Source organism: Triturus cristatus, chromosome 3_2, assembly GCF_964204655.1.
Source record: "Triturus cristatus chromosome 3_2, aTriCri1.1, whole genome shotgun sequence".
Lineage (NCBI taxonomy): Eukaryota > Metazoa > Chordata > Amphibia > Caudata > Salamandridae > Triturus > Triturus cristatus.
Window position 1 is genome coordinate 646,290,295 of NC_140584.1, and position 487,587 is coordinate 646,777,881.

The 487,587-nt window shown below is 45.4% G+C and overlaps 2 protein-coding genes across 3 annotated transcripts; one reads left to right on the forward strand and one right to left on the reverse strand.

Moving 5' to 3' along the window:
- Window positions 1–145,344: 145,344 nt before the first annotated feature.
- On the reverse strand, window positions 145,345–470,105 carry LOC146857886 (uncharacterized). Of its 2 annotated transcripts, XM_085648594.1 has the most exons (5): window positions 469,956–470,105; window positions 358,168–358,548; window positions 346,544–346,655; window positions 192,422–192,549; window positions 145,345–146,303 (listed from the first exon to the last, which is right to left on the reverse strand). In XM_085648594.1, exons 2-5 carry the CDS (start codon window positions 358,237–358,239, stop codon window positions 146,223–146,225), a joined length of 393 nt encoding a protein of 130 aa, XP_085504720.1. In that variant the 5' UTR covers window positions 358,240–358,548; window positions 469,956–470,105; the 3' UTR covers window positions 145,345–146,222. The 2 variants fall into 2 exon arrangements, 1 of the variants encoding a protein (XP_085504720.1); XR_014979963.1 differs by lacking the exon at window positions 358,168–358,548 and having other exon boundaries at window positions 469,956–470,098.
- Window positions 466,339–483,575, forward strand: MYL1 (myosin light chain 1). Its single transcript, XM_085648593.1, has 7 exons — window positions 466,339–466,612; window positions 477,358–477,385; window positions 479,547–479,690; window positions 480,790–480,963; window positions 481,642–481,719; window positions 482,448–482,490; window positions 483,128–483,575. The coding sequence occupies exons 1-6, from the start codon at window positions 466,493–466,495 to the stop codon at window positions 482,474–482,476; spliced, it is 573 nt and encodes a 190-aa protein (XP_085504719.1). The 5' UTR covers window positions 466,339–466,492; the 3' UTR covers window positions 482,477–482,490; window positions 483,128–483,575.
- Window positions 483,576–487,587: the final 4,012 nt, after the last annotated feature.

Below are 487,587 nucleotides of genomic sequence, written 5' to 3' on the forward strand. Positions count from 1 at the left end.
AGGAATAAATTATGAAAAATTCTATTTTTAAACACAATTCTGAGTGGGGAGAGCAGCAGCAATGTGCTTTTAAATTGACAAAAGATGCTAGGTGTGTGGCCAATAAATGAAAGAGACCTAAAGTTACATGTGACAGCCCAGGGGCATTATGCCAATTGGAGTATGTGACAAAAACAAGGAAAGAAGAGGGCGCTCCTGGGATATTGGACTGAAACATTGTCAGATGCCTTAGACTGGTGTACTCTCTTTGAAAAACAGTTGGTGGTGAGTTGTTGTCCTCTGATAGACACTGGGCAATTGACAATAAGGCACAATGTAAATTTGAGACTTGAAATTCCTCTAATACAATGGGTGATGAGTTCCAAAAGTTGTCATTAGATCCAAAGCAGAAAAAGGAGAACTTGTTCTTTATGTGCAAAAAAAATAGGAAAAATTTTAAATGATTTGAAAAAAAGACATTTATGCCAACGGTTTCACCTGTAATTTCTACTAATTATGACAGATGTTTGAAAGCAATATACGGTTACATCCTCTGGACCTTTCTGGTTGTGGGGATATATAGGACTCGAGAATCTGACGAACCTAGTGCCAATAACTGAGCAGCGTCTTGCAATGGTTTTTTATTATGTACTGGGTATATAGCAATTAATTAGGGAAAATATATATAGTGAAAATCGGGATGAAAGACACCTATGTAATTCTGGAATTGTAACAAAATATAGAGTTTAGAAACAGAATTATAGGACATTTTTCAAAGTGACTTCTTTATTACACATTGTCTTTCATTTGGAAGGCAGAAATGCATTGAAACTCAATAGGTAATAACAGTTGCTCTACTATTCTGTCACACTAAGTCTCCCGAAAAAAACGGTACCTCACTTGTGTGGGTAGGCCTAGAGCCCGCGCCAGGAAACGTCTGAAAACGCAACGTGAACACACTTCCTTTTTACAGTGAAAACGGAAACGTTTTTTGCAAAGTGCCTAGCTGTAGATTTTGAACCCTAGCTCTGCCGGCACCTAGGGAAAGCTAGCAAACCTATACATTTTTGAAAACTAGACACCCAGGGAAATCCAGGATGGGGTGACTTGTCTGGCTCTCACCAGGTTCTGTTACCCAGAATCCCTTGCAAACCTCAAACTTTGTTAAAAAAAAAAGTTTTCCTCACATTTCTGTGGTGGAAAGTTGTCGAATCTGCTTGGATCCACAAAATTCCACCCACCTCCCATTCACCAAAGTCTTCAGAGAAACATGGTACCTCACTTGTGTGGGTAGGCCTAGTGCCCGCGACAGGAATGGCCCAAAACGCTAGGTGGAAACACCACATTTTCACTGTGAAAACTGACATTTTTTTTTCAAAGTGCCTAGCTGTAGATTTTAAACCCTAGATCTGCCGGCACCTAGGGAAATCTAGAAAACCTATACATTTATGAAAACTAGACTACCCGGGGAATCCAGGATGGGGGTGTCTTGTCTGGCTCTCACCAGGTTCTGTTACCCAGAATCACTTGCGAACCTCAAACTTTGTAAAAAAAAAAAAAAAAATCCTCACATTTCTGTGGTGGAAAGTTCTGGAATCTTCGTGGATCCACAAAATTCTACCCACAACGCATTCCTCAAAGGCTTCTGAGAAAAATGGTACCACACTTGTGTGGGTAGGCCTTAGTGCCCGTGACAGGAAATAGCCCAAAATGCACTGTGGACACACCACATTTTCACAGTGAAAACTGACCCTTTTTTTGCAAAGTGACTAGCTGTATATTTTGTACTCTGTAGTTAGTACTCTGATAGCTGTAGATTTTGAACCCTAGCTCTGCCGGCACCTAGGGAAACCTAGCAAACCTATACATTTTTTTAAACTAGACATTCAGGGTAATCCAGGATGAGGTGACTTGTCTGGCTCTCAACAGGTTCTGTTACCCAGACTCCCTTGCAAACCACAAACTTTGTTAAAAAAAAGAAAAAAAAGAAATTTTCCTCACATTTCTGTGGTGAAAAGTTTTGGAATCTCTGTGGATCCACAAAATGTCACCCACCCCGCATTCCCCAATATCTTCAGAGGAAAAAGGTACCTCGCTTGTGTGGGTAGGCCTAGTGCCCGCGACAGTAAACGGCCCAAAACACAACACGGACACACCACATTTTCACAGTGAAAACGGACCCTTTTTTTTGCAAAGTTCCTAGCTGTAGGTTTTTAACCCTAGCTCTGCCGGTACCTAGGGAAACCTAGCAAACCTATACAGTTTTGAAAACTAGAGACCCAGGGGAATCTAGGATGGAGTTACTTGTCTAGCTCTCACCAGGTTCTGTTACTCAAATTCCCTTCCAAACCTCAAACTTTGTAAAAAAAAACCACACATTGTCCTCACATTTCTGTGGTGGAAAATACTGGAATCTGTGTGGATCCACAAAATTCCCCCCACCCCGCATTCCCCAATGTCTTCCAAGAAAAATGGTACCTCACTTGCGTGGGTGGGTCAAGTACCCGCAAAGGGCAAGGGCCCAAAACTTATTGAGGAGACATCAAAATGACTACCTGGTTTTGCAAGGGGGTGGGCGGGTCACCTGGGTTTTTGGCCCCAGGCTCAGCGGCCATCTTGGGAAACCTACCAAACCTACACATTTCTGAAAACTAGACACCCTAGAGAGTCCAGCAAGGTATGGCTTGCATGGACCCCCCCCAATGTTTTCCTACCCAGAATCCCCTGCAAACCTCAAATTAAGCTGAAAAAAATCTAATTGTTCTCAAATTTCTTTGTGGGAAAGTTCTGCAATCTCCATGGATCCACAAATTTCCTACCACCCAGCGTTCCCCCAAGTCAAGCTCATGGCGGAACCATTCTATCATGAGCACCCAAAGGGTTGATAAGTTAACATATTTTGATTCTATTTGTGTATTTCTCACACATGCATTTCTGTAGCCGATTTATTATTTGATGTACATTAATTATTTTAGGTGGAATAAGCATAGTAATACTTGTCTTGATTTTATTATGCCACTGTTTTAATGTGTGCTTCATTTTATATTCATGCTTTCACCCAAAAAGTTGAGTTTAGATATTTATGTTACGAGAGTCAAGGAGTTGAGTGTAATGCTATATGCATTCATATGCATTGTGAGATTGTGATGACTTTTGACTGTATGTGTTTTAACTGAATTTTGAATGTACAACATCATTTTTGTGCTGTGCATGATTTCATTTTGTGCCTTCTTGCAGCTTCAGATTGGGATAATTTCTTTCTTCTCAGCACAGAACAAAACAGCCTTACTGGAACAGAACGTGTGGGATGTGTGTTTGGAAGTGTAAGAGAGGAATGTACCTCTGTCTTGGAGTCAAAACACGGATGACTGGCTAGCTTCCGTCGTGACCTGTACGGTTGGCTTTCGTTTTGCAATAGATGAAGGGATGGGGAATTTCTAGAAGTCTGTGTATGTGTTAGGAAAAGGTATTAAAGGCAAAAAGTTTTGGCGCTCATACAGAAGCTCACTTGTGGGGTGGACGCATCGTCAGGGGGCAAATTTTGCAGTCCCATTGAGACTTCTGTTCGACTGAAAGGGCTTCCCAGTCAAGCTGACCAGAATGTTGTGCTAAACTCAAATGGTGATGTATGAGCTATGAGTTTCATTGCTCTGTGATGTTTTCATGTTGTGCTCTTTATAATTGAGTCTTTCATTTGACAGTGTTTATTCCTGGCATTTGACAGTGCTTGTATATTGCACTGGACGTCCATTATTATTATCTGCTTATGTTTTTATTCCTTGCATTTGACTTGTGAGTGTTCCATTATTATCTGTTCATGTTTTCCTCTCTTGCATTTGACTTGTGAATATTCCCTTATTATTTGTGTGTGTTTTACTATTATTATCTGCTTGTGTTTTATCTAAAGCATATGATTACTTGTGAGTGTTTTATTATTTGCTTGTGCACATATATACATTTATAAACATTAGTATGTTGTTTTACCTGATTCATTTGACATCTGAGAAAGTCATTCTGTTAGAGAATGTTGCATTATTAAAACTCCATGCTTTTATTTTTTATTTTGATTTGCATTATTTTGTGAGTTTTGAGCCTCCTTTACAGGTGCTTTTTCCTGCATTACCGAGTGCCTCATCTTGGGAGTGCTGAATTTCCTTTATTTGTGAGTGCAAAGCGAGACACAACTGAATCTTATGTCTAGTATACCCTTAAGGAGCAACATCTGGTGGCAAAATGATTTTGTTAGGCCATTTCACCCTGACCAAATCATAGGCTTAAATGGTGTACCAAGCACATGAGTCCACTAAAAATTGTATACTAACTCCATCTACTACAGTGTCACATGCAGGACATTTAGTTACATTCTTGCCACTACTGATATTCATTACAATATTTACATCCTGTTCACAGCATTCCCATGTGGTATCACATTCCTCATAGTTTTGTAGTACATTCACTCTCTTAGGAACAGATCTACTAACTTTGGAAAAATGCCCTTTTCAGTTACATCTGGAACACACTTTATCTATAGCAGGACACACTCTTGAATTTCCCAAATGGAAACTGCTACCACACCAGAAACAAAGGAAAACATTTTTTTCCTTCTGGTTTTTGCCACATTGTTCTCACATCTGGCCACTGCACAATCTAATTAATCTGAACCATGTGCTTCTTAACCTTCTCTCCATCCTTTGCTACAATGTGCACCTCAGTTTCCTCATTGACCCTAATCTCTTGCACACGTTTTTCATAGTGCTCGATGGCCTTAGCTATCTCAAAAGCAGCATTAAGAGACATGTCCGATATAGTCCATAGTCTTTCATGTATCTTCTTAATATTGGTTCTCATAAAGATTTCATCCCTTAAAACCTGCTCATATGTGATATGCTCAAGGTCACAAATCACTGCTAATGATCTGAGTGTAGACAAGTAACTTTCTATGGACTCATCTGACCTCTGTTTCCTAGAATAAAATATGACTCATTTCATAACTACATTAGTATTTTTCCCGTACCGTAATGATAATTGTTTAGAGGCATATTGATAAGGGTTGATATTACCACAATTCACTAAAACCTGTAAGTTATGGAATTCCTTTAAACCAATACCCCCTAGACAATGTTTTAATAGAGCCGATTTCCTTTCAGGGTCACATCCCTCCCCTCTAAAACTTCGACATATGACAAAAATACTGCCTCCCTTGTTTCCCAATCCATGGGTGGATCTCCTGGAACTGTGAGAAACGAAGGAGGTGGGAGAATACCAGACATAGTGCTACAATGAGGCATACGTTGCTGGCTAGAAATTGCATTAAAGAAAACTAATAACAGTAGTCAACCTTGTCACATGCCTAAATGGACACAGAATAAGGAATAAATCACACACACAAGGAAGGTCTTACTCAAAAGATGTGCGTATCACCATCAAAACCCAAGTTTGTGATCATTAATGTAGCACTCGCAGGAAAATACTGTGCTCCACACAGAATGTTGTGAACACGATAGAAGCAAATCCAAACTGCTCCTTTCCAGAAGGTAAACTATGTGCAAAGTAATTGTGTTGGCATCACAGAACCGGAATGACCAGAAGAAAAGCTGAGCATCACACCGGCAGCACAGACTATTACAGGACTTCCATAACTCAAGTATCAGAAAGAAACAGCCAATGACTGCAACCGAAACTTCCTAATAATCGGTTAAAAAATGCAGCACAATTTGCAAATCAGCGTGAACTGCAAATCCAAAATTCCAATATGAGCAAGGAGAAGCAACTTCAAGCCAATAATAATGTACCATGAAAACAGAGGCTGATGGTTGAACAGTTACCCAATAAGGGATGAGTTCCTTCACTAAGATCCGAAAGATGAATTTCAATGAGAAACACCACAAACCAAGGAAAACCACGTAGATACGTGCCCGATCATTGCCAGTGTAGGAAATCCATCACACACATAAAGGATGAGGAGACTCGCAGGTAAGTAAATAATACACATTTATTCCAAATAAGTGGAATGTACAGCAGCCAGGAAACAAATGCCGCAACAGTTACATTAACCCCTATATATCCCCCGCCCCCAGTATTTGAAACATGCCCACCCACATGGACAATTCCACCTACAACCCAAGCATTATATGAAATAGACACAAGCATGCAGAAAGCATCTTGCTTGTGCCTACTTTGAACAGCAACACAATCAGAGACGAAAGCTGCCATCATGTTTACAACAGTTATATTGGATCAACTGGGCCAATGAGTAAGATTTCTCACTACTGACTGTTCAGGTTCAGACATCCTTTAGATAGTTAGCAACCTAATGCTGAATCAGAGTTTGCACTCCCAGTTTAAAGTAGATCTGACAATCATCAGCATACATCTGAAGCAATTTTCTGCCGCCACCACCCCACTCTTCGGGACCCAGCCCCCCAGCCCAGAGAGCCTGGTTGTCCATGCCTCCACATCCAAGGTCAACTCTGGTGCGTTCCCTACCACACCACCAGATAGTTAATCCAAGAGGCTGGACACCTTTGGCAAGAGGATGTTCTCTTCTACTAGCCTTGCGCAGCAGTCGCTGAACACCCCTCTTGGGCTAATTCCATTGGCATAATTCCCCCACAGTTTGGACTTCGGTTGCATAAGTGCTCCCCATGGTCTCATAGGAGGACGGAGCCATCCAGACACAGTCTATTGTACATGGCAGAGATGCAGCAAAGTTCACCATACACTGGAGACTGGATGTGAACGACTAGCTAGGCAGAGCAATTGCATCGTAAATGGGACTGATGCCACACCTGGCTGAGATCTACCAGCTTTTTGGGGGATGTCCAGGCATCCCTTATGGACATCCCCTTTAATGGCAACCACGTCTTGGGCAACATGGCAATTTCGGTGCTTGCGTGTTTTAAGGACAGCAGGGCCAGTGGCCTGTTGCTAGCACTCTCCACGCCCATGCCAGCCCAACTCAGCTTTTTGCCCCATGCTTTCATTCACCGAAAGCCTGCTGCTGATGCCACCATCGTCAGATCAGAGGACCAACTCTCCGTGCCCTGTCAGAAAGTGCAGGCTCTTTTTGCCAAAAGAGCCATCGAGAGGGTGCCAGCATCAAAAGTAGGTCGTGGTTGCTATTCCTGCTACTTTCTGGTGCCCAAAATGGATGGAGGCCTCTGCGTTATACTAGGCCTACACCCTCTCAAATTCTTCCTGATGAAAGAGAAATTCAACACGGGCATGTTTTCTCAGGTCCTTACTGCCCTGAACCCTAGAGATTAGGTGGTAGCGTTGGACTTGCATGACATTCTGCCTGCACACAGTGGTTACCTGCAGTTCACAGTGGGCCACAAGCACTTTCAGTCACTGTGCACCCTTTTGGCTTTACCAGATCCCCTCAGGTGTTAAAGGTGATGGCGGTGGTCGCAGCACTTTTGCAGATGTCAGGGGTTCCAGTCTTCCCCTACCTTGACTACTGGCTCTTGAAAGTGGGCTTGCGCCAGGGAATCATATCCCACCTCTAGTCTATGGTGGACCTCCTGCATTGGCTGGGGTTAATTACCAACGTCCCGTCACATCTGCCTTCCTCTCAGATGCCCCCTTTCATCTGAGCTATTCTTGACACACTGCAGTCTACAGGGCAACGAGGCCAGGTTATTCAGCCTGTGATTCTGATATTTCATCCTCTATCATGTATTTCGGTGAAACTAACCCTGAGGCTGCTAGACCTGATGATATCCTTCTGGTAGTATGTGCCTGCGGGCATATGCGTGCTATGCAGTGGGACCCGTAGTCCCAGTGGGCACAGCATCAGAGGAATTTCGCCGTCGTGGTTCAGATTTTGGAGGGAACTGCAAAAGATCTGAAGTAGGGGCTGATGAACCGCGAATGGGTCAGCGGTAGACCCCTCTTCCTTCTCCACCCAGAGCTGACCATGATAACATATACATCACTCCTGGGTTGGTGCGTCAATCTAGAGGGGTGAAGGTCAGAGGACTCTGGTCTCCGGAGGAGTCTCAGCAAAACATCAACCTGTTGGAGTTGAGAATGATTCTCGTGGCACTGAAAGTCTTTCTTCCTTCCATCAAGGGAAGACTAGTTTAGGTGTTTCTGGACTACACTAAGCGCCATGTGGTATTGCAACAAGCATGACGGGGTGGGGATCGACCATGTGTCAAGAGGCTCTGCGTCTCTGGACAGAGCTGCTATGTCAGGACATACTCCTGGTAATACACCACCTGGTGGGATCTCTGAACGCCATTGAGGACAAGTTCAACCGTCAATACCTTGCGGATCACAAATGGTGTCTCCACCCAGAGGTGTTGTAAGCGCTCTTCTGTGACTAGGTAAAGAGGTGGTGCAAGCGCTCTTATGTGACTATTTGCCACTGCTGAGAACGCGCAGTTTTAGCACTTCTGCGTACTGGAGTTTCCAAGGCATCTCTCGCTCGGAGGCGCATTTCATCTTGAATCGACTTCAGGCCTTCTGTACGCTTTCTAGCCAATACCACATCTGCCCAGAGTTCTCACAAAGGTCAGGAACAACCGGGCACAAATCATTCTTGTGGCTCCGGATTGGGAACAGAGTGTATAATATCCCAAACTCCTGAGTATGAGCATTGGTCCTATAATCAGTTTAACCTTCCTGGAGGATCCCCTGTCACAGGAACAGAGTATGGTCGTGCACTCGAACCTGCGTATGTTCCACCTTAATGCATGACGATTGAGTGGCGGCAATCAACAGTCTTTGACCTCCCTTCAGAAGTCTGCAATTTAATTCTGGCAGCCAGGCATCCCTCAACCAAGAGTATACACATACCATTGGGACACGTTTGTGGCTTGCTATACTTCCAAAACAGTTGATCCTCTCTCTGCACCTTTGTCCGAGGAGTTGTTATTTTTTCTACTGTTAGGCCAGCTAAGCTTTGCTTTTATGATTGATTGATTGATGGGAAACTTATATAGCGCAGCTATCGCCCTACGGGCATCTTGGCGCTTTTTTATCACAGTTAAAGGGTATCTTTCAGCCATACCAGCTTTCTTGCAGTTGCTGGATCAGCCCTCCCTGTTCAAGTCACCTGTTGTGACTCGTTTTTCAAAAAGGACACCCAACACTTTTTCTCCAACACCCTTAATCATGCCTCAATTGGACCTGAACTAGGTCTTGGCCTTTTTTTTTGTGCTCGCCCTTTGAGCCCATGCACAGCTGCCCTCTGTGTCTCTTGACCATCATAACAACCTTTTTAGTGGCCATTACATCGGCCAGGAGGGTTAGCGAGCTGCAAGCACTCTCACTCTTTGCGCACGTCCTAAACACATGTGGTTCATTCCTGCCGAAAGGAGAGACACCCTTCCACATTTGCCAGACCATCATATTGCCAACCTGCTTTGCTCCACCCTTCCAAAGAGGAGGAAAGACTATCGCCTGGAACCAAAAACAGTGTTGTCGTTCTACATAGAGCATACTAAAGAATACCTGGTGGACTATCAACTCTTCATTGGGTTTTCTAGAGCAAAGAAAGTGAAAGCAGTGCAGAAATGGACCATCTACAGATGGATTGTACTCTGCATTAAATTCTGCTACACTCTGTCAAAAAAGCAACCACCTGAGCGCTTGCAGGCTCATTCCACCAGAACCATGGCTGCGACCACTGCTTTAGATCGCAGAGTCCCTATCCTGGACATTTGTCAAGCTGTGACATATGTATCTTTGCACATGTTTACCAAGCATTCCACTGCCTGGACAGTAAGGAACGTTGTGACAGACATTTTGACCCTTCGGTCCATCAGGGCTTCCTGGTCCGAATTTGTTTGCAAACCTACCTTTGGGAGGTATCGCTTGGGTATCCACGCAAAGGAATCTGTGGCTAGAAGTCTCCATCAGATAAACAAGTTACTTACCTTCAGTAATGGATTATCTGGTACAGATTCTGTCTAGCCGTAGATTCCTTATTGAGTCTTCCCATCCTCCCCGCTTGTGCGAATGGATTGTTTCACCTAGTATGGACCCTGTAGGCCCTTAGTGCCAATGTACATCAGTATTCTGTCATGGCTCTGTGCTTCTGGTATGGAAATGTCACAAAAAGTAACTGATATTAGCATGCTGGGGTGGCACCTATATAGGCACATCACATCCAGCGTGGCAAACGTGGAGCCGATTTACGCCATGTACTGACGTGCAGTTACTGCTCGAAAATGTTCAGATCCAGTCAATGCTTGGGGAGTATTGTTAGGCAAGAGGTCTGCGGCTAGACATAGCTCCTACCAAATGTTTCTCTTGTTCAGCATTTTTGCTTGTATTCCACCTAATGAGCACAGGCACTCATTCTGCCTTCTGTGAGTGTCCTAAAAAAATAAGCTATTATCCTGACATTAGGTCCGGAACAGAAAAAGTATAGTATTGTTAACCAATATGGATTTGACATTCAGTAATAATGCACATCTTCAATTACATTATCTTGAAAGACCAATCTTCACATTGCGCTAATCACTGATCAAATATCCTGGCACCTTTTTTCTGTTGGATGGATAATACTCGCCTCTGTGTTGAGCAAAATCTAGATTTTCTTTAATGCTGTCCAGAAAGGCATTGTTCCATGACAAGACATGAAAGGCTCCTATAGTGCTACTTCAGAGCTTACCCAACACATTGAATACTACTTCCTCAAAAGGCTTAAAATGAACTTCTAGGAAGACTGAGTCCTCTGACCAGGTTACAGTTTTCATAATATCTTCTAAACATGTAGCAACCTCAAATGCCTTCGAGGCTATAGTGCCTCTAACAGAATGTGCACTAAATTGAGACCCATCCACTCCTGCATGCTGCATTACACATTTCATCCACCAGGCTAAGGAGGGAGAAACCACCTCTTGATGAAGTGGCTTCATGGAAGTATGCAGTTTGTGTAGCTCCTTTTGGTCAAAGAAACTTAGTTCTCTCCAAGGCATCTGACCATGCTTATTTTTGGTTTTGCTTGGTATGACCGCATTCTAGTATTCATTTTAGTCTCCCTTCAGGGGAATACGACCTAGTAACCATCTAGAGCACAGACATTGGGTACTCTTTGATAAGAAATCAAGCACAACTAAGTTTCACAGTGGCTCTTTAAAAGTCAAAGCATCTTCATTGGGCAATTTAGAAAGCAACTGAAACACTTAATTAATGTCCCATAGACACCCGTAAAGTGGTTGTGATGGAGCCTGCATCATTGCTCCCTTTAATACTCTACACACTAAGTGATGTTCATTTACTGGTATCCTATCTACATAAACATGGCTGGCCGATGCATATGAACAATAGACGTTTATGGTTCTGTAGGCTTTAGTTTGTTGCTCAAGCTCCAAATGAAAATTCTAAATGTTCACTAGAGTTGCTGATAAGTTAGGAAACCCGCTACGTACACCATATAGACTAATCCACTTTGAGCATCTCAAACTGAATTAACTGTCTGGACCATCGATTGTTTTGGGAATGTTCACGGCATCACCATGCTTGTTTGCATAAGCGTCACTTAGTCACAGGGATTGTAGTTGTGTTTAGCTAGCATTGGATAGATGTAAAATTTTAAATTGTTTTGCACTTGTATTTTACTATTAACCTACCTCAATCCCAGTTGGTCCAAACTGACTCTTTATCTAGATCCATAACTTAAATGTGGAGAAACGCTGAATTTTCAGTATTGTGTCCAAATTTGAGGACAAACTTTCTATTTTTCCAAAATAAGAAATGTCAGTAGATGAAACCTGGTCACTAATGTTCAGTAGGGTCCTTGAATGTACGTACATAAGTACTGTTAAGTCTTTCGCTCAATCCTTTTGATACACTTTTGTATATGTGAAAAGAAGGGTCTATATTACTATGTATATCTATATAAATATGTGTCTGTGTGTGAATACACATGTGTGTATGTATATTCATATAGGGCCGGTGTGATTCTAATGATACAGAGTCCCTGTCGAGCTTAATCAGATTCCAAGGTATATTATCGTTCAGACCTGTTTGATGAGTTCTTAGTCTGTAAAGCCATCTCTGTTCTCGTTCTTGTAGGATTTTTGTCAGATTGCCAGAAGCAGTGATTTTCTCTATTACTGACCACCTTAGATCGTTCTCACTGTGTCCTTTCTCAGAAAAATTTGATTCGATTTTGTGGTATTAAGTGTTCAGTGATTCTCAGTCTCATCTTTCTGGTGGTTATTCCTGCAAATTTATACCCACGGGGACATGTAATCGAATAGATTATATTCATGGAATTGCAATTGCTGTGATCCCTTTGTTCCCAAAAGCCTAGGTCCAGTGTAGTTGTATGTAATGCATACAGAACAAATACTGCTTGGGAACTGTCCTTTAACTTGTGGGAGGCCCCATGGTGTGCCTTGGGTCTGTGTTTCTATGATTCGAAGTCTAGGGTGGACAAGAAGGGGGTTTCTTAAAGTGGTATTAGTGGTATTGTGTTGGAAGGAGAATAATGGGTTTTCAAGGTTCATTCCATTGTTGTTCAGTATGAGCAATTTTTTTTTAAATTATGTTTTTCACTTAGTTTGAATTGTTGAGAAAGATGCTCATGCAGACTAATTGTTTGGGGTCCTCTGTTTCTATCTGTTAACAATGTTTCCTGTGGCTTTACCTTGCCCTTTTCTCTGCCCTCTCCGCTAGCTGTCTAGTATAGTGGAACAGGTAATTGAATGGGGTTAAAGAGGGATAGAAATTGGTTGGCACCAGAGAATAAATTTTACAGTTGAAATAAAATAAATATCTTTGTATTGGTCGCCCAATCTTATTTGGGAGAGTTTCAAACATTGAAAGATGCTACTGCAAGCGAGTCCCAGATAGAAATATAACACTAGCAAAGTATCTAGAGCATGATATAAGATAGAACACTAGATAATGCATAGTATGGAAAGGAACAGATATAGCGTTTGAAAGGAGATAGTGTTGGAGAGGATATAAGGACATCAAAGATATCTTGGCAAAAAACAGTCATAAATCAGAAAAGATGGAGGAATAAAAAAAGTAGAAGGGAGGAGAAGAAGAAACAATAGTACCCCTGATAACAGGATTAAAGGGGTTTAAAGTTTATGAAGAAAAAGTGCCTCAGAAGAGCTGAAACAGACAAAAGTGATAGAGTAATGAAACAAAGACAGTCTGGTTCCTAAAACAAGACACAATTAAGGATTAGTTGTTCAGTTCTTTTATTTAATTATTTTTATTGATTTTCTATCATTCTTACGTATAATTACCTTTGTTCTTTTGAGGGTCCTGTTTGTAGGAAAGACATTGGGTCCACTCAATGTTTAATGCCATCTTAGAATAAATAGAGACAAGGAAGTCTCTGAGAAATAACGTATTGTTTTGAATAGACACGATATCCAAGAAACAGACTGTACACGTTATGAACCACCATTTCTAGGAAAAAATAAACCCTTACTGAAACCTTCCCTTTAATTTCTTCCTAGTTTTATAGTATTGAATCCCATTATCCAACAGTGCCGCTGATAAGTTGGGTATTCTCAGAAGAATACAACATTTCACCTTGCAAGATTTCATCTCTAATGAACTTGGAAATAGCTTCAAACAACTGATGTAGAGTTCCAGTTCTTGTTTCGACCATCATCCTCCTAGTTGTAAGTCCCCATATCTGGCACAGCAGCCCAAGCAGCTGGTATCTGAATCCACCATAATGTATAGTTTTGCACCAAAGACATGCTGTCCTTTCCAGGCTTCCATATGCACCAACCACTATTCTTGACTTCCTCCTTCCAAGGAATTGGATCTTCCTAGGTTAGACTGTGTGGGAGATGTAGAATTCTCATTCTTTGAAGGGCCGGTAGTTTAAGCGGCTGGGAAAAATCACCAGGATTGATGTGAATAGTCGTCATACTGTCTTTGGCCAGGTCTCTCAAAAAGCTCTCTGAGTATCCCAAAACTTTCTCTATCTCTTCTTTATTGTCAGTATCTTTTTTATAAGTAATTAAAGAACTGCATGAATCAAATTCATCAAAAACCCAAGAAGCTTTATTGTCTCTGGACATAAAGATCTACGTGACCCAGTTTATCACACAACCCAGGTTTTCTAACAAAGAAATCACCATGGATACCTGACTCTGCACAGTGACCTCCTCTTGCCCCATGAATCGTTTCGATATAAGATCATGCTGATACCTTTAGGCCTCATGTAAATAGTTTTGTAAAACACTGAAGGACGGAAGGTAAACTGAGTAGTGGACGGGACAGATTACCCATGTCTGTCGCCCACCAAAACTGGAAAACCTTCACTCTGGTTCGTTCCCTATGGTGACTGTGAGATAAGCGTCCTTCAAATCTAAACCTGCCATGTAGTCTTTCTATAGTAGAGTCTATCAGAGATGGGGAGTACCTAGATCTTGAAGTGGGAATTTATAAACTACTGATTTTGGGCCTAATTAAGACTACTGCAGACCGATGGGGTGCATGCAGGGGGGCACATGTTGCCCCCCTGTGTGCATGCACCCTAGTTCCTGTACGGCATGGACTGCACCAGTCCATGACATACAGGAACTGCTTTTGACGCTCCCATTGAGATGCCTTTTTCATAGGCACCGCTGTGGGACCACAAGAACAGCCTGCCAGATACTAAAAAAGTTGTAAACTGGCGGGCGGTGTCAGTATGGCTTTGGTGGTCTTGGAGCGAGATGGTGGCCCCGCTCCAAGATTGCCAAAGTCATAATTAGGCCCTTAATCCTCTCAGATTTATGATGAGTCACAAGTCTGCATAATCTGATAAAATTTCTAAAGAAAGGTGAAACCAAACTATACACTTGAAGAGTGGCCTCTTTAGCCCCTAGTTTCTTTACCTCCTTGTTCATTGATGAGATCCCTCCTATGAGAGCTTGACAATGCATCAAACCACCTTTTTTGATGTAACCCATTAGTGTCTAAGGTGACCAATGTGTTCAGGAAAAAAAAAATACTCTGACGAATCCAACTTACTACCCATAGAGTTGGTGTTCTTTCCAGTTAATAATCTTTAATAAATTGTGCAGCACTTTGGTTCAAATTAAATGTCTCATATACTCTGTGGCTGTATCTGTTCCAGTTGAGGCCATGCCATTATCATAGTCCATGCTGTCTGTATAGCCTAGGGACCTATCATATGCTTTATTTTCCAAAGTCTCCCACTTACTGTGGGAATCCGACTCTGTGGTTCAGATATTTGTCAAAGGTGTCATACTCTGATGATGTTCCTGCCTGCGACTCCTCAATATTCTTTGAGCTCAGGGTCTCATTAGCTATTGATGCAGCTCTTCTCTGTTTGACTGCATATCGTCCCTTGTCTCTGCTCACTTTGCCCCAGGCTTCTGTATGTTGGCTTCTTCAGAACCTTCCCTTGAAAGATTCTACACAGGTGCCCTCCCATGTAGGCACTGGGGGCCTGGCACATGTTGAGACTGACGCTCAAGCATGACTTTGTTGGGCTCAAGAGCCTCTGATACCACTTGGCAAACTTTATCATCACCTGAGGTCCCCATAACCCGCCTAAAGCTGCTGACCAGTGGGTTGTCACAACCAGGAGATACCAATTTGTTTGAATCAGACAGCGGATCCCCATCTGAGTAGTCCCTGTTCCTTCATTGCACCATTGTGAATACTTCTGTTTAGATTAAGGAATGGATCCCAGACTGTAACTTTTTCCAAGCTGCAGGGAGTCCAGTATTCATGGGTGTATGCAGCCTGGTAACAAGATACCCGTTGGATCGATAACACATTCTAAAAGAAAGGCGCACATACATGTATCTGCTTTACTGCGGGGGGAAAATTTGTTTCATTGTCTTGCTTAGTGGCATTGCCTGACCTCAAGATTCTGTCGGTCCATGGGCCACAGCTGTACTGGGACCGTGAGAGTCATCCAGCTGTGCTTTTGGTTGCCTAGCAGGTATTGGACTGTGGTGTTTGATACCCCTTGCCTCCTGCAATCTTTGGCGCCTACCAGCTCATGGCCTATTGCAGCTCGATCCAGCATGTTATGCTATGCTATTGTGCTTTACTTGCTTACAGCAGCTGCCTAATTCTCTTAAATAGGCAGCCAGGAAAGAGGTTTGAGATCATCTTACTTTGAAGAAAGTCCTTTTTTACAGGATCACCCCCACTTTTTTTTAGATTTATGCTTGGCTGTTTACTGACTCTTAACAGTGGAGCACTGATGTCCAAAGCCCAATGTTTGTGCTCTAACACTTGAAAACATGTAGAATTGGATAATCCACGATTGGCAAATTTAACTTCTCTGTAAGTCCCTAGTAAGTGGTACTCAGGGCCTGTAAGTTAAATGTCACTAGTGGACTGAATCACCTATTGCCACCACTAAAGTAACAGTGCAAAGCATGTCTTCAGGCATGTCCCTACAGCAAGAGTGGGCAATTTCAAAACTACAATTCGACCTGGTAAAATACACATCTGAAAGAAACACGTTAGTTAGATTCCTCACCTTAGAATATCCCCAGGCGTCAGACTGGATCCGGAAGATTTTTCGTCAGCAATACCCCTTGCGCGTCGCTAGGCGTCGTCTGCGGCTCTGCGTCCGTCGTCAGCGTCGTGCGCCGGAATGACGTTGTCGGAGTACTTAGACGCCGCCCTCGCGCGCTGACGTCAGTTCTTCTTTTTTCCGCGCCAGTAAGCGCAGATCCGGGAGAGCTACCCCTTTTAGTCTTTTTTGACTACGTTTTTTGATCCCTTTTTGATCTTGTCTCGACTCCGGTGCCGGTAGGATGCCTGGTTTTAAAGCCTGTGCTGACTGCAACCGCTTGATGTCGGTTACGGATCATCACCGCCGGTGCCTTTACTGTTTGGGCCTCGACCACGAAGCGGAGTCGTGTTCAGACTGCAAGGCCCTGACCTCGAAGGCTAGACGGGAGCGGTCCCGTAAGCTTCTCGAGCTTCGCCACTCGGCTCCGCGCCCCTCTCGATCCCGGTACCGGAGGAGGTCCAAGGATCGGTCGCGGAGCTGCAGCCGACGTCATCATCGATCGTCTGGCTCCAAGTCTTCGGGTAAGTCGGAGCACTCCAAGAAGTCCAAGAGGCGACACCGCTCTTCGGACTCCCCTCGCCGGTCGCGCGACTCGGCCGAGGGTCAGGGTGGTTCCACCCCCACGGCTCCAGCGGTGCCGCAGGCGCCGCGCAAGTCCCCATACCCGCCGGTCCCTGGGACTGACGCGACGCCGGCGGAAGTCAGTGCTTTCCTCTCGGCCATGAGGAATCTGGCTCCGCCGTCGATGCCCGCTGGCGCGCCTTCGGGCCACGCGGACCCGACTGGGCAACCTTGCATGCCAGCGGCTCCGGCCCCGGCGCCGGCTCCGGCCTCGACGCCGCAAGTGCCTGAGGGACCCGTCCCCGAGTCCCCGCCAACGCCGGTCGACCTCGTCACGCCTCCTCCGCCGGCGTCGACACCGGTTCCACCTCCGACGCCGGCTCCGCTCGGCGTCGTGCCCCAGTTCAGCCCCGCTCCGGACCCGGCGCCGTTACGGCGTCGATGGACGCCGCGTTCGGCGCCGCTGGAGACACATTATGTCTATCGTCCGGCTCCGATCCTTCCTCCTTTTTACCAGGAATCGGATGACGGGGGCGAATGGGAGGGGTCCGAGGATCCTATGGCCGTTCAGGCTCAGCTGTCACAGGACTGGGCAGATGAACTGGGGGAGGCCAGTGGTCTGGATACCTCTCCAGACACTGGATTCATCTCTCCTCCGACTGTGGCTTCGGAGGAGGGTGCTGCTTTCTCTGTGGTGCTGCGCAAGGCGGCCGCAGCCCTTGGGCTCGAGCTGCCTGCCGTGGCTGTGAGGACTAACGTCCTCACTGAGGTGCTTCAGTCTGCAGCAAGCTCCACTGAGCCTCTGCTGCAATTCAATGAGGCCCTCATTGACGTTCTGCAGGGCACCTGGTCCAAGCCCTCCACAGTTCCTCCTGTGGACAGGAACGTCGCCAGGCGCCACCGCCCTGCTCTGGGCGACCCCAGTTTTCTGTCCCAACACCCTACCCCCGAGAGCCTGGTTATCCAGGCTTCTACCTCCCAATCCTCCTTCCCGACCGCTCCGCCGGACCGGGATTCCAAGAGACTGGAACAGTCTGGCAAAAAGCTGTTCTCCTCCCTTAGTTTGGGCCTGCGGTCCTTGAACACCGCCTGTCTTTTGGACCGTTATTCCCACTCTCTGTGGGATACGGTGGAGGACGTGCTGCCCCTGTGTCCGGAGAAGGTCCAGACACGACTTACCCAGGCTCTGGCCGATGGGAGGGGTGCAGCACGACATGCTATCAGATGTGGGCTTGACACTACGGACTCGCTGGGTAGGGCGATTTCTACCACGGTGGCGCTTAGACGTCACGCCTGGCTGCGGTCCACGTCCTTTTCGGGTGATGTCCAGAGCACTCTCATGGACATGCCCTTTGATGGCACTCGCCTTTTTGGTGAGAAAGCGGACAGTGCGCTGAATCGCTTTAAGGACTCCCGGGCTACGGCCAAGTCCTTGGGCCTCTCGGCCCCGCGGTCGCAAACTTCCGCCTTTCGCCCCTTTCGTGGCCAAGGAAGGGGTGCCTCCTCACGTCCGCCTAGCCACCAGCCGCAGAACCAACCTGCGCGCGGTCGCGGATGTGGTTTCGGCCGAGGCGGTTCTGGAGGACGACGCGGTCAGCCCACATCCACCCCGGCAGCATCCGCCTCAAAGCCTTCCTAGTCCGAGCTTTCAGGCCCATTCCACGCCAGTGGGCGGCAGAGTTCGCCATCACCTGCTCCACTGGCGGTCCATCACATCGGACAGGTGGGTGCTGCAAATCGTCCGAAGGGGCTACTCCCTCCCCTTCGAGACGACCCCTCCAGCCATGCCACCGCAGCACCACCGTATCTCGGGGGATCATTTGAATCTTCTCCACGAGGAAGTTTCGGCCCTCTTGGCCAAGGGGGCCGTCGAGCGCGTTCCGAGCCCAGAAGTAGGTCGTGGTTGTTATTCCCACTACTTTCTGGTTCCCAAGAAGGGCAAAGGGGGCCTACGCCCTATCTTGGACCTCCGGAACGTCAATGCCTTCCTCCGGATGGAGAGGTTCAAGATGTTAACTTTGGCTCAGGTTCTAGCTGCCCTAGACCCTGGAGACTGGATGGTAGCGTTGGACTTGCAGGACGCATATTTCCACATCCCCGTCCTGCCGGCCCACCGGCGTTACCTGCGGTTCACGGTGGGTCAAGAGCACTTTCAGTTTACCGTGCTCCCCTTTGGCCTTACCAGTGCCCCTCGGGTGTTCACGAAAGTGATGGCGGTGGTGGCAGCTCATCTGCGCAGATCAGGGGTTCCAGTCTTCCCCTATCTCGACGACTGGTTGTTGAAGGCGGGCTCGCCCCAGGCAGTCGTCTCCCACCTCCAGACTACGGCGGATCTCCTGCATTTGCTGGGGTTTTCCATCAACGTGCCGAAGTCACACCTGAGTCCCTCTCAGAAGCTCCTCTTCATCGGAGCGGGTCTCGATTTGGCGCAGTTCCGGGTCTATCCGCCGGAACAGCGGGTCCGGGATATTCAGGCCCTGATTCCCATCTTTCGGCCTCTATCCTGGGTTTCGGTCAGGCTAGTGTTGCGGCTTCTGGGGCTGATGGCCTCCTGCATCCTACTAGTGCATCACGCCAGGCGGCGCATGCGGGCTCTGCAGTGGGACCTGAAGTTTCAGTGGGCCCAGCATCACGGCAAGCTGTCCGACCATGTCTTGATCTCGGAGGGCACTGCACAGCAGTTGCAGTGGTGGCTCACGGACCGCGATTGGGTCACGGGCAAGAGCCTCTCCCTTCCCCAACCGGAGCATGTCGTAGTGACGGATGCGTCCCTCCTGGGATGGGGTGGCCATATGGGAGAGGCGGAGATCAGAGGCCTCTGGTCTCCGGCGGAGTCTCGCCTCCACATCAACCTGTTGGAGTTGAGAGCGATCCGACTTGCACTGAAAGCCTTCCTTCCCTCTGTCAGGGGAAGTGTCGTGCAGGTGTTCACGGACAACACCACCGCCATGTGGTATTGCAACAAACAGGGCGGGGTGGGGTCGTGGACCCTTTGTCAGGAGGCTCTGCGCCTCTGGACGTGGCTGGAACACTAGGGCGTCACCCTAGTGGTTCAACATCTGGCGGGCTCTCTGAACGCCAGAGCAGACGAACTCAGCCGCCGGTGCATGATGGATCACGAATGGCGTCTGAACTCCGAAGTGGCGCCAGGTCTCTTTCAGCAGTGGGGAGAGCCTTGGTTAGATCTATTCGCCACCGAAGAGAACGCGCAATGTCAGCAGTTCTGCGCGTTGGAATTTCCAAGGCAGCACTCGCTCGGAGACGCTTTTCGTCGCGAGTGGAGTTGCGGTCTGTTGTAAGCCTTTCCGCCTATACCACTTCTGCCCAGAGTGCTGAAGAAGATCAGGCACGACCGGGCCCAAGTCATCTTGGTGGCTCCGGATTGGGCACGAAGCTACTGGTATCCCGAGCTACTCAGTATGTTGACCGATCCTCCGATACGTCTGCCCCTTCGGGAGGATCTTCTGTAGCAGCAGCAGGGGACGGTCCTCCACCCGAACCTGTACAGCCTCCACCTCCATGCGTGGAGATTGAGCGGCGGCAGTTGATGCCATTTGACTTGCCTCCTGAAGTCTGTGATATCATTCTGGCAGCCAGGCGTCCCTCCACAAAGACGGTATACGCCTGCCGGTGGAACAAATTTGTGGCATGGTGCACAGCAAAGGCTGTGGATCCCCTTTCCGCCCCTCTTTCTGAGGTCCTCCTCTTTCTTCTTTCTTTGGCCCGGCAGGGCTCTGCCCTGGGCACCTTGAAAGGTTATCTTGCTGCCATCTCATCCTTCTTGCGGCTTCCTGATCAGCCTTCTCTTTTCAAGTCCCCTGTCGTTACACGCTTTCTAAAAGGCATTACTCACACGTTCCCTCCTGTCCCTTTTGTAATGCCTCAGTGGGACTTGAATCTTGTTCTCACATTTCTAATGTGCGCTCCCTTTGAGCCTCTTCATAATTGTCCTCTTCGTCTGCTGACGCTTAAGACTGCTTTTCTGGTAGCCATCACCTCGGCTAGACGGGTGAGTGAGCTCCAGGCTTTATCATCAAAGCCTCCTTTTCTCTCTGTTCATCCGGACAAGGTTGTCCTCCGGCCTCGTCCCTCCTTTCTTCCGAAAGTGGTGACCCCCTTTCATCTTGGGCAGTCTGTCACCTTGCCCACCTTCTTTCCGCCTCCGCATCCTTCCAAAGAGGAAGAGAGGCTCCACTGTCTGGACCCAAAACGTGCGCTCTCCTCTTATCTGGACCGCACAAAGCAGTTCCGGGTGGACGACCAACTTTTCGTTGGATACGTGGGTGCTAAGAAGGGGAAAGCTGTGCACAAACGGACCATCTCTCGGTGGGTCGTTTTGTGCATCAAAATTTGTTATTCCTTGGCAAAAAAGGACCCTCCTGTTGGGCTGCGCGCCCATTCTACTCGGGCCATGGCGGCTACTACTGCTTTGGGACGGGGTGTCCCTTTGCACGACATCTGTCAGGCAGAACGTGGGCTTCGCTACACACGTTTGCCAGGCATTATTGCCTTGACAGCCAAGTCCGGAGGGATGGCTTCTTTGGCCGTTCTGTCCTCCAGGACTTTCTGGTGTGATCTTGGTTCGCAGACCCACCACCGGGGATGGTATTGCTTGGGTATCTATTCTAAGGTGAGGAATCTAACTAACGTGTTTCTTTCAGATGAACAAGTTACTTACCTTCGGTAACGATGTATCTGTAAAAAACATTAGTTAGTTAGATTCCTCACCGACCCACCCATCCTCCCCGTTCTGCGAACTGACATCTAGGGTTAAGGTTATCCTTTTCAGGCCCCTAGATTTTATTTTTGGCACCAGTGTCGGTCTTTTGCATGGCTCTGCGTTCCTGGCGCGGAAAGCTATGTACAAGAACTGACGTCAGCGCGCGAGGGCGGCGTCTAAGTACTCCGTCATTCCGGCTCACGACGCCGACGACGGACGCGGAGCCGTAGACGACGCCTAGCGACGCGCAAGGGGTATTGCTGACGAAAAATCTTCCGGATCCAGTCTGACGCCTGGGGATATTCTAAGGTGAGGAATCTAACTAACTAATGTTTCTTACAGATACATCGTTAAAGAAGGTAAGTAACTTGTTCCTCTGGCCAGCCCAAAACCTTCCTTTTTAATACAGCTACCTCACTCCTAAGTTATGCTCTAAGTGCCCATAGATCAAGGTGCATGGTGGTTAATAAGTTGGACATGTGTTCTAAAGTTTTACATGTCCTGGCAGTAAAAAATGTTCAAAGTAAAATTTCACTGTGGCTAGGCTTGCCTTGCCATTGTCTAAGTAGCCAGAGTAGTACCAAACCCAGTGGGGTGGGGATGGGGGCTGCCCCAGACCTGGATTTGTATGGAAAGGTCCTTATTTCCCTAGACACACCTAAGTAGTGTCACCAGCTCTCATCAAGGGGAAAAAAGTTCTGACACCTTGGATGTCGGCAGAGAGAGGTACTGAGAGATTGTTTAGGGCCAATCCCCCATGAAATGATGTCAAAATGGGTAAGCATGCTAGTACTAGGCATAAAAGTGGCTCTCTTCCTCTGAACACTGCTGGACCTGTGGGAAAAAAAGGACTGCACCTGCTGAACCAAAGAACTGAAACAGAAAAATGACTGACCCAGCTGTTTTACTCTTAGAGGGAAACCCCCAAGAAGGGCTGGATCTGCTCCCACTTTAACTCAGGCCAGAAAAGTAGACTCCAAGAGTTAGTTGGCTAGCCTCCTGTTAGACGCCAGGAACACACAAGCTTCAAGGAGCCCGTAGCAAAGAAGAGCCCAGGTCCAATTGAATTCACCCAGGATGCTGATGGTGACTTGTGGGAGATTGAGTGCTAACTCACCAAGTAGTGACCAAAAGGTCCTGGAACCTTGGCTGGTGTTAGAGTGTACTCTGTTCCCCTCAAGATTGCAAAACAAAGCTTTTTCATAAACAAACCAGCTGCTACCATTGGACTACCATTGTATTCAACTTGCTGTTTTGCCCTGCTTAATGCAGCTCTACTTCCAGAAATGTAGCACCCCACTGTCATTGAGGCGTCAGTCGCATCCAGCCAGCAGCCCGCCCCGCCGATGGGAAAATTCCTCAAAAACGACTAAGCCAGAAGGTAAACTTTTCACCGGGACAAACTTGGTACTTGAATCTGACCTGTGTTCCATCACTGTTGGCCTTAACTTTCGACTTTGACCCAGTCTAGCGAGACCAGATACGTGCGGTTGGTGCATATCCCCAGTTCCACTGAGCCAATTTTTTAATTTTGGTATCTATTTGCTCATTAAAAATGTATGCTATTTTTATAAATTGAAGTGGGATTTTTCTGATGAGTACTTCAACCTGCAGATTCTTCACCTGTAGAACAACCCCAGGCATCAGGCTGGATCCAGAAACTTCAAAGCAACAGTCTATGCCAGAGGTGACAGCCGATGGCACTGAGGCCATAAAGAGCCCAACCCGGCTTAAGGATGTCACTTCTCTTTAAACCCTGCAGGGATTGTGAGGGACAAATGTCCATATCAGACCCCCACTCTGTTTGTCAATGGTGTTTAAGACCCAACCATGACTCAAAGACCAGCTCCTCGTGCCTCAGCATAAATTTCAAGACCATCAAGGAGCTGGCCTTGGCCAGAGCAAAGGATGACCATCGACGTCAGAAGTGGGTATAGCATCGTTCTCGCTCTCCATCAACCTCTTTAGCTATGCAAAGGAGGAAGAGCAGTAAGAAATATTCTAAAGGTAAGTCTTCTTGACGCTCTGTCTCTCACAGGACCTGTGTCCTCGGACCCAAAGCTCGTTGGCGTGATGCCCCTGAATCCTCCATGCACCCCTGCTCCTCCTGTGGGCTTGACTCCGGACAGACCTCCAACACTCCCAGAGCCCTTGGCGCCAGTATCTCTGTTGACCAAGCCTCCGGCATTGACCTTCCCTGAATTCTTGGCTCTGTGTTCACATCCAGCAGCGTTCCGTAACGTCATGTATTCCATTTTTGCTTGAATGCCTTTCGGTGCACCTTTGGGTCCAGCGACCCCACCGCAGCTTTCAACGTTCTTGCCTCACCATCCGTTCAGCACCCCACCATCAAATCTGGTGTCATTGTTGTGACCCAGCGTTCTGCTTCACAGTGCCACAACCAACTTTGTAGCTGGTGCTTCCCCCGCCTCTACCACCACCGCCTCTGGCTTCAGATATGGCATCACCAACACCACAAATCGATGCTGAGCCCCACATCCATTTGCATAAGGAGGACCAGTGGTTGTTAGAAGAGGATGATTACAGGACACGTCTCCATGATCTATTTGCCACAGATTCTGACCCTGTAGAGCCCTATGATGATCCAGGCCAGGATCCTTTGTGAGCTTATCCTCAGCAAGTGGCCTGGATACTTCTCCGGAGCTGGCCATGGAATTCCCCACTGGACCACTGCGGTAGCTTGTTCTAAATGTGAAATTTGGGTGACAAAATATTTTTGAATACTAATTATGTTTATGATGAATATAATCATAACTGATGAGTTGCTAATATTGCACTTGAAAAAAGATCTATTAGGTGTTTAGAAGTGCGTTTATTAATGTTTAGTAGTGCCACATTTTTGTAGAGACACAATTTTATTAATATGGATGCTGTTTTGGTGTTCTGTTCATGCTCCTGCTCATTACCACTCACTATCAATGTTCCCTGCAGTTCTTCTTTCCCCACAGTTTCCACAAAGCACAGGACACTGTGACACAATTGTTTATTTTCCTTAGAGAGCATATATTGTGAATTTAACTTTGTTTGTGTACTGAATGTATCAAATTGAAGTACACTTCTGCTCGAAGTTCTGATGTAGGCCTGCTAGCGTACAGTGGTGTTGGTGTCTTTGTTTAAAAATCCTTCAAAATGTGTTCTACATCTCCAGACTGTGATGTTGCTGTGGAAGCTGATGGAGTCAGAAATGGGTGAGTGTTATATTTTTTTATGGTGAACGTTATTCTGATTTGCTCAATATGTGTTATTACTAGTCATGTCAGTTTTTGCTATTACCCATTTATAAAATGTGTAAAAGAACCCTGGAGTTGGAAGTGAGCCAGAGACTGTCCTTAGCTACAGGTGCAGACTATTCCACTTATGATTGTTTCTTATTGAGACTTAGATTAATTCTGATTTCTGATGATGTACTCTGTATCTGAGCCTTCACAGCATATATTTAGCATTTATCTGTATTGCGTATTTTGAGATTTTTACTAAAACCCTTACACTTTTTTATTAATCTAGACCTCAGTTATTGAGTGATCCCAGTCACTATTTTATTACTCTGCTAAGCTGATTTATGGGGCCTGATTTCGAAGAGGGTGGTGATTCTTAGTGCAAGATCAAGGGTGCAGGAGCCAAGCAACCAAAGTTAAATTTTGGGGTAATTCAAATTTTGGGGTGCAGTAAAATGTTGGGGTTTAGCTCCCACACCACCAGCGCCTGAAGTAGTGTCACTATATAAGATCATGCTAAAAGCCGGGGAGGTTTTGAACCTGCTGCTAACTTCTTCTGAAACAAAAACTAATGACTTCACTGAGGTCTTTATGCCCTTGTCTACCACTTCAGAACCTCTTCTCCCCTCCAATGGTCTACTCACACCCATTTTAGCAGCATGAGCATGGGAGAATCCTTCATCTACACCAGCAGTAGATAGACTTGTGGCCTGCCACTATGGCCCGGCTCGGAGTGATCTACCTTTCATCTTCTCACACCCTTCACAGAAGCGAGCCTAGTTATCTATGCTTCCTGTTCGGTAAATCAATCGTATGGTGCCTTTTTCACAGTTCCCTTGGGATAGGAATTGAAATGCTTGGTGTAAGAAGGCCTTCTCGGCAGGGAGTATGTCTGTAAAATCCCTTAATTTTAATTACCTTCTTGCTTGCTACAGTCATGACTTTTGGCACAAGGCCCAAATGATGCATGTCTCCGCTGACATGAATGACCATTTCCAGGAACTGATCATGGATGGTCAGAATGCTTCTTAGCACATTATTAAGTGGACTCAATACTGCATCCAAATTCTCCTCGGATGTCTAATCTAACCTCATGGACCTCCCTTTTGAGGGGGTTTGCCTCTTTGACGGTAACGCTGACTCAGCGCTGGAGCAGGTTTAAGCTTCTAAAGACATGGCAAGGTTTTCAGCTCCCGCAGCCGACCAGAGACTACCAGTTTTTTTGCCACTTTCTTGGCTTCTCAAGAGATTCTTCCTTTCGATCCTGGCCGTATCAGCAAGTGCTTCTTCAGCAGACTCACACCCCACATGCGCCAATATAGGGGCAGCAATAGAGGAAAGGTCCATAGATCCACCTTGCAACTTTCCTCCTCTTTCTACCCCACGCCTCCAGAAAAGCAGGCCTAGTTTGCTTCCCCAATCTCACAAGGAGCCACTGCATCAGTTGGTCACATCAGCCTTAGCATCTCTGCGTTGGCTACCAATGCATAAGAGAATCCAATTTAAGGCCCTATTTTTAGCTCATCGAGCTATGTATATGAAGGGCCCGCACATGATACAGCGATTGTTGAGTCCATACAATCCCAGGAGATCATTGCAATTCGCTGACCAAAGGCTGTTTCTGGACCCCTGGATTAAGAAGGCAAGGAGTGTTAGGCGCTCCTTTGCCTACTTAGCTACCAAACTTGGGAATGCCCTTCCATTGGAGCTGAGAAAAAACCAGTCGGAATATAGTTTTAGGAAACACTTGAAGACTAACCTTTTTTAGTTTGTCTCACATGTGCATTGAAACTTGTGGCTGATGTGTGGTCCCTAGCCCTGAGAGGCGCTTTACAAATCTTCCAGAGTAGAACAGAATAGGTCATCAGTGTTGCTGACTATTGGCATGGCATTCCTCTACTCTTCTTGATTCCATTTGACAACCTTGACACCTGACATGCAACTGAAAATTGTCGACCTCCCATTTTAAAGATTTTCCATTTTTGGGGCAGCACACTGAAGATGAAATAGTGGCAATGAAGAATGAGACAGAGACCTTGAAAGCAGTGGCTCTTCAGAAAAAAGAAGAAATTCTTCAAGTTAAAGTGTAAGCCCAGAGATTCCCTATACTATCCTCAGATGGTTCTATTCCCCTTGTCAGCCATATCAACGATATCATCATCAGCAATGGCAGAGATACTCTTAACACAGAAGAGAATCGAAGGACAAATCAGCTTAAACTCAGCCAGCCAGCTGTTCAGGGTGATAGTCCTGGTGTGGTCGACTTCTCCCTCCCCCCCTTCTTCAACCTCTACAGGGGGAGAGCAATATCAATTATTGTAAAGGATTGGGACGGTCTACAGTTCAGGTCCCCTTCTCCTCCCAGTCCACCAAAACCAGTTTTAGAATTCCAACTAACCATCCTGTGGAAGGAAACATCCTCCATGCTAAATAAAAGAACAGTAGAACTAGTTCTGTATTTAAAGATATTTTGTAGTTAAGAAAAAAAGGCTTAAATAAGGAATTCAGATCAATCCTCGATCTAAGAAGGGCCAACTAGTGGATCAAGATCAGAAAAATGGCAAAATTAGATCCTCATGATCTGTGTATTCTCTGCCTTCCTGACAGTCACATTCCTGACAAATATCAACACTGCAAGATCTTTTCCAGGCATACCATGAAGGACATGGAGAAGATTTGCCTTCATGGAACTTAAGAGTGATGAAGACAGCAAGAGATGCTATCTGAAGGTAGGACTTTACATGGGCGAGGAGAGGGTCTGTCCTCTACCAGGGCTATATCACCACCCTCTGAGGACTCCATTTGCCGTTGAGGGCTTCAATGTTGAGACCAGATACTGTTGCAACATGCTCGCCGTCGAGAGCTGGGTCAATGTCGAAGAGGAGGCTGCGGCATTCAAAGTTGAGACACAGAAGGTCAGTGTTAAGGGATTCTATGACGTTAAGACATAGGAGACACTTGACATTGAGAAGTCATTCTACGTCGAGACATACCAGATCTGCTGAGTGGGTCAGAAGAAAAGTGAGAGCAGGAAGGTTACCATCAATCTCTGATTCAATATACTAACAAGCGTATTCATCATCATCGCCAGTAGTTATTCCAGACTCTCCACAACCTTCTCCATCACGACCACCAACTCCTTCAGTGCCTAGTTCCTGGTGTCAGCTCCATCTAGAGTCCAGAAAAAATACAAATTCCCTTAGCCGGACCCATTATATATGCGTTCAGATCTCCCTCCTGATTCAGTGGTAGTCTTGGCTGTAAAGAAAGTCTACTCAACTAACCCTTCATCCGCAGTTTCACCAGACAAAGAAAGTAGAAGACTTGACTTGGTGGGATGCAAAGTGTGCGTGGCAGCAGATACCCAGATGAAGTCTGCGGGTGCATCTGCCCTCCTTGGCCGATATGACAGATCTTTATGAAACTACCTACAACAATTTGTGGATAATCTCCCAAAAGACTGCAGGGAAGATGTTATATAGATTAAGAATGGAGGCATGATGGTCTCTAATCAGGTAATCAGCTCTGCTGCCGATTCGTCCTTGCTAGTACCTCATGGTTATTGCCACGGATTAGCTCTGAGGAGACATTCTTCACTTCATGTAACATCTCTGAAGTGGGAATCTCAAGAGGGATTTATCAATCTCCCTTTCTCTGGTATTACGATGAGAGCCATACAGACAACGAGATGGCTCATATTAAAACCGAAATGGAAACCCTAAAGGAAATTGGTCTGCAAATAAAAATGTAAGTAGCAGAAAAAAAATCCTTACAGGCCATACGAGAGGAGTTTTTATCCTCAGAGGGTTCATCCTCTTCAGTGGCTTCTAGGACACCATCAACAAAGCAACAAAGGCCTTTCCAGCAACATCAGACCAACCAAAAGGAAGAGGTGCTCGCCAAACTGCTCAAGCATGCAAACCTGCCGCAGGATCCAAACAATGAGCATCTGCTTCCCCTTCTTCAGTTACCCACTCTGGTAGGTTGAAGTATTACTAAATATCTAACAGAGTGGAGCTCTAGCACTAAAGAAGTTTGGGTTCTGAATATTGTACAAAATGGTTACGTCTGAGATTTACCAGACCTCCACCAAAATCATGCAATCAACATCTACAGATGCTGCAATGAACATTCTACTGAAAAAGCATGAGGTCGAGACTGTTCCCTTCCACCAAAGAGGAAAAAGAATGTATTACCCTTACCTTTTGGTGAAAAAGAAAGGTCCAAAAAATTAAATCAGACCCATGCTATCTGAAAGTCGCAAATAAATGGATACTTAGAGAAAAATTCAGAACGCTGGCACTCCATTAAATTTTTCGTCAAATCCATCAAGGGGGCTGACTGTTTGATTGTTCTTCAAGATGCGTACTTGTATATCCCGATGGCCAGAAAGCACTGAAAATTCCTGAGGTTTGTAGTAGTACACAACCATTACAAGTACAAAGTACTTCCTTTTGGCCTCAAATCAACCCCAAAACTGTATGGCATTGGTCACTGCACTCAGAATATTCGTCTATGCTTATCTAGATGACTAGCTTATAAAGGCATCAACGCACCAACAAGCTTGAAAACGTTATGAAGTCGCTTTCTGTACTCTCAGTCGATTAGCTCTACACATCAATCGCCAAAATCAACCTCCACACCTATACAGGCTCTATACAGGTGATAGTGATTCACATAACGCTGTTAGTGTGTGGTGGGCTTGCGCTCTTTTGTTTTAAAATTGAATTTGCACTTTTGCTTTTTGGGATTTTTAAAACTGTTTTTATGTATTAAACTGACTGCTGCACTTTAAACTATTTGATACTACAACTTGAACACTAACTCGGTGCCCGTCTGTAAGAGCGGACCCGCCTGAAGGTTAGCGCGCTAGTTGTTGGTTCCCTTTAGCTCCTCTACTTCCTATATAAACCCGGATGTAACGACCGCGCAGCGGTGATAGTGATTCATATAACGCTGTTAGTGTTTGATGGGCTTGCGCTCTTTTGTTTTAAAATTGAATATGCGCTTTTGCTTTTTGCAATTTTTTTAAACTGTTTTTATGTATTAAACTGACTGCTGCACTGCAACTTGAATGCTAACGCGGTGCCCGTCTGTAAGAGCGGACCTGCCTCAAGGTTACCGCGCTAGTTGTTGGCTCCTTTTAGCTACTCTACTTCCCATATAAATTCAGATGCAACGACCGTGCAGCGGGCGCGCCAAAGGCAAGCCTGTCTGCGCCAGAAATGCGCCCAACGCCAGAACCCCTGCCCATTTCACACGGTATTTTTATTCGCATAGCCAAATCTTATGCCTCGATACTGGCAAATGCGTATCCAAGAAAATGCAGTTGGATTTATCTCCCCTAACGCCTCCACGCTGTAACCTCTGTGGATGGGTTGGCTCAATCTCAACATGTGATCCTATGAATACAAATATTGATGAACAAAAACTGACCAATATAAGCACAAGTAAGCCATTGCATGATAATAATGGCTCTTTCGAAGTTGCTCAGACCTCTGCCTCCACAAACAAGAATCCTCGGCCTATTAGGTATATTCTACTTAACACCAGGTCTATGGTGAAACACAAATTTTATTTAGAGTGTTTGATACAAGTAGAGAATCCGGACCTTGTTTTTCTTACAGAAACCTGGGCAAATGGAAATAGTGACCCTGACTGGCACCTAGCAATTCCAGCCAGATAAGTTGTCGCTAACTGATAGAATAGGGGCAAAGGGTGGTGGAATTGCAATAATATATCGAACCCAGTACACGGTTAGATTCACTCCAGAATCTACCTTAGAAGCCGAAGCAATGTCTTTCAGTTTTAAACTTAACAATTTAGAAGTGTTTCCAGGTCTGTTAATCTACAGACCCCCTGGTCCCAGATCCTCTTTCTCGACCTCCCTCCAGACATATCTGGAGTCATGTCTAGACACCGAATCTTTCACCATACTAGGCGATTTCAACTTCCATTTGGAAGATAATAATCCAGATACTACCAGTTTATTAGACAAACTAGCTAGCTGGTAACTAAATCAAATTGTTTGTGAGCCTACACATCTAGCAGGGCATACATTAGATGGTATCTGCACCAATAACTCTCTTATAGATGTTAAGAAAGTCTGCCCATTACCCTGGTCCGACCACTCTGCGGTGCATTTTACCATCATGCTAGCGACATTAAATGGTGGGCGGAGGATTAGACCTTCGGTTGTCAAACATCGTGCTTGGAAGTCAGTCAGCAAAAATGATTTTATGTCATCACTAAGCGAAAGGCCTGCAATTCCCACTGACTCTAATCAAGCTGCGACAGTTTTCCACAACTGGCTAAATAGAGCAGCGAGCATTGTTGCACCAGAAATAATGATGCGCTCTCGACAAAAAAAGGCCTCGTCCCCCTGGTACTCTGCAGATCTCAAATTAGCTAAAATTAAGTGCAGGCAAAAATAACGTATCTGGAGATCTCAATATAATACTGCACAAAGAAAAGTCTACTGTGCTGCCCTTGAAGAATATAAGGTCGCAATTACACAGGCCAAAACTGCCTACTTTACCACCAAAATCCAGGAGACTACAAACTCTCCAAAAGAATTGTTTCAAACGTTCTCTGCATTACTGAAGTGTCCGGGGGACACAATATTCATACCAGACCAAACGTTTATAGACAAACTGGCAGGCTTTTTTCAAAGCAAGGTCCAGTCTGTTTATAATGACCTCCTAAAATTGGTTAAGGATATAACGAGTAATGTTTCAGCTCAGCCTGATGACAAGGTTTTGCACTGCGGCTTATCGCAATTCCCATTACTGGCAGAGGAGAAAGTGGCGGACCTGTTGTTAAAAATCAAATCAGGCTCTCTCCTAGACCCCTGCCCACTATATATACTACATCTGGCTCCAGAGGAGATAAGTATCTCGCTATCCCCTATATTAAATCAATCTTTGATTTCAGGAGTTTTTCCAACTACCTGGAAAAAAGCCTGTATTCGTCCTCTTTTTAAAAAACCCAAGCTGGATCCCCTAGAAGAGAAAAACTACCGTCCCATCTCCTGCTTGCCTCTGCCTGCCAAAGTTCTTGAGAAGGCTATGAACTCAGTATTAACATCCTATCTAGAGACTAATAACATTCTTGACACCACACAACATGGCTTTAGAGCAATACACTCTACGGAGACAGCCTTGATCATGGCAGCAGAGAAAATACGTAAGGTGATGGATGATGGAGGAAGATCCGTACTGGTCCTGCTTGATTTAACAGCAGCCTTTGATACCGTGAACCACGCGGTATTAATACAAAGGCTACAGGATGTAGGTATCAGTGGTATAGCTCTTGCACTCCTCTCCTCCTTTTTATCCTCTAGGGAATGAGTGATTTTTTGGGATAGATATTGGTCTGAGGAGTTTACACCCTCCCGGCGGAGTCCCTCAAGGCTCGGCCCTATCCCCCACACTTTTTAATATTTATGTAGTCCCTCTGGCCAGACTAATAAAAAGTTACGGCTTCATGCTGGTGTCATATGCTGATGACACGCAACTTATAGTGTCTGTAACACAGTCAGTGGATGCCACGGCAGCCAAATTTTGCAAATGCACTTCTGCCCTGATGACCTTTAACTTTTTAAAGCTGAACATAGATAAAACTGGGGGGATAGAGTTTGGTCAGAAAATCTCGATCTGGAACCATCTTTGGTGGCCAACTGCAGTCGTTACCTGCAGGGCCGGACTGGGAACTGAAAGCAGCCCTGGCAAATTTTACCAGACCAGCCCCCGTCCGGCGCGTAGCGAGCCAGCACAGCGAGCGAGGCCAACCACTACTAGGGAGGTTGGGTTCTCACCCCAAGAAAACTTTGGAAAAAGACAGACCGAAGTGGTGCATTTTACAGCACATTTTTCCTTACATATTTAATTGTATCAACTTTAAAGCACAGTAAATAGTAGATGATGACCTTAAAGAGCACCTGGTTACCCAGTGACATTCTTACAGAGAGCACCAAAAATAGACACAAGAGTAGTGAATCGGAGAGAACAAAGTATAAGTGAGGCCAGCCCTCATATGGTGTGTAGCGAGCAAGTGCAATGAGCAACCACTACCCCCAAGAAAATTTTGGAAACAGAAAGGTCAAAACTATGCATTTTTCATTACATATTAGATTGCATTAACTTTTAAAGCATAGTAAATGATTACCTTATGGAGCACCAGGATACCCAGTCTAAAATCAGACATTCCTACAGAGTTGATTTTGAACGTCCGTGAACACCCCCAGTCCTTTCTGCGGAGATAAATCCTGAAGTGTAAGTTTGGGGATTTTGGTTTTCTCTTGATTGCTGATTTGACGAGCCAGGCCAAAATCGTGGCTTTGCCGGCGTTTGCCACTGGAGCAGTCGCCGCTGCCATGAAGTTTCCCTCACAAATTGTTGCTCCCGTCCCCACACCAAGCAAAGCCAAGTGATTCCTTCACTTAAAATGTGCCAACCATAGCACCACAGCGAGCGGCAAGCACACACCTGCCCCAATCTAACCCTTTGCGGCCAGCAGCGGCGCCAGCTAAGACTGTGTTTGACCTGACTTTTTGGCAGCTGCATCCTGCCGGCGCAATCCGGCACTGTAGTGACTCCACACCTAGGCCAAAATACCCTGCCAGGCCACAAAACCGCTTGGCACAACCGCCAGAGCCATTGTGGGACACAGGCTCAGGTAGCACATGGATTTCTAGAGAACTTGTCTGGGATACCTCCTCCCAGGACCAAGAGAGCTCAGGAGCCCCATTCAGCCCTAGTGAGTGTAGAGAGCGCCAGACTACAGTTAGTGACCACACTGGTGCCGGCCTGCACTGGTGTCTGTCAACTTTTCACGTGGCTGATGTCACTTAGTCTACAAGAGCCTGGTGTGCATAGAAGCTCTGTGGCAGCCGAACTCGCAGCCTACTGGCAGATCTGGTGCTGCGGGGCTGGGCAGCAGGCAGCGGTGCACCCACTGGGTCAGACACCGCTCAGCAGTGCTGAGTTTATTAGGGTTGAACACGCAGTAGTATGGCCAAGACTTATACAGAATCCTGATTGGCTGTAATGTGTGCCTCGCTCTCCTGATTTCTTGTGTTTTCCAGCAGTTTTAAGATCTTATCGTTTCTTATTGCTCAAATGGGTTCTGATATTTATGTTTCCCTCGTCTTCATCACTTGATTTTGCTCCTAACAAAGTGTCACTCATAGCCGCTGAAATGTTCCTCATAATTACAGTGAAATTCGGAAAATGTCACACATCGCAATCTGAAACCTTGGAAGCTATGTCATCAGGATACACGAGGATACATAACAAGAGCAGCCCCCGGACCCCACCCCTGCTGTAGTAGCACTTCCATCAGTCCCACTCTCATCGCGGCCTCGCATGATGAACCTACAATGTAGGTTCATCAATGCCCAGTGCATTATTCAGAAAAACGTGTGTGGGCCTGGCTGATGGTGCAATATGCTGTCGCGTTGGCAGGAGTATGGTGGATGGGATGAGGTTGAAAGGGCCCTTTAAGTTTGGAGTGTTGTGTCTCCTTCACGCCGTGATAAACTACTTAAATAGGTAGACAAATTAAAATGGCGGTTTTTGTTTTCTTTTTTTTATAAAGTCCTCCAGAAGCTGAAATCGATGGAAGACACCCTTTGCCCTTCACTCTTTGACAAGGCCAGGTCAATGGTACTAGCATCAATAACGACAGCAACATCATTTAGTGTGCACCAAATGCCCAAGCCTAAAGTTAGTATTTTATCAAGGGATACGCATAATTACTGTGCATGTAAATGACATAGACCTACCTATCAAGTACTGTGCCACAAAAACTTGTCCCTCAGTCGCTGTGTAACTTTTCTGTCTTTGCTGTGTACCCCATGCTACCGTCATAAGACGCTGTTGCATCCAAATGTGTTTTGTATGTAAACACAAGATTACACTTTTTAGGTCCACTAGTTAACAGCTTTGTAAGAATAAACACCCTAGTGTTTTGCGAGACGTGGAAGTATTCACTCATTTGGGGAAAAGATAGCAACATTTGTTCTGAATAAACCCCATTTTTTGTTCACAGTCGATACACAAGATGTGTTTTTCCTTGCATTTTTGACAGATGAAATCAGTGTGGAACTTTAAACACATTTAATCCTGGTTTCTTACAACCTCTCAATGTTCAGACTAAACGCATTTGTTGTATACATAATACATCATCATCATGCGAGGCCGCAACGGGAGTGTGACTGCTACAATTTTAACTTAAGTCAAAGCCAGCCAGGTTACAGTCGCCGGTGTAGTGTCCGTGCATGGACACGTTCTAGTGTTCTAACCTGATGTACTACACTGTACACCCACCCACCACCGACGTCACTAGGTCAGGTGACGCGGTCAATAAAAAGGGCCGAGCGCACGTGCTCGTGGCCATTACCCACTACCCCAACCATGTGTCCGCGTCAGTCCTTTACCTAGCATGAGGGCCTAGGGCCCAACATCACACTGGCGACGAGGCGGGTACTTCAACCCGCGTGTGCAGCCCTGATCTGCGCAACGAAAACCAAGTGGGAGAGAGGACGGGCCCCAGTGAGGACGCCCCCCTCTGCATGAAGGCGCGACGCGCCGAGCAGCCTGCAGGGTGAGGCGGAGCCCACAGCACGTCCTGTGGCGACCGAGAGCACACCCAGCACCTCAGGCGCCTGCCACTGTGAGTCCCGGTGAGGGGAAGTGCCCGGAAAGCGGACTGATCGGAGCCCACCCGCATCGGCCGCAACGTGCCCGGTGAAGGAGGAGAGGAGCGGACCGATCGGAGCCCACCCGCATCGGCCGCCACAGAGTGCCCATTGCGCACGATATCCCACGGGGCGGGAGAAGGGCCCCAGGAGGTCCAAGCAGCCGAGCGGGAGCTCACCCCGCATCTGAGGAAAGAGAACCAAGCGTGGCCTGCCTGGAGAAGAGGTCTGTCGCCACATGAGGCGGCGGTGGAGCGGCACCGGCAAAAACCCCCGCGCGGTCCGCGAAGCTAGGAGACCTGCCGCGGGTGTGGAAGAAGCAGAAAGTAAGAGCGGAGCCCACCTGCAGTAAAGCGACGACGCTAGCACCCATCCCGCCGCGCAGCGTATGGAAGGAGAGGCTGCTGCGGCGGGGTATGAAAAACAAAGGGAAGTGTCGAGCGGGAGCCCACCCCGCGTGTGATCGAGGGGACAGCCAGCGCCGCCAATAAGTGAACACAACTGGAGGGTAAGGGCAAGTCAGCGGGTGACCGGCGGCACATCGAAGCGCGATTTTAAAATGAGCGCGGTGAAGCGCGAGGTGCCCCGAGGCGGGAAGACTCGACCGGCATAAACTGAGTGCGCGACGGCACTGACTGCCACCATGCCCCCAGAAGTCCCAAATGTGCTGGGAAACCCAGCGTGACCCTGGAGCAGTGTCCCCCAACTCGTGCACACACAAAGTAATGCCTGGACCTCTGCAGCTAACTGACAATGCCTGTGCCCCCCCCTGCCCTCAAATAAATAAATGCAAAAGAGACTTACCTGCTGTCTGGCCCCGTGTCCTGCTTCCAAATGCTCTGCTGTGGCTCCAGCTCCAGCTCCCCTCCACGGCCCGAGTGAAGCCTGGAAAGAGAGAAGACAACACGGCAGAAAGTCCTGGCAGCAAAGAAGGTTGCTGCTGAGAGAAGGGAAAAGCATACCCTGCACTGCCATCTAGTGGCAGGAGAGCAGTATTGCACCAGCTGCAGGAGACAAGAATAGAAAGGCTAGAGAAGAGGCACCAAGGCATGTACCGCAAGGTCAGACTGATGCGCAATGGTGAGCGCACTGGAACGCGGCTAGGCGACGGTAGTAATACATCACTGAAGAGGTGCAGTGCAGGAATGCGTCAGAGGTGCAGCAACGCGACAGAAGCGCAGGAAGCAAGTAACCCGCAGGGAACGGGATACAGCGACAGGAACCCGCAGGACAAGGAAGAAGAAAAGGGTCAAGCCACATCCACCCCAGCAAGGACTGCGCTGTCGCCGCATCAAGTGGAGTGACCCCTCGAGAGAGCCAAAGGACTCAGCGCAGATGTACCCCGGACGCGGAAAGTACACAGCAGCGCCTACAAGAGAGGAACTACACGGAAAAAGATGTGCGCAGCACGTGTCCAACGACACTGAAGGGCAAGGATGCAGAGGCACACCCAGTGGCGCCAAGAAGCCACCACATCAAGAGATCGCGGCGCAAGGAGCAAAGCTACACTGAAGATATACCAAGACGGTACGAAGAGAAGCACACACCAGCGCCCGACAAGTCAGAAGACACAGGGAGTCACACGACGTGACGCACTTCGTGAAGCTGACCAGCCAAATGGTCGCACCACAGAAGCCAACCCGCCAGGGGGCAAAAGGAGGTGATCGACGCACGGGTCAGTGAAACTGCGGAACAAGAGGTCTGACGAAAGACCGAAGGTATCCTGCCAGTGATAGGCAGAGTGGACCGTCAAGTGGTCCACGAAGCTCAAGAACGAAGAGGACCAAGAGTATGGCCCCACGAACTTCAACAACCAAAGTAGCTGGTGAAAAGGAGAAGACGAAGAGAAGGTCACAACCCTAACTCGGAATGCTGAGGAAGATGGAGAGAGTGTCCTCGGACGAGGACAAGACCAGGGGGAACACGTGCAGAGTGCGCGCGCTGCATGGAGAAGCCTGGCCAGACCAAAAGGAGAACAGAAACGGTCCAGAGTAGGTTGTGAAGCGAAGGGATGAAGAGAGCAGAGTGGCACGTTTCCCACCACAAGAAAAGAAGAAAGAAGAGATCGGAGTGGCACGTTTGCCACTGCAAGGAAAGAAGGAAGAAGAGATCGGAGTGGCACGGTTGCCACTGCAAGAGGAGAAGAAGGAAATGGATCCGTGGCACGTTGGCCACTATTAAGAGTGGCAGGAGAAGTCAGAGTGACTCGACACCCTCACGGAGATTAGAACCGAGGAAGGAGAGAGGAGTGTGGCAAGACTACTCACTCCTCGAAGATAAGGAAGGCGACAAGTGCCAGAACATGGAGAGCAAGTCCTGAGAACATCCGTGGCACGGAGAGAAGACCATCTGCTTGGCGGTGTTTTCAGCACACCTGGGATCTGCAGAGGTTAGCCGGCCGGACCGTTCGGAACATCCACCTTTGGGGTCACAAGGTCACTGGATGACGCCAGCCGTGGTGACTCAGGGGCAAAGGCCTCACGGATGTCAGTGAGAGAGCATCCCCGCAACGAGAGATGGTCATCAGCCGCCCTCCAGCAAAGGTCCCAGGAGGATGAAGACATCGCGTGCGAAGATAGGAGCCAATAGCTACCCTCCAGGTCGGACTGCGGAATCGGAGGTGTGACTTGTCTTCTCCTCTGCACCCACACTGATCGGCGTGCGAGTAACACGATACAGTACACCCAGCCCAGGACAAGTCCGAGAGAGAGGGCCTCAGGGATATCCTGTGGCAGGGGAACACCTGCGAGAGGGGCATCATGGTGAGAGGGGTGTCTTGCAACGAATCCGTCTTTTGCCAAAACAGAACACACGCCACCGACGAAGAAGAGGACAGGACTGAAAGACGAACGGCAACATCTAGCGGTGAACCACAAGAATTCCGACTGCGTTTGTCGCCACGGAAGTAAGGTGAAGAAAAAAGACTGTGAGGACAACTTCAAGGCAGAGCCGTCAACAGACTGGATCCATCGAGCACCCATGGCTGGTGCCACAGCGAACTGGTGGTCTCCACGGCAGAAAGAACGCCGTCTGCGACTCCAAACAGCCGAGGCATAAGAGACTGCAGAAGTTTGGTCACTGTATTGTATATGTGTATATCTTTTTTTTCCTCCCAGAGGTTGAATTTTGACTTTGGGTTTTTGTCATTAAAGGTTAGGAGGAATGTAGTGTCCGTGCATGGACACGTTCTAGTGTTCTAACCTGATGTACTACACTGTACACCCACCCACCACCGACGTCACTGGGTCAGGTGACGCGGTCAATAAAAAGGGCCGAGCGCACGTGCTCGTGGCCATTACCCACTACCCCAACCATGTGTCCGCGTCAGTCCTTTACCTAGCATGAGGGCCTAGGGCCCAACATCACAGCCGGGACACTTACTTTATACAGTGGTGGAGGCCAGGCGACTCAGGCGGCGGCAGGCGGCCTACGCACTCAGCACTATCTTTACTCTGTGTGCGGCCGGTCTGCGTTGCCTGCGACGTATTTGTGTTCTGTGTATCAGGCAGAAGTTGAACGTGCGCAGTTGCGCACTGCTATTCTATGCATAATGAAGGCGGGCAAAATTTGGTAGGTGATGCAGATCATTGGTCAGACTCGCGCATCGCGCTGAGTCGGACCAATGATCTGCGCCCCCACTGGACAGTTTAGATTTTAGACTGGATTTTTACGATTATCGTTTGCTTGGTTAATGATTTGACCAATACCATATTTTTTTGTGAAATCTGCCACCAATGACACACCTTTTGCATCGCTTACTCTGTGCCCATTTCTAAAATTTCTTCGTTGCAGAGGAAATGATACTCCAGCTTTCATTCAGAATGTAAGGTGAGGGCACTCCGCTTCAAGGCTAGTTTCATGACAGGAAATTATGCAAATAAGGTGTGAGATATTTAGAGGGTGTGCATAGTCTGTTCAGGGGAAATGTTTTAAAGATTCACGGCAGCCCGTCATAGCAGCTCTATGATGTGCTGCCATATTACATATTATCATCCGGGAATACGGATGTCTGCTTCCCCCTACTGGACAAGGACATACATATCACTACATGCATGCCCCCTCCCCAAGTTCATCTGCCTGTCTCGCGCGGCCGCGGCCGCATCCTAGGGGATGATTAGGTCTCTCTCTGGTGATCAGGTGGTGACGCTCACGCACCTGACTGCCATCGGTGGTGACGCTCACGCACCTGACGGTCATCGATCACTCCCTGCCTGTGAGGACGGGTGAATTAAAATAAATCGGCCCCAGCAAGAAAACCGGCCACCTCTGGAAAAAACGGCCCCTACCCCATGCAGCCTCCCGGGGATTTGCCCGGTGCCCGGAATCACCAGTTCGGCCCTGGGTACCTGTCCCGCTCAAGTCAACAAAGCCAGGAACCTCGGTTTCATGTTTGATAAAGACCTCACCTGGGCCCCTCAGATTAACCAAGTTTCATCAGCTTGTTTTTTTATGTTAAAAGGCCTGAGGAAGATTCTTCCATTCATTCCTTTTTCCTTGAGGAAAACAGTGGTAATAGCCACGATTCTGTCCAGGATTGACTATTGTAACGCTCTATATTTGGAAGCAGGTGCCGCTCAATTTTCCAAACTTCAGTCAATCCAGAACGCGGCAGTTAGAATCTTGCTCAAATTACCCAAACATTACTCTACATTGAACAGTATAAAACAACTTCACTGGCTCCCAGTCCGACGACGTGCTGACTTTAAGATGCTATGCCTGGTGCATAAAGCCTTGTTTGGTGGTGGGGCCAAGGATGTGCAATCCCTGTTTTCCCGATATGTACCATCATGGTCTTTAAGGTCCGGCACCCTTGGCTTGGTACAACTCCCAAAGATAAAGAGAGTAAGGTGTGGAGGAAGACGCTTCTCCTTCTTGGCATCCAAACTATGGAACTCACTGCCCACACACCTGAGACTTCTACCAAATAGATCTGTCTTCAGGAAATTAAAACATGGCTCTTCTCCCTACCCTAAACATGCCAGCCATTATGCTTAATCATAGTGTGGCTCAATGATTAGAGTGGCAGACCCTTAGGTAGAGGTCTAGCCCGGGACCAGGGTTCAATTCCCCGCCTCGGCGGGTCTTGGGGTTAAAAAATTCCACGGACCTGATAATTCTCGCCTCGGTGCCGATTCCAATCATGGAGTCCCACTCTGCAACTCTGGGCAATAGCTTGCTTAATCTCCACAACGGCCCCCACAACGCTAAGGATGCCTGGCCTCCACCTTGGGGGTGCCCAGGAGTGGATGCCTCACAGGGAAAGCCAGGATGGGTTCCACAGCGGTATTCGTACAAGCGCCTTGAGACCCTTGCGGTGAGTAGTGCGCTATACAAGTATCAAATTTACATTTTTACCCAGCGCCAAGACGCCTCGGCAGTAGTGCACTCTATAAATACCTTCAGTCAGTCAGTTCATTACCTAGGAAAAACTATCGACACCATAAATGCAAAAGTGTATCCTTCGAAGGAGAACCTTTCATCCATACGTCTGAAATTGCAATGTCCCATGAAAGTTTTCCAACCAACAGTGAGATGAGTGTCATCGCTTCTGGGCTCAATGGCATCCTGCATATATTTGATGCCAAATGTCCGTCTCCACATGAGCAGCAGCGAAAGAAAGAACAGGAGGAGGCAAAAGGCAGAATTAAAGCAGTATTTAGGCAGTAGAAAACAGGCAGGCAGAAGAAATGGGGCAAAAGCAGTGAAAAAGCAGTAGAATGAGGCAGAAAGATAGTAGATAGGCAGATCAAACACGAGGCAGAAGACAAGTGGCAAGAGCAGCAGAAAACGTTGCAAAAAGCAGGGGAATGAGGGAGAGGGCTGAAGGCTTTCAGGCAGGGATTGGCAAGTGAAGGCCTGCTGCTTGGGGCAGCAAGGGGGAGCTGGATCAAGGTTCTGCAGTAATTTTCACCTGTAATTTACTTTTACGTAACTTTACTTATATGGGCTATTCACAAAATGTGTGTAAAGTTACTGATGCCAAGAAGAAACAGTAGTATGTCTAGCACCACAGATGGCCAGACACTGAAACTATATCACCCTCCCATAGAAAATAATGGAGGTAGGTACTTAAAACCCCACAGGAAATAATGTTAAATTAAATTACATTATTTAAAATATTTAAACATACTTATAAATATGATTTAATGTTCACAAACCTAAAAACAAAAGTTATTATTTAGTTGTAAAATATTCTAACTATGTTTTTTTAATGTATATAATTTAATGTAACATTTTCTATTAAAATATAATTAAATTACTTTTAATTCATTTTATACATCACTATATAATAAATATTAATGCATAATTAAAAAAAGGTTGCTTTTTTTTTTTTACTTTAGGTGGGTATGTATTTATTTTATTTAGTTCACCATATGGAGACTCCACAGTCTGGGCGGAGATCTCCCTATGGTAAAGTATAGGGATATTGTTTTAAAAGTTTATCAAAATGTATTTTATATTAGTAAAAATATTAATGTAAGTATATTTTATATATCTTATATACTTATTTTAAATGTACTTTTTTAGTACAAAAAACAAATGTCTTGATTTATCCTGTAGATGGTTTAATCTGTTCTGTTAAAGGGCGCAACAACAGAGATTGCCAATATCTAATATCATTGATTTCATACCTGTGTTTGCGAATACTACCCCCCTATTTTCTAAGGTGAAGACATTCTTACGTTATGTCTCATTGCCTTGCTTGGTTTTGTGAATTGCACGATATGGCGTAACTCACCCATTTAAATGCAATGTATAATGATCATACTTTTCAATACTTTTGTAAATCAGCCCTGTAGTTCTTTAGTTATATGGCAAATACATATTTGAATAAGGAAATTTTAGCTACTTTCTGGAACATTTATTGTTCAACAAAAACTACAAGTTATTCGAGGACTAGAGATAGGAAAATATCTTCCAACAAATACAAGCACATGTCTTTGAAGTCAGTTAACTTCGAGGAAACCGTGTGCGTTCTTAGTGTATACTAGGAGCTGGTAAAGAAGCTACTTTCAGGCTTAACGCACTTAGTGACTGAGTGGCCGTAGTGCTGCTGGCAGGATAAAACAACATATTGTGCTCTTAAAGTCTCCTTTTATAGGGTCATCCCTGGTGAGGCTGCGTGGAGCAGAGGCAGCGGGCCCCGGAGGAGCGCGTTCCGACGGCGGCAGACAGACCCGTTCATCAACGCGGGTCGTCTTTGGAGACCGGCGGTTTCCAGGAAGGCTTACTGAAATTGGATGGCCCCTGTCACTTTGCAGCGCGAGCAGGTCTGCCGCAGCCTTCACAGCGACACCAAGGCGTAACCCGACGCCACGGCTGGCTGTTTGCCTTCCAAATCCTTTTTGGACCTGGGCCCGTAAATAGCTGGAAGGCCTGTGTGAGTGCGACGAGTGGCAGGATAGCTCGTAGGGACACATGCTATAACGGGACTCGTCTGGCCAGGCACCATGCCGCAGAGGCTTGTTGAGGGGACTGTGCCGGCATGCAGAAGCAGTACTAAGGTTTCATGGCCCAGGCATAATCACATTTTACCTCTTAAGTGCTCCCCGTAGCCTAGTAATGCCATGTTTTTTGTCTTATGACTTATGAAAGTTCCAGCCTTTGGGCCACAATCATCCGACATCCAAGCTAATTTGAACCGATTTGAACCCCTCCACTCGGATGCCCATATTGGTGCCAAATTAGACAGGGTGAGCTCTATGGCAGTCTACCTCAGCTCGGCTCACTCAGGCTCTGCTTGTCTGCCTTCCGCCCTGGAATTCCGTGACAGTGACGCAGTGCCAACACAATGTCTTCAGCAGAGGTAGAATAATTTCCTTCGATCACATTGACGCAAGGATGCTGGCAGGTGTAGTGTCGTGAGACTATGTGCGCTAGGACCCTTGCAGTTCTAGGCAGACTCAAAAGAGGAATTATATAAATTGCAGGGAGGTATTAAGGTATGGGTATTAAAGTGTAGTGTGTGATTGTAGGTTGAGGTATAAAGACATCTGTTGCAGAGTTCCATGTGGCATATTCATTTACATGCTCCCAGGCTAGGGAGAACGCTACAACTGGCGACAAGTAGGGGCTATCCGCCCTGAGAAAACGAGACTGCTCTCCATGACAGTTTGCAACAAAACAGCAAATTGCTTGTTAGTGCCACGTGAGCCAAAATCGATGAGAAGCAGTTCAAAGTTGGCGTATGTGGCGTCAAAGCCCTGCTTAAGCCCATATACGAGTCTATAGCTGGGTATTCTCGGAGGGATGGGAATTGGAAGTGCAGGATGTGGGGGTCAGAGTGCCATCATGAAGGAGAAGGATGTACTGAAAAGTAACCCGCATTCTGGGACTCATTAATACTCAGATTCCAGCTCATATGGTAAATTAGAAGAGAGCTGCTTTTTGGGAGTTCTGTGGATGTGGCAGGATTGACAGAATACTACTGCAAGCTGTATAGTTGAACTAGGGATGTGGTCTAACATGTAAAATGACATTCTTGCATTTCAAAGTACACTACAAAAAATTCAAATCTTAGTGCCAGTTATGATGCACTTTGGGAATGTGTGAAATATATTAGTGCAATCATTGGATTGTGTTTGTTAGAGGCAATCAAAGTCCTCAAAATGCATTAGCTAAAGGTATGAGGTTTTAACTGGCCAGAAGAATTACATTGCTCTGCTGTCAATAATGCTATAATCCCAGAGTTATGTTTTTATCTATGTTGTGGCTCATGATTGTATAAATTTCTTTATAGTGTGCAAAACATCCACAGAGTCTTCATGGCGCTTAATCAATCAATCATTCAGGATTTATAAATCACAACTATTAACCCTATAGGGTAGCCAGGCGCTTGCAGGTCTCAGAAGCTTATTCTAACAGGCAGGTCTTGAGGACCATTCGGAATTCCGGAAGTAAGGCTATGGTCTGTGGGTGCGTGTGGAGGCACTAGTGCGAGATACAATTGACCGGGATGCATGGTGGCACCTGGCAGGAGAACCAGTAGAAAAGATAGATTTTAAGACATTTTCTAAATGTTGAGCGATCAGATAACTGTTCTAAGTGACATAGAAGCTTATTCAAAAGGCCCTCTTGCCACAGAGAAATTTTCAATGGCAAGGGATTTTGAGCAGAAAGAGAACCAGACAAAAGCATTGCAGGGAAATAGGGATTGATTAACTCAGATAAAAATTGCACATTAGTCTGCTAAAGGCTCAATAAACAAAGCTGATTATTTTAAATTATTCCTCTGTGGGAGCAGAAGCCAGTGGAGGGACTGGTAAGCCTTGAAGACATAGTCGTATTTTTGAAGTCTGAATAGGAACCTGACCTGTCCTGTCCTGGAAGGCTTCAGTTACAGGAAAATGCAGTCCTAAAGTAATGTGTGGGACACTTATGTCATCTCTTCTCAAAAAGCATATAAACCACAATACAGTTGATCCAATGGTTAAAAGAGTTAAGTATGTGTATAGCTTCGGAATACCAACAATGGAAACGATCCTTCGTTTATTCCATTTACAAGACCACACAGTAGATATGTACAGAACTACTGGAACTCTGCATCAGAGAGGAACAATTATGCATCGGGTTCACTAAATTATTGGGCAGGAAAAACCAAATTATGCTGCCTAATGAAACAAATTTCGTGTTAATATTACTTTATTATTTTAGCTTTTTTACACATGTTAACACTTAATGAGAAAAGGTTCCACCTCGTTAGTACCACTTGGACACCTAAATACACGAATAAGCAAGGGGCTTCCATTTCACAAGAACACATGTTGCAAACATTTTATTAACTTCTGACCTGTTTGAGCTACAAGCATTTTATTTGCTGAAATCTGAAAACTGTGCAGTAGATGATGGATTGTATGGCTAATACATCAAATCCATAATAATGAAGAAAATGCAGCAGCCTGTCTACCAATCTTAGGAAATAGGGCTTTGCACCAAAAACCACCATGGATGGTTGCATGGGAACACCCATGTAACAAGAAACATCACCTTGACGCAAAGTAAGACAAAGTAGCACCCAGCACTATTTATGTTACGTTTAGTCAACTTTCCAAAGCAAAAACAAGATATGCGCTGGAAAATAAATAGTTTATCAAGACTTTGCACCAGTTTTCATCACTATTTGTGACTTTGTACCGGTGCAAACACTTGGTAAATCTGTACCAAAGTCTCAATATTTGCCCATTGCTTTTTCCAGTACTATTCCTTACCCATGTCTTAATGGTGTCAGGTGTTCAACTTTCCAGCCTTATCAATACTATCAGACCCACCATAATTTCCAGCTGCACCTTTCCTCACTAAAGAGCAGATCTCACAGGTAGCACCACTATCATTATTGTCCTAGTTCTTTAAGAGTAAAGCTAAGGTGGAGGAAAAAGCAACTGAAGTAAAGAGAAAGGGCTAGAAAGGAGATGGGAGACAAAGTAGTGGTGGAAGTAGACATGGATATTGAAAGAGAGAAGAAGGAGAAAGAAACAAAGACATCAAGGAAAATGAGAAGGGAAATTGAAGGATAACCATGAGAGAAGAAGGAGAAAGGGTTACACATGGTAGCAAATGGGGTAGAAAGTCAGGAGAGCAAGGAAAAAATAGAGGGAGGTGGCGGGAAGACTGAAGTTAGAGCAAGGAGGGAGAAGGAGAGCATAGTAGAAGAGGAGGGAAAAAGATATTATGGTTGGTGAAACGGAGGTGAGAAAAAAAGATGAGAGAAAGGAGAAATGAGGAATGGAAAATGGGAAAAGGCCAGCATATGAAGAAATATGTGGGGAAAGGGTGTCACTTCTCCATTGTTTTCAAGAATTTCTTGGATATAGGAACCACCATTCCCACCAAAGACCCTACTCCATTGGTTAATCTTGCTCGTTCATTGTACTATGCAGCTGGCATGACATATTTGCCAGTGCTGGTTTTGGTTTACAATCTAAGCTTGGTGTGTGCTTGGGCGGGTCTCCCTGAGATCCACTGGCATATAGGGAAGTCTATGGAGAGACACAACATTGCCTGGCTCCACGGAGTTGAGCTTGAGCTCCCAGGCAGAAATGGTCTGACAAGTGGGAAAACAGGCCTCAAAACCTGCTCTCATGCCCACTTTGGAGGAGACAGATTATGGCGCTGATTCAGAGTTTGGTGGAAAGAGTACTCTTTTGTAACGGCAACTGAATACCCTCTCTGCCAAACTGAAGATCCGGCCTCCTGATATACAGTCGGGCAGAAAATTATGTCAACAACGGCCCGACAGAGTAAGGGCCGTTGGCGGTTTGGCCATTCAACAGCCTGCCAGATTTAGAGGGGGCTGTCAAATGGCACAAATCCTTATTGTTGTAAAAACCTGACGGTCAGGGACAGTAAAAACATTTAAATGACTCCACACCATAGGAGAAATCTCCCATGGAGTGGGGGTCACTTTGGGATTTTGTTTTTGAAGAAAAAAAAAAATTAATAAAAATTTGGCAGATGCTCATCTACTTTGATGGAGCCGTCCATCAAACTTTTAACTTATTGACAGGAATCCCAGTGATAGTGGGTCTTGCCAATGACAGGACCAGCAGACATCTCCAAATTTAGAGTATGAATTCTCCGTCAACATGACCGAGTATTTTACTCCTTCGCCCTGATGAAGTGAAATTCTTATTCTGAACTCTAAATTTGGCCCAATATATTCTAAATCTAAACCCTCTTGCCCCACCTTGACAGTATTAAATATTTTTTTAAAAATCAACAGAACTGAACTATTTTGTTTTAGTAAGAGAGATAAATAATGAATAAAGAGAAAAAAAAGAAAGAAAGAGGAAATGAAAAGACATCAATACACTTTAAAATACCTCTTTTTTTATTTGTTCTCCCAATGAGCTAGGTCACTCCATAATGCCAAGGAAAACACCAAGAACAGTCCATCTGCAGTTACCCGGAGACCTAAAAAAAGAAGAGAAGAACATTTTGAGAACCGGAAAAATTTTCAGAAAGGCTAGTTTTCTTCCCTTTTCAGTGGGAAACCAATAAATTAACTGTACCCAGTGCAGGAAATGGGGAGAAGGAGGTGAATTGCAGATCTAGCTGCTCTTATTGCCCGGGGTCCGGGCTGACTCCAGTGAAATATCTGAATTTGTCCCAGTGTAAGTTGCAGACACTGGCACACATTCAGCAGTGACTGCACAGCAAGCAAGACCGATTGACATTGCCAGTGTTTGCATCTTTATTCATTTGAAAGGAAAGCAGAAAACGTAGTATGGCCTATGACTGAAATAATGAACAATCAATGTCACAATGAAGCAATGTCTTATTTTAAGGACAGCCAAATGGCAGGGTATAGTGGACAGGGTAAAAGTATTTATTACTTTTTACACAATAAAGGGATAAAAAAAAGAACAACGCAAATCTCAAAACTACTGTGGGTAAGTGCTTGGTGCTCCAAATGGGTGCACAGAGTGAAAAATTCTATATACAGTGCACATACAGACGTAAGCGCCTAAATGGCCATAAATTATAATAACTACAGGAAATCTGTGAATATTACTATACAGATGAATATAGATCTGCACAAAAGTGGCTTTAAGGTCACAAGCCAACAACTCTTAGACTTTTTTCAGATGGATGGTCATCATCAGGACAGAAAGATTTTAAACAATGCCCGAGGAACAGGATGCAAGGCGAAATATGGTCCTACATGAGGTTGGCAGGGAAAGCATACAGTGTAAAATGCGCAAACCAAAGGATTTTAGGTAATAATGGCCCTGCTGTACTCAACCCACTGGGTTGACAAGACCCAGGAAAAATAACCCTAGTGCCAAAATTTCATGAACCATTGTAACAATAAATGTTACAAATTGATTGAGAGTCCATGAAAGGAAAACATAATAACACTTTTTAAATAAAGAACAATTACATTTATTTCTTAAACATATCAATACAATATTAATCTCATTAGTTCTTCATTGTTCAACGATCCAATCACAATTTTAATAATTACCATCCGAATTTTCTAAAATTAATAGGAAAATAAAGCATAATCAAAGTTGAAAGTATACCTTGGCATATTTCTTTTCCTTTCACCTAAACAACACGAACAGCCTAATTATAGTTTAAGTATAGTGTATCAAAATCTTCGTGGTCTTAAATTCTCTCCTATTGATCTTCTCGACCTTCACCACATGTTCATCATCCTGCCAGCCGCTCGCGAGTAGCTTCTCACCTTGACCACACCCTTTATATGCTTGTCTGCTAGTTCAGAATGAGTCAATAGAAACACTGTTTTATATTCGGCTAGAAATACACTAATACGAACCTGAACAAACAAATGCAAACACTGACTCCTCATTTGACTGGAAGTACGCCAATAGGGACCTGAGTTTCTTAATCTCAGAAGGTAGATCAAAACTGACCAATAAAAATACTGTTTCCTAATTCGACTTGGAGTACACCAATGAGAACCTGGGTTTCTTATATTACAATAAAAGATACCAACAGGGACCCACGTTTCTTAAATTCAGCAGGTAGCTCAAAATTGACCAATAAAAACACTGTTTCCTAATTCTACTTGGAGTACACCAACGAGAACCTGAGTTTCTTTTACCAATTCCATTTCAAAAGTCTCCACGCATAACAATTCCTCTACTTCACCTATTTCAATTACTCTACTTACATTAGTTTTTATAAATCTGTTGGTGATATTATTTAAATGATACTCACCAACAGAGTTATCACTTACATACTAAACAAAAAAAAATCAATAGCAAACATCACAATAGAACTCAAAAAGTTATCTGGATTATAGTGGAATCAAACTCCATGTTCATTCAATTTGAAGTACTTTCCCGTGTATTAACTATTTCACTATTTGCTCAAATGTATTTCTGCTAACAAAAAGATTCCTCTACTTCACCTATTTTTTAATTCATCTCTTTAAAAAAAAAATTTGGACAGATTTGTTTGTGATATTATTTAAATGATACCAACAAAGAGTTATCACTTACATACTAAACACAAAAATCAATAATAAGTATCACAGTAGAACACATTTGAGTACCTGGTTTATTGGGGAATCTAACTCCTGGTTAATTCAATTCAAAGTACTTTCCTGTGTGTTAACCATTTCGCTATTTGCTCAAATACACTTCTGCTAACAAAAAATAACTGTATGTATTGACATTATTTATAGGAAAATAAATATATTCTTAAATAATTGCCTAAAACCTTCATCTTAATTATTCCGTTATAGGAACTTACAGAATTCATTTTCAATATTCAGATCATATTCAATGATATCTAATTTATCAATCCACCAAACAACCCTGGTGCGGAGAGTTTTTGATTTATCCCCTTCTCTTCTATTGTCTAGAACATGCTCAATACCTTATAACGTGTTGTCTTTTAGATAAGCTATATCATGTACTGCATTGAGATATTCTGCAATGGATGTGTTTCTGTCCTTATTTTTAGTTGATCTTACATGTACTTGCCACCTGGTTTTTAACAACCTAACTTTGGAGCCAATGTAAAACATCACAAATGCATTGAAATAAACAGACACAAAAATGTATTTTGCAATTTACAAATTCCTTTATCCTTTATTCCTTTGAAGAGTTTGAAACATGGAAAACCTGAATTCCGTTCATAACCTATTTACAGCATATACAACTTTGACTTCTGTAACACCCTTCTGATTCATTTGGCAGCCACATTTTCAGTTTTTTCCTGTTGCTGTATGTTATGGGGTCACTTGGACTTAACATTGCCTGTAAGGTTCTTGCTTTAGGATAAGTGATGAATGGATAGTCACCAATATACTGATTGATGTCCTTATCATTTTTCGAAGTATTCCAATAAAAAAAAAAAATTCTTGCTATCATCCTACATTCACTATTGAAAGTGGTTATGAACCTTATATTTTTAACGGATTCACCTATATTTCAGCTCTGTCTTTCAAAAGGGTTTCTCTTTCAACTTTCTATTTGGCTTCTCTCAAGAGTCTCCTGGGATAACCTCTCTGAACAAAACAATTTATCACTCAACACTCTTCTTCATTATATATTTTGACATTACTGCAATTTCATTTTGATTGTAGTATTTCCTCATATGGAATATCATTTTTCTGACTATATGGATGAGCTGAATTAAAATCAAGAATGCTGTTGTTCAATGTTGCTTTCCTACAAGATTTGCACACCAATTTATTTTCTTCAATATATATTTCCAAATTCAAAAAGTGTATACAGGTACTGTTTAATTCCAGTGTCAATTCAATGTTACATGTATTCTTGTTCAAGCAATTGACATAACTCAAAAAAGATTGTTCACTCCCTTGTCATATCATAAAAAGGAAATATATAAAACCTATCCATAGTATAATGGAATTGCAATGATTTGTTAGAATGTCGTTACAGGCATGCTCCCTCTCATAGCAACTCATAAAAGTGAGCAGACCTGGAAGCAATTGCTTATACCCCTAATCTGTTGATATAATATGATTTATAAGAAAATAGAATGGGTTTATCACCGTAAATTCTGTCAAGTCAGTGATCTTGTTTACCTGTTGTAAGTCACTATTGGATTTTCCCTAAAAATTGTTTTTAAGATCATGAATTTCTTTCTTGTGTTCAATAATAGTATACAAAATGTTAACGTCTAAAGTCACATGAAGATAATCTTTCTCCCATTGTTACATCATACACTCTTTGAAGAACACCTTTTGTATCTTTTACATAAGACGGTAATTTCATACACAATGGTGCCAAGTCGATGCCTATGTATTCTGAGACCCTTTCTGTTAACAGAAATGTATTAGGCGATGATTAATATGAATAACTTAATGTGAAAAAGTCCAAGATCACAGTGATTTACTTTCTAGCGAAAGTACACACAAGGGGGACATTTCCTCCATGCAAACCCATAATTTCAGGAAATGGTTCTCTAACAGAATGTGCAAATAGTCAATAATTAGGAAGAGTGCCACAAGTTAGAGCAGCACAACTAGGCAAAGAAACAGAGGGGCCGATTGTGTTTATTCACAAGGATTCCAAGAATATCCTGCAGATGTAATTCCATTTCAAACAGGGTAGCAGGTGATAAATACCTAGGTAGGAGTAGAATCTCATTTACCAAAATACTTGACCATAGGCACCGATAGTTCTCAATTAAAGCATTATCGCAAAGAAGCAATTAGGGGGAGAAATACTGGCTAATTAGACACCTTATGGTCATGAGTGTCATGTGCCGTACCTTATTTCTGCTTTTGACCTCTCTCAAAGCACATATTTATTTATATTTGTTGGGAAATAGCCCTTGTATTGTGTACAGTTGTGTTACCCTGAGTGCCTGACTGTGTTTATATGGTAAAATCCTGTTTGATTTTGAACCTAGCCTCACACTAATCTAGTATGTGTGTAGTGAAGTTCTGGACCTGCCCTTTACTTAGAGGAATTTGTAGAGTGCCATCCGGCAAGTACGTGAGCTGTAGTCACATTGTGTGTACCCTGGAGGCTGGGGTCGTCTGAAGGGCACAGGTAAATGGGCTGTGGGCCACTGGTGGCCACTTCCTAATAGTAATAACTGTGTCCCTGTGTGCACTTCTTTCAGGTCTGGCGCCAGGACATGGCCCAAGGACCATTTCGCTGGTGATGAAGATAGTTGATATCACCTCGCACTGCAAACCTGTGCCTGCAGTGACCTGGCTGTTGCGTACTACCTGGCACCACACTCCCTGCCGGATACCCATACCATTACTGAGAGAGGACACCACCCAACATTCCAGCTGTCGAGTCCCATCCACCGCCCGAGCTGTGAAGAGGTCAATCATTCTACACTTCGGCTGTGAGGAAATCTACCAGCTCTTTGCAGCTCTGCCAGGAAGAGGGGCTGATGATGACTGTGATGGAGCAGTGCTTGCTCTGAATGTATACTTCCACACCCAGCTAAACCCCGACTTTGAACGGTTCAAGCTTCGCCAGGCCCGCCAACAGGAAGACAAAGACATTGATGCTTTATGTGCCAGACTGCAAACGCTTGCCAGCACATGTGTTAAAGATGATCAGGCTAAGGAAGTCCATGCCAAATCATACAGGGATGTCGCTCATCCAACCTGAGGTGCCTAATCCACCAGCCTGGCATGACACTTGATGCCATTCTCATGCTAGCTTGCTGTCATGAACTCTCAAACAGACGAGTGGTGAAGATGGAGTTGGCACTCACCAGAACATTGAGACCTACTGTGGCAGGCGAATCAGGCCCTGTTTGGGTCAAAGAAGAGAGAGTAAATGCTGTGTATAGGCACGCAGGGTGCCCACAGTCACCAACACAGAGCACCCCAGTCCTTGAGAAGTGTGGGAGCTGTGGCCAAGAATTGCAACAAGGGGACTTGTGCCTAGAAGAGAAGACCTGCTCCTGGTGTAGGAAAGGAAACCACTTTTTATGTGTCTGCAGAAGCACAGACAAAGGGTGCAAGCCTTAGGTTAAGCTGAGGACTCATGCCTCATGAAGCAGCTGACCGTAGAAGACATTGCCTCAGAGGAAGGGGGTGCGAGTCACCAGTCGGGAGGGAGGATCCTGCACAATGAAGAAGACAACATCTTCACCATCTTTGTCATGCGGCCAGCAGATCCAAGGAGCAAGTTGTCCCTCATGTGCATTGTGATGATAGGTAACATACCAATACAGGCCCTAACTGACACAGGAGCATCTGTGAACATCATGTACATATGACATTTTGAACAGCTGCAGCCCCGTTCCCGGCTTGAAATGACAAAGGCAGATATTTGCATAAGGCAGCGGATGCCAGTTGCCACTGCTTGGGGTCATCGAGCAGGTGGTGGTAAACAGTGACTGAAGAGTGCGTGCCCATTTCCATGTTACCAAGGAGGTCACAGGCACCCTCCTCAGCTGTTATACCACAGAGGATTTGGGATTGGTATTCTTTGCTCAATGCAGTCACGAGTACCAAGTGGGCACCATCCTCAAGGACTTTCCAGGGCTATGTCAGGGCCATGGCTGCCTGAAGGGCTTGCCAATCAAGCTGCAGATCAACCAGACCATCTGATCCGTTCCCCTACGACCCCAAAGGGTCCCCTTCGATTTGCGACCCCTGGTCGAAGAGGAGTTAAAAAAAACTGAGAGCAATTCGGAGTGATCAAAAAGTGTCTGGGCCAACCCATGACTATCCCCATTGGTAGTAGCAGCCAAGACAAGCAGGCGTCACCCACCTCTGTGTGGATATGTACCTCCCAAACACTGCCATATGCAAGAGTGTCATTTTACACCCACCATGGGGGCCATCATCTCAGACCTAAATGGTGCGCAGTGGTTCTCAAAGCTGGACCTCAATGCAGGGTTCCACCATCTCGATCTAGACCCTGCCTATCACTATATAACAACCTGCTCGATGCACCTCGAATTGAACGGTATAAATGTTGCAACTTTGGTGTCTCATAGGCCACTGAAGTGTTTCAGAACAAGATCAGAGAAGTGGTGACAGGCTTATCAGGAGTTCTCAACATCAGCGATGATAGCTTGATCTACTCTCGGACACTGGAAGAAAACCACAGGTGAGTGAGAGCAGATTGGGGGGTATTGAGGAATGATATATATTGGTTGACTTTGTTCGCCATGATGTCCTGAAATCTACACAGGACCTGGACAGGACCCTTTGTGAGACCCCACCACCACTGCTATGACCCCTGGTAACTGCCAGAGGCTAAGTGGCGTAGGCAACACAATACATGCACATGTGCTGGGATTGTGTTGCTGTTGGCGCCTGTAGCTGAGGATGTAACGCCGCAATTGAATCAAATATCACAGGACTACTGAGTCTGTACCTCTCATGAATCTCCTCCTCCTCCATTTGTCCAAACAGGGTGACCCTCACCCTTGATATCTTCTCCTGTCTCTTCCTCCTCTGCTTCACAGTCAAAATCCTCATCCTCCTTGCCAGAGCATACAATGCTGCCATTGTGAAAGAGCCTGATGCTTTTTTAGAGTTCGGACCTGGTTACCACCTGATCTGATTCAGTGGTAATTTCATTTCCTAAATGGCCATTTTGCGGCTATTTGCACTCAGGAAATCTGTTGTACATACGGTTTGCGACCGATTCACATTTTGGAAATCCCTATTTGCGATTTTCTACTTTGCAATTACCAAAATTCAATTTCTACTAGGTAGGAATCGCATTTTGCACCATCACAAATGCATTTCATGCATTCCAATGTGGCATTTTGCATTTTCTAACAGCCCAAAATTGCATTTCAAACCGTTTGGCGATGCAAAAGCCGCCTTCGTACATATGGGTCTTAGACACTGAAGTGGGGAAGAGGAGACAATGCTCCTTTAGAAATTTGGTTAGGCCTTTTCCCCAGAAAAGCTTTGATTAGTCTTCCTGAAGCATTGCCATTTGGTAGATGGCAAGGGTGAAGTTTGGGACTGCAGTTCCTATTGTTGAAAATGAAAGAAATCCCTTAAATGAGACCAGCCCTTTGTCTTTCACCTGATAACTCTTCAGTGTGGCTGAAGACCGCCAGGTGCAGAAAGCTCACACCTCTTTGTGCTTCTGTTGTTGGTCCAGGCTGAAGACTATCATGCTGTGAGAAGCATCACTCTACACAAAGGCTGTGTCAGGAGAGGACAGTAAAAGGAGACAGTGAAATGGACTGTTCTATTGGAGCATGGTGAAGACTGATTTGCATATGACTGGGACCAAACTGAAATGTCATGGTGACCAAAAGAACGATGGTTGGGATGCTACCCTGAGCAATTGCCAGTTGTTCGACAAATTGCAAGCATTCCTCCCATCACCTTTTGTGTGTTACCTGTCCTGATGCACCTAGAAGCCAGCCTGCCTGATTGCTGAGAGAGGAAAGGCGCCTGGCAGAACTGCAGGGAGAGTGACTGTCCTGAAAGAGCGAGGTGCATTGTGATCCATATAAGGTGGTCTGCAGAAGTGAAGGACTTTGAAGACTGATCTATGTGCCTTGGTGTCGGCAGGTCCCAGACACTCAACTGTGATTCCCGGACAGAATCAAGACGCTGCAGCTTGACCTGAGCTGCTGAGCTGTGAAGTTGTGGCATGTGATGAGTCCCAAAGCCTGATCTGAAAAATTGTGGTTTGACCTGAGCCACGAGCCTGATCTGTGAAGTTGCAGTGTCCCCTGAGTTGCTACATCCAAATTGTGAAACCTTGCCATGGCTCAAACCTGCTGCACCTTCACCCTGTTGTAGCATGACCCTGAGCTGCTCTACAAACTTAGACCTTGGTGTACATGCAGCCATGTTTCACAAACTTTAACATGTCTCCATTACCACAATCTCTGATGCATTTAATTCGTTTTATAGCGCCACTCATACCAGTGTAGGTTGTACTTCACATTGTGCACACATTAAACCGAGACAATCAATCATAGGTATGAAATCAGTGTATAAAATGAATGTTAAATATGACAGAGGACTGCAAGGTGTAGGAGTGACATGTCATTCATACTGGTAGGCAGTATAGTTTGAGTGCTTTGTCTGGAGAAGCACAAACTCTGAATTTAGAATGTAACATCATGGTTAGGGTTTGTCTTTAATTAGAATCACTTTGTACCCAGATGAACCCTTTTTGCAACCTTAGGATAATGTATGGTTGAGGAAAAAATCATAACACTCTGATCTATACCTTGCCGCATGTATAAAGTTAGGCTGGTGACTAACAACATAACTCCTAGTGTTGATGGCTTTCCAGCTGGGTTTTACTCAGCATTTAGATTATCTTTCCATTCTGGCCAAAGCACACTCTGGCATTTCACATAGAGGGAACAAATCTCAGTCCATGTGACTGGCAAAAATTTCTGTAATTCCAAAAGAGACTAAGCACATTTTGGACTCTCTGAACTGTAGGCCAGTTTTACTGTTAAATTATGATATGAGAGATACATGGCCTATCTTACTGTGAGGCTGGAAACAATGAATTCCAAATGGATACACCCTTTGAAGTCACATTTCTTTAAAGGGAGACTTGCTTTTTTAAATGTTAGAGCTCTGTTGATCTGTTAAACCTCAATAAATTAAGTGCTATCTTTGACAACGTTTTCTGATTGCAGTTTAACATCATCACTGTTTATGTGCCTTAACAACACTGGGTGGCATGTTGCAAATACAAGGCCTAGGATACAGGATCACAGGTAAAACTGTGCAGATACAGCATGAAGAAACAATGATCATTTGGTGATATTTTGCAAGCAACATCAAGTAGGAGTTGTTTTCAAGCACTGAAAGGATGGGTGTAGAACAGTTTGCCTTTTCACTAACTCCCTAACCCAGAGCCATGAGATATGCCACAAGGAGCAAGAGGCTCGGGCAGTGGCAAACAGAGCCAGGGCTGGCTTTAGCGCTGGTGGTGCCCGGTACGACAATGTTTGTTGGCACCCCCTCCCCGCCAAAGACCACTCTTGTCACGGATTCTGTCACTACCACCCTTTAACAGTGCCCCTCCCGTCTCCATAACCACTCACTCACTGAGATGCATTTAATTAGGTCTATAGCGCTGCTCATCCCAGTGTAGGGTGTCAAAGTACTTTACATCACACACACATTACACAGACAATCAATCACACGTGTGTAAATCAGTGTACAGTAAATGTTACATCAGACAGAGGAATACAAAGTGTAGGATTCATATGTCATCCATACTGGTAGACAGTATAATTTGAGTGCTTGGTCTGGAGAAGCACAAACTCAGAATTATAAACTCAACACCATAGTTGGGGGTTATATTTAATAATATATATATATATATATATATATATATATACATATACATATATATAATATATATATATTTTCTTTTTTTTACAGAACTGAACCTATTTTGCAAGTTTAGAAAAATGAAAGACTGGGAGCAAAAGCATAACACTATAATAATAATAATATACCTTGCAGTTTGCATGCTGCTCTTTGCTGTCACTTATTAGCTCACTGTTCTATATTAGGATTTTAACATATACACTGCAAGGAACAAAAGGATCTCTCTGACAAAAGCACTGACCTCTTTACGTTATATGCACTTTGGGATCTGCACCGTACTCATACTTTGCATCAGGCATATTAACCCACTGCGCTACTTTTGGTTGAGTCAAAACTTCCACTAAACAAAACTAATCTTACTCCAGGACCCAAATACCTAAACCACCACTTCTCCTTTTACACACTGACCAGACATCTCCGCTCCACCCATCTGGCCCTGGCCACTGTCCAACGGATCCGCAAGACCTAGGCTGGAGGAAGATCCTTCTCCTACCTTGCTTCAAAGACCTGGAACTCCCTACCTTTGCATCGCAGGCAATCACCGTCACTGCCTCAAATCAGGAGGGACCTGAAAACCTGGCTCTTTGACTGAACTGCTGAACCACCTCCCCCCCCCCCCACTCACACACACACACCGGCGCCTTGAGATCCTTACGGGTGATAAGTCACACTCTACAAGAACCCTGATTGAGTGATTGACTTTTAAATATTGTGCTTCAAAAATAGAATAGCGTCAACAACCAATATATCAACAAGGTAATTATATACAAGTATCTGACAAGTACATAACTTCAAGGTACATTGATGTAGAGTTAAGAATAGTAAATCTAAACCTACCAATATACATTTATATCATTTGTAATTTGGTTGTCAATAGTTTTGCCACAATATTCTTATAGCAAAAGGTATCTGTAGTCAGTATTGTGACATACGACTTCTGTAATTGAGTGCACCCTGCACAGACCCTGGACAGTGTGAACAATAAGGAATACAGCCCCAGGTACATATAAAAGGTATTATTGGTGTATGGAGCTTGTGTTTGCTCTGTGAGGCTCAAAATAGACATAGGATCCTGTCCTTAAGTAACTAAGATCCTGATTTGGGGATTGGCAAGAGATTCACTATAGAATAGCAGCAGCTGCTGAAGTCCACAGTGATTACATGCCCTAAAAATCATACTTGGATCGTCTCTAAGATTTATAAAATGTGGGGACTTGGGGTCACATATTTTCAAAGCATTAAATAACATTAATGATTGTAGGATCAACACATGATCTGTTATTCCAGTTTCTCGTAAGTTGAGGGCTCAGATGGAATCTTTGACACAGTCATTAATATATAGATAAGGAGAATAAGCAAACTGATATTTTCATGATTCTACCTCATGAAATTCGTAAATACAGATAAAGCATGTTAGGAATAATCCACAAAGTTCCACACATTTTCTCATCCATGGAAAGATGAAAGGCTGAGTCAGCCTGACCAGAATTCCTGCAGTTGGCATATCGTTCTCTCAAGCGGGCACTCGATTCCAATAGCTATCTCACCTCCTTACCAAGAAACCCGACATTTGTTTGAAAAAACACACAATGAAGGTCCCACCACCCCGCCTGGACCTGATGCCCTGGGGAGATCAGTGTGTATGACGTGCAATGGGAAGGCTGCACGAGTTTGTTGGGGCGGTTTGATGATATCTGCCCCGCGAAGATGTAATAAGGTGATACCCTGTGCCAGTGGATGCAGGCGCAGCAGGCTTGCCAGTATAAGGGACAACATTTTCCGTGCTGATCGACCAGTAATTATCTGGTAGGGGATATAGGGCTTTAGGAATAGAGCGACATTTTAATCAGCACGTGGCCCTCTCCCAATTTGCTGCGACCACAGAGGGAAACAATAAAATCGCATTTAAGTGGAATTCATTAGGGAAAAGGATTGCGGGGTTGCCAGATGTAGGGCGAACGCTCATTTTATTTTCCACGTGTTTTCCAACACCTCTGTACATGTGGCCATTGACCCAGGGTAAATAGCACACACAAGTTTCTAGGCACTGACCTGCACTGACACTAAAATAAAGGTGTCCCACTTTCATAGCACATTGCTGTGAACACCGAGATGCTTGTTTTTACGGCACTAGCATCTTGTTTGCACAATCCTGCAGGCAGGTGTTTCTTGGAGCTGTAGCACGCAGTGATTCTGAAAGCACATGTGTGCTTGTAGAGTGGCTGCATGTCTTTTAGTAATAGAGCGGGCCAGATTGTGTGCTGCGCTCTATTACCAAAAGATATTCAGCAAGTCTACAAGCACACGTGTGCTTTCAAATCCCCTGAAAGCACACGTCGTGCTTTTAAACTTGCTGCCTTTCATTTGGTAAAAGGGCGCGGCTGCGGGGCAGATTGTATGCTTTTGTGAAAGTAATCATGTTAATTGCAGCGCATCATGGTTGCTACGATTAACATGAATACTTAACAATTAACAAGAAATACAGCAAGTGCAGGAGGCACTTGCTGCTGAACTCACCTGTGTGCGCTCCAAACACCACAATGCATGCTCTAGGTGAGTGCACGTTACAGGGAAGAGTGAAGGGGAGTGAGCCCTTTCTGCCCTCTATCAGCGTGCATGTGAGGCAGTGTGCCCGGCTGTGATTAAGGAGAGGAGAGCCCCTCATTAATCATGACTAGGGGTGGCTGAGCAATACTTCGCATGCTTGCGGAACTCTGCGTAGCACAGTAGAGTTTTTTTTACATCTAGGCGGAGTTCAGCGTAGCGCTGCTGTGTGAACTCTGCCCAGGCTTAGTATCTGAGTGGTTGTACAGGTGTGAGTGGTTTTGTGGGTGTTCTGAGTGGCTGTATGGATGTGTGAGTGACTGTATGGGTGTATACGTAAGTATGTGAGTAGCTGTGTGAGTGAGTGGGTGTGTGAGTGACTATGTTGCTGAGTGAGTGGGTGTCAGTGGCTGTATGGGTGAGTGAGTGGCTGTGTAAGTAGCTGTATGGGTGAGTGACTGGGTGTCTGAATGACTATATGAGTGAGTGACTGGGTGTGAAAGGGGCTGTTTGGATGAGTGAGTGACTGCGTGAGTGACTGGGTGTGTAAGTGGCTGTTTCAGTGAATGTTTGGTTGAGTGAGTTAGTGCGTGAGTTGTATTGGAGAGTGAGTGTCTGTGTGAATGACTATGGGTTAGTGAGCAGATATGAGAGTGCTTGTATGGATGTGTAAATGGGTATGTAAGTGGTTGAGTGAGTACTTGTATGTGTGAGTGAGTGGCTGTGTAGCTGTATGGGTGAATGCATGACTGTGTGAGTGGCTGTGATGGTGAGTGACTGGTTGTATGGGTTAGTGAATGGTTGTGTGAGTGGCTGTATGAGTGATTGAGTGGGTGTGTGAGTTGCTCTATGGAGAAGTGAGTGGGTGTGTGAGTACTGGTATGGTCTGTGAATGGGGATGTGACTGGTTGTGTGGGTGTTCATATGAGAGGTTTATGGGTATGTGAGTGGTTATGTGGATGATGTCATCAGTGATGTCACCAGTGATCTCAATTAAGATCTCATCAGTGATGTCACTTACCATGTCATCAGTGATGTAATATGTGAGCTCATAAGCAGTGCATTGCTGGGGTGTAAGTAATAGTTAGCTCAGGAAACTATAACTGCTGAATTTCTATGGTTTTGTAAGAATGGAATCTGAGCCTAACTTTAAAGTCCCTATAAGCTTTGGTTTTGTCAGTGAAATTCTATGTTTATTTTAATTCTGTTTCCTAAGTATAATGTCCCTGTAACCTGTGAATTTTCGAGTGAATTGTTATGGTTTTTTTAAAACTAGTAGTCGTGTTGTTATGTTTTTTTTTTTAACTAGTAGTCGTGTTTGCAGAGTTGTGAAGAAAGGGGCCGGCTTACAGCAATCCTGCTGTGTGGAACTTACTAAAGATAACAGGAGGGGTTATTGGCCCCCATGGACCTTCAGAATCCAAGGGGTCTTCATCCCCCAACCAGCAGTGCACCAGGAGGTGAGTTTGCAGAGTGGTGGAGAAAGAGGGCATGGCCTCCGAAGACCTCTCAGCGATCCCGCTGTGTGGGACTTACTGAAGGTAACAGGAGTGGTTCTTGGCCCCGAAGGACCCTTAGCATCCAAGGAGTCTTCATCCCCCAACCAGTAGTAAGCTAGGAGGCACATTTGCATAGTGGTGGAGAAAGGGAGCGTGGCCTCTGATGACCTCTCAGCAATCCCACTATGTGGGACTTACTGGAGGTAACAGGCGGGATTTGTTGCCCCCAAGGACCCTCAGCATCCAAAGGGACTTCATCTTCCAAACAGGAGGCGTGTTCGCAGAGTGGTGGCGAAAGGAGGAGTGGCCTCAGACAACCTCTCAGCAATCCTGCTGTGTGAGACTTACTGAAAGTAACAGGAGGGGTTGTTGGCCCCCAAGGACCCTCAGCATCCAAGGGAACTTCATCACCGAACCAGTAGTGTGCCAGGAAATGCATTTGCAGAGTGGTTTAGAAAGGCTGTGGGCCTCCGGTAACTTTCCCAGCCGGCCTTTTTTTATTTGAATCTTTTATCAAGGGGGCTGCATGACCCCCCTTCCCTTGGACCCTGTCCCTCTGGGCGAGGCATTTTTGGAATGGGGGAGGGTTGCCCGACCCCATTCCACGGGCCAATTTTGGTCCTGGGACTCTATCCCCCAGGGCCTGATTTCAAACCCTGGGATCCCAGCCCCTGACCTATTTCTAATAAGGGAGGGGGTCCACGTGGACTCCCTCCCTGGACTCATTTCAGCCTCAGGGGCCCCTTCCCCCAGGGCCCGGCTTTTTATTTCTCAAATTGTAAACTGGGAAGGGGGGCCACGTGGCTTCCTCCCTGGGCAGATTTTGCCCTCGGGACCCCATCCTCCGGGGCTCTGCCTTGTCTGCTGGATGCCCTCGGCCACCCAGTCTCCACTGGGACCGCAGGGGGAGCCTGAAGGCTCCAGCGATCCCTGCCGATTACTTGCTTCCTGCAGGAATTAAAATGGGGGAAAACGCATTTTGTGATCCCTCCCCCCCCCCCCTTTTTCACGGCCACCGCTTGACGAAGCACCCTGAAACTTTCCAGACAGTGCCTGAAGTACCGGCACATTTTTGGGGGGAAATGTCATGAAGATTAATCGACCGATGCCAAAGATATAGGCAACTGAAAATTACCTTTTTGATAGAATCTCTGTCCTAACTATAACTACCTACTGACGACTGCCAGTAGGTAATATATGCACGGCTTTATATATGTGTGTATATATATATATATATATATATTTGTGCATATATTACCTATATTACCTACTGGCGGTCGCCAGTAGGTAGTTATAGTTAGGACCACGTTTCCATAGGAAATCCGCAACATTCTATTTTGAATAACTTTGGCGCCGGTTGACGAATCCTCGCGAATTTTTTAAAATAGGTGGGGCGCTACGCTCCGCTCTTACCCTGAAAGTCTCGGGGGGATTCGTCAAGCGGGGGCTGAGATAAAAGGGGGGTCCCAAAATGCGTTTTTCCCATGCATTTTTCCATAGGACCTTTAGACACAGCTACAGCCCGAACGGCTGAACAGAATTACTTGAAATTTGGCAGAGAGGTAGTCCTCAGGTCAAGGAAGTGCCTTTTGTAGGTTTGGTGTAAATCTGTTCAGTAGATTCTGAGAAAATAGCCTTTAAATCAATATATATATCTGAGCCAGCTTACGGTGCGCTTACGGTGCGCTTACCGTATGCGTACGGTGGCGTGCGCGAGCGCGATTCTGATTGGCCCTTAGATCTTAGTAAACATTCGAATCGGTCGAAACCAGGAAGCAGCGGCCGCCATTTTCTCTCTCGCACTCTGACAGGGGGTTGAAAAACAAAGTGCAAATCATGTAAAGGGGCTGTTTACACAGCTCCCAAGCACCTAGCCATGTCGAGGGAGTCCCCAACGATCCCCCAAGTGAAAAAAGGCAATTTTAATTTTTTCGAAAATTTCGCCGATTACGCTTACCGTACGCGTACGGTAAGAAATAATAATAAAAAAAAAAAAAATTCCACATTCTCCCCACCCCGTGTGCAAAAGGTGCCCGAAGGGCACCTTTTTGTGCATGGCACATCAGAGATAAACAAAACATATATTTTACCTGTCACAACGATGCTCATCATATGACCTCCATGTGCGCACGGTGCGCGAAGCGCATCGTGCGTTCATGGCCCATCTAGCGTAACGTGGGCAAGCGGTACGCGAAGCGCACCGCGTGCTCACTGTGCGCGCACGGTGAGTGAAGCGCACGGTGCGCGCCCGGAACGAATGGCGTAAAGTAACTTAGCATTTAAAAAACCGTACAAATTCACTGAAAAAACCATAGGTTTCACACACGTTATAGTTAGGAATTAGCATTTAAAAAACCTTGCAAATTCACTGAAAAAACCATAGGTTTCACACATGTTATAGTTAGCTGGACATTTTACTGATAAAAAATCAATGAAATTCCCCCGTTATAGTTACTGTAGGCAACTATAACTCACGCGACCGTAATCCTCTGCTGATGACATATGTGTCTTTATGAAAAAAAAATATTTGTAATATATGTATAGCTAAAATTTAATGGAAGAAGACATGGGCAAATAAGTGTCTAAATACAGTATTAGCATCAGCAGAGGATTACGGTCGCGTGAGTTATAGTTGCCTACAGTAACTATAACGGGGGAATTTCATTGGTTTTTTATCAGTAAAATGTCCAGCTAACTATAACATGTGTGAAACCTATGGTTTTTTCAGTGAATATATATATATGTGTGTGTGTATATTTACACACACTCCGGGATCGTGACTGTATAGTTATGGTTGGGTCTGAGTTTCTATAGAAAAGACACTTTCTGTTTTCTTAACTTCAGTGCCATTCGATGAATAGACACAAAATTTACCAAAAAAAGCACATCAACTTTGGTCCTTCACTGCAACTTTTATGTAAATCTGTGAAGCTTTAGCCAGGGAAACAAGCGTCGAGGGGGAAGTGGGGAAAGTTACATTGTAGGGGGTGGGGACGGGGCAAGCAACGATAATAGGGAAAAAATGCGGGAGGGGAACAGGGCAAGTAACAACACAAGCAATGATGTGGCATAGGTGGGAGGAGGGGAGAAGGCCTTCAAGCACATACACTTAGTGAGTGCTGCTACTAAAAGAAAAAAGAGTAGCCTGGGCCAGGATGCGTGAGCAGTGGGAGGACACTCACAAAGAAAGGAAGCAGTCCTGGTGCCATTCTCCAAGTGAGGGAGAAACACATGAAGAGTAAGTGAGGCCATACATCCTGCCCAAACAGGCTGCGCTTGCCAAACAGCCACATGGTGAGGTGGTACCAAAGCCTGGCAGCAGATAAGGCTATGCAGGCCATACCCCACAGCTCATGGCTAAAGGCTGTGTGCAGTAGCAGTTGGCCACCTGCGGAGGTTTGGGCCCTGTGGCCAACCTATACTACACATGAACGAAAGCTATGGGCTGCAGGGGTATGACACCCATGGAAAATTAAGTTTAGGGACTGTTCGAAGGCTCAGCTCTGCAGCTAACTACACTACACATAGTAGAAGGCATTGTCGGCAGGCTGTAAGGCCAACCACACTGCCCATGGTCATGCACAGGATTGTTAGCTGCCCATGGAGTGTTGAGTGCAGGACCTGGCAAGAGACCAAGACCTGCAGCTGGCCCAAGCTGCTCACGGCCAAAGGCTGTCACTATGGTGTTGGCTGCACACGGGTGTTTAGGCGCAGGGCCTGACTGAAGGCCAGGCCCTGTGGCCAATCCCCAGCTGTGTATAGCAAGAGTCTGTGCACGAAAGAGGGTTGACAAAAACATAAAACTAAAATAAGTGGAAAAAACCAAGGCTAAAGTGAAGTTATGGTTAGGTTTGTTATAACCAGGACCACTGCAATTATGCAATTTTACAGCCGCAGCAATTTATGCATAGTTATGGATTTGCACCATTTGCCACATACTCCTTTATCTGCTGTATGATCTGCAGATTATAGCAAAAACTATTTTTGTTTCTCACTCAAATGCATCAAAATGTAACTAAAAACCCTGCACCATGAGTTGCTGCACAGTGGAAGGCCCTCTGCAAATGCTTTGAATTGCTGGTTGCTGTAAGGGTGTGTTCATCTGTTATTAATTGTTAGACCCAGCGGTTTCAGGCTCGCTAAGACGCATCGAAGCTAGTCAGAATCTGCTGTTCCAAAAAGGATGAGTACGATACACTTGTCTGATAGGCTGTGCTCACTCTCTGGTAGCTTGGCACCAAGCAGTCAGGCTTATCCTCAGGGCTCGAGTATAAAGTATTGGCACAACACATTCCCCTCCCCCCCCCCTTGCAACACATTGCGTATGCTACAAAAAGACTCCACATCGTATGCAGAAAAACACTTGTTTTTTTATTACACACACAGAAATCAAAACGAGATACACTTTGTATTTACACTCTACAGTTATACACAATTGTCAAACTTCTGTGTTGAAATCAAAAAGAAACACACATTGTATATACACTTTACAGTTATATGCAATTATCAGACTTTCACATTGCATAAAGGCCAAACAGTCACTAGACTCTGACTACTTCTCGTGACCATCCCCTCAGTACTTTAACATCACCAGTGAACGATGCATGTTGCCTACACTGGCACCCTGTTGACTAGACAGTCAGAACCACCTAACACGGAAAGAAACAGTTACTTAGTTTTGTCCATCCGGATTAGACCTCCAGGTGGCCAAAGGCATCTGCACGAGTGTGGGATAGCTATCCCTCATAGACATAAGCTTGTGACTCAGGAAGCTGGTGCCCTTCCCCATCTGGAGAAATGCTTTCCACTCAAGCAGGGGTGTGACCTGCCGTAGAACCCTGGCAGTCAGCTGCGGATGCCCACAAGGCACATGAAACCCCACGGGTCTAGTCACTGTGTTTTCCAAAACAAAGCACCCTGTGATGTAGGTCCAGGGAGAGGGTGCCAACTACCTCGGACAGAGGCCGCAATGTCAAGTGCTGTCGTCCTCCCAATCTGGAGGCCGAAGACAGTCTCAGCTCCTGGCTCAGGTTCCCCAACACTCCTTGGACACCACACACTCTGGAGATCAAGTGAGCAAAGATCCCCTGGTTGCAAGCACAGGTCCCTCAGACTCTGCAAGCTTCTGCCGCACTCCTCAAATTCCGGCACCTCAGATGGCTGCTGATCTTGCGCACACACTCCTCTTGCACAGCGAGATGGTGTATGTCAGGACGGTCCTTGTCCCAACCACGATCACTTCCACCTGTCTCCGCTGCTCCCAGTGCAGTCCTTACGATCTCATGCAGACAGATCCTTTGTGTCCCTGGGACCTCGTGAACAGGAGACCATCTCAACGGCCCTTGGAGACTACTTTGAGACGAGTCCACAACAGTTGCCACTTAGCTGCAGACCAGCAACGTCCAGGCAAAATCCACCAAGTTATAGTCCCCTTCTTGGAGCACAACAAGCTCCAGCCACCACTAGTCTGCAGATAGTCCAGCTGCAGTCCCTCCTACCCTAATGATTCCTCGTGTCAATGTCCCAGTATCAAACCAGAGTAGTATGGTTCCAAATCCAAAACTGTCTTTACTTTCGGAGGCTGAAGCCCCAGTAGTTACACCCACCATGGCCTTTGAAGATACAATCAGTTCAAAAGACCATCTTTGAAATGCACAGGCCCTCTCTAAATATTGTCCTGTCTATTCTCCTACCCCGGTAGGTTTGATCACAGTCTTTAGTGGCGAGACGCTTTACACGTCTCGTACCTTGCCTAGGATTAATTCCGGCTTCCGCGACTTGAGACCTTTAGGATTCACTCATCGGACTCATTCCGCTTAATTTACCGAGCGCTGCTCTTTAATTTGCGTGCCCTCGACCCCCTTTTTGGATTCATATGGCCCTTTTGTCTATCATTGAGAACATAGATGTATTGGCATTAATCCATTGCCATCCTTCCAATAGTGCTGATTGTTGCCCCTCATTGCATTTGCCTGCTGTTCTTACTTCACCGTACTTGCCCATCCTGACCTGCACTCGCCTCGGATTGCCGCCTCCCTTTATCTCCACCCTTGCCATGGATTGCTGCCTCCTGTCATTCCCGTTATTCCGGCCTCAGATTGCCAGATATATAGGATTCCTTTTCCTTATTCCTGCATATTGAATATCTACAGAGCACCTTAAATTGATTTATGTAACCATCGTCCTGATGATGACCTTAAGTTAGAAAGGTCGAAACGCCGTTGACTCTACAACGTTAATTGCGGCATTTTTATAGGTCTTCACAAATAATGGAATTATATGCTTTTGTGATTTTAAATATTTTGTTTGACCTGTACTGATTGCTTTATTATTTCTTTGCACCGCCTCACGTTGTTTGTTCTTAATCACTTGTGTCACTGCGCAGTTTATTCACCACATCACCTTCCAGTGCACAATTGATTGTTATGGTTACTGCAATTTAGTTGTAATTTTGTGCTTCTATATGCAAATAACAATCTTTTCAACTTCCTTTGGTCTCCCTTGTTTTTCTCCCTGTTGCTATGTGATTGATGCACTGTCTAATCAGTCCCCTTGCTTGTTTTACCTGTTGAGACATTGCTTCCATTGTTATAATAAATTACCCAGTCTCAACTGGGATAACGGGTTTACTCCTGTACCTTTTTGCACAGTCTTTAGTGGGGCCAAGACCCTGCCCCTTGGAATGCAGGTGCCAATTCCATCGCCACGTAACTGTCCAAGAAAGGCCCCTTAGAATCAGAGGTCTGCAGTTTCCAGTGAACCCCTCATTTATTACCCTCTATCACGAATGCACAGATGTGGTTGCTCCCTCACACTCAGTTGTCAATTAGGAGATGGCCGCCAGGCACACACAGCCCGAGTATCGAAATGCTCACTTTCCCAAAGTGACAATTCCAGCACAGTAATGTTGAACCCACTACTGTAGAGGATTTGCCATTACGGACTTATCGATGCCAAACACTATTTACTATGAGCATAATAGTAACAGTATACTGTTACTAGTATGCTCATAGTAAATAATGCTCGACCACCTTTCGCTACACCCGCTCATGCTAATCCAATGCGAGGAGCAGTCCCCATCGTACTGAACACGCCATTCAGTGTCATTCACGACTCTTGCCTTGCAGGTAACACACACCTGCCCAGTCTCTTCCCAACACCGCACCGTCACCAGGGAGAACGCCGATCTAGCATAAGACTTGGCACATAGCTTCTTAAATGCCAAGCCAAGTAACATTGACCCATGCACACAGGCCCCACCAGGGAAAACCTGCGGCACAATCGATAAGCTACCTCCGTGGATAACGCAACCAGTGCGCTAGGCCCAAGGAGGCCCATTTGAGATGCATGCTCTAGGTAGAGGTCTTACCCCATGACAAAAGACTTACAGCTAATTCACATCAGCCCATCATTTATAAAACGATCTACAGAATATATATGATGAGCACAACCTTTGGACACTGCATGGAAGTGCCAAATGTGCTCAAGTCCTGAGGCTAGCAAAACAAGATCAAAACATGAGGTCAGCGGCCAAAAACGTTAGGGGAGACCTCCCCAACAAAGGCCAGGTCTAACATTAATGATATGAAACCTTTGCCCAGACATTCTTAACCTGTGTAAAAATGACAAAATAATGAAGTCATCTATCACAAAATGTAACACATTATGCAGTATAATTTGTTTTTTCCTGACACATAATTTAATCAAACTTGCTGCATAATTTTTTCCTCCCCTACCACCTATTCTAGCGAGCCCCCGGGTATTAAATATAACTGCACTTCAGTTGTGTTTTTAGGTGAATTTACGTATATGAATTGAAACCAAAGACACTGAGATTTGCAAGTTTTTGTTAGGAGAACACTCCATAATTTGTGCAACATACTTGCAATGCTTATCCCCTCACAATACTTATACCAGTACATAACTATAGGTGAAATGTAATTAGCCAAATCATGATGCTTCGTTCATAGTTCTCTTTGCCAAAGTGGTAAATGATGCTTTTTATGAGGATAACAATTTTCTTGCCCAAATATATTAGCTATCACACAGAAAGAAAAGCCAACACAAAGGAAAGGAGTAAGAGGAGAAATTTAAAACGACATCTATCATCACAATGTGCGATCAGTAACGTCTGAAAACAATGTACAACCTATGTTTCCACCAAGTATCCCAAAAAGTACTAGCAGGGGCCGAGAAAAAGGGGGGGGTTCTCAAAACGCTTTTTCTCTATGTTAATTTCCATAGGAAACTTTACACAGCTACAGCCCAAACTGCTGAACGGAATTACACCAAATCTGGCAGAAAGGTAGCTCTTGGTCCAGAGAGATTGTTAAATGGTGTAAATCCGTTCAGTAGTTGCTGCGAAATGGTAAGATTTTTAAGATATACAACTGAGGTTGCGGTGACCTGAGATCTGATTGGCTGCCAACACTTTAAACCATGAAGTGTTGGCAGCCATCTAACGACTCAATTGAACCGAGTCGCAAAAAAAATGTAAAAAATAAAAGGAGGCAGGATAGAAACAACCCGACCCCTAAGGCATCTTGGGCCCCAAAAACATTTCTTCAAACACTTCAAACACTTTCAGTGGTAGTTGCGTAGGATCCGTGACTCCCACCAATGTTTTTTTTTAAACGCGGGTTCCTGTGCTTTGTTTAATCTAGGGCCCTGGGCGGGCCTGGTCCCGGGGGCAAGTTTGAATAGTGATGCACAGCCCTGGGAACCTCCACCTCTTCGGGTACACATAGAATAATTGAGGGGGGTCCAGTGCAGACCCCTGGCCCCGGGGACCACCACCTCCCCAGGACAAATTTGAAGAAAGGGGGGGGCACACGGCCCCCTTCCAGGAGCCCTACATGGCTCTGGGGACCGCCACCCCCCAGGGCTGGCTCTAACAATGTCCTGGGGGTGCCCTCCCCGTGACATTATAGTTTGCTATGGCTTGCTGGCTGAAAGCAGAGCATTTATTTATTTATTTGAAGGTTTTTTTATAGCGTGAACAAGACCCTTGCGGGTGTCAGAGCGCTTTCCAGGGGTGGAAATAAGGTACAAACGAGTACTGAACAAACACCAAACATAGTCTTGATATACAAATTGCCGTAGTGTTAATTAAATTAAATGTTCATGAGAATTTCCTTAGGAGTAGCGACTTTACTTCTTTCTTAAAGAAGGTAGCAAACGGATTCCATCTGGTTTCAGGGGGCAGTGCGTTCCAAATCCTGGGAGCAATTCCAGAGAAGCCACGGTTTTATGTCTTCTTTTTGGCAAACCGTTGTGGTTTCTGAAGAAGATTGTTGGAATTTCAGGAGGATCTATTGCCACATGAGAGCACTAGTTTCTGGGCCAGGTAGCTTGGGGTATTGTGATGTAGGGCATTGTGAGTCATACCTGCGATTTTTAGTTGGGTCCTAGCTTCGATTGGGAGCCAATTAAGAGCTCTAAGGTCCGGGGTGATGTTTCTTTTTGAACCCGTGATAAGTCTGGCTGCTGAGTTCAGTGACGCTCTTAGGGGGGCCATTGTCGATCTGGGAAGACCGCAGAGCGTTGCACTTCCATAGTCAAGTCTTGGGGTTACTAGTGCTTGAACTGCTAGTTTGAAGTCACTTGAGGGAAGGAAGGGTTTTAATTTTCTCATGGTGTTCATCTGAATGATTGCTCCTTTTGTTACAGCACTAATATGTTTCTGCTTATTTAGGTTTCTGTCAAGTGTTACTCCTAGCGATTTCGCTGAATCAATGATATGGGGTTTGCAGTTGAGTGCTGTTAGATGTTTAAGCCATTCTTCAATGATGGAAGTTTAGCAGGGTGGAGCAATTAGGAGGAATTCAGTCTTGAGGGTATTTAGTTTCAGGTAGTTTTCCACCGGCCAAGTCTGGGTTTTTTGAGGGTTAAGTTAAGAGATTTTATGTCTTCCAGAGTGGTGATTTTTAGGTAGAGTTGTGTATCGTTTGCGTACATTTGGTATTGTATGTTTGAGGAGCTGAGAATTTCGGTGAGTGGTTCCATGAATAGGTTGAAGGTTGTGGGTGAGAGGGATGAACCTTGAGGTACGCCTAATGTGACTGGGATGTCCATAGATGGAGATTGATTGATCTTGAATCTTTGGGATCTATTTTGGAGGAAAGATGTAAACCAATTTAGAACTGATCCTGACAGGCCCATTCTATGTTTTAAGAGGTCCAGAAGATTGTCATGTTTGACTGTGTCGAATGCCAAGGATAAATCAAGCAGGATTAACAGACAGACAGGTTTCATTTTGATCTAGCATTTTTAGTGAGCCATCAACTATGTGGGGTCATGGCCGACTCAGTACTGTGTCCTGCGCAAAAGCCGGATTGCTATTGGTTGAGCAGGTTGAAATGGTCAATGTGGTTTCCTATTTGTCTGTAAGCATTTTTCTAGTAGTTTAGCCAGAGTTGAGATGTTAGAGATTGGTCGGTAGTTGTTTGGGTCCATGTGGTTTGCTGTTGGCTTCTATAGGATGGGGGACACCTGCCCACGTTTGAGGTTTTCTGGGATGAGTCCTTGAAGCAGGGAGGTATTGATAATCTTGGTCCACAGTGGTAAAAGTAGCGGTGTGAACTCTTTTAGATAGTTTGCAAGAAGTGGATCAGTGAAGTGGTTCGAGGGGTTCAATGATGTGAGAAGTTTTAGAATTGCATCTTCTGTGTAAGTGTTGAAGGAGGACCATTCAGCATTATTTCTGAGAGCGAGCTTTGGTGTGCATAATCTAGGGGATGGTAGGGAGGAAGGTGATTTGCTCTTGTGGGTGTCAGAGTGAGTTACAAAGGCCTTAAGTAGGTCCGTCTTTATGTTTTCTGTCTTCTCAGTGAAGAAGGATGCAAATTGTTCGCAGCTGGGTAATGCGCTTGGACCACCATGTGGGGGGTAGGGTAATCCCTTAGATTGTGCTTTGACTAGTTCGAATAGTTTTTTGGGTCGATATTTGGCTTGGTTTAATTGGTTCCTGAAGAAGATTGCTTTGGATCTTCTAATCTTTCTATAGTAGGAGTTTCTGGTAGCTCTTAATAGTTTACGGTGGTCAAGGGATGGTGGTGATCTCCATTGGCATTCGATTTATCTTAGGGAGGGTCTGTCGTCATTGAGGCGGCCGTTATACCATGGTTTGGAGTCCTTTACGGAGAGCCTCTTCAGTTGTTGGGGAGCAATTGCGTCTATGATCGTGGTTATAGAGGTAAAGAAGAGGTTTGTTAGATCTTCAACATCAGATAGGCCTTCAGGGGGAAGCAAGAGCTTGATGCTAGAGGACGTAAGTCAGTCCGTGCTGGCATTTTTAACGTTTCTTTTCCAAATTTGGGGTTTTGTGGGATGGCTTTACTGTTTCATTAATGAGGAATGTGATGGTATGGTGGTCTGACCAGTCACATGTGAGGATTGTAATCAGTTGAATGGAATAAGCTTTGGAGATGACCAAGTCTAGGATGGAGCGCTTGTCGTGTATGGGGTTGTCACAGATTTGGGTGAGGTCAAGGTCTGTGAGGAATATTTTGAGGCTGTTCACTGCAGATTTGTTAAGATTATTCCAATGAAGGTTGAAATCTCAGAGGAATATATGGGTGCCTTGTTGTCCGGTGTTTGTAGTCACGATGTCCATGAATTGTTCAATGAAGGTGAGGTTGTCACCTGGAGGGTGGTAGAATGTGTGTAATGGACAGATTGGCTTGTTGTTGCTTGTGACATCAATGCGTAAATATTCGCATGAGGATAGAGTCGGTGAGAGTGGTCGGGTCACTGAGAGACTGTTTCGATGGATGCAGGCAATACCTCCCCCTGGTCTGTCAGTTCTGTCTAATCTGGTGATGTCATGTTTGGGGGGGATCAGATTATCTAAGCTAGGTATAGACGATTCATTTAATCAGGTTTCGGTCAGGATTAGGAGGTCAGATTCATGAGTGAGTATGAGGTTCGCAATTTCAGATGCATGTCTAGAGGCTGATCTACAGTTCAGTAGAATACATTTGAGATATGGCTTGATGCGAGCTATAGGTTCTTGTGTAAGGGGGAGTTGCATGAGATTGTCTTTGGATATTCCTCTAGGGATGTGTTTTGGGGCTCTGTGTGGATTAGATGGGATGGTTTGGATTAGGTAATGTAAATGTATGTTATTCAGGCAGTCAGTGTTCTGGGTAGGATGGGGGAGATCGTAGGAGCAGAGTAGGGAGTGTATATCATTGGATGATAAAGGGTCCTTCATTCTGTCAGGGCGGGTTGTGGCATTAGGGTAAGGTACTGTACTCCATCTTGGTGGCGTGTGCCTCGTGAGTAGAACGCGCGTTTGGTGTTGGTGTGTGGGGCGGTGTCTGTGGTCATTCGTGTAAGAATCATGATCATGCCTTCTACTCTTGGGCGGGTGGAGAATCAAGTCACGTAGGAATTGAAGATCATTTTTGACTTGTTGCAGTGATAATAGAATTTCATCCAGTCTGGGATCCAGTGAGGGTTGTGTGGGTAGTGTTTGGTATGAAGGGAGGGGAGGGGTGGTAGGGTTTGTGGGGTTAGATTGGCCTGGGACGATGTATTGAGGTCTGTGTGGAAGAGTGGGGGAGATGGGAGGGAGGGGTTGGAGTGAGGTGGCGAGGCCTGCTTTGAGGAGGGCATAGGGCTGTAGTAGTGTTCAGTATATTAGGTGACAGATTGGGAGGGATCCTACTTGTTCGGATATTAGGTGAAGACTGACTGTTTCCTTGCCCTCTGTGAAGCAAGCAGGGAAACAGACACTTTGCTTTGACACCCAGGGAGCTGCCTGTTAGCAGCTCCCTGGGTGTCAAAGCAATGCTGGCTCCCACAGGAGGCAGTGAGCCGACTGTAGGGGCCTTCAGGATCCCCCCCATAGTCCCATTGGTGAGTGGGTGCCCTGGAGGCACCCACTTTAAATGGGCAGGTCCCGGGGGTCTAAAGGTTACAGGGACGTTATAGTTAACCAGTGAAATTCAGCAGTTATAGTTACCTGAGCAAATTATAACTTACGCCCCCACAATGCACTGCTTCTGACCTCACATATTACCTCACTCATGACATGGTCAATGACGTCACTGATGACATCATCAAGTAAGTGTAAGGGTTTTTAAGAGTTTTATGAGTGTTAAACGTGTACTAACGTACTACAAAAGTTAAATTAGTATACTAGGTGCACTACTACTGAGTGCTACTACTTCTAACATATATTATGTGAGTGGCTGTGTGATTGTATGTATCCTTGTGTGTTTGGGTGTGTTAGTAGCTGTGTGGGTGGGTGAGTGAGATGCTGTGTGAGTGGCTGTATTAGTGAGTGAGTGGATGTGTCAGTGGCTGTATGGGTGAGTGAGTGGTGATGTGAGTGGCTATATGGGTGGGTAGGCAGATATGTAGGGACTATATAGGAGAGTGAGTGGGTGTCTGAATGGATGTATGAGTGAGTGACTCTGTGTGTAACTGGCTGTATGGGTGAGTGAGTGGCTGTTTGAGTGGGTGTTTAGTTAAGTGAGTTGGTGTGTGAGTTGTTGTATTGTATTATCTCAGAGGCAGTGTGTAAAGCATTTGTGAACACATACAGTAATCCAGTGACAACACTACAAATGGACACCACACAGGTTTTATATAAAAAATAAGTATTCTTTATATAGACTTATCACAAGACCACAAACGACAAAAATCCACAATACTGTACTTTACAAATGGTAGAAATAGCTTAATTCTCTTAAGATGGTAAATGTGACACTTTAAGTTCAATGTATCTTTGGATGCGTAATGCTATACAACGAAAGTGTTGCAGGGAAGGTGATGCGTCGGTTCCTTACACGCAAGAACGGTGATGCGTCGTGTCCCCACTGATGTGTAGGGAATGCGTCAGTTCTTCTAGGCATGGGGAGGTGATGCGTCGGTTTCTTACTGCGCTTCCATGGCGATGCGACCAGCAGCGCCGTGATGCGATGAAGATCCGGTGCAATGAAACAAAAATGGCGTCTTCTTGTTGCGACACGATGCGTTCATGCCCGGTGGCCGTGCGGCGACTCAACGCTTCTTCTAAGCAGTGGCAGGCCCTGCAACACGCTTCTCCGGTGATGTGACGGCGTCTGATGCGACGGTGACACTCTTCTCTGGTGATGCGAGATGCTTCAGCGATGCGATGCGACAGCTGCAGCGGCGACACCCTTCTTCAGTGATGCAACGACAGTGGCTGTGGCGGCGACATGCTTCTCCGATGTAACGGTGTCTGATGCAACGGCGACACTCTTCTCCGGCGATGCAAGGCGCTTCTGCGAAGCGGCGACACCCTTTTCCAGTGATGCGACAACAGCAGCTGCGGCTGCGACACGCTTCTTCTTCGTGAGTCGCGCTTCCAGCTCCTTGCAAACTCAGTCCCTCAGAAGGCCCTGCACAACAGCAGGCACTTCAAAAGAACTCTTGGGGAGCTGGTTGGTGAAGTCTGTTGTCCCTGAGACTTCAGCAGGAGGCAAGCTCTATCTCAAGCCCTTGGAGATCCTTCACAAGTTGATTTGAAAGTAGCACAAAGTCCTTTCTCCTTTCTTTGGCAGTCAGGCAACCACTGCAGGCCAGTCCCCCAAACAGCACTCAGCTAGGGATCGTCTCTTCCTCAGTTTCTCTGGTTCCTCTCCTCAGCAAAGGTTCTTCTTGTTTCCCAAAGTGATCTAAAGTTCTGGGGTCTGGGTCCCCCCTTTATACTCATTTTTTCTTTGTTCTCAGAAGGCAGAGAGGCCTTTGCCTAGTCCAAACCAGTTCTGGTCAGTCCTGGAGCACTTTGTTGACAAGACTCCTTTTTTCCTTTCACAGTATAGGCCAGGGACATCAGATGCACGACCGGAGGTAGAGCCAGCATTGTGGAGGGAAGGCACAGCCTTATTCAGGTCCCAGGTGCAGCTCCTCCACCCATCTACATGCAGATCTCTCTATTCAGCCCTGTGCTGACTCACCCTGTCTCCTGGAATCCCCCAGCCCCTGTCACTCAAACTCCAGACAAGGAATACACAATCTAGCAGAGGCAGGCTTGGATAGTTAGGCAAGAAACTACTTTCTAAAAGTGGTATTTTCAAACACAGAATGTTAAAACCAACTTCACTAAAAGATGTATTTTATTATTCTGAGTTCAGGCATACTAAACTCGAATTTCTACCTAGTTCCCTGAGTCAGTTAGGATTATAAGATGTACTAATCAAACTGCCCATTCTAGCCTATGGGGAACAGGTAGCCTTGGAATAGTGAAAAACGAAAATGGCTGTAATTCACTATCAGGACATGCCACACATACCCGGGCATGTCCTACCTTATACTTACAATGCACCCTGCCCTCGGTCATACCATAGGGGTGTCTGATATGAAGAAAAGGGAAGGTTTAGGGACTGGGAAGTGGGTGCACTTGGCCAGTCAACATGGCAGTACCAGACTGCACACAGGCTCTGCAATGGCAGGCCTTAGACACATTTTAGAGGCTGCTTCTGTGGGCGGCACAACCAGTGCTGCAAGCCCACCAGCAGCATTTGGTTTACAAGCCCTGGGCACACTCAGTGCACTGTACTAGGGTCTGACAAGTAAACCAAATCAGCCAATCATGGAGTCACTAATCCATACATCAATTTACCATCGGGAGCACTTGCACTGAATAGTAGTGGCACAGTGCCCAAAGCATCTAACACCAGCAAAAACACATGAGGCAACAGCACAAAAATGGAAGGGAGACCCATGCCAATGGTGCCAGGTCTAACAGGCTGTATGGGTGAGTGAGCAGATGTTTGAGTGCTTGTAAGGATGTGTGAATAGGTATGTAAGTGGTTGTGTGGGTGTGTGAGTGAATGTGTGTGTGCTTGTATAGGTGAGTGAGTGGCTGTGTTGAAAGTATGTATGGGTGAGAGTGGGTGTGTGAGAGACTGTGTAGGTAAATAAGTGGGTGTGTGAGTAGCTGTATTTGTGAGCATGTGGCAATGTGAATGGCTGTATGGGTGAGTGACTGGTTGTATGAGTGGCATATGGGTGAGTGAATGGTTATATGAGTGGCTCTACGAGTGAGTAGGTGGGTGTCTCTATGGAGAAGTGAGTAGGTGTGTGAGTATTGGTATGGGTCTGTGAATGGGTATGTGAGTGGCTGTGTGGGTGTGTGAGTAGGTATACAAGAGGTTGTATGGATGTGTGAGTGGTTTTGTGGATGATGTCATCAGTGATGTCATTTGAGATAGCATGAGTGATTTCACTAACCATGTCATAAGTGAAGTAATATGTGAGGTCATAAGCAGTGCATTGTGTGGGTGTAAGTTATAGTTTGTAACTACAAGAGGAGGGACAATAGGGCTTTTTTCAGGTCCAGCATACGTGCCCAGGGCAATGTGTATAAAGATGGGTATGCAGTTCCTAAGGGTGAGGAGACATATAAGGTCAGCGAGTACTAGGTTCGATATGTAGGTTCAATAAGTGAATCCTATTATTCAAAGTGAGAGGGGGAGACCCCTCTTCGGAACTGGAGCCCTCACACAGCCAGCAAGCTAGGTGTCATGCTTCATCATCTGAGCTTGCTCCTCGTCGGGCCGGCGCTGCAATGCCTGACGGGCTCCCATAAATGGGGCTCTTTGTCGGAGATCTTTTGTTCCTGCCGTTTGGTGCAGTGGGGGTGAGGGGCCCACTAGTGTAGATGGAGTGTAAGTGAGTTAAAACAGGTCAATTATTCCTTGAATTGTATTTATTCTGGTAGGTAAATTGCCTGATTAAAAGTCAATAGAGTGGCGTAAAGCTAGGGGTTAAGTGCCTAGATGCCTACGTCCTACTCTCATTCGGTCGACATGTTTCTTGCCTCTGTTGTCAGTAAGATCATGGGCAATTCATCAGGACCAGGGTATCAAATGCTATCTACACAAAATGAGAGGGGAAAACCTACCTCCCACATCGTAATACAGTGGGCAATGTCCCACTGATGTCACGGAACCTAGATCAGAAATAGGACAGATATTATAATAGCTGTACGTTTACTCGACATTCATAATGTGCCTTATATGCCTTGGTGACAATAGCACACACCATATTAGAAGGTGTGCATATACAAGTGATGTCTCACGCAGTTCTAGTGTCTAGGTGCTGTATATAGTGGAAGGACCAAGCACTAAGTGTTTTAAAACCAATTACAACATAAAAACATGAGCACAGCAGCAGTGGAGCATATTGTTGTGGAAATGCTCACCTAAGGGCCTAAATAGTATCAATTTCTGGCGGAATAAAAGGGACACCAACAGTTAGTGTCCTGTTGAAAGAAAATAAAAATATAAAGAAAGATAAATGGGGATCGGTAAGTGAATGAATCAGTATCCATCCGTAGGTGCTCACATGGGAACAGTGTTACAACATGGAGTAGGAGAGAAGATAACAAGGTGGATCGCCAATACCCCCTCAGTGTGTCCCGCACATAGGCAAGCTCACAAGGGACACAAAACCAACAAGGCGCTTGGTGAGTAGTCAAACCTCGGGTGCTGCCTAAAGTGCCAGCGCACCAACGATCATGGAGAGCACCTAGAAATCTCAGCCCCCCGAGGCCAATGTAAAATAGCACCAAACACTGTGGGCTGGCGGACGAGTCCCTTTGACACTTACCGGAAATCCAGAGATTGTGTGCAGGTTCACCTACCCTCACCGCTGGAATCGGGTGGAATAGGCTGTCAAAACTGGTCCCAAGTTATACCACGCCGGGTCCAATGGGGATAGGGTGGGCGGGGCTATGTGTCACATGTTATACATGGCAGTAATTCAAAGAAGGACAACCTTTGTGAATAACGGGGGCCATCTTGGCCTAGTCTTCGTTATGGTGCGGAATGGATTGATAGTAGCCATCTAAAACTGTTGATCGAGTCATGTGTAAACTCATACATTCTCAATTCGATTGGCCTAGTCTATGTTCTAGTGCGAAATGTATGGAAAGTGGCCATCTAAGACTGTTGGTCGAGTCAAGTGTAAACTCATATATTCCCAATGTAATTAGTGATACAGTCCTGTGAAAATAAGGCGTTCATATTTGTCACTGAGTGTCCTAGTCTGATGTCATGTAGTCAGTGTGCGCGGAGGTAAGTATCACGTGTGATTCGTGATGGTAATATAAAGATGGACCACTGGGTCCAAAAACGGGTGGCCATCTTAGCTCAGTCTCAGTCATTGTGAATACAATAGGTAAATGGTCGCCATCTTGGACTAAAGTTGAGTTAACTAACACACTATCCAAAACCACTCAGGGTGAGATGGTGATCAGAAATGCCCACTCGAGTACAAAAAGGTATGTGTGCGAGATAACAGCGGGAATCCTGGACCATTCTCGGGTCATTAGAAAGTCACTTCCCCTGTAATAAGTATCGCTCACTCATGCAGACAATCCTTTTCTGCAATGGAGAGCACGAGTTGGCTAAACTGGCCCAGGGAATGTCATCATTGAGTCCCCTGCTGTCAGTGGACAGTCTGTGGACCCATCTTTGTTCAATCTTGAATAGAGCTTTTTGCGTGATCTGTTGGTGTGCTTCCAATATCAGCCATTTGATGGAATCAGGGGAATGGTTATGGTCCTTCAAATGTGTGTACATCTTGGTCGCAGCCCTCTGGCGTCGGATGTTACTTCTGTGCTCTGTGATGCGAATTTTTGCCATCCGTAATGTCATGCCTACATATTGCAGGCCACAAGGGCAGGTGATCATGTATATACAGTGCGTAGTATTGAAATTGGTGTGTCTATTCATTTTCCATTGAAAGGTTTCCGATAAAGACACTTCTTTTGTGGTAATGGTAAAGCGACACACTATACATGAACCACACGGGTAGTGGCCGGTGACTGGAGGCAAATCCCAACGTTGTCTTTGGTCTGTGTGGTGTGTGTGCTTTGGGCGGGTGTTAATCAAGGTGTCCTTTAGATTTTTAGTGCGTCTAAATGCAAATCTAGGGGCAGGGATCTGTAGGTCACCCGTGTTAAGTATGTTCCAATGTTTTTTAACAATGCGTGATTCAGGTGTGAATGATGTCGCACAGGTCAGGGTGTCGACAAGGGGCTTCACATGGGTTACTCCTTGCTCTTTTCATGGAAGTACTAATCCGACGTTCTGGGTAGCCACGCTCTCTCAGTTTAGTGGCCAAAGTCTGTGCTTCTGATTTATAGTCTGTAATGGAGCTACAGTTCCGTCTAATACGGAGGAACTGGCCCACAGGTAAATTGTCCCTGAGTGATTTAGGATGAAAGCTACTGTACAGTAATAAGCTATTCCGATCTGTAGGTTTTTTATACAGTGTGGTGTTTAATTAACCATTGTCTAGTCTGATGTTAAGATCCAGGAACGGTATGTCAGTGGCTGAGACAGTGTGGGTAAACCTCAGGTATTCATTTTGAATATTCACCCATAGTACGAAGTTCTCACAAGTAGACAGGTCCCCTTTCCAAAAGATGAAGATATCATCAATTAATCGTTTCCATAGAAACAGATTATTCATATATGGATTGTCGGGTTTCTAATGACCTCATCCTCAAAGTGTGACATGTACAAACAGGCCACACTAGGGGCGAACGTACTCCCCATTGAAGTACCTTGTGATTGGTGATACAATTGATCTTTAAACTCAAAAACTTTTTCTGTTAATGCTACCGTAGCGCATTCCACTATGAAAGTGATCGGGGTTGGGGATGTCCATTCTATTTTACCCAAAGCGGTTTCAATGACTGCTAGCATAGCTTGTTGGGGAATGTTCATATATAGAGCCTCCACATCAAGTGTCATGAGGTAATCTATATCATTGCTGTTGTGTACTTCCTCTATGATGCGGAGGATGTCGGTGGTGTCTCTCACGTAGGATGGCGTCTGTTTCACTAGAGGTTGAAGAAAGTGATCACAGAATTTAGACAACGGCTCAAGTAGTGAGCCAATGCCTGACACAATAGGGCGTCCTGGGGTGGGCGTGATGCCTTTGTGTATTTTTGGGAGTGTGTAAAAGTATGGTATTCTAGGTTCTTTTGCAATCAGGAAATCAGCCTCTTTTTTATTTATCCATTCATTAGTGACTGCTTCATGGACCATGCGGGTAATCTTAGATGTCAATCTATTGGTGGGGTTGTCTGTTATTGCAGTGTAGTACTTGGTGTTGTGTAGTTGTTTTAGACATTCTGTGTCATAGTCAGTAGTTGACTGGATGACAGTGGCACCGCCTTTGTCGGCCTGCTTTATGGTGATAGTCACGTCCTCAGCCAGAGATCTGGCAGCCGCCAGTTCTGTTTTAGACAGATTGTGAAATGGTTTGTTGTTATAGGGGTTAGCCAATTCATTGAGTACGGCTTTTTCAAACGCTAACACTTCTACAGGAATCATACTGTTACCAGGTGTAAATGTAGAAGGGTTACGTAACCCTGTGTCAACCTGATCGTCAGTAAGTCTGTCTTGAAAAAAGGCTTTTAGGCGAACCTTTCTGAAGAAGTTCTGTAGTTCACACTGATCTCTGAATTTGTCAATCTTGGGGGTGGGGACAAAACCTAGGCCTTTCTTAAGGACCGTTGTTTCTGTCTCAGTAAGTGATCTGTGTGATAGTTTTACTATCAATTCTTCTGACCTCTTGTCTTGCTCCTCGTTTCTATGTTGTTTGGAGGTTGTTCCTGCCACTGCACTTGCTCTTGCCCTCCTCTTCTCCGCCCTCTTCCTCTGCCCCAAACTCTGTCTAAAAAAGATGGGTTGCTGTTGTGGAAGAATTGGGGTTGTCCTTGGTGATACATTGGATATTGCCAATAAGGGAGCGGAGGAGCTGGGAAGGATGGGGTATTGTAATATTGATTGGGTCTGTTAACCCTTCTAGAATTATTACTGCCTCCAATTCCAGTGCTGGAGTCTCTGTTAGTGGAACCCCTTCTGTTGTCTGAGCTCTCATCGCTTGAATAACTGGTTTTAACTGAGGTATAATCTGCTTTCAGATAGGGATACACCTTTTCCTTATCAAATTTAGTTATATCTTTCTGAAGTTTAGCAATTTTTTTTTCCATCAAGTAGTCCTTATTCTCGGTTATCTCAGCGTTGATCTCGGCCAACTTGGATTTGTAAGTCGTTAGTTGGATAGTTGTTTTTAAAGCCCCTTCAGCGATCTGTATCCTGATCAACAGGGCGTCTGCAATTCTTATTGCTGTGGTGATGATTAATACAAGACTGTCCCTGTTGGTGCGCTGGCACTTTAGACAGCACCCGAGGTTTGACTACTCACCGAGCGCCTTGTTGGTTTTGTGTCCCTTGTGAGCTTGCCTATGTGCGGGACACACTGAGGGGGTATTGGCAATCCACCTCGTTATCTCCTCTCCTCCTCCATGTTATAACACTGTTCCCATGTGAGCACCTACGGATGGATACTGATTCATTCACTTACCGATCCCCATTTATCTTTCTTTATATTTTTATTTTCTTTCAACAGGACACTAACTGTTGGTGTCCCTTTTATTCCGCCGGAAATTGATACTATTTAGGCCCTTAGGTGAGCATTTCCACAATAATATGCTCCACTGCTGCTTTGCTCATGTTTTTATGTTGTAATTGGTTTTAAAACACTTAGTGCTTGGTCCTTCCACTATATACAGCACTTAGACACTATAACTGTGTGAGACATCACTTGTATATGCACACCTTCTAATATGTTGTGTGCTATTGTCACTAAGGCGTATAAGGCACATTATGAATGTCGAGTAAACGTACAGCTATTATAATATCTGTCCTATTTCTGATCTAGGTTCCGTGACATCAGTGGGACATTGCCCACTGTATTACGATGTGGGAGGTAGGTTTTCCCCTCTCATTTTGTGTAGATAGCATTTGATACCCTGGTCCTGATGAATTGCCCATGATCTTACTGACAACAGAGGCAAGAAACATGTCGACCGAATGAGAGTAGGACGTAGGTATCTAGGCACTTAACCCCTAGCTTTACGCCACTCTATTGACTTTTAATCAGGCAATTTACCTACCAGAATAAATACAATTCAAGGAATAATTGACCTGTTTTAACTCACTTACACTACATCTACACTACTGGGCCCCTCACCCACACTGCACCAAATGGCAGGGACAAAATATCTCCGACAAAGAGCCCCATTTATAGGAGCCCGTCAGGCATTGCAGCGCCGGCCCGACGAGGAGCAAGCCCAGATGATGAAGCATGACACCTAGCTTGCTGGGTGTGTGAGGGCTCCAGTTCCGAAGAGGGGTCTCCCCCTCTCACTTTGAATAATAGGATTCACTTATTGAACTTACATCGAACCTTGTACTCGCTGACCTTATATGTCGCCCCACCCTTTGGAACTGCATACCCATCTTTATACACATTGTAAGTTATAGTTACCTTAGGTAACTATAACTGCTTAATTTCTATGGTTTTGTTCGAGTGAAATCTGAGCCTAACTTTAAAGTCCCTGTTACCTTTATTTTTTTCAGGGAACATATAAATATACAGTCCCAAGTTTTAAAGAAATGCAAAAAAAGAAGACAAGGGGCAGGGTAGGGATATCGTGACTCCCTAGACTTGGTTGTGGGGTCCCAGAGGTGGACATGGGGCTAAAAACCTTTTATTTTGGAGCAACTTATGGAGGATCCACTAATCTGCTGTAAAATGTGAACAATAATGTGCAGGTTCCAATGCACTTAAAAAACAAAATCTGAAAGAACCAATTAGTTATGGATTCTTCATCTTAGAATTACCCCCAGGCATCAGACTGGGTCAGGAGAATTTATCTTCAGCAGTACCCCTGCGCGTCGGTCGGTGGCATCGGTCGACTCCGCATTCGTCGTTGGCGTCATGGTTGCCGGAATGATGTCACGGTTTCAACTTAGACACCGCCCCTGTGCGCTGATGGCAGTTCTTTCTTTTTCTGCGCCGGCCAGATCCGGAAAATAGCAGTACCTCGAGTCACTTTTTGACTCTTTTTGTGACTTTTTGTCGACATCTTTTCGAGTTCGACTCCTGGCGCACGCAGGGATGTCCTGCCCTCAAACCGGCTTCAAGGCTTGCGACTCTTGTCGTAAATTGATGTCGGTCACGGACCCACACCTCGTGTGCCTTTGGTGTCTGGAGCTTGACCACAACACGAAGTCGTGCTTCGACTGCCGAGCCATGAACCTGAAATCTTCTCGAGGCCTGCCAATCTGCTCCGCGCCGCTCAAGGTCCCGGTCGAGAGGGAGGTCGCGGGACCGGTCGCAGAGCCATCACCACCACTCATCGTCGAAGTCTTCATCTTCGGGTAAGTCGAAGCACAAAAAGAAGATGAAGAAGCATCATGGCTCTTCGCATTCTCCCTGTCCATCGGCCAACGTGAAGTGGGTTGCAGAGGATAGTTGTCCGGCTCCACCCGCAGAGCCTGCTGGGTCCACCCGAGCTTCCCTCCTTTTCGGGGAGCCGAGGCAACCCCGGCTCAACTTCGTAGATTTTACAAAGCCCTCCACTCGATCTTTGGGCAGCCCGACTCCACGGGCGTGCCTTCGGGCCCCGCGGACTCGGATGGGGGCTCTAGGCCTTTGATGCCGGCGCCTTCGGCTTCCAATCCTAAATCCAGTTGACCGCATGACACCTCCTCCGGCACTGAATCCAGTGGCGACACCTCCTCCGACGCCGGTTGTGTCCCCAGCCGACGTCGACCCGGCCTCGCCCTTGATGTGGACACGGAGCCAGACCGGCATTGACTGATGTCGGGACCTGCGGCGACCGGTACTTTTGTACTATTGTTCTTCCCTGGTGTTCCCTAATGCCCTGAGTGGCTACCAGAGGAGGGTCAGGAGGACTGGGAAGGGTCTGTGGACCCTCTAGCAGACCAGTTAGAAGAACCGGACTGGAGAGAGAAGTTGGGGGAGGACAGTGGTCTGGACACCTCCCCAGACCTTGGCATGCTATCTCCCCCTACCGTGGCTACGGAGGAGTGGTGTTGCGTAGGGCGGATGAGGCCTTAAACCTTGAGCTTTCTACGGTGGCGGTTAGGACTAACCTCCTGACCGAGATTCTTCAGCTGGCAGCGGCCTCTTCGGAGCCCCTGCTGCCGTTCAATGAGGCCCTCACGGACATCCTTTTGGGCACCTGGTCCAAGCCCAACACAGGGGCTCCTGTGGATAGGATGATTGCCTGACGCCACCACCCGGCCCCAGTCGACCCCATTTTCCTCTCCCAACACCCCACCCCTGAGAGCTTGGTGGTCCAAGCCTCGACTTCCAAGGGCGCATTGCCTACTGCACCACCTGATAGGGAATCCAAGAAGCTGGACCACCTTGGGAAGAAGATTTTTTCTTCCTCCAGCTTAGGACTGCAGTCGGTTAACACCTCATGTCTCATGGGCTGTTACTCCCACTCGGTGTGGGACTCAGTCGCACAGGTGCTGCCACAGTGCCCGGAGGAGACCCAGGCCGTGCTCTCCTGTGCAGTTGCCAAAGGGAGAGACGCAGCGAATTTCACCATAAGATGTGGGCTGGACACCGCCGACTCGCTAGGCAGGACAATTTTAACGTCAGTAGCCCTAAGACGCTACACCTGGCTGAGGTCCACTAGCTTTTCGGGTGGTGACCAAGCAACACTTTTGGACATGCCCTTTGACGGCCATCACTTGTTTGGTGGCAAGGCAGACAACATGCTCGAGCGCTTTAAGGACTCCAGGGCTGCGGCCAGATCCTTGGGCCTTGCTTCCACCTCCCGACCAGCGCAGTCTGCTTTTCGCCCCTTTCGTGGCTACAGAAGGGGTGCCCCGCCACATTCCGTCCAGAGCCACAGGCCTGTGCAAGCTGTCCTGCCGCTGCGCGCCCGGGGACGTGGGTCCCACAGTTGTGGGTCTGGGGGCCAGCATGTAGGCTAGTCCACCAGCGCTCCCTCTGCAGCAGCCTCCAAGCCCTCCTAGTCTGACCTTTCAGGACCACCTTTTGCCAGTGGGCGGTAGGATTCGCCATCACCTCCCCCACTGGCTCAACATTACGTTGGACAGGTGGGTTTCGCAGATAGTCCGAAGGGGCTACTCCATCCCCTTCGAGACTACCCCTCCATCCATGCCACCTCAATTCCATCGCATGTCGGAGGATCACTTGGCCCTTCTCCAATAGGAAGTTACGGCTCTCTTGGCCGAGGGAGCCATCGAGCAAGTTCCTGCCCCAGAAGTAGGTTGTGGTTGTTATTCCCACTACTTTCTGGTGCCCAAGAAGGACAAGGGCCTGCGTCCTATCTTGGATCTCAGGAACGTCAACTCCTTCCTCCGGAAGGAGAAGTTCAAAATGTTGACCCTGGCTCAGGTCCTGTCTGCCCTCGACCCTGGAGACTGGATGGTTGCGTTGGATATGCAGGATGCTTATTTTCACATCCCCGTCCTGCCAGTCCATCAGCATTACCTATGGTTCACGGTAGGCCACGAGCACTTTCAGTTTACCATGCTCCACTTTGGACTTGCCAGCGCCCCTCGGGTGTTCACGAAAGTGATGGCGGTGGTCGCAGCTCATCTGCGCAGATCAGGAGTTCCAGTCTTTCCCTATCTCGACGACTCATCCGAGGCTGTTGTCTCCCACCTCCAGACTATGACCAACCGCCTGCATTCACTGGGGTTCACCATCAATGTGCCAAAGTCACACCTGATTCCCTCGCAGAAGCTCCTTTTCATCGAAGTGGTTCTGGACACAGCGCAGTTTCGGGCTTATCCTCCCAAACAGCAAGTCCGGGATATTCCAGCTGGGATCCCGGTCTTTCAGCCTCTATCCCGCATTTTGGTCAGAATGACCCTGAGGCTACTGAGCCTCATGGCCTCCTGCATCCTGATGGTGGTCTATGCCAGGTGGCATATGCCGGCTCTGCAGTGGGACCTGATGTTCCAGTGGGCAAAGCATCAGGGGAATCTTTCTGATTGCGGCCAGATCTCAGAGGGCACTGCACACCAATTGCAGTGGTGGCTAACGAACCAGGATTGGGTCAATGGCACATTCCTCTCCCTTCCCCAACCAGAGTTCACAGTGGTGACAGATGCATTACTTCTGGGGTGGGGCAGCCACGTGGGGGGGCGGAGATCAGAGGCCTCTGGTCTCCAGCGGAGTCCGGGCTCCATATCAACCTTCTGGAGCTCCAGGCAATCCGTCTTGCACTGAAGGCATGTCTTCCTTCTTTCAAAGGGAGAGTAGTGCAGGTGTTCACGGACAACACCACTGCCATGTGGTACTGCAACAAACAGGGCGGGTGGGGTTGTGGACCCTATGCCAAGAGGTACTTCGTCTCTGGAAGTGGTTGGAACATCAGGGCATGTCCCTGGTGGTGTAACACCTGGCAGGGCAGACGAGCTCAGCCGCCGGGGCATGATGGATCACGAATGGCGTCTTCACTTGGAGGTGGTGTAAGGTCTCTTTCAGCGGTGGGGAGAACCTTGGTTAGATCTATTAGCCACCGAAGAGAACGCGCAATGTCAGTACTTCTGCGCGTTGGAATTTCCAAGGCGGCACTCACTAGGTAACGCTTTTTGTCGCAAGTGGAGTTGCGGTCTTCTATACGCCTTTCCGCCTATACCACTTCTGCCCAGAGTGCTGAAGAAGATCAAGCGTGACTGGCCCATCACATTCTTGTGGCTCCGGACTGGGCACGAAGAGTCTGGTATCCCGAACCGCTGCGCATGGCCATCGATCCTCCGATCAGACTGCCCCTTCGGAAGGATCTTCTGTCGCAGCAGCAGGGGATGGTCCACCACCTGAACCTGTCCAGCCTCCATCTCCTTGCGTGGAGATTGAGCGGCGACAGTTGACAGCTTCGAGCTTCCTCCCGAAGTCTGCAACTTTATCTTGGCAGCCAGGCGTCCCTCCACCAAAACAGTATACGCCTGTAGATGGAACACATTTGTGACATGGTGCACAGCAAAGGCTGTGGATCTCCTTTCTGCACCCCTTTCAGAGGTTCTCCTCTTCATTCTTTCTTTGGCCCAGCAGGGTTCTGCTCTGGGCACTTTAAAAGACTATATTTCGGCCATTTCAGTCTTTCTTCGGCTTCCCGATCAGCCTTCTCTTTTCAAGACCTCTATTGTAAATTACTTCCTTAAGGGCATTACTCACTTGTTTCCTCCAATTCCTTTCGTAATGCCCCAGTGGGACTTGAATCTGGTTCTGACCTACCTTATGTGCACTCCTTTTGAGCAGCTACATAACTATCCTCTCAGGCTTTTGACTCTTAAAACTGCCTTTTCGGTCGCTATCACCTCTGCTCGCAGGGTGAGTGAGCTTCTGGCTCTTTCTTCAAAACCTCCTTTCCTGGCTGTTCATCCGGACAAATTTGTCCTTCGTACTAGGCATTCTTTCCTTCCCAAAGTGGTAACCTCTTTCCATATAGGACAGACCATCACTTTTCCCACCTTCTTTCCACCCCCACATCCTTCTAAGGAGGAGGAGAGGCTCCACCGCCTAGATCCAAAGCATGCGCTTTTATTCAATCTGGATCGCACATTACAATTCCGGGTGGATGAGCAGCTCTTTGTTGGCTATGTGGGGGGCCAAGAAAGGTCGGGCCGTGCAAAAACGAATCATCTGTCGATGGGTCGTTCTTTGTATCAAAATCTGCTATTCCTTAGCAAATAAGGAACTTTCAGTGGGTTTGCATGCTCATTCCACCAGGGCGACGGGAGCTACTACTTCTTTGGGACGTGGAGTTCACCTTCATGACATCTGCCAGGAAACTACGTGGGCTTCATTGCACACGTTATCCAAGCACTACTGCCGACAGCCAAGTCTGGAGAGACAGTTTTTTTGGGCCGTTCAGTTCTCCAAGACTTTCTGGTGTGAACTTGGGTTCGCAGACCCACCTCCGGGGTTGGTATTGCTGGGGTATCTATTCTAAGGTGAGGACTCCATAACTAATTGTCTCTTTCAGATGAACAAGTTACTTACCTTCGGTAACGATATATCTGTAAGAGGTATAGATTAGTTATGGATTCCTCACCACCCCACCCATCCTCCCCGTTCTGTGAACTGACTTCTAGGGTAAGGGATGTCCCTTGAGGGCCCTAGTTTTGTGCACCAGGGGTCAGTGTCTTGTGTGGCTCTGCGCTTCTGGCGTGGAATGTTGTGTAAAGAACTGATGTCAGTGCACAGGGGCGGCGTCTAAGTGGATACCCCGACGTTATTCCTGCGACCACGTAGCCAACGATGAACGCGTAGTCGACCAACGCCATCTACCGACATGCAGGGGTACTGCTGAAGAAAAATGATCCAGTCTGACGCCTGGGGGTGATTCTAAGGTGAAGAATCTTTAACTAATCTATGTCTCTTACAGATGTGGGGTGCCACATATGTAATTTATAGGGGTGTGCTGCTCCCCCCCCCCCCCCCCTTCCTCCACAAGCCAATAAGAGGCCTCGGGGACCCCATCCACTGGGGCCAATTGTTTTATTTTTTATTTTTACTCTTTTTTTATTAAAGAAGAAAACATGTTAGCCACAATTGAGAATAAGATTATACAGTGCATGCAACAATCGTACAGTACTATTTTACAAGTCAGTATGCATCGGGCCAATTTTTTATTGACAGGAGAGGGGCTGCCTGGCCCCCCATCCCCAAGCCTAAAAAGGCCCCGGGGATCCCATCCCCCTGGCTGACATGTTTATAAAGGGGAGGGGAGCATGACCCCCCTCCGCCAGCCTCTAAGAGGCCCTGAGGGGCCCAATCCCCCCGATTTTTATTTTTTTTAAAAGGGGAGGGAGCTGTGCAGCCATCCCTGCTGAGCCCCTTAAGGCCCTGGAGGCCCCATTCCCCAAGGCCGGCTCACAAACTAGGAGCCCACTTTGTGACACAGCAGTTTCCCAGCCCCCAACTAGTCATTTGTGGGTCCTACCTCTGGACCCAGGAGGATGGGGTCCACTGGGCCCTGTGGTTGTTATTTCAGATGTTGCAGTCATGTTATAAGTGATGTCATAGAACATGTCATGAGTGATGTAATATGGGAGGTAATTAGCAGTGCATGGCGAGGGCGCATGGGGCTCCACAATGTAGAAGCCATGCATCTCTCGCACCTTGAGGCACGATGCTCACCACGATGCTCGGTTCCCACTCCTGTCAACCAATGTAGAGATACAATTTATGAGACACTTTTTCCAGGTCGTCTCTTCTCCATGTACTTTAACCATATATGATTTTAAATGTCCAGAATATTGTGACATGTTTAAAGTGACCCAGTGATTATTTGGATAATCAATGCAAAGATTTCTGATGTACTGGTGTCAGGCCCATAGCCTGCTGCCCTCTGTTCCCCGTCTACATTTTCCCATTTTAGAAGGGTTTGAAGCTGTTACACCAGTGTCCTGCCAAAACCTCTTATAACCCTCCTCTCCCAGTGTGTCCAACATAACACATTTTCCGACAGTGGAGCTTGTTCTCACTTACTCATGGAAGGAATTCGTGAGATTTAAAACCTATTTACCTTGTAGCTCATTTCAAGCATGTGTGTTGTGTTGTGTTGTGTTGTGTCTCTCAAAAGGGCAAATCCAAACATCAATTCAGCTGTCCAGCTTTCCCAGGTCAGTAAGATGGATAATACTGTCTGTCTGAATATAGACAATTATTTGCAGTAATTATGTGAAGTTTGATTACACACTAACACTGAAAAAGTATTTTAGGATTAGATAAACTAAACTTTGTTTTCTCCGTGCACTCTGTTGCTTCTATGCAGTTAGCTTTAGCGCTGTATAAATATATGTTTTTGCCTAACAATACCGATTTTACAGTACACGCACTCACGCTCATTTCTTGGGGTGATCATTATACTACAAAGGATGCTAAACACATATCATAAGCTTAAATAATAAACCTCTCTGCGATATTACACCGTAGGGTTGCCCCTAGGCTTGTTTACTTTCTGCCTCCGTTCGGCCATGCACTGCCTGAGAAATCATCTGACCGGTCAGTATGTGGACAATTGTTTTTTAGCTGTTTGTGGGTCTGTTTTATTGACTTGGGGTTTGTATGACGGAAAAACGCAGGAAAGTACTCTGCATGCCTTTTACCACGCATTTTTTACCCTGCAATTTTTGGAAAGCATATGCTTTTACAATGTATTCCTTTACCACGCATTGTTTATATATATTCACTGAAAAAACCATAGGTTTCACACATGTTATAGTTAGCGGAAATTTTACTGATAAAAAACCAGTGAAATTCCCCCGTTATAGTTAGTGCAGGCAACTATAACTCACGCGACCGCAATCCTCTGCTGATGCTAATACTGTATTTAGACACTTATTTGCCCATGTCTTCTTCCATACATTTTTAGCTATACATATATTACAAATATTTTTTTTTCATAAAGACACATATGTCATCAGCAGAAGATTGCGGTCGCGTGAGTTATAGTTGCCTGCACTAACTATAACGGGGGAATTTCACTGGTTTTTTATCAGTAAAATTTCCGCTAACTATAACATGTGTGAAACCTATGGTTTTTTCAGTGAATTTGCAAGGTTTTTTAAATGTTAATTCCTAACTATAACGTGTGTGAAACCTATGGTTTTTTCAGTGAATTTGTACGGTTTTTTAAATGCTAAGTTACTTTACGCCATTCGTGGCGTGCGCGCCCACTTAACGCAGTTTGTTCCGTGCGCGCACAGTAAGCACGCGGTGCGCTTCGCGCACCGCGCGCCCACTTTACGCAGTTAGTGCCGTGCACGCACGGTGGGCACGCGGTGCGCTACGTGCACCGCGTGCCCACGTTACGCTAGATGGGCCATGTACGCACAATGCGCTTCGCGCACCGTGCGCACATGGAGGACATATGATGCACTTCGTTTTGAAAGGTAATATTTTAATTTTTCGTAATTTTTAAAAGCCATGCACAAATGGTGCCCTTCGGGCACCATTTGCACACGGGGTGGAGAGAGTGTGGATAATTTTTTCTTTTATTATTTTTGTTTAAAATATTGTGGTTTTTTACACCTCTAATAAGCCCTGCACATTTGTTGGCCTGCAGGCCACCATAAGAACAGGGGGAGGGGAGAGTGTGGATAGTGTTTTTTTTATTACATTTTTTACCGTACGCGTACGGTAAGCGTAATCGGCGAAATTAGCGAAAAAATAAAAATTCAATTTTTGGCCTTGGGGGGGGTCTTTGGGGACTCCCTCATCATGGCTATGTGTGTGGGAGCTGTCTAAACAGCCCCATTACATGTTTATTGGTTTTATTTAACAACCTAACTCTCAGTGCGAGAGAGAAAATGGCGGCCGCCGCTTCCTGGTTTCGGCCGATTCGAATGTTTACTAAGATCTAAGAGCCAATCAGAATAGCGCTCGCGCACGCCACCGTACGCGTACGGTAAGCTTACGGTAAGCGTACCGTAAGCTGGCTCAGATATATATATTGATTTAAAGGCTATTTTCTCAAAATCTACTGAACAGATTTACACCAAACCTAGAAAAGGCACTTCCTTGACCTGAGGACTACCTCTCTGCCAAATTTCTAGTAATTCTGTTCAGCCGTTCGGGCTGTAGCCCTGTCTAAAGGTCCTATGGAAAAATGCATGGGAAAAACGCGTTTTGGGACCCCCCTTTTATCTCAGCCCCCGCTTGACGAATCCCCCCGAGAGTTTCAGGGTAGGAGCGGAGCGTAGCGCCCCACCTATTTTGAGAAATTCGCGAGGATTCGTCGACCGGCGCCAAAGTTATTCCAAATAGAATGTTGCGGTTTTCCTATGGAAAAGGGGTCCTAACTATAACTACCTACTGGCGACCGCCAGTAGGTAATATATTTTGATATATAAACAATGTATTTGTGGGGGGAGACCCCCACCCCCCAGAACTTACCTTAAATGGGTGGTAAAGGCATACGTTGTAAAATCGTATGGATTCTAAAAATATGCATGACAAAAAATGCGTGGTAAAGGTACAGCATGGTACAACCATGTTGTAAAGGGTATTTCTTCTTGCAAACCCACTTCATAGCATATCTTTATTAGTATTATTTCAGACCTGCTCAGTTTGCAAATGCAGGAAACCTTTTTAGCTATCTGATTCGCTCTTAAGGCCACTGTTATTTTGGTACATGGGCCTATGTTCTGTCCCAGCCTGGTGTAACGGGGTTAAGGGTATATTTGTTTAGTTAAAGCATTTATCCTTTGCACACATTAAGAATACTTTTTACATAAAATAAAAGATAGCGATACACTCACTGTATGTCCACCTTTAATGCGTCTAGGTAGCTGCAGAAGCTGTTCGCGTGTGCTTGATGGGCTGGGGCACATACTGGGCTTCTTTGTCTAATACAGGTGTGTTTGAGACAAGCACAGGGTGTGCACTGGATGACCTAGTGTGCCTTTCGTCCCAATGGTATTTACTGAGCACCTGACCCCTTATACGAAAAGACACTATTTCCGCGAATGCTACATCCGCAGTCCAACTCGCCTAAGTGAGCCATGCTCACGGAACCGTCACCCAAACAATCCCTTTTTGCACTAGGTCGACCTTGGTCTTGTGTCTGCGGCCTCTTGTTCATGAAAATAAATTGCCGCTTTGCAGTCCCTGGCCAGCGCCACTTCGGATGAAGGCGACGGTAATTCTCATCTTGCATGCTCTCACTGCCCCAGTCACAGTGACCCAGTGAAACGGGCAGTGGTTGGTTGGTGTAAGGTATAAAACAGATGCAGTGAGTGGAACGCCCAGAACCATGTCACATAAAGTGACCACTGGGAGCGATAAGGGAAGACACAGTCTCTACCACAGTTTTAGGCTCAGACTGGTGTCTGAAGAGCTAGAGAGCCGGAGCAGTGCTCCTTTACCCCCTTGTTCCACACCCTTGGTGGGGTTGCTTGTCACTGAATGTACTGCTTTTGATTGGGATTGTAGCAGCATGAGTTTACATAGCTAAAAACAAAACATATCATACTACAATAGGAAACAGAAAGAAATCTAACAATACAATTACAACGTAACTGGGCACATCACACCAAGGCAGTCAAAAGCGAACTTGGCACAACTGCAGTCCAACGCAACAAAACTGCATTGCAATAATACAGTACAAGTACACACCAGCACAAAAAAAACCATCTAAACACAACATCACCACAAGAAATTGCCACACAATAAATATGCTTAACCCCTTCGCTGCGGCGGGAATTCCGCCGCAGCGCTGGGGGGTGTGGGGGGGCAGCGCGGTGGCGCTGTGCTCATGACGGAGCCACTCCGTCATGAGCCACGGTTGAGCTGTGCTCATGACGGAGTGGTTCCGTCATGACTCCGCCCAGTTGCATTGTCCCCCCGCACAGGCGGGGAAACAGCGCCGCGTGGGAGGAGCGGCCGCCAACGGTCGCGGCATGACGGAACCACTCCGTCATGAGCACAGCGCGACCGTGGCTCATGACGGAGTGGTTCCGTCATGAGCGGGGAAGGGGTTAAACATAATCAGTCCCTGAAGACCTGGATGTTCTGCTAATCAACAAGTCCCTGCCAGCGCCTGGATACCCTCACAGCTGACAAGTAGCGCTCTTCAAATCTACTGATTGATTGAATCCTGGCACACTAACAACTCCAAAATCCTGTTTTCACAATTCAGGGGCATATTTACAATGGAAGTGGCTGAGTGAGGCGTTAGCCTTCCTGGCTTAATGCCTCATCCCACCACCTCAGAGCTGCAGGGCGGCACCATATTTACAAGAATATGGTGCAACCCTGTCTTTCCCCTGCCCTGGCGCTACACTTAGCAGCCTAAGGGTGTCTGCATGCAGGTGAAGATTGTTTATGTACAGGAAGGTCCCCCTTCCTGCACATAAACAATCTTGAAATGCCGTTTTGTAATTTCTATGTTCGCTGCTCAATGCACATAGAAGTTGCAAAACAGCATTTTTTTTAAAAGTGATTGTTTATGTACAAGAAGGCCCTCCTTTCTGCACATAAACAATCATTGGCCTTTTGCTGTTTTCATGTATGCTGCACAACGCAGCACACATGAAAACAGCAAAAATGCTGGTAAGACGCCAGGGTAAGAAGAGGGTAAGACCAGGTTTTCCCTGGTCATAATTCTGGAGCTGCCTCCTATTTACGCCTCCCTTGTAAATAGGAGGCAGCGTCAGACTCAATGGGTGTTGCTGGGGAGCATCCACTGCAACACCCATTGCCTTCCCCTTTAAACGCTAAGCATAGTGTGAAAGAAAGGGGGCCTTGTTTACAAGGCAGCGTTAAGCCACATTAAGTGACTTAACGCTGCCTTGTAAATAAGGCAAAGCCCCAATCGCCACAGGAATGTCAGAAAAAGTGAGGTTCCCGTGGCAATAGGGGCTTGTAAATATGCCCCTCAGTGTTAAAAGGTATTTGCACAAAGTACTGCCTTAACATACCACCAAGGACATTTCTGATCCGGCCCCCGCCTATTTAAAGTGTACATTAGACACAATGGGAAACACTTCCTAAGCATGCCACACCACTAAGGAAACCCCTCCACTTCCGATTCCCAACCAGTTACTACATCCAGGGTGCCTTTTCTAACTTCAGCCCTTTACAGAATAATGTAGAAGGAACAAGCCATTGTTTACCGGCAACCACCCAAGTGTTGAAATAAAGAACAGAACCACAGTGTTTTCTTTGTGTGCACTTTGGCTGCCCAGCTCGATGATATATTATCTGTCTCCGGTAAAGGATTCTAGCCTGAACTTTTAAGTGATACTTTGTAGCAGTCTCCAGTATTAGTGATTGGGTAGGTGGTGACTTATTCTAGTGTGCTTTACAAATAATATTAATAAACCAATTAATAAATTAAAAATATCACTAGTAAAAAGGCCATATCAATGCATGGTTTTTTTTTCATTTTAAATGTTTTATTGTAGCCATGTGACAGCCATGAATAGGTGACTGCATGCTTTCTTTTGCTATGCATCTCTATGAAATACATTATAAAACAAAAAAAAAATGCGCCCACCTACCAAGGCCAGACCTATTGGCTTTGCCAAAGCTTGTTAAGGTTTGGTAACATTTTTTATACCTAGCTTAAGGATGAGAGAGTGGCAAAATTGACATATTTCTTCCCCACCCAGTGCTTCCAGAAATATACAGTTTTGAGGGCATTTGGCTCCCTCTATGACGTATCACACTGTGGATGACATATGATAACTTAATTGTGGACTGGATCCGCAACCCACACGCGGGAAACAATCCCCAGCTCCTTGCAGGAAATCGATTTACCACCTCAGAATTAACGACCACTAAATGAATATATCTTTTTTTACCCTTCTGTTCATTTTCAAAAAAGAGGGATTAACAGCAAACTAAAATAATGACAATGAGACGAGGTAACCAGGCCGAGCGGTCCAGCAGTTTCGTGCTAATCTTCACAACGAATTTCCTGTGGGAACATGCAGTGTTTCGGACTCTCCATAAAGCTTGTCTCTGCCTTGATCAGTCTGGCATGTGTACTTGTTTTTGGGATCGTTTCATGCAGGTTTAGGTGACAGGGCCAAAGTTATAAATAATGTATAAACTGCAATTTCAATATTGCATCCAGAACCAGTAAATAAAACAACCGATAGTGGAAAGCATGTTCTGAATAGGAGCTATTTCTTCTGCCTTTAAAGGTTATCAACTGCCCAGAGAGCTTTCAGAGGATGATACACCAGGCTCCCTCCTCGACCCTGTGGGACAGGGGAGGCCGATCTGTGGACAAGCCAGGATTTTGAATTTGAGAGGCCTTTGGATGGATGGTGCTGACTGTCGGGTGGAACTGGGGACTAGGAGGTACTGTTACTAAACGTACAAAGTCACCCCAAAACTATTTACCTAAAGCATATTGTGACATACAAATTCCACAAACATTTAGGATAAAATGGTTGCTTCTGTTTTTGAGAGAAAATGCTGATACAGTTGTGTGTTCATGACCTCTGCCCCTGTAGGTTATATGGGAAACACTCTGACTCGCATTCTGTTCCTTGCCCTGGCACTTTTGTCCATATTAGGGCTGCACGTTGCAGTGCCTGAGTTAAAGTTGGTATCCTTGCTACCCAGATCAAAACACAGCTCAGCAAGCACAAGCATCTGCCACAGAGATCTGTGCGTGACGCTGAGGTCACATTTCAGACCACAGTGTGACTGTACTGACTCAGTCTTTCACTCTCCTCTGCTTGATGAAATTAGTATTAGTGTGTACAGTAATAATTCTAACATAACATGTTCTCTTTTTTATTATGAAATTGAAAAAATAACGGTTGCATCAATAAATCCATTGTAAATATAAATATTCTTATAAACACTCTGAAACTTAGTCATAATTATGAATAAATAGGGCATTACTATTGCTATCCCATCCCAAATTGTAAGGAAACAGCTGTAAGAAACATAATGTTTTATTCAGGGATTAGATCCACGCCATAGGTGTAATGAGCCCAAAATCATTTCTTACTTCTTCCGTCCAGAGATACCCTTTAGTCGATAATGTGGGGGCTTCAGGTAATAGCATTTGATCTATTTTGCCCGCCACTGCCAAAATGTAGGACAAATAGGAATAACCTAATCTGTGGCAATACATTACCACGCATTTGTAAAAGCAACAAAACAAACAGCATGAGCTATCCAAAACATAATTGTATAGTCAGAGGTTGTGAAGTGTATGTGTCAAATAATAATTTATTAAATTCTTTCCTCCATTATTCATGAAGGGCAGGGCTGAAGCGAAAATATGTGTGTGTGTGTGTATATATATATATATATATATTCAAAACAGCAAGGTTACCCCTAGAGATGCCTCGCACAGTGAGGGATGCAGCACACCACAATGCAGGCAGAAATTCAATCAGCAGGCTACATGAGGTCCAAACAGCCAAACGCGTTTCGAGCTTCAGAGAGCTCTTGATCACTGGCAAGTAGTAAGGCCGGAAACAGGCATTTCAGAAAGCGCTCTTTAATATATACAGAGTCCCGCCCCAGTGGGCGTAGTGGAAATGGCATGCTGGTACACATAGTCCAAAATATAGCCACTGAAGACTCATGACGTTTCTTTCACCAAGTGGCTGGCATTCCTGCCTTCAATTCAATTAAAACATCCGTGTACGGTGAAAGTCATGTAGAGACTGCGTCTCGGTGCTAATATCTCTGCAAGCGAGGCCCCCCCACTGTCCATACCTCGCGCTGGTGAATCCCAGCACGCTTGATCCGCCGAGGGCGTCGGGGCATCTCGTGGCCGGGCGAGCCACTAAATATTCAATATATATATATATATATATATATAGCTTCTTTTTATTAAAACGGGTCACCCTCGACCCCGAGAAACAAGAGACGCGTTTCGGCTTCTGTGAAGCCTTTGTCAATCTGATTGGTGCCATTACACTTTTGCATTATATAGTCCCACCCACACAAGGCATTAATAAACATAGAAAACATACTGATGAAAATATGTATCAACTAGACCCCTCTGCAGTTTTAAACTTATATACTGAAACGTAAGTGTTAAATTGCATACAGTAAAATAAAAATTGCGCAAAGCACATAGTTAATCTACACAATCACTACAGTACTCATGGTGTGGGTAAAATAACAAGTACTTAAGTCCGCCTGGGTGGGAAATTTACATAAAATGAGCATGAGACACCAATCGCTCTTTAGTGTGATACCTGTGTATCTAACAGTACATTTCTTAATTCAAACACGCTGCTGCATATCCTTGAGATTGATTGGTTACACCCCATAACAGTTCTGGCCCAGTATATATTGTTCCGATATTGAACAGTCATCTGGTAATCCAACTCTAACTCCTGCTGCTGGAAATATGTAAATCAAAGCCATGCTTAAAATGCAGAGAACTCCATTGCGGCCTCCAGAAATATAAGGAAAAAGTGCTCGGACAGAATGTCGTGCTATGGGAACAAACTATATACAATTGTAGCCATGTAAGGCATAAATGCCTGTTTCCCAACGCGTGCACAAATCAGAAGCCGAACTACCCCCCCACAATGCAACTGGGCGATCGCATGCATGATGGCAACATAGAAAACAAAAGTCATTTTGAGGAGTCAGCATCTTTAAAAACAAATGACTGGGACCCAAAAACATGCCGGATTAAATCCAATAAATTAAGGGCCATAGGAAATACTCTATTTAAACGTGAACCAGTCTCAATGTCTTAAAGTGAAAGGCAGCATGAATAATGAACCAAGCACAAAACTCCGGGTCGAAGGGGACCGATGCATGAAAAGTTACAAATATGCCGGACAGACCTCACTGCATCGGCGTAGGCTTCTGCAACGCCCGGTCACCACAAGGCGTCAGACTCCTGGGCGAGGCATTTCTTGCGGGAAAATGTTGAAGCTGTGCGGGCAGCCGGCAAGACCGCCCCGCTACGGTATCTCAATCTCCCACTGCAGCCATCCGCAATCCTCTTCCTGACTACCACCATCTCTAGCACCATCGTACTCCTCCAAGATTTGGTCACAGGGAGACTACAAACAACCGGTGTTCCGTGGAAAGCGTCCAGACCATTGACGCTGAATTGAAATGAACATACACATCTATATAAATATATATATATACACACATATATATATATATAGATATATATATATTCTGTGACCTTACCTATGAGGTGCCAAACTGAACAAAATACCCTGGCGCCCACCGGGGAAACACCTGGTGCTGCTACGGCCAGTCCGGCCCTGCACATAATCAATATGCCTTTGTGCGCACTACACTGGTTCATACACGTTGTATTGGTTTGCATGCACTCTACTGGTTGGTAATTAGAAATACTAGTTTGAGTAATCAGTATGTTGTTTTACACATAGGTAAGCTACTGGTACATTGATAAAGCTTTTGGTTTGCGCAACAAAGCATACGGTTTAAGATGAGTTATTTTTAAACGAATTATATTGGTTTATGTTTACACTATGCCGGGTTATATCAACTGCACACTTCTGTGTCTGTTTAGTGCTTTGGTGCATGCAGAGTAAATATGGGTCTTTGTACAACACAATGGGTTGCATGTTGTGTTATGTAATTTACATTTATTATAGTGCACGACTCTCTCATGGGCTCCTCTGCGCTGGGCCAATTTAACACGTATCAGTAGGGAGATGAGATTAGGAATTAGAATAGGCAGGATTTCAGCAATTTCCTAAATTTGAAGAAGTTAGCACAAGTGTGAATGTGTAGCGGAAGCTTGTTCCAATAGAAGGGGGCAAGGTAAGAAAAAGCTCTACCCCCTCCCCCCATTTCGTTAAGCGAGTGCAGGGGACACATAGCAGGGCCTTATCACATGATCGTAAGCTTCTGCTAGGTGTGTACGGTTTGATTTTTAATTGAAGATATCTGGGTCCTTTGCCTCGTAACGCGTTATAAGTAAGAGAGCAGAGCTTAAAAATGCTCCTTTTTTCACTGTCAGTCAGTGCAGCTCCTTTAATATCGGGGCAGAGGAGGTGTCGGGAGGAGGTTGAAGATGAAGCTGGCTACTATGTTTTGGAGTACCTGTAACTGGGCTACCAGGGTTTCATTAGCTGCCACCAAGAGAGCATTGCCATAGTCTAATCTGCTTACTACTAGGCCTTGGACTAACATTCTTCTGGCGGATGTAGGAAGATATGGAAATATTCTGCACAGAAGACGCATGTTTTGATAACATAATCCGGAAGTGGTCAGAATGTGATCTTTCATTGTAAGAAGCTGATCAATTTTTATCCCAAGATTCTTAATAGATCGCTGAGGGATAGGAATAGGCCCCAATTATGAAGGCCGCCACTCATCTGTCCAGACAGAGGAGGACTTGCCAAATAGCATGATCTCCGTCTTGTCTGCATTTAGTTGGAGATAATTGTCATTCATCTAGTTGGAGATGTCTAGCATACCCAAGGCAAAACGTTATTTTGCAGTGGCTAGATCTGACTCGAATGTAAACATCAGCTGTGTATCATCCGCATAGGAGTTTATCTCAAAGCCAAAAGGCTCTACGATCTTAGCAAGGGGGGACACATAGATATTAAACAGGGTGGGGCTCAAACAAGAGCCCTGTGGGACACCCCTGTCTAATCACATTTTGTGAGGGGTATATGGGCCAAGGATGACAGTTTGATATCTGTCTTGCAGAAAATGGTGGAGCCACTTAAGCGCAAGGCCTTTTATCCCATTCTCTCGCATCCTGACATGGGAGATCGCGCCGCCAAGAGATCTAATGGCACGTGCATAGCCGGATTGCCTGCGTCAAGTGCAAGTCTCAGGGAGTCAGTCACTGCCAAAAGCACCGTTTCCATGCTATGACCTGATCTTAAACTGGATTGCGAAGAATCCAGGATTTGATTTGATTCTAGGTAGTCTGTTACTTGTTTATTAACCAAACTTTCAAGCAGTTTGCCCAAAAGAAGCAGTAGCGATATGGGGCGGTGGTTTGCCAGTGCCTTTTGGTCCAGGGTGGGTTTTTTCAAAATAGGTAGTACACAGGCATCCTTCCATTCCGAAGGGATGGTGCCTGTTTCTGCCGAGGAATTAAATATCTCTAAGATAGCCGGGGCAAGACAGTTGGATAACGATGCATGCACAATACACTGGCTACTAGGCATAGTGTATAGCATATGTTTGCCTATAGAATGAATTAATACATAGGCATAATTCTGTGGTTTCCATCAGTACTCTAGTGCTTTGCATGGGTAACACACTGGTCCACATGTCTAATGTCTTAGCTGTGACGCATAATATATTAGTTTTCTCCCATAATGTGCTGTTATATTCATAGCACACTGATTGATGTACACATCATATTAATTTTCAAATTAAATGTGTGTCAACATTTCTAGTATGGATTCATATTTATACTATATTGCTTCACCCTTGTGATGTTCTCTTTTGGCGCGTAATATATTCAAACAACTATGCGGCCTATTGGTTAGAAAGCATAACATGGTGGTTTGCATTCATAATGTGCTGGTAGATTTCTATAACTGCGTGATTGCATACATAATACATTGCTTCACACTTGTAGAATACTGTTTTTTTGCGTGTGATATACTAGTTATAATACACAGTTAATTGGTTTGAAAGCATTACGTGCTGGTTTGCATGCATGCGTGCCATACTGGTTACACATAAATTGGTGGTTTGCACGAAGAATATAATGAGTTGCATTTGTAATATAATGGTTGACACACATTATTTTGTGGTCCTTATATATGATATCTCGGTTCATCCTAGTAATGTTCTGGTTTCTGTGTGTAATATCTTGGTTAAAATGTTCAACCATTGGTTTTAAAGCTTTACATGCTGATTTGCATGCATGATGTATTGGTTCTCATATGTATCCTACTGGTTTGCATGTTTATCATATTGGTTGTGCGTGTTAAGTGCTGGTACGCATTATCATTCTACGGTGCACATGAACAACACCTAGGTTTATAAGCATAATATGTCTTTGTATAAACAATATATTCTTTTCTAGACATTAGATAATTGTGTGCACAATATATATGAATATATTAGTGGTTTGCCTTCTACATATTATTTGCATTTATTTGCCAATCATGCTGGTTAATAAATAGCAAACATCTTAGTTTGAATGGGTTGCACATTGAAGATATGCTGAATTTGCTTGCATTATACTAGGGTTTGACTCAGCAGAATTGAGGGGGTGGAATGACAAGGCAATGACAAGGTCTCTCGAAGCTGAAGGATCAGCTTTCTCAAGTCCTGGCAGGAGCCACTCCCTGTGAAGCAGAGATGCGTTTCCTGTTAGCCCTTGAGGATCTTTTCTTATGTTATTTGCTCACAGATGCAAGGTTATGCTTTTAAAAGTAATATTGTATATTTTAAACTACTTTGAATTTCCCATTTGAAGATTAATTTAGCAGATAATAAATAGCATTCAAACATTAATTTAAAGCGTGTGCTCATATCTGCCAGGCTTTCAGTTTTCTCATTTGTGACATGTAGGGTTGCCACCTTCCCAAGAGAAAAATACTGCTCATTTGTTCATGTTGTAAGATTCTGCAAGGGCCAGAACATGATACCCAAATAGAACTTTATATAAAACCATCTGTAGGGCACGGGGGGGTGAAAAGGGTGGGTGTTGCATTGGGAAAAAAGAAAAAAATAGTCCTCATTTTCCCTATTATAGTCCATTTTGTCTGTTATATGGGAGTTAGAAGCATGATAAGTGTGTGTGGGATTTGTAGCCAAGAGGGTTTTTTTTTGAGGATGACTCAGAATCATGAATAGCTTAGGCATTCTCTCCTGGAATGTTAATGGCCTGCGCACTAATTCAAGGAGGCATCGGATTTTCCAATATTTACGGGATAGTAGTGCGCGGGTCATTATACTGCAGGAGACGCATTTAACTGAGTCAGAACTATCTACTTTAGTTAAGAGGTTGGGTTGGTTGGATTTTGTAGTTTGTACCACTCAATCTGTTAATACCAGGGGAGTAGCTATACTGGTTAAAAAATCAGCCCAAGCAACACTCCTTTCTAAAGTCGTGGATTCAGGGGGGAGATGGGCCATAGCAGAGTGTCAAGTAAAGGATGTAAGATTAACAATTGCTGGCTACTATGGTCCAAATCAGGACGACCCTCTTTCCTTCAATGGCATGGCATCTGCTTTAATAGCGTTTTCTAACCCGGTTATTTTGGCAGGTGATTTTAACCTGATCTTGAACCCCCTGTTAGACAAGACCTCCCAGTACAGGCCACTTGCATCTCACAAAACTAGAACATGCCTAACCGACTTTATGAAACAATTGGGTTTCTTAGATATATGGAGGATAAAAGCAGGGACTAAAAGAGAGTACTCTTTTTGCAACTACAAATACGGGCATAAGTCTAGGATTGACTTTATTTTAGTGAGTCAATCAATAAAAAGCTGGGTAGAGGATATTTTCTATCTTCCGTCTCACCTCTCTGACCACTCTGCGATCAGCCTAGTCATCAATAAACCGGCGCCCCCAGTGGAGAGGACATGGTCAATGGACCGCACTCTACTTATGCAGGAAGAGGTATTAGTGGGCCTCCAGTCGGAAACTAAATTATTTTTAGCTAGAAATGCCCTAACTGCTTCAGCCACTATTGTATGGGAAGCTTTTAAGGCCTATTTGAGGGGGCATATAACAAGTATCTCCTCCTATAGGTCAAAAAGGTATAAGGCAGACATCGCGGATATCGAAAGTAAAATCAAAGCAACCCAAGCAGTCATTGATCTGGGCAATCGAGAGAGTATAGAGGGTGCACAAGAGACTCTACGGACCCTGAAGGGGGACCTGGAGTCTGTCCTTAATTCCAGATTATTACAAAGATGGGAAGCTAGCAAGATCGCCCATTTTGAGTATGGGGAGGGCGCCGGGAAACTTCTTGCCTGGAAAATTAGATCAGACCGGGCAAGGAATTATATTAGTTCAGTGTCTAAATCTGGGATATTGTATACCTCTGATGAGGACATCAAAACACAATTCTATTCTTTTTTTTCAGACTTATATAAGGAAGAGGGACACCATGACTCCGCTAAAGTTCTGTCCTTGTTAAACAATATAAACCTTCCTGGGTTAAATCCAGATCAACAAACGAAAATAGATGCACCTATTACATATGATGAGGTATATAGGGCTGTGATGAGCTCAAAGAAAGGGAAAGCAGTTGGGCCGGATGGTTTACCCTCGGAAATATATATATGCTTGGCAAAAGAGATCACCCCTTTCCTAACTACCTTGTTTAATGAAATCTTACAAGAAGGCACTCCTCTTCCTCCCTCGTGGAATAAAGCGACAATATCACTAATATTGAAGCCTGGGAAATCAGCTTCAAATTGCGAATCTTATAGGCCAATCTCAATTTTGAACACCGACTACAAGATCTTTGTTTCCATCATGGCCAATAGATTGGGAGGAGTCGTAGGTGCTCTATTACATCTAGACCAAAAGGGTTTTGTCAAGGGCCGTCACCTGTCTGATTTAACCTATGATTTCATTGGAGCCATTGATATGGCTTCAGCATGGTCCCTTCCTTTGGCGGGAATGACATTGGACGCGGAGAAGGCCTTCGACAGGGTCAATTGGCTGTTCATGTCGGAGGTCTTGGCCAAATTTAAGCTAGGCGATAAATTTAGACGAGTTATCTCTCTTATATACTGCAATCCATCGGCGAATATCATGGTTAACGGCTCCCTCACAAAATCTCTTGCGATAACAAGGGGTACGCGTCAGGGATGCCCTCTTTCCCCTTTATTATTTAATTTATATATTGAACCTTTTGCACAGATGTTGCGAGATGACATTAGGGTGTCTCCATTCAAATGCGGGGAGTGGGAAAGGAAAGTGGCATTATATGCCGATGACACCCTTATTCTGACAGACAACCTGAATATGGCATTCCCAGCTGTTATCGAACTAGCCCAGAAATTTGGATCTGTCTCAGGCTATAAGATAAACACCTCGAAGACGGAAATTATGGCCTGGAATATGTATGTAGACTCTCATCTTCCTTCCTTAAAAACCCGATATAAGATATCTAGGTGTCCATATCCTACATGAAATTGATAAGATCCCCTCTCACAATTTATCATTAATTACAAAAGAAATCAGAAAACTATTGAAAAATTGGGCCAACTTACCTCTGTCAATGTTGGGTCGGGTTAATTTGATCAAAATGTCAATTTTACCAAGGTTTACTTTTCTTTTTGATTGTATCCCCTTATTTTTTGAGAGTGCTTCGCTAGCAAAAATACAGAGTGAGCTTAACACCTTCATTTGGGCTTCTAGAGGGTCCAGGATCGCTTGGAAGAAAATAAGAAGACGTAGAGAGAAGGGCGGCCTGGCAGCCCCAGACCTGCAAATATATGCTTGGGCCTTTCAATTCACCCATTCACGGATGCTATTAAAGGTTCCAACAAGTAGTGGTATGGGTTTGATGTTCCTGTCCATGCTAAGAGTGAGTGGCTTTTCCGAAGATGGCTTCCTATTTAAATATGGAGATCCCAAGTTTTTAAAAAAAGTTAGATTAAAGGTTTTATGGGGTTTGTTAAAAACTTGGGTTAAAATGCGAGCTGCAATGAAGATGGGGTATTTTTCTAACCTAGCCCCAATCTGGGACTCGCCTGGGACACCTGAGTTCCTAAAGGATAGTTTGTCCTTACCACTGAGGGTAGCCGGTATAGCGAGGTGGGGTGAACTTTTCGTGGAGGGCTCACTGATCCCTTGGGAGGCCCTCCGAGAAAATACTGGCTTTTCTATCTCCAGATTCAAATTTCTCCAGCTTTCTAGCTGGGCCACCACAAATTATGCTATTAGAAGCAATTACACTCTAGGTAGGGTTACACAGTTGGAGACACAGGCTACACAGAAACCTCCATTTAGAAAAGAGGTTGGTTTTTGGTATCGCACTATTCTTGAAGAGATCGATGGTGACTTTAAACTCCCAACTTCATTGTGGAATAGCTGCATTCCACAGGTTGATCTTGAGCTGTTGTGGCTTAATTCGTGTAAGACATTATGGGATATTGTAAAGCCTGCTTGGTTAAGAAGGAATCATATCTTCACGATTCATAGAGCCTATTTTTCACCACAGAGGCTAACTAAATTTGCAAAAGATCTTCCTGTGTGCTGTGCTAGATGCGGTGAAGAAGCGGCGTCTGATGCTCACATGTTCCTGACTTGCCCTCTCTTATCGAGCTTTTGGTACCAAGTGGGTAAGGCTCTGTCTACCTCTTTGGGGATATCTATTACCCTTGACTTTTCTCTGATTTTCTTTGGATTAATACCCAATCTGACTGGTTCACCCAAGCATCTGCTATTTTATGCCATCTTAATAGCAAGAAGAGAGATTTGTATTAAATGGAAAGATCCCAAGCCTCCGGAATTTTTAGACTGGCAGACTTCTCTCCTAAGGATATCCAAGATGGACCTTATAAGACCAGGAAGTAAGAAGAAGCAGGAATTTTGGAAACTTATGAAGTGGTGACGGGGTTTTTTTTTTTTTTTTTTTTTTTTTTTTTTTTTTTTTTTTTTTTCCCCCCTGTCCAATGATTTCATTGCCCTTCCTGCCTTGCTATTGCCTTTCCGGGCCTAGCAATTGGGTCCCTAGTGTATGTCGCCGCTGGCTAGTGTTTGAGAAGGAGATACACCGGTAAGCTTGTCTGTTGATAAAGTTTACAAATCCAGTGCACTGAGGCGGTGTCACTCTTTTCTTCTCGCTCCAATGCCTGGGTGGCTTCAAATGGGCTGAATATGAGGACAAGAAAAAAGAAAAAAAAAAAAAAAAAAAAAACCATCTGTACTTATTTTTAACTTTCCCTTTTTTTGTCATGGTTTACATTAATTATATGTTACGGATCATTATGGCAAATCTAGAACACATTTTAGAGTTCCTTCTTCCTATTTTACTGTTTTAAGTATATACTGACAAGGTGGAATAATACTAGCTTTATGTGATGTTCCTAATTTTTGTACCAGCTGAGATATTAAAAGACTGGTCATGCAGGTAAAAACGGCTAGGCAGCAACCCTACTGACATTACCATTTGTGTGTTTGTATGTGAGATTTCAATCCTGTGATCCTGTTTCATGAGTGGAACAAGGCAGTTGTATCCATATAAAGAGCCTGTTTCGGAAAATACCATCTTTTTTAAATGTAATGGGCTCAAAGAAGCCTAAAAAAGGTGCAGTAGGCCGGGGCATGAGAATGAATATATTGGCACATCAGTACGTCAGTCTGCCACGATGAAGACCCTGCTATCCACACACAGGCAGAGTATACACAAGCTGAAATCTGCAGCCTTCCCTTCTGCGGTTCAGACTCCAGCCACAGGGAAAGTGCACAGAGGCAGTCCAGAGCACCAGGGCTCAACTGCCTGGCTGCGGGCACAATGCAGAGTCAAAGTCTGACACTGAGAGCACACTGGTAGTATTTCTTTCCCGATAATAGCCCTATGGTGAAAGAAATCCTCCAGTGGATTCACTTCCAGATTTTAGCCTTCTTCCAGAAATTGTAGGACACTCCATAATTATCCACCTTTAAACCAAGCGCCTAGACTGCTGTACTAGAATGAAACTAATGTGGTATCCATGAGGTACTATTCATCCTTCACTTGTTACATATCAAGAAACTCCTACCACTCTCATCTTCCTCTCCTTCCTTTGCCATTCGCTAATCCTACTCTTCTCCTTCTTCTGCACTTTTATTCTCATTCCCTACCCAGCTTTGCTCTCTTCACCCTGTACGAATTGTTCCACTTCCTCTCTACTGACTCTTGCTAACCTTCCTCTTTCCTCCATCCACTCCCCTTTCACCCCTCTCCCCTGCCTTTCTCTTCTTTTCTCCTTCATGTATCTGCTTTTCTAAATTCCTTCTCCTTTTATCTCTCCCTTCACTTACCCGTCCCTCTTTTTGTCTCTCACATCCTTTCAATGTTTCCCTAGCATATGTCTATCAGCCATGATCCTACGAGTGCATCTTCTCCACAGTGTCGATTCCTCAGCAATGATTTATTGCAAATGTATAAATATACTTTTATCTCTAAAACCAAAACATGTTTCCATGAAATGACTTGTACTTTGGTGCATGTTGCTTCATCCACTACATCAAGTCTGGTGTAAATTCAGAGTCTTGGCTGCGCTGAAAAATGGCAATGTTTGATAATTCCAACAACTTTGTGTTTGTTCACTTTTTTGCCATGTGACCAGCCATTTTCATGTCACAAATAGGCCCAGGGGAAATTCTTGTTGTGCTGCCATAATCTCACAAATTTCGTGTTACACATTTTACGCAAAATCCCCAGAATCACCAACTTTTACCATATGGTGAAGTTACTATGCTACTGCTAAATGCCGTTTTTACATAGTGTAATTTTGTGTAATTTCGCAAAAGCAAATCACGTGAATTTCACACACATACAGGCATACTGCCCCTGAAAATCTATTCAGCATGAAGATAATTTGGAGTACTGAATCGTGTCTGTGCCCCTAAAATCCGCAGACTGGGATTCTGGGAATCAAGATCTATCCCTTGTGGATGCAGATGCAGATGCAATTTTGTACTTGTGCAAGTTTCAGTTGCGTTCACAGAAAGTTTAATAAATAATCGCTCATGTTTTCAATACTTGCAAATAAAGTAAATGTGTCAAGACTGAATTGTACATAAGAAATGGTGTGTATGCATAATGCCATGTTATATGTTCACACTGTATTTATTTGTCTGATAATGTTACTGGTCATATGCAAACATCCAAACATCTATTCCTTTGCTTGCCCACTACTGTGTATGTGTTCCATACTAGTGGAATGATGTGCACTCATAAAGGCATAATGGTTAACTATACATCACTTCAAGTAACTAGTTCATACACAGAACATTTTGGTGTAGGTTTGTAATCAATGGTTTATGCCTGCATAAAACATTGCCTTGCATGGGCTCTGCAGTGAACTCTGCCCTTCATAGTTTGGTTTGTGTCTGCAATGTATTGGTTTAACTCAGCAGACTTAAGGAGGCAGGAGGAAGGGTCGGAGGCGTCTGGCAGCAAGGGGCTCAGGGTTCTCAAGTCCTCAGAGAAGAAACTTTCAGTGAAGGCAAAACCTGTGCTGCTGGCTGCCTGAGCCTTGAGGTAACAGCACTGAAATATTTTCTTTAAATTATTTGTTGACAACAGAGAAGTGCTTTTTCTAAGTTCTGATCATCAGCATTTTGATTGTTTCCAGAATGTTTATTTAAAGCGAAATTTTAAAGAGTGTATAAAAGTATTTTTCAATGTATGATGTATTTCCCACTGTTTTCAGGCGCACTACTCCTAAATGTTTCACTTTTTCAGGACATCTGGGGACAGTTTAATGTTGTCAACAATGCAGCGAATTTTCCAACCCTAGAAAAAAACTGTAATGTAGGTTTCATAATCAAGTTTTCTAATTCCTCCTGCATTTCAGTGAAGGCAGTTAAATGTAGCTATTTCTCACCAGAAACTGCTGTTTTTCCAGAAAGTTAATATTGTGATTTCTGAGTTATTAAATAATATAAAACTACATACCGCTTTGACTTTTCTAAAGTATATATTCTGACTATGTCATCAACCAAGCAATACGTAGCTGAAGGTACAGCACTTAAGAAGTGACTGGTTGGAGCTATTTGCTTATGCTTCCTTGGGAGGAGTAAAGGCCTAAGCCCCACGGGGCAGCTCCCCCACCCCAAAGACACCCCTGGTTTTAAGTGGAGTGCATCCCTGCTTGGTGATCACCCTGTCAGGGCGATCCCTGAGCAGGGATCCACTAGGGAGTGATTGCACTGGCAAGGACACATTCTTCCCTATCCCGCACTCATCGGTGCAGGGGAGGCGGAGCTTTGCCCCCTGACACTGATCATGAGGTGAAACCAGTGGACATTAATGGCACCCACTAGTTTAACTTTCCCATCTCTGACATCACTGCGCTGTACGCCAAGCGAGCGTCACAGATGGGTAGGGAGAGAAACAGGTGAGGGCTGAAGTTGAAGCGATTCTGCTTCACCATACAAAGAAGTAGGTGGGGGGGCCTCAGATGCTTGCACTAGATGTTCTCCTGAGCCCAGCACTAGCGTCAGCTGTTGGCCGATAACCACACAGAGGCAATACAGCCAATGGCTGCACTGATGGGCTAAAGAGAATAGTAAACTGTCTGGAGGTTTAAATATGCTCCAAGCATGCATAGTCAAATAGCTCCTGCCAACGTTGTATTGTTTGGGTAATGTCACTGTAGTCAGAATATATGCACAAAGTTACTATCAAACTGTCCTCAGAAACCCTGAACAAGCTAAATATTTAGGAGTGCTGCTTCTGAGAACAATGGGAAATGCAAAGCATTCTTTAAAATATTATTTTACACTCTTCAAAAGCTCACATTGATTAAACATTCTGGAAACAGTCAAAATGTCGATGATCAGAATAAAAAAAAAACACTTGTCAACAAATAATTTAAAGAAAATATCTCAGCGCAGTAACCATAATGCTTAGGAGGCCAGCAGCACACTTTTTCTATGCGCCGGAATGTTCTTCTCTGAGGACCTGAGAACACCAAGCTCCTTGCTTCCAGAGACCTTCTGTCCCCTCCCCATTACGCCTAACATTTGCTCAGTAAAATAAATATACTGCAGATATGAACCAATCTAGAAAGGAAATAATTCATTGCCGAGCCCATGCAACACAATGTTTCTGCAATCACAAACCATTGATTATACATGTGAACCAAACTTGTCAGTGTATGCACTAGTTGCATTAAGACAGCAAAGCAATGCATTATATTTATGCATTATGACTTTATAGGTGCACATCAGTTTATTATATCTATGCAACTCAACCAGTAATCAATGCATATACAGCAGCGAGCAATCAAAGTAATATATTTTTGGCTGTTTTTTACATATGCCATATTAACATTATCAGAACAATAAAATATGATGCAGATATATTACATGACATTCTGCATGCACCTCATTTCTTATGTACTGTTCATTCTTTACACCTTTTTATTAGGACTCGCCTACGCAGTGCACATGCGCTGCTTAGGAGGGGACCTCTTGTAAACGATCAGCTTTTTTGCCCAAAAACGTGCACGCTTTGCATTGCTTTCAATTGCAACGCGTGCACGTTTGGCGATTCCCTTGCGGGAGCGAGCGGTGCCATTTGTTAGCAATTATTGCGTTCGCTCCCGCAAGGTAAACGCTGCGCGTCCCTGCTCTCGGCCGCACTCCCCCCACCCCTCCCACTTGTTTACCGAGCATCAGTTAATCCGCGGACTACGCCAAGAGTGAGACCAATTTGTCCTTGTTATTTTTGAAGAGTCCTTCTTCAGTGTCGACTAATGGAACAATGAGGCCCGTAAGTAGACACACCCAGACGCTGCAGGAGGAAACTTCTGGAAAGAGGCTCTTAAAATGACCCCAGCACTGCACATCAGACTCGGGTAATCTGCACTGCCTCGCTCACCCACTGTGCTGCCCAGCTGATGCGGATACAGCATCGCAAGTGTTTTTCAAGCCTGCTGCCTGACACCTTTTCACCTCACAAGCAGTGCAACACAACCGTGCCCGCCTCAAGGAAACTCTCGAGCAAAACGCTCCCATGACACAACAGTGTCCGCCTCGAGAGAATGCTTGCGCAAAACTCTCCCGTGCAGCACACAATTATGTATGCCACAATAGTTTAAAAAATAAAAAAAACAAGAGGCACTTGCCCAAACAGCAACGACATTCGGTCACCACCACTCGCTCGTCTCCATATGCTCCCAACTTCGCGTTAAGTGCGAAGTCATCCTTTCTCTCTGCCCGTCACCGACGGCAGCGACGATGTCTTCACTCATGAAGTGACACTCGGGAGCTGGTGACACAGGGATGCTAACATCCAAACCTTATTGTACGAAGAAATCACACTTGGTTGTACGTTGTTGTACAGTGTTGGTTAATTGAATATGTGGGGGCGAAAGAAGCACCTGTTCTTAAAAAGCATTTCGGCATAACTTATGTGGCAATTGATGGAACATTAATTTAAAGTTGCCAGAACCGTCGCTCAGTCTGGAGCAATGTGTCATGTCTGCTGATACTAATCAGGACATTACAAAATGACCAGGCACAAGTCACTATGGAATGTGCTTGAAGGTATGTGGCATAAGAAAAATTGTCAATAAAGCGGCTGAACGAGGGTACAAGCAGAGATGCACATGAGCAGATATCTGCGTTATTTAAACGGATGTTGAAAATCATTTCTCACCAGCCAATACGTTTTCCGTTGTGTAACATGAAAATTTGGGCCTGGCAGTAAAGGAATAACAACTACCAAAGAGAGGATGAGCCCATACATATGGAGATCGTAAATTTTTTTCATGTAACAATGGTGACGTACTGGCATTAAAAGACTTGGAAACATCATTTGGTCCGTTTTTGGTTACTACTAACCTGTCATCCAATGAGAACAAGCATTGGGATAGCCAATAGGTCTCACTTTTGGGACCTTATAAGTCTTTAGCCATGCAATGGTTGCGGTTGTTGCACCAAGGATATTGTGCTGCATAACTAAATACTTATAAGGTCCCAAAAGGGAGACCAATTGGCTATGCCAATGCTTGTTTTTGAACTATATTAGAATTGTATTTATTGAAATTGTGCAATTACAGACTTATTAGTAATATCTCAAGTAGATTTGCTGACATGTGGCAGAAAGTGCTAAATATAACCACTGGTGATATTACACGCTCTGAGACACAGGACAGTATTGCACAGAGTTCAAGCTAGAGTCCAAGGGAAGATACGGCTGAGAGGGCAGATACAGTACGGCATATCCAAAAGTACCACACTTCACCCACACCTTAAAGACCAGCATGTTTTCATCAGCCCCATGTTCTCGATGCACTCACACCATGGAACACACAATGTGCACCATGACATCCTCCCGAGGCACCACTATATAAAAGAAACAATTTAATAGGACCCAAAAATCCTTAGGCCTATTTGTACAGGAAACTGTGGGGTAACTGGTCTCCAATTGTTAATTACAGTATACTAGATCCGATATTCTTGCCTCTATAGTGTGAGAATCGTTACACCCCCACACAAAGGCAACACTTCTTGCACATGTTGTGGCATATGCATGGTGCATCCCAACAATGCGACTCTGGGTGATGGTGAAAAGCAATATCAATCATCTCAGAGATGCGGCTGAAAACCTCAAACCAATATCTATGAATCCATGGGCAATTCCCAGCTAGACATAAATGAATCTACATCTGATGCACTACATCATGCGCAATGAGAACCCAGTGTCAGTTTATATTTTTTATAATTTTAGGGGAGTGCTATAGACTTGATGCACAACTTTGAAGTGTAACAGAAGTAACCTTCCTTTAGGAGCTAGAAGCCCAGTCTCCTTATCCGACATAGTGTCACCTAAATCAGTTTCCAATCATGCCCCTGCCTTCGGGATAATTGCTACCACCTCCATCTACACACTAATACATCGTTTTGTGACTATGTTTGTTGTATGTGAGGGTGATAGTCAAAAGTAAGGGCTTTGCACACCTTAGGTTCAACAGGAAATGTCAGATACTTAGCCGTACATAATGCTCTAAGTTGAAAGTATGCTTAAGTGTCTGAAGTGGACTAATCACATCTACCCACAATGTTATGCACTATCAATGAATAGATCATCAGTAAATATGTCTCCAGTGATGGCCATCCCACAGCTGTCTAACCTATGAAGAAATAATTTGTCCCCCATATATTGATGTAGTGGTACTGGGTGAGTAATTGCTCAGGGGCATACAGAATTGGGTATGTCATTCCTTTTCGAACTCCGGCCCAGCCAAACTGTGAGCTAGCAATAGGATCAATCTCTGCATTGCAGCGGTAAGGCCTCTGACAAACCAGAAAACACAATCACCAAATTGGCCATGTATGGCGGAGGATATAGGCAGTAATAGGTAATTTGAGCATGTACACACATGTAATAAAGTTCAAAATCAGGTGAAACAAGCCCCCGATATTCAAATGTAAGTTGTGGTCAAGCTAGGCGTAGTATTAAGGGGTTTTAAAGTGGTTGGGAATATAATTGATGGTTAGAAATGTAATGTGTTCCTTCCAAATTTATGGAGAGGCATCAACTTTTAGCAGAAATGTAAGCAGTAGAGCACATTCCAGTCTTGAAATAAAACTTTGTGTCACTTGGTAGACTATATTCACAGCACGCTTCTTTGCCTTCACAAGTAAGATCCTCGGACCGGAGACCCTTGGTAAAACACAGAAAAGGTGCACAACAGGACAAGTCTTTTTGCTCTTTTCCCTGTCTTTTCTAGATCTCTATAGCATCTTTTTTACTGCATTTTCTTGCCTTTCAGAAAAAAGGACTGGAATAACACTATTTGGCTTAAACGTAGGAAAGTTCTTTCCTTGTCCTAGGTTTTCAATAAATAGGTACATCTTAATTACAGCCCTTTCATTTGTGGGCGCCGTTTGAAGTGACAGGGGAAAAAGAACTAAAGGGAGGACAAAGAAGAGCCAGTAACCTAAAACAATGGAAATCTGCACATAACAGTCTTTGGAAAATGTTCTGCCCATCGTGATAGTATTGTGATATGAGTGCTGACATTTGTAAATTAGTTCTGTTAAGTGCACCAGTGCAGCCCTTCCCACCCCTCCACTACCGCAAACGCTGACCCAAAGAGAGCCCCGCTCCTCCAGGAGTGTGGAGCGGGTGCTCCGATCCGCGGATCAGGTGGGAGGGTCTGCAGCTGAGGGCACGACCTCCTTGGCGGGACCTACCTCCCTTCGTAGCAGCGCTGGCATCTTGTGTATCCCACTTAACCCGCCCTCTTAAGGGAGCAACCAGTACTTGATTCTTCATGAAGTTCCAGTCCCTACATGGCAAAGCTTATTCCTGTTTCTCGACTCCAGCTTTCGCAAACTCCTTCTCCATGTTCTGTGCTTACTCTTTCTGTAGGGAAAATGGAAGTCTTTTTGCTATGCCTTTTTTTGTGGCTTTATTGTTTGTCCTTTATCTGTTTTAACTTCTCATTTTTAGGTTTCAACAAATCTCTTGTATTTCATATATCTGAAAAGGGGCCCTAATCAGTTCCCGTTGCAGAAGTACTGTGTTACTGTTAATGCGCTTTTCTGCAGAACCTTTTTGGGGCTTTACTTTCACTGGCTGCATTAAACCGTACTGCACATTTTGTTTACTTTCCCTGGCAGCACTGCTGTGTCCATTTCTCTGATCCAATTTTTTTTTTTTTAGGCTTTTAACTTCTTTTGGCTTAAAACTTTCACAGCTTGCTCATTTTTGAGTGAAACCGTGTCACACATCACTGAAGTCTCCATTTGTTTCACTCTCCGATATGTTTCAAACTTATTTCGGCTTTTACCTTTCCCAACTTGCTTATTTGCCTTGAAACCGTGTTGACCATTACTTACCTCTCCATTTCTTTCATTTTACAATACGTTTATTACTTATTTGGACTTTTAACTTTAACGACATGAACGCATTTGCTTAAGTACTTTGGCTCATCGTCTCGCTCGTTATCGAGTGAAACCGTGTCGCACATTACTGCTGTCTCCATCTGCCAATTTGGGAACTAGGGAAACTGGTTCATGTTTCAGTCCCAACATTACATCCTATAAATGTGGGCAATTCACTTAATCTCCCCGTGCCTACCAATAAAACAAAATGTGCCTTTGTGTAAAGGAACTAGGACTTATGTAAAAGCGCTCACATGAGCAGTTGTTATTACCAGCACTTTTACATGGCAGGAGTGCAGTACAGACAGCGTTACAGTAAATAGTTTGGGGCTTGTTTACAAGAAACTGACACATCTGTATAGATGCGTCAGTTTCCCTGCGAAACCCTTGTGCCACCATGGATACGCCGTATTTACAATACGGTGCACCATGGCGCAAGGATTGACAGATGCGTCAGAAATTTGATGCATCTGTCGGCGCAAAAGTCATGCATTGCTTGAGTCGTGTCGCAAGCACGACGCAACTCTCGCAATGCATGGAGAGTCCTATTCGTAATACACTGCGTCTCTCCTTACGCCTGCTCCAAGCAGGCGTAGGGCTTTGACACAGTGGCTTCCTAGAAGTGGTGCCGTGAAATCTTGGATATTTCACGGCGTCACTTCTACCAAGCTTTCCCACATGGGAACGCCCACCGTGCTTAAATTATACCTGACGCAGGTATATTGTGGCGCAGGTCTTTAAAAGGTGACACATCTCCCTAGATGCGTCACGTTGTAAATGGTCCACAACGTGATGCATTGTTTATGCCGCTTCTGCGTCATAAAAAGTGACGCAATGGCGGCGCAAAAGTGTTGCAAGGGGCTTGTAAATCTGCCCCTTTGATTTTAAAATTCCCACACAAAAATACCAATAAAATAAAATATGCTGTTTTATGCAACAGAGCCCAATCCGTGTCGCACATCAATACTTAAATTTCACTAGCTGCCCTTGTTATTTATCTTACACTTTTATTATTAAGTCCAGATTTTAGTTAACTTTCCCAGACTGCACTCATTTAAAGTGTGCTTTTTTACCACTACAGCAATTATTTACATATTAGCTTTTCGGGTGAGCACACATTTATTTAGGCCTTTCATTCACCTACTCTGCCAACACACATTTGTTTGCATCTTGGCATTTTAGTCTTTAAAATTCATCCTTGCTTGCGTTTTGCACGTGGATTTGACAAATGTATTCATTTGTTTTTTTTTTGTGCGCATACATACCTGTTTTAAAGGTGACCCTACCAGCATCAGTTAACATGTTAAACAAGAGGAAATGCAAATGTTTTCACAAATAGAAGAGCAGGATCACACATATACTAAAAGCTACTGCCTAGATTACATAAGTGTTGCATGGTTGCCCGTCAAAAGCTGACACTTCAAAACTCGGAAACCAGATAAAAGTTTCAGCGCAATCTCAACATCCTGTCTTCTTGGTCAAATTACTCAATCTCACTGTGCCAACAATAAAAAATGTGTGTTCCTGTAACGTAAGTGGGGCTCATGTAAAAGCGCTCCTATACATTCGGGTGGAGTTCACGCTATATAAAAAATGTAAAAATAACAAAACCAAAAACAAGTGGCATGTGGCCTTTATTGGTGCACCTTTTTGGGAACTGTGCTTCTAATGTCTATGCTTTTGGGGCTCCGACTCTTTTCAAATAAAATAGAGGTGTTTAAAGCTGCATTTATCTGTTAGGAAACCACACGCTTGATTTTTTTGCTTTCTGTAAACATTTGAAGCGTTCATTATAAGGTTATTATTTATAAGGAGCAAAAACACACGTACATTAAAGGCTAGGGCTTACATTTACTAAAGGTTGCACGGTTGCGCAGGTGCCTATGGGAAATGTTGCACTCTAATTGTTTTCAGACAGCACAATGGACTTGAAGGTATTGGGACACTTTATTTGAGCACCAGTTACATTGCGCAATGACACATTAATTTTTTTGGTAGGCATGCGGAGATTAAGTAATTTGCCCAGAATCACATGAGGTTGAGCTGACGCTGAGACTTTAACCTGGTTCCACATCTCCAAAGTTGGCAGCTCTGACTGTTATGACACGTCCAAGCCATTACACTCTTATTCCGAGCCTTTCTTTCATCAGCTGTCTGACGGAGTGCACCTTAGCCACATCATGCATAGATATAGCAAGGATGCATGAGCCTGCTGGGGGAGGCGTCCATCTCTAAACTTGTGCTGATCTCCAGCACTTGTTAAACTTGTTAGCACTGTCTAGGCATAGGCTGCAGCTCATTACTACCGGTTCAACACTCAAATATAGTAATAAGCAATAGAAAGGTGACCAGTCAACCTTTGCAAAGGCAGTTCCACTGCGCTTCACTGCGTTTTCAGTAACCTTTGAAACGTTAGTGCTAGAAACTTTTTTTTTTCTAATTTGCAGATTATGCATTTGATGATGGATTATGAGGCAAATTAATAATTGTGTGAAAAATGCTGTTACTGCACATATTGCCTTTCTCAATAAACAAGTTGTTATGCCCTGCATAGTATTTTCATATCTTGCAGTTTACCAGTCCACCTGCTGATCAGCCACTGTGTGTGTTTGGAGTAGAATGTTGGTAATGCTATGATGCATGGAATGTTGGGTGTCTGACTGAGGGAGATATGACAGTTACAGATGGGCTGAGCAGCAGGCAGGCTGCTCCTGGTGGTGTTTGCTGCGGCATAGGACCAAGGGCTGACTACTGGCTAATCTACTTTACCATCTCCTGTTACCTGGATTACCTGGCTGATGTACCTACTTACTCTCATGCTGTACAACTGGAATAAAGGTACTAATGACCTGTACATGGCTATCAGCGTTTACTTCATGTAAGAGTACAACATATTTTTGGCGACGAGCGACAGTTGGAGACGTACCTACAGCCACTTGGAAAAAAAAAGAAGCCACAGGTGTAACTTGCCAAGTCAGCATAGAAACTACGCAACTTTAAGTGTACTAAAAGCAACTTATGAAGAGACTCCAGACTTTCTAAAGCAACACAAGATGTCACAAGCAACAAAAGAAAGCGTCACAGCACTCTACGCAGCCCCACCAGTGTCCTGTACATCGGACAGCCCCTACAACAGAGTGCTGTACAGTCTGGTTGTGTGTACACCTTCAAGTACTGTATCTGCATGTAAAGTTAACGTCTTGGAAATTATTCAATATTGGTCTACATGCTACTCTGGCGCAGATAACGTCAAGATTTACATGAACAGCTGTCCAGCGCCAATTGGGAGGTGTTTGAAGTATGACCGTGAAGGCAACAGGTTTACACAACGGGTGCTGACTTTACACAGGGTCGAAGTATGACCATGAAGGTAACAGGTTTATACGAGGTGTGTTGACTTTACATATGATCTGGCACAATTGAGTCTCTATTCAGCAAAATGTCAGCGGGGGATGTTTGCTACGCAGTCACGTCACACGATGGTGAGCATGGCACAGTGACTCTAACTTTGGTGTCTGCACAAGGTTTTAGTGGCGTCTGCACAGCCACAAGGAGATGCGTGTATCTGGAGCATTGGGACTCTCACAAGAATGGTCACTTGGAGGTTCATGTTCCAGTTCTGCTGTCAATATTTTGTATTTGGTCACAAGAATGGAGTTGGCTGCGTGTGGGGGCTGAAGTGATATTTATCGCGCTCCCAGCCATCCACTTTTCGTGGACGGAGGCGTCGTTTTGACTTGGGTCGGTGAGACATTTTATTTAATTATTTATTTGTCGTTTGGACATCGTCTGTTAATCCATACTGCGGTTTAAACAGGTTTGCGCGAGCCTCTTTCAGCGCGTAACTGTCATTTACCTGCATCGTGCGGATTCCTGCTCTGCGCGATCCTCTGTGACGCCTGCTCCAGCCTGAGTGTTAGCTCGACATGTTTTGGTGCATGCTGAAGCCGGGAGCCACCCGGTGCGGCGTGAAAAAACGTGCCGCCATCTTGAGATAGAAATTTTTCCTCAGTTTGTGATCATTGATTGCCAATCACGCATATCGCCAACCACGTCTCTGTCTGTTGGATTATTTTCAAGAAAGTTTGTGGAAGGAGTTATGCTGACAGGACCGCCGTCGCGCAACGATGCTCTTCACTTTGGTGTAAACTTTCACGGTGGTCTCCTGGAGTTTAGGTCTTGTTTATTTACATGCTGTTTCTAAATTGTTTTCAAGCTGCCATGTGTTGAGTATTTCGTTCCAGCAGTGTGCCTTAGTTTTCTGTGCAGTGTGTTGGGGGCAATGTAAAATTTTGAACATGTCTTGTAATTTGAACATGTCTTGTTCCTCAATGTGTTTTCACAATGGAAGTGTTAACAGTCAATGCTTTCTATGCCTTGCACGGTTAGAGAGTGTACGTTTGAGGTGTTTTGCTCTCAGGGGTTCAATTTCCACAGGTTTAGTTCCCTTACGCAAGGGATGCCCTATTAGTGTTGTTATTGGGCAGATGTTACACGCTCCCTTATTTTAGAGATGGGTATGGGTTTGGTACTAGTTCCTTCCCATAAAACGTTAACGGAACCCCCTGCTATGGGGTGGGTTCGTGGTTATGGTTCGCATTAAGCGTTACACGCGGCCTCTTAATTGAGGCGGGTTGGTGAGTATGATTCCCACTCACAGTTCCATTACAAAAGGGACGGTCGTAGTTTGGGTACTAGCCCCTTTCTATAGTGCGCTACACGCAGCCTCTACTGAGGTGAGTTCATGGGTATTGTTCCCATTCAAGCTTGTTAGATTAGTGTTTTGTGTAACCCGGACACGGGTCATGTTTATTTGGTTTTCACCATTTAACATAACATATTACCCTTTCAGGGTTGGTTTAGATTTATGGGTACGGTTCCCCTACACAGGGTGTATCTTCTAGTTTTATGGTCCCATATTCATTGTTTCAGGGTTAGTTTAGATTTATGGGTACGGTTCCCTAAACAGGGTGTATCTTCTAGTGTTATGGTCCCATATTCATCGTTTTAGTTTTAGACCCTTACATTAGGGTGGTCGTCAGGGTCTTAATCCCTGGGTTTTGTACCTCACATGAGGAGTGAAGCTTTGGCTTTTATATCCATATTCACAACGTAGGTAAGTTTCCTTATGCTAGGAATTTAGATTTTCATTTGTTCCCTTTCAGTAGGGAGTGTATTTTCGTGGTTTGTTTATTGGGTTTTCACCAATTCACATTACTTTAGGTCATGGGTCTTTTCCCAATATGTCGCACATAACTCCTACATAGGATTGGTGTGCATTGGTTGGGTCCTATCTATGCTATACAAGGTCATTCCTACACAGGATGTGCATACATGGGAGTTAGACCCAAATACAGTGGCGGGATGTTTACCTTTTGCCTAACGCAATGACATTTGCTTATTTTGTTTTTGGGAGAGGATGGGTTGCTGTACTTCAGTTGTTGTATATTATCCGTTCTCTCTACTTTGAATGGTTCTTTATCTCTCGTGATGTTCTCTTAATTGCACATCCCTGGTTTTGATCCATTCCTTACATTTGTAATTTTGCTATTTTTGCGAAATTAGTAATCTGTACATTATGCAACAGAATGTTTTATAGTTTGGGATTTTGTACACTGTGTGGGTTTTTTCCTTACTCACAGGTTTATTGCTTCATATTCTTTCGTTTAGCCTTTCTCTTTCATGCATACCAGAGTTGTGAATTATTTCTTTCTTGACTACAGTTTTCTCTTTGCATGGTTGTTTTTTGATAACAAAGTCACTTTTGTTTTTCATTTTAAAAGGAGGGGGATATGTTATGCCCTGCATAGTATTTTCATATCTTGCAGTTTACCAGTCCACCTGCTGATCAGCCACTGTGTGTGTTTGGAGTAGAATGTTGGTAATGCTATGATGCATGGAATGTTGGGTGTCTGACTGAGGGAGATATGACAGTTACAGATGGGCTGAGCAGCAGGCAGGCTGCTCCTGGTGGGGTTTGCTGTGGCATAGGACCAAGGGCTGACTACTGGCTAATCTACTTTACCATCTCCTGTTACCTGGATTACCTGGCTGATGTACCTACTTACTCTCATGCTGTACAACTGGAATAAAGGTACTAATGAACTGTACATGGCTATCAGCGTTTACTTCATGTAAGAGTACAACACAAGTCATAACACTTTTACTAAGTTTCAGTAACCTATATTGCACAACTGCTCACCAAGCTAAAATTACAACCAAAAACATATTATTAATAGTAGAACAAGAGACAAAAGGTCAAGGCACTCAGAGCCTGCACAAGTCAGTCTAGTATACGGTAGTTGCAAGAAATATGTGGTGCAGAGAGCCGGGAACGTGACCTTCCTACGTCCCCACTAATTGGAGGTCCAAAAACACAAGAAACAGACTGGCTCAGCACACAACTATGGTCAAATACAGTTTTCAAATTTGCAGTAATATATGTAGGTCATTAATTTTACATCAGAACAGCATCTCCCAAATGAATCAAATAAAACTTCAGTTTATTATAGATATATCCTTCCTTTATTCTTATATTTTTTTGTTCAAACTTCTTTTGTTAAAACCACACACATAATTCATAGCCGACGAGGCGCGTTTCATCCCAACGAGACTTCTTCAAGGCTGTTTTGTTTTTCAGTACTTTGTACAAAAGGTACACAATGAGACTTCTAGTCAAGAGGAAGTATCCTAGCGAAGAATTTCTTAGTGTTACAAAAGATGGAAGACCACACAACTACTATATATCGTGGATACAAAAGTACAAGAGGGTATTTAGTAACCCAGGATTCGTAAAAATGTCACATAGCGACGTGGACCAAAGTCAAGATCTGGAAGGGTTTATCAAAGTTGAAAACTGTATTTGACCATAGTTGTGTGCTGATCCAGTCTGTTTCTCATATTATTAATAGCATAGGTGATAGCTAATGCATTTACCAATGCTTGTCTTTTCCAGGTTGCATTAGGAAGAATGAGAAGTACGGGTCGCTCGTGACGTTTGGCAAGTCCTCCGTCTCATCCTTTGTCCCGTCACAGTAGTGTTAGAATCTATCACTGGATTTCGAAATTGCCCTCCCATCCTAATGCAATCATCATAGATCCTAAATCCTTAAAAATAGTTTAGTCAGTGCAATAGGGATATTGTAAAAAAGATAAAGCAGTTTGGGCAAGATAATCATTTGCAGTAACTGAATCCTTCGATTAATGAAAATTGGAGACTATTCTATTTTTGGATAAAGTCATCAATTGTTGAGATAGCCACTCCATAATTTTCAGATAGGACTGCTTCTTTTTCCTAATTTACACAAATATCTAGATATTTAAGCAAGGCCAGACAATGAAGAAGAGGAAAGTCAAGTATACTAGGGTGTGTCCAGGAACCGGGGTAAAAATTGTGGATTTGTTCCAGTTTATATTTGTCCCAGAAAGTAGTTTAAATAGTGTACATTTTCTGATGACAGGATTAAACATTTGGGTGAGGTCACATACATTTAAGGTTATATCACCAGCATACAATTAAATTATAACATTACAGAAAGCATTTAGGGCCTCTGTCTGCATGCAGTTGTCAAATCACACAGACCAGTGATTCGGAAGCAATAGAATATAGCAAAGGAGTTAGTGGACAGCCTTGGCTGGTGCCCCTACTAATAGAAATGGGACATGACAGAAGGCCATGGAACAAAACACTGGTGGTTTATGCAGTGTAAAGCAGTCAGATCTATTTTATAATGCTTGCCAGGAAACCCAATCAATTCCGCACTGTAAATAGTAATTCCCACTTGAGAGAATCAGATGCCTTAGTGGCGGCCAGAATGACTGCCACGGTCTCCAAGTCTGGGTTTAGCTGATGTATTAGGGCAAGCAAAGTCTTCAAATTGAGAGTGGTCGATCTACCAGGAATGAATTCCAACCAGTCCTGGAGGACCAGGTCTGGAAATTGGAGCATTAATCTGTTAGCCAAGACTTTTGCCAGGATCTTGGTATCAATGTTGATGAGGGACAGAGGCAAGGGTTCTCTGAGTGATGGAGTAGGAATACATGATGTCAGTGCCTAGTTATAGACTTGCAGTAACTAATGTGCCAGCAGATGGAAGAATGTCAGAACCCCTTTCAGGGGGCCCAGGGCATGCAGGAGCTATGGCCCAACTATGGAGATTGAGGCCTTTTACTATTGATGTCCCGGGACCCGCACTACAATGGATCCTGAGTAACTGGGCCAGGAACTCCTGCACTTGACTCTCAGTGGTCGTAGTCGAGCAGTCCGAGACTCCCTCAGGGGGCGGCGACGATACAGATTAGTGTAGTGAACGTGGGCTCACAACTCAAAATGCGTGCAGCAGAAATAAATCAGTGTCTGGCAAATAATCACTTTTATGGAAAAAAGATAAGTATTTTATTTCTACTCTTTCTACCACACAAAGAAAAAACTACAGCATTCACAAACACTAACACAATTCCCCTTAGGTCAGGGCTCTAATATTTCAGTGGCAATTCCCTGTCCCACTCCCTCATCGCATTAGCAAGAGTGGTTATTCCCCATTCACTACTTGCAACATCCAGGAAATGCCTTATTTGCAGTGCGTGTCTCAAGAGGCCACTCTGACTCTTAAATGTAAGTCAAAAGTGTCCTAGCCCTGCAGCACTCACAGCAGCAAGCTGGCCTACCTGCTCCAGTAGGAGTGAAGCATGCAGAGTCCTGTAATGCTCCCCGTCCAGGGGAGCTCACAGCAGCTAAAGCCCTGATGAGGCGAGTCAGCTGCACTAGGCAGGTGCAGGCTCTCTCTCCCACATGGTTGCGCTCTGGCAATGATTCGATCCCGAACTTGGGTGACGATGTTCCCATGGCATCCTCGCTTTCTAAACGGTGTTGGACTAGTTGCTGTCCTCATTGCTCTTGGGCCACAACTGCTGGCAAACTATGGGCTCCAGCCCGATCAACAAGGCACAGGTATGCCTGGCAGCCCCTCTGACATACAGGGTTGCCGCACAGCTGCCACACAGAGCTTTGACGCTTACCACACAGAAGTCTTGACAACAGCGGCAGCTCCTGGTAAAGAGAGTCAGCACAAAGTTACTGAGCAAGGCCTCAGCCCTTATTCACATTCTTTTCCATGGCTATATTCATGGCGCCCTCTCCTCGAATACGAGTACCACCAACTCAGTCCTACACACTGGTAACAGCCCGATCGGTGCAGCAGCTGTTTCCTCACACAGAGAGTCCACTCAACAGGGATCCCCTCTACAGTTGTATGATAGAAGCACACGTGGTTTTATCATGCATGCCTCTACCACGCAGCCCAACCTCAAATGCGTCTTAACCACGCATTCCTTTACCACGGATTCCTTTACCATGCATGCCTTTACCACGAAATATCATGGTATAGGCATGAATGGTAAAGGGGTATGTGTGGCTAAGTTCGCCACTACTCTGCCTCCCCCAATGACCCACCCACCCTTGCCCCCATGCTGGCCCTTTAACTACCCCAACCCCTTCCACTGCCCTAAAACCTACCCGACCCCAACACTAAAAACTACCCCAACTAGCCATTCCATGATCACTGATCTCAGACCTAAAACCCTGCACCCTAATTTACACTAACCCGCCCGCCCTCCCTGCCCTGGCCTTTAAACTACCCCCACCACTTCCACTGCCCTAAAACCTACCCCACCCCAACACTAAAAACTACCCCAACTAGCCATTCCATGATCACTGATCTCAGACCTAAAACCCTGCACCCTAATTTACACTAACCCGCCCGCCCGCCCTCCCTGCCCTGGCCTTTAAACTACCCCCACCACTTCCACTGCCCTAAAACCTACCCCACCCCTGCATTAAAAACTACCCCAACTACCCATTCCCCTCCCACTGCCCTAAGGCCTAAAACCCTACACTACCTGCCCCCCAGCACTGCTCCTTTAACTACCCTAACCCCTTCCACTGCCCTAAAACCTGGCTCCACCCCCCTCCCAACCCTAAAAACTATCCCAACTACCCATTCCCCTCCCACTGTCCTAAGGCCTTAAACCCTACACTACCCGGCCCCCCTGCCCCCACGCTGTCCCTTTAACTACCCCAGCCCCTTCCACTGTACTAAAACCTACCCGACCCCCGCCCTAAAAACGACCCCAACTAACTATTCCCCTCCTACTGCTCTAAGGCCTAAAACACTGCACCCTAACTTACCCTACCCGAACCCCCCTGCCCTCCTGCGTTGTCCCTTAAACTACCCCAACCACTTCCACCTCTCTAAAACCTGGCCCGACCCCTTCCCAGCCCTTAAAACAAAAACCTAGCCCCACTTACCTCAACGCAGCATCTTCCTGCTTCCGTCTTCCTGCAGCTAGACCCCGCACTGCCTTAACCATGCATATGCGTGGTTAAGGCATATGCTTGGTTAAGGCATGCGTGGTATTGCCTGTGTAGCCGGAAAACTCATGGTTCAGACCGTGGTGTTCCGGCTGTTACCCCCTCTACACGTTGCTCCTTCCAACACTTCCTTCTTCTTCACAGCTCACAATGGTCTTGGCAAACAGGCAAGCGCTGGTGCTCCAGACTCCAGGGCAGGTGGTCTTGTATTCCATGGGTAATATCTTTCCATCTAGCAGGGAGACTAGGAGGCTTTGGCCCCCAGTCCTGGTCATGTGCCGAAGTCCTGCAGAGCTTCAGCTCCTCACACAGCCCGTCTGAATTGGCAGATGACAATTTTTGGGGTCTCAACCTCCACTTCTTATAGTCCATTTCTAGGCACCAAATGTGATTTAGGGTCTAAGTCTTTGAAACTTTATGTTGGGGTTTTGCTTCTTTTGAAGTATCTACTTCTCTGTTCCCTCTTCCTCTTGAAAAGTCATCTGTCACAGCATGAGTGTCTCCAAAGCAGATAGTCCCACAACAAATGCCATGGGGGTGACTAGAGTTCACACCTGGCTGTCAACCACAGAGATATGTATCTCTAAGGTTCGCCCAGGGCTCCAAGCCCTACTTTTTAGGATTGTCTTTATCAGCACCATCTCCTTCCTAAGATGTGCCCTGTCTCCTTCATTGTGACATTTCACTGAATCAAAGAGCACCATTTAAAGTGTACAGGGGAGGCATGGCCTGCACACCCCAATGTGTGTCCACACCCAGCTTACAGGAACTGCATCAATCAACAAATATGTCTTGTGGGGATCTCTGTACTGCCACTCCATTTTTCATCATGCTGGCCTGGGTCTCCCAAAATGGATTCCAGAGCCCTCCACGTACTTCATCATTCACAGGCACACATAATCCAAGTGCATGCATACAGCACACACTCACTGCACAGTACTGTACCCTCAAAGTACTGTACCACTCACTGGCACATATATATCCAGCATGTGCATTTAATATGCATGTATTGTACCCTTCGTGTGTTGCACCACTCGCAGGTGTGTGTATATAAATATATATATTTCCAGAATGTGCAGCAGCTTGAACGCACTGTATCCTTCATGTATTGTACCACTTACAGGCACACATACAACCAGCACATGCGCTTATCCTGCACACAAAAAAGGATGGAAGCACAGTGCCTCACATATCAGGACTCAGTTTGCACCAGTGCATATTGGTAAATGCATGATAACACTTCAGTGGCAGTCTTTAGTTCTTCATCCTTGTTGGTGCAGGAGGGAAGAGTGGAAAGAAGAAATTTGAGACAAACAGAGAAGGAAGTGTGAGGAGAGAGAGAGAGAAGGGTAGACAGGGTGAGAGGCAAGTGAAGGTGCAAAGAGGTGGATGGGGGTGTGACTAAAAGTGAGGGAAAAGAAATGGAAGAGGGGGAAAAGAAAGGGGAAGAAAATGCAGGGAGTTTGATGGGAAGAAAGGCAAGTAGAAGAAAGAGGAAATTCAAGTGACACAAAATGGGATGTGGGACACAAAAAGAGGGATGGGTCAGAGAAGGGGAGACAAAAGGAGATGGAGAAATTTAGAGAATCAGAAACTTGAGGGAGAAAAGAAGAAGAGACAGGCAGGCGAGAGGAGTGAAGCCAAGAAGTAGGTGGAGGAAGGAGGAAGGTTGGTAAGAGTGAGTAAAAAAGGGATCAATTGGGACAGGATGAGAGATTGAAGAGTGGGGGCAGAGAGTGGAATTTGTTTTGCCATAGAACTACTATCCTGGAGAAAATACTACCAGTGGGCTCTTTGGGTCAGACTTTGACAGTCCCTTTTGCTAGAAGCCAGGCAGTTGAGACCTGGTGCACTGGACAGCCTCTGTGCACTTTCCCTGTGACTGACACGTAGCAGGGAAATCTGCAGATTTCAGCTTGTGCATACTCTGCCTGTCTACAGGTACCAGGGTCTACGTCATGGTAGACTGAAGTTTCACTTATGATAAAGGGTCATATGATTGAAAGTTCAGATACAAAAACAAATTAGTAACATGGACATGTCACACATGAGAAAACTGAACAAATGGCAGCTACGAGCACACTCTTTAAAATCATTTTAAATGCTATTTATAATCTGCTAAGAAAATATCCAAATGAACAATCCAAAGCCGTTTAAAAAGGAAAATATTACGTTTAAAAGCATAACCTAAACAACTGAAATACTTAAGTACTCAATTAGAAGGTAATCATCTGTACAGCATAAAACATAACAAATTGATAGTGCTTAAGAAGGTTACACGACTCCTTGAGGATCGATCTCTAAATTTCCTCTCATTGTCGGGCAGAAATGAAACAAAAATTATGCTTACACTGAAGATCAATTATTTAATAACGATGATTACCTTAGTCCGTCTGAGGACTTTTAACACAACTTGATTTAGCGATCAACCAATTCCTATTGCAAAACAAACACCATGGAATATCCTTGAAACAATTACAACTCTCCAAAGAACAAGGTGGGTTCAAGCTTCTAAACTTTAAAAATTAGCAGTCTGCCTTTCTATTCAAACCAGAATTAAGATGTATTATCAACCAGATGACTATTACCCTTTGTGGATCAAGACTGTAAACTCACTGCTACTGCTATAGCCACTTAATCCACTTTTATATCTTATCACCCACAAACTCTCCCATCCCCCTTCGAAATGTATTATGCTCAATACCAAAACTGCTATTCTAAGAATAGATGCTAAATTGGATATTAAATTAGGAAATTAAAACCTGGCTTCTCTTTGGCACAGCAGGAAAATCAAATTAAATGACTCTTCTTTCCATTGGCTACCCTGGTCTCACCAGGAATTCTATTGACTAAACACCTTGGTAATATACGGAATTCACTTACATTTGTAAACTTGCAAGAAACATAGCATTAACAAAACATTGAATTTTATAGGTTCCTTAAAATAAAATCAGGCTTAAAATATGATAACGAGCCCTCTAGCTTCCGCTTCATATTAAATGTATACAAGACTGGACACCTTGTCTCTAAAATACATAAAATCCTTCACCCTAATAATCCCAGACCCTTGCAATCCACCCAATCAAAATCTGTCTAATATGTAATCCACAATTCTCTTGGAAACACCTATGGTCCGCAGCCTTTAAACATAAAATTGCACCTATTGTAGCACAAACTAAATCATGATTCTTCATTGAAACCTGCAGACCCCCAATGTCTACATAGGCTGGGTCTTCAGGACAGCCCCTCTTGTTAGAATTGCAAAACAAACATCGGAAACCTTCCACATATGCTTTTCAACTCCTATTAGATTCAAATTCATAATCCAATCAAATCAAACCTAGACATAAACACAGTGTAGGCTCCTCTGACGTCAACATTATAAATGAAGAGGACAAATTCCTACCAGATATAATGCTTACCTTTGACTGTAACAATTGGAAAGACTCTACTAAAGTAAAGCATCCTCTGCTGCAATGTTGTCGCTCGACAGACCCAGGTCTTTTAAAGATGATGTTTGCCTCTGTCCCTGCCTGACATAATGTGCCTGACCCCACTTTTCTGTTGCCTTCAACGCCTTCCACTTGAACCCAGCACAGGCTTTGTAGTCATCACTCCAGTGGTTGAGTGGTAGACAAAGATTACGCACCTGATGTTGGTCTATTTGTACAAACATATGACATTTCATGCAGAATTTAAATGGAGGCTTCTCAATCATGCGGAACAGGGATCCCCCTGTCCAAGTATTCTCTAAACGACTCCAAAAAACGCCTTTGATTAAAGGAATCTTCCCTGGTACCTTTATTTGGTGATCTCCTTCTGATTTTCTTTGACAAACTTAATCCAAACTTCCCTCTTTCTTCGAATGGCAGAAAAAAAGAATCTGAAGATGGTGACTATGAGTGGAAGCCCCCGGGGAGGGGGCACAATGCCAGATGAGGCAGAGGAAGACAGACCGCCACTAAAGAACACCAGATCCAACCATCAGTCGGCGGAACAATGCATAGCATGTGAATCCAGAAAATAATCATGCTGAAAAACCACCTTTATAATGCTTTCTACATTGAAGCTGTAGTCGAATAGCAACAATCCAGATGGAGCCCAAAACATCAAGCACCACCCAAGTCAGTCCGACGAGAACAGCTTTCTGTAGGGTTAGTTGTGACCATAGCTGCACCAGGCAAACTCTTGAGCACTCCTAAATCGATTAGATACACATCTTAATCAGTGTACTATGAATACAACCATTTCAATACGGGAGAAAACCAATATATTATGCATCTCGGATAATATGTTAGTCCAGGGTCGGACTGGGAGAAAAAATATGCCTGGGCACCAAAATAAAAGTGGCCCTTATTAGCGAACCAGATAACTAAAAATGTGGCCCACATTTGCAAATTAGGCCACTTTCTAACTTATAAAGACACACTGTATAGGTATTTTGCAAGATGTGGGTGGCTGCATGTCTTTGTGTTTGCTGCAGGCAATGTTGGTGGTAATATCAGGGAAATCAACAGTAAAACCGGCACAAACTGCTAGAAAATCGGCCCACCTACTGATATGTCAGACCAGCCCATTAGGCACTACCTAATTTACCCAATATGTCATTCTGACACTGAGTTAGTCATATAAATAAGTCTGTTACTCATGCACAGCACTGGAATATTGATGCAAACCAAAGTATTATGCTAATGAACCGATTCATTATGGCTACAAACCACTGCATTGCATTTTACGTAGACTAATATTCACTCTGCATACACCAAAGCACTAAACAGACACATCTGTGTGCTCTTGATATAAACTGGTATATTTGGAACATAAACTAATATGTTGTGTTTAAATAATGCACACCTTAAAGCCCATTCGGTGTCACATAAACCAACGTGCTTGAATAGTGTGCCATTACCTTACCTATATGTTAACCAGCATACTGATTACACCAAACCAGTGTTCTTGTATATCTACCAGTAGAGTGCATGCAAACCAATATAACTTGCGTGAACGAATGCAAAAAGGCACATCCAATAATCTTCATACATAAACCAATTTGTTTGCTATTTGACCCACGTCGAAGGATGCAAACTAATATGTGTCGCAAGTGAGGTAATTGTATTTTGCCCTGTTTAGCAGCTCATACTCACCCTTATAGTGAGAATATCGATTACTGGTTAAACACCTGTACTTGTTATCAGTTGTTATCCCACTCTATAGACTGCTGAATCATGCTGCCTGTTGCTATGTTTTTCAGTTTTCCACTCCAATATAATAAAAATAGCGTGCATAGATTTGATGGTAGATGGCATTATCCTTACCTAAGATGGGACCTTATCCTTGTGCCTATTCAAGCATCCTTTTGTGATAAAATAATCTCTCATTTATAAATAGTTAGAAAGGGTGGTTTTGGTTTTAAGCAGAGAAAACAATGATTGCATGTGGGAAAAGGAAAGCATTATCCCCTTTTGTAAAAGTTATCCTAACAGGTCAATAGCACCATTTGTCCATTAATTGCAGGTATGACCATGAAGTGTACCCAGGAATGATTGGCAACATAAACATGGAGTATGTCAATACATTTTAGGATCTTTAGATATCACTGATGGATTGACACATTAGATGTGCTATTGTTAATGCCTTGCACGACACTTTCCTATATAGCGTGCTTCCAAAAGAGAGGAGTGATCCATCAATGTTGTTATCCAAACTAACATAGAGAGAAGCACTCATAAATTATCCAAATACTTAATATATGATCATAAACACTCTCTTTTGATCCATTTTATGGTCCATTAAATTGTGGAGAAAGTATTCAACATGTTGCTGCAGGGATCATCAAACAATTTCAGTTTCAGTCTTGAATTGTAGAAACAATATCTTTATTATTTGTTTCTTACTTCCCTTTATTTACTTTATTTCAGCCACTGGCCATAAAAGTAGTAAAATTAAAGTAGCCAGAAGGAAACACAATACAATAAGAGCTGGAAAATATACAGAAACCAAGCATAAAATATTCATAGATGTATCCAAGCTTGGTCTCGGGGCACAAAACAAATGTGCAAATGCTTGACCATAGACAAAAACCTATTTTGGTCATTCATGTCGAAAAGTACAGTTTATACATGTCATGCTGTAGTAAGGGTGTTTATAAAAGCTCCAGCCTGGAATAATAGACTTTATGGAACAAATCTTTTATTCGTTTTATAAGACAATCAGTCACCAGTACACAGCTGCATGCCTACAACCACATTGCCCGGCAGCGTGGGATAGATGCACGAATCAATTATACACAGCATCAATGCCTACAACCCGGAGGCTGGCAGCGTTGTGTGGATTGCCTGAATATATATAACTACAATGAAGACAAAACTAGTATCAGTACGGAAAAAGAGAAATAGGACAACCAACCCCTCCCCCCCCTTAAAAAAGAAAAGAAAGTGAAGAAAGGGATCCTACACCTTAGTATATTAGATCGTTTAGGTACCACTCACCCTCATCTACCAACTCCCCCCTAGAACCTGCACCACTATATATGGGACTGCCCCAGATCCTACACCCCCGGGATCAAAAGCCAGAGCTATTTGCCTACCCCGCAAGGAGCACAGGGGGAACGTCAGTGCTTTTGAAAGCCCAAGCAGTGTGTATGCCGAGAAGCGTGGAATTTCAGTCTCAAAGTCTATGTCATTCAGTACCCCCTCTCAAAAGCGCTCCAGTCTGGGGCAATGCCAGAGTAAGTGCACCAGAGAGCCAGCCAGCCCACAGCCCCTCCAGAATTTCTCAGTGTGGTTTTTATCCCAGCAATGAATGCAGGCCGGAGTGAGGTACTAATAAGATGCAACCTTGTATGCAGATTCGGCTCCAGAGGTGTTATAAGCTGTATGATGCGTTCTGTAATTTATGTTCGCCCATTCTTTATCCGAGAGGGCCCTCCCCAACTCCTCCTCCCAACGCAGTTGGCCTTTAGTGCACCTCCCTCCCTGTCCAGTGGCAAGCAAGGTGTAGAGCTCTAAAATCAAGTGTTTATCATCTTTCTTACTCATTAGCTATTTCTCGAAGGGCGTAAGTCGACGAGAAACCTGAGGCAGGCAAGCTGATGAGGTGGCCCAGTGCCGTAATTGCAAATAGTAGAATCCATCGGATTCGGGTAAACCATAGTCCTGACTCACTTGGGCAAAGGGAAGTATGCCCGCCGCATCGAACAGTGAGCCTAATCGTTTGCAGCCTGCCTCCCTCCACCTGGGTTATCTACCATTGGTGTCTTCAGCAAGGGGAATGTCGTAAGCCCCTTTCTGAATGCTACAGCATCCCAAACCTTTAGCTTCGCTGCAGTAACAGGTGAAGAGTAAAGGCCCCACGCCCTCAACATACGTGGAAGCCACACCTCCTCCAGACATTCACTCCAGCGACAGCTTGGTCCATGAAGGTCCAGTGCTTTTCGGAGAGAGGGCGGTTCCATTCTAAAATATATCGAAGGTGGGAGGCCTGAAGATACCTATGAGCCAGCGGGAGGCCCACTCCTCCATCTCTTTTGGGTTGTACCAATTGGGACATGGATAGTCGCGCCTTCCCTTCCCTCAGACAAATTTATTTATGGCCATCGCAAGGCATGGATAGCTTTCAGGGGGCACTAAGGGCAGGATCTGAAACAGATATAGAATCCAGGGTAACACCATCATCTTCACCGCTGCTATGCGCCCGAACCAGGCCAGTTGTAGCCTCGACCACCCATCCAAAGCTTTTGCCGTCTGGTCCACCAGTGCCGAATAGTTTACCACTAGCATTTGCGACAATGTAGGAGCCAAAAGGATGCCCAAGTAGGTTATCGGTTGTTGGGCCCACTGCAGCGGAAATCTCTCTCTCAAGAGATCTACATGTGCTTGGGGAGCGGAAAGGTTAAAGACATGGAACTTGCTGAGGTTTACTTTAAATCCCGAGAACCCCCCAAAGGTCTCCAGTTCAGTCACAAGTGTGGGCAAAGACGTGAATTTGAGGGTGTTCCCTAATCCTCTGGGCAAAGGGCTCCATATATAGGGCGAAGAGGAGGGTTGAAAGCGGGCGCCCCTGCCTCGTGCCCCTAGCTATCGAAAAAGGCATCAATGAAATTCCATTTACTCTAACAAAAGCCAGAGAGGCGTGATAAATATATTGGACCCATTTGATGAAGCGCCCCTCGAAGCCAAAGCATCGGCGTGTGTCAAAAAAGTAGCTCCACCAAACCCTGTTGAACGCTTTTTCCACGTCTACTGACAGAAACATGGCCTCCGTACGGGACCTGTGCACGCTATCCATGAGGTGTAGGAGTCGTTTTGTATTATCTCCTCCCTGGCAAGTGGGAATGAATCCCGCTTGATCTGGGTCAATCGGGCCCGCCATCTGCGGGTTCAGCCGGGATGCTAGAATGCTAGTTAGGAGTTTCGAGTCTATGTTGAGCGGCGAGATAGGGCAATAGGAACCACACAGACTAGGGTCCTTATGAGCCTCATGAATCACAGAGATCGCTTCTTCTGCCATGGGGCTGTGACCGCTCCACTGTCTAGAAAAGAATTAAAGAGCCGCGTCAACATGGGCGCCAGCTCCCCGTAGAAGGATTTATAGAATAGGGCCGGATATCCATCTGGGCCCGGGGCCTTGTTCAATTTCAGCCTTGCAATGGCCGATATAACTTCCTCCGGACGTATAGTTGCGTCGCCAGGGCCTCGGGGAGACAAGTGAACTTACTTGCCTCTAAGTAGGCGCACGCATCTTGCTGGCCTGCGACCTTCTCCCTGTATAAAGACTGATAAAGCTGCCTAAACGTGGCTACTATCTGTGAGTCGTAAGTGCACCTCAACTCCCGAGGGCTGCTTAATCGAGGCTTTGGCCGCCGCCTTAGTTTTAGCTCCGAGACGCTGCGCTACATTACAAGTTTCAGAGTCTCCCAGATAGTTGCTAACGGGGTGTCCTTCCTGTCATTATGCTGTAAATATTCTACTAACTTTGTGCCTAAACCCTTTACCGTACTAGGAGATTGCAGCAGGCCATCCTGCAGGCTACCTCGCATGAACGTGTGTGTACTCGTCTGGTTGGATGTTGACAATGATCGGTGCATGATCCGATAAGGATCGTGGCTCTATAAAGGCCTCCCTCGCCCTGGGCCACAACGCAGTGGAAACTAAAAAATGGTTAAGGCGCGCATATGATTTGTGAGCAGTAGAATAGTGGGTGTAGTCCCGCAGCTTGGGGTGACTGTGATGCCAGAAGTCGTGCAAGCCATTGTCTGCGGGCCATTGTTTACTCTCAGGGGAGAGCGCTCCTACCTGCGCACTCCTCTGGCCAGAGTGGTCCTTATCATTATCCATGACCAGATTAAGGTACCCACCCACAATTATAGCAGCGTCAGGCAAAGCCAAGCCCTCTGACAGATGTCTAATGATAAAAGGTTCCTGGTGTGTGTTAGGTGCGTAGATGTTGATTAGTGTGAAAAGAGTAGACCCCCATTGAAACCTAAGCACCAGATCCCTGCCCTTCACTTCAAAGAGGGTAGAAAGTACCCTCCCTTCGAATTTTGCCCCAGCGGAATGGCCACCCCATTTTTCTTCGCAGTGCCTGAGGACCAGTATTCACGGGGGAATCGTCACGAGTACATGCGGGCCGTGTCTTTGGAGAGCAGGTGTATCTCCTGCAACATGCAGATGTTCCCTTCAGTGTGCTCTAGCAGGGAGAAGATGGCAGAGCTCTGTAGAGGGTGATTGAGGCCCCGGACATTGAGACACACAATCTTGAGATCCCTACCCATGGGGTACAATCAATATTATATAGTGCAGGACGGTGGCCTTGCACAGAGAGGTCGAGAAGAGGGGAGCCTAGTGGTGTAACAGGTTGCTCTAGGTCCAGTGCAGGATATCCAACACAAAATAAACCCCAAACATTTGAACAGTAGAAGCACTCTCATCCAATAGGCTAGTAAAAAAGCAAAAGTCTCTGAAGACCAAAGTTCGTCTAGGAAACGTTGATAAGGGGGACACATGACCATGGCCGTCCTTCACAGGTGAACTGAGGCGCTCCCTGACTCGGCCTCGAGATCGTGCATAGCCTGCCTTCAATAAGCATTCAGGAGGGAGATAATCGTGCAAGAGAAGAGGCCAATGAAGTGATAACTGCCTCTCATTCTTTCGCTATAGTTGATGTGTCCGGTTTGTGGGCGGCGGCTGACTTACCCACTGTTTGCCAGGTAAGACAATTACGTCTAGGCCCCTCCAAGGGCTTGCGTTGCATCTCTGGGGACGCGGGTCTTCGATATTACCAGGAGTTCTCTAGCTTCCTTAAGTGAACAAAGCCGCTTCAGCTAACCATCATAACGAAAGATGATTCGGAAGGAAGGACCCCATGAGTAGGAGATTCCTTCCTCTCTCAGATGTGTCGTGATCGGGCGGAATTCCCGTCGTTTGGCTAGGGTGGTGGCGGACAGGTCTTGGAAAAATGTAGGAGAGTGACCTTTGACCTGCAAGGGGTGTGCATCCCTCGCCTTCCTAATGGTGAGCTCCTTGAGCTGGAAGTCATGCACACAAGCTAAAATGTCTGGCGGTGGGGCTTTACCGCCACTTGGCAACCCTACTCGGTGGGCCCTGTCAATCTTGACTGCGGCTGAGTGGTCCGTGCCCAACACCCGACTGAAGAGGGCCGTGACAAATTCTCTTATGTCCTCTCCTTCAGCACCAGACTTCACCCCTCTGATATGCAAGTTGTTGCAGCGGGAGTGGTTCTCCAGGTCCTCTGCATGGACCCGTAGCTCGATGTGCTGTTCCTGGAGCTGAAGGATCTCTTATTGCATCATTTCAACTTCCTCATCACGCCCATTTACATGTTCCTCCAACGTAGCCACACGGTCGCCAATCTCCTCGACATCACGCTTGACTTCTCTAAGGTCGGCCGCGAGTTGTCCTTTGAGCTCCTGCAGATCATCGCGCAAGGACGTGCAGAGCGTGGTCATGAAGGCTTTAGTAGCCGGGGCGTCAGCTCCCTCTTGACTTCCAAGCCTCACTTTCTCATCTTGCACTGCCATCGTGGCAGCCCCCAGCGTGGGCTGCTTCAGAAGCATCTCCTTGACCGAGCACTCCTTTTTCAGCCTGGCGCTCGTCATTATGTTCGGTCTGGTACGTCTCTGATTCCTGGGCCCCAACCCCAGTGCTGACAGTCCACCAGCTCCTGCCCACTCTCTAAAGGCTGTGCAGGGGGTCTCTCCCACAGTGTGGCAGAGCTTGTGTTCCCTGGGTCTAGCTCTTCAGAAGCTGCTGGTTCTACTTCCAGTGGGATACATTTGGGCTGATCTGCTTGCCCTATGTGTTGGCCCAGGGAGTGACCACTGCCGGGAAGAAGTCGTGTGTGCCACAGAAGGGGGCCGGCCGTGCAGACAGTCGCACTATGACCACCACGTGGACCGCACTCTTCTAGTCGTCTCTGCCACACTGCTGGTGGGGTGTCTCCCACCGGGACGGTACGATTAGCCAAATGCACCACCGAAGACCCCTTGTCCGCGTGTCAATGGGTGAACCTCAGGGCCTGAACTCTGCCCCCGCTTCCCGGGTTCCACAAACAGGCTGACCACTTCGAACCCTGCAGGAGGTCTCTCACTCCTGTGCACACCTCGTTATCCCCTCAGCCGCGCACTCACCGGGGGGCAGTCAAACACTCCAAACCAGCAACGTCTGGGGGGGAGCAGGCAGCAGGATGCCACTCACGGCTGGGCCTCCTCGTTGGTAGCTTCAGGTTCTGGTTGTGCATGCCCCCAACCCCACACCTCATGCTAACCTGACTCAGGCTTCATCGGATGCGGGCTGTCGTTAGCTCAGGAGCTGGCGTAAGGTATACCATGCAGCATGCGTGGCCTCAGCTCTACTGGCTCCGGGGCGATTCCTCCTGCCGCTGCCCTCTCGCTAGGCTGCGCACTGCTGCACTCCAGCAACTCTGGGCCTCAGGGCCGCTGCTCCTCCCCCCAACACTACGCCGGCTCTCATCGCCATGCTTTCTTGCTTTTTAAAAAAAAAATCCTCCCGCCTGCTGCCAGGGGACTCCTTACTCGTATGATGCGGGCCACCCACGGCCCGGTCGCCTTCTTTCTGCAGCGGTGACCTCTGCAGCCAACTGGGGTCACACGGTGCCTCTCACCACTGTGCCCGCTCCAGCCGCAGCACCGTCTGCTATCCTCGGCCCTCCCCGCCGGGCAGGTCGCAAGTCTCTCGGTTCCCCTGGGGGCACCAAACTTGGGAGTTCAAAGTTCTCTGCTCCGCAACGGGGTCCGGGTGTGCTCTAGAGCCCAGTCTCCTTCCCTCCTGCCGGCGATGGGCACATAGAGCAAGCAAAACACGTCCTAACTGGCCGCCATCTTGGCCACGCCCCAGAATAATAGACTTTAAAAAGTAGAAACCCCAATAAAAGGCATTGCTAGGCATGTGCATAATGCATTTGACACCTAAAAACACAAACATGTATCAATTGTGGAAATCTGTCAGCCATTGAACACTCTTTCTTTAACAACACCCTTTCCCTAACATGTCACCAAAACCAAATCCCACCCAGGAACATAACATTAATTGATAAGACTCCTTAGAGAATTGTGTTACCTATCACTGCCCATGCCCACAGCAACTTTCATGGTAATTTACATCAATTCTACAGATTAATGGTAATTGACTTCTTAAGCATCATAAAGGTGGTGTAGGCGTACATAAATACACTTATCTTATATACTTACCATGTGCGGCAAAGGCATGCACGGTACAGGCTGCGTGGTAAAGGCTTGCATGGTTAATGCTGTTTCCCATACCAACTTCATGAATGGCTTAAACACAGTGGCAGATCCCAGAAATTGCCTTAAAATGAATATAGAAAAACAGAGGTTCTCACCCTGGATGGGCCTGCCTCCTGCTGGACTTCCATCTGGTGGCCCCATGAAGAACAGCAATGTCCCATTCCTGTTCAGGCTGTTAGGAATCTTTGAGTCATCATGGATGACTCTTTATTCTTTGATCAAATGGAGAAAGTTACATTTTCTTGTTTTTAGTCTCTTAGGGATGAAATGCAATATTTTTTTTAGAAACCTTTCATCTGCTCATTATCGTTATCATCTATACACTGATCAATTCCCAGTAAGATATTTGAATGCCCTTTCTCTGGGGCGTCCAGCTTACCATTTCCAGCGCCTCAATGGCGTGCAAAACTATGCGGTGTGTTTACTTTACCGTGTCATGCTTCCATCATTTCCAGCCATATCTGTGCTCAGCACTGACTCCCTGTAGAAAAACACTCTGTATTCCAATGTTATTGCATTTGTTTCAAAGCACTACGCGGTAAGGGGTTTATTTTCCTTGTTGCGTCATCTTTGTTTTTCTTTCGTCCATTTCATAGAAGTCCCTGAGGAACTATTTTCCCCACAGTCTGGGAGTCCAAACAAATGTGTTGAATTTCAGAAGACTGCTTAGAAATTGGATGTTTACTCTCTAAATTTCATAGATGTAGGTTGGCTAATGTTTGTTCTGTAAGCACCAGGACACCTTTTGAGTAATTGTTCTTTAAATATATAAATAAATCAAACAAGTATAAATTGGCCAGTCTTACATAATAAACCTAAGAAGAAAACTATTCAAAGCCAGGCTCCAGGTAAAGAGCATTTATTTTTTAGAGGGGCCATGCCAATATGAATTAGATGTTGCTATTTAAAGTTGTGAGTTACTACCTGGTTCTCCAGTAGGCCTGGGATAGATTTTAATTCCATTGATGAAATTCACAAAACTTCAAGAATTCTGTGTTAGTTGAAAGTCACAAAGTTCCTTGAAATAACACATTGTACAATTTCGTGCAAGTTTTTGTACAAGGAAAACAGGTTGGTTAGAAAGAAAATATCTCACTGAGAGACGCTTTCTGCTTGAAACAGTCTCCTGATATCGTGTAAATCCTTTTTAGGTCTCGCATAGGCAGTGCATGCGCTGCCTCTACGAGGCATCAAGTAATCAGTAATAGTGGTGAAACTCCACCCATTTTGTTTCTATTTGTTTTGTCGGTTGGCATTGGTTACATCTGGCATTGCTCTTCTTATCTCACTGATTGATTGGCTGGTGGTCCGATACGTCACTTCCGTTTTGCCTCCGTTTTGCAGGAAGCAGCACCGACCAACTACAGTTTAGTTCCGCTGCTGGCTGTTATGTATTCATTTAGGGACTATTTGTTTGTATGGGATTACGTGATACAGCCCACCCCAGGCTCGAACCCTGTTCCCCAGCTCCAAAGTCGGCAGCGTTATACCTTGTGTCAATTCTCAGATGCTACATGTGCCGTATTTTAAAAAAAATTAGATATGCTGAACAACTTGTAATTGTTTCGTTTAGTTTCCTGCACCGGGGCTGCTTCACGAACTGGTGGAAGGAGGCTTCGCCCAACAAATACACCCACGTAAACCCCTCCCGTCCTCAAGATCTCTGCCGCAGCTTCTCGATGGCGCGGGTTGTGCTTCCTGGGCTGCAGATCTTCACTACCATCTTAATCGATTGCCACGATCGTGCTCGTCACACACCACGAAGAGCCCAAATTTCCGCTCCTTTTTTCCCCCATGCATATCGATTCCCAGTGTTGTTTGGGTCTTCACATATTAAAGAAACCATGGGTGTGACCGGATACTTCCTTTACACACCGGCAGTCATTCTAGTTCGGGGTCTGATACCCGCTTTCCCCATATTGCTAAAAATATGACGTAATGAGATTAGGTCTCACGCTCACTAATTCCATATCGAAGACCACCCAGTTTTGCTTCACAGTCAATGGGTCCGACAATAGCCCAGAGGTTTGAACATACCATCATTCCTTTCAATATTTGGGAGTTTGATCCCCGCTCTCCCCCCCCCCACCCCTCCACCTGGGTGATTGGTATTTTTATTTTATTTTTATTTTCATTAAGAAGCGGGCATAGCAACATTTTAGAAAAATGAAAGTGATGTATATACATGTCATAGCAGGCATGATTCAGTGTAGCAACCTCACACTTTATTACATAGCGTAAAAACCGAGCGCATTTCTGCTTTCAATAGCCAAAGCCATGCCGGGCCTCTTTCTAATCTTTCACTTTCAGTTTTGTGTGACGCCGTAACATTTACATTTCTCCCTGGCATGGTGAGCAGAGCAGATCGCTGGAACAAACCGGCGAGGGGGCGTGACAAGTTGGAGAGAGGGAGAGACCCGGCTGCCCCCAATGTTTCAGGTAAGCGCCCGGCTTCCTCCGGGTTGTTGCTATTTGCTCTGCTATTGTTAGACCTGGCACCTTGGCGTGAGTCTCCCTTCCACTTTTTGTCGCTGTGCCTCATGTGTTTTGCTGGTGTTAGCTGCTCAGAGCACTGTGCCACTGCCAACCAGTGCCACAGTGCAAGTGCTCCCTATTTAAAATGTATAGGTTGGTTGGATTCTATGATTGGCTTATTTGGTTTACCTTCAGACCCCAGTAGAGTGCACCAGGAGTGCCAGGGCTTATAAATACAAATGCTGCTGGTGGGCTTGCAGCACTGGTTGTGCCACCCACAGAAGCAGCCTGGTAAAATGTATCTAAGGTCTGCCATTGCAGAGCCTGCGTGCAGTCTGGTACTGTCATGCTGACTGGGTAAGTGCACACACTTGCCAGTCCCTAAACCTTCTCTTAACTTCACATCAGTCCCCCCTATGGTGGGCCCAAGGGCAGGGTACATTGTAAGCATAAGGTAGGACAAGCCCTGATGTGTGTGGCATGTCCTAATAGTGAATTACAACCATTTTTGTTTTTCACTATTGTAAGGCTACCTGTTCTTCATAGGCCAGAATGGGCTGTTGGAATTGTTACATTCTATGATCCTAACAGACTCAGGGAACATGGTAGAAATTTGAGTTTAGTATGCCTGAACTCAGAATAATAAAATATATCTTTTAGTAAAGTTTATTTTAATATTCTGTGTTTGCAAATACCACTTTTAGAAAGTTGGTATTTGCTTGCTTGACCATTTCAACCCGCCTCTGCTATTATGTGTATCTGCCTGTCTGGTTGTTTGAGTGACAGCGCTGGGGAAACCCAGAGGGGCAGGGCTAGGTAGCCTGGTGGTGAACAGGAAGATTGGCAGTCAGATGGGTGGGAGGAGTACACCTGGGCTCTGAATAGGGTTGTGCTCTGCTACCACAATGCTGGCTCCACCTCCTGCGTAGCGGCTGATGACTCTGCCCTGCACCCTGAATAGAAAGGCAGAGTCATGTCAACAGAGTGCTCAAGAACTGGTTTGGACTGGGCAAAGGCCCCTCAACCCCAGAGGAACAAAGGAATTAGGGGTATAAGTATTGGGACCCTGCTCCCAAGAAATTAGATCCTGCTGAAACAAGAAGAACCTCTGCCAGAGGAGAAGGAACTGGGAAAGCTGTAGGAGGAGTAACTGTCCCTGACCTGGGGGATTGGCCTGCAGTGGTTGCCTTGCTGCTGAAGGAGAGGAGAAAGACTGCTAAAGACTTTGCTTCAACTTGTGCTTTGAAAAGATCTCCAAGGGCTTGAACTGAGCTTGCCCCCTGAACGAAGACCCAGGACCAGTGGACTTCACCCCCAGCTCCCCAGAGTATTTTGGAAGTGCCTGCTGCTGTTGTTGGGCCTATTGAGGGACTGCGTGTCACAAGGAGCTGGAAGCGCGACGCAAGGAAGAGAAGCATGCCGCCGTTGGAGCCGCTGTCGTCGCATCTCGCAGAGAGTGTCGCCGCTGCAGCATCGCATCGAGCGGAAGCGTCTCGCATCATTCCGGAAGTGTCTCGCAACGCAGAAGAAGCGTGTCACCATCGTAGCTGTTGCATTGCACCGCATCGAGAGAGGAGTCTCGCATCGAGGAGGAAGCGTGTCGCCATTGCAGCCATCGTAGTTGTCGCATTGCACCGCATCCAGAAAAGCGCCTCGCATCCACGGAGAAGCGTGCCGCCGTCGGAGCCGCTGTCGTCGCATCTCGCAGAAGGGGTGTTGCCGCTGCAGAATCGCATTGAGCGGAAGCGTCTCGCAATGTCGGAGAAGAGTGCCGCTGCCAAGGCCGCTGTCGTCGCATCTCGTCAAGGGTGACGCTGCTGTAGGTGACGCATCGAGTCGAGTCTTCTCGCAACATCGGAGAAGCGTAACGCATCTGGAAGATCCCGTCTTTATTTCTTTTGCACTAAGAACTTCAACGCAACTGCATCGCTGCAACACTTTTGTTGCCCTGCGTGTCGCATCTAAGGTACATTGACTTAAAGTGTCGCATTTAAGAACTTAAGAGAAACTAAGCAATCTTCTACCAACTAAGCAACCGTATTGTGTATTTTTAATCGTTTAATGGTCTTGTGATAATCCTATATAAAGAGTCCTTATTTTTAATATAAATACCTGTGTGGTGTCCATTTGTGGTGTTGTCACTTGGTTACTGTATGTGTTCACAAATGCTTAACCTATAACGCTCTGAGATAAGCCTTGTCTGCTCGCGCCAAGCTACCTAGAGGGTGAGCAAGGGGTTGTTTTAGTAGTGTAACCCCTCATCCTGACTAGAGGAAAGGTTCCCTGCTTGTCACAAGTACCTACCTGTGCCAACCAGAGAACCCGGATTCTAACAGCTATGGTTTAGACTAGGGACTTTTTGCTGCTTTTACGCATTTGCCAGCAGTTGCAGATGCATGTTTCTCTTCAGTCCCTTCCTTTTCATTCCTTGCGTTTTTACTCCTCCCTTCATTCTGTCTGCTCCTTTCACGTTGGATGTGTCTTTCCTCATTCCCCTGTTCTTTATCTTCTCTCCTGGCTCACCCTCTCCATTCCTTACCTCTCTCTTCCTCCTTTCCTTCTTTCTCTTCTCTACTATCTCCCCCTTTCTATTCCTTGTATCCTTCTACTTTCCTTTACTCTCCAGCTTTCTCTTTCCTTTAGTGTTTTCTCCTCCATTCCTTATTTCCATTCTCTGCTGTCTCCCCCTTCATTGCGTCCTCCCCTCTCCCCCTCCATTCCTTCTTTCTCTCCTCTCTCTCCCTTCCTTACATCACCCCCTCAATTCCTTCTTTGTCCTCTCTGTTGTCCACCCTTCCATTCCTTGCCTGCTAACCTTCACACCTGCACTCCCACCGCCTTCATTCTTTGGGTCTCCGCACTTGCGCTTTGAGGCTGTTACGGTGTGTCTCGAACTGACTGAGCAACGCGCAAGGGGTTAATATTCTGAAAATGATTCATATGCCCCAGAAATCCAATCTCCTATGAGTGGACTGATCACCCCTTCCCTAAATGCACTCCCTCCCCCCAGCCTAACATCTGGTATGCTAATAAGGCCTGCCCCTCGGTGGCATGGCTCAGGCTGTCCAGTCTGGACAGAGCCTCCATCCAGTGCCCACTGCTAAGCCCGGCTGCCCCCAGAGCACGTCTACTGGGCACATCTGCAAATAAATCAGAAACCCTTTCCACAGGCACTCTCTCCTGGGAGCAGCCTTTTCAGCTCTTCCATTAATTGCAGAATAACACTGGGTTTTAATGGAATGTAAATGTAATTCCAGCGTGTGCGATAACGACGTGCGCCGTAGTACATCATGCCACCAGATTATGTTTTTAAAGTTTTAGTGCTAGAAGTCTGCTCAGGAAAGGCGAATGCGCAGGCAACGAGCGTTTGTAGCACAAATGATATGAAATGACTATTCTTTAACACAGACAATTTATTGTGGCCTTCATCAGATACCAAACAAGCTACAAGGTCGTAAAAAAGGGATATATTACAGAAGCATTCCTTAATAAGCATTGGCAAAGTCAATAGGTCTCGCCTTTGTGACCTATTTACTTTGCCAATGTATTCTAAACACGCTGCGAAGAATCCCTGATCCTGTGCAAGGTGGATAAAGTTAAACAAGAATTTGTAATGCTATAGGTCTCGCATTTTCGAAACTTTCACCTATTAGTATTGTAAATGACAATGCCTTGTATTTATGTGCACTTTGTACTCATAGTCGTTGTTTGCAGAATTTCAAAACACATAAATAAAAGGCATTGTCATTTACAATGCTAATAGTTCAAAATCTCGCAAATGCAAGACCTATTGCACTGCAAATGCTTGTTTACAGTGGTATGCCCATGCACAAGAAAGTTACACAAGATACCAGCAAACCCCTTTTCGTGCTGAAAGTTCATATTCGCAAAAATGTCCACAAAATAATCCAGGAAAAACATTATGAAGTTTTGCACACCACTAGTCTCCAGTGCCTACGCTTTTTTAAAAATATTTTTAAGAAGCTTTTTAAAAATGTTCTCTGCAAGTAGAGGCTTATTTGAACTAGATATGGCTTTTAGAGAATCCGTTGAAGTTTAATGGCGTGGTTAATAGCTGCTAATGAATGTATTCATTGATGTGTTAGGTGTAAGGCAAGATCAATAACTGCTAGTAAATGCACCTTTTTGAGGAGACTACAGGGCTTTGCAAACCTGGCTCGCATGAACTTATATTTAATGGTCTGCATAAATGTAATTCTTGCTTCAAAAAAGGAGTTCTTTCGAGCGTTGGATCAGTATGCACAACCAGAGTTACTCAGGGCGCAGTCGAGTTATAAGGACGAGCTGGTGGTTCTTGTAGATGGCTCCATGCACCCATACATGCAACGCAGTCTGAAAAACATACAGATTGCGAAAACATCAACAGAAAAATAAACATTTCCACAACATTCCACCATACAAAAGCACCCTACAACAAAAGTAGACCGGTTGTACATTTTTAACCCAGAAACACTGGTATATTATATATGACTGCATCTGTTTCATATTCTAACTCCACTCCTATCTTGTTTGAGGGTAAGTGCTCGATAGGGGATTAGGTACGGGTCGAAATTTGTGTTGGGAGATATTTGTGTAAGGCAAGTTTTAGTAGCTTGTGTATTTTTTGAGTGGCTGTTTGTTCAGTGTGCGGTTTCACTTGCGACCCTTGTGGGCATTCCCTGCTTGGTGTGTGAAGTCATCTGAGCTTGGATTAGGAGGAAAGGACACGAGGCTATGCCTGGTATGACGGAGTGCGGCAAGTGCTGCTAGCAGGTGCACAGACAGGACCCACTCTTTCCCCTCCCCTCCGGCACGAGGGGCACAGTTGAGTGCAGAGATGCTTCACCACAAACTCATTGCAGTTTTAACAGGTCGAGGGTGGACGGACGGCAGTGTTGCATGTTGTGAGTTATTGCCTTCTGTGCAGGCCTTAGACCAGGAGAGCCCGCGTGGCACTGCAGAATCTCACCAGGAGAGAGTAGGCGCCCTGCTTGGATTAGTTTTTAACCTTAAGTGTTCACGGGCTTTGCCCCTCATACATATAAGGAAACAAATGTACCATAGGGCAATATAGGGCACACATCGGCCTTTTCATGAGTGCCCTCTTATTGACACCCCCACACTCATTAAAAAGGCCATCATGATCAGCACCCCTGATTATCTTGCAGACAAGCTCACCCTCTATAGTGTTTCTTGGTCACCCGCAGCTAGGACACAATCGGACTTCAGACTATGAAGTACAGAAAGCAACAATAAACAATAGGCCTTTTCCATCTATGCACCCAGGATCTGGAACAACACCCCGTGTCCATCAGGACCTGCCCAACGCTGCTCCAATTTAGGAGAGTTTAAAACTTACCTCTTTAAACAACAATACATCACAATCTATTACCCGTCCCCAACCAAGCTTTAGCTCCATCTACTCATTGACTTTAAGCTTGTCTTTGACCATGTTCAGCGCTCTGCTGTGTTTTGACTAGGTTAGCTCTGTAGAAGAACTGTTAGAAATGGGGGTCTCTAGTTGGCAGAGGTAGGCACCTTTGTCCAAATAGGTACCCTTGCTTCTAGTCAGGGTAAGAGGATACACACTTTAGATAACCCCTGCTCACACCATGGGTAGCTTGGCACGAGCAGACAGGCTTATCCCAAAGGCAATGTGTAAAGTATTATAACACCACACCAGTTTTGAAAAATAAAGTATCTTTATCTAAACTCAACAAGACCAAAACAACAAAATCCAACATATATTAAGAATATGAATTTTAAAAGGCTTTAGGCAACTGGGTCCATAGAAAACTATGGATGCATGATTTCTCTCAAAGTAGCTGTAGTTGCATTGCTTTTCCAGCTCCCAACAGCAGGAACCCCTCCAGAGGACCAAGACAGTCACAGGTACCTCTTGGCAGGTCAGAACTCCCAGAAAGGAAGTTCAGGTGAGCTGGGGGTGAAGGCTTTGGGTTCCTGAAACTTCAGAACAGGATACAAGTCCTACTCAAGCCCTTGGAGATCTTATTTAAGCAGGGGGACACAGCACACAGCAAAGTCCTTGTCCTTTACTTGGCAGAAACAGCTACTGCAGGGTAATCCCAGACAGCACACAGCAAAGGGGCAGTACTCCTCCTCCAGTTTCTCCAGCTCTTCTCCTTGGCATATGTTCCTCTTGATTTCAGAAGTAATCTAAAGTTCTGGGGTTTTATGTCTAATACTTATACCCCAAAATGTCTTTGTTCTCTTTGTGCAAGGGTCTCTGAGTCTAGTCCAAACCAGTTCTGTCCTCACTGGTGCAGTATGACCATATGGGGTGGAGACCGCATTGTGCAAGGGAGATAGGCCCTATTCAGGTGCAAGGAAATCTCCTCCCACTACTCTTAATTCAGCCAGGGTCTATTCAGCCCAGCTCTGAGTTATCTAGGAAGGGCCTGTCTACAGTGAATGCACATTCCCAGCCCCTGTCACTCCAAAACCAGACAGTCAATATAGAAACAGGCAGAGGCACACAGAATGGTTAAACAAGAAAATGCCTACTTTCTAAAAGTGGATAAATCGTAGTTGAGCACATGCACACCTTCCCTTCATACAATAAACAAGTTTTTCAACTGCTATCACTGAAGTGCGTGCGAACAGCTGCCGTGAAAACGCCTCAAATCACAGCTTCATGACATAACAAATCTCCCAGAGGGCACTTTTCCTATGCACCCAACTGTCGCACTGCAAAAACGGAAATCCTTCCTGAAACTTTTCCTTAGAAATTACTTGATTTTTTTGTCCATTCATCTGTCATGATCCAGAACCTTGTGTCATTTAACTTCCTTTTCACTCCACCACCACGGAGACAACATGTTTGTGTTGTAGTGATATATTTAACATTTTCAAATGCCGGCCGTTGCCAATCCAGGCTTTTACAGAGGCATGTAGGTCAAACATGCTACACAAGTAGGCTTATAGTGTATTTTTCCCAATGCATTTCGAATCGATATGATTCTTCGTCAGGGGTTAACTAAAATGAAAATAGAAAGAACAGATAACTAGCCGCTCCTCCTCTCTTGGTGATTAAAGAACCTTACTCATTGCTCTACTTTCACCCCCATCCAAACCCAACTCTGCTAAAACCAATCGGTATTATCACAAAACAAAGAAAATCCCACCCTGTTTCCAATATTTTCAACAACAACAATATGCATCCCAATGACTTACTATCAAAAGCAGTAACCCACGATATTCTCCCAACAATCTAATACTAAAGTATACTCTGCCACCCTTTTTGTGCTATTATTTACCTTCTCAACACCATAACCGACTGCCTGACCTCACTTCACTTTCGCTTCCCAAGACTCACGTTCGTTTTCCCTGCCACTCGGGCCGTTTTTAAAGTCAAGGGCCTCCCACCTGTAAAAACGTGACTAACGAAATTCGACACCACCTCCGTGTAAATCCAACCCGTGCTGAAGTAATCTAACAGTGTAAGTGAACTATATTGCAATATAAGCGCCTCAAAATGAGCTTGCACCCCATCGTTGTTCAAATTAAGTTCAAGATCCTCATCACGGAGACGAAGAAAATCGAGAGTGGAATGCTTTAACATTGAAATGAAATGATTACCAACAATGATATTAGAATCATGGGACAGTTGAACTTTGTTGCTCTAATATATTTCTTACAAAATGAGATTTGCAAATATCGTTTATGTTTTAGACACGCAGCCAATGGGAAGGGCACGAGCAAGTTCACTTACACTGTTAGATTACTTCAGCACGGGTTGGATTTACACAGGGGTGGTGTCGAATTTCGTTAGTCACGTTTTTATCACACTTGTATAGTGCATTGTGGGATTTGTATTTCACTTAGTTAGGGGGAGGAGTATAGCATGGTTTGATGGGTTACAGGTGGGAGGCCCTTGACTTTAAAAACGGCCCAAGTGGCATTAGTATTAGATTGTTGGGAGAATATCGTGGGTTACTGCTTTTGATAGTAAGTCATTGGGATGCATATTGTTGTTGTTGAAAATATTGGAAACATAGTGGGATTTTCTTTGTTTTGTGATAATACCGATTGGTTTTAGCATAGTTGGGTTTGGGTGGGGGTGAAAGTAGAGCAATGAGTAAGGTTCTTTTATCACCAAGAGAGGAGGAGCGGCTAGTTATCTGTTCTTTCTATTTTCATTTTAGTTAACCCCTGACGAAGAATCATATCGATTCGAAATGCATTGGGAAAAATACACTATAAGCCTACTTGTGTAGCATGTTTGACCTACATGCCTCTGTAAAAGCCTGGATTGGCAACGGCCGGCATTTGAAAATGTTAAATAAATCACTACAACACAAACATGTTGTCTCCGTGGTGGTGGAGTGAAAAGTAAGTTAAATGACACAAGGTTCTGGATCATGACAGATGAATGGATAAAAAAATCAAGTAATTTCTAAGGAAAAGTTTCAGGAAGGATTTCCGTTTTTGCAGTGCGACAGTTGGGTGCATAGGAAAAGTGCCCTCTGGGAGATTTGTTACTTTCTAAAAGTGGCATTTTCAAACACACAATTTAAAAACCATCTTTTTACTAAAAGATGTGTTATTAAATTCTGAGTTCAGAGAGCCTAAACATTATCTCTCTATCTTTTCCCATTGGGAAGTTATACTTGTAAGATGTTACAAAATATTTCCCACTCTGTCCTATGGGGCAAGATAGCCTTTCAATAGTGAAAAACGAAACAGGCAGTATTTCACTATCAGGACATGTCACACATAGCAGTACATGTCCTAGCTTGCACATACACTGCACTCTGCCCTGGGGATTACTTTGGATCTACCATAGGTGTGCCTTACATGTAGAAAAAGGGAAGGTTAGGGCCTGGCAAGTGGATCCACTTGCAAAGTCCACATGGCAGTTAACAACTGTGCACAGACACTGCAGTGTCAGGCATGAGTTACCTTTTCAGAGCTACTCATGTGGGTGGCACAATCAGTGCTGTAGGCCCACTAGTAGCATTAGATTTACAGGCCCTGGTACACTTCAGTGCACTTTACTAGGGACTTACCAGTAAATCACATATGCCAATCAGGGAGAACGAATTGTAACAACAATTTCCACATGGAGCACTTGCACTTTGACACTGATCAGCAGTGGCAAAGTGCCCAAAGCATCTAAGCCAGCAAAAATGAAATCCAGCACAGCATAAAAAATACAGGGTGTTGAGGAAAAAGTCAGGGGAAACCACGCCAAAGATGTCAAGTCTAAAAAGAACCATATGCATACATACATACATACATACACACCCCATGATTTATTCGTACCAGGTAACTATGGGGCAGATTTAATAGTGATTATAAGTGGACTCTAATTTCGCGATAACTAGAGCAACTCAACCCGCAAAGGGTGTTGGTTGTTTAGACCCATGTACGTGTGTAAGTTGGAACCGTCTGGCGTATGGCCAGAGACGGTTAATAAATAGGCCAATGGTGTGAGCATGGTTAGTCACTAGAGTGACCATGAGGGCAAGCACTGTGTCCGCGTGGTTATTCCCCTCCCCACGTTGTACAGCAGAAAACATTAAGCTAGTGACGAGGGAGCCCTGCTCTATCCTCGCATGCCTCTCCAGTCACACCACACACCCAGTCACTCACCCCGCGGTCCCGACCATGCTGGCTGCTCGCTCCATTGCATCGCCAGTGTCTACAGCTGGCTCTGCCGCCATCCAGCCCCGCAGCTGATGACCGCGTGCTGCCGTCTGCAGATGCCTCAGCATTTCGTCATCTGGGCAGTGCTCCCTTCCTAACGTGATCCTTCACCTAGCTTCACGCACTAGGGCACATTGCCTGATGCCAGCCAAGGAGACTCCGATCTAGGCCCGACCTCATTGCTGTGTGCCCGCACGTGGGCCCTTCAAGGTCAGTGCCCATGGCCTCAGGCCCTCTGCCAGCACCCACACACTGTCATCAGGAGTACGCTACCATGTCCGAGGGAGCCAGGAAGGCCCGCAGAGCTATGTCAGCAGCCGTAGCCTCTCTCCAACACCTGCAACACCACCTAGTGGCCATTGAGAGGTACCGCGATAAAAGCAAAAATAATGGCCTACAGAGCACGTAATGTTAAAGCCAGCACAGCACAGTATATGCACATCAAGTACCTCATGTAAAATATAAAAAAGGAAAGAAAGGACTACTTCACAGTCAAAGAGACACTGTGGGTGAGTGCATTGTTTCAGGGATACACCAAGCCTCACTGCCAGAGTGTATCGCTCACCCCAAACCTATTCTGAAGACTTCAGCCACAGTGCATCCAACCATGCATGGGCACAGGAGGCCCTACAGCTGTCCCGGCAGGAGCACCCCCAGGCTGCCCCACCTCTGCGTCAGTAGAATTTCTTGCCACCCGAAATACCTCGAGGGTCGCCCATCACGCTGCACTCATGAAGTCTATTCCAGCACTTCAGCCCTTCACCATCACTGGGCCTCCTCCCTCCCAAGCTAGCCACCGGAAATCGTAGGTTGAACGTTTAGAAAACTATTTCAATGCTGTCGAAATGCCTGCAGGTCACCGGCAACCCATGCTCTTGCACCTGGGACGTGCTGACATCCACAAGATATCCAAGTCAGTAGTAGAAGTAGGTCTCTCACAGAACTACGCAACACTGAGTACGCCATCACTGTCCATTTTGAACCATATGCCAATCCTGATTATGAACGATTCCTCCTGCACGAGGCCCGGCAGCTGCCAGAGGAGTTTTTGGACGTCTTCCATGGTCGGCTGAGAGAACTGGCCAGCACTTGTACCCTACCCTGATGAGGACGATGAAATTTGGGCCCAATTCATCCAGGGATGCACATCTTCCAAACTTTGGGAAAGAATCCTCTAGGAGCCCAGCATGTCGATGGAGGTCATATTAACTGTGGGCCGATTGAAAGGACTCTCGAAAGCTCGGGCAGCCCACATGGACCCACCTCATCTATCTCCGTCAAAGAGGAACCCGTCAATGCCGTTCAAAAGAGAGATCACCCAAAAAAACGAGAGCCTGCAAAGCACCCGCCAGGCCCTGCCAGACAAGGGTTGCAGGCTCACCCTTGCGGATGGTGTGGTGGTCCTCTCCCTCATACTGGCACCTGCCTTGCAAACGGAAAGACCTGCAGTGCATGTGGCAGCCTAACAACTTCGCTAAAGTCTGTTGATCTTCACAGGGACGACAATCCAAAACCTCACGCAAAGCCATCCGCACAGTAGAGCCACTTCAAGACAGACTATCCAAGGAAGATATGAATGATGAAGATGCAGCTGTCGTTCACGTGGGCAGGACACTTGACACGCTCAGAATAAGCAGTCTGTCAGCTCCTATGTGCCTGGTAGGAGTGCAGAACCATACTGTTCCCACCTTAATAGACACCGGGGCGTCACTCAGTCTTATGGCTGAAGATGTCTACCGCACCCTGCTAGACCCTCCATCGCTCCGGCACACCAGTGAACAGGTTTACACTTTTGGCAACCGCTCACCACTACAACTCCCCGGCATGTTCCATGCAGACCTGACCCACAAACCTATCTGGCGGAGAGAATGGTGTACAAGTCGAAAGAGGGGTCTGGATTCCTCCTCAGCTGCTGCACTGCCCAGGATCTCAGCCTCATACAGTTTGAATTCAGCATGCATGAGCAAGGCCTAGGCCAACTTCTACAGGACTTCACACTATTGTTTGAAGGGATCGGCTGTCTCACTGGGCCAGCTATTCAACTTCACATTGAAAAGTCTGTAGCTCCAATTGCCCTCAGACAACGCCCGATAGCCTTCTATCTCTGGCCCAAGGTGGAAGCTGAGCTGAAGCTCTTGGAGAAGGCAAGCATCATAGAGCAAGCGAAGGGCCCCAACTTGTGGGTGTCCCCGATTATAGTGGCGAAGAAGCCCATGCAGCCGCACTCTGTCTGGATTTGCGTGGATTTGAGGATCCCAAACTTGGCAATCAAGTGCACCAACCATAGACGACATCATTGAAGAGTTGTCAGGCTCAAAGTGGTTTTCGAAAATGGATGTCAGGTCAGGTTACCAGCAAATCCAGCTGCATTCGGATTCTCGACCCATCATCACATTTTCATCACACCCTGGCCTATGGAGATACACCAGACTCAACTTCAGCATCTCCAGTGCAGCCAAGGTGTTCTAGAACATCGTAAAGACTGTCCTGCAGGGTCTGCCAGGCATGCTGAATGTGAGTGAGGACAAGTGATTTTTCTCATATTTCATTCACAGCCTCTAAGCCTTTTCTAAGATGGCCGCTTTGTTTTTTTACTCGCTCAGTATCCCTCATCTATTTTCATCACCTACGTACGCAACACGTTTCACGTTCATTAGCAGTTGCTCCTTTTAAATTCCGGCATGCGAGTTGAGTTCTGTACGTGGTTCAGAAGGAGGACACGTTATTTGATATCGGTAAGTTTCCTTACAGCACAATGAGAGTACAAGCCCTTCTTGCACCCATTAGAAACATAATCAGTAATAGACTGTTTCTTGTTTCACAGTCTGTTTCCCGTACTTGGGAGGAGATGTGACTATTGACTGTGAGGTCCACATACAATTTTAAACATTAGTTGGATTCGCCTAGGATATGCATTGCGCAACTGCGATAATAACTACGTGGCTATTAGTTCTGCCGCCACACGTTGGGTGAGTGGCTAATACTCTTTGTTTCCATCACCATTATGACTACACAAGTTGGTTTTTCACAGGTTACTCAGACTATACAATACATATTTTTTCTGGCCCTAACATAATTCAGCTGTTATTCCAGTGACCTGGTTCCTAGGCAGATCGTCATTAGGTAGACACTTTGTTGTACACCGTGCATGTTTTTCCAATATATTTTTTATTTGCCCTTCCTCTCTTACTCACTGGTGAATTTCGTTCTTTCTCGCGTAGCATATGCTTAGTGCTTCTGTGTCGCCGCACGCAATACACTTCAGTGATTTTCTCCTAATTTTCTAATTCTTGGAGCTCATTTGCGTTATATTTTGGACTTTCCCGAATTTTAAGGGTCTATTTTAACTTGATGCATTTTGATGTTCAAACCTTAAGAATTTTGTTGATACTTATGTTTATTCATTCATTCATTTATTGTGGTATTACAATTGATACATTTATTTGTAGATATTCCCTGAAGAAGGGTGCTGGTTGCACCCGAAATGTATTGGGAACATACAGAATTCCATTGTTTGGAACTAGGACCACATTAATTGTTGGAGTTTACCATCGATTTGGACTCATTTTGTGAAATGTGAATAAACAAACACATCGCAGCAAGGAAGTGGCTGATGGTTCACTTGTTACATTCTTCGGATAACTCAGGACTGTGGAGTTAATGTTACATTAATAACCATTTTTGACGCTTATTTGTGGAATACGTTTTGCTCTACTATAAAGTGTTTTTAACATTGTTTGCAAATTGTTCATACACACTCATGTAGGAGTGCATCAGGTGGTGCACACCCTGTCTAGAACAGAACGCTCTAGTTTACATTTTCAAATGTGAGTGATGACATCCCTAGGGACACCTAACCCGCATCCATGCAGTTTTCGTGAGGTTAGCAGAGTGTGGCTTGACGCTGCACAGAGAAAAGTCTGATTTCCTGCACACAGACATCAGGTACTTTGGATACCACTTTTTAAAGGCGTAGGCCTTGATCCAGAGAAAGTAAGGACATACAGGACGCCTTGCTCCCTCCTCAGTGTTAGGAGTACACAGTTTCCTCAGGATGGTGACGTACTGTGGGTGCTTCATGAAAAATCTATCGGACATCACAGGCCTCCTTCGAGAGCTCACCAAATCCTCCAACCTGTGGGTGTGGGGGCCAGAACAGGAAGAAATATTCCGACAGACAAAGGATGCCCTGTCTGCGGACACCACCCTAGCATATTTTAACCCACTGAAAGAGTCGCTGCTGGTGGTGGATACCAGCCCCACCGACCTGGAAGTAATGTTGGCCCAAAAACAAGAATGCGGTGAGTGGGCCCCAATAGCATATGCCAGCAGCACACTCACCCCCATGGACCAGCGCTGCTCCCAAATCATGCGGGAAGCGATCGGCATCCTATGGGGCTGCCGGCACTCCTACATATACTTGTATGGGCACTCGATCCCTGTCATCACAGACCACGAGCTGTTGGTCCCCCTGTTCCAGGGGTCCTCTTCGCATCCTCCTCCCAGGATTGAAAAGTGGATCTTACAGCTGCAAGAGTTTCATTTCACTGTAAGTTACCAACCAGGCACCAGGAATCCGGCAGACTTTTTGTCCAGACATGCCTGGCCAGCCACCCTCCCTGAGGTGGACGAAGCCAAGGAAACAGAAGAGTATGTCAGGCTTGTTGTTTTCCACTTTCAGCCTCTCCCGATATCTTTGGCATAAGTTGTGGATGCCCCACAGTAGGACGACTGCCTGCAAATGGCCATAGATGCAATGTCCACTGGCGACTGGTGGCCACTTATGAGCCCTGCACCCTTTTGGATAGACACAGGTCAATCAATCCTTTGAGCGCTCTACCATGTCCTCCAAGAATTTCAGTCACTAGTGAAGGATGTCCACGTTTAGTGCTACCCGAAAGCCTTGTGCAGAAAGCCGTCCTCTTCGCACATGGGGCTGGTTCTGGACCAGAAAGTTGAAGTAGTAGTATGAGGGTGCCCAGCCTGCCTTGCGTTGAGCAAACTGGACCCGCCCACCCCTGACATCACTGAAGCTGGTCCCACAGTCCCTTGGCTGAGAGTCGGCGCATATTTTGGCAGCCTTCCAAATGGTGCACACATGCTGGTAGTAGTGAATGATTACTCGTGATATCCCGAGGTGGAACTCATGGCTACCAGAGCTGCCGCGGAGTCATTCCAAAGTTCGAAAAGCTCATGGCCACTTATGGCCTATTTACAGAGATCCACACAGACAATGGGTATTACTACAATGGCTCTGAGCTGGCTGACTATCTGCACTCCAGTAATGTCAAACACTGCCGCATAACTCCCCGGTGGCCCCAAGCCAGCGGGGAAGTGGAAGCTCTGATGAGGATTCTCACCAAGGTGATCCAGATCGCAGTAGCGGAGGACACTAGCGTGGAATACGCCCTGTATCAATTCCTGCAGGAGTACAGACTTACCCCCCCCACTCGACGACTGAGGTGTTCCCCAGCAAGATGTGTTTCGGCAGGTCCATGGTGGACACCATTCACCATTGTCCCTCCTGGGAGGGTGTGCCTAATCCCCCAGACCAGTCCTCACCCCACAGACTACGTAACAACGAGTACACATCCCGGAAACGAGGAGCGAGGGAGAGCCCCATTAAAGTAGGCAACTATGTATGCTCGATCTGTGGGTCTTCACCAACATTTGTGGCATGAAGGTAACTGCTCAGAAAGGCCAAGAGAGTGTAACACGTAACGTGTCTCAGTTCAAGAAAGTTCCAGTGCCAAGACCAACATCCACCGACCCATTGGAGGATGACATAGCAGACAATCAACCGGATCAGGCGACAGACTGTTTCAGACCCAGTGATGGGTGGTCACTCATAAGACCTATTCGTGACACCCTTCCCATCCGACCCAGCAAATGGTCCAAGCCCCTCTCCAGCAGTGGCCAACAGGACCAGAGATCAGCTGAGGTCTTGGGTCCAGAGAGCCCATTGCCCAAGTCCTCTTCCAGGAGTGATCGAGGACAGTACCAGTTATAGCCACACCCTGAACCATTCCAGAAGTACAAGGACTTTGTCTGTGGCTGAGTCGAGGTGAAGAAAGATGCTGAGGTCGTGAGTAGCCTTGAAGTGGGATGTTGGTGTACCTAGAGATAATGATGGACTAGAATATTGCAGTGTATAATGTTTGTTGTTCTTTATATGTTATTGCTTTGTTTTCCATGGTTTGGGAGGAATGTAATGTCGCGATAACCAGAGCGACTCCACACGCACAGGGGTGTTGGTTGTTTAGACCCCATGTGCGTGTTTAAGTTGGAACCGTCTGGCGCACGACCAGAGACAGTTAATAAATAGCCCAATGGGTTTCGGGATCTTTTCCCAGATGGGCATAACACAACTCTCGCTGACTTTGCTGCGACTGCAGAGATATCCCATATAGATAGGTTTATTATGACTAGGTTGCTAGGTGCCCTACGCTCGACAATCCCTTCCTTCCCCCTACCCCGGACGAATTCATGCCACTTACACTTTTGATAGAGGATCATGACGGATCACACTTGGTCACCACACTATATTGTGCTTGTAGGGCACTCAAACAGGTACCAGATAGAGGGGAGAGGCGCCATTGGGAGGAGGACCTGCGACAGCCATTCACTGAAAAGGAATGGACCTGCAGCCATGAGCAAATCAAGAAGGTCTCTCCCAACCAACGGCACAAACTACTGCACTTTAAATGTATCCACAGATATTATATCCCACCTATCGAGTTGGCTAAATATGACTCCTCCAAAACTTCCCAATGCCCCAAATGCTAACTATTTGATGCTGACTTTGCACACATGACCTGGACCTGCCCAGCCATATCTGCCTTCTGAGCTTCGGTATTTCAGGTGCTATCAGACATGACCTCCACATCACTGTTGTCTATCCACAAGCTGGCCCTGTTGGTCGTTGTCTCTGACATCTCAATCTGCTACCGTAGATTCATAGCGATAGCACTAGTGTTAGCCAAAAGGGAAATCGCAATGCACTGGGGAACTTGACAACGCCCCACCAAAGAAGCGTGGTTACGTAGTATGGCATACTGTAATATGCAAACTGAGATATACTCCACCCTTCAACCTCCCACCTCTGGGCCAAAGGCATCTGGCACACATATCATAAATTCCTGCTTACCCTACTAAATGCCTCCACCGCCTCTTCCCCAGTGTCTGTACCAGAACATGGCGGGGCACCATCCGCCTTATCTCCCTCAAGTACACAGAGTGAAGTCCTATGTATACCACATGTACACACTCCGTACAACATATGCCGCGCTTATCGCCAGACCCCCCCCCCATTCACCCTCCGTCCACAACCTCTTTTCTGAGAAGTAATTACCGTGAGTGGCCATGCAACTATAACTTCTTCCCCCATCCCCCACCCCCCTCTGTTTTTCCCCCATAGATGTGTCATACACTACATAGTATTGTTGTCTTTCTTACTGCTTCTCAATGCAATTGAAAATATGTTCATGCTATTTGCTCCTGCTCTTATGCAGTTTCTTACATTGTTACGCAGCAACATACATTGACAATCTAACAAGGCACGGTTCTCCTTCTTTCCCACTGACATATTGACACTGAATGATCTGCTGTTCTGTATGTTGGTTTTGATTTTTCCTGTGCAACTAATAAAATAAATTTTTTAAAAATAGCCCAATGGGGCGGGCTTGGCCAATCACTAGAGTGACAATTGCAAAAACAACAATTGATGGACAGAATGCAGAACAATGTCATACATTCACCCCAGTACAGAGATCTGGGCCTAAATCCATCGTTTTTTTGCTCACCATGCCGTCCCAGTTTGAACCCAGCCATATGCAAATCAGTCTTGACCCTGTGCCTCATGGGAACAGTCCAGCCCGAACTGCCAAGCCAGGTCCTCCCTGGACTGGAAACAAGCATCCTAGGACCGGTTTCTGGCATTTCAGCCGTCTTCAGCAAGGCTTGCTTGATTTCCAGTGGCATGGAGAGCAAGGGACCCACGTCTGGGCATACCCTTTTCACTCGGGGTGACAATTGCAAAAACAACAATTGATGGACAGAATGCAGAACAATGTCATACATTCACCCCAGTACAGAGATCTGGGCCTAAATCCATCGTTTTTTTGCTCACCATGCCGTCCCAGTTTGAACCCAGCCATATGCAAATCAGTCTTGACCCTGTGCCTCATGGGAACAGTCCAGCCCGAACTGCCAAGCCAGGTCCTCCCTGGACTGGAAACAAGCATCCTAGGACCGGTTTCTGGCATTTCAGCCGTCTTCAGCAAGGCTTGCTTGATTTCCAGTGGCATGGAGAGCAAGGGACCCACGTCTGGGCATACCCTTTTCACTCGGGGTGACAATTGCAAAAACAACAATTGATGGACAGAATGCAGAACAATGTCATACATTCACCCCAGTACAGAGATCTGGGCCTAAATCCATCGTTTTTTTGCTCACCATGCAGTTCCAGTTTGAACCCAGCCATATGCAAATCAGTCTTGACCCTGTGCCTCATGGGAACAGTCCAGCCTGAACTGCCAAGCCAGGTCCTCCCTGGACTGGAAACAAGCACCCTAGGACCGGTTTCTGGCATTTCAGCCGTCTTCAGCCAGGCTTGCTTGATTTCCAGTGGCATGGAGAGCAAGGGACCCACGTCTGGGCATACCCTTTCCACTCGGGGTGACCATTGCAAAAACAACAATTGATGGACAGAATGCAGAACAATGTCATACATTCACCCCAGTACAGAGATCTGGGCCTAAATCCATCGTTTTTTTGCTCACCATGCCGTTCCAGTTTGAACCCAGCCATATGCAAATCAGTCTTGACCCTGTGCCTCATGGGAACAGTCCAGCCCGAACTGCCGAGCCAGGTCCTCCCTGGACTGGAAACAAGCATCCTAGGACCGGTTTCTGGCATTTCAGCCGTCTTCAGCCAGGCTTGCTTGATTTCCAGTGGCATGGAGAGCAAGGGACCCACGTCTGGGCATACCCTTTCCACTCGGGGTGACAATTGCAAAAACAACAATTGATGGACAGAATGCAGAACAATGTCATACATTCACCCCAGTACAGAGATCTGGGCCTAAATCCATCGTTTTTTTGCTCACCATGCCGTTCCAGTTTGAACCCAGCCATATGCAAATCAGTCTTGACCCTGTGCCTCATGGGAACAGTCCAGCCCGAACTGCCAAGCCAGGTCCTCCCTGGACTGGAAACAAGCATCCTAGGACCGGTTTCTGGCATTTCAGCCGTCTTCAGCCAGGCTTGCTTGATTTCCAGTGGCATGGAGAGCAAGGGACCCACGTCTGGGCATACCCTTTCCACTCGGGGTGACAATTGCAAAAACAACAATTGATGGACAGAATGCAGAACAAAGTGGGATGGGTATTCCCAGATGTGGGACACGTGCTCACTACGCCACTGGAGTCAAGCTATCCTGGCTGATGACGGCTGATAGCCAGAAACCGGTCCTAGGATGCTTGATTCCGGTCCAGGGAAGACATGGCTTGGCAGTTCGGGCTGGACTGTTCCCATGAGGCACAGGCTCAAGACTGATTTGCATATGGCCATGTCTGAACTGGGGTGGCGTAGTGGGCAAAAGAACGATGGATTTAACCCAGATCTCTTGACTGGGGGAGAATGTCTGCATTTTCAGCATTCCGTCCATCATTTATTTGTTTGTTGTAACGCTTTTCGCCCTAAGTGGGATGGGTATTCCCAGACATGGGACCCGTGCTCACTACGCCACTGGAGTCAAGCTATCCTGGCTGATGACGGCTGATAGCCAGAAACCGGTCCTAGGATGCTTGATTCCGGTCCAGGGAAGACATGGCTTGGCAGTTCGGGCTGGACTGTTCCCATGAGGCACAGGGTCAAGACTGATTTGCATATGGCCATGTCTGAACTGGGGTGGCGTAGTGGGCATAAGATCGATGGATTTAACCCAGATCTCTTGACTGGGGGAGAATGTCTGCATTGTCAGCATTCCGTCCATCATTTGTTTGTTGTAACGCTTTTCGCCCTAAGTGGGATGGGTATTCCCAGACGTGGGACCCGTGCTCACTACGCCACTGGAGTCAAGCTATCCTGGCTGATGACGGCTGATAGCCAGAAACCGGTCCTAGGATGCTTGATTCCGGTCCAGGGAAGACATGTCTTGGCAGTTCGGGCTGGACTGTTCCCATGAGGCACAGGGTCAAGACTGATTTGCATATGGCCATGTCTGAACTGGGGTGGCGTAGTGGGCAAAAGAACGATGGATTTAACCCAGATCTCTTGACTGGGGGAGAATGTCTGCATTGTCAGCATTCCGTCCATCATTTGTTTGTTGTAACGCTTTTCGCCCTAAGTGGGATGGGTATTCCCAGACGTGGGACCCGTGCTCACTACGCCACTGGAGTCAAGCTATCCTGGCTGATGACGGCTGATAGCCAGAAACCGGTCCTAGGATGCTTGATTCCGGTCCAGGGAAGACATGGCTTGGCAGTTCGGGCTGGACTGTTCCCATGAGGCACAGGGTCAAGACTGATTTGCATATGGCCATGTCTGAACTGGGGTGGCGTAGTGGGCAAAAGAACGATGGATTTAACCCAGATCTCTTGACTGGGGGAGAATGTCTGCATTGTCAGCATTCCGTCCATCATTTGTTTGTTGTAATCACTAGGGTGACCACAGGAGCAAGCATTGTGCCCGCCTGGTAATTCTCCTCGCCACATTGGCCCAGCCGACAACATTACAGACTCTTGAGGTGGCCGTGGATATATAGCAGTTACCATGGAATTGGTAATTTCGGGTCTGATTTTCCCATGAAATTTTTCATTTTGCCTGATATTTCACCCTGCATTTTTGGCCGCTTTCAACAGCTGAAATCTCTAGGGGAATAATCACTGAGCTGCAACATTCCCATGGCTCTCATGACTATGATTGGATCAGTAACTTCCCATCGGAACTAAAGAGCCACTCTTAATGAGGGCCGTTGTCTTCTGGGGCATTTCATCAACATCTCACCGACTCAATGACATATATAAATTGCAAATCCACATAATCAAATATTACAGAAGTGGTATCTTTGCTGTAGAAAATGTATTTCACGACTATGTTGTACCCATTTCGGATCGTTTTCGCCTTGCTCACAACACGATGCACACAACTTCAAGGTATGGAGCTGGGGAGTTAAGAATAATTCATTTATACTAACATATATACTTACCTTCACCTAAAACATGTCACGTATTTTGAACTCATAATATAGCACTCGCTAGCACTGTCACCCAGGTTTACTCCAAGCAGGTAGAAGGTGTTTCTTTTATTGCGCAGTGAAATCCAGTCCAGAATGCAATTGCATAATTGCATTAGGGTTCATTTAATCCTTGTTTAGCTTTCTGGCTTTGAAGATTTTTCAGACCTGGACAAAGCGCAAAACCAACTTTGGAGGCTAAACCTTCCTAGGGCTTGCCCAAAGCTTTGGGACAATCTTCTGCTGGAACCTCTGACTATAGCATTTTTTCTCTCCTTCAAATACTCACTTAAATCGCATGTTTTATGTTAAGTGTATTTTACGTTTGCTTCTTTTATTTTCTGTGGTTCCTAGCGCCAATATGCTTTGGTGAACATACGTTCAATAAATATTGCCAAAAATAATAGAAACAACAGCTCAAAACGCGTATTTATTGTTTTGTAATAGATTCATATTGGATATTTTGGCAATAAACCAAATTTAGGACTTTACTTCTGCAAACATTACTTAGGCTTCTGCAGCCTCTTGGTGGAACTGACTCCTACCTCGGAGAATGGCCTGGCCTACTCCCATCCCGTTGTAACCTCACGATTCATCATCTCTTTTAGCCAGCCTACTCTAAAGTATTCTACACTTTAATGTTCACCTTCAGCTTTCAGTTTCGCCCCCACTATTTCCTGCTTCTCCCACTAGTTCATCTTTCCTGTTCCCACACCCCTGCAAGCTCATATATATATATATATATGTATATAAATCCCGATTGTCACCATTCCTCCACGGCACACAAACAGGTACGGACTGTAGTGTGGGTTAACTACGCCCTATGTACAACGCTAAGTTAGCATAACCTCGATGGCTGTTAGAAAGCCAGCTTGCTGCTTCTGCTGCTTTTGCACGCGACACTGTTGTTACATGTTATTCATTCGAGAACTGCTGACTCGACTTTGCTTCACATGAGAACCGTCTGTTGTTTAACATCCTTAACAGCGAGCAGTAACCTTGGTCTGTACACCGTGTAAGAAACGAGTCTGGGTCACTAGACGGGGCAGGTTGTTGTGTTCAGGTTGATCGTACTACTTCTTAGCCATAACATACATACAGCTGCCAATACCTGAAAGACGAGCCCTTTAATATTACAGAGCAGCATGTTTTCCATTACATTCGAAACGAAGAGCTGTTGCAGGAGAGAGCCTAGCTGATCCTGTGATGTGATTCCACTAAGCTGATCTAGAAGGTATGGGGTCCCCCATGCAAGCCTAAGAGACCTTCTATTAGTCTAATAATACCTTACTAGTTGCTAGAGAAAGGAGGGTGGTTGTGTTCCCCGGATTATGATTGCTCCTTTTATTTTCTATGGTATTGTAACAATGCTGATGGTGCTGATCCTAACCATTTGTCTGCTTGTGTTAGCCAAAGTACTGCATCTTAGGACGCGAGGTTTATAAAATAAACTCTTTAGACTTTGCCGTGTCTTTGTTATTCTGTTGTGGACTGATATATAGCTACCAACGGGTATTTCGGATTCCCACCACTCCTGAGAGTATCTAAGACGCTTGTTCTGAGTTGTCTATACATTGGGACCGCCGAGCTAAATCTCGGATAACGAATGTGACACTAAGCTAGTCGGATAGGGGAGTTCTTATTTCTGAGGGGAGTTTCTGGCACACCACAATTCTCTGAGGTCCTGGTTTCCTGCGCATAGTTCTGTGCATAAGCAGAATCACTGCAACAGGACCACTCCAGGGACGAAAAAATTATGAAAATGTGCTTTATTTAATTTTCATAACTCCAGCAACCAGTCAGTCATGGCCAGTGCCCCAGTGCCTCTGATGACAGATTTGCCCTCCTTAAAAGATCTTTGGTCACTAGCAACTCCCCTATTCAATCTAGGTACGAGCTTCCCCTTACCCCATCTCAGGATGACCCTGATCCCTTTCTAATGAACCACAACCTGAGGACTGCCTCACATACCTCGATCAACACACACAGGACCACAGCTCCTCCAACCCTAGGCTCCCCTAACTCACCCACCGTGCCCTGACCTAACCAGACTATTGCTGTAATTCCGGAACATTTGTCAACCCTCGCTCTGACCACCTCTCCGACACCTCCCCCACTCCCTTTCCCACTAGCCCTTTCCTACATAACTCCCTCACTCGACAACAAGCCTGCCCACTCTCCAACAGGAACTCATCCAACCGCACCCGCACGTACATCTGAGAGGAAACTCTCCATTAGCGGATTTCCCCCATCCCCCCCGTCCTCCTGCCCTGGTCTCCCCTCTGCCCTCCCCACTTACCAACCTGTCTCCTCCCCTCCACGTGACCCATAATCCACATTCAGATCCTGCTACCAAGCTCATGAAAATAAACCAGGAAATTCTAACTCTCAAAACTGTCATCCAAAAACTCATTAAGTCCACCGAAGAGCTGGCCCTCGATCTCTCTTCCAACTGGACCTCACAGGAGATTCTGCATCTCTCTTCCAACAGGACCTCACAGGAGATCCCTCTTATGATCCAGCTGAAACCCCAGTCCAGAATTGGAGTACCACTCCCTACACTAACGCCTTATCTAGACCCCCAGATCAAAAAAGCCATTTTCAGAACCAGATATTATCTCCCTCCTCTTTGAGTACACCTCTCCTCATTCGTCCATCTCAGTCCCTGCTAGATCCTCACAAACATCCCCAATAAATGCCCCTAGCTCGACATACCCTAAGCATGGAAATGCGGAACCCATCCAAAGCACCACACCCAACCCTCATAGAGTGCCCAGACTCAAAGCCAATGCCCTAAACATTATTCACCTCATGCAGATCCCCACTACACAGGCCGCGCTCACGGACAGCCTGCACAAATCACACCTGAAATGCATGCTACTTAACAGTAGATCAGTGGTGAAACATGCCACAGACCTTGCAGATCTCATCCTTGCCCAAGAACTTGACCTCCTTATCTTCACAGAAACCTGGCTCAACGACTCCTCTTCTCTTGAAAGTTGGAACCACAAAAGTGCACAACCACTAAAACTAAAACAGTGGAAACGATTGCTCCAGAACACAAGTGTAAATGAGCTCATAGAGCGCTGCAATTTCTCCCTTCCGCCGCCTGCAAACATGAACAACGTTCACGACCTCACAGAACTATAACAATGTCATGCTGTCTGCCCTGAATGCTACGGCCCTCCTTCAACTAAAAAGAATACCCATCAAAAACTGCAAACCTTGGTTCAATGACAGCCTAAATGCGGACAGACGCAGCTGAGACTAGTTGAACACACCTGGAGAGGCACTCCCTCCACGGATCTTCTAAAAACTTTAAGATTCAAAGCAGATAAAACAAACGCATTAGAATGGCTAAAACTACCTTCTTCAGAGACCAACTTGACAAAGCCAAAAATCACCCGAAACGACGTTTTGAGCTGATTAAAACATAATCCAACAACACCTCTACCCAATCTCAGCACCTCTCCCGCCCCCAACCAAACTACAATGCGGTTGCTGACTTCTTCCTCGAAAAGACGAATGAAATCGAATCAGATCTAAGGTCTGCTGCACTCAATCTCTCACCCTCTCTTGACTCTTCTGTCTCCACACCCCTGCCCTCGCCTCATGGTCTCTCCCTCAAAAACAATGCTTTATGGAGTCAATTCACTCCCCTGAATGACATTACCTTCCTCAATATTCTCTCCACCCTTAAACACTCAAATCACTTCAATGACGCCCTCCTCTCCCAACTTCTTTAAAGAAATGATAGGATCACTAGCACCGTTCTGGTCCATGATCATCAAAGCCTCACTTCTTCAAGGTGAGATCCCGGACTACCTGAAGGCTGGCTTAGTGCTCCCTATTGTCAAAAAACCCTCGGCTGACCCTGAAGACCTGAACAACTACCGACCAATCACAAACATCCCAACCCTGGCAAAACTACTGGAGAAATGTGTTCATAAACAACTACGCAAACATATTATGCATTTCCAGCTTCTCGACCTATTCCAATCCACCCTGACCACAGCATAGAAAAGGGCCATCACTCACATAGTGGACGACGCTCTCACTTTACTTAACCTTTTAATTCTTTTCGATCTCTCATCTGCATTCGACACTGTCAAACATGACAATCTACTTGACCTCTTGGAACGCAGGATGGGGCTATCAGGCACTGTCCTTAAATGGTTTTCCTCTTTCCTCAACAACAGAACACAAAGGGCCAGATTCTCAAGGAGCTATCGCCGAATTAACGGCACTTTAACGCAGCCAAAGTCGCGATAAATTTGCTGCCCCATTCACAAGCTGGTTCTAACAGCCCATATCACCAGTTTTTCGGCGATAGCAGCCGCAAAAAACATCGCCACAGATGACCCCAGCAACTATCGCTAATGAGATGCAGAGTAGGTGTTCCCGTGCAAAAAGCCACGACAACACCACACCCCAACATTCTCAACGACCAGCCTGATCTGCGATAAGATCACAAAACAGGTGATAAGGTGCGTTAGCACCAAGAAACTAACACCTGCTCCGACCCAGTGCAAAGTCGGACTACAACCTGCACCAGAAAAGAGAGCCCAGCCTAGAGCCACACCTGAAGAACAACAGTTGCCATGGAGCCACTGAACATGCGTGCCGGACACCCAAGAGGGCCACAACACCCACCGCCACCACTCCCAGGACTCCCCCTCTCCGGCACCCTCCCCTCCCCGGCCAAAGACATGCCACATCAACTACACGGAATCATGTACCAAATAACCCGCATGATGTTGCCCAATCACATCTGGTGACATGCATGTGTCGTCACAAACTTGAGCATCACACATTCACCTTCGTAGCAACAAATGAAAATGTATTAAAATAAACACAGGACAGAAATGAAGACACATGGCGGCTCCCCTTAGGACAATCCGTAGGTCACAGCCTGCAAGACAAAAATCATGATGTGAAGGTGTGTCCTACACACATCAAGGGACAGAGAGCGCGAAGGAGAGAGAGAGAAAGAAAGAAAGAGAGATAGACGCACAGAGAGGGGAAGAGAGATAGACGGACAGAGAGGGGGAGAGAGACAGACGGACAGAGAGGGGAGAGAGAGATAGACGGACAGAGAGGGGGGAGAGAGAGACAGATGGACAGAGAGGGGGAGAGAGAGATAGACAGACAGAGAGGGGGAGAGAGAGACAGACAGACAGAGAGGGGGAGAGAGAGATAGAGAAAAGAAGAGAGGGACAGGGAGAGAAAGTGCCAACACTGCGCACCCAGGCCACACTGCTCACCTGCTGCCACCAACCACGTGCCGGTATGTAGTGCAGTTCACCATGCCCCACATCTGAGACAGACCTGTCATCTGAAACAGAGTCCAGATACCTGAATGGCAAAGTACATACAATTGCACGCCACATCATCCCCTGTCCGCCCCTGCGCACCCAGGCAGCTGCACCCCAGCCCCTCCCGCCACCCAGCGGTGCATGTCCGCCCCTGCGCACCCAGGCAGCTGCACCCCAGCCCCTCCCGCCGCCCAGCCGTGCGTGCCCGCCCCTGCGCACGCAGGCCTCACTGCTCACCTTCCGCCTCTGGCGTGTAGAAAAGAGGTCCCACCACGTGCCGCTGCAAGCCACAAGCCCGTGGCGCGCAGGCATGGCACCCACCACATCATGCAGCCCCGCTCCGCAGGCCACCAGGTCTCACATTTGGCGCTGGGTCTTGATTACCCCATGGCAGAGGACATACCAGTGCACCTGGCATCATCGCAGGCTGCACACCCGCTCAGCCTCATAGGTGCCACTAACTCTGTGATCCAGGAGGCGACGCCACACTGCCCGCTGGCTCAGGCCTACACTGCGGTCCAGCAGGGCACACAAAAGCTGAGCCGTCCGGACTGCCGGGATGGGGCATCATCGCAGGCTGCACACCTGCTCAGCACTTAAGGTGCCCCTACCTCAGTGCACAGAAAGTCACCGTCCCGTGGCGGTGTGCCTGTGCCGGCTGTAGTGTGTCCGGTGCCACCAAGTCTGTGCCCCGCCAGTCATGGACCCTCTATTATTGGGTACTGTGGTGCGGAGGCCATCATGTCACCTCCGGGGCTGCAGAATGATGTCGCAGGCCCCTGGGCCCCCATGCCTACATGCACACCACACGGATACACCCTGAGAGAGGTTGGAAATGGCATCGTGCACGTGCGACCTGCCCTATTTATTGGCAGGGTCACATATGCTGTGATGCGTGTGCTGGATGGGTGTAGTGTGGATGTAAACCAGTCATGCGGGAGTGGCTGTGGCATGCTGACAACTAGACCTGTGAGCAGTAGATCACTACAGGGCAGTCCTGGCACATATGGCGATGTTGTCTCCCCCGCGCAGCGTAAGCGTAGTGGGCCGGCCTGGCGGATGCCAGTCTATCGTAAGGGTTTGAACAATGACCCCGGGGCTATGGGCGTGGTTCCATACAGGGCTGGACAAGGAAGTAACAAATGCATGTGTCGCTGTTGTTGCGTCGGCGCCACCCAGATGACAATCGGCAATGTGTCTCCCTGCGACCCAAATCCAACGACATGAGCCACATGGACGTAAGAGGAATTCACTGACCCTACATTCATCCATACTACCACACTTGAAAGACCATAGAGACAACACATCTGTGTGATTCGGAATGTTTAATGCACATTCCAAGGAGTGTTGCATCTGGAGCAGTACAGAGCCATGCAAACCCCACTTTTGAATGTTGGCCCGTGGAGGGCCAGCCAGAGTCATTCAGGGACTGACAAGTCCAAAGGAAGTGGAAGAGTTCAGTCTGCAGTCTGTTAGCTGTGTCATTGGCGATCAAACAAAATATGGCAGTCCATTGCGAGGTCCAAGGTGAGTTTCGCAGAGTGTAGCGGGGACGATGGAAGGTGATGATGCAGAGGGCAGAAACAAGCTGAAACTGGCCATTTGGCGGAGATGGATGCTACACTTTTCTCCATACCAGTAAGGCGGTTTCATCCGCATCTTCGTCCTCTGCTGTTTCATGTGCCTCACGTGTGGGTGGTGCTGGCCTTTCTCCAGTACTGTGTGGCAGTGACACCTCAGGGGCTGGAGGTGGGATGTCTGCCACACAGTGTGGCACTGACACTTTTTGGGGCGGAGATGTGGATGTAGTGGTATCAGTAGCATACATCGGTGCCAGGCCTTGTGGCAGCAATGCCATGAGGATGGTTTTGAGGTCATTGTGGAACCAAGCTACCTCTCGCTGGTGTGCAGCCGTGGCAGCCGCTCTTTCCACATTGACCCACTCCATGGTCTCCATGAGCCTCTGCATGAGTACCAACTCCAAAGCGAGCTCGATGGAGCCACCCTGACTAGACAGTCGTTCTTGTCGCCCAGTCAGGACTCTGGCGATGTCAGCCATGGTTCGTTGGAGGGCATGGAACAAACTGTGGGTGTCCGTTAGGGACTGTGAGTGGTCCCTGATGGGACTTAAACACACACGTATGGCATCTAGTTTGTCTGCCATGCGATAAAAGACCACCCGCACCTGTTCAGCCAGCTGCTCCTGGCATCCCAACACACGGCGTTGGAAGGCCATGTGTTTTCCGTGGGGATCCTGGAAGGCAGCCGTGGTGGTGGGTGGTGCCTGCTGTGTGGTCTGTGCAGGGGGTGGGGTGTCCCCTTTACAGCTGGGCAGCCCTGCTCCTGGAGGTGGGCTGCGGAGACTGTTAATGAACTCTTGGAGGGCGTCGGAGTCGAAGCTGTGGTGGTCCTCTTCGTCATCAGAGAAGAGAGGTTTGGGCTGCTCTGCAGGAGGTGTTGATTGTCCCTCTGCAATGTGAAGGGAGATGCAGTTTAAAAATGTGCTGGCGAGTTTCAGCTTTGTTTTGCGCTTGACGTCATTCCAGTGCCTCTTGACCTCTTCCATTGTCTTCTTCAGCACTCCAACTGCATTCACCTTGTCCACGATGGACTGCCATAGTCCATTTTTTGTTGCCAATGACACAGTGGAGGTGACGAACAGTAGTTGACGGTGTTCGACCACCTCCGTTATCAGGATCCTGGTTTCCTGCGAACTGAAGCACTTCTTCCTACTCTTCTTGTCCTTGCCCTTCCCTGACCCCGAGGTCCCAGGCAGGTCCTCCGAGGAGGTTGTGGGGTTCTGGTTCTCCTCCGTACTTGCTCCGGCAACATCCATTGTGCTTGGCTGTTGTTTGGCATTTGTTTGTCCGTTTTTTTTCTACTTATATGGTTATTGTTCCCGCCTGACGCGTGTGAATTGCAGGCCTGTAGCTGGTTTTCGCTGATTTTTGTATCGCGATTGGCCTCATCGCAGCTTTTCTGCGCTCGCGCTTTGCATTTTTGCAGCTTGGCGTTGATTTTATCGCGGTCAGTTGACGCGTTATCTGGTGACTATCGCATGGTACCGTTGTGTAGTGAATACCTGGTTAACACCGTGTAAATTTCCTACGATGGACTGCGATGTTGTAGGTTGCGTTAAGTAAGGTTTGCGATGGTTATCACACGTTCTTGAGAATACAACCCAAAGAGTCAAATCCAACCAGACACTATGCCACCTTAGTCCCTGCACACTGAGTGTCCTCCAAGGGTCCTCTCTCTTCACCACCTTCTTTAACCTTCTCTTGGAACCATTGACTGTAATTCTTAAAGCCTCCAACATCCAATGTCACATGTATGCGGATGACACCCAACTGTACATGAAAATATCCTCCCCCGAAGACATCAAATCTCTCAACGGAAACCTTCTCAAAACCCTAAACTAGCTAACCTCCAACCATCTCAAATCAAACGCCCTCAAGACAAAATTCCTCATTGCACCCGCTAGGCAAACCCCCACTGTTGTGAAATATCTTTGTAACCTCACCTCTCTCAACTGCACACCACACATCATTGATACCACAAAATCACTGGGAGTTCTGCTAGATAAAAACGTAAACATGCAAGATCACATCAGATCCACAACCAAAGGAGCGAACTTCCAACTTCGCATCCTAAGAAAACTCAAACCCTACCTTCCGCAAGAAGACTTCAAAGCGGCGGTGCAAGCACTTGTCATCTTTAGACTAGAATACGGCAGTGCTACTCTATGCGGACTGCTGAAACTCAGTCCAGCCCCCATCAGAACATCTCTAAATGCTGCTACTAGACTCATCATGGGTTCCAAGAAGACTAACCACATTTCGCACAACCTGAAATCCCTCAAGTGGCTTCCCTTTGAGGTAAGGATTCAACTAATGATTGCTTGTATGACCCATAGAGCACTACACTTCAACACCACTCTCTACCTGTCAAATAACTATCTGGTGACTCCAGGACCACAAGGAGCATCGGCACACTGCTGCTCAAGCCAAAGAAATTTAATAAGCTCAAAACCTACTATTGTACATTCTCTGGCATCGCCTCGAGCCACTGGAACTCCCTTCCAGTGGAAACAAGACTGATTCCCTCTACACTTGCCTTCAAAAGTAAAGTTAAAGCTCTGCTAATGATCAATGCTCTGAACTAGAAGCTTTTCTCCTCTTGCCTCTAGCTTAACTAATACATATCATTTGTTGCGACCCATTGTCGACTGCCCCATTGTCATGTTTGCTTTTGATGTATATTGCCCTGCTTTTCGTTCTCACCCTGCCCTCTTCCCATGTCCACCATGATGTCATCTTGCACTTGTTGTATATTGTCCCACTGTTTACCCTGATTTTTCTCCCTTAGCTATTTTCCTTTGTCTTCCTCAACCGTATATAAAGCGCTCTGATACCCACTTGGGTCATGTTCGCGCTATACAAAACTTTACATAAATATATATATAGTATAGTAACAAACTGAATCAAAGGAAAGTTTGTATGGACATTTAAACAACTGGGCTATACATCGAAGTTCTCCCTTAAAAGCGCAAGACTGAGCACTTTGAAATATGGATGAAATTAAAAAGGCACTTACGAAAAGAAAGGCCAGGTTTTGGAATTAATAAGCACAAACAGAGGATTATGGGCACTATAATCCTGACGGATGGATTAAAAGAAGCATACTAGTGATGGTGGAATTATTGTAAGAGGGAAAGTACTATACTGTGATGAATCATGCATAATAAACATTAATAAATGTGCTCGCTGTCGCAATGCATAATTTTGACAAGTAATTTGAAAACTCTGTGACTGCCACTTTAAGCCAACTAGCCAACCAGGTACCTCCAGTAAGCGCCACAGAGCCTCGTTGCAGAGAGGGGCATGGCCTGGACCACCTCTCTGCAACGCAGCACAGTGGCGCTTACTGAAAGCACCTGGTGGGCTAGTTGGCGCACAGGGGCCCTCAGGATTGCAAGGGAATTAATTCCCCAACTTTAAACACGCCACAGGGCGTGTTTGCAAACATGTCACCTAAGGCCCCGCCCCCTCCCTTCACCACTGTGCAAATGCACCCCGTGGCGCGTTTTATGTTGGGAGATTAAATCCCCTTGAATAATGAGGGTCCCTGGGGTCCAACTAGCCCCCTAGGTACCTCCAGTAAGCGCCACAGAGCTGCGTTGCAGAGTGGTGTAAAAAGGGGTGTGGCCTGGACATCTCTCTGCAACGTAGGCCTGTGGTGCTTACTGGAGATACCTGGTGGGCTAGTTGTCCCCCAGGGGCCCTCAGGATTGAAGAGGAATTAATTCCCCAACTTAAAACGCGCCACAGGGCTTGTTTGCATACATGTCACCTCTGGCCCCACCCCCTCCCTTCACCACTGTTCAAACTCGCCCCGTGGTGCGTTTTAAGTTGGGGGATAATGTCCCCTTGAATCCTGAGGGTCCCTGGGGTCCAAGTAGCCCACCAGGTACCTCCAGTAAGTGTCATAGAGCTGCGTTGCAGAGAGGTGTAAAAAGGGGCGTGGCCTGGACCACCTCTCTGCAACGCAGCCCTGTGGCGCTTACTGGAGGTACCTGGTGGGCTAGTTGGCCCCCAGGGACCCCCAGTATTGAAGGGGAATTCATTCCCCAACTTAAAACGTGCCACAGGGCACGTTTGCAGAGTGTTGCTGGGAGGGGGCAGGGCCTCCGGCTCAATCGCGTAAGTTTCTATTTATTTTTGGGGGGGGAAAGGGGGCTGTGTGGCCCACCTTCTTTTAACTTTTTTGGGCCCTGGGAACCCCATCCCACAGGGCCTGACACCCTTTAAAAAAAAAAAACATATATATCTTAACGGGAAGGGGGCCACATGGGCCCCCTCCCGTGGACAATTCCGGTCCCCGGGGCATGGCATGGGGATTATTATTTTTTATTATGGAGGGGGGCTGCGTGGCCCCCCTCCTGAGGCCTCTATTGGCCCCGGGACCCCATCCCCCGGGCCGGCCTTTATTTATTTAATTTTATTTATTTTTCTTTGGGAGGGGGGGCCGCGTGGCCCCCCTCCCGAGGCAACTTCTGGCCCTGGGGACCCCATCCCCCGGGGCCTAGCCATTGCTTTGTCTTTTTGTCGGGGAGGGGGGCTGTGTGGCCCCCCTCCCGGGCCACTTCTGGCCCCGGGGACCCCATCCCCCGGGGCCGGCCCTTTCCGTTGTGGACCGTGGGGGGACCCCAATTCCCCCACGGTCCCGCCGGCTCCCCGCCTCCTGCGGGAGCCTGCATTGCTTTTTCACAAGGGGAGCTGCTGACATACAGCTCCCCTTATGGAAAAGCAATCTGCTTTGCTTCATTGAAGCGAGAGCAGGTTTCCCTGCTCTCGCTTCAGTGAATTAAAGCAGTTTGCAATGACAGGGCGGCCGGCCTGAGACAACCAGCCAAACACACTTGCGCACTTATAAGTGCACAGGACGCCGCCCTGCGCCTCCTGTCGCACGTCAGTAAATCTGACAGAGATAAATAAAACAATAATATCAACGTGTTAATATCGTTTTATTTATCATCTGCTGGCATCTGCAGTAGGGTGACGCTCCTCCGCCATTACGGAGGAGACGCCCCTGGTAATTACTCGACCCGCATCCCAATCCATCATTATTTTGCACATCATGTCACCTCAGTTTTGGACCCAGCTATATGCAAATCAGTCAGACAGCTACAGAGTGGGCAATTTATTGGGTGAGCAGACACCATTGCAAGACTTAACATCAAATCCTGGTTTAACCGCTTTACGTAAACATGCTGGAAATAAATACTGAATTATAAATCAGGGCAGAGCTCACAATACTGTGACATTTCCCTGCAGGAGCCGGCCCTGGGGGGTGGCGGTCTCCAGGAGGGGTGCCGCGCGGCCCCCCTCCCAACAATGGCAAAGCCCCGGGGAGGTGGCAGTCCCCGGGGCTCGGGGGTCCGTTACGGACCCACAAATTTAAATATTAGTGCCCCGGGGAGGTGGCGGTCCCTGGGGCATGTGGGGGGGCTCTAGCCTCCCCCACACAGGTATATTTGAAAAAAAAAGAAGCCCTGGGGGGTGGCGGTCCCCGGGGCTGCGGGGGGGCTGTGTGCCCCCCACAAATATTTATGCAAAGCCTCGGGGGGGTGGTGGTCCCCAGGGCAGTGTGGGGGGGATTGGGGCCCCCCCACACATTTTTTATCTGCCCCCGGGACCTGGCCCACCCTGGGGCTTCAATTAAACGAAGCGCGGGAGCCCGCGCTTGTTTTTTTTTTTTTTCTCGACCGGATTCGCGCACCCAGCGCGAATTCTGACGATTTAAAAAGAAAAAATGCTTTTTGGGGCCCTGGGGGTCCTTATGGGACCCCCTGAACAGGCCTAGGGGGTCAGGGTGTTTCTACCCTGCCCCCTTTTCTTGTTTTGCACGTTTCTTTTTCTCATTTCTTGTGCCTCGGTTCTACCGAGGCACAAGATGGCTGCCAACACTTCCTGGTTTGAAGTGTTGGCACTGGACACTACACACCCTTTTTTTCCCATGAGAGAGAGTCACCAATGATGAAACTGACGTGGGCAAGCTGGTGAGAACCAACCAGTAGCTCCTCTGGTGGTGCGCACGTGAGGGTCTCTCTACACATTTTTCACTTCTTCATTATTTGAGGGTCTGTGTAGAGTTTCTTTATCTTTGGACTGACTTCACTTTCTCTCTCATTCTGTTTCTCTACTTTGACTATATTGACTTTTACAATTATTAATTTGTAGCATTCTGGATGGGGTGACTCCATATAATATATTGAGCATGGGTGGTTAGTGGTAAAATACACTTCCTCCACTTATTCCAGAACAAAAATAAATGTTTGCTACACTGTGCCAGTACTTTGTGTGTTTAAACTTGAAGTGTTGGCAGCCAATTAGAATGCAGCTTGTGATCGGCAGGGTGCGCGGATCCACTGCGCCTCCATATATCGAAACTTTTATTTTTTTATTTTCTCAGCAACTACTGAACGGATTTACACAATGGTCTCTTTCTGTACCAAGGGCTACCTTTTTGCCAAATTTGGTGTAATTCCGTTCAGCAGTTTCAGCTGTAACCGTGTCTAAAGTTTCCTATGGGAAATTGATTTTTTGACCTCTATTAATTGAATTTCTCAGGAACTACTGAACGGATTTACACCATTTAAAAAAAAAGGTCTCTTTCTGAACCAAGGGCTACCTTTTTGCCAAATTTGGTGTAATTCCGTTTAGCAGTTCGGCTCTAGTCGTGTCTAAAGTTTCCTATGGAAAATAACATGGAGAAAACGCGTTTTGGGACCCCCCTTTTTTCTCGGCCCCCACTTGGTAATCACCCGGAAAGTTTCAGGATAGGAGCTGACCGGAGCACCCCACGAGTTTTGAAAATCTCGCAAAGATTCGTCACCGGGGCCAAAGTTATTGGGAAAACAAAAAACGTTTTTCCTATGGAAACTAGGTCCTAACTATAACTACCTACTGGTGACCTTTAAACTCCACCCATCCCTGAACCCTAAAAACTTCACGACCCCTAAAGTCTACCCATCACTGAACCTTAAAATCGCTGAAACATAAAACTCCCTTACCACTCATCCATGCACCCCAACAATTTATGCCTGCAAGGGTATTCTTTTGACTTATATTGGGTGCTCCCTTGTGTCTGGACAAAGCTAAACCTCTCTGAAGAGCTGTAATGACAGTGAAACATGTGCCAGGGGTTGGTTTTACTAATTTCAGGTTGGCTTGGATGGTATTTTACCAGTCCAAAGCTGCAATACTGTGCCTGGGGTGGTAAATAGCTTTTGTCATTTAATAGCTTGGCATGGATAGCATTGTGCTATTCCTATGCTTAAAGACTTTGCTGTACAAATTGCAAAAGACTTTGTACCTTTCTATCTCGGCGTGGATAGCACTGTGCTAATCCCATCCTTAAAAACTTTGATTGAAAAGCAGACATTTGAGGTGAGCAAATCTAGAGTGTCGCTGGTGTTGAGGGTGCTCTATACAGAAGCTGCCTTCCACCTAAACTTGAGAACTCCCCAGAGTTCTCTTCATCTTTTTTGCACAATTTATGCGTCACTCAACGCCTGCAAGTGTATTCTTTTGACTTATACTGGGTCCTTCCTTGTGTCTGGACAAAGCTAAACCTCTCTGAAGAGCTGTAATGACAGCGAATCACGTGTCAGGGGTTGCTTTTATTCATTCAGGTTGGCTTGATGGTATTTTACCAGTCCAAAGCTGTAATACTGTGCCTGGAGTGGCATGGATTGCACTGTGCTAATCCCAGGTTTAAAAACTTTGATAGAAAAGCAGACATTTGAGGTGAGCAAATCTAGAGTATCGCTGGTGTTGAGGGTGCTCTATACAGAAGCTGCCTTCCACCTAAACATGAGAACTCCCCAGAGTTCTCTATATCTTTTTTGCATAATTTATGCGTCACTCTATGCCTGCAAGGATATTCTTTTCATATATATATATATATATATATATGTACCCTTAAAAACCCTCACCACCCCTAAACTCCACCCATCCCTGAACCCTAAAAACTTCACGGCCCCCTAATGTCTACCCATCACTGAACCTTAAAAATCCTCACCAGTGCTAAACTCTGTCCATCCTTGAACCCTAAAACTCCCCCAACATTCCTACCCTCCACACATGCCTGAAACATAAAACTCCCTTACCACTCATCCATGCGCACTAACAACCCATCACCACCCGTAAACTCCACCCATTCCTGATCCCTAAAAACCCTCATTACCCCTAAACTCCACCCAATTTTGATGTAATATGGGATTTTTCCTTAAAATTATCTTTTCTTTAAAATGTTTCTGTTCATTTTGAATTTATTTGAATTACCTTAAAATATATCAATCGTATTTATAGATCAACTTTGTGTGTGTGTTCATATATATATATATATATATATATTCACTGAAAAAACCATAGGTTTCAGGGGTGTTATAGTTAGCTGGACATTTTCCTCGTACAAAACCCTAGAAATTCCCCTGTTATAGTTAGTTCAGCTAACTATAACTCGCGCCCCCGTAATGCACTGCTGATGACGTCACATATTACATCACTCATGACATGGTCAGTGACATCACTGATGACATCTCAAATGACATCACTGATGACATCACTGATGACGTCATCCAGTGACTGTGTGTTTCTGTAAAGTTTAAATATGTTTTATATATTTATAGTGAAAGGCCTGTGGAAGAATGAGTGGGTGTACAAGTGTGTGAATGGATGATTTTCTAGGTGCGTAACTGACTCTATAAGTGAGTCATTAAATGTATCTTACTGCAGACTAGTGACTAAACTGTGTGAATGTCTGTATGTGTCTGTGTGTAGGTGTATAAGTGGCTGCATGGTTTTGAGAATAGCTATATGAGTGTCTATATGGGTTATTGATTGGTTGTCTGAGTATCTGTATGGGTGCCTGAGTGTTTGTGTGGGTAGGGTGTGTGTGACTCTATGCATAGATGTGTGAGTGGGTGATTCTATGGGTGCATGGTTTTAAGAGTGCATCTGTGATGAACTGTATGGTTGAGTGAGTGCATGTATGGGTGTGTTAGGGATTGAATGTATATCTCAGTGGTACATGTGTGACTAACTACATATGTGAAAGGCAGTATATATGCATGTAAGAGTATATAAGTGTGTGATTGTGATAGTGGTTGTATGGATGAGTGTGTGCTTGTATCAATGATTGTATAAGAGCATAAGAATGTGGTACTATTTTTATGAGTAAGTGAACTTGAGTGTTCATAACTGCGTAGGTGAGTAAATGGGAGTGTGATTCATTATTTGCATGACTGACTAGGTGTGAGAGTACCTCTATGGATGATTGGTGGTGTGTGTGTGTCTATGTAGGTGTATAAATGCATATGATAGTCTTGTACGGAGTGACTGTAAGAATGAGTGACTGTACAGGTGAGTGAGTGGTGGTGTATGTAGACCTAAGAGTTAATGAGTGGGTATGTAGTTATTCGTATTGGAGTATCTATGGTTTTCAAAATGGCCGTCTGAAATTTTGAGTCGGTGTATAAAAGGTTATATTAGGGTGTGAGAAGATGCACTAATTTATCACATGGATGATGTCATCAGTGATGTCATCAGTGATGTCATTTGAGATGTCATCAGTGATGTCATCAGTGATGTCACTGACCATGTCATGAGTGATGTAATATGTGACGTCATCAGCAGTGCATTGCGGGGGCCCGAGTTATAGTTAGCTGAACTAACTATAACAGGGGAATTTCTAGGGTTTTGTACGAGGGAATTGTCCAGCTAACTATAACACCCCTGAAACCTATGGTTTTTTCAATGAATTTCTAAGGTTTTTTAAATGCCAATTCCTAACTATAACGCCCCTGAAACCTTTGGTTTTTCAGTAAATTTCAAAGGTTTTTTAAATGCCAATTCCTAACTATAACGTGCATGAAACCTATGGTTTTTTCAGTGAATTTCAAAGGTTTTCTAAATGCTAATTCCTATCTATAACTTATCTCTGAAGATACCATGTTTAATGATTTTGATTGGATTTCTATATTTTTCAAATTCAGTGTGTCAATTTCATTAATTATCTATTTTTGAAAATATTTTTTCAATTAATTCTTTTAAAAATTAAAAAATATGATTTGAACTTAATGGGTTTTTCAAACATATTTTTTTATATTTTTCAAAATATTTTTTTAACTATATGTGCAAAACTTTATTTTATATATTTTTTTCAATGTTTTTGGATCCGCGCACCCTAAGCGCACCGTTCCCGATCCCTACGCGGTGGCATCCGCGCATGGTACGAGTTGGGTAAGTGTTTAGTGCGCGTTCGCAATGCGTCCGGTACGCGACTCCCAACCTATACGCGACACGTTTGATGTACGTAACGCGACGTTTACGCGCTTCCGTGATGCGTCATCTACGTCTATGACGCGATAGGTGCGCGGATCCCGCGAAATATTTAACATTTAAAAAAACATATATATATATGTATTTCATGTGAATATTAATTGAAGACAAACTCTAAACTAGTCTTAAAACTAATATATTTTTACATCTAATCCTATATTTCTTTTTAATTCAATTTCGCGGATGCGCGCTGGGTGCGTGCTGCGTAAGCGCACGGTGCGCGGATCTCATGTGACCTCCAAAAAACAGAGATTTGATTGGTTCATTACACTTCCTCTTCTAACTATTGAAAGACCCCACCCATTTCAATCATTCTTCTTTGACCTTCTTTAGAGCACCATCTCTTTGGAGAGAAGAAGATTTTTTAGACTAAGTTTACACTTAGCTCTAACTTTTTTCAACCAAAAATGGCTTCAGGGCAGCAGGCATCACCTGCATCACCTCATACTTCTGAGGATGAATTTTTGCCGGAGGCACCACTCAAAAATCGTTTTTCTTCAGTGGTGTGGAAATTTTTTACTTTTCCCGAGGGACAGAATAAGACCAATGCCACCTTGGTCACGTGCAAGATTTGCAAAAGAGTCCTATCGAGAGGGGATCCTAACAAGAAATACTCTTGCGGCACGGCAAGTATGATGAAGCACATGAGGACCCTTCATCCAAACAATCTTGCACAAGAAGAGTGCCGACGGATGAGAAACACTCCTGCTCCTGCGCTATCCACCTGATCGCAGCCGAGCACATCAAGAGTGCATCCATCAGCCCAAACCTTGGACATCCGTCCTCAATTTCAATTTTTAAAAGTGCTCTGCACTAAGTGCAATGCGACTTTGTGCTATGGTGAGCAGTCGATCGATCTGATCTGCCGCCGCCAAGAAAGTCACATTTGCTATTTTTCTTATTATTTTTTTTTAATTGTTCCCTGAAGTTCATTGTTTGTTTTCTCCTGTTTTTTTTTTTTTTTTTGCAGAAAAACCCCAAAAAATAAAAATTGTTCAGAAAACCCCAAAAAAATTATAAAAGAAGAAAAAAAAAAGTTCTTGTGAGAACTAACTTTCCTGGTTTAAAAAAAGAGCTACATTTCTTTGTTAGTGTGTGAAAGTTTAGATGTGTAGTACGTAATTGACAGAATGAATGCATTAGTAGCGTATGGTGAATGTATAAGTGCAGAACTATGAGGAAGTGCTGCAGCATTACACAGTAACCTCTTTAACCACAGTGTGCTGTAGTACTTCCGAAGCACAGGGATGCAACATATGTACATAAATATGTTGCAAATCTATGCTTCTCTCTGCACGGCTGCTTAAACTGCAGCCATGTGGTGACACAGGCACCCTTGCACCATAGTGCAAGGATATCTGTGTCATGTGCTGTTTGTTTTTCTGCAGGAAGACACAAAACAATGAGAAAATGCATTTTTCTCCTTCAATGTATGCTGAACATTTCAGCATGCATTGAAGATATAAAAATGTGGAGAAATGAAAACAATTCTCCTTGTTGTGCTTTCCTACACCAATCTTAGAATGGTGCAGCATTCACACACATATCGAGATTTATGATTTCTGATAAATCTAGACATGTGTCTTGTTCTATGAGTATTAAGTGCAATCATGCACAACAACACTTATAGAACACCCTTTCAACACAAAGTGGTGTGCATGATGAGGTTATATTTACATGGAGTATAAAAAGTGCACAGAGTGCCTTTTCCTCTCTTTGTAAATATAAAAGAATATCTTGCTCAATAACTATGTTACAAAAAGTGACATATTTCCGTTTTTAAATTTCCTTGCGAATGATAGAAGGTAAGCACAGAGTTTTGTCTGCAAAGATGTTCAAAGAAGAATGATTGAAATGATTGCGGTCCTTCAACAGCTAAAAAGGTGAAATATTATGAACCCCTCAAATCTCTTTTTTTGCAGGTCACATGATATCTGATAATGGTCAGATTTCAAAACTACATAAACAGAGTGTTTTTAGAAACGTGTTTCAACTTTGTAGCTTCTTGCAGGCCTCTTCATTCTGCATATTGAGACTTAGTTAAACTTACCTTCACAGTAATAGGAATAAAAAATGGTATACATTTTTTTCTGTTTTTCATTCAAATATAAATTCATATAAATTGCTTATTTTAAAATTTGGATCTGTGAAAGAAAAGGGAAAAAAAATTATAACATGTAATACTACATTTTATACAACACAGCATAATTTCCACAAAGTAATTTTTTTTCCTTTTTTGCTGTTCTCAGAATATATTAAATTTCACTAAAAATAGTGATTTCAATCGTACTCATCACTTAACAGCGGGCAAAAAAAACACAATCTCAAAGATTGTTAAAAAAAAAACAACATGCCATTCTCAAAATACAAATCACAGAAATATAAAATGCACACAGCTAACAACATTTTTTAACTTTAACTTACAATAACTGTAAATGATGTCGCTATAAAATATTCACCAAATCTAAAGTTGAATTTTTGGAGGATGCACCACGCCCACAACGTTTTCCTTCAGTGATGTGGAAATTTTCTACTTTTCTCGAGGAGCAAACAAAGACCAACACCACCTTTCTCATGCACAAGATATTCAAAAGAGTTCTGTTACGAGGGGATCCTAACAAAAAATACTCATGCGGCACAGCAAGTATGATGAAACACCTAAGGACCCTTCATCCAAACAATCTTGCATGAGAAGAGTGCAAACAGATGAGAAACACTCCTGTCCTGTATCTGTAAAAAAGAATAAAAAATAAATGTATATTATTAACTTTCAAAATTATACTATTCCATTACTGTACAAACACATTTTATATAAATACTGACTAAGAAACTATGTCCCTGAACCACATGTGTGACGATGGTTAAAACACTACATGCATAGTGCATACTACTTTGAAGCAGTTCATGCACTAAAGCTGACCTCACTACAACTCTACATGCTAACTGACTAAATGATTACAGTACTATAAGGAGACACACTGGGTGAGTGACAGGGTGTTTGCTAGAAGAGTATGAATACTAACAAGAGAATTGAAGGTGTGAAACACAACTGTGTAGGTGATTAGCGGACTGCATCCATACTGCATAGACATTTAAAGCAGTCCATGTGCTAAGGCCTGGCTCACTGCATCACTACTTGGGTACTAACTGAATGATTAGAGTACAGCGAGAGTGCCTAGGTGAATTTATAAGTGCTAGGCTTTTCGCACAGGGAATGGATTAGTACTTGGTACTGAATGGGTCACTAGAGGATTGCAAAGGCAGTGACAAGATGTTTGCTGGACTGTGTGGATACTGACTAGGAAATTGAAAGTGTGAAAGACAAGTGTCTAGGTGGTTAGAAGACTGCATGCGTAGATAGGGGTTTGAAGCAGTCCATGTGCTAAGGCCTGGCTCAGTGCATGAATACTTAGCCACTGACTGAATGATTAGAGTACTGCAAAGATAGTATCTTGGTGAATTTATAAGTGTTTGGGTTTTGGCACAGTGAATGGATTAGTACATGGTGTTGAATGGGTCACTAGAGGACTGCAAAGGGAGTGGCAGGGTGTTTCCTGGAAGTGTATGGATACTGACTAGGGAATTGAAGGTGTGAAAGACAATTGTGTAGGTGGTTAGAGGGCTGCATGCATAGTGGATAGGGTTTTGAAGCAGTCCATATAATAAGGCCTGGGTCACTGGATGAGTACTTGGGTACTGACGACTGAATGATTAGAGTACTGCAAGGAGAGTGCCTGGGTGAATTTATTAGGGTTTGGCGCAGTGAATGGATTAGTACATGATGCTTAATAAGGTCCCTAGAGGAGTGCAAGGGGAGTGACAGGGTGTAGGCTGGAAGTGTATGGATACTGACTGGGGAATTGAAGGTGTGAAATACAAGTGTGTAGGTGGTTAGAGGACTGCATGCATAGTGGATAGGGGTTTGAAGAAGTCCATTTGCTAAGGCCTGGCTCAGTGCATGAATACTTAGGCAGTGACTGAATCATTAGAGTACTGGAAAGAGAGTGTCTTGATGAATTTATAAGTGTTTGGGTTTTGGCACAGTGAATGGATTAGTACATGGTGTTGAATGGGTCACTAGAGGACTGCAAAGGGAGTGACAGGGTGTTTCCTGGAAGTGTATGGATACTGACTAGGGAATTGAAGGTGTGAAAGACAATTGTGTAGGTGGTTAGAGGACTGCATGCATAGTGGATAGGGGTTTGAAGCAGTCCATATACTAAGGCCTGGGTCACTGGATGAGTACTTGGGTACTGGCTGAATGATTAGAGTACTGCAAGGAGAGTGCCTGGGTGAATTTATTAGGGTTTGGCCCAGTGAATGGATTAGTACATGATGCTTAATACGGTCACTAGAGGAGTGCAAGGGGAGTGACAGGGTGTTTGCTGGAAGTGTATGGATACTGACTGGGGAATTGAAGGTGTGAAACACAAGTGTGTAGGTGGTTAGAGGACTGCATGCATAGTGGATAGGGGTTTGAAGAAGTCCATGTGCTAAGGCCTGGCTCAGTGCATGAATACTTAGGCAGTGACTGAATCATTAGAGTACTGGAAAGAGAGTGTCTTGGTGAATTTATAAGTGTTTGGGTTTTGGCACAGTGAATGGATTAGTACATGGTGTTGAATGGGTCACCAGAGGACTGCAAAGGGAGTGACAGGGTCTTTCCTGGAAGTGTATGGATACTGACTAGGGAATTGAAGGTGTGAAAGACAATTGTGTAGGTGGTTAGAGGGCTGCATGCATAGTGGATAGGGGTTTGAAGCAGTCCATATACTAAGGCCTGGGTCACTGGATGAGTACTTGGGTACCGGCTGAGTGATTAGAGTACTGCAAGGAGAGTGCCTGGGTGAATTTATTAGGGTTTGGCCCAGTGAATGGATTAGTACATGATGCTTAATACGGTCACTAGAGGAGTGCAAGGGGAGTGACAGGGTGTTTGCTGGAAGTGTATGGATACTGACTGGGGAATTGAAGGTGTGAAACACAAGTGTGTAGGTGGTTAGAGGACTGCATGCATAGTGGATAGGGGTTTGAAGAAGTCCATGTGCTAAGGCCTGGCTCAATGCATGAATACTTAGGCAGTGACTGAATCATTAGAGTACTGGAAAGAGAGTGTCTTGGTGAATTTATAAGTGTTTGGGTTTTGGCACAGTGAATGGATTAGTACATGGTGTTGAATGGGTCACTAGAGGACTGCAAAGGGAGTGACAGGGTGTTTCCTGGAAGTGTATGGATACTGACTAGGGAATTGAAGGTGTAAAAGACAAGTGTATAGTATGTTAGAACACTACATGCATACTGCATAGACATTTGAAGCAATCTATTTGGTACTTAGAAACTGACTAAATAATCAGACTACTTCTAGGACAGTGCTTAGGCAAAACGTTTACATTTTCAGTTCTGCCACAGTGAACAGAATAGTACATGGTACTGCACCTTAGTGTCAAACCCTGACTCATTTTATCAATGCATAAGCAAAGACTAGCTTCTAATGCAAAAAAACTTGACAACATGACAGGTTTTAAAAGAGATATCTGCTAAAAAATACACAATGTTACCAAATGTTTCTCTCACAGTGGTTCCCAAATGCACACAGATTCACAGTGTGATTCTAGACAACAACCACTATACCTAGGAGTTTACCAAAAATCATTCACTACCGTGGAAGTGGTAAGGGAACTGCACGCAATCTTCATATTTCAGGACTACACTTTTGTGTCAAAGCCCGACTCATTTAATCAAAGCATAAGCAAAGACTGGCTTCTAATGCTACTAAAACTTGACAACATGACCGGTTTTAAAACAGTTATCTGTCAGCAAATACACGATGTTACCAAATGCTTCTCTCACAATCCTTACCCAAATGCACACAGACTCACAGTGTCATTTTAGACAATCAACACTATCCTAGGAGTTTACCAAAACTCATTCACTAGTCTAGAAGAGTTAATAGAACTGAACACAATCTACATATTTAAGTACAGCACATCAGTGTCAAAGCATGACTCATTTAATCAACGCTTAAGCAAAGACTGGATTCTAATGCTACTAAAACTTCACAACATGACAGGTTTTAAAAAAGTTATCTGTCAGCAAATACACAATGTTACCAAATGCTTCTCTCACATTGGTTCCCAAATGCACACAGACTCACAGTGTGATTCTAGACAACAGCCACTATCCCTAGGAGTTTACCAAAACGTATTTACTACTATGGAAGTGGTAAGGGAACTGCACACAATGTGCATATTTCAAAAGTGCACTTTTGTGTCAAAGCCTGACTCATTTAATCAACGCATAAGCAAAGACTGGCTTCTAATGCTAATAAAACTTGACAACATGACAGGTTTTAAAACAGTTATCTGTCAGCAAATACACGATGTTACCAAACGCTTCTCTCACAGTGGTTCCCAAATGCACACAGACTCACAGTGTGATTATAGACAAGCACCACTATCCCTAGGAGTTTACCAAAACTGATTCACTACAGTGCAAGTGGTAAGGGAACTGCACACAATCTACATATTTCAGGACTGCACTTTTCTGTCAAAGCCTGACTCATTTAATCAAATCATAAGCCATAACTGTCTTATAATGCTACTAAAACTTCACAACATGACAGGTTAAAACAGTTATCTGTCAGCAAATACACAATGTTACCAAATGCTTCTCTCACAGTGGTTCCCAAATGCACACAGACTCACTGTGTGATTCTTGACAAACAACACTATCCCTTGCACTATACCAAAACACATTTCTTCATCTAGAAGTAGTACTACATTTTAGTATAGAAACATAACATAACTCATTTCACAAATTCCTAAACAATGACTGGTTTCTAATTCTACCAAAATATAAAAACAGCACAGTTATCTGTCTGCAAACACATGAAAAACACAAATGCTTATCACAGAATGGTTTCTACATGCACACACACTGTCAATAAGATTGTAGAGAAAAAAAGTACTCCCTACACTTTAGCAGGAGAAATACATTAGTCTGATTAAAATCAAAATAGTCTACATACATCCCCTCACAATTAAATAACTCATCTTTCAAGTTCTTTTGTAGATTAAGAAGTATATCAGTCACTCACCATATTTTCTTTTACAGAATCTCTGCACTGTGCACCTCTCAGCAAAAACAAAGAATGGAAAAGTTTCCCTTTCATTTTCCACACATATACATGTAAACATTAAATCACAATCCTTCACACATAAACTCAAAAGCAAATACACATTTCTATTGGTTAAGCATTTCAACCCTTTCCAACTGAAAGACATTTCAACCCTTCCCCCAATCTGCCTTCTGCTTGTTACCATAGAAACAGGTCATAGAACACTGCACTAAGCACACAGGTCAGAAGTTCAGCACACAATGTTCCTACACAAGAGAGGAAGTGTTCTTCACTTTTCAACATATCAGCTAATCATATATAATGTTCCTTACAATCTGTTTTTGTTAACCAATAAGAATCATACCTTTAAAAAACAGAAATATACGCCCTACCTTTCAGTGTGCAAAGTAGTCATACAACCAATGATTTCTTGACTTTTTAAAAAAGAATTCAGTGGATCCGCGTACCCAACGCGATAGGATGCGCGCACTGTGCGCGCATCTCGGCGTTTTTTTTTTTTTTAAAAGGGGGCCTCTGGGGGTCCTTCTGGGACCCCCTAAGCAACTCTAGAGGGTCAGAGTATTTCCACTCTGCCCCCTTTCTATGTTTTACACACTTATTCCCCTTGCTTCTTCAGCCTCGCTTCTACCGAGGCGAAAATGGCCGCCAACAGTTCCTGGTTTCGAATGTAGAGAGACACACGACAGCCAATTAGCATTCAGCGCGCGATCGGGAGGGTGCGCGCTCGGTTCGGGGAGGGTGCGCGTACGGTACGTGTACGGTCCGCGGATCCTCCGCGGCCATAGATATTTATGTACATTTGACTCTAATTTTCTCAGGAACTACTGAACGGATTCACACCATTTATGCAAAAGGCACGAGTCTGAACTGAGGACTACCTCTTTGCCAAATTTGGTGTCATTCCGTTCAGCGGTTCGGGCTGTAGCTGCGACAACAGATCCTATGGGAAATTGCATGGGGAAAACGCGTTTTGGGACCCCCCTTTTTTCTCGGCCCCCGCTTGACGAATCACCACGAAACTTTCAGGGTAGGAGCGGAGCGGAGCTGGCCAAAAGTTTGGCAAATTTCACGAGGATTCATCAACCGGCGCCAGACTTATTGGGAATATAATGTTGCGGATTTCCTATGGAAAATAGGTCCTAACTATATCTACCTACTGGCGACCGCCAGTAGGTAATATATTTATTTATTTATTTATTTATTAATGGTTTTTGTAAAGCGCGTAGTAACTCCGAAGAGCATCCCAGCGCTGATCTGCTTCTCCAGGGGTTTTAGCCAACTAGTGAAAATTATATTTGCGGGAAAAGGAGGGTCTTTAAGGTTTTTCTGAACTGGAGATAGTTCGGTTCTGTCCTGAGTTTTCGGGGTAAATGGTTCCATTGTTTGGCCTTGTGAACCGAAAAGCGACGGCCACCGGTCTTGGCTTTTCTCACTGTAGGGACTGCAATGAGATTTTCTGTATTGGACCGGAGATTTCTCTCTGCTTTGTATGGGATTAGAAGTTCTTTCAGAAGTGGGGGACCGTTGTTGTTTAGGGTTTTATGGGCCAGACAGAGGGCTTTGAAAACGACCCTTTCTCTGACTGGGAGCCAGTGGAGAGAGTTGAGGGCCGGCCTGGCGGAGGATCTTCCAGGTGTGCCCGTAAGTAGGCGGGCTGCGGCGTTTTGGACTTTTTGCAGTGAGTCCAGGGTGGCTTCAGGGGCTCCCAAGTATATAGCGTTACAGTAGTCTAATCTTGCCAGGATTAGACCCTGAATGAGGAGCCTCCTTGCGGTATCTGGGAGCAGGGGAAAGATCTTCCTGCAGGCTCTAAGTAGCCCAAAGCATGTCCCTGCGGTTCTTTTTGCCTGGGTTTTAAAACTCATGTCCTTCTCAATCCACACAACAAGGCTCTTGACCTCTTCCTTGGGTGCGGGAGGGTCCCCTAGGCACTTAGGCCAAAGGTGAGATGGTAGAGAGGGCCCATTGTGGCCCATCAGGAGGATCTCAGTCTTGGACCCGTTCAATTTTAATGAGGAGAGATTCATCCATCGGTGGACTTCGGAAAGGCAGCTGTGGAGGTCGGATGGGGCGTGGTGAGGGTGAGAAAGGGTAACGACCAGCTGAGTGTCGTCGGCGTAGTTGATAACTGACACGCCGTACGAGCTGACCCTCTTCTCCAGTGGGGCCATGTACACGTTGAAATGTGTAGGGCTCAGAGATGAGCCCTGTGGCACTCCACACCGGAGGGGGATGGTGGATGAGCAGCTGTCGTTTTCCCGCACCTGGAAGGAGCGTCCAGTCAAAAAGGATTCTAGCCATTTCAAGGCCATACCCTTTAATCCGATCTCTCCCAGTCGGTGGATTAGGGTGGAATGGTCTACAGTGTCGAAGGCCGCACTGAGATCTAGGAGGATCACTGCCACTGATCCTCCCATGTCCAGAATGCTTCTGGCCTTCTCCACTGCTGTCAGGAGGGCGATGTCCGTGCCCTGACCTGGACGAAATCCTGTCTGGGAGGCCGCTAAGAGGTTGTTGCTTTCTAGGTAAAGCGATAGTTGCTTATTTACCAGCTTCTCTGCGATCTTGCTGTTTCCAGGGAGAAGGGATATGGGCCTGTAGTTGGCGAAATCCTGCGGGTCTAAAGAGGGTTTTTTCAGTAGACCTTTGACTGCTGCTGCTTTCCAGCTGGGGGGGACAATACCCTCTGAGAGAGAGGAATTGATCAGGGCCGTGAGGGGGGGAGTGATGGTACTTGACACTTTTTTTAGGAAACGGAGGGGGGCAGGATCAAGGGGGGAACCACTTTTGATTGCGGCCAGCGTAGCTCCTACTTCTTCCGTTGTTACGGGACCAAAAGTGTCCAGGGAGGGTTGGGGGGCTGGCGGCAAAGGAGGATTGGTGGTGGTGATGGTAGGATCCGGCTGTATGGGGTCCTGTTCGGGAGGGGGTATGGTTAGAAGAATGTTTTGAATCTTCTCGTCGAAGAAGGTGGCTAATTTTTTACATTTAGTTTCAGCTGCTTTGGGATCGAGGGGTTTGAGTGGGGGGTCAGGGGCGTGGAGTAGTTCTTTTAGAACTGAGTAGGTTTCATGGGCCGAGCAGGCAGCGTTTTTAATTCTGTCCTCGTAGAAACTAGTTTTGATGCTACGGAGCTCTTTTTGTAGGATTTTACCGCGGTGCGGAATGCTTCTTTCCGTTCCGTATATATATGTGTGAACAAGGCTTTTGACGAGCTGAAACGCGTCATGGCGAAGAAGGAGTAAATCTTTATTTTGAGCACTTACTTTGGGTCTGTGTCCTGTTTTTGTTCGGCGGTTTATCGTCACCGGATTGGAAAAGAAGTAATATATATATATATATATATATATATATTACCTACTGGCGGTCGCCAGTAGGTAGTTATAGTTAGGACCACGTTTCCATAGGAAATCCGCAACATTCTATTTTGAATAACTTTGGCGCCGGTCGACGAATCCTCGCGAATTTTTCAAAATAGGTGGGGCGCTACGCTCCGCTCCTACCCTGAAAGTCTCGGGGGGATTCGTCAAGCGGGGGCTGAAATAAAAGGGGGGTCCCAAAACGCGTTTTTCCCATGCATTTTTCCATAGGACCTTTAGACAGGGCTACAGCCCGAACGGCTGAACAGAATTACTAGAAATTTGGCAGAGAGGTAGTCCTCAGGTCAAGGAAGTGCCATTTGTAGGTTTGGTGTAAATCTGTTCAGTAGATTCTGAGAAAATAGCCTTTAAATCAATATATATATCTGAGCCAGCTTACGGTGCGCTTACGGTACGCTTACCGTACGCGTACGGTGGCGTGCGCGAGCGCGATTCTGATTGGCTCTTAGATCTTAGTAAACATTCGAATCGGCCGAAACCAGGAAGCGGCGGCCGCCATTTTCTCTCTCGCACTGAGAGTGATGTTTAAAATATAAAGCACAAAAACATGTAAAGGGGCTGTTTAGACAGCTCCCACACACATAGCAATGTTGAGGGAGTCCCCAAAGATCCCCCAAGGCCAAAAACGGAATTTTTATTTTTTCGCTAATTTCGCCGATTACGCTTACCGTACGTGTACGGTAAAAAATTATTAAAAAAAAAAAATTATCCACACTCTCCCCACCCCGTGTGCAATTGGTGCCCGAAGGGCACCAATTGTGCATGGCTTACTAAAGATGAGTTAAACTAAAATATTTAAAAAAAAAATAATAAAAAAAAAAATTATCCACACTCTCTCCACCCCGTGTGCAAATGGTGCCCGAAGGGCACCATTTGTGCATGGCTTATAACATATACGAAAAATTAAAATATTACCTTTCAAAACGAAGTGCATCATATGTCCTCCATGTGCGCACGGTGCGCGAAGCGCATCGTGCGTACATGGCCCATCTAGCGTAACGTGGGCACGCGGTGCGCATAGCGCACCGCGTGCCCACCGTGCGTGCACGGCACTAACTGCGTAAAGTGGGCGCGCGGTACGCGAAGCGCTCCGCGTGCTCACTGTGCGCGCACGGTGCGCGAAGCGCACGGTGCGCGCACGGACCGAACTGCGTTAAGTGGGCGCGCACGCCACGAATGGCGTAAAGTAACTTAGCATTTAAAAAAACGTACAAATTCACTGAAAAAACCATAGGTTTCACACACATTATAGTTAGGAATTAGCATTTAAAAAACCTTGCAAATTCACTGAAAAAACCATAGGTTTCACACATGTTATAGTTAGCGGAAATTTTACTGATAAAAAACCAATGAAATTCCCCCGTTATAGTTAGTGCAGGCAACTATAACTCACGCGACCGCAATCTTCTGCTGATGACATATGTGTCTTTATGAAAAAAAAATATTTGTAATATATGTATAGCTAAAAATGTATGGAAGAAGACATGGGCAAATAAGTGTCTAAATACAGTATTAGCATCAGCAGAGGATTGCGGTCGCGTGAGTTATAGTTGCCTGCACTAACTATAACAGGGGAATTTCATTGGTTTTTTATCAGTAAAATTTCCGCTAACTATAACATGTGTGAAACCTATGGTTTTTTCAGTGAATATATATATATATATATATATATATATATATATATTCACACACACACATACATAAACTGTTGCTTGATGTACAGACCTTTGCGATGGTGACTTCAGCTATAGTGCCCAGAGACTGGCAGTTACTGAGGGGATTCCTAAAGCAATGAAGGCATAATTGATAAGAAAATCTTAATACTTACTTCCCTCCTATCTCCTGTCTTATTCGCCTGGCCACCAAATCCTTGTCTTCCATTTCTTTCTCCTGTTAACTTCAGTTGATATCCAAATCCTTTACTTCCATCTCCTCCTTCTGTCACTATAAAAAAAGCTAAAAATAAAATAATGTCCATAACTATATAGTAATGTATATGCTCAGTACTTGCTAACCACTATAAATCTATTTATACAACAGCTGTAATTATTTCCCAGTTCAGTGGTAATCTTTTCATGAACTGTGGAAACATGGAACACCCTTCACCTCGGTTGCATGTGATTTCAGAGAAAAACAATTTCGTGAAATACCATTACTGAGAAAACATTTCACCTCAAATATTTATTGAAATTTGCAGGATCTACATGACTTACCATTTTTTAGAAACCATTGCATAGGAAAATTGGCTTTTGCATGCTTATTTTCGAAGGTGTAAATGTAGTGGTTGCAGGTCTACTTTCACGAACATTTATGTCCGAGGTATTCATTATAGTGCTTAATTCAGAAGACCTTGTTTCAAATGTATATCTTTTACATTGTCAGACAATTACTTCATCTGTTTTTAATTTGCTAACCCCTCATCTCCCTTAAATACCATTAATTAATGATATCCTCACATTTTCTAAACACCATCCACTCATGTCTCCTAAAAACCCTCATCATGCCTAAATTACATCTACCTCTGAGCCCTAAGCTCTATGCCTCTCTGAAGCCAAAAAAACCCTTTTGACCCCATACATTCCACCCATTCATTAACCCTAAAATCCCCTAATCATACCTAACTATACCCAACCCTGACCTGTAAACTCTTGCCATCCCTGACCCCATAAACTCCACCTATACCATGAAGTACGCTAAAAGCCCATTCAACCCCTAAACTTCACTCTTCCCTTAATCTTAAAACCCATAATCACATTCAAATTATACCCATCCCTGACCCCTAAACTCTACCTAAGCCATTTTTACCCATAAATTACATCCATTCCTGAACCCTAAAACCATTCACAACCCCTAAACATCCATTGCTGACACTAAAAAAGTTTTTTTTTGTTTAAAAAAATATATTTTTTTATTTAACTGGCTCAGGATAGTACACAGAATCATCACATCTACAGATTATACATAGCACATCATTGTTTTTATCAACCCTCTCAAGATCATTCCCAACTTATTTTACCCCATGTGAATTCCTAGAATGTTCTAATCTAATCTGGAATAGCCCACCCCCCTAGCTCCGAACCCCACCTAGTAACCACAGTATTTCTGCCTGTCTCCCCATATTTTATCCCATTTGTGTGGACAACCCCTGGCTTTGTATAACACTTTCTCTGCTCTTGCACACCAGTCCATATCAGACTTCCAGGCTCTCACTTCCGGTATCTGCCTTGCCCCCATTTTTGGGCTAAATTTCGTTTTGCCTACATTGCAGCTACCTTCAGCCAAATAGTTGTGTTTTTCGGCCATTTATCTTCCCCTGTGACGCAATGAAGCATCCAGCGCGATTCAACCGGAATTGTTATCCCCGTGACTTTTGACATGACTTTCGCCACTCCCCTCCAGTATTCATGTATATATTTACAGTCCCACAAAATATGAAAAAAGGTTCCAATGTCTCCACAGTCCCTAACAGAGTATTCAGACATCCCATATCCCAATTTATATATCAGTGATCTGGAGGCATATGACCTGTGTAGTAGGTGTAACCATACTAGATTGAACCTGGCTCTAATTGCCACTTCTATGGGGCTTTGTACCGCCTCTGCCCAATCATCGTCCTCAAGCAGCCCCACTTCCTTCTCCCATGATGCCCGGAGAGGATCTATTGGAAACGGGGAGTTATAGAGAATTTTTTTATAGGCCAGGGAGGTGGCCTTGATCTCCATCGGGACCATCAGTAGTCTATCTTCCAGTGGGGAATAATCCGACAGTGTGGCGCCCTCCCTAATATGCTGGTATAGTGCGTGTCTGAGTTGTAAGTATTTATATTGTTCCAAACCCGCCAATTCGTATTCCCCTTGTAGTTCCGTGAATGTGAGCGGTTTCTCACCCCTATATATATTCTCTAGTTTCTCAATCCCCAGCATTTCCCATTTCCCGAAAGTCTTCCTGAGGGCCTTCAGTTCCAACAAGTGTTCACTGTCCCACAATGGCGTTCTCCCGGTTAACTTGCCCTTCCAACCCACGTGTTTTGTCGCCTCTTTCCAGACTCGTATGACTGTTTGCTTATGCATAGGTAAGGACTTGTCTGAGCTCCCTCCGTATAGAGCTGCCATGTACCCCCTTGTTCCAATCGCCCAGTGATCCGCCCTAAGTGCAGGTTCGCCGCGGTCTCCAAAGGTCCAATCATTAATCACGACCAATTGCGAAGCCAAGTAGTGCTTAATAATATCTGGGACAGCCAATCCCCCCTCATACACTCACCTCTGTAGCTTCCCCAGTGCTATCCTGGCACTGCCACTGTCCCAGAGGAGTCTGCGCACTTCACTATTTATATCTCTGAATACTTTTTGTGGGATCACATAAGGAGTATTTTGCATTACGTACAATAGTCGAAGTAGTGACATCATTTTAAAGAAGACTGCCCTCCCCATCAGAGACACCGGTAGTTTCCTCCAGTGGTCCACGTCTTCTCTTAGTCTCTGTATCTGTGGGTGTGTGTGGTATCCACCAGAAAGTCTAATTCATTTGTGGAGATCTGCATACCCAGGTACGTAAATTTGAGTTTAATTTGAAGGGGTGCATCATCCATTAGTCTCTGTGGGAGTTCACCGGCCAGCAGGAACATAAGAGATTTTGTCCAATTGATCGTGTACCCAGAGTATGTGCTGAACAGCTGAAAGACCTGGAGAACCCTTTGTAACGACCTATAAGGGCTAGTAAGATACAGAAGGACGTCGTCGGCATTTAGAGATATTCTGTCCCCCCAGTCCCCACCCCCCGGTATTCCCTGTAGTACCGCATCATTACGTATACATGTTGCCAGAGGCTCCAATGCCAGGTCGAAAATCATTGGGGAGAGTGGACACCCATGCTGCGTACCTTTACTGAGAGAGAATGAATGAGGCACTTCTTCATTTACTCGCACCCTGGCCTGTGGGTTTTGATATAACAGCTTCACCCAGGATCAAAATTCCGGGTCAAAGCCCAGTCTATCCAGAGTGGCAAATATAAACTGCCATTCTATACTGTCAAACGCCATCTGTGCATCTAATGAGAGGAGGACCGCAGCCCTCTCCGGTGTGCGTTTGGACCAGTCAAGAACTCCATACAGTCTCCTCAGATTCAGTCGCATACTACGGCGGGGCATGGATCCAGATTGATCTGGATGGACCAGTGTAGCTATCACTGGTCTCAACCTGTTTGCTAGGACCTTGTCCAGGACCTTCGCTTCCACAAGTGATATGGGCCTGTACGACCCACACTCAGTCGGGGGTTTACCTTTTTAGGTCTTTGTACAGGTTAAAGAGGGGCCCGATTCACAGAACTAACTTAAGATAAAATCCTAAACTTACTACCATTTTGGTATTCACAGAAGGCACTTACTCATTTTGGTATTCACAGAAGGCACTTGCTCATTTCGGTATTCACAGAAGTTAGGAGTCCTAACTTTAAGACTCCTAAATGCCTTCTGTGAATACCGAAAGTCTTAAAGTTAGGATTTTTCTCAGTTTAGGAGTAGTAAAGTTAGGAGTCCTAACTTTAGGACTTCTGAACTGAGAAAAAGCCTAACTTTAAGGCTTTCGTAATTCACAGAAGGCATTTAGGAGTCCTAAAGTTAGGACTCCTAACTTCTGTGAACACCGAAATGAGTAAGTGCCTTCTGTGAATACCAAAATGAGTAAGTGCCTTCTGTAAATACCAAAATGGTAGTAAGTTTAGGATTTTGTCTTAAGTTAGTTCTGTGAATTGGGCCCGAGGTGCGGGGCTATCTTCCTTGCCACACTTTTGTAAAATTCTATTGGTAAGCCGTTAGCACCGGTTGCCTTCCCAGATTGTAATTCTGAGAGGGCGTTCGTAATCTCTTCCACTGTTATTTCTTGGTCCAAGGTCTGCCTGTCTTCTTTCTCTAGGCTCAGAAGGTTCATTTTTTGCAACAGTGCGTCACAGTCTCCCCTCGTCCTCTCTGTACTGCAGGTACATACGCCCTCATAGTATTTAGCGAATTCCTCCCCTATGTCCTTTCCTACTCGTTTACTCCCTCCCTCAGGATTTCGTATTTCTGAGACCCAGGTCCTATCTCTATCCCTACGCTCTAGCAACGCATTTAACTTATTTGCTTTGTTCTCGACATCATAGATTTTCCTCTGGACAGCTAGCACTTGTGCCTTTGCTTTGTTACCACTTAATCTTTCAGTTCTTGTCTCTTTTAGACCAGCCTACGAGCCTCCTCGCAATCAATCTTTCCCTTCTCTCCCAGTTCCTCCTCCAGTTGGAGTATCTTATGTTCCAGGGTTTGTTCTTCTTTTCTTTGCTCTTTCTTATAAATTCCAATTTCAGCCTGTATAAACCCCGATCACTGTTTTATACGCCTCCCAGAGTGTAGAGGCGGAGTCCACCGTACCCTCATTAAGATCAAAGTATTGTGTAGTATTTGTCTGGACCTTATGCGTAAATTGCTTGTTTCTAAAATGCCACGGATCTAGCCTGGGAGGCAGGGTGTTATTTCTGTACGTCTCTTGCAGTTGAACCGTTACTGGTGCTTGATCCAAATAGCCCTGTGCTTTAAGAGTCGCATCACAAAATTGCCCCACTTGTGAGATCAATGTATATTGTGTGCGTATACTGACAACCCAAAGGGTTATGTGCCCTCCAGAAAACCGTCATGCCCATTGCCTCTACATACCCCTTCAGTGGTTCCTTTCCCTTCCCCCCAGCTGCGTTGGTCAACCTATCCATTTGGGGATCTAGCACCGCGTTCATGTCACCCCCGATCACCATTTCCAGTAGCACCTTGCCGAGTTGCGCAAAGGTATCTGCAAGCAGGCGTGGTGGGACATATACTGAACAAAAATTCACAGTCCTCCCTTCCCAACCTGCCGAAATGGCCACATACCTCCCCAATGTGTCAAACCAACATCTTTGTATGATCAGTGGTGTAGAGACTTTTATTAGAACTCCCACCCTACTCGAGCCTGTACTATAACCTGTATGGGCCTGAATCATATACCCATACCTATTGAGTGCTTTACAGTGGTTACCCTTTGGTGGGTTTCTTGGAGCAAAACCACGTCAGGGCCATGTCATCTCAAATACTGTCAAAATACTGTAGCACTAACGTTCTTTTAACTTTACTGCCCAATCCTGTAACGTTCCATGTCAGTATTGTTAATATCATCTTGATAGGTGACACCTTCGCTCAACATTTGTATGCTTATATTCACTCTAAAGAAAACAACCTATTTCTATGGCTAAACCACACCCATCCCTGAACCCTTAAAACCCCTCACCACCCCTAAACTCCACCCATCCCCGCATCCTAAAACTTCACGACCCCTAAAGTCAACCCATCATTGAACCTTAAAATCTCAACAGCACTAAACTCCATCCATCGTTGACCCTAAAAGACCCTCAACATTCCTACACTCCACACATGCCTGTAGCTTAAAAATCCCTTACCACTCAAATTCCACTCATCCATGCTCCCTAACAACCCATCACCACCAGTGAACTCCACCCATTCCTGGTCCCTAAAAACCCCCAATACCCCTAAACTCCACCCGATTGTAATGTAATTTGGAATTTTCTATGTATTTGAATTTCCTTAAAATTGTCTTTCCTTAAATTTGGTTTTCCATGAGTTGGTTTTTTTCAATGTGGTTTCTCAGTTTTCGTTTTCCCTTAATTTACATGCATCACTTCATCTCTCTAGAGTACGAACTTGTGATCTGCAAGTTGCACAGCAATCTCTGCAGCAGATGAGTTAGCCACTAAGCCATCCTATACACACACAAACATTCACACACCATCCAACTGAGCCACACTAACCCCAAATCCTGCTGAACTGCACACATGTACTTTTCATATGCACGTAATAAACACATGCATCAACAACACAACAATATAAGGAAGAAAATCACTGATAACTGCACTCAAGCTTTGCCATCCCAGTTATTTTTACATACGTCCTCCACAGGTCTGCCAGCTTTTTAATTTTTTGTTACAGTTGCCCCTGAACCTAAAGGACCCCTCAAGTTGTAAATTGGTGGTCCTAATAGGCACCTTTTTGGTATACACTAGGAGGAGAGGCTCATAAGTGGTCACCCTTCCTTGGAGAATAAAGGAAGCAGCCATTCTTGAGTACCTCAGTACAATCCATTGCTGGTGGCATAATTGCAGTTTTTGAGATGCTGCAGCAGCATCCAGTGGGGCTGGCTATTGTATCCCCATATGAATTAATTCTAGAGGATTGAAGCAGACCAGAACCCCAGATAATTGTTTTTGGAGGGTTTGGGATGTTTATGAGCATAACTGCTTGAAATATTGTTTGCAGCCATTGGCGCATATATGCACAGTACATGTGCCTGCAATATTGCTACCTGTCACTGTTTACAAACGTTCCATTTGGCTGCAATATGGAAGCTATCAACTGCCCACTGATGATAACTTCATGCCCCTCTTCTTCCTACCCAATGTTGTTATCAATGATGTAATTTCAGATGTTATTAGGGATGTTATCAATGCAGTCATAGAACATGTCATGAGTGATGTAATATGTGAGGGTGCAAGCAGTGCATGGTGAGAGTGTGAGCTATCGTTACTATAGGCATCAAGTTTCAGGTACTTGAGATAACCATCTGGTGAATTTCAGTGGTTTCGTTAGTTTAAAATGTTTTGTTTTAACTGACATTTTCAACCAACTATAATGTCCCTATAATGTCACTTTAACCTTTGTTTTTTTCTAAGTTTTTTAAAGGTAAAGTAACAATATAAAGGCTGTCGTGTAACGTAAGGCAAACCTAATGGCTTTGCCAAAAGGTAAAGAAGTCTAAAGCAGAAAAGGCAGGCCTATTGGCTTTGTCAGCAGGTCAGCATATCACTAAAAACAGACCCATCTGCTTTTTCAATAAACCACTATAATGAGTTATCAATAACTATATGCCAATGTATTCCCATGTACATGACTATGATTAGAGAATCTCCCCTTTCCAATGATACCCAAGCAGGGATCCACCCACTAGGCACCAGGGAGGGGGGAGCGGCCCCTTGGGCAAAGGCCTTTGCTCCCCCCAGGAAAAACGGGCATGATCAGCCTTTTTGCACCCCTTGCCTCCTGGGGCGGGGGGGGGGGGGCAGAAAGCACCCTAGACACCAGGGATTCTTTTTTTTTAGGTCAGGGGTGGTGGCTGCCCAGAATCGGCATGGCAATACCCCACCCAAAAGAAAATTGCCACAGTCTTTCTGCCCCCCCGGCAGGCATATGGGGCAATAGCCCCTTATAACCCGCACCAGGCAGGGCAGAAAGCCCACTAGGCACCAGGGATTATTTTTTACGAAGTTCAGGGGTTGGGGCTGCCCAGAATAGGCATGCCAATGCTCCCACCCCAAAAGCAATTGCCACAGCTTTTCTGCCCCCCCTGGAGGCAGATGGGGCAGTAGCCCCTGATCTGCCACCGGGGGGGGGGAGGGGCAGATAGCCCACTAGGCACCAGGGATTATTGTTTTTTTAATAAGAGGGGGTGGGGCTGCCCAGAATTGGCATGCTAATGCCCCCACCCCAAATAAAATTGCCACAGTCTTTCTGTCACCCAGGAGGCAGAAGGGGCAAAAGCCCCTTATCTGGCCCCCCGGGGGGCAGAAAACCACTGGGCACCAGGGATTATTATTTTTTCAAAGTTCAGGGGTGGGGCCTGCCCAGAATGGGCATGCCAAAGCCACCCCCCTAAAAAATTGTACCACCTCTCTGCCCCCCCCCCCCCCAGGAGGCAGATGGGGCCAATAGCCCCTGATCTCCCCCCGAGGGGGGCCAGAGAGCCTACGAGGCGCCAGGGATTATGCTTCCTTTTTTATACATGGGGGGAATGGGCATACCAATGCCCCACCTCCCCCGAAAAATAGCCACAGTCTTTCTGCCCCTCCCCCCCCGTAGGGGAATATCAGGGCAATAGCCCCCAATCTGCCCCCCCCCCCCCGAGGGTGGCAGAAAGCCCACTAGGCACTGACCTTTTTTTCGCTATGTGCCTAGCTGGGGATTTTGGGCCCTAGTGCAGCCGGCACCTAGAGAAACCTAGCAAACCTGTCATTTTTTAAAACTAGACACCAAGGGGAATCCAGGATTGAGTGACTTGTGTGCCTCTCATCAGGTTCTGTTTCCCAGAATCCCTTGCAAACCTCAAACTTAGTGGAAAAAAACACAATTTCTTCACATTTCTGTGACAGATAATTATGGAAGCTAAGGGGAGCAACAAACGTCCACCAACCCTGTATTCCCCCAAGTCTCCCGATAAAAATGGTACCTCACTAGTACCCGCGACAGGAAACGGCCCAAAACGCAATGTGGACACATCACATTTTTCCAGTGAAAACGGACCCTTTTTTGCAATGTGTCTAGTTGTGAATTTTGAACCCTAGCTCTGCCGGCCCCTAAGGAAACCTAGCAAACCTATACACTTTTGAAAACTAGACAACCAGGGAAATCCAGGATGTGGTGACTTGTGTGGCTCTCACCAGGTTCTGTTACCCAGAATCCCTTGCAAATCTCAAACATTATATAAATTTAAAAAAACATTTCTGTGATGGAAAGTTCTGGAATCTGCGAGGTTCCACAAACGTCTCCACACCCAGCATTCCCCAGAGTCTCCTGTTAAAAATGGTACCAGTGAGGCACAATGTAGAACCAGAGGTGTAATTTAACTCATATTTGGACTCTTAAAAAAATAGATTTAGATGTCTGCACTAATAGTCACAGTATCAGAATCTGACTCAGGTGAGAAAGCAGATACCCCCACACAAGAAGAAACATGTACTGCAGAAGGCCATTTGAAGCACACTAATCTAACCAATCATTATTTTTCAAGGTCAGTTTGTAAAAGTATTCAATAAAAGATCATAAACAGGAAATATATCTTGTATAATTAAATGTACCTTTATTTTCAGTTGAGAAATGGTATATCTGAAAAGATGCTTCTCTTTCCAGATAATATTTTAGAAACAAAGTAACATGAAAGTGAAATGCTAGGTTAGGATGTTACAGTTCGCCCTTTCTAAGACTTGCATTTGTTGCGAGCTGGGGTTTTAGATGGAAAAATGTAAGTAGCACCACTGCTACTTCTGTTTTGCCACAGATTTAAACTGTCTGTTGTTTAGATGGTGCAGACACTATATTGGTCCTCACTTTCCCCCACTCCAACCTGTGTGCCACTTGAAATGTTAGCCGTTTGCATTGTTCCCTGGATTAGGCCTCTTGACACATCTGCACAGTAGTGCCCCATTTCCACCTGCAAACTAACAGTGCAACGAGATAAGGTGGTTGTAGCGTATGCTTTCATGCTGGATGCTTTCATGCTGCAGTTCCTAACATAAGGACTTGATGGCATCTGTAAGATTAGAGAAAATGTCATTCATTGCCATATGATTGGCAGCTAGGGTACTTTTGACATTTTCTAACCCAGATGTTAGGTTTTTATCTAGGGTCGCCAGTTTTTAATTAATCATTTTGGTCTGCTTCTGTTGCAGAGCTGAACTTTGAGCATAGAGGTTTCTAAACCTCCAAAGAATTGTTGGTTTGCAGGACTCGTGACATTTGGAACAGGGGACTGTAAATGAGTGTTTGGAGGATGACGAGTGCCAAGTCGGTGTCTTACCTGCAGTTGCTGTAGCCTCACTGCAGGTTCCTGTGCACCAGTTGTTGTGATGTCCTCACTCCCTTCTGCTGTCTCTCTGTGCTCCATAACTGCTGGACTTATATTTGCAACATTTGTTGGACTGGCCTGGCTACTACTATCATTGGGGTCAGCTACATGCATGTCTATGTCTTCTGGACATTCCCATTCAGAGGGGTCACTTTCTAGAGAGAGGTTTTCTGTGTAACAATGGTTTGACAAGACTTTAGTCATTTGTTCTTGGTTGTATGTTGACTAGATTTAGGATATTAACAATTAAATTATTTTTTTCCTTCTATTTGCTGGAATTGTTTTTGCACTACATATCCCATAATGCACTTTGAAAGTACATGCACTATTACTATTGTATATCTAAGATTTGGACTTTTGCTTTTTGATTACAGTACATTACAATGGGTTAGCAATATGTTTATTTGTCTTAATGGTACCCTTCAAACACAAGGTTTAGTATTAAAAGTATATATTTGACTTATTGTGTGAGATTCCTGGAATGTCTGAGGTGTCAATTGTACCAGAACGACTGATGCCCTCTGGCTCCAGGGTGCTTTGCACTAACTCCTTCATGACAGTTGGTGGAGGTATACTGGGTGAGGGGTCTTCCTCCTGTTCCTCGGGACTCATGCAGATGGTCTGCCACCTAATCCTTTGTATGAGATCTGAGATCCTACCATCTCTTCCTTATTTCCTCTATTGATCTCTGGGTCATGGTGGTCAACATATTCCTCTGTAAGGATTATTTCAGGTTACTTTTCTGAAAGTGTATATTTTCTCTTCCTGCTGCCAGCATCCTTCTCACTCTTTTCGTGATGTATTGATTGCCTAAAAGACTGGATGGCTAACACATACGAGGGTGTAAGTTGGATTCTCCTAGGAAACTGCTGCATCAATTCCCTGCAGCTTTAAACTGAGGCCTGCTTCCTGGTTATGATGTCATCACTGTATGCCAAAAAGTCAATTTGCGAATCCATTTGCTGTTTAGGAAATCTCTAAATGCTGAACCAACTACATAACTGATTACAATTTATTTATCGACTCATTTCGGACATATAAATTATCAATTACCAAATAGCCAATTGCAAGGATTTACTTTTATGTAATTGCTAATCAGTTGTTTCTACATATGTCTCATTATAATAGTCCCCGAGTCCTAAAATGGCTTCCCCAAAATCTTATTGATGTTGACGGATGCAAATCAGATATATCCTTTTGAACTGCCAGGTCCACGGATCATTCGTGGCGTGATATATACATACATTTTGAATTAGCAATAAGGTAAAAAGGTCCATTTCCTGTGGAAATGTGGCTGTAACTATAACTACCCAGTGGGGAATTCCCCGTGGTTATATATATATCTTCATATATATTACACAGGCAGTAACAGCGCCTCTGTTGCATTGATTATGTCAAGCTTTCCATTGAAAATACATTTTTGTTCTTTTTAATAACTCTGTTGCCATCCTGCGGATGCCTGCAGATGGTTTGGTGCAGGGACTCTTAAATGTGGTATATGATTAAAAAACAATTACTGAATAACCAAAGGTTAAAGTGAAGTTATGGTTAGTTTGGTTATAGAACCTCAAAATATGCTTACAGAAACCTAAGAAATCCACTCAAACAGTCAAAGTCCAGTTATGGTTACAAATTAAAAACACAAAAAACATTGAATTGCTAGAGATGATTAGGTGCACAATCCATACCTTTGACAACAGAATTGCAAACCATATCTCATACACCAAATCCAATGTTTCTGATCTCCACTGTACCTTATCCACTCTGAATAGCAGATAGGGAGCATGGGTCCAGAAAAGCAAGGAAGCATAGCCAGTACAGACATCACTTTAAGAAAGGGACCCTTTGCAGCCTACTTTTGCAGGTAGAGTTGGGAAGGGTTCAGTGGTGCCCGGTAATTAGAGCATATGGGGGTCAGGAGGGTCACACACGCACACATACACAGTGGTGTAACGAAACTTGAGGGGGAACCCCTGCAATGTACATGAAGGGGCCCCCGCTCCGTATTTAATCAGGAGCTCTTGGGCCAGAGTACTGTGCTGAGGTGGGCCCCTGTACCACAGGAGCTTCGGGGGCCTGTGTTACTCCACTTCCCATGCATTCACAAGCATACAAACACACATCCACTGGCATCACACACTTATACACATACATTCATACATACATACACGTACACATCAAACATTAAATGAAAAGATAATGCCTTCTGCAGCATCTCCAGTGGAAAGCCTCAGAGGTTCCAGGAGGGTTGAGACTGCTGCCTCCTCTTATTGGCCAAAGGTCAGTCAATGAGTGGAGGCAGCAGTCCTTACCTCATCACAGAGTGGGATGGGGTCAGTGAGAGTTGCTGACCCTATTCTGTGGTGCAGTGTAAGTGATAGATGATGCAATGCCTGGGGCACTTCAAGGCTTAAAACTGAAGCACTCAGGTCGGAAGCCATCAATGACATGGCCCCCTCGTCTTGAGGGGGGGGAAGTCCTCCAAAACGCTTTGCCAGGCTGAAGAGGAAACATGCATAGGAGCTGAGACATCTTGAGTCCGGCAAAGTTCAGCTCAGGCAGACTGTGCTCGAACATTTAGCCCATGTATAGCACCTGGAGGCCTGACCTGAACATAAAGAGTGTCTGTCAGGCTGACCTTTCATCAGCCTGACAAACACTCTTATGTCAGGACGCTGCCGGGTATTTACCACTTTCCAGTAGGCTTTATTAATTTGGAAATAACAACCTGCGACTCAAGGTCTTCACCCCGAGTAAAAAACAGAAAGCAAGTGATCTCCAATTATGCTACGTTCACTCTTTATAATGAAATTTACGGGCTTACATTTCTTATCATCTCTGTAAAGGCCTGCAGTAATGTATTGCATAGCAGGCCCCACAAACTGAATTTTCACTCATATAGTAGGTGTTATTAATAGCAAGTTTAACCCCTTGGCTGCGGCAGAAATTCCGCCGCAGCGCTGGGGGGTGCGGGGGAGCAGCGCGGTGGCCCGGTGCTCATGACGGAGCCACACCGTCATGAGCCACGGTTGGGCTGTGCTCATGACGGAGTGGTTCCGTCATGACTCCGCCCACTGCGCTAATCGCCCGCACAGGTGGGGAATTAGCTCCGCGTGGGCGGCGCGGCCGCCAACGGCCGCAGCATGACGGAACCACTCTGTCATGAGCACACGGCAACCGTAGCTCATGACGGCGTGGTTCCGTCATGAGCACGGAAGGAGTTAATGGATATCACTTTATTGACTTGGAGAGATAAAATGGAGGCCCAGCCGGGGTTTGGGATGGTTCTATAAATGCCTCTTTTGGGATATATATTTGAATTATGCTTGTATGTGTTGATGTTAATTTGTGAAAAGCTATCTTACCTAGTTTAAGAGATGGTTACCGTCTCCATATTAGGTATGTTTTGAAACAGGAACGGCTCTCGTGATATGAAAAGAGAATGGTTGAGGTGGCAAGCAGTAGGGCACATGTTCTCCTTAACTTTATGTACTGTGTGGAATTTCCAGGTCTACGGCTCTGGAGTCCCTGAACATGTATGTGCGCCTGTATCTGTGTGACCTTTTGTGTTGATACTATGCGGAGGGCGCAATTTCCAGAGACACTGGGACTCCAGTATTTAAAGTCCATAGCAGCTCCAGGGTGACCTCAACAAGAGGTCCAGTTTCAAGCCTTGGGTTATCTGATGCGACATACTGTTTGTCAGATCCATAGTGTAAGGATCCTTTCCTGGTGCAAGGCTCTCCCATATACTCTGACCCTATCTGATCCTCAGAGCGGTCCTTGGCAAGAGGCAGGGTGTTCTTCTTGCCCTCACAGCTGATATCACTTGCGATGAGTCCACAACAGGTGTAGGGGAACTTGATGTCTTGGTTACAGTTTATGCGCTATGCTTATATGCTAGGATCATGGTGCCAGGATCAGCAGGAGGTCCAGGGATGGAGTCCGCCAGGCTTTTCCCATGCACATGTTTATGACCTTGAATGCTCCTTATGCCTACACGCAGTCCTTAGCTGCCCCTGTGTTTATTTTGTGCTACATAAATATGCCTGCGAGTGGACTGTACGACGGGGACCTTGGCACATGCTCTGCTCACAACACTGTGCACAGAGCCCAAAAGCACGGAGGTTAAGCTTTTATGGGAAACGTAATTGATGGCTGGTGTGCAGCATTGGATTCCCTGATTGAATGAATCTTTAACATGGTGTGCTGCCTATCGTCCATTGTCAGTGTGCATGTGTTTATCTTCTTCTAGACTGCTGCCACTGTGTCGTATAGAAGTCCCTTTTAACATAAGTTGTTCCTTGAAAAGTGAATAGTTCATTTTAAGAGCATCAATAAAGTTGTCTGCGCCACAAATTATTTTCCTGTCACAAGCCAATGCCTTGCAAAACGAAAAAACAGTAAATAAATATAGGGCAGTGTTGGGTTGAAATGATAGTAAGATTCTAACTAGCCCAGTTTAACAGGAGTTGTGCTGCCCTGCCGTGCCGTTGCAAAATGTTTCTTTCTGTGCTGTGACATGAAGTCACATACATGCACAGCTTATGGACTCCCAATACTATCCCCTTCCAGACTGTGGAAGTGAGGCAAGAACTGTGCTATCTAGACTAATCTTTCCTCTCAAATTGACATTGAACATGAGAGTTTTTCAGGATACTTGGACTTTGTAAATAATCTGTTTGACAAGCTGATCATTAGGGCACCTCACACCACATAACCACACGAGGTTCTTGAATAAAAGACAGTTATTGTTTGATTGATTAAATCATTACAATCAACATATGAGAATCAAGACTTAAAAACATTAGAAATATTTTTCACTAGGCTCCTCCCATCATTCTCGATAAAAGTGAGGCAATACAATTATTAATATAAAAGTTTTTCTTCTAGGCAAGGATTACCTTCGCTTTAATACAACAACGTGACGTGATAGTATCAATAAATCCAGTTAATAGAAACAGAGGTTACTTCTAAAAGCAACAGGTAGGCCACCAGACTTCAGAAGGAGCATCCCAAAGTTAATATAAAGCTCAGAGTGACAACAGTCAATGACAATTCGTTGATGCCGCTTCCTTTCCTTAGCCGCACAGCTAATAAAAAAATAAAAAAATAAAAAATGGATTCAAGTTCCATGTTGGAAGGCTGGGGCTGCCAGCCACGGCCCGTATAGGGCGTGCTACCGGGACGGTGACGTGGGGCAGGGTGGGGGGTTGTAAAATGCGGTATACGTCCGATTTCAGGTAAGTAACGGGAAAAAAACTAATTTTGTTGTGCGCGCTGCATCGCATTTGGCGATGCAGCGCGCGCAACGAAATTCGTTTTTAGGTCTCGCGAGCCAAAGGCTCGAAGAGACATTTTGTATGTGGGATTTTCAAAGTGCTACCCACAGTTTTGGCTGGCCTAAACCTTGAGTGCACGATCACATGCACGTGCACAGCAGCTCCCACTCCCCCCTCCCTTCTCTATAGCTTTCTTTCACTTTTGCCGCTTTGACCCTTGCATTCCCCCCTCCCTTCTCACCCAGCCCTTTGATGCTCTGCTCGATTACTTTCACTTTCGCCTTTCACTTTCGCCGCTACAAACTTTCCACTCCCCCCTCCCTTCTCTATAGCTTTCTTTCACTTTAGCCGCTTTGACCCTTGCATTCCCCCCTCTCTTCTCACCCAGCCCTTTGATGCTCTGCTCGATTACTTTCACTTTCGCAGCTACAAACTTTTCAAGCCTTTTACCGCCTTTGATTTTCTTTTATTTTGCTGAGCCTTGATTCATACGCGCTTGTGATTTCAAGGGAAGTCTTACCCATCTTCAACTAACAGCATGTAGCCAAGCGTGAAGGATTATCGCTTGTACTTTCATTTCATATCATCTACAGCGTGTGTCCTCTAACGCATGTAAATAAATGTAAAGGCACGATCAGACAAACGGTAAGGATAATCGCTTGTGCTTCCATTCAACTTTGTCTTCAGCACGTGTGTTTGTCAGCGCGCAGCAGATTTTCATGTTTCCTTGCTCATGACTATACATCCACGCTTGCATCATGTTTCTCCATCTCTCCCTTCCTCCTATGTTGTCCTTAGTTAACTTTACATCACTCTCTGCTCCTTTGCCACACACTCATTTGTCCTCAGTGTATCGCCTTCACGCTTTGCTTCCACTGATAGCATAACATAGTATAGCATAACAAAACAAAGCATAGCATAACAAAACATAGCATAGCATCACAAAACATAGCATAGCATAAGAAAACAAAGCCTAGCAGAGCAAAACACAACAAAACATAGCATAGCATAACAAAAAATAGTATAGCATAAAAAACACAACAAAAAATAGCATAGCATAACAAAAAATATCAAAACAAAACAGCATAGCATAACAAAGCATAGCATAACAAAACAAAGCATAGCATAGCATAACAAAACAAAGCATAGCATAACAAAACATAGCATAGCATAAGAAAAAATAGCACAGCATTACAAAACTCAACAACACATAGCATAACAAAACATAGCAAAACAAAGCAAAGCATTGCATACCAAAACACAACAAAACGTAGCATAGCATAACAAAGCATAGCATAGCAAAACAAAACATAGCATAACAAAAAACAAAACATAGCATAGCATCACAAAACATAGCATAACAAAGCATAGCATAACAAAACAAAGCATAGCATAACAAAACACAACAAAACAGCATAGCATAAAACATAGCATAGCATAACACAACATAGCAAAGCATAACAAAATATAGCATAACAAAACATAGCATAACATAACAAAACACAAAAAAACGTAGCATAACTAAACACAGACACAGGGCAAAATGCAAAGTACTGTGGTGGGGGAGGGAGGGGAGCGCGCACAAGCCCAAAGACGTGCAAGCCCGCTCCATTCATCAGCTTTTAGATGTTATTAAATCAACAGTAGTTTAATACACCATAACATAGCATAACATAACAAAACATAGCCTAGCCTAACATAAAATAACAGCATAACATAACAGAACATAGCCTAACATAACAAAACATACCATTACATAACATAATAAAACATAGCCTAGCGTTGCATACCATTGCATAGCATACCATAACTTAACAAAACATAACATAGCCTAGCGTTGCATACCATTGCATAGCATACCATAACTTAACAAAACATATCATAACATAACAAAACATAGCCTCGCCTAACATAACATACCTTAATAAATCATAATATAGCATAACAAAACATAACATAGTATAGCATAACATAAGATAGTATAGCATAACATAACATAGTATAGCATAACAAAACAAAGCATAGCATCACAAAACATAGCATAGCATAACAAAACAAAGCCTAGCATAGCAAAACACAACCATTGCATAGCATACCATAACTTAACAAAACACAACATAACATAAAAAAACATAGCCTCGCCTAACATAACATAACAAATCATAACATAGCATAACAAAGCATAACATAGTATAGCATAACATAACATAGTATAGCATAACATAACATAGTATAGCATAACAAAACATAAAAAAACATAGCAAAGCATCACAAAACATAGCATAGCATAACAAAACAAAGCCTAGCATAGCAAAACACAACAAAACATAGCATAGCATAACAAAAAATAGTATAGCATAAAAAACACAACAACAAATAGCATAGCATAACAAAAAATATCAAAACATAGCATAGCATAACAAAGCATAGCATAACAAAACAAAGCATAGCATAACAAAACATAGAATAGCATAGCATATCAAAACAAAACATAGCATAAAAAGCATAGCATAGCATAACAAAACACAGCATAGCATAGCAAAACACAGCGTAGCATAAGACAACACGACAAATCACAGCATAGCATAACAAAGCACAGCATAACAAAACATAGCATAGCAAAACAAAACATAGCATAACAAAACAAAGCATAGCATAACAAAAAACAACAAAACATAGCATAGCATCGCAAAACATACCATAGCATAACAAAACATAGCATAGCAAAACATAGCATAGCATAACAAAACACAACAAAACATAGCATAGCATAGCATAACAAAACACAACAAAACATAGCATAGCATAACTAAACAAAACATAGCATAGCATAAAAAACATGGAATAGCATAGCATATCAACACAAAACATAGCATAAAAAAGCATAGCATAGCATAACAAAACATAGCATAGCATAGCTTAACACAACACAACAAATCACAGCATAGCATAACAAAGCATAGCATAACAAAACACAACAAAACATAGCATAGCAAAACAAAACATAGTATAACAAAACAAAGCATAGCATAACAAAACACAACAAAACATAGCATAGCATCACAAAACATAGCATAGCATATCAAAACAAAACATAGCATAAAAAAGCATAGCATAGCATAACAAAACATAGCATAGCATAGCATAACAAAACATAGCATAGCATAGCAAAACACAACACAACATAGCATAACAAAACATAACATAGTATAGCATAACATAACATAGTATAGCATAACATAACATAGTATAGCATAACAAAACAAAGCATAGCATCACAAAACATAGCATAGCATAACAAAACAAAGCCTAGCATAGCAAAACACAACCATTGCATAGCATACCATAACTCAACAAAACACAACATAACATAAAAAACCATAGCCTCGCCTAACATAACATAACATAACAAATCATAACATAGCATAACAAAGCTTAACATAGTATAGCATAACATAGTATAGCATAACATAACATAGTATAGCATAACAAAACATAACAAAACATAGCATAGCATCACAAAACATAGCATAGCATAACAAAACAAAGCATAGCATAGCAAAACACAACAAAACATAGCATAGCATAACAAAAAATAGTATAGCATAAAAAACACAACAAAAAATAGCATAGCATAACAAAAAATATCAAAACAGAGCATAGCATAACAAAACAAAGCATAGCATAGCATAACAAAACATAGAATAGCATAGCATATCAAAACAAAACATAGCATAAAAAAGCATAGCATAGCATAACAAAACATAGCATAGCATAGCAAAACACAGCGTAGCATAAGACAACACAACAAATCACAGCATAGCATAACAAAGCATAGCATAACAAAGCATAGCAAAACAAAACATAGCATAACAAAACAAAGCATAGCATAACAAAAAACGACAAAACATAGCATAGCATCGCAAAACATACCATAGCATAACAAAACATAGCATAGCATAGCAAAACATAGCATAACAAAACACAACAAAACATAGCATAGCATAACAAAACACAACAAAACATAGCATAGCATAAAAAACATGGAATAGCATAGCATATCAAAACAAAACATAGCATAAAAAAGCATAGCATAGCATAACAAAACATAGCATAGCATAGCATAACAAAACATAGCATAGCATAGCAAAACACAACACAACATAGCATAGCTTAACACAACACAACAAATCACAGCATAGCATAACAAAGCATAGCATAACAAAACACAACAAAACATAGCATAGCAAAACAAAACATAGTATAACAAAGCATAGCATAACAAAACACAACAAAACATAGCATAGCATCACAAAACATAGCATAGCATAACAAAACACAACATAGCATAGCATAACAAAAAATAACATAACAAAACAAAACATAGCGTAACAAAGCATAGCATAACAAAACACAACAAAACGTAGCATAGCATAACTAAACAAAACATAGCATAGCATAACAAAACAAAACATAGCATAGCATAACAAAACATAGCATAACGACGCATAGCATAACAAAACATAGCATAACAAAACATAGCATAACAAAACACAACAAAACATAGCATAACAAAACATAGCATAGAATAACAGAGCATAGCTAAACAAAATATAGCATAACAAAACATAGCATAACAAAACACAACAAAACATAGCATAGCATAACAGAACATAACAAAACATAGCAAAGCATAGCATAGCAAATCAAAACATAGCATAACAAACCATTGCATAACAAAACACAACAAAACATAGCATAGCATAACAGAACATAACAAAACATAGCAAAGCATAGCATAGCAAAACAAAACATAGCATAACAAAGCATAGCATAACAAAACACAACAAAACATAGCATAACAAAACATAGCATAGCCTAACAAAACAACACATAGCATAGCAAAACACAACAAATCATAACAAAACAAAACATAGCATAACAAAACATAGCATAGCATAACAAAACAAAGCATAGCATAACAAAACATAGCATAGCATACACAAAACATAGCATAGCATAACAAAACATAGCATAGCATAGCATAACATAACATAAGCAAACATAGCATTAAGTTTGATAAACTCATAGTAGCGGGCTAGCTAGCTTTAGCGGGCAGTGAGTGTAAGCAACTCCGTAAACCCAGAAGCAGTCACTCGGTCACCTTTGCTCTTGTATTGCAGTGGCTTCGTTTATTAAACAGTGCCCATATTTATACTGTTAGCACTTTATTTGTGCAAATTTCAGGGCTCACAAAACTTTGATGAATCGAAATTCACAACAGAGGCTGTTAAGTTCGTGCTATATAGAACCCTAAGGATAAATAAAAAACATTGCCATTTATAATGTGAATAGCTCCAACAAACACAAGACCTTTCTCAAAGTACAAAACATTGCCATTTACAATACCAATAGCTCCAGCTCCAACAAATGCGAGACCTATTGCATTTCCAATGCTTGTTTTTTTCGTTACTTACCTGAAATCGGCCGTATGCCGCATTTTACAACCCTGCCCCTCCCCCGCCCTACATCACCGCCCCGGTAGCACGCCCTATACGGGCCGTGGCTGGGGGCTGGGTGCACTGGTTTTACTGGAAAGCAGCTTCACACAGTTATTACTGCTTCAATGTGGCTGGTATTAGTCTCAGAAGAATGGAAGACATGGGTGTCTATCCCAAGAGATCCTACTACACTGGTTGTGAGGGATGTCTGACATTCCAAAGGGTTCAAAGAAACTAGCTGGTATAGCCTGTTAATTTACAGAAAATTTTTGTTGATTTTTCAAACAAGTTAGCAGACAATACAGCAAATTTACAGTGTGTGGAGATCCATGGTATGACTTTGAATCCTTTCTGTAGATGCATTTTAAAATAGTTTTAGCTACTCGCATTAACAGTTACAGTTCTGCATGTGCATATAGGAGCATCTGTTTGGGCTTTGCAGACAGGGCATCTCATCACAAAGGTCTAGTTTTATAGGGAAGCCTACAGTGGGTGATAGGGCTACCTGGTCAGGTGATGGGATAGGAAGCTCTATGCATTTTATACTTTTTGCAACCACGCCCCCAGATCTTGTATTTTTGGAGGCAGCCTCTTGCTTTATAAACTGCTTTCTCAAGGATTGAGCGGTGGTCCAATTCCTGCCTCTATTCCTGCATTGTGGATAGGTGGGTTTTGTTGGAGGAGGAAGGGGGATTGGCTTTCCATTTCTTCACTATGTCCATTTTGGCAATTAAGTACCACAAGATGATAAGTGCATGGCTTCCTTTAGAACTACCAAGTTCATCCATGATTCCCAGTAAAGCTACTTTAGGTGTAAGTTCTACTGGTTTCCTAGTCACTGCAGCCAGGGATTGCTGTACTTGTCTCCAGGATGGCTGGATGTCGGGACGATCCCAAACTATGTGCTCGAGACTCCCCTTCATGCCGTGACATCTAGGGAATTCTAGGGAGGCCTTGGCATCCATCCTCCACAACTCTCTGCAGTAAAGTACATTTGGTGATGGTAATTAAACTGGATAAGACAAAGGCAAGCTGACATCCCCAACATTCAGGGTGTATTATGGGCTCTCTCTATTCATCGTCAATTATTATGCCCCGGTCTCCCTCCCAACTAGTGCACAAGGGAGGCATGGTTCTAGGGCGTTAACAACTAAAGAGTGATATATTCAGGACATGCTGCCCTTACCATGTAGTTCCAGTATCAGTTTGACTTCTAAGGTGTTGAGCTCCAGGAATCCTGTCAATTGGCCCCTGTGGGGTTCAAACATGTCTCAACTGGTGGAATTTGAAAAATGTACATTTATGCACTGTGTATTCCCCAGCAACGGTTTTCAAATGATTTCATGAGCTTCCTGTTTGAAATATCTCCTAACTGATCTAGTGGTGGACGGGAGCCAGTCTTCAGGCCACTGGGGGAAGGGGTGTGGGGTGGGAGCTCCTCTTGTGCAAGATTTTTGTGCTAACCAATATGTTTCAGTGCTTTGTGCCAAGCAGTTAATGTCAGTGTTGTGACCGCTGTGAGGGTTGTGGGGATCTTAGACTGATACAATAATTTAAGGGGCCTATGTGTTGAAAGTGTTCTAGTTACCATTGTTGCTCTCGGTTTTCTCTCTCTCCAAACACTCAGTCATTAATAGTGATGAGGTGAGGCGCCTAATATTAGAATTGAACGTGTGCCATGCCCAATCCTCTCTTATAAACCATTTGTATGCATTTAGCTACACAAACTCTTGGTTGTTTGCCAGTCCAATGTATTTCCCATAAGCATTTCTTTCAATTTGTTGAAGAATATGTGTGGAATGTCCTATGGAAAGTGTTGCAAAATATATATAAGTGTACATGGTGTGGAAACATCTTAAATGTGACCCTGCACATTAACGATATTTATATAGCTCATTGTTTTTGGCTATTTGGGGAGTTATAGCAAGATCCCATGCTAGCGGTGGCTTCATCATTATGTATAGTCTAGTTACTTATAACTTGTTGAGTGAATCTAGAGACTAGGTTGCAACAACATCACTTCAGATGTTTCATTAAGTGGTACCAGGACTGATTTACAGCAGTTGACCGTCAGGCCCACCACATTCCCAATAAAGGTCTAGTATTTTCATAATGTGGACACTGGTTGTGTGGGGTCATGTATGGAGAGAAGCATGTCATCTGAGAACGTTAAGATATTGTCTTCTGGTTGGCCCATGCTGCATATATCCTCCACCAATGTATTTCCTGATCCATTCTTACATTGTCTCAACTGTTAGCATGAAGCGGACTGGAGAGAAGGGATGTAGGAAGTTAGGATACTTCTAGCATGGTTACCCCCCACTTTTTGTTGGTGTCTCTATGTTTTTTTGACTATTCTGACTGAGATCCTGCTAATCAGGACCCTAGTCACTGTGCTATCTCCATAAATTGACCACGAAAAGTACTTTTTTTTGTTCGATCTTTTTATTAGCATTTTGACATATGATATTATCATCTTGTAATTTAACGTTGATACAGTAAAGGGGTATTCATGAAATTAGCACAGTATAAACATTTGTTAATGTTAGCATTTCCTGCTTAGGCAGTCATTCCCATTGTGTGAATTCTTTATAGTGTATACAATATGTCTCAATTATAAACTTTTTATGTGAAGAGGTCAAGTGTTTAAAGTGAACCATTACATTGAATCATGGAGTCACAATTTTCATAGAAATCAGTAGTGGTTTGCCTTATATCATGATTGACCATGGCAAGTACTGTTGTACATCCATAATTGGTTACTGGTGTAACCTTGTAATGTTACTGAGGTTCCCAGGGAATAGGTACACCTGGGGTTGCCTATGGGTTGCAGCATGTATTGTGCCACACATGAGAGACCACTCAAACTGTGATTACAGGCCTGCCATTGCAGTCTGTGTGAGTTGGTGCTAGCACCCCTCATGACAGATATGTTTTCTTATATCTAAGGTCACTGCACTTAAAACCCATAAGTCATCCCTACGGCACACCTTTCAGTCCTAAAGGCAGGGTGCTTGGTTATAAGTGTGAGTGTTCCTGCATGAGCAGGACACCCCTTCAAACTGTGGAGTTGATTCTCCAGGCTTTGTAAGTCGTTAAATAATTCTAATATATATAGTGGACATCAGTCGTTACGAGAGGCCAAACCATATAGTGGCTGCACCGAACCCAATCATGTTTGGTATCAAACCTGTTGGAATCATACCCCATCACCGATTACAATATACTTGTGGGGCTCTCTTGGGGTGCTCCCATGTACTCCTGGTTACAGTCTTTCAGGGTCTAACAGCAAGCTGGTGATTCTGCCCTCCTGCTGCTGAGCCAAGCTCTAGCAGGGATAGGTAGAACAATAGGTTTCATGTCGCAGGGAGGTGTGACCACCTCTCAAACAGGACTTAGTGTAATGGGCTGGGGTGGGGGCGCTTGCCAGCACCACCAGACTGCTTTGAAGGGCACATTTGGTGCCGTCCTTGCACATTCCAGTTGGAACCATTTCTGGGAGCCCTTGGCTCCCTCTCTGGTGCGAAACTGGACAAAGGACATGGGAGTTTCCTACCCTCTGTCCAGCCCGTCCTCTGGGAGGAACCCCCGAGTAGTCCTATCCTCCTTCCTAGGGTAGTTAAGGGCTTACCTATGGGTGGGTCCTCAGATTCGTCGTGGGACAAGACTCAAGCCTGAAACCATGTCACTCTTTGACCATCTGGACACTTGGACTTCGCCTGGAACTGGGACTGCATCAAGGAAGACTCATGGTCTTGCTGTTCTGTGAGTTTTCTTCGTTTTCTGTGCTTCTCCCAGGATCTTCACCAGACCTGTGGGAATCAAGGACACCTGAAGTAATCTCCCTTGGAGTGAAGGAGCCACTCCGCTGCATCTGCAGGCACTGCAACAGAGCTGACTGGTCTGCTGCTCCTGACATCCCACGGACTTCGAAAGGTTCAGCAACACAGGTGGTGGTTCCGCAACTCCTGAGGCCTGACCTGTCCTCCCTGCGATTTTGAGGCCAATATCCCTCGTCGGTACCACTGGGACCAAACCCCTGTGCACTGTGTCGACTTGCCGCTGCCAAGGCTTGTTGTCTGTGCACTCCAGAGATCTTCAGGCTACAAGAAGCTCCAGCCTCCAGCATCTCTTCCTGCCAAGTACAGCAACCTCACCGTATCCTCTGCACCGTTGGCCTTCCTTATTGGTGAGCTGCTCAAGGTCCTCTTGCGACTCCTGTGCCTTCGGCCTATAGGTCCTCTTGAGGGTCTTCTGCTCCCATGGGCTCCCCTGCTTGCTTGGGGCCTGCTCTGACTCCCCTGCTTGTGGTGAATCCCTTGGACCTTGCTAGTCCCAACATTGCTTCTTCTTTGCTTTCCACGCCTGTTGCAGCCGCCAAGGCTTGTTGGTTCTCCCTCCAGATACCGACCTCCTGGTTCTCGACTTCCAACATGGGACAGCTCATGCACAGCTCCTGGTCTTCCTCAACATCGCCTGGTCCTCACAACTGCAGTGAAAAGGTCACGTCACCTCTCCTGAACCATCCGTCATCGGTGGGCATTGCCCATTGGGCCTCCTGGTCACCTCCAAGTGACATAGACACTGTCCCCTCTGCTTACAGGTTCTTCACATCAAGAATCCACTCTTGAATTCCACCAGACTCTTGCGCAGCCTTCTTCAGCAGCATCTTTCCTTAAGTCCTTCATTGTGGTCTACAGCGGTTTCCCACCTTACTTCACACCTATGCACCCGGCTTCCCTGGTGTAGGTATCCTGGTTCCTGGGGTATCCACGGGTGGGGTGACTCTCCACCTTCTGTCTTCCACTGGGTTTCTTCAGGGCCCACTGAGAAGGGTCCTTCTTCAAAACTGCAATTACAACTTCCCCGTTGACTTCTATTGGCTGCGTTTCCACTCTGCACACCCCCTCCGTGGGGTTCCTGGGTGCTTACCTTGGGTGATTCCTTGTGTCCCCAGCTCTTCTGAGTCTCCTGGTCCATTTCTGGATTTCGGTCTCAGTTTTCATTCCACTTTTTTAGTATATGGTTTGGTCTCCCCCTGGAGACCACTGTAATTTGTGCTACTTACCTTATTGCAACTGAAGTATTATTGTGCATTTGTGTTTATATCTCCGGGTAGGAGATATACCAATGTGTTAGTGAGTGTTGTGTAATAAACAGACATTTCTATTTATACTCTGTGTGGTTCTTTTTCATTTAACCTACACTACATGATTAATCTGGTAAAAACAAGCTGCTTAACACTCCTTCAAGATAAGCCTGAAGGCTGCTTGCCACAGCTACCACATTCAGAGCTTTCAAAAGGTTATCAAAGACCACTAAAATCACCATAAGGGTTGTCTTGATTAGTTCAAGATGTTTCACTTAAATAAGTGTGCACTATATACTAAGCCAGCCTCCTACAGGGGACACTGTTGTCAGGTGCCCCTTTGTATCAGAAAGGGGTTCAACAACATGCTGTTAATTTTAACTTGTACATATGTTGATGAATATTGAGTCTTAACTTATGCGAGGAACTGGGGACTGAAGTTCATTTTTTGGAGGACTTTAAGCAAGAATGTCAAGCCTATGGACTCAAATGCCTTATCAAAATCTTGTAAGAAAAGGATGTGTTGGCAAACAAGTTCATGTCTTCTAGCCAATACCAAATGCAGTCTCCTGAGGCAGCATATGGTAATGCACTCCAGCATAAAGTAATTCTTGTCACAAAGGACCAAGGTGATTATCACCTTTGCCAACCATTTCACCAATATTTCTTTAGATGATTTTGGTTTCCATCATGATCAGCAATACTGGCCAGCATGAATAGCATTGCTCAGGAGGTTTCTCCGGTTTTGGAATAACATCTATTGTGGCCCCATGCAAGTAATTTGGCAGGAGATGAGTTTGAGTCATACACAGGTTGATGTGCAGGTCCCCTCTGTCTGGAGCATACACCATCCTGCCACCTCGATGTGCTACTGCGGTCTCACCGGCCTCCTATGCTACCAATTTGAGAGATCATCCCATCAGCCAAACCAGTGCCTGGCAAGCCAGGGCTTCTCAAGAGGTGTCAAGGTCTCGCAACCCAACCCTTGTATACCTAAAGTGCACCACACAGCAGCCAAGACAGAGACCTTTGCAGCCTGTCCTTCCAACAGATCAGAGCGAGAATCTCTGAAATAAGTTGTTTTTTCCACCATCCTTTCCCAGAAACTGGGTCAAGCACTGTTGGCTCTGTTTGTGAAGGACCTTGATCTTTCTGCTGGATGGCAGAGTAATTAACTTGGCCCAGTAGAGGGGACTAAGGCCTGGAGTCTGCTTATGAGCTGAGACAGGGAAATATGACATTTTTAAAGTGCCATCAGGAGTGTAGGTGTGGTGCCTCGGACCCTGAATCTACTCTCAAGATGAATGTTTAGCTCTAGATTGGTACCTCACTGGATCGTGTAGGCATAAATGGGGCAAAATTGTACCTTTGTGCAGATTTTGCTTATAGGATGAAATACAGTTTAAGCTCCACAGACCTTCAGTAAGCACTACAGACCTACACTTTAAATGCCCACTCATATTATAAGGCTTACCCCAGGTTGACATCAATCTTTTAAGGGCCTGCTTGTAGATACTGGGCTGCGCAAGGTGGTAGTCTCACACGACCCTGCACATGTGTGTGCTCACATTTTATGTGTAACCAGCCCAGAGCCTGTTACCCTAGGTATGATGCAGTGGCCTTATCTTAAAATGAAGACACTAGTGGTTAGCAATCTCAGTCGTTTTTACCGTGAGTGAGTCACAGGTACTGAGGCTTACTCACAGTAAAAGTCCAATAATCACGTAGTCAAAAGTTAAAAATCCAAGAGGATGAAGTGGGCGGAATCCACTTTGCAACAGTCTGTGATCAGTGGTTGTTTATTTTGCATGCAGACCGTGGACACTTCGCATATAAGGCTTTATAGAATGTGGAAACAATAACAGCTATACTCTTGGTATCAGACATCAAGTTACTTTTGTCATTTTTGATTGAATGGCGATGCGAAATATAACCATATTTGAAAAACTAATATTCAATGGAATAGGTTTCTCAAAATACCACACCCAGACCATGTCCACAAAATATTGTGCCAGTAAATATATATGCTGGGCCACTAGAATTGTATGACCGGGGTCCAAATTATGCAGCAGGGTTAACCACATTATCCAGCATGAAAACGCAAATTATGTAGTGTAATGCAGCACATTTTGTGATAGTAATACTTTATTATTTTGTAAATTTTACACATGATAACACTGTCTGGTACAAGATTTCACCTCATCTGTACTAGTTTATCAACTGAATACAGCAATATTCAACTAAAAGATGACAAGGCAACCTTTGCGAAGGGCCTTCCACTGCGCAGGGACTCACGTTGCCACGTTTTAGTAACTTTTGATCCGTTTGAGCTAAAAACATTTGTTTTTGTTACATTCTGCAGAGTATGCATGAGATGATGAATTATGTTGCTCTCGCCTTCACTTAAGGATATCACTAAACCATTTTGCCTTCTACAAGTCTATGAGGCATGGCTCTTCAAGCCTCAGATCCCAGAGGTATCCCTACTCTCCCTAGAAGGCAAAACTAAACAAGTCAGCCCAAACAAGCATAGCCTGATACAAGAGTTAACGTTGCAGTCTCCGAAGACTTCCAAGTGATACTGATGCTCTGCACCAAGACCTCAGAGGCTAAGAATGCGGTACCATACTCACCAGGAACCAGCTCCCATCAGGCACACTGAGTAAATGCTGCATGAAGATTGCTCTGTGTCCTCTCAGATCCCCTACAAACATTGGCATACATACCAGCTGCTGCTCCCCTATGTACAAACACTTTTCTATCCATTAAACTTACAGGGAAACACCATTAACTCTGTACCCTGAAGGGTCCATCTGCCATGCCTTACACACATCTATTCAAATACATAATATTTAAAGGCACTCTGGTTTAACCTTATTATTACAGTAACTACTTTGCTGTTTTTAAATTGTATCGAGATGCCAAAACAAATCTAAAACGTATTAAAATACTTATAAATGATCCTTTATTGATAATATATCTTACTTTTGAAACATTTTAGTCAATTTATAAACATATATTTTAGGCTAGATTTTGCTTCTTGTGCCATATAATACAATGTTAAATGTGTCTCAAGATGCTGTGAGAGAAAGGTGATATTAAGAGATGCTTTCCAAAAGCAATTTTAGCAAAATATGTTTTGAAAAACAATGTTAGCACTTGTTACCTTGTTGGAAGCCTTATTTTCCTCTCTGTACGTGGTTTGTGAGACAGGTAATACTATTGCTATCCAGATTGAAAAAATCAGGACAAACTGTAATAGATTGAAATTTGTTTGGAAAAGGTTTAAAGAAATGGATATGCAAAAGAGAGAACACATGTAAATAAGCTGGTCGCTCATTAAGAAAGGCTGGTTAACAGCCAACATTACATGAGGATTACATCAATAGATATCTTTAGAAATCCCTTGACATACTGCAGCCCTGCTATTTTTCGTATTCTAAAGAGTTAATGAAAGGGATACGAAAAATAACGTATGGCTGGAAGAGTACACGAGCAAGCAATACATATAATACCATATAAGGTTTACAAATATGCTTATAACAAAATAATAGCACATGCCTTACACTATATACATACTGCTAAATAATTGTAGCATCATTTGGCAAAGAATTTAACGTAGATCCTCTCCTCCGTGCCCCACTACAGTCAAGACATCTGCATTGGCATCACTATGTACTCAATACAAATGATCATGTGTGGAGTACCACAAGACTCTTATGATCTCTTTGTATGCATAAAATCCCTCTCACAGTTTACTGCACTGCACCCACACTACAATTCAGACACACCCCTTCTAAAGAAGAATCCAAGGACTTCATGCATCACACAGAGTGCTTACGACACATCCAGGGGCATATTATCAAGCACGGCTTGATAATATGCCGCTGAGAATTCCAATAGAAGCCCAAGACACAAGAACATGGGCTTCTATGGGAATTCTCAAGGGCATGTTATCAAGCCCATTATCGCCGCCTAAGCGGCGGTTTTCTGCCACTAAAGCGGCGATAATTTTAACGCCGTTTCTTGATAATATGCTCCCCAGTTCTTGTTGTATTTTAGTGCTTGTGGGGCCCCGGGCAGAATAGGAACATGCAACGCCCCTCTAAGATGAGAAATCACAGTAAGTGACATGACATCACAGGAAGGGGCATGAATTGAACATGAATGACCTGGAATTGTTAAAACAGTTAAAACAGTTTTACAAGAAATTAATTACCTAGTGTGGATATCACTAAAAAGGCTAAGAAAGCTAGCCTAGGTCTCTCCAAAACTGATATGATTGCTACAATATTTACTAATTGTTTCCAGATTAGGACATGAATAAAATTCCAGGTCAGATTGTCCCAGAAATACAGCTGGAGCTGGACTTCAAGTGACCCCCCAGCCCTCCCTTTACGGTAGTGAAGTTTAAGATAAGGCATTTGGTTTTCAGCAGGCATAGGGGATCAGTATAAACAGATGGGCAAAGAGCTCGGCCGGACCGGGGTGTGGGGTGGGTCAGGGGGTAGGGGAGTTGCTAGTGGAAGGAAAGCTTTGTGCCACTTTTGTTGCTGGCAGCCTCCAGTAACAAAAACAGCCCCACCTTGGCGGCCCACTGTGGAAAACGCCCAGTGCCTGATACAGCCAGTCCGGCCCTGACTGCTAGATCAGGTGAGTGACCTGCAAGAGCTGCAGCAAATAACTGAAAGCACAGATTAAGGGCCAGCTTTAGCGCTGATGGTGCCCGTGCGACAATGTTTGTTGGAGCCCCCCAATGACCACCTCCACCATGGATTCCCTCACCACCACCCTTTACCAGAACCAAAGTCTCCATAACCAGTCTCTGTCAGATGCATTTAATTAGTTATATAGCGCCACTGATACCAGTGTAGGGTGTCAGAGAACTTTGCATTACACACACATTACACAGAGACAATCATACATATGTAAATCAGTGCATCGGAAATGATATATAAGAGAGAGGAGTACAAGGTGTAGAAGTGACATGTCATGAAAACTGGTAAGCAGTATAGTTCACGAATGCCTGGTCTCTAGAGAAGCACAAACTCAGAATTTAAAAAGGAAATAAGAATTGATTCCTACCCAAATTAATCATTTTTGCAACAGTAATCTATGCTCTGATGTATACTTTGCAGTGTGCATGCAGTTCTATAATGAAAGATAGCTCACAGTTGTATATTTGGATTTTAACTTATAAATTGCAAGTACCTATTTTAAAAGCAGTAACCCAGTGACCTATTTACATTTATATTCACTTTGTAATCTGCATGGTACACATTCTTTGCAACAGGCATATTAACCCTGTATGCTACTTTATAGTGAGTCAAAACCTCAACTAGAAAAAACTCTTTACTCTCTCCGGGAAGAACATTTATTACAGAAGTTATCTTGCCATTTGTTTGTTGCCTGAAAATTGGAACGTGGCAGCAGATGCTTTAAAACCATAATAAACTTGCAAACACAGCGCCCCCCGGAAGTCAGTACCCAGTGTGGTGGCACCGGTTGCACCGCCCTAGAGCCGGCCCTGAACAGATTCCAAAAAATAAGAAAAGAAGGCAGAAATGTCAAACACAGGTGGGTTGGCTAATATATTGGCAGGCAGAAGCACCAGAGGCTAGCCAACACCTACACAATGGGCGCCTAAACCTAGCAATTAGTCTCAACTTCATTTCTAAAAGAATAACTCTGAAAAAATTAAATTAAATAGTCATTTCTGAAACAGCAGTCATAAAAAACGGTATCCTCCACAAATGCTGCCAATTAATAACCTAATGCCCCTGACCCAAAGAAAAGGTCTCACAATATACCTCAACTTTTTTCCTTTTACAGATAAATATTGTGGAAAATTTGAGAAAAAGGTGGCAAACAGATGTCAAAAGATGCGGAGACGTTTTGTGACTGTTAAAGTTTTTTTGAGCAGAGCAACAACCGCAGCTTGTTTCTTTTTTTTATTGGTAGGAATATATGAGGATGCAAGCTGGATATTGCAAAGGGAGTTCAGGACAGGAGCTATGATCTCTAGATCTCCACAGGACATGAACAGGGAAGGGTCCCACTGGGAGTGAGATGTAATAGAAAGATCAAGAGGGGTAATAGAGTACACAGAGAGCAGGCTGAAATTCAGCAGACACATTGGGGATGGTTCAAGATCGCAACCCTTTGTGAAGGATGACACTTTCAGCTCAAAACGAACTTTTCTTTTGATATTTTTAATAGGAAAATATAGAGATAGTTAATTGCAAACTTTGCTAGAAGGCTCTAAAGACTTAGCAGCACACACTGGTTTAACAACATTTTGATCTGTTCTCCAGCCACTTACTTTTTTGCATATTCTGCCCGTTTACATCTACCTCACCCCTCCATACTCTTCTTTTCACCTCGTCTCTTGCACAGCCTATTGCCTAGTCTTGCTGTTTCAGCCCACTCTGATATTCATTTTACCCCTGCATTATCTCCTGTTCAATTATCTCTCCCCAAGCATCTTACCTTCTCTCTTTGATTCTGCCACTCTTACATCCACCTTTGCCCTCAATGCTCCACTCCTTTCCTATCATCATACCAACCAGTCTCTCACCTTCTCTTGTCTCAACTTTTTTGCTTGTTCTGTCCCTTTACATCAATCACTCCCCTTTCCCCAGCCTCTTCTTGCTGGTTCTGCCACTCTTACATCCACTTCTTCTCTTCAAATGCTGCTCTGTACCGCTCTACTCTCCCTAACCGCTTACCTTATTTCAGCTGTTCTCTTCCTTTACATCCATCTCTCACCTTACAGACTCTCACTCTCTTAACGTTTTTTAATATTTTTGCATGGATTCTGCCCTCCTAACATTACTCTCTTTTGCATGATATTATATGTGGGCAAGCCACTGAAAACTTTAGCCAGAGGCTTTGCTCTGCACAGCTCAAGATCCTCTTGGAAACTTGTTGTACTTACACTTCCTGCTGCTCAGCCAGTATGCATGGGTATGTGTGTATGGAATGTTGGAATGCGTGATGACTGTGTAGAATGTTGGTGTGCCTGGTGGACTGGAGGAATGACAGTTGGAGGAGTAGGCTGAGCAACAAAGATGCAGCTCCTGGTGGGATCCTGAACTTGTAACTACCATCTTGAACTAACTTGTAACTTATCAATAAACTTCTACTTGAACTTACCTCGTGACTACAATTCATCTTTTCTACATTATTATTATTATTATTATTTAGCAATTTGTAAAGCGCCTGGTGACCCAAGGGCATCCCCGCGCTATAAAATTTGCTGTCCAGATGGGAAGGGAGGAAAGAAGGAAGGAGGATGGCCTTATTTAGGGAATAAAAGTGTTTTCAATTTTTTTCTAAAAATTAGATAATTGGATTCCAGTCTAAGGGTGCGTGGAAGGGGGTTCCATCCAGTGGACGCTTTTACTGAGAAGCGTCGACCTCCAGTGCGTGTCTTTTTAAATTTGGGGATGTTGGCTAGGTGCTCATTCTCAGACCTCAGGGATCTGGACGTTTTATATGGAGTAACCAGGTCGCTGAGGATCGAAGGGCCACTTCCATTGATCAGTTTAAATGCCGTGCACATGGCTTTGAATTCCAATCTTTGGCGCACAGGGAGCCAGTGCAGGGCCTTGATAGCAGGTTTCGCTGACACTCTGGAGGGAAGGTTCATGAGTAGGCGGGCAGCTGCATTCTGTGTTCGCTGCAGTTTCGCCAGGGTGGCCTCAGGGGCTCCCAAGTAGATCATGTTACTGTAGTTCAAACGTGATAGTATGAGCCCTTGGACCAGTAGTTTCCTGGCTGCGGGGGGGAGGAGGGGGAGAATCCTGCGGGTAGTACGCATAAGCCCAAAACAGGTACCTGCAGTTTTGGCCGCTTGCGTTTTCATGGAGAGCTCGGGTTCTAACCATACACCTAGAGTCTTAATTTCCTGTTTTGGGGTAGGAATGTCTCCGAACGCGTTTGGCCAGACCGCTGGGGGGATGGTCACCCATTGTTTTCCCATGAGCATCACTTCGGTCTTTGACCCGTTAAGTTTTAGTGATGACTCACACATCCATCCGTGGATTTCCGTAAGGCAGTTTGCCAGTTTGTCTGGGTGGTCGTCTAGTTGGGATAGGGAGACGACCAGCTGTGTATCATCAGCGTAGCTCACTATTTTTATGCCGAATGGGATCACCACGTCTTCAAGGGGGGCCATGTATGCATTAAAAAGCGTTGGGCTCAGGGAGGATCCCTGAGGGACCCCGCTCATGAGGGGAAGAGTGGACGAGCGATGGTTGCCGTCCCAAACCTGGAACGTGCGCCCCGCAAGGAAGGACTCTATCCATCTGAGTGCCGTCCCGGTCAGCCCTGCCGCCGTCAACCGATTGAGGAGGACACGATGGTTGACTGTGTCGAAGGCTGCACTAAGATCCAGGAGGATCACTGCCACTGACCCTCCTGAATCTAGTATGCGCCTTGCCTCTTCGATGACGGCGAGAAGGGCAGTATCTGTGCCGTGGCCCGGGCGGAACCCAGTTTGGGATTGCCGTAGGATGTTATTTACCTCGAGAAACTGAGACAATTGTCCGTTGACCAGTTTCTCGGCTACCTTGCTAATACCAGGGAGGAGTGAGATTGGCCGATAGTTGGCCATATCTGCTGGGTCTAGCTGGGGTTTTTTTAGGAGTGCCTTCACCACTGCACTCTTCCAGCTAGCGGGAACCGAACCCCTGGCAAGTGAGCTATTGATAAGCTCCGTGATCGTGGGAATGATGGCGGGGGTAACAGTTTTAAGGAATCTCAAGGGTACAGGGTCCAAAGGTGATCCGCTTTTCATTTTGGTCAGAGTTGCTTCTACCTCGTTACAGGTTACTGGTCTAAATGTCGCCAGTTGAGGGCGTGAGCTGCTTCCAGACTGGGTGGAGGGTGGACCAGTGTCCGTGTAACTAGAGGGACATGAGGGAGGAAGGGATGCTAGGATGCGGGCGATTTTGTCGTTAAAATAGGTAGCTAATTCGTCGCTTCGGTCCACAGGGGGGCTATTGGAGGGCGGAGTGGTTGGAACTTTCAGAAGCTCTTTTACAATTAGGAAAGATTCCCTGGCTGAATTAGTGGATTCTTTTATCCGAGTTTCATAGTGGGAAGCTTTAGAGCGCCTAATAGCAGTTTTATATAATCTGACTGAATTTTGGTAGGCTTCCTTGCTGGCATGCTGCCAGTCTTTCCTCCAAAGTCGTTCGGCTCTCTTACAGTTTTTGCGTAAAAGACGAAGTTCTGGTGTATACCACGGGGCGGAGCCTAGTTTCCCATTTTTGTCCTCCCGAGTCCTAAATGGGAGTACGAGATCCAGGGAGGTAGTAATCCATTCTCTATATTTACTGTCGGCGACATCCGGGTCTTCTGCGTAAGCAGGGGTGGTTGATTTTAGGGCCCTGGCCCAATCTTCGGTGGGCAGCCTGGACCAGGCCCTGTCCCTGGTATAAGTGGGCGGTTTATGAGGTTTCCTAAAAGTTCCCGGAAGTTGGAAGGAGACTAAAAAGTGGTCCGTCCAAGGGAGAGGAAGGGGCTCACTAGCTATCATAGTGAGGGAACTTGTGAACACAGGGTCCAGCAAGTGACCCTTGATGTGAGTAGCTCCAGAGTTTAGAAGGCGGATGTCAAGGGCCGCCAGATCAGTGATCAGGTCGATAGCCCCCGAGTCTGAGGGGTCGTCGAAATGAATATTCAGGTCTCCTATTATTATAAAATTGGTGATGGAGTGGGCTTGTGTAGTTACTGAGTCCAGGAGAGAACTAGCAAAAGGACCTGGATGACCAGGGGGGCGGTATACTAGGATCCCTGAGAGAGAGTTAGTCGGGTCTAACTTAATAGTAAACTGCAGGCTTTCCGAGTCAGGAATATGCGCGTCATTAGTATTGCAGAGGAAATGGTCCCGATGAATAATGGCGACACCACCACCCCTACCTAGGGGACGAGGTAGGGACTGGATGAGGAAGCCCGGTGGGGTTGCTAGCACCATATCTGATTCTGAGTGGGAAGAGAGCCACGTTTCCGTCAGGAAAAGGACGTCTATGTCATGGTCTTCTATGAGGTGGTTAATCAGCGTCGCATGTTTAGGGAGAGAGCGACAATTCAGCGAGGCGAGTTTGAGGGCTGAGAGCTTGGAGGCTCGAATGGGGAGCGTAAGTTGGACTGGATGGCAGTGAGTACAGCTGATGAATGGTCCATTCAGGTCGTGAACATACTCACAGGAGGGGGAAGTGGGGGGTCTGAGACTTAGGAGGTCCCGACGAGAGTAGCTTACCTTCGGGGGAGCTTTATCCAGCAAGGGTTCTGGCCCTGGGCCCGACCGTGCGCGGACGGGCGCAGACGGGCTTGCCTTTGGCGCGCCTTCGGCGCGCCGTCGGCGCGCCCGCTGCGCGCGTCCGCTACGCGGCCAGAGACACCATCTCATGATAAAGGGGTTGTGGAGTTGCGCTTTAAGTAGTGTGATGGTGGGCGTGGCCGAGCGTCAGGGGGCGTGGCCAGGCTCAAGGGCTTGTCGGGATGGCGGCAACCACCGAGGCAGCTCTTCGATCAGCTGTGCGGTGTGCGGGGATACCGGTGAGCGACCGGAATGACGGTGAGTTTTTAAAATAGAACAGGTTTAAAACAAATTACAAGTTACAAGTAAAACTCCCGGCTTCCGCCTCAGGAGACAGCAACAGTACATTGGCGACGATCTGGAAGAAACCCTGCGTGACAAGACTACTGAAGGTGAAGATACTGATATTTTTATCGAACTGTATGGATTGAAGAAACTTCTCAAAGAAAAGAAACTTAAAGATCAAGGAAAAGAACGCCCTCGTAAATCCCACCAGTGTCCTTCACCATCTGGACAGCCTACCCAGGGCGCTTCACATTCCTTATGGCTTTATACTTCAAAAGAAACGGATACATCGCTGACCAGCTGACATCAAGGTCTGGCATATTTTTATTGTTGGCTACATTATTGGACTTTCAGAATCATTCGGAGACAGTAGTAAAGAGCACAAGATGTATGGCAATGTTTTGATCAACTGTTTTTCAACAGAAGACACGGTTGTGAGGAGTATTTAAAGTGACGCTTTGGGTGAGGCGAGATCTGCACAGCGAGCACTTTGTTTAAGGTGTGATTAACGCGACGCTTTGGATGAGGCGAGATCCACACTGCGAGCACTTTGTGTAAGGAGTCTTTGGTGCGGTGCTTTGGGTGAGGCGACAACTGCACTGTACGGTATTATTTTGTTTTTATCTTTGTTTCCTGTACCGAAGGCATGAGGTTATGGACAGATGGAGGTAAGCCCAATTTTTGAATTTTATTGTGGGCCCCAGCCGTTTTCCCTACATGTGACAGTTCATCGACCAGTTCAAATCATTACATCGCGCGCTCGTCTTGTGTGTGGACACTGCGCGTGCAGCCTTACCGCGTTCCTGTGTCCAGCGAAGTTGCGGTACTTCCTCTATGACGTGTGATGGTTGCCAGAGCTCCAATGCATTACGCACTGTAGCACGGAGGTGCCGGGGGCCATCCTGCACGGCGTCACCGGTGCGTGCCGCCATCTTTAGTTTGGCGTGCTTCATCCTGTCTAGAAATCTCCAGCACAAAACGTGATGCATGCCAACCACGTTTGCTCTTCTGAGCGTGTCAATAAAGTTACATATTGACTGTTGACTTCACTCGACACCGAGGAATCATCTTTGGGGATTGCTGTCAGTGTCATAGTCATGCTCCGCTGCTCCTTTGGGGATTGCTGTCAACGTCATAGTCATGCTCCGCTGCTCCTCGTTTTCATTCAAGATTAGTACTTGTGCTGTGCTCTCGTTAGGCTGTTCACGTTCAATCCAGCATATTGACAGTCTCTGTGAACACTGATGTTTTGAAGTCAAGCCACGCTACTCACCGGAAATGTCTAGATGAGGCGAATTGGACTTAAATCGGCGTGGGACAGTTCAAGCCTTTTCGGGTGAGAGAGTTCGCTCACCGGCGTTTGTTCTTCCTTTCTTATAGATTGTCATCTGCTATGAGTTTTGAACTACGATTTAATATGCTTGTAATGGCTTATGTTTTGTTTTAATGACATTCTAAGGTGTTTGACAAGTGTGTGTAAGGGGAGGTGTACTTCAGTTTTTATCTTATTTAGTACACCAGGTAATCTATTATTTACACTGTGCTTTATTCTATCTTTACTCATATTTTAATTGAGTTGTTGCATATGTGGTATGCATTTAGTGTGAGCTTTATTTGTTAATGTTTTGGCCGATCTAGTTATCTTCAGGGCACTATGCTCAGATGTTTCCTTTAGGGTAGTTGTGTATTAGAGCTGGTCTCTATATACTTGTCTTTATCTTTCGGTGTGGGTGGTGCGCACACCCTTTACATTGATTTCACCTTATACAGCATCTGTGCCTAACTTTTGTATAGATTGTTTGCCTAGTAGTGTAGGTTGGTTACCTTTTTACACTTGTATGAACTAGTATATTTGCTCTACCTAGCAATGTGGGTCGTTTACCCTTTTTACACTTGCATTACCCGTATAATTTCTTACCTAGCAGTGTGGGTTACTTTTCCTTTACACCTATATTTTTGTTTGGTTTTCCCTGCATACTTGTGCAATTGGTGGTTTAGTCAAGTATTGTAACATGTAGTGCGCAATGGGCAGTGTACCCTTTTCTTAAATTTATAATGCGCATTGGGCTGTGTTTCCCATACATTATATATTTTTTGGAGCGCAATGGGCAGTGTATCCTTTTCTAAAATTTATGGTGCGCAATGGGCCGTGTTCCCTATATATTATATATATTTTGTCTGTTTTTTTTGGTGCGCAATGGGCAGTGTACCCTATAATTGTTTATTTTGTATGCATTTAAGTAAATGCATTGAGTTTTCTATAGTATTCCTTTTATGGTTGGGGCGTGTAGAACAGTGTGATTGGTTTGGAATTTACACTCTGCGGGTGTCCTCCATTCTCCAAGTCCTACACTTTGTCCTCTTTAGTGCGTGGTGTTGAAATGGGTGACTAGTTTGGGTTATATTCTTTATTGGTATCAATTCTTCTCCCAGCTCTGCACAGTATTTCCATGCTATTATTGATTTTAATACAGTTGTTTGGAGGATAGCCTTCCTCCTTTTCTTATTTTTTCCATCTGAAATTCTTATTTTCATGTGAATTGCTAATATGTTTTCTCTCTTTATCTCATATTTATATTTGCAGTTTCTCGTTATTCCAATTTCTGAATTTTCTTCTTTATGTTTCCAAGGGAAGGGGATGTGCTATGTTATGTTCGTATTTTCTCATTTGCACTCTTTTCCTTGCTGTATACTTTCACTCACTCTTCCATTCTCTGTTCTTCTGCAATACGTACCTATTTTCTTGCAGCTTCAATGTTCTTCTTCATCTTGCATCTTTTCTTCATCTAAAATATTCTTTTGGATGCAATGTTTTAACAAGCCCTCTGCATATGGGTGCTACCCTCTTAAAAGCTTGTTCTATTTTTTTAGTTCGTTGATTTCTCAAGGGAAGAGGATATGTTGTACTTAGACTTCCTGCTGCTCAGCCAGTATGCATGGGTATGTGTGTATGGAATGTTGGAATGCGTGATGACTGTGTAGAATGTTGGTGTGCCTGGTGGACTGGAGGAATGACAGTTGGAGGAGTAGGCTGAGCAGCAAAGATGCAGCTCCTGGTGGGATCCTGAACTTGTAACTACCATCTTGAACTAACTTGTAACTTATCAATAAACTTCTACTTGAACTTACCTCGTGACTACAATTCATCTTTTCTACAAAACTCAAGCCCAAAATGAGCCGAGCTTTCACAAGAGACGACATGGCCTAGTACTACAGCTGTCCGCCATGCATCAAGAGTAGTCATGCTTCAATATGGGTATTGGCTCAGCATCCTGTGAATCCAAACAAATCTCCCTGCTGAAAAAATATGACAGTAGTCTGTCTGTTTTGAAGTGCTCTTATGTCCATGGCTGTTCGTGCTGTGTAAAACTGCCAATAATACAATATGGACTGTGGCTGTCACCCAGACTTTAGTCTCATGCTCCACGAATTAAAAATGAAGCGTTAAGCTTGAATACTATAAAGAAATATGGATGTAGTGGTCGAATTTACTGTGAGAAACTGGAAAATCTAGGATCAATCCCGGATTCCCTGCTTGACCAAATTGTGTGATCCTAGGGAAATGCTTTATTTCACCTACCTCCATTTTGTTCATTATCACACATCTGAGCACATTCAAAACGTGCGGTCAGAGTGTGTGCTGTACAACACCTCTTCTCTTTGATGTAATAGTCTATAATTTCTTTGCATGTTTAATAAGGCTGTAGCCCACATATAGTTACATATGAACCCTGACATGCCTCTTAGCCAGAGCCACTGAAATTATTTGATTTTGCAGTTACTGCGTTTTCCACATAATTATGGATTTGCCTCATAAGCTGCAACTTTTAACAAAAAATAATTTTGTTTATAGCTCAAATGGATTGAAATTGACTAAAAATGCAGAAAAACTTGTTGCTACACAGTGGAAAGCCCTTCACAAAGGTTAACTGGTTATCTTTCTGTTGCCTATTGCTTTATTTGGGTGAATAACAAAATAATTAGGTAATTCTATCACAAAATGTACTGCATTATGCCACATAATATGCCTTTTCTTGACGCATAAATTAGTTAACCCAGCCACGTAATCTGGTACTTTCTTGCCACATAAATCCAGGGGCCCTGCTCTTAGTTCACTAATATACCATGATCATAACGGCAGGGGCAGCAATGTTGCTCAGTTAATGTTTAAAAACTCTCACTTTTACTAAAGAAATCTAAGGGGCACATGCATCAACAATGCCATTTGCGATTCCTTATTAGCGAAAAATAAGGAATCGCTAATAAGGAATAGCAAAAGGCTATGCATGTAGGAATCGCTATTCAAATAGCGAATCCTTAACTTTCCTTAATTGCTACTAGCAAATTGCGAGTAGCAATTAAGGAATGCCATCCCAATCATTCCTATGGGCCTCCAGGCCCATAGGAATGAATTGGAGATTGCATGAGCAAATAGCGAGTACCAGTAGGTTCTCGCAAATTGCTCATGCAATTTCAAGGGTGCAAGGGTGTCAAAATGACACCCAATTGCACCCCTGAAATTGATATGTGCATATATGTTGCACACACACATGCTCTAAGGGCATGTGTGTGCGCAACATGAAACTTTGAAAAATGCACAAAAGTGCATTTTTCAAACTTTTAGCAAATTACCATGCAGTTCATCTTCATGGTAATTTGCTCCCCCTATTAGCGAACTCGCTAATTTTTTAACTTTCATGCATTGCATTTAAGGAATCCCAAATTGAGATTCCTTAAATTAAGGAATCTCAATTTGGGATTCCTTAAATGCTATCGCTATTTAAGGAATCGCTATTTAAGGATTCCTTAAATAGCGATTTTTGCTTTTGGGTTGATGCATTGGGATTGGGTATTTTTAACTCAATACCGGGAGCTATTAGCGAATCGGTATTTTACCGACTGGATTTTGGCTTGATGCATGAGGCTGTTGATCTAGTGATATAATTCCATGTACTAAGGTAAAACCCTTCAGTGTGTTAAAGAAATTTGATTTTTTGGAATTTTGATGATGCCTGTCTCCCTTTCCTCCCTCCTAGGTGATGGGACAGAATTCTTTCTTTTGTTGTATGCCTTGCAGGACACCATGGTTTACATTCACGCTGGGGCAGGGCTCACTTCACACCTACTTCAAGTACCCAACTAATCGCTGTTATGCAGATGTAAAGATTAGACTTCTTACGCCTCGAAGCCCATGGCTGCAAGGCCCGGTGTAGGTGGCCCCCTCCCTTGGGCCACACAGCTGTGCACCACTGCTGCTCCCCAGGTATCATAACTGCGATGTTTCTAGGGCTCGGCTAGCGAGCTCTTGCCCTGTCTATCCGAAACATGTTGTATATACTTAATGGGCTCCAGCATGCCAATAGGCTTCATATTTGCTGGCTCCATCGTCTCTCTCATATTCTTTCTCCCAATTTGTCCATGGCAAGCATGAATCGTGCCTTTTCCTGAGTTTAGACCTTTCCGAGAGCAAGGACCAATTACTACTATCCATCCACTGATCCCATATTAGGAACAGTTTTAGAAACGACTTTTTTTTGTTGTAGAGCACTTCACAAGAGTGTTCAGTGTTTTCACTCACCATTTCTCTAAACAAGCCTGCAAGTCTTGTTTTTATCTTGCCACATTTGCTGTGCATTCAAAGACGAAGGTCAAATGTCAGACCTTGTTTTTAATGGCACCTCTTTACTTTTCTTTCTCTATCTTCAAAGTGAGAGGATTGCCCGATGTGGCTTGTCCATCCCCCAAACCCCTCTCTTTTTGCTGCTTGAGCCATCCCTCCAACTCCTCCCTCGCCGCTGCTTGCCTCGTTCGGCCATCATTGCTCATCGCAGCCAGATAGGTCCCACCCTCTCTTGTTTTAAAAATTCCCTCTTCCAGTATTACCACATCAGTTTCTAGTGGCACACACGCATAATATCATAATCATGTAACGTGTGAAATACCAGACTTTAATCAGGGTAAGGAAAAGTATATTAACCAGCCGGTAATATTTAAATCATGTACATTCTTATCCTTTCTGAGAGGAGTAAACATAAATGTATGTATACCTAAACTATTTGCGCTGTAAATGCCTACTATTTGTTATACTTCAGTATACAAGCTTACCTTGCACTAAATAATGCATCATATTGTGTGCAAACATATAGTTGCACAAAAAGGGTGAGAATTAAGAAAGCTCTGTAAATACGTATATGCCTTTATACATACAAATACTTCCTCATTTCGATTTGGTGGGCATTTCTTTAGCAAGAGAAGAAACAAACTAAGGTATATATGGTTACTACGTTTAGTCCAAGCAAAATCTGGTGTAATTTTGACTGTATTCTGTTTCTCAGAGGGCGAGCGCCAAAGATTTTACTTCCGGTTTGAATCGGCATTGACTTGAAACAGAAGGCTACAAGTGCCTTCATTTTTGCTCCATCCCGAGGAAAACACAAGGGACTATAGGCGGCAACACCAACTTTTCTCTGTAGAGCAACCAGGCCCTTCAGCTCTGCAGTTTTAGAATATCACCATCTTATATTTTCTCAAAATGAAAAAAATGTGGATAAGTTGCTATAGGTATTTTGACAATGATTGTGATGAAGTACTGCATTTTTGCATTGTACAGTATTACTTTGTATTTAAATGTATTTGAATAATGTTACCAATCCGCTTGTGCTTGTTGTGATATATTTTTTTGGTATCAAATACTCTTGGAAAACGTTGAACAAATTGTACTTTTACAATTCGCTGGTCCTCGGATTGAAATTTAGGTTTTCTATTTCAAGATGGCTGCTGTTTAGTACAACTCTTCTAAGAAAAACATTCTCCTCTTCTGAAAATATCTTGCTCCGTTTAAGGTCTTGGCTAGACAGCGCATAGAATAATCATCCCAAACAACTGTATAATGTGTCAACGCAAGGCTTATTACACGTATATTCGAACATGTATAGTTTCTATGCAATGAAATCTATAGGCATGCTCATTAAATGTAAGAATGTGGATATGATTATAAAAAATTGAAGAATGTTTTTCGCTGATGAAACAAGATTATTGCTAGCATCAGGATTGCTGGCAAGATGTGATAACCACAGCACACCCTTGACACACTGAATTTAAACCTCGATTTCCCTTTTACATGCCAATTCTGAACCGTGGGGTGTTTCCTTAGCTTTGTCGCTCGTCAACAACTGTGCAATAGTTTATTCATATATTTAGCTTTACACCCACCCCCTTTTTTACTATCAACTTCCCCATCCAGCGATTGACTATGTTTTGGGAGCATTTAAGCTGTAACACCGTGTGCATACAAGGGAATCGTTGTATGGGTTTGTTTTGCAGTGTGCCCTGTTTTACATGACAGCGATGCCTGAAAAAAAAACCTCAACCCAACTCTGGGTGGTTGTCTCAAAGTGTGCTGCTATACCACCTGGCTAAAAGACATTAACAACGCCAATAGCTCTCGCATTGCCAAGACCATCTGGCTTTGCCAATGCTTGTTTTAAAGTTGTGACCAGGAGCGCGGCCATGGTGAGCTGCCCACACTGCCCGTACCTAGCGTCAGCCCTGTATTGCACATTGTTAGACCTGGCACCTTGGCGTGAGTCTCCCTTCCACTTTTTGTCGCTGTGCCTCATGTGTTTTGCTGGTGTTAGCTGCTCAGAGCACTGTGCCACTGCCAACCAGTGCCACAGTGCAAGTGCTCCCTATTTAAAATGTATATGTTGGTTGGATTCCATGATTGGCTTATTTGGTTTACTGTCAGACCCCAGTAAAGTGCACCAGGAGTGCCCAGGGCTTGTAAATACAAATGCTGCTGGTAGGCTTGCAGCACTGGTTGTGCCACCCACAGAAGCTGCCTAGTAAAATGTGTCTAAAGGTCTGCCATTGCAGAACCTGCGTGCAGTCTGGTACTGTCATGCTGACTGGGCAAGTGCACCCACTTCCCAGTCCCTAAACCTTCCCTTAACTTCATATTAGTCACCCCTATGGTAGGCACAAGGGCAGGGTGCATTGTCGGCATAAGGTAGGACCTGCCCTGATGTGTGTGGCATGTCCTAATAGTGAATTACAGCCATTTTCGTTTTTCACTATTGTAAGGCTACCTGTTCCCATCGGCCAGATTGGGCTGTTAGAATTGTTACAACCTATGATCCTAACAGACCCAGGGAACATGGTAGAAAATCGAGTTTAGTATGCCTGAACTCAGAATAATAAAATACATCTTTTAGTAAAGTTTATTTTAATATTCTGTGTTTGCAAATACCACTTTTAGAAAGTTGGTATTTGCTTGCCTAACCATTTCAGTCCGCCTCTGCTATGATGTGTATCTGCCTGTCTGGTTTGTGTGAGTGACAGGGCTGGGGAAATCCAGAGGGGCAGGGCTAGGTAGCCTGGTGGTGAATAGAGAGATTGACATCCAGATGGGTGGGAGGAGTGCACCTGGACTCTGAATGGGGCTGTGCTCTGCCACCACAATGCTGGCTCCACCTCCTGTGGAGCGGCTGATGTCTCTGCCCTGCACCCTGAATAGAAAGGCAGAGTCATGTCAACAAAGTGCTCAAGAACTGGTTTGGACTGGGCAAAGGCCCCTCTACCCCAGAGGAACAAAGGAATTAAGGGTATAAGTATTGGGACCCTGCTCCCAAGAAATTAGATCCTGCTTGACAAGAAGAACCTCTGCCTGAGGAGAAGGGACTGGGAAAGCTGTAAGGAGGAGTACTGTCCTTGACCTGGGGGATTGGCCTGCAGTGGTTGCCTTGCTGCTGAAAGGAGAGGAGAAAGACTACAAAGACTTTATTTCAACTTGTGCTTAAAAGATCTCCAAGGGCTTGTGCTGAGCTTGCCCCCTGAACGAAGTCCCAGGACCAGTGGACTTCACCCCCCAGCTCCCCAGAGTCTTTTGTAAGTGCCTGCTGCTGTTGTTGGGCCTTCTGAGGGACTGCGTGTTGCAAGGAACTGGAAGCGCGACTCAAGAAGGAGAAGCGTGCCGCCGTCGGAGCTGTTGTCGTCGCATCTCGCAAAGGGTGTCGCCGCTGCAGCATTGCATCGAGCGGAAGCGTCTCGCATCATTCCGGAAGTGTCTCACAACGCCGAAGAAGCGTGTCGCCATCGCAGCCATCGTAGCTGACGCATTGCACCGCATCAAGAGAAGAGTCTCGCATCGAGGAAGAAGCATGTCGCCATCGCAGCCATCGTAGTTGTCGCATTGCACCGCATCAAGAAAAGCGCCTCGCATCCACGGAGAAGCGTGCCGTCATCGGAGCTGCTGTCGTCGCATCGCGCAAAGGGGTGACGCCGCTGCAGCATCGCATCGAGCACAAGCGTCTCGCAAACGTCGGAGAAGAGTGCCGCTGCCAAGGCTGATGTCGTCGCATCGCGTAAAGGGGTGACGCCGCTGTAGCTGACGCATCGAGTCGGGTCTTCTCGCAACATCGGAGAAGCGTAACGCATCTGGAAGATCTTCACGTCTTTATTTCTTTGCACCAAAAACTTCATCGCATCAGCATCGTTGCAACACTTTCATTGCCCTGCGTGTCGCATCTAAGGTACATTGACTTAAAGTGTCGCATTTAAGAACTTAAGAGAACTAAGCAAACTTCTACCATCTAAAGTAACAGTATTGTGTATTTTTGTCGTTTAATGGTCTTGTGGTAACTCTATATAAAGAATCCTTATTTTTAATGTAAAAACCAGTGTGGTGTCCATCTGTAGTGTTGTCACTTGGTTGCTGTATGTGTTCACAGATGCTTAACCTATAACACTCTGAGATAAGCCTTGTCTGCTCGCGCCAAGCTACCTAGAGGTTGAGCAGGGGTTATTTTAGGAGTGTATCCCCTTACCCTGACTAGAGGAAAGGTTCCCTGCTTGTCACAAGTACCTACCTGTGCCAACCAGAGAACCCGGATTCTAACACACATTTATACAGTTGTTCAAAACTCTTGTGGAAAAGGTGTGGGAGAAGAGACGCCCGATCCAAGATAGAGGATTTAAACCGATACCCGTTTGCAAGCTTGACAGAGGAGGAGATCTTCATAAGGTTCCCTTACACTCTAAAGTCTGTTTGGAGTCGAAGTAGCAAAGGTGAGGAGTTCCAGAGGACGGGACCATGAGAGTCCAAGGACCTTCCTACAAGTCACCAAGAGTCTCAATGTGAGTGTATGTAAGATGGGGTCAGTCCTTCTTTTATATAGGCTGTGCTTTATCTGTAAAAGAATAAGCGCTGGTCCTAACCTTTGCTCAGAAGCATGGGACCAGTGCCATGAAATAACTGCAAACCGAAGAGCAAGCAGGCTAGTCCTAAATCCACCCCATACCTCTTAATCAACTTTTAGACACTCCCTGCCACGTTATCTCACCCTTCCAGGTTCCTTCTTTCTACCTTTGTGATGGTTTTCCTGTCTTCCTCAGCCAATCTGTGCTTTTTTCCATCACTTGGGCTCAGTAAATATCTAAGGAGGAAAAATAAGTGCTGGTAGATGGACCCAACCAGCATCCACTGGCTCAGATTAGGAAGTGTATATAGAAGACAATTACGTGCTTGAACATGGCCAAACTGTTATCCTTGTGGTGTAACTAGAAGTCGCATAACTAGTGGGTTTTAGGCCCTTGTGCAAGAAAGGTAATTGACCCAGTCTGCCGCTTTTGAATTATAAAATACAGCAATAATCATGGTGCTACTGCTCCTGCTGCACCAATGGAAGCTATGCTCCTCGACTGAGCAGTAACAAACACCCTCACTGACACAGAAACTAAAGGCCTCATTTACAATATTTTGATGCTCGGCAGCGCAGCAAGCCTTCCTGCTGCGCTGCGTCAAAATAAAAGGACAGGAATGCGCTGTATCTACAAGACGCAGCGCATTCCTGTCTTTCTCCCCTGCGCTGGTGTACAAACAGCAGACGTGCACCAGCACAGACATCCTTGCGTCATTTTACAAGGGTGCCTGCACTGAGGGGATGATTGTTTTTGTGCAGAAAGGTTCCCCTTCCTGCACAAAAACAATTAAAGGCATTGTTATCAATTACAGTGGACAAAGGTTGGCGGGAAGCTATGTTTTTGTTTCAACAAATCTTTATTAAGGTAGTTAAACAGGCAACCGTCCTCCGTCACATTGGAACAGGAGAATAGACTTTTAATTTAGGGTAGATAGGCATATAAGCGTCCTTCGTCACACTTGGAGAGGAGAAGAGGATGCAACCCGTCTTCCTCTTATCATTGGCACCTTTCTTCTGGGGTCTTCTCTTAATGTAGGAGGCTCGAAACAAAACAAACGGAAAACAATATTCAGAGACCTTGTCTTGCTTTTGTTCGGTACAAGGCTAGGGAGTGAGGAATGTACACCAGCCGACCACCGAATGTGAAGGAACGGGGGAGGGGAAAGAACAGGCAGGACGTGACACCACCCGCACGGTTCTATTCCGCACCAACAACCCGGCTCCCCCCTAGTCCCAGAAACCGAGCACGTACCTCTGTTAGCCACGCTCCTCCGAGAGCGTGGCTGGCTTCTTCGCGGTGTTGCTGGGGTCTCTGCTCACCGTCTGGAGTGGCGGGCGAGGTTTCCGAGGTTCCGGTCCTTTTGCTGGTTCTCAGAGCTGACGAAAGCAGGGATTCCCGATGGTCGGACTCTTCAACAGCGTCTTCTCCCGATGCCTTCCGTGATCCCTCAAGCGGACGGCGTCTTCTGGGGTCCTCTCTCGTTATATACTTTTCCTCCGTTGGTTTAGGGAAGACACTGTATGTGATGCATCCCCTTGGGGTGGGTTTGCGTCTGGAAGCCAGTGTTCCTTAAAGGGCCGGTAATCCTGTGGTGATATGTTACAAGAGGTTTCCACGAGATTGTTGTTCTGGAACGACAAAAAAGGCATGGCATGGTCAGGGAGACTGTCCTCTTCTAGTTCAGGAGTAATAATCTCGTGACACATCCCCCCACCAGACTTTTCCCGTTCGGGGAAACAGGGGATCCAAGATAAAAAGTCCGCATTACCATTCGACTGATAAAGAGGATGGGTCGCTCCTCTCCATTACTTGACAGTTGGGAGAGAACAGCCCCTAATCCTATCTCTGATGCGTCGGTCTGGAGGATAAAGGGTTTTGTGAAATCAGGACAGAACAGGAGGTAATAGCTGTTTTTAGCTTTGTAAATGCTTCCCTGACTTCTGGAAGAAGATTGAGCAAGTCTTTGGTTTTTACTTCTTTCTTCAATAGATTTGTGAGAGGGGTGGCTATGTCAGAATACCCAGGTATGAACCTCCGGTAATAACCCAGCAGGCCAAGAAAAGCCCGGACTTCCCTTTTGGTAGTTGGGAGGGGTGTATTGATGATGGCTTTAACTTTCTCCTCTTGAGGTTCAATGACTCCATTCCCCAAGAGATGCCCTAGGTACTTCACCTTTTGATAGGCTACCCTTGACTTTTTAGCGTTAATGTGAAGACCCGCTTTTTTGAGGGCATGAAGGACCTGTCTATAATGTATAAGGTGTTTCTCCCATGAGGGGCTAAATATTATGATGTCATCTAGATAGGCGGAAGTGTATTCTTGATGCCCCCTTAAGACGGTATCCATGAGCCGCTGGAAGGTGGCAGGGGCACCATGGAGGCCAAAGTGTAGTACCGTAAATTCATACAGGCCATTTGGGGAGGCGAAGGCGGTTTTCTCTCGATCTTTCTCTCGTAATGGGACTTGCCAATACCCTTTGGTGAGGTCTATAGTAGTGATGTATTGGGCCTGTCCCAGTCTCTCTATCAATTCGTCAACCCGCGGTATTGGGTAGGCATCGAGTTTAGAAATAGCATTGACGGCTCTAAAGTCTATGCAAAATCGGATTGATCCATCAGGCTTTGGTACTAGAACTATTGTAGATGACCAGCTACCTTTTGAAGGGCGTATGACCGCCATTGCTAACATGTTCTCTATTTCCTTTTCTAACGCTAATCTTCGGGCTGCCGGTATACGGTAAGGCCGTTGTTTTATTATCTCGTCTGGTTTTGTATGTATGGCATGTTCTACCAGTGTTGTTCGTCCTGGGAGGTCAGAGAAAATATCGGAAAAAGGACGTAAAACACTCTCAAGGTCAAGACTCTGGGAGGTGGTAAGGGTGTTATTGATATTAAGATTCCCCAGAGTGGAGGAAGGGGGGAAGGCACAATCTTGTAGAAGATTGGTGGATTTGGGAGGGGGTCCTATCCATTTCTTTAGGAGGTTTATGTGATACCTTTGTGTCTTCCTGGGGCCTATCTGGACGGTATAGGTGGTGCGTGCTATGACTCCTATTATTTTATACGGACCCTTCCAGGTCGTTTTTCCGAGTGTCAGCGCCGAAGGAAGGGATAAGAAAACCAATCACCCTCTTGTAGCTGTCTCCACTTCTTCCCTTTGTCGTAAAAGGCTTTTTGGTTTTTTTGGGCTTTCTCTAGGTTTGAATACGCTAAATCACGTAATTTTCCTAGTTTTGATTTCAGGGTATTGGCATACTCCAAAAGAGCTGGGGTGTCTGTTGCCTTTTCCTGTTCCCATGTCTCTTTTGTCATCTCAAGAAGCGTTCTGGGCTGGCGACCATACAAAAGCTCAAAAGAGGAGCAACCAAGACTACTTTGTTTCTGTCCCCGGATGACAAAGAGGGCAAGGGGTAAAAGCAGGTCCCACTCTTTTCCTTCGCTAGCCAACATTTTTTTGAGAGATAGTTTCAATGTTCCGTTATATCTTTCACAAAGACCATCGGTCTGAGGGTGATATACTGAGGTTTTGATATGGGTTATATTCAACAGTTTGCATACTTGTCGCATAAGGCGTGACACAAAGGGAGTTCCCTGGTCGGTCAGGATTTCTTTTGGAAACCCTACCCGGGAAAAGAACTCTACTAATTTTTCGGCAATGGTGGAGGTATTTGTTGACCGAAGGGGAAAAGCGTCTGGGTGCCTAGTTGCATAGTCAACAACTACGAGGGCGTACTGATTCCCTTTTTTGGATCTAGGGAGAGGACCAATAAGGTCCATGCCTAACCGTTCAAATGGGGTTCCATTTATGGGAAGAGGCTGTAAAGGTATAGCAGGGGGCCTATACGGGTTTTTCCTTTGACATATCTCACATTCTTGGCAGTATTTAGCGATGTGAGTGTGTATACCTGGCCAGAAAAAATGTTTTAATATGTTTTCCTGCCCCGCTATGGCCAGCAAGAAGATGTGAATGAGCAAAGAATAGCACTTGGTCCTGAAAACTTTTAGGAACAAGTAGTTGTGGCTGGTCCCCAGGTTTCCCTATTCTATAGAGGAGGCCATTCCGTATCTGGAAATATGGGGTGGTAGCAGAAGAGTTATTTTTCTTGGCTTGTTCCCATGCGAACCGTAGGGTTGGGTCGTTGCTTTGGGTGAACCTAAAGCTGCGGTCAGAAGACCAAGGAGTTTGTGTTAACAGGTTAGGGGCGGTCCTACTCCTTGCTATTGCGTCACTGAACCAGGGCAAAAAACTGGGATTGTCAGTCCCTATAATGACTTCCTCTGGTAAGGTATCCATTACCCCAACTCTAGAGACCCTAGGGGCATGACCCGGTAGTTCTAGGGTGACCTCTGCTATGGGATATACCTTGATGTCCCCGTGTACGCACCGTATGGGTACAGTGGCATTAGAAACCAGTTGTTCTTTTCCTACTAGACGGGACTGATAAGGCAGGATTCTTGCCTACCTGGTTATCTCCAAGAATCCTCACAGGTCGCCAGGATCTTTTTATCTGCCAGATAGCGTGGAGAGGAAGAACACAATTATCAAAAGATATCTACCACAATTAGACTTCATTTGGAAAGGACCACTGATTCCGAATCTAAAATTTGTAAGATTTTATTACAATCAAAAACAACTGGACATACAAACACCTTAATACAAGGCGCAAAAGGTAAATGGGCACTAATCCAAATGCAAGTCTACGTAGGATTCTCATCCGACTCAGAACGAAAAGAATTACAGATTCCAAAATCATCAAAAAGGCTATGGTTAATCCGATGTCTAAATTAGGAATCATTAGTCAAAAGAGAAAACATTAATCTATCCCTACTCTACCTCTAAGGTGACATCCCTACTTAGCATTTCCATCCCAGGCAAGAGAATCAAGAAAAAGGTGTCAGAAGTGAAGACTTCCTAAGAAGTACATTCACTTAGTTAGAGCTCGATCTAAGATGCTCCTTCTAGCTTTACATCTAAACCTCTTCTGCTCCACCCACGGGGCACTGTCCCTAATACAAAACCCCAAATTCGTAGAACACGCCCTTCGACACACCTCTTCGGCCAGGTCTTCTCTCTGTACTTTTCCATCAGGAATTGTCTGTCATCCAACGTCCGTTAGCTTGACCTTGGGTCCCAGGCACCTTCCTCGCTAGGAGTAACTTCTTCACATTCCAATGCACTCCCCTGTTGGCTTCTCACAGTATCCTAACTCCTAAAACAAAGGCTTATTCTCACTAACGAGCTAAATGTCCTTGCACCTGCAACAGAAACATGGGAACGAAAACCATTTCGTCTCTTTCACATTTTCCTGCACCCAAAGCCTTTACCAAGGGAATCATTTTTCGGCCTACTTCATTAGCTAACATAAGGAAATGAACAGGCCTTCTCTTCTAACGTATATGCGATCAGACCTTTACAAAATTAAACACACCATTAAATCACACCCTAAGCATTAGTTCATTACTCTCATGTACACAAATAAACAATCTACACGTATAATTTTAACATGGCACACGTTTAACCTAATGCATTACATTGCACGAAACTAATCATTATGCATTTTACTGAATACATTCACAATGATCTACAGCGTTACTCTTCACGAAAAGCATTATTACATTTTAATCAACCCTATGTTAAACGATTACAGCAAATACATTTCTATGGCACTTCTTTTTTTGATAAACAAGTTTTATTGTTTTAATTGACACAACAGAAAGAAAAAAAAACATTGAGCCTGTCGAACCACCAGCGTACAACCACACAGCCCAGGTCCACCCCTACTCTTCCCCCACCCCCCGAGCACTCCCTCCGCCCCCACCCCCAAACAGCATGATCATAGTACATTGCCCAACCATTTCCCCCAGACCCTACGATACTTCTTAAGACAGCCCCGCGCCTGGTAGAGTGCCCGCTCCTGTGCCGCGCACCAGTCCACTCCAGCACTCCATTTGGCCAAGCTAGGCGGCTGTGGGCTCTTCCAGGCTGCTGCAATGTCTCGCTTCGCCACCATGAGCGCCGTCATAAGAAATAGTTTCTCTGCGCGCGTGCCGTCTAGGCCATCCGTGATACCCAGTAGGCTGTGGCGAGGGTTATGTGGCACCGCCCACCCCAAAACGTCAGTGAGGTCAGCCTCTATGCCACTCCAGTAGCCCCCCAAGTCCGGGCAAGACCACACCATGTGGATAAAGTCCGCCGGAGCAAAGCCGCACCGGGGGCAAGCTGCGTCAACTGAGAGGCCCGCTCGGTGCAGACGAGCCGGTGTGAGATATGCCATGTGGAGGTAATAGATTTGAATAAGCCTCAATTTAGCAGAGGCCGTCACCAGCCTGGGGGCCATGAGGGCATCCCGCCAGTCGACCTCGTCCAGGGGACCCACCCACTCCTCCCAGGTTTCCTTCAGGCCCTCCCGGGGCGTGGGGGTAATGTTGACAAGGGAACGGTGTATCCTGGAGATACCCCCCCTTCCCAGGTTACCCAGCAGGACCTGAGCCTCCGGGGGGCTATGGTCCGGCAATCTAATGTCCAGTGGGGTGTAGGTGCGTATGGCGTGTCGCAGCTGAAGGTATCTGTAAAATTGAGACGAGTGGAGGGAGAAGCGTGCCTGCAGCTCCGAAAATGAACACATGAGACCTCCACGCCAGACATCCCCCAGCTGGGAGATGCCGAGTAAATCCCAAGGTTTAAAACCCTCCAGCTCCGCGACCTCCCGCATCCACGTCCCATGCCAGAGCGGGGTGGCGCGGGTCAGCCTTCCGGTCCACCGGGTATAGCGGAGCGCCGCTCGCCAAGCCAGGAAGACCGCTTTAGTGATGTCGGGGCAGGAGGTGGGGATAGGGGCACCATACAGGCGGTCCTGTAGACGGGAGAAACCCAGGGCATCCAACTCCACTCTGTAGGCCGGGTCAGACCATCCCCCCCGAACCAGTCATGGACGACCAGGAGGCGGGTGGCCAGGTAGTAGAGGTAAAGATTGGTCATGCCTAGCCCCCCATCAAAGGTGGGCATGCGGCAGACCGACAGGGCCAGCCGCGGTCTCCCGCCACCCCAAAGAAATCTGGTCGCCAACCCATCGAGCTCGCGAAACCAAGGCCGCGGGAAGGAAACGGGGACATTCTGCAATATATAAAGGAACCGGGGGAGAATCATTATTTTGTATAACGCCACCCGCCCCAGCGGATTGAGCGGGAGCGTTTGCCATCGCGCCAGATCTATCTTGGCTTTCTTGACCAGGGGGGTCACATTGAGAGCCCAGCTCAATTCCGGGAGAAGAGAAACCCAGATGCCCAGGTACTTGAAAGACAACCGGCGGAGGGGGATAGAGTCCTGCCAATCAAAACACTCCCGGGAAGGGTGCAGAGGCAGAAGGACCGATTTACACGGGTTTAAGTAGATGCCAGACGCGAGGCCAAAGCGGCCCAAGATTTGGAGCGCGCGCGGCCCCGAGCTCGCCGGATCACTGAGGTACAGCAGGACATCATCCGCGTAGAGGGCTATTCTGTCCGGCGCAAGACCCGGCCATTCCCAGCCCCGGAGGAGAGGGTCCGCTTGGATCAAGGCAGCAAGGGGCTCCATTGCAAGTGCAAAGAGGAGGGGCAAAAGCGGACACCCCTGCCGTGTTCCTCTGCCGATCCGAAACGGTCTCGATAATGCCCCGTTGACCAGCACTCTGGCGCGGGGGTGCGCGTAAAGGACCCGTATCATTCCAATAAACTTGGGACCGAAACCCATGTGAGCCAGGACATCGAACAGATAGGGCCACCCAACCGAATCGAAAGCTTTCTCAAAATCGGCGAGCAGAAGGGTAAGATAGGGAGATATGCGCTGACGATGGGCCAGGGCCACGTGGAGGCGGTGGAGGCAGTGACGAGTGCCCCGGTCTGGCATATAGCCGCATTGGTCCGGATGAACCAAGGACGACAAGTGGGGCCGGAGCCTCTGGGCCAGGACCGCTGCGTAAAGCTTGATGTCAGTGTTGATAAGTGAGATCGGTCGATAGGCCGACCGATCACAAGGAGGCGGCGTAGACTTAGGCAGGACCACAATCGTGGCTATGTCGGCTTCCGAAGGGAAGGAACCCCTGGTGACCGCCTCCGCGTAGAGGGCACCCAGCCGCGGGACCAGGTGTTCTCTGTAGGTGGCATAAAACTCCTGGGGGAAGCCGTCCGGTCCTGGGGTCTTCCCGGCGGACGTACGCCCTATCGCCTCCCCAATCTCCCCGGGAGAAATGGGCACCTCCAGACTCTCCCAGTCGTCCGACCGAAGCTGGGGGAGCCGCAGGTCACTAGTGGCAAGCAAGGAGGCCAGGGAAAGGTCCGACGCCCTAGCCCGATAGAGCTGCGAGTAATACTGCGCGAAAGCTTCCGCTATTGCCACAGAGGAGGATTGAAGCACTCCGGCCGAATCGGCCACCGCCGGGATGATGCGCTATGTCCTGGGGTAAGTAGCCAGCCGGTGCAGCAATGCCCCATTCTTATCGCCCCACCCGTAGACCCTCGCCACCGAGGATTGCCAGAGGAGTTTAGCCGCCTCAAGCGACCGCTGCCGAATCTCTGCATGCAGAAGTCGCAGTTGCCGGGCCCCAGCCGGGTCATCGGACTCAGAGAGAGAACGCTCCAGTCGCAGCGCTCGGGCCTCACAGGCGGTGAGGCACTGGAGTTGCTTCTGACGGTGCCGTACCACATGGGCTTTGGCTGCCCCCCTAATGGTGGCTTTACAGGCCTCCCAAAGGGTGCCCGCAGAGGAGACTGAACCATCGTTGTCACTGAAGTAGTGCGCCAACGCGGACCCCACCTCCTTACGGAGCGTCTTGTCCTGGAGGAACCAAGCGTTGAAGCGCCACATCTGACGAGCCACCCGGGGCGGGGGTCCTAGGCCGAGGAAGACCGGAGAGTGATCGGATATTCTCCTAGGGAGGATGCGGATGTCCTGAATGCCCACACAATCGGTGGGGGGGACAAAGATCGCATCAATGCGCGCATGGGTGTGGTGGGCGGCCGAGGTATGAGTATACTGCCGCGCGCCCGGGTGCCAGGTCCGCCATGCATCACATAAACCCTGAGCCTCCACCCAGCCTGCCAGCTGCCGCGCCCGCGCGGCTCGAGGCGCCGAAACCAGACCCGAGGAGTCGAGCTGCGGGGCCATGACGGCATTGAAGTCTCCCCCAAGAACAACAGTGCCCGGCGGCAGAGTCGCCAGAAGAGATGAGGCCTGCGATAAGTCCTGAGACAGCCCGGAAGGCGGCGCATAGAGGGAGATGAGACTGAGCGGCCGACCCTCAAGTGTGCCGCAAACGGCAATCACCATGCCAAGGGGGTCGTGGATAACCCGAGTACACACAAAGGGGAGGGAGCGGCGCAGCAGGACTGCGACCCCCCGCGAACCCGGAGTGCCACACCCGATCGAACCCATAGCGCGCCAGAAAGGGGCAGTTCTCGCCGAGCAGGTGGGTTTCCTGAATCAGGAGCACGTCTGCCTCCGCGCGCTGGGCATATTTGAGGACGGCGGTGCGCTTGAGCCGGTCCAGTAGGCCATTCACGTTCCAGGACAAGATGCGCAGCCGGGCCTTGGGAGCTATGTCATCCATGGTAACGATGGGAAGGGAGCGCGCCGGAAGGGAAGCGGCCAGGGGACGTCAGGGTTACGGCCCCCGTTCTATGGGACGCCAGCGGACAGCGCGGGGAGGCGAGCGGCATTGGAGCGCGCAGGGGCGGCTGCATTGGACAGTGCGGTGGCATGCGTAGCGCGGCAGTGTACAAGAGGCTCGGTGCGAGCGGCGGTGGAGAGCGCATGGGCGGCTGCATGGGGCAATGTGGTGACATGCGATGCGCGGCGTTGCATAAAAGGCTCAGTGGAAAGCAAACCCAAACCCAACAAAACAGTCCCCCAAGGAGGAACAACCAAGAAAACCCCAACACCCATCCCCCACCCCCCACCCTACACTTCAGGAACGGAAGCATCTGTCGCCCTAACCAAACCAATAGTCACAGAACCCCAAACGTGGACGTCCGGGTCTAGAGAGCGTGGTGGACCCCTCCTGAGGCACGGATTCCAATGAAACGTCCTAGGTTGTTACGGGAAGAAGTGAGAGACTGCTGAACCCTCCCACCCCCGCCATCGGGCAAAGTCGTCGCCTCCCCCGGTAGACACGGGGTACAAATATGAAGTCATATAGCAGGGCTGCGGGATAGATCCGACAAATCAATCCGCACGTTGTGGGGGGTAAGAGGCTCACTCGGCCGAGGTGACAGACGGCGCCGGGACCCCCCAGCCGCCTGAGATGATGTTCCAGATGAGACGGAGGAGTCTCTCACTGTCCTGCCAGAGAGGCTCGCAGACCGGGTCCGGGCCACCGCCGCGCCCCGTTTCTGCCGGGAGTGCGTGCGCTTCCTACGCCGCTGTCGTTGGGGCGCAGCTGCGCCGTGGGCCCGGGGCACAGTGGTGAGCGACCCCCCTCCGGGCTGACGCAGAGGTCTCTCCTCGGTGAGCCAAGTCCAAGCCGCTCTGGGAGTATCGAAGAACAGAGTCTTGCCCTGGAAAACCACGCGCAGGCGGGCCGGGAATTGAAGCTGGTACTGGAGGCCCAGGGAGCGCAGTTTCTGCTTTACCTCTGTGTAAGAGCGGCGTTGTTCCTGGACCTCCCGGGTGTAGTCCGGGAAGATCATGATAGTGTGGTTGTTGAAAGTCAAAGGGCCGCTCACCCGCGCCTCCCACAGGATAGCGTCTCTGTCCCTGAAATTGAGGATTTTAAGAATAAAGGGGCGCGGAGTGGCTCCCACAGGAGGCTTTGCCGCGAGCGACCGGTGCGCCCTTTCCACCACGAACCAAGTTGACAGATTGGCCGCCGGCATCCACGACCGAAACCAGGCTTCTAGGAAATCGTCGGCACGGCCCGACTCGACCCCCTCCGGAAAGCCCACCAGTCGGAGGTTGTTGCGACGGGCGCGATTTTCGGCATCCTCTGCCCGTCGGTGCAGCTCCTTGGAGTGGGTGGTGAGCTCCCGGACCTGGTCCTGCAGCTGGCGAATGTCGTCCTCCGCCGTGGAGATCCGGGATTCCGTGTCGGTAATGCGGGCCGTGGCGTTGCGGAGGTCCTGCCGCAAGAGCGCAACGTCCACCTTCACCTCCCCAACCATCCCCTCCAAGGATGTGCGAGAGGCGTCAATGGCCTGTAGGATGGTGGCCAAGTCCTTGTTGAGGGCCGGCACCTCCCCTCCGCCCGCACCCGGTGGTTCCAATCTCGCGAACTGGTTAATCTTCGTCTGGTGGGACGCGGCCGGCGGCCTGGGGCCTCTTTCTTTGCCCATGATGGGCTCCAGGAGCGCACACCGGGCGCGCAGGCCTGTGTAGTGGACCAGCAGGCTGCTCCCACCCGCCACGCGAAACAGCTCCTCACTCCGGGCCAAGAACAGTCGTCACGGATAAGGAAAGGGGGACGGAGCCCCCCGGCCCCAGCAAGGGAGCGCCCCAAGTCCAGTGGGCACGCACCCCCTCCAGCCAGGTCAGGGCCGAGCCGCCTTTATCGCACCACAGGTCTCGCCTTGCCGTCCTTGCCCGCGAAGAGCATCCCGCAGCGCGCCGCCCACGGGCCTCTGAAGCGCCGTCCCCCGCCTCAGGCCACGCGTCCGGCCCACTCAACACGGAGTTCCGCGTCCGCCAGTCCAGGTGCGGCACCGGGCAAGGGATGCGAGACGTGGTGGGGGGAGGCCTCTCCGCCGGCGACGGTGATGGCGCCCAGGCAGTGGCGCAACGCAGAAGGTCTGGCACGGCTGTCCCACACACCGGCGCGGCAGGCACCCGGGAAACTCCACAAATCTGCACGCGGGGACTTATGGTAGGGGTCCGAGTCCTCCCCGCGGGCAGCCCAGGCAGGTAAATGGGGGGCCGGGAGGAGCCAGCTTCCTCAGGCGGCAGCGGCCCAGTTCTGGCAGCAAGGGGGGGGAAGCGGGCATCAGCTCCAGCAATATCAGACACTCAGTCCTATCGGCGGGCCCACCTAGCACAGCACAGCGCAACTCGGGCCGATCCGCCCGCCGGACAGGGCCACGCCGTCACTCTTCGTGGGCCTCCACCCTGCGGCAGCTCCAGGGGGTGCGCACCATCCGCAGTCCCTCCCCCCCCAGCTTACTTGAGGTCTCGCGCCCGCTCCGGTCACGCTCCGGCGGCTCCTCCACCTCCCGGTCAGCCTCAGGCCGGTTCGCGGCCTACACCCCTCGTGGCAAGCCGCAGGCTTTCTTAAAGTGCACTGCCGGCCGAGGAACCGGCCGAGTGCGGTTCAGTCGCCGGTGCGTCTCCCGGGCCGCCTATCTCGACTCCGGCAACTCGTAGGCGGCTGAAATCTTCACCGGAGGTGGGGCAGCAAGTCTTCAGCATGCGGCGGGCATTAGGTCAGCCCTAGGACGGCTCCGCAGGATATAGGACGGATGCGAGGGGCAGGCATCCAAGAGCCTCACCTCGGTGCGGCCATCTTGGTTGGCGCCACCTAGCGCTCCCTCTTCTATGGCACTTCTAAACATACATCGATTAATATGCGGGTGCTGACTAACGGTGAATATAATGCACCCCTACAAATTTCAGAATCTCATGGCGCTCTATCAGGACTGTACAACCGACTGGCGACACCCAGAATCCAGAAGAGCAAGAACCCGCTTTATGTTCACAAGGAGACTTACATAAAAGCTTGCCCCGACTTCCTCTGAGTATAGTACGCTTTTTGGAAGATAACTGACGTCCATGGGCTCGTCTGGTGGCTTCTTTTGTGGGCAGAACCGAGCAATGTGGACCCAGCTACCACAAAACATTGGGGTCCCTGGGAGGGTAGGGTCTCTGTCCTTGCACGAGTGTATTTAGAAGGAGGTTCGGTTGTAGGTTTCAATGGTTTCTTTTCGGGCTTTCTGGGTGTCCTGGTTTTTGGGTTTTCTCAGTGTCCCAGGGAAGGGAGCGGGCCTGGGCCCTAGAAAATGTAGTAGCCATCTCAATGGCTTGGTCGATAGTCAGGTTGGTATGCTGCCATAAACATTTTTGGGTTCTAAATAGATAAGGGCCATTATGTCTTCCTTTGTATTCTCATGAGGTCTTAACCATTTGTCTGCTGCTGCTTTTAATTTGAAAAATAAAGTCTTAGGGTTGTCCCCTGGTGACCCCCGTTACATACGGAATCTGATCCTGTAGGCTTCCTTGTCCATGCCAAGATGGTCAAGTATGCTTGTCTTGATGGTCCCATAGGCGGTATTGCCATCCGGATTGGCTACTTGGTATGCAGCCTGGGCTTCCCCTGTTAACAAAGGGGCCAGAAAGAACGGCCACTGGACTACAGGCCAACCGCATGCCCTTACAGCCCTTTCAAAGTTTAATAGAAACGCATCGGGGTCTTCCCCGGATATATATTTTTGCAGTGATATATGTGGCGAGCCTGAGGAAGCCTGGGGAAACTGTAATCGTGTGGTCAATTGCACTTGGTCCTCTGCTACCTTATGGATGCAGTCCACTTGTTGGGCGATGGTGTCTTTGAAGAGGTCTCTGTCAGCCTGAGCTGCAGTCAGTTGCCTCTCTATGGCCCACTCCAATTTTTCCTGTCCCTTTATCAGCTGTTGCACAAGGTTTTCCATTATTATCTTCTAATGGACATTTGCCCGCATTCTCCACCACGTGTTATCAATTACAGTGGACAAAGGTTGGCGGGAAGCTATGTTTTTGTTTCACCAAATCTTTATTAAGGTGGTTAGACAGGCAACTGTCCTCCGTCACATTGGAACAGGAGAATAAACTTTTAATTTAGGGTAGCAAGGCGTTATAAGCATCCTTCGTCACACTTGGAGAGGAGAGGAGAAGAGGATGCAACCCGTCTTCCTCGTATCATTGGCACCTTTCTTCTGGGGTCTTCTCTTAATGTAGGAGGCTCGAAACAAAACAAACGGAAAACAATAATCAGAGACCTTGTCTTGCTTTTGTTCGGTGCAAGGTTAGGGAGTGAGGAATGTACACCAGCCGACCACCGAATGTGAAGGAACGGGGGAGGGGAAAGAACAGGCAGGACGTGACACTACCCGCACGGTTCTATTCCGCACCAACAACCTGCCTCCTCCCTAGTGCCCGTAACCGAGCACGTACCTCTGTTAGCCACGCTCCTCTGGGAGCGTGGCTGGCTTCTTCGCGGTGTTGCTGGGGTCTCTGCTCTCCATCTGGAGTGGCGGGCGAGGCTTCCGGGGTTCCGGTCCTTTCGCTGGTTCCCGGAGCTGGCGAAAGCAGGGATTCCCGATGGTTGGACTCTTCGACGGCGTCTTCTCCCGATGCCTTCCGTGATCCCTCGGGCGGACGGCGTCTTCCGGGGTCCTCTCTCGTTATATACTTTTCCTCCATTGGTTTAGGGATGACGCTGTACGTGACGCATCCCCTTGGGGCGGGCTTGCGTCTGGAAGCCAGTGTTCCTCAAAGGGCCGGTAATCCTGTGGTGATATGTTACAAGAGGTTGCGGCATGGCATGATCAGGGAGACTGTCCTCTTCTAGTTCAGGAGTAGTAATCTCGTTACAGGCATATTCCTCTTTCTATGTGTGCTGTAGAATGGAAAAACAAGGAGAAATAAAAGTATTTCTCCTCCTCGTGCCACTCCTTTGCCTTCCCTGGGGAGGCGTTGGATATTGCATACCCAGGTTTACAAAATGTTGTAAATCTGGGAATGCTGCAAGTTCCATGGATGTTTTGTGGTAACACCCACAGTAATACCCATGGAATGCCCTTTCAAGCAGAGTTATGGGTGAAATGGAAACATATTTACAAGGCCATGAAAAGTCACACAGGGTTACTTTACATGGCCTTGTAAATATTGGGAAGTCCATTGCGCTGCTGGTGTGTCAATAAAAGTGATGCACCAGCGGCACAATAGACTAATAAATAAGCCCCTAAAAATCCATGACAACCTCTTCCAAGCAAAGGGGGCAGCTAGTCAGACTTGGTCAACACTGAAAAAAACTGATCACAAATCAACTGGCCTGAAACCATCTCCCCTCCGATGGAGCAGAGAATTAAGTTCTGAATCCTGTGACTCATATATATTGCTAATGAGGGTAAAGCAATGGAATTTCTACAAAGAAATCAATCACCCTGTCACCCACTGAAGTAGTGGTAGAAAGAGAAATAATGCCTCTCTCCACCCCTTTCCCCTGCAGAATGTGAAGGGGGCCTGGAGTCTCCCATAGCTCCCAAATATTCATTGACCTTGGGAGGAATACGTCCCCCCTGAAGGGTTTCCACCCCCTCCCCCGCACCACAGTGGATGGAGGTTGGGCCTACCTATGTAGTGCCCTTGCTCTGAGATTCACTTGTGTGTTGAGACAAGTAATAGTGGCATCTCTTGTTCGCGAGCCAAGAATAGTTCAGTAGTGAGGAGTACTATATAAACAGTCTTTGATGCCCTTTAGTTTCATCATTCTTTGGAAGGCTGCAGAAGCATCTGGTTATCTCATTTAGGCTGTTCTGAGTCATGTTGTCCAAGTGTAAAGACCTCGCTTGAAGACGATTGACGCAACAGTGTGGGAACTAGAAACTCTTAAAATAAAATGACTCTGAAATTAACCTTGCCAATGCAGCACACTTTGAGCTTGGCCTCCAAACTGCTCCAACTTGCTCATTCAGACTCATGGGGAAACAGAAGAAATATCCGGTAACTGGGATCATTATTTATTCCTCCGATTGAGTGCTAAGAAAATGCTGCTTCGTAGTGTTTTCTGCCTCACGTCATGGAAATACCGTCAATTGTTTCCTACCTCATAAGCCTGCAGGAAACTAACCAGCAAATACATTAAAAGATTATGGGGTATATTCACAAGAACATGTGATAACTACCGCAAGAGTAGCTTAACGCAACTCTCAACATCGCAGCCCATCGCGGGAAAATAACCCCGTGTCAACATGGAATTCACAGCAAGGCGGTACCATGTGATAGTCTGCCAAAACCGCAGACAATGTCCGCGACACAACCACCTCGATGGAGATAAAGACACAAACCACAACACAAAAAAACCTGCGATGGGCCAAAGCGCGATGAGGAAATCAGCGATAAGCAGTGCCAGGCCTGCAACACACACACCTGGCCGGTGGGAAAAATCTCCATAAAGGTAGAAAAAAACACCCAAACATAAACTGACCAACACCCAAGCACCATGGAGGCAGTTGGAGCAGGCGCAGAGGACGAGCGCAACCCCACAAGCACCACGGACGACCAGCCCGGGACCTCGGGGACAGAAAAGGACAAGGACAAGAAGAAGAGGAAGACGAAGTTCAGTCCTCAGGCGATCAGGATCATAGTCACGGACGTGATGGAACACCATCAACAACTGTTCGTCACCTCCAAAGTGTCATTGGGCACCAAAACTGGAATATGGCGGGACATCGTGTCGTCGGAGAGCACAAGAGGACAATGGACGAGGTCAAGAGGCGATGGAATGACATCAAGCGGATGGTGTTTTCATTTTCCATTGCACTGGTGTCCACTGTTCAAGTTGTTGCAAGCATCAAGCATTCCGTGCGGGCTGGCTTATACTCACCCCACACACATCCAGCACAGGCGTCACTGTACATGTGGCTCTGCCAATAAAGGGGCAGGGCGCACGTGCCCATGGCCAGTCCAACATGGTATCTGCGTGTGTCCCTGTGGTCTTGTTGTATGTATGAGGGCCCTGGGCCCTACGACATTACATTGTGCTGTGTACAGCGGACGCGGACATGTCACCGCAGGCAGCGGGTTGGGCTTGGACATGTAGCTTTGTCGTCACCCACTCAATTCATAAGGGGAGTGGACTGGGCTGTCGTACGCAGAGCCAAAGTGGGTGTGTGACTGATGTGTGCGTGCTCCTGGGCCTGGTTCTGTACTGGGAATGTGCATCTGCATGTGTCTCTATGGCAGTGGGGGTCACCTTTGTGGGGTGTAGGTTGTCCCGGACGGGTGATAGACACTCACGTATGTTGCCTAGCTCGCCTTCCATGGGTTTGCACCTGTTAGGCCACCTCCTTTTGGTGTTCTGACACATGGCATTGGGGTGCCATGTGTGGGTTGTTGGGGTGTTGTAAGCCAGCCGTGCTTGCGAGTGCTTCATGCTGTGTGGTCTGTTGCAGGGGCTGGGTTCTCCTCTAAGTAGCTTGGCTGTCCTCGTCCTGGTGGTGGGTTGCATGGGATGTCCATGGGCTATTGTAGGGCATCGGTGTTGAAGGTGTGGTGGTTCTCTCCAGCATCACTGATGTGTGGTCTTCTGGGCTCTGCTGGAGGTGTTGTGTGTCCCTCTGCTTTGTGAAGGGGAGATGCATGTTGAAATTGTGTTGTCATGTATGTTGGGGCATTTTTCTTGGTTACATGCAGACTGTGTGACAATGTACATTGGGACTGTGTGGGTGGTGCAGGACATAGATGAGGGACAGTGTACATTTGGACTACATGACAGGTGTGAGCTTTTACGCGTACATTTTCATTTCACAGTTTCCAGCTCTGTCAGATTTAGTGGGCCTGTTTCTGCGCGTGTGCGGAGCCAGTTGTATCCTCTGTTCTGCAATGTCGGGGTTGCACATTGTGCCACATTGTCGTCAATGTGGATGTGCTGTTATTGCTATGTGTGTGTGCTGCTGTGTGCCACGGGGATGAGGGACATGATCCAGGGTAATTGTGGGTGTGCAGTGTGCAACACCTCGTTGTGCATGTGTGCCATTGTGCCCATCTCCCCCTGTTCCCCCAGTCCCTGGTCGTTACTCACCCTATTGATGTTGTGTTCGGTCCTCTCGAGCTGTGTCCGTACTCCCTACTCCTTGCACCGTCTCCACACTGATGACTGTGGCCTAGGTTTCCTCCAGCTCCTCCTGTGGCGCAGGACTGCCACCTCCTGTCGTCGTTGCAGCCTTCCTGTTTGCAGCGGGTTTGTGCCTGATTTAGGTTGTCATATCATGCCAGCGCCTCTTGGCCTCCTCTATTGGCCTCCTTTGCACCCCGACTGCATTCCAGGTGGTCTACTTGTGTGTCAGTTGATGGCTGTGTTCTGTCACCTCCATGACGCTGATCTGGTTTTGCTGCGGACTGCACCCAGTCTTCCTTTCCCTCTTCTCCTCGGCCGTCCTGGTCCCCATTGTTCCTTGCTGGTGGTCTGTGGGGGTTGCGGGGTTCGTGTTGGCCTCTGCGCTGGGTCAGGGTGCATCCATGGTACTGCGCACTTTGGATTGTTTCTGGTGTGTTTTTCTTGTTCTGCTTTTATAGTGCATTTTCCCACCAGACGCGTGGGATTTGGAGGCCTGCTGCTGGTTTTTGCAGCTTTTTATATCGCGCTTGGCCTCATCGCAGCTTTTTTTGTGTTCGTGTTTCGCAGTTTTGCGGCGTGGCCTTGTTTTTAACGCGGACATTTGACGGGTTATCTGGTGACTATCGCATGGTACCGCTGTGTTGTGAATACTTGGTTAACACGGCGTAAAATTCCAGCGATGTTGTAGGTTGCGTTAAGTTACTTTTGCGATGATTATCACACGTTCTTGATAATATGCCCCATAGAAAGAGGAAAAACTAGAAGAAATAAAGATATTTCTCCTTGTTGTGCCTCCCTGACACCTCACCTGGGGAGGCATAAGTTTTGGGCGCTGCCTCAGACTTACGATTTCTCGTAAATCTGGGGTATCGTCAAAAAGCCATGGATGTTGCTGTGAACGCCTCCAGCAACACCCATGGAATGATATGAAAAGCCACCTAACGTCGCCTTATAAATATGCCAGTGGGCCATTGGACTACCGAAATGTTAAAAAAGGAATGTTCCGACAGCGCAATAGTGCTGGCACTTGATAATTTTCTCTGTTTGAGTACCGGAACTTCTCCTCTGCTGCGGAGAGTACCGGCACTCAAAGGAGCAGCAGGTTGGCATTGGAATGTTCAGCAGGTGCGCCTAACTGCCACTAATGCGGTTGACAGACAGGAACATTCATGTGAGACACTCTAAGGGCCTTATTTATGAGGCGTTGTGACACTTTTGCGTCGCTGTTGCATCACTTTTTGCCTCCCAGCAGGCGTAAGACTGACGCATGCACATTTAACATGGGACTTGCCCACTTGCATTGACCCATTGCTGGAGTAGTGTCACTTTTGCAATACACTCCAGCAATTCGTCATTACTGCGCCTACAGATATTTCTGAAATACGGAGGTATCTGTAACTCATGGTGACATGGAGCGCCGTACATTAAATACGGCGCATCCATCGTGTGGCAAGGAGGGTCCAGTGAAAACGGTTGTGACAGTTTTCATAAATGAGGCCCTAAGAGAGGAGCACCAGTGCAACCCCATGGACTCTGCGGACACATCTTATCTGCCGCCCTTTCTCTGCTAATGCCACTGCTACCCCACCCCACCCATCTGGTCATTAGCGGTGCCCAAAGTGCGAGGCAAATTGCAATTCCTGAAGGCAATAACGATACGGAAAGCACGTCTGCTCCAGTAAATGCACTACACACCTATCCCTCATAGACCCAGCAGGGTGTGTGCGTAGTGCCCTTTTTACTAACGCGGCCTACTATCTCTCTAATCACAGTCGGCACGTCTTGCGTTCTCGCTTCGAAGCTCTGGAACTCTCTTCCTGCGAGTATTAGACGTATCCAAAACCATGTGCTATTCCGTAACGCCATTAAAACTCATCTTTTTCTGGCATATTTGTTTTCTCTGTGCATCACCTGTTTTGCCTATAACAGTTTGCAGTTTTAGCGCTGGGACGCCCATTCGCTGGAGCAGCCGTGCGCTCTATAAAATGTATAACCTTACATAACATAGTGCCTTTTTTACTAATGCGGACTACTATCCCACTAATCACTTACCATCCTGAACAAGTGTATGGAGACGTTCTGAACCGAGTGAAGGCGAAGTTGGCCCAGTTCTGGGAAGACCTGAACCATACAGTCCACCCCAGTTTCAAAGGCCCTTGTGTGTAATACCACATAACGCTCCTCGTGGCGAATAGCTTATTACGTATGACTTGGCAGCCGGTCCACGTGCCTTGGCTGGAGGCTGTTCGTGTAAGCTGCAGGTGGGGGAGAGAGATGCTCCCTTCAGGGTTGTGGGCTTAGGCCTGTGCACCCGCTGCTGATCTTTGCTCTAACTATTCCTTTCTTTAAAGAATCCGGGTCGGCTGCGTGCCTGCGTTACAGTCCTGCAATAGTTTACTTTTATGCACACAAAATTATGTGCATGGAATGTAAGAAGCTCCTAATTAATTTGCTAGAAAAGCCGGTCTATCTGCCGGTGTGATAGCGCTGTTTGTGCACCTCTTGGTGCCTGACCAGGGGCTGTATTATGGTAAATTCCTATTTTCATTGTTTGCGCCGGGCACACATTTTAAAAGGTGCACTCAGTGCAAACAATGACAATGCACCCCATTACTATGTTTGCGCTGCCCCCAGGGCATCCGGAAACTTGTGCTGCCCTGGGGGCAGTGCATTCATATGAAAACAGAATGGCCGCTCCGTGTTTCACTGTGCAGACGGCAACCCGTGTGCATTTTTAAAGGGGATTAGAGATCCCCTTGCAGGCGGGTGCAGTCAGTGACTGCACCAGCCTGCAAGGGGGTCACAGGGGGGGTCTATGGGATCCCATTCTGCCCTCCAGGGAGCTGCCATCAGGGGGCGCACTGACAGTGCTCCACATTTTTAGATGCCACTCTCAGTGTACCTCATGCGCCTACATCTAAAATATGGCGCGGGCGCAGAGGCAAAGGGATTCCCTCATGCAAATGAGGGAATGCCCCCTGCAGATATCGATTGTGCTTTATATGAGCCAGCCCTATCGGTATTACAGAAGGGGCCGCACAAGCATCTGTGGCCCCTCCTGTAATGCCAAAGTACCGTGGGGAAGCGCAAATTGGGCACAAATGCCCGTTGCGCCCTTGGGGCAATTTATGCAATACGGCCCCAGGAGTGCTGCTTGTGAAGACAAGGAAATACATCTTGAAGATGCACAATTATGGACAGAAGAGCTGTGGATCCATGAGACCGTGGGTGTGTCAGGATCTTGTTGCGGAATTCCAAATACAAGGTTTGTGGCCTGGAGGATAAATGCAGTTCATACAGATGAAAAACATGCCTACTAATCAGGGTCCGTATTACAATCAGTGCCCCAGGGCCGCAACGGGCATTTGTGCCCGCTTTGTGCGCCCCCAGGGCACTTTGGTATTACAGAAGGGGGCGCAGACACTATCCCCATCTGTAATACCAATAGCGCAGGTGCACTTAAAGCCCCAGCGCTGCCCTCAGGGGGCGTTTCCACAATTGCATAGGGATGGGTACAGGGACAAAGAAGCTCTCGAGGCGCACTCCCAGTGCGCCACCTTTTAGGTGCACTGTGAGTGTGCCCCCTGAGAGCAGCCCTCTGGAGGGGGGAAAAGGGGGTCCTATAGACCCCCCCAGACATTCCCTTGCAGGTAGATGCAGTCACTGACTGCACCCGCCTGTAAGGGGATCTCTAATCCCCTTCAAAAGTGCAAGCAGCCGCTCTGTGTTTTCACATGAATACGCTGCCCTGGGGGCAGTGAAAGTTCGAGGCTGCCCTGGGGGCAGCACATTCACCATAATGAGGCCCGGCGCAAACAATGACAATGCGTAATACGGCCCCAGCAGTGGCACAGAAGAGGGTCACAGCCAAGAAGCGCCTTGCTTTATATGTCCTCTGAGGGGAGGGGTGAGGTGGCAGTACCCCACCTACTGAATTGGAAATACAAAATGCCATGCACTGGGCTCAGTTCCCTCTCTCATTGCCACAGACCTGGGCAGTAGCAGGACTATACAGTCAGGCAGTGCCAGGATAGCTGGTATTTCAGGTGGACTATCGTTTTCGCCGTTTGTGGTCCTGCTTGGAGGTTTGGTGGGCAGGTTTTTATGGTTGATTGCTCTGATATCAAACATTGCCTGCAGTAATCACCAATTCAGGCAGTCTACTATACCTTGCAAAACACCTACACTACACTGCGTGTCGTTGCAAGTTAAAAATTGCCCCAATGTAAAGAGGTGGGCAACTTTTTTAGCCATCTATTTTAGTGATGGGGCCCACTTTATTTTGGTGCCCGGGCCTATTTTCTATCCCAGTCTGTAAACTCTTGTGTAGTTGCCATTTCCCACCCGCGCTGCCTTTTCAAAAGGCCTGAAGGTCCTTGTCCTGTAATGTGCCTACTTTCTTGGGAGAGGAAAGATATTCAAGTCAGGACAACAGATGAGCACTGTGAGGTATGAAGTAAAAGAAGGAAGGGGCAGCGGTGAGGTTATTGAAAAGAAGTATAGAGAGACCGAGGTGGAGAAACTATCGACAGGAAGAAACGAAAGAGAAATGGGAATGAGTCTACGGTATAAAGAACAAAAAAGGGAGGAGAGAGGGTATGTGAAAACGAGAGAAAGGCAGCCAGGGAAAAGAATGTCGGATAAATAAAACAGTGTAGAGTAGAGTAAAGGGAAAGGAGAAGAAAGAAGGCCAAAACAGAGATATGGGAATGAGGGTAGAGAGGGAAAGAAAAAGTGATACGAGAGAAAAGGGGAAAATAAACAGGTGGAGGAATTAGCTGAGAGAAATGTTATAGTAGTAAAAGACCAAAAAGGAACCGGAAAATATAGTCGAGAACTTGGAGACAAGCATTTGCAATGCAAATGGTCTCGCCTTTGGGACCCAATATGTATTTAGCTATGCAGCACATTAGCCTGGGTGCTAAAACACCTACTGTTCTTTAACATGGAGGAAAAGTAAGCACCAAACTGTGCAACACACCAGGCATGGGAACACATGGAGAGAAATTTTGCCTTTCAGCTGGAAAAGGTATTGTCCAAAGCTCTGTTTAACTTAAAATCAGGGCCTTTGGTGGTCATATCACTGAAAATACAAGATTTGTAAAAAATATTATTGTTGACGGATGCTCGTGGAAGACAATTTCTGTGGACTCGAATCTATGGAATGTTAAAGTGATTCTTGTATTTTACTGACCCCTGCTGGTCGTTTTCTATCAAGAAAGTTAAATAGAGGCAGTTGTCAGAAAAATTATAAAAATAAAGTCCCTCCGCAAAAAGCAATTCTGCTATTTTATTGACCTCTACTGGTTGTTTTCTATCAAGACAGTAAAAAAGAGGCAGTTGAACAGAAAAAAAACTCCCTAAGTGGAAGCAGACAAATCCTAGGGCTGATCTGCAGAGTCCACAAAGTATATACACATATAAGTATATACTAAAGTATATACAACAATGCTGGACCTAAAAAAGAAGCAGAAGGGAAAACATAAGGGGCCAGAAACCATGTATCTTATTATAAAACAACGGGAAGGGGAGGACTGAGAGAAGATTCATTAAATGTGTGTCTCCTCGCCCTGCCCTTGGCCACCATCTCCAGTCCACAGCTCAATAAGATGAGTACTGGCACTTATTTTTCTCCACTTAAAGCACTGACTTCAAGTGATGGTACTCCGCAGGTAAGAACATCAGGAGGGATTTTACATCACAGACGAGTCCATCCGAAGTGTTTACATCACAAGTACGTTACTTTGTAGGCCTTTACTTTGCAGCTAGGCGTAGTATATAAGTGTGTGTTTTATACAGACACACTTTCAAAAACACTCATACAAGTACAAATGATTTGATTTACAAATAATAATTTTACAAAAAATATATGTACTTAATTTTAAAATACACAAAAATGATTTTTTCAATAATATAAATAATATTTAACATATATATATTACATGTATTTTAATTAAATACATTTTAGCTTTAAAAAGCATCTCAAATTAGAAAGATATACAATTATATATCCATGTATATAGATATATAATATATAGCTAAATATATGAGTATATACATATATACATATTTATAAGTATTTAAAATAAATACATTATATAAAAATGGATTCAAAATAATACATACCTACCTGCGAAGCAAAGGCACTTCTGAAACAAAAACGTGTCACTCCCGGTGTATTGACCACGATTTTAAGCCTCCCAAATGTAAAGAACTGCAAAGAAACAGCGGACTTCTTATTAATGCACTGGAGTACTACCTTTGAATTAGCACACTGTGGGGCATATTATCAAGCATGGCGTTAACAGTATCGCCGCTTTAGTGGCAGGAAACTGCCGCTAAAGCGGCGATAATGGCCTTGATAATATGCCCCTGTTCCTTTTGAGCGCACGTGTTTTGCGATTGTTCTCACCGACACAAGTTCACTTTCGCCTAAAAGTTGAAATCAAAATGTTGTTTATGGCATTGCTGTACTGGGCTTGTGATGGCTGCTGATGCTCTTCGTTGGCTATATGTCACTATATTGTTCTCAAATATCATTGCATCTGCTACATCTCTTGCCACGACAACACTTGGTAAGTATATAGCTACAATGCTGTCCTCCAGCGAATCTTGGACTGGGATTAAGTAAACGTGTGTATGCTTGTATGTTTGCATGTATGCAGTATGTGTGCAGCACGAGCCTAGCCGAAGGGCAGAGGAGCTCTGCACAGGTGCAGTGATGGAGTCAGCATGCGATGTTCGGGCTAGCTAGCAAGAGTGGCCTGCGCCTGCTTCCGGGTGTGGTGTTCTCTGAAGAGATGGGTCTTCGGCTCTTTCCGACACTGAAGCAGAGGTAGGGGAGTCGTTCCTTGGGTCAGCGGAGTTAAGAGCAGTACCATAAACTTAGCTTGCATTGTAGTGGATAGGTTGATGAAGTGATGCAATATATAATATATACCACATGCAATATATTGGCATTAGACCCCCTTGTGCAGTTACCATACAATAATAACCAAAGATTACAATTTCAGTTCAATTAAAAATCTTTAATGCACAATTAATTAAAATCACAACAGTCATAAAAATATTCGATGATAATAATTAGAGCTTGGGATGTTGAGAGCTCCCCTGAAGACACTAGAGTGGCTCAGGTCCAATAATGGCTGGTACAAATCTTCTGGTTCTCCAGTACCATGCTTAACTTTCGGTTTCTGCATTTTCGACTTAGAGCACAGTACCCCGTGGGTGGAATGTTATAATCGCATAATAGCCCTTCTGCCTCTACTGGTGGTTATAGGCCCTCGCGCTCGTTCCAGGCTTTTCATGAAGCTCGGGGCTATAACTCAAGTGCAGAGCCTTTAACAACCGTTGCTGCCCTCTGCAGCTGTCTCTAATACTTCAGAGCACAAGTCTAGTGTTCCTCTACCAACCTTTGACTGCCTCGGACCCACGTATGCACTGTCGCTGGTGAAGTGCAGAGTACCAATTCAGTACTCTCTTGTTAGGAGGTCCTTCCAGCAGAGGTTAATGATGGCAAAACTGTCCTGTCTCGATAGAGAGTGATGAATCATGAGCAAATATTAGAAGGAGTTCTCACATCTTCATAAACAGAGAGGTCCCCACGTGCCACTATTTTTTTTTATATAATGCACAAACCTACTCAGTCCGGCCCTCCAGAAGAGATCACAAGAGCAGCCAGTAGTGATGAGAGAAAGAGAGAGGGGTAAGAGAGAGAGACATTGACATCGGGAGTGAGAGTAACAGCACTCACTGGCAGAAGTGACAGTTACACTTAAAACGTGAAACCTAAGCCTATGCCCCAAGAGCAAAGGCTGCGCCTGGAAGAGAGATCTGCGTGTGGGTGGACAGTAAGTCTCGTCTTGTGGCTACATGCGTTGCCGATCCGTTCCACGGCATTAGAGTGAATTTTACCTGGGGTGCCCTCAGATTTCCCAAGACCTCATATCAGGTTAAGTAGCGTTTCTAGTGTAGTTTGTTTGCCTCAGAAAAGCCACACTGCACATGTCCAAATGTAAAAGATTCCCACGCCCGACATGTGACAACTTGAGATCTCTTCCCCCACACCCCAAACTCCTCTTTCCATCTCTCCAATCACCTATAACATAGAATGTCTGAGGGCCCGTAGCTCAGTTAACAAGCATTGCACAGTACATCTGTATACTAAGCCGACAGTGTGTTCATGTCCAGATGACAAAATGGATGGCTTCGGGCATAATAGGATCTTGCTGTACGCTGCTGGCAGGCCAGGCGTCCCAGCAATGTGACTCTGGTGCCAAGTTGGAAGTTGACGAGGGAGCTAAGGAGACTCCGAGGAAGCAGCAGCTGGGTGAGTCATAGACAGGAAGAGCTTCAGGACAGTACGCTCTTATATGGCTAGGTACTTTATTTTAGAACCCCAAGGCTTCTGCTGCTGTAAAACCCATAAGTAATCCAACTTCAAATGATGAACGCAGCAATTTTCCTGTCCATGGAATATGTGGTACTAAGAGTTATTGTGACCGATTTGCACCCACCACATGCTATGCTTCTTAAAGCACAGCCCCGTATACCTTGCTAGCAGAATTCATACCTATAAAAAAGGAGAACATAAAACAAGTAATGTTACAATCAACTTTTTATATATTCCTCATTTCAATTTAACCTGCCAATGAAAAGATGCGTTTGACACCCTGTGCAAATAACCCATTTGAAACAGCACACTTGTGTAGCCCTACTGACAAGTTCACATTCTCAGCACAGCAAAGTAGAGAAACTATGACTATGCAAGTGCCGCACAATCAGATTGATTTGATTAGGTTCTTTATTAGTGCTTTCAGCACATTCCTTTCTCAGGGTACAACAGTTAAAAACAATGGAGGTCACGAGAATAGATCTAGGTGCAATAATGTTAGGATCAGGAATGTCTCCAAAGGAGTGAAAGGGCACAATATAGAGGTGTTTGTGAAAAAGTTGTTCAAAACCCTGATGCATTCTACTTCAGAGATATACTCCTGAAGAGAACCCACTGCACAGCAGCACCTCCCTCACAGAATGCCAGGCTCCCAGACAAAAGGGTAGCGTCATGCAGACAGTGCAGAAAAACTAGCACTTCACCTTTGAGGGATGTACAGTTCATTTTTTGCAGCCATATTCCCTCAGAGGGGTCCCCTGAAACCTTCCAATCCTTAGTGTGGTCACCGACTGGCCTAAACCAGCCTGCTACCACCAGACAGTGTTCTGACCTCATGTGGGGAGTGCCTGCATGCTCAGAGGTTGAGAACAATTCCTTTCCTGGCAGGAAGAGACATCTTTAGCAGGGAGCTTCAAAGGCCTTGCCGCCTTTGTAATGTGTCCCCAGCCTCTCCTTTTAGAGGGAGCAAGCCCCTTGCTGTCCTCACCCCGTTTTTTGGCAGAAGGACAGATGGGAAACTTAGAAAGAATAGGGGGTGTGCCCCCCCCCTCCCCACCAACTTCTCCCCACAGGTGCTAGAGGCAAGATGAAGTACACTTTTCAGTGCCCACCATCTTGAAGATGGTGGGACTTATCGATTCAGGGCTAGGTCCATGCCCCCTCCCACAAGAGGTGGGCATAATAGAGGATGTAGACACCCCAGGTAAGAGGCCCTTTGGCACTTACCTGTCACTCCCTTGTAATGCCCCTAAAAGTAGTATTTAGGTGGCATCTCCGACCCTGAACTTCAGTTCCTGACTACCTAAGACGAGCCGGACACCACAGAGTCGCACCAGCAGAGAAGACTGCAGAGAACTACTGACTTGGCCCCAGCTCTACCGGCCTGTCTGCAGCCCTCGATGAGCCTGTGCCATGAGATGACCCGTCCTGCAGCCCAGCAACCTTAAAATCCTTGGGAGAACTGCCTGCCTACAATAAAGACCAATATCTCTTGAGAACAGCGGACCTGTTCACAAATCAACTATCTTCAAAGTAAAGACTCTGAACTGAAGAACCGCAAAGCCTACCCCTGGCTCCACCTCTGCACCCGACGCCTCTGTCCCGAGTCCAAGTGGCCCACCGGTCCAAGCAAGGTTCCCTAGTGCTCAAGAGCCCAAGTCCACTGTGAGCTAACCTACGACCTGCTCCGGTAAGCACGCTTCCAACACCAAAAGACACCCCTGCATCCGTCCACCCTGGGCTTTGGTGAAGAAGACCTAAGGTGTCCCTATGTTCCCAAGCATCGCAACTTACCTCTCCAGCTGTTGGTTTCCTTCAAGCAGCCTCCTGGGCCCTGTACTGATTTGGCCTTTCTCCATTGCTTTTCATTGGGCACCTGACACAGTATTGGCACCCTGCACCCAACCGCCCCTGTGCTGCTGGTGGTGTAGTGTTGGTGCAGCCTTGGGCCCTGACCAGTGCTTGCCTCAACCCCCTGAAGACTGTTCCCCCAAGCTGCTGCTACTTACCTAAGCAGCCCCTGTCCCATTGCCATAGTCCCCATTGATTTGTATTGGGCGCCTGACCTCAAACTTGCACCCTGCCCTCGGCCACCCTTGTGCCGCTGGCAATGTACTGTTGGTGCTGAATTGAACCTTGCCTAATACTAACCTTAAGTCCAGAAGACTGATCTTGTAAGTCAATATTACCTATATGTATGCTGAATGTTTTCTTCCTCCCATAGATTGACATGGTTTGAAAATTGCACTGTGTCCACTTTTTACATTGAACTGTATTTCTATTGCAAAATGTATTTACCTAAGACGAAGTACTGTGATTCTGCAAAATAAATAACCAAGTAATATTTTTATAAATTGGTCTTGAATTTATTCGTTGAGTGTGTGTCTCATTTATTGCCACTGTGTGTACAACAAATGCCTAACACAGCCCCTCTGATAAGCCTAACTGCTCGCCCACGCTATCACAAAAGAGAGCATAAGTATTATCTACTCTAGCCTCTGTAAAGCCTCTGGCAATCCACTGGACTCTCTGCACACTATACCTCATTTTGGTATATTATATAGAGAGCCAGCTTTCTACACTGGTCTTTTTCTAATTAAAAGCCTCAGTGTGGTTAGAGGGTGCATAGCAACAAAGCTGTGTTCCTTTGCTTGTTTTCTCACTCCCTCCTCTTGTTGATCCTCACTCTTCACTGTTGGGACTTCCTTGTCTGAATTGCTGACCCCTGCTTTTCTCCAACCCAGTGAAGATGTCATTAGCAAGGAGGTTTTTTATGCATTTGGCCTTTTCCTCTTGAGAAGGAGAAAGCTTCATGTTACAGTGTGTGATGACATTGTGGGTTCTAGAAACAGTTGCTGTTACCTTGGACAGCAAAAGTCCAGATCTGGATTACGGGTAAGCATCCAGCCCTGAACAGGTTGTGACACCTAAAACTCACTTTATTTCTGGCATGGATCCAGGTGTTAATCTGGCCGTTGTCCTCCAGCAATAAACCCTGGAATTGGACCAGTTGAGGACAGAGAGTGCTGCACTTCATCAAGCTATCTACTTGAGGTCTTGCAATCTGATAGCCATCGGTCCCTCAACATCAAAGAACTGTGAAGATCCTGTGGTGTTGGAGTTTTTGGACAGCCTGGTAGTAAATGTTGCCTTTCAATCTGGACAATTTTCCTCTGACTGAACCAAAGTGGGATAATTATTTGGTTCCTTGACAGGTGCAGTTTTGGCCTGGGAAACTCCACTAGCTGTCGCTAAAAGGTCCTTTCATGAAATTTTGGTATAGTTCAAGATTATGTTTGAGAGACCAGATTGTGAAGACTCCACTGAGGACACCCTGTGTGAGATAACTTAGGCAAATTCTAATGTATTTAGCTATTTAACTTAGTTTTGCGAGCTTGCTGCTGAGACAACCTAGGTGGAAAGCACTTTTATGACTTTATTCAGAAGAGGGTTAAAGGAGGATTTCTGGATGAGCTGGCAAGAGCTCCCTGAGCTCTCTCATTTTTAGAAACTCTGGACCAGGTACTCCTGATTTAACACAGACTTAAGGAAAAGGGAATGGAAATACAGAGTAGCCGGAGGTTCACTTCTACTCCTTCTTGCAGAATGTTTGGGAGGACTGAGCCAATTGTTGAGTTGGATGTTCCTTCTTCTTATGTGGCCTTTTGAGCCATTGCAGCTAGGATCCACTGGAAGTCCCTTGCCCAACTCTTAAAAGGAACGAAGACTTAAGGGATGTTTGTGTCTCTACTGTGTGAGTCTGCTGCGGAATTGTGCTGTTGGAACCTCCAGGACATAGGGACACACCAGTTCCCGTCATACTGGGTCATTTCCCCAGAGATTAGGGAAGGCTACGACATGCCAGATTACCCCTTTCAAAAGAATGCTCAGAAATGTAAGGGAAGATACCAATCTGGTCTCAAAGATATATAAATCAATAAATGTGATTAATGCACCTCAAAAGGGAGTCTTCCAAACCGGGGGGGGGATATGAAATTAGGACAACAAACAATACTCAAGAAGTGGCGCAGTTTCCTCTGGTGTACATACAGAGGAATAATGCATGCACAAGGAAGGGAATCACATGGGAAAATAATTTTGCCGTATCACTGCACCGCTCAGCACCTACATGTAATGGATCGAAAAAGAATGGACCATTGCTACACAAATTCATGGGTTCTGAAATGAAGTTTTGAAGACAATACAACAGATCAAGGGGTACAAATCTCAAGAATCCAAGATAGCATTTTACTTGTGCGAAAGATAGGAGTCTGATAGGAGGTCCCAGAGAGTGATAAATCTCATCTGACTGACAACTATGCAGGCTATTCTCACCAGGAACTGCACGAAACATATACCACAAAGAAATGAATGCTATTATTAATTATGGTATGTCCTAGTGCTATATAGATAGCCACCTCACATCGTCACCCAAATGGCCATAAGCAATTCCAGATTAAGTGCACGAACAGTAAGCTATCATTTTGCTTGAAACTTTAAAAATCCTTGCAATGCAGCCGCTTCCAAAAACATCCAGCTCTTCGCAGTGCATAACATAAGGAAATGCCTCTTTTTGCATGATCACCTCCAAGGTTTTGGACTGATGCTGCTGGTCTTTCAACAGAGTGCACTGTAGCCTGCTAACCAGAATTCAGTGCCAGTGTTCTAACCCCTTACAAAGTATATGTTGAATTGCCTACACCCAACTGGCATTAGCTGACTTACTTATAAGTCTCTAGTATATGATACCAAGGGTACCCAGGGCATGTAAGACAGCCTGTCCCTTCCAGGACCGCACATTGCTTGTGCCACCATGTATGAGACAAAGTACAAAAGGGCTCCCAGCCTGCCACTGCAGCCTGGAAGAGCAGTTTTAAATTGCTAAGTTTGACTTTGCTATTTAAACTAATGGCAAATACCTCACTTCCCATAACAGTATATGCAAATCTCCCCTATGGAAGACCTATGGAGCCATGAGGCAGGCAGCTAGCTATATATTATTAAGTAGGAGAGCAGCGTTTTAATCCGTCCTGATAGCAACAATTCCAAATTATCGTTTACAATGAATAAGTTAGTAGCCCCATTGACTAATACAGAGTTACCTGCTGACCCCTCAGCCAGCTAATTTCTAAATGGGACTACTAAATAGGTACTTCAACGTATCAATTTAATCGTGCCATTAAACAAGACTTGATGCCCAAGCCAAAGTTAATGTAATTTTAAAGGAAAGGCACCTTTTAGAAAGTTCCAAGATTAAAGAGAGTCACCCTTTCATACCAAAAGGGACATGGTGGCTTATGCCACAATCAAGAGAAGCTCCCTTTTGTGTAGCCTAGCTTCTATATGTACGCCCAGTACTTTCTGCCCAAGGCTCAGTTAGGATGCACTAAACAATAATATACAGTGAACACTTCTACTACAATATTTAACCTATGCAACTCAATCTCCATTTTATAAAAAAAATAGTCATTTAAATTTTTTTTACAATGTAATCTACTGATTGTACATTCAGTAAAATGTGCTAATTAAGAACATTTACAGGTTAAAAAATATCTTACATTCATCATGCAGTATTACATTCATAATCACCAAGCATCAATGGCACTTCATATCATTGTTCTCATTTCAACAGTACACACAATGAGAGGCAGCTCTCGATAATTATTTTAGAAAAATCTGTTTCCACTTTCAACAATGCAAACAATGTAAAGCAGTTTTAAACATTCTGTCAATGCAGTGTTTCAGCGGTACTTGGAATGGTTAACACCGCCTTCTTCAGGACACCAATACTTAAATACATATCAACAAAAAATTCTAGGAGACACATATAATAAACACTATGGGCCATATGTAGGTAGCCTCACATTTACCGATTCATAAATACCGAATTTTACCGATTCGGTATTTATGAATCGGTAAATGTGATGTAGGTAATGATTCGGTAAAGTTTACCGAATCGGAAAAATTCGGTAATTATGAATCGGTATTTACCGATTCGGTAATGAGGCATACCTTCCCATTGATTCCTATGGGCCTGGAGGCCCATAGGAATCAATGGAAAGGTATGCCTCATTACCGATTCGGTAAATACCGATTCGGTAATGGGGGGAGCATATTCAAGGGTGGCAGGGTGTCACATTGACACCCTGTTGCACCCCTGAATCTTGCATGTGTGCACATGTGGCGCACATACATGCCCTAAGGGCATGTATGTCTGCCACATGGCACTCTCAAATCTGCAAAATATTGCTTTTTGCAAGGTATTCGTTATTTATCACCAACCTGTATTTGGTGGTAAATAACGAATTTCTAATACTAATTTTCACTCTTTTGAGTGCTCCCTACATCTGATTTCTGGATTCGGTATTTACCGAATCGGTATTTTACCGATTTCTTAATTTCCGATTCGGTAAATACCGAATCCAGAAATCAGCCTCCTACATAGCAAATGCCTAAATACCAGTCGGTAACGGGATATTTACCGAATTTCGGCCGTTACCGACCGGTATTTGGCTTCCTACATGAGGCTCTAAGAGTCTAAAATGACATTTCTATTATATTAAAGTCTCTTCAGACCACATTGCATTTTATACTCCTTTGTAATTTTTATCGGGATATCAGGAAATCCATTTTACAACCGATATTCATTGATAACACATTGTATACTTATAAATCTGCCTTTAATTAGATTTGTAACTTGGAAAATGTAAAAACATGTAATGCAGCCATTCTTTTTATCCAAATGGCAATCAAGAGAAGGAAGGATCTTTCTTATTTGGAAGCATTAACATATGAAAATGAATAGGGCCTTATTTTTGATGACTAGGTTATCATATTTAACGCTGGAGAATAGTTACTGTATTTTCACCTCTCCAACACGGCACGCAAAGTTATGTTCATATAAATATAATAAGTAGTAAATTGAGATTTTATTTATAATGAACTATAACTATGAACTCTTTTTTACATTGTTCTTGTGAGTTTAAGTTTATATAATTACTGTCTTTTTAGTCAGAGAAATTATTATGCACTGATCATTATGGTGTAGTTCTCTGTATTGGAAATCACTGTTTGGAACATTATCATGTATTGAATTGTTTTTTAAGTGGTTTGATTATGGAGAATTATTGTTTGTCTATAATGTTTTTATTGTTATATATTATATACCGAATAAAGCTTGATTGATTTGACTTGACATTTCTATTATTTACATTATTTAGTTCACCTATAATTTAGTGCATATTACTATTATCCTATGGAGAAAAAACAATTGATGGACGGAATGCTGGACAATGCAAACATTCACCCCCAGTCACAAGGATCTGGGTTTAATCCATAATTCTTTTACTCACCATACCACCCCACCCCAGTTTGGACCCAGCCATATCCAAATCAGTCTTGACCCTGTTCCTCATGGGAACAGTCCAGCCCAAACTGCCAAGCCAGGTCCTCCCTCGACCGGAAACAAGCATCCTGGGACCGGTTTCAGGGCATCACCCTTCATCAGCCAGGCTAGCTTGAATACAGAGGTGTAGTGAGCATGGGACCCACGTCTGGGCATATCCTTCCCACTTAGGGCGACATATGCAAAAGAAACAATTGATGGACGGAATGCTGGAGAATGCAAACATTCACCCCCAGTCACAAGGATCTGGGTTTAATGCATCATTCTGTTGCTCACCACACCACCTCAGTTTGGACCCAGCCATATGCAAATCAGTATTCACCCTGTTCCTCATGGGAACAGTCCAGCCCGAACTGCTAAGCCAGTTCCTCCCTGGACTGGAAACAAGCATCCTGGGACCGGTTTCAGGGCATCTCTGTACTGGGGTGAATGTATGACATTGTTCTGTATTCTGTCTATCAATTGTTCTTTTTGCATTTGTCACCCCGAGTGGGACGGGTATGCCCAGACATGGGTCACGTGATCTCCATGCCACTGGAGTCAAGCTATCCTGGCTGATGAGGGCTGAAAGTCCAAAACCGGTCCTAGGATGCTTGTTTCTTGTCCAGTGAGGACCTGGCCTGGCAGTTCGGGCTGGGCTGTTCCCATTGGGCCCTGGGTCAAGACTGATTTGCATATGGCTGGGTCCCAACTGGAATGGCATGGTGAGCAAAACAACAATGGATTTAGGCCCGGATCTCTGTACTAGGGTGAATGTATGACATTGTTCTGCATTCTGTCCATCAATTGTTCTTTTTGTATTAGCCTATGTAGCCAGCAAAACCCTAATCATTCATAAAATGCATCAATGGTTCGGGATACCAGTTATTTGGGCTGATAATAGCTAAACCGAACCAAGCAACCATTATAGTTACTGTTTGGTGGTCCAATATTCAAGAGAAAAAAAAGCTCTTCTCGGGCTAGATATAACATTTTATTCTAATGGCAGCCCATTACTAAATGATCAAGATAGTATCTTCAGTAACCATGTTCCACAGGCTACATAATCCTGTAACAGGACCATTTGCCTACCATAGCATTGCACTTGCAAGGACCAATAAAAAAATATATTGATCACTCTTCAAAGGTTATTAACCTATTTACCTAAATTTACCTATTTACCTTATTTTTCAATCTTAGAACCCACCCAAAATTGGATGACCTGGCAGTGTTGTAAAATTGCCTCCAGGAATCTTTCTTGCCTACAATATATACAATTTCATGTTAGGAAAGTATTACTAAATTCTTTGCTCAGTTCATATAAAATTCTCAGTTCTCCATCCTCCCCACCCCCAAAGTATCCCTCACTATTTAAAATCAGCAGGTGTCGCTAGGATGATCTGTTTTGGTATCCCACAATCATTTCTTATGTGGAGATATCTGTAAATAAATAAATAAATAAATATATATATATATATATATATATATATAATATAATAGAATATAATATAATAAGTTTCGCCTTTCCTGGAAGCTCCGCCCGTGGATCGGTGGCGCGTGAAGCCAGTAAGGCACAGCTGGCAATTTCAGATGAGGTCCGCAAAGCAATAAAGACGCGCTCTCAGGACTCCAAGGAGGATATTTATTGCAGGTACAGGTTACGCGTTTCGGAAGACAAGCTTCCTTGGTCACACGAAGAGCCAAATACACACACCCCTTACATAGTGAGAAAGTACTAAACATAGACATGGGACAGCGTTGCAAAAAGTCTACTTCCGTAATGGAAGTGTGTCGGCCATCTTGTAAGGTCCACAGGTACAACACGTCTATACGAAAATTGGCAAGTAAACAAGTAATTGCATAGTGCACACGAAAAGCATGGAAAGTGTCCTAGCTCGTATTCGCCCAGTACAACATCTGTACTGGGCGAATACGAGCTAGGACACTTTCCATGCTTTTCGTGTGCACTATGCAATTACTTGTTTACTTGCCAATTTTCGTATAGACGTGTTGTACCTGTGGACCTTACAAGATGGCCGACACACTTCCATTACGGAAGTAGACTTTTTGCAACGCTGTCCCATGTCTATGTTTAATACTTTCTCACTATGTAAGGGGTGTGTGTATTTGGCTCTTCGTGTGACCAAGGAAGCTTGTCTTCCGAAACGCGTAACCTGTACCTGCAATAAATATCCTCCTTGGAGTACTGAGAGCGCGTCTTTATTGCTTTGCGGACCTCATATATATATATATATATAATGAACTTGTTGTCAATGATCTAAAAAACTTAGAGAAATGCACAAGTGTCAAATACAAAACACTGACAAAGCATCAACAAGAATATAGCGCATTGATCAATAGACTTGCTACAGATGACACCTGCATAGTCCGCAATGCTGATAAAGGGGGCAATATTGTCCTATGGGACAGAAATAGCTACCTTGCAGAAGCTCATAAACAACTGAACAATACTAATAATTATACTAAGATCAAGGACACTATTATGCATTTGAGCTATAAAATGTTCAATGACCAGCTTTATGTTTGGTATAGTCAATGTCTGCTCACACGTGATGAATTAGCCTTTTTGAAAATTGCCAACCCTGTTGTACCAGTATTTTACCTGATCCCCAAGGTGCATAAGAGTATACAGAACCCCCCAGGCCGTCCGATTATCTCTGCCATAGGGGGGGGGGGCATTTGAGAACACATCTAGATTTATTGATTCTTTCCTATGTCCCTTGGTGCGAACTCTACCAGCCTTTATCCAGGACACGGGAGATTTTTTGAAAAAAATTTATGATCTCCCATGGGAAGAAGATCTCTTGCTGGTGACAATAGATGTGTCCTTGCTATATACCAGTATTAGGCATGAGGACGGGCTCAAAGCTGTCAAACATTTTTTGGGCAATCGCCCAATTAAACTATGGTCACACACTCAAATGTTGCTTTCAATGATCTCTACCTGTCTGAAAAACAATTTTTTCCTCTTCAATGGCCAACTGTACCATCAGATCTGCGGTACAGCGATGGGCACCTGCTTCGCCCCCAGCTATGCTAATTTGCATATGGGCTGGTGGGAGGAGCAGGTGGTCAGGGTCACCCATCAGGGAGAATGGGAAGATAATGTGCTACTTTGGAGTCGATATATCGACAACCTTTTTATTATTATTTGGAAAGGGTCGGAGCGAGCAGCACAAGACTTCATCGACAAATTGCAAATCAATGATTTGAACTTAAGTTTTACTAGTACAATCAGTAAAACCGAAGTGAGTTTTCTAGACCTTACGATCTATATCAAAGAGGACAAAGTCCATACTAAGCTGTTTAGAAAACCGACTTCTAGTAACACTCTGCTACACGCAAAGAGCTTCCATCCATATAGCCTGATTAGAAGCATCCCCTATGGCGAGAGCCTAAGGACAATTCGGAATTGTAGCGAGGAGGCAGTAATTGAGCAAGAGCTTTCCTGTCTGCACAACCGCTTTAAGGCTAGAGGGTACACAGATGAGGTCATTGAGCAAGCTATAACTAAAGCCAAAAAAAGAACCAGAGAGGATATTCTCTTCAATGAGAGCAATAGCCAAACAAAAAGAAAAAATAATGAAATACGGATGATTACAACATATAACAAAAGCTATAGACAGATCAGGGGCATTCTTTCAAAAACACTGGCACATAATCCGCAATGACCCCCTATTGGGGAAATTTGTGCGGAAAAAACCAGCAATGACATTTCGAAAAGCTTGCTCCTTTAAACAGATGTTAGTGACCAATATGCTTACACCAAAAAAACAAGTGTCCAAAGGTAGTGCCTGGCTAATGAGAAAACTGGGCTTCATGAAATGCAATAAATGCAAGGCCTGTAGCCATGGTAAAAATACCGCTTCCTATACATTAGGTCTCTCGAAAAGAACAAAAAAGATCAAAGGATGCTTTACGTGTAAGACAGGTTTTACTGTCTACGTCCTGCAATGCCCATGTGGCATGCGGTACGTGGGCAGCACAATCCATCCGGTTCACAAGAGGGTCTTACAACATCTGAGGGCTATCAAAAATGGGGACCGGGCATATACGGTGGCCCGCCATTTTGAATCTCATCATGATAAGAATGAGAAAGGCCTATCGTATTTTGTCATTGATTGTATACTGCCTAATGTAAGAAGGGGCAATCGAGAAAAAAGATTGAGGAAACTTGAATCATCTTACATTCTTGCACTTAACACACGTACCCCCACAGGTCTTAATATGGAAGAAGACCTAATAACACATCTGTAAGGACCTGTATAGTGTAGATACAAAAGAACAGCAATAATCCCCCTCGTCACTGTTTTTAACATATGAGTTCTTTTTTAGTTTTTTTGCACGGTACACGTTATGTTGAGTTTATTTTATGACACTAATAATGGGAAGTTCTGCAAGAATATAAATGCACCTCTGCCCACTTGGGCTCAATTGATAAATCGAGCAAAATGTAATTAGAGTGCTGTTGCTAATCGACATTAGGTCGTTTTTGAGTAAACCCACTTGGGATTGTTCAGCACTATTGTAGATATTGATATGTATATATTCGCTACCAACAAGTGATTTAATGAGGAATGATTAGTGCACTTGCATTTAATCTGTAGGCATGATAATGGGTGTGCCAAATTTGTTATTTTCAATGAATTACGATTTGGTTGATCAATTGTATGTGATTAAGCTATGAGTATTTCCCGTTGAGACTACGAGTCTGTCTTTCAATGCACTATAGTTGTAGTCACATCATGTGACCTGGTACGAGCACAAAAAAATATGTAAATAAGGAGTCGAAGTTTGTACGGACTGTTGGTGATCAAGCCTGCTGGGCAGGTGAAACGCGTCCAAACCAGCTGATTGAACAATAAACTTTTTTGAGCCTGGACACGGCGTCGTCATCCTTTGAATTCTTGCAGAGGACTGGGTGACATGATGCGGGCTTTGCTGGGGTAGCCCGCGGTAGACAACGCACCCTCTGGTCTGGTGTGTGGCGGCAGTTACTCGAGCGTGGAGGAGCAAAAAATATATATATATATATTCCATCTTGCTGTGCCGTACTTGCGGACTGGAACTGTTCCGACCCACGGCTTCCATCTAATTACCAGGATGTTGCTGCCCCCGCGGCAGGACGGCCGCGTAACAAATGTTCATCAAGAATGCCCAAGCATGCAGGGGCGCACTCACAGCAAGTCACACCATCCGGCGTCATTAAGCAGGAGATGAACACACAAAGCTGCTCCTTGATTGCTTTATTGTGACCTGACGCGTTTCAAAGCACTAGCTTCTTTCTCAAAGGTCTCAGTCAAAGTGGCAGTCTCAAGGCGCTCCGTACAGCAGGTCATTAATAGACCTAGCAGGCCCCGCCCTCAGTGGGCCGCGCCGCCGAGCGCATCTTGCACTCTGGGATATGTAGTCCTTGCACGGAGTAAAATCAAACCTATAGTAGGTCTTGAGTAACTGTCAATATTAGACATCTATAATACACCCTAAGTGGGTCCAGGAGCAGCCTGCCTGCTCGCATTATTCCATCTTGCTGTGCCGTACTTGCGGGCTGGAACTGTTCCGGCCCGCGGCTTCCATCTAATTACCAGGATGTTGCTGCCCCCCGCGGCAGGACGGCCGCGTAACAAATGTTCATCAAGAATGCCCAAGCATGCAGGGGCGCACTCACAGCAAGTCACACCATCCGGTGTCATTAAGCAGGAGATGAACACACAAAGCTGCTCCTTGATTGCTTTATTGTGACCTGACGCGTTTCAAAGCACTAGCTTCTTTCTCAAAGGTCACAGTCAAAGTGGCAGTCTCAAGGCGCTCCGTACAGCAGGTCATTAGTAGACCTAGCAGACCCCGCCCTCAGTGGGCCGCGCCGCCGAGCGCATCTTGCACTCTGGGAAATGTAGTCCTTGCACGGAGTAAAATCAAACCTATAGTAGGTCTTGAGTAACTGTCAATATTAGACATCTATAATACACCCTAAGTGGGTCCAGGAGCAGCCTGCATGCTCGCATTATTCCATCTTGCTGTGCCGTACTTGCGGGCTGGAACTGTTCCGACCCACGGCTTCCATCTAATTACCAGGATGTTGCTGCCCTCCGCGGCAGGACGGCCGCGTAACAAATGTTCATCAAGAATGCCCAAGCATGCAGGGGCGCACTCACAGCAAGTCACACCATCCGGCGTCATTAAGCAGGAGATGAACACACAAAGCTGCTCCTTGATTGCTTTATTGTGACCTGACGCATTTCAAAGCACTAGCTTCTTTCTCAAAGGTCTCAGTCAAAGTGGCAGCCTCAAGGCGCTCCGTACAGCAGGTCATTAGTAGACCTAGCAGGCCCCGCCCTCAGTGGGCCGCGACGCCGAGCGCATCTTGCACTCTGGGAAATGTAGTCCTTGCACGGAGTAACAGCAAACCTATAGTTGGTCTTGAGTAACTGTTAATATTAGACATCTATAATACACACTAAGTGGGTCCAGGAGCAGCCTGCATGCTCGCATTATTCCATCTTGCTGTGCCGTACTTGCGGGCTGGAACTATAGGCCGCTTTTACTCCATGCCATTTATTTGTTGCCTCTCAGCCTGTGATCAAGGACGGAATGAATGTCTGAAACGCGTAAGGCAAAGTAATTGGACTTGTGCATTGAGTGACTGTGTTGCAGCCTGATTGAACTGATGTTCGCAGATGGAGAGTGCTTCCTAAAGCTTTGAGCACTTGTGGAACGGTATAAAATACTTGGCAGCTCTGTCGGGGGGAGTGCACCACCGCGTGGAGTAAAAGCAGCCCGGTGGGCTCTTTATGTAAGGAGCCTCATATCGGTCCATCTGTGGGGCGTTTATTATTGTGCAACAGAGTCTGCAGTACACGAGGAGCCCACTAATGGCTGTATTGAATTTTACTAATTTTGAGATGGCAGCGTGAGTTATTATCATGAACTCTGGTGTTATTGAGACTACGGATCCCAGAATGCATATCTTGATCATGTGAGCCCCCAGCTGTGGGCAATAAAAGGAACTGGTGATGTCATCCCGAATCTCTGCCATTTATTTGTTGCCTCTCAGCCTGTGATCAAGGACAGAATGAATGTCTGAAACGCGTAAGGCAAAGTAATTGGACTTGTGCATTGAGTGACTGTGTTGCAGCCTGATGGAACTGATGTTCGCAGATGGAGAGTGCTTCCTAAAGCTTTGAGCACTTGTGGAACGGTATATATATATTGGAGGACTTAAATTGGGGGACCCGCTCTCCCCATCACAAGCCTGAGGATTGCCGGCGAATTTTGTGTATGGTGGTGAGAAAGGGAGCTAAGCGAGGCTACCACCTTGTAAAGCAGGTCCTGGACCCAGCGCTGATTTTAAAGAGTGGCAACCGCGTGTCTTTGGAAGTGCACCAGTCCCCCGTTGTGTCCCACCTACCTGTTGACATCTGGACATTTGAGGCAGTAATCGAGTAACATCACGAGGATCACATGGTAACTTTACTGCCTCACGAAAAGCATTGTGGGAGTTGGAGTGTGATGGACAATGGGGGCGTGTGATCAAGCACTACTGGGTCATTGCACTAAAGAGGACACACCTTTGAAGAAGGCTATTCGCCGAAACGCGTCAGGTGCCTCTGACACGTGACTGCCTGTGCAAATTTAAATAAAGCAACTTGTCCAGGAACCGGGTGTGGCGCATTTCTTGTTTGATGTTAAATTGCGGGAATCGCTGTCTCCCGTATCTGCCATGACCGCCCTGCAGGGTTGGGGGTCCCCGTCAACAGTAAATTTTGGAGGACTTAAATTGGGGGACATGACCCGCTCTCCCCATCACAAGCCTGAGGATTGCCGGCGAATTTTGTGTATGGTGGTGAGAAAGGGAGCTAAGCGAGGCTACCACATTGTAAAGCAGGTCCTGGACCCAGCGCTGATTTTAAAGAGTGGCAACCGCGTGTCTTTGGAAGTGCACCAGTCCCCCGTTGTGTCCCACCTACCTGTTGACATCTGGACATTTGAGGCAGTAATCGAGTAACATCACGAGGATCACATGGTAACTTTACTGCCTCACGAAAAGCATTGTGGGAGTTGGAGTGTGATGGACAATGGGGGCGTGTGATCAAGCACTACTGGGTCATTGCACTAAAGAGGACACACCTTTGAAGAAGGCTATTCGCCGAAACGTGTCAGGTGCCTCTGACACGTGACTGCCTGTGCAAATTTAAATAAAGCAACTTGTCCAGGAACCGGGTGTGGCGCATTTCTTGTTTGATGTTAAATTGCGGGAATCGCTGTCTCCCGTATCTGCCATGACCGCCCTGCAGGGTTGGGGGTCCCCGTCGACAGTAAATTTTGGAGGACTTAAATTGGGGGACATGACCCGCTCTCCCCATCACAAGCCTGAGGATTGCCGGCGAATTTTGTGTATGGTGGTGAGAAAGGGAGCTAAGCGAGGCTACCACCTTGTAATGCAGGTCCTGGACCCAGCGCTGATTTTAAAGAGTGGCAACCGCGTGTCTTTGGAAGTGCACCAGTCCCCCGTTGTGTCCCACCTACCTGTTGACATCTGGACATTTGAGGCAGTAATCGAGTAACATCACGAGGATCACATGGTAACTTTACTGCCTCACGAAAAGCATTGTGGGAGTTGGAGTGTGATGGACAATGGGGGCGTGTGATCAAGCACTACTGGGTCATTGCACTAAAGAGGACACACCTTTGAAGAAGGCTATTCGCCGAAACACGTCAGGTGCCTCTGACACGTGACTGCCTGTGCAAATTTAAATAAAGCAACTTGTCCAGGAACCGGGTGTGGCGCATTTCTTGTTTGATATATATATATATATATATATATATATATATATATATATATATATGTATTGCACTATTATATTTCATCTGGTTCCATTCAGCGCAAGATGTTATCATACATACTTCCCATTGTATCTTAATCTGAACGACAGGACTCCTGCTATGGTGCTCCCATAGTCACGGGGCTGATATTAAGCAGAGAAATCAACATAATGAGAGGCTTGATGTACCTACCCCCTCCCCAAATTATCTTTTTCTAAGCCTGATTATTGTGGTTGACGGTTTTTTATACATGCATGTGTCCCTACTAGGTAAGGGTAAAAGAAAATATCCTTACTCCCCTCCAGATCCCACCAAGGTTTTTTGGCTTGTTGGTCATAGCGTCAACCACCTTCTATTAGTACTTATCGTTATTGCACAAAGGTGACCTCCCGTGCTCCCCAGGGCTTCTTCACCCCCTACATACCTATTACTTGTGTGTTTTATGGAGGTGTCAGGATGCCACACTAACTTTACAACCTTAGCCTCATTGTACGACTGCTACTATATTCTATTAATACGCACTCAGGGCTCACAAATCCCCTATTAATAGCGCACACTCAACTTTTGCTCACCTTGTTATGGCTGTCTCCGTCACATAATTATGTGAATATCTCCGTTTTAAAACATGACTGCTATTTATACCATCGCTCAACATGCGGTTTATTTGTACATTTGTTTTTTTAGTGCGACGCGTTCATCCACCATATTAGGATCAGGCCTGGTGTCAAATATATATACCTGCATACTTGCGTATCTCTAAATAAGTCACGTATGGCGGCCATATTAACACAAGCATTACTTTTTGTGAAATAACAATTAATAAATATGCTAATATTACTCCTGGGAATGACCATGCTTGTTATGGACTGCCCTGCTTAACCCGGGACCTGGCAAGAGAGGTTACACCACACTACCCATGTGAACCCACATGAGAGAAAGGGAGTGGTGACCCCCACTAAGACGGGCGAACGCGCAAAGAAGCTGGAGTCTCTCGCCGGCGTAAACGATGACGACGCCTTCCATGTCGGGATGCAGCCACCTGCATGGATGGCAAGTCGAGAGCATCATAACTGTAGTGAATGAGCCACTTTTGTGGTCTGACACCCTATGATGACCCTCAACCACCACCATTTTGTACTGACTTAAGTGTGTTATGTTACCCTAGCCTTAATGTAGGATGGGTTTGCATATGCCTGTTTCTTTTCTGTCCTGTAATCTTACTGTCTTTTAGTAGAATAGTCTTGCCAAGAATAGGAGGTGTGGGATGTCGAGGTGCAGTGTTGTGGGTGATGGTGCACACATGTGCTCAATGTTGGATACTGAGGGATTAAGTGTATAATGTTATTTTGGTTCGGTGAATTATGACTTTGACCTATTGGCTTTGACTTGGTCTAATGTCATTCTGCCTTCTGACTTTACCTTGCTTCAAACTTTTCTGTGTGCACAGTGGTGCTTGTAAATTGTGTGGATGAGAATTATAGGTGCTGACTATTACCTTTGACATGGTTTCATGTCATCCTTGCTTTTCTGATTCCATCTTGCTTTGGGCCTTTGTGTGCATGGCTTAACTAACTCCATTTTCATGCCATTTTCTGTGCCTGCACGAAGAAGAGGGCATGTTTTGCTTTCCTCCTGTTTTTCACACTTTACTGACTAGAGAGAACTGGTTCTTATCAGAGGAATGTACATGGTCTGTCTCGGAGCCATAGCAAAGGCCTGATCAACCGATGCGGTGGCCTTGGAGCAGGCTGGTACGGGCTCTCATGAGAACGAGGGGGCGAGGCTTGCTAGAAGCTTCGCTGTGTTTGAATTTGTATTAAAAAGGGGAGCCTACACTGGCCTGGTGGAAGTTCACGCCGTGGAGCAGACGTGTTGTCACGGAAGAGTGGTGTCACCTCTGAGCTTTCACCCGGTTCAAGCAATGGACTCCCCTTGAGCGAAGTGGGGTGAAATGATGGAGCAGTAGGTGAGGTGTCTCTGCTACTAACTTTCTCTTGATTCTTTTCTGAATTCTTTCCTTTCCGTCTTATTTTCTGATTCTTATATCCATACATATATATTTCTACATATATATTTGCCTTGATTGTGTTTCAATCATACTATTGATATGTTCGAGTCTGCTATGTTAGGTGCATTTGGCTTACCGTGTGGTGCTATTTACTAATAAATACATCCTAGATATACCAATTTGTCTTGTAGCAGGAGGTGTGGACTCTTCTTGGCCAAGTATTCTGTTGTAGAAGGATGGGTGAATTCCCTTCTAGCAGGTAATTGTGTTATAGGAAGTTGTTCTACTCCTGACAAGTGATGTGCAAAGTATATTGTTTTCCTGCCTTGCCTTTGGGGGAGTGTTGAAAGTTTGCCCACCTTAGGAAGTGCTGTGTATATGTTATATTCCATAAGTTTGGCATTACAATAACAGAGGCCAGGCCAAACACCAGGAAAAGAAAATTGCCTGCTCTGCACACCGCACAAGTTAGTTACATTGATCTAGCAGCTGTTGCGGCGAGTAACCCCGGAGCTGGTGCCAACAGCAAATGTCACAGGCACAGAAACAGAAACCATGTAGTGACAAGCCAATCACATGATTCTTCCGCAAACCAACAGACACTGATCGTGAAAAACAAACTTTACTGCCGTCATGGCAGCGAAAGGCGCCCCACTAACGAAGGAAGACCTTAAGTCTTGCCTCATGGAAATGCAACACAAACTAGAGAAAACCTTCCAAGATAAATTCCACAACTGCGAGAGGAGATAGGGAAAAATGAGGCAGACATCAAGTGTGACCTATAATTAATGGGAAAACGTATGGACAAAGCAGCAAACGGAAGAGACAAGGTGGTCATGACCACAATTTGGCATCTGGAATTACAAGTGGCCTGGCAGATGAATAAATGTGAGGATTAGAGAATCATTCTAGACGGGACAACATATGGATCCGCGACCCAAGAAAGACGTAGCGGGAGGCAACATGATAAAAGGCATTGAAGAACTGTTCAAGGTGGTCCTCCAGGTTGATCTGACCAACACATAGAGTTACAAAGAGCACACAGTGTTGGGTGCAAGACTCCGGACACGAAAGATAGACCAAGAGACATTATAGCCAAACTCTCTAGCTTCCCCATCAAGGAACGCATAATGGCAATAGCCTGTAAAATCGTAGAAAAGTCATTATGGAGACAGGGAGTTCTCTTTGTACCAGAATCTTCCTACCGCTACTCTTCAAAAGCGCATGGAATTAAATGCTTTAACATCAGAATCCACTAGAAAACAGATCTGCTACCACTGGTTGATACCTGAAGGCATCCAGTTGGCATGGAAAGGCACCAAAAACAATATGAACCCAAGAGGAAGGGATGACAGTACTAGGTCTACTGGGTGATACTGGATAAAGTGACAAAGAAAGACAGCCACATCGCAAGGAGCTGAGGGCACGTTGAAATCCTTCACCAGGAGAAAGGAGCAGTCCACCACTGCAATGAGACTCGCACTAACAGGACAGGACAGTGGAGCACCAGCCTCCACCAGGGGCGAACTGGCCAAAACTTCATGGGAACTAGCTGTATTGCAGTGGCTAAAACACAAGCGGTACCACCTATGAAAAGGGGATAGAGAGCCATGTAAACTAATCGCACAGCACAATATCCTGCCTGGGAGTGTGGAAACTAGCTGCAATAGCTGTTAGCATCTGCTGAAGCCATTTTGTTTGTGGCAGCCATTTTAGTTGGCCATGTGCTCGCCATGTGCTTTCTCCCTCTTCACTGTTGACTGCCCTTGTATTCTGCTTGTGTCATGTGATATAGGTAACTCCTTCAGCACTGAGCCAGAGCCTTGCACATGCTCATGAAGGCCTAGCTTCTAGAATGCACCTGCCTTAGACTGTAACATTCAGGCTGTTCTAACTGCAACTCATTACACCTCCAACTTGTTGGCTGTGCATTTTCTGTATGACCATCTATGTGTGTAACTCTTCTCATGTGTACTTGTACCGCCTCCTTTTGAGCCCCTGTGTGGGTATAAAAGGCACCTGTTCTCTGCACTCCTTAGACTGTCTCCTACAGTGGCCTGAGGGTACTGTATGACGCAGTCTCCCTCATGTGAGGTTAATAAATACTTATTTTTGATATTACAGCTTCCGTGCCAATCTCTTCTTTGTTGGTTTAAAGGACCATGTGTATCAGTGAATTTTAAAAAGGTTTTTCTTTCTTCAGGTGGTGGGACAGAACAGTGCACCCACAGAGCAGGAGAGACACCACAGTCAAGGGTGAGATAAAAATGGGGGCCATGAGAGGAAAGAGAGGATGGGTCTAGAGACACCAAGAGGGCTATTAATACAGATGTGATATCTATAATATGTAGACCGACTTAGGTTGGAGAGACCGCCGTCAAGGAGCTCAGTTATATGATTACACTAGCATAGGGAACTGGGTTATCCCCACCCATAAAAGGGACATAAATGTTTTGTTGTGTTTTTTCCAATGTTAATGTTTAGGAAACCACACAACACAATACACTCAAACTGGGATATGCAGGGGCCAGTGACCCTCGGAGCTCTTATGCACAAATCAACACCTTTATGATTATTAGTTTGAATATTTGGGGACTTAACTCACCACGTAAAAGATGCATGGTCTGGAGTTATCTCAATCACCAACAGGCAAACATTATACTCTTACAAGAGACACACCTCTTGAAACAAGACTAATTTCAGATGAAACACAGAAACTACCCCACACAATATTGGGCCTCTGGAGTAACCAAGACAGCGGGAGTAGCAATACTATTCAGGAGAGACCTTCCCAATTAGGTACAACACATTCCCCGAGGCAATGGCAGTATGAGTTTGCTACTACACATACCAATATAGAACTCGCCCTTCACGCTAAACAACATAAGCTCCTAATACACAATGAGAACTGTTCCTCCCCCCCCCCCAGGTTCGGATGTCACAGGTAGGCACTGAAGTAGGGGGCGTAATCAAGGAGGGGGGGGGGTTTCAATCTGATCTGGGACTCTGAGTGAGATAGGACACCACATACCATGGAAGCGGCAGTTGCCTCCAACAAATTGAAAACATACTTCACTGACCTAGGCCTGATAGATTTCTGGAGACACAAACCCCAACAAAAAAGAATAAATACTTTACTCACAAGTTCATAAACCATATATTCGAATAGACATTCTTTATCTCCCTAGACAATGCGGGAAGGGTATAGATATCTGAATTCTGCGAAGTACCATCTCCGATCATAGCCAACTGGCATACAATCTAGAGGTTTTTTACATGATATTGTTCAAGATAATATACATAGAGAAGAATTAGATTAACTGAGAAGCAACTACTTTGCAGAAAACATCCCTAAAGACACTTCCGATAACACTCTCTGGGATGTGTTAACAGTCGCCTTCGGGGAGGGTGTAGAGGTTTGGGGTGGAGTTAGCCATCTCACTGACAGCCTGTAAACAGAGGAATACGAGACTTAGGAAGAGTCAATTCCTATAAGAGCTGAAACAGGCGGAAGAAGCGTACAATCGCTACCCCAATAAACAAAGAGATAGGGAAAGAATTAAATTCCAGGGACAGTTTCACATCGTCCGAACGGAAAAGGCAGCGAACCCTTCTTCTCTTACAACAACCCTTCTATGAAAGAGGGAATAAGACAAAGAAAATACTCGCAGGTAATCTAAGAGCACACAAAATGAGAGAATATATTCCAACACTGCAAGAACCAGATGGTAGAACAATCAAAGACGAAGAGGGAAAGCTATAAGTCTCCCGACTCCCCAGGAAATGAGGATCCGGAAGCCATAGCCTCATGCCTTAGAGATCTGTACCCACAGTCCCCACGGACTGGAAAAGCTTGTTGGAGGAACCTGTTTCCACACAGGAAAACATGAAAGCGATCAAATCACTGAAGCCCCCTAAAGAACCAGGCCCAGGTGGACTAACTGCAGCCTTCTGTAGAGAATTTGACACTACTGGAACAACACCTAACAGTATAATATAACTCTTTTCAAGAAACGGAAACAGTCTCCTTCAAGGAGGAAAGCAACTGTGGTGGTGTTCCCTAAACCGTGAAAACCCAAATAGAACTGCAAATCATACCGGCCCATAGCCCTGTTGAATAATGATGTCACAATATTTACCAAAATACTGGCAGAGGGTCTTACCAAGGTTCTCTGGTACTAGTGAATCAGGCCAAGTGAGAGAAAAGTGGCCCACATAGCTGAAAAATGCACAAAAAGACAGATCCAGGCCATGTTAGTATCCTTGGACATTGAGAAAGCATTCGACATGGTGAGCTGAAATTCCTCAAAGCCACTCTTGACAAGGCAGCCATAGAGCCAACATTCACACTGTGGACACTGGCAAAATATGTTAACTCAGTGGCTTGTATATGGGTAAATGGAGTCCCAACGACAAATTCACATGCGCTGGGGTGCCCAATATCTCTTTTATTTGTACTATAGGTTGAGCTTCTAGCGATGCACATACAATCCTATCCTGACATTAAAGGAGTGACCATCAGTAGGGGGGACACACAAAAACAGCTTATTTGCGGATGATGTCCTACTAACGCTCAAACACACAAAAGGCTGTAGGAGATGAGAGAAGTACACAGAGGGTGATTGTAGTGCACACACTGTTAGTTAAAAATGCCCTCAACCACAAATCGTGGCGTGCTTCATCATTGCTAGCTAACGGCATCCCTGCGCAGACCAACGCCTGGGATGGAGCATAAGGATGTGGAAGACAAACAAACAAATAAAATCAGGGATCAAAGATGTGCAGAAACAAGGTTTCAAACTGGCTCAGGAAAATTCTCTCTGTATTTTATTCCTGGATTTCCTGGTCAGGATTACAATATATCTAATATAGGATGGTGGTGTTGGAGCGAATTATTAACACTCCACCACTCCTATCTACATGCTTCTCAACATGTTTCAGCTGTTGTTTAAAGTAGCCCAACAGTGGTATTTCAGCTTTCTGCAGGTCTAATACTTTTAAAAAAACACACACACACACAAGTATCCTGAAATGTGTATATCCCAAGATGCGGCTGCACTCAAATTAATACCCATGCATCATCTAATGAAGTCATGAATGTCACGTATGTGCAATGGGAGGAAGGGGCAGAGATGGAGAGGCACGCACAGAGAGAACAGGGAGATGCAGGGGCATGTGGACAGTAAAAAAAGAGTTTCAAGAAGTAGTCACTGGAAAAGGGAGATACAAGGAGTGGGTGCCAATAAAGAACATGGGCTGCAGAGACACAAGGACAAGGAGAAATGTGGGTAACGTGGTGCTGTAGTGTGCTAAGTCTAACTATATCTTTCAAAGAAAGAGAGAAGAGTGAAATGGGTTGTTTGGTGCAGGTCGAATGTGCACTCCATTGCTGTTCTGCATGGTCAGGTCTGTTCCTGGCTCGGTGTGGGGGCTGGATATGGTGGCTTGTTTTCTGGGAGCTACTTTTGCAATGGTGCGATACTCTTTGGAAAGTACCTCTAAATGTGTTGGATTTAAAAACCAAATAAATAATCAGAAATGTGGGGACCCTGGGTACAAGGAGATACAGAGATAGTGAGGCCTGAGGACAAGTAGACACAGGCAACGTATAAGAGTGAGTGGGGTGATAATGGGACAGAGTGACAAGGGGCCAGGATGAATGTGAAGCATGAGGAAAGTGAGATACCGAGACGAGCGAACAGGAGATCACAGGATGATAAGACCCTTAGACTCTAGGTCAAGGGAACAGGGAACATTGCCAAAGGGGGACACTGGTGCATACAGCGGTCAAAGTAATAAGATCTATTAAGAACGACTTGCCCAATCTTTTTTATTTTATTTACAAAAACAGTTCTACTTTTTTTCAAATAAACAACAACCATTCCTAGTCGATTAATGCCGCCTTGGCATACCTTTGGCTGTAAGTGTAGGATGGGGTCACAGGTATAGTACAAAGGAAAAGCAATCAGTTGAAGAAACAAGCCTTATCACCAGTGTATCCGCCACTTAAAAAAATGTCAATGTGCGCAGTTTGTTAATCAGCAAACGTAAAGGCTGCTTGGAGCCAGTATACAGTCTAAATTGATGGACTCTTTTGAGGCTTCATGGTGTCAACAAATATTCCTTTTGATAGGGTGTGAGGATTCTGGTTGATCATATGGTGTGGTTGTGTGACCCCGCCATGTAATACACTCACAAAAATGTCTTGGGTCCAGTCATGCTTGTTTGTAAACCCTCTTGCTCCACCCTGTGTAGCTCTGGCTTCGAGCAGCAAGGCTTAAACAAAGGAACTAGTGTCAAGCATTTAGAAGCACCAAACAATAAAATAAGAAAGTCATATGACATGAAAGTAATCAGACCCCAACTTATAAAAATACATTATACTTTTACAAATTTTTAGACACCAAGATGTGCAAAACCCACCAAAGGGTTCCGGAGCTATAGGTTTTTAAACAAAACGTAAATCTCAGCTTTTTAGTCACTAGCGCAAGCAAGTATTAGTAGCCATAAAGTCTGGAAAATTTTGAAAAATTTGGAAGAGTTGTATTTGGCTATTCCAACCCAGACCGGGCAACCAGTTTTGACAGAGAGAAGGTCAGGGAGGCCAAAAAGGAATATTTGAATAGTTATCTGGTCTGCAAAGGAATCTCCAGTCTGGTTCCACACTTTATGTCAAAACTTCCATAGACTTTAATGGACTGGTCCTGATGGTGAGGATACAGGATGCTGAGGATGCTGACAGAGTCTCTGGATGCTGCGCGGTCGACAGGGGTTTCCTTGAGATTATTTCTCGGTCCATGGATAAGGTGGAGCGACTTTAGCCAGTGGGATTCACGGCCCTCAAAGTCCTCCTGCAGTGGCTGGCCGATTGATCTCCAGTCACAGCAAGTCCAGTGGTTTCCTTTGGTGAGGGTTAGACGCTTTCTTGGGCAATCAACTCACATTCTAGAGACTCTCCCCGTTCCGGCACGCACAGGTTAAACTTAATCCAGGCTGGAGGTCTTTTTGGCTGCACTTCGGCTGTCAGTGGTGAATCTTTGAAGATAGCTACTAACTAGCCAGAACAAGCTACTCCAACTTTTGAGGCCCTAGTACTGGAACAGGGACACCCACTTACCTTTGGAGTCACTACTTCTGCCTGGGGTTCTGGAGTGACTTTTCCATGAGCCAGGCACCATAAGCACGGTACTCTCTTCACTAGCCCAAGGAGCAGCAGCTTCAGTCCAGCGGATGGTGTAGCCTCTCTTGCAAGGTCCAGGGGTCAGCAGGGCAGTTCTTCTTTGGGTCTTTCTCCAGTCCATATTTGAGCTGAGGTTCAGGGTGTCAGGGTGCCATATTTATGCCCTAGAAAATGCCCCAAGGGGATGATGTGGTCACTCCTGCCCGGTGATAATTTTTGGCAATGTGTTGCATCTAGCAATCCCAGAGTAACTATTTTGCCCATTCTCATGATGCCTGCACCCTTCCTTGGTTGTGAGGAGTTGATAGCCCACCCTAGAGGTGTGGCTACCTGGGATGGTGGCATCTAGCAATCGCAGAATGCACTATTCTGCCCACTATCAAAATGTCTGAACCCTTCCTTGGTTGTGAGGAGCTTGGTAGCCCACCCTAGAGGTCTGGCTACTTGGGAACTACATGACCATGGTAAAACTGATTTGGCTACTGGTTTCCCCTCTCTGTTCCGGCCACCAGCCCATCTATCTGAACAAAGGGGCATCCCCATATCCCATTTTCCCACCAAAGGCGGCTTCGTCTTTGAAGCTCGCCTCTTGGGACAACACCCTGTGTGTCTTCCCGCAAGGGGGAGATAAACATCCCTTTGTGGCATGCCTCTGTTGTTCCTGAGCATAGGAGCCATTCACATGACTCCACATGGGGGTCAGAAGGCTGTCTGGTGGCCATCAACTACAAAAAGGCTACCAGATAAACTGAGCAACACAGTGGCTAAACTTTCTTAAAGGTGCCTTTCCTTAAAAGTGACAAAAAATTAGAGCATCAAGTCAAGTTTAATGCCACAATTTATTTGATGTCATAAAATACCTACAAGAAATTGGGTTGTTGGTTGACTGGGGCATGAGCCCTGGACAAGCAGGTACCACAATCCTTGGCAGGGTGAGGCACAAGCCAACCCTAAGCTAATATTGTGCTAAAGACTCTAGTAGCTTGGCACAGAGCAGTCAGACTTAACTTAGAGGCAACGTGTAAAGTATTTGTCCAACACTTCAAATAGTAATAAAGTGACAAAGCCACACAAAAAGAACCCCCCGCGAAGTTAGAAAAACAGTATACTTTCTTTAATAAATAAAACGAGACCACAACTGTAAAAATCCAATTGGTAGAACCGGAGATATTCAATTGTAAAGGTTCCTGTGAAAATAGCACCAAAAAGCACAAAGCCCCAGCTGTGGATATCTGGCCGTGTCAGACAGGGACAAAGTCACAAATTCAGGCCGACCGCGATGGAGCGCAGGCTGGCTACAAAGACCCAGTTAGGCCCCCTGAACTAAGTACCTTAAGTCCTGGTTTGCAGAGTGGTGTGAGGATCCGCGTTGAAGATGTTATGGAGCTGAAGTGATGCGTCGGTTCAGAGATGCCGTGAGGCTGCAATGCGAGGACCTACATCGTCGTCAAAGATCTCATTGACAGGGCTTGTGAAGTGAAGTTCGGCGTTAAGGGAGTGGCGTGAAGTCAGAGCAATGCATTGGTTCTAAAGAGCTGCGAGGCTACAATGCGAATTCCAGCATCGTAGTCAAGGCTGCGTCATTGAGGGATGCAAGGGCCTACACTGAGGATGTACCTTGCAGTGGTGGTTCTGATGGGCTGCGGCCGCAATGCATGGAATCATGGAGATGCATTGGTTCTGCTCGGGATTGTGCAGCAGAGGAGATGCGTCAATTCAACTAGATCCACAGAGGCTGGCAGAGCACCTTAAGCCGCCCACTTACCAGGGTCCTGAACTGGGGTGGCACCACTTGGCAGGTTAGACTCACAGATTGCAGAGTCCAGGTGCAAGGTTGTTGGAAGCCTGTTGTGTCCCTGAGGCTTCAGGTCAGGAGGCCAGCCAACTAGCTGTTGGAGTCACTTTGTGTTCTGGGTTGAAGAGATGGAGGTCCAGTCCTTCTTACCCAGGCAAGAGGGAAGCAGGCAGCAGGTCAGCACAGCAAGGCAGCAGCTCTTTCAGGGCAGCAGTTCATCAGAGTGGCAGTTCTTGTAGCAGCACAGCAGTCCTTATTTCTGGCAGAATATCCACAGGTCCATAAGTGTACTAATGTGTTGGTGTCTGAGGTCCAGTGTTTATATCCAGTTGTGCCTTTGAAGTGGGGAGAAGCTTCTAGAGGCACGGCTTTAAAGAGCACACGTGCCTTGCCTTCCTGGCCCTGGCTCCAGACTACCTACAGGGGGTATACTGCCCTTTGTATGGGACAGAACATAGACTATTCAGGTGTGAGTGGGGCTAGGCCCAGCTCCTACCACCCATCCTGTCAGTGATGGCTCATACATTTCCACCTAAGCTCCCATTGTGTGTCTAGAAAGAATACACAAACCCCAACTGTCACGCAGTCATGTGACCCAGAGACAGGCTGCAGACACCAAATGCCAAAGGCAAGACAATGCCAACTTTCTAAAAGTGGCATTTTCGAAATTGGAATTTAAAAATCGACTTCACCATAAGTTAGGATTTTAAATTACGATTACAGAGACATCAAACATGAACTGGTTCCCTGTTCCCATTTGGAAATTGGATTTATATAATGTAACAAGGTAACTGCAATGTTATCCTATGAGAGAAGTAGGCCTTGCAGTAGTGAAAAACAAATTTAGGAGTCTTTCACTACCAGTACATGTACACCTCAAAAGCAGTGGAGGCATGTACTTTTAGCAGGGATGGGGGCAGTCGGGGCAAAAATGCACACATAATCACTCACTCACACTCATGCATTCACACAAACACACACATCCACGCATGCACGTACTCGGAGATCCAAGGAGGGGTGGGTCTGCTGCCTTCCCACACTCATCACAGACTGGGATGGGGTCAGTGAGACTGCTGACCCCACCCCTTTCTGTGACAAGGTATCACTGATCAACACTTGGCCCTGGGCACTTCAGGGCTTAGAACTAAGGCGCCCTGGTCCGTGGCAATCTGTGATGCTCCCATTGGTCTTGAGGGGGGAAGGCCTTGAGATGCTTTGCCAGGCTGAAGAGGTCACAACCACAGGAGCTGTGACTTCTTCAGCCCGGCAAAGATCAGCTAAGGCAGCCGGGAGCCTGCACATTTAGCGCATGTCTAGCTCCTGGATATCTGACCTGAAAATAAAGAGTGTCTGTCAGGCTGACCTTTGCTCCTTTTGGCAGACACTCTTTATGGTGGCCTAAATGTGAGGGGTGAGGCCCCTCAGCTCATTAGGATGGACCATGGCTACTCAAAAGAACATGTCCAACATTTTAAATACACTGCACCTTGCCTTTGGGGCAGTCCATGGCCTACCTTAGGGTTGACTTGTATGTATTAAAAAGGTAGGGTTGGGCCTGGCAAAAGGTTTAATTTGCCAGGTCGAAACAGCAGTTAAAAGCTACAAACACATAGGCTGCAATGACAGGCGTGAGACATGTTTAAAGGGCTACTTAAGTGGGTGGCACAATCAGTGCTGCAGGCCCACTAGTAGGATTTATTTTGTAGGCACATGTAGTGCCACTTTGCTAGGGATTTGCAAGTAAATTAAATATAACAATTAGGCATAAGCAAGTCTAAAATTTTTAAGGAGAGGAGCACAAGATCTTGAGCACTGGTTAGCAGTGGTAAAGTGTGCAGAGTCCTAAGGCCAACACAGACAAACTCAGCAAAACATGGAGGGGAAAGGCAATAAGTTTGGGGATGACCCTGCAGAAAGGGTGAAGTCCTACAGTACTCATTGTAGTAGTCTCATTCAGACGTTAGCAGGCCTGAGAGGGCAGCCTGTAACTCTATACTAGCCAATGGGGCTACTAGCTTTTCGACAGTAAAAACAACAATTTTGAAGCTTTTCTGTTGGGACATATTAAAGTGCATGCCCCACTTAAAGATATACTGCTCCCTGCCTTAGGGCTCAATGGCACTAGTGCGCTGCCCTGGCTATGCATAATTTCTACTGCCCTATGTGCTACCATGATGTCTGAATAATGTTGTTTTATTATATTTACTCTAGTGTATTGAGAATGCTAGTGAAAATTGTAAGCTACAAACCATGAGGATCAATATTGCATGCCTTAGCACGCATGCGATGACTGACTAGGTTTTTTCCTACCAACCTGGTCCTGTAGAAAGCCATTGTGACCCAGCAAGCATGTATATTTGTCTGAAACATGTCAACCTAGGATGTGGGAGACCATTATAATCTCACATCCACTATCATCAATTTTAACCCTATCCAATGTATCCATAATTAAAACATCCTCAAAGGACGGATCAACTTGAGGTAGTTTTAACGCACTCCCAACTCACGAATTCACAAAAAAAAGACTTTGCAGTAATTCAGGCTTCGCAGCACATATGAGATGCACTAAGTGTCTTGAGCGGGCACCCAATAATGAAGCATTCCACTAACTAGGTTAGTGAGTGAGGGTTCTTTTTTAAAAAGTATCTTTTTTTTCTCTTGAGACAGCAGTGAAAGGCATTCTTGACACTATATATAAGTGGTAGCAAGCGTGTTTTCATTTGATTGTTATGGTTATACACACAGACATCTGCGTTGATTGCATTACCCAAATGAGCTTTATTATTTTAAGAATGTATATCACACCTATCACTTTATCTGACATTATTGTTAAATGTAGGTGTGTATTATATATGTATTTGATTTAAGACCAACAAAATTGTTGACCTCAACTCACTCTCACTAACCCCACCTCCACTGCACTCAGGATCACAGTTCTAATAAATGTTTAAGCACTTCAACTGCTGGGTACATACAGAGGTCAAAGTGGCCAGGGGAACAACATTCCAAAGCTTTATTAATTTGATCAAGCAGTTCCTATGCATTTTATTTGAAGAATAGCTGCCCCTGAATGATTGAGCTGCCACAGGTTGAAGGGAAGAGGAAGAGGCTCCTCTACTGCGAAGCAAAAGAAGGGAGGCACAGCTAAAGAAGAAAAAAGCCTTCTCTCCAGGGTCCCTGCTCCTAAAAGAAATGTAAATGTGTGCAATTGGTTAATCAACAAATATAAAGCAGTGCTTAATTTGTAAAACCCTAGGTGCCAGGGCCAATCCCAGAAGACCACTTGAGCTTGTACCACCCATTGCCCCTGCCAGGGACAGTACCAGCACCACTACTAATCATCGCTGTATGAAAGTGCCCATTTTTTACGTGATCACCCCCACTTTTTGCCTGGTTTCTGATGCAATTTTGACTGTAGTGCATTGGGTTCCTGCTAACCAGGTCCCCAGTGCCAGTGTTCTTTCCAAAAAACTAAGTAACTGTGCAATTGCTCCCCAATTGGCAAGGCCTTTAGCATCCCTGTGAGTCCCAAGTAAATGGAATCCCTGATCCCTAGGGCATGGATACTAAATAGGGTCCCTAAGGGCTACCGCATGTATTGTACCACCCTAAGGGGCCCACCACCAAACTCTTGCAGACTGCCATTGAAGGTTGCATGAAATGGTGCAGACAAGAGTGAAAACACGACATGGCACACACCCTGTTTGCCATGCCCACAGACACTGCATGCAATATATGTATACCCCTAAAGCAGGCCTCCCCGCCCTAAGGCAGGGTGCATTATATTACACATGAGTACATATCAGCAAGAGCAGATATGCTGATGAGTTCAATTACTCAATAGAACAAGTGAACAGGGAAGACATCTTATGTATATGTACAGGGCACTGGTCATCGTGAGTTCTGCAGTAACATAATGGCTTCACTCAAACTGATGGTGTTTGGTATCAAATACCTTATCTTAATAAATCCCTACTTATGCCAGTAATGGATTTATTAAAACATGCACCCAGAGGGGACCTTAGAGGTGCCCCCTGAAAATCTACCAGCCTCTTAGTGTGCTGGCTGGCTGACTGGTATGGTCCAGCCTGCCACCACAGACAGGTTTCTGACCCCCTACAGGTGAGAGCCCACGTTCTCTGAGGCCGGAAACAATGCCTGCTCCAGAGGAAGTTGTTCACACCTCCTCCAACAGGAAGGCTAGTGAATCTGCATAGCGAGGCCAAAGCCCCTGCTGCCTTTGATATGTGATCCCGACTTCCCCCAGACCTGGGAGATGCTAACTCCTTCCCTGAGGCCCATTTGGCACTAGGACAGATGGGAAATTAGCTATGCTAGGGGGGCGTGGTGCACTACCAGGCCAGTCATACCCCTAAGGTGGGCTGCCTTATGTGCCCCATGAAAGGGTTTCACCATTTTAATTTTTGGTGAAATTAAAAATTCTGGGACAGGGTTATGCCCACTTCCCACAAGAAGTGGTCAAATAGGGTTGGAAGTGACCTCAAGGGTGAGTAGCCCATTGGTTACTATCCTTCACTCCCCTTAACGCCCCTAAATTGAGGATTTAGGTGGCCTCCTGACACCAGGAACTTAGATTCGAGTGACTGAAGAAAGAAGAGGACTTTGGCGCCAAACCCTGCCTGCCTACCTGCTGCTGTCCTGACACTTGCAACATCCCAACTCATCTTGCAGCAGTGCAGCCTCCAAAAGCCTCAGAGGGCCTTTAATACTTCGCCAAGCTGTCAGTATCTCCATTGAAGTGGAGGATCCACTTCTCTACAGCGTGCAAGCACCAGCCACAACGCCCAGTTCACTGTTCTGCTGTTCACCGGGTCCACCAACCAAGCAGCCACCCAGGAAGAGGTCACCATGCTTCCAGAGGTCAAATACATCTCTCCACCATGTGAGAAGATGCCAGGATCGACCAGAGCCACCCTACAACAATACTCGGGGTACTGGTTCCCTAGCAGCAACCGATTGTTTGAGTCCAATCTGGACTCCAATGCTGCAGAGACCTAACAGCTAATGAAGGACGTCAGCATCACAGAGGTCAGCACTGAAAGCGGCCCAGCTGTCCTGATTTGTCCCCCTTTGCATGTCTAACCGAGATCTGTTGGTGCCTTGACGGATGGGCAAAAGCAAACCAAAAACCTCTGCACCCAAGCTCCCCAGCCCAGGTCTATGACAACCAACAGTGCCCTCTGGCTCCCAGGACCCCCATGAACCGAGCTCCCCATCGGGAGCTTCCGGACTTACCCCAAGTCCCCCCTCCACAACCTGTTCTAATTGCCTCCCTCCTAGCCCACATTGTAGCGCGCAAGGCTACCAACCTGTCCTGCACCTCTGCACCCGGACACTCCAGGGCAAGTAAACCTGAACTGTTGGTGGTGCTTTGGACATTGGCCTCAGAGCACCTTAAGTCCTAAAGGGCAACTGATCGCAAACAACCGTATGCAGTATATATGTCGTTTTCTCCATAAGAAAGCTTTACTCAATAAAAATGCATTTGAGTGGACATTTTACTTGCCTGCTAAAACTGCTATTACGAAAAGTACTTACCTATTAACAAAGTGTGACGGGGACGAGAGCGCCGCCTCAATAGACCGGAATTGGTGGAATTCACCGCCCTCTCTTCCCCCACAGCAGCCAATGGAACGATCTGCAGAGGACGGGTGGTATCCCTATCCATCGCAGGACTGGACATCGGAATCGGGACCGTGCTCCTTTAAGGTGGCCTACCTCAAGGACGAAACCACGCCCCCTGATGACGTCATGGTGGAGGGCGGGATAAAACCTGAGGAAACCCGGAAGACGGCGGACGGCGATTCCCTGGAGGTGGACGGAGTGTTGCAGTGGAGAAAGACGAGGAGTTGGGAAGAGGAGCGACGTGGAGAGGAGAGCCAAGACCGGAGACCCGAGTGGAGTGGAGACGACCGCGACAAGCCAGGAGGCCAACGATCCTACGAAGCGCCCCGCCACGTTCCCACGGGAGGAGCGTGGCTCGAGCAGGTACGGGGGAAAGTAGCGGGCTGGGTGGGCAGAAAGACGCATCCTCCTACTTGAACGTACTTACTGCCGTAATAACGATTTCAAGACCCCCTCCCCTCACTTAACACTAAGTCACCTAGCATCTGTACAAACGAGCACTGGAGCACTGGTTTCCCTCACTCCCGGCCCCACTTGAAAACAGGCAAGGATTTGTGTCCTAATTCGTGGTCTCTTCTTGCTTTGCCTCATCGGGACGAACACCCCGGAGCCCTTCCACGAGACTGAGACAAGTCCCGGAGATACGAGAGGTGGACGATACAGTCGATCCTCAATCTGGAGCCCTGTCGAAGGAGCCGAAACCTTCCCCCGGCATCGACTACGAGAAGACAATCAGCACGTTAAAGGACATTACTGTAAAAAATAAAACCCTTGTTGCAACGCACTGGCTTGGTTGTTGAATCTGTCTCCGCTACCCCGCCACAACTGGTGTCAGAAGTGGGATCACCATCACAGTCCGTCTGTAGTACCGAGATGGACGCGCTCATTCAACACCTTATCAAGGGGCAAGAAAAACTGGAATGGGCTGTGCAGAGGCAGATGACATCGGCCCAAGCGGATAGAGAGCAGTTCCAAAACACCATCACGGCCCAGATCGAGAGTCTTCAAAAGGCAGGCCCAGTGGCACCGGTCTCACACCCCGTGGAGGCCCGACCCCTAAACCTTCCAAATCCATCCGGAATGGCCTTACAAAAGTATGTGTCCGGGGAGGATCCCGATGTCTTCCTCATGAACTTTGAAAGGGCCGCCAGGGCATTGGGTTGGCCTGAGGATAAATGGCCTTTCTTCCTGGCCCCCCTCTTATCCGGGGAGGCACAGTTCGCCTACCAGGTGGCCAATCCCACGGGGAACTCACCTTATACAACTATTAAAGAGGTCATCCTAGATCACCTGGGGCTCGATGGGGAGGCCTATCGACTCCGATTCAGGAGAGAACGGGGTTCACCTGGGGAGAACCCAAAGACTTTATTCTTTAGGTTAAAGATGGCGGCCGACAAGTGGTTACGACCGGCCTCCAGCACGAAGGAGGAGATAATGAACCACATATACATGGAGCAGTTCATGGACTCGTTGCCCTACGCAACTCAACGGTGGCTAAAACAGCACACAGGACATACGCTAGAGCAAGCTATAGAAATGGCCGCTAACTATGCCCGGGCCCAACCAAAGACGCTGGGGTGGGACACCGAGAAACATACAAAAGGACTACCAATGGTAAAAGCAGAGAAGAAGGGGAAACCAGCACCAGAACCTCCGCGACCCCGGCCTATGAGAATGGAGGGACCACCGACCCGGGGACCACAATGTTTTGAATGTGGTGAATGGGGCCACATAGCGAGACTCTGCCCACGAACAAAACCCACCGAAGAACCAATGGAGGTTGGGTACCTTCCCCGGACCGTCCTGTATTCGGCCGAGTTTGGGTCTTCCTATTACGTGAGTGTGAGAATGAACGGTTTGACGATTCAGGCCCTGTTAGACTCAGGGTGTAGACAGTCCGTGGTTCGAAAAAGGTTGGTCCTTCCCTCACAATACGTCCCGGGCGCCTGAGTTTTCATACGATGTGTACACGGGGATGTTAGGCCCTACCCCCTCGCCCATGTGACCCTGACTCACTTAGAAAAAGAGCCATACAAAGTGAGGGTGGGGGTGGTGGATTCCCTTCCAGAAGACATGATACTAGGTGTAGACAATCCGGGGTTTTTGTCATTATTCCAAAGATCCCTGTCACTTCCCCCTTCTTCAGGGTCCCATGCTGTAGAAGCACTGCTCTCCCCGGACCCTTGGGTATTAGACCGTAGCTTTCGGTTCGCGCAGGCCAGTGATCCCACGCTGGTCAATGCGTGGGAGAACGCTCATGCTAACCAAGATCAGGAGCCACGAACTTATCCCAGGTTTAGGATCACGAAGGACCTCCTGTATAGGGAAGGGGAGGAAGGAGGGGACGCCCAGTTGCTAGTTCCAGTGTCCTTTAGGGAACAAGTACTGTTCTTTGCACATACCCACCTGACGGCCGGACACAGCGGGAAAGAGAAAACCACAGATAACATCCTTAGACATTTCTACTGGCCTGGAATCTACAAAGACGTACAAGAATACTGCCATCGCTGTGAAATATGCCAGAAACAGAATCTACAGAGACCACCAGCTGCACCCCTGCGACCTATGCCCACCATAGGCCGACCGTTCGAAAGGATTGGTATGGATCTGATAGGTCCGTTACCCAAGTCTACAAGGGGTCACGTGTATGTGCTGGTACTCGTGGACTACGCCACCCGGTATATAGAAGCATTTCCCTTGCGGACTCCCACAACAGAGCACATTGCGGAGAAATTCATTGAACTATGCTCCAGAGTCGGCTTCCCAAAAGAGGTCCTCACGGACCAGGGCACCCCGTTCACATCAAGGTTAATGAGGGAAGTCTGTAAAACTCTGAATATACATCACCTGCGCACATCAGTGTACCACCCCCAAACCGACGGCCTGGTCGAGCGCTACAATCAAACGTTGAAAACTACCCGGAAAAAGATGCTCGCTACCGAAGGGACTGACTGGGATAGATTATTGCCGTTGGCACTCTATGTCTTACGAGCCCAGAAACAGAGTAGCCTTGGTTACTCCGCCTTTGAACTTTTATACGGACGACAACCGAGGTCTTTACTGGAAATTACGAGAGACGCCTGGGAGAGGGAAGAGGAACAAGAACAAAGGTCCATGTTGGACTATACACAGCACCTCAAGTCCAAGCTGGGTAAACTACGAAACCTGGCGTACTCCAACCTAGAGAAACTGTCAAGAATTCCTGTCATGCGAGGGGAGGAAAACGGTAACCAGCGAAAACGGACTACATCTCCCAGGATGCTTAGCGGTTGAGAGGTTATGTAAACAGGAGAGCTGTTACATAACTCAAGGAAAACACGCCCTTATGTAAACAGGAGAGCTGTTACATAACTCAAGGAAAACACGCCCTTATGTAAACAGGAGAGCTGTTACATAACTCAAGGAAAACACGCCCTATAAAGGGAGGAACCGGGAGGCACAACGCTGTCGGATATTGTGTTTACACCGACGTACCTGCTTAGTGAAGAGCAGTGTTCCGGAGTGGTGCTCCAGTAAGGCAAGAACGGAGGTAGGTTGAGTCGTTACTCCCTGGGCCGTGTCTTGCCCCATCGTCACCTGTGAAGGACCCGGAAGCTCTACCGGATAACCATTGAGCTTCGCTTTTTGACTCGGCTGAGTCAAAGCGCAGTGGCGCTTTTGCTGGTTGGAGTCGTAACTCCCAGCCCGACCAGAGATACAGGGACTGCCAGCTGTAACGCACACCAGGAGGTGTTTGCCGCGTTACAGACTCGGAAGTCCACAGGATCGATCGAGCGGCTGCTCTCGGTTCAGTCTTCTTTGCTTGTGATTGGGGTATCGGTGACGCATCACCAGGAGGTGACACCGCGTCCCGGTGCAGTCTGAGGAAGAGGTTGAGCGGCTGCTCCCTTCAGGTAGAGACCCCGGCTGGGTGTTTCCCTGACTCCTCGATTCTCCCCAACACTCTTTGTCCCCCTCACAGCCTACCGATTGGCATTGTCGGCCATTTCATTTCTGCCCTCTGTTGGCATACGCCGGGATTGGCGTATATGCAGAGGACGGTTAGGACCATCCGTGCTGTGGGCTGGTAACGTACTTAGCCTGGAGGATTCCAGTGACTATAACCTTTGTTTATTCCTTGTATTGTTTTTGCCTTCATTAAAATAACTAAACCTTCACAAGTGGTTGCGTTCTCATTATCGTGTCTGTTAAACGATCCTGAGACGTTCAGGGCGTTACAGAAACAGAGAGAGAAACAAAGAAAACATTATGATCGCGGGACCAAGCTGCGCTCCTTAAAAAAAGGGGATTGGGCCTTGCTCCTACTTCCTCCCATTGCAGGAAAAGGGAAACACGAATGGAAGGGGCCGTACGAAGTGGTTGACACCATAGGTGACACAACCTACCGCCTGAAGGTGTCAGCAAACAAGGTACAATCGTATCATCTAAACTTACTTAAAAAGTGGATTGGACCCCCCCCAAAAGCTGTAAACCTTCTCATTCCCACCACCAATAAGAAAAGCACCTTGAACGAGTTGGTCGTCAATGAGGAAGTGTCGCCACAGCAGAAGAAAGAACTAAGAGAGACGCTGTTACCCTACCAGGATATATTCTCGGATCTTCCTGGGAAAACGACACTGGTGGAGCATAGCATTGAAACGCAACCAGGAAAAAGAGTAAAGTTAAGGCCATATCGCATCCCTGCGGCTCGAAGACAAGCCATTAAAGCAGAAGTAGACGGCATGCTGCAGCTAGGGGTTATCCGCCCCTCAAAGAGCGATTGGGCCTCTCCCATTGTGATGGTCCCTAAACCAGATGGGTCGAGGCGATTCTGCATGGACTTTAGGGCACTGAATGCCATTTCCTCGTTTGATGCCTACCCTATTCCACGAGTGGACGAGCTAATCGAGAAGCTGGGAGAAGCAGCGTATATCACCACGTTGGACCTCACAAAGGGGTACTGGCAGGTGATTCTTAGAGAATCGGATAGGAAGAAGACGGCCTTTATCACGGACGAAGGCCTCTTTGAATTCACGGTTCTACCCTTTGGCCTCCATGGGGCGCCTGCCACGTTCCAGCGTCTGATGAACACCATACTCCGACCATATCAAACCTTCAGTTCGGCCTATCTGGATGACATCGTCATTTACAGTAACACCTGGACCGACCATCTACAACATCTGCAGACCATACTCAGAGCTCTACAACAGGCAGGTCTGCATGTCAATGCAAAAAAGTCCCGAGTGGCTTTTCACAGCGTGAACTATTTAGGCTTCGTATTGGGTGAAGGCACCATCACACCCCAATCCAACAAGGTGCGAGCCATTGAGGGGACCCCTTTCCCTAGGAACAAGAAAGACGTAAGGGCGTTCCTGGGTCTAATAGGCTACTATCGCCGCTTCATACCCAGCTTTGCGGACCTAGCGGCACCCCTTACGGAACTCCTGCGGAAGGATGTAAAACCACGAGAGCTCCTAACTCCCAGTAAGGAGGCGCTGAACGCATTCAGCAGTCTCAAAACGGCTGTCACCACACATCCTATCTTGGTAACACCCGACTTCTCCAAACCCTTCATACTGGCCACGGATGCGTCCGACATAGGTATAGGGGCGGTATTGTCCCAGGAGGGGGGTGATGGGTTGGAACACCCAATACTGTATATTAGCCGTAAGCTATTCCCTAGGGAGTCCAGGTACCCCACAATAGAACGGGAGTGTCTAGCTATTAAGTGGGCCATAGATAAATTACAATATTATCTAGAAGGCAAACCGTTCATTCTTTATACTGACCTCGCACCCCTCCGGTGGATGTGTCAAAACAGGAGTCAGAATCCCCGGATACTCCGCTGGTTCCTCTCCCTTCAGCCATATGCTTTCACTATTCGACACAGAAAGGGGAAGGAGAACGGGAATGCGGATTACCTGTCCCGAGTCTTTCCTCTCCCGATCGGGAGAATCCAGGGGGGAGGTGTGTGACGGGGACGAGAGCGCCGCCTCAATAGACCGGAATTGGTGGAATTCACCGCCCTCTCTTCCCCCACAGCAGCCAATGGAACGATCTGCAGAGGACGGGTGGTATCCCTATCCATCGCAGGACTGGACATCGGAATCGGGACCGTGCTCCTTTAAGGTGGCCTACCTCAAGGACGAAACCACGCCCCCTGATGACGTCATGGTGGAGGGCGGGATAAAACCTGAGGAAACCCAGAAGACGGCGGACGGCGATTCCCTGGAGGTGGACGGAGTGTTGCAGTGGAGAAAGACGAGGAGTTGGGAAGAGGAGCGACGTGGAGAGGAGAGCCAAGACCGGAGACCCGAGTGGAGTGGAGACGACCGCGACAAGCCAGGAGGCCAACGATCCTACGAAGCGCCCCGCCACGTTCCCACGGGAGGAGCGTGGCTCGAGCAGGTACGGGGGAAAGTAGCGGGCTGGGTGGGCAGAAAGACGCATCCTCCTACTTGAACGTACTTACTGCCGTAATAACGATTTCAAGACCCCCTCCCCTCACTTAACACTAAGTCACCTAGCATCTGTACAAACGAGCACTGGAGCACTGGTTTCCCTCACTCCCGGCCCCACTTGAAAACAGGCAAGGATTTGTGTCCTAATTCGTGGTCTCTTCTTGCTTTGCCTCATCGGGATGAACACCCCGGAGCCCTTCCACGAGACTGAGACAAGTCCCGGAGATACGAGAGGCGGACGATACAGTCGATCCTCAATCTGGAGCCCTGTCGAAGGAGCCGAAGCCTTCCCCCGGCGTCGACTACGAGAAGACAATCAGCACGTCAAAGGACATTACTGTCAAAAATAAAACCCTCGTTGCAACGCACTGGCTTGGTTGTTGAATCTGTCTCCGCTACCCCGCCACACAAAGTTCTTGGTGTTAAAATAAATATAAAAATACTTGTTATTTTTGTAACTTGGTATCCAGTTTCTTGAGTGTGCGTCTCATTTATTGAGTGTGCGTTCAACAAATTTTTTGGTATACTACATTAAAAGCTGCCTTCCTACAACTGTACTTCTACAAGTGTGACAATTCAGACTATTCCAGGACACCCAAAGCTTTAAGAATGGCGTAGGCAGAAGGTATTATTAATTTTTATCCTATATGGAATTATTAAACACTGTTGGACTCATTTGTTATGTTATGTTAGCTGGACTTCTAACGCGCACAGCTACTCCAAGGAGTGTCCCGGCGCGAGCATAGGGAATCAGACAGCATAACCTAAAACTCAAACAAAAAGATGAGTTTGTAACAATTTTTTGAAAACTGCTGGATCTTCCACACTACGAAGCGCCAGCAGTAGCGCATTCCAAGCCTGGGCCGCAAGAACGGCCAGGGAAGCACCCCCTAGTCGGTGTCGATGGAAACAAGGAACCTTTGCTAGCCTGAGAGCCGAGGAGCGCAGTAGCCTCCCTGGAACGTAAAAGGAGAACCGTTTCTGCAGATAAAGTGGCCCCAGACCATGAAGAGCACGATGGACAATAGTGAGAGATTTAAACATCACTCGCGCCCTCACAGGAAGCCAGTGGAGAGAGCGAAGATAACCTCGCACACTATTCCTTAGAGGGATCTCTCCCAGAAGGCGGGCCGCCACATTCTGCAACACTTGGAGTTTATTAAGGGAATAGGCCGGGATCCCTACGTACAGCACATTGGCATAATCCAAGCGGGAGAGAATGAGCGCACGTACCACTGATTCTCTCGCCGCCTGAGGAAGCAGTGGAAGAAATCTTCTCAGGACTCTAAGGAGGCCAAAACAGCATCCCGCGAGTCTCTTAACTTGAATTGAGAAGGAGAGATTATCTTCAAACCACACTCCAAGATTCTTTGCAACACAGCTGTTAGACAATGGGGGCGGAAACCCAGCTGGCCAGATCATATCTTTAAACCCAAGGGGGAAATTACCAAACAAAAGTACCTCAGACTTATCTTCATTGCATTTTAATTGGGCCTTCGCAAGCCACGTGAAAACCGAAGATAGGCAGAACTGGACAGGGGCCACGGAATCCTCATTCTTATCCCAAGTAAAAAGTAACTGGCTATCGTAGGCATAGGCGATCACCTTAGCCCCCAAATCCTCCGCCAATTTGACAAGAGGAGTAAGATAGATGTTGAACAAAAGGGGGCTAAGGGATGATCCCTGAGGTACCCCCGTGGAAACCCGCTGAGGTAAAGATGCAGCTGGAGGAAGCCATACTTGCTGAACCCGGCCCTCCAAAAAGGACTTAATCCAACCCCAGGCTGATCCTGCAACGCCTATCTCCGCAAGTCTGTCCAGCAATAAGGGATGGGGGACCGTATCAAAAGCAGCCGACAGGTCGAGCAGCACTAAAGCTGCTCTCCCGCCGGCATCGAGACAGTCCCGAATCGCCTCAGTCACTTCCACCAGTACCCCTTCCGTGCTGTAAGAGGAGCGAAAGCCCGACTGAGCCGGATGCAGGAGCCCCTCCCTCTCCACAAATTCAGACAGTTGTCTGTTCACTATCTTCTCACACACCTTAACAAGGCTAGGAAGAAGGGAAATGGGCCTATAGTTCCCAGGAATCAAGGGATTGAGGGCAGGTTTCTTCAATAAGGGGAGGATTTTAGCCTGCTTCCAAACACTAGGGACCCTAGTATCTAGCATAGAACGATTAATAATACTGTTGACCTCGAAATTCACCACCTCTGCCACTGATGCCAATAATCTTGCAGAGCAGGGGTCCACAGGTGAGCCAGACTTCAGTCCCTTCAAAATCCTAAGCGTACAAGATAAGTCAACCGGGAAAAAATTAACCAGGGAGTGACTAGGAGAGATGACATCGGAAATAGGTGTCGGAATAGAATCTGTCGTGGGTGGACACGGTTTGGAAAAAGGCAGTATAAAATGGTCTTGTATCCCTCGAATTTTTCCAAGAAAAAATTAGATAGAGTGTCACACCAAGCATCCGTCTGTTGCAGGGATTCTGCTTATGCACAGAACTATGCACAGGAAACCAGGACCTCAGTGAATTGTGGTGTACCAAAAACTCACCTCAGAACCCAGAACCCCTTATCCGACCAGCATCAGTGTCCCATTCGTTATCCGAGGTTTAGCTTGGCGGTCCCAATGTATAGACAACCCAGAACAAGCGACTTAGTGTATTTCTCAGGAATGGTGGGAATCAGAAATACCTGTTCGTAATTATTCTCATATCAGTCCACAACAGAATAAACAGAGACACGGTAAAGTTTAAAGAGTTTATTTTATAAACCTTGTGTCCTAAGATGCATTACTTTGGCTAACATAAGCATACAAATGATTAAGATCAAAACCATCAGCATAGTTACAATACCATAGAAAATGAAAGGAGTAATCATGCTAAAATGACAGTGGATCTCAGCCACCTTCCTTTCGCTAGCAAGCTAATATTATTATTATTAGACTAGTAAAAGGTCTCTAGGCTTGACTGGGGAACCCCATACCGTAAAGATCAGCTCAGTGAGATCACATCACAGGATCAGCTAGGCTCTGCTCCTGGGAAAGCTCTTCTTCCGAATGTAATGAAAACATGTAACACTGCAATTTTAAAAGCACCCGACTTTCAGGTATTTGCAGCTGTGTGCGTGTTATGGCTAAATAGTGGCCTGATCAACCTGAACCCAACAACATGCACCGTCTAGCGACCCAGACTGTTTCTTTACACGATGTACAGACCAAGGTCGCTGCTCACTGTTTGGGATGTGAACAACAGACTGTTCTCAAGTGAAGCAAAGTCAAGCAAGCATTTCTCAAGTTAATAACATGTGACTACAGTGTCGTGTGCAAAAGCAGCAAAAGCCGCAAGATGGCTTTCTAACATCTAACGCGGTTGTGCTAACTTAGCATTGTACATATATAGATAACGATCTTCACTACACGTCGCAGGCCAGGCGCTAATCTGAGCTGTAGATGACATAAAGCTCTGAACAATAGCAAAGATCTCTTTTGAGTTGTTATGTGCCTGGTCGATACGAGCAGCATAGTAATCCCTTTAGCTAGGGAGATTGCCTTATAATAGATTTCTGGCTCTGCCTAAGCAGACCCTTTGCCACCAGACAGTATTTACTAAGTCGCCACGAGCGCTCCAATTTTTTGCAATCCTGTTTTAAAAGTTTCAGCTCAGCTGTGAACCATGGTTTGGAGGGAGACTCCCTAGAGCGCCTCCTCGAAGTGGGAATGGCGATAGTAGACATAGTGCCCTAAATCCAATTAGAAAAAGCTAAAAGGCTCCCATCCAGATCCTGAGGAAGGGGCGGCCTACTGTCCGCTAAAGCCATTGCAAATTTGGCGGGATCAATTCTTTTAAAAGGAGGTTTATGGCAGACTAAGGCGCTTGAGCTAGGTAAGGCCACCTCACATGGAAAGAAGGTAAAAAAATGATCCGACTAAGAGACTGGCAGGGGGTCTTTAGCTTTGATAGCGAAATTAGCAAAGATGGGATCAAGAATATGGGCCCCTTGATGGGTCACCTGAGTGACCCATTGGGAAAAATGCGCTAGTTGAAAAATATCATGGAACTCTAAAGTGTCCCTAGAATCTCTTTGATCCAGATGTATATTAAAATCTCCAAGAATCAAATAATGAGAAAAGCGCAAAGCCCGCGCTGATACAGCCTCCTCGCAGGCCTGAAGAAAGGATTTCGCCGGGCATGGCTGACGATAAATCAAAGAGCCCCCCAGCATAAAATGAGCCGAAAAGCGAACACTAAAGTCAAGGGCTTCACACCCACCCCAAATACTAAGGTCACACTTGCAGAGCTCCCACTTCTCTTTAGAAATAATAGCCACCGTGCCCCCCCTCCCCATAGGACGATCCAGTCTACATATTTTATAGCCCCCAGGAACAGCCAGCGGGACAATTGGATCAGAAGAGCTGTCCAACCAGGTCTCCGTAATAAACAGAAGATCCAGAGAGTTATCATCTAGTAGCTCAAACACATCCGAATGAAGTTCCTTCAGGGAGCGAGCGTTTATCAGCGCCGCTGAAATAGTAGGCACCCACGACGACCTACTCATGGAGTTCGAATCAAGACAGAGACGAAACCCACAAACCAAACACACAAAATCTTGCTTCCCCAACAAATTAGGATAGACCTGATGGTCACAACTCGATCCCCTTAACAGTTTTAACGACTCACTAGAGAAGCACCGTCGAAGCGGCGCACCAATAAACTGAGGGACAGCATAACTGGCCCTGGCCGCCGTCGGGACACTGACGGGCGCAGACGGGCTTGCCTTGGGCGCGCCAGCGCCGTGCACGCACAGCGTGCATTTTTGTAGCTCCGGTGGCCAGAAATTTAGAGAGCGCCCAACCAAAACAAAATGGCGCCTCTCACTGGCACACTGGCAAAAAGCAGGAAGTGAGGAACCCTGGTCAGTGGAGTACCGCGGGTAAGGTAGATATGGCAAACGAATTCTGAGTAAATACAATTAATGTGCAAACAAGCAGAAAGATTAAAAAAAGGATAAAAATACGACACAACACAGTTCATAAAAACTTAGCAGCAAAGTTATGGAAGCGTCACGAAGGTGATGTGCAAATTAAATTATGTCAGCACCTAAGCACCTGCGAACGCGCAGCGTGCATTTTTGTAGCTCCGGTGGCCATAAAGCTAGAGAGCGCCCAACCAAAACAAAATGGCGCCTCTCGCTGGCACACCGGCAAAAAGCAGGAAGTGAGGAACCCCGGTCAGCGGAGCATCGCGGGTAAGGTAGATATGGCAAACGAATTCTGAGTAAATACAATTAATGTGCAAACAAGCAGAAAGATTAAAAAAGGATGAAAATACGACACAACACCGTTCATAAAAACTTAGCAGCAAAGTTATGGAAGCGTCACGAACGAGATGTGATGGTGATGTGACCATGTGGTAGACTGTCATGTGTGCCAGTGTTGAAAATGAAGTGCCAAGCACCGGAAACCACCAGCTCAAATTAATGTAAAGGCGGCTTGTGCACTAGTATGGGCTTTAATTGATGGAATCAGAAAATATGGAATTTGTCCTCTTCATGCAAACCGATTTAAAAAAAAAAATAAAGATGTGCGCTAGGTTCAGTCAGCATATTACTAAAAACATCTTCTGAGAACACTGTAAACATTCAAAAACAATCTTTAACTACGGCCTTTTATATGTGTAATAATTTTTTTTAATCAAATGACTTACACAGTGCTTTTTCTTACAGGTTTGGAGTGGACCTCTTACCGCTATAAATACACATCACTATTTCCCGCTTGCACCGACCAGGATTCAAATCAATAGCTCACTGTGCTATATTAAAAGGGTTGTAATTTATGACCTACAAGAAGGGCTTTAAGTGGGATGAAAAAACTGTGGGCTCTCTCAAAGGGCCATGGCCAATCTAATTAAAGGCGTGGCTTAAAAACGCGTAAGCTAAAAATCTGTGCTTAACATAGTGTGCTGCCCGACTTGTATTTTGCTGTTTCTGTCATTGCATCCAGATAAATGATACAACAAGTAACATCATACCTACAACAAGTCAGGACTATTGGTTTTGTCAGTGGTTGTTAGTTGCATAAGATAAATAAGCAGCAACTATGGCTTGTTGTACATAATATTGAAAAAGCTTCCAATTACAGCCCTGGTGACACCACGACAATGTTGCTGCTCCTGAGTATCAAATAGAGAAGGGAAATCCAGAGAGAAAATGACTCTCTTTAAAGGATTTCCCTTCCCCTACAAGGCTCGCCTGGCATGACCTCATGCTGTAACTTCTCCACTAGTGAGAAGTGAGCAGTGTAAGCAGCGCACATCATGTGCTTGTTGCCACTGCAGTCCATTAAAAAATGGACCGCCTGTGCCAGGACACAAAACCGAGCCCGATAGAGACCCGTTTCGACCCCCCCTTAAAAAAAACTGCCGGTGCTGAGCACCAGTGAGACCCGGCCCACTTAAAGCACTGCCTACCAGTAACAAAAGATAAACGTAACCCCCTCCAGGAGCATTAAGCCTCCGTGCTACTTTACAATGAGTCAGAACTGTGACTGGAGAAAACTAAGGGGCATAATATCAAGAAACGGCGTTAAAATTATCGCCGCTTTAACTGCAAAAAACTGCCGCTAAAGCGGTGATAATGGGCTTGATAATATGCCTTTGAGAATTCCAATAGAAGTCCATGTTCTGGTGTCAGCATGGGTTTCTATTGGAATTCTCTGCGGCATATTATCAAGCCCATTATCGCTGCTTTAGCGGCAGTTTTTTGCAGTGCAGTGTTTTGATAATTTTAACGCCGTGCTTGATAATATGCCCCTAAATTCTCTACAGCCAAGTACATTAATCCCCAGCGTTATCTTGTGACAACGAACTCTGCAGCAGGCGTCTTTACCCCCTAAGGAAATTTCAAATGCAGCGAGCGCTCGGTGCCTGGCAGGAGGATGGCACCGGTCGCACTGCCCTGTAGGTGAAAGGCCAACAATATATTTACTGAATAATTTGTTCGTTTTACGCGCGTCTCGGACCCTACCCCAACACTCGCTGACCCCGCCCTCATCGCATCCAGGATCACAGTTCCCATACTTTTCTTTATGCACTCAAAGCACTGGGTGCATATAGACTTCCGAACTGGGGGAAAAAAAGCATTTTAGACAATAAATCGTCAAATAACAAATACTGCATTTCGCAGTCCCCGGAAGGTATTCACACAAGTAATATGGGAAGACGCCGGTTCCACTGGCCCTGCAGAGATCTTTACTTTGACATCCTTAAGCTTAGGCAAAGGTGCCCTAGAAGCCATGGGGTAGTTAGCAGGCAGTAGGAGACAACCCGCCCCTACGGAACACGCCCATAGGGAATACCCACATGACACGGAGTAGGTGAAAGGTCGCAAGAGCCGATTCCACCAGCTCGGCTGTAGGGAAGTCCATATCCTAGAGACGTCGCCCACACCTACTCGGATCTGGCGGAAGAACCCCTTCATTAGAACCGCCCCCCCCCCCCCCCTCATCCCCTCCCCCCAATTTAGCTAGACTGCGAAAATAGGCCCTGGGATTGTGTAATGCTCTGTTAAACCAAAAAGAGGCCAACTGACGTAAGATTAGCTTCTGGAAAGAGCAAGGCGCCATGACGCCGTGCATTATAAAAGAGTCATGCATAGGTGTGGAGCATTCTGGGGAGTGAAGATACCTCCATCGCGGGCACCGTGAGGGGGGAACATTCTGCAGAGAGGAATGCCTGCCAGGCCTCTCTGGCTGTCCTTTGCAGGCATGGATACGTGCCGGGGACAAAATTAGAAATCCTTCAAGGAGCAAGTCAGCCGCCACATGTGGCAACTGACGCCGACAGTTGCTCGTCGGGGGCGACAATGACTCCAAGTAAAAGCGGGGAGAACTGTCAGAACGATGCCACGGCATTATTATCCTGGACTCCTTGGCGAACCTTTCCTACAGCCCTTTATTTGAGCCAGTGGCCGCAGGTGGTGCCCGCAAGCACTCGTTTTTGGTGACTGCCACATTTTTTCCTCATTAGACTTTGACCCAGGAAAAGAGTGGGTAAACTCACAAGTGGGAAAGAAAGAGGGAAAACTGTGATAAATGGCTAAAGCAGGAGAGAGATAAAGTGGCAGAGTCTGTCCGAAGTTGGATTAAAGAGGAATCTGGTGGAAACAAGACTATGGAACCCAGGTACTGGGCACACCGATATCCAACAGCGCCGGCCGCGGGGCTTTGACCAGCACTTACATTGGGCCCAAGGACATACTCTTATAGTTTAAGAACCGTGCCCACCACAGCTTCTGTGTGAGTTGTGAGATCTGCCCATTATCGTGTGCTCCGTACTTGCTTCACGGCCGTGGAGTTTGCAGACTGTGTAGCGCTGCTGTGTAAATCCCATCATTCCATCGGGAGGAAACTGTGTTTGCCCCGATTTAAAATGACAAGTTCTGCACAAATAGTTTTTGCACCTGGAGTTTTGGTTGCACAAATTCCTCCATGAGTCATCTGAATTAATTTGCTTGGCCAACACAGTGCAACATTTGGAATACCTTGCAATTTGATCATTACTGCCTGTGGTTCTCCCTTCCCAGTGTGAAAACTCTGAATGAGGCGCTGGTCTATGGCGTCTCTCAGAATTCAAACAAGTTAACGTGCCAGGATGCCTGGTGGTGATTGCTGCAGATGCAGGACTTGGTGTAAAATATAGAGAACGTTTCTTTTAATCTCTTCTCTGGTTGGCCCCTTTAAGAATGTTCTGCTTTAATTTCACTTCTCTTTTGAATTGTTTATCACCTTCATCAAGTAGTACCTGAAAGCAGATGGCTTCCCATGTTTATAATATACACAGTTGGCTGTTTTTTTTATTTTGTTAATAACTTTTGCATCGTTAAACGTATCAGCACAATACTTTCCAGAAAAAATGTAATCCACTTCAGACCCACCACAGCAACTGGGGTCCCAAAACTGATATTTCCCATTTTAAATCCCAAAGGATGCGTTGCTCCTTAAAAGGCAGAGGGACTTCCTCTACCACAAAAAAGAAAATAAAAAGAAATGTTTACGGGATTTGCAAATCCAATGCACTCCTTCCATCCCACTAACATTCCTGGTGGTCACAGGATTTGAGAATCCTGACTAAATATTTCTAGAGTCATTTTATGCACTAGTTGCAGAAAAGGGGTTTGCTGCCCACAGTGGGTTGGGTGCTGTAGGCAGGGGCAGTTCCTCTGTTGGAGCGGAGGAGCGTCTGTCCACTTAAGTTGCTACCAAAGATGAAACATAAAATGGTAATACATTACTATTTTATTTTTCATCCTCCCACCCTGAACCGAGCCGCGTCAGGACAGGGGCACGACCGCTACTGAATGGCAGCAGCAGGGAGGAGGAAGGGCTGTTTGTGCACTTTTCAAAGTGTGCATGTCTGGTTGGCCGTCGCAGGATGGCTGGCTAAAGAAACATCTAACCCAGCTCTCTACAGACAGCTGGGTTAGAGTAAGTGCTGGCCTCCAGGGCACTGGGGAGTGCTGAGTGAGGCCGCTCCCTCCAATCAGGGTGCTGCTCTCACAGCATGAGAGCAGAGCCAGGATTGGTGCCCGCACTGAAGAATCCGGTTCAGAAGAGATCCAGAGTGGAGGATGTCGGTTCAGGTACGTTTTTATTTATTTTTTATATTTGCGCGCCCACACCCTCCCCTCCCCTCCCCCAGATGCTCACCGCCACTGGCTGTTGGCCAGGCTTCGTACTCAATCACTGCTGCAGACGGCAACGGCCATGTTCAATGTGGGCTGTGTAGGTTGGTGGCTCACAAAGGCTTTAGTATAGGGGCAGGCCCCACAGCTAACCGCTCGCTGCACATGACCAAAGCCAGAGTATTGGTATTTATGGTTGCTGACATCAGTGATGTCATCAGTGATGCAATTTGGATGTCATCAATAATGAAATTTAACACTTGAGGCAAGTTATATGTGAGGTTAGAAGCAGTGCATGATGAGGGCATTAGTTATGCTCAGTTCACTGAACCATATCTGACAAAATTCAGTAGTTTTTAGGTTTCGGTTTGTAATTGTGTCAGGATTCAGACTAGGAAGGCCTTACAGAATAACACAAAAATCCATGTAGGGGCAGGAACTCCTGCATTACATTGCTCATTGGCCGTTGGAGCTAGGACCAACACCCACACCACAGACCATCCACAAAATCTAGGGAACACCCTAGGGGACAATCTTAACATGACAGCTCAAGTCAATGCAGTTTGCACCTCATGCTTCCACATTCTATTCAATTTCAAATGGTTGCCGCAGAACACCAGACAAAACGTCACACAAGCACTCATCACCAGCAGGTTGGACTACAGCAACACTCTGTGCGCTGGAATCTCCAAACAACTCCTACACAAACTCCAGGCCATCCAAGACCCCACTGCAAGACTCATACTCTACCTCCCACACCACACCCCCGGAAGCTTTTCTGGCTATCCATTCACAATCCCAGCCCATTCAAACTTCTCACACACAAATACAAAGCTATACACCACACAGGACCAGAATACCTGAACAGCCACATACACTTCACCAACCCACCAGACATATATGCTCTGCCTCGCACTCGTACATGCTCCCCGCATTCCTAAAAGTAAAACTGAAGGTTGCGCATTCTCCTACTTGGCTCTCAAGACATGGAACGACCTCACTCAGCCCATCACAGCCTCCTCACTTCTTGAGTTACGCAGGAAGCTGAAGACCTGGACTTTCATATAAGCATCTTGGGGACTGTAAACTTACAAACCTGCCCAGCGCCTGGATACCCTCTCAGGTGATTTATGAGCTAATCAAATTAATATAACAAAATATAACAAAGTCTGTTTGAATTTTCATTGGACTGTGAAGCGCATGGAGAGTATGGAGAACAGGATAGTGGTGCTTGGGAAGGAGACTAGAATAGACTGCACAACAAGTTCTAGAGTCTAGTACACTTTCGAGTTACTTCGGAGTCATAAGAGCACGAGCAAGTAGAGAGCATTCCATCACCATTTCAGAGGGGCCTCCGAGCATTTAGCAGTGATACCCCCTTACTCAAGATAGTCACCCAGCTCTGCATCCCTTCGCTTGGTTTTTATTCCCCTTTTTCCTTGTCCATTGGGTTCCTTTTTGTTAGTGAGTTATATTTCCTGGTTACTGTTGTTCTGCTGGTGCTATGCACTCTCATTTCTTCTGACAGTAACGTTTACCTGCCCGGCATTGGCATCACCCGGGTGTCCTAGGGTTCACCATGAGTATCCGGTTAAGGAGTGTGCTGTCGGAGCACCTTTCGCCTTTGCAAAGGATAGGCGTGACGCCATGTGCAATCCTGCTAGTATACTCCTTTGCTTTACCACTGCTTTCCGCGAATGTTTAGACTTGTATTTTGTCTCAAAGAACACTTTGAGCGACCGTTTGGGAGACACCCTGCGGGATTGCTCTCACACTTTTTGGGAGACACCCCGAGGGATTACTCTCACACCTTTTGGGAGACACCCCGAGGGATTACTCTCACACCTTTTGGGAGATCTACCTAAACAACTTACAACAGAGATCCCTGAGGGATTACTTTCACACCTTTTGGGAGACACCTTGAGGGATTACTTTCACACCTTTTGACACCCTAAGGGATTACTTTCACACCTTTTGGGCGACACCTTGAGGGATTACTGTCACACCTTTTGGGAGACAGCCTGAGGGATTACTTTCACACTTTTTAGGAGATGACCCGAGGGATTACTTTCACACCTTTTGGGAGACACCTTGAGGGATTACTTTCACACCTTTTGACACCCTAATGGATTACTTTCACACCTTTTGGGAGACACCCTGCGGGATTACTCTCACACCTTTTGGGCGACACCTTGCGGGATTACTCTCACACCTTTTGGGAGACAACTTGAGGGATTACTTTCACACCTTTTGGGAGACACCCTAAGGGATTACTTTCACACCTTTTGGGAGACACCCTGAGGGATTACTCTCACACCTTTTTGGGTGATACCTTGAGGGATTACTTTCACACCTTGAGGGATTACTCTCACACCTTTTGGAGAACGCCCCTGAGCTGTTTGGGAAGGGTAGTGAATCTCAGCTAGCTAGCCATTAAACCTACCCGCAAGTTTTGATTAAAATGTCAGCTCAGTGTACAGGTCTCACTTTACCCACATTCCAGCATGCTACAGAAAAACGTATAATCAATGCTAACCGGCCGCTTATAGTGGCCAGAAAACTCCCATGACACCCTTTTAAATACATTTACAGAGTTGTTGGATGTCTCAGTAAATTACACTCTGGACGCCGGCATGTGTGTGATCAGCAGGTCATGAACTCCAATTCATGCAGGGCACACTCAGCCTGTGTTTCTTCTGAGGTTGATACAAAAAAGAAGTACAATTACTTTTGGGTACGAATAACATCGCTTATTAGAGTGCCCTAAACAGCAATAATGGTGCTATTATCAACTTATTAATGTGACAATAGTCATTGCAACATGCTGATGGACCAAAATGTAAGCCCCATGACCAGGAGTAACAGCACATTTTTAGTATTGCCTCTATGTGCATTACCATCCTGTGTAACATTTAAATATTGAGTTGGAAGGAACAGCATAGGAGGCAAAACAGTACAGACCATGCTCAAGTCATGATAAAAACATTCCTGAGAATGTCTGGTGCAATACAAATTACAATATTTGGGTTGCTTTCTGTGTGCAGAACACGTATGAGATAAAGAATTGAATGTGACAAAATGTTTGATGGTAAAGTGTACTTTTTACATTTAAATGGCGCCTTAAGCATTGCAGTGCAAGCGCTCCTCAGGAGGCCCAATGATATATGAGACAGCCAATAGCGTGACAGTGAGAAACAACATCTGGGCTCATCCACAATGAAACTGACAAGGCCTCAATCCAATGACTGAAAGAGACTGATTCAAATAATCCAATGATTGAAAGGGGCGGACCCAAATCCCACTCTATGCATATTGTTAGCAATCGCTTACAGCTTTGTTGTCAAATTAGACTTAAAAAGGACTTGATTCTGCTATTTTGCTCATCCTATGACATGTTATGGAACCATACGAGAAAACTATGTGGGCCCATCTATGAAATCCACTTGAGGAGTGAGATTAAGTAGCATTTGCTTACTCTGAAAAATCCCAAAGACATGGACCAGCCTGAAGACAGTGTAAGACAGCCCCAGGCTTTCAGCCGATGATTCAGTAGTCTGTGTAACACTTCACTTCATGATTTCAGATCATGATCCAGCAGACTGTGCGACACTTCACTGAAGGACTGTAACTCATTGTTAGACGGCGACCTCAGAGGAGCCTGGAAGGGGTCCTGACTACCCTGAGACCCACCCTCAAAGTATCGTAGCCGGGCACTGGCGGGAGACTCCCCAGGGGGAGGAATCTCGTATCTAGGATCGTACTTCTGGCACCACACGACACAGAGTGACCACACCGGGTATTCTGAGAAAACAATCTTTATCAAGTAGGTTATCACTGCAAATATGTACAAGGTGAGCACGGGCTCAAGAGTCTCGGAAGGGGTAGGGGGTAGCGGGACAGTCTCTGGTAAAGGTTCAAGCAGGGACGTATCCGGCGCACAGCTCACAATCCTCGAGCTGGGGGATACGATGTTGTAGTCGGGGTCCGGCGGGACCGTGAGAGTCGGTTGGAGCCGCGAGTCACTCAGCGGGCTCAGGTACAGGTTCGGAGGTCTTACGATCTTCAGGGAGCTGCGAGTCACTCAGCAGGCTCAGGTACAAGGTCGGAGGTCTTACGATCTTCAGGGAGCCGCGAGTCACTCAGCAGGGCTCAGGTACAAGTTCGGAGGTCTTACGATCTTCAGGGAGCCGCGAGTCACTCAGCAGGGCTCAGGAGGGTCCAAGTTCCATGAGCCGCGACCACGTCGGCAGGCTCTCGTTGTTCCAGCGTCGAATCTGCCGGACAGACCCAGAGCACCCCTTGTTATAGGTCGACCCCTCTTTGATGTCCGGAGTCTGTGCAGGCAGGGGTCTGGTCACCTGGGGGTCGCTTGTCGGGATTTCCTGCTATAGTCTTTTGATCCTTTCAGGGCCGGGTCGGGAGGAGTCCCAGACACCCAGCAGGCACGGAGCCAGCCCTCAGGAAGGCCGGAGGGCCGATCAAAACCCATCGTCCCGGGGGAGTTCAGAGGTGCGATAGAAACTGCTCCTCCCTCTCTCATCCCCTGGAAGCGTGATGTCCTCCAGCCGGAGTGGCGCCTCTAGGCCCGGGTCGCGCTGGGGCCGGGCGGCCATCTTGGTGCATGAAGTGGGCACGCGGGCCCGGGGTGGCCGAAAGGAGAGAGGCCATGGACGGGGACGTCTGGGTCGGTGCGTGTGTCCTGGTGGGGAGGTTCGGCTGGGCCGTGTGCTTGGGCTGCAGGTACCAGGTTTCGGTGGTGCGGGGGCACGGAGGGCCATTCTACGAGGCCGGGTCCAACACGCGTCCCCCCCAGCTTGGGGGGTTCTCTTCGCTGAGGCGGAAGAACCGGGAGAGGCCGTCAGCATTGGCGTGGTCCGTACCAGGGCGGTGTTCTACGGTGAAATCCATCCCCTGGAGGGAGATTGACCACCGCAGTAGCTTGGGGTTTTCTCCTCGCATCTGCATGAGCCATCGGAAGGGCCGATGGTCAGTTTGGACTCTGAAATGGGTGCCGAACAGGTAGGGTCGTAGCTTTTTGAGTGCCCAGACCACGGCAAAGGCTTCGCGCTCTATGGTGCTCCATCTCTGTTCTCGGGGCAACAGCCGCCGACTGAGGAAGGCGACGGGCTGGTCTAGGCCTTGGTCATTCACTTGTGATAGGACGGCCCCAATGCCATGCTCGGAGGCATCGGTCTGGACTATGAACTCCTTGGCGTAGTCGGGAGCCTGGAGGACGGGGGCAGTACACATGGCCTTTTTTAGGGCATCGAAAGCTTCCTGGCAGGCAGCCGTCCACTGCACTTTCTTTGGCTGTCTTTTAGACGTGAGTTCTGTGAGAGGGCCGACAAGGCTGCCATACCCCTGAATGAATCTTCGGTAGTAGCCCGTGAGTCCCAGAAAGGCTCGGACCTCCGTTTGGGTGATGGGTGGTTCCCAGGCCAGATGGCGTCGATCTTTGGCTGTAGAGGGGCGACCTGGCCGCTCCCGACCTGGTGCCCCAGGTAGACCACGGATCCTTGCCCGATCTGGCACTTGCTGGCTTTTACTGTGAGGCCTGCCTGGCGCAGGGCGGTTAGCACCCTCCGGAGGTGCTGGAGGTGCTCACTCCACTCTGAACTGAAGACAGCGATGTCGTCCAGATATGCCGCGCTGAACTGTTCTAGCCCGGCCAGGACCCTATTCACCAGTCGCTGGAAAGTGGCCGGGGCATTTTTCATCCCGAAGGGCATTACGCGGAAGCGGTAGTGCCCATCGGGGGTGGAGAAAGCGGACCGCTCCTTGGCCCCTTCGGTGAGCGCAATCTGCCAGTATCCGCAGGTGAGGTCGAATGTGCTGAGGAACCGGGCCGCCCCTAGTCGGTCAATGAGTTCGTCGGCTCGTGGAATGGGGTGGGCATCGGCTCGGGTAACGTCATTGAGCCCCCGGTAGTGCACGCAGAATCGGAGCTCGGGGGCGACACCGGGGGCCGCTGCCTTCGGGACCAGGACCACGGGGCTGGCCCAGGGACTGTCAGAGGGCTCGATCACCCCCAGGGTCAACATCTTCGAGACTTCCGCTTGAATGCAGGACCGGACCCGGTCAGGAACCCGGTAGGCTCGGTGTCTCACCGGCGGGCTGTCCCCGGTGTCCACGTCATGAACACACCAGTTGGTGACCCGGGGGGTCAGGGAGAAGAGGTCGGAAAATTGTCTTAGGAGCTGGCGGCAGTCCGCTTGTTGCTGGGCAGTGAGGGCTGGGGAGAGGTTCACTCCTTCTACGGAGCCATCCTGCTCCTTGACACACAGGATGTCCGGGAGGGGATCCGACTCATCTTCGGCCCGTCATCGGTGGCCAGCAGGAGGCTCAGTTCTGTCCGCTGGAAGTGAGGCTTAAGGCGGTTCACGTGCAGGACCCGGAGGGGATCCCGAGGCGACTGGACGTCCACCAAGTATGTGACTTCACTCTTCCGCTCAACCACTTTGTAGGGCCCAGTCCATCGGTCCTGGAGGGCGCCAGGCTTCACGGGGGCCATGACCCACACCTGCTGGCCCGGCTGGAACTCGACCAGAGTGGCGTTCTGGTCGTACCAGCGCTTCATCTCTTCTTGACTTGCCTCCAGGTTGGCCTCGGCCAGTTCTCGGAACTTCCTGGTCTGGTTCCGGAGGGCCAGGACGTATTGGAACACATCTCGGGGGGTGGTCTGGGGTGCTGCCTCCCACCCTTCCTTAACCAAACTGAGGGGACCTCGGACGGGGTGTCCATAGAGTAATTCAAACGGGCTGAACCCTAAGGACTTCTGGGGGACCTCCCGGTAAGCGAACAAGAGGCAGGGGAGCAGGACGTCCCACTTACGCCGGAGGGGCTCTTCTAGGCCAGCGATCATCCCTTTCAAAGTCCTGTTAAACCTTTCTACTAGGCCGTTCCCTTGGGGATGGTACGGGGTGGTGAACTTATAGGACACCCCACATTGTTGCCACAGGGACGTCATATACTTCGAGATAAAATTAGTGCCGCGATCGCTCACGACCTTGCGGGGAAAACCCACCCTGGAAAAGATCCCCATCAGGGCCCGGCCCACCACGGGGGCCGTAATGGTGCGTAGGGGAATAGCCTCAGGATAGCGGGTGGCGTGGTCCACGAGAACCAAGATGAAACGGTGGCCTTGGGAGGTGGGGGGGTCCAGTGGTCCCACGATGTCGATTCCGACTCGTTCAAAAGGGGTACTGACGACTGGGAAGGGTTGGAGGGGAGCCTTGCACTTCCCCCCACTCTTCCCACTAGCCTGGCACGTGGGGCAGGACTTGCAGTGGGCTTCTACCGCTGCTCTCATTCTAGGCCAGTAAAAATGGGTCACGAGACGGCTGTAGGTCTTGTCCTGACCCAGGTGGCCGGCGAGGGGGACGTCGTGGGCTAAGCCCAGGAGGAAATCTCGGAAGCGGAGGGGTACCACCAGTACCCGTCCGGATCCCAGCTCCACCGACTTCTGCTCACTGTACAAGATGTTATTTTCCCAATAGATTCGGTGTGTCCCGGTCTGGTCACCTGCGGCTTGGCCCTCGGCCTGGCGCCGCAGCCCGACCAGGGAAGGACAAGTGGCTTGCTCCCGGCAAAATTCTTCCCGAGTGGGCCCGCCCTCGTGGCGCCAATGGGCCAACTCGGGTAGATCTCCCAACTCGGGGACCGGGGCGGGGTCGGATGGTGCGGGTTCGTCGCGGGCGACGGACCCTTCTGATGGGGGGACGGGAGGACCCTCGGCGGGGACTGTACTGGTCTCTTCGATCGGGGTGTTCTCGACTTCTCTCCGGGGAGTGAGTCGGGCTGACATAGATCGGGTGGTGGCGCACACCCACTCGGGGAGTCCCATCATTCCTAGGTGGGCCTTGCGCTCGACGTGCTTCCAGGGAGAACTCTCCAGGTCGTTCCCTAAGAGGCAGTCGACCGGCTGGGAGGTTCTTACGGCCACCTTGAGTTTACCTATCACCCCTCCCCACTCAAACGGCACCAGGGCTACCTGACACATACTTTCTCTATTGTCTGCGGATATTACGGGGCAAAAGACGTTGGGGAGGATCTGCTCCTCGGGGACTAGGTGCCTGAGGACACCGGTGATACTGGCCCCGGTGTCCCGCAGGGCCTCTATCTGGTGGCCATTGATCTTGACGAGCTGCCCGTATTTCTGTGTGTTGGAGGGTAGGAGGCTACCAGGGATCATCTCCCTATCTCCCAGGGATACTAGGGCCATCGCTGCGGGTTCCCACTCCTCGGCTTCCTCAACCTCCTCCCCCAGAGCTACGTTGGCTATCTGTCTCGCAGGGGTGGTAGGGGAGACTTGGGTGGCCATGGGGCACTCTGGGTCATTGGCGTAGTGCCCGGGTTTCTGGCAACGGAAACATGTGACGGTCACCCGGTGTCCCCGTCTCCCAGGGGGCCCTGTCACCGGGGGGGGGTGCCGGGAAAGGTGGAGGTTGTGTCTTCGGGGGGCTAGGCTGGGACTCTCTCGGCCCTCCCTGGTTCCCTCCCCCTCTCTGGCGGGGTGGTCCCTGACTGGCTCGGGGGTACTCTCCTACCATGCCCCGGGAGACCCGGGTGTTGGTCCAGCGGTCGGCCTCCACAGCCAGCTTCCGGGGATCTGTGAGCTTGCTGTCAAGCAGATGCTGACGTAGTTCTATGAAGCAGTTCGCAGCCAGATGTTCCCACAACATGAGGTCAGTGAGTTCGGCAAGGGTGGTGACTTTGCTGCCCTTGATCCACCCATCGAAGGCCCGACTGAAAAAGTTTACATACTCCACCCAGGTGGTGCCCGGGATCTTCCTGCAGTCCCGGAATCGCTGACGGTACATTTCTGGGGTGAGGCCGTATCTTGTGAGTAGAGCCTCTTTCATGTGGCTGTAGGAGGTCTGCAGGGAGAGGGGTAGGTCGAGCAGGGTGTCCCTTCCTTCGCTCAGAAACCGCCCCCACAACCCCGCCCCCCAGTCCTTCTGCGGGATCCGATGGGAGGTCATGGCGACCTCGTAGGCCCTGAACCATTGCTGAATGTCATCGTTTTTATAATATTCCTTGACCACATCCTTGGGGATGTGGACCTTCTGTTCCGCTGGGGAGGCCGTCTCTCGGTTTCCCGGGGGCCTTCCTTCCTCGCTTCTGGCCTTGAGCTCGATTTCTTTCAAGCTGCGTTCGTGCTCTAGTTGGAGCTTCCTTCCTTCGTGCTCCCGTTGGAGCTTCTTTTCTTCTAGTTCGCCTTGTACCCGCATTTGCTCTACTGCTAGCTTTTTTTCCGCTAACTTCAATTCGCCCTCGATTTTGAGTTTGGCTAACTCGAGTTCATGATTGCGGCTTCTCTCTCTGTCCGCGAGCTCTTCCGGGGATAGGCCCCCGTCTGGTACGATGCCTCGCACCTGATTGCTACTGCTTTCACTTTGGGGGGGTTCGGCTTCGTCGGGGCGCTCCCCCGTGCCTTCCGGGCGGGAGGCCCCGGTCTCCACCCAAGTTTTCAGCGCTTTCTGCAAATCCTCTTTAGTGTTGAGACCAGTGGTAGCGATTTTAAGTTCTTTGCAAAATTGCTTTAGCTCTTTGTGTGTGTATTCTTCTAGCTGCTCCACCTGGAACACCCTGTTGGCGCTGGTTTCTGCGGGGCTCACGGCGCTTCCTTCTGCCATCTTTGTCGGTAGTGCTTCCGTTGTTCACGGTACGATCTCTAGGTGATGGGCCCGAATCCCGTCGCTTGCCACCAATGTTAGACGGCGACCTCAGAGGAGCCTGGAAGGGGTCCTGACTACCCTGAGACCCACCCTCAAAGTATCGTAGCCGGGCACTGGCGGGAGACTCCCCAGGGGGAGGAATCTCGTATCTAGGATCGTACTTCTGGCACCACACGACACAGAGTGACCACACCGGGTATTCTGAGAAAACAATCTTTATCAAGTAGGTTATCACTGCAAATATGTACAAGGTGAGCACGGGCTCAAGAGTCTCGGAAGGGGTAGGGGGTAGCGGGACAGTCTCTGGTAAAGGTTCAAGCAGGGACGTATCCGGCGCACAGCTCACAATCCTCGAGCTGGGGGATACGATGTTGTAGTCGGGGTCCGGCGGGACCGTGAGAGTCGGTTGGAGCCGCGAGTCACTCAGCGGGCTCAGGTACAGGTTCGGAGGTCTTACGATCTTCAGGGAGCTGCGAGTCACTCAGCAGGCTCAGGTACAAGGTCGGAGGTCTTACGATCTTCAGGGAGCCGCGAGTCACTCAGCAGGGCTCAGGTACAAGTTCGGAGGTCTTACGATCTTCAGGGAGCCGCGAGTCACTCAGCAGGGCTCAGGTACAAGTTCGGAGGTCTTACGATCTTCAGGGAGCCGCGAGTCACTCAGCAGGGCTCAGGTACAAGTTCGGAGGTCTTACGATCTTCAGGGAGCCGCGAGTCACTCAGCAGGGCTCAGGAGGGTCCAAGTTCCATGAGCCGCGACCACGTCGGCAGGCTCTCGTTGTTCCAGCGTCGAATCTGCCGGACAGACCCAGAGCACCCCTTGTTATAGGTCGACCCCTCTTTGATGTCCGGAGTCTGTGCAGGCAGGGGTCTTGTCACCTGGGGGTCGCTTGTCGGGATTTCCTGCTATAGTCTTTTGATCCTTTCAGGGCCGGGTCGGGAGGAGTCCCAGACACCCAGCAGGCACGGAGCCAGCCCTCAGGAAGGCCGGAGGGCCGATCGAAACCCATCGTCCCGGGGGAGTTCAGAGGTGCGATAGAAACTGCTCCTCCCTCTCTCATCCCCTGGAAGCGTGATGTCCTCCAGCCGGAGTGGCGCCTCTAGGCCCGGGTCGCGCAGGGGCCGGGCGGCCATCTTGGTGCATGAAGTGGGCACGCGGGCCCGGGGTGGCCGAAAGGAGAGAGGCCATGGATGGGGACGTCTGGGTCGGTGCGTGTGTCCTGGTGGGGAGGTTCGGCTGGGCCGTGTGCTTGGGCTGCAGGTACCAGGTTTCGGTGGTGCGGGGGCACGGAGGGCCATTCTACGAGGCCGGGTCCAACACTCATGATCCAGGAGACTGTGCGACACTTCACTGAAGGACTGTAACTCATGATCCAGCAGACTGCGACACTTCACTGAAGGACTGTAACTCATGATCCAGGAGACTGTGCGACACTTTACTGAAGGACTGTAACTCATGATCCAGCAGACTGTGTGAAACTTCACTGAAGAACTTCTCATGATCCAGCAGACTGTGCGACACTTGAAGTACTGAGGAATTTAGGACCCCAGCGGTGCCAGGGGTAGCACCCTATGACTTCGAGTTCTTCCTGTCTTGGACCACAGAAACACAGGAGTCTTGTGATGGCGTCAAAGATCGTTTTATTATTGACTGCAGCCAGTAACAGCAATCCTAGAAGTACACACGGGTATGCTCTCAGGAGACTGCTCAACATTACAAAACCAGTCTTCTCCTTATATACAAAATATCATGCTTCAGGCACACATTCCTCGTTTTACGATATGGTCATTCATATGTATTCATTACAAACGAAAAGGCAGAGTCATGATGACCATCCCACATTTCAGTTCAGCCAGCCCACAATTATTTACCCAGCGAGGCTCAGATCCCTCATCAGATATCAGCAGACCCCAATAAACACGGGCACCTCCTCCTCGTAAAACAGGCCATAAAGCAGGAAGTCAGGTGTGAAAGAGATTTGTTGGGGGTTTTGTGGGATGAAAGGCTTTATGGTGTGTCAAACCCTGATGCTAATCACAGGTGGCCGTAGGGAGGGGAGCTCGTGAGACCGGACTGGCCTCGGGCAGTGGAGTCAGTCCGCACAGGTCACAGAGAAGTCAATAGAAGGTACATGTGTTCTGAAGGCCTGTGCATGTCCCTAATGTGCAGCCTATGTGAGGGCAACCATAAGATGGCTACCGCTCTAAAATGGAACCCACGAAGTCAATGTGTAATATCGTATACAAAGTGAATTTATCGATGAAACGTTATGCAAAACACTTGTACATACCGCATTGGCCATTCGCGGTTCGCTGATACCGAAATAGGCAGGGTAGGGCCATGCCTCCTACGTGGTCCCAAAATTTAAAGTACCACACACTTCACTGAAGGACTGTAACTCATGATCCGTTACAACAAACAAATGATGGACGGAATGCTGACAATGCAGACATTCTCCCCCAGTCAAGAGATCTGGGTTAAATCCATCGTTCTTTTGCCCACTACACCACCCCAGTTTAGACATGGCCATATGCAAATCAGTCTTGACCCTGTGCCTCATGGGAACAGTCCAGCCCGAACTGCCAAGCCATGTCTTCCCTGGACCGGAACCAAGCATCCTAGGACCGGTTTCTGGCTATCAGCCGTCATCAGCCAGGATAGCTAGACTCCAGTGGCGTAGTGAGCACGGGTCCCACGTCTGGGAATACCCATCCCACTTAGGGCGAAAAGCGTTACAACAAACAAATGATGGACGGAATGCTGACAATGCAGACATTCTCCCCCAGTCAAGAGATCTGGGTTAAATCCATCGTTCTTTTGCCCACTACACCACCCCAGTTTAGACATGGCCATATGCAAATCAGTCTTGACCCTGTGCCTCATGGGAACAGTCCAGCCCGAACTGCCAAACCATGTCTTCCCTGGACCGGAATCAAGCATCCTAGGACCGGTTTCTGGTTATCAGCCGTCATCAGCCAGGATAGCTAGACTCCAGTGGCGTAGTGAGCACGGGTCCCACGTCTGGGAATACCCATCCCACTTAGGGCAAAAAGTGTTACAACAAACAAATGATGGATGGAATGCTGACAATGCAGACATTCTCCCCCAGTCAAGAGATCTGGGTTAAATCCATCGTTCTTTTGCCCACTACACCACCCCAGTTTAGACATGGCCATATGCAAATCAGTCTTGACCCTGTGCCTCATGGGAACAGTCCAGCCCGAACTGCCAAGCCATGTCTTCGCTGGACCGGAATCAAGCATCCTAGGACCGGTTTCTGGCTATCAGCCGTCATCAGCCAGGATAGCTAGACTCCAGTGGCGTAGTGAGCACGGGTCCCACGTCTGGGAATATCCATCCCACTTAGGGCGAAAAGCGTTACAACAAACAAATGATGGACGGAATGCTGACAATGCAGACATTCTCCCCCAGTCAAGAGATCTGGGTTAAATCCATCGTTCTTTTGCCCACTACACCACCCCAGTTTAGACATGGCCATATGCAAATCAGTCTTGACCCTGTGCCTCATGGGAACAGTCCAGCCCGAACTGCCCAGCCATGTCTTCCCTGGACCGGAATCAAGCATCCTAGGACCGGTTTCTGGCTATCAGCCGTCATCAGCCAGGATAGCTAGACTCCAGTGGCGTAGTGAGCACGGGTCCCACGTCTGGGAATACCCATCCCACTTAGGGCGAAAAGCGTTACAACAAACAAATGATGGACGTGAATGTATGACATTGTTCTGCATTCTGTCCATCAATTGTTGTTTTTGCATTTGTCACCCCGAGTGGGAAGGGTATGCTCAGACGTGAGCCCCTTGCTCTCCATGCCACTGGAATCAAGCTATCCTGGCTGACGAGGGCTGAAAGCCCGAAACCGGTCCTAGGATGCTTGTTTCCAGTCCAGGGAGGACCTGGCTTGGCAGTTCGGGCTGGACTGTTCCCATGGGGCACAGGGTCAAGACTGATTTGCATATGGCTGGGTTCAAACTGGAATGGCATGGTGAGCAAAAAAACGATGGATTTAGGCCCAGGTCTCTGTACTGGGGTGAATGTATGACATTGTTCTGCATTCTGTCCATCAATTGTTGTTTTTGCATTTGTCACCCCGAGTGGGAAGGGTATGCTCAGACGTGAGTCCCTTGCTCTCCATGCCACTGGAATCAAGCTATCCTGGCTGACGAGGGCTGAAAGCCCGAAACTGGTCCTAGGATGCTTGTTTCCAGTCCAGGGAGGACCTGGCTTGGCAGTTCGGGCTGGACTGTTCCCATGGGGCACAGGGTCAAGACTGATTTGCATATGGCTGGGTTCAAACTGGAATGGCATGGTGAGCAAAAAAACGATGGATTTAGGCCCAGATCTCTGTACTGGGGTGAATGTATGACATTGTTCTGCATTCTGTCCATCAATTGTTGTTTTTGCATTTGTCACCCCGAGTGGGAAGGGTATGCTCAGACGTGAGTCCCTTGCTCTCCATGCCACTGGAATCAAGCTATCCTGGCTGACGAGGGCTGAAAGCCCGAAACCGGTCCTAGGATGCTTGTTTCCAGTCCAGGGAGAACCTGGCTTGGCAGTTCGGGCTGGACTGTTCCCATGGGGCACAGGGTCAAGACTGATTTGCATATGGCTGGGTTCAAACTGGAATGGCATGGTGAGCAAAAAAACGATGGTTTTAGGCCCAGATCTCTGTACTGGGGTGAATGTATGACATTGTTCTGCATTCTGTCCATCAATTGTTGTTTTTGCATTTGTCACCCCGAGTGGGAAGGGTATGCTCAGACGTGAGTCCCTTGCTCTCCATGCCACTGGAATCAAGCTATCCTGGCTGACGAGGGCTGAAAGCCCGAAACCGGTCCTAGGATGCTTGTTTCCAGTCCAGGGAGGACCTGGCTTGGCAGTTCGGGCTGGACTGTTCCCATGGGGCACTGGGTCAAGACTGATTTGCATATGGCTGGGTTCAAACTGGAATGGCATGGTGAGCAAAAAAACGATGGATTTAGGCCCAGATCTCTGTACTGGGGTGAATGTATGACATTGTTCTGCATTCTGTCCATCAATTGTTGTTTTTGCATTTGTCACCCCGAGTGGGAAGGGTATGCTCAGACGTGAGTCCCTTGCTCTCCATGCCACTGGAATCAAGCTATCCTGGCTGACGAGGGCTGAAAGCCCGAAACCGGTCCTAGGATGCTTGTTTCCAGTCCAGGGAGGACCTGGCTTGGCAGTTCGGGCTGGACTGTTCCCATGGGGCACAGGGTCAAGACTGATTTGCATATGGCTGGGTTCAAACTGGAATGGCATGGTGAGCAAAACAACGATGGATTTAGGCCCAGATCTCTGTACTGGGGTGAATGTATGACATTGTTCTGCATTCTGTCCATCAATTGTTGTTTTTGCATTTGTCACCCCGAGTGGGAAGGGTATGCTCAGACGTGAGTCCCTTGCTCTCCATGCCACTGGAATCAAGCTATCCTGGCTGACGAGGGCTGAAAGCCCGAAACCGGTCCTAGGATGCTTGTTTCCAGTCCAGGGAGGACCTGGCTTGGCAGTTCGGGCTGGACTGTTCCCATGGGGCACTGGGTCAAGACTGATTTGCATATGGCTGGGTTCAAACTGGAATGGCATGGTGAGCAAAAAAACGATGGATTTAGGCCCAGATCTCTGTACTGGGGTGAATGTATGACATTGTTCTGCATTCTGTCCATCAATTGTTGTTTTTGCATTTGTCACCCCGAGTGGGAAGGGTATGCTCAGACGTGAGTCCCTTGCTCTCCATGCCACTGGAATCAAGCTATCCTGGCTGACGAGGGCTGAAAGCCCGAAACCGGTCCTAGGATGCTTGTTTCCAGTCCAGGGAGGACCTGGCTTGGCAGTTCGGGCTGGACTGTTCCCATGGGGCACAGGGTCAAGACTGATTTGCATATGGCTGGGTTCAAACTGGAATGGCATGGTGAGCAAAACAACGATGGATTTAGGCCCAGATCTCTGTACTGGGGTGAATGTATGACATTGTTCTGCATTCTGTCCATCAATTGTTGTTTTTGCATTTGTCACCCCGAGTGGGAAGGGTATGCTCAGACGTGAGTCCCTTGCTCTCCATGCCACTGGAATCAAGCTATCCTGGCTGACGAGGGCTGAAAGCCCGAAACCGGTCCTAGGATGCTTGTTTCCAGTCCAGGGAGGACCTGGCTTGGCAGTTCGGGCGGACTGTTCCCATGGGGCACAGGGTCAAGACTGATTTGCATATGGCTGGGTTCAAACTGGAATGGCATGGTGAGCAAAAAAACGGTGGATTTAGGCCCAGATCTCTGTACTGTGGTGAATGTATGACATTGTTCTGCATTCTGTCCATCAATTGTTGTTTTTGCATGTAACTCATGATCCAGCAGACTGTGCGAAACTTCACTGAAGGACTGTAACTCATGATTCAGGAGACTGTGCGACACTTCACTGAAGGACTGTAACTCATGATCCAGCAGACTGTGCGACACTTCACTGAAGTACTGTAACTCATGATCCAGGAGACTGTGCGACACTTCACTGAAGGACTTTAACTCATGATCCAGCAGACTGTGCGACACTTTACTGAAGGACTGTAACTCATGATCCAGCAGACTGTGAGACACTTCACGGAAGGACTTCTCATGATCCAGCAGACTGTGCGACACTTCACTGAAGGACTGTAACTCATGATCCAGCAGACTGTGACACTTCATGGAAGGACTGTAACTCATGATGAAGGAGACTGTGCGACACTTCACTGAAGGACTGTAACTCATGATCCCGCAGACTGTGCGACACTTTACTGAAGGACTGTAACTCATGATCCAGCAGACTGTGAGACACTTCACGGAAGGAATTCTCATGATCCAGCAGACTGTGCGACACTTCACTGAAGGACTGTAACTCATGATCCAGCAGACTGTGCGACACTTCACTGAAGGACTGTAACTCATGATCCAGCAGACTGTGACACTTCACGGAAGGACTGTAACTCATGATCCAGGAGACTGTGCGACACTTCACTGAAGGACTGTAACTCATGATCCAGCAGACTGTGCGACACTTCACTGAAGGACTGTAACTCATGATCCAGCAGACTGTGCGACACTTTACTGAAGGACTGAAACTCATGATCCAGCAGACTGTGCGACACTTCACGGAAGGACTTCTCATGATCCAGCAGACTATGCGACACTTCACTGAAGGACTGTAACTCATGATCCAGGAGACTGTGCGACACTTCACTGAAGGACTGTAACTCATGGGCCAGCAGACTGTGCGACAATTCACTGAAGGACTGTAGCTCATGATCCAGGAGACTGTGCGACACTTCACTGAAGGACTGTAACTCATGATCCAGGAGACTGTGCGACACTTCACTGAAGGACTGTAACTCATGATCCAGCAGACTGTGACACTTCACTGAAGGACCATAACTAATGATCCAGCATACTGTGTGACACTTCACTGAAGGACTTCCCATGATCCAGCAGACTGTGCGACTCTTCACTGAAGGACTTCTCATCATTAAGCAGACTGTGCAACACTTCACTGAAGGACTGTAACTCATGATCCAGCAGACTGTGCGACACTTCACGGAAGGACTGTAACTCATGATCCAGCAGACTGTGCGACACTTCACGGAAGGACTGTAACTCATGATCCAGCAGACTGTGTGACACTTCACTGAAGGACTGTAACTCATGATCCAGGAGACTGTGCGACACTTCACTGAAGGACTGTAACTCATGGGCCAGCAGACTGTGCGACAATTCACTGAAGGACTGTAGCTCATGATCCAGGAGACTGTGCGACACTTCACTGAACGACTGTAACTCATGATCCAGGAGACTGTGCGACACTTCACTGAAGGACTGTAACTCATGATCCAGCAGACTGTGCGACACTTCACTGAAGGACTGTAGCTCATGATCCAGGAGACTGTGCGACACTTCACTGAAGGACTGTAACTCATGATCCAGCAGACTGTGCGACACTTTACTGAAGGACTGTAACTCATGATCCAGCAGACTGTGCGACACTTCACGGAAGGACTTCTCATGATCCAGCAGACAGTGCGACACTTCACTGAAGGACTTCTCATCATCAAGCAGACTGTGCGACACTTCACTGAAGGACTGTAACTCATGATCCAGCAGACTGTGCGACACTTCACGGAAGGACTGTAACTCATGATCCAGCAGACTGTGCGACACTTCACGGAAGGACTGTAACTCATGATCCAGCCGACTGTGTGACACTTCACTGAAGGACTGTAACTCATGATCCAGGAGACTGTGCGACACTTCACTGAAGGACTGTAACTCATGATCCAGCAGACTGTGCGACAATTCACTGAAGGACTGTAGCTCATGATCCAGGAGACTGTGCGACACTTCACTGAAGGACTGTAACTCATGATCCAGCAGACTGTGCGACACTTCACTGAAGGACTGTAGCTCATGATCCAGGAGACTGTGCGACACTTCACTGAAGGACTGTAACTCATGATCCAGCAGACTGTGCGACACTTTACTGAAGGACTGTAACTCATGATCCAGCAGACTGTGCGACACTTCACGGAAGGACTTCTCATGATCCAGCAGACAGTGCGACACTTCACTGAAGGACTGTAACTCATGATCCAGGAGACTGTGCGACACTTCACTGAAGGACTGTAACTCATGATCCAGCAGACTGTGCGACACTTTACTGAAGGACTGTAACTCATGATCCAGCAGACTGTGCGACACTTTACTGAAGGACTTTAACTCATGATGCAGCAGACTGTGCGACACGTCACTGAAGGACTGTAACTCATGATCCAGCAGACTGTGCGACACTTCACTGAAGGACTTTAACTCATGATCCAGTAGACTGTGCTACACGTCACTGAAGGACTGTAACTCATGATCCAGCAGACTGCGCAACTCTTCACTGAAGGACTTCTCATCATCCAGCAGACTGTGCGACACTTCACTGAAGGACTGTAACTCATGATCCAGCAGACTGTGCGACACTTTACTGAAGGACTTTAACTCATGATCCAGCAGACTGTGCATGATATTCGCAAAGCTGTGCTGCTTTGATCTTGTAGACTGTGCATGTTGGGCCCCAGCGGACTGAGCAGTGGTGTGCCCGTGCAACCGATGCAGTCCGTGTTGCCCTATGGTCAAGAGAAGCTTACACCCAGAGTTAGCAGGGTGGTTTAGTGTGTTATCTGTGCACATCTGTTCATGTGGGGGATTCATCCAGTGACAGCCCGTGCAGGCAAGCGTGGAGGGGCAATGGGGCGGGTGGAAGTGACATACAACAGGTTAGTGAAAATAAATAAATAAATAAAACCCCTTTCCTTGAGCTTGCAGGTGAGAGCAAGGTAAGTGATTTTATTTATTTTCACTAACCCATCGTATGTTACTTCCAGCCCCCGCACCCGCCACACTGCTTGCCACTCTTACCTGCAAGGGCCGCCACGGGATTTATCTCCAGACTGTGGTGTTGGACACAGACTGCTTGTCTCTGAGTGAGTAGGTATATATGGAAATGCTTCTACAGAATGTCAATGGGATTGCCGCATCTCTGTCTTCCACCTCTCTACATTGTTCGGCATGGGTGCTGACAATTTGGATGCCATTCAAGGAGCTTGATTCCTAGAATCAACCAACTGTAATTTCTGAGTCTTATATCACCAACTGGAATTCCTGAGTCATATATCACCAACTGGGTTAGAGCCATTCTATCATAGAAGTTCCATGAAACATTCCCAAGTCAACATGGCACTGATTACGTCCTGTGATACCGCATTCTACCTTTTGATCTCTTCCTGTTTAAGCGGCTCTGGGATGTGAAACAGTGTGTCAGAACGTTAGTCCATGTTGGTTGGGCACTCTTGAGCTTCCTGGCGCTTCTTGTCCCTGCAATATCTACTATTCATGCTACCTTTCTTGATCCACTTGACTGAACTCCCAGAGGTTTTTTCTCCTCTCAGTTTTAGTTCTGGAAATGCAAACTTAAGCAATGTGCACAGCTGACATTGCTTTTATGATTGATGTACTTTGCTAATGAAGTATTTTATGAATGTCAGAAGATTGGCTAGAGTAAACTATAACCCAAGAAAATTGGATGGAAACAGCATTCTTTCCTAAATATACATTGTAAAATTAACAGTTTGAGTGCTTCCTCCATTGCAATTGTTTACTGTCGATATGAAGTTTGGGTTCATTGGTGGCTGAACCTCAAGGGGGTTAAGAACCACAGGCAAAAATGTCAATATTCGGTATGTGGAATGTGAACATCCCATAGCTGGCCCTCTACTTGTTTTGTAAATCTTTATATAATGGCAGATGACAAGCTGTTAGGTCAGGCATGTATGAAAACACACAGTAAATGTATTTTGGAATTGTGAAGTCCACCTGCGTACAACAAATAAAACGTGTGCCACTAGCGCGTTTCACGACAATGAGGACGTAGTTCTTGCATTGCGGTATGTAGCCACATTGCCATTCTGAAATCCTCAGGTATTTCTCCATATTCTTTGTAATCCAATACTGCTCAGTAATTACTGACAATCTTTGCAATTTCATGCTTTTTGCAATCATCAGCAAAGACTATTCTATTCATACCTTCTCTGGGTAAGTGTGCCACTATTTTTTTCCCTGGGTCACTGGATGGTAAGGAACCAACATTGACAAAGATGCATATCCGGTGGGGTTGAATAAACCCCATTTCGAAATGCATGGAAGGTAGCACGCGCTTTAGCAACTGCTACGCTACCCAAGGAAGGGCAGAAGCTTGAGGTGAGGTGTAGAGTGCAGGTGAGTGTAGGGCAGAAGCAAAGCTTAGGACCTTCTCCCCAAATCCAGTTTTGGCCCGATCCACACGGGTGACTTCCTAGCACTTTTCAATACTGATCTCACAGACAAAATGAGTCCGGTATTTATTAAGATCGAACTAATCACCCATGAGGGTGTCAAGGCGCTGGGGGCCGTCAGGTAAATTAAGGGGCATATGCATCAAGCTATATTTTTGCAACTCGCAAATTGTGATTTTTACCGATTCGCAATCTCCGAGATGAGAATGAGATGCTTTAAAAACTTCGCTAAAATGTTGCAAATCACAATCACAATTTGCGATATTGATTTTGCGATTCGCAAAAATTGCGATTACACAATTTGCGAGTCCCAGAACACTTGAAAAATAAACTGGATGAGAGGCAATATAATGATACAAGCAGTTTCAATACAACACAGAACAAATCATGAAAGAGAGATGTGTTATTTCTTCCGTCTTTTATTGTTCTTGTTGCACTTCGCACAAAACAGTCAGCCAACGCGTTTCGCCCAAACACGGGCTTCTTCAGGGCTGAAATGGCATACAATACAAAGACTTTCTTAAGAAACACACAAAATAATCAAAGACAGACAAAATTTCTAAAATGTCAAATGTCCATGAATGAAACGCTAAAGAAAAAAAAGCGAAAGAACCACCATCTTATCCACGTGATTTAGGAAACAGAACACATTCCAGGAAAAATGTGTATATATAAAGCAAAGGAGAGAAAGACCCTACCACACCCGTGAAAAGAAAAAACTTTGGAAATTAGTGACTCTTGTTCCACGCACTCCCAATGGTAACGTGGATGCTTCAAACATAAGTGAGAGAAACAGACAAATAAAAACCTGTAGTCTAAAGTAAACATGGCTAAATCACCAATGCGTTATGTATTAAAGCTTACCAAAATTATTTAGAGCGTAGGATATTTCTTTGATGATCAGCAACAAGGAAGAGGTCAAATCCGTCAAGCTATATTAAGTAGAAAGGCCTTTCCTAAGTGAGTGACTAATATTAAGATGCCAAGAGAAAAAGTAACAAGATATGAGACAAAAATAGTCAAAAAGAAGACATACCCAATGTATGGCGAAAATGAGACACAGCGACCTCAGAGACCCAAGGGTAAACGATCTTTGTCTGAGGTCTTAATTCTGTAAGACAAGAATATCGACTCAATGGTTGCAATTCTCATACCTCATGAGAGCAATTTAGCAACTGCAGATAATGCATTCAACCCTTCATGCTTATCCAATTAAATCATCCTAAAATATGTATCAAGCACTTCATTCGAATATCCTAAGCCCATGGTTACGCACAAACGCAATACATATCACGAGTGATACGGTTGAGACATAAAACAAAAAAGGAAAGAAAAACGGAGGAACAGAAAACTGCCCGCAATCAAAGTCGGGCTTCCCCAACGACAACGCTGGTCTAGATAAATTGCTAAACATGTTTGAAACTGATCAAAGAACCAGACACATGCATGTTCAGAACGGACATTGCGGTGACTAATTCACCAATGAACAAATAAAAAACACGAATATAAGTTTAAAAACCCGCATCAAGCAAACAAACCACTCAGTGGTACCCGTCTACTTTATTGGCATCCACGCCACACAAACGTTATACATCAAAGACGGGGGATGTGTATACTTATGCACACACAAAAAAAACCATCAGTAAGGAACCGGATATTAGAGGCTACAAGATATACACAACTCGATACCCCGTTCACGAAAGACCTACAGCGTGTCAGAGCCTAAGCTAAGTATGAGCACCCTGCATTATAAGCTCACCGTATAGTGGTATTAGCCACGTCCGAAATGGGTTGTCCAGCACAGTCCCCGTATTTCACGTCCCGTACCAGGACTGACAAGTAGCGAAGAAAGTACTTTGCCGCACAAGCGCTTTTAAAAACCTCGATCAGCGCCAAACCGTCAAAGCAGGAAGCAATTGCACTAAGACGCTTCCGGGTCAAGTTTGTATGTAATTGACATACTTCCGGTTTCACGCCCATAGCGCTTCCTGGACAAACTGATTGAGAAAGAAGAAGAACAACTAGAACGGGAATCTAAATCACTCATGTATTCACACTTCCGGTTATACGCCCGCAGTGAACGTCCATCTACTAACCCTATTTTAGTAATATTTTTCAAACCCCAAGATCACCAAACATAGCGCTGTAGGCTAACGCCATAATCATAATGCGAATATTGGCCCTTAACTATTAATCAGCATTATAGTAGCGGGTACATGAAATTATACATTAACTAAGTGATGTACAATTTTGACTGCACGAAACTTTATTAAAACAACACACACAAAAGTCATCTAACATATAGACGACATAGGTTCATTGATAAAAGCAATTAGGCTGATATTGAAAGTACAAAGACGGCTTAATACCCAAAAAAGTAGTAGATCCCACCTATTCTTGCTTGTGAATATAGGCGTCTTCCTACCCATATTTTGATATATTGCATTGCATGTGATATTGGTTAAAACGAGTGTCAAACAAAAACAGATAACAATGGACTCTATAAAGAGAAACATTGTTATAAAGAAGGGGGGTGAATGTTTGCACTACACTCTTGACGTGGTCAAATACCACATTCACACACAATCCCCTATCTTCACTTAATTTAAAGCTGCACAGAGAAGCGTCTTATTGTGAGGAAAACTATCAGACAGAAGCAAAGCAAGAGCCACCCTCCACCAAAAAGAGGAATTAGGGTGACCAGACTTAATAAGGTGTACATGAAAAAGAGAGGAGACACAGAGAATATCGACAAGTACGTCATATTTTCAACAATGTCAATAATGGTCTGTTGTCTTTCAAATTTGAGTAGATTTGTAAAGAGCAGGAACAACTCATATCCAAAGAATATTTTTCAAAGATACATTCGGTACAACATAATCCAATGCATGTGTACTTAGAACAATCATTGGCACAGGAACACCGTACAGACTAATCACATTCAACAAAGCATACAAGAACCTTTGAGTGATTGTCACACACAGTCCAACGTGTATGTGTACAGGACCAGAAAATAGGAGACCAGACGTGCACTGTTTAAAGAAAATAATGTAATTCCCTATCAGCATTCAGACCCTCAATAGACGAACGCAAAGTACAGATCCATCTGGCCTCCAATTGTCTCAACCTGAGCGCCCTATCTCCACCCCTGCTGTTATTTGTGACAGTGTCAATTCCATGGAATTGGAACCGAGCCCGGTCCACACCCACTGTGCATTCATGCGAGACTAGGGCATACGAAAGGTCTCCATTTAGTACAGCTCTTCGATGTTCCTGAATTCTCATCTTAAGTTGTCTAGTAGTGCTACCCACATAGACCTTACCACAACCACAAATAATGACATAAACAACATAAGTGGTGAGACAATTAATAAAATGTACAATCCTGTGTTTAGTCTTGCTGTTATAGCTGAATGTTAGTGTTTTGTTGCATCCCAAATGGCAGATGTTACATGTGCTGCATACATAAAAACCAATAGGCTTGCTCAACCATGATTGTGGTTTGATGACCTTCTGCAGAGTGTAGCTGGGGCATAATACATCTCTAATGGTTCTGCTACGTCTAAATGTCATAGATGGTTTTTCAGTAAGCATGTTACCAATTCCTGGTGTCCCCTTAAGAAGCGCCCAATGTTTACCCAGAGATTTGAACACCTCATGATTCAAGGTTGAATAGGTAGTAATAAATGACAATCTCTGTGAGTTGTGGTCAGTCTTCTTTTTATAGCAATTTAGCATAGACTCTCTCTTGATGTTCTGTACTTTACTAACAGCGGTCTTAAGTAATTGCGCATGGTATCCTCTCCTTTTCAGTCTGTCTATAGTTTTTTTAGACTGTTCAACAAATTTGCCATCTTCACTACAATTTCTGCGAATCCGCAGAAATTCCCCATATGGGATGGCTTTCTTTGTTGAAGGGGGATGCGAGCTAGTAAAATGCAAGATGCTATTTACCGCTGTTTCTTTCCTATGTAGGGTGCTATGAATGGTATTCCCTTTGACATACAATTCCAAATCTAAGAACTGAATCCTTGTTTGGGACATTTCCAGAGTGAACCTGACATTTAGAGTGTTGTCATTAAGGAAGTTGTGATATTCTTTAAGTTCAGGCCCTGTACCCGTCCAAATAATAATGATATCATCAATGTAGCGGCCCCAGAATTGGATATGTTTGGTCCAATCTGTTGCCGCTACAGACCATGCATGGGTCCGCTCCACCCACCCCATAAAAAGGTTCGCGTATGATGGTGCAAATTTCGAACCCATAGCAGTACCCTGCTCTTGTTTATACCAGGTGGTGTTGAACATGAAGAAGTTATTATCAAGGATGAGGTCTATCATTCCTAAGATCATCAAGTTGTGATCCAATAGGCTAGCATGTCTAGAAGAAAGGTAAGAGTCGACAGCTAATTCACCAAACTCTCGTTTTATGCACGTGTATAGTGATTCCACATCCAATGTGGCAAACCACATGTTGTCATCCCAATCCAGATCTATAAGTTTGTTTAAAAGATCAGTGCTGTCTCTAATGTATGAGGGCAAGTTAATGACTAACGGCTGTAAAAAGGTATCCACAAATTGAGCCAGTGCCTCTGTCATGGAGCCAATTCCCGAGATAATTGGTCGTCCCGGTGGAAATGGCATGTTCTTGTGCACCTTAGGAAGCAAATAGATACAAGGGTATCTAGGGTTACTTATAGATAGAAACCTATATTCCGTATCAGAAATAAGGCCCAAATCCTTCCAATGGGTTAGTTGCGTATTGATCCTAACAGTAGCCGCAGTACAGGGGTTAAGAGTAAGCTTTGTGTAGTGTGTGGTATTGCTAAGCTGTCTTTCAACCTCCTTCTCGTAATCAGTTCTATTCATAATGACTACGTTGCCCCCCTTGTCAGCCTCACGTATTATAATGTTGCCATTCTTGCGTAGATTCTGCATGGCAGTTCTTTCTGAAGGGGTTAGATTGTCTTGTAAGTGTTTCTTATAACTACTACCATGTTTGTCTTCCAAGTTATATAATTCTTTGGTGACCTGCTCGTAAAACACATCCAAAGAATTTAGGTGTGCACCCTGAGGCATGAATTTACTAGAATTACGAAGACCACTGTCACATGTGTAATCTGGAACAATGTTCAAGCTAGCAAGTACATGTTCATAGGAAGACTCATTGTCTGAATCTAATGACAATAATGTGGCTACATTTTTAACATGTGAGACAGTTACATCAGTGCATACATTGGGTACAGACACAGTCGACCGTTCATAGTTGTTAAGGGAAAAGTGACATTTGAGTTTGGCAAGCCTTACAAACTTGAATAGATCGACATGCAAGTCCGAAAACAAACCCCCATACACGGGACAAAATCCAAGACCTTTATTCAAAACATTGAATTCATGTTCATTCAAGTTGTAATCAGAAAGATTGATGACCAAATTATCACCTTTGGAAGTAAGGGCAAAGTTATGTGACATGTCATTATCATTAACAGTTTCAAATGAATGTATTTCACTATCCCCATTATCTAACTCTACCGTTTGTTCATTTGATTTTTTTGAAATCTTGTCAAGACACGATCCTTTCCTGCCGTTTTTTCTCCTACCCCCTCTCCTGGTTTGTCTCTTGGTTTTTTGTTCCCAATTCGAAAGCGAAGAACCTCCTCTAAAAAAGTAGAAGAACAGGCTCCTGGGGCATTTGGTTCCGTAACATCTGCCCTGCCTGCATCCTCAATAGATGAAGCGTCCGAACTTAAACTGATACTAGATATACTACCAGTGTTAGAAGGCGCTGTTTGTTTATCTTTGGGAACTTGTATATTGTCAAACTTTGGGGCAAATGTGAAGATGCGACCTAGATCATAGTCACGGTCGTCACGCATGATTTTATTAAGTTTCCTATTCTTGACAGCCATTTGATGACTGCTTATCTGTTCCTTAAGAATCACATAATTCTTTGCTGTGGCTTCTGTTAAGTTAAGTTGTTTAATTTCCTCCTCTAATGTTTTAATCTCAGCCTGAAGTTTGAGGCATTTTCTTTCAGCGTGTGTGATCAAAATTTTCATCATATTAAAAGATGAATTATGTAAGTTATCCTCCCAATCCTGTAGGAGGTCTGGGTCAAGATCATCAAAATTTGGGAATGTAAGTATCCTTAGTCCTCTAGGGACCTTTTTGTTCTCAAGATATCTTTTGAGTGTTACCCCATCCCACCATTTTGAAAGCTCATTTTTCTTAAGCCTTTCAAGCTTTTGAAACTTATTCTTAAGACCTTCTTTTTTGTTAAGTGTTCCATTAGAAATGGTTTGTTTGATCTCACTATTTGGTTTAAATAGGTCTTTAGCTAATTCCTCTCTATCATCATCAAAATTCATTATGGGAGAGAAAGCTTTGAGTAATAATTAGTAAATGTGCGTCCGGTGTGCAAATCGACCCTAAATTGACATATACATGGAAAGGAGAAGCAGCCGGGTCACAGAAGACTGCACCACCAGAATCAGTCACCAGTAACTTAAGATATTGCCCACCTCAAACGCTCTGCTGCCTGTAGAGCGTAAATAAATACTTGAAAAATAAACTGGATGAGAGGCAATATAATGATACAAGCAGTTTCAATACAACACAGAACAAATCATGAAAGAGAGATGTGTTATTTCTTCCGTCTTTTATTGTTCTTGTTGCACTTCGCACAAAACAGTCAGCCAACGCGTTTCGCCCAAACACGGGCTTCTTCAGGGCTGAAATGGCATACAATACAAAGACTTTCTTAAGAAACACACAAAATAATCAAAGACAGACAAAATTTCTAAAATGTCAAATGTCCATGAATGAAACGCTAAAGAAAAAAAAAGCGAAAGAACCACCATCTTATCCACGTGATTTAGGAAACAGAACACATTCCAGGAAAAATGTGTATATATAAAGCAAAGGAGAGAAAGACCCTACCACACCCGTGAAAAGAAAAAACTTTGGAAATTAGTGACTCTTGTTCCACGCACTCCCAATGGTAACGTGGATGCTTCAAACATAAGTGAGAGAAACAGACAAATAAAAACCTGTAGTCTAAAGTAAACATGGCTAAATCACCAATGCGTTATGTATTAAAGCTTACCAAAATTATTTAGAGCGTAGGATATTTCTTTGATGATCAGCAACAAGGAAGAGGTCAAATCCGTCAAGCTATATTAAGTAGAAAGGCCTTTCCTAAGTGAGTGACTAATATTAAGATGCCAAGAGAAAAAGTAACAAGATATGAGACAAAAATAGTCAAAAAGAAGACATACCCAATGTATGGCGAAAATGAGACACAGCGACCTCAGAGACCCAAGGGTAAACGATCTTTGTCTGAGGTCTTAATTCTGTAAGACAAGAATATCGACTCAATGGTTGCAATTCTCATACCTCATGAGAGCAATTTAGCAACTGCAGATAATGCATTCAACCCTTCATGCTTATCCAATTAAATCATCCTAAAATATGTATCAAGCACTTCATTCGAATATCCTAAGCCCATGGTTACGCACAAACGCAATACATATCACGAGTGATACGGTTGAGACATAAAACAAAAAAGGAAAGAAAAACGGAGGAACAGAAAACTGCCCGCAATCAAAGTCGGGCTTCCCCAACGACAACGCTGGTCTAGATAAATTGCTAAACATGTTTGAAACTGATCAAAGAACCAGACACATGCATGTTCAGAACGGACATTGCGGTGACTAATTCACCAATGAACAAATAAAAAACACGAATATAAGTTTAAAAACCCGCATCAAGCAAACAAACCACTCAGTGGTACCCGTCTACTTTATTGGCATCCACGCCACACAAACGTTATACATCAAAGACGGGGGATGTGTATACTTATGCACACACAAAAAAACCCATCAGTAAGGAACCGGATATTAGAGGCTACAAGATATACACAACTCGATACCCCGTTCACGAAAGACCTACAGCGTGTCAGAGCCTAAGCTAAGTATGAGCACCCTGCATTATAAGCTCACCGTATAGTGGTATTAGCCACGTCCGAAATGGGTTGTCCAGCACAGTCCCCGTATTTCACGTCCCGTACCAGGACTGACAAGTAGCGAAGAAAGTACTTTGCCGCACAAGCGCTTTTAAAAACCTCGATCAGCGCCAAACCGTCAAAGCAGGAAGCAATTGCACTAAGACGCTTCCGGGTCAAGTTTGTATGTAATTGACATACTTCCGGTTTCACGCCCATAGCGCTTCCTGGACAAACTGATTGAGAAAGAAGAAGAACAACTAGAACGGGAATCTAAATCACTCATGTATTCACACTTCAGGTTATACGCCCGCAGTGAACGTCCATCTACTAACCCTATTTTAGTAATATTTTTCAAACCCCAAGATCACCAAACATAGCGCTGTAGGCTAACGCCATAATCATAATGCGAATATTGGCCCTTAACTATTAATCAGCATTATAGTAGCGGGTACATGAAATTATACATTAACTAAGTGATGTACAATTTTGACTGCACGAAACTTTATTAAAACAACACACACAAAAGTCATCTAACATATAGACGACATAGGTTCATTGATAAAAGCAATTAGGCTGATATTGAAAGTACAAAGACGGCTTAATACCCAAAAAAGTAGTAGATCCCACCTATTCTTGCTTGTGAATATAGGCGTCTTCCTACCCATATTTTGATATATTGCATTGCATGTGATATTGGTTAAAACGAGTGTCAAACAAAAACAGATAACAATGGACTCTATAAAGAGAAACATTGTTATAAAGAAGGGGGGTGAATGTTTGCACTACACTCTTGACGTGGTCAAATACCACATTCACACACAATCCCCTATCTTCACTTAATTTAAAGCTGCACAGAGAAGCGTCTTATTGTGAGGAAAACTATCAGACAGAAGCAAAGCAAGAGCCACCCTCCACCAAAAAGAGGAATTAGGGTGACCAGACTTAATAAGGTGTACATGAAAAAGAGAGGAGACACAGAGAATATCGACAAGTACGTCATATTTTCAACAATGTCAATAATGGTCTGTTGTCTTTCAAATTTGAGTAGATTTGTAAAGAGCAGGAACAACTCATATCCAAAGAATATTTTTCAAAGATACATTCGGTACAACATAATCCAATGCATGTGTACTTAGAACAATCATTGGCACAGGAACACAGTACAGACTAATCACATTCAACAAAGCATACAAGAACCTTTGAGTGATTGTCACACACAGTCCAACGTGTATGTGTACAGGACCAGAAAATAGGAGACCAGACGTTATATTATTTAGGGCCATGCACTGTTTAAAGAAAATAATGTAATTCCCTATCAGCATTCAGACCCTCAATAGACGAACGCAAAGTACAGATCCATCTGGCCTCCAATTGTCTCAACCTGAGCGCCCTATCTCCACCCCTGCTGTTATTTGTGACAGTGTCAATTCCATGGAATTGGAACCGAGCCCGGTCCACACCCACTGTGCATTCATGCGAGACTAGGGCATACGAAAGGTCTCCATTTAGTACAGCTCTTCGATGTTCCTGAATTCTCATCTTAAGTTGTCTAGTAGTGCTACCCACATAGACCTTACCACAACCACAAATAATGACATAAACAACATAAGTGGTGAGACAATTAATAAAATGTACAATCCTGTGTTTAGTCTTGCTGTTATAGCTGAATGTTAGTGTTTTGTTGCATCCCAAATGGCAGATGTTACATGTGCTGCATACATAAAAACCAATAGGCTTGCTCAACCATGATTGTGGTTTGATGACCTTCTGCAGAGTGTAGCTGGGGCATAATACATCTCTAATGGTTCTGCTACGTCTAAATGTCATAGATGGTTTTTCAGTAAGCATGTTACCAATTCCTGGTGTCCCCTTAAGAAGCGCCCAATGTTTACCCAGAGATTTGAACACCTCATGATTCAAGGTTGAATAGGTAGTAATAAATGACAATCTCTGTGAGTTGTGGTCAGTCTTCTTTTTATAGCAATTTAGCATAGACTCTCTCTTGATGTTCTGTACTTTACTAACAGCGGTCTTAAGTAATTGCGCATGGTATCCTCTCCTTTTCAGTCTGTCTATAGTTTTTTTAGACTGTTCAACAAATTTGCCATCTTCACTACAATTTCTGCGAATCCGCAGAAATTCCCCATATGGGATGGCTTTCTTTGTTGAAGGGGGATGCGAGCTAGTAAAATGCAAGATGCTATTTACCGCTGTTTCTTTCCTATGTAGGGTGCTATGAATGGTATTCCCTTTGACATACAATTCCAAATCTAAGAACTGAATCCTTGTTTGGGACATTTCCAGAGTGAACCTGACATTTAGAGTGTTGTCATTAAGGAAGTTGTGATATTCTTTAAGTTCAGGCCCTGTACCCGTCCAAATAATAATGATATCATCAATGTAGCGGCCCCAGAATTGGATATGTTTGGTCCAATCTGTTGCCGCTACAGACCATGCATGGGTCCGCTCCACCCACCCCATAAAAAGGTTCGCGTATGATGGTGCAAATTTCGAACCCATAGCAGTACCCTGCTCTTGTTTATACCAGGTGGTGTTGAACATGAAGAAGTTATTATCAAGGATGAGGTCTATCATTCCTAAGATCATCAAGTTGTGATCCAATAGGCTAGCATGTCTAGAAGAAAGGTAAGAGTCGACAGCTAATTCACCAAACTCTCGTTTTATGCACGTGTATAGTGATTCCACATCCAATGTGGCAAACCACATGTTGTCATCCCAATCCAGATCTATAAGTTTGTTTAAAAGATCAGTGCTGTCTCTAATGTATGAGGGCAAGTTAATGACTAACGGCTGTAAAAAGGTATCCACAAATTGAGCCAGTGCCTCTGTCATGGAGCCAATTCCCGAGATAATTGGTCGTCCCGGTGGAAATGGCATGTTCTTGTGCACCTTAGGAAGCAAATAGATACAAGGGTATCTAGGGTTACTTATAGATAGAAACCTATATTCCGTATCAGAAATAAGGCCCAAATCCTTCCAATGGGTTAGTTGCGTATTGATCCTAACAGTAGCCGCAGTACAGGGGTTAAGAGTAAGCTTTGTGTAGTGTGTGGTATTGCTAAGCTGTCTTTCAACCTCCTTCTCGTAATCAGTTCTATTCATAATGACTACGTTGCCCCCCTTGTCAGCCTCACGTATTATAATGTTGCCATTCTTGCGTAGATTCTGCATGGCAGTTCTTTCTGAAGGGGTTAGATTGTCTTGTAAGTGTTTCTTATAACTACTACCATGTTTGTCTTCCAAGTTATATAATTCTTTGGTGACCTGCTCGTAAAACACATCCAAAGAATTTAGGTGTGCACCCTGAGGCATGAATTTACTAGAATTACGAAGACCACTGTCACATGTGTAATCTGGAACAATGTTCAAGCTAGCAAGTACATGTTCATAGGAAGACTCATTGTCTGAATCTAATGACAATAATGTGGCTACATTTTTAACATGTGAGACAGTTACATCAGTGCATACATTGGGTACAGACACAGTCGACCGTTCATAGTTGTTAAGGGAAAAGTGACATTTGAGTTTGGCAAGCCTTACAAACTTGAATAGATCGACATGCAAGTCCGAAAACAAACCCCCATACACGGGACAAAATCCAAGACCTTTATTCAAAACATTGAATTCATGTTCATTCAAGTTGTAATCAGAAAGATTGATGACCAAATTATCACCTTTGGAAGTAAGGGCAAAGTTATGTGACATGTCATTATCATTAACAGTTTCAAATGAATGTATTTCACTATCCCCATTATCTAACTCTACCGTTTGTTCATTTGATTTTTTTGAAATCTTGTCAACACTATTCACAACACTATTCACCATGATGATGTCAGAACCAGGAAGTGGCCACACCCATGCAGTTACCTGTGTGCTGAGAGGGAGGAGGAGGAGGAGGAAGAACACTGGAGAACAGCAATTTGGAAGAGTTTGTTTGTTTGAAAGTGTTACAGACATCAGCATGGCTAAGGAAACACCCCTGAAGGAGAGAAAAAGGCAGAAGAATTTATCTGAGAAGAAATTGGAATTACTAATTGAAGAGATGGCAAGGAGCCATGATAAATTGTTTGGTAAACTTTCTTTGCAAGTCCCAGAATCAGAAAAACAAAAATTGTGCTGGCTATGCAAACAAAAATTAATGCAGTCGGAGTTGCACACCGCATCATTGGAGATCTGCGCAAGAGATGGTATGACCTGCGCAGTCGTGCAAAAGAAAGGGTTGCAGATAGGCTTGCTGAGGCAAATAAAACAGGAGGTGGACCATCAACCCAAGCCAGCCCCACAGCCATGGAGGACCTTGTGGAGTCCACCCTGCAGCCAGAGGCAGTAGTTGGAGTCACAACAATAGATTCCTCTGCACCACCCTGTATCTCCCAAGGTAAGATGCATGCAACTTCATTTCCACATTTCAGTGTTAGCTAACAACTAGTGTAAATCAGATCAGGCTTGTGCAGGAAAAAGTAATCCACTCCATGTTTTACTTATGACACACCAATGCATTATGGGAATTGTAGTCAGCAAAAGTGCAAGGGAAGTCTGGTGCCTAGCAAACATGATGAGTTAAAAAACCATTGCACCAGGGAAGTTAGTCTACACACAAAATCTTGAAACTGATCACTCCTGCGCTAGCGCTCCAGGTGACAGCACCGTTTGTGTATTGCTGCATGCATTTTTAAAAATCGTTCTTGTGCTTTTAATATACTGCTGTTGCTGATAATAATTGAACTGTGCACTGACTCCCCGGTCCACCGCAGCGATTTAGGCTGTTTGTTGTGGAGGGAGAACAGAGCGCTCATACTTCCTGGTGGTGCCAATACTCGGCGGCCATCTTACTGGGTTGACGCTCCAGTCTTCCTCGAGCCTTGACTACTTAGGCTCCCAACGCTGACCCGCAGAGTAAAATCTTGAAACTGATCACTCCTGCGCTAGCGCTCCAGGTGACAGCACCGTTTGTGTATTGCTGCATGCGTTTTTAAAAATCGTTCTTGTGCTTTTAAAATACTGCTGTTGCTGATAATATTTGAACTGTGCACTGACTCCCCGGTTCACCACAGCGATTTAGGCTGTTTGTTGTGGAGGGAGAACAGAGCGCTCATACTTCCTGGTGGTGCCAATACTCGGCGGCCATCTTACTGGGTTGACGCTCCAGTCTTCCTCGAGCCTTGACTACTTAGGCTCCCAGCGCTGACGCGCAGAGTAAAATCTTGAAACTGATCACGCCTGCGCTAGCGCTCCAGGTGACAGCACCGTTTGTGTATTGCTGCATGCGTTTTTAAAAATCGTTCTTGTGCTTTTAAAATACTGATGTTGCTGATAATAATTGAACTGTGCACTGACTCCCCGGTCCACCGCAGCGATTTAGGCTGTTTGTTGTGGAGGGAGCACAGAGCGCTCATACTTCCTGATGGTGCCAATACTCGGCGGCCATCTTACTGGGTTGACGCTCCAGTCTTCCTCGAGCCTTGACTACTTAGGCTCCCAGCGCTGACGCGCAGAGTAAAATCTTGAAACTGATCACTCCTGCGCTAGCGCTCCAGGTGACAGCACCGTTTGTGTATTGCTGCATGCGTTTTTAAAAATCGTTCTTGTGCTTTTAAAATACTGCTGTTGCTGATAATAATTGAACTGTGCACTGACTCCCCGGTCCACCGCAGTGATTTAGGCTGTTTGTTGTGGAGGGAGAACAGAGTGCTCATACTTCCTGGTGGTGCCAATACTCGGCGGCCATCTTACTGGGTTGACGCTCCAGTCTTCCTCGAGCCTTGACTACTTAGGCTCCCAGCGCTGACGCGCAGAGTAAAATCTTGAAACTGATCACGCCTGCGCTAGCGCTCCAGGTGACAGCACCGTTTGTGCATTGCTGCATGCGTTTTTAAAAATCGTTCTTGTGCTTTTAAAATACTGTTGTTGCTGATAATAATTGAACTGTGCACTGACTCCCCAGTCCACCGCAGCAATTTAGGCTGTTTGTTGTGGAGGGAGAACAGAGCGCTCATACTTCCTGGTGGTGCCAATACTCGGCGGGCATCTTACTGGGTTGACGCTCCAGTCTTCCTCGAGCCTTGACTACTTAGGCTCCCAGCGCTGACGCGCAGAGTAAAATCTTGAAACTGATCACTCCTGCGCTAGCGCTCCAGGTGACAGCACCGTTTGTGTATTGCTGCATGCGTTTTTAAAAATCGTTCTTGTGCTTTTAAAATACTGCTGTTGCTGATAATAATTGAACTGTGCACTGACTCCCCGGTCCACCGCAGCGATTTAGGCTGTTTGTTGTGGAGGGAGAACAGAGCGCTCATACTTCCTGGTGGTGCCAATACTCAGCAGCCATCTTACTGGGTTGACGCTCCAGTCTTCCTCGAGCCTTGACTACTTAGGCTCCCAGCGCTGACGCGCAGAGTAAAATCTTGAAACTGATCACTCCTGCGCTAGCGCTCCAGGTGACAGCACCGTTTGTGTATTGCTGCATGCGTTTTTAAAAATCGTTCTTGTGCTTTTAAAATACTGCTGTTGCTGATAATAATTGAACTGTGCACTGACTCCCCGGTCCACCGCAGCGATTTAGGCTGTTTGCTGTGGAGGGAGAACAGAGCGCTCATACTTCCTGGTGGTGCCAATACTCGGCGGCCATCTTACTGGGTTGACGCTCCAGTCTTCCTCGAGCCTTGACTACTTAGGCTCCCAGCGCTGACGCGCAGAGTAAAATCTTGAAACTGATCACTCCTGCGCTAGCGCTCCAGGTGACAGCACCGTTTGTGTATTGCTGCATGCGTTTTTAAAAATCGTTCTTGTGCTTTTAAAATACTGCTGTTGCTGATAATAATTGAACTGTGCACTGACTCCCCGGTCCACCGCAGCGATTTAGGCTGTTTGTTGTGGAGGGAGAACAGAGCGCTCATACTTCCTGGTGGTGCCAATACTCGGCGGCCATCTTACTGGGTTGACGCTCCAGTCTTCCTCGAGCCTTGACTACTTAGGCTCCCAGCGCTGACGCGCAGAGTAAAATCTTGAAACTGATCACGCCTGCGCTAGCGCTCCAGGTGACAGCACCGTTTGTGCATTGCTGCATGCGTTTTTAAAAATCGTTCTTGTGCTTTTAAAATACTGCTGTTGCTGATAATAATTGAACTGTGCACTGACTCCCCGGTCCACCGCAGCGATTTAGGCTGTTTGTTGTGGAGGGAGAACAGAGCGCTCATACTTCCTGGTGGTGCCAATACTCGGCAGCCATCTTACTGGGTTGACGCTCCAGTCTTCCTCGAGCCTTGACTACTTAGGCTCCCAGCGCTGACGCGCAGAGTAAAATGTTGAAACTGATCACTCCTGCGCTAGCGCTCCAGGTGACAGCACCGTTTGTGTATTGCTGCATGCGTTTTTAAAAATCGTTCTTGTGCTTTTAAAATACTGCTGTTGCTGATAATAATTGAACTGTGCACTGACTCCCCGGTCCACCGCAGCGATTTAGGCTGTTTGTTGTGGAGGGAGAACAGAGCGCTCATACTTCCTGGTGGTGCCAATACTCGGCGGCCATCTTACTGGGTTGACGCTCCAGTCTTCCTCGAGCCTTGACTACTTAGGCTCCCAGCGCTGACGCGCAGAGTAAAATCTTGAAACTGATCACGCCTGCGCTAGCGCTCCAGGTGACAGCACCGTTTGTGCATTGCTGCATGCGTTTTTAAAAATCGTTCTTGTGCTTTTAAAATACTGCTGTTGCTGATAATAATTGAACTGTGCACTGACTCCCCGGTCCACCGCAGCGATTTAGGCTGTTTGTTGTGGAGGGAGAACAGAGCGCTCATACTTCCTGGTGGTGCCAATACTCGGCAGCCATCTTACTGGGTTGACGCTCCAGTCTTCCTCGAGCCTTGACTACTTAGGCTCCCAGCGCTGACGCGCAGAGTAAAATCTTGAAACTGATCACTCCTGCGCTAGCGCTCCAGGTGACAGCACCGTTTGTGTATTGCTGCATGCGTTTTTAAAAATCGTTCTTGTGCTTTTAAAATACTGCTGTTGCTGATAATAATTGAACTGTGCACTGACTCCCCGGTCCACCGCAGCGATTTAGGCTGTTTGCTGTGGAGGGAGAACAGAGCGCTCATACTTCCTGGTGGTGCCAATACTCGGCGGCCATCTTACTGGGTTGACGCTCCAGTCTTCCTCGAGCCTTGACTACTTAGGCTCCCAGCGCTGACGCGCAGAGTAAAATGTTGAAACTGATCACTCCTGCGCTAGCGCTCCAGGTGACAGCACCGTTTGTGTATTGCTGCATGCGTTTTTAAAAATCGTTCTTGTGCTTTTAAAATACTGCTGTTGCTGATAATAATTGAACTGTGCACTGACTCCCCGGTCCACCGCAGCGATTTAGGCTGTTTGTTGTGGAGGGAGAACAGAGCGCTCATACTTCCTGGTGGTGCCAATACTCCGCAGCCATCTTACTGGGTTGACGCTCCAGTCTTCCTCGAGCCTTGACTACTTAGGCTCCCAGCGCTGACGCGCAGAGTAAAATCTTGAAACTGATCACTCCTGCGCTAGCGCTTCAGGTGACAGCACCGTTTGTGTATTGCTGCATGCGTTTTTAAAAATCGTTCTTGTGCTTTTAAAATACTGCTGTTGCTGATAATAATTGAACTGTGCACTGACTCCCCGGTCCACCGCAGCGATTTAGGCTGTTTGCTGTGGAGGGAGAACAGAGCGCTCATACTTCCTGGTGGTGCCAATACTCGGCGGCCATCTTACTGGGTTGACGCTCCAGTCTTCCTCGAGCCTTGACTACTTAGGCTCCCAGCGCTGACGCGCAGAGTAAAATCTTGAAACTGATCACTCCTGCGCTAGCGCTCCAGGTGACAGCACCGTTTGTGTATTGCTGCATGCGTTTTTAAAAATCGTTCTTGTGCTTTTAAAATACTGCTGTTGCTGATAATAATTGAACTGTGCACTGACTCCCCGGTCCACCGCAGCGATTTAGGCTGTTTGTTTTGGAGGGAGAACAGAGCGCTCATACTTCCTGGTGGTGCCAATACTCGGCGGCCATCTTACTGGGTTGACGCTCCAGTCTTACTCGAGCCCAATCTATACAAAACATTTATTTCACCGCGCAGCGGCACGCGCAGCGGTAGCGCCATAGACGCGCCGAAGAGGCGCCAAAGAGAAGCCAGTCTGCGCCAGTCCACGTCCAGACGCTTCCAGCTCCCGGTCTCAGCCGGCACGATGGTAGGAAACCTCCTCTCATACAGCGCTTCCTCCCTGCACGCACTACGACCTACCACCAACCCACTATGCTTACATTCGGTCCTCCCTATAAATACGAAGGCCCGTTGTAAAACATGTGATTGGGGTATGTCCACCCCAATTACAGGGAAACCTCCCTCCATGTACAAGTGGAGGATGTTCTTCCTCAATTGCCGATCTTTGCCGAAGCACTACACTGAACTGGCCATGCTGATAGAGGAGCTCAATCCTGAAGCCCTCTTTCTAACAGAGACATGGCTCCAGCTAGAAACCGATCCTGCAACAGTATGGGCCACCCCCCAAGGCTACACTCTTAAGCGACTGGACCGCAAGACAGGCAGAGGCGGAGGGTTGGCCATCATTTATAGAGACAACTATAGATGCCGCGTCACTCCCTCTACTACGCCAGCCTGTGAGAACCTACACTTCACTCTCGAATTTTCCCCCACCACCACCTTCTCTGGTATTTTAGTTTATCGACCACCTGGTACTCTTAGCGACTTCGTCACTAATATGACGGACATAGTTGCCAACCTAGTGCTCACCTCGGCAAATTTCACCCTGCTGGGCGACCTGAATCTGCATCTAGACGATCCGCTTGATTCAGCAGCCAACAGTTTTCGATCGAACCTCCAGGCCATCGACCTGCTTCAGAAAGGTTTTCAATCGACGCACACCAAGGGGCATCTCCTAGATCACATCTATAGTAATCTAGATAGCCTAACTGTCGAGGTACCCATACCACTGCCCTGGACCGATCACTTCTTAGTACCCTGTACATGGTCCACATGCACCCCCCCCCCCCACTCTACAAAATCACAATAGACACTGGGGAAGAAAATGGGTCTCGCTCCCGCTCCCGCTCCCCAAGTGGAAACTGGCTCTCACCGAACACCCACCCCCGAAGGTGACTAACCCCAAAACAGCCACTGCCAATTTTGACAACTGGATTTCTAGTACCCTTGACCAAGTCCTCCCGAAGGAATCCCTGCACTCGATAAAGAGATCCAAAGTCGCCCCCTGGTACTCCCCCGCCCTTAGAACTATGAAACAATCTGCCGCAAACTAGAGAGAGCCTGGAGACAAGAATACTCACAACCGAAGAAAGCTGAGTACAGAGCCGCAATAAAGCTCTACAAAAATGAAATAAAATCTGCACAAGCCCAGTTCTATGAATCCAAAATTAACCTAGCTGTAAATTCCCCTAAAGACATTTTTAAACTAGCCAAATCTCTAATTTCCCCCCCCCCCTGAGCGTCTGTCATCTGACAGAGCGCAAACCCGTTGTAACAAACTAGCCACTTTCTTCTCCCAGAAGATCCAGGCCATTTATTCCTCATTCACCACTGGTAGTGGTGGCACGGAGTCTACCACCACAACAGATTCTGACCTCCCTGTCTCCTGCTCGCTGGACAAATTCCCCCTCCTAGATTCCATCACATTAGACAGAATGATCCCTAAAGTCACCTCGGGATCTCCCAATGACCCAGCACCTCCGCAGACTCTTACTAAGGTCATTGATGCCATTCGCTCGGTCATCCTGGATGTCCTTAACGCCTCCATCACCTCTAACTCCGTCCCAGCTCCATGGAAGTGTGCGATGGTTAAAGCCCTCCTGAAAAAGTCCACCTTAGACCAGAACAACTTGGCCAACTTTCGCCCTATTTCCCTACTTCCCTGGATGAGCAAACTGCTTGAGAGGCACATCAATAACATCCTAGTAGATTATTTAGAATCTAATAATCTGCTATGTGCCTCTCAGACGGGGTTCTGCCCTCAGCACGGAACCGAAACTGCCCTCTTAGCAGTGACGGAAGAAACTAGAGCTGTGCTGGACCGGGGAGGAAAAGCAGCCATCATACTACTCGACCTCAGTGCCGCGTTCGACACGGTTAACCATGCCACACTATTATTTCGTCTGAAAGGCATGGGCGTGTCGGGCGCGGCCCTGGAATGGCTGACCTCCTTCCTGGATGAGCGATTCTTCCAGGTGTTCGAGGGCGAGGTAGTCTCCCTCAAGCAACCACTTAGCTGAGGGGTTCCCCAGGGCTCCTCCCTAAGCCCCACACTTTTTAATGCCTACATGCGACCTCTAGCAGAGATAGTCCAGCCCTTCGGTGTGCGTATTGTCACCTACGCGGACGACACCCAACTGGTGGTCTCCCTGGACCACACTGAGGGGTCGTCCAACACCTTGGGCCCCTGTCTAGAGGCTGTCGCTAAGTGGATGCAATCCTCTTGTCTCAAACTCAACGGGGAGAAGACGGAGATTATGCTACTGGGCAACTCTCCACCGACCACTCTGGCCTCCATCTGGCCCACATGTCTCGGCGCTCCTCCCCCCCCAAACCTCAGATAAAGAGCCTTGGAATTTGGCTTGATAAAGCGCTAGACTTTTCGGTCCAGGCCACCAAAACGGCCTCCACGTGTGTCGGGCTAATGAAAATGCTCCGCAAAGTGCTCCCTCTGCTTCCTTTCCAGGCGAGGAGAATCATGGTTCAGGCCCTGATACTCTCCCGCCTGGATTATGGAAATGCTTTATACCTAGGAGCCCCGGCAGCAGTGACCAACAGGCTCCAAGTCACGCAAAACTGTGCCGCCCGATTACTGTTCAACATCCCCCGTTGGCAGTCAGCCAAGAAAGCCCTAAAAGAACTACATTGGCTCCCAGTGGCTGCTAGAGCACAGTTTAAGGCCATGTGCATTGTGCACAAATCCTGCCACCGAACAGGCCCTTCCATCCTGTTCCCCTTAGTCGTGCCCTACGACCCATCCGGAGCCCTCCGCTCTGGTTCACTGCATCTAGCAACCACAACTAAAATCAACAAAGCCCGATGGGGCGGCCGTTCTTTCTCCCACACCGCCGCGAGGCTTGGAATTCCCTCCCCCTAGCTCTTAGAGAGAATAATAACCGGATGGCATTCAGAAAAGCTTTGAAAACTCATCTGTTCGCAAAAGCGTGTTAACCCACCCTGTAGCCCGCCACAGTAACCAGTCAAAGCGCTGCGAGGCCTCCGGGTAGTTGCGCGCTATACAAATATAATTTTTCATTTAATTTCACACTGTATTAAAAAAAACCTTATTGTACTACAAAGCTGCACTTCTTAGCTATAAGCAGAGCATAGTCTCGGAGAAAAACATCTATTATACTGCCCAAATAAACCAAGCCCGATGTAGTATGAAGAAACTGTTTGAAGTTGTCAACCATCTTGCTGAACCTTCTAACCCCCCGACGGAAACGTCTCAAAATCTCTGTAACATACTGGCTGACTTTTTCTCTAAAAAGGTCACATCCATATTCAAGGATTTCAGCCCTAAAGTGATAATCTCCGACACCTCTGACTCTGAGTTACACGAGACTCTGACAGCTTCTACTGAATTTACTGAATTTACCAGCACGAATCCACAAGACATTCACAAATTAATTCAGTCAATCAAATCTGGTTCCCCTTTGGATCCCTGTCATCCATCCATACTCAACAACATCCCAGACATTATTTCTATGCCACTTGCACGTATCTGCAATAGTATGTTTGTCACTGGATCCTATCCTACCATTTGGAAAAACACCATTATCAGGCCGCTTCTTAAAAAACCTTCCCTAGATCCCACACTACCCTCCAGTTATCGTCCCATTGTATCTCTGCCGTTTCCTGCCAAGATCTTTGAATCGGTCATGAATAAACAACTTTCTGACTACATTCATACTAATGACTTGCTAGACGAAACCCAGTTTGGTTTCCGGCAAGGTCATGGAACAGAGACCGCCCTGATCAAGGCGGCAGATGAAATCAGGGCTACAATGGATAAGGGTGGACAGGCTGTCCTAATACTGCTGGACTTGTCGGCGGCTTTCGACACGGTCGATCATGTAACTTTGGTCGGCCGTGTCGAGGCCATCGGCATTAAACATAAAGCCAGGGACCTCATTGCATCATTCTTGGCGGATCGTAGCCAAGCGGTCAAGTTGGGCACTTTTACTTCACCCACCTTCAGCCTTCCCTGTGGAGTCCCTCAGGGTTCCTCGCTAAGTCCGACCCTTTTTAATATCTATGTTTCGGACTTAGCGAGGGTAATAAAGGAGCATAACATCAGTTTGACAACATACGCTGATGATACTCAGCTGGTGTTGTCTATTCACAAAGATGGACCCACGGTCGCAGCAAATTTTAAGAATGGTATGAGGGCCATTAGCAGTTGGATGGCTTCCAACTGCTTAAAACTCAACTCAGCTAAGACAGAAGTTATGCTGTTTGGAAATATTCAACCTGTGTGGTCCCCTTCATGGTGGCCTGAGGAATTAGGAACCCCACCACAACCTGTCAGTAAAGTTAGAAATCTGGGAGTGATATTCGACAACAAGCTCCTTTTCCATCATCATGCGAATTCGGTAGTGTCATCTTCCTTTAACATCTTAAGGAAAATAAAGAAACTTCTACCGTACCTTCCCATAGCTATGGGAAAAACACTCATATCCACACTGGTGTTTTCTCGCATCGATTACTGCAACTCCCTCTTCCTCAATGCTCAAAAAAAGGTTATCTCCAAACTGCAACTAATACAAAATGCCTCCGCCAGAATTCTACTGGGCATTCCCAAATACAGCTCTGTCTCTGGACATCCCGACCAACTGCACTGGCTTCCAGTCAGAAGCCGCACGAAGTTCAAGACCCTCTGTATTGTCTATAAGGCAATAAATAACACGGGACCTAGATTCCTGAGAAGTTCCTTTAAACCTTTGGCAACCCCCAGAACGTTGCGTTCCAACACGGCTCACATGCTTCAGATTCCCAGAACAAAAAAAGTGACCTGGGGAGACAGATGTTTCACCATAGCAGCGGCGAAATTGTGGAACTCCCTTCCCCTTAACATAAAGATTAGTCCATCTTTGATTGTCTTCAGAAAGCAGCTAAAGACTTGGCTGTTTTCCCAATGACATTCCTGTAGATCACTTTATCCACCGTTTCAATGTTTATTATCTGGTTAGTTAGCCTTTAGCTGCTAGCGCCGAGACACCTACGGGTAATTGCAGCGCTTTAAAAATTGCCAAAAATAAATAAATAAATAAAAATACTAAGCTTTGTACAAAAATAGAAAACATGTCCTAACTGAAAATTAATAATGCATTGATCTACATCACAGATGCACATGACCAAGAGTCTGAGGACACTGATGACCATGCACCAGCAGAGAGCGAGAACCACTCAGAAGAGGATATTGCTGTCTCACCAACACCCACCGCACCAGCACCAAAGAAACGCAGGACCACTGTGGCACCATTGCCAGCGCTTGGAAGTGAGGATGAAGGACAACCTGAGCCCACAATACCAGAAGCAATGGTTACACCCAAATCCAGACCACGCGAGCAGCTGCGATGTGGGAACATGCGTGCTTGGAGAAGCAGGGCATCAGCACTGTTGAGATTTGGCACAGGCGAGACTTCCACATCGCATTATGGGCTGGAGAGGGCAATTTTAAGGGTACAGAGCCTGCAGGTAAAACACATGCGTGTAATGCAGGGAAACCTTTCAACACTTGCATGCAAAGTCGGGGACGTGTGACAGCATGAATCATCTAACTACTGCTGTGCAGGAAGGTCGCCGGGAGAACAGGGAACAATTTGGAGAACTGACTGGAGTACTCAGGGAGCTTATGCGAGGTGCTAAAGGAGGATCAGGTGTCCCATCGCAAAAGACACACACAATTACTTAGATGCTTGGATGGGTACTCCAGGGCCACTAACCGTCTAAGTACCGCCACAGCATAACTATCCCGACGTGCAATAGCCATGCAGTTGGAAACGAGCCATTGCTGCGGAGATGTTGCCAAGGGACTGGTCCAAGTGACTAATGCTGTGGAGCAGATGCAGACCAATGCTGTTGCTGGAAGTAGTATGATAGGGGTGGTGAAAGTGAGGATGCCTCCAGCCACAGTAGCAGCTTGGCACCAGTGCCGGACTCCAGAAGGTGCAGCACACAGAATACAGCAGGATCAGAGAGCTCACAAACGGATGCGTCTGACCCCCCAGAACAGGCAATGGGAGTGAGAGGACGCAGGAAATAGTGTGGCCATGTCCACAGCAATTGTCACTGGTGAAGCAACCAGTTACTACTCATGTCTGGACGGAAGTTAAGTTCCATGACAAACCATATTTTGTTTAAAACATTGTAATCAGGCTATGCAAGTGTGCATTAACACAACAGTTATAGTTGTTTTAAATAAATCTATTTGGCAAAGTTACAGTCTTGTGTTGCATTAGTACTCACATCAAAAATAATTGTGTGTGATTTCTGCACGACGCATCCTCCCTTCAGCTGCACTCGCTGCATTTCCTGCATGTTGTGGGTTGATGATCTCTTCTTCCTCACTGGGCTCACTATCAGATGTCTCAATAGGTATGCCTCTGGCAGTTACTATATTGTGCAACATGGCACATGTGGCGATGATCTTGCAACAGATGTCCGGCCTGTATTGCAAGGCACCACCGGTTTTATGGATGCACCTAAATCGACTTTTAAGCAGCCCAAAGGTCCTCTCTTCCACATTTTGTGTTGTCCTGTGTGCTGCATTGAAGTGGTGTTCGCTAGGTGTGCTTGGATGCAGGTATGGTGTCAGGATAAAGGGCCTCACTGCATATGCACTGTCACCTGTGGAGAAAATGGCATATGTATTAGTCACTGTGATATTTCGTCGTGAAATGTAGATATGCAAGAGACAGTGGAATGTGTTTACCAAGCAAGAATCCTTCTCCAAATTCACCCCCAAGCAGGCATGAATGAATTCCGCTGTGCCGAAAGATGTAGGAATCATGCGTACTACTTGGGTATCTGGCCACAATGTCCGTGATAATGTTCTTAGTATTGCATATCACTTGGATGTTTAGTGAGTGAAAAGACTTTCGATTCCTGAATATATACTCATTGGCTGAGGGAGGACATATGGCTACATGTGTCCTATCTATGCAACCTATCACATGGTGGGATGTTGGCTATCTGATAAAAGTCAAGTTTTGTTTGAAACAAAACCTGTGGGGTGGTTGGAAATCTAATGTGTTGGTGCATACGCAGCAACATCGTGTCCAGGAACGCGTTGAAGACACGCGAAAGTGAACTTTGTGACACTCCGCCAGCTGTAGCTATTACCCCCTGGAAGCTACCAGAAGCTAGGATGTGGAGGGAACACAGGACCTACACATAGGTGGGGATAGCATGTGTCCTGCGAGTTTGGGGCTGCAGTAGTGGATCTAAATTAGCAATTAGGTATTGTATCATTGCTGCATTCAATCTATACTTATCATAGATTTCCTCATCTGTTTGCCCCAACAGAGTAATGGGCAATCTGAAAATGCACTCCTGTATCCCACGTCTCATCTGTGCTTCTGCTCTTAGCATCATCCTCCTTGCCATGACCTAGAGCGCTGCCATTCTAAAACAGTCCCCACCTGTTCTGAGTGTTCTCACCTGGTTACCACTTCGATTGATTTGGTGGTAATTTGCGAATGCAAAATAGCAAATCGCTATTTTTTCGCAAATTGCGACAATTCATGCATTGCAACGCGACTTCGCAAATTCAGTTTGCAAATAGAGATTCGCTATATTTTTTATTCGCAATTTTGCATTTTGCTATTTTTAATATCGCTATGTTGGTAATCGCAAAATTTTGCGATTCCTTAAATATTTCTTATTTTTGGGTTGATGCATTGCTTGGTGCTATTTTGCGATTGCAAGCGCTCATTTTCTGAGATTCGCACTGTTTGTGATCGCAAAATAGCTTGATGCATCTGGCCCTAAGTGAGCTATTGCCCAGAGTCACATGGTGCTGAGCAGAGCTGCCACCGGCGCTGGGAATCGAACGATGGCCACTCCGGAGTCAGTCGCTCTGGCCGCTGCGCCACACGTCTCCCTCGGTCCTCGGTGAAGAGTACTCAACAATATCCTATCTCAGGAAGCTGTAGCTCCCCAGCTCACCCCTGCTTAAACTTTACTCTATTTTCCATGCTCTCTGCAAATCTTGGCACTCAAGAGGCATCTTATATTGCCTGCGGGCCCTTTGTTCCATCGTCTTGTAGCTAAGCAAAGGAAAACAATGCCCCTTGCAGGAGTGTGCTGCCAAGTGATTCTTGAGGATGGATGGAGTGGACGTCCTCAGGGTCAGCCATTGCTCTGCAATCTATCTTGGCGGAAGGGATCACTGATGGCCAGTATTGACCTGTAAAGCACCACCACGACCCAAAACTGTTTTATTCCTTCTAGAGACCACAGCATGGCAGTCAAAAACATTTACATCATGCTCAGTCTTTGCATCCTGGTCTCTGTCCAGGCCACCACATTAAGAATCCACTATGGATTCCGCAGATTATGTATTCAGGGATATCGACAGTAACATTGAAATGTATAGTTGCTTTCTGCCATAAAAAAATCACTTTGTGGAATGGAGGTGGAATAGACACATGTGTCCACTACGTAGTAGTTCTTCCAGTAATGTGTGGCATCAGTTTTATGCCTATAATCTTGCTCTGTCGGACCGCTGTTACGCTAAAATTCATGCTCCCCACCCCATTATTTAGTGCGCCGTATTCATACGATTGTATGTTATCGGTAGGCGGCTGGATGGCGGAAATTGCCTAAAGCTCAATTCAGGCAAGATGGAGGTGATATTGTTTGGAAATGACGCCAATTTCTGGAATCCAAACTGGTGGCCGTCTTCCATGGGCTCTCTTCCTCCTCCGATGAAAATAGTGAAAAACCTGGGAGTAATTGTGGATGATAGACTGACCTTCGGCGATCAAGTCAATGCAGTCTCATCTTCCACCACGTATGTACTCAAAACTGTGAAAGAAATACTACCATATCTACCATCTGACAGTCGGCAAACAGTGGTTACCGCACTAGTCTTATCCAGACTGGATTACTGTAACGGTCTATATTTGAACCTCCAGGAACGTCTTAGGAATAAACTCCAAAGGCTGCAAAAAGCACTGGCTCCCGGTAAGGAATCGGGTCCATTTTAAATCGTTGTGTACCGTATTTAAGGCACTTCAAGGAATAGTACCCGAGTACCTACGAAAACAATTTAAGTGGTATTTACCAAAAATAAATCTTTGTTCCCTTGGGGCCAGGTTGCTTACAGTTATAAAAAAAAGGTGACTTGGGGACGCCGAGGCTTCATCTTCGGGACAGCCAAAGCCTGGAATGACCTCCCATTTCACTTGAGAAAAGCCACTGATCTTCTAGACTTTAGAAGGGGTCTGAAGATCTGGCTTTTTGACATATAATCTTTCATCTGCTGCTCTGCCACATGGATAGGTAACTAGCGCCAGGACACCCCTGGGTAACCGGTGCGCTTAAAACATTTTGTGACATAACATACCGTTATAAGACATGTGTTCTGCCAAAAATAATGCACCCTGCACTTATTTTATCAGGAATATAGCACTTATTTATTGTTTTGTTAGAGACATGCACCCATTAGCTATTTAGCTGGCAAAGGTGTTCTATTAGTACTTATGCTTATAACTGCTGTCTCATCGGACACGTTTTCACAGCAAACATGCGTCCATTGGTTATTTTTTAACAAGGTGAAAACACTCAGTGCTATGAAGCACAGCTGCTAATGGGTTAGCCTACATTAGCGGCCAAAGCATTGCACTAGAATAATAATGTAGTAGCTGGAAAGACTCCAAGCAGAGTGGTAGGGGTTTGAGGCACTACAAAACGTAGACCTTACCTACCTATACAGTCACATTTCCTTCCAACCACCCAGACACCGCCGCTCCGCAGGACTCACACATACACAGAATCAGATCAGGAAGGGCGTCCTCTTACATCACATCTAAAGAGGGGAACGACCTCCCACTCCAGATCAGGGCCTCCTCTCTTGTTGAATTCTTTGAGAAGCTGAATACCTGCCTTTTCAATTAACCAATCTATGCTAGGCATGGCTAGGCACACACACCTGCTCAGTGCCAGGAAACCCTTGCGGGTGATAGTGCCAGTACACATAAAATAACTGACATCTTCTCTAGGGTTGTATATGTATGGTAAAACAAGAAAATTATTACCTTGGCCAACGTAACACCTTTAGTGCTCAAATCAATTATGGCTTACATCACAAAATATACGGCCCATGGCTGGTTAGTGCTGTGAATTTAAACTTTCTACATTGGCCTTCGGATCTGATTGTCACTCACTAAGCACATCTCTGGCTGATCTGTCTCCAACTATAGAATGCACACATTTATCTTGGTACACAATGAGTTATTGTCTTCTGGAACTCTCATAATCAGTTTCAGACAAACTGACCCCAACCAAGCTTGACTAAGTCCAGCAGTGACAGCAAAGCTGGATTCTTCATCTGTGTTCGGAAAGTGAAGGTTTAAAGTCAAGCTTTCATATCTTATAGTGACTCACTGTGAAGTAATAACAAATGTCTTGCTCTTTTACAACCAGTGCATAGAATACTTTATACAGCTAAATAGATTTTTCTGGAATCAGCTCAATTCATTCAGCCTATGTGATGGTCATTTATCAGCTTTCCTACGACTAAACGCATCAGCAAACTCTGTGGATTCCGAGGTCCAGTACCGCAGAATCCTTCTTTATTTTGCTTGAAAAACCTGAGACTATGCTCATAACAAATGGAGTAAGGAGCACACTGCCTGGCATACAAGCACTAGGCCTGGGCGGTAAATTCCGTTCCGCTCGCAAAATTTGTGGAATTTGGGTAATTTTGCGTTCCACGGAGAACGCGGAATTGCCAAAAATTCAGCGATCCGCACCTACGCAGAATTTTTTGCTTGTTTGCGCTTTCAAAATGCGTGTTTGCGAGATATTTCCCCATGAGCACACAAACAGCATTCGCGAACAGGAAAAAAGCATAGCGAACGTGCGGAACAAGCAATTCTGCGTGTTCGTGGAACTCGGCATGCTCGCGGAGATTTTTTACCGTTTCGCAGAGCCACTCCTAACCAGCACACAATTTGTAGAGATACGTTGTGGTAAATACAGTCCATGATAATACTCACTTTATGTCATAACACCTTTCATATTGCCACGGGGCAAGCAGGAGCCACTAGGCCCCACTGTGGAGGTTGAGGCTTTTTGCTACAGATGTTCAAGGTCCGAACTTTCTATAGGTCCTGAACAACTGGGCCAAGTACCCCTTCATCACTTGACTCTCAGTAGTAGCGTGGGTCAAGCAGTCCAAGGCTTCTCAGGGAGAGGTAGATACAGGGGGATGAACACAAGCTCACAACTCAAAATATATTTAATAGCAGCAAAAAAATGATTGTCCAGTCTAATTCTTAGTTTTACAGTGGCCCCCTCTGGCATGCAGGATCTAAAATCTTATTTCGCACATGGGAGATGGTCCCAATCATTACAGCAGTAACTTCCTCTTCACCGCAGTTCCTTCTGGCATAGATAGGGTTAATGATTTTAATAGGCACACAGGCTACAGCCGGATCGGCAACCGGTGCTTAAAAACCAGGTGCTAGGGCCTTTCTTAGGAGGCCACCGATGCCTGCACCACCCATTGCTACTGCCAGCACTGTCAATAACAGTACCTACCTACCTACTCTACCCCTCCTTGCCTCATCTGACACCTCTTTTACTATACCGATCCCCCAAAACAAGCCTTTCTAAACTCTTCCCTCTGACTCTTCCCCTCGGCATCGCTTTTTACTCATCCCAAGCCTCCTCCTACTGCTATGACCTCCAAACAAAAAAGTCTAAATCCTTCACTCTACTATCCCTCCACTATCCTTTTCAATCAAAGTACAAGACTAACACGTCCACTTCTCAAATTTCATATTTCACTATACTAATTTTCAACACCAATCCTTTATGGGTTCTGTAGTAGCGTGCTACTCGCCAAAAAAGCACTTGAACACCCCATCAGGGGCAACAAGCACTATATAAGTGCAAACCGTTTTCCCTCTTCTATCCCTCCCCTACCCTTCTCAATCCAAATAATTGACTAACATATCCACCACTCAAATTACTTTCATATTTCACTATACTAATTCAACACTAATCATTTATGGGTTCCAGAGTAGAGTACTACTTGCCAAAAAAGCTCTTGAACTCCCCATCAAGGGGTAGCTAGCGCTATATAAATGCAAACCTCCTTCTTTCTTCTCTACTTCCGCTATCCTTCTGAATCCAAATAACTGACTAAACTATCAACCACTCAAATTACTTTCATATTGAACTATACTAATTCAACACTAATCCTTCATGGATTCCGGAGGCACGTGCTACTCGCCAAAAAAGCGCTTCGATGTCTCGTCAGGGGTAGTAAGCGCTATAAAATGCAATTACAATACAATACACAACTTCTAACCTTCACACTGCTACAACTGTGACAATTCAGACAGCTAAAAATATGGCTGGGTGGCAGTTGTTAGTTGTTTTTAATGTATATTGAATTAATAAACACCAGTTCATCTCTAAATTACACAAATAATGCCACCATGTTGCAGCTGTCATCAGTGCCAGTGCCAAGCACCAGAAACCACAGACGGAAATTAAGCACTTTCAGCACAGCAGTAATTTGCATGGCGAACCCCCTCTGGCATACAGGGCTGCAGACTTCTCTCCGCACATGTGGTACAACCCGATTGTTGGAGCAACCGTCTACACACACATCGTTACAGTGACCCAATCACCAGGATCCCCACTGGACCTGGCTCCCTCCAGCAGTCTGCTCTTCCTCACAGGGAACAGTGTTCTTGGCAAGTAGACAGGAAATGGTGTTCCATGCTCCAGAAGAAGGTGGTCTTAAATTTTCCTGGATGATGTCCCCTTACCAAGCTGGGAGACTGGCAGTCCTTAACCCCTAATCTTGGTCACTGGTAGAAGTCTCCTTTGCCTCGCAGCCCTAATGGCTGCCCAACAGTTGACACATTTTGGGGGTCCTGAGCTCCCATTCTTATAGTCTGATTTCCAGACACCCAATCTGATTTAGGGTCCCAGTCTTTAAAGTTTGTGTTATGGCTCTGCTTTCTTTTAAGGTGCCCACTCCTCTGCCTTGCCCTTTCTCCAGAAAGCAGTCTGTAACAACAAGAGCTACTCCAAATATGATAGCCGCACAACACAGGCCATGGGAGAGACTAGATGTTCACACCTGTATGTCAGCCGCAGTGATGTACGCATCAAAAGGTCACCCCAGGGCTGTAGTCCAACTATTTGTGATTATCAGCCCATGATTATCAGCCCCATCTCCTTCCAGAGATGTGCTCAAGCCCTTTTCCAGGGCCTCTCGCTGAATCAAAGAGCCCCCTTTGAAGCATACTGAAGAGCCTGGCTCTACTTCTTCCAGTGTGCATCCCACCCAGCTCACAGGAATGCAACATACACAAATCTGGGAGGATTCCTGTGCCGCCTCATGCTCATCTAGTTGTTTTCATCGTACCACTCCTTCATCAGCGCTTGGCTAGCTTGAAGTTTTCTTTTGCCTGACTCGGGTATTATGCCATCATCTTCCTGAGGCCAGTCCCTTAGTCTGCCACATCCTTTTGTGGAGAACCTGAGGTTCCTTCCCACCCATTTCTGACTAAGGTGAGTGAACCCCGCACCGGGTATCCATACAGAAGCTCAAAGCGACTGAACCCTACCCTCATCTGCAGAACCTCCCGGTAGGCTAAAAGGAGGCATGGCTGGAAAATATCCCACTTCCCCCTGAAGTGCTCTTCACATCATGCTTCTCAGTGTTTTGTTAAACCACCCAATGTAACCATTGTTTTTTGGATGGTATGCTGTGGAGAAGTAGTAAGTCACACCAGCTTGCTGCCACATCTTATCTCATGTAAGAGGTGATGAGATTGGTTCTCCGGTCAGAAATTGCTGCTTTCAGAAATTCAAGCATAGAAAAGATCCCCAGGAAGACCTCTCGCTGCCACCCACGCAGTTATGCTCCTAAGAGGTACAGCTTCAGGGTACCTGGCGGCATGATTGACCACAACCAAGATATGCTTGTTGTCTGACTGTGAGAGGGGGTCAAATTAACCGACTATGTCTATTCCCACCCTATCAAATAGAACACCTAAAAATGGCAGGGGCACTAATGGTGCATTTGTCCTACCTCTGGACTTACCACTCATCTGGCAAATGGGACAGGATCTACAGAACCTCTCTGTGTCTCTGCACATCCCTGGTCAGTAAAACAGAGGGTCCAGCCTATTCTCGGTTTTTCTAATTCCAAAGTGTCCTGCCAAGGACACTTTGAAGGCCAGTGACAACAGTAAATACCTATGCACTAATGGAACCACTAGCCTCCTGCTAGTTTCTGGCTCAGGATTTACCGACCCACTATAAAGTAGGCAAGCCTCCTAGCCATCATAGTGTTTCTCAACCAATCCCTGGCTTAACTGTTCCTAGGTTTCCTTCCAAAGTCCTTCAAGGGTAACCTTCCTGTGCCTTGCAGAAATCTTCCCAGGTAGGCCCTTCAGCAGCTATCAAACCCTGCAGCTCTGGAAACAGCCCAGGCTCCAGCACCTAGTCTGCTTCAGGACCCTCATCCTCCTCTTTATTTGGAGCACAAGTGATGAATTCCACAACCACTGTATTCTCAGAGTCCACCCTTTCCTGCAAACTACCTTGTCCTGCTCCCTGCAAATCAGAAATTATCCCAGTCTTACTCTCAGACTAACATGCAGCCTGTGCTCTGGTCAACAAAGCTGATGTGGTCTAAGCCATAAAGACTTACGGTCCTGGCACCAAGCCAGGGACAACCAAGTCATTGCCCAAGAGACATCCAGCACCTTCCATTTCCCTTACCCCAATGGCCTCCTTGCCGTTGTGCTCTATGTCAACCCTGGCAAGTGGATACTCCATGCCCTCTCCACTATCCATCCTTGGTACCAGAAAACACCTCCTCAGGCTTAAGGTACTTCCTCTCAACCAAACTGCAGAAGGTCCAGTATCTCTCAGGGAAGGCACTTTCCTCCCATTCAAATTAACTTCCTGCACAAACATCATGCTAGAGCATCTTCAGAGCATCTGAATCCTTCTCCCAGATCTCCATAGCTAGTAGGTCAAGCGCAACAGGCCCTCTCAGTTCCCTTCACTCATGTATAACATACTTTCTATCAAGGGTACTTCTCTGTCATGATTCTTCACCTGGCAATCACTCTTGAAGTGCCCCACCTGATGGCACTTGTAACTAGTCAACACCTTGGACATGGAATAACTTCCCTGTCCTCCCTTCTCATGGTGTTCCTTCCAAGGACAGGCCATTACTATTACCATTTTGCCTTGGTCCTCCTCGGGTTCCATGGCAATTAACCTAGCCCCTACCCTTGGTTTGGAACCAGTCTAGAGTTCCTCTACCCCTTTGGCTTAGAATCGTGCCTGTTCTAGCCCCTTGTGAGCTCTGTTAGCCAACCAGTTGTCAGTCAGCAATGCAAACTTCTCCAGAACCCTTTCTGTCAGATCAGTCCGGCATTGCCTAAGTGGGATAGAGCACTCCTCCTCGGAGTCACCATCAACTGGTTAACTAAAAGTCCTTGGCCTCTATTCCTCGTACCCACCCATTCCATTTACGCAATACTCCATGAATCCAGGTTTCAAATGGAACACCATCTGCTTTCTTGCAGTCCCAGACCCTCTGAAAGTACTGAGCTGGCTTCAGCGCAAACCGTCTAATCAGAGCATCCTTCATTCACTTGTAGACCATCTGGTCTGCCACAGTCATCCTTCCAATGACAGCTGCCCCTTCCAATGGCATCCTCCCCATTAAGGCAGCTGCTTTAGACACTTCATTCAAGGCCTGTGCCTTACATGCAACCTCAAAGCTCACAAACCATTCCAAGATGTCCTGGCCTTCCATATACACATGCACAAGATCTCTTGGAACATTGGCAACAACATGGTTTGAACTGGATGTAGAGTCCCTTATCTCAGATGGAGTTATCATTGCTGCAGTCCTCAGCTTCTCTCTCTCAATGGCTAACTTTACCCTTTACTCTTTCCTGCTCTCTTTCCTTTCCCTTCTATTTCTCCCCAACTCAATCTGTTTCTCCTCCCTTTCTCTCTGTTACCCTTCCTTCCCTTGCAACTTCTCTTCCTGGGCCCATTCCTCTCTCCTGCCTCCTCTCCTCTTGTTCCTGGTGGGCTAGTCTTAGCTCTCTGGTCGTCTCCTTTTGCTTAGCCTTAGCATTCTGGAGAGCCAACTTCAAGCTCAGGGTCTCCACTAGACTCAAACCAGCGGTGGCAGTGGTACCCTAGATATTCGAAGTGGTGTACACACCTGGGGCATTCTAGAACCTAAAGGTGGTGAGTGTCTTGGAGAAACTCAGGAAAATGCATTGGGAACACATACTGCATATGTTTGTGATAGATCTGGCCTAAGGGACTCCAAGAGCCTGAGACACAGTACTGTCTTTCCTGGGTTTGTAACGTGATTCCCTCTCCAAAGTCAACTACAGTCTCTTCGCTTTTACCCAGTGTCTCAAACTGGTCCCTAATGAAATCAGCAAGGACCTCTCTCTCTCCCTCCTCCTGGGAACCTTCACCCTCTGTCTCTAGATAAATCCTTCAACCTATCTATGATCATGGTGCTGAGGTCTAATCCTGTGTTTTTCATGGTATATTTGCGCCGACTTTGCGTGTAAAAACTAGACTTATTGTATTACTTATGTAAATTGGAAATGGCCAATGCCACAACTGCATCCAAGGCTCCTAAAAGTTAGGTGCACCACCGCTTGCCACCAATTGTCAGAAGCCCCTTCAGAGGGCCTCATGGAAACCAGGAACTACTGGGCCAAACCATGGGTTTGAGGCCTTTTACTCCAGATGCCCTCGGACCTGACTTACAATGGGTCCTGCGCAACTAGGCCAAGTGCCCCTTCAGCACTTGGCTCTCAGTAGTAGCATGGGTCGAGCAGTCCAAGGTGTCTAGGGGTGAGGAGGGGAGAGGTATATATAGTGAGGTTAACACATGCTCACAACTCAAAATACATTTATAAATGATTGTCTGGTCATCTACTTGATTTTACACCAAAAAAAAGAGTATTTATACACGAACACAAAGTAAAATATGGCATGCATAGACAATACACACAGAACCTTGAGGTCGGGCGCTGGTGTTCAATAAGCAGGTTCCTGAGTCCCACTTTCCTCTCACCAACGATAGGGGTTATCCCCCAAGCACTATAGGTGACATTCAGATTAAGCCCCACTTGTAGTCCGAGTCTCAGGAGTCCCATTCCGACTGTTCAAAAGTCAACAATGTTTCATCTTTAAGTGGCAGAACAAGTTCCAATCCGCGCCTTTCCGGCCCTACAATGAGTCTTAACCCCTCCTGCAGGGGTTGTGCGACCGGAGTCTGCTGGAGTATTTCACTAGCAGGTGTCATGGAGAGCTGCAGTGGCTGCTTTTGGTGAGTAAGCCTCGAGGCTCTGCCAGTGGCGTAGCCAGCCCGTGGCAGTCCTGTGTTTACTAAATTGAAGAGCGGAGGGGTGCTGGCGAGATTCAGACCAGATTGCTGCCCCGCAACAGCCGCTTTGTGGGGCGGGGGGGTTGATTGCCACCCCGAGATGGCAGTTAAGAGCGGGAGGTGGCTGCCGCCCTAAAAACATGTGCCGCCCAGGGTGGACCGCACCCCCCTTGCAACGCCACTGGGCTCTGCTGGGCAGCGGCTAGGCATCCACAGTGCTTTCTTCTGTGAGACTGTAAGTTACTCTGGTCCTTTCCACAGATGCGGTGGCGGGTTGTTCTAGTTACGATCTTCAGTAGTGGGCTCAGGCCAGCACAGGTCACCATGGCAGCCTTTTCTCTCGATGATATTTTGAACCAAGTAAGAGTCCTTGTCCTTTCCAGTAGCACCCTCCGGCATACAGGGTCACCGACCTTAGTTCACACAAGGATGACGACTCGATCAGCACAGCAGGACCTTACTCTTCACGACGGCCCTCTGGCATACAGGTTGCTAACTTTACTCAGCACATGGGCTACAGCCCAATTGGTATGGCTATAATCTTCATGACAGCCTAACTCTGCCATTCGAGGTCACTGACTTTACTACGCACAAAGGCTACAACCCAATTGGTGCACCAACTGTCTCCTCACACCTCTCTACAGAGAACCTCTCATCCGGATTCCCCACTGGACCTCACTCCCTCACTGGACCTCACTCCCTCACTGGACCTCACTCCCTCCAACGCTCTTCTCTTCCTCAAAGGGCTCACTGCACAAGCAGACAGGCACTGATGCTCCAGACTCCATGGGCAGGTGGTCTTGGATGCCCCTGGGTGATGTCCCCTCACCCAGCTGACAGACTAGCAGGCCTTTACCTCCAACCCTGGTCACAGGCAGATGTCTTACAGGACTTTTTCTCCCTACACAGCCAGACTGACTGCTTGACAGTTGACAATTTTGGGGGCCTCGAGATCCCATTCTTATAGTCCATTTCCAGACACCAAATGGAATTTAGGGTCTCAGAATTTTAAGGTTTATGTTGGGGGTCTGCTTCCTTTGTGATGTGCCCACTACTCTTCCTTTCCCTTCCTTCAGAAAGCAGTCTGTCACAGAAGGAGCGACTCCAAATCTACCCCACAACACAGGCCATGGTAGTGACTAGAGGTTCACACTTGGCTGTCAGCCAAAGTGAGGTTTGCATCAAAAAATTACCACAGGTTCCTAGCCCTACTCTTTATGAGTCTCCTATCAGCCCCATCTCCTTCCTGAGATGTGTCCAGGCCCCATTCCACTGATCTCTACCTGAAGCAAAGAGCAGCCTTTGAAGTGATTAAGGAGACTGGCTCTCTGTTCCTCCAGTGTGCGTTCCACCCTGCTCACAGAAATGCAGCAATCCACAAATCTGTCTTGGGGGATTCCTCTACCTCCTTATGCTTTTCCAGTCAGCTTTGGGTATCCCAAAATATAATCCAGAGTCTTCCATGTATTATACCATTCACAGGCACACATATACACAGCTTACACATGCAACCACATGTTCACTGCACAGCGCTACATACTAACTTGGTAACCAATGGTAAGTTAAGAACACAGGAGCTGAACTTTACGTGAGTGAGCCTGTAAGTCTTACTTCAGTAACACAAGAGGCCTGTTCACTTCTATTGATGACTACACGGTATGCTGCCACTATTGCGCTTCTGCTACTTAACTCCTGACAAAGGCAGTAGCCTTTCACCACTATGAGGGTAGCAGTTCGGTGCCCCTCCCTGTCCAACAATCTACAATCCATGAGACAGGCCTAGATCATAGCGCACACGCATAATACGTATTCGCCCACGTCAACAAAAATCAGCACCAGAGATCCAGATACCATTGGAGTTAGGTCACTCAAGGCAAAGGTGTAGGTCCGTCACCATGCAAGGGACTCTTTCTTCCCAACAGTCTTAGCAGTATTTGTCAGTGTTGGCACAGCCAGTGCTATTCATCTTTAGGCATGTGTGTTCAGGATATTAGTCTTTCTTCAGACGCTATTACCGCCTAAATTTGCATGCACTGCAAATGCTGCTTACTGGCTGTCTTCTCAGGTTTCTTATTCACTTTCAGAGAACAGGTGGATCCCAAAGAGCTTGTCAGCTCTAAAACTCTATATAGAGCCAATCAAAAAGGGGGTTAGGGAGCACTCTGCCCATCGTACCAGCCCATACTTCGCCCAGATGTATTTTAGTGAAGGCAGTGCATATTAACACTCACTTTAGTTAAAAGTCTTTAGTATTCACCATTGTTGGTGCAGCCATCGCTGTGTATTTTTAGACACATGTTTCAGGGTATTTGTTCATCTTCAGTAGAGTGTAACACTTAAATATGGGGATGCTGCAAATGCTGCTCAGTCTACTCAGGTTTCTGTACCACCCCCTGAGCGCAGGTTCATCCTCGTGAGCTCATAAACTCAATAACTGAACATGGAGCCAATACAAAAGAAGTGGAGGAGCACACTGTGTCGCATGCCAGCACGTGATTTTAATTCGTATTGGAGTTTAAGTCCCTCCCATTTGAAGTCCGCCTCCAATTTCCATTTTAGTTTTTCATCCTAGATGATCAGAGGTTGTAATGATGCTCTGTAAAAGTAACTGACAGGGAATTACCAGTTTGAGGTATAAATGTGCCTGTAATAATGCTTTCTCATCAATATTTGTGAGAAGAAATGTTATTTAAGGATTATGATTGGTAAGCCTCTTTGGGTGTTCTGACAAATCTAATTGCCACTGGGTTTCAAAAACCAACGCTGTTCTAAGGTCCCCTTAAATGCATTCTGGCAAAGGTTGTGGATACCTAGTTGTTACTACAGCCAGTGCTTAATTTGAGCCGGTGGTTTACGTGATCGCACCGGCACGTCATGTAATTGCATGAACCTGCACTTAAGACAGGTGCCGTGGGGTGGGGCTGTCTGTGTAATTTAAAGATGGGCAGAAAACCAGTTGTTTGTTAATTCAATATACATAAAAAACAACTAATACCTGCCACCCAAGCCATTCTTAAAGCGTTGGTGGTCTCGAACAGTCTGAATTGTCACACTTCAGTGTGATGGGTAGTACTTGTGTAAGTACAGTGCCAATGTGTGGTGGCCTCCTGACAAGGGCCCCATCAATTATTTTTTTAATAAATTAAGCACCGCTAATAGTACAAATGACGGCGGTATTTTATTTTCATTTTTTTTGTATAGCACAAACTTTGTGGGTTGAACAAAAACAGTAGTAATCGCAGTTACATAAAAGATAAGAGTCACGTTAAAAACAGTAATAATTTAAGACAGAAATGGTTACAAAAAATGTCTCCAATTTTTCCTTAAAGGCTACAAGTGTCGTAAGTGAAAGGGTCAATGGGAGGAAATTCCAGGACCAGGGGGTAGCACTCAAGAAGGTCTCAATAGAGGTTTATGCCTTCATGACTAAGGAAATATTGAGGTGTGTAAAAGATCTTCTGTGGGTGTTGTAAAACACATCCTGCATATGTAACTCAGAGGCCAGAGAAGAGGGCATAGCCGCTAAATCAACGTTTCCATCTCTTAATGGGGTCAAAACTGAACTCTATATCTGCAGTAGTTCTATTCTCCCTAAACTACACACCATCTTCAATATCAATAACCACATAATTTGTCAGCTTATCCTTTGCTACTGTTGGGGAATATAAATCGGTACTTCATGTATTCTTAGCTGCTCATTATGAGTGACTGCATCAGCTTGGGCTTGTTAATTGACCACCTTTCAAACTATTAAGGTTAATGAAGTTACCGCCACCTAGTGGCCCAACCCACGGGAGCGGATGGCTCCTCCTAGAACATGGGCCAGAGTCATCGACTAGAATAAAGAAACTGGTTGCAAGCAAATGTTTGTCCAGAAAAGCTGGGGCCCAGCTCCTCCTACCTTTTTTACATGAATGACAACAGAATTGTGTAGAGCCCAAACCAAGCAGCGTTTTCCCCAATATTATAAGTGTGTTGTGTCAAACTAGTGCCTTGAACTAAAATGCCCCACATGGATTTTTCCATCTGATTGAGTGGAAAGAGGAAGCCATATAATCCTCCAACCTGAGGTTTATGCACAAAATGAGTTACGTTCAGCAGAAATCCCCCACAAACACCTGCAGCAGCGTACGCGCCATCTTTGAAGTGTCAGTACTTCAGCGACGCAGCCCAGCGTCCGTTCCAATCCACACAGCACAGAAAAGCTGAAGGCTTCCGTTTACACACTGCCTGTCATAAGTACAACCAAGCAGCGGTATCTGAGCTCTGGGCGTTCTCTGTGCCGTGCACTTTTCTGCAAACACCCACCGCTGTGTAATACATGTTTCATCTAATGTAGATATGTAACTGCCATCTTAGAACCAAGCAACAAACTTAAAGTCCTCATACATCTGCAGTCACGTGTCATCAGAAATATTGCTATGGCCATGCCATAACAAGCTCTTCTCCAGAGTAAGCCTCACTTGACCCACAGAAAGGCCTCACTGTAACAAACACCAAACACATGGTACACCCTATAAGAGCAAACCATTACAGACCAGTATCCACCCTCCCCTTCCGGGTGACCGCTGTGAACAGGATAACGGTGCTTGTGGTCGTCCATCTGGCACCCATCCTGGCCTTTTGCCAATCATGGGGCACCCAACAGATTTTTGGGCTGCAATTATGCTTGCATCATTTATTTTATGAGTTCTTGTGAACTGGTATTAGCCACGAATAGTTATTGTGTCAGTAATGATGTAGCCATTAGTTACATTGTCAGCGTTCACGGTGCTTTAAGTGGGCCGGGTCCTGGCGGTGCTCAGCACCTGCAGTTCTTAAAAGGAGGTGCTGAGACGGGTCTCTATCGGGCTCTCCATTTTTGCTCTCAATGGGAAAATTAAAATCTCAACGCTGCAGCAGTAGCACCCTTCACTGCCTTCAAAGAGTCTTGTTATAGTTCTTTCACAGTCTCATTGTTCCAGAACTGAAGCATTTGCAATGTTATGTACAACGAAGCCAAAGTTGTTGCTTATTAGCTTATGCAACTAACCATTGACAAATCCATTAGTCCTGGCTTGTTGAAGGTTTAATGTTGCTTGTGGTATTATTATCTGGATGCAATGACAGAAGCAGCAAATGTAACAGTCGGGTGGCACACTATGCTAAACACAGATTTTTTTAGCTTGTGTGTTTTAAGCCACGCCCTTAATTACATCGGCCGCTCCCCTTTGAGAGAGCCCCCCAGTTTCTTCATCCCAATTAAAGCCATGAGTGTTCATGATGCGCTCATCCGTTTTGTTTTTATAGTGACTGTTCACGCCATATTGCTCCACTCATGGATTGTATCAATGAGCTTCCTTCCTCCGATAGTAATTTTGTAAATAATGTGTCTGAAATCCGTGCAGACGGTTGAGTTTTTCTATTGTTTCATCAAATAAACATCTTAGGAAATGGGTATGTTTCCATCGGTGGTCACAAATGCAAGGTTTCAAGTGGGATAAAAAAAAACTGGGGGCCTCTCAAACGGGGCGTGGTAATGTATTTAAGGGCATGGCTTAAAAACAGTAACAACAAAACAAAGTAGGAGGAGGTCCAAGGGAAAAGATTTTAAAGACCAGCAGGTTGTGTATCCCTCAAATTTTAATCACTATAAACACCGAATCAACCCGGGTCTAATGCTGTGTCAACAAAAAAGAAGAAAGCATACCTACTGATTCCGACATCTCTTGTTAATAGAGAACCCTTCTAGGAACAGAACCCATCAATCACAAAGGAGTAGTGTATTTATCATCATTTGGGTCTGTATATCTCGATACAACGCCCCAGGTCCTGATGGAACGACCTGGTGACGAGTAAAGAGAAATGGCACACAAGGGTTGCTGTCAGATCTCCAACAATAACAACAAAAGAAGTATAATAAGCCCTCGCTTTTGTGAAAGGGGTCCTAAAAGTGCAGCACTAAATCATAAAAGTGACGATAAAAATGGCTGGGGGAACTCAAAAGTGCTTTAATTGGTAGAGTGTCTCTGCCATCATTAAAAAGCAAAATGGCAACTTAGCATAAATAATTTGTCATTATGCTCATTGTCCATAGTATCTGGTCGACATGTTTCTGCCCATTAGGATCTGTATAGTATCAAGGGCATTCATCAGGACCTTAAATGCTGCTACTATGTAAAAAGGTGTATTAAAGTATAATGAAAATACAGACAATCCTACCACACCGGTCAACTCTACAGATGTCGAAACCGGATACCCCAAAGTTATGGGTGATACCCTCACCTCAACCTGGTCTCTGCTCAGGGAAAGGGGCCCCGCTCTATCCGTCGGTACCCCGGGGCGGTCATAGTATCTGGTCGACATGTTTCTGCCCTAATGGGCAGAAACATGTCGACCAGATACTATGGACAATGAGCATAATGACAAATTATTTATGCTAAGTTGCCATTTTGCTTTTTAATGATGGCAGAGACACTCTACCAATTAAAGCACTTTTGAGTTCCCCCAGCCATTTTTATCATCACTTTTATGATTTAGTGCTGCACTTTTAGGACCCCTTTCACAAAAGCGAGGGCTTATTATACTTCTTTTGTTGTTATTGTTGGAGATCTGACAGCAACCCTTGTATGCCATTTCTCTTTACTCGTCACCAGGTCGTTCCATCAGGACCTGGGGCGTTGTATCGAGATATACAGACCCAAATGATGATAAATACACTACTCCTTTGTGATTGATGGGTTCTGTTCCTAGAAGGGTTCTCTATTAACAAGAGATGTCGGAATCAGTAGGTATGCTTTCTTCTTTTTTGTTGACACAGCATTAGACCCGGGTTGATTCAGTGTTTAACATGGCTTAAAAACAACTTAGCCTAAAATCTGTGCTTAGCATAGTGTGCCGCCTGGCTTGTATTTTTGTGTTTCTGTCATTACATCCAGATATATGATACAACATGTAACATCATATCTACAAGTCAGCACTATTGGCTTTGTCAGTGGTTGTTGTTAGTTGCATAAGATAAATAAGCAGCAACTATGGCTTGTATATAATATTGAAAAAGGTTCCACTTAAAGCCCTGGTGACACCACGACAATGTTGCTGCTCCTGAGTTTCAAAAAGAGAAGGGAAATCCGTCGAGAAAATAACTCTCTTTAAAGGATTTATTTTCCTCTACAACACTCACCTGGCATGAAGTCATGCCCTAACTTTTCCCCTCTGAGAAGTGAGCAGTGTGAGCTCGCACACATCGATGTGCCTGCTGTCACTGCAGTCCGAGAAAAACGGACCGCCTGTGCCAGGGCAGAAAACGGAGCCCAATAGAAATCGTTTCGAGGCCCCCTTTAAAAAAGTGCCGGTGCTCTGCACCCAGGGGCGTAGGAGACACTAAAATTCTGGGGGGGGGCAGGGACAACCTTGTGCACTTTCCAGTGACCCTATACAAATCACCGCCCGTTAAACAAATACAGTTGCATACTTTCGAAGTGAAATATTGAGAAAAGCAGGCATGTAGTCACAGTTTGCATGTATGCTTTATTGTTATTTACATTCATATAGTAATGAGACCAAATGTTTAAAAAAAACATACATATGAATCTTGCATCTTAATGCACAAAGCAAACAAAGGCCGCTGACTTAGGGTGGGGGCGTCGTGTTTGCAAGTGCATTATGGTTTGAAAACTACCTGCTGCTGCATTCCTGGTCTCCAGCAATTTTCAGGCAACAATAAAAATGTGAAGATAACTTTGGTGATTAATGTTCTTTTTTTTTAGAGAGATCGAAGGCTTGTCTAGTGAAAGTTTTAATTCAAAAGGTCAGTGAGTTACTGCTTTTGTCTGAGATATTCTTTTGGTATTTGAAGTTTATAAGTTAAAATCCTAACATTGAACAGTGAGCTATTAACCGTCATCAAAGAGCTGCATAAAAACTTCAATGTATAGATTAGAACGTTATGATTTTCCCCAGTCTTTCCCTATCCTAATGTTGGAAAATGGGTTCATTAGGATAGAAATCAATTCTGATTATTGAAGAGAACCCCCCAACCATGGTGTTATGTTTTACATTCTGAGTTTGTGTTTCTCTAGTGTTGCAAAGCCGCCCTGGGCACTCCCCAACTTTTTGCTGACTGGTACTGGTGGTACCTGACTGACTGGCTGACCCTGGCCTCTGCCTAAACAGCCAGTGTTATTCTGAAAGAGGCACTTAAAAATACAGTGAAAACACCTACATACACTAGGGTGCACTATGGGTTAGGGTACCCCTGTGATTGGCATGACCTCTCCTATAAGGCCCTAGTACATAATAGGGCAGGTGGATTAGAACTACTTTTAAGTCCCTAGAATATAATAAGGCATGGCAGTTTAGAGGCCAGCAGTCATTTCTGCGCTTGCATGTGTGCACTGCTGAAGTCTGAGGTCAGTTTAAAAGTAGCCCTGTGTTATAGGGCTGCTTTTAAAATGCAAATTGTGCCCAAACTCGACTTTTGGGTTTGGGGAACTTACAAATTGATCAACTACAATGTTGGGGCAAAATTAAGTGGAAAAATGTTTTCCACTTAACTATGGCTGTATCATATTTGCCACATAATACATCATCTGCTGCATAATCTAACGATTTCCTCCAAAACAATTTTGTAGCTCAAACGGATCCCAAATTACAAAAAGAAATGTGACTTGTGTTGCTGTGAAGTTTAGGGCCCTTTGCAAAGGTTAGTAAAGAAAACAATTCCTAAGAAAACAATTGGTCCCAGACACTCCTAATGACACTCAAATTAATACCTGTAGGTGAGTGTAGTATGCAATCAATTCATACAACCGAAAATATATAATGTAAAGGCACATTCAACAGGGAAATCTCATAGATAAGAGGCCAACCAAAGTCAATTAAATTGCAAACATCAATTTATTTCCCGCTGAATCATATTCATAAAATGCAAACTTAGGGGCTGACTACGATGGCAGGCAGACTTCAGTACCACCGCCATGGAATCGGGGAATGGGACCGCTGGCCTTCAAGGTGGAGGCCCCACGATAGGCATTACAATGCGACTGCCACTACGGTGTTCGCAGTGCCTATCTTTTACATTGCAGCAGGTGCTGCTGGCTGCATCATCCGCCGCAAAGTAAAAAAAAAAGGAACATGTTAAATATATCGGTGCCTGCCACATGGTGCAGTGATATGTTGTGGGGCATCATAGATGCCCCCCAGGACCCATGTCTGGGGGCCAGGGGTAAAGGGGCCTGCTACGGGCCCCCAATGTCCCTTTCGCCAGCATTTCCATGGCAGGTGAACCGCCATTGATAAGCTGGCGGGTAAGGGACATCGTAATCCCTGCTGCGGTGCATGGTAGGCACCACCAGCATTGTAGGAACCACGAGCCCCTCCACCACACCGGCGGGCTCAAGAAGCCCGTCGGGTGCGTGGTGGTTGGTCTTTCCGACCGCCAGGTAACCACCCGCCAGTGTAATATGGCGGGCTGTGATGCAGTCACCAATGGCGGTGGGACCGCCACCGACGGGGTGACGTGGCGGTCCCACTGCCATTATAATCACCCCCTAAGTGTGGTGTGCATGCAAATCCTACATTGCCAACCCCTGGCAAGTTGCACTGCTAGTGCTGGAAAAAGGTCAATGGAGGTACCAATGGGTGAGGTGGACTGGCCTCAAGGGTCTTGTGACCTCAGTGACAGATTCACTATCGATCTAGGATGTGCTTCTTCATATGCCTGCCCGTAAGACTGGAAAAGGAACTGCAGTATGGATTGTGGTGGACAGGTCCACCTGCGGGTGCTAAGACACCTGGGCTTCTAAGGTCTATCAGGCCTTCTAAGGTGTAGCATCGTAATAAGCTCTGTCAGGAGTGTGGTCTGGTGAACTGGTCATGAAGGTCTGAACATGGTTCTCCAGTTCCAAATTCAGCAGCTCTGGCCAGAGTGCCACATTCTCTCCCCCACTGAACACCATACTGCCCCACTGAGAGAAACTCGCACTGCCTTCAGCACAACTCAATTGTGCTGCGACTAAATTCAAATTATGCACTAGACAACAGTAAAATGCTGCCTGAAAAAAATGAATAACACCCTGGAAAAAGCAAACACTCATAGGGAATGCAAGAATAAGCAAAGCATGTGAACTGTAATCAGAAAAAAACATGGTTACCTTAAGAGTTTTAAACTCATTATTCAGAAATCAGTAAGTGATTTTGTCTGAAAAGTTCAAGACATGGCTACAGGACCAGGAAGGGACCCCTTTAAATGTCCATTGCTTATATCCTTTCAAAATGTATGCAGTTTGGTTTAAAAAAGACCACATCCCCAAACACAGAGCCGCATTTTATAAGCTAAAATAATTAAAAAGTTGAAAACGATCATATTAAACGTTTCCACTCTAACCATCAACCAGGTATTGCAGTCCCTTTAGGAATGGCGCACTTACCCACCCTGGGAAAACAATGTTGTTCAAAGAAAGAAGATAAAAAGAAAGTAGCGCTTTCACTGGCAAACTCTGTAAAGTGGCGCTAATGTGTGTGGGTGTAAATAACAGTCTGGCCTGTCTGCTATCCACTCTGTATTGCTTTATTTAGGTATTTAACTATTTATTCTCTCCATTCCGAGGTTTTTCTTTTCAATAGAAAACGGTCAGCAAATGAGGACATTTACAGCCAAAGTGTTCAGCCATTTTTGGATCAATTTCACAGGGGGACAAATAAAGAAAAGGAGAGGCAAGAGAGAGTACCTTGAGAGCTGCCTCTTGAAATCAGCACGTAAGCAGGAGCGAGACAGAGAAAGAAAGAGATGGAGGAATAAAGAGAGGAGGGCAGCCGCCAGAGGCAGATCAGGAGTAGTGGACACGGTCCTTGCCATGAAGGAAAAGAGACAGCGTTTATTTTTTCTCCGTTCTCTCCCCTTCCCAGAACGGCTGAGCCTTCCTGCAGCATAACAAAAGGCAGAGGGCGGGTGGCCTCTGACTCCAGGCAGGTCAAGTGCAGTGCCATTAGGTAGCGCTTTAGCGTGCTAATGGCCCTGCGATAACAGAAGGGAGAGGGGAAATTCCTTTGTCCCCTCGTCCCCCCCACCCTTGTCCCCCGTGTCCCTCCCCACTGCAAAATCTGGGGGGGATATATCCCCCGCGTCCCCCACACTTCCTACGGCCATGTCTGCACCAGCGAGACCCGGCCCACTTAAAGCCCAGCATAGAAGGCTCCTCAACTGACCTCTATCGCAGCAGCTCGATTGTGAAATAGCAGTTAATGAGGTGCCCTGGACTTGCCCACCCCGTGCTCGGGGCTTGTTCCCTCCCCCAATTTGAGTCTAAATAAAAGCTGTTAAATGCAATAAGTTAAGCCCGAGGAATCAGAAGAGCGCCTGGAAGCTGGCCACTAGGGGCAGCTGTCTCGGGCACATCCGTCCTCAGCTGTTGGCGCTAAGGTACCCTTGGAAGCTGATCCTGACAAGTCTCGTCGACGTCATGAGTGTGGGCGCTGTTCAAAAGTGATTTTATGGCGTTCGTATCTTCCCAGGCGCGCAGCGCCCATTGGGATGAGAGGGCTGGCTTTAGCCCCCCCAACACCTCCATGTCTCCGAGCTCGGGCTGCTCAGCTTCTGGGTCACACGCACAGTTCTTCACCTGCTGTGGGCTCGGCTGGGCAGGGGCTGCAATACCAGCCCCATCCACGAAATAGATCTTCAGAAACGATTTACTGTTAACGAGGCTCTGTTTGGTTTTTCACAATCACCCATCACCCTGCGGTGCCGCTTGGCCTATTCCTTTCATTTGTAAGGACTTTTCCTGCCAGAGAGGGAGAATGTATCACTAGAAAAGAAACTAGGCGCATGGAAGAAACTGACAGTTTATTATTGCAGGATCAGTGAATCATTTATATGATCAGCCCTAAAACCCTGATTGACACCATTATAATAATAAACTAAACTACAGTGATATGGTGAGTTACTCAGAGTTTCTAGGGATAGATAATGCTGGATTCAAACCACTCACCTGTCACTCACACAGTTCACCCTTTGCTCTCAGTGCTTACCCTGTACTCAAACGGGCACATCACTCACTCTGCATCTGGACCACTCACCCTGTACTCACTCACTTTAACCCTGTACTCACATGGGCACATCGCCCCCCCCCCCCCCTGCATTCACACGGGCACTACACTCTTGTGTCACTCACAGAGATCACCTTTCAATCCCACCGCTCATCCTGCACTGACACACGTGCAATCTTCACACAAATTCACACCTTCCCCTGCACATGGCTTACACTATGCACAGTGCACTGGTACGGGCAGTCCTCTCACCCATCACTCACACAGTTCACCTTTTACTCTTACCGATCACCCAGCACTCACATGGGCAAAATCGTCTGCCAGCGCACACACACAGGAACACCGTTCACCCTGCCCTCAAGTGGGCAGATCGATTACCCTGCAATCGCACCACCCAGTCTGCATGCAAATGGCCACAAAGATCTGCTGGAGTTTACACGCCGTTCACACCGTCCACCCTGCACACTTTCTGCTCACCCTGCTCTCGTATCACTCACCCTGCACTCAATATTATATAGGGATTGTATTGAAGTTTTATAGAGCGCATAGCTGCCCCAGCAAAGGGGCGTCCCAGCACTAAACGGCAAAAAGAACGAGGACTAGACAGGGACATGTTAATCAGCAGACATAGTGGTGTAATGAGCAGAGGCAAAGATTTCAGAAACTGTTCAGGCTTAAGTGGATCTGTAGGAGAGCCAGATTTAACCCTGCTACAGAGCCTATGCAACTCATCCTGTGAGAGTACAGATAGTGGGAGGTCTCGGTATAGGGTCAGATATCCCCAGGTACATCACTAACCCTGCACTCACACCACTCATTCCGTAGTCACGTGGGCACAATGATCTACTAGAAATAACAGCACTCTTGCTGCTCACCCTGCTCTCTTAGCGCTTACCCTGCAGTAAATATTACATGGGCACACCACTAACACATATTTAGGAAACTAGCTTGAGCAATAAACAATAAATAAAGAATGTACAGCCATACAAATATGTGAATTAACAGGTAGTAGGCACTGTGATTGCATCACATCTAATGACTTGCAAAACTACCAGTTGTCATCACCAAATAGTTTTTAATATTTTATACAACATTTAAAATGTGGAGTAGTCAACATTATAAAACTTGGTTTTCTCGAACAATGTCCCACACAGTAATCAGTACATGTGATAATACAGTCATATGATAAACTGATTATGAGTAAGGCTTGCTGCTTTCCGTTTTTACCGATTTTTACAGATAAATACAGACAGAAAAACATTTATTTTCTTGTCTGTATTTATTTTAAAATGTGGATAAAAACTAAAATTGGGTGCTGTTTGAGTGATTTAAAGTACACTTTGTCATGACTACCAAGCCAATAACTGTGTGGATTGATAGGTAAGGGGGTTAAAAAAGAAAGGAATTTTAGTAAAGAAGCTTAAACGGCAGTAGCTATGCACAAGTCCGATACTGAAATGTGCATATTTTCATATAAGTGGATTGATTTATCTTCCGCGGGTGTTCATTTCACTGAAACCTGGCAGGCATTCAAACATGACTGCATATTTATTAGTTAAATGTGGAAATATACCAGTTTTAGCTTTACTTTTTCACAAAACACGTAATAAATATGGATAAATACAGATAAAGTTGACAAAAAATAAATGTGGATAAATACAGACAGAAATGACAAAAAAATAAATATCATAAAACCGTGAGCCCTAATTATGAGTCTTTTCATCCTGTTCAGTGTGCTAATCTAAGGCACATCTGACTAAACACACGATATATTACTTCATTAAACTAAGATATGATAACAATTCAGTTCATAATGTGAATGGCTCAGATATTAAGAAAGCGGACGGTGTGTTGCAAACCCTGCAACCCACCACTCATTCTGCATTCACGTGGGCACAAAGATCTGCTGGTATTAACAGGGGCACACCGCTCACTCAGCTCTTTCCACTTACCCTGCACGCTATCTTATATGGGCACATCTTTAATCCTGCACTCATACCGCTCATTCTGCACTCACGTGGGCTCAAAGATCACTGCTCACTCTGCACACTTGCTGCTCACTCTGCTCTTTTACCACTCACCCTGTACTCAATCTAATATGGGCACGTCACTAACCCTGCCCTCACACCACTCATCTTGCACTTGCTTCTCATAATGCACTCATACTGGCACTCCATTTACCCATCACTCACGTAGCACAACCTTCACTCTCATAACTCACCCTAGACTCACACAGGCACAATGGTCTGTTGGAACTCAGAAGGACACATAGCTCCCCAGGCACTCATGCTGTGCATCCTGTAATCTAACCTCTCACCATGCACTCAAACGGGGACATCGCTCACCATGTACTGACATCACTTAACTTGCACTCACTCCTTTCACGTACACTCACTGGTCATCAGGCAATCACATGGTCATACAGGTCCCCCTGCACTCACATGGGCTTTTCTCTTACTCTGCAATCATGTAATTCAACCTGCACCTACATGGTTCAACCTTTCACTGTTCACTCGTGGAACTCAACCTGCACTCACATTGGCCCTCCTCTCATTCTGCACTCGTGCGACTCAACCTGCCCTCACATGGGCCCACTTCTGACTCTGCATTAATGCAACTCAATCTGCACTCACATGGGCCTGACTCTCGTTCTGCACTCATGCAACTCAACCTACAATTAAATGGACACACCTTTCACTCTGCACTCACACCTCTCATTACTCACCGTCATCCAGCACTTACATGTCTCGGCTGGAGGACCGTTTGCCGGCCCTTTGTGCTTTGAGGACGTGGCCTCCACCACTTCTGAGGTTTCTATACTGGACTTAAGTTAGGACTGCCTCTGTTACCGGCCCGGTGGGTTGGACCGGCCCTGGATGCCTTCACAAATTTGGTGCCATTCAGCGGAATCTTGAATTTAATTGAAACTAACGATCGTTTCTGCCCTATTCCCTCCCCCCCGCCCCACTCTATTGTTACTTTTTTCCAATGTTTAAGTAAGGATTGCCTCTGTTACAGGCCCGGTGAGTTGGACCGGCCCCGGATGTCACCACTAGTTTGGTGCCGTTTGGCGGAATCTGGAATTTAATTTAAACTTACGATCCATTCTGCCACATTCTCTTACCCCCCACTACTCTATTGTTACTCTTTTCCAATGTTTACACCTTGATCCGACGCAGTGAGTGGTACCAGCACTGGATGTTTTTTGCTTGACCCCAACCAGCTTTTTGACTCTTTAACTCTTACTTCTTTGGTGGCCCCTGTAATAATATCTTCCATTGCCGGTCTGCCAGACCTGATCTACTTTCCAGCCCCCTGATTCTCCCCCAATACCTTCCATGCTCCATGGATTTGTTTATGTGTTATGCTATGCTCTAGTAACTGATGTAATCATGTAACTCTGTTTTTATTTTTTAACGTTAACCTCACGTAAAGCGCTCTGATACCTCCAGGTCTAGCCAGCGCTATATAAAACTCTGCAAATAAATAAATAAATAGACATGAGCATACCGCTTACACTAAACACGCAAAATTACCAAATACTTGTGAACATATGCATATTTCTACAAACCTACAAATACCAGCTCTTTCCATGTAACTAGATGCCTAGTCAGCTCCATCTGTAACTATGAAGCTGGTGCAAGGGAAAGTACACTGAGGCTGTGGGATGGTGTGAGAAGGAAGCTGAGGCTTTGGGATGTGGTTCAGGATTTGGGATAGGTCTGAGGCTGTGGGGATGAGCTGGAAGGTAGTTGGGGAGAGGAAGAGAAAGCAGGCAAAGGCTGCAGGAGGAAGAGGCAAGTGAAAACTACTAAGGGTGAAGCGATGCAACTGAGGCTGTCTGCTGGTGTGGGGCTCGATTGGGGACTGCAGGCTAAGGGTACGGTGTGGGTGGGGCAAGCTAGTATAGGTTCCAGAGGTACTTTTTAATTGTGCGCCTGGTCCTATTGCCCTACACAAAGGCTTGATGTTTTTGCTGCTGCCGAAGCCAAGAAGTAGATCACCATTTGGGCCCTATTAACCTACATGGAGGTAGTGCTCTGCAGAAGGTGTCGCCATAGTGGACAGCAGGCTGGGGCTGTGGGCAAGGGTGCCAACCTCTGTAGGACACTGGGATTCAAGACCCAGCAACATTTCTACTACAGGGCTGAGGCTTGAGAAAGCACACCAAAGCCTAGTATTGGCATGGGAACACAGGTGCCAGCAGTGAGCATTTCTGTTTATCTTCTCAATTCAGACACACTCCATTGCTGCTGCTGCTACACAGTGGAACCAGAGGACGGGTGGCATGTGCAGGTGTTGCTATGACATTGTATGTGCAAAATAGGGATCCCCTAGTTAATTTTAGGCCCAAGAGGAGGGGAGAAAGTAAATACATAGAAAAAGACCCCTTATCTGACCTTTCCAATTTTACACTGGTAGTCACTCACATATAGACATTCCCCAAAGCAATATTACATTGCAGAATCACATTTCTTTTTCATCTTTTTATTGTTTTATTTTTTTACAAAACATTCATATAATATTTTTTAAGTGTCAATTGTTTATCATATCGACACCCTCACTAACATTTTTATTTGTATTGAATTTTTATTAAGCCTAGTTTTACTTAGTTTATGTTTGTTCAATTAAGTTAAGAATTGAATTTTGTAGCTTAAGCTCTTGTGGGGCATTATTTTAATTTCCTACCTCCATTATTTTCTATAGAATGCGTTGCAGTACCTGCGGCTGGAATATTAGGGATGTAGTAAATTTATAAGTGTATTTTGTGAATAGCAAAGGTCTTACTCTTTTGTGGGTGTGTGTTTTGTATTAGCACGTCCCACCCAAAACAAAACTATTAAAATTTCAAATGGTACTACTTTATGCACTAGAAAATTCATTTGTGAATTAGTACCTGTGTATTCTCTTGTACACTATAGGTTTTGGAGAACAGACAGTTCAAGATGACTGTAGGTGAGACCGAAAAATGTATACCATAAATCTATTCATATTTATGCTTTCGCACATACAAGAATGAAAGACTGATTTGCTTGTGTTGGGATTCAAGCCTGTGATGGCTGCAAACAGTGGGCATTCAACTAACGGCCGTGTCTGACCAGCAACAGGGATGGATCAGCAGGTACCATACAGGACTCGAAATTGGCAATGCTACCTTTTATGCTGTTCTGGGGTGCAGCCATTTTATTCCAATTTGCCACTTTGAAAAATCTTGTTAATGAAACTATGGGGTTATATAAGGTTTTTTGCTTTGCCTGCCATTCTCGGAAGAAGTTCAAGGGAGGCAGCCACCCCCTCCCTGCATCTGGGATAGAATAAAGGGCTCAAGCCAGGGCTGGGCTTATGCCGTCGTGGACAGACTGGTTGTGGCCTGTGGACAGAAGCGTAGCTTCAAAGGGGGATTTATGTGCCTTACCCCCCCAATAAATGTATTTTGTGATAAATGGTTGGGTCCATCTGCTTTCAGTTTGGTATGGAGAGGTGCCTGTCTGAATTCACTAAGATTATTTACACACACACAGAAAAAAGGAACACAAACTCTCTCCCTCTCTCTGTTTTGAAAGTCTTCAAAGATGTTGGTTGTTTTACAAAATATTGTGCAGGGTAGTGTTTGAGTGAAGGGCCCGGACTGGGGGTCGGGGGAGAGTCGTGCTCGGGGTAGTGTTTTAGGGTTTAGGCTAGTGTTGTGGTGTTTGTGTAGGGTAGTGTTTTAGGGTTTAGGGTAGTGATGGGTGGTCGTGCAGGGTAGTGTTTCAGTGTAGGGACCGGACTTGGGGTCGGGGGGTCATGCTGGGGGTAGTGTTTTAGGGTTTAGGGTAGTGTTGTGGTGTTTGTGTAGTATAGGGTAGTGATTTAGGGTTTAGGGTAGTGTTGGGGGGTCGTGCAGGGTAGTGTTTCAGTGTAGGGACCGGACTGGGGGTCGGGGGAGGGTTGTGCTGGGGGGTAGTCTTTTAGGGTTAAGGGTAGTGTTGTGGTGTGTGTGTGTATAGTGCAGAGTAGTGGTTTAGGGTAGTGTCGGGGGGTTGTGCTGGGTAGTGTAAATGCAGGGTGACGACTGGGTGTCGGGGGGGTCGCACGGGGTACTACATTAGGGTGTAGGGTAGGACAGGGTACTCTCACTTACCTTTCAAACTTTTACCATGAGTATACCTTTACCACGCATGCCTTTGCGTTGTAATGGCATGCGTGGTAAAGGCATAGTCGTTGTAAAAGTTTTCAAAACTTGCGGGGTCATTGAATTTGCGTTGTCAAAAATTTGTGGTAATGGTATGCGGAGTGTTTGTTAGCGGGGTAACATCATATATTCGGGAAGTGCGCATGACTGTTTTGGGCGGCCCAACCAAACAGTCATTGCGCACTTAGGAGTGGGCAAACCACTCCTCCCCTGCTCCCAGAGCAGCACTGCCTAAGTGCCCGCAACACAACCACACACGAACCATAAAATGATAATAACTAAGTAATTATCATTTTAGGTTTCTAAAGTTGGCACTGCTGTGAGGCAGTGGGGCGACGCTCCCCTTGTTCCTCTCCCTTTCCTCTGCCCTTAAGCCCCCCTTCATGCGCCCTGCTTGCTGTGTAATGTATTTGAACATGAAACACCTATGTGATTGTTGGAAAATCTGACACTCACGGCCCCCCCCCCACCAAATCTTACTGACCAAGCTATGCCCCTGCCTGTGGCAACTATGAACCAGTACTATCCAGCTGTCCAAACTCTAAGTAATGTGACGTATCTGTTACTTTAAGAACAGAGGGCCTTGCTCCTTGGAATGACGCATGCTTGAGGAAGATGAAGGGTGGTGAGAAAAGCAAGGGTCGAAGACAAATAAGAAAAGCGGTACTAGAAGGATAGGCAGAAAGAAGAAGAGATGAAAGTAAAGAGAAAAGGAAAAATGTCATGGAAGGGAGTGAGACAAATAACTTTTAGAGAGAAAGAGCGGTGGAGCTGATAGAGAGTACATAAGAGACGGGAAGGGGATGGGGGAGAGGCACGGCTTGGATGGAAACAGGCATGCAACGCACATTGGGCTGAAAGAGCTTCAGCCACTCCCTGTTGTGTGTCTTGTGTGCTCTGCTGCTGCTGCTTCAAGGACATAGTCAGTTATTTAACTGATGTATGCTGGGCTGTGCTGCAGCTGGGGCCTCAGTGGCAGCCTTGTTCAAAATATTTCACATCCAGAGGTTTATGTGCATAAAAAAGCATTTGAACTGTGATCCTGGTTGCAAAGAGAACGGGGCAGATGTAGCTAAACAAGAACAAAACATTCTACAATTACTTTGTTTGGCCTTTCACTTTTCACCTTTCAGGTAAATACATATAACTTACACATCATAAATGGAAAATAAATTCAAGTTAAAGTAATCGATGGAAAGTGAATTATTTTACGTTATGAAAGCTCAATTGGGTAATGCAATCACTGAAGATATCTGTATGTGTAACTAGACCGTCACAAAACTGAATCCTGGTTGGTGCACTGAGAAATAGTGGCATGTATTTATAGTACTACAAGGTCCCACCCTGTGAAAAAGCACTGTAAATAAGTAAGTCATTATTTTAAAATTGTACTACAAGCAGTATAGGATAGGCTGCTACAAAGTGTGCAAAGAGATTTACAGCTTGGTTTAGGGTTTGGCAGACACAGTAAAGGCAGACAGCTTGGTGGAGATCTTTATATCTGCTACCCTGCCGTTCACCCGCCCACCAAATTTAGAAATGTCCGCTGGCCCCGCGGAACATCTCCATACAGTGGCAGAAACCAACGTCATTTTGGTTCTAGTCATTATACGAAAAGAGTGATGCCGGCTCCGTCAAACATGGTGGCTGGCCGTCAAAATTTTCCGTGGTTTTTTATTAATAAAAAACTAATGACACCTACACCATGGTAGCTTTCTCCCATGGTGTGGGTATCATCTTTCTTTTTTTACTGTCCCTCACCATCAGGAGATAGCTGGTGGTGAGGGACAGTAAAAATAAATAAAAGCCATTCGACCACCCATTCTAAATAGGATGGATTACTGGATGGCTTACTTCTGTCAGCCCCTACTTCCTCGATCCGTTGGAGGAAGGTTTACGCTCATGGAGTAGATTTTCTCCTGGTGGAATCCTGGTGGTCTGCACACCTCTAATTTGAGTGGGTGGATTGAGAGTTTGGTGGACAGAGTACTCCACCATTATTCCGACAGAGTACCCTCTCCGCCAAACTCTTAATCAGTCCCTTAGTTTTTAAGATCAAACTTTATGAAATATATATATTTTCAGTAATACCAATTAGACTGTAACTAATATTTAAAAAAATAATAATTTCCATTAGAACACACCTCAGAACTCAGCTGATACCCGTGCATTACCTCTCAAAAAGAATAAATCTGGGTCAACATGAAGCCTCAAATGGATCCATCAATTAAAACCATATCCTGGCCTCCAAGTAGCCTTTAGATTTGCTGAGTAACCAATTAAGAGATTTACATTTCTTTCAACTAGCAGGCACCATGGGAAAATTGCTTGTTTCCCCTTTTCTTCCAACTAGAGACCCCAGAAAGTCTGGATGTGTTTAACAAACAGGTATGGGAACTCTTATTGTTAAATTTAAAAAGACTGGGAACGTCATGCCCAACAGATCCTTCACATTATAACCACGCATTTCCTCCAAATGCCATTAACAGGTACAGGAGGTTGTGTTTGTTTTGTATCGCTTCTCTTGCATCAGGGTGGTGCAAATTCCATGCCTAATCATTCCAGGTGCAAGGTTCCCATAAGAGGCATCAATCCCGATTGGAAACTTTGCGGGTCAGAAAACTAATGTGAAATTCTGCTCAACACCATTAGAAGAGGTCCAGTGTTCCTGCACTTCGATTTACTGGGTGCGGGAATAAACTTGATTTTACAGGCCAGAAAATCCAACTGGTAAAATCATTGTGGAAACAGCTGTATTGCAGCCCGGGCCGCTTCCATGATCCCTGCCCAAACCTTACAAAAGGAACAGGTAGGAGCATCAAAGGCTTTTCCCTGCCAGCCAGCGTTCTTCACTCCTTCCTTCACCCTCCTCAACCCTTCCCCAATTCACCCTCCTCAACCTTACCTTACAAAAGTCCACAGTACACTTTTACCACACGGCCAGTGCAGGTGGTAAATGTGTGCCTGAAATCCCACAGAAAAGAGAATACCCTGCAGAAAATTCGGGCCCACACAGTAATTACCCATTTCATGGAGATTAACCCACAATAACACAATCCTGAAAGATTACTCCTGCTCTGTACTGGTAATTACTGGTGAGCAGGTTGCATTACCTCCTCGTCCAGTCTTCCTCGCCACAGTAATATATATGAGCCTCTGGCTCCACACAGAACTCCAAGTAAATAAAAGAGCAGCGCTCTAGTCTCCCCTCCCTCCTCCAATATGGCCCCCAGTGGCTTCAGCCAATCCTATAAAAGGATACAAACAAACCAGCTCGATCTGTTCTTTTTTTCTGCACTTCTCCGAGTGCTGTGTACCTGCTGGTCAGGTGAGTGGGGCTGGGGTCCTGCTTGAGCAGCCCCGTTTTGTCCTAGGGTATCAAGTATGGGGGAAGTAGTTTGTTTGTATTGTTTTTCATAAATTTTGTCTTTTCCCCCTTCTTCTGCCTTCACGCCTTCTAAGGCGGAGTTGCATGTCCAGAGAGTGTGCCATGTCCTGGAGCATCATGGGTTCCTCGTGAATGTACCGAAGTCCTCCCTGGTTCCTGCGCAGGAATTGACTTTCATTGGGGCTCTGTTCAAGACTCAGTTGGGGATGGTGTTCCTGCCCCCTCCCAGGATTCTGTCCCTGGTGTCTGCTGTTCGTGCCCTGTTGTTAGGGCTTTCTCCTCCTGTGAGCCTATGGTTGAGGGTTCAGGGTCTAATGTCGGCGTCATTGTTGACGGTGCCGTGGGCTCGCCTCCACATGTACCCGGTGGTGTCCCACATTTTGTCGCATTGGGACCCCTGTTCCCTGGATATGGGTGTTTTGGTTCCTATGTCGGAAGATGTTCGGGTGGTCCTGAGTTAGTGGTTGGACGAAGGTCATCTGTCCAGGGGCCGCCCATTTCTGATTGTTCCCACCCACGTGGTCACTACCGATGCCAGCCTGCTGGGGTGGGGTGCTGCTCTGGGGGATTCGACGACTCAGGGGGTTTGGCCTCAGTCGGTATTGTCATGTTCCTCCAACTACAAGGAACTGAAGGCCGTCCTTCTGGGTCTGTTGGATTTCTCGGATCTTGTTCGGGGTCACCATGTGCAGATCCGAACGGACAATCAGGTTGTGATGTCTTATGTGAACCATCAAGGGGGGGTGCAAGGTTCGATCCCTCAGTTACCTCAGCCGTCGGATATGTTGTTGGGCGGAGGTGCATCTGGAGTCTCTCTCTGCCATTTACCTACCGGGCGCGGAGAACACTGTGGCGGATTGTCTGAGCCGGGTGTTTCATTCCATGGGGTCTTTGTCACTGACGCATGTGATGTTCAGGAGGTTGCGGAGGATGTTTGGCTCTCCGATTGTGGACCTGTTTGCTTCCCAGGAAGATGCCACGATCCGTTGCTTTTGCACGCTTATGCCTTGCCGGGATGCCTGGAGAGTGGATGCCCTGTCGTTCCCTTAGCCGACGGGTCTGTTGTATGCCTTTCCACCTGTTCCCCTGATTCCGGCAGTCTTGCAGAAGATCAAGAGGGAGGGATCCTTTGTGCTTCTAATTGCTCCGGGTTGGATGCGTCGCCCTTGGTATTACCTGCTGTTGGAATTGGCTGTGTCTCCGGGGTGGGCCTTGCCATTCATTCCTTATCCTCTAATGGGTCCTCTTCTTCCTCTGCCTGTGTTCCGTTCCTTGGGTCTGCGGGCCTGGCTCTTGAGAGGGATTCGTTGATAAGAAATGGTTGTTCGATGACTGTGGCTGGGGTCATTCAGCAATCCCGGAGGCCTTCTACTCTTAAATCCTACGCGAGGCACTGGGATAATTTTGTTTCTTGGTGTATGAGTCACGAACTGTCAGTGGCTTCTTTGGACCCGGCTCGCATTCTGGATTTTTTAAATGATGGTTTTGTGTTGGGCTTGGCCATTTCGACTCTTCGGGCTCAGTGGGCTGCGATTCGGGCATTCCATGTCCTCCCTTTGGTTTCTGTTTCGCCATTGGTTACTAGACTTTTTAAGTCTCTCTCTTTCAAACGCCCCCGTCCTATCATGTGTCCTCCTCCTTGGGACCTGCCTTTGGTTTTGCGTTCCTTACAGTTGGCTCCCTTCGAGCCATTGGAGTCGGTGGGCTTGAAGTTTTTAACAATCAAGGTGGTGTTTCTTGTGGCGATTGCTTCTGCCAGACGTATGGGTGAGTTGGGTGCCTTCCTTCGTTCTGCCCCATTCTTCTTGGTTTTGTCGGACCGTGTGGTCTTGCGCCCTCATCCTACATTTATTCCTAAGGTGGATTCTTATTTTCACAGGTCTGCTGAAGTGGTTCTTCCGATTCTTTGTCCTGATCCTTCCTCGGCTGAGGAATCCCTTTTGCACCTCTTGGATGTTCGTCGTGCCTTATTGATCTATTTGTCACGCACTTCTTCCTTTTGCAAAGTGGACAACTTATTTGTGAATTATGGTTTATCGCGTCAGAGCCTGAAACCATCCCTCTCGACGATCAGTCGCTGGATTAAGGAGGCCATTATGTTGGCGTATGCTTCGGTTTCTGAGGTTCCCTCACTTCCTGTTCAGGGGCGTTCCACCCGATCTGTTGCTGTGTCTTGGGCTTCCTTCAAAGGGGTGTCCATGGAGGATGTTTGCAGGGCTGCTACTTGGTCTTCCCCTCATACATTCATGTCCCATTACCGCCTCCAGCTTGGGGGTGGGGGTTCTGTTTCGTTTGCCTCTTCTGTTCTGTCTGCGGGGGTGACTTGAGAGGTTTTTCTTTTGATTGCGGTGCCTCTGTATATTAAATTATGTTTTTCATTGCACTGTTGGTGTGGTCTATTTTCCTTACATGAAGCTGATTGCTTTGGTATCGGCTCATATATATTACTGTGGCGAGGAAGACTGGACGAGGAGGTAATGCCCCGGTTACTTACCGGTAATCTTCATTACTCCGAGTCCTAGTCTTCCTCGCCACAGTATAGTTTCCCTTCCCTCCCGGCCCTGGTAGTGGCTTCATGTCTGCGGCTTGGTTATCAGATCGAGCTGGTTTGTTTGTATCCTTTTATAGGATTGGCTGAAGCCACTGGGGGCCATATTGGAGGAGGGAGGGGAGACTAGAGCGCTGCTCTTTTATTTACTTGGAGTTCTGTGTGGAGCCGGAGGCTCATATATATTACTGTGGCGAGGAAGACTAGGACTCTGAGTAATGAAGATTACCGGTAAGTAACCGGGGCATTCCTGTAATCGGGCCCATGGTGGGCTTTGTAAAGTGGCTGGGGATAGATCAACGGGGATCGAAGGCCCAGCTATCATATCCCACCACATCTACACATGCTGAGAAGAGGTTCTTCGCCAGATTTTAACTTCAACAAAAGACAAAGAATGCAAGATTACATCAGAATGTGAGAGACCGGCAGTGATATTATATTATATTGAATTGTCACTGTATAGAACTTTCCTAACCCTTGAAAGTCTCAAAGCGCATATCTGACAGAAACTTTGCTTTGCTCTATTTTCTTAACGCTTTAAACAGAAAGCGGGGAAAAAATGATATATTCTGCCATCAAGTTTTAGCAATTAGGGCTGGACTGGGACCAAATGCAGCCTTGACAAAAATGTTCAAACAAGCCCTGCCCCCTTTGCCCTTGGTCTCTCATCTCCCTCTTGTTCCCCCCACTGTACTAGCTCTAATTTCCTGAGGAAGCTGGAGACAGTAACAGAGACACCAGCAGCAGTCCCTTGCCCTAAAAACTGGCCTCCAGGGGCTCCAACCCACTGGGTAATGCCCGGTGGTAAAAACAGGCAGGCCAGACCTCTTAGCAATGATTCTAAGTAATGCAACAACCCTCCAAAGTCTGTCCCCTTTCCTGATCCTAGGTAATAGCTGCCTTAAGGAAAATGTATTGTTGGTACTGTGAAATTCATATTGTTTTTTTCTCTCACAAAAGCCGTTTTGGGGTGTATTAGATGCAGTGTTGTGCCCTGTAACTGCCTTAATCCCTGAGTGTGCACCACCCAAGGGTAGCTACTGTCATTGCTGTGAACATACCAAGCGCCTTATTCGTTGTAGTTTGAAGTGAATAAACACAACCCACCCCACCCCATAGATGGCAGGTATTGGCTTCCACGGCCACATGTACCCTCATACTACTCTTGTGCACCCACATGTAAACGCGGCCACTCGCTTGCTTAGAACACTGTTTCAGCAGTTTCAGCCATATCCACGTACCAAAACACTTCAACCATAGACCAGACTGCATTGACACACCTCTATCCGTCAATTAGAACTAAATGCTTAAGAGACTTATCTTTCACTTATTTTCTCTGCACACCTGGGGGCAGAAAGGCACCAGGTATTTTTTCTTTTTATAAAAATATAGAGGTGAGGGCGGCCCACCAGGGCATGGCTATACCCTCACCTCAAGTAAATGGGGCAACAGTCTTTTAGGAGCAGATGGGGATAATTACCCCCAATCTGCCCCTTAGGCGGTGCAGAAAGCCCATTAGACCCCAGGGAAAGTATTTCTTTTTTAAATATAGTGGTGGGGGCTGCCCACCACGGGTATGGTTATTCTCCACCTCAAATAAATGGGTCAACAGTATTTCTGGGGTCAGTTACACCTGATCTGTTTCCCTCTGGGGGCAGAAAGCCCACTAGACAACAGGAAATATTCTACTAAAAACATATGTTGGTCTGGGAGCTGCCCAGCATGGGCATGGTCAGGCCTCCACCCCAAATAAATGGGGCAACAGTCTTTCTGCCCCCTTGGGGGCAGATGGGATTATAACCTCTGTTCTGCCCACAGGGGGAGGTAGAAAGCCCACTAGAGCCAGGGAAAAAGTCTTTTTTTTTTTTTTTTTTTTAAATAAAGGGATGAGGGCTGCCCACCATGGAAATGGCTATGACCCACTCCAACTATGTGGTTGTGCAATTATCCTGTAAAATTTTCTGATTATATGATCAAGATGTGTGGAAACAGAGCCAATAAGTGTTTATTAAAAAGGAGAAGATCCGAGGAGGATAAGATGGAGTACATTAAGAAGATGGGCATCGGGGGCATGGCCCTGGCCTGGCTGAAGTCTTACCTCAATAATCATTCACAGAAGGTCGTTTTGCAACCCTATCAGTCAGAACATAAACATCTCTGGTGCGGAGTCCCTCAGGGGTCAGCGTTGAGTCCACTTCTGTTCAATCTCTATCTGTCTCAGCTGTTCTCTCTGTTAGCTAACTGGGGGGTGAAGGCGATTTCATACGCCAACGACACACAGCTGTTTTTGTCCTTTAAAGAGCAGACTGAGGACTCCTTCAAGAGTTTCATGGGCTGTTTGAGAGACATTGCGCTGTGGATGAACAATAATAAACTCAAACGCTGGAAAAACGGAGGTGATGTTTTTCGGGAAGGAGCCGCCTCCAGTGGCGGATATCTGGTGGCCGATGGAAATGGGACCAGCCCCTGCAGCTACTATAAAACATCTAGGCGTGAGGTGGGAGGTTGATCTTTCATTCTCGGCTCAAATGCAGCAGGTGACAACCACCTGTTTCAGCGAATTGAGAAATGTGAGGAACTTTCTGCATCTGCTACCAGAAGATTGCCGCAAAATCATACTCCACGCCACAGTGACATCTAGGCTGGACTATGCTAATGGCCTCTATCTGGGCTTGCCAATTTACCTAATTAGACGACTGCAGATGGTACAAAATTCAGCTGCGAGACTGTTTAGACGTGTTCCTTTCTGTCATCATGTCTCTCCGCATCTAAAAGAGCTCCTTTGGCTACCGGTTGCAAAAATAATTGAATTCAAGACTCTGACTATGGCATTTTGAGCTACGCATGGTAACTGCCCCAGCTAACTAAAACAAAGGCTATGCTGCTATAAGCAGACTCGCTCATTGAGGTCCAATTCACAAAAGCTGCTCTGTACCGCTCGCTTCAGGAAGGCTCGCCTTGGCGGCAGGTCCTTCACGGTCGGGGCTGCCAAATTGTGGAACTCCCTGCCAAGCAACCTCCGTCACATTGATTCAGAGCCTCTTTTTAGGAAAGCAGTTAAGACTTGGCTCTTTAGGTCAGAGTAGTGGCTTTGGGTCTCTGTTATGAGCTTTTCGGCAGCTTACTGCCTACTGCTAGAGCGCAGGGACACCTCTGTTTGAGGTAGCTGTTCGCGCTTTATAAATGTCGGTATTATTATTATTAAGGACCACATCCACAGATAGTTGAAGATGACAGAGGAGAATTCCAGTCAGAAAGCAGAAATTGATGCAGAATAAATAATTTCTTGAATAATTATGTTATTAATGGATTTTGTGATCATAGAAAAATTCTGGGTTTATATTAATTAATAATAGTGAAGTATAAGAATGTTAACTTTGGACTCTGTACATATATAATGAGTTAATATGGCTACAGTTAAAATGAGTTTGATATGATGTATATAGGTGTGTTTAATAATGCAATTTAGTTATGCTTCATTAATATGAAAATACCATATTGGGCAAGATAGATGCTGTCTATGTAATCCACTGACACCTTTTCTTCCCATACTTATCTTGTACCCCCTGCACATCTTCTCTCTCCACAAGCTCCGCAGAGTCAAGTCAAGCTGGTGTAATGTTTTTTTCCACTGTTGCGAATGCAAACCTTTCAATGAATTTCTGTGTTCCTAACTTTTGCAATTTCAAGGCCCTTCCTCTGGAGTTCTGTTACTAAGCCTGGTCTTATTCATTTGGGTGAAGCATCATTGTTACATGTTTCATATTTTGTTTGAACATCTCCCGATGCTATTAGCATGGAAGATGCTGATTGCTTTCTTAAAATGAGTTAAGGTAATGACGTTCGTCATTCTAATTTGCCTATGTGTTGATACATACAGTCATACCATGGTGATTCTGCTGTTTTACTAATTTGTTATGCAAGAAGGTATATAAAAATCCCTTGATTTTGGAGGGGGTAGGGGGCAGACTTGTTTTGGAGATTTTATAGAAGATGTTCCTGTTAACCAGGGATGCTCTCTGATCTCATCCTGATTGTACTGCTCATTTGGGTCTTACAATAAATTCTGATTTTGCATTTCTGTATATTGCTCTGCATCCGAGAGCCTTCATGGTATTATCTCTGTACTGCTACTTTCTGAAATAAAACCTTTTAACTTTTTTGATCTAGAACTCAATTACCGAGTGGTGCCAATTACTTATTTCCGTTACTCTGCTAAATCGATGTCCAGGAGGGTGCCTTTTCATGCAATTATTTTCAGTGGGAGTACCATCTAAGGTAAAGTTTGGGGTGTTGCGAATATTGGGATTTCCTGAATATTGAGGTATGGTTCTGCTTTCACATGCTCATATTTCTAGTTATGTTCTAACACTAGCAGAGAGTGCTGAGTAAATATTCATACAGGGGATTTGCGCTTAGATGTTGAGGCAATGTGATGTTTTTTTTTCATGTGCTCCGATTAGCTGATGAACTTCTACATTTGCTCACATCACAGTGTGTCTGCTGATTTTGTAATTTAATACATGAAAATAATGTATGAATACCCTAAATTTGAGGTGTGAGCCAGAAGACTTTCCTGTCCTACTAGGGATGGTGTCCTTTTCTTTCCTGATTTTCTGCCAATTTGGGACATAGAATAATTTCAGATTTTTTCATTCTGTGTATAATTCTGCATTGAGAGCCTTCATGGAACATTGACTCTGTATCGCTATATTTTTTTAAAATTCTGTAATAAATAATTTTAACTTTTAATTGATCTAGAACTCTGCGATTGAGTGAGCTCATTCAATCCATGTAATCTATATAATGACTTGTATTTCAGATTTTTAATGCTTTGATAAGTGCCTTAATGTGGTGATACATTGAAGGGAAAACCCTACAAACCACTCACTCGCCCTTCTATAGGCCAGGAAAGGTGATTTGACCACCCCAGTCTGCAGAGACACTCTGTTGAACAAAACCATAATCACAGTCAGTCTGGAGAGTCAGGGTGGGAAGAGAGGGTGAACACAGATGTTCTTTTTCCATAACACAATAGTTTTCTTTTTAATCAACCTTGAGGATGAAAGGCTGAGTTAAGTGCCGGAGTTCAAACCTTGGGGTCAAATACAGATCATCCATCAACTTTGTCATAAGGCTTAGTGGATGCATAAGTCGACTGAGTCTTCGGTCCCAGCTAAGAGGCCTGAGACTGACCAGAATCTCTTCAAACCTTCACCAATATTTCCAGCATATGTTCAGCACAATTTCTCATCAACTCACATATTTCCATCCAGCCATACACACTCATTTTCCCACTAAACAATATACTCCCATCTACGCCCTCACCCATTCTGCTGTTTACCCACTAACTCATACTCATTCACGCACTCAATCATACATTCTCATCAAACTTTCCTCCCACTCATTCGCATTGCCTTACCTGCTCACTGTTGTATTTCCAGTTATGAAAATATGTAATTGGAGGCAACAGGTTGCATTCATTCAATGTATTGTGTTTTAACAAGCTTTCTTCTACCCACCTTATCATTCCCACAGTCATACACTCAGTTACTCACTCAAAATCATTCACATACCTACCACATTCAACAATTGTTTCACTTTCTCCCACTTTACATCATACACCTACTCACTCATATTCACCCATAAAGCATCAAGATTCACACAGTCATTCATCCAAATCATATAACCATTACATCTACCTATTTACACAGCCAACCCTCACATTCAATGGCTCACCCATTCACACAAACACACCAAACATCACTCATTGAGTAACCAGCAATTTATTTACTAAACAGTTGCATCTTGTACCCACTTGTTTTATTCTCCTTGCAGACTACATCTAGTGTGACAATAAGCAAATATAATCTGCAATGGAGAAAAAAACACATGCAGTTGTGTCAGTAAAATGTTTTGCACTGACCCGATTACTACTGCAGAGGAGTCAGCAATTGGAAAGGAAAATAAAAAGGCAAGAGAAGGAACATAGTTTTTTCTCCAAACTTACTTGTGCAGTTCTTTCTTTGAGGCAGCTGCTGATCTGTTCATCGATGGTAAAGGTTACATTAGGTCATAGTTAACAGGATTTCATTTTTGTTTTTTTTACAGTTTAATATAGCGCAAACCCGACCTGTTCAGGCTACTCACATGTGCTGTGCTGAGCAGGAATGTGCTCCTAAATTCACCAAAACTAGCGCCACCAGACACCACAGACGGAAGAAAATAATTTTTTCTGCAGCTCTGTTGGAATTGGAAACTTCCTAAGCACACCCATTCACTTCTTGTCACGGGGTGGAGTTTGGCCAGTCAAGCTTGCTGGCCACACCTCACCCTGTGACATCACTACTGAGTAACATGCAAGTTTGTGGAGCCCGGGCTTGACAGCTAAACGCCCGAGGCGGTTTCTAATAGCCACACTGGTGTGGGGTGGACTGTTAAAGGAGATGGCTAAGCTCTGGGGAAATAAAGGGCTTTTATATAAATTCGGCGCAAAACAATTCTTCAAAAAAGTGAGACTGAAGACACTAAGGCAGCACTTATTCTTTGGGTTGGAATAAGGAACATATTGGAAATCAGTTACTATTCGGGGGGGGGGGCACCAATATGGGACTCACCAGGTACACCCGAATGCTTGCAAGATCAATTAAGTATCCCACTTAGGATGGCGGTAATTGATTTATGGGGGGATCTCATGATGATGAAAGAGGTGGTGCCATGAGAAATCTTGATGGCAAAGACAGGGGGTCCCTCTCAAGGTTTAAATATTTGCCGTTGCTATCCTGGGGGAGGCAAACAGGAAAGAGACCGGCGGACTGTGGAAATTGGAAAAGAAGCTACAGAACGAGGCCCTGAAATAGAAGAAAGTGACTGGTATCAGACTCAAGTGTCCTTCAAAGAGAAGAAAGTTAAAGCACCATATGAGATCTGGGATGGTGTAATTCAGATGACAGAGCCACAGAGAGTGTGGCGACTTTCTTTTAAACTGTTGAATAAAGTGGTTAAGCCAGCAAATTAAAAAAGGAATAATTTTTACACAGCTAATAGGTTATATTGGACACCATATAAATTGGCAAAATTCAGCTGTCGTCCCAAGATGCCACAGGTGTGGTCTGTTCAGAGCAGATGATAGACATAGGTTTTTTGAATTCCCCCTGCTACATGACTATTGGTCTTCAGTGGAGAAGGCAATAAATGAAATTCTTTGCACCGATATAAAAATAAGCTTAACGTTGATCAGGCTAGGGGTGGAGGATATGTCAACCTTGCCCCTATCGATGAATAAGCAGGCCCTACTTTTCTACCTGATTCTCCTCGCTAGGAGAGAAATCTGTAAAAAATGGTTAGATGCTGTACCACCCTAAGGGTTTGACTCTTCCAGGCAGTCAAAGCTATTTGCAAAATGGACATAGGATTAGAGACTAACATACATTTTAAGATATGGGAGGATTTGCAAAAGAAAGGTATGAAGCATACCAGATCAGTGGAGCCCTCTATTGACCAGCACCTAAGCTGCTATCCCTTCTGTATTTATGTCCCTATGTAGTTGCTAGGGGTGAGTGTGCACACTGGATCGCACCCACTGATACAATGCAAGTCCAAACGGACCTAATAATTTCAAGCCAGAAGCACAGGTGCACCACACATTAAGAGAATGGGAAGGACAATAATATAATTCATTCCCCACGTCAAAGTTATTCAAAAAAGTTCATTTTTATTCAAAAAGTTTATACTAGTTATCTCATTTTAAAACACAGAATTCTTTCTCCTTACCCCCATTTTGTTCAGTGTATACATGATTGCTCTTAGTTTGATTAGTTTTAAAACTTGGATATTAAATTACTGTTAAAAACAACAATATAGCGCTGTATATGTTGTAAGCAGACAAGAGTAATCACATGTAATGAAAATATTTAGGATTTTAGGAACAAGTTATGTAACCGGCAATAAGATGACACACATGTAAGAAAATTCACAGAAACTTACAAAAAATGATACTCAAGTAGTTTGTAGCACATAAAGGTTTGGATTGTATATATATGTTTTTTTATATGTATTTTTATATATATGCTTATGGATATTTATGTGTTTGTGTTCAAACAGCCCTGAAGAAGTCCGCTTCAAGGACGAAACGCGTCGGCTGTGTTGTCAAGAACAGACTGTATTCACAATTCTGTGTTTTAAAATGAGATAACTAGTATAAACGTTTTGAATAAAAATGAACTTTTTTGAATAACTTTGACGTGGGGAATGAATTATATTATTGTCCTTCCCATTCTCTTAATGTGTGGTGCACATATGGGAGGATTTCTTGAACTGGAATGACACAATAAGAACCTAATGCTTTAAGTCCTATGATTACACCTGCGTGGATCTAGCAATCAGGTTACTGGACGGGCTGATGCGCAGGACTATTGAGATACTGCAACCAGCCGGCGGAGGAACAGGTTCGATGTCAGGCTACAATTTGCATACAATTGTGTTAGGAGGACAAAAAAAAAAAAAAAGACAATAAGCAAATATCATCTGCAATGGAGAAAAAGCAACATGCAGTTGTGTCAGTAAAATGTTTTGCACTGACCCGATTAGTACTGCAGAGGAGTCAACAATTAGAAAGGAAAATAAAAAGGCACAGACGGAGGAAAATCATTTTGTCTGCAGCTCTGATGGAATTGGAAACTTCCTAAACACACCCTTTCACTTCTTGTCATGGGGTGGAGTTTGGCCAGTCAAGCTTGCTGGTCCCACCTCACCTTGTGACATCACTACTGAGTGACATGCAAGTTTGTGGAGCTTGACAGCTAAACGCCCAAGGCTGTTTTTAATAGCCACACTGGAAGAAGGTGGAGAAATGAGAGCAACGTTACCACGCTCTGAGGAAAAGGCCAGGGCTGTGCGTGGATAAGCCCTGCTAGTACAGAATCAGGCACATCCTCACGAAGGGGCACCCCTTGCAAAAATGCCTAGTGTACGGTAACCTTGATTTCAATTACGTTTTTTGCAGTACTTAAGCTTTTGTTCAAGAAGCCATGAAAGTAAAGGGGGCGCAGCCCCTTCGTCCACATACAGGAGCCGCTGCTGCCTTTCCTACACCATCTTCACGAACAGTATGTGACACAACCTTTTCCAGAAAAACATTTGGTCGATTTCTAGAGGCATACCAAATCAGGTACATAAATGAACTCTATGTGCCCTATTAACGTGGCACGTGCAAAATCATCACAAACATAAGAAGTCAGCGTTTGCCGATCATATGAATTATATGAAACAATAACTCCAGGCAGACCAGCGCAACAGCCTAGCTGTCTTTATGCATGCACTAGTGAGATAAAACATATTTCTATGCTTAAGTGCTTAGACCACACTCCTGTATCCATGTCTTGGGAAGGTCCAGGGCAACTGTTATAATGAATTTAGAAAATGAAGAAGTCCTACTCTTCTCAATGCAAGCATCAGCAGAAAGACGTGTACAGATGTACGTGTAAAGGAAAAATACAGGCCTCAGCTGTCTACCATACCATAGCAGAATAGAAAGTACAAATGGAGTCAGGACCTGGAGGGAGGGACGTACACATGAGCTTTAGTAGAATAGAGAATTAAAATTAGGCAGATCAGGAATGGAAGGTCAAAGACCCGCACTGCAAGAATACTTCTTTGAGAAAATATGTAGATAAAGTAGCACAGAGGCACAGAATAAGTGATAGATTAGACCTTACAGAGCAGTAGACATGTAGGAAGTAGAGCATTGCTAGCTAGGGTTCAAAGCACGAGACAAGCCAAGAACACCGGTTGTGCAGCGGTGGTGTGTAAATGTAACAATAACACATGCACATGAATCGCATTCCAGAAACGCGTGGTTAGATGTTTTGCAGAAAGTATTACTTTTTTAACATAATGCTGTGCTTGAGCAAATGTTTGATTTAATATGCAAATGTATGAATTATTTGCGATTACAAAGGTATAAAAGAAACTGTCTGTTGCATTGTAAGTTAACATTTAGATTCCAGTTCCATAGAGCTGACTGACCTTCAGCGCACATTTTATAAACAGAAGTCAGGTAGACTTTTCTTTCGTTCGGTAACATTGGGAGGAGCCAGCCAGCAGTTCATCTCAACTTTCCCATACTGCGTGTGAGGGAGATGCTGCCTGTACGCAATTGAATAGATGCTGTGCAAATATATCAGGTAAGCAGACATCAAGTGTTACACTAAAGTCTGCCTATTCAAAAGACGGGCGGGTAGGATCCCAGGCTGCCGTCAAAAGGGGGGGGGGGGGGGGGGGGGGAAGAGAGATCAAACTTTGTACCATAACATTTTTAATTGCATGATTCTTTGGCAATCATGTTATGCATGGGGTTTTTCTTTTTTTCCTTTAGTCAGGATGCAAAGATGTGTGGAGAAATGAAAAGTGGTGACACCAGAAGACTAGCTAGCGTGAATTCCCATTTGAAATAGAAGGGAAGAATAGCAGGCAGTGGGTGCATTACCCAGGAGAAAGCTCCTGGAAGAGACATTCTTTTGGGGTATGGTCTAGCAGACAGTAGTACATTACCCAGGAGAACTCCTGGAAGAGACACTCCTTCAGGGAGTGATCTAGCAGGTAGTGCAGAATTACTCAGGCGGAAACTCCTGGAATGGACATTCCGTCAGGGAGTGCCCATATGACATCCTGGTTCGATCTAGAGGGCTAGTATAGAAATAGTGAGACGGGACTGGATAACAAGTGTGTGAAGCCGGACGTGATAAAGAGACGGTCATTTGATCAGTGCCAGCAGGCCATACTCTGAATAAGTCAGACATCCGGCTCCCAAATCCCCTGATTTAAGACATCTAGAAAGCATCTTTATGGAAGAGCGACTTAGGCCAAGGCATCAGTTGGAGAATCTGACGGTTAGGTAACGGAACGGTGAACTGCTACTGTCAATTGGCTTTGCCATAAGTGCGGCCAGACCCTTGGTTGCGAATCCAAAAAACACATTAGTTGCAAGTTGATATCCCTCCAATGAACAAGGAGGATGACATAAGGAGTACAGTGCTGCCTAATCACACGGTGGTAATTATAGAGAAGTGGCAGGGTTTCCGCCGGTTGTCATACAGTCTGGTATAAGCGAAAAAGAAAAGCAGCAAGCTATTTGCGATATTTCTGGTGTTTCAATACAAACTTCTAAGGTGTCCTGGAAGTGGGGAAACATTATCTCAGATAAAAACAAAGGGAATCCAAATAAAACATCCCAAGACAAGCCTAACGATTAAAAATAATTCACTATAAGTGAGACTGATAATTCACTGTGGCAGGTAATAGATGAGATTGAATTAAAATTTATATTTCTATGGGCCCATGGATAACCCACATGTCCATGTAATACCTCTGGAATTCATATAATAACAGAGTCTTCTTGATGCATTCCACACAGATATTTATGATTCAGGAGTTTGAAACATGAATGTGGGATCACACCCTCGAGCACCGCAAATGGTCATTTATATGCACGATAATATTGTAACAAGTATTGCGTCAGGCACAAATTCTCTTAGACTGCCCATAATATACAAATATATTAGTTAAGGAGGCAGGTCCAAAAGGGGCATATGACAGTGGACAAGCAAACAAGGGATTAAAAGTGACACTTCTAGTACACATACGAAACGCACACATCTTCATGGGTCCACGAAGATCCCTCTGGAGCGCATGAAAAAAGCTTTCCCTGCAGACATGAAGAAGATACAGAAGTATTGTAAACAATGGCACAAAGGTACCAAAGGCAACATCCAGCCATGGCCAAAAGAAGGGACATTCGACAGAGACATAATTGAACACATATTGTATTAAATTCGCTCTAAGTATAACAGAAAGAATAGACAGAAAAGGCAAGCCACCCTATCATTATGGCAGGTATTCCACGATGCAAAACAAACGTGAAACCATCAGTGCCAGAAGAGGAAATAGCACAGTTTTCAGAGAAGCCCCCACCTTATGGTCTTTACCCCATTCTGCTAGCTGTAGGGTACCAAGATCTCCTTAAAGTTGTACCTAAAGAGGAGAGACAAAAATCACGGGGAAACGGGGCACCTTCGGACCCTACCCCTGCAACTCCTTGGGCCGGTTCAGAACCGGACCGAATGGACAGACTCATAAATGAATTGCAGCACAGACAGGCAGAACACTCTAGAAGCCCTGCCCCCCTTCGAGGACATTGACAACAGAACATATTGTTCTTAGGGTGGGAGACACTTCTGCAGAGACTTCGAGAGAGGCAGCTGAGGTATGGGTATGAGAAGAAGGATGGAAAAGGCGCATAGATGCCACAATATCAGTGTTTAATTTGAGCCTGTGGTTTCCAGTGCTCGGCACTGGCACTTAATTGTGAACATCAGCATTTATGACAGTCTGCTACATGGTGGCGTTCTCAGTGTAATGTGGAGCTAAGCAGACCAACAGCTGTTTATTAATTCAATATACATACAACAACACATTCCTGCGGACCATGCCATTCCTATAACTTTGGGGGCCTGGAATAGTCTGAATTATCACACTTGTAGGAGTGTTATGGTTAACAGTTGCATAGGTAGTGTCATTGGCAGCGCTGGCAGGGGCAGTGGGTGGTTAAAGCTGTAGTGGCCACCTGACAAGGGCCCTGGCACATATTTTATTACAAATTAAGCACTGCACAATATCACGAACCCCCAAATGAGTTACAAGACATGGGGGGGGAGGGGGCAGAGGAAAATGGTAGTGAAAAGACAGGCCAAATTAACAGGACACTAACCAGAGACCATATCATTTTTGGCAGCATCCTCTGCAGGGTTTATTAATGGTAGTAGGAGACACCCCGGAAATAGTGAAGAAGTCAACCCTAAAAAAGTGTAGGTCATATCGAACGCCCATATAGGCAACAGAATATAAGGAGGTAGTTACTATTGCCAACCCTCCTGGAATGAATTGGCAAAATGGACTAAATAGGAGGGGAGGAAGCAATGGCCTGACAAGGGTCTTTTCAACTAATCGGCTTAGCACCTGCAAAGATTGTATATGGCAGGCACAGGTCAACCCAAATTGGAAATACCCCTATATGCAAAGGTGCCTCACGGTCTGGTAGGAGTATTCTATAGACAAACCACATGAAGTGATCCGAAGTAATAGACCAGATCTGAGTTTAGGCCCAAGACCAGTAAATCCTTGACAGATAACTCAGTTACCCCTTATTTTCAAGGGTGGACAACCTCCCACATACTGTCAAGAATTCCTGTCATGCGAGGGGAGGAAAACGGTAACCAGCGAAAACGGACTACATCTCCCAGGATGCTTAGCGGTTGAGAGGTTATGTAAACAGGAGAGCTGTTACATAACTCAAGGAAAACACGCCCTTATGTAAAACAGGAGAGCTGTTACATAACTCAAGGAAAACACGCCCTTATGTAAACAGGAGAGCTGTTACATAACTCAAGGAAAACACGCCCTTATGTAAACAGGAGAGCTGTTACATAACACAAGGAAAACACGCCCTTATGTAAACAGGAGAGCTGTTACATAACTCAAGGAAAACACGCCCTATAAAGGGAGGAACCAGGAGGTACAACGCTGTCGGATATTGTGTTTACACCGACGTACCTGCTTAGTGAAGAGCAGTGTTCAGGAGTGGTGCTCCAGTAAGGCAAGAACGGAGGTAGGTCGAGTCGTTACTCCCTGGGCCGTGTCTTGCCCCATCGTCACCTGTGAAGGACCCGGAAGCTCTACCGGATAACCATTGAGCTTCGCTTTTTGACTCGGCTGAGTCAAAGCGCAGTGGCGCTTTTGCTGGTTGGAGTCGTAACTCCCAGCCCGACCAGAGATACAGGGACTGCCAGCTGTAACGCACACCAGGAGGTGTTTGCCGCGTTACAGACTCGGAAGTCCACAGGATCGATCGAGCGGCTGCTCTCGGTTCAGTCTTCTTTGCTTGTGATTGGGGTATCGGTGACGCATCACCAGGAGGTGACTCCGCGTCCCGGTGCAGTCTGAGGAAGAGGTTGAGTGGCTGCTCCCTTCAGGTAGAGACCCCGGCTGGGTGTTTCCCTGACTCCTCGATTCTCCCCAACACTCTTCGTGCCCCTCACAGCCTACCGATTGGCATTGTCGGCCATTTCATTTCTGCCCTCTGTTGGCATACGCCGGGATCGGCGTATATGCAGAGGACGGTTAGGACCATCCGTGCTGTGGGCTGGTAACGTACTTAGCCTGGAGGATTCCAGGGACTATAACCTTTGTTTATTCCTTGTATTATTTTTGCCTTCATTAAAATAACTAAACCTTCACAAGTGGTTGCGTTCTCATTATCGTGTCTGTTAAACGATCCTGAGACGTTCAGGGCGTTACACATACGTACCATGGTCACAAATGGATAAAGAGAATTTATAGGCTCAAATTACCACCTGCATGGGGCTAATTTTATTAAGAGGCAGGGGCCACCTCTTCCGCGGGGCTCACTTAAATATGGAGCAGGGGTGTGCATGGATCACCCAACACCCTGGGCCCCATCACCTCCCTGGGACTCACTTAAATATGGAGTGGGGGCCGCACGGATCCCCCCATAACCCGGGGACCACCACCTCTTTTGTTTTATTTTTTAATTTAAAGGAGGAGTGGGGGCTGAGCCATTCTCAGCCTTCGGGGCCAACACCTCCCTGGGGCAGGCCCATGAAAGTGAAAGGAGGGGGGCAGCGCAGCGCCCCCTCATGGAGCCAATAATGGCCCTGGGGACCGCCACCCCCCAGGGCAGGCTCCCGCTATGTCACTGGGTGCCCCTGGAACATAGCTGTTTGCTGTGACTTGGTGGGAGCTTTGAAAGCTCCTGCTAAGTCAGAGCAAACACTCCACTTCCAGCAAGTGAAAGCTGAGAAAATGCTCTAGCTTGCTGGAAGTAGAGCTTTCGTATGTTTCCCAGGGACACAGAAGAAAGGATTGCTCTGACAGACAGGGAGCTGCATATTCAGCAGCTCCCTGTCTGTCAGAGCAGGAGTTAGGGTGCCGGCAGGGACAATGGTGGCCTTGAGGCTCCACGTGCAGTCCCAGGGAAAAAAGCAGCAAAAGTCAAAATAAAGTTGAGAAATGAGCTGAAAAAGGCAGAATAAAAGTACAGAAATGAGCAGAGGGAGGCCAAATATAGGTCAGCAACAAACAAAAAGAGTCGAGATAGAGGTCAGAAACAACCATAAAGAGGCAAAATAAAGGTCATTTGAGATGTCATCGACCATGTCATGAGTGATATAATATGTGAGATCATAAGTGGTGCATTGCGGGGCGTAAGTTAGAGTTACCTCAGGTAACTGTTGAATTTCTATGGGTTTGCACGAGTAAAGTCTGAGCCTAACTATATCCTGTACCCTTTGTTTTTGCGAATATATATATATATATATATATATATATATATATATATATATATATATATATATATATATATTTATATTATCCAACAAAACGCCCTTGAGCTTCGAGAGAGCACTCAACAAAGTTCCAATCATCCGGTTTGTCAGCCTCGCTGCAGCTCGCCTGACTGCTTTGCATACTTTACTGCCATGCCCGACGCGTTTCTATGCCACTGCGCCTCTTCATCATGGGCTGTTGCACAGAAGCATTGATGACTCTCCTCTTAATTCAACACAACTTTATTGCTTATTTGTTGAATCATACCGCCCTCAGTGGGCGTGGCTCACTTTGCTCAAGAAGCATGATGGTCCTAGTAGTCCGAAGAGGTGAGTATATTACAGTTCCTATAGTAGGTTCCATGCTTCCGTGTTATTATTAAAACATAATTTAACATCCTTTAGTAGGAAATGAAAAGCCAGTGCTGTGAGCTATTGTTTGCATACCTTACGGGGAACTACTGAGGCTGAAACGCAATTGTTCAAGAAATTGTGATTTTAAAACTGCAACAAGGGAGAGTGTTGGCAGATTTGCGGCAAGAGTTTATGATATTGACCTGTTGGAGAATACCTTGAGCAAAGTTGAGAATATACAAAGAGACAAACTAGTGAAAGACATGGATAACAGTAAAAAGAGAAAGAATGCTAATGAGGGCAAAGTCCGCTTGATTACGACATATTCGGAGGATGCGGATCAGCTCAAAAACATCTTATGTAGAAACTGGCATGTATTAAACGGGCGTGTATTAAACCACCCCTGGGACGATATATACAAAAAGAAAGCATAACAGCCTTACTACAGCATTCCAATCATTATATAACGGTTGGCTGCACTGAGCTCTTAACAATTCTGGTAAGACTATGTGGTTTTTAATTTACATGTGGAACCTTTGGGCATAATCCCGACAGGCCTAACACTGATTATTTGGTTTTTGAAGCATCCCCACCAGATATACCAACGGTGGCACCAGTATACATATAACTACATTGAGAATACCTTGTAACATAAGGTATGCCATCTAACTTTATGACTCTAATAGATAAAGTTAGTTACTTGAGGACCATGTGTAAATGAAATCTGTATTTCTTTCTTTTTCAATCAAGGTTTTTAATGAAGAGGTGACCATCATTCCCCTTTTCCTTGCATGATTTTATACTGCAACGCAACAATACCTACAGATGTGTTAGTTTGATTGAATTCTAACTGCATCTTCATTACTGTTAGGTATGTGTTTATAAAATATTTTTTCCTTAAATTTCATCTATGTGTTGAAATGGTTAAGGATACAAGTTACTTTTTTGTACCACAAATTAATGGAGACTTATTTATATCTTTTCAACTGGGCTGGTGGATATAGAGGACCGTTTGTAAAACTAAATGATAAGAAATAAGTATAAAATAGGATACTTGTTTATGTTAGTCATGAAGTCAACCTGTACATTTTTAATGACTGTATGTCTTTTACCATTTAGAAAACTGTCCTGAAGGTGTTCATCTTCCACCGAAACGCTGCGTCAACTTTTGTTTTCTTATAACAATGTTTTTTATAATGTATTTTTAATTAATTGTTTTTAAATGATATTATTTTATTGTATATGATTGTATTAAATAAATAATCAATGGAAATGCAACAAAGTTTTTTTATGATGTATCTGTATTGTTGACTTCATGATATTTAGTAATTGCTATATGTCCTCTTGTATTTGCTATCGTTTGACCACCAGTAGTGTTTAGCCTGTGCTTTGATCATTCGGTTACGAGGGACGTACCCATTTTCAGCCTGTTGCCCCTGTCCCTGTTCGGCCTTGTAGGGGACCTCCCTTTCTTTTCTTTATGTATTAAAACTGGCATGATTATAGGGATGGACATCCCTCCAGTTCCACAAATAACTTACAGGAAGGCTATATTCCTGAGAGACAGATTGGTCCATAGTCACTTAGATACCGCACCACAAAATCAAGGGACATTGATAGAAATTAAAGGTTTTTATCCCTGCGGTAAGTGCAAGGCTTGCACTAACAGCAAGAGAGTGCAAACCCATGAGGTCGAAGGACTGAAACAACGTAAGACGATCAATAAGTTCATGACATGCCAGACCACCCATTCTGTCTATTGCTTGATTTGCCCTTGTGGCCTAAAGTGTATAGGCAGTACTATACACAGTGTAAAGATAGGCGTATTGGAACATATGCGCGCTATCGCGAATAAAGATTTGAGTTACCCTGTCTCAAGACATTTTGCTATCACACACAAGAGCAATAGGGACTTATTACAGTACTTCAGTATTGATCACGTTCCGCTGAATAGCATAGTGGGGGATAGAGTATTGAGACTCAGAAGGTTGGAGTCTCGATACATTATCGATCTACAAAGACCCCTAAAGGCCTAAATAGTGGGGAGGAATTGGCGGTACATTTGGGTACTTGAGGGGTCTGTTGAGGGTTTGTAAAATGTAACTGTATGATGAAATGTTCTTCTTTTGACTATTGAGCATTGATGCACAGTAAGGGCTAGCCGATACTCGGTATTATGTAAACACAAAAGACTATTGAAACATTTGCGAATGCCTATACACGGCGTGATTAACTTCATGAATTGTAAAGATGATTGTGTCTTGTGTAGTGTTTTTTAAATTGTCATTTTTCCATCAGTACGATATGCCTAAGGAAAATATGAATTGATGTATTTTGTTATTGCACGAAGATACAATTGATGAATGCCGATATACGGCGTGAATTACATATGAGGTCAGAATGTAGAATTCAAAAATGGAGTCGAAAACCGGCATTTTAATTTTAGCCTGTCTTTGATTTCAATGGTCTTCATGAAATGTATGACTTCAAGGTGGTGCCGATAATCGGCATTGTAACTTCAGCCCGTTTTCTATTGCTATGCTCTTTATGAAATTTAAATGAGGCGCCTTCCAGTGTGATGTGTAAACACTAAAGAAGGAGTCTTACGAAACGCGTCTGTTGCGCTGCCAATAAACTTGGTAAACTATCCCCGTGAGTGCTGTTACTCTCTTTCAAAGTTGGAGAAGAGTCTGGAGCAATAATTTAAAGCTGGAGCACCACCACGCTTGTAGCACCCGTCCTTAGAGTGATCCGCTGCCAAACGGTGCAAAAGGAGCATATATATATATATATATATATATATATATATATATATATATATATATATATATATATATATCCAGGATTCCGCAACTGAGCAGTAGCAATTCATCCTCGCCACATCCACAGCAAGCACGGACAAGCAAGTAGGTGCAGAAATGTTTATTTGCTGTATGTCGCCATAACGTTTCAGCTCCTCCGAGCCATGTTCACATGACAATGTGATATTGACAGACTTTGAAATTGAAAGTGTCAGTGCATAATTCAAACTGAACCACGTGATACTACTCGCGAAGGATATGGTAGAGTTACTTCGATAATGTATACAAAATCACAATGCAACAATTCTTTACATTGGGTTTTTTGACATTCAATTACCAGGTATGAATAGTGCTAATTCGGCAATGATGTGCAAACAGGCGTTTGTGCAAAATATGCTATTTACAATTCATTTACTTGTATAAATACAAACATTAATTTCTAAGTCAGCCCTTATCATGAGCTTACTTTTTTTCATGAGCTTACATTTTTTCCTGAGACACAATGCTCTATGTCATTCTAATCATGGGTTAAATCCCAGAATGTGCAAATATTGCCTATAGAATGTGATCCAGCGCAAGACTGGAAAATGGGGAATCACATTTACCGATATCCTCCCTGCGTCGCAGACCCGACGTCACACTAACTCATTCACACACACATTCATTGGTGGGGCCCATAACACCAACACTCATCCGGGTCGCTCACACGAGTCTGCACACAGGAGTGATGAGTAATTCAAGCGCTGGACATGTGGGGGAAAATACCTTATAACCTATTGGGAGAGAAAAGTTATTTTACAAAATATACATTAACATCTTTTGCCTATAGATCCCTAGTCCCAAACATCAAGGCACTCCACCCACCTGGTCAATGGACCAATTTAGTTGGATTGGTTGATGGTGATTTAGAACCAGCTAAAACACATTTTAAGACTCAGAACCCTTACTTCCCTTAATGAAACCACAAACTCATATTTCTTGTTAATCAATATTTATCTAAATTTTCATAATGATTAATATTTGCTTTTGTCTCGTCAAAGTTTAGAGTTTTTAGATCAAAATAAATCGCAGAACATCATATTTACCTATTCTGGCTATCTGAAGTCTTCTAATTCATTGGCTCTGCATAATCAAATTTTGTCATAAATTGTCCGAAAAGCAGGCCAAAGCTCAAAGTCCTCTGCTCAGCACGTTACAGTCCCAATTTGTCAAAGGACCAGATATCATGCAAGCATCTATCATAGCCCATGGATTTAGGAAAAGTTTACAGTCATCAAGCGGGCGGACAGCATTTGGAGCTTCAGAAAAGGCATCACAACGAACAAACGTGGAAAAATGATGAATGAAAAGAAAGGGAGATCTGAACCCTCCCTATTCTACTACCCTTTTTTATAATAAATCAAGTCAAAGAAGATACAATTTTAAACTTTAGGACAGTCGTGATTGGGTGGTCGAGATCGTCCGACTTATTTTCCCAGATTTTCAGTGCAGTTCGAGAGGTGAGGTCATTGGTCAGCGAAATGTCGGCTTGTTCCAGTTTACTATAAGGTTGATTGTTCCCGTGTCTTGGCGAATGTCCCGTTTCGTATCCTTGACCGGGGACATGATGTGCAAAGGTTGCTACGAGGTTTAGAAGATTTCTTGCACATGCGCAGCTCACTCCGCGCCTCATGAGACAGTGGCCACTTCTGCGTGTGGTGACAGCGGCCATATTGGATTTAGGCCCAGATTAGTCAAAAAACAAGGGGGAAGTAGAGGTTATCGGTTAGGTTTACCCTCCACAAATACAATTTCTACTACCTGAACAAGTCAAGTAGACAAAAACCTAACCAGAAAGAACACTCAAGTGTTCCAGAAGTCAATTTGATCCTGAAAAACACCGAATGGAAAGAAAGGGAAGAATTATCTCTTTCTTTAGTCCCCTCACTCACCAGGGTTTCCCCACGGTGACATGCTTCATCATAGGGGTCCTCCCAGTCCTCTACGGACTGGGGCATGCTACGACTTGCGATGTTACGTAGGAGCACTTAAAAATTGTGGACTATGTGTAATGTGAGTGAAAAAGTGGTGGAGTGGGATAATTAAAATAATCAGCTAGTGGGCTAAGAATAGACTTTATTAGTGCTCTAAGCTGAAAAAGATTAAAAACGGGGTAATATGCCGAGGAGACCTAACTATAATGGAAAGGTGTGCCTAGCATATGATCTGGTCAACTAGTTTCGAGCTTCCCCAGCTCTTCGTCAGGACTACACTGGGACCAGCCCAGTGTCGAGAAACTTGCCACTCCTAGTTAACCTGAGTCAGGTGCAATAAAGTGTAATGCCGTAATTTTAAAATACATACGTAATGTACGTCAGCAAATGGTCTGTAGGATATAAAACAAAAATTAATGAGGAAAAATATCCGATTATAAGTACTGTAATCAATGTTTAACCGTGAGCACACTACACCCAAGTGTCCGCACACTTCTCTTTCTGATGTGCCGCTATGTGAAGAAGAGATATAATTATTCACTCCATGCCGGCGAAGTGCTGAAAAAAGTGTAATGAAATCCATAACACAGACAAGTCTGACTCAACATACACACAAACACACAACAAAGAGAACATATAACATACTTAATAAAGAGCAACACTGTGCTTCATGGGCAACGGAGGGGATGTGGCGATCTCGTACATCTATGAAAGGGTAGTAATTGAGATCATTAGGGTACTGGCGCGCTCCGTAATGAAGGTTCGCCCTGCGTGATAAAAAAAGGGGGAGGAAAGGAGTGTTTCCTTGTAACGTACAGTTGTCGAGATCTAACACCTCTGCAAGCACTTACTTGTACGTCGAACCCCACATTCGGTAATATCTATTTGGAGCCAAACCTCACGGACCGCATTCTGGCGTGTCCTCGCTGCTGAGCTGTTTTATCAACAAACGCGTCTGTAAAGGAAAGTAAGAGAAAGCGAGAAAGGCTCCGGTGCCGGTACGCGAGTGGAGCCGCCATCTTGGATAGGGATAAGAGACGGAGTAATTGAGGTAAAAAACATTATTGAATGTATCAGAACTATACAACGATCATTCAATGGAGACCAGTGTTAGTAATAACACCAGCTCTTGTCACCAAAAAACCACCAATCCCGAAACATGTTTGATAGCAGGGCATTCCCAATACCAAGTTTTGTATGTAAAAAAGGTTATTACAAAACTTTATTCAAAAATCCGACAGTTGCACGTCGGTGATTAGTTGAACAGGTCAGAATTAGTAATGAGGTTTATTACTAGGCCAGACTGTAGTTGGTGAAGGAGAATTGATAACAGTGATTTGATAGACATGGTATCACAGGGCCCCACAGGGTAGATATGAATGGTATGTTAGGTGAATTTCCCAAAAGGGGAGGGATAGTCAAGCAAACTGGCTCCAGGGTATATCATCATTTAAACCCTTGTTATCTGAGCGAAGTTTAAACACCCAGCGTTGTTCTTTTTCGTGTAGTTGTTTTTCCATGTTGGGGTGATTGTTGACGTGCTCCAAAATGACCCAATTGAAGTCATTTGGTGTGTGTCGCTTTTCCAGAAAATGTCTTTACATATTCCTATAGTAACTTCAATCTATATTAGTCGGATATACTTTCTGAAATTTTTCTACATTAGTTTTATTCTCACTATGTCCTTTGTGTAACTTTAAATGAGATCATCAAAGCCAAAGCACTCCATAAAAGCATTAGTAATCCTGTGCAACAACATCAACACATTTTTAATCACCTTCTAAGAAATTGTCAAGATTCGCACTCGGTAAAGCGCTGAGTGCCTTGTCTTTCGACCCCCGGGATGAACACAGAACCACCTATCCCGGACACGGACTACGATTCCCAGCTCCCCCGGCTGTCCCCGCTCCACGTGATTGGTCACGCGGCCGATATGCATATAAGCCTGACACACCCTCAAGCGGGCGCCGAATATTCCCGGATGTATCCCGTTTGTGTTGGTATGCGTAGTCGGACTCTTCGGCAAGAAACTACGTCCTCGGACTACCTGAGTCTCAGCCCCGGCTTTCCCTAAAGCCGCACCCGTCCAGAGCCCAGTGAAGAACCAACAGCTGTTCCGGCTTCGCTGGCGCGCTCCTCCGCTCCCGGCTCCTCTGCGAGTAGAGAGTAGCAGCGCAACACGTTCATCTCCGCCCCCGGATTTCCGGGCCTCTCCTCCTGCGGTCGCGCCCCTCCGCTCCTGGCTCCACCGCGAGTAGAGAGTGCAGCGCGACGCGTGCAACTCCGCCCTCGGATTTCCGGGCGGCTCCTCCAGGGTCACGCTCCTCCGCTCCCGGCTCCACCGCCAGCAGTGAGTGGCAGCGCGACGTGACTACCATCGCCCACGGATTTCCGTGCTACACTTCTTGGGGTTTCGCTCCTCTGCTCCTGGCTCCACCTTGGAGCATCGAGTAGCAGCGTACCCGCTTCGCCCAAGGATTTCCGGGCCTCCGCTATCCCGGGGTATCGCGCTCCTCGGCTCGAGGTACGATGGAGCCTTGAGTAGCAGCGCCAACGTGATACCCGACCTGGACCACCTCGTACTGGAGGCGAAAACACCCAGTGGGAACGCCACAGTTCCATGAGGCAACGGTACTGGGTGGCTTCCTACGAACCTCTCAGAACTTACGCTGAGTATACTACTCCCAAGCATTCCCCCGTTGGGGTTGCACCCCTAGGCGGTACAAATCGCGATTCCCAACAACAAGGCGGGAGGAGACGTCAGGTAAGCGAGCTTCCACATATGGGAACCAGGGGGGATTGGTAGAGCAGGCCCTCGCGCATAGTGTGTTTGTCTCATTTCAGATCTCCCTCCCAGCTGTCCCTATCCTCCCTTCCCTCGCTCACCTGCCTCCTCCGTCCGAGTGTGTTACACATCCTCCGGACTAGGGGCATCAGCGTCATCCTGAGGAGAGGAAATCAGCGGGATCACGACAGAAATACACATTTAGTTTTTCTATTCTCTGTGTTTGCCATTTCGAAAAATGATCCGTGTCTTTTGACTTAGCCTCTTCTACTTCACAACTAGTTTTGTCTAACCCAAGGCTCTAAGCACCTACTTGGTTCTATCAGTTATTTATTTTTCCATAATTTACTGTCTTTCCATTGGTATCACTTTTGGTCTTTTCAGTTTGGCATTTGATAGTCTTTCACTTTTCTTTCACAATCTTGATACAGAACATCCTGAACATCTGTTTCTTCTCCAATGTCGGACACGATAACTCTCAGGATTTCTGATTCTTCGTCTTCCTCAACCACTTCTGGTACAGTCACCTCTGGATTTTCTTGGCTCTCCACCTCTTCTTTTATTTCAGGCAGCGCCACATATGACCATTCCGGCGACTTATACTTCTGGTTAGGTTTTCTTGTTCTCTTATTTTCTTCTGTTATCGTTTTTCCCTCGTCTTTCAATTTTTCTTGACTAGATACTTCATTCACTTTTCCAGCTCTGGATGAATTTACTCGTGTCAATCGGTATCTCAATCTCTTTATTTTGTTTTGCCAAATTTCATCTTTTGCTGATCTTTTCAATTTATTTCCTTTATCATTCTTCTCAGCTCTCCTTGCTCTTTTCCTCAGAACTCGACCTTCTGGTACTTCTTCATCACTGTCTTCTGATTCTGTTTCAACTTGACTTTTACTTTCAGCTGTTTTTCTTTCCACCACTTCTTTTATTTTCCCTACTTCTGTCCCTCCTCGTGTTTCTTGCATACAATCTTCCTGCTGACTAACTGTCCCTTCCTCTAACTGGATGTTTGAATTCCCTACAACTCCTCGGGGGTCTTCCGTAAAAATCTTTCCCTCACTTTCTGTATCTGTCACCTGACCATCTGCTTTTGTTACTTCAGGTGGAATTTCTCTCAATTTTCCATCAGGAATTTCTTTATCGAGAACTTCTTCAATTGTCTCTTCACTGCTTTTCTCTTGTCCAGTATGTACTTGGGCTTGTTCAGTTTCTGAGTCTGAGCTGGTGTCTGAGATCTGCAACTTCCTTCTCAAGGGAATGTTCTCTGGGGCAATGGTCAAATTTGGTTCCGACTCCCACCTTTCAGAATTTTGTCCTGTTTTAGTGTCTTCAGTATCAGATTTAGAGCTGGTTTCTGATTCTTCAAAATACTCTCCTTACTTGTTATCCACTGGGTTTGGAATTCGCAAGGTATGACTAGCATGGATCCAGTTCTTTATTCCTGCACACTTTACAGCTGTTGTTGTAGTTAAGATTACTTGTCGTGGTTTTCCCCAACGTGGGACCAAACAGTTCCTTCTTCTGTGCACTTTAATTCTCACCCAGTCACCTGGGCTCAGATCATGAGCTGGCTTCTTTTCAAGGGTGGTGGCATCCGATCCAACCTGATGAAACACAGAATGTACGGCGTCAGCAAGCCCCTTACAGTAATCCAACACAAAGTCATCAGAGATAGGCAATAACTTGTTGACTGGTATGAATACATGCCTCATTGCTCTCCCCATCACAATCTCGTGGGGACTCAAACTTGTGTTCCTATCTGGAATTGATCTAATAGTCATGAGTACCAGAGGCAAGACATCAGGCCATTTCAGTCCTGTGGCTAAACACATTTTTCCTAATCTGTTTTTAATAGTGCCATTTACCTGTTCCACCACACCAGAAGCCTCTGGCCGATAGACACAATGCAGTTTTTGTTGTACATTCAATGCTTCACAAATTAGCTTCATGATTTCATTATGGAAATGTTTTCCTCTATCTCACTCAATTGTGACTGGAAACCCAAATCTAGGGATGAACTCCCTCAAAAGCAGTTTTGCTACTGTTATTCCATCACTTCTTCTTGTGGGATATGCTTCTACCCATCTAGAAAACAGGCAGACCATCACTAAAACATACCTTAACCTGTTACAGGGAGGCATCTCAATGAAGTCAATTTGCATTCTGGTGAAAGGCCCTCCTTCTCGACCTATCGTTCCAAGACTTACCACTGTTTTTCTTCCAGGATTGAATTGCTGACATATAAGACATCTTTGACAAAGACTCTCAGCTACAAGTCTGAATTTTGCATTGTACCGTGTCTGCTTAAATAATCTAAGCATTGCATCTCTCTCTACGTGTGCTTGTCCATGATACATCCGGGCCATGGCTGACACCATGCTATCAGGCCTAACTGGTCTTCCATCCCGATATACCCACACATGATCTGTTGCACATCCTGCCTTGACCCATTGTCTCATTTCCTCATCTCCTTCTTCTTCCTGTAACTGCATTACTTCTTCCCATGTATTCACAATGTTAGTAAACAACAAGGGACATGAATTAATTTCCTTCTCTTTTGTCCTGTTCACCGAATTCTGGTTTCGCGCACAATATTGAGCCATATCATTTGCATACTGATTCCCAGATGCGAGGTAATCTCCGGTCTTGGAGTGTGCAGCACACTTCACAACAACCCATTGCTTAGGCAGCTGTGTAGCCTCAATCAATTTACCAACCACTTCAGCATTCTTTATAGGGGTTCCACTTGAAGTCAAAAATCCTCTCTGTGACCAAATTTGCCCAAAGTCATGCACGACACCAAAGCCATACTGACTATCAGTTATCACAGTCACTCTCACATTCTTTCCCAATTTACATGCTCTTGTCAATGCGAAGAGCTCATCTACCTGAGCTGATTTTAATTCTTTTAGGTAAGATGCTTCCATTACTGCTGCGACTGTGCATACTGCATATGCTGCACTCAGATTTCCTTCGTCTGTTCTCAAGCATGACCCGTCTACAAACATCACATAGTCACTTTCTGACAAAGGTACATCTTTTATATCAAGACGTGGTTTGGTACAGAAATCAAGCACATCCAAGCAGTCATGATCCACATCATCTCTGACTTCCACATTCTCAGAATCTGGCAATAACGTTGAAGGATTCACATTCAGACATCTCACAAACCTCACATTTGTTGCACCTAATATGACTTTTTCATATTTAGTCAGCCGACTATGCGTCATAAACTTAGTGCGGCTCCGTATTAAAAGGATTGCCACATCAGGAGGTACAAACACTCGCACAGGATATCCCATCACAATTCCTTCACTGTTCCAGACTCTTACAGGTGGCAACCACCGCTTTCAAACAACCTGGCAATGCTACCGCTACAGGGTCGAGTATAGCTGAAAAATATGCAGCTGGTCTTCTCAGTTTTCCATGTTTCTGTATTAACACACAGTGCACATCCATTCCTTTCACTGCAGTATAATTCAAACTCCTTTTCATAATCAGGCATACCAAGTGCTGGTGCTTCACACAAACTGTCTCTCAATTGTTTAAAAGCTGCTAGTTCTTCCCTATTTAATTCAATGGGGTCTTTTACATCACTTCTCGTCAGGCGTGCCAAAGGTTTTGCAATCAGGGAAAAGTTACTTATCCACTGACGACAATATCCAACCATTCCAAGAAACATTCTTACTTCTCTTTGTGTCATTGGGGCTCTCATTCCTTTTATTATCTTGATTGTCTCTGCTGTTATTTTCCTCAATCCTTTTTCAATTTTGTGGCCTAAATATTGTACTTCTTTCTGACAAAATTGCAATTTCGATGGGGATACTTTAAGTCCTCCATCTGCTAGATGATTTAGCAATGCTATAGTATCCACTACACAAGCTTCTCGTGTTGTTGACGCCACAAGCAGGTCGTCAATGTATTGGACTAGTACTGAGCTCTCGGACATCTCTAGATCTTCTAAGGACTTCTTCAATATCTGGTTAAATATTGAGGGGCTCTCTGTATACCCCTGTGGGATTCGGCACCATGCCAAAATACGTTCGCCAAAACGGAACGCAAAAATCTGCTGACTGTCTTGATGCAATGGGATGGAAAAGAAAGCATGACACAGGTCAATCACTGTGTACCATTCTGCATCATGTGGAATCTGATACAAAATCACAGATGGATTTGGTACAATAGGACAACATGACACAATGATCTTATTTATTTTTTCTCAAATCTTGCACTATCCTAAATGTTCCATTAGGCTTTTTCAGGCCCATAATTGGTGAATTACATGGACTACTCATTAGTTCTCTCAAAATACCTTGTTTGATCATTTTCTCTATTATAGGAGTAACTCCTTCAATTATTTCGGGTGTCAATTTATACTGAGGAATATTTGGGTAACTTATTCCTTCCTTTACAGTCACTTTTACAGGATCTACATTTTTCATTAATCCCACATCTTCTCCTGTGAAATCCCAGACTTCTGCCTTTACTGTCTTTTTCAGTTCTTTTGGTAGTTCTTCAGGGTTAAATATAGCAAATGCTTCAGTAATTTCAGTTTCCATATTAGCCATAGTCATTTTATACAGTACATCTTCGTCAGGGGTCTCAAATGCTATACCATCGGGAGTGCAAAATATGGTGCAATTCATTTTGCACAACAAATCTCTTCCTAACAAATTTACAGGGCTTGAATCACACACGACAAAGCGGTGCATTTCAGAAAATGTCCCTATGTTAACTTTTACTGGTTCAGTGAGATATGTTTTAATCTGTCTGTTGGATACTCCAACTACTTGGATTGTTTCGTCCGAGAGAGGAAGGTTTTTAACATCAGCTGACCTGACAATTGAACGAGTAGCACCAGTATCTACTAGGAAAGTAATATTTTCATCATTTACCTTTCCATCGACAAAAAGAGCTGTCTGGTCTACTTCTAGAGTTGTGCCAAGTACGCACTTTTATTCCTCCCCTTGGCACCATCAATAGCTTTCTTCTGACTCACTCTCATCGTGTTGTAGCCAATACTGCGAAACAGCACTAGCGCGCGGCAGCTTAGTTACCTGTTCTTCGTTGTAGAATCCTGTCTCATTACTGTATTTCTGAGGATTTACGCTCTGTGGAAAAGGCGGTTTTGGCGCCTGATTCTGTTGGGCAACAATCTGCTGCCGTCGCTGTGGTGGACAACTCACCTCTTTCTGCACCTGTAAATTCAATGATGCATTATCACCATTAGTAGTCGGGGGAAATTTACACTTGGATTTCCAGTGCCCTATTCTTCCGCAATTATGACATGGCCACTTCTTTTTGGCTTCTTCTATATTAAATTGTCCCTTTCCTTTTCCATTATTAAAATTTGGTTTCATACCTGCACCATTGGCCTGTTCAATCAATTGAGCTTCCTGTCTTTCTGCCACCTTGACCTGTGCCCACATAGCTTTTTCTTTTTCCTTACGCTGTTTGGCTTCAATTTCATCACTAAAATATTTGGCATGTCTCAGTACTTCATCTATTTTCTTATTTTGCCAGTCCACTGTAGGCTGTTTAATCATTTAACTTATTTCTGGACGCAGCCCATATACATATCGGTATACAAAATCACTTAAATCTTTTTCACTCAACTTTTCATCACCACTAAACTGCTTAAAGGTGAGGATTAACCTCTCATAATAAGCATGTACCGACTCCTTAGCTTCCGGATGAGTCCTGTCAATTTTTACCCAATCAGTCTCCTTGGGAGGTACTTTGTTTTTCAGAAAGTTAATTACTTGCTCATATTTTTTCATCACCTCTGGATCAGGGGCACCTGTTTTGGGGTATCTAGGGTATTCTTGTGTAGGCCAGTTTATCATTATTTTGCACTCTGTCCATAAATCTGCTGGTACTATTATGTCAAAAAGACTATTTAAATCAATCCATAAAACGTTTGATAACTTCACAAATCTATCCACTTGCCTATACCATTCGACTAGCTTTTCGCGTAGTCGAGGGAAATCATTGGTAAATGACAAAATAGCTTGTCTAGTCCAAGGGACACGTACATATCTTCCTCCTGGAATTTATCTCATGGGACATTCTGTTACTACCTTTTCCTTTTCTCTTACGGGGAAAGCTGCAAACGTTTTGTCTGAAACATCTTCTCGTTTCCGGAACCACCTACTTTTCCATTTATCTACATCTCCCCACTTCCTTAACAAAATTATTATGTCTTTAATCTGAGTTGTTCTTCCTGCGGTGTTTAGATTTTCAATATCTTTTTCTGAAAAATCTACTCTGTAGGGTTTTTGTAAGGCTTTTACTCTTTCAAAGTCTATGCCCATTTCATTTGCTACTTCTTCTAGTCTTTCATGTAGATTCCTTGCTCTCCAGGTTATACTTATACATAAAAATAATAATTCTTCGTCCTGATAAGCTTTTAACTTTTCCGTTGGGATAGTCCCTACTATTAATTCTTCCAAAACAATCTTCAGCTTGGCCACATCTATAGACTGGGATTCTTTATCTTTCTGTTGTAAACTCCTTAGCCATTCGCTTAATTCTTCTGAAGTAGGCCCTACACTATCTTTCTCAGTGTTTTGTTGTGCTAATCTCTCTGGTGATCCTGGAACTGATTCTGTCATCATTAATATTCTATCCACTAAACTTTGATTTACTGTCAAATTTTTAGGTGTACTTGGTTCTGAAATACTTGTTGTTTGTCTCCATGGGTTCTTGTCTATATCCTTTTCTGGCCTCTCTGTTTATTCCTGTTATAAGGAATTGTCAGACAATGCTCACTATCCTTCTGTTTATAAAAAATAGGCATTACAGGTCCTATGGTTACAGGAACAATTACGGCTTCCAAATTTTTAGTTAATTCCCTAATCTTTTCAGTTAATTCTAAAGTGGTTTTCGCTAGTTCAGCTGAATTTTCATTACCCTTTTTACCATGTTCTGTTTGCCCTATTTCTTTAAAAGGATTGTTCCTTCCTGTCTCTTGTGATACTGATTCAAATTTTATATTCCGTGGAGTCTCGCTCACTGGGGCACTTGGTGTCAATAATGTGGAATCTGACTGATAAGGGGGTGGATTTTTATAAAAATATCTTCAAGAACATCATCCTCCGTTTCATGCACACCATATCCTTTTGACTCTATATTATTTCTCTTTTCTATACGTTTTCTACTGCTAACTTCTTCAGCATGTCTCACAGGAAACAAACCATCAGCCATATTTGCACTTCGCCATCTCCTCATTCTATCATCATGATTCTCCTGTCCATATGATCTACCAAACATGTACTTGTACCTTCCACCACTTCTCTGTCTTTCTCTGTCATGCATTTTATCTTCCCATTCTGTCAATGCTTCAAACTCTGTTGGTCTAGGTCTCGGTTCTAGATTCATCATTTTCTCTCTCAAATTTCTCAAAACCGCTAAATTAAATGAACCATGTTCTGGAAATGCCAAACTCCATCATCTTTTGTATACATTGACCAATTATCCAACCAAATACAAGTGTGATATCCGTATTTCGCAACCATGAAGGATGCGGGTGATTTTGGTGGAGGAAGCAACTGTCCCTCTCTAGTCACAATCGGTTTGTCCTTTTTAAATAAACTCTTGATCTTTCCAAACCAGGACGTTTTCTCCTTTTCTGGTGGATTGTAATACATCATTTTGTCTTCCGTGTATCGCTAGATTTTCCTATGACTATTCTGTTTTTAACCAATCGTAGCGCGACTTACACTAACGCAACAATCCGGAGCGTCTATGTCACTTTAATAATTCTCCATTCCCAACGTGACTCACACTAACGCACCAATCCGGAGCGTCTACGTCACCCTGTAATTCTCCACTCTCAGCGCGGCTTACACTAACGCACCAATCAGGAGCGTCTACGTTTCTTACTGACTAGCCAATCCCAGCTCGGTCTTTCGGACTTCAGCTTTTCTCGCTACTCCTGCTTCTGCTGACCCCTCCTTTACAAAATGTATCAGCAAACTTTCTTTCGTTCTTTCTGACTTACAAATCTGTTAGTAATGACATAAAAACGCCACCATTATCTGTTTCGCTAACAAAAGAATAGTTAACCCCTTGCATGCTCATGACGGAACCACTCCGTCATGAGCCACGGGCGCCGTGTGCTCATGACGGAGTGGTTCCGTCATGCTGCGGCCGTTGGCGACCGCTCCGCCCACGCGGCGCTGTTTCCCCGCCTGTGCGGGTGATCAGCGCAAGTGGGTGGAGTCATGACGGAACCACGCCGTCATGAGCACAGCTCGCCCGTGACTCATGACGGCGTGGTTCCGTCATGAGCATGGCGGCGCCGCGCTCACCCCAAACCCCCCCAGCGCTGCGGTGGAATTTGCGCCGCAGCGAAGGGGTTAATGACCTTTCTTACAAGAATTCCGTCTTTCCCGAGAGCAGCGCTTACCTCTGACCTACTATGGAATCGTTACTTCCGTTGATAAAGTAGCACATCCCTCTACTTTACCCTTCTAACAAGCATTAGCTAACCGTTTCTCTAGAATTAAGACACCTAGTTGGAGACGCTCTGCTCCTGAGAAATGAAACCAGAGTTTCACAATTAACCTGAATGCTATTTCATTCATGCAATTCCATACGGAAAATGTAGTTCATTCACACAGAATTCTGTCTTTCCCAAGAGCAGCACTTACCTCTGCCCTACTACAGAATTATGACACTCGTTAACAAAGTAGCACTTCCCTCTACTTTATCCTTCTAGCAAGCTTAGGGAACACCTATTACCTTTCCAGTGATAAGCGTAATCAGAGTGCCTTTTGGACTCCTGGTACCTAAGACCAAAATTTCACAGGTGACCTTCACTACCATACATTTCTCTCATACAGAACATATCCCTAATGGCAACACACGACGATGTTACCGAATCGAACCCAGACAATGTGTTGTGCAACTTCAATCATCATACGTTTTCCCGTGTACCTACGGGGCAACAACAATCTCGTCTTTCCCGAGAGCAGCGCTTACCTCTGCTCTATTAGGGAACTGTTACAAACTTCTGACTTTCTACATCCCAGAAGCTGCCAAACAACATAGAACTCGACGTGACTCAACGTAGAGTGTTAATACATAAACCAATACTTGTATGTAAGGCATACCACTATAATGCAAAATGAATGAGGAACACTTGAATAGCGGGATAAATCCCAAATTCTGTCATTTCCTTTTCCCCATGACTTTCAGTCTCTACCTTTCATGTGCATGTCCCTTCTAACTCTGTGAAAATAGTGCAATAAAATATGTATAGGTGATGTGTCAGTTAAAAACATTGTAACATCGGTCTATTCTTAATAATATTAAAGAGCCCCATGTGTTGTAATACTCTCACTTTGTTCAAAAATATGTTTCTTTAATGACAAAAGTACTCGGTTAACCTTATACTCAAATTAGAGATTTATCCTACTTCAGTATACACATTTTACTTGGAATAGACTCCGGGTCCCCTCTGTGCCATTTTGATATCTGGTGACTTCATAGATATGCCTGTTTACCAATATCTCTCAAAGCTTTCAGTTTAGTATGTGGTCTGTACTCTATGTGATTGTCAACATAGTTGCACAGTCATAGAGTATCACCCTGAACATCTAAATTGGCAGTATGTGTTGTTTAAATCTTTCCTGCCATGGTACGATTCTGGTTAGCTGGTATACAATTCAATAAATAAAATTGTAGATCCGTAACATGGTGTTTTAATAAATAAATAAATACTAAAAAAAGGAGAGATCCTCCGACTTCATCCTTCTCATGTAAATATCTAAAAACCAGAATCTAAGCTAAACATGTGTGCAAATCTTCAGTGATGTTAAGGCCACCAGGGTTTTTGGAGTCCAGCTGAAGGATGTATCTAGTCTCTAACTTCCGTAGCTTAGACTCTCTTTCACCCCCCCCCCACTTGATGTGACGGCATTAATTACAAAATATTTCAAGCCCTGGTTGTTACTATGGTGCACCTCCTTAAAATGCCTAGCCACAGGGTAGGTGTTATCCTGGTTGGCTATTGACCGAAGATGCTGAAGAAAACGCTTGTGCACAGCATGCTTGGTACTCCCTACGTACTTAAGTCCACAAGGGCACATGAGTATGTATACCGCATATTCAGTTTTGCAGGTGAGTACTTTACTAATTTGATGTTCCCTGTTACTAAAGGCATCTGTGTACGTTTTCATGTTGATTCCATGAGTACAGGACTTACAAGTCTTACATTTATAAAAGCCAATGTTAGTCTGGAGCCATGTCGTTTTCTCAATGGCCTCAGGACTGGTGTGGACTAGACTGTCTTTCATGGAGGGAGCCTTGCTAAAAGTAATGGAGGCCTTGCGAAGTAGAGTTGAACCTATGACCGGGTCACTTAGAACCGTGGGCCAGTTTCTGTTAATGATCTTGTACAGATCAGAATGCTGCTTACTGTAGCCTGTGATGATTCTGAATGGACTGGGTTTACTCCCTACATGTTGTTTTGGCTTGTGTCTCAGTTTGTTCAATAATTCCATTTGTGGCAAGAAGTACCTGTCTGTTATGTCTCATAGATTTGACTATGGCACTGTCAATAGACTGTTCTGGTCTTCATGAAATGCATGACTCCAAGGTGGTGCCGATAATCGGCATTGTAACTTCAGCCCGTTTTCTATTGCTATGCTCTTTATCAAATTTAAATGGGGCGCCTGCCATTGTGATGTGTAAACACTGAAGAAGGAGTCTTATGAAACGCATCTGTTGCGCTGCCAATAAACTTGATATACTATCCCCGTGAGTGCTGTTACTCTCTTTCAAACTTGGAGAACAGTCTGGAGCAATAATTTAAAGCTGGGGCACCACCAAGCTTGTAGCACCCGTCCTTGGAGTGATCAGCTGCCAAACGGTGCAAAAGGAGCAGTGATAGATATATATATATATATATATATAAAGTATCACCGTCCCGTCTGTTCTCGGATTTCCAGAAAAAAACAGGTACAGACCACAGCGTGTTGAAGATTTCAGTGCAGTTTATTGCTCAAGTTGTCAGCAATTTTGGCTTAGTAGCAGCATTACGCGTTTCGACAGTAAACAACTGTCTTGATCACATGTATATATATATTTTAACTAACAATGTTGTAAAATGGGTCCGGTACATAGATAACCTTTTTGTGATTTGGCGTGGGGATGTAAATAGTGCAGAAGTGTTTATATCAAAAATTAACATCAATAAGTATAACCTGCACTTTACACAGAGTATCAGTAACAGTTCCATCACCTTTCTGGATGTCGAAGTATTTGTTGCAAATGGAAAGCTGGAAACTAGGCTCCACCGTAAACCAACTTCCGGCAACACTATACTCCACTCTTCCAGCTTCCATCCTAAGCATACTATTGGCTGCATTCCATACGGACAAATGCTTAGAATCCGTAGAATATGTAGCAGGGAGAAGGATTTATTAACAGCACAAGATGCATGTAGACAGATTTCTTGAAAGGGGTGACTCGAACCGCACAATCTAAGAAGCAATCCAACGAACTAGGTCACTCTCTCGAACTGAACTGCTAATGAAACCATGCGAGATAAAAATACGATCCTGAACAGTAGTACTGAGAGCAGCAACAATCCGAGACTCATCCTGACATACAACAAACAGAAAGATAGTTTGTCCAAAATACTTAAAAAGAATTGGCATCTAATCTTGAGTGACCCCATTCTGGGTGACAAGGTACCTTGTACACCAATAATTACATATAGAAGGGTCCCCAGTTCTAGAGATCTAGTGGTAAGCATCAGCCCTAAATCAGCCCTGGGCGTAGTGGGCGTAGTGAGGCTACGTGAAGCAATACGGAGTGGGGGCTCCGTCCCGCCCTCATTTTACAATTACTAGAAACATTAGATAAAGAAAAATTACTTACCTGAGCTGCCGCGTCACGGGGCTCCATCTTGCTGTTTCTTGGATATCTTCTTCCTCACGAATGCGCATGCGCGGGCGCCCGTGCATTCGTGAGGAAGAAGCTATCCAGGAAGCCGCAAGATGGAGCCCCGGGACGCGGCAACTCAGGTAAGTAATTTTTCTTTATCTAATAATTGTAAAATGAGGGCGGGAGGGAGGCGGGCAACTCTGCTCCGCCGCGGGGTGTGCGTAGTCTGCCCCTGCTACGCCTTCTTTGCGCAGCGCGAAGTGGGCAGTACTACGCACACTCCGTGGGCGGAGCGGAGCACTGCGCCCACCCTTACCCTAAATACCAACCAGCCAGTAATTGGCTAACCAGCCGCCGAGGGTTTTTAAAATGCTTGCAAATATGGAACGAATAAAACAACGTACATTTCACCTTTCAAAGATAAGCCTTGTACAATAGATAAGTGGCTAACCTGCAAGTAGGAGTTTGCTGTGTATGTGCTGGAGTGCTCTTGTGGACTGCAGTATGTAGGCAGTACCAAACTGTAAGTCCACAAGAGAGTGCTCCAGCACCTCAGGGCCATTACTAATTCAGATCCGAATTACCCCGTGGCATGCCACTTCAACGGGGTACATAACTACGAGCTAGACAAACTGAAATATTTTGTGGTTGATGGAGTGCCACCACCTAGACGGGGAGGCAATAGGGAGGCGATTCTAAGACGATTAGAAACAAGATACAGCTTAAAATTAGATTGTAGAAGCCCCAATGGGTTGAATACAACTGAAGATCTATACACCTGGCTTTGATGGGTGGGTCACCCCTGGTTGCTCATCATCCGATATATTTCATATAAAAGAAGGATCGGATTATGAATAGGCTTTTCTGAATAAAAATGTCACTATGAAATCAATTTTTAAATAAAGTTGTGATAGCTATTCCCTACGTTTTACCATCTTCTCTACTGATGGTATATCCTCACTACTGTCTAACTGTTGGGGTGTCCTGTTTCAGGCCCCCAACGGTATGCAGAAATAAGCAATTTTACCAACACTTGGGCAATTTATTCACATAAATTCAATTTTAGAATAATTTTTCAAATTGCACTTTAGAGCACACAACCTTAACAGGACATGTTTTTACAGCAGGTTTTATCATTGTGGCAAAAGTAAATGTAGGACAGGTATGGAGAAGGAGGGGCATTGATGCCGGAATTGTACTGTATTAAGAAACCCGTACCAGCAGAAAGTGTGTACACGCAAGCAATAGTATGTATTTGGACTTTAATATGTATTTCTCAGTATCAACTGTGATCAACATGTATTGATAAGGTGACTATTGCATAATTTGCACTTGTGACAAGAAGTGATTGAGTGTTAAGGATTGCGCTATTTGCACATACAAGGAGATGACCAATTATGGGTTATTGCTTACAGATATTATATGGTGAAAATCAGCATATAATAAGCAAAATTGGTGAGTATCACCAGTATTTCAACTGAAACAATGTGGTATTTAAACTGTAACCATTGCGAACTTTGCACATGTAGGGAGGAGAGTTCAAGTGTAATAGTTTACAAATAACAAATTGCATGATTTGCACACATACAAATGATTGATTATATGTTATTGTTTATAAACCATACAATGCGTAATTCTGCACACGATTCAAATGTCAAGTATCACTGTTAAACTGACCTGGATATTGCTGTACAGAAAACAAACGGACAGTCAGTTTTGAGTTGCTGTTAATATGTGGCACTTTAAATGTTTGGGGATCTATGGGTACGTCATGTGACCAAGGCCTCGAGGGGCTCAAACGCCTTGTGGCGGCTGAGCACATTTGCTAATAAAGAAATTATTTGCACGCATTAAGAGGCGTCCGTTACCTTTCTGATTCAGGTGGCAGGGAATCGAGAAGAGAAATGGTTCTGTGGATATGGAGATATACACACACACACACACACACACACACACACACACGCACGCACGCGCACACACACACACTCCCGATTCCCCACCACCACAAACAGCACGGAGAAAGCAGGTACCAGATGTATTTCAAATTTGCAGTGCCTTATTTTCAGAAATAATCAATTAAACAGCAACCGGTCAGGTAATGGCAAGTGCCCAGCATGACACGTTTCGACCGTGTTACCACGGGCTTGATCACATGACGCGCTGGTAACATCAGGTAGTTTAAATAATAACGTCTGACCCACCCTTAATTGGTTGCAAGAAAAACACACCCAGAGCATTCGACATGGGCAAAAGACTAAGCATGTTTTAAGCTCAATGCGTTGGATCCAATAAATACAATTATTTATATAAAACCCAACTTTTACAATCAAGTATTTACAAAGAAAATCTGAAACATTCATAAAAGGATGCTGGACATTAATAAATACTTAGTGCATTCAAATCTAACCGTAGTGGTGAATTAGATTTACTGAATCCTAAAATTCAAGAAAACTTGATAAACAGATTTTAAAGAAGGACCTCATACTGAATCAAAAGTAAAGTGCTAATGCTCAAATACTGCACGCTCCCAAAAGTGTTCAAGATAAAGTGCTAGTGCGAAGAAAGTGCAAGTAACAAGAAGTTTGGTACAAAATACTCAAAACTAAATGACATAAAAACAACGAAGCCACAAGTAAGCCAACTAGATCATAATTCAATACTAATGCAATACCAATATCTAGAGGCAATTTATGGGGACCAAGTATGATATACATATGTAAACAATGACATAAGGTTAGAAATATGGAGAAAAATTCATATCAGAACAGAGAGAGATCAGAAGATGGAATAACACCGAGAACTCACATTCACCGTCCTGGGAGTATCGAGATAAATTGTGGACAGCTTATAGAAAATTAGGTAGATCTTCCCCCATGTTTAACCCATTAGGCATCCAGGTATCTAATTTCAGGATGAAATGAGATTCGAGTTGACGGAGTTGTCTCTCCCTATTTCCACCACAAATAGGTTTGGCAACAACTCCTATTACAAAATATCTGAGTTCATTGAGATTGTTATGATGAACCAGTTTCAGATGGCGAGCAACAGGGTAATTCGGGTCAGAGTTGACCACTGCGCAGAGATGTTGGAGTACTCTATTGAAGACTTGGAGCTGGATGCTCCCTACATATTTGAGCTTGCAAGTGCACTCCAAAACATAAACCGCATAATCAGTGCGGCATGTGTAATGCCCCTAAATTTTGATCGGCTTGTTATCAAAAGCAGTGGTGTACTCTGTGGTGTTCGCTTCGAATTTACAAGCTCGGCAGGAGCTGCATTTAAAATAATCCTGTCTTGTTGGATAGCCATGTGGTGGAAGAACTAATTTCAGGGCTGCTCTTAACCAGTGCATCCCTCATAGAGGGGGCACACCTGAAAGTAAGTGAGGGTAATTCAGGTAATGTTTGAGACAGTGTTACATCCGTCAAGACTATTGGCCAATGGGGGTACATGATCTTTCTAATCTCTTTTTCCTGTCGACTAAATGAGGTAATCATCCTGAACTTATCAGATGTAGAGTTGGTTTTAGTGATGTCAGTAGGGGCTGGAGCACCTGCGTTGAAATAACCCTGAAGACATGCCTCTCTAGTTTTACAGTTAGCTCTAACGAGAGCTGAATTCAGAGCCTTACTTTTGTAACCGCATGCTAGAAAGCGCTGGAATGCTTCGTGTTGGCAAACCTCCAAGTCATTTTCTGAACTACAACTACGGCGAATTCTCAGGAACTCCCCATAGGGAATTTTCTGAATTAAATGTTTGGGATGGGAACTCTTAGCATGGAGAGTAGAGTTTCCCGCCGTGCTCTTTCTGTGCAGTGTTGTCTGAATTTTGTTATCTTCAATATGTATCTGAACATCCAGAAAGTCAACACTTGTGTTGCTGATGTGTGCAGTGAAATTGAGATTGAGTGATTTGGTATTAATAGAGTTGACAAATATTCCTGCAGATTCAACAGACCCCTTCCATACCACACACACAACGTCAATAAATCTCCACCAGTTCTGGACATGGGCATCATACGTAGTTTAGTGTTGTATTTTGAGGACCTGCTCCTCCCACCAGCCCACATGTAAACAGGCATAGCTGGGGGAGAAGCATGCCTCCATGGCTACCCCTCTGAGTTGTTGATACACCTCCGTATTGAATAAGAAGTAATTGTTATTCAAACAAATATCAATCATATTCAAAATCATCAGATTGTGTTCATAGAAGTGAATATTACGCTGACCCAAGAAGTGTCTAACTTCCTCAATACCATCACTGTGGTGGATGCTAGTATATAATGAGGTGATGTCCATGACAATAAACAGATGATCAATGTCCCACTCAATAGATTGAAGTTTCATAAGGAGATGCCCAGTATCTTTGATGAATGAGGGAAGGCCCAAAACATGTTTCTGATGGAAGAAATCAACATATTTCAAGATCGGCTTAAATAGACTCCTCTGAGCCGAAATGATTGTTCACCCCGGAATAGGTGTGGTGTTTTTATGTACTTTGGGGATGGAATACAATACTGGGGTTATAGGAAAGTCATTCTTCAAGAAGTTGATTTCATTCTTACTTAACACCCCCACGTGTTTCCACTGGGCCAGATTTCTGACCACCTTCTCTTTGATATTTCTTAAATCCTGAAATGTAGCTTTTCTATAGCAGGTTGTGTCATTCAGGTGACGCAGAGCTTCCTCCATGTATTGATCCCTCGGCCACAACACTGTATTACCTCCTTTGTCAGCCTTGTTGAAGATGAGGTTGTTATTCTCTTTTAACTTGTGCATCAGTTTAGAATATTGCACATCAAAATATCTTTTGCGGCGATTGCTACGGTTAACTACTCTATTGAGTTGTTTTAGTTCATCAATAACGCAGTCGCTGAAAACGTCGATTGCGTCTTTTGGCATGACCGGTAAAAACAAGTTGAAGCAGGTCGAAAAGGACTATTGATGGAGCTGCTGCAGTTAATACCTGCTGCCATTAGGTCTTCCTGTGTGGAGGTAGTACTTTCATCTTTGTCAGTGGCCAGTGAATGTAAAAGCCTCAGGGTGCTGATGTCAGTAACTTGTAATTTGGGCGATGCTGTGTTAGCTGAAGATGAACTAGTAGTGGTCTCAGCTGAGTTCTTGAGTTTTTAGTATTTGAGGATTTTCAGTTTACAAATAAATTTAAATACATCCACCCTAGACTGGCAGTACTTACAGTTACTCCCTGGGCAGTAGGTTAGACCCAGGGATAGTAGTTGTACTTCCGCTGTGGTTCTTAAAGATTAATCACGGTATTGTCAGTGGTGTTTACTGGTGGAACCATTTCTTCCCCCGGGTGCCTCTGCCTCTGTTGTTGCCTGTGGTGACTCTGCCTTTCCCTCCTGCATTGGTTTCTACTTCCCCCTCTTTTGTTTGAGGGTTCTGAGGCCGGAGGGTTTGGCGCCTGTCCTGTCGCAAAACATTCAGCTCTTCAGCAGGTGTTAAATTTGTAGCTGCAGTCGATGGTACACTAGGACCAGACTCTCTGTTGTCCTCCGATTCACTACTACTGAGAGCTGAACTTGCGTCCGAACTTGAAGGACTAGGGACATTATCTACTTGTACTGCTGTTCCAACAATAGGCATTTTTGAGGCAAAGGCTTGTCGCTTGACAGTGTCAAATGTCTTTGAGAAGGTAAACACCCTTCCCGTTTCATAATCTTTATTGTCTCTTCCGAATTTGAAGATCTTACCCAACCAACTCCGGCACAACAGCTTCATATGCCAGAAAACATACCGCAGTCCCAAACTTCAGGTATATTCTTTACTTACTTAATTCCGGGCTATGACGCATTTCGGCAGGGTCCACCTAGCCAAAATACAAACTTAGTTTAAAGTATAGTGTTACCATCACATGGTAACATAGACATGGACAACATACTTCACAATGTAGAAAAAGTTTTTTTTACAAATGCATACAGTCATGTTTGATCATTATTGCATTTACATTTTTGTGTGTTTTTTGTTTTTTACAATTTTTTCTCTTTTTTTCAACTGCGGCCCTCATTCTTCTAGACCTCTCAGCAGCCTTCGACACGGTCTCACATCGCACGCTCGCCGCCAGACTTCACAACGCGGGGATACAAGGAGCTGCCCTCGACTGGACTCAACCCTTCCTCTCCGGCAGAACCCAGAAGATTCAACTCCCTCCCTTCCTCTCCGAACCCACGGGCATCAACTGTGGAGTACCCCAGGGATCCTCACTCAGCCCCACGCTCTTCAACATCTACATGGCACCCCTCGCCGCCATCGTCAGACAGCATGGCCTCAGCATCGTATCCTACGCCGACGACACTCAACTCATCCTTTCAATCATGAAGAATCCCGAAGACACCAGACTCTGCTTCCAGGAAAGAATGAAGAACGTGGCAGCCTGGATGAAAGACAGCTGCTTGAAGCTCAACTCAGAGAAAACCGAAGTCCTCATCCTTGGACCCTGCACCACTGCCTGGGACAACACCTGGTGGCCCTCGCCCTCGGGAGCCAACCCACCCCTACAGACCATGCCCAGAACCTCGGCATCATCCTGGACTCCTCCCTCTCCATGAACTGCCAGATAAACGCCGTCGCCTCCACCAGTTTCAACTTCCTTCGCATCCTCCGTAAGACCTTCAAATGGATCCCCTCCGACTGCAGAAGGACAGTCACCCACGCACTCATAACCAGCAGACTTGACTACGGTAACACCTTCTACGCTGGAATTAACAGAACTCTTCTACACAAACTCCAAACCATCCAGAACGCAGTAGCCAGACTCGTCCTCGGGACTCCACGTCACAAGCACTTGACCCAACACCTTTGCGACCTCCAGAGGAGGGTCACCTTCAAACTCCTCACCCACACCTACAAAGCCCTCAACAACATCGGACCCAAATACTTCAATGAGAGAGTATCCTTCCACGTACCCAAGAGGAACCTCCGCTCCGCCGACCTCGCCCTGGCAGAGGTCCACCGCATCCGCAGAAACAAAACTGCAGGGAGAGCCTTCTCCCACATTGCAGCAAAGACCTGGAACGAGCTCCCCGTCAACATCAGATGCTCCCCGTCAACATCAGATGCTCTCCGACCCTGCACACGTTCAGGAAGGACCTCAAGACCTGGCTTTTCGACTGACCCAGAGCCGCTCCCCCCCACAGGGCCTTGAGACCCTCACGGGTGAGTAGCGCTCTATATAATCTCTTCGTAATACAATGGCTGGCATGTATACCCACATTATATTCATCATTTTCATATCATGTATGGTTTCAATCCCAGATCCATTTATTAGGGATAAATTGAAGTTCAATTAATGTATTATTTCAACAATGAAGGTGCAAGTGCTAGTTATTGTGCTTTCCGCATCCGAAAAGTGCAATATTGCACTGTAAACAGTTCGACATTAAAGTGCAAGTGCAAATTTTACACATTCAGTTCATAAGGTGCTTAATGCTGTAAATGTCTAAATGTCATATTTGATAAGAACAGTTCACATGTTGTATATACAACCTTCTTTTTTACCATTATTGTATACTCTAGACACTTCACACCTTAAATACATTGTCCAACAATGGGTATGCATCTACCCTTTCTATATAAGACCATAACAGTGCCTATTATCAATTTTATAAGTTTGCCACATAAAGTGTGAGTGCCATAATGCATATTACTGTTTGAAAGTGTCAATAAATTACAGGACGTAATCTCAAAATAGCAGCAATAGTTGCCATAGATGACTACCTAATCGGTATTTGTGCAACATCATTGATGTGTCGAGAAACTGGATATGACTGATCCTTATTTCTCACTGCCCTGAGGTGCTGAAGGATCCCGACATGGGCCATGTGAATTGTGCTGTCCACATATATCATGGGACACGTGGATTGAAGTACGTACACCAAATGATCACTTTTGCAATTAAAAAAAATGAGGAATCTTCCATGGTTTATCCATTAGGGGCAGCTGTATCTCTTTCTAGTTAACACCATGTTTACAGGCCCTATACTTAAGGCACGTATTGAAACCAGGATTAGCCTTCAGCCAGCTGTCGGTTTCGATTACCTCAGGGCTGCTATTCACTAATTCCTGCCTAATTGATGTTGCTCTCCTGTGGGGGACAGGGGGTTTACGTGAGACTAGGCTGTTCAAAGTGGGATCTCCTCTAACCAGGTGGCAATGTCTATTCATGCAGTCTCTCACCCTTGCATGATAGGCATTGTACCCGGGTTATGATCCTAATGTTCTGTTTGGAATCATTGATGTTTTACTTCTCTTTTTTTTTTGTCAAATAAAATGTATTTTCTCAAAAGTCCATCTATCTTCTCTACTGCTTGATTTAGAACTGTCTGACTGTATCCCCTCTCCTTAAAAAATCTTTCTGTCAGATCAGTTTGTGCTTGCATCAATGAGCACGTTTCGCAACAATTTCTCTTCATGCGAAGCTGCTCAGCATATGGGATACTCTGTTTCAGTTTTTGAGGGTGAAAACTGCTGCAGTGTAATATAGAGTTTCCCGCAGTAGGTTTCCTAAAAGTGCTAGTGTGCAGGTTACCATTTCTGATAAAAATTTCCAGATCTAAAAAAATGCACATTTGAATCACTAATAGTATGTGTAAAAATCAGGTTTAGTGTGTTATCATTAAGGGCTGTTAAAAACACATTGGCACTTTCTCTCGACCCCCTCCATATGATGAATAGGTCATCAATGAATCTGCACCAGACCTTAATGTTCTCATTCCACTTTTTCTCGTGCGTAACCCTGAGTACTTGCTCCTCCCACCAGCCCATGTGAAGATTCGCATAGCTGGGAGCGAAGCAGGTGCCAATGGCCGTTTCCCTAAGTTGTCTATAGGCGTCATTGCCAAAGAGGAAAAAATTATTTTCCAAATACAGATCTGCCATTTGCTATAACATTTCAGAGTGTTGGATTACCTGTAATGGTCTGCTGCCTAGAAAATGTCTAAGAGCCATTAGCCCATCTTCATGTGCAATGCTCGTATAGAGTGAGGCTACATCAAGAGTTATTAGCAAATCTTCTTACCACTATATGTTGTGCAATTTTCTCAAAAAGTCCACGGTGTCTTGGATATAAGACGGCAGGGCTTTTACGAAGTCTTGTAGAAATTGATCCAAATACCTTGATGAAGTTTCAAAAAGACTTCCAATGGCCAATATTATTGGCCTGCCAGGAGGAGATAACAAATCTTTGTGAACTTTAGGTATTAAATATAAGATAGAAGTCACTGGGTTGTTAACTTTCAAATACTGGTGTTCTACTTCCGATATAAGTCCCATACCTCTCCATCTAGCCAGTTCTTTATGGTATTTTATTTTTACCTCCAGGAGTTTGCTCTGCGGAACTCGCCGGTAACATTCCGTGTTTTATTATTATTACAATGTCCGACCTTGATCTTATTTTGTCCATGATTGTTGCATAATTCCTTTCTTCTCCTTTCGTACCTTTGTTGTACTTCTTGGTGGATTCTTTAGCTAATTCCTTGAGGTCCTTGATCACTCGATCTGAGAATAGATCAATTGAATCTTTGGGAAGGTTTAGTATAAAGGTTGATTTCTTTTTTAATTCAGTCACACTTGTTCCATAAATGTTCAAACCCAATCTATTAGCAGTGTCTTTGCAGGATATATATATTAATTTTAGATTCCTTTCTGGTGGTCGCCATTAGGTAGTTATAGTTAGGACCAAAGTTTCCATAGAAAAAGCATTTTGTATTTTGCCAATAACTTTGATACCGCTTGACTAATCTCCACAAAACACTTCCCCATTTTGATTCAGCTGCTGTGTCGAAAGTTTTGGGGTGATCAGTCAAGCGGGGCTCGAGATAAAAGGGGGTGCCAAAACGTGTTTTCCCCATGTTAAGTCTATGGGTATTTTTCATTTTTTGAACATGACTACAGCCCAGACTGCTGAATGGAATTACACCACATTTGGCAGAAAGCTAGATGTTGGTCCAGAAAGCATGCTTTTTGTGATTTGGCATAAATCCGTTTAGTAACTTTTGATATATCGAACTTAAAAAATATAGATATCTGGGGACACGAGTCCTTGCAGTGGACTCACGGATCCTACTAAAATGCCAACACTTCAACCAGGAAGTGCTGGCAGCCATCTTGGGACACAGCTTGAAGCCGAGTCCCAGAAAAATACTTAAAAAGAAAGAAAAAGAGGATAGGTACAAATACCCTGACCACCCAGATATGGAGGGGGGGACCTGCTGGGGGGTAAAAAGCATTTTTTTTTATTTTGACACAGACTCACGGGTGGATCCGCAAATCCTCTGCAAAATGTTTTTAAAAAGCAAGCTCAGGCTCCCGCACTTGCTTTAGAATAACCTGATGGTGGGCCAGGTCCCAGGGCCATATAATAAATATAGTAGGGGGCACACGGGCCCCCCTCCTAAGACTTATCAAAGTCAGAAGACCACCACCTCCCCGTGGCACTTTTCATTATGAATGCGGGTGGGCAGCCCCGGGGACCGCCAACTCCCCAAGGCTAATTCCGATAATGTGTGGGGGCCTCAAGGACCCCCCTACCCCAGTCACCGCCACCTCCCTGCGGCTAATTAAATTATTATAGGGGGCCTTGTGGACTCCCCTGGGGACCGCCACCTCCCCAGGTCTAATTTTAATAATATGGGGGGCCTCACGGACCCCCCCTTCCCTTGGGGATTGCCAACTCCCCTGGGCTAATTAGATTAATAGGGGGGGACCATGTGGACCCTCCTGCCCTTGAGACCACCACCTCCCCAGGGCTTTATATTTTTGAGTTGAGGGGGTCTCATGGACCTCGCAGGTCCCAGGGACGACCGCCTCTCCAGGTCCAAACTTTAAAATGGGTGGGGGCCCGCATGGCCGCAAGGTTTCAGTAAATGCAGTAGATGTAAGGCTTACTAATATGGCAAAACCACAAGGGAATATAAACTACCGCTAACCTCTATAGCTGCAAGACAGATTTTGCCGTCTATATTTTGCAATGTCCCTGTGGCCTAATCTATATAGGAAGTACAACTCTGGCAGTACACAAACAAGTTCTGCAACATTTGCGGGCACTCAAAAACTGTGATAGAAGTTCTCCAGTAGCCAGTCATTTTGAATTAATGCATAAAGGTGATGCAATGGGTTTAATCTATTTTGTCCTGGATGCGGTGCCCCCCAATTTAAGAGGAGGGACAGAGAAAAACAGCTCAGACAGAGTCTAATTACATCATTGTTACATTTACATTTTCTAGGTTTGTTTATTTCACTATTGTAATGCCTCTATACTGTGGCATCTTATGAATAACATTCTTATTCCATATGGAACCTTGGGCATACTGTGAGGCTCTGTGGGCCGTTGCACTGTTCTCAGACTGCTGATCAGTTCTCCTTGGTTGCTGTGCTGCTCATATTAAATCTACTTATAAATTTTATTGGACTGCCTCATCTTCATTGCAACAATGGCGACGAGTTAGGAAGAAAGAGAACACCTTACCAACCAGACTGCTGCAGCACAGGTGTTGTGTGTTCTCAGAATATCCTTTTATGCCTACTTCATGAAACGGACCCTGCCGATAAAGACGCTGCCTCAGGACCGTCTTTCCTGTCAAAACCGGACTTTTCAACTCCTTTGGCAACGTGAGTTAATTAATTTTAAGCAATTTCCATATTTTATATTTAAACATATTCAGCGCGAGGAAGCGAGCGTGCGTTCAAAAGAAAATACCTCGCTCACGAGCGGTCGTGTAATCATCATTGGAGGCGTTCTACGCGCACATCTTGTTCGTGGTGCTGAGTGTTCCAGTGAGAAGGCTTTCGCTGCTAATGCGCGATTGTCTCTTGAGACATTCTACTGCAAACTCTATTGTTAATAACAGAACGTTTCTTGGAACACGCATCACCCGCGCATGCGCTTCACTGCATTGAAGGGTTGTTCTCTCGTAATGTGGCCCGATGCGTTTCCATAACAACGCATTACAACGAAGGACTTCTTCGGCATTAAAAAAAAGTATTTATCTGCCAAGAATAGCACATTCCACAGAATTTGTATTTTTTTATAGGGGGCCATTCATTAATTTAAAAACAAAAAAGAGGAAATATAACAAAAATTCATTGTATTCCTTAAGAGTATCTGATCTAAATCTCATTTTTTATTTTTGCTTTTCACAACTGCTCTTTATTACCACCACTACCAGGAAGTATATTTTTGACAAGAAGTCACCCACTCATAAACATTTTATTTGAACAGTGAGATAAATATTAAATCTATATTGTGTGGGACTACATATATATACGCAACCAATCCTGTAATACGTACTTTATATCTTATTTGCAACTCTGTGTGCTCTACTTATTCAAAACAACAACATGCAATTTGACCCACCTGACGTACCCCCATTGGAAGGAGAAGGAGAAGGTTTTAATGTCCACAAGGAAGCTTTACAACGAATGGAACACAGATTTCAACCTGTCACTGATATTGCGCTAAACAGATACAAATTTTACACCAGGGTACAACATGAAAATAAATCATTCGATGATTTTCTAACGGTGTTAAGAGCTTTAAGTATTCACTGCAACTTTGGTGCAATCTGTGATGAGATGATTAGAGACCAAATCATTGTACATGTATAGAATAAAAAAAAACTCAGGAACGTTTATGGGAAATTGGTGACCCTAAATTAGCATAAGCGATTTCGACAACAAAAGCATTAGAACAATCTGAAAAGTGGATGTTAACTAGGGGTGGGCGGAATTTGCGAAAGTGACTTTCGCAAATTATCGCAAAAATGTTAAAAATCTCCGCAAACACGCGGAAATATCGCGAAGATGCGGAAGTTTTTTCCCGCCCGTTCGCGGTATTTTCTGCGTGGTCGCGGCTCGACAACTTACCCATGCGGTTGCTCGCGGGCGCGGCCATCTTGTTTTCACTCTTCTCGCGGTGCATGATCGCGAGAAGAAAGACGTGATCGCGCGACCAATGACATTACTGCGGGCGCGAACTGTCGCAAGACAGCGCAAATGGCTACCAACAATCCAACATCTCGTGGAGAATGCGACCGGATCGGGAAAACTTGTCGGCGAACACGGGTATTCAGGTAAGGCGATCGCGCGCGAGAATGTATTATTTTACAGCGCGAGCAAGAAACAAATTATCGCTAAGCTGCGGAATGCGGAAATTTTGACATTGTCGCGCTCTCCGCAGAACGCGAAAATGTCAAATTATCGCAATTTCCGGGAGCGGAACGGAAATTTAGCCCAGGCCTAATGTTAACCATAAAAAACACTACTATTAATAAAACTGAAGTATCTGATGATATATGTGTGGTCAAACGTCCAGAGACATAGCAAAGTGATCAACCTATGACTAGAGCAAAACAAAGTGAGCAAACCCCTCCAGGACTTAATTAATTGCGTAATGGTACCCATTCATTCCAAAAGAAATTCGAAAGGAATGATAGGGCTGGATCTTGCTACAGGTGTGGTAGCAGGTTACACTTAGCTAATTATGGCGGCTGTCCAGCGATCAACAAAGAGTGTGGGAAATGTGGCAGAATTGGTCATTTTGCTACTGCATGCAGGGATGTAAGGAGGAACAATGCTCCTACTCAAGGCAAAGTATCTTCAATGTCTGAAGTTAATGACACTTTTCATAAATGTGGTACTTGTGGTTGCACAGAACATAACAAAGGTTTTGTTGTCTCGATGTATGAAGAAGTCTCTAGCATAAACAATTCAGAATCCAACAAATGTACGAAACCTCCTATGTGTGTGGTGGAGATCTCTGGTGTATTATTAGATCTGATGGCTGATTCAGGTTCACCATGGACTATTATTTCAAATTACTATTTTCTGGAAAAACTGAGTAATGTATTACTGCCTTCAAAATTGTTACCTTCTGACATAGTTGCACATGGTTAGGATGGCTCGAAAATAGATATGATTGGATATTTTGAGGTGAATCTACGGTTTAAAACAAGGAAAATAGATGTTAAATTATACATTGCGGTCAAAGGAATTAATGTATTGGGATGGTGGGACCAGTGGAAATTATGCATCATCCTTAATCCCCGCTCTAGTGAACCCGTATTACTGGATGAGGAAGTGCATGTGAACAACATTTCTCTTGTTTCTCCACAAGTAAAAGAAAGTGTCATAAAGGAAAATTTTAGTGACGTATTTTCAGACACGTTGGGTAAATTAAAAGATTTTTCCCATAGGATAAAACTTAAAAGAGACGTTTATCCTGTAAAACAAAAACTAAGAAGCGTACCAATTAACGTCAGGGAGGAGCTTAAGAACATGTTCGATGATTTAGTCTCAGAAAAGATTATTGAACCTATTGATTCGGCTGAATGGGTTTCTCCCATTGTTTTGGTAAGAAAACCAGACACAAAATTGAGAGTATGTGTTGACCTAAGGGCACTTAATGCTGGCATGGTTATTGATTGCCATCCCCTCCCTAACATAAATGAGGTTGTCTCAATGTTGGAAGGTGCCAAAGTTTTTTCCACCCTGGATCTCAGGTCTGCCTACCATCAAATCTGACTCACCGAAGATTCTAAACCGCTTACAGCATTCATCACTCCCCAAGGCTTATATCAGTTCACTAGAATGACGTTTGGTTTAGCCTCAGCGGCATCTGTATTTCAAAAAAGTTATGTTCAGCATTTTTAGGGATGTTGATAAATTTGTAAAATGATTACAGAACGACATTCTTATTTTTTCAAAAGATGAGGAAGAACATTTCAAACATTTAACCGAAGTGTGTGAAAGGTTAAGATGTAGTGGATTAACTCTTAAAGCTAATAAATGCAAAATGTTTAAAGATTCTGTAGAATATTTAGACCATACTCTATCTAGTGATGGAGTAGTACCCAAGAGGTCTAATGTAGAAGGGATTGTAAAGGCTCCTTCTCCATCGAACAAAGAACAGTTCTTATCGTTCACAGGAATGTGTGAGTACTATAGTAAGTTTGTTGAAAATTTTGCTACCAAAATGGAACCCTTAAGGAAATTATTAAGAATGAATGCGGTGTTTGAATGGGGTTTAGAACAACAAAAAACTTTTGAACTGATCAAAGATGAAATCCTTAGGGCTCCCACACTTGAACCGTATTGCATGAACAAAGAATGCATCATTACAGTGGACGCAATCTTGTATGGGATTAGAGGTGTTTTATCCCAAAAGTGTGGGAAGGATGAATGGAACGTCTGTTTTGCATCCCGCACTTTAAATGACACTGAACGTAAATATGCAGTGATAGAAAAATAACTTTTAACATGCGTTTGGGCCATTGAACATTATAGGAACTACATTTGGGGTAGCAAGTTTGTCTTAAGGACTGATCATAAACCGCTAGTTAACATACTTTCTCCGGGGGGTGGCTGGAACTCTACTGCCCGCATAGCAAGACTTACCTCAAGGTTACAAGAGTATTGTTTCAAACCAGTGATTGTCCCTGGAAAAAAAATGTCATTGCAGATTTTATGTCCAGACTTCCCTGTCAAGTTCCTGATAATAATAAGTGTGAAGATTCTTAAGTCATTACCACCATTCAGGATGTTGCGACTGGAACGTTTGAGGACATTTCTGAAAATAGCTGGAAGTGTTGTGAGAAGGAGGATCTCATATGGCAAACTGTTAAAGGGTATATTTTGAAGGGGTGGCCAGACAAAAAGGCGTTACCAGAAGAGTTTATGCCAATGTATAGAGTTGCGGATGTGCTAGTACTAGAAGGTGATTTGATGTTTAAAAATGGGAAGTGTGTGCCTCCGTTTGGGATTCAAAAGATTATTCTAGAGTTGGCACACAAGTCACATCCAGGAATATCAGCAATGAAACATCTAGTCAGGAATTATTTTTGGTGGCCTGGTTTAGATCGCATGGTCAGAGAGTGCGAAGTGTGCATGGGAAGTGAGAAAATGTTAAAGCTGAATACTCCTCCTTTAAAGAATACTGAATGGCCTACTGAGCCATGGAAGAAAGTTGCGTTTGACATCTCCAGTCCTTTCTTGTGCTTGCCATGTGATTCTCAGTATGCTTTTGTGTTGGTGGACTACCACTCCAAATGGCCAGAAGTAAAATTTTCATCAGGTGCTTCGACCAATTTAGTCATGGAGTTTTTCAAATAGGTTTTTTCTAGGGAAGGGTGTCCTGCCGAATTGGTTACTGATAATGGAGTACAACTCGCATCTAATGAAATGGAGAGTTTTTTAAAATGTCATAACATCAAACACCATACAGTTTCAGTTTATGAACCACACGAGAATGGTCTTGTGGAACGTTTTAATAGGGTCTTAAAGGGGTATGTTTCAGATGGAGTAAAAATGAATTGTAATTGGAAGAACTTTGTGAGAGAAAAATTATGGTTGTACCGCATTACACCCCACTCCACTACCGAAGTCAGCCCTTTCGGTCTTTTAAAGGGGAGAGATCCTTCTTCCAAGATAAGTCCATGGTGGTTTAAAGAACAATGCAAGCACAAGTCTTTTTCTGACTCCATGGTTACTGGGGTTAAAGAAAGAGTTTACTCCAAACAAGTGAAGACGAAGATCTGGTATGACAGCAAGTGGAAAACCAAATCTCACAATTTCAACAAGGGTGATTGGGTCAGGGTTAAAAAACCTGGTTTAACCATGAAGTGTTCAGATAGTTTTGGTAAACCCATGAAGATTGTAAGGGTTTTTGATAACAGTGTAATAACCCAAGATTGGAAGGTTATGGAATGTTAAACGTGTTGCAAAATGTTACAATATACCCAGTCAAACATTTAACCGTCCATCAGTGCATTGTAATGATACTGTAGCATCCAGAGTTAAAGTTTCTGATCGCATCAGACTGGCTCCAAAAAGATTTGATGATGAGTAATTCTTGGACTCATTTACTTTGTTAATGTACACTTGTCATTTTTATGTATGTATGCGTTTATATATATTCTACTATGTTAAAAAAAAAGGGAGATATGTTTCATTTACATTTTCTATGTTTGTTTATTTCCCTATTGTAATGCCTCTATACTGTGGCATCTTATGAATAACATTCTTGTTCCATATGGAACCTTGGGCATACTGTGAGGCTCTGTGGGCAGTTGCACTGTTCTCAGACTGCTGATCAGTTCTCCTTGGTTGCTGTGCTGCTAATATTAAATCTACTTATAAATTGTATTGGACTGCCTCATCTTCATTGCAACAATCATACAGTTGAATACCAAACTACCATGGGGTTTGAATAGTGGAGAAGATTTACATACGCATTTATGACGATGTAGAGAATAACTCCTCCTTGTAATATGAAAATGTTTTTATTAACATTTCAAGCACAGACACATTATACTTTATTCAGAGCACTTTATGTTGTATTTTGCATAGTCCTTGCTAGGTCTAAATAATTGTTTAACCAAAGAGTTATCTGAAGAGACCGAATGCCCACTTGGGCTTTATTACATGAATGTGGTTTTAAGAATTAATATCTTCACCCTCGATGAAAAGAAAGAAAAAATAATATTCTTTGCATAGTTGTGTACATTGTAACTGGCATCTGTTGACAAGCACTTGCACTTTAATTCTAAAGAGAGGTTACAAGATTTTGACAAAGCTTTGTAATTGGAGGTCCTAATCAGATACAATGTGAAATTGGCATGGCTATTTTGAATGATTTTATCAGTTACAAAATATGATTTGTTTTAACAAATTGCCATATTTTCGAATATTCAGGATTGAAAAGTGTTATATGCTTCAAATAACCATACAAAACTGTAAGTCAGTAGAAGATAACAACCAGCGAGGTGCGCACAGTCTGTTCTCACTTTTTACACGTTACATGGTTTCTGTTTAAGTGACGGAAGTAAAAAAATGCCTAGGTATCGGTGAACAAGGCTGGTCACAGCCGGAAAGCATTTGATGTACAATGACTAAATAAATATTTTAAAAGCTCCCACACTGCGTCGTCATCCCCTTTCTTCGAAGTGGTGAGTGAGTATGTATGTATGTATGTATGTATGTATGTGTGTGTGTGTGTTTGTGTGTATGTGTGTGTGAACACATATTTACATGGCTACGTAAAAACCGGGACTGACCAGACATAAAAGTAACAGAAAATACTTTAGTCCTACTTTTATGACTGACCAGTCTCAGTTTTTGCTTCTCAAAATCTGGTCAACCTAGCTATACAAGTACTGCATTCATTCATTCATTCATTCATTCATTCATTCTGGCAGGTAACCTATGGCCCCTGAGCTTACACTGTAACATGTGGAATTGTCATAGACCCCTTGAAGTCTTAAAACAAGAGATAAAAGCTGTGGCAATCTGCCCCTTCTAGAGGGGAGTTGAAATAACCACTGTCCCTGAAAAGAGGTTTATTGAGATGAACAGGCTCCCTTCCGCGGTGGCGTCTGCAACCTCCACCTGTGTTATTAATAGAGGTGGGCGAGCCAGTGAAAGGTCGAGCACGACTCAAGCCTGCAGACTTGCTCTGGCTAAGCTGGAAGTCCTGTTGGAAACTCAAGCCCAAAACGAGCCGAGCTTTCGCTTGGCTTCTGCCTGCCACTCTCTTATTTGGCGTTAGGGCAAGAGTTGTGATGTTGGAACTGAGGAACCAGGTTCGAGTCTAGGCGTTCTCAACGTCCTGTGATTCTGGTGAAATCAATTAATCTCCCCCCACCTACAAAAAATGTAGTGGTGTGTATTGTAAGTGATAATCATGTAAAGACCTCCATTACTTTGGATCGAGTTTCCGAAATATTAAAACTGCAGAAAACTACAAAGAGGTTGAAACAAAACATTCACATAATAAATGAGAGCCAAAGGCACACCCATTTAGTGACTGATTTTTACAAGTGAAACCAGAAAATCTGGACAAATTGCGGGTTCCCCACTTACATTGTTGGTATTAGGCACATATTTTATTTCACCATAACTCCTTTTCATCATAATCTCAAATGACATCACTTTCAAACAAGGTTGGATTGGTAAGGTGGGCAGGCAGATGGCACCCGGCGATGGGCAAAGGTTTGATGGCCACTTGTTGGCCCGTGTTTGGGGCAGTGAGGTGGGGATCTGTCACAGTCCTTTAGACCATCTCTAGCAGCCCACTAGGACCTGAGCAGTCTAACTTGGGACCAGCAGCAAGGAGCAAGTGGGCCTCTGTCATCCCCTAAATTCCAGTCTCAAGAAATGTCAGTATATATTTGACCCGCCCCCTGCTGGGCCATTTATTGTCATGTGGGGCCGGGCTGGGCCAGTGGTTAGGAGCACACAGATGTGTGCTGATTGAAAAGGGCAAAAAGAACTGTTGATGGACAGAATGCAGAACAATATCATACATTTACCCCAGTACAGAGATCTGGGCCTAAATCCATTGTTTTTTTGCTCACAATGCCATTCCAATTTGAACCCAGCAATATGCAAACAAATCAGTCTTGACCTTGTGCCTCATGGAACAGTCCAGCCTGAACTGCCAAGCCAGGTCGTCCATAAATTGGAAACAAACACCGAGGACCGGTTTCGGGGTTTCAGCCCTCATCAACCAGGATAGCTTGACTCCAGTGGCATGGAGAGCACGGGACCCAAGTCTGGGCATACCCGTCCCACTCGGGTGACAAATGCAATAAGAACAGTTGATGGACAGACTGCAGAAAAATGTCCTACATTCACCCCAGTAGAGCGATCTGGCCCTAAATCCATTATTTCTTTGCTCACCATGCCATTCCAGTTTGATCCAAGCCATATGCAAATCAGTCTGGACCCTGTGCCTCATGGGAACAGTCCAGCCTGGACTGGAAACAAGCATCCAAGACCGGTTTTGGGGTTTCACCCCTCATACGCCAGCATAGCTTGACTCTAGTAGCATGGAGAGCACAGGACCCACATCTGGGCATACCCGTCCCACTCGGGGTGACAAATTCAAAAAAGTACAGTTGATGGCCAGAATGCAGAAAAATGTCATACATTCACCCCAGTACAGAGATCTGGGCCTAAATCCATCATGTTTTTGCTCACCATGCCATTCCAGTTTGAACCCAGCCATATGCAAATCAGTCTTGACCCTGTGCCTCATGGGAACAGTCCAGCCCGAACTGCCAAGCCAGGTCCTCCTTGGACTGGAAACAAGCATCCTAGGACGAGTTTTGGTGTTTCACCCCTCATCTGCCAGGATAGCTTGACCCCAGTGGCATGGAGAGCACGGAACCCACGTTTGGGCATACCCGTCCCACTCGGGATGACAAATGCAAAAAGAATAGTTGATGGACACAAAAGAGGGCTGCCTCCCTGAAAGCCTGGCATGGCGGTGGTGGGCTGTTTTCAATGCAGTCTGTTCCCATTGAGGGTTACATTCTCTTTTCCGGGACCAGCTCCTGTGCCAGACTAACTCATTGAGTGCACAGTAGGGGAGCTGAAGGAGCGAAAATGTGCCTGAGCAACAACTTCTGCTGGTGAGAGACACCCGAGCTGGCATCCAACAGGGAGCCAGCTGCAGAACCTCTTGCTGCAGTCCCACACGTCTCCAGAAGGTGCACGAACCCCATGAGCAATTTTATTGAATCTCTCTATTACAGCCAGACTTATGTCCCATTTCTTTGCACAATGTGCATCATTCCTACGTTTTAAATGCAAGAGGAAAACTCTTCCAGCCCTTTTTTCAGACCACCCTCTGGGAATCTTAGTATAAAAAATGCATAAAAGTGGGAACTGCAGTTGCCACCTGGCTGTATTTTAACTTTTTTTTGTAACCAGCAGAGCCACGGTTTGTTATTTTCAGACATATGATGGTAACTCCTAATTCTGCCTGTGATGATGCAGGTATTTGTTTGAAGCAGGATTTCAGTTAGACTGCACTTATAGTCCTCGCCCACTATTTTGACAGCCTGCCAGATCCTTGCTAGCTCTTGTCTCACAACCCACACTGGCGTCTCCTCCTTAAGGTGGAGGAGCATCGCCCCACTGCCAGGAAGCAGCAAAAGAAAGGAAAAAAATAAAATCATATTAAGAGTGTTATCATTTTATTTTGTCCTCCTGCTGCGGCAGCATGTGTGAGGTGGCAAGGTTGCAGGGCAGGGGAGGAGTGGTAGAACACTCCTGTGCGCAATGACTGTTTAGTCGGCCCTCTTGTGCTGCCCAAAATATGTGCACTTCCCTGTTCTCCATGCAGGCTGCATTACAGCCTGCATGGAGAACATGCCCACTCCTCCAGCCCATAACTGAGCGCTGTGTCACGGCGCTCAGACCAATCACAACATTGCATTGCAGCGATGTGATTGGCTGCGAGGAGCGTGGGAGCCCTGGTGCTTTCTGCTTCCTCACAAGAAGCCAGGAAGAGGACGGAATGGAACACAGGAGAGGTGGCAGAGGCCGGCCAGCCGGCCGGCTAGTGGGTTAGTGATTTTTTTTTACCCAATTCCCCCCCTTCCCGTGCTTTCAACCCCAATTGCCCCACTGCTGCTTCTAGGCAGCTGCCGTGACCAACACAACGCAATCATAAAGATCCCAAGAAACGTTGATGTGAACTGCGGTAGTACACTGTAATGCCGGGATTTTCTCCTGACAGCACACTGGGCTAGCTGCACCTTTCACTGGTCTACTGCTGCTCTTTGTGACCGGGAGTGTGGCAGAGATGCCCCGGACGTATACTGCTGTCACCTTTGTGGGGATGAGGGAGGGAATGAATCTAATTTCATGTTTAAAAACTAGACCTTTTAATAATTGCTTTATTATTAATGTCAAATCTTCAACATGTTAAAGAAATACACATTTTGAGTTTTGAAGAGTATTGGAAATGTGGTCCCTAGTTGGCAGTCGGCATGCACCCTGTCCAGTAGGGACCCTCGCTCTAGTCAGAGCAAAGGGATCACACATCTAAGATAACTCCTGCACCATTTTGCAGGTTGAACTCCCAACAGAGGAGTTCAGGGGCTGCAGATGAAGTCTTTGATGGCCCTGGGACTTCTAAACAGAAAGCAAGCACACACAAAGCCCTTGGAGAACCTTTGAAGCAGGATACAATAAGCAAAGTCCAGTCCTTTCACTCCCAGGACAGAAGCAGCAGGCAAGCACAACAAAGCAATCAGCAGAGTCTCAGTCCCTCCTGCAGCATCCAACTCTTCTTCCTGGCAGAATGTCTTTTAGTCCAGAAGTGTTCTGAAGATATGCTGTCACAGCTCCTTTACGTATACCAGTTTCTGCCTTTGAAGTAAGCAAACTTTAAAGAAAAGTTTTGTAGTGCAAAGACCCTGCCTTTCCCTGACCTTGCTCCAGTCAAACTACAGGGAGGTGGAGATAGCTTTGCGTGAGGACAAGCACAGCCCTATTCATGTGTCAGTGACAACTCCTCCCAACACTCTATTTCAGAAAGGCCCATCAGTCTGGTGATAGCCTATCAGGATATGCAAGGCACACATCAGGTCAATTTGTGCGACTGTCTAGAATTTATGCACAAGAACCCACCTGTCGTCCTCACCCAGGCGTGGAATCTAAAGACAGGCAGAGGTACAAAATGGTTAAGCCAGAAAATGCCCCATTTCTAAAAGTAATGCGAAATAGAGCACAATGTTCTAGTCAGGATGTGCACAACCTGTTACACTCAAAAATGAGTGTGTATTATCAATTTATCGAATTATTTAATTAATTGACAAAAATGACCAAAACAATATTGTACATAAGCGTCTCGTTATTGATCAAATTCATATGTTCAAGAAGTGATACTGTAAACAGATCTGAAGTCCTTGTTGTAGATGTGCTTCTCTTTTATTGACTCATCTGATGAAGATCCAATTACAGATTAAATTTCATCAGTCCATCTAGTAAATCAAAGCCAGTAAAAATAGAATTTGTTCCTTAATCCCAATGCATTTCGGTGATATTGTCACCCTTCTTCAGGGTATATCTATAAATAAAATTTACAAATAAGATTTATCACAATAAGAAATTGACTGAGACGGGAGATGTTAGGTTGTGTTACTTAAAGAAGAGAGAAATGGCCCTTCATTATCCAGGAGGGTAAAGAGCTACAACATGAGTGAATTAAAGTAAATTGTTGGTCGTTCAGTGAGGTTACTGTGCCAGATGACAAGGTTGAAGCCCGCAAGAGACCAAAAGAGATGCTAGCTCACCCAGTGAATAACTTATGTACAACCAATGAGCCATAACGTGTAAAATTCTAAATTTACCTATTGGCTTTCCAAATATCGATCCGGGCATGTGTCCTAGACTTCAGTCCAAACAAGTTGCTGACGGACTTTAAAACCAAAACTAGTGTCAGCTATATATGTCCGAGTGATGTAAAGCATCAAAAAGTTAAGACTGAGAGTAAAAAATTTATTAAACTCACCAAGCGTTAATGACGCCAGGACTGTCCAGCTCGTGGTGCTTTGACGCGTCAAAAATAAGCCTTCTGGTGTCGTGTTGTCAAAAAGACAGATGAAGACTCAGCTTTAATATGTTCATGGGCACCCCTGGTGCATGTGAAAGTATCTGTAAAATATTGCATGGTCGATAAAGATGTAATGAAAATTACGAGCGACCAGCTTGTTGGGCGTTCGAAAAGTGTACAGTAGCTTAAAATTACTTACATTGCCGGTCTCCAAAAACGTCGTGGTTGTTAAGACGCCAAAGTCAAACCATCCGATGAATGGTGTCGGTTGGGCCATATATTTTATCACGTCCTACATCAATGTGGTAGAGACAGAAAACGGACGACAAGTAGCAAGTCTTACTGAAAAAAGTGTCAGCCATTTTGGAACTTGAAAAGCTGTGGATTAAATATATATGATAAAAGTGCGTGAATCAAAGTATGAAAGAGAGTCCAATAACCAGGAAAAGGAAAAAAGAAAAAGACAATACGCCTCATGTGTCTGAATTCTGAGCAACAATGCTGAGGAGGTGACCCATTCGCGCAGTGACTGAACACCTTAATGTGCAAGCTAGTTGTATGCTGTATTAGTGTAAAGAAGCCTGTATAGCTTCTATAAGGGTAGATGATGTTTAATAAATATTAATCACATACGCAATATATGCTGTCTACGTAAATTGCAATGTAACAACGTAGAATACCAACTCCTGTACTGTTGTATGAGTAAACATATGAAACAATCACAGGTGTAAAACAACATGGCTCGCGTCATAGACATGTGGAGCAATTGTGAATAAGCAACATTAGTTCTCAGATAGAACAATATGACTCAACGAGGTGTGCTAAAACATATAACATAAACAGACAATGTGATTATCGTAAGTTGTGAGCAAAATCTAGTACATTTGAAACATGTTGCTTGCATAAGACATACATTTTTTGTAAATTCATGAAAAAGATGCAATCCTACATGGGGATAGCTTTGTGTTATTGATCTTATAGACTGAATTCCATGAGGGCTACCTAATACCCCCGGTACTAACTATACTACAAATAATAGCAGTTCACATGTGTATAATGTTGAGAGACAAAGAGCTATACAGCATACCTATGTCCATTGCTGCGCAGAAACATCAAACCTAAGCTAAAGGATGTATGATTGTTATCACTTAATCAAAAAATTGATCTTATTAAATCTTGTGTAAACCAACGCAAGGCATTGTATCAGAACGAAGGATCAAGACCTGAGTTAACAAGTGAAAAACTGGCAAATAAAGAATAAAAAACTACAATCTGTGTATTGTGCTATAATTAAAATGAGTGAAAATAAAAGTGAAGTGCTGTGAATGGCTCCACAAGGCTATTGCAGGCTCCCAAAAGTGCATGTAACTAGACTAAATTAGAGAACTACAATCAGTGTTGAGCCCCTAATTGATACCCTATAAAAAACAAGACAGTTCCATGCGGTCATTCAAACCCTTGGGAGTCATAGTATCCAAATGCCTGATCCAGAATGTCTCCCTCTGAGTGATAAACTTTGACATGTCCCTGTCCTTATGTTCCTGAAAAACTTCAATAGCGCTGAATCTTAATTGTGCTATTGTGTGATGGGCTTCTGTCCAATGGCTTGCCAAAGGGGAGCTTAATGTTCTGGTACGAATTCTACTTTTGTGTTCTGTAATACGAATTCGTAGGGACCTTTCGGTCTTCCCTACATAATACCACATGGGCACCGTATTATGTAAATTATGTTTTGTGTGTTGCAGTTAGCTGAAAAATTAAGTCTAATCTGTTTGTCTGACCAAGGGTGTGCTAAGTGTGTTCCAAGAATCACGTTATTGCAATGCGAGCAATTATAGCATCTCATTAGGCCTTTATGTTGTTGTCTATTCGGGGTATCTCGTATTTTTAATAGTTCTTTGAGATTTCGGGACCGTTTGTATGCAAAAATTGGGCAATCTTTGAAACGATTACCAAAGTCAGACTCTGCTTGCAGCAAGTCCCATCTGTTTAAGATGATTTTCTTAATGGCAGGCTTCTTTACACTAATACAGCGTACAACTAGCTCGCACATTAAGGTGTTCAGTCACTGCGCGAATGGGTCACCTCCTCAGCATTGTTGCTCAGAATTCAGACACATGAGGCTTATAATTAGAAACAACAAGAGAGAGAGGGTCGAGTTACAATCTTAATCCCCCGAAATCAATGAAAAAAACAACGAAAGAGTGTATATAGGAGGAGGTACAACCAGCCGGTTGATCTCTTTGTCCCTTTTACCACAGTTGTTCTGTAGTCCCGCCACCCGCCTTCTTGCCCAAGGAGCATTTCCTCGACTTCATTTACGTAAGCCTTGCTTTTATTTAATTTTATTTTTCCTTCCTTCCAAATTAGGTCGTGGAACTGGGGATCATCCATTGCCCCTCTTAATCGACATATATTTGCATGTGCCAATTTTAAAAGAGATCAACACAGAGTCAATAAGCCATTCTTTATACCCAGACTCTTGAGCGAATCGGCCCAACTGTTTGTTTGCTCCTAATTGGCTTCAGACGTGTCTGGTAGATCTAAAATAAATAGAGTTCTCTGTCCTCACGGATTTCACCGTGGTCTATTATGAGTCATGTGAAACTATAGGGACAATGTGAATGAGTGTTTGTCTGACATCTGATCTGTTTTTCGATATACACATCGTATTCAATGTCTGTATGCTGATTCTAAAATATATATACATCTCTTACAGATATACGAGGTTTCCCTTGAATTAGTGGAAGACCCCCGATGTAACCGTGAGTGTATCGGTTCGTTACACCTGAGGTTTGGATAAGCCTTAGCGTGCTTATACCGCCAAGGTGTTTTTTTCATGATTAGGTCCTGACGAAAGCTTGGTGAAACACATAGATAAGCTGAAACATGTTGACCACTTGATCATAAACAGGATTGGCCTGACCAACTTAAAGTCAGGAATTGATATCCACCACTATTTTTAAATTGTTCATATGTCGCCATCATTAAAAAAATTTTGGCAGACGACATATGACTTTTAACTCACATTTGATTTCTACTCACTGTACACTTCACTTTCTAATCTGACAACAGTTGCTCCGCCATACTATAAGCGTCGAAGCACACCAGAGGTGCACAAGGCACCACTGGCAAAACCCCATGATGAAGCATGTCACCAACTATGTTGGTGAGTGAGGGTTTTATTTTAATATCAGATTGATTTTGTCTCACTGGCACTCAGTACATTACCTAAGAGTTCAACCGGCTGGTTGTACCTCCTCCTATATACACTCTTTCGTTGTTTTTTTCATTGATTTCGGGGGATTAAGATTGTAACTCGACCCTCTCTCTCTTGTTGTTTCTAATTACTTAGGCAGCGCACAGCTGCGAGAGTCCCTTATTTGACCCAGTGATTTGATCTCATTTCGATACACATATTTTTCTGGCACTACAATGGAAAATACAGGGCTTACGTATACTGACGCAGAGGTTGATGCACTACTAGCTGACTCCTCACTTTTTGCTGACTCCTCGATAGCGCAAACAATATCACAGACAAGTGAGTGGGAAAAACTGACCGAACCGAAACGAAACCGCAGTCGCACCATTTTACACGGTACTATACTAACTGAGTACCTACGTAATAATGTCGCGCCAAAGGGTCTGTTGGTCACCAATGCCCCTCGCATTTTCCTTGATGACCCAACTTTTCGTAGGGATTGGGCCCAAATCGCGTGGCACTGCACCCGCGATTGGCTCGTATTAATAATAAAAACTGCTCTTAGGCTGTCAGAGGCGCTAATGGTTGAAATTCAACTAACTGAAACACACTTCCGGACAGTTCTGACTGGTTACAAAAAGAAACTGGATGAGCTTAATAAAGAGATCAATGAATACAAGGACACTTTAACACAGTCAAAAGCTCAGAAATTTCAGAAAGATCTTAAGCGCTTCTCATTTAACAAAATCTACCCTTATGCAAATCCTGATTTTGTCCCTCCAACTGACAGCAATGATCAGACACACAGCGCGGATGACAATGACTCTTTTTCTAGCGGATCTAGTAACGAGAGTACTAAATCCAGACAGCGAGGCAGAGGCAGAAATAGACCTTACCATTTTCAACCAAATTGGCAACCCTTTTCTAACCAAGGGGGTCAGGGATATTACAATCAATTTCAACCACCACAGTTCCCAATGATGGGTTGGAATCCCGGCTATGCCCAAATGCCTCCCTTTCCACCCAATACGTTCCGCCCTCCTTTTTTAGACAGAGGCCGACGAGGACGAGGGCGAAGAAGGGGAAACAGTCAGGTCCACTGGGAGCAGGAAGAAGGGATGGGGAACAATACACGGAGCAAGGCCGGAACCAGCAATCAGAGAGTCTAGTGTTTAATCTTTCCTCAGTGACATTGACACAGACAGAGAGCAAAGTACTCGAAAGAGGACTAGGTTTTGTGCCTACAGCACGCTTGGACCGCTTCCGTTTGCAATGTGAACTCTCTGAATTTTTCAGAAAACTAAAACTGAAATCTTTTTTGAAAAAAACCAACCTGATGTCCATGTAGATCATCCCAGTGACACTGCCTTACGCCTGAAGTCTACATTCACACCCCCTCCCCACCTGGTTCCAGCAGAAATCACTGCTTTTGAACAAGCAGTTATCAATGATGTTGAAGCCTTCCAGGACCAAGGAGCTTATAAGAACATGAATGCCCAGGAGTTTCAGGCTCTTCAATCGTTGCAAAATAATCCTGCCATCGTGATAAAACCCGCGGATAAGGGTGGAGGCATTGTAATCCAGTATGCAACCGATTATGATCTTGAATGCAGGCGTCTTCTAAACGACTCCAAGAACTACATCCCTCTAACCACTGATCCCTCTCTGACTCTGAAAACTACTATATGTAATCTTGTTGAACATGCCGAGACAAGTGGTTTTATAAGCAAGCAAGAGGCTGATTTTTTGACAAAAGGAAAAGGCATTACCCCGTATTTCTATACTCTGCCAAAAATCCACAAAAATAAGTTACCCCCTCCGGGTCGCCCAATTGTATCGGGCATTGGCTCTCTTTTAGAGCCCCTGTCGATTTTCTGTGACTTTTTTCTAAAACCCATAATTCAGGACACTCCAACCTACCTCAAAGACACCAAAAGTTTTTTGGCAGCATTACAGGAGCTAAGGGTAGATCCTGACAACACTATACTAGTCTCTCTGGATATCGAGAGTCTTTATACGAGCATTCCACAAGACAATACCATCCAGGTTATTGGGGAAGCTCTTGACTCCGTTGATTGGTCGTTTCAAACACCCAAAGGCTTTATCATCGATTGTGCCACTTTGGCCCTAAAGAAGAATTTTTTTGAATATCAAGGCACACTATACCTCCAGTCAACTGGTACTTCGATGGGCAGCACTTTTGCGCCTAGTGTGGCAGGACTTTATGTTTTTGATTTTGAACGTAAATTTATCCTAAGCCCACGTAATCCTTTTTCTTCCTATCTTTCCTTTTGGAAAAGATATATTGATGATATTTTTATCATCTGGCAGGGCCCTGAGAGTATCCTTCATGACTTTTTACTATGGATAAACACCTGTGACCCTCATCTGTTATTTACCAATTCTTTCCATAGGGATGAGATGATATTTTTGGACGTGGTTGTCACTAAAATGGATGGGGCCTTAGTGACAAAAACTTACCACAAACCTACAGCCAAAAAACAACCTTTTGGCTTTCTCCAGCTTTCACCCTCGACCACTCCGGGAAAATCTCCCTTATGGCCAGTATTTACGCATCAGGCGGAACTGTAGCAAGGTGGAGGACTTTCGAAAACAGGCCAATGAACTGACACATAAACTTAAACAGAGGGGCTATCCTGATACAATTCTAACAAAAAGCTACAAACGAGCCAGAAACCAACCTAGAGAGGTCCTGTTGCAAACCTTTCCCAAAGAGTCCACGGACTTACCATTGACGTGTGTAACCACTTATAACGTTGCCTCCAATGCTGTTGCAAAATCAATTAACAGACACTGGAGGATTTTGACGAGCAACAACAAGAATTGGGAAAGACCTCTTTTTGCATACAAGAAGGCCACAAGTATTAAAGACTCCCTTGTCCATACAAGACCGAGGATTCCAAGGAAGCCTACTGTACCCTCTGTTCTCGACACCTGGGGCTTACCACCTGTATTTGGCCACTATCCCTGTGGGTCATGCAGTGTGTGCCATCTCACGTCCCCTACAAAAACTTTAGCTCTGGAAATGGGTAAAATCTGGACTCAACGTAGTCACACCAATTGTAACACGACCGATGTGGTCTATTTAATCACATGCCCTTGTGATTTGAAATATGTGGGCATGACCACACGTAAGGTCAAGTTACGCATTGGGGAGCATCGAAGTAACATCCGATGTAAAAAAAGCATGACAAAACTAACGGAACATTTCCTACGCCTCAATCACACTGCGGATGATCTACACTGGACCATCATAGAGCAATCAAAACCTTCCCTACTGTTTGAAAAGGAACAGCGGTGGGTCTATCGCCTATCGACACACCTACGGGGACTCAATGATAATATCCCGTGGGGATCTGTGTTGAGACGAACTAACTAATGTTGTCTGGACAACTGAATCCTTCTATCCTGATATTATGTTTCTGAAAAGACATAGGTCCCTGGCCACTTAATTTTTCGAACCTGATTGGCCTTTCAAATAGAATCCCCCATTTTACACCCACTAACGTGATACCATGAGGGTATTTAACATCTATTTGAGTAAGGACGATAATTTGATATTTTCGGGGCATAAGGATATTTTTAGATCATATGTCACCCGTTTCTGAAAATTGTTTGCGCTAAATCGAGCATGTCGATAAAGTTTTGTGAGAAGGGAAATTGACACGCAGTCCCTTTTTTTCGATCAAGGACTAGCGGCCAAGTCTTTCTTCCCTATCTACACTGCTGATGCGCGCGCATACTGGCAGATGAAGACTCTTCCTGGTTTCCCGCCACGGTTGTCAGTATTTAAACGCTAATGCTCGCTTTTACTTTGACTCCGGGCTCGGCGGTCACTCGTGGGTGAAATCACCTAGCTGAGGACTTGGACGACGTAAGTACCGCTGTTAGAAAATCTTTGTTCTTCTATGAAGCGGAACTTTTTGGCACAATGGGATAACGGATTACAGGAGTTGATATTCTTCCGTTTGTCCCTTTTACCACAGTTGTTCTGTAGTTCCGCCACCCGCCTTCTTGCCCAAGGAGCATTTCCTCGACTTCATTTACGTAAGCCTTGCTTTTATTTAATTTTATTTTTCCTTCCTTCCAAATTATGTCGTGGAACTGGGGATCATCCATTGCCCCTCTTAATCGACATATATTTGCATGTGCCAATTTTAAAAGAGATCAACACAGAGTCAATAAGCCATTCTTTATACCCAGACTCTTGAGCGAATCGGCCCAACTGTTTGTTTGCTCCTAATTGGCTTCAGACGTGTCTGGTAGATCTAAAATAAATAGAGTTCTCTGTCCTCACGGATTTCACCGTGGTCTATTATGAGTCATGTGAAACTATAGGGACAATGTGAATGAGTGTTTGTCTGACATCTGATCTGTTTTTTGATATACACATCGTATTCAATGTCTGTATGCTGATTCTAAAATATATATACATTTCTTACAGATATACGAGGTTTCCCTTGAATTAGTGGAAGACCCCCGATGTAACCGTGAGTGTATCGGTTCGTTACACCTGAGGTTTGGATAAGCCTTAGCGTGCTTATACCGCCAAGGTGTTTTTTTTTCATGATTAGGTCCTGATGAAAGCTTGGTGAAACACATAGATAAGCTGAAACATGTTGACCACTTGATCATAAACAGGATTGGCCTGACCAACTTAAAGTCAGGAATTGATATCCACCACTATTTTTAAATTGTTCATATGTCGCCATCATTAAAAAAATTTTGGCAGACGACATATGACTTTTAACTCACATTTGATTTCTACTCACTGTACACTTCACTTTCTAATCTGACAACAGTTGCTCCGCCATACTATAAGTGTCGAAGCACACCAGAGGTGCACAAGGCACCACTGGCAAAACCCCATGATGAAGCATGTCACCAACTATGTTGGTGAGTGAGGGTTTTATTTTAATATCAGATTGATTTTGTCTCACTGGCACTCAGTACATTACCTAAGAGATCGACCAGCTGGTTGTACCTCCTCCTATATACATGAGGCTTATAGTCTTTTTCTTTTTTCCTTTTCCTGGTTATTGGACTCTCTTTCATACTTTGGTTCACGCACTTTTATCATACATAGATAATCCACAGCTTTTCATGTTCCAGAATGGCTGACACTTTTTTCAGTAAGACTTGCTACTTGTAGTCCACTTTCGGTCTCTACCACATTGACGTAGGACGTGATAGAATATATGGCCAACCGACACCATTCATCGGATGGTTTGACTTTGGCGTCTTAAGAACCACGACGTTTTTGGAGACCGGCAATGTAAGTAATTTTAAGCTACTGTACACTTTTCGAACGCCCAACAAGCTGGTCGCTTGTAATTTTCATTATGTCTTTATCGACCATGCAGTATTTTACAGATACTTTCACATGCACCAGGGGTGCCCATGAACATATTAAAGCTGAGTCTTCATCCATCTTTTTTGGCAACACGACACCAGAAGGCTTATTTTTGACGCGTTAAAGCACCACAAGCTGGACAGTCCCGGCGTCATTAACGCTTGGTGAGTTGAATTAATTTTTTACTCTCAGTCTTAACTTTTTGACACTTTAGATCACTCGGACATATGTAGCTGACACTAGTTTTGGTTTTACAGTCCGTCAGCAACTTGTTTGGACTGAAGTCTAGGACACATGCCCGGATCGATAGTTGGAAAGCCAATAGGTAGATTTAGATTTGTACACGTTATGGCTCATTGGTTGTACAGGAGTTATTCACTGGGTGAGCTGGCATCTCTTTTGGTCTCTTGCAGGCTTCAACCTTGTCATCTGGCACAGTAACCTTACCGAACGACCAACAATTTACTTCAATTCACTCACGTTGTAGCTCCTTACCCTCCTGGATAATGAAGGGCCATTTCTCTCTTCTTTGAGCAACACAACCTAACATCTCCCGTCTCAGTCAATTTCTTATTGTGATAAATCTTATTTGTAAATTTTATTTATAGATAAACCCTGAAGAAGGGTGGCAATATCACCCGAAATGCATTGGGATTAAGGAACGAATTCTATTTTTACTGGCTTGGAGTTACTAGATGGACTGATGATATTTAACCTGTAATTGGATCTTCATCAGATGAGTCAATAAAAGAGAAGCACATCTACAACAAGGACTTCAGATCTGTTTACAGTATCACTTCTTGAACATATGAATTTGATCAATAACGAGACGCTTATGTACAATATTGTTTTGCTCATTTTTGTCAATTAATTAAATAATTCGATAAATTGATAATACACACTCATTTTTTAGCGTAACAGGTTGTGCACATCCTGACTAGAACATTGTGCTCTAGTTCGCATTCCTTCAATAGAACAGGTGGCAGGGTAGAACCACCTCAGGCACTGCACACCAAGCAAGAAAACACAGCAGTATATATGGTTTAAGTTTGTTCACTAGATTAACTTGAGTGCACGCTTAGCTGGCATTATCTTTTCAACTATTTCTAAAAGTGGCATTTTCAAACACAGAGTTTAAAAACCGTCTTCACCAAAATATGTATTTTAAAATTTTGAGTGCAGAGACCCCAAACTCCAAATATCTATCAGCTCCCAATAGGAAATAACATTTAAAAATATTTCAAGGCAATCCCAATGTTACGCTATGGAAGAGATAGTCCTTGCAATAGCGAAAAATGTAATTAGCAGTATTTCACTATTAGGACATGTAAAACACACCAGTACGTGTCCTACCTTTGAAATACAATGCACCCAGCCAATAGAGCTGCCTTGAGACAACCTCAGGGGTAACTTACATGTAGTATAAGGGAAGGTTTGGGTCTGGCAAGTGGGTGCACTTGCCAGATTGACATGGCAGTTTAAAACTACAGCTATCATAATATTTGATAAAATGCACTCCATTCTATGGTTCACATTCGTCAATAATTTTAACACCATTGTAAGATGCTGGCGTGCTGGCTTGTAACCACGCTCCGTCCCCTTAGCACGGTGATCGAACATCAAAAAACTTGCTGGTGCAACATCCAGTACCAGACAAGCCGCGACAGCCATACTTGCAGAATTGCAATGATTTGAACAATGTACTCCAGTTTATCCTTTATATTCCTTTATTCCAATTTAAACATGGTTACCACGTCTTGCGCAGAGACTGCGTGATTCCACACTTTCACTGCCGCAAAAATGCCCATCCAGGCCTTTATTTGCAGCCTGTCAGAATACACGCTATTCCTGAGTTTTCACCCAATGCATTTCAGAATTTAAAAAAGCCCTCAGTCAAGGGTCTAGAATATAAAAGAAGCCCATCAGTAACCAAAGTCGATGGCCCTAAAGCACAAAGAAACATTTAGTGAACTAAACGCACAAACCATCAAGTGTGTGCCCTTAAAAAACTATTTCTATCTGCTAGTGCCTCTAAAGCCTCTACAGCAGTAATCTATTCATTTTTTACCTAAAAAAAGTACTCTAAATATGAACATGCCCCGTGCTTACCACTCCCTTCAAATGCCTATGTTAAAAACATAAAACAATTTCCCATGCTAAATTCACTCTACGTGAAAATAGCCAAGTGCTCAATATCCCCAGCCCACCAAATAATGAACTCACTGTGCTCCGGTTTTGTCATCTAAATCTGCTAGCACCAGCGCTTGCAGCGTGACCTTTGTGCTTGTGGGCAATCAACTGCGGTTATTGATGGGCTTCTTTTAGATTATAGACCCCTGACGAAGGGCTTTTTTAAGCCCAAAATACATTGGGTGAAACTCAGGAATAATGTGTATTCTGACGGGCTGCAAATAAAGCCCTGGATGGGCATTTTTGCGGCAGTGAAAGTGTGGAATCACGCAGCCTTTGTGCAAGACGTGGTAACCATGTTTAAAATGGAATAAAGGAACAAAGGACAAACTGGAGAACATTGTTCGAATTCTGCAAGTATGGCTGTCGCGGCTTGGTGTCTGGTACTGGTTGTTGCACCAACAAGTTGATTGAAGTTTAAAACTACACACACAGATACTGCAGTGGCAGATTTGAGAAATGTTTGCAGGGTTACTCGTGTGGGTGGCACAATCAATGCTGCAGATCCACTAGTACCATTTGATTTACAGGCTCTGGGCATACCTGGTGCACTTTACTAGGGACTTATTAGAAAATCAGATATGCCAATCATGGATAAACCAATCACCAATACAATGTAGACAGACAGCACATGAACTTTAGCACTGGTTAGCAGTGGTAATGTGCCCATAGACCTAGAGCCAACAAGAACAGGAGGAGTAAAAAGGCAAAAATGTTTGGGGATAACCCTGCAAAAAGGGCCAGGTCCAACACAGAGACTTAATCATATTTTATGGGATGTTTGCTGTAGGATTTACAAAGCAAACATTTTCAGTGCCCGGGTTCAGTTCCAAGCCAGACCCTTGGCTAGGCTCTGGCTCTCCCTGTCAATTTGTTGGCTCTGCCACCTCTAGTTCAGTGCTTAATTTGAGCCAGTGGTTTCTGGTGCTCAGCACCAGCACTTAATTGTCAACACCAGGCTTGTGACAGTCTGCCACAAGGTGGTGCTGGCTGGCTAATATAGAGATAACCACAACACAGTCAATTATTAATTCAGTATGCATTAAAGATGACTATTACATGCCGCCCAAGCCATTGTTAAAGCTTTGGGGGCCTGCAATAGTCCGAATTGTCACACTTGTAGGGGTGTGATGGTTAGTTACTATCATTGGCAGCAACACAGGGGCAATGTGTGGTGCAAGCAGAACCCTGCACTTTTTTTTTTTTTACAAATTAAGCACTGCTCTAGTTAATATAAGCCATGGTTGGATGAGCTATTAGAATGGCATGCTCTTGGCAGGGACAACGATTTTGCTAGAAATAGTAGAAGGGCCAATACAAGATTGTTCTGGTCATGTTAAACGGGGACACGGAGCTAAGTGTAACTTCCTTATTAGGAACGTTATTGGCAACGGTTGCACTGAAGTTGTTTTTTATCCTTCCTAAGGCTGTGTCAAAGTTACATTGGTATTCAATGTGGTAATTAGGGGGAGGTTGGACTGGGTTCCGTCTGTCTTCTTTCATCTCTACCCATTCAATTGCAGGAAATGTTTTTCGTTCCTTCACACATCTCTCTCTAGAGCAAAGGCTGACGGGCAGGGCTGGACCGGGCCAAGGCTGGACCGGGCCAATATCGAAGACAGGACGCATGTCTTTGATTGCTGGTTTTAATATCCACTTCCCCTGCGACCGTTGCAGCCATTTATTCTACCCAGCAACACACCCACCAGGCTCATGTGAGCACAAAGAATCCGAGCTAAGGTGGAGACCGCAACCTCTGGAGATACCAGATGTTCAAAGGTGAACAAGGAATCCTGTGACCTAAAGCGGTCTAGAGATGGAGCTTTCAAAAGACCGGCTACTGACGGTCACGCGAAGGCTCTCATACCTTTTAGTTTTTGGAAAACAAAAACTGAAGCTTTGGGAAACTAATCCGGTGCTTTGGTCTGTAACGGACTGGATACAGCACCTTTGACAGAACTTCCTCTAAGCACTAGTCCGCTTTGTGAAGGTCGTCTGAGCTTAGAAGGGCGAATTGCTTGAGTGGCTGGTATATTGGAAGGTGGTGAGTTGAGGGTTTGGAACACTCTTCCTGGATATGTAAAGTGTTTGGTATTGAAACAGTTTTCATTCTGGCTTCCTCGTGTAATCAAAGTGTGTGATCTTGGGCAAATTACTACACTTCCCTGTGCCTTAGTTTCATTCCCTACCTAAATTGGAAGTGCCTAGAAACAGCGTGGCCCCCAGGACAAAGCGCTATGAGAACAACTGGACATTTGCAACGCACGAGCGGCTATTCCTTCCCTCCAAACTGTAGGTTGAATGCCTTGGAAGGAGAGAGAGAGAGGAGCCGATGTTACAGGAGTGTGTTTTCTAATTATAAAACCCTTCCCAAGCACTGGTACTTGCAAGGACATAAATGTGGGCTCTGCTGACCGCCTTGCACATATTTGTACAAAACACCACTCGTCGGGAGACTATATCAGCCGGGGGTTCTTCTTAACAGTACAGAAAAATAGGGGGAAGAGTTCTGGTTTCTGCTGAGAAGTTGGAATCCAAAGAGCTGGTTGATTCTTGGGGAAAATCGGATTTGCATTTATTTTTGGCTAAACCCAACCAAAGGAGTGCATAGTAAGAGAAGTTAGGTTATTCTTGAGATAGCGCAAGCAGACAGTTCTGTGGGGAAAAACTCAGCAAGCAGGGTCGCTGTGCATAGAATGGAGGCAGGACAGGTACGTTGAAGCCTGTGGGTGTAATGGAGGGTCCCGCAGGCAGATTTTAGTTTCTAGTGGCAGTGCTGTCTGGAACCATTGCCGGCTTGTCTTCACGTTTTTCATTTGTAGAGGAATCTTTTATTTCTGCTCTGGTCTTGGGTGGGTTATTATGCGAATGTGGTCACTTTCCCCAGTAGTGTAAAAGGAGTGCGCGTTGCAGCACGAGATGCCTTCGGAGTATAGAAACTCTCCTTTGAAGAGTGGAGGGGGCCTGGGAGGGAGACCCATATACGTCTGCTTTTATTTTTAAACTCTCCCCCTCTTGGGGTCTAGTGCTAGATCAACACTTTCTTAAAGGAGGGAGGAGAGCAAGGGGAGGGGCGAGGAGAGAAGGAAGGTCAATGGAAACAGTGATCACACCCCCAAAGCTCCTTAAATCCCAAATTCCAAGCGTGAAACCAAACCTCTCCTGTAAGTGACACACATGCCTGCAAAAAAAAATACGTGATTGATGACCTCGGCGCGAACTGAGCTACGAGCAAGAAAATGTGAAACATTAAAAGCTGCCTGTCAATGTCAACACCAGCTCGGTCTCGATGTGTCTTTGTGGCGAGTGTTTGTCCTTTTCCTCTATTAAAAAAATGCAGGGGGGAGGAGGGCAGTGAGGGGGGAGGCTGGAAAAAAGGCTCCTGGTTTGTTGAAACCCTGACCCAAAGATTCCATTTATAGTTCGAGCCTTGATGACATCCCCTGGTGTCCACCAATCCCACAGCCTGCGTCAGGCCCGCGCTGGGTCCTAACTGAAATATATATATATGCCCAAAGAGTGCCTAACACATTGGGTTCCCTCAAGGCACTGGCTGTAGACCATCAGGAGCGTCTCCTCTTCCTGGGATCATCTCCTGCAGCTTGCTTGGTCTTTTTGGTTGGCTTGGATTCGCTCCTTGTCTTTTTCTCTTCAAACCCCAACTGAAAAACCACCAAACTTCTCGCAATGGCACCCAAGAAGGACGTAAAGAAGCCTGAAGCCAAGCCTGCTGCAGCCCCGGCTCCTGCACCCGCCCCTGAACCCGTAAAGCCCAAGGAGCCCGCAATCGACCTCTCCAGCATAAAGGTAACATGACGGGGTGTGTGTGGACCAGCCTGGGCAGAGTCCCTGAAGCGCACGATGGTGGTGGCACCCAAATGTGCATTCGTGAAGTCACCTTAAAGGTGTGCTTAAGGAGAGACAACCCACTGGCTCGCCCTTCCTCGCAGCAGTACATTTGCACAAAACCTCTACCTGACCCTAAGGAGAGTACTAGTACTTTATTTTAGTGGTTTGTTGTTTGTGTTTTGCATTGTGCTGCCTTACAATGTACTTCGAAGCATTCTGCGACATTGCAAAACACAAACAAATAAATGAAGTCCCGAACGGGCTAAGCACAATGAATAGGCGGCGTGAAACTTTGCATCTCCAGTCCAGATTTGCTGCCCCACCTGGGAGATGCTGAAACAAGCCTTCTGTGAATCAAGCTGTCTTGTCTTCCAAGTCTTGCTTGGAGCACATAGTTTGGTCCTAGGCACTTTGGGAAGTACTATGAGACCCACGCTGGAATTAAACGCGGTATAAAAAACTAGACATTAATATTTCTGCTCTAGTCTTGCAGCATTTCAAGCTCGCTGTGAGAAGTGGATAGCCAGACTTTCACTCATGTGGCTTGAAGCAGCATTTAATTGAACAGTGATGCTGAAAAGGTTTCCTCCCGGCCTTTTGCAGAAGCCATCCATGCTATGACCCATTTCTCTGCTTTAAAAAAAAAGCAATCACAATTATTTGGCGGAGGTTCTGAAAACCCATTCAACAGCTTTCAAGGGGTCTCAGGGGAGCGCATATTAATCTGCCAGGAAAATACAGCGTCTTTGGAAGGAGGGAAATGATGAACAAGTAACACTTGCAGAAAAAATAAATGATCAGTCAACCCCTAGAACCAACTCGGATATGTAGCATATTCATACTTAGTAGTATGTTATATATATATATAGAGAGAGAGAGAGGGAGAGTATGTGGATTTTTACCCTCGGCCTGCCACTGCACTCTGATTTGTGCTAGACTTCTGCCCTGTTAAGATAAAACAGTAAGCATTTTACTAAGGAATCTGGCGTTCTGCCCCATCCCACGAGCAGGGGGCGCCCTTCAGTGCAGTGCTTTCCAGTGACTACTGCCCGCGTCTTACTATGCGTTTGCGGAGTGTGGACGCGGTGACATCCTTTGTGTTTTACTAACTGCTTCCGTGGGACAGCTCGCCAATGGGTAGAGAGATCGGGGCGGTGGGGGCGTAGGTCGATAAACACCACCTACTTTAGCCGTCGAGGAGACCTTACATCTCTCAAGAAAGGATTCTGGGGGTGGGGGGTTCACTGGTCGCTTTATAAGGTCCCACAAAGTGCGTCTACTGCTCTCTCAATGGCCCGCCTAAGTCCATTCCGGGCCGCTTGCCCATGAAAGGACGGTGGGCGGGTCGCCTCAAGTTTCATCTCGTCAAGATTACTTTTCGGAATAGAATGCATGTTTGTTTTCCTTTGCTGGTTAAAGTATCTTCTGCATGTCTGTGGAGAGCTGTGTGGGGCTTTTGGGGTGCATTGTTGACTTTCGATGACCTAATTTCCAGGGGTCCTTTCCCCGATCAAGTGAGATAGCTGGCAGGGGTATTGTGCATGCTACAGAGAGTTGTGCATATTTTATTTGCAAGTCGCAAGATCGAATCTTCAGATCACTGCCGTGTGCCTTCGAAGGAAGGGTTGCCACCAGGCCGGTTTTCTACCGGCACCACCGGTATTTTAATGTCCCGGCCTGTACAAAGATAAGAAAAATCCCTTAACGCCGCTGTTTTTACCCTCTGGTCTATACATAGTTCAAACAGCCAATATAAATAGGAAACACTTTTTTAAAGTGTTGTAGAGTTGAAATAACGGTCTCTTACCTAATTAAACAGGGATAGAAAACTAATGTTACAAACGAATACATTCGATTTCCTCTCAAGTTTCATGTGCAATCCTTTGCAAACTCTAAAAAACAACAAACGGCCGGTGTTTTCTCTTGAAAACGTTAAACCCCAATCCCAGGGCTCTTAACTTTAGGAGTTAAAAGTACAATATTTTCGCTGGTTTAAACGCGGCCTCCTTACAGGCTAGCCGGGCCCTGGGGAGTGCTCCATTTATATCACAAAGAAAACGCCCAAGTGTAGTTGCATTAAAGTCTTGGTGCACACCGGGGTGCGAGTCTTTTCCTGGAAGGTTAGGTTACACATTCAATAGGCATGCAGCCCGTGCTGACGGTTTCTTTAAATACTTTGCAGAACGGAGCAGAAACTGGACACTAAAGACCCTTCTCTAAACAGCTGTCTTTTGCAGGGAGACCAGGCAGTTCCTTACAGCCCCCTCCATGACAGCCCCCAGTCCACCCGCCCTCGGATATCCCCAGCTCCCGGCAACTGTGAAGGCCTTTATAAGACAACAGCTGTCCCGGCCCATCCCAGGCGCGCGCACCTGCTGCAGTCTTTTCTTAGAACGATCTGCAGTGCGGCTCAGAGATCAGCAAGGCGCTGCTCGCAGCGACCCTCTCTGGGAGGGGCTTTAAGTGTACAGCTCCCCCCCCCACCCAGCCGCCAAGTGCAGTGCGTTTATCTCAAGGCAGCCTTTACTCCAGCTCCTTAACGTGATAAAGATACCACCCACTGCAGACATCAGCAGAACCATTACAAGATGGCGCCACAAATACACCTTCTGCCACGTACCTACACAATCTTAGTCTCCGAGGGATGCAACATTAACATGAAGCATTCACAGAATGTTGTTTTTACATTAATTATACAAATCATTAGAATGTATTTAAAACTTTAATTCGTTAGGCTAGGCATGCAATTGTCGTTCTCCCAACTCCATCTATTGTAAGTGCAGCGCTACTCCGCTATTAGGTGGATTTAAAAAATTACAGTTGACAATGAAACATCACTAACAGCAACACACCAGACCGCAGAATAAATAACTAAACTTCGATCAGGATTTCAGCCTTCACGCAGGAAAATCACATTAATCCGTGTTTAGGAGGTTCGTTCATTTTAAATACTCCAATCAACACTAGTCTAGTAAAATAGCCTTTCAATGATTAACTTAATTATATTTTTATTTCAGGGACAGAGCTATGTATTATGAGAACGATTCTATTTAGGTACATAGACTATCGATTATATGCTCAATTGGTATTTGTTATCATTAGACTGCTAAGAAATGTCGACTTTCATTTTTGTCTGCTAATATTTTAAGTTTTAATCTTGCATAACGGTGTTGGTTATTAATGTTCATTCAACACATTTCAAATTTCGAATAATCCGAATCCACTAAGAAAAGCTCAATACCCATGGAATAGGGTTTGTAGGCAGCGGAATCATATAGTAGGAGTTTTAACCTAGACTTACCGGTGGAGCCGTGTGCTCTTGAAAGTCGGGAGGTCCCGGAAGATACCAGAGTGAAAACCTAAATCGAACATTTACTTTTCTAAAAGCTTGCTTTGATGCAGTACAGCGCCCCCTGCTGACCTGTTCGTTCAACGAACGGAATGAACAGGTGGAAATTTGAAAGTAGACATGTCTCAATTTTAAATTTGGACACAGCCCTTCTTTCTCCCTATCAAAGAAAGGCAGAAGAGAGAGTGGAAGGCGACCGGGGTAGGAAGTGCCCTTCCCCCTCCTATCAGTGTACGGACAGCCCGCCATTTCCCATATTCGGGCTGCGAATAAAACGACGGGTCTGCAGCTCCGCTGAGAGTCTAAACGAGCACATGGACGCTGCTGTGTAATATCTGACCGGTCCAGGGGGCTCAGTTTGCAATTAGTAAATTGGCGTGATAGCTAGACGGACCAAGGCAACTGTTGCAGAGATCTGGGCTCCCCTGCATGGATTTGATATTGGTTTTCGCACCGGGTATACCACTTTAAGCTGCCAAAAAACATCGTCCCTTTATTTTGGCTTCACCTTCCGTGTTTTTTAAATTTAAAAAATGAGTACCATTGAGTTAAATAAAGATAAACCCTGTTGGTACCCACGCCACAAAGCCCCACAAATGTAACAGCAAGAATTTTACAAAAAAATGTAATCTACCATTCAGTTAAGAAAACGGGGATGCATGCACTCGTTAGAAACGTGAAAATATGCGAAACCTACCAACGATAAACAGTAAATAATAATATTCTGATAATTTAGCGCTGTGAAGGTCTTACTAGCGCAGCCTTGTAGTTTCGAAGCGCTGTAAATTCCATTTCTATGATTCGCGTTATTTTTGATCAAATAGTAATAAAAGCACGCACACGTGTCAAACAATACCCTTTGTTCATTAACTCCACCTGTAACAAGGTGCAGCTTTACAGATCGAGCCATTCCTACACGTGAGCTTTCAATCGCCGTCTTGCTTTCACTCCCAAATGCATTCTGGAACTTGCATTCCCACAGCACTGCTCGAGGATGATTACGTCTGATGAGTGGGTGGAGGCCCAAGACTACAGCCCGTTGTGGCACTGCGGACGGGTACACTACGTGCTGCTACACTCCAATATGCCTGGGAGCTGTAGGTGGCTTCCCGAATCCCGCTTCCAACCCTCTTAGGGGCGCGTTCTCACTCAGTTTTTTTCCTCACATTTTGCATCAGTGCACTCTGGGCCCACCAATCCAGAGCTGCCTTTCGGCCAGCCGCCTACAATATGGCATCACGCTCTAGGTGACACAGGCCACATACCCTTGCCCGCTAATAAGGTCATATTTAAAGGTAGACATTTTAGGTGCAGAGACTACCACAAATGTCCTGTTCTAGTATCTTTATTATTTCATGTTTGCACAGTGCCACCTAGCAAGAATGCATCTAATCATGCATTTGAAAGCTCTCTTGACTTTTGGGGTTGAAAGGGCTACTCCAAAAATATATTCTCTACCCAGAGTTCCTTGCTTCTTTTTTGCATTATTTACACAGCACGCTAACCCAGCAAGAGTAATTTGACTTATACTGGATGTTCCCATGTGTCTGGACAAAGTTAAACCTCTCTGAAGAGTTCACAACACAAACAAAACGTGTCAGGTGTGGCTTTTATTAATTCCAGGTTGGTTTAGATGGTACCAATCCAAAGCTGTAGTGCTTTGCCTCGAAAGATATAAGACTGTTGTCATCTTTCAGCTCTGTGTTACTGGCACTTGCTAATTCTATGCTTAAAGACTTTGCTGTAGAAATGGAAAAATACTTTGTCACATCCTAGCTCAGCACAGAAGGCACTGCCTTAATCCTCTGCTTAAAAACGTACCTAGAAAAACAGACATTTGAGTTGAGCAGATTCAGAGTTTTCCTGTTGAACACAAAGGTCTCTGCAGCAGGTGTCTTAACTGCATAAGATATTTTAAAATGCAGACTTTACAAACAATTAAGCAGAACAGATGTACTGCCATGTGTCTCCTTGTTGCCAATTCCTTTGTAGCAGGGTTTTGAAAAATACATGTATAAGTTGAGGCTCAGATTTTGCATAGTGTTGCATGATTTTTTTGACACATCCTGGAAGCAAAATCTAATTTGTTAAATATTATAATGCATTCAACACTGGTGTAACGAAACTTGAGGGTGCCCCCCTGCAAGGTTTGTAGAGGGCCCCCCTCGGAACTCAATCAGGAGCCCTCCGGTCAAAGTACTATGCTGAGGGGGCCCCCTGGAGCTTGGGGGGACCCCCGCACCTCAAGGGCTGCGGGGACCTGTGTTACGCCACTGGCTTTAAATGTGTTCATGACACCTGCTAAACATATGTGTGAGGTCATAAGATCTGATGTGACTTCTTGTGATGTAACTTCTTGAGAGGTTATTGACTGTGATGCCACTGCCTGTGATGCCATGTGCAATGTCACGTGCCTTGATGTCACGTGCACACCGCCTAATTTGGTTAGCCCCATCACTTCTTTTTTTAGGACTTGTGCAATAGATGGATGGATGGATGGATAGATAGATAGATAGATAGATAGATAGATAGATAGATAGATAGATAGATAGATAGATAGATAGATAGATAGATAGATATCAGTTAAAGGATAGCTCTCCCTTTTGGGCCAAGGCTGCTTAGTGGGTTAAGGCATCTGCGTGATCTGTGCGCGTGGCACTCCTCACAGGCTTGAGTGTCTCCCCTCTTTATCGCTCAGAGTTAGATGAGTTAAATGCAGTTCAGTGGGTACAAATAATAAATTGTGCAAAAGTTGGTCGCACACTGCTCGTGACGAGCAGTGTGCGACCAACTTGGGTACAAATAATACCAGGGTTTTTTTTAGCATGAGGAAGACGCAGGCAAGCTGCAAGCGTTACATAACATTCAAATGTCATTATTACTGAAGACTCCCGAGGCAGGACAAATGGCAGACAAAACTGAACTACTTTTCAATTCATTACTTTGAATTTCTGCTCTACACAAACGTGTGATTGAGTGTCCTACGGCGTGCAGAGAGGCTATGGCTACTCACTGACCAGCACACTCTAGTAGCACACTTCCTGAACGGTACATGGTCAGCCACAACATTGGCCAGTTTGCCCCATCTTGCTTTTAACGTTTTATTCTGGTACCGTGGTAAAATTTCCTATTATATTTCCAACACTACAAGTACCAGAATGCAACGGAATTACCCTTGTAGAAGCTCCAGTCACTTGACATGGGATAGCATGCGATATTTGTAAACAGCAAACGTGTCCGTGTTGTTAAAATATACATTTGAAGCTCAGTCTAGTTGTGCATGACACTTTTAATATGTGGGAGGGGGCGGTCGGTTGAATTTGTGTCATTTGGCGTGGTTTGATTATTGTGGTGTTCCATGCACGATTTGATTTGTGGGTGGAGGGGTCGGTGTTATGAGATGTGAATGTGTATTTAACCTGTTGGATTTACCACGCAATCAGGACTTAGCGGAGCGAGACTGCAAGCGGAGCGACACTAAAGGTAAGCCCCGCCCTCCATCCCATTCCAAGCAAATGCATTGACAGAGCTCAGGTGGTGGGACACTTCTGAGTAAGATAGCCCAGCGGGCATGAGCGCCTACTACAAGCTGACTGCAGGTCATAGGGGCAGGTCCCGGCGGAGTTCATTCCGCTGCTCACCTTTCCGTGGTCCTCATGAGTAGGAGGAACAGCGGTTGTGGTGTGTGCAGCTTGTGCTAGCGTTTACCAATACCATTTAAAGAAACATGCTATGGAGAAACAAGGCCTTTGGGGTTGCCTTAGTAAGTAGGGAATCAGCTCCTTGATTTCAAACTCGCCCGCACTGCATTCTGGGAATTGAAGTATTGTTTATTTTCCCTGGACAACCTCCATGTATATTTTGGTAGTTGGTGAAGGGATTTTGAAACAAGGACGGGTCTTTACCGAAGTCGGGGAGAGTGGAGTGCGTGCGAGTGTGCAAGGCCCATCTCGCCCAATGGCAGTTTGATCGTGCGTACATTCCTCTGTGTTTAATGTCCCTTTAACAAACACACGAGTGCACCATATGTGGAAGATGGCATTTCTTATCTCAAATTCTGCAGAGCGTTCACTGCAAATCGGACAGATTATCAGCAACTAGATCCTAGCACTACATCTGTCTAGGCACTAGGGGGCGTTCTAAGATTTATCAAACAGCCACATGCGGTCATTTTCTCATTCTCTTCATATAGTGATAGTTTTTAGGCCGTGCTTGAGAGTGCAGTAGCCCAGAAGCCCATTGTAAGCAATTCTTACATAACGTGGGCTTTTGATCCACCCAGAGTGATATGCCTCTCACCTCAAGCTATTGCTTGTTTGGTACATCATTCCATCTCCCATGGAGTGCTAGCATTACAATGCACATGGGACTATTTCACATCTCAAAAGTACACGGAATTATCACACACATTCACTTCATGCATGCTTTGTATGAAGTAAACAATCCTTTTTTCACCGTAGAACCTTTTTTATTGCTTCTTTACCCGTGAATCATCTGCGAATCACACATATGTGCCTAAACACGTGCATGCCAGCATAAGGATGAACAATCCGGCTACTTAAGGCAAACACCGGCAAAGTCGATGTGATAACACTGAGGCACAGGCAAGCACAAATGCAGTTTGCATGCATTAAAGACTGGCCTATTGGATTTGCCTGTGCTTGTTTTAAAAGGAGCCTTTGGAGGACCGATGAGGCAGCTCAGCGGGTTGGCTATGCGCTGCTGAGACCAGCGGACTAAGAGCAGTGTTGGGTCATGTTATGTTTTTTTCTCATTAAGGCAATGAAGCTGAACAGGTTTGCCTCGAGTGCTACTTGGCGTCACTATCCTCTCGCCACTGGTGCGGAAATACACCCGCCCCCTTCAAACTCGTGCTCAATTGCATTCTGGTTAGTGCAGTCCTTTCCTTAATCAGCCACAGGTGAAAGTGCAGGCTGCATCCTGAGGGGAAGTGGCAAACTAGGTCTGGACACCAAGACCTCCTTTTAACACTGTGTAGCATAAGAACAATTCCAACGAAGCACCGAGGTGAGTCGATGCATTAATAATGGATAATGGTGGATGATGTGGCATTATCCTCCCAAGTCAAAATGGAGGTTGCAGCACAGCCCCGATTTCAGATCCCACTAAAACGTACACACTCTGCCAATAACATATCTATCTGCCAGTGTGCCCCCTATCATGTCTGGCAGGACGTCCCGACCCTGTGTTTCTAGAGAAAAGCATTTTGCATTCTGAGATTTTTCCGACGATAAGTACACAGTGTAATGCAAAACTACAAGTCCCAGAATGCTAACTGTTGTGTGCTGACATGTCAAAGCTCACTAGAGTTGTCGCAAATGGAGCATGGCTTCTTGGCAACTAGCGGAAGAACAGTAACTCCTAGAATGCAACAGGAAGTATATGTGAAAAACAGGTGTCGGCAGGAATATAACTTTTAAGTTTCATATGATCTCCTATTATGACCATGTCCCTAAAAAGTGTTCTGGATTCTTTTTAGTCGTGTTTAATGTTTCGCAGAAAGCGTGGTAAGCGGACGCAGAGTTTGAGTTTATATATTACAATTAAGAAATAAAAAATATCAGGGGTAGTTATTTAAAACTGTTCAGACTGCTAAACAACGAAGGAAGAGTAATTACTCATAATTGTGCATAGAGCAAAAAAGGAGAAAACTGACTCGGAGTCCTCCATAAATCGGAGTTCGATCAGTGTTTGGTGACACAGGGGCAGCCCATGGATTACCAGAGGACGATTAACTCATTTCGGAAGGGACACCCCAGAAGCACAGCTTTAGCTCCGAGAAGCGTGGATTTGGGCTTCAATGCGCAGGAAGCCCTTTAAGGCAATCCTAGAAGGGCCCATGCCAGGGCTCGCATTCCTTTTCGAAACAGAGCAATAAAAGTGCTGACAGGCGACGTTTCAAACTCAGTAAAACGGACCCCATCTCTGCTGGGTGCCTAAAAATAGGCCCGAGCATAGGTCGGGTCAAGAAACAGATCTGTCCCTCCGCCTTTGCCCTAAGAAAGCGAAGGTCTGTCCCTGGGGGCGGAGCCTGACACCTGACCCTGGCCGTGACGAGGCAGCGGGGGTACATAAGAAGGAGCAGGGCCCGGCAGTCAGGACCACACTCAGGGACTCAGCCTCCACCAGCAGACGTCTCCAGCCGCCGCTGCTCCCCAACCGACAGACTCCACCATGGTGCGTCCACTGCCTGCCTCTCTTTCCTGCTCGAGACATCCAGCCTTTCAGATAGCGCTCTTTTTAGATGGGGCTTCTTCACGGAGCTTAAGTGTTTTCAAAATGAGTCTTTAGAAAAAATATGCTAGAGGGAGGCACTGGGAATTAGCAATTATTCTATTCTGGCCAACTAATAGCTTCATGAATGCTGTAGCCTTGTGCAGTGGCCTTTGTCACATGACTCTTAAAGACGACTAAAGTGACAGAGGACATTAACTATACAGTAACTTTGAGAGAAGACAGTGTTTCTCTGTATTGGATAGACTTTAGAAAATGACACGATTAACAAAGTACCCTAGAATGCAAACACTGCAATCGGAGTTCAGTTTTTGGAACCCTTGGGTAGTTTTGTTGAATTTTGGTGGCGGGTATCCGGAGTGGGCCGTATGCTTCCATATTCGAGGTAGTTTGATGAAGTCAAACACTGCAGCTATACAGTTCCACATAGTGTGGGACAGGCGTCCATGACCCCCTCCTCTTGGGTTTGCAGTGGGGGGCAGAGGGCAGCTTTAGTCCACTACCACCAGGGCCTACCTGCTTTCAGACCAGGCGTATTGGGGGATACTTAGAGACGCTGATTTGCTTGATTTCTGTCAATGTATTCGCACTATCCTAGTATCTTGCTTTCTCTCCTTTCCTTGCAGTCTTTCTCCGAAGAAGAGGTTGCTGGTAAGTGTAACAGGAGTTTGAGTCCAGCAGGGTTGAGAGTGAAACAATGCCTTTTACTGTACAAGGAGGCCCACAACGAGACTTGGGCATTTTTGGCCTCACTCAAATGGGACCCAGTAGTTCACAGAATCCTTGCACATTTAGTTATATATTTTTTTTTCTTTTTACAATAAAAATCATAAGCCGCCTATAGTCAAAGGTGATTGGAAATGGGCATAATCTCGCAGCAGCCCCTTGCATGAGCAGATACAGGCATTCGCTTCACTGCCAGTCTTGCTGGTTGCCCCAGCTTTGTAAAAGGATCTTTGAGCTGTAAGTCTGGAGGGACGAGGCAACATTTTGTCCACCTGAAGGATTCCTCACTGAGCGAGCTGGGCGCTTTACCAGACCCACTGTGCCTTTTGTTTAAACTGTTTTCTTTTGTGGCCAATTTATTTCTTCACAACAGATCGAGTTCAGCCAGGACCAGCAGGAAGGTAAGTTGTGTGTGAGGCCTACTGTACAGTGAATGTAAGGTGCTGGGGTCTGTGGGACGATGGGGGGTGGATCGGTCTTCCTGGAGATGAGACCATCTTCTTTGAGTCTCTTAGCGCGGTTTGGTGCCGAGTCCATTTCCAGTTCAGGAAACACGGGGTGGGGAGAAGTGCTATATACCCCAACTGGTGCTACTTGTAAGCCAGTGCACCTGAAGATAACCAAGGTAAACGTAGAGGGTGCTAGAAATGTTAGTCATGTGCACGTTGTCCTCAAACATAGAGGAAAAACTTGGAATAAATGTTCGTGCGTTCAGAAGCTGCCATGCAATGTGTGCAAACTCGTTAACAGATGCCAGGGCAGGCGTTGAAGGGGCCGCTGTATTTGCGGCAGGCAGAACTTGCTAATCTGGTCAGAACATGGAAGTGAAAGGGCTTCGCTAGCAGACATGGGGGGGCAGCTGGGCCTGCCAGTTCGGGGCAGGGGAGAAGAATCCTTGGTATTTATACGGCCCTACAAGGAGTCTCAGCTGCCAGGCCCGGGTCTGAAGAGGACGATTGAAACCCACTCACTTCCCCAAAAGAAGCCCACAGAAGCCACGGGTTAGCACCTGACCCCTCTACTCAATGGTATTTATCTGAAAAATGACAAGTTTATTATAAAATAACTGGGAAGTTAACTGGAGCTGCTTATGGGTTAAGAATGCAAGTAAACAGTGTTGGTGGAGAAAAGAGGGGTTCACAGTGCTAGGAACTCACCACCCCCCCACCCCCTTTTTCAAACGCCACCTTGCTCCCTGCCGAGTTTGCCACCGATAAGGCACATGCGGGGCATTATAACGAGTAAACTAACAATAATGCTTTTTGAGGACAACCACATGCCTTTACCATAATACCACGTTTCGATCTCTGAAAAAATATAAACTCCTACGGTAGCTTGTGATCGCCCCTCCTGCCCCATTGACATTACCCACCTCTACGCACAGCACGCCCCGAAATTGGAGCCCACTATACGGGGTGAGTCCACTGCGTGCACCAGACACTTGCCTAAAATGGAGTGCGTGGGTGAAAGGCCTCCTTGAGACCTTCCTCAGAAATGGGATGGCTATATCCTATTGCAGCAGCTGGCAGAATCCGAATGGGGCTCGGAGCAGAGATCCCAAAATACCCACGTTTCCCTGCTCGACAAGGCGAGGAGAGACATCCTGAGGCAGGTGTCGGCTCCGCAGACCAGCCCCTTCCCCCCCCCCCCCCTCTTTACAAGCAGGGTGCGGCAGCCCCCGAACCCATTTAGTCATAATAGGAGGTGTGCGTGCGTGGTCAGCTGCACTTCGGCGCCACGCCTGTTTTTTAAGAGTATATGCACGACACCCCATGCGAACCATGGCAGGGTGCGCTATTGAATGCCCCGTCCCCAAACCCTCCAGCGCGCGCTCCGTGAATGGAACGTGAGCACCATCTCAAAGAAAAAAATCATTTCTTTGGTAAACACTGTAATCCAAGTGAAATCTGAAATGCACTGCTTAAAAAGGTATTTTCCAAGAAAAGTAGATGTAATCTTCAATACATTAACCACAACCCTCCACCTCCTATTCCCAGCCCACACCTGGAACGGAACATGTGCAGAACCTCTTGCAAACCAAGGCAAGTTTATTTTGTCCCAACCATCCTCAAGCAGAGAAAACGAATGGCTTCTGTTGCATTGGGGCTGAGGGGTAGGCGAAACGGTGTCCCATTATAAAGGTGTAACATTGGAACTGCAACAATGGAGACACTGGTGTGAGGCTATCTGGCACAACTGTCCTCGTGCCGTGGATTTCAAGGTCGAGGACAGGTGGGCCTTGGGAGTGGTCTCTGTGGGTGGTCATGGGTTCACTCGGGTACAACTAGGTGGGGCTGGCCTTCCCCACTACCACGAAGACGACAAATGACTCCAATATCGAGATAAAATTCGGGTGGCACCTGTAAAGATTCCAAGGTGGCACTGGCTACCCCAACAAAGGCCATCTTTGGACTAGACTGATTCGAAGCATCCCCGACCAGTTTCCTTCAGAGAATGCCCATCCCTCAGAGACTTAACCTGGGTGGGCCTTGGGATGAGTGTTGCAGTAGCATGCTGGGAAGGTCAGCGCGCACCCTCAATATTCCTTCTTCTTCCCTGCAGACTTCAAAGAAGCCTTCCTCCTGTTCGACAGGACTGGCGAGAGCAAGGTGACATGCGGCCAGGTGGCTGACATCATGCGCGCCCTGGGACAGAACCCCACCAACGCCGAGGTCAAGAAGATCCTGGGCAACCCCAGCAATGAGGGTAAGGCGCGCGCCTGGAAGCAACCGTGGAGGGCCTGGTTCCGCTCCACGCATGCGCTTTTGGGGCCTTCTCTAATGGACGCGTTCTGTCTTCTGCCGTGGCCATGGTTGAGGGAGTGCGCTCTCCCTCATTTACCTGGGGACTGCGTGAGTCTGGAGGGCGGGGCCCTTCCGAAGATCATGGCACCCTCGGTAAATCTTATCAAACCATTGTCGCCTTCTGTAAATGCTGAGTCAACTTTGAGAGGGATACATTTTGCAGCTGTATCATGTAAAGATAGATTTATTTAAAAACCGACATACATTTACACTAATGTCCGAGCTATACCTGGTGGCAAGGCAGCAGTAAAAAGTATTGTTTCGATTGCTATATTAACTATGCTTTGCACAAGGGGCCCCATATACTTTTGTTACATGTGTTTAGTACCTGAAGGGCGGCGTAGGGTTTTCATTTGGAGTGGAGAGCCATACAGTTCTTTATTGTACACCAGATTGCACCTGTAGCACTAACTACCGTCTGCTTTTGAAGGGATACCACCGAAGAAGGCGCTGTCTTCAGCACTTTGTATCTAGTGATACACAAATATCAGCTACAGAACCAGGGCACGCACGTTCTAAGACTCAGGTCAGGACCACCACTTGGACGAATTATTTGATTTTTGGGGATCTTCTCCGTGTGCCCTGGCTCTCATGCCTGCTTAAAAAAAGTGGTAACGCTTTAAAAGCAACCTTCTTTGTAGAGCATTTTTATAAAAGCTGTCCATTTGCATGTGACAAAGGACGCCATTCAAATTCAACCCAAAATTAAAATAACAAATGGCGTGTTATTATTATAATGACGAACATGAAATATGAATAGTCGGGCGGATAGATCGGAAGATCACGCAATTAAACATTTTTCTACTTAAGTTATCATTCGAGTGATGCGCGGGGATGAGCAGGCCGCCAGCGTGTCACATTGCCCTCTCCTGGGCGGTCAGTCCGCTCTGGTTTCCTGAGGCGGCTGCCTGCACAGACGTTGTAGCACAGTCTGTGAAGGATTGTAGGGCTGCCCTGGAAGGCCTAGCTGCCTCTCACGCTTGTGCTTCTTTTCCCGCCAGAGATGAACGCCAAGAAGCTCGCCTTCGAGGAGTTCCTGCCCATGCTGCAGGCCATCGCCAACAACAAGAACCAGGGCACCTTCGAGGACTTCGTTGAGGGTCTGCGCGTCTTCGACAAGGAGGGCAACGGCACCGTGATGGGCGCTGAGCTTCGCCACGTGCTGGCCACACTAGGTACTGCGCTTTCTGTGGTGGGAAGGGGGAAGTGATTCATGCGAGCAGCCACACCATCAGCACCGCGGACAGCTGCTAGATAACACACTGGGCTAATGCACCAGCTTCAGAGATTCGTGTGCAAACTAGTTTTAAATCCTGTTCTGTCCGGCGCAGGTTTTCACACTTCGAAGCCGCTGAAAGGGGTACCATTGTCCAAGGGTATTGTAACATGGGTAACATATCTCCAAGGGATAAGCAAAGCATCGAGCGCTGAGCATTGTAGACTTAAAGAGCCACGTCGTGTGGAATATCAGAAAGAAATGTAGAGGGAATGTCAGCGGGGATCTTTAGTTGGTTCCGGGTGGCGTGATGGGAAGGGCCCGAGGCTTGATAAAATGGAAAGACTGTAGGGTTCCCTTCAGTCTTGTGCCGGGCTGAGGAATAGCATGCTTACCAAAATACACCCGATTCAGGCGTGAGACACCCGTTTTTATTTTACCCTTCTCTCGCCTAAAATTGCCGTAACTATGCATGTAAGGAGGCGGGGCGGAAGGGAGGGGTTTGGAATGTCCTACCCTTCACCCCCACCCCTAACTCCATGTTTTCCAAATGATGACCTGTTAGGAATACGCAGGTCCGCCGTATATGGAGTCTGCACCCGGCCATCATTTCTAAGTACTTCTTCTATGTCTACAGGTGAGAAGATGAAGGAGGAGGAGGTAGAAGCCCTGCTGGCAGGTCAGGAGGACTCCAACGGCTGCATCAACTACGAGGGTAAGTCCTGACTTCCGACCTTTCCCTGAAATCTTTCAGTTTATGACCTCCGTCGTGCTTGTATCATGGTATGGCGAGGGTGTTTGGCGGCAGGCAGTGTTTTCAAAGGCATTTATTTGTTTTCATTCAAGACACTTTTCCTTTTTAGTAGGAAAGGTTCTTACACTGGACGCCCCCCATTTTACATCAACATGCAGTTTCCATAGACTGCTGGATCCACCGTCCATGGGGATAATGTTATTGCACCTCACTAGAGTCGCTCTTAGGGTGGTGAACTCACCCATGCCTTTACATACAGATCGGATTACTAATCTAAAGATTGTGACGTTGTATTTAATCCACATCCCTAGTACGTCCTGGAGTAAGTAGTACACAGGATATCACCATACATTTACTGGGCACATGAGTTGTCGTGACTACACTCATATTTAAACCCTGCTGAATCTTTAATCTCGCCATGCGCTGCAAAATGTTTACCTCTGCATGAAATGTGCGGAGTGTCAAGACGGTCATTTAATCTTTCTGCCCTTTCAGTTCATGGCCTCCTTACCAGGACCGCCTCTACAGTCCATATTCTGGTAGCAGATTCTGTAGCATGCACATCTTGTCCAAGTTCCCAAAATCCTTTGAAAAAACTTCCAGATATAAGGGTTTGATTTTCATGTATTCTGTTTCTTCCTGCTTTTAGTCTTCTTGTTTAACAGTGTCTCATTTGTTTTCTTCCACAGCTTTCGTAAAACACATCATGTCTGTCTAAGCAGAATTCCGAAGGTAGGTTATCATTTTAAGCCTATAATCAGACACCACGCTTATTTAATTCTAGGCATTTATGCATAAAGCTGGGCAGCCAAACCCCGCCTATATACTGATGAATGATTGAATCCCAACTATGTAAGCATTGTATTAGCAGTCTCTTATGAGCAACATGCCAGCAACAGCAAGGTTAAATAGAACATTTGCTTTAATTGCTGAGAGTGGGCACAGAGGGCAGCTTAAAAAGTTGGATCTAAAAGCAAGTCCAATACCAGAGCAATCAATGTTATGCCTAGTATAGGGTGGGATAGGAATGCCCTGGGAAGTAAGACGTGCATAGCTTACAGACACTATGCCCCATTTGCGATGTTGCATGTCATTCCAGAAGAGGACTGTCTCAGCCTTGAATTCGAATACAGATTGCATAAGGGGAAGGGCCTACATGTGCTTAATTGTAGGTTACTGTCTAACACATACTGTCCCCAAATCACATACACCAGTATTGTGGATTTTCAGATATTTAAATGCATATTTTGGGGCTCTATCAAAGGTTTTGCATTTCCAGCTGTTTTGATAATATAATCCCTTTTGTCTGACAAAATGGAAGATTATTGATGCCAACTGGTACTGATAGATTTTCGCCTTCATTTTTCAGATCTGGTATCATCTCTGAAGACCTGGTGGTATGGAGATTCTCAAACCAGCGGACCGCCCCCTCCACCCAGCAGCACAAACACACTATGGACACCAAAAACCAGGACTGTACTATATGTTTCCCCGCCTTTTTTGTACCATAGGAATTCCCCACTGAATCAGCAAATATTTATACAAAAGGAAAATAAAGAACATTTGCCGAGGCGAAGAGGATGGACAGAACTGCTCTTGACATCTGAGTGTTTTGTGCCTTTGAGCAGCCAGTGTACAACTTGAAAATAGTGACAATAAAACAGCTGTGGTCAGTCTGTGGCAGTAAAGTCTCCTTTTTCTCCCATATTTCTTCTAACCCTTTCCTGAAATCCCCATGGACATAACATCACGGCAGTCTTAACTTATTGTCTCTTTGTTGGATTTCACAAAATAAAGTTTTATGGAAAAAATGAAAAGGAGGTAACATTTTAATTTGGGAATAGGCTGGTGGGGATGGTTCATCAAGGTAAATAACACCAGGATTAGGGGGAGGCGGGGCGGTGTACTTTACTACTTTTTTGCACTTGGAACAAAGTGTCCCAAATGCTATTGCAATGATGTGCTATGAACAGAGGTGCAGGGTCCCGCCCTGCACATGTAAGCCCTGCCATTGATGTAAACTTTCCTTATCGCATCTACAAACCCATGCGTGCAGTCTGGCATTCAGAGCAAGAGCCGGCTCTCAATCCCTGGCAGTGGGTCTCACGAGGAGCCAGTTTCACCGCATAGGAGTGACTCTAATGGAGGGAAGCCCGGCTCCCTGAAACTGAGTGCCACTAACTGGGTACGAATTTCATCTAAAGCGAGAGTCACACTGATGAGAGCAGGACTTAATAAGAGGCAGCCTCAAAAGGACTCAATGCCAACCACTGACAGTGAGCGAGTACTACTGGGATTGAGTCTCCCCTACAGGGAGGTTGTGATTGCCTGGCAAGAGTAATTATCCTCTTCGACTTTATCAGTCTTAAATATTTCAAATGCATGTTTTTGATTTAATATCCCTTGGTCTCGATCGAAGTTTCCCAGCTGTGAATGATGCTCGTGATGTCCTGGGGCGCTTGTGTGGTTGAAAGATGACCAGGGTCATGGGGAGGGGTTGTGCATAATCCTGAACTGAGACTAATGCAAGTGCTGTGCATTGCTGGAGCTGTTCCAACAGCCAGTTTCAAGCATCCTTCTTGTGTAGTGCCTCGGTTCTCAAAAGGCGCCCAGAATCAGCATACTCCGTTCCAGACAGCCTCCGTCCGCTGGACCTCTACTTCTAGATGGACCAATTTTCTGCCCGTCTCTTTCTGAGCCTATACTCCGCCCTTGGTGTAGCCACTTGCTCTCTCAGCCTCCCGTCAACTAGCCTCACAGGTTCATACCTTCAGACTGGCCCCTGCCCTTAGCCCAGCCTCTGTTTTGAGCCAGCCCTCCCTCAGTTGGAAAACTCAAGTGATCAACTCTGACATTTCCTAGAAACCACTCCCCTCAGCCTGCCCTACTCACAAGCTGCCCAATACTCACAGAATGCCCCCACCAGCATTGGCACATATGTGCCCCCCCCCCCCCCCTCTCAGCTTAGCCCATTCAACCTATCCGACTCAGTCCACCGTCTTTCATCCTGAACCCAGCTCAATCATGGGCCCGGATCTACCTCCTCCTAGAAGCCTCCCACCTTCCCCATCAACCCTGCCACCCCTAGACTGCTGCTCACTCACACCTCTCCGCTTACTCCGTCCACTGTCGCAGATGCACAGCCGCCGCCCCCTGCCGCTGTTTCTGCTCACACTGCCTCCCAGCTTGGAGCACTGCTTGTTATTCCACACCCGGACACCGATGCCGCGAGCCCTCTCCTTTGTGCAGATGGCGCTCCAATATCGGCTGAAAATCTCTGCTTCTATAAAGAGGTCCTTTGATCAAGGCTCGATTTGCTCTGTTTTGCTTCCTTGAGACCTTTGAGACCTCCGCCACCCACCTGGGATGACCAGCTGGTGGTTTCCAGGGCTCAGCATCAGCACTTAATTGTCAACACTTGCGCTTGTGAGAGCCTGCCACAAGTTGGCGCTGTCTGGTGAATTTAGAGATGACCACTACAACAGTTAATGATTCAATCAATATACATAACAACTATTATCTTTTCCCCAAGTAATTCTTATAGCTTTAGGGGCCTCTAATTGTCTGAATGTCATCCTTGCACGAGCTGGATGGTTATTAATTGTGTTGTTATTATCATTAGCAGCATGGGAGGGACAATGTGTGGTGCAAGCTGCACTGGCCTCCTATGGAGAGCCCTGACACTTTTTTTTTTTTTTTAATAAATTAAGCACTGCTTTGATCCCCAAATACCTTCATATCCCCAAAATCAACTTTCATAAACAGCCCCTTCTCTCACCCTGCCTACCTCTCATCTTCCATGTTTCACCTCCTAACTGTATTGGTTCACGTCTTCAGTAAAAACCTCGTTTAAAATTGGCCTTTGTTTAGAACTAAGCTGCGCTTTAAGTGGGCCATGTCTTGCCGGTGCTCAGCACCAGCAGTTCTAAAAGGCAGGTGCAGAGACGGGTCTCTATCGGGCTCCCCATTTTTGCCCTCACCCTCAAAAAAAAAAATCTCAACTCTGCAGCAGTACCATTACACTCTAAAGAGACTCGTTTTAGTTCTTTCAGTCTCCCCATTTCAGAACTGAAGCATTTTCAATATGCTACACTATGAAGCCTTGGCTATTGCTTATTTATGTTACGTATCTAATAACCATTGACAAAGCCAATAGTACTGGCTTGTTGTACGTGTAATGTTACTTGCTGGATTATACATCTGAATGCAATGACAGAAGTATCAAAAATACCAGTCAGCTAAACATATATTTTCAGCATAGTGCTTGTAAGCCACGCCCATATTTACATTGTCCACGCCCCTTTTAGAGACACACACACCCCCCACACACACAGTTTTTTTCATCCCACTTAAAGCCCTGGAACTATCAAATGTCCTGTCCCGTTTCTTGCTATCTATTAACTACCTGCCTCACTCCCTACCATCCTCTGTCTGCACTGCTCTCCTTGTGCTTATACTACTGATATCCACATGCCCTTTAGCTTTATTTTCCATTATGGATCTTTGTAAACGGCTCACACCTCATTCCATAGATCACGGCCTCTCCCTTTCTGAAGTCAATAATTCCTACTGTCTTCTGGCTCCCTAATCCTCACACCAGTCATCTGCATTATGCCAGAGAGGTCTTCTAATGAGTTTATCCAACTTTCACTAATTGACTTTCCCACAAAATATATTGAAGTAAATTTATTTATTTCGAGTTTTATAGAGTGCGAACTTGACCCGTTACGGTATCGGAGTGCTTTACAAGGATAATACGTTATATACAAGTTTGACACAGGCAATAAACTTGGACTGGGATAGAAGGAAGAGACTACATTCGGGCATAACAGGGTATATACAATAGTCAGAGCAGCGATATGGGAGCAATATACAGAGATATCCAGCAATTACATTTGAGGGAGTAATAAGTTAGTACAAACACAAGAGCAACAAAGTAGACAAGAATATTGCAGAAAATAAAAAGCAATGCCGCAGAGCGGTGTGCGCAATGAATGAGAATTATAGGAGGAAATTGCCCATTAAGAAGGTTTTAGCTTCCTTTTTAAAGATTGACAGCAAAGGTATTCTCCTGATGGAGGACGGCATCGAGTTCCAGATTCTTGGTGCGGCCCCAGAGAAGGCACGATTATAAGATTTTTTCCTTACGGTGGCTGGAGCACAAGGTCTCTGGCGGACCAGGCGTTTCTGGCTCCTCCAGATAGGTCATATGCTTTCAATAAAATGCATACACCACTTAACTTCTGCACCTGCTTGGCAAGGCCAGACCTATTGGCATTGAAAGTGCTTGCTTTTTTGTGTTTTTACTTTTAGCGCACTTCTGCAGGTCAGAAGGAGCATTGTTATTTCTCGATTTTTAACGAACAGCTTTGAATCTAGACTTCAACGTACTGTATTAACCCCTTCAGTGCCCGCCCCTTTCCCCGCCCAGTGCCGGCCGTTGCATTAGCGGGCGGGGTCTATGACGAGCTGGACTCGTCATGGGCACAGCGCCACCGCGGCCCATGACGAGTCCAGCTCGTCATGGGCACTGAAGGGGTTAAACGTAGCCGGCACAGACGACAGACTATATTATTTGTTCAATTTCATGAGCTTTGTTTGCAGAATTTTGCTACAAATACGCAACTGGAAAATGTATGGTCAGTTGAGCAATGGCACCCTATATACAACCAGTCAGGATTTATTGAGCACAGCAAATCACCTCTGAAGGTCTCAAGGTGCTGGAGATGCTAGCTGCTTCATGGTGTTTGTTCATTTGAGCAGCCATTCTCGAGTCCTTTCATGGATTTCTGGAGCAATGCAGCAGTCCTAAGGTGAAGGAGAAGGTCG

What these genes read in the sequence shown, in the direction of transcription:
- LOC146857886 (XM_085648594.1), bottom strand. Translation starts at nt 358,239, where the DNA reads ATGCAGGAAATGCAGCGAGTGCAGCTGAAGGGAGGATGCGTCGTGCAG. An exon ending in CACACACAATTATTTTTGAT is followed by an intron (nt 346,656 to 358,167) that starts GTGAGTACTAAT and finishes TCTCTCCTTCAG; the next exon opens with GGGTGTTTCCTTAGCCATGC. An exon ending in AGACAGGAGATAGGAGGGAA is followed by an intron (nt 146,304 to 192,421) that starts GTAAGTATTAAG and finishes TATGTTTTTCAG; the next exon opens with ACTGCGTTGCATGTATGGGT.
- MYL1 (XM_085648593.1), top strand. Translation starts at nt 466,493, where the DNA reads ATGGCACCCAAGAAGGACGTAAAGAAGCCTGAAGCCAAGCCTGCTGCA. An exon ending in CAGCCAGGACCAGCAGGAAG is followed by an intron (nt 477,386 to 479,546) that starts GTAAGTTGTGTG and finishes TCTTCCCTGCAG; the next exon opens with ACTTCAAAGAAGCCTTCCTC. An exon ending in CGGCTGCATCAACTACGAGG is followed by an intron (nt 481,720 to 482,447) that starts GTAAGTCCTGAC and finishes TTTCTTCCACAG; the next exon opens with CTTTCGTAAAACACATCATG.